This window comes from Panthera pardus, unplaced genomic scaffold (genome assembly GCF_024362965.1).
Source record: "Panthera pardus isolate Hobbes unplaced genomic scaffold, ASM2436296v1 HiC_scaffold_17, whole genome shotgun sequence".
NCBI classification, from domain to species: domain Eukaryota; kingdom Metazoa; phylum Chordata; class Mammalia; order Carnivora; family Felidae; genus Panthera; species Panthera pardus.
Window position 1 is genome coordinate 63526993 of NW_026526732.1, and position 487587 is coordinate 64014579.

At 35.0% G+C, this 487587-nt stretch overlaps 1 long non-coding RNA gene across 1 annotated transcript; it reads right to left on the reverse strand.

Annotated features, from left to right (window-relative positions):
- Positions 1-102875: 102875 nt before the first annotated feature.
- On the reverse strand, positions 102876-486951 carry LOC109263444 (uncharacterized). The gene is made up of 3 exons (XR_002078214.2): positions 486455-486951; positions 200013-200119; positions 102876-103218 (listed from the first exon to the last, which is right to left on the reverse strand). It is a non-coding gene; the product is annotated as an uncharacterized LOC109263444 (long non-coding RNA).
- Positions 486952-487587: the final 636 nt, after the last annotated feature.

The following is a 487587-nucleotide window of genomic DNA, read 5'->3' on the forward strand; positions in this document are numbered from 1 at the left end:
GATGTGCCATCTATTTCCGGATGGGACCTTGATTGATACTCCCATTTATCTTACTGTCTTGATTATTTTGTTTCTCAACATCACTATGTCACTAGTTACCAATTATTTTGATGTTCACTTTTACCTCTTTGTTTTAATTTTCTATCTCCTTTTGTTAGATTTTTAAATATTTGCTAAAATATTAAGATCTTTTATTAAAGCCTTAAAATAATTTGAAACTTTGGTGCTTTAAACAAAGTATTTAGAGAAGAAGTCAACCTTATTTGATAAGAAAATCTCATTGTTTATAAACACAAAATAATCTAAAGTAATGCTTTTAAGAATTTTAAAACATTGCACTGGCTCCTGTAGTAAGAAATCATTGATTCTTGTGCAGTCCTATTTCTCTACTTACTTTCGCAATTTGATTTCTCTTTCCTTACTGCCACTTTACTCAACACATATTTACAGGACATCAGCAGAAGACACTGAGCTAGGCACAACCAATAATGCATAGGACTTTGTAGTGTCAGCTGTATGACCCTGAAAGTCCGCTTTTTTCTTTCTTATTTGGTATTTTGAATCTACAGTTACCTTGGAAACATAACTAAGCATAATAACCAGTCCTGAGTGGGAGTCTGGGGACCACCTTAGAGTAGCATGTATGGACTTTCAGTAAATTGACTTGGTGATTATTACAATTGTTTTATAGCTTTGTGAAGCCCACCCCTGAATTTACAATGATTTTTCAAAAGTTTAAAAATAAGAAGTCAGATATTAGAACCAGTGAAGATTCATAAGCATGGATCCTATTAATAGCTTATAAATATAATTGATCTTTTATGTCATTTATGTGTGTATGGAGAACCAAATTTTCAGACAGCATCTAATAAACTTATATTCAAAATTTTTTCCATGAGGCATTTATTAATCATTGTAACCAAATATAATATCTTTCAGTCTGATAGCTCACGGGATTTATTATCTGCATTATATAGCCCAACAGTGATTTTATTTAAATTATCAATCGATAGTAATATTTTAAATCATTTTCTATTGGTTTTAAGTAAACTTACTCTTTCCATCTTTTTAAAATGTTTATGGGTGAAGAGCCTGAGACATCCAAATTCATTCTACATAACCACAGCAGACAGTGTGGTATTAGGGACATGGCAAATGTTGATGATTTATTGAACCAAATACTCACAATGTATTATGTAAGCAAAAGGGTATAAACAGGCACACTTTGGTCTAATAACGTAATTAGACCTTTAAATTTAAATGTATAGGTTTCTTTAATATCCAAATCATAAGAAGAGATCGCAGATATTTTGGTCAATAGATTGTACACCAGTGAAAGGAAGCAATGGGATGTCTATGCTTACTGAATGCAGTGTGCACCTGGCATAGAGGGCCACAGTGTAAGAGTTAAGAGCAAAGTCTTCTTGGCTTGATTACCAGCTCTGCCCCTTACTAGTAGATAAATTAATTAACTTCTATGTGCCGCTGTTTCCCCAATCATTGGGATTATTATAGTAACATATATCCTATAGTATTCTTGTGAAAATTAGATAAATGAATACATATAAATAGTGTCTACACAGGCAAGTGTCAATGTTTACCTGCTGTTACTACATGTATTAGAGCAATACATTGAAATTGGTGCTATGACCATTATTTTTTGGACAACAAAACCATAATACAAATATAGGTCACTTATCTTTTCCCAAGTCCCCCAAATTAAAGCCCACATCTGATCACTGTAAAGAGTCACTGTGGTCAAATCATGGATATTTAAGTAATATCTCTGTTGTATATTTGTGTGTTATTCAGAGTTCTAAATAGAGGGACTTGTCAAAATAAGTAAAACATGGTTTATCCATTAATTCTGACCATAGCCTAACACTAATCAAATTTGAATGTAAGGTGGGAAAAAATGAAAAGGAGATTTAAAGAAAATAATGAGAGCATATACAAGAGGTTTACCAAAAAGGCTTGCCCTCACTCCAAAATGGTCAGACATGATTAAAGTAAAAAACTAGAAGGGGGAACATGGCTTTTTAAAAAATATTCCCTGGTTATCTCTCTAATTTCACTTCTGTCTTTTCTACTGTTTTGACTGTGATTCCTCATGTGATATTTGCTACGTCACTTTCCACCTCTATTTTCCAGTATACTTTAATTTCTGGTCTCATGTGTTTTATTAGTTTGCATTATAGTCTTAATGACGTTGCAAAATGTGTGTGAAGGTTTCATGTGCAGTGAAAAAAACAGTTAACCCCTTCAGAACTGCTTCTTTACTATGTTGATTAACACTCTTATCAGTAACAACTGCAAATCCATGCACATTGAGTGAGCGTCTGTCCCCTGTTTCGCTTTCTTGTCAAATTTACAGATCATTCTGCATAACTTTTCACCCTGAATCCATACTCTACATGACATAGGTAAAAAAGCACACAGCCAAGTGCATCACTCTTTCTTTTGCAAGTGAATGTGCAGCGCAAATTCATGCTGTGAGGATCCGCAAAGCTCCTTGAGCCTAGGAACAGGTGTGAAAAATGTTGCAACAATCTGGAAAAGCATATTTTAGACAAACTACTATTGTATTATTTAGGTAACAATGAAATTGTTTACCCACAAAAGAGCAGTTGATAACACTGATTTTTTTTAGATATAAGGATATAACTTTAAGAATCTAAATTCAAAAATAGTCCCCATTAGAGAATGCACAGGTAAATAATTAAAAAGTCAAAATCAAAATACCAACAATAGCCACATAATTTATACATAAAAAAAGACCTGCTTTCTCCAGTTTGCATCACACAGAGAAATATTTCTTTGCAAAAGCTGAAAAGAGTAGAATCCAGATCCTGAATATTTAATAGAAAATAAAATGATATTTATTTTTAAGTGCATTCTACATTCAATACAACTGCATACTCACAACAAATCTATTGCGTTGCCCTGACATAGTTACTGCAAAGGTTTTTCCTTTGCTGTCCCAAGGGCCCAATTGATTTATCTGCCAGAAGCCTAAAGCCCCAAAATAAGATAGCTTTGAGTTTACAGAGGTCATTTTTCATTGTCTAAATAAAAATTTCTAAACAAAAATCTCTCATCCTGTTAACCGCAGGGTCCTTATCTCCCCAGAGGCTACAGCAACCTGAAAGAAGCCATTTCAATTCTTTCATGAAGAAAGATAAAAGCAAGTTTTCGATTAGAAAGCCCAGCAAAGCCTTCTTATTAAATGGTGGTAACAGTAACTAGTTGAAAAGGCAAAACTGTTCTAGAATGGGGCGGGGGGAAAGAGAGAGATTATTATGCATGAGACAAACCTTAAACACTGACTGCAAAGACAATCGGAGACACTGACATTCAAGGAGGCAAAAGGAAGTTTATGAATCCTTGTAACTCCTCACAGTTGTTCCACCCAGGTCCTTAATAAACTGCCTGGTTTTATCAAGCATGTTCTCTTAATTATGTGTGCCTACTTTTATCAACTAACATTAACTACAGGTCACAATAATTATGCATTCAGGCCCATCTTCTCTGATCTGTCATCATTCAAAGTGCCTATGCAGCGCAGGCAGAGGCGGGATGTGGCAGGCTATCCTAGCTTCAGAATAATAGATTTTGTGAGGCTAAGCTACATAGAAATGATCAAAAATGACTTCATAGACTAAGTTTTGATAAAGAAGATAAACACAGATGCTGATGGTGAAGCCCTGGGAAACAAACCAGAACCATAAAGGAAAAGGAAGATTTTGTTGTTTGGAAAAACCTGCTATAAGTGAAGGAAAATGAAAAATATGGGTCATATTTTAACTTAATTCTTTCAGTAGGGTGTAGCTGAAGAAATGAAATAATTCAGGAGCATGTTTACACTAAAACTTAAACTAGTTTATCTGCCAGTTAAAGTGTCAGACTATCATTCCTATTATCTCTAAAACATAGAAAACGCCAGGGAGGGGAGGAAAGATGGAGACTTCATTCAGTAAGCAAAATTTTTAAAATTTCTTTTCACATTTTGTCCTTTAAATGTATATCTTATTAATTCTTTAGATTTTTATTCATTTTAAAATCTGATATAAGGAGAGATACCCCCAGACAAGAATAAACACTCGGGCACAATCTATAAAAAGTCTGTCTTACCTTATCTTCCTGCTCTTAGCCTTAAGGTAGAACATATGAATGAATATAACTTTATTCCTCTCACTTCAGGTACATATTCTAGAAAACATCTGAAGATGCTCTTATTATGTACCTCATAAAGAAAACACTTTTCCTTGTTTCCCCCAAGAAAGTATGAAAATACGGTTTCTATACATTGACTGTAAAATTTAATTGTCACAAACTGGAGGTTACCCAAGAAACCACTGTCAGAAAGTGTGACTTCAGATTAAATATTTTAATGCCCAAGTTCTCATATGTCATAGGGAATATCTACATTTTCTATCAGCTTGTTCTTCAGAGAATTTGTCCTAATGCTTTCAGATGGAAATCATGTTGCTCAAAACCAGATAAAATAGGAGAATATAACATAGGATATAGGGTGTGTGTGTGTGTGTGTCTGTGTCTGTGTGTGTGTGTGTGTCTGGGTGGGAGGGTGTGTGTGATGGTACTATAGCTATGATGGGTAAGTGGTAATACCCACTTTGAATATTTCTCAGCCAAAATCATCTTGATGATTTTCTATGAGGCAGAACTCTAAAAATTAATTTATCACTGGTTTATGTGTTACAAGGGACCCAGAAATGCCTCAGTAGAAAATATGTACCCATGAGGCCACCTTCAGGCAAAGTGTGATGGTTTTATATTCAGTTATGAGTCTTCACTGTATACATCAAGTATTGTATAGGATATAGAACACATGACCAATTTTACTGTTTCCTGGACATATGGATCTGCTCTGAACAGAAATGCAGAATATTTCTTCTCTTGGCTTTCATCAAAGAGTAGAATGCTGATCTCTCAGATCTTCTATGCCCATCAAAATTCAACCTGAGGGAACTATGATGTTTGGGGGGGAAAACTGAAAGCCAATCTCTCCCTTATAAATTAAAAATCCTGCTTCATATCAGAATATCTCACTACAGAGTACCATATATGGCTGCTATCGGCCCCACCCATAATTGATGTCATTGAGTTGTTTACTGATGCCTTTGACTCACTCTGTAGAAGAATGCATACAAGCAACTCTGTAAAATTCCTAATTGTAGTTCATGCAGTGAGGCTGCAGAAGACATTACCCCCTGTATCATTCAGTGGTCCTCATATCAAGATCCACATAAGAAATGCTATTTAGAAATCAGTGTTCAGGGATGCCTGGGTGTCTCAGGTGATTAAGCATCCGACTTGGTTTCAGCTCAGGTCATGAGCTCATGGTTCATGAGATGAAGCCCCACATTAAGCTCCATGCTGTAAACATGGGGCCTGCTTGGGATTCTCTATCTCCCCCTCTCTCTGCCCCTCCCCTGCTCATTCTCTCCTTCTCTCTCTCTCTCAAAATAAATAAAGAAACTTTTTTTTAAATCAGTGTTGGGGCACCTGGGTGGCTCAGTTGGTTGGGCGTCCAACTTCAGCTCAGGTCATGATCTTGCAGTTCATGAGTTCAAGCCCCGCATCAGGCTCTGTGCTGACAGCTTAGAGCCTGGAGCTTGCTTCAAATTCTGTGTCTCCCTCTCTCTCTGCTCTTCCCCTGCTGATGCTCTCTCTCTCTCTCTCTCCTTCAAAAATAAATAAAAACACTTAAAAAAATTTTTTAAAAATCAGTGTTCAAAAAAATCTGGGCTACCCTGTGAAACTATTAAAGCTGATCTTTGTTGATACTAAGATTTAGATAACTAATTTTATCCATTTTATTCTTATTTTTTTCTGTATTACAATTATGTCACTTCAAAGATTCTGGGAAACAGAGTGTGGTATAAATAACAAAAGAAATGGTTAACATGATTGAATTCACATTAGAAAATCTCTATAAATTAAAAGGAGCACTCCAGGGGCCCCTGGGTGGCTCAGTCGGTTGAGCGTCTGACTTCAGCTCAGGTCATGATCTCACAGTTCCGAGAGTTAGAGCCCGGAATCGGGCTCTGTGCTGACAGCTCGGGGCTTGGAGCCTGCTTCAGATGCTGTGTCTCCCTCTCTGCTCCTCCCCTGCTCACACTCTCTCTCTCTCAAAAATAAATAAAGATTAAAAAAAATTTTTTTAAGGAGCACTCCAAACATATTGGCTTGGGTAAGAGAGTCAGGTAGGTTATAAGGAGAAGTATGGAGGGCAGTGGTCCACAGCTAGAGCCGCTGCTCAGGAATATCAGCAGACACCAACCTCTTCCATGTTTCTGTGGCCAGCATTCCCACTAATAAGACCAAATTAAAGATTAGAGGCAGAGGGAAGAAACAGTACCAGCCGTGCTTAGGTCAGGAAAAAAATATCAGCCAATGTCCTTCAACAGATTTTGCCCATGCCTGATTGGATGTGATGAGAACACATGGCCCCCTCTTGCTACAAGGGAGGCTGGGAAAGAGAGCAGTGGAGGTGGCAAGAGAAAGCATAGCTGTGCATGGTGGGTAAATCATCAAAAACAATAAAAAATCAAGAAACCTCAAAAGAGGCTTCTAAATTACTCATCATTCAGCTCAGAAAATAATAGAGTACTTCACTGAGTATTATAAAATAACTGAACAAGTTGTAGACTTTTGGCTTCATAATCTGGATGGTTACTTTAAAAAAATTTTAATGTTTTTATTTATTTTTTAAAGAAAGAGAGAAACAGCATGAGTGGAGGATAAGCAGAGAGAGAGAGGGAGACACAGAATCTATGAAGTTCAACCTTATGATAGAGAATGTAAATAACACATAAATTAAAGCTCTTAATAATGTCTGATTTCTTTGGCCAACTTCTTTTTAGACCTATCAGGTCATCATTGTTTTTACATTGTATTATCAGTAAAAAAGAATAAAATGTCAACTCTGCCTATACTTTTTTTTTTTTTTTTGCATAGTGTACCTGCTCCCTTTATTAGTATTTTATTTGATTTGTGTTTTCTTTGAAAAAAATCTTTTTAAGTCAAATATTCCTTTTACAAGTGTTCATTTAGTTTATTTTTTTAAATGTTTTTAAAATCTTTATTTATTTTTGAGAGAGAGAGACAGAGAGCGAGCAGGGGAGGAACAGAAAGAGAAAGAGACACAGAATCTGAAGCAGGCTCCAGGCTCTGCGCTGTCAACACAGAGCCTGATACGGGGCTTAAAACCATGAACTGTGAGATCATGACCTGAGCCGAAGTCCTACGCTTAACCGACTGAGCCACCTAGGCACCCCTAGTGCTCATTTAATTTAAATAAGTAACGTAACCCATAAATTTAGGCACACATAATCCTAAACTTAATCCTAAACATAAATTTAGGCACAAATAATCCTGCTTATTAGGCACAAAAAACACATAATATTTGACATTAAAACTTAGAATGTGTCAGACACAGTTCAAAATTTTATTCACATTTTCCAATTTTATCATCACAACAGCCAAACAAGATAGGTACCGTTAGTATCTCCATTTTAGTTTAGAAGCTACTCATCTAGTAAATTGCTAGGGCTGAATTCAAAACCAGACTGATCTGATCCCAAGGCTCCCTTTTTCTTTTTTCCTTTTTTTTCTTTTTTCTTTTGTTGGTAGTCTTCACATCCAGTACAAAGCCCAACATGGGGCTTGAACTCATGACCCTGAGATCAAGACCTGAGCTGAGATCAAGAGTCAGACACTTAACCAATTGAACCACCCAGGTGCCCCCCCACCAAATCTTCCTTTCTTAACCATTCCACCAATAAATCAGTTAATGGAGTAATCGATTAATATTCAACCAAGTACAGCCTTTGTTGAAATAGAATTTTAAAGCATACTCATGGTGCAAGAACAAGAAACCAAAACTAAACCAATACAATGTGATGGATTTATTGAAGGTAAACCTCTGGGAAAATTCAATCCAATTTTACATTTGTATCTATGATAGAGTACAATAAAGGCTTATCTCTACAATAACGGCTGGAATCAGAATGTTCTTAGTTACTGTAGTTTCTGAGAAAAAAAGGATAAAAATGTATTTTATGAAAGCTGAAAACCAAAAGAACATTCTAGTAAACATCCAGCCAATAAGGAAATTCAATGAATATCAAACTCCTATTCAATTAAAGTCCTTACTATATATAGGAATATCATGAAATTTCTATCCCTAAATCTGTACCTGTAGAGCTGACAAAAACAACTATGAACCTTCATTGAAGGTTTCTTCATTGAAGAAACAGATAAAGTAGTTAATTCAACTGACTGAGCCACCCAGGCACCCCTATTTTAAAGTAGTGAATTCAATGAACATTTGACTTTCTGATGACATTCCCACTGGAATTCTTGAATGCAGATACTATGTGCATATTGGGGGCCAGCAAGTTAGTTCACATTAATAGAAGTGTGTGACTCTCACTGAACAGACCTCAGTCTACACAATAATCTAAATAAAGCAGTGCACTATCTCCCCAAATCCTTACCTTTTTCTCATGGCTCTTATTTAAGCTAGAATTTTTAAAATTCATTTATTTGGGTTTAAATTCCAGCTCCAAACACTAGCAGGCATTTGTTTTACTTCTCCAATGAGGTAATAAAAAAATTAACGAAAAGGCTGCTATCCAATAAAATAAAACTTCCATTCAGTCAATGGCAAAGTGTCTTTTGACTCCTTCCAAATGGACATTTTGTAGACATCATCCCCATTTATAGATCATGTTATGGAGAAAGAAACAGGTAGTTTGGTTCTTGCCAGTCTTCTATTCTCTTTGAGAAATTAGATATTTTACCCAGCTTTACTGTCAGGGGATAAAATTGCTTTCTAATCACTTAGATTTAGGTGCAGAATCTGAGGTAAATCAGATTCAAACTTATTTGATAAAAAAGCGACAATGAAGAAGTTCACAGAGACATGAACTGTTGCCTTGGTACAGCCATTATAAACTGTAATACATATTGTTTTACCCTCTTTTCCCCAAACTAGTCCCTTTCTTATACTTCAAATCACTTCCCAAAACATAAGAAGTCTTACTTAGCTCATTTGTGTTAAACTGGTCTTTTTCTCAGCAAGATGCCATCAATTTTCACACTCAAACAGGTATTAATCTCACTCCTGAAGATTACTGCGATATAATATCACACAAATTCTGAAAATAATTACATATCCAGTCCTAATTTAAATATGTTTGAAATTTTCTTTAAATGTTTGTTTGTTTGTTTATCCATGCATCTTTCCATCCATCCAACTAACATTTATTAGGAACATTGAATATGTGATGTGCTCTGCAAGGTGGTTTCCCCTTCAGCCTTATCCCATATGTAAGAGGGCTTGGTTGGCTCAGAAATATCAACAAATATAAACATCTTTCTGCATATAAATAATTAATCTTATAGAAAAGTGACAATTTCAACTGAGACATTGACAATGTTCTTGAATTTTTGTATTTAAGCCTTTGCAGGAAATTCAACATACTCCATACTTCTCAGTTAAGACTACTAGCATACAAACAATAAAACTGTTCAGCATCATTGAGGGAATCTAAACTACTCCCTGGCCTCAAGGAGCTGGTAGTCTTGTGGAAAGACAGAAAAAAAATATATACATCTAATCTAATTGTTAAACCAATTCAAATGCCGTGGAAGAGTGATTTAGGTGCAGTACTGAGACTGGAAGTCTTCAGAAATGCCTTTCTAGAGTAGATGATATTCTAGCTGAGTCTTACAAGGAAAAGTTGGGTGAAAAACCACCTAGCCACAGAGAACAGCACCAGGAAACTACAACCAGGTAAGTGTGATTGAGTATAAAGTATGCGGTATACTAGTGGAACCTGGGGTGGGGGCTGTATTCAAGGGCCAGGTTAAGCCATTTCAAGAAACTCAGAATGTACCCTTGATCTATGAAGGGATTTAGGGGAAAATTAAATTATTAGGTTTTAGGTTTGTATTTTAGAGTGACTGCTATGACTGCATCCTTGCTACAGGTTGCCTAAGGAAGAACAACTAGAAGCAAGATCTCCCAGTCAAATATAAGAGGGAAGAGGGGATTCTTTGAAGAGCCCTCTCTCAGTGGGATCCATCCATGCAGTTGACCCTTGAATTTGTGGCTTCCATGTTCACACAGGGTTCTAGACTCACATTCCTCCCCTTCATGAGTCAAGCTTCATGCCATTCCTTAACCTATAACCTGATTTCACTTCTTTAATCCTCTCATTCTTTAAGATCCTGGTCCACTCTTACCAACCTCCTTATCCTGAGGAGGAGAAAGGATTAAAAAAGAAGCAAATAAGTTGCATTCTTAAAAAAGAAAAATAGTATTGTAAATTTATAGCACTAATCATATGTCTATGTATTTCTCACACCTAACTATTCTAAAAAACATATAGCCACAGTATGGCTCTATGTAATTAGTTTCCTTACATTTTATGCTTATCCAGTGATATCTACATTTTAGGATAAAAATAATTTCAGTAGATACATATGCAACACCAGCCATTGACATAAAGAATACATAATGAAATAGTTATATTCTGAGAGAAAAATGAGATGATAAACTTTCAAGTGTTACAAGTAGAACATTAAAAAAGAAACAAATAATACACCATAAATATGGGTGTGGACACACACAAACAAACACACACACAAACTATGCAAATAATGATTTTTCTGTTTGAAGCTATGCTGTCCAACTTACTGGGTTACTAGAAGAATCTTTATAAAAAGCACCCTGAAACAGCACTACGGAGACATAAGACAAAAAAAAAAAAAAATTCCACTACTATATAGCTTTCTGTGTGGAACCCATAATGTCCTTGATAGAGACCATCATGTATTGGGACACATATGCTGTTTTCTACTATTTCTTTGATTAGCCCTCATTCTTGCTCTTCAGGGTTTCTATCATAATACAAGAAAATAAAATTTTAAGCCCAGAAGGATTTTTACAGTAATGCAAGGTATTGATCGATGCAATTTTTTTTTAACCAGAGCTTACTATTGCGTTCAGATTCCTTATAGCGCCAATATGCCCAGTGGGTTAATATTAGGTAAGATACAAGCTGCTAGAAAACTACCAGTACATTTTCCCCCTCAATGTTGCTACCTATTTCAAGCTCCTATGGGACAGTAACAAAAACTTTATTTCTTTTTTTATCCAAACCACAGACTTTAGATATACTTTGAGTGATAAAAATCAGTCATGAAATACTAATTCAAACCATGATTTTCTTGTGTTGGTTAACCCTAAAATATTTATTTTAATGGGCATATCCATATGTGTTGTTCAGCCCAGAGAGACATCTTTAATGGCTACCATTCCCCCCTCCCTGCAGAAGACCATGGGTGAACTATAAATAATCAGTGCTATTGCATTCTTTAGTTGGTCATCTTATCTTTCCACCATCTGCCTCTCCCAGTCTCTGCTTTGCATCTTCTTCTGGATCCTGGTCTCACACCCTCTGGCTTTTAAACTAGATCCATCCTGTGTCTAATCTCTAGATATTGCCCTCCATTTCAGAGGCAACTGTATAAGAAGCTTAAGCTTCAAAATCCCTCATTTGCACAGGTCATGGGCCTGAGTGGGAAACTGGCAACATTTTCATTAAGGTTTTCTTCTTTGATACACTGAAAAGTAAGGATTATTTTTCAGAACACCCCCTCCCCATATTTGTATAAGCTTTGGACCTCATAAAACCCATAACGGTCCCTAACTTCATCCCTATACTGGCTTTCTGGTTGAGGTTCTCCTCATAGAACTCTTATCTTTTCATCTCCACCATCTGAGTTCTATTCACTGAGCTCGACAGGCATATTCTGGCTTGGCCAAGGCTCTTCTAGGTTTCTGGGCATAATACCATGTCAGGTTAAGCTCTGGGTCCTACTTAGCAGTATAGGAAAATGAGCACCTGAACTACAATAAATGGTGTGAGACAAATATACTCCTAAAAGACTGTACATGTATAAAATGCAAAATTAAGATCCCCAACATAGGATAGAAATCAGTTTACTTTCATCATCTGCAGCCAATTTCTCTGGGGTGTATTCTAGAATCACATGAAAACTGAGAAAAAGAAGACTTCTAATGCCAGACATATAAATATTTCTGAGTGACAAGGTTTGCCACAGATGTGAGGTCCTGAAAGTGTGTTTGTTTCTACTTAAATGCTTGGCACCATTGGAGACTACAGCCCAAGCTGATAAAGCTGTGCCTGTGGGGCTGTCCACCTGCAGAATGGCAGGTGGAAAATTATCCTGAAGAAGGAGTTTAATTGGTGACCTTTAAAATAATGATTCATTACTTTAAAACACTTCTATTATGTCAGCATGAGTGCTTCAACTGAAACTAATATATTTAAATCAAAAACAGTAGGTCTTATTTAACCTATCTTAAACCCAAAAAGTACATTAAAAAAAATGGTACTCTTTATCTTTCCTTTCCCTTCCCCCATTCCTCCTTTCTGTTTTTCCTTCCTTCTTTGCTTCTTTCTTCCTTCTTTCCCTCCCTCCATTAAGCCAGGCTTTTGTTACTTGGGCAGTCTCCATTTGTTCATTTGCAAATGAGGTGGTATCTGCAGAGTAGACTCTAATCCTAAATAGTCAAATCCTTTCTCCACTTCCTGGAAGCAAATGGCCAAAGTGCCTATAAGAATAACTATTCCAACCAGGCAAAGAAGTCAGGCAGATCAGCATTCAATTTTTGATCCAACTTTTATTAGCTACTGCATGAGGCTGTTTGGGTATGAAATGAGATAATATATGTAAAGCACCTGGTAAGGTTCTGAACCTTAATAAAGGTTAGTTTTTTGCATTCTTCCTCACAGTCTAATATTGGGTCCTCCATACTGACCCAAAGAGAACAAAATCGTAGCACATATTATTACATGCCCAGCCCAAAGGCAACCCTTTTAGGTCTTACATTTGGCCCAGAATTTGCACAGAAAGGAAGAATGACTGAGAAAGTTGGCAGCCCATTGAGCAATATGCTGAATGTGTTGCATGACCCACAAAAATCAGATTCCCACATGCTAACATGGATCTGAACCTAGTGCAGACATATGCAAGCAGGCAGCTACTCTAGTACCAAGAAAATAAATGGCTGGGCAGAAGCTATATTTACTAGGACATGTTTGTGATTTTCAAAGCAAAATTTTGTGACCAGTTTTCATTATATTCTGGGCTATGTAACTTTTTATGGCATACACATTTATAAATAAAAGCATGAGAGCCTCTAAATCACTGACTTAGGCTGAAATGATGCCTCTAGGGTTTGGGATTATAAAAAAATAAAAAGAAACCGAGCAGGGATCATAAGGCAATATCCTACAGGAAGCAAATTGATACCTGGGATTACAGTAGCAATTCCTTTCTGGCATTCAGGAAGGAACATATTTTAGATAAACAAATGGGCAGAACATTTTGGATCTCTGTAAATAGATCTGAAAAGTCAGGCAAGAGCCTTTCCCTATATGGGTACAAATGACATCATTCATAACCTTTTGAGCAATTGGTGCATTTGGAAGAGCTATAATTTGCAGATATGATACTACAGTTGAACTATTCATGCTATTTCACATCACAGTCCTATTGGCAGAGTATGAGAAAGGCTAAATTTTTATTTTTACTAAATTTTTCATGATTCTTTTTTTAAGTAAAAGAATTTCACCTGTAGTCCTTCCATACTAATTTAGATATACGTCCTTTTGGATCTGAAAACAATAAGTACTGATTTATTACCATATCACTCTTTCCTGATAAGTGCCATGATTATTGTTTTCTTTTTGTAATGTACATACAGACACAGGAAGTTAAGTGATACAAAAAGAGATCTTAAAACACAGTCAGTCATTTTCTATTTTTTTAGTCAATGTTCAACAAGTATCAGTGTGCAAAGTACTGAGTGAGGAGTTTGGAGGAGCTTGAAATGAGAAAGGACATATCATGTTAGTCCTTAAGGAATTCAGAAACAATATACAATGTTATACAAATACTTACGATGCAAGAAGCAGCTTAACATGTGACATGAGAAATGTACAAACATAGTGCCCTAAAGTTCCAAAAAAGTCAAAAGTACATCCAAGATAACTCAAAAAAAGCTTTGGGGAAAAAGTGCATTTAATCTAGATGTTGAATTATAATCAGAATTCTGAAATGGAAAAAAATTGGTGAGATGTCTTCTAAGAAATTGATTTTAAGTAAACTTGCATTTGTTCTTGTTGGATAAAAATTCTGAGAAGTAAAATCAGAATCTAACAAACGGAGAGAAATCCTTTGACTTTTGTGCTCATAAATTTCCCCAATTATTTCTAATCTGGTGCAAAGATCAAAGTGTACTAGGCATAAGAAATAGTATGAGCAAAGAATAAAACATCAATAACTCTCTACTGGTTACTGCATTTGAGGCTTGATGGCTAGTGATGGAAGGATGGACTAAGTAGTACTACTGACATCATTTGGGGAACTCTGGGGCGTGTCCGGGGAGCACCATAGTTTCAAATAAGAACACATATACCCTAGCCTACTTAGTTGAGTCCTTATTCTAAAAGACATCAGAATAAGAGGCATCAATAACAAATTACTACGTTTGTTGCATTTCCTTTTTTAATACATTTTTTGCATTTACCTAACCACGAAAAACATTGTTTTGATTTTATTTGAATATACATCCATCTGGATGGGGTGCAGGATTTAAATTGGTTGTGCTGCTTTGATAAAGTGCATAAATTACTCTCCCCTTTATTCATGCCATTCCCTTTCATTATTTATAGTTATGCTCACCGAAGAGAACAAATAAATCCTATGACGACACTATACAAGCCCCTGTTGGAAATATTATGTGTTCACATACACTAATCCCTTTCACAGGGTGAAGGCATTACAAATAGCTCCTCATGCCCTGAGTTTCCACTGTGCGCTTAGGGTCACTAGTGGGCATGTGCATAAACAAATGTTACTACTGGTGAAAAGCAGGCACTCAGGACTGGAGAAAAACAGAGAGTAGGAGTGTTTGATACATGAGTAACTATAAACAAGAATTCCCACCTACTTAAAAATTAGTTGTAGGATTATTACCAGGGCAACTTTTCTATTAACTCATGTTATTAACTCCTGGGTTTGAAAACATGATCTTGGGTGAGGGCTGGTACATTTCACATTCTCAAAGGTAATAATTTAAATATCAGTGTATGTAAGATATATCTGGCTACAATCTTTTGCATAAGCAGTGCAAAAATATTCAGAACCAACAGGAAAAGTGAATTTGTATTCTCAATTTGAATAGAATTAGTGAATCAGGACCACACAAACTAAACTTGGGTATGAAGAAAACACATCTAGAGAGACAAGGAGCAGGATGAGCAAGGGTTGCTGGAGGAGGGAGGGAAGGGGGAGATGTGGGAGGGCCAAGCAAATAGCCTCTTTATACATTGAGATGGTTTTGAGAATAATAATGTGCTAGTTTTTTTTTTTAATCCAAGTAGCTATTGAAAATTGTAATGATTTCAGTCTAAAAAGCAATGCTGGAAAGACTCTTCGGAGATTGCCAACTCCCACTGTGCAGAAACACTGTGTCCCTGCATGCTGGTGTAATGGAGACAAACAAAAGAAACACTTCAAGGAAAGGGGAAGCAGAAGAGGGAGGGCAAAAAAAGCACAGAGTATACGGTTTCCCAGAAAAACAGTAAGAGTTTTAGCAACGGCTAAAAGCAAGCATAACAATCCCCAAGTTTGAAACTGATGTAAGTTAAATAAAAAGCACAATTGTAGTAATATATTACATAATGATATTCTCATTCAAAATAACAGTAACTTATCATCAACAATAATGATCCAGTCCCACTTTTGGTGATACCCACTCCCCACGTTAAACCAGACCAATCTGATTTCACCTTTTCAGATATCCATACGTGCTCCTATTGGGAGCAAATATATCTGAAAGATTATTAGTATGGAAAAACGTTGCTCTATTGCTTCTGTCTGCTTGCATGTATCTCCCATTTTCTCTCTCTTTTGGAAAAGAAATGCTTTAAAAATCAACATATGTAACTACACAATGAAAGTAACCTAATTAAGATGATTCTCCTTAGTTACTTCAGTTCCTATGAAGATGTAAACATGGCTTATTACCTCCAGATTCTGACCATTATAGAAAGGTCAATAATAATTACTGTTTATTTGCTTTCAAATGCTACTAATGTAAAACTTTTGTGAGATGGTGAAAACCAATATTGCATGCACTTTCTAGAAAAACCTATTAAGATCAGCATTTTAGGAAAGTATATTTAAACGTGTTTTTATCTCAGATACTTTCAATCGCAGTGTCTATTTTTAAAAGTACAAAATGAGAAAGACTAACTCTGCTTAGTGCCATTATTTCTACACCAGGAACTGATGCTTCTTGAAAATTCATTATAGATCTTTGTATTGTAAACCAACTTGTAATTTCTAACTATGCCATTCATCTTTTCATAATAAGGTTTATCTAGAGTATTTTGGTATTGCTACATTTCATAAATGGTGCCATGCAAATGAGGCCATCTATTTCTTGTAACTAGCAACTCACCCCTCCCGGATCAGATCACACTCAATCCTTCTGATAGAAAATCCTCACATCTCTATTTGCAAAGCAAATCATTATATCTGAAAACTTGGAAGAAAAGGCATTTCAGGCCCAAACATAGGGAAAACATGGTAGCCAAAAATGCCAAACCACCAATGCCACCAAAATTATTTTCAAGTTCACAAAATATTCTGAGAATGAGCTATTTTTTAAGGTTTTTGTTTTGCTTTTAAGAGATGTGATCTTGATTATGCTAGCATATTATCACTAAGTGTTACAAAGCCTAATTCTAAAATTTACCAATGTATAGATCTTTCATTATTACACAAAAGTATTTTACCAATGGACACAGAATATCACTGAATAATACTCTTTCATATGGTCCACTTAAATTATAGTTGTTCAGTACAATATTATTACACTTAATACCTGAGTAGCTATTAAACACACCTGACTATATGTAAGGAGAATAACAAAGAATAATACAGGAATTCTGCTGCCACTGACAGTCCCTGTTTATGATTCTTGAATAAAGAAACCTTTTTTTTTTGCTTAATATTATTCAAGAATTTGAAAGACCTAGCTGTTAACTACAGGCAGTTGCATTCTTATTCGTAATACCCAAATGTTTCATTTTGATATCTCTTGTCCTTTTTCTTTTTAATTATTTATTATTACTGCCAGCATATTATATGCAATATAATGATAGTTATTATTACATAATGGCTAAAATTTATGAAACATTTGCCATGTGCCATGCACTGTTATAAGAGCTTTAAATATACTGGCACATTTAATTCTCACAACAACCTGAGAGGTGTATTTTATTATCTGTTATATTGATGAAAGGTTAAATAACTTGCCCAAGAGTAAATGCATTTTAATTGAAAGTCAGAATTAAACCTAGACAATTTGACTTGTGCATATTACTTCTAGTATTGATAAGTCAATGCTTTCAATGTCTAATTAATTTGAATATATTCAGATTGCCATATAATTTCATAGTATTTCCAAAGATCAAACTATATATGATTTATCAATAAATTATAAAACACCTTTTGGAGGAACCAGTATGTCCATCCTCTTGAAAATAAAAATTTAAAGGTAGAATGTAGAAGGAAAAAAGCAAAAGAACCTCTGATTGACCTCAAGAAGAGAGAAAATGATGGAGATCACCTAGGACTCCCAACGAAGAACAATGGATTTCAGGCACTTCCTCCTCTTCCTTTGCTTTTGGTGATATTCACAGGGGCTATAGTTTGTGTTATTCTTGTTACTTACTTTTTATTTAAAAAAAAAAAAGGAAGAAAAAGAAGTGTTTGCCAATTAACAATTAAGGGGCATAGGCTTTTGTTTGACTCTTTTCTTGCAAGATCCAGACAATTATCTTTCTAGAACACAAGTTTTTTAGAGGACACTTTAATGGCAAATTCTGTCTTCTTTCATTATGATGCTTCTTAATAGGACAGTCTGGGAGGGTGGTTGCTCTTCCTCAGCTCAGCTGTGGGTTTTTGGCTAAACAATTAGTAGGTCAGTCTGAAGAAACGACTCTGATAACACTAGAGAAATCTAGGTGATGATGCCCTATGGTAGTCTCACCCTCACCTATAACTCTGCCAGTGGCCTTTCACACCTGGAACTCAATTTCATTTACATCCAGATTAGAAGCCGTGAAGGATATAAGTAAAGCAACCTGGGACAATAATATAGAAAGTTGGAAAGACATAGTCTGTGCTCTCTAGAAGCTCACAACCTTGTGAGTGTGTGAGTGGCAGAGACAGGAAGTTTACGATAGCTCTGAGGTGCAAGTTGTTAAGGAGGACAAAGTCACATAATCCAAGAAGGGGCAGGAGCTGAGACAGGGTAATCAAGAAGACTTCACAGAAGAGATGACTTGTGTCTGGGTCTTGCAGAAGGTTTTGTCATCAAGCCAACCACAGAGAACAGGGAGAGGGATATGCAGAGATGAAAACATTTCTTGCCAGAAGAAAAATACAACAATCCAATCAATTTCACTTGTGCAGAAATCAGTTCTTAGAAACTACTTACAAACTCCAGCAGAGCAGAAGGTTTCTCATCCATTCCCAGCAAGTCTGTAATCCCACATGGGGCTCTCCTCATTCATTTGTCGAGAGTATGAATATGGGGCAGCAGTGGTGAAATCATTCAGCAGGGATTTTAACCCCTCAGCCCTCCTTCATTTAGTCACAGCACCTTCCTCCCATTTTGCTGCTCCTGTGTTTGGAGTTCTGGTAAGCAGGGTGCTTGTGGCTTTAAAAATGCAAAATGGTTGCCAAAAAGAACAGTTTTGCCATGTAGCAAATGTTCATACTCTGCAATGCTAATTTATGTCCTTTCCTATAGTTATACAGGTTGCTATGTGCAATGAATTAAACATTAATGAAAATTATTCAATGATGCTATTAGGGAATATATTGAGCAAATAGATGTTTGAGTACAGGTGTTGCCATTCTAAGGAGGTTACTTTTTTCCCCCCAAGAATTGAAAAGCCACAGAAATGAAAGCATTTGGAAAATGCAACTATTGAAAAACTTAGCATGAGTAATTTTCTGTTTCTTAATTTGGGTACCATGGATGTGTGCCGTTTGAAAAAATTTACCATTCTATACTTACGATAGGTATGCTTTCATTTATGTATTTTATATATTAATGAAAGCTTTAAGAAACATTAACATTAGCAATGAAATTAATATATTTAAAATGCAGAAATGGAACCATGATTTTCAATTTCAAATCTAAAATAAAAATACCAGATAAATAAGAGAAAACCTTTCCCCACACAGAAATGGATGTTTTCATCTCTTAAAGAAATTAAATTATAGTAAGTATTCTGCCTATGTGATATTCAGAGGAAGTTCCCCCACAATACATAAATGAAGTACGAAATGCTATTTTTTAAATTTTACTTAAGCTCAATACATTGCTGCTTTTGTTTCCACCTTTGTGTTTCTTTCTGGATAACTGAACAACCCTAGAGACTGACAGGTAGTTTATGTGGCATATAACAACAGAGAATGAGGCTCCATCAGCCAAGAGTGGCAATGAGCTGAGTGACTTTATGGAATACTATAGGTGGGAAAATTACCTTGATGCTTTCTACTTGTGCTGATTTTTCCTTCTGCTGACACTTCTGATGCTCTGAAAGTTGCTTTGCTCACATCCTCTGCTACTGGTGTCAAAGCACACTCTCAATCTTCACATGCCAAAAAAGGAGGAAAACCTTATTTCAATGCCCAAAAGACTTAGCTCCTGTCAAAGATATTCATTTAACACTCACAGTTGGTCTATGGCAACTTGAAGACGTTGTCTTAAAAAGTAGGGCTGGTAGGGGGTGGGGTGAAGAAGAAAAGGCCTGACTTTCTAGGGAAATCTCATGTTTTCCATATCCTGAAGGCATTTAATAAAAAGAGACTCCACACTTATAAATGAAAGGGGCAATTTCAATCATTACTTACAAGATCTATGCTTCTTCTGAAAAGGGGGTGGTTTAGCCAACATAATAAGTTCATTACAGTTGGCTAAGAAAGGTAATATTTTTAAAACAGTAAAGAGTTTATTATTTGCAGAGCTTTCTCCTATAAAAATAACTACCACTTAATCTTATTTCTTATTTAGTTTTGGCCAGTGATAGCTAATAATTTCATGATAAGAAAAATCATCACCGGCATTAATGGCAAACTTTGAATTTTCTTAATGTTTCAAGTACTGCAAATACCATACCAAAAATATGGTCATTCCAAAATCTGTGTGGCACTTAATCCTAATCTATATGAAATAAGCACATAAAAGTCCAAGTCATTTATAAAAGGTAATCAAATGTTTTAATAGAGATTTGCTATCTGGCTAAATGGCAGACAGATGACAAGCCATTCTCCTATTTACTCTGACCACGTACACATTCATATCTCATGTTCAGACCATTTTTCATCTTCCATCCCCACCCCACCCCAATATTCTTCCCCAATGGTCTTGTTCGTATCATCCTGAAATCCATCCCAGAACACAGTGAAGTACACAAACCTAGTTCATTGAGCCCCTTTTCTTTCCTTAGGCTATTTTTAAAAATTGTGTATTTTACACAATAAATCCTAATTCAGCCAATAACAGTTCATTCAAACAGCATCTGAATTTTAAAATTGGCTCCTTTTCAGACAATTAGCTGGGGTGCCAATTTCCCAGTCAAATAAAATCATTTTTCCATTAACATTTTTGGTTATATAATCTGCTATACAAATATAATACTATTAAAACTCAATGTGCAAATTAAGTCCCTAGAATGTCTCAGTTGCCAATTTGGTCAGATAATTCCAAGCATACATTTTGCTGTCATTTAAATTGGAGATTTTTCTGCTGGCTGATTACTTTCTAAGGGTGAGAATGTGGCTGAAGAGCCCAGTGCATGTCTCAGATTTTCCACACTTTATACACATGGAAACTGTCTTTGGGCTGGGACTCTCTCCTCTGTCTGTAGAGCATATTGTACTTACAGCCCTGCCTTTCCTCCTTCTAGGCTGCCAGACACATTTGCCCAAAATGAGTCACTCAGTCTTTGATTTTTTTGCATGTAAGTTTGGCCTGTCTGATGTTGTTTGCACAGCCATGCCACATTGTTAGAAGTTGTGATTCAATGTGTCCTTGGAGCTTTTCTTTTGCCAGCCCTGCCTACTCTTAGTGCCCCCATTTCAGCTCACTGTTGAGCAGCTGACTCAGGGCTTAAAGTGAACCATCCCCCATGTTTGCCCAGTTCCCATACTTGCTGCTCTGCTGATCTTCACTTCACAGTTATAGGCCCAACTGGGGGCACACTTTTAGTAATCTTGCTTTCCCATTTATGTCACATATGTCTTGCAGGTGATGCGGGAAGCTGCCTGCGACATCTGTGACAGATCCAGACCTCCCAACCATATGGGAGGTTGGACAGTACCAAACATTTGATTGGATCCAGAGTTTGGTGCCACATTTATTGCCAACCTTCCAAAAGGCACACGGGCCATCTTGAATCAGTTTCTATTTCTTTGTTTCCCAGAGCTACAATTCAGACTAGTTTGATTTTCAGCAACATTAGTAATACACACCACTCTCACCTACAGATTATTGGTTATACCATTTTTCAGCTCCCATCCTGGACAAATTCTTCACTTCTTTAAGGCTTAGTTTCCTTATTTCTAAAATTACAATAATAATCATTTCTGCTTCACAGAGAAAATATAAAATATAAATTAAAAGATGATATATGTAAATTGCTTAATATACACAAATGCTCAATAAATGTTAAGTATTGGATTACATATGATAAAACTATGTTCATTAGGCATTAAGTACAGCGTATGTAACTTGCAGTAAGTGGTTGTATTTATTTGATAAGCTTTCATTCTGTTCCTTAATTTATTGTAATTTTCATGAAACCTGTGTTGGAAAATATAAGAACATAAGTCTCCATTAGTTGTCAGTCCATTTCATGCTTCCTTCCCAAACGCCATTAACACTAGTAGTGTTCCATGGTCTCTATGAAAGAAGGCAAGAATTCTCTATTGAATGTCCCAATTCAGCAAGAGTTCTTAAAGTCACTTGGGTTCTCTTGGACTTCCCATTGTATGTCCGTCTTTCTGCTACACAGTTCTGAAAACTGGAATCGAAGATTGGTTATCTAGACTCTCATTCAGTTCCATGTGCTTGACCTCTGAGTCTAGTTAAACTATTGCCTCTAGTTGTGTTTCCCAGACTGACTTGTCACTGTGATATCATCTAACTTCAAAATTTCCTCAAATAGACAGAAATGAAAAGGATCTTCACAGGCATCTTCCATGGAAGGAATCCTTTTCTGCCTGTTGAGCAGTCTGGTGAAAGTCGACTTTTGATGAAAGAAGTCTTACTTGTTTAGTGATATCCTTTCCGATGTTATTAAATTGCTGCCATTTACACTGTGGAAAATGTGTCTACATGGCAGTCGGTTATATCATGTAGCTTAAATACATAGACTACATTTTTGCATGCCTGACCTGCAAAATGTTGAAAACAACTATAATGTCATTCTCAAATTTTACGGTTTCCAACTTAAATATCTTTCAATTTCCTCATTCTTCATTATATCTATCCTTTTTCCCTTTTGAGTGGACTTCTTCATTTAGTTCTTAAACGTGTATAAACTACACTTTCTCTTGTAGAAAGATTAACTTTTTCTTTAAAAAAATCACAGTGAAGCAACAAAGAATTAAGTAATTTGGGATTTTCCTTCTTTTTGTCATGACAATGTTTTCCTAAAGGAAATAGACTTACTCCTCTTCTATCCTTCTTTTTGTCATAGCAATATGTTTTCCTAAAGGAAGTAGACTTACTCTTCTTCTTATCCTAAATTTTGTCCACGCCCCAAGCCCATTTTCCCTGATCATTTTCCTGTGAAGATTAAGATTTGGGGCCCTAGATTTAGCATTGCTGTCACAAATGTGCTACTCATTTGAACTTACCTTTGGTTATAAACTCTATCTGATCTCCTGTGTTTATATGCTTTTTGGGTATGGATAATACACAGAGTTGCACACCAGTAACATCCCATGACTCTTGCTTTCCTCACTAAAATTATTTTAAATTATAAATCACATTTTTTTTAGCTCTCCATTATTTTTTATCTGTATTCATCTTTCGAGTCCCTTGGCATGAAACTATACTCATATTTCTCTGAACTCTTTGAACACTACTGACCAGAATTGTAAACTGATATTTGGCTATGCATTCATGTGAGTATTTAAAATTTGAATATAGAAGTATGATTTTCTGACAGGCTTGACATGATTTCTATTTCATGTGTTCTTTTTTTTAAGTTTATTTATTTATTTTGAGAGAGAGAGAAAACGCAGGTGGGGGAGGGGCAGAGAAAGAGGGAGAAAGAGAATCCCAAGCAGGCTCTGCATTGTCAGTGCGAAGCCCAATGTTGGGCTCAAACTCATGAACTGTGAGATCATGACCTGAGTAGGTCACATGCTTAACCAACAGAGCCACCCAGGTGCCCCTCATACGTAAGTTCTTATACAAAACAGCAGAATTTATCACACTACTTCCTTAACCTTATAAGAGACTAATGGGAGTAAAAACACATGACATGTATTTTTGATTACATCATTGACTCTGCTGTTGGGCCAGTCCTTGTACTGGTAATAGATAAGTTTAAGGCATACCTTCCTTTTGGTCAGGCTATGGATCCATACACACATATACAAACACACTTTCTCAGTAATAATATTACTTTATTTATTTTAGCATTTTAGGTTTAGGTTAATCATGTAAAATATAATATTTTAGGTTTATATATAAACCATATAAAATCTGGTTGATTATAATATATGCATATATTTATATACACATACATGATTTGTGTGTATATATGTGATTATATGTGTGTATATTTGTAAAAATATTCATTACTCTGTTCCTGATCCTTTCCTTTCTCGTTTCTTCTTTAGAATAACTAATCACTTTCTTGATGCAGTTTCATATTTTTACTAGGTCATACAACGTGTTCATGCTTGCTTCCATGACTCTGTTATCCTATACATATTGCATTTACTAAGCTGGGTATACCTAGTTTTTAAAATATTGATTGGAATTTTTTATCTGTCTGAAATGTTATTTTAAATTCTTTTTAATCAGATCACTGAGTCTATTGTAAATATACCTTTCCTGATGTTCTAAGAACTCTATCACCGTTCAGGTGGCAGCTTGTCTGAATCTGTCAGCCATGGGCCACAAAAACAATAATAATGGGTTTTTCTATCTTGATAGTACATTCTCCCTACCTATTCAAAACAATGGCCTTACTGGAAGAAGACATGAAAATATCATCTGTGTCCTCAAAGCCTTCAGTTTGCTTCCTAAGAAGACAAAGAGTTCATGACTCTTCTACAAAACTTGTGCAATTATTTCACAAATCTCCACTGAGTGACTTCTCTGTGACAGCCATTCTACTGGCTAGACAGGTAAGCAATCTGCCATAATAGGAAGGAATTAGTCACCTGGTATACTGGCCACGTTGACATATTGTGCATAATTCATAGTTGTAATGGCAACAAAACTTCAGGTCTGAAGCCAAGTCCTACTCAGGATAGTCAGATGCTGCCTGCCTGCCACTGACCTCTGTCTGACTCAACTCTTCCTCCATAATTTTCTCAGTATATTGAGACTATTATTGTTATACATGATCATGAAGATTTATTTCAACTCTCTAACCATGCTTGAGAAACTCAGAGTGGACTCCCTAAGAACAGGATGGATCCTTATTCCTTATTCTGATAAGATAGAAACATTGGCTATTGTGCACTTCCATGTATGGAATTTGAGAGTTAAGAAAGTAATATCTCCTAGTAGGAGATTGCTCTCTGTCTTCTGCTTTCAGGCATTCTTCATGAAATAAGAATTCATTCATCAATACATTTTCATAGTCTTGTCATTCAAGAAATCATATATTCCCTAATTGTGTCTGTTGGTATCTTGCTATCAATGACCATCACCACTGTGATAAGTGCACAAATACTTTCAAAAGTCAGCATACCTCTAACTTGGCCATATTGTCAGCATTCTACAGATCTACCTCCAGGTAGCTCTGATAGTGCTCTGATACTCCTTGGTGCTCCCAAATTTATCCTCTCTGGGACCAACACATCTTTTATTGCTTACAGTCCTATCTTTCTTCTGTTCTCACATTCCACACACATGAGGGACAATGGCATTAATCACAGTGATTAAATCTACATGGAAGTTGGCTACCTGAAAAATGATCTAGTTGCTATTAGCAATGACACTCATAGATAGGCTCCTAAAACCTTAGACATCATCATGTCTTTGTGGGTATTTTTTAAAATTCTTAATTCTCAAAGAAATGTCCATCATATCAAGAAACAAAACACCATTCCACAGTATTTTTGGATCACTAGAGAGAACATTAAGCAAGGATTAAAGAGATTTCTAAAAACAAACACCAAATACCTGCACAGAACATAAGTCAATAATTATTTATGCATTAAACTAAGCAGAATCAACATTCCAAAGCTATAGGGTTTGAACTATTATGGCAGTGTTCATAAGATTTCCTCGTCTCCAGTGTGCATGCAGTCCTTCCTTCATGAACTACTATACTCAGGCATAATAATCTATAATAATTGTATATCCTCATATAAAATTCAAATTTTCAAGATGGCATCCCTGGCCATGTACTGTCACTGATTTCTAATATGCCTCAAACTCACTCTAACTGCTGCTTTGTTTTACTTTCTTCGAGAAATAGCCAAAAAAAATCACTTCTATGATACCTTTAGTTCCTGCCAATGTCTATACCTTCCTACCACTCCTGAAACTTGTCAGTATACATTTTTCTTTACTTTCTTTTATAAGTAAATTTTTTTCATAGAAGTAAAATATTGGCCTTAGCCAAGGCAGCCATAACAAAATATAGACTGGGTGACAGCTGAAACCATGGAAATTTATTTTCTCACAGTTATGGGGGGTGGAAGTCTGAGATAAGGGTGCCAGTATGATTGGATTATAAAAAATACTCCTTTTAGGATGCCTGGGTGGCTCAGTCAGTTGAGCGTCTGACTTCAACTCAGATGATGATCTCACAGTTTGTGAATTTGAGCTCAACATCAGGCTCACTGCTGTCAGCATGGAGCTGGCTTCAGATCCTCTATCCCCCTCTCTCTCTGCCCTTCTCCTGCTTGAATGCTCTCTCTCAAAAATAAATATAACATTAAAGAAATTGTTTATTAAAAAATAAACAATAAAAAATACTCCCTTCCTGGTTTGCCGATGGCCACCTTCTCTCTGAGCCCTCTAATGGCAGATAGAGGGAGACAGAAAGACAGATAGACAGCTTTCTCTGAGGGTGCTTCCCTCATGACCTCAATTAAAACTAATTATTTCTCAAACGCCCCATCACCAAATACAATCACATTGAGGGTTAGGGCTTCAACATGTGAATTTTGGCGGAGGGCACAATTCAATCCATAGCAAGCATACATTCAGGAAAGTGCACAAATCACAAGAATGCATGTTGATTAACTGTTTCAAAGTGAATATACCCATATATCCATAGATTAATAAATAAAAATTGCCTGGAGGCCTGAGTTACCCTTATCCTACTTTCTTGTCCTTAGTCTGCAAATGGAACTATTATTCTGACCTCTATCACCATAGATAATTTTTGAACTTCACATAAATGGAATTACTTATACTCTTTGTGCCTAAGCTTCTTTTGTTCAAATTACATTTGTGAAGTTCATATTTTTTCATGGGGCATTAGTTTGCTCATTTTTATTGCTGTACAATATTTTATTGTTTAAGTACATAACAATTTATTTATCTACTCTACCACAGCTATACATTTGGCTTGTTTCTAGTTAAAAGCTATTCTAAAGATGTCTTTTTATGAATGTTCTTTTACATATTTTTGGTACATATAACTATGCACTGTGGAGGTATATATATCTTTAGGAGTAGAGCTGCTGGCTCTAGTAGTTAAGTATGTGAAAACTTAATCCACAAATCAATATTAACAATATTATAAATTTTATAGATGCCTTTGCTAGATTAAGAAAATGCTTTTCTGTTCCTGGATTGCTTAGAGTTTTTATCATAAATCAGTGTGAAATTTTATAAAGTGCTTTCTGCATCTTTTGAAATGATCATATAATTTTTCTCTTTTATTTTGGTTGATGGAGTAAAATATACAAATTGATTTTTGAATACTGAACACACCTGGATTCCTGAAATAAATCTAATTTTTTGTTGCATATTAAAACTTTCATGTGCTGTTGGACTTTAGATGCTGACTTTGAGTTTATTATTATTTTTCTATGTTCATAAAAGATCAGTTTGTAATTTTCCTTTCTTGTAAAGTCTTTGTCAGGTTTGATATAAAGTTTATGCTTGTCTCATAAAACACACACTTATGAGATGAAAACTATATATTTTTTATTCCTTAGAAAAGTTTGTGTAAAATTATTGTCATGACTTCTTCTGAGGTTCCTTTGAGGTTATCTAGACCTGGAGTTTTCTTTGCAGGAGGGTTAAAAAGTATGGGTTCAATTTCTTTAATGATATAATACTGTCCATGTTTATATTACCTTTTGTATCCAGCTTGACAACTTGAATTTTTCCAGGAATTTGAATTTCATATACATTTTCAAACATATTGGCATATTGGCGTACTGTTCATGTTATTAGGATTGGTCATTTTTCATATTATCAGGATCTCTAGTGTTGTGAGTTTTTAAAAATCCTTGTTATTGGTACATTGTACCATCTTTTTTATTTTGACCAATCTTGGGAGGTTATCAGTCCTTTTACTCTTTCAAAGGACCATCTCCTGGTTATGCTGATATTTTCAATTATGATTTTGTTTCTTATTATTTTCTGTTCATATTGCCATTATTTCTTTATTGCTACTTTCTTTGAATTTACTTTTTGTTATTTTTTTCTCTGTATGCATTTATGGCTATGTATTTCCCTCTAAGCAGGCTTTAGCTGCACCCCATGGTTTCAATATATTTTCACTGTTATTCAATTCACAATACTTCCTTATTTCCTCCATATTTCCTTTGATTCATGGATACTTTAGAGGTATAGTGCTTAATTTCCAAACAATTGGGTAGTTCCTTTTTATAATTTTAGCAATACATTTAACCTTAATTCCATTTTCATCAGAGAACATACTCTGAGTTCAAGTCTTTGAAATTTATGAACATCCAATACATTTTATGGAAATGTATTTTTATGTAAGTGTTCTAAATATATCTATTAAATGACATTTGTAAATTGTGGTTTTCATATCTTCTAATGTTATATTAATTTTATCTCCTTATTTTATTGTTTAGTCAAAGAAATGGATTTAATCTCCACATATGATTCTGTAATACTCTTTTTATAGTCCTTTCAGGTTTTGCTTTATCTATTTTGATGTTATATTATTATCTGTATATAAATTCAGAAATGTTTTATTTTCCTAGTAGATCCTTTAACCATTATGAAATCTTCCTCTTTAGGAAAATATTTTTGCCTTAAATTCCACTATCTTTTGTTGGAATAGTTACAACAGGTTTTAATGTGTGCCTCAACCTTTTGTGTTCTGTTATTTATGCTGTCTTGTAAGAACTACATATTATAGTGTTTTTTTAATCCTGTCTGATTTGTTTTCTAATTTTGTTTATATTTAATAAAACTACTAATATAGTTGAACAGAAATCTACCATCTTATTATTTGCTTTGTATATATCCAATTTGTTCTTGCTATTTTTTCTCCTTTATTTTTCTATATTGGACTAAGAATTTCTTACTATTCCATTTTCTCCTCTATTAGCTAGTTAGTCACACATTTTAAAAACTATTCCCCAAGAAGTTAACACAGATATTATCAACATGCATTTGGACAATAAATTAGTAGTTTTCTGCCTTCCAGAAATGAAAAGTATTTTAAAACAGGTTATGTTTACTTAGTACTCTCTTCCATGTGTTATATCACTTTAATATGTTTATTTTTAAATGTTAATTCTTATATACAATCAATAATTTTAAATAACCACATATTTATCATTTCCATTGCACTTTAATCCTTCATGCTGTTTTGTGCTTCTCTCTGGAAACATTGACTTTCTGCCTGAAAAATCTGGTTAGTATTGCTTTTAATGTCCATCTGCTGGTGAGAAATTTTCCCAGTTAATGTTTAACTGAAAATATCTTCATTTTTGTCTTTATCATGGTATTTGGTAGCATTATTGTGATGTGCTTAAGTATTGACTTTTTACCTATCCTTCTTGTGCCTTTTAAAGCCTTTTGCATTTGAAAGGAAACAACCAACAAAACTAAAAGGCAACCAACGGAATGGGAAAAGATATTTGCAAATGACACATCGGACAAAGGGCTAGTATCCAAAATCTATAAAGAGCTCATCAAACTCCACACCCGAAAAACAAATAACCCAGTGAAGAAATGGGCAGAAAACATGAATAGACACTTCTCTAAAGAAGACATCCGGATGGCCAACAGGCACATGAAAAGATGTTCAACGTCGCTCCCTATCAGGGAAATACAAATCAAAACCACACTCAGATACCACCTCACGCCAGTCAGAGTGGCCAAAATGAAGAAATCAGGAGACTATAGATGCTGGAGAGGATGTGGAGAAACAGGAACCCTCTTGCACTGTTGGTGGGAATGCAAATTGGTGCAGCCGCTCTGGAAAGCAGTGTGGAGGTTCCTCAGAAAATTAAAAATAGACCTACCCTATGACCCAGCAATAGCACTGCTAGGAATTTATCCAAGGGATACAGGAGTACTGATGCATAGGGGCACCTGTACCCCAATGTTTATAGCGGCACTCTCAACAATAGCCAAATTATGGAAAGAGCCTAAATGTCCATCAACTGATGAATGGATAAAGAAATTGTGGTTTATATACACAATGGAATACTACGTGGCAATGAGAAAAAATGAAATATGGCCTTTTGTAGCAACATGGATGGAACTGGAGAGTGTGATGCTAAGTGAAATAAGCCATACAGAGAAAGACAGATACCATATGGTTTCACTCTTATGTGGATCCTGAGAAACATAACAGAAACCCATGGGGGAGGGGAAGGAAAAAAAAAAAAAAAAAAGGTTAGAGTGGGAGAGAGCCAAAGCATAAGAGACTGTTAAAAACTGAGAACAAACTGAGGGTTGATGGGGGGTGGGAGGGAGGGCAGGGTGGGAGGGAGGGCAGGGTGGGTGATGGGTATTGAGGAGGGCACCTTTTGGGATGAGCACTGGGTGTTGTATGGAAACCAATTTGACAGTAAATTTCATATATTAAAAAAATAAATAAATAAATAAATAAATAAAAAATAAAGCCTTTTGCATTTGTAGATTTATGTATTTAAAAAATGTGGGGAAATTCTTGTTCCAATTTTTTTTTTTCAAATATTGATTTTCTCAATCTATCTTCTCTTTCTGTGGCTCTAATTCCACATGTTACACCTTTCATTTTCTTCCCATGTGTATCTAGTACTCTTTTCTAAATTTTCTGCAGATCTTTGGGCATGAATATTTTCCAAAGAAGCAACTTTTGGTTGCTTTTCTACGTAAAACATTTGTCTGTTTTGCATCTCAATGATTTGTCTGTTTGTCTGTTTTATATCTTAATGATTTTTTTTAATTTATGATTTTATCCATTACTTGTTTTTGGTTTAACTTTTTTCTCGTTTCTTAAAATGGAAGCTTAATTAAAACTTTCTTTCCTAACTTAAACAGTTAAAACTATTAATTTCTCTCTGAGTTCTGCTTAAGCTGAACCTGCAAGTTCTGATATGTTGTTTCATTTATATTCATTTAAAAATATTTTCTTATTTCTCTTATTATTATTTTAGCCATGATCTATTTATAAATGTATGTCTAATTTCTAAATATTTGGAGGATTCTCATCTATCTTTCTGTTCTTTGTTTTCATTTAAATATACTGTAAGCAGAGGACATACTCTGATTTTAATGAGGCTTATTGCATGGGCTAGTGTGTGGTATAGAATATGTATTCCACTATTGTTAGGTGGACTGTTCTCTAAGTATCAATTAAATCAAGTTAATTGATAGTTTTTTTCAAGTTTTCTATATACTCATAAATTTTCCAATTGTTCTATTAATTATTATTCTATCAATTAATCATGGACACCTATTTCTCCTTTTAATTATGTCAACTTTTGATTCATGTATTTTAAAGTCCTTTCAGGGTGCATGCACACTTAGCATTGTTATGTCTTAATGACTCAGTCCTTTATAATTATGTAACATTCGTCTTTATCTCTCATAATTTATTTTATTTATTTTTTAATTTTTTTAGGTTTATTTATTTTGAGAGAGAGAGGGAGAGGGTATGAGGAGAGGAGAGGCAGAAAGAGTAGGAGAGAGAATCCCAGGCAGGCTCCATGCTGTCAGTGCAGAGCCCCATGCAGTGCTCAATCTCACAAATCATGAGATCATGACCTGAGCAGAATCAAGAGTCCAACATTTAACCTACTGAGCCACCCAGGCACCCTTATATCTATTTTTTTTAATTTAACATAGTACTCCTGCTATCGTATAGTTTTCTTGTATGTAACTTATGAATGGGTGATAGTTTTTCATCTAGTCTGCATATCTCTGCCTTTTAATTGTTTAGCCATACACATTTAATATGTTAGTCAATATGGTTGGGCTTAAAATTAACATCTTTGTTTTTATTTTTTATTTGTTCCATATGCTTTTGTTTTCTTCATTCCTTTGTTTCCTTTGTTTGACTTTCTTATGATTTCATTTTATATACACTATTAGCTAGTTTTTAGCTACACCCCTTTATTTAAGTGGTTGCTTTAGGGTTGAAAATATGCATCCTTCAGAGGATTCCTTTCAGTAATGTTAAACAACTTCTTGAATAATATAAGAATCTCACAAGAGTACACATTCATTTCTACTTTTATTTCATTTGTTTATCATTGTCAGACATTATTTACATGTGTTATAAACCTCACAATATATGTCATTATTTTCTTTTGAAAATTCATTTCTCTTTTTAAACATTTGAAATGAGAAAACACTTTTTCATTATTTCTGTATTTACTGCTCCCAGTACTCTACATTGTTTTGTGTAGATTGAAGTTTCCATCTGTTTATCATTTTAGTTCTGCCTGAACTTCCTTTTACATGTCTCACACCACAGGTTTGCTGGTGATGAATTCTTTCTGGTTTAATCTGTCTGAAAAAAAAATAATTTTCTTTCACTTTTGAAAGATGCTTTTACTAGGTATAAAAATTATAGGTATTACAAATTGATAGTTTCTTTTTTTATACACTTACAGATAACATTCTATTATCTTTTGGCTTCTGTAGTTTCTGATGAAAAGTTTACAATAATCTTATCTTTGTTTCTCTTTGTTTTTTCCCCCTTCTGGCTGATTTATCACTTATGTTCAGCAATTTCATTATGATGTTCATGATGTGTGTGTGTGTGTGTGTGTGTGTGTGTGTGTGTGTGTTGTCTCACTAAGTTTATCCTGCTTAGGTTTGAATATGAAGGTTTATAACTTTTTAAATCAAATTTGAATTATATTTTTGGTGATTACTTTTTCAAATATTTTTCAATCCCTTCTTCTGTCTAGAAATCCAATTGCATTTATGTTAGGCTACTCAATAATGTCTCATAAGTACCGACTCCCCATTCATTTTGTTGTGTCTTCTCTTTGTGTTTTATTTGGGCTATTTTCTATTGCTACGTCATCAAATAACTGAACTTTTTCTACTGCAGTGTCTAATCTTCTGTTAGTCCCATCCCTTGAAAATGTTGTTTTGTATTTCGTAATTTTTTTTCTAGTCATTCTTTTTGGTTCTTTTCGTATTTTCCACATCTCTTCCTTCTTCTGTGTCTAGCAAAGTTTTATTAGATGTCCTATATCATAAGTTTTATATTGCCAAATACTGGATTTTGTTTTATTCCCTTTTAGTATTTTGGACTTTGTTCTGCAGAACATTTCACTTACTTGTGACCCAATTTGATCATTTTGAAGCCTTATTTATTATTTTTTAGAGTGGGTCCAGATATACTACGATTTCAACAATGTTACTCTGTGCCAGCTGGTGGGAACTTACGCAGTTGAGTGAATTGTATGAGTTCTGGAAATTTTTTGGCTTAAAGTGCTCCACTAAATTTCCACTTCTTGGGATTTGATTTTGGCCAGACTTATACAATTTTATCCTATTCATGCACAGATTTCTATTGGACCAATTCTGAAGTTATTACATAGTTCTGAACTGTCTGATACTCTGCCCTGAAAATTCTAGAAACCTCAATTTCCCCATTTTTCTAATCTCTGTCCCTTCACTCAGAGACACTGATAAATTGTTTTGTTTCCCCTCATTTTTTTATGGACCAGAATTACCCTCATGCAGAAAGCTAGAGTAATTTTTAGGCCTAGCTCATATGTTTTCATCCTCCCAATGGTCAATAGTTCTGTACCTATTTCCCAATATCTTACAATAGTTGTTTCATACAGTTTTTTTTTTTAATTTTCTAGGTGTTTAAGGCAGGATGGTAAATTCAGATTCTATCACTCTATCATGGCTGACACTGAAATCCTACAGTCTTAATATATACATATATTTTTTACTGATCTAACTTCCAGTTCATTAGTCTTCTTAGCTATGTGTATAAACTGTTAAAACCATCTATTGGTTATTAACTTCAGTGATTTGTAATTTTATTTTATAGTTCTAGAATATCTATGTGGTTCTTATTTATTGATTCCATTCTGTGGGAAGTACTCCAGTGAATTTTTATTCCCTTAAAAGTGTTAATCACAGATATCTTTATTTATTATTATTTTTTTTAATGTTTATTTCTTTTTGAGACAGAGAGTGAAAGGGGGAGGGACAGAGAGAAAGGGAGACACCAAACCTGAAGCAGGCTCCAGGCTCTGAGCTGTCAGCACACAGCCCAATGCAGGGCTCAAACTCACCAACCGCAAGACGATGACCCAAGCCAAAGTCAGACGTTTAACTGTCTGAGCCACCCAGGTGCCCCAATCACAGATATCTTTAAATTATATATTCTGAATTTCAGCATTTTGTGATTTGTAGGCCTCTTTCTTTTACTTGTTTCTTTCTTCCTGGCATTTTGTTCATGTTTTCCTATCTGCTAATGTATGGTATTTTTCCCAAATAAATTTCAGATGAAGAATATAGAGATTTAAAGACTCCAGGTGATGTTATTTTTTTTTCCAGGCAGGCAATGTGAATAGGACAGATCACCTTATTTTTATTAGAAATCAAGATGATTTAAGACTGAGTTTCAAAACGCGTGAGGTCTGGACTGTTTCTGACTTATCCTTACTCCTAGGACATATCCCTTCAAGGTTCTCAGATCCAAACCTAGGTTTTCTTCAGGGTCCCTTCTCCTTGGAAGAGCTTAACTTTCCATATTTATCTCCCTAGCACTGTGAATCTACCAAAAACTCTTCTAGTTCTCCCTGACTTCTTGGATTCCTATCCCAAAAGTTTAGGAATCTGCAAATCTCTCAAGGGGAACAAAATCACAGAATGTCAATTTCACCTCACTATATTTTCCTTTTCCAAATGCCTTAGCCCTTCAAAACCTGCCTATTTTGGTTTCCTTACAATGCTTTCAATTGGCTACTTTTTGTGTTTCATCCAGGTTTGTATTGTTCTCTATGAAAACTTGCTCTAATAACCAGAATTCTATCAGTTCAAGAAAACAATTTAAATATCATTTACATATTTGTCTTATTTACATTACTAGATTATGAGTTTCTTATAGGCAAGAACTTTCACTCATCATTTTTGATTGTTCAGGCACTGACATACAGTTGGCTGTCAATAATTATTTAGGCTTTCAGTTCCATCTCTAATTTCCCTCAGAAAAATTTCTGCATGCTTCTCTTCTGAGCTATTTACTCCATCCTGCATAACTCTCTACCTACTACTCTTCTGATTGCTAGTATCATCCTTAATTCTATCCCCTAATATGTTCCTAATCTTTAATACACTGTTTGAAAATACTTCATGTTTTTTTTTTCTTTCCTGACCCTAACCAGGTGTGATCAGCACGTAATCTATCATCCCTTAGCAAACATATTCTCAGTGTCCTGTGCAATGATGGATGCTTTAAGTAAAAAGTCAGTGTTCTTTCTTCCTCAAACAGACTGTGAACCCCTTGACGGCAAAAGCTGCCCCTTTTGCTTAGCATATGTCCCCTTAGGAAGTGAGTTCAACCTGATGTAAAAGAGTGGTAGTTTAAGACATGTGGACTTGGTCATCTGCAAACCTCACAAAGTAAACCAAATTATTTGTTAGTTGAATGGGCATAACAAGCCATAACCATAACAGAATTAATGACATGTCTCCACTAATGTAAGCAAACTGAAGACTTTTAATAACTTTTGCTCCTATTAATGTTTGCATTTATCTTCCTATCTCTAGAATCTGCTGTCTCATCTGAAGATACTTACGTTATAACAGAACTTGATGGTAATCTCTGAGGTGAAGTGGTATCCAGAAATGTTAGTCTTTGTGCTTAAGTATTTCTAAGCATTGAAATTCACAGTAAATAAGGCTTTAATGAGTAATTATACTTAGTAAACACATAGACACATAGAAATTAAAATATCAGTGTCACTGTTTACCCATATGCAAATACTAATTGAAACAATTCCTACAATTTCACTTAACATTCAGAACTGTATTAGATATACTCCTATATATCTACTTATCAAATAAAGGCATAAATTTTTTAAAAATTATATTGTTTAGCAAACATGCCCCTTCTGAGTGTCACTGTCACCTAATTCAGCATCATTTGCTTTGTATACATTTTTTAAATTACAAAAAAAAATAAAAGATGAAAACACCTGCACAAAAGAATGCTCAATCCAACCAGTAGACAAAAAAAAAAAAGGTAAATATGGCACAGTAGGAGAATAAAGCTTCTGGGGAAAGAAAGCAAAGCTGTGTGACAGATGGAAAGGTCTCAATGGATGAATGGTACTACTACAAATAAGTAGCAGGCAGCCAGAGGGAATCAAATAATGATTATGGAAGAAAAATGAGGGTTAAAAAAGATGAAAAAAATGTTTTGACTCAAGCTAAAGATTCTATATTAATAAAATTTCCTATTTTAAAAATATATTTAATTATACATCCACAAAAGGTAGAAAATAATTCATGTCAAATAGAGTAGACAGCTGACAAGTGAACCAGTATAGACAATATAAAAAGCTCAACATGTCCTTGGAGAGGAAGGAATGCATTCCACAATTTGTACTGGCATGCCCCCAAACCTGAACAGATTACTTTCTGACGATCAATATCTGTAACCACCAGAGGCCTGTTAGAGAGTTTTTAAAAAATCAGCTTCAAAGAGACCTGGTCCCCAGCTTACATTTTATTTTTGCCAGTGGGTGCTGAGGTAAGAGTTTTGGACAAGGCTCATTTTTCTTCTCTTTATAGGGCTGTGTATTGAATATGAAGCACCCTAGCATGTTCTCAGGCTCTAGTCAGCTGGATTCAGACCTTGTTTATGGATACTGTGAAAGAGGACCAATACCCTTCACCAGCTTGAAATCAGCCTGTGCATTTCAATTCAATGAAAAATGCTGGTCACACTTCAGCTGGGTTTCCAATAGTAAGTGCTTATTCATCAATCTGATTTTAGTGTCAGGTATAAACAGAGTATTTTAAGTGTTGTTGTAGTTACTTGAAAACCTAGAATATTTCCTCCCTTCCCATTTCTGTAATATGCTCAAATATTAGTGACTCAAAGCGATAGTTTTCCTGACCTCTTTCTACCCATACATGAAATAATTAAAAATCTATTTCTAATAGTACACCATATTAAAAACAAATAACAAAACAACTTACATAACTTCCCCATGCTTTACCAACAGTAGAATGCTCACTTTTATCTAAACAACTGTTTCCAAAATGTATTCTGCCGCACCCCAGTTTGAGACATTCTCCTGTTATGTTTTACATCATCAGTCATGTGTGGGCATTCTGTACATTCTAGCCTCCTTTCAGCAATTGATAATGCACACTAGCTCTGAGAGATCCCATAGCAAGGAAACTATTTAGCTTTTTAAAACCCAGCATTTCTCAAATGGATTTAAATCCAAAGGTATTTAAAATCCTGAAAATTTTCAGGGTGTATATATCTGGTGTTTTTTGCCAAAATTCTACCTTGGGCTTCACTCAACTTCATTTGATCATTTCCCTTTTGAATAAAATAATTTTTTTCTAAGTACTGAAGATGAAGACTAATGAGAAGACAGAGGGTGATATTTTTTCTACTTCTCATTTAATATACAGAAACTGACTATATGAATAAATAATCACAAGGTAGAGAACAATGGAGGGGGAAGAGAAAAGCTTCCCTTATTGTAAGGATGCATACTACCCATTTCTGCTCAATGTTTCTCCATCTCCAAGTGACTGTCTTATTAAAGGCGAACTCAAGGATGACGAATTAAAAGAACAATTGTAATCTTTAATCACAAGGTTCTAGTATTTCAACAGTATTTGTGGAGGTAGGGAGTGGTGAAATCATTGGAGAAGTAAACAATTGGATTAGAAAATGTCCTGAAATGAGTTGCTGGAGAGATTTCAAAACAGGAATCTGATTAACTAATGCAAAAAATGCAGATAAACTCTTCTAATCAATAAATAAAAGTGTATAAGATCTGGATTGTGATAGTTAAACAAAGCAGGCAAATAATCAAATCTGAGAAGGCCCATATTTGAAAACTAAAGTGGCAACATTGTATAAATTTCAGATTGTCTTATTCATTATCTTTTATATCATTATTCCCATAAGATGTTCTGCAAAAAATCAGTCAAGTAAAACAAATTTTAAACACATTGAATGTGATTTCTCATACTTAAATGTTCCCAGTGCAAATTATCATAATAAAGGTCCTGACAAGTCCTGCAATGCAGAAAGGCATTAATCTTTATTTGTGGGTCTCTCCAACCTAGTTGACCAGGGAGCCATATTTGCATAGGAAGCCTAGTTATGTCTCAGGATTCACTTTAGGAAATAGTTTTCTATTGTTTCTTAGCAGATTATGCTCATTAAGTTATGGAAATCTAGAAAAGTTTGCAATGGTTAAGGGAGTATCAAGTGGTAATATATCAAAGCAGTATTTATCAAAGTATGATCAAGGAAGTCCTAGGTTTCCCCAAGACACTTTGGGAACCCATGAAGTCAAAGTTTTTTTTAACAATATTAACTTCTTAGAGGATATTCTTTCTAATCTGAGCATTGACAGCATGCAGCAGTTGGGCAAAGGAGTTGGAGAGGGACAGTAGCAGAGGAGAGGGTTTCTGGACAAAAGGAGCAACATATACAATGGCATGGTGAGTGTAGAGTGAAAAGTACAGTCAGTTCCAGATACCTGGAGGCAAGTGGACACACATATAGGGAAAGTTGAAGCTGGAAAAGTTTAGGGGTAGGCAATAGAGGATCTCAGCTCCTATCATCTGCTATGAGAGAAAAGTCAATAAAAAATATTTAAAAAGATAGATTTAGGCCTTCAGTGTATTACTCTTACAGTAGAGCAGAGAAGACTTTTAAAGTTGGAAAGACTAGAGGCAGAGAAACCATTTGGTTTTGCAATGATGCAACCATTGTAGTTCAAACTGTTGAGAAGCATTCCTTCTGAGCTGGTGACTTGTACAGTGAACCCAAAATGAAGCTCCCCATCACTTTGAGAAGTTACCGTCTTAGGGGAGGGATAGGTAGGGAAGCCAGTACAAGAACTAGAAGAGTGAGCTACACAATTTCTAGTAATGATAATTACTGGTTACCAATATTGATCATTTAGAACCTCACTAAAATTTTGAATAGATTCTCACAAGAGAAATATCAAAAGTGAGAGTGAAGCTGAACAATTAGAACTAAATGATATTTGGGGAAATCTATTTGATGTAGATACTGGGTAAGAATTTTTAAGTCATATTTTGCATTAAAGAATTAAGGGGGTAAATCATTGCTAAAATATGAATAAGCTATTAAAAATAGGTTTTGTGAGTGAGGCGCCTGGGTGGCTCAGTTAGTTAAGTGTCCGACTCTTGGTTTCAGCTCAGGTCGTGATCTTGCAGTTTTGTGAGTTCAAGCCCTGCATCAGGCTCAGTGCTGACAGTGCAGAGTCTGCTTGGGATTCTCTCTCCTTCTCTCTCTACTCCTCTCCCACTCGCACTGTCTCTGTGTCTCTTAAATAATATTAAAAAATTTTTAAAAGTTAAAAAAATAGATTTTGTGAAAAAAAAATAAGTTCTTAAAATGAAATAGCATACACATCCAAATATAATTTTAAAAAAGTAATTATATCAATATAATCCCAGAAATATGCCACTTTATATGGTTTGCTCCTGGAAGTCACCTTGTAGATGTTAAAAAAAAAAAAGAAAGAAAGAAAAAAGAAAGAAAGAAAAATTAAAAAGAGGCACTAACTCTTCACCTAAGTCCAAATTGACAGCCCAGTTAAGGAACACTGAAATTTGATTAATTACTAGCCAGAAGAAATATGGAATTTTTTGAGGGAATAATATTTGTTTCTGATATCTCTCCCCTAACAAAAAGGGGTCTGAATTGACATGCACAAAGCCAGGCAATATCTGAAAGAACTAAATAGACACAAGCAAATAGTCTCCTGTTTATTTTACCTTAGATGCAGCCCAAGACCAATTGTCTGCAGAGTATTTCTAACAGAGTGCTAGATTCAAAAAGGTATTAAGTTAGAAATCAAGTTAGTTGTTAAAAAAGAGGGAGAGAGGGAGAGATATAATGTGGTTATTAAATTTTTATTTTAGTTAGATAGTTATTCATGGGAAAATATGTTTATATGTAATGTTCTAGAGGATTAACAGATTATCTGAACCCCATCCATGGAACCTATAAGATTCAAAATGCTCCCCATTAAAAATCTACATATCTTGGCAAACTAGAAATGAAAAAGAACTTCCTCAACTAAATAAAGAACATCTACAAAAAAACTACTGTTAACATCATAATTTAATGCTAAGAAATGAGAAGCTTTCTCACTAAGATCAAGAACAAAGCAAGGATGTCCCTGCTCACCAGAACTTTTCAACATTCTTCTGAAAGTCCTAGCTAATGCAATAAAATAAGAAAAAGAGAAAAAGATATACATACTGGAAAGAAGAAAATTATTTATTTTTGCAGATGATATGATTGTGTAGAAAATCCAAAGAATCAACAAAGAATACTGGGCCTAATAAAAAATTGTGGAAAGACTGCGTGATACAGGTTAATAGATAAAATTCAATTGTTTTATTATTTACCAACAATAAACAAGTGGAATTTGAAATGAAAAACACAATGCTATGTACATTACCATTTCCCAAAATGAAATATTTAGGTATAAACCCAACAAAATGTGTATAAGACCTATATGTGGAAAACTATAAAACTCTGATAAAAGTTATCATAGAAGAACTAAATAAATGTGTTCATTGATAGAAAGACTCAATATTGTCAAGATATCAGTTCTTCCCAACTTCATCTATAGATTTAATACACTCTCAACTTAAAATTGCAGCAGGTTATTTTGTGGATATTGACAACCTGATTCTAAAGCTTATATGAAAAAACACAGACCCAGAACAGACAACACAATATTGAAAGAGAAGAACCAAGTTGGAGGACTGACACTAGTTAACTTTAAGATTTACTATAAAGCTCCAGTAATGAAGACAGGGTGGTATTGATGAAATACCCAAATATAGTCAACTGATCTTTCACAAAGGAGCAAAGACAATACAGTGAAGCAAAATTAAATGTACATGTATGGACTAGGAAAATAAAAGTAAATGAAACAGGTGAAAATTTTTGTAGGACTCCTTCACTTGACAAAGGGATTTTGATATTACTCTTTCCAGATAGAGGTAAATCAAAGCCATATTAAGATTTACAAAAAAAGGGGCACGTGGGTGGCTCAGTCAGTTAAGTATCTGACTCTTGATTTCGGCTCAGATCATGATCTCACAATCATGAGATCGAGTGCATCAAGCCCCGCATCAGGCTCCGCCATGGGTTTGGAGCCTGCTTACGACTCTCTCCCTCTCCCTCTGCTCCTCCAATGCCTGTGCTCTCTCTCTCTCTCTTAAAAAAAAAAAAAAAAAAATTACAAAAAAGCAAATGAAATAGCTGTCCTCACATAGAATTTAGTGTAATTCTTTAAAAATAATTTTTTCCTTAAAACTTAAATCAGTATGGTATGATACAGTTTAATGAACTCATTCCATCTTATCCCCTGTAGAATTTGAAAAAGGCTGGTCCCCAATCTTAACTTTAAAAATCTGTCATGTTATGTAAAACACAAATTTACTCTCTGCTCTTTTGTATCTAGTCTAACCAAAAGGCAACCCTATGTATTACTGTGGTAAACAGAAGAAAATGGTTTTTTTTTAAGATAAAAGATAGATATTTCACAGTGAAAAGAGAGAGCATTATAGAAAAAAACAACAACTGATTAAGTAGACCTACAGTGTTCTGATTACTGGGAAAGTAATTTTTCATTTCTTAGTAGATAGTAAGTACACAAATTGGAAAAAAAGATTTAATATACTCTAAATTAATAACTTGGAATTGTGCTATACAAAGTCATCAGCATCACCATAATAATCCCATCATGCAAAATTACTTGTAATGAGTCCAGCTCCTCACATCTTTATTAGATGCTACAATAAACAGCTGACCTCTGACTCCTTTGATGATTCCTAATATTTTCCCTCCATTTTGACACACCTGAAGAAAACCCACAGTCCCATGGAAAAAAAAGTGGCGAAGTGGCTTTCCATAGCAAAGATTCTTGTGTTTTCATAATCTTAAAGGTAGCACTTTCAATGTTTTCTCATTTATCATATTTGTTTCGAGGTTTTGTAGATATTCTGTGTCAATTTTAGGAAGTCCCTTTTGTTCCTAGTTTTATACTAAAAGTTTCTATCTTATTAAATCTTATCAAATAACTTTTTGGGTTTAAAAATATGATTCTATAATTTATCTCCTTTAAGCTGTTAATGTTGTAATAATTAATTTTCTAATGTTAAACAACGTTTTATTTCTGGGACAAATCCAACATGACTGTTAGGTATAATTTTTACACATTACTGGTTTTGGTTTGCTTAGGAATTTTTGCATCTATTTTCATGAATAATCAGCTTGTAATTTTCCTTTCTCGTACTGATTTCTCACCAAATAATTTTAATAAATGCATTTTAATAACATCAATTTTATATATATTTAAGTTTATTGGTATAAAATTATTCACCAGTTCCTTACTCTGTGTTTAATTTCTCCTATGTCAGTAGTTACGTCCCATTTTTATTCTTAGTATTGTTTACAAGAATTTTATTTTTTCTTTTTTGTTTAATTTTTTTCTAGAGTTTTGTCTATTTTAATTGTATTTTTAAGTGTTTTATTGATCCTAATATTTATTTTCTGTAACATTAACTTCTCTTATATCAATTATTTTCTCCAATCTTTTCCTGTTATTCTTTTTTCCCTTAACTTCTCAACTTGTAAGGTTAAACTTTCTTCATTTATAATGTAAATATTTAGTTTGTCTAAATTTCATTTCAGCTACATCCCAAAAGTTTTGATATCTAGTATTTTTTAAATGATTCAGTTCTAAATATTATTTAATGTCTATTATGAATTATAGTTTTTGTTGTTAATTGCTAACTCAATTACACTGTAGTCAAACAGTATGGTCTTTATGATATTAATCTTTGTTTTGTCAAGGTTAGTTTTTACAGCCTAGCACATAGCCAATTTTATGTTCTAGTTATGCTTTAAAAGAATACATCACAGCTATTGGTTATGATATTTCAATGTCTGTCCTTTAGATGAACTTGTACTTTGGCTAAATTTAATATTTTATCATTTTATCTGCCTCATTTATCATTTAGTTAATGTTATTTAAAGTATTAAATAATAAATTAGAATTGTAGATTTTAGTTCATAGTTTTGTCAATTTTTCTGTAAAAACTGTGAGGTTTTATTATTAAGTTCATAACAATTACAATTACTATTTTCCTGAGATTTGGAACTTGTATTATCATGAAAAATTTTCTTTATCTGTTGTAATGCTTCTTGCCTTTCTATTTTGTTTGAAATTAATATAATTATACCAGCTTTCATTTGGTTAGACTTTATCTATATATTTTGCCCTCCTTTGAATTTTACATTTCTCTATCTATAAATTTCCAATGTGTCTTTGTAAACAGTATACAGCTAGATTTTTTAAAAAGCCTGAAAATCTTTGTTTTTTAAATGGAGTTTATTCCATTTACCTTTATTTTATTATGTTTTCTATTTGTTCCACTATTTCTGTATTTTTCCACCTCCATTCTGCTTTATTTTGGAAAAATTTTTCATTCATAACAAAGCAAAGATATCATATTTAAAAGTATGTTTTATAAGATAATCATAACTGGTACTCTACATTAACCACTATAAATACAGTATCCCACTTAATGCTTATAACCCTGAGATATATTCACTGCTATTTCTATTTTGCAGTTAATAAAACTGAGGTCAGAGTTATCAATTAATTTATACAAATTCAAATGGAGAAACAGGGTTAATATTCGCTCTATTAGACTGTAAAGGACAAAGATTTAACTATCTTTATAAAATAAAGTCAACAAAGACATTATCAAATTGGAAGGGTATAACTAGGATCAACAATAAATAAAGTGCTAGGAGGAGACAAAATCAAACCAACAGTATAATTCTCAATTATTTTCATTCTTGTGTTCAAAATGAAACATCTTTAAAAATTCTTTTTTGGTTTGATCATAAGAGGCAAATCCTTTCCTTTAGGACTAAATAGTGAATGAACATGCTGACAGAATTGGCTGCAGACATTTAATTTGGTTCCTAGACCCAATTCCAATGTGTGTGTGTGGAAGGTGAGTGTCTTCCCCACAGCCACAATTGAATTCCAACACTCTCTACCAGAAGATTCTACCAGAATGAACATGCTGACAGAATTGGCTGCAGACATTTAATTTGGTTCCTAGACCCAATTCCAATGTGTGTGTGTGGAAGGTGAGTGTCTTCCCCACAGCCACAATTGAATTCCAACACTCTCTACCAGAAGGTAGATTGAAATTCCATAAATTAAAGGTTCAGTCCTACAAGGACTGAAGGATAGAGTCACCCTGGGACTCAAACTTCTAAACCTCTAATCTCACAACCAGCCCTTATTCTTAGGTGCTTTTCAAAAGCCACCTCGTTAACATAAGAAAAAAATCTTTACCACTCTCAACAATTAAAAAATTCCAAGGGAACTGTGAGCCAGGAACCATGGACAAAAGCCAAATATATATGAAAAATATATTTTAGTAATCTAAATAACCATATATATTTTTCTTATAAATCATAATATTCCAACATTATAAATATTTTAACACTTATTTTGGGCTATAATTTGGAATACATTGAAAAATATGAATTGAATTCAAACCCTGCTTTCCCCCAGATTTTCTTTAGGTAAGCATAGCCTGTGCATCTGCGACTTGTAATCAATGTTTTCCAAAGTACGTTATAATTTTATGCAATAATCTTGTTAAATTAAAATATATGTGCTCAAGCAATAGGGTACCTGGGTTTTGATATCCTATTTTTGTATCTTGTTTATTTCTCAGATAAAGATTTTATCTGAGTATCTCAGTAGGTAGAAATACTTGTGTGATAACCATATATGAAGTAATCAGAGATGGTAGTCATCTTTATTTTGTGAATTGAAGTGTAACATATCCAAATCACAGTGGCATCTATGTACTTACAAGGAAATAAAATTGTTCTAATTTTAAGTGATTAATATAATAATATTGACAAATATTGTAACTACTCAACCTTGTCAGATTCTGTATTTACACAGTTGTGTAACAGATACCATTCTCCCACCTATAATATTCTGGATTTTTTCCCCCTTAATGATAAATGGGAAACCCTCAAATCCTTATTCAGTAAATTCTCCAACTCTGATCCCTCTGTTACTGTCTCTTTTGAACTTTTGGTTTGCATTTTTATGATATTTCATGATAGTTCACACTTCTTCATATATGACATTTTAAATATTCTTACACTGCAGCAAATATTTCATCTCCTTAGATGAATTGTAAATTCTTCAAAGGCAGAAGCCTTACTTTCTATTTTATTTTACTACCTGGTACCTTAAAGTACAACTAAACAGTTTCAGTGTTTTCCTACTACTTTGTGTTTGTGGCATGCTCTGGAATATTTGGTACTGGATGGTATATTGAAAGATGAAAAAAATCAAAATTACCCTCCATACCCAACAATATTTAGAAAATAGTAATGACTACAACTTAACCATGTGACTCATCCAGACTGCAAAAAGACTATTACCACACCACTGGCTTGGCCCCCGTTTTACTTGTGTTGTTGCTTGAGAACTGTTTATTGAATAGCTCTCCCCTCACTTTTTTTTTTAGCCTAAGAATAGGGTCAGGTTCCTACATGTGAATATAAACATTAAATCCTTCTTGATGTTGACTTAACTTTTCCCTTGGTTCTTTTTTCCTACTTTCAGGAAATACTCTCCTCTTCTAGATACACACTCTACCCTATAGCATGATGGGCCCATTTCAAGAGTCTGTATAAGAGAAGGTCATATCTTTCTTTTACAGAGAAGTAATCTTTCCATATTGATTCAAACATGGCACATTCAAAACATGGTGCATCTTTAAGTCCTACACAGAAGATGAGAAGTGCTGTCAACTGACTCTACCAAAGCATAAACCAGAGCAAAATGTTTGCACTTAAGAACATTAAAATCTCAAATAAGAAAACGGTAAAACTGTAAAGAACTACAACCAACATACAGCTTTACTCTGAGCAATATAAGAGTAGAGGTGTTTTAGACCTAATACACAGAATTCTAGGTGTAATTCTGTTAAGCAGCTTTACATTTGCCATTAGAACTATTTCCCCTCTATGTTAAGCTTTAATATCCTTTCAAATGCATTAATGTGTCCCCAGAACAGACTCTCACAGACTCCTGCCTGCTTTGAATATTTCCATTTTAATAACAGCTTCAGATCTTCACTCAGAGCTTTATATACCCCTTACTGTCACAGAGGCTTGTGAAAGACAGAAGGAAACAGCTCGTCATCCACAAAAGTCATCCAATGTACAGTTGTTTGCTTTAGAATACAACCCACAGAAAAATTAAAGGGGAACATCATTTACATTTGATTTTCTCTACCCTTTGTGTTCATCTCTGAATAATTCTAGAGGAATTTTCTAAGTCCCTGTAAGGACTGCTTAAATCTTTTCCTTTCTGAGTGACTATAATTCCATGCTGAAAGAGCTAAAGTCTCTCTCTTAGACTTCAAAAAGGCAGAGTAGAGGCAAGTATGGTTTAGACCTTCATTGCATGTGGTCTCATAATCAGACTTGCTATTCAGTGGCACAGCAGCTCAGAGGTAGGAATACCACTTTACCAAAACAGCAGGGTCACAACAACTTTTGGGACAGTGGTGATGGTTCTTCAGGCTAATCTAAAGGAAAAAGTGAGCATTTTATGTTTTGTGAAATTTATGGTCATACCAATAACCACTGTCATAATTAAGAGAAACGTCTGAAGAGTTTAGGGCATACTAATTTTGGAGTTGGGGAGAGGGATAACTTAAAGCAAATTGGAAGAATAGTTCAGAACAGCCTTGAAGACCTATGATGTTTTTCATGAAGAAAAACACAGATCCTAACAAGCAAGAATGATTGTGAAGGTATTAAGAGGAGGTGGGGGGGGGGGGGTAGGCAGTGAGGGACAATAAACTACTAGAGAATAGAGAAGCCTGGACACATTTTTCATTTTGTTCATATTTTTCACGCACAAGTACCATGCCATTTCATATTCCACCTTCAAAAAATGTGATTTGTCAAAGATGGTAAACTCTCTGTTGCCTTATTACATCTTGGTTAATTTAAAAGTGCTGATGAAAACACAAGAAGGCAAAACTACATACTCTTAGCTGATGGCAAAACTACATACTCTTAGCTGATGGCATACTCTCACACAATCTCAAGAACACGACTGAGGTTCAACATTATGGAAGTGGGCTCTGGCCTAACGAATGGTTTGAAACTAACTTAGTGTCACCCATCTTGATGACAGTGATCTATTTGAAGCATTCAGCTCTCCACCACACATACCACATAATTCCAAAAGATTTGATCTGATTAGTGTTATTTTGGTAAGCTGAAAGCAACTTTGAATAACTATTTATTTCACTTTAGTGCATGCCCTTGAACATCTGTTTATCTTTTTAAAAAAAAATGCCAATTTGGTCTTTTTGGTTGTTTGGTGTATATAAACAACCAAATCAGCAACCATTTCTTGAATTCCAAATGTTAATAGTCAGTTGCTTGCTATCTTCAAACTGATGTAATACCAGAGGCTCGAACTCAACACATCCCAAACTAAATTTAACATGTTTATTCCTAATTCTCTCATTTCTTATCTCTTTCTATTAATGCTTTATTCTTTATACTTTATTCTTCTAGTATCCCAGGCTCCAATCCTTGGAGTTTCCTTTTACTCTTCTCTCTTAAACAAGTCTCATATTTTAGGTCTATAACTCTTTCTTCCTGCCCTCTTATATTCTAATTCTATTATGTTCTTACAACTTCTACTATAGCAATGGTCTTCAAAGAACACAAGATGATCTATTGGGGAAGAAAGCAAGTATTAGTATTTCTACTTTAAAAAGCCCTCCCCTTGGGGCGCCTGGGTGGCTCAGTCGGTTAAGCGTCCGACTTCAGCTCAGGTCATGATCTCACGGTCCGTGGGTTTGAGCCCCGCGTCGGGCTCTGTGCTGACAGCTCAGAGCCTGGAGCCCATTTCAGATTCTGTGTCTCCGTCTCTCTCTGCCCCGCCCCTGTTCATGCTCTGTCTCTCTCTGTCTCAAAAATAAATAAACGTTAAAAAAAATAAAAAGCCCTCCTTCCCCCCCTTATTTTTGCATGATAAGTAGATAGATATATCAATATATCTATATAAATATATACTAAATATATAAATATATGTATATGCATATATTGATATAAATATGTCTATATGTATATATTTCTATATGCACATATTCATGCACATATATACACATATATTCATACATATATACACATATATATTTTATATATATATATACACATATATTCATACATATATACACATATATATTTTATATATATATATACACATATATTCATACATATATACACATATATATTTTATATATATATATACACATATATTCATACATATATACACATATATATTTTATATATATATATATACACATATATTCATACATATATACACATATATATTTTATATATATATACACACATATATTCATATATATACACACATATATTTTATATATATATATATATATATATATATATATATATATATATATATGGAGAGAGAGAGAGAATTTTTCCTACTAAGGATATCCAATCTAGAATGTCTCTCAACCAGGTGTAAGTCCTCTCTGCTTCTCACCTGGCTTGTTGTGATTTTCAGTCTCAATTCTCAGCTCTAATTGAACCAGGCAAGATAGTATTGACCCTAGTTCTTTGCTCTTATCATTTTGCCTACCTAAAGTATCCTTCCCATTCCATTGATACTTGTCCCACCTTATCCCATCCTTATGGACTCAACTCAAATGACCTTCTGTTAATTTTCTACCTCAAGTAACCTTTTCCTTCACTGAGCATCCATGGCTGGGATGTCTATAGTTCTGTTATGGCAGGCTCTACAATCTGTGTAGTTATTTTCTTGTAGGGAAATATCCTCCATACAGTCAGCACAATAGTCACACAGCACAGTTATAGCACTGTAGACAGTATAGTCTTACACATAGTAGGGACTCAAGAAACATTTAATTAAGTAAGTAATTAAAATTATGAATAGCAATTTCCTTAACCTCTTCCAAGTTGCACGGCAATTTGTGTTTTCTTAAGACTACTTCTATTTTTAACTACAGTATATACTTGGTAAAGGATTTTACAACTCTCTAAATTAGCCCATGGTGATTACCCCTACTGTGCAATTTACCACTATTTTATTAAAGCAAGATTAAAGATAATACTTCATTGGAAGAAGTAACAGCGGCATTAACCTCTATTTACCTTGACATAATAAAGCTTTAATAAAACATGGGAAAACTGCATTGAGGGGGATAATTATTCTAACATAAAATTTAAAGGGAACTTAATTTCTCATTCTGCATGTTTAGTGCTTTAAGATTAGTGTCATTAATGTCCTTTTTCTCATTTATAGAGGATACATAAAAATATTCAAACCTCTCCAATTTGTTTACTTATTAAATAATTCTGAATTTATATTGGAGTTCATAAACATAAGAACACAACTTTAAAATGCAACAGTTTTTTAGAAGTAAATATCCTTATAGAATGTCAAGGCAGGGAGAGTTTTGTGGGAGAGATTTTACCCCAAGCCAAAAAAGAAAAAGAAAAAAAAAGTCATCCTTGTCTAAATTTTTGAGTGTTGAATCAAAGAAGATTCTTGTTTGTTTTATATCCTCTGGCTTTATTACATCAGACAAGCTTCAAAGGGGCAGAGCACATAGGATTGAAAAATAACACAGCTGCATTTTGCAATGGAGTGTTCTGCCTCTGCCTGTGTTTTGTTGTTCATGTAATACTTTTCAATAAACAAAGATGTCAATCAACTCTCTTTGCAACACATCACATTTCAGATTTAAACCACTTCAGACACATCACTGCCCCAAGCTCACACATTTAACAGATAAAAATTCAGCTTTCTGTCAAGGCAGAATGCAGTATTGATTGTAGGCGGTATTTAGGCAAGAGAGTGGCAGAACAATATTACCTTCACGGTCACATATAGTCCACTATGGAGGCATAACATAAAGTGTGTTACACTTCACATAAAATTTTTTTTCTAATGCTTAACATTGATTAATACCCATTTCCAAACACATTCCTAAGAAAGGCTTCCACATGCAGCAAATTGTGAGGGTGGCAGAGGGGGGTTAGGAACACATGATAGCAATCATGAAATCTTTGATCACTTGATTTGATTCTAGTGCTTTGTAAATTAGCATAATTATTCAAACATGCTTCATTAAAAATCATGACTGTACAAGTCCTTTGGTTTAATGATCCAAGTATACACCACGTGAGCTAAGCTTTAAATAAGAATACCAACTTAGTGCTAGCAGGCTATGAGAGAGATGCTTTTCTTAAAATCAAGAGAAAGTGCAAAACCACAAACTCTGAAATCCAAGTCAGGGAAAAAAAAATCCGAAAGGTAGACCAGCAATGGATGTGGTGGGTTATATTTTTCTATTTGTCTTCACATATATCTGAATGTCTCTTGGGGCCACCAAAGGTTAGATACCACGTCACTTCTAAGCTACTGGAAGATTGGCATACAATCCCTGTAAATCTCAAACTAATTACATTTGAATTTTAGGTGTCACAGCTAGTTTTGACCTTTGAAGGTTGGCAGAAGAAAAGTTTGACAGTTCTTTAAGTGTTCTCAAATACTAAAAGAGGTTGCTTCAAGTTAATGAAAGAAGGAGAGAAAAACTAAGTTAATGATGCCAAAGATATTAGTAAGACTACTATTATTGGCACACATTTAATTATGTATCAGATCTCATTTAATAATGATATCAACTTTATTTATACTGCAGGCTACATAAGGAAAGTAAAGACAACATACAAGACACTCCATTATTTTGATTGTTCTGTTAGTAATAAGTACTAACTTGTATACAAGTGAATCATGTTTATGGGTTTATGGGGTTAAAATACAGTATAAGGGGGGTAAGATTTCAGTTAGTCCATTCCTAAATCATTCAGATTCTGATTTTATATAGTGAAATAGTTTATATAGTTTATATATAGTTTATATAGTTTATATGGTTTATATATAGTTTATATAGTTTATATAGATTTTATATAGTGAAATAGTTTATATAGTGATAAATCGTTTTTATCAGACTCTCTGATTTTATATAGTGTTCATGCTACATGGAGTTGGTTAAAGAATGGATTGTCACTTTCCATATTTCCTTTTTTTTTGCTTTTGACAATTTACAAGACATCAACAGAGAGATATGTCAAAGAGTTTATCTCAGTTTTAAGGAAGGTTAAATTTAGAGGCTAATATTTTTCAAAACATATTTTAATTAAATCTACATCTTTATTGCTAAATATATTAAGTGCTGCAGAATTAAAATGCAAACTTTCACTGATGGCCTTTTAACACCAAGAAAATACTCATTAATCTCAGAAATGTAAAATTGATCATTTGCTCTCAGGCAATGAAACAGTGTCAACATCAGGTCCCTAGTTACCTTTCAAGTTCACCGATAGTCTGGTGGATCTTGGCCAGGTGCCTAGATCAAATAGTAACAGTGTACCTGTCCAGGCAGTGATACATGAGAGAAGGAAACATGATTTGCTTTAGCCCCATTGAAAAAATGTAGAAGTGACCAAAAGCAACTGGTAAATGAAATAATGTCCTAGGAAAACTGTATTAGAATGTGTAATTCTCAACAGCCTCAGTAATTCCTATGTCATGTGGCCAAATATGGTTCAAAATTTGTACCCAACCCTTTCCCTACCAGTGGACAATTATGGGATGTTAATAATTGGCCACAGCCCGCAGGGAATTCTCCTGCACACCTACAGCCATTTACCTGGAGTGTTTCAATCTTAAAAGATTAACTCATACCTCCCATGTTAATAATATTTTAGCAGTAGACCTCCAGGAAACAAATAAATACTTCTAAAAATAAGTCTGGGAAGAGAAATTAGAAAGCTAAATTTAAAAGTAAGCATAGTTAAATAATAATAAATAGGGATAAATTGAGACTTTAAATTGTTTAAAGGCAGCAATCATTTTTATTTATCTTTACTATCACAGGACTATCATAACAATTATCTTTATATTTAACTCTCAATAAATAGTTTTTAAATAAATGACACTCATTTCATCCTTGTCATTTATTCTGGTTTTCTGTGAATAAAATTTAAACATGGCAATTCCAGGTGATATCAGTAGTTCAGCAAATTTGGAATTCAGAATATAGAAGGAATGTGGATAAGTAATAAAAATAATAATGTCTGCAGATAAGTTATTCTCTCTGGCTTTTTATGCCATGTTGAGGAATTCAGACTTTCTCCTATAAACAATGAAAAACTTCTGAAAACAATGAAAAACTTGAGGGTGATATATCACTACTAGGTTTTAGAAGTACCACTCCGTAGTGAGTATACAGAGGATGAATTTAAGTAGGGAAAGACTGATCATTTTTGAAATTATTGCATTATTTAAGGAAAAAGATGATCTGAAAAAGGTATTAACAGTGAAGGTGAATAGAAAGTGAGGAAGAAGGGGTTGGTTAGGAAAAGTTGGAATAAAATAAACAAATGATATTTACTGAGCTCTACTAGGTGCCAAGCACTAAACACATGACTTAAATTAACTCATTTAATCCTCACTACAATGCTGGGAGAGAGAGATTATTATTGTGATCTCTCTTTAAAGATGAAGAAAACTCTATATTTAGGTAACTTGCCAAAGTCACACGGCAAATGGCAGTGATGGGATTCCAACACTGGAAACCTGCCTCTTAGGCCTCCTTCCTAACTATTGCCTTATGATTTGTAGATTTCTAGCTCATGTGACATAGCAGATAATCATGCCATTCCTCCACACAATGGGAGTCTGTGAAATAGGTGTTATGTGAAATATGTGAAACAGGAAGTAGCAGGGTTTCTTAACCTCGGCACTACTGACACTTCAGGCTATGAATTCTTTGTTCTGGGAGATTATCTTGTGCCTTGTAAGATGTTTAGCACCATCTGTGACCTCTATGCATTAGACATCAGTAGACACCCCTACTCCCACCCCAGTGGTGGTAATGTCTCGAGACATTGCCGAATATCCCCTGGGGGCCAAATAATCTTTTATTGAGAACCACTGGTTTATGGAAAAGATAAAAATTCTGTTGTTATTAGTTTCTTATATTGAATTTAAGTTCTCTGCATCTAGATAGCAATGTCAGCCAACAGCTAAATTTATGGAACTGGAATTCAAGATATATTCTGACTGGAGATATAGATATAGCAAATAATCATCACATTGCTCATAATTAGATGTGATTCCCAAGGACAATGTGAGACCAACCAAAGGCCAGGAACAATCCTGGGGCACAAGCATTTATGAGTTGAAAATAAGAGGAACTTTAAAGTGAGGATGAAGAGATAGAAGAGGAAGAAAATCAAGGGAAGGAGACATCTTCAACAGTGATAAATTTTGCAAAGAGTCCAAATAAATAAATTGGATTTAGCTGTTAGCATGTCACTGATGACAACGCCTGGGGCCATTTATAATTTTTTCCTTAAAACTTTATTCTTTTTTCCTCACTTCCTTAAGCATTCTTTCTCTGACTTCATTTCTTATATGTTTATACCTTAATCAGTCAGGTCTCAAAATCTTTAAGAAAATCAGCTGGTTACACTGTCTATTGGCACCTCTTTCTTAGAAAAGCAGCTTCAGGCTAGTCTTTATGATCAGCAAATTCTTGTGCTTTCAAGAATACCACTTCTAACAGACAGGTCTAACCCCAGTGCTAATGGAAATTAGTGCTCCGTATCAGATAGTGATTGTCCTGTATATAGATAAAGACATCAACAGAGCAAGGGAGAGAATCCAACAGAGAGGTACTGGAATGGCTGAGCATATGGGCGAAACTGTTGCCTCATTCTTAGAACAAGCTCTAATTATATGAGATTGCTGGGACCCTATTTTTCTAATGACATAAAAGACAAACACACATAGAAACTGGTTCCAGAGACAGGGCTGCCACAGAGGACTCTCAGACAGAATGTGAAACTGCTGGTGGCACAAAGGCAAGACTAAGCTGAGAAGCAGGTAGAGCAATCATTCCCCCCAAGTACCTCTCTAAAAGTGGTTGACATGACAGCTAAGACTGTGGTACAGTAGTTCCTGGATGTCACATAAAAAAAAGACCAAGACATATAGTGAAGTTAGAAAGAAAGAAAGTTAGAAGTTAGAAAGAAGTTAGAAAGAAACAGTCACGTCTGTTTAATGAGCTGATACCCCATGGCTGACCTTACCCAGCAGCATCACTGTCCTCAGGTCAGAATCTAGCTAAGACTCTGCCATCAGGTTATAGTTCAGGTTACCATTCAGGTTACAATTGGGTTCAGTGAAAATTATACAATCCTCAAATCATATCAGCCCACAATTAGCCATGAAAAACCAGATTATTATTTTTTCCCTATTATCCCCATGTGTATTATAGGTAATATTCTTTGGGGATGTACAGATAGGGAGGTTATTTTTTGCACATATATGTGTACGTATGTATGTGTTCATCTATTTTGGTGGGAATTTGGGGGTTGAGTGACTTCTTTGGAGACAGGGGCTAACTTTGGTTCTAGATTCCACAGCTAGAAAATTTAAGAAAATGTATATTACTATGTGACTGTGGCCTATAATCAGCATGCTGAGACCTGTTCTTGAAACCATATGTGAAAGCTAATGTTAGAACTAACTGTATATCCAACCAAATCTCACCTCCACAAAATTGAATCTCTCATAGCCACATGCAAAAAAGAAATCTGGGAGCTGTCTGAGAATATGCAGGTTGAGAGTTGGCTGCCCTTCCAAGCCCCTCTGAAATCCCTCATGTAGTATTCACCATCCTTTAGGATGAAAGTGACTTCACATTATGATGTGTAATCCATAAGAAAGATGTGATTGAGATGCTAAACAGCATTCAGAAGTAAAGAAATTTCACCCTGAATGCCTTTCAGGAAGTGTTTTGGACTTGGAGTTGGCAACTACGGCCTGCTGGTGGGCTGCCTGATTTTGTACATACATTTTTATTGGAACATAGCTATGTCCATTCATTTACCTTTGTCCAAGACTGCTTTCAAACCACAATAGCATGGCTGAGTAGTTGTAAGTGTCCCATGGTCCAGAAGCCTAAAATATTTACTCTCTGACTGATCCTTTCAGAAAAAAAAGTTGCTGATCCTTGGCATAAATTAGAGATTTCTGACTGATGCAGGAGAGAATAGACTTTGCCAGTGCACTCCAGGACAGGAGATCTGGAGTAGTTTGTGCTGAAATGACTGTTTAATAGATTCTCACCAGAGACCCCTAGTTTGGTGCATCAACCAGGACAGACAGCTGCAGCTCTAACCGCTTTTCCTGTTTTCTGAACTTATTCAGCCACGGCATTGACCTGTAATGTTTCACATTGAAGAGCCAGGCAATCGCTGATCCCTGGAATAACATAGCCCAGAGGGCTATTTGTTTTTAGAGAAAGCTAGTCTTACTCCAAGTGCATAAGAGTTAATACAGGAAAAAAAGGGGCTTCATGGGACATGTGGGCATGTTTGATTAAACAAAGCTAAACAAGTTTCTTTACTCCGTAATTTTTCAGTGTTTAGTATGAATGCTTTGTGAGTCCCAAAAAGGAGGAAGAAGGTTAATATGTAAGCATATTCAAACTTATTTGAGCACAATACTTATCTTTTTCAGAAGACTCAGAAGACTCAAGTTTCTTAAATGTTGAGTTTGAGAATTCAAATGAAAGAAAGAATAGAGAACTGTTAGATACTCTCTTGTCACGGGGCCTTTGTATAAAACATTTCCTCTTGAAACAATCCCCTCTCTCTTCACACACATATACTTTTTCCTGGCTAACTCCAATTCATCAAGTTCTTAACTCACATTCATTCTTCTATGACCATTCCCAAATTTCATCAAGTCACCTGTTATACATATTCATAGAATCTATTACAGCTTTATCATGGGTATATTTTTAAATTTACTTGGGTGATGGTTTTATTAATGAGTCTTGCCCAACAGACTATCAACTTCATAGAGATCACCACAATATCCCTATCACCCAGAACAGTGAGTAATAGCACATGGTAAACATTCAGTAAACACTAAATAAATAAACATTACAGTCAGGTCTGCAATGTCCATCAAGCAACACAATGCTGCTATTGCTTTCCCCTTTAGAAACTTGAGGACTCACTCCATTAAAAGGTGACTAAAACAACAACAACAACAACAACAACAACAACAACAACAACAAAAAGGGCTGACTGATTCTGGTAGATTAAAATCTCCATATGCTTAGTCTTTCACAGACAAGATGGAGTTATGTTGTGACCATAAAACTAATCACTTGGAGGAGAGGCTTACTCAAAGCAAGACAAAGAGCTCTAATTGATCCAAGTTCCAGAGGAAGATACCAATGAATTCTCTACGTCTAGTGTCTGAGGCAGACAGCCATGCTAGAAAGAGCTCAGGTATGTGTCCTTAGAAGGAGGAGACACTCTGAAGGTTCTGGAGTTTTGAATAAAGAATATAGGTTGCTTCGGTCACTGTCCAAAGATGCAGCTCCTGCTGTGCTGTTCAATTTCTGTGGACACATAATACTAGACTGAGGTGTATACTGATTTTAAAATACCTATGGAGATTGATGAGATGCCTAAGATCCATGAGTTTTAAGCTCAGGAAGGCAGTCTCAGATGGACAGATCTATGTAATGAAAACTATATAAATGAAACCATCCAGGAAGGCATGTAGTTTACAAAAAAAAAAAAAGAAAGAAAGTAGGAGAACTCTGGAGAAGACGAATTTTTAGGATAGGTAAAGGAAAAGAAGACTAAATCTGAAAAGATCCAAAACAAAGAGGACTAGATGCTAACATTTGTTAAATCCAGCTGATGTGAACACAAGTATATGTTATGTTATTTTTTACACTTGAAACTTGTTTGAAATATTTCAAAACAGTTTTTAAAAGAGCCTGAGGAGTGACCAGAAAAACAGGAAATAAAGTGGGAGGAAGCTGCTTAATTGAATCCAAGGAAGGGAAGTATTTCATGTAGGGAGAGGCCAATGATGAAATGGAGAGGTCAAGGAAGATAAGTATTGAAAACTGTCAGTTGTTTTGTCAATTGAATGGTTATTGTGACCTTACTGAAAACAGTTTCAGAAGATACGTGGGGCAGATGACAAATTTCATTTGGTATAAGAATAAAAAAAAGATGAAGAACAGCTGACTATAAAAAATTTATCATCTCATCTATCAATTGCTGGGGATGGGGGACAGAGCAGATTCAGAATTGTTTAATTCAGATCTTTTCAGCTTTGTTTTGTCCTCTTCATCATTTTGGATTTGTCATCAGGATTATGCGCTTATATAGTAAGAGTTGCAGCAGCTTCAAGTATTAAATCCCCAAACAATAACCAGAAGCAAAATTTTAAAAAGGATGGAGATACTTTCCATCTTTTGCAGGTGAGAAAAGTTTTCCCACTATGACTCAGGAAACCTCCTGTCATTCTCATTGGCCAAAATAGTACACTGTGCTCAGCTCTAGACCAATCATTAGCAATGTGGGTGGGACTATGATAAATAATAAGACTTTTACTCCTTGAGGCTACAAATCAGAATGGCACCTTCTCTGAACACAAGACAGCAAAACGTGAAGACCCGATAAAACGTGGGCTCTGTTATAATGGCAAGAAGTAGCAAGCGACTGTGAGGGAGGGAGTTGAGACCGATAATTAAGGATGTGTCTTCCACAGCCTACCCTGAGAGGAAACATCCAGCTGAGAGGAAGAGCTGGAGCTACAGGAGGGATATGGGATGGCTCCAGATCTAAGATTGAAGGAGAGGTGGAGAAGGAGAATAGGAACCAGAACATGGGTAGAGAGATCATCCTTGGACATAAGGGACTTCTGGTCCACTAAGATGGGGGAAGGTTAGGCAGAGGGGAAGAGTGAGAAAAAAAAAGGTCGGATGAAGTTAACTTTTAGGAGTTGAGATGGGGTTGTTGCAGGTTTGAGTAAGTCAAAATATCTAAGTGTGTGTATAAATGGCATTAGCTGCAGGTTACAAGGGCTGGATGGGGTCACGGGAGAGGCCAGGCTTCACACATCTAATTCTCAATTAACAGGAGAGAGATAATTAGCTTTAGATGGATTTTAAAGCCTTCACTAAATTAAACAGAATTGTGAAAGTATGAGATGGAGAAACATCTTCAGTATCAATTTGGTCTTAAAAAGTCTTTACAGGTACACATATATTTAAATCATAATATGTAAAAATCAACACACTTATTAAACAGTGTATGTAAGGAAAGAAAAATATGCATAGTGCCTAATATACAGTAGATCCTCAATAAATGTCAAGTTTGGATTTGAATCCTACTTCTATACCACATCCATTAAAAGCCCAATTACATCCAACCCAATTTATGTACCTCCCCAGATTTTCTTGGCCCCACCTGCCTCCAAGCACTTGGTAGCTTTCTTGATTGAGATCCCCACCCAGCAGTCACAATTTCTCCAGGGTAAGGAAGAAGCTCAGGCATGGCTTTCCATGGTGCCCTTGATAGCCAATGGAAGATGCAAACCCTCTAGTGGCCCAGCACCCAGTCTCAGGTGAAGTACAGTACCCCTAATGTATGGCTCCAGGCTTTCCCCAGTGATTGCTAGGAGGGGTTGAATAACATCACCCAAAGCAAGGAAGTGTTCAATATCCACAGCTCTTCAGAGTGTTTTCACAGTGGGATTTGAGCTACAATAGCTCAGGTTGTTAACCAGCTGGGTTACTTGACTGACTGCAAATGAAAGGAGAATAGAAGGATACTGCAAAGAAATTCCTCTCCCTTCACATAGCACCCACTGACTCCTCCCAAAAGTACAGTAGTTCCCTATAGCCTGTCCTGAGAGAGTCCCAGGACAAAGCAACCATCTATGGATATCTGGGAAAGCTGTCTTATCTTGGCAATATAGAACATTAGATTGCCTTTCTTCATTCCTTGCCCCGCTCCCCTTTTCTCCTTCATGCTGTTCTGACATTTCATACCAACTCTCTTCTCACCCCCTTACAGGGTTAAAAAGTGAGCATCTCTGCCACAGGGTCTGTTTTCCAGGGAACCCCAGCACAGACAATAAACAGCTGGATTGCTGACCTATTCAGTATACAGATCCAGAGTGTGAAACAATAAGGCTAACTGCCAATACTGAAACACACAACTCCAGTTGATAAAAACTGCTCAAATAGCCAACCAACCTGAGCTCTTAAAAGAATAACCCAAACTTAAAATAAATAATATAATATTTTTTTAATCCATGAAAAATACCTACCACAGGTCTGGCACAAAATAGGTACTCAGTAAATATTCACTAGGTGGTTTGTTCATTGATTTCCACCAATTTCAGGGAGAACAAAGGACAACACGGAGGGATATAAAGCATTTGTTGTCTTTTATTTTGAGTGTGTGCACAGCCAGAGACAAACTAAATCCTTGATGAACTACAATAAATGTTTTCATGTTCAGTATTGATCATCTGTGGGGACTCCATGCAGCCATTGTAATATGAGTCAATTGACAGAGATTCAAACCTCAGAGAGAATATCTTAATCCAAGATCATCTCAGGGAGCATAAACCACTGGAGAGCAGCAGTGAGCCAGACCACAGGCAGAAGCTGTGAGATGAAAGGCAGTTGTGCCAAGGATGAGATGCTTTAATGCAATCCAGGACTCATCAACCTTCAGACAACTCATCCGGGAGTCCACCCCTCCCCCAGTTCTTTTTTTTCCAATATCTAAATTTTTTTAATGTTTATATATTTTGAGACAGACAGAGACAGTGTGAGTGGGGGAGAGGCAGAGAGAATGAGACACCGAGTCTGAAGCAGGCTCCAGGCTCTGAGCTGTCAGCACACAGCCGGATGCAGGGCTCAAGCTCACGAACCATGAGATCATGACCTGAGCCCAAGTCGGGCGCTTAACCGACTGAGCCACCCAGATACCCCTCTTCTTCCCCCGCTTCTATGGTTGTATTGTGAATATATATTTGAGAATGTCACACGGGTTATATTGTACTTAGTCCTATTCATTGTGGAACAAAATCCTCAGTGTTATAATAAATATTATATTCAGAACCACCTTTAGTCGCTGCATGAAGTTGAGATGTGTGTTCACTTCCATTTACTCTAGAATTCTCAGAATGCAAGTCATTTACATGCAATTCCTGATACTTCAGAATGTGCAACAACAGCTGAGTTCTCAAAATATTCCAATGACAAATGAAAATGCTGATTAATCCAATTCTAAACCTTTGTAAAACTTAAAAACTTTAAAAATATCTCTAATAATATGTATACTATTTAAAAACAACCGTTCAAACACATCTAACTGCTGAAAGCATCTTTCCCAAAAAGGCTGGTGAACAATAACTTAATGTTACAGTATCTGAAGCAATGATTTCATGAAGTGTACTATTTTAATCATTTTACAGAGAAAGAAGTTGAGTCTTAGAAAGTACATTTTTTCCTCAAGTCATACAACATCAGACATTTAACCAAGATTTTCGATGTTTTGCCAATTATTGCTACCCCGTAACATACTCTGAGCAAAGAAGGCAAATGCTATCCAATTTTTAGTATTCAACTTATATCCATTCAGTCATCAAATATTTAGTTAGTACCTTATATATTTGAGTATTTTTGTGGTAGATACCATCTCACCATCACATATTTCATATAAATCTTAAATATGGCCAATTAACCTGGGAAGTCAGAACAGCTGTTACTATCACTATTGTACCTTTTCATTGAGCACTCACTACATGTTATTAAATGTATTACATTAGGCCATTTCACCCTCAATATGTTCCTTAAACCCTTACAGATGATGCATTTATTCTATAGAGATGTGCACCAAGGCTCTCAGACTCCAAGCCTATGAGTCTATCCAGGGCCTATTTTATAGTGAGGAGACTTAGACCTTAGAAAGGGTATTATTTTATTGAATGTCACAGCTTGAAGGAGTAAAGAGTCAAACACATGTCCTTTAGCTCCAGAACTTAATATTTAATTTATAAAAGTTAGATTTTAAAACTCTCTAATTTAGGACTAAAGCACAAAATATAAAGAGTAGTGAAGAAAATAAAAAGCAATTCTGTGATAAACACAAGGAAAAGGAAATATTTTATCCCAATTGAAGGCAGAGATAAGACTCCACTATATCCTTTGTACTTGAACTTCATTACTGAAAAGCTGATTCAGTATAAAACACTGGAATTAAAATAAATTCAAATACATTCCTTTCAGTACATTACTTTCCAGTTTCAGGAAGACAGGCTATATAAGTCAAAGGAGAAAGAACAAATACTGACTAAAAGCATAGGAATCATTTAACTGGCCCCCATTTTCTTGCTTTACTATTTCAGCCATACTCCACTCATGCTATTGTCAAGGTCATGAACAATTTCTTCTAATACTGTATTCTTTCAGATATTTTTAAAAAAGATATCATAATGCACAAAAATCCCCCCAAAATGAGATTAATATCACTTCCTTTCTTTGCTTTCATTCTCAAAGTTTAAAGAACTCCGAGTCACTTGCAAGATGGAAACCAACTGCTTTAAATTTTGATGCCATCTTAAAGGGATTCAAAGAAGGTGCTAGGATTCAAAGCCTCCCTTTGAAGTAAAAACTCCCTCAAGAAGATTGGTTTTTGTCTTGCATTAGTGATCTTTCCTAAAAGTCACTAATGTCTAATTCCCTTTTCAGTCTAGCATATAAGTGTGTGCTGCATAAGGTTCAGAACTGTGTCATGTGCAACCTTGCAGGGATGTTACCGAATGCTATCATTTACATTTTGAAAAAGTAAAATTCATAAACAAAAAAAAAATGAAGATAATACCAAAAGCAGAATTCTCTTAAGGCTATTGTGAAATAATTACCTCTTAGTCTACTGAGCATATTGACGAGGTGCTTCTTTGAGAATATGCTGCTTTCAGTGAAGAATCAGTAGAGCCATTACATCTTAATCTACTAGCCACTTAACATTTCACGTTATATTTACCAAAATGCCTCCAAGTATCTAGAATATCCGGGGCAGGTGTTTTGAACAAGTTTACATTTTAATTACCTCTACTATTTCAAGTTGTCCCTCCCACACTCCCTCCCATAGTATATGATTAGTAGAACTTCTAAATTCCTGAATATGACACGTAAGGCTTATTTTGACCCAACCCTCCTCCCTGCCCAACCTCCTCCTTCACCATCCCCTTGTCTTCTCAGCTATTTCTTTTCTTAAGTGAAATGTGTAACTGCTATTTACAATTCTCTTACTCTTGTGCCTATTTATATGTGCCTCCAGTGCTGTCCCTATATACTAGTTCCCTGGCCAGTGCTGACTGACATTCCACCCAGGATCAAGTGCCTCCTTCATGCCATCATAGTAGCCTTTGTGTATCTCCACCACACAACCCCTTTAAGCTAATATGTATTGTGCTCTTACTATGTGCAAGCCACATTTAGTTTTCTGAACAACTCTAGGAGTTTCTTCTATTGCCATCTTCATTTTTCAGACTTAGAAACTTTTAGTGCATTCCTCAAGGTCATAACGTATTGTGATGGTGGCTACAAATTCACTGCCCTTATTCAACATAATTCATCTATTAGCACGTAGTGGAGAAATTTTCCCATGTACCTTGCTGAGGGAAAGTTACCCCATGACAATAGAATTATTTTGATCCACAGATAAAATGCCTTTAATGTACCCATAATGGCTTCTAATTAATGCCACTTTCTTTTTCTTAAGAGATTAGCAACCATCTGATTCATAGTAAAGAATAGAATTCTGCCAAATACCATCATCAAAGTTTATAAGCTGTGGTTTCTACAATTCACCTTATCCTCTTCCTAACACTTAACTGGGTCATTTACCTTTCTGACTCTTCACGAGTCCTAATAGAGTAATGATATGTTTCTGTGATCCTATCTTTATGTGCTTTCAGTATCCGAGGATGAAATGTGTCTATCTGATTTAGAGGTATTAATTCACATGTTACAGCTGGATGTGGTCTTGCATATTTGTCCTAGTCTTAAGTTTTATTTCCTTCCTTTGTGTCACTTCTTTCCATTTGCATGATCCTTCCCTTGATGTAAACAAAATGTAGCAACTGGAGTTGAGTTATCCAGCATTCTGCTGTATTTTTCTTTTTTTCTTTTTTTTTCCTTCCAGCTGGTAGCATTTGTCCAGTTTCCTCAGGAGCAAGCCTAACCTTTTTTTTTTTTTTTTTTGCTTATCTACTTCTTCTACATACAAATAAAAAGGCTATTGTGGTTGTGATTGGTATTAGGCAAGGTTTGTCCTGGTCTACTTTTGGCAATATTTTAGAGTTTTTATTTAAATTCCAGTGAGTTAACATGCAGTGTAATATTAATCTCTGGAGTACAATATAGTAATTCAACACTTCCGTAAAACACCTGGTGCTCATCACAAGTGGACTCCTTAATCCCCATCACCTATTTAACCCCTCCCCGCACCCACCTCCACTCTGGTAACCATTGGCATTTTTTTATACCACTGTTTCAATTCCCAACCGTATAAGATATTCAAAGAGATTAATCCATTCAAATGACCCAATGTATCTCAATTATCTTGTTCAAAACAAAGGAAAGATCATTTCAGGTCCAGCTACAAAGTCCAGAGGTACAGATAACTGCTGATTTTTCAGCCTTACCTTAGCTATGCAGACCTTATCCTAGAAGTACCAAAGGCAATATGCCTACAAATTCACTTTATTACTGTTTATGATGCCTTAGGCTTGATTCTTAGATTCCCATTTCATACCAGAATTTATTTACCAACATAAACATGCATAGCTCAAAGTCCTCTCTTTTTCAGAAAAAAAGAGCAGCAAACCAATCTATAGAGTTCCCATTGGCCTTAAAATCAGAACACATCAGGAGTGCCTTGTTAGATGAATTTAGCAGCAGGGAAGCCTGCAGCTCATCAGCTTTCTGTTCCTCAAAAGTAGGTACTTACTGCAGTCAAGAGGAATTATTCCTGAGGATTTCTGGTCATGGGGATATTTTCATTACCTTAAAAAATGTCTGAATAAGACAAAAGAAAAGTCCTTGTATTTGTTTTCCCTTACAGTACTGCATTTGATTTAAATGCCCTTTAATCTACTCTGTTTTAATTAGTAAGTGAAAGTTATATATCCAAATAAAATTCAAATTAGTAATTTTTTTTTATTTGTTCTCTGAGCAAATATTTAGACAATCTCCAGTGGGCTGGGTGCTATGGTAAGTGTGCAGATAAATATAAGACATATAGGTCTCTGCCCTCAAGGAGGAGTAAATACAGTGGTAAAGAAAACTATATTAATTGAATCAATGATGAAGACTTTGAATGACAGACTAGAGGAGGGTCAGATTGATATTCCTGGCAATGTTCAGGAAGATTCCTTAGCAGAACGACATGAGAAAAGTGAAAGGGCGGGCCTACGACGGCCAACTCCATCTTGTTCTGTGTCCTTCACCTTGACCATGCCTCCTCCCCTTGAGTAACCTCCCGCTCACCTGCCTAACAGGACTCCGACCCTTCCCCAGCCAATCGGCTGAGGCCACAGCCACTACCTCACCAACTGCCCCTAGGCCCCAATAAAACCTTTGTCCTTTTGAAACTCGCTCTCTCTCCCCAGTATCTCACCACTGTGTCGGTGCAGGTAGGGGATTGAGCTCGATCTAGCTCGAATAAAGGCTCTTTGCTTTTGCATCGGACTCGGCTCCCTGGTGGTGTTTGGGGATCACGAATTCTGGGCATAACAAAATTCTGGGTCTGATATGTTCCAGACCCTGATTATGCACTCAACAAATGCCATCTTATATAATCCACACCACCTTCCTTTTATATAAAGTCTCATTTTTAGATGGGGATAAAGCTTGACATGTTAAGTAACCTGTCCACATTTTGTGTGTGACAAAGCGGATACTCAAAATTTGTCTAATTCCAAAATTTTTATTTATTCTCTACATTATCCTGCCTTCTAGGGATCACTTGAGCTGTATTGTAAGGGATCACTGGGAAGTTTTTAAAAGGATATAGCTCCAAAGAGTTTTTGAGGCAGCAAAGAGAAAGGACCATTCCAGGCAGAGGGACCAATATTGTAAAAAGAAAAGCAGGCAAAGTAATACAGAAAACAAAAACAAAAACAAAACTCTAAGGCTAAACTTAAAACAATGATACACTTAAAACTAAACTTAAAACAATACCCCATCGAGATCTACATATGGAAAGTTTATTATGAGTATTACCGTTCTCTCTATATTGTGCCCTTCTCTGTAAGCCCATGCCTATTTCAAATTTTTAGGACATACCTATAATCCTGATGTTTCTAAGAATAAAAATAATAAATGAGATTTTTATATGCCAATTACATTCTAAAATCTGAATACACACAGGGGCACCTGAGTGGCTCAGTCATTTAAGCATCCAATTTCAGCTTGGGTCGTGATCTGGCAGTTCATGGGTTCGAGCCCTGTGTCGGGCTTTGTGCTGAAAGCTCAGAGCCTGGAGCATGCTTCAGATTCTGTGTCTCCCTCTCTCTCTGCCCCTCCCCTGCTCATGTTCTGTCTCTGTCTCTGTCTCAGAAATAAATATAAACATTAAAAAAATTTAAATCTGAATACACATTAATTTATTTATAAGGATCTTATGAGGTAGGTAGATTATCTCCATTTTAAGAATGAGAAAATTGCTATACAGGAAATTAGGTAACTTACCCAGTCATAGAACTAGCTGTGGTTTAAATATAAAACTCTGGGGGCACCTGAGTGTCTCAGTTGGTTAAGCCTCTGACTCTTGATTTCAGGTCAGGTCATGATCTCCTGGTTCATGAGGTCAAACCCTGCTTTGGGCTCTTGGCTGACACTGCAGAGCCTGCTTAAGATTCTCTCTCTCTCTCTCTCTCTCTCTCTCTCTCTCTCTGCTCCCCCCCTCCACTCACTGTCTCTATCTCTCTCTCAAAATAAATAAACTTTAAAAAGAAATAAATATAAAAATCTTTTATCCCCTGTGCAGTACTGCCTCCCCAGTTATAGTCACCAATATAAGAATCTTAAGGTTCAAATGGTTATTCATATGAGAAAAGATATAAAATACAACAACATATAAAAAATTTGGAAGACTATATATATAGGTCATATATAGCAATACTATATATGACTTGGCTCTATCATCTCTCATTTCATCAGTAATTAAAGTTTATTCAAATTATATGCTGCCAAGCAAACACTACTGATTCTTAACACTGCTCCATTTTTTCTCTTATTGGAGCTTTGTTATTAAAAATAATCTTACTAGATTAAAATGACTATTAGCTGTACTTACAGGTTAGAAATATTCAATGTCCATTTATAGAAATATAAGCACATTCATATGTCAAGCAGTAGAGTGTTTCAGCTCTTCAAAGTATACCTTTTTTTCTTTGAGTAAGGTACATATATGTCATCAAGAATTAAATGGTCTATGGCTCTGCAACTTTTATGGAGGAGTAAGCTTATAATATCAAACATGCTCCATTCTGGCAGATAACAACTACAGATTCAGGGAGAAAAAACAAACAAAAGACTCCAGGATCTGGAAGGTGAAAGCGGATGGATTGTACAGGACAGTTAAACTCTCAGAAGAAACAACTCCCTTTATGTCTGTTAATATTTGCTTTATATATTAAGGTGTTCCTATGTTGGGTGCACAAATTTATAATTGTATCTTCTTCTTGGGTTGACATTATGTAATGTCATTCTTTGCCTTTTATTACAGTCTTTGTTTTAAAGTCTACTTTGTCTGCTATGAGTATTACTACTTCAGCTTTCTTTTTGTTTCTGTTTGCACAGGATATCTTTTACTATCTCTTCACCTTCAGTCTGTGTGTGTCTTTACATCTGACTTGAGTCTTGTAAGCTATAGATGGGTCTTGTTTTTTATCCGTTCAACCACCTTATGTCTTTTTATTGAATTATTTAACCCATTTACATTTAAAGTAATTCTTGATAGGTATGTACTTATTAACATCTTGTTAACTGTTTTCTGGGTTTGTTTGTTGTTGTTGTTGTTGTTTTTTTGTAGTTCTTCCCTCTCCTTTTCTTCTCTTAGTCTCTTCCTTTGTAGTTTGATGGTTTTCTTTAGTATTATGTTTGGGTTCTGTTCTCTTAATTTTTTGGCATCTAGTGTAGGGTTTGAGGTTGTGTTTATCATGAGGTTCGTACATAGCAATCTATATATATATAGCAGCAATTTAAAAATTCCACCCCCCCCCAAAAAAAAAACCCAGATGTCCAGCACCAGATGGCTTCACAGGTACATTTTACCAAACATTTAAAAAAGAGTTAGTACCTATTCTGAAATTATTCCAAAAACCTGAGGTAGGAACACTTCCAACCTCATTTTATAAGACCAGCATTACTCTGATAGCAAAGTCAGATCAAGACACCACAGAAAAAAAAATTATAGGCCAATATAACCAATGAACATAGATGCAAAAGTTCTCAACAAAACATTGGCACACCATATTGAACAATACAGCAGAAGATCATACACCATGATCAAGTGGAATTTATTCCAGGGATGTTTAAGATTTTTCAATACCCATAAATTAATCAATATGATATACCACATGAATGAAACAAAGAAAAAACATGATCATCTCAATAGAAGCAGAAAAAAAAATATTTGAGAAAATTCAATATCCATTTATGATAAAAACTCTCAACAAAGGGAGGTACAGAAGGAACATAACTCAATATAATAAAGGCCATATATGACAACCTCACAGCTAACATTGTACTTACCAGTGAAAAGCTTTCTCATAAGATCAGGAACATGACCAGGATTCCCACTCTTGTCAATTTTTTGTTAATTAAAAAAAATTTAACGCTTATTTATTATTGAGAGTCAGAGAGACACAGAGCGTGAGCAGGGGAGGGGTAGAGAGAGGGGAAGACACAGAATCTGAAGTAGGCTCCAGGCTCTGAGCTGTCAGCACAGAGCCCAACGGGGGGCTCGAACTCACAAACTGTGAGATCATGACCTGAGCCGAAGTCAGTCACCTAACCAACTGAGCCACCCAGGCACCCTCCACTCTTGTCAATTTTATTCAAATAATATCTAAAACCTTACCCACAGCAATTCATTGGTAGGGAAAATCTAAATTGGCACTGTTTGCAGATGACATTATGCTCTATACAGAAAACCCTAAAGAATATACCAAAAAACTATTGGAAGTAATAAATGAATTCAGTAATGTTTCAGGATACAAAACTAACATACAGAAACTGATTATGCTTCTGTACATTAATAACAAGCTATCAGAAAGAGAAATAAAAATGACAATCCCATTTATAATTTCATCAAAAATAACAGGGGTGTCTGAGTGGCTCAGGCTAAATGTCTAACTCTTGATTTTGGCTCAGATCATGATCTCATGGTTCATGAAATCTAGCCCCAAGTCCAGCTCCACACTGATAGCACAGAGCCTGCTTGTGATTCTCTCTCTCCCTCTCTCTCCATCCCTCCCCCATTCACGTGCATGCTCTCTCTTTCTCAAAATAAATAAATAAACTTAAAAGTAGAACAAAATAGGAATAAATTTAACCAAAGATGTAGAAGACCTATTCTCTTGAAAACTATAAGACATTGATAAAAGAAATTAAAATGGCATGACTAAATGGAAAGGTTTATTTATTTATATTGTGCTTATGGATTAGAAGAATTAATATGGTTAAAATAACCATACTACCCAAAGATTCAATGAAAGCCCCACCAAATACCAATGGCATTTTTCACAGAACTAGAACAAAGCTTTTTCAAAATTTTTATGAAACTGCAGGGACCCTGAATAGCCAAAGTCATCTTGAGAAAAAAAAGAACAAAGCTGGAGGCATCATGCTCCCTGGTTTCAAGCTTACTACAAATCTAAGTAATCAAAACAGTGTGATCCTGACACACAAAAAACCAAAAATATTAATTAAATAGAATAGAGAACCCATAAACAAACCTACATACATATGGTCAATTAATCTATGATAAAGGACGCAAGGCTATACAATGGGGAGAAGACAGTCTCATCAATAAGTGGTATTTAGAAAACTATACAGCTACACACAAAAGAATGAAACTGAACAACGTTCTTAAAGTATATGAAAAAATAAATTTAAAGTGGATTAAAGATTGAATATAAGACCCCTAATCATAAAACTCCTGGAAGAAAACATTGGCAGTAAGTTCTTTGACATTGGGCTTAGCAGTACTTTTTAAAAGCCAGTTTCCTAAGGCTTAGGCAACAAAAGCTAAAATAAGCAAATAGGATTACATCAAATTAAAGGTTTTTGCACAGTGGAGGAAAACATCAACAAAATGAAAAAAGCAATGAATACAGGATACTCATAAATCATACATCAGATAAGGAGTTAATATCCAAAATATATAAAGAATTTTTACAAGTTAATATTAAAAAATCCAATTTTAAAAATGGGCAAAAGGCTTGCATACAAATTTTTCCAAAAAGATATACTGATGGACAATAGGTACATGAATAAATGCTCAACAACATCAATAATCAGGAAAATGTAAATTAAAACTACAATTTGATATCACCTCACACTGGTCACATTGGCTATTATCAAAAGACAAAAGATAACAAATGTTGGAGAGAATGTGGAGAAAGGGAACCCTTATACACTATTGGTGGGAATGTAAATTGTTGCAGATAACTATGGAAAACAATATGGGAGTTTCCTCAAAAAATTTAAAATAGAACTATGATGTGATCCATGAATTCTGCTTCCAGCTATTAATCCGACAAAAAACAAAAACACTAATTCCAAGAGATATATGCACTCTTACATTTATTGCAGTGTTATTCACAATAGCCAAGATATGGAAGCAATCTAAGTGTCCATCAATAGATTAATGGACAAAGATGTCGTGTGTATGTGTGTGTGTGTGTGTGTGTGCGTGTGTGTGTGTGTGTGTATTATTTAGCCAGGAAAAGAATGAAATCTTGCCTTGCAACAACATAGATGGACCAAAGGATATTATGCTAAGTGAAATAAGTTAGACAGAGAAAGATAAATATTATATAATTCCATTTATCATGACAAAAAAACAAAAACAAATGAACAACAAAACAGAAACGGACTTATAAGATGCAGGAAATAAAACTTCGGTTATCAGATTGGGGACATGCTGGGTGGGTGGGGAGAAGACAAAATGTTGAAGGGGATTAAAAGGTACAAACTTCCAGTTATAAACTAAAGAAGTCATGGAGATGTAATGTACAGCATAGAGAATATAGTCAATAATAATACTGAAATGACTTTGCATGGTGACAGATGATAACTAGACTTATGGGGATCATCTTATAATGTATAAAAATATCAAATCACTATGATGTATATCTGAAACAAATAGGATATTATATGCCAATTATAACTCAATAAACACACACAGATATTGTTAGGATAGGCAACAAAGCAACTATATGCTCTCTACAAGAGACATGCTTTAAAGAAATCCATAGGCTAAACATAAATGGACATTTTAAAAGATATACATGAAAATAATAAACATAAGCAGGATGGGAAAGCAATGTCACTATCAGATAGAATAGACTCGACAGAGTATTACCAAAAATAAGGAGGAATATTTCATAATGATAAAATGGTCAATTTCCCAGAAAAGCATAATCATAAATCTGTGTTGTTAGTGACAGTAATTGGTTATTATTGGTAACATGGACTCAAAATAAATACATTTATCAATGTCTTAGTATACAATGTTAAACTACATACTCTAATTGTATTTTTATATACTAGTAACAAACAACTGGAAGATGAAACTTTAAAAAAAATCACTTACAATCACACCATGTAACAAAACACATGGGAGTAATTTTAACAACATATATGCAATATCTCTTCACTCAAAACCACAGAACATTGCTGAGAGAATTACAGAACATCTAAAAAAACAAAAATATACTATGTTCATGGATTAGAAGACTAAATATTTTTCACATGTCAATTCTTTAAAAAAAATTTTTTTTAATGTTTATTTATTTTTGAGAGAAAGACAGAGCATCATCAGGGCAGGAGCAGAGAGAGAGGGAGACACAGAATCGGAAGCAGGCTCCAGGCTCTGAGCTGTCAGCACAGAGCCCAACATGGGGCTCAAACTCATGAATCCTGAGATCAACCAACTCAGCCACTCAGGCACCCCAAGATATCAGTTGTTTATAAATTATAGTAAAACATTATCCCAATGAAAATTCCAAGCAGCCTTTTTAGTGGAAATTGATAAGCTGTTTCTAAAATTTATGTGGAAATGCAAATGACCTAAAATAGGAAAAGCAACTTTTTAAAAAGTAGGCTCCACACCAAGTGTGGAACCTAATGTAGGACTTGAACTCATGACCTTGAGATCAAGAGCCTGATGCTTAACTGACTGAGCCACCCAAGTGCCCTGCAACAGCAAATTTTTTTTAGAGAATAAAGTTGGAGAACTTACACCAACTGACTTACTGGGTGATTCAGTTGGTTAAGTATCTGACTCTTGATCTTGGCTCAGGTCATGGATTTATGAAACCATGGATTTACGAAATACATGGAATTACCAAATCATACCCCACATTGGGCTCTGTGTTGACAGCGTGGAGCCCTCTTGGGATTCTCTCTCTCCCTCTCTCTCTCTGCCCCTGCTCACTCATGCACATGTGTTCATTCATGCATGCATGTTCTCTCTCTCAAAATATATAAATAAACATAGGGGCACCTGGGTAGCTCAGTTAGTTAAGCATCCGTCTTCCTCTTAGGTCATGATCTCATGGTTCACGAGTTCAAGCCCCAGAGCCTGGAGCCTGCCTTGGCAGGACAGAGCCTGGAGCCTGCTTCAGGATCTGTGTCTCCCTCTCTCTCAAATGCACCCCCTGGTCACACTCTGTCTCTCTGTTTCTTTCTCTCAAAAATAAATAAACATTAAAAAAAAGTTAAAAAAATAAACATGAAAAAACAATACAATCTTATTAAAACAGAAATTAAAGATATTTTAAAATGTAAATCAATGCTTTTTTTTCCTCATTTTGTATTTTGGAATATTTAGATATTTTAATAAAATATGTTGTTTATTGTTGATTTTAAGTAAATTAATAAATATATATTTTTAAATTTCTCAGTTTCAGTTCTTAATACAGTAAATATTGATAAATATAATCAACATAAACAAACAAACAAACAAAAAGGCTGTTTGTGGTCATTTGTAATTTTTGACTGTATGAGACTCCAAGACAAAAAAAAAGAAAAAAGAAAGGAGAAGAAAAGAAAACCACCGGAATAGAGAGTCCAAAAGTAGATTCATATGTTGTTTGAAATATTAAAAAATTTTCAATAAAGGTGCCAACAAAATGCAGTGGAAAAGGGAAAGTCTTTTCAATAAACGGTTCAGAAATCACTGGATATATATATATGGAAAAAATATGAACACTGACTTTACCCCTCACCATAAAAAATTCATACTAATTTTGAATAGATCATAGACCAGAATATAGAAAAACAAATTATAAAGCTTCTAGAAGAAACATTAAAAATTATGTGATGTAAAGAATTGTTAAATCAATATGTTGTACATCTGAAATGAGTATAATGTTGTATGCTAATTATACCTCAGTAAGTTTTTTTTTTTAATATGTGATATAGGGTTAGGCAAGGATTTCTTGGCTAGGATGCAGAAAACATAAATCATAAAAACAAAATTTAAATATACTTTATCAAAATTCAAAAGTTCTTGAAAACTACTTTTATGAATTTTTTTAAAAGCATCAAATAAGAGAAAATTTTGAAATGCATCTATATTTGGCAAAGAACTTGTATTCATATTATAAAAAGCTTTTCAACTCAATAATTAGATTACAACTCATAAAAATTGGCAAAATATTTAATAGTACTTCACAGATAAAAACATATGACTAATAAGCCCAAGAAAATATGCTCACCATCATTAGTCATTAGAGAAAGGAAAATTAAAGCCATAATGGGATATCACTTTACACTCATTTGAATGGCTAAATTACAAAGACTGACAATATCAAACTTTAGTAAGAATATGGGGCAACTGATACTCTCATATAAAGCTAGTGAAAATTTAACATGGTACAACCACTTTGGAAAACTGTCAGTTTCATAAAAAGTTAAATATCTACATACTGTATGACCCAGCCATTCCACTAATAGGTATTTTCACAAAGTAATAAAAACATAAGTCCACACAAAGTCTTCTTCACAAATATTCATACCACCTTCATTCTCAATATGAAAAAATTAGAAACAATTCAAATATTAATCAACAGCTGAATGGCTATACAAAATGTGAAATTTTCATTCTATGGCTCCTGAACAATAAAAAGAAAGAGACTATTGGGGCGCATGGGTGGCTGAGTCGGTTAAGCCTCAGACTTCAGCTCAGGTCATGATCTCACAGTTAGTGGGTTTGAGTACCGTGTTGGGTTCTGTGCTGATAGCCCAGAGCCTGGAGCTCCTTCGGATTCTGTCTCCCTCTCTCTCTGCCCCTCCCCCACTCGTGCTCTGTCTCTCTCTCTCTCTCTCAAAAATAAATAAACATTAAAAAAATTAAAAAAAAAAAAAGAAAGAGACTATTGATACTCACCCAGCATGAATCAACTCTAAATCATTATTGTCAGTGGAAGAAGGGAAAGGGTATATATTCTATGAATCTATTTACGTAAAATTTTCAAAAGTGCTAACTAATCTATAGTGATAAGAGAGAGGAAAAGAAACCAGATCAATGCTTGACTGGAATTGTGGGTAGGAGAAATGGTCTGCAATGGGACAGTGGGACACAAGGAACCTATTGAAGATGAGAGAAATGTTCTGTATTTAATTGTGGAAATAATTTCATGGGTGTAAACAACTGTCAAAATTGATCAAATTGAATGCAGGGTACTGTATATAAAGTTGATACATTTTTTTTTAAACTGAGTCTATAAATGTGACATCTAAATCAATTTTTAACCAACATTTGTGTGCACACAGTCACATATGCACTGGTTAGAGCTACATATCCATCCCATCACCCAATTTACTCATTCAACAAATGAGTCTTGCAATGTGGAAAATATTGAAAGAAATAAATATACCTTGATTATTTGCATTTTAAAACTGGGAAGAATGGCACAATCAGATGAGGTGAGGCCTTACTAAGGCAACTTACTGAGAAAGGGGATCATATCTTGTCCTTTTCTGATCAACATCAGAGTTGCAATTACAATTATATAATCATCTCTTCCCAGTTCAGATACCCCTTTTTTAAAAACTATTTTTAATATATTATATTAATTCAAAACTGCATAACATCAACAAATGGAATCATTGAGAATAAGTAAAATGTCACACTATAAAATAAATTATGTACATCTTACCAAGAATTAACTTAAGCAAGCACGCCAATTATTATTAAAAATTATATGTCTAATATTAACCAATCCTCATGAAAAAAAGAACTTATAAAACCATCAAGCATGAATGTATTAAAAGAAAGTTTCTGCCTCTGTTTTGTTTAGTTTACTATTCCATTATTTTGTTTAGGTCTTGCCCTGTAGGTGAACCACTCAAAAGGAGGAATCCTCATGGGGCGCCTGGGTGGCTCGGTCGGTTAAGCGTCCGACTTCGGCTCAGGTCATGATCTCACAGTCCGTGGGTTCGAGCCCCGCATCGGGCTCTGTGCTGACAGCTCAGAGCCTGGAGCCTGTTTCAGATTCTGTGTCTCCCTCTCTCTGTGACCCTCCCCCGTTCATGCTCTGTCTCTCTCTGTCTCAAAAATAAATAAAAAAAAAACGTTAAAAAAAAAAAAAATTTAAAAAAAAAAAAAAAAAAAAAAAAGGAGGAATCCTCAGAGTACAGGTAATACTTTATCCACAGCAGCACAAGTGGGGTAGAAAATCAGAATTTCTTAGAGTGTCAAAGGGATCACTGGGATGAGAAGAGTCCATCAGTGATGGGAGAATGAAAAAGGACAATAGTGGTCAGGTCTGTTTGCCAAATGAGATGTGGGTGAACATAGTCAATTTGGTACCTAACCTTCAAAGAATAATCAGAAGGTCACTCTTTTTATACAGAGATCCAGCTGCTCATGCCATGGACCTCATAGATCAAGCGAAATGTCGTATCAGACTAGAGAGCCTAGTCCTGCTTTGTTTTTGCATATCCTTTGCTGTAATCCTTGCTGTGTACATCCCAATGAATAGGTTCTTATGCATAGTCAAATATTACATAAATTTCAGAGATTTTTTTTCTTTGCAATTGCTCAAATCTCAATTTAAATTTTAGTGAATTAAAACTTTTTGTTCTCACTCTTGTCATTCTCATGTAGCTGCTAAATATGTCTGATTCATCTTTTTAGTAGAGAGACCAAGAGTCAGATCAGCTGTATTAGTTCTGCAAGTCTGAATCAACTATAGAAGTAAGGGATGTGTGCCAGGAGCTGTGGATGTTTCCATAATCAAGGATGTACACAAGAAATCAAGAGTGGGATAGAGGAGGCTATCCCTAAACCACAGACCCACCTCGGTCACCACAGTAAGAACAAGGCCCTTAAACAGGAACTGCAATCCAAGGTCATGGGATCACTACTTAATATGAGATTAGGTCGTGATTTCTTTGAGCATAATCCTCAGTTGGCACCTAAAATTGAACCTATCACCTCCTATATGATTAAAGAAGGTGTATGAGTGGCAATGAAAGGGCAGGTGGGAAAGACCAAGGTGAATTCAGTGCTGAAAATTACAGACGCCTCATTCTCTTCAGTGTATTTTTGCTTAATGCCGGCTATAGCCAGTGTTTTCTCTTTGGCCTCTATTTGCCCTGCACATCTCTGCTCTTTGCTGATGGTGATAGGAGATAAGTAGCATAGAGAATACTCTGGCTTTTAGATGGAAAAAAGGATAATCTCCAGGTGGAGAACCACCTGGAAATACCTCCCCTGTACTGCAGCCAAAATGAATTCCATGATACTTCCATACTGCTCCATCAACCATCCTCCACAGCTACAGTGAAATGTGGTTATATTTTAATTATTTCTTCTCTTCTTTGTGCAGGCTTTACAACAATTATGTCCTGCCAGTACTAACACATTGTTCTTTAAAAAGTCCTAGAAAATTAGTTTTGAAATATGAGTTTTCTTCCTTACCCAAAAGACAACTGAGTGCCCTCTCCATTCATAATCATCAGTATAATCATGTAGTATGATGAGCAAGTTTTTCTTCTCATTCTTCAGTTTTGCTCTTATCAAATATACCCTAACTCAAACCATTAGGAGTTGAGTTCTCATCTTGGATTGGTTCAGTGAGCCTCCCTGAACTGGGGTAATAGTAATGATAATATACAATCCCCCTGACTCACAATATTCATGAGGATGGCAGAATGAAGAAATGAGCATAGTTTGAAAAATTAAAAATATGAGAATAAGATATTTTCAAACAAAATTTAAAATGGGACTACTTGGTGTTTTCAACAGGGTTTATACTACCTAAAACATTAGTAAGTAAGATTTAGGTATTGTTCATGTTTATCTTATTCTAGAATTATCTAGAAGATAGTATCTGCCCTCTGATTATTATTGACATTTTAAAAATGTGTATCTCCCAAAATGCAACAATTTATCTCAAGTATGAGTATTCTTTACATGGAGAAGAAAATAATTGAGGTTTATGCCATACCCTAAAATTTTTGTTAATTTTTAACAAACTATACAGAAAGCAATACTAACAACTGATTTTGAATATAAATATCAAGGTAGATTTAAGTTGAAACTATGACAGTTGTCAGTTGATGGGATTTGGCTGAGATTTTTGCTATTATATAGTGAACTAGTCCTATAAAAATCATGTCACACTTGTGTCACTATTTTAGAGGATTGAGACAGACAGAATGATTTAAATCAATATAATTACCAAACTTGGGTTTAAAAAAACACATCTTATGTTTCTCAGGACATTTTATTCAGTGCCTATTTGAGGAACAGATGAAGTGTGGTCAGTCTTGCTGACAGGGTAGAGTTTGGTTTGTCCTGTAACCACTGTTTTTGTTTTGCATTTTCTTTGATTGATTTAAGGAGGGAGGGAGGGAGAGAGGAAGGAAGAAGAAAGACACATTTTTCTTCTTGTTGTCAACAGTTTAATTAAGAAGAATTTAGTAGCAACAGTATTTTGTGATTGATTTTATTCCATATGATTTTAGTGTTTCTATTTTGTCTCTTTATAAAAGCATCCCGTGTAAATCTTCATTCTATTTTCTTCTGCCTTCTACATTATTTTCCTTTTTTCCAACCAAATCAATGTTAACGGTAGCATTTATGTGGCAGGGACAGCACTGCCCTTGGCCTAGAATGCCTGGATCTCAGTTCCAGCATTACTATTTAATAGGTGTGTGTTTTGGGAAAAGTCACTTATCCCTTCCAGGTGATAGCAAAATGATGTTACATATGCCAATGACAAAGTTCTCTTCCATTTCTAAGCACAATTAGCCTACTTTTTGAATCTATCAACAAGTTGTGATGATTCTGTTTTTTTATACTAACTTCCTTCCCTCTTATTATGTCATTAACACTCTTTATGCTAAAGTTTTTGTGTGTCTTAGGAAATGCAGTTAAAATACAGTTAAGTATCCATGGAAGGCTTAGCTAAAAGAAAAACTGAAAATTCAACACTTAGGGGAAAAATTTACTAATGACATTTAAATTGACATCAAAAATTACTTTATTGAGATGGAAAGCTTATTGTCTTTTTCAAATAGAAACGTGTATGTGTCTGATCAGTGATTTATAATTAAGAAGCTGAGGCTCAATGGGTATAATCAAATATTTATCATAAAGAAAACTTTAGAGACTACAGTAAGTCACCAAACCCAACATACCATATATTCTAGAATCCCAACATTCACTTACTGATCAATATTTTCTGGAATTTAGCTTAACAGCAGATTTGTGAAGTATCGTGCAGCTTTCTGATGTTCCAGGTCAAGGAACTCTTTTAAGGTATTTTTCTGGAGTGTGAAAGTATTTTTCTGGAGCCATTCTATGTGGCTCACTTACAGATCATAGGGCTTTTCTATAGGTTAAACATAGGAGGTTATCCTGGTAGCTGCAAAAGTAGAACATCATACATCAGAGTAAAATGCTCTAGGTGCATTGTCACCGTCCCCTGGTTGCCTTTGCCCTTCTTTCCATTTAGTTATCACTGGCTTTCTAGAGCTCTTGAACTTGAAAAAGGTTAGACAGCACACCACTGAAGCAGTTTGTGAGCATCAGCAGATTTAGCTTGTAATTTCATTGATCTATATGGGCTCGCTGTTTGCAAACCAGCTGCTGCACTGTTTCCCCACAGCTACTGATCTCAGTAGCATTGATTTTTTTCCCCCTTACATTAACATAGCATTACTTCTTTAATGGGCAATAAATGACTGGATGTAAATACAATCAGGGCAGCAACAACAAAAGGAAAATGTCAGACTCGTTTTTATTTAAGAGATCCTTTCCATTAATATTTGCCATAAAAATTATAACACAAATTATTGACAAAAGTAATGCAATTTTGATTTTAGTGCATTTTGTTCGTCTATAGATATGTGGTGTTTGCCAAGTGATCTTCTCTTCTTAATGCATTAGGCAAAGCAATACAATAGTGGTGCTTTTATGGATATTGTAAATTTGCACCATTATCTTAGTACAACTAAATTCTATTCATGAAAGAAAGCAGAAAGCAATACAAAGGTTTACACTTAATTCCACATAGGCTGAAAATGAAGGCATTTTAATTGTATCAGCTGGCTAAAGGACAACTTTAAGATATTGGTTAATTTCAATAAATTTAAAAAAATGATTTTTCTTTGATATTAAAGAACGTAGTCCATATAAATGTTAAGATATAACCTCACACAGTTTCCTGATGCACATTTACAGTGTGTCCGTGTGTGTGCGTGTGTGTGTGCGTGTGTGCGTGTGCATGCTTGTGTGCAGGGTGAGCACTATTTAGAAATTATTTCTCAGATTTCCTTTCTGGAGTTAAAATCTGTAAATGATAACTGTGGGAGAGGATATAAAAAGCATGCATTTTAAAGTTCATTATGCACAGATATGTTTTAGGTGGTGAAAGACGTGAAAAGAACTTAAAAACAGACTTTCACTTTGGGTTGTCAATTTAGTTACTTTGAAGAAGCCAACTGCCATTAAGCACGACCAATAATTTCAATTTGAAATAAAACAAAGTCAACAATGTATTTTATTTCATAAAGTTTAGAATTTTCACTGATCTCCATTGCTACCAACAATATATATCCAATCTCAGGTAACCAACACAATCTCTATCACGAAGACTATTGTTTTCTTTTTTTGTTTGTTTTGAGATGGGCAAAAATCTTTTGGCAGCAACTTTCTCAGATGCTTTATGCCAGGACTCTGACAGATATGGCTTTGGATTTTTAAGGAAATGGTACTGAATCTAAAGTCTTCTCAAAAATCACCTATTTTTAGCTATGTCTTTAAAAATCGCTATTTTCTCAATACCCTTCTACCAGTTTCCAAGATTCAGGGACCATTATATTTCAAGTAAGTGGATATAACTACTTTCAGCAATAATTTTTATACATCAGTTTTCTTTTTTTTTCTTTTTTTAAAATTCTGTGATGTAGACAGGCGATAAGAGTATTGATCTGAAGTAAGATTCACCAGAATCAATGATCAAGATGGAGAAAGTATCTAGAGCAACATCTACAATACATTCCAGCATAACTCTTACATTTTAATGGTTTTATTATTGTTTTATTGTTGTCACTGTTCGTTATAAAAACGTTTACCCATTTCTTTCACTCTAATATCTTTTTTCATAATTATGTCAGTGTCTATAACTCTTATCAGTGGTCTGATCCATCCCCAAGCCTGAGACCTATAAATGGCTTTGCCATGAACAGTACCCCATCCTTATGGTGTTGTCCAAAGTCTTACTGTCAAATAATGAACTGCTGCTGAGTGTCTGGCACTGTGTCTTGGGGGATTTTGCTACCTGGTCATTATGCTAGCACACCTATTTCCTTCAATACTCCTGTTTTGCTGCACTCCATGTGCCAGTGAATTTTAAAATATGTACTTTTTTTGTAAATGAATCAAATTCTCCTCATTTCTCTCTTGATCTCTGGAAGAAGATCAGGAGAGTGAGGCTTCTTCTCTTTTAATCCTAAAAATTCAGATTTAGAAGGGAAAAGGAATACCTAAAAAAATGAAATCTCTTTCAGATAATTTTTAGAGGCAAGCAATAGACTAATTTTTCATACCAATATTCTTAGATTCCTTTTTTGAGAACTTGTATATAATCTGTATTTATTTATATTATCTTTAAGAAAACTTAAGCCCAAGGCATAAGTCCACAATTTATGTGGCTCAGTAAAGTATTCAAATAGATTCTAATATTTCAAATACAGTAAAATGTATCGATTCTATTATTCAATTAATGTGTAAAGGTATTCAAGACTACACAGAATTATTTGTTACAACTTACTTTCTCTTCAATACTTAACAGTCTTATTTACAAACTGCAATGCCATAAATATGAAATTATACAGAATCTTTACAAAACTAGGCTTTCTGGACTAATTTACATAACAAAACTACTATTTACCAGACACTATTTACTGAGTATTAGCTGCAAGTCAGATAACTGATCAAGTCAGTGTACCCAGTCTCAGAGAGCTTAGAGTCCATCAGAGGTTACATACAGATACACAATTCACCCTATTTTTTTAAATTAAAAAAAAATTTTTTTTGAGAGAGAGAGACAGAGAGAGAGAGTATGAAGTATGACTGGGGGTGGGGCAGAAAGAGAGGGAGACACAGAATCTGAAGCAGACTCCAGGCTCTGAGCTATCAGCACAGAGCTCGACACAGGGCTTGAACTCGTGAACTGAGAGATCATGACCTGAGCCAAAGTCAGACGCTTAACCAACTGAGCCACCCAGGGTCCCCCACCATATTTTTTTTGTATAAAATTTCCTACAACTGATGACACATTTTCTTCATTGTGTATTGTAGCAGAGACAACGGTCTACAGTCTCCATGTTGTAGATACACAGGAAGACTACATCTCCTAGATACCTTGTAGCTATCTGGGGACATGGCCAATGGAATGTGGGTAGAAAAGATTCATTTCACTTCCAGGCAAGACCCCTAAAATATCTCATGCAACCCTCCATGGGACCTCTTTTCCTTTACCTATTGACTGAAAAAATGAAGTAAATCCATCTCAGAATTCCAAGGAGACCCCGCAGTGTGATAGAGTGAAGAGAAAGGAGTTTTGGGTAAAGAGTTTCCCAGGAAGAACTCCTGACTTACAGTGGACTGTAACATGAGTGAGTGAGAAACAAACTTTTGTTCTGTTAAGACTCTAATATTTTAGGTTTCTGTGTTAACTTCTCTTAGTAATTCTCTATGATCACAATATCCCACATTGTCCTGTGTTGTACTACAAAGGTATACACAAGCTTTATCAAGGAATATAGGGCTTTGGTCCCTCTACTAAAAGGGACCCTGAATTTTGCCTTATAAAATAGTAGATTATTTTCTGTTATGGATTTTTTCCTGACAATCTTTCCCTACTAGGTATTCTGAAAGAGTGCCATTCTTCATTGAAAATCATGTAGCCATTTCTTTTTGTTTTATGTTTGTTTGTTTGTTTGTTTGATTGATTGATTGTTTTGAGAGAGAGAGAGCCTTCTCCTGGTCTTTAAAATGTTTGGCTTGCCAGTGAACTAACAGCAACATGTAACGGAGCCGTGTTCTAAATTATGTGAATGGAAAAGCAGAAGCTAGCAGAAGTATCCTCCATATAAAAATCAGTAGATCAAAATGGCTATCACTAGATGTAGGATTTCCATGGACAGTGTTTTATTAAACACTGTTTTATTATTGATCCTAAGTTTTAAACAAGAATAATAAAACAGCAATATTTTGAAAAGATAGCTTTAGCTGGTGCAGATAGGTTCTGTGGGTCACATAGAGTTTCTATTGGGGTTTCAGCCATGTTTTAAGACTTTATTGTCTTTGGGTCTGCTTACCTAACAAAGAGGCCAGTTACAAAATCTGGTTTATGACACGAAGCTCTATGAATCCTTGAGAACCTATCTCTGTGTTATAAATAAATACAAATACAAAATTTTAAATATCTATTTGCAGTCTTAATGGAGTTGAATTCTTAACTGAGTAGACTACATAGTTATCTAAGTTATAAAATTATGAGTTTATATTTCCTGATGAAAGAAAGAAGAGAAAAGAAAGTACATAAGCAGGGCAGGGGCAGAAAAGGAGGAAGAGAGTGAGAACCCCAAGCATGCTCTGCCTTGTCAGCTCACAGCCCAACACAGGAGCTCGATGTCAGGAACCATGAGATCATGACCCCAGCTGAGATGAAGAGTCTGACACTTAACTGACTGAGCTTAAAATTATTAGTGATCATTTATATAACACCCAGTATCAAACAAAATTTTAATTACATGCAAACTTCATTAAAATCCTTTAAGGTAGATATTATCATATCCATTTTATATATGAGGAGATGGAAGCTAATAGAATTGAAATAAATTACCAAACTAGTGAATTCTAGCACAAGTAATTGACCCTAAGTCTGTCAATGCTCAAACTATTAATTTTCTTAACCTACTTAAATAGCGTCTTTTATCTGAATGCTTCAAATAATACTCATACTAATGTCTGAAGACCCCTCTTTTTGTGCAGTATGTCTTATTTCTTAACTATGTTCTTGATAGGTGACTTTCCCATATAGCTCAGTTCCAGAAAGGTGAGATGCATTTTCTTACAACAGATTAGTAATAATCTCTTATCTAATATATATGGGTATGATTTTTTTTACATTTAAAACATTTATTATAAAAACTTTTAAACATAACTAAAAGTGAACAATACATTTAATCCCCATATGTACGACATATAGCTTCAACAATAATCAGCTGATGGCCAATTCTGGTTTTATATATTCCTCTTACCATCCAGATTTATTTTGAAGCAAATCAAAAACTTCAAATAACTTCATTTATAAATGAAAGAATAGATAATATCTTTTAAGTATCTCTAAAAGCTAAGAAAGCTTAAACATATGAAATTTCAATGTTATTATCATGCCTTAAAAAAGATTAAAATAATTTGGGTAGGCATTGTCAACAGATATTATTCACATATTTGCTAAATAACATATATTGAATAATGTTGTATTCCAGGCCTATCTGAACATTTTTGACCTCTATCCAATAAATTTAAACAGCTTTGATACTATACTCAAATTACATACCTAGCTCTTTTTTTTCCCTAGTAGCCTCTAGGCTAGCTATTATTTAAAATGTTTTTGTTTTTAATTGTGAATTTTACATCTATGTCATTAAACATTTACACTTTAAATCATTGTCAATAACCTTATTATAACTGCAGTTACTTATAACTTGCTTATTACAATCTCTATATTACCTAGGATGCAATAGAATTAACTTATTCCAAGTTATTAAATTTTTCCTTCCTATCAATGTTAATGTTCTAGGAGTGAAAACTAGGACTTAAAAGATAGCTACTAATTGCCAGGATTCAATCATCTAGGGTGTTAATAATTCCTAGAAATCATGGCCTGGCTTTTGAACTGGAAGGTTGTTTCTAGCATCCTGACTCTGTCTTATGTATCATTTACTGCATATGTGTCTTACTATCCTTGTTGTTAAAAGGGGAAAAACAAGATAATAATACACATTCTTGTGCCACACAGAAATCTTGTGAGAATTAATACTCAGAAAGGACTTCAGAGCTTAGTGAGAAAAGGCACTTTAGAATATAAACACCATGCAATTATTCTTATTACTGTGAGCTAGAAAAATGCTAGGAAGAAATAGCATGATTATTGTGGCATGCATTAAGCCAAGTAAGAAAGCAGGCTAGTGGGGAATCCCATCGAAGATAAAAATTACTTTGACCAATCCTTCCTTCCCTCCAGCCATTGAAAGAAATTATTTTTATAGCCATGTTTAAATGGTACCCTAACTTCTTTTCATTTTGCTTAAAATCTGTGATATAGGAATTGTGCTTAAATGAAATTTCCATCAGCTTTTACATATTAAAAAAAGCAAGTGCATTTTAATGCACATATTGAACATTAAATCATTTTTTGCTGCAGGTTATTGCAAGTAAATAGTAATTGTAAAATAGATTATTTTGATGAAACAAAATGAAAATAGACTGCTAATGTTCACCTTAGATTTTCTCATCATTTCATTAACAGTTCAACTAGGAAAGGTATTTTTATAATGATGGGCAGGAAAATCATACTTATCAATATGTATACATATTCATATGTTGGTACACTAGAAATGTAAAATAAGGTCACAGAAATATATTAAATGAATATGCCCTTAAAATGATTTGTGACAACTATTATATTTGTTTAACAATTGTCTCTTAATTCACAATATTGAGAAACTGAATTACTAAGAAATATAGCAAAAGTTAAATAAGAATCAGTGTGCTTTTCCACAGACTTGTCTTTTCAGAAAACAGGAATCTGACAGACAAAAATTAGTGGAACAGATTAGACTCTTACTGGGCTAACTACAAACTTCTGTCCTACTTCTGTGTCACCTTTAAATTCAAACTCCACCCCTATATACTCTTCGTATCTTTATAAATTTTTTTTTACATTTATTCCTCACTTTCCACATACGGCTTGCCCCCAAACTAAAGTAATTATGAGCTTTAAGACATTGTGAAATGTAAAGACTCAGGTCGTTTTAAACAAGAATAATAAAACAGCATTACCTTGAAAGGACAGCCTTAGCGGGTGCATATAGGGAGCTGAGAATGCTACTGCCAAGCTTGCATTGCCCCCTATGGTTGCTATCTGACAGTTCTCGAGGCAAAGAAGCACTGTGCTCTGTCCTCTCAGTGTAGCGCAGCATCTGGGCACTATGCTTTGAGCTTTAGCTCATTTCTGAATGAACACCTTACAACATGAGAGCACTGATTCAGATCCTAATTTTTTTGGAAATGTATATGCTTTAAATCAACTCTTATCAATGCAGCAAATTAACATCTCACTGACTTTATCCGCTTTAATATATATTGTCAACCTTTCACAAATTTTCAAATTACGTTAGTGAGAATTCTTTTAAATAATGAGCATTTTTGATAGTTATTTTCAAGTACGTAGCTGTCTGAGAAAGGCACTCCTTTTTCTCTGAGCTCCAATTTTACTTTTTTTCAATTTGGTACCATCTAGCACCCAATCCCAAGTTTAAGTTGTGCACATATCTATGCTTTTACTGCCAAACTACATGGGGAGTTCAATGAAAGCAAAGGCTATGCCTCATGTCATTTGTACATCCACACAGTGAGAGCAGACTGCCGGGTTCAGAGAAGCTGCTTTACCAAGATGAGATTATTGACATGCCCTCTTGAATTTATTTTATTACTAATTGCTTAGGTCCACTTCCCTAGAAGCAGAGGCTAAGAGAGAAAATTGAATGCACAAGATTACTATGGGTGTAATCTTTGAAGGCAGAGCCTATGTAGGAGCTAGAAAAACAGGAGAGGGAAAAACTCAGCAAAGATGTGGTCTCAGGTAATGTCTATGCCTTATGTCCAACATGGGTGGGATGAGAATCTGAAGCATAAATTGTACCACAAAGATACCCATCCTTTAGGCAAGAGGCCAGTCTTTTGTACCCCTGTTTTTGGTCATTATCTGTGCTCACCATTCAATAACAGGAGGTGCATAACCTCCTGCGTGAAGTGACAATCTCAGCTGAGGGCAAATTTCCAGGGAAGGGGGCAGTTATGAGCTGTGAGCAACCAATGCTCCCAACAGATGAGGGACAATAAAGGAGGCCAGTAAAGGGGATTTGAGCTGAGCATCTGTGGTATCCACTTGAATGCATTTGTTTCCTACAACAGATTTACTCCACCCAGTCAGATTCTCCAGGATTCTCTGGTCACAATTCTTGAGATTTACTACCTGCAGCAGTTGGTCTTATAGCAAAAACTGATACTCATCTCCTTCCTTTATCATCCATTCTTTATTCCTTCCTGTATTTCTTAGCACTTCTGCTGGCCTCAGTAGCTTACCTAGTGGAGTTACACAGAGCCTCATCCCTGAGGAGTGAGTCTTTTCATGATGCCCTTATTAGGAAGGCCACGGTTGCTGTACTTGCCCATTCACAGTTACAAATGAGCACAACACAGAGACGCCTTCCCTCACCCACCCCAGTGGATCACCCGAGTGCCAAATATTTTTTCTGCTCTTAGCAGTCCTGACTCCCAAAGAAGATAAAGGCCATTACTCTTGGTTTGTGTTTGCTGGTCTATGGGCACTAGCTGCCCAAACAACCAGGCAGCAGTTGTACCTCTACATTTACTGTGTTCATAGATGGAAAAGACCCATCCAGAAGCCCAGGACCTCTAGACTCAGTGCTTAAGGTTTCAGGGTCAAGAAGCACAAATTCTCCAAGCAGGTCCATGGAAATGATAAGTAAGACCATTCCTTTAACTCCTTTGTTCCCAAAGCCATGTGTTGTTTGCTGGGGCTGACAACAAAATACAACACCCTAGGTGGCTTAAGCAACAGAAATGTATTTCCCCCCAGTTCTGGAGGCTAAAAGTCCAAGATCAAGGTGCCAGCAGGGTTGGTCTCTCCTGAGTCCTCTCTCTTAGGCTTGCAGATGTCCATCTTCTCACTGTGTCCTTACATGGCTTTTTCTCTATGTGCATGCATTCCTGGAATCTCTTCCTCTTCTTAGAAGGACACCAGTCGTATTGGATTAGGTCCCTACCTGTATGACCTCATTTAACCTTAATTATTTCTTTAAAGGTTCTACCTCAAAAATAGTCACATTAATGGTTAGGGCTTCAATATTTGAATTGTGTGTGTGTGTGTGTGTGTGTGTGTGTGTGTGTGTGTGTGTGTGAGGCAGGGGGTGGGGACACAATTCAGTACATAACAACATGAATTCTATCTGTTTCTAACATAGCAGTACATAATGGATGTTGGTTTAAGAATGCACTACATTCTGAAAAATAGTGTCCCATCCTTGCAAGGTGCCATTTCCAAATTGGTACTTTGCCTGCAATCTTTAAGGTCATCCAACTATTGTAACAGAACAACAGTCTCTGGAGAATACAGCAGGTGATGAGACCAATGGTTCCTATAGTCATATGTCCATTTCCCTACCTTCTTTACAAAAAAAAAAATGTATCTCTTGGTCTCAGATTTGTTGTACAGGATTTCATGCCAGTGAATCAAATACTCCATGAGTTCTTAGAATATGATGTTGGTCAAAGTCCTGTAGACAAGAAAGTTGAACCCATAGGTATCAATCCTGATCATGATAAACTCTGCTTTTTTCAATAGAAAAAGAGTCCCATTAAATCAAATTGGCACTAAGTGACTGTTTGGTCCCCTTCAGGAATCATATGAGACACTCAACATTAATCTCTGCTGCTGATAGATCTTGGCATTCAGGAAAAGTGGTTGGGTAGATAGGTCTTGGTAGGATACAGCACATATTCTTGGGCACAAAAGATTCCATTTCTGCACAATGGCCCTTCCATTCACATGCCTACCATCATTGTCATGGTCAAGGAGAGAGGCTGACTGAAAACAATTGGCACAAGCCATCCTGCCCATTTGGTTGTTCAGTGCTTCTTGTATAAAGGGTATACTCTAGTGTGCAATGCAAAGAGCCTCATGCTTCCTTTCCACTTCCATGAATGCATCTATACATATCTCTTCCCAGATATCTTTAACCTTGATCTCACAATATTGCTCCTCCCAGATACCTTGACTGACTATATAATTATTACTGTTTATGAATCCATTAATATTTTTACCTCAGACTGTATGTCTCTTTACACAATAACCAGGAGCTCTTCCCAAAGCCCTGCCAACTGGTAGGCATCCCTTCCTTCATCATTGTCTTTCAAGGCAACACTTGAGTGGAAGTATAATGCACCAACTATTCATTTTATGGTTGTACTAACATGCCAACTCATCTGTGAACCAAGCTGTTTTCTATTCCCCTCTGCCACCTGATCACAGAAAATCCTATAAGGCCTATTATGGATTGTATTCCCTTAGGGGCAGGCTTAGTTATGGACTTTAGAATACAGGATATTTATTAAGGAGTCCCCTTGGAATCAACACCTGTGGAGGGAAAAGAAGGGTAGGATTGCGAAGTCAAGCTCCAGTGCAGCCTTGTCAACCCCATGGACATGTCTAGATAAATATCCCTGGTAGATAGCTAAAATGATCCTTCAGAGTTAGCCTAAATGGGGCCAAAGTAACCAGGACTTTATACCTGCATTGATTGGTAAGGGGTGTTACCATGAGTGAGGGAGCTCTCTGCAGCTGAGGCAATCCCTGTAAGATTTGAAACTAGAGAGTATCTTCACCCTGGAAGATTAGGCATTGAGCCTTCCCCTGAAGACAAAGTGGAGAAGTTCATCATAGTGTCCACCATAAAATCATTGGTGTAAGCTGAAAAGAGGTTGCTGGTACAACAGTGATAGGTAACAGAAAGCTCCAGCTACCTTGTTTGTGCAGCTTTCATGATCCCTCTGTATCTGCTTCAGATTATACATGCTGGATGTAATTACTTACACCTTATAATGGATTGATGCTGAGCCCATCCTATCCAGTATTATGACTTGGTAGTCTGAAATTATCCAGCCCATAATGAGAAATTCCGGTTGTGTAGTCACATGATATTCTATTGTCATAGTTTCATCTCTACCAGGGCTCACTAGCATGCCAAGATCTGTTTGTAGAATGGTTCTCTGTTACATACAGCATGTCCTTGCTCTAGAACTTCAGTAGTCTGTGTTGCAACTCATCCACTGGGGATTGAAAGAGTCTCCATATAGCAAGGTTTTCTACCATAAATACCTCCAGCTATTTATGAAATATGTATGAGGTATTTATCAGGTATCCATGAGGTCTGCCTGTCTAGTAGCAGGCTACTTGAACCACAGCTGTACCATCTGCAAAATCATTTCTTGCTCCAGGCCTCTTTCAAATCTAGCAGCTTTTAGATTCATATGATAAATGTGTCAGGGCAGTATTCCCAACTGAAGAATATTGTGCCTCCAAAACCTGAAGAAGTCTGCCAAATATGTCATTATTAGTAGAAGGAGGTACAAGTTGCAATAGCTTGTCCTTTACTTTGGAGGGGACATCCTATAATGACCTAGACCACTGGACAGTCCCCTACAGGAAAAACTGCACCACTGATTCAGCTTTTGTGGAGTTTCTCTCTCCCACCCTGTGTTACTTTGAAGGAAATGTGGTTGCGTGCCTTAGGCTACTGAAACCCTACACCCCCAAATCATACCATTAATAAAGGTCCCTAAGCATTTTTGAGGTTTATCATCCACTCTTTGGAGCATGCATACTTTAAGAAGGAACCCATAATTGCTTCCACTTTTTTTTTTCAACAACTTACTGGACCAATACAATATTCGGCAGGATGTCCAGATGGTCCATGCCCCACTGAAATATATTATGAGACAATAAGAGATTTAACGTAGCTCTAAGGAAAGACTGTAAATGTATACTATTATCTTCCCCACTGAATGTTAACTGCTTCTGATACTCTTTTCTGTACATATGGAGGAGAACGTACTCTAAATCTCAACAGCCACATACCTCATCACATAACGAAAACTTTGTTAATCTGCTCAACCAAAGATATCACATTTGATACATCTGTCACAATTAGGATTGCCATTTGGTTAAGTCTGTGGTTAATCTACTGTCATTGTTCATGTATACCTCCAGTTTTTGCATAGGTTAGACTGCTGAATTAAATGAAGAGAAAATGGTACCACAATCCTTACAACCTTGAAGGCATTGAGGATAGCAGTAATCTCTTCCATTCCCCTGTGGATAGAAAATTGTTTTTGATTTATTATCTTGGCTGAGAAGGGGTTACTGGGATAGTTTCAGGGGATTCCACTTTCACTGCAGTTGCTCTTATTGAGCTGGTCAAGGAGCCATAAGAGAGTTCTGTCAACTGCTAAGTTTGTCCATTATGATTATACATTCTCAAACAAAAAGACTGACTAGTAAGTGAATCTGTGGAGCCCATGGGTCCACTTACACCTAAGCCAGGAAACCATTTAACTGCTCTCATGTGCCCTTTTACCTGCAGGGAGGCTGTCATAATGCTTTGGTTCCTTGGGTATCAGCATCAATTTGAATAGTGTATCCAAAAGACCTCAAAATATCTGGATATTCCTCTTTCTTCCATAGACAGTTATCCAAGCAAATGGCTGTATATACCCTTAGGAAAGGACTGGAGAAATATTATTATATATAATCCCCATGATGTTAAGAGTGCCTTCCTTAAGGTAGGAAACTTGACTCCTTAAATTGATGAACTCTGAGTCTAATAACTGTACAGGTTTAGAAATTTGGCAAAGGACTATAACTTTCCAGTGGGATGTCTGATCTCAGCTTTCTGCATATTCATCCTTGATCTCATCTTATTTTAGATAGATAGGTGATAGATAACAGATACATAGCACTATTCTATATATTGAATATATAGAGTATATTTTAATGGATTGAATATGTGCTCAAATTATAGAATAATGCTATTATCGCTCTCTGTCTCTGCCTCTCTCTCTCTCAGTCATCTATGGAGCCAAGTTTTGTCACAATGTTTCTCCTACAACCAGTCTCAGCCTACAAAGTATAATTACTATGAACTTCTAGAATGATGCCAGTACCTCCTTCTTAAATGAACTGTAAGCAAGGCTCCTCCAAGAACCAAAATCAGCAGATGGGTTTTCACGACTTATGTAGTAAATCCTTTCTATAACGCCCACTCTTCTGAGTCTTTGATCACTTCCACCAACTGGTCACATAAGACTGACATCTCTACTACTTTAAAAGTAATCCATGAATATTCAAGTTTCCAAGAAGCTTCCAAACAGTATATTAGAACAATTTCAAGAGTGTTAACTTCTGTATCATGGGAGGGTGCCCCTATATTAATATAATCTCACTTATTCAGCTTTATATTCCACCCCACCATCCTGATCCAACACCTTCAGAACTCACTCACAGGAATACATCCTTAGTTACTGTTGAACTTGTTCGTTATTCCTGCAACTGTGTTGGCATATAATCCATCATCTCCTTTAGCAGGCTCAGTACTTTACCAGTGGGTTATGCTGAGATATAATCTAAGTTGTTGATTATGTGACCCAGAGGGGAGTAGGGGGCAGGTTGGAAGGGGTTAGGATTATTTTGTAAGTTATCTGTCTCATTTGAGGATTCTGCACAGTCTTCAACCAAGAGGTAGGAAAGGCTCTTTCAATGAATGGGATTGGACTACTTGTGCAAGTCTAAGTTTCAGAATAATTCAGCAGTACAAGGTCTACACGTATGTATACCCAGATAACACTATACCAAATTTCTGTGTCACTGTCTTTATGTTTCAGGTTTTGGCTTTAGCATACAAGACTTTCGTAGACTGAGAATTAAGCTTTCTCTTGAGGCCTGTGACTTTTATAATTAAGTCTTATGCCCGGTCTTAAGTTCTGTCTTTTCTCCAGCTGCAGGATCTGAAGGTCTCTTTAAAAGCTGCCCAAGAGGCCGTCTGACTATCATACTTGGCTTTAAATTGATGATTGATTGCCCTAGGCTTGTTATTTCATCTCTTCAAAGCACCAATGACATTCAGAAATAGCTTCTCAATTCCAAAGCCTTTATAATTTATATTTCTCTTATACCTCTTAAATGCCAGAAATATTGCACAAGCTGGTGCACCTCCTTCTGCCTGTATCTTATTCCTGCTGACCTCAGTGACAGCCTTAGCAATTGTACTATGGCTGCATGCCAGAACCATGCAAACTCTACCTACCACAAGTGATTAGGTATTTGCTACAAACCAGCCCTCAAGTTTCTAACTCAAGGATCCCATTCTTGGAGTCTATTCCCAAAAAGCACTTTGGTACTGTCTTAATTCAGTTTTTTTAGAAACACGGCTCAATCCAGGGTTTCAGGTGCTTTGTTGAGGAAGATCTCTCCAAGAATACCTACAAGAGTGGAAGTGATGCAGCATAAAGGAGGAAGAGATGATCATTTTGTAGTCTTAGGAGAGTCTAGTCTTGGCCTAATCCAAGGAGATTGCAAGAAATCTGGAATATAAATCTCACCACAGCTTTGTTCCCGCTTGAGGCAAGGAAGCTAGACTTCTGTACCCCTGTATTAGTCAGACATAGTCTACCTGCCATCCCTGAAAAGGTAATGGTTCAAGGCAAAGTGTCATAGCCTCCCTGGCTAGACTGCTCCTATCAGCCAAGGGCAATTCTGAGGGTGCAAGAGGTACAGACACAGGAGGCTGGGGAAGTGGGGTAGTAACTGTAATACATTTGTGGTCAATACTGCCAGGGGCAGGGAAAGTGATCTAGGCAGGGTACCACAGCTTCCACTAAGCTAAAAAAATTACTGACCTTGGGAATAACTTAATTAATGACCCCAGATAGTTTTATTTAACTTTAATAAGTTATTCCAAGATCTGTTTGGGCATAGAAAATAATTATTCTATGTAAACACATTCACATAATCAAAGACCTATGAAGAAGGTATATAAGATCACATGAAGAAATTAAAATACTTGCGTGGAGAAAATAATAAGGTGACATCAAACCGAGAACTAGAAGTTAGCACCACATAACACTTGGCTGGAGAGGACACACAGGACAAAGTTATTTGGCTGCCAGCACAACTCCCTTCTTGTCTTCGTCATGAGAGGCTGGCAGCCAGTGGCAACTCAAACTCTACCTACACATAGGTAAGGAGCTATAAGGTAATTAGTTCATAAGTCAACTCTCAAATTAATTATAACATTATTTGCATCATCTTGGATGACAGATAAAGATGAGCATCTTTTGAATCCATCAGTAAATCTTTAATATCTCAAAGAGCAGGGGCACCTGGGTGGCTCAGTTGGTTAAGCATCCAACTCTTGATTTTGGCTCAGGTCATGATCTCACAATTGTCATATTGAGTGTGATGTCAGGCTCTGAGCTGGGCATGAAGCCTGTTTAAAATTCTTTCTTTCCCTCTCCCTTTGCCTGTACCCTGCTCATGCTCCCTCTCTCAAGTGCGCGCTCTTGCTCTTGCTCTCGCTCGCTCTCTCTCTCTCAAATAAATAAATAAATAAATAAATAAATAAATAAATAAAAAAAACTTGAAAAAAATAAAAGAGCAAAGACTATACATCACAATTCTATCCATAAGGTAATTCAACTATTAGATATTTTCTACACAAAACTGATAAAGAATTTCTGCAATATATAGACTACCTTTTCTTTGTGCATTTTGCTTCCTTGCCTAGCATCTCACTGCTTACACCAATCCAGTAGTCTGGCATTCCTGTGGCATGAACAGAAGTCAGTGGCCTCCATCAGGCCTCTGATCAAACCTCATCAGGCCAGTCCATTCCTTATAAGGGCATTATATATTTTTATCTTCTTTCTCACCACTAAACGTTAAAGGAACAATGTCCCACTTCAATAATGATTTGAGCCTACACATTGCTTATAAAATCTCAGCAATATGAAGAAAAAAATAGAAAAGCAAAAATTTTTAAAAGTTTGCATTGCTAAAATGCAGAAGCCATCAACAGTCAAGAAACATTAATATTTTTTCTGGAAATTGTGAAGGAGAATGACATAGATTAAAGGAAAGACTGATTGGTGTTAATCAGCCTGTTATTCAACCTTAGGAAAGGAGAAGAGCTTAGCCTATAAACTGTGTGGTTAAGTTTCTTCAACAGGACTCAGGAAATCCCCAAGTTTTTCACAGAAGGACATAAAGCAAAGACAGCTGTTAGGTTAAGTCCATCTCCCAGAATGGCTGGCTACTACCTTTTTTTTTTTTTTTTTTTTTTTTTTTTTTTACTACATCTGGTGGACAGTGTGTACTAAGTGAAGTTTGCATTTTACCATGGTGTTCTTCAACAAAGGCAGTTGGGTGAGTAGAAGAAGAGAGAGTAGTTTGCAACATCTCAGCTGACTTCAGAATGCCTCAATACACCCAAAAGGAAAGAGAAAGAAAAAAAAAAAGACTAGGTGAAACTGAATTTCTCTAACACATTATTTCCTTCTTTCCCCTCTACTGGCTACTGCACTTTGAACTGTTTTGGACAACTGTAAGTTATTACCAGCAAGAACTAGAGAAGAGAATGTGCTGGTGAGAAACAAATCAAAGGGCTTTGGGAACCCAGCTAGAGGCCAAAGGACAGTGAGCCACAGTTTTCTACTCCTAGCTTCACATGGGTCACATAGAGTCTTCCAAGATTTTAGAGTAAAGGCTGTGTCACTAGATCCTTGAGTGGTCTATTGATGGATCTCACCTACTGGGGTGTCCTCTATGTGAAAGCACCCCTCACAAAGTCCACTCACTACACCAGACAATCCAATCCCCACATCAGAGAAGTGCTTATAAAAGAGTGAAGTAAAAACTACTTAAAGACCATCAATAAATAATTGCTCAGATAAAGAATACTGAACAATTGTTGAAAGAGACATGTTAGATCTAAATTAACTAGGACAAAAAAATTGCCAAGATATATTAAGGAGAAAAAATAAATATGGCAGAGTCTTTGTAGCATGTTTACATTTTTATTTGAAAATTTTAAGCATGTTTAAGTATATATAATATATAATATGGACATAGTATATAATTCAGGCATAAGACAATATCTAAAATAATATGTAGCAAGTGTATATTGCGATTATATATGAGTGTTAAGGTTACAGGAAATATTTTAGTCTTTGTATTTTTGTTTATGTCTAAATATTTACGTTTTTAATCAGAAAAAATCAATATAAATGTTTCCATTTATAGAGGTAGTTTACCGTATGGAACTGATAAAAATGTTGACGTTTCATGACTGTGCGTGTGTATCCTCTCTTCAATAATGTTTTTTTCTTGTTATCTTTACAATAACTTATTTAGAAATTGAAAATCCAATAGAAAGAAATTCTGACCATTAGGCAAGACAGAATTTTGCCTCACCGTTGAAATAAATGGCTGCTTGCTCAGGCTATATATTGGTGCGATTCTGGCAGAAGTGCAACATCCAGTTTTAGTGTGATAGTACTACGTCTTTTATGTGACTGATTAAAGAAATTCAAATTTTGGTTATTTATATAGAATAAACGTCAAATATCTATTTCTGGTAATGATGGATTAAATAATTCCTTCTAAATCTAGCCCCCAAACCAAGAGCACACTGTAAACATTGTATGTTAGCTAACTTGACAATAAATTATATTAAAAATAATAATTCCTTCTAACACTCCTGCTAAATACACTAAAAAAACTGAATAGATATAAGAAAAACTACAGATATTCTAATATTTGAATGTATCAGAAATCTCACATGGGATTAAGAGGCCAAGACGTAAGAGAAGCTGAAATATAGACAGGTAAGTTTTATAATTAAAGCTACCTTTCTCCTAGGGACAGCTGCAGCTCCCCAAAATTTGGCTCAAAGTCTAAGGAGATGAGCAGCTCGTGTTAAGAGCCAGGGTGAACTACAAGGAGCTCTCTCAGTGATTGATTCCCAACTTTCTTTTTTCTTTGTTTTCTTTCTCTCTCTCTCTTTTTACTTTATTATTATTATCATTATCATTATCATTATTATTATTTTGATGTCCAACTTAAAATCATCTTGATACTTGGGCTTGGGTCAAAGTGATTCCAGATTGCTAGTTTCTCTGACTGACAAAAGCAAAGTTATATTCACTTGGGAGAAAAACAGTCTCATCCTGTGCTTCAGATAACTTTTATAAATTTTCTTCCAAGATTATTTTCTTCTTGCCCAAAGGGCATCCTTCAGTATTTCCTATAGTAGAATCTGCTGATGATGAAGACTTTCAGTTTTTGCTTGATTGAAAATAAATTCATTTCATCTTCATTCCTGAAGGATTTTCCCCTCTTGGAATAAAATTCTGGGCTGTTATCAATTTTCTTTTAGCACCTTTAAGATGTAGCTCTATTGTCTTCTGCTTCCCATTCTTTACACTGTGTCATTACCAGTTTTCAAATCTAAGTGCCTTGAACTCCAAAAGCCATACTAATATTCTCAGTAATTCAATAATAAATGGATTAGATAAAAATTTACAAAAGGTCTCCTCCATTCAGTGTCCCCACTTCCTCAACATAGATTCACTCATCAGTCCCTTGCAGTTTTGTTTCTTTTTCCAATAGTCTTCTGGAATTATTCTCATTAAGAATAACAACATCTTTGTTGCTGGTTCATAGGTCATACTATTTTACTGTTTTCTGAGAAGCACCATCCATAGTCAATGATATTTTCCTTTATGCTAGATTATCCTACAAGCACACTCTTTTAGTTTTCCTCATCTCTATCAAGGCATTCCTTCTGCAACTTTTCAAGCTCCCCTTCCATTAGCAGCTTTGACCATATTGACAGCTTTTTTGGTTCCTCAATGACACACAATCTTCTGGTTCTTTCTATTATGTCTTCCTGCCTAAGGCAGCCTCTCCTTCTACCCTGGCAACTTCTTTGTCAAGTTAAGTTATATTCACCTTGGTTCTTAATTTAAACGTCATTTCCTTTGGAAAAATTTTTCCTATACCCCTGACATTAGGTTTAAAGCCCCCATTATTTGCTATCAACTGCCTGGTTTTTACTTGTTTAATTATATTATTTCTTGCTAGGATTATCAGCTCTAAGAAAATAGTGATGTCTTTCTGTTCACTATTGAGTCACCAAGGTTGAGCACATTGTCTATCCTCTACTAGGCACTTGATAAGTATTTCTTGAGTAAATAAATCTGCTCTATTGTCTCCTTCCCTTCGTGCACCATGCCAGTCCCCCTGTTCAGCTTTTGTTACTTAATTTCTGCAAACACATGTCCATATCTCTCTCTTGTCCCACATCTTAACCTACACAATGCTTTCAGATTAATGAACTCTATTTCACCTTTAAATATTATCATTACACCTTCCTTTCCACAAAATACATATTCCTGGGAAATATCAATCAATACATTTACGAATGCATCTCTAAATAATATACATTTTCATATATACATATATAATGTAAAATGTTAGAGTTACACATTTATTATATATTATATTGAGACTCAAAGACTTGAAGATAACAGGTAGGCAATAAAATATAGATGATAATGAGCGCACTTGTGGGCAATGTGTTATAGTTACATATTTGTAACAGAAATGTACATTTATGTTTGCAACATTTGTTATATCAACAAATTTGTAATTATAATGCCCATGATATAACTCATTATCTTCTATATTTCAAAGTCCCTATTATCTTCAATCCTATGAGTCTCAATTTCTTCATTATTAAAACATGGGTAATGATCCCATTATAATTATAAAATATTTTATTCCCCTTTTTTTTTCCTTTTCAATTTAAATATTCTACAGTCAGATCATGGTCATACTGTCAAATACATAATTGACTACCTCAGCCATATCACCTATTTTATCCCCCGTTATTGACTGAGTTGTGTCCCCCCAAAATTCATATGTTAAATCCCTAGCCCACATTGTGACTATATTGGAGATAGGGCCTTTAAAGAGGCAATTAAGGTTAAAAGAGATCATAAGGGTGGGGGCCTAAACCAATAGGACTTTATTCACTTTATTAGGTCTTTATAAAACCTAATCCGATAGGACTGGTACAGGGATGCACACACATAGAGAAAAGGCCATGTGGGGACACAGTGAGAAGCAGCTGTCTATAAGCCAGGGAGAGGCCTCAGGAGAAACCAAGCCTGCTAGAACCTTGATCTTGGACTTCCAGCCTCCAGAACTGTGAGGAGATAAATTTCCACTGTTTAAGCCATCTGGTCTCTGGTATTTGAGTACGGAAGACCTAGTAGACTTAATACAATCACTCACCAGGTCACCAAACCAGTCTCAAATCATTATGGACTGATCCTTCTCCCTTAACTCTCATATCCAGATTTGCCTAAGATTGTCATCAATATATTCATCCTAAATATTGCTTGATTTTGCATATTTGTCTATATACCCTCTGCTTTACCTCCTAGGGCCAAGTTTCTTCATTTTCCTGAACTATAGCCCTCTCCTAACTGTTCTCTTCTGCCTCCAGTTGCAATCCCCTTTATCCTGAACTTAACCCGTTATGTCAGTCATCTTTCTACAGACAAAGGTTATCGAGTCACTTCCCTCTCATAAGCCTCTTAGTTCCATAACCTACAGGACAAAGGACAAATGTCTTATTTTGGCATATATGGTCCTTTGGAACAGAGCCCAAATAAACTGTCTAGCCTTTTCTCCATTACTATTTCTCTAAACTCTGGCCAAATGAAAAAGGCCATAGCTCAGCCAGCCTTCCTCACTTGCACTATAAATATTTGCTTATATATCTCTTGACTCAGTGAAGCCTTTCCACCATACTTGAATAGAATAGGCCATTCTCTTTGGAGTGTCATAATTACTGGGTTTTCTTTTATTCACACCTGTGTTTTACATTCATAATATGCAGTGAGTACATTTACATGGCTTTCTCACTAAACTATGAATCTTTTGGGAATAAGAATAGCATGTAATTCGTATTTGTATTTTGTGTATTCAGCATTGGGCCTGACCATAGTATTTGACAAACAAGTGCTTCATAAATGAATGGACAAAATAATAAATCAGTGGTATTCAAACTCAAATATTCAGCTCAAAATCTTTTAAAACGTTCTACTGACATAGAATAAAGTTTGGACCTCAAATATTCAAGATCATCTCTCTGGACAAAAACCATACTTTTCCATCTTAATGTCTCTGTTTATAGGGTTTCCATATTTAGTCCCAGTTCAAATATTACCTCCCACAAGCTAGAAGTAACTTCTTGAACTTTGTCTTCTTAGTAGAATGGCTTTCTGTTTAATAATATTTAGTGCTATCATCTCTTTTAGGCTTTAAGATTTTTAAAGTAAAAATCCATAGCTGACTGATGTTCAGATTTAATGCCTACCTCCGTTCATATAGCAGACACTCAGCAAAATACTGTGACATCCACTTTATGGGTATTTGTTGAGTATATCAGTTGCTTTCAGACACGATGTTCATGAGTCTTATCATTAAAGAAAAGTTTTCTGCATATATCTATATTATATGTACATTTAGTTATGTATAAATTAAAACATGCATTAATATACTAATATATAGTATAGTACATTATATGGATTATAATATATTCAGAAAAGCTAAAAAATTAAAGGTTAAAAAAATAAATATGAATGGAAGTTTTCATATTTTTCCTGCATCTCAATGAATCTGCTTATGCACTCTTTGTGGGGTAAGCCCTTCTTCAGAGGCCATTAAAATAAACATTATTCCTATTTTATTATAGCAAACGAATTATTAATAACCTGCCCTAGTACTGCTGTAGTCATCTAGCATCGTTCAGAAATGAGCATTCGGCATAGTCTATTTCCTATGTGATGGAAGTTTAACCCATTATAGGTAGGAAAGGAATTGGCCAACTGCCAAGTTGTTGATTGAATGTCCACCACATGCTAAATACTGTGACACATCCCTTGTGTCTACAATTTCATTTAACTCTAAAAATAATCCAGTGAAGTACATACTGTTAGGCCCATCTTACAGATAAGAAAACAAATTTTCAGAAGATTAAGATATTCGTTATAGTCACAGTCTAGACCTAGGGTTGGAATCCACGTTTGCCTAACCCTAACGCCTATATTCTTCCTAATATATCCAATCATAGCAACACTTTCTAGATTTGTTTTCTTTTTTTAATCTACAAAGCCATGTTAAAATGATCAAACATTTATTTTTCCTTTTAAACTCATAAAAGGCTGAATCTCTCTTGGCATTATCCTCACCCTGGTCCTCTGGCCTGTGTTGTGGCAGTCCACACAGGCATAGCGATCAGGATAGGATCCCTAGCTCACTGACACGGATACTCAAGTGTATATGAGTATTCTGATACCTTTTTCACTGATGAAAGTTCATGTTGCCAACTCACTTTTACATCATCTGCCCCATGGTCCTCTAGGTAAAATAAAGCTTGTACATGCGATACCCCTTTTTCACAAAATGAAATTCTGAATCAAAAATTAAAGCAGAAAAAAATTAGACAACCCTACCTTCTTGAAAATTATACTGCTGTAACTTTTCTCATCAATGTCTATTGAGCTCTGAGCACCAGATAAAATGGGTTATGTTATTTTTTTCTACTTAATATAATAAAAATTGTGATCTCTGTTTCAGCTTTCACTCTTTCCTCTAGGCCACTTATCCAAGTTATCATGATGGAACACTTTACCATGTTGATTGCCATATGTTGTTGGTTGAAGAGTAGTGGGCACAAAAACGCAGATAAGAACAGACTCCCATTTTAGGACACTTGCTTGTGGAGAAAGAGAGTGACACCAGTAACGAAGGGAGACTATCTAACGGGTGGTAATCAGCATAAGTTCTCAACTTTCTCTTTAAGGGCAGCACAATCCAGCTGTGCCACTCAATCTTTTAATAAATAAATTTGGTACTCTCACCAGAGGATGGATCCTATAACACAGCTTAGGTCTGCTGTTAGGAATATGTTTTAGATAGAACATCGTTCAGAAACTGCAAATCTTTCTTTGCAATTTTGTATTATGGCTGGACTTAATATTATAAGGTATTACAAGGAATCGCTTCCATACCAGCAGACGAAACTCTAGAATGGTGCTATAAGGAATATAGTAATACTCCAGAAAGCTATTGACGTTAATATGGCCTGGCTTGACCTTTCGTTGCTGAATTGTGCTAGTGTAATATGTGCATAGTATAACACAACAGTTGAATGCTTGAGAGACAGCTAAATCTGAATGATTTTTTTTGGCTCTTCTTTTTCCCTTATTTTCTGTAGCATCAGTAAATTATGGTCTTCAAGTGAAATCCAGCCTAGAGCCTGGTTTTGTATGGCTCTATGCTAAGGTTTTTACACTTTTAAAGATTTGGAACAACAACAATAAAATTATGCCAGAGAAATTTATACAGCTGACAAAGACGGCAATATTTACTATCTGGTTATTTGCGGAAAAAGTCTATCAGCTCATGCTGTAGAAAACACTAGAATTTTTCCTTTTACTTCTGCCTTCTGCCTTTCACAGTCTCTGTTCTCTGTATTTAAGAGAGCTAATTGCTTAATAGTCTTCTAAGACTTGTCTCCATTTCTAATCTCCATCACTTTATTGACTGCTACTCAATTCTTCTTGTCTTTCCTATATCACTTGCCTTCATTTCCTCTCCCTATTGTGTTCTCCCGAAATTCTTGACCTCAATATAGAGGAGCCTGTCATTTAACAACCAATACAATAAAAGTGTGTCTTGCTAGGTAGCTAATTATTAAGTGTTATATATGTAATCTTCAGTATTCATCTTAATTTTTGCTGCTTCTTCAGTCAGAAAAAAAAATTTGAAGACGTTTCCTCTTATTTCATGCCCTCCTTTTTTATATAGCTACTTTCCCTCCCTCCTTTTTTTTTAATTTTTTTAACGTTTATTTATTTTTGAGACAGAGACAGACAGAGCATGAATAGGGGAGTGTCAGAGAGAGAGGAAGACACAGAATCTGAAACAGGCTCCAGGCTCTGAGCTGTCAGCACAGAGCCCGATGCGGGGCTTGAACTTACAGACTGAGAGATCATGACCTGAGCAGAAGTCGGACGCCTAACCGACTGAGCCACCCAGGCGCCCCGCCCTCCCTCCTTTTTTAAAAAATTCATTCTTTTTAACTTTAGCTTTCATGACCCTAAGCAGCTGTAATTCACTCACTTGTTACTGATTATCTTACCTCCAGGCAATTTTAAAGCAAAACCCAATTTTTTTCTGCTTGAGTTTTTTGTTTGAAAAGTCAAATGTAGTCATATACATATCTTAAAGTTTTCTAAATTACATTTCAATTTTTAAAGATGAAGAAGCTACACAGGAGTGAACTGGACTTCTTCTAATATTGGTTTTGTACTCTTTCCAGATAGTCATCTTGGTAACTACCAATGATCAACACAAAAAACAGCCACCACAACAGTTTCCCATCTTTCACTTCATTATATCCATGAATGTGATGAAATGCATTTAGCCTTTTTCTCATTTTACAGCATGAGACCCTCCACAACACCACATTATTTATAGACCTATGAGGAGCTAAGTATGGATATAAGAAGGTCTTCAATTTCTCTGATATTTTCACCAAGTCATCTCACATTCCAAATATTTTCTTTTAAAATCTTCAGTGGTATGTACTTCAATTTTTTTTTAGTTATTTACATTCAAAAAATATGTGTGATTTTTTTTCATTTCAAATCCTTTCTGTTATCACAATCATGTATAAATGACAGGACAATGTGGTTCTAAAACGTCCAACACTAGAAGCATTATGAAAAAAAAAGTTTGTTGTGCCATGTTCTAATGTCTACTTAATCCATAAAGACAGAGAGGAATTCTCTCATTATTGATGTAATATAGAATATATTCTGGTTATGCAAGAACAAGAACTTTAAGCCTGGATGGCAACAACATTTCTGTGTAATGAGTCTGTTTACATACAGCAAATTTAAATGTCTTAGTTTTTTTTTTAAACTGGTATCTTTTATAGAACAAATCAAACCCTAAGGATGTAATCAAATTAAAAGGATTAGTACTCATTAATAAGCTGGCAGTAATATTTCATCAAAAGTTTGCTAAGTCTCTCTCTGCAAAACCAATAGATAAAAGCAGGCAGTGCATAAAAGTGTCTGTCTACTGCATTTAAATATGACAAAAATAATATTTCTTAACATTGCCAAAGAACCATCTATTTCTGAAGATCATACCAGTTCCCATTGCATAGGCCAGTAAGGGTCATTAAACACCAATGGGTCTCTGAGTCCTTCTTCAGAGTCAATGACATTGTAGACTTCACTCGGGATCTCATTTTCTTCCACACAAGGTCTGCAGGGCAAAGACGGCAAATGAACTATGAAAAACATAATCACTGCTTTTACTGTTGCTTTTTTTGTCATAAAAATTCCATTTATTTAAATTCCATTAAAAAGCACATTTGGCTGCCGAGAGCATAAATATACACTTTTATTATATTTAGCATTTTTCATTTTCAAAAAAATTCTGACATTTGTTTAGATAAAAAATGTTAAAATATTTTTGAACTACCTGTTTCAGCTAACCACTTATGCATTTGTTGCATACAATAAATTCTGGAAAAAATGAGTGATTTGAAATGCAATTCAAAAGCTCTGTATATATTTCCCATTAGAAGTTACCAGCTTACACTGATCTTTATCCTTATCATGTCATGTGCCTGCCCGTCTGACTTTTCCCAAAATACATCGCTTAAAGAGTGATTTAAATTACTTAAGGAGTGCCTGGGCGGCTCAGTCAGTTGAGCATCTGACTTTGGCTCAGATCATGATCTCATGGGTTTGAGCCCCGCATTGGGCTCTGTGCTGAGAGCTCAGATCCTGGAGCATGCTTCGGATTCTGTGTCTCTCTCTCTCTCTCTGCCCCTCTCCTGCTCATGCTCTGTCTCTCTCTCAAAAATAGATAAACATAAAAAAAATTTAATACATTACTTGGACTATAGTAAATAACACTTTTTTTTAATCTCAGTTTTGTAATTGCTCTGATGTATTTAATAAATCATTAACCAAGCAAGTGACAGTGATAGAAATTCAGGATGGCTCTTTAACACAATATTCTCCTGGAGATAAAGCTGTAACTCAGTCATTCATACCTGCCTGTGCACTTTGGAAGATTACCAAAACCAAATTTTGAGGGAAATAATTAAGCAATGACATTGACAACACCTCTGTTTTAGAAATAAATTTAAATTTAGTAAAATGATAAATGAAATTAAGCTATCATATATTAGAGTTATTCTGATTTATAAATATATACAAGGTTAAACTATGATTATAAGTTTATTAAGAACAGGAATTTTATCTAATTTTGAGAAAGTCTCACACCTGTGCACATAGGGTATTTGGTAATTATCTGTCAATTTACTAACAGATTATCAAAATGGAATAGCCAAGTAGCAGTATGTACATAAGAAGGTTATGTCCAGAAATGTTCTCTTCGGCATCATTTGCAAACGGGGAAAAATGAAACAACTTGAATGTACGTGAACATGAAATTGTTTTAAAATCATATTAAAGTCACAGGATGAAATAGTATTTCTCAGTAAAAACAAAACAAAACAAAACAAAATGACCTATAAGTGTCAATTGGAGCCATTTGGATCATTCTCAAAAATCGTATGGAGAGGGCAAAAGGCTGTGTACATTATGTTATCATTTATATAAAGTTTAAGTCATCCAAAAATAAGTTTATAAATTATTTAAAAATAATACATATAAAGTATATGCATCTAAGTGTACATACAAAGAAGACTCTTTTGAAGAAGGTGAGGAGGGAAATAGTTTTAGGAGGGGCACACAGAGGAATTCAACTCTAGTGATTTATTCCTTCAAAAAACCTGGAGCCATTATGACAAAATAAGGTTAACAAATACAGCTGGTGTATACATATTATACATTATACTGGTGTGTATATTTTTATGTATATTGGGAGTATGTCATAATGACAAGATACACATACACAAACAAAACTAGTACAGACTAGCTGTTATATCAGTGAGCCAAAGATGGCTTCTGTACATTGGCTCTATGTTGTTTACTTCTTTACATCAAGCTGGGACCTACTAGCTCCAAACCCCATGGGCACCAAAATACCCCAAATTTTTACAAATCCAGTTGTTTTAAATAAAGCCCATATAAGCAGAATTTTAGCCATTTACGGCCTTCCTGCATTGCACAAGGCAAAAAACCGTACCCAATATCTGCTAACCATAGATCAGATAAACTCTGTGGCTATAAAAGACTCCAAGCTTCTGCTGCCCTTCAGAGCTCTCTGACCCAGAGACTCTCCATTATGCTGCTGAGCAAAATCATCTAGATTCATAACACTCTCTCTGATCCTCTTTCCCCTGGACTTCCCTTTGCCCTCTGCCTCTTCTGGGTAGTAGCCTTCACCCTTTACCTCTGGAAGGGCTCCTGCTGTGAGGGACTTTCCCCAAATGCAAACCTGCCAAAGCTCTGCCCAAATAAAACTCCTTGTGTGCTACTGCCACCTCATGGTCATATCTATTTCCTTGATCATCCCCCCAGATCCCTCAAACTCAATACAAAGAATTGGGAAAGATATCAGAATAGAGGTCAGAAGACCTGAATTCTCGATTCTGCACTCCACTTTGGCTCTTGCGTTGATCAGAGGGTCAAATGCACTTATCTAGCTAAACATTTCCATACTTTTATCAAGAAGAGGATTATTATTTCTCCAGGAATGGCTGTTAGCTGTGAGTTCAGAAAAATAACATTCAGAAACATTTGGATGGCCACTTAAAGGACTGATAGATCATTCAAGAAGGATGTAGCATGGTGTTTGCAGAAGTGCCTGGGACCCTGCCTGCCCTGCTTGCACTGTGAAGCCTTCCTCTCTACCACTGCAATGACCACAAATCCTATCAACCATCAAAGGGATAGCATTTGAAACTTATGAAATAAAACATTTAAGTAGAGGGGAAGAGGAAGTTCTATTAAATGTGAGAATTTAATTTAAAAATACCAAAGCAATGACAGTAAAAATAGAATAAAAGAAAATACAAAGCAATAAAGTAATAAAAATTATTAAAACAAGTTATAAAAAAATGAGGAATTAAAAGTACTTATGCATAGAAAAGTGTTTGTTGTGATCTCATTGTTTATTTCACTCATATATACGTGTAAGCATGAATATTTATGGAAGAATACTTCAGAAAATGTAAAAACGAGAGATCAAGAAAATTTCCTTATGACTCTCTGTACCATTTGATTTTTTTTACCAAGTGCTTGTACAACATTTATGTTTAAAAAACTCTTTAAGACAAAATAAATATCAAAATGTCCCAGATTTTCAATGAGATTTTGGAGTTAAAATTTTTAGCAAAATTTCTAGTTTTTAAAACAAAACAAAAAAAAAAAAGAAAAACACAGACACAAAACGAATTCTATTCAATAGAATGTCAGCAGGCTATATTTGTGCCAATGTCACAGATTTTTACCTCTGATCTATATTCTCAAAATTTTACTACATATTATTGTAATTCAGAACTGTAGGAATACTATATCTTGAAACAACAGCAAATAAGAATAAAATAGGTTACTTCCTTCCAAGATTTGATGTAAATTAGCATTATAATCCATTGGATCTGAAAATCCCCTTGTTTTGTTTAACTCAAAATGAAGAGAGGACTTTTTTTAGACAATTATATTTCCATGTAAATAGTTATATCTTCATTTTTATATTTCATGCAGCTATTTTCTCAATCCTAAATTGAGAGAATATCTAAATATTTTGTGATTCTAAACTGGTTAGCCTTTCAAAACATTTTTCTTCATACTTACATTTTAGCACATTTGCTAAGTTGCAACATTTCATATTCCTCTTCATAACTGACTCATAAACACACTGACCTGTACCAAGTCTATACAGGTGACACAGACACAGTGACCAACAAGTGCCTTCCTCATTTTGCATGTCCCTGAAGAGCATGTGCTGTCTTCAGAAATGATTTAAGTGACCCAAGGCTTAAGGCATCCCATTGCAATGGTTATGATTTTTTAAACTGAAGAAAATTATGTGAAAGCTACATCTTCTCTGTTGTATTCAAATTCACAGAAATGGACAGCTGAAATTCAAAGTCCTATTAGGATGTCATATAGGAAAATGCCAAACTGGCTCTGAATGATTATTTCTTTTTAATTTTTGCAAAATAGTAATGTTAACCATTGCATCATTATCTATTATCCTTCTGCTAGATGTTCTATACCAAAGCTACATTTTGGAAAGTACTACATTACCTCATGATCGTACCAGCATTATTTAATTGTGCACGTGTATACACATACAACTATATAACAAATGAAATGAAGAATTGAAATAATAAAAAATAACTTAGCATATATACTCTTTTTATTTCCTAACAAGTTTCTTTTACTTTTCTTTTTAAAGAAAGTAAATGTGACAGGTTAAAAAAAATTGGCCCAGGGACTGTCTTTGAGACAGCCAGGGGGAATAGTCTGCTTTAGAGAATGAAGTCACAGTCATGATATAGTTAGAGGAGTTTGGGAGCCTCGCCAAGAACAAGCTGGTAAGGCCTGCAGACTAACCTCAATTCGTGCAGTTTTCAGGCATATAATAGCTGCATGGTTAGAAGCCATTTCACTGATTCACCTGAACCCTATTCCCAGTTTTCCTTCTATGCCAATCTCACAGCATGGTTTGGAAAATATTTTATCTTTGAAGAGACACCAGCTTGCTAACTATCCACCTAACAGTGTACACAGCTTTGCATCCAAGCAGGAGCTCCTTCTATAGGAAATTGCTAAGACTTTCAAAAATTTAAAGCAATAATGCAAAATATTCTTCACTGTGAAAGAAAATAAAAATCATCTGAGATAATAAATCATTGTATTTTTTCTCATTACTGCATATTACAAAAACACACAAACAAAAAATGTACTCCTTTAAAAATTTTCAAATCCATGTGCTAGTCCAAGGGTCAATAAATTTTTTCTGTGGAGGACCAGATTGTAAATAATTTAGACTTTGTGGGTCTTTCTGGTCTCTGCCACAGCTATTCAACTCGGCCATAGTAGCAAGAAAAGAGCTATCGACAATACATAAACAAATGGCCTGAATTCAAGCAAAATTTTATTTACAAAAACAGGTGCAGGCAAAATTTGGCCTTTGGCTTTTGCTCCACAGTTGTGGATCCCAGTGCTGGTATAGCCTGCTTTTACCAATCATACAGTGTGTAACTATTAAAATGAACATCTATAAATAAGTATAAAGGAAAAACATATCCATTCCCTACTGAGGTATATGTACAATTCAATCTTAAACTAGGCCACTAAATTCCAGAGGAAAAGTGAAAAATGACAAGAATGAAATAAATATACTTCTTTCCAGTACAGTTTTACCCCGCTATCCAAAAGTACAGTGTTCTTATGAAACCTTTCCTAAGCTGAAATGGCATAATCAGAAGAAGAAATTACCATTAATTTATACAGAAAAAAATTTGAGCATTCCCAGACCCCCCCCCCCAAAAAAATAGCCTCCCTTTGGCTTTTCTGATACCTTAGGACAAATCTTGCTAACAAATGCACAAAATAAATCAAGATAAAGCACAGATGTACACAGACACAATTCAAAGCTATGGTGGCTTGATGCTGAGATGCTGAAATGTAGTTCCCAGGGAAGAGGTGTGGCGGGGCCACTCTTGCTGCTTGGGATGAGCACTGCCTGCATGAGGGCTCACTGCCAAACAAACGCCGAACACTATTTTCCCTCTTTGCCTTTTACTGACCAAGCAAAAATCCTCTTTGGATTTCTTTCACTTCGTGAAAACAGGTATTAATGTAGATTTTTCATGAAAGCAAAGCGGCATAACCAAACTTTTGGAAAACAGTGGATAACTGCCTCCATTTTCAGTCTTTGTATTTAGCTTTTTGTAGTTTTTTTTTTAATTTTTAAATGTTTATTTATTTTTGAGAGAGAGAAAGAGAGACAGATTGTGAGCAGGGGAGGGGCAGAGAGAAAGGGAGACAGAATCTGAAGCAGGCTCCAGGCTCTCAGCCGTCAGCACTGAGCCCAAACATGGGGCTCGAACTCACAAACGATGAGATCATGACTTGAGTCAAAATCAGACACTCAACCAACTGAGCCACCCAGGCACCCCAAGTCATAATTTAAAAGTAGTGACTGATCATACAAGTTGAGAGAGGGGAAACTAACATTTCAAAGGGCAGCATGCTGACAATTGAGTTCTCTGCTAGGTGAACTGGGCATTCATTCACCTATCACAAGAAAACAAATGTTTTCAGTGAATACCCTACACAAGTGGGCTTTTAATGAAAGATTAGTCAATAAATGTGAAACGTACTTCTTCTAAAACTTAAGATTCAAAGTAAGACCTTTCTAGAAGAGATTTCTAGAATTCATCAGATATTGGCTTAACTCCACAGTGCTGCCTTTATTTAATTACCATCCCATAAAGTATTCTGACAGCACAAATGCAATGCTTAGTAAGCATTTTACCTCCAGACAGCTTGAAGATGTATGGTAGCACTAAAATTACAGTACTCACCATGACTTGTTCTGTCATCCAACTTTGGGAATGGAGCATACTTGTCTCTATAATGAGCTGTCTGATGTTCTATTCAGTTTACCTGTGGCAAACAGGTGTAAATGTAGCTACCTAAACATTGGCATATTAGTGAGATGCAAGCAAACATATTCTTCTTTTCTAAGAGGCTTTAAGCAAGAAGTCGTCATACATAATTTACTCACATTTGCACTTTGATGCAAAATAGGATGCGTTTAAAATTTTTCAGCATAAATTAAAATTTACCCTAGGGTAATATTTCCTCAAAATTTTCTCATAATTGAGATCTGACTAATGCATTGATTAAAATCTATAGAGACAGAAATGCACCATCATTTGTCCATTGTAGGCACACAAAATGATTTAAGGATTTAGACTTTGTTCCAGGATACACATGTCCTTCACAAACTAAGCCTGCGTTGTCAGATATTAAGGTAAGAAGTTGTGTGGTTGAAGGTCTAGTAGTATATATAAACTAGTAAAATAAAAAGTACTTACTAATTAAATAATATAAGATATTGCCGCATTTGTTTATGCTTATAAAAACTAGGGTGACATAAGATCACATAACTATTAGCTTTGTTAAAATCTACAAAAAGTCTTTTTACCAATCAGTTTTATTATGCAACAGTAAAAAAGAATTTCACTACTAAAAGGCTAACAATCTTACACAACTAGTAGAGTTTATTTTTAGTAGTCACAAATAAAGAAAATATAAGATCCACAAGAATAAAAAGGCTCATGCAAAAACTTGATCTAGAAAAAAAAGAAAAATGCAACAAGGAACCAATTTTTAAATGAAATAATTTCTTTCTGAATATTTTTACTCATCACTGAAAATCACTTCCTTTTAACCATTAAATATTTGGCAAAAGCAGCTTGTACAATGTCTTTCAGTACTTGTAAAGTACTTTCGGGGGTACCTGGGTGGCTTAGTCAGTTGAGCATCTGACCCTTGATTCCAGCTCAGGTCATGGTCTCACAGTTCATAGGATTGAGCCCGGTGTCAGGCTCTGTGCTGGCACAGTGGAGCCTGCTTGGATTCTCTCCCTCTCTCTCCCCCTCTCCCAATCATGCATTCACTCACTCTTTCTCAAAATAAATAAATACATGTTATTTTTTTCCTTTAATTTAAAAAGGATTTTCAGCTAAAAAAAAAAAACAGCTGAATTCGTTTCTAGTTCTCTATTATAATCAGTCTCAGTAAAGACTTACTAAAATACTATGGACTATACAATATATACTGATGTTATTTAGCATTGGTTCTATATAAGAGCCTAGTGAATACCATATCACAGCCAGACTTTCTGGCAATTAGAATGAGCTTTGTCAACAAAATAAAATTCTCCCAACCACTGTAATGCTTAAGTAACTTACGGATTTGAAAATATGGCACATCTAAGCAAACAGAGAGTATACCTTGACTTTCAGAATATAAAGATTTCTTTGCCCTAGAAACCCATTAAATGGCCTGCCCGTCTGTAGAACTGCCATTGTGAATGATGGAACCAGATTCCATTCCATTGTATGTATTAATATATATATATATATGTATATATTAATATATATGTATATATGTATACATTATTTCATTAATATATACATTATTCCACACACATATATATATGGAATTATAAACCACTGGGTTACCAATTCTTCTGATGTTCTAAAGTGTTTTTACTTATTATATTTATATATACATTCTTAATACATATCATATACTGTAAATACACATATGATACTCTATTAGCATTAGTATAGTGGCAAAACTATAGTTCTAAAAATATTTAATAGAATATATAATATATACATGTACAGATATTGCATATAGATAAATATATATGTATATATATTTACTGTGTACATATGTAATATATAAATATAAAACACTATAGCTCTGAAGTATTTATATAATATATACATGTGTATATACTGAGTATTATATATGTGATATATATGTGTATATATAATAAATATGTAGCATATGTATATAATAAATATGTAATATATGTATATGTACTGTATACAAATATACATACACACACACACACACACACACACACACACTCTTAGATAGTCTGAGCAATAGTAAGAGATTAAGTTCCTTCGTTTTATAACTGGTTTATAATTCCTTCACTGATACTATTTTATATTCCGTGAATTTTCTTTGTAAAGGTAATCCAGAGGCACATAGCATGTAAGACATCTTTTCTAAAGCCTTTAAGATGGTTTTGGTGGCAGCAGGGGTAGGGAAGCTGTCCTCAGTGAAATCCCTCAGTCACAAATAAACATGAGTGATCTACTCTGATAGTACACTAATGACTTAGAGAGTAGAGGTAGTCTCATTGCAGTAAACATTGTCACACACATCCTACACACCAAAGCTTTGCTGCTGGGCAGGGGGTCTCCCAGCCCCTTAAAACATACGTTTGGTTGTGCTTTCCTCAGAATAGCAACAGTGATAACACTCTGTCTTCTAATTTTTCACACATTCTTTCCTAATCACTTCTCCCTGATCATAGCAAGCTGCTTTAAGACTGGAGTGAAGCTTGTGAACATACAACAGAGATATCAAAAGATTTGAAACATTAAAATGCGCGTGTGCCCAGGCACGTGGTTGCCTGCACGTGTGTGTGTGTGTGTGTGTGTGTGTGTGTGTGTGTGTGTGTGTGTGGTGTGATGTGTTTTAGAACATCAGAGGGTTCTAAAGTATCAGTCCTAATCAATTTCTTCAGACATTTTTTAAGATAACCAAAATGATTAGATCTTTTATTATTTTGCTTATTTAATGCAAAATTTTGTTTTACTGGGTGAACATGGACTTGATAGCCTCTAAGGTTTAAAACTTAGTGATATTTCAGTCCAATTCCTCCGTTTTGAAGATGAACAGACTGAAAGGCAGGGGAGTCTGAGCCCCTCTACCATTTTGGCCAACATGCACAGCAGGGCATGCCAGGTCCCAGCCCACCTGCAGTGGCCACTGGGTTCAATGTTCTCTTTGAGAAATGACACGTCACTGGCTGACAATGCAATTTTTAAGCAAAACTCATCAGGGAAATTCATAGTAAGAAAAGTGTTCTGTACTTTCAGGTACAATAAGTTTAAAGACTTTATGTTTCACTCTCTATAACCCAAGCTAAAGAATGTAAGCTAGGTAATAGTAGGAATCTTAGTTTCAATTCATTGTATACATAGCATAGCATCTAACACATGGTGGTTAATCAAATAATATTTTTATATTGATAAAGATTAATTGAACACGGGATAGTTACAAGAGAAAAAGAAACTTTATTCCCCTATTTGGCTGGGATTCCTAAAGAGGAGAGACCTTGCATGGCAATGTCTAGAAAATGTTTTTCTGAGTGAATTATATAACAATAGCCCACCCTCCCTGGCACCAGCATCTCACTCTGCTAACCCTAACATGATGATGACTTCATGCAAGAACAATCTCGAATACTTTGAAACATGCCAGAGCATCTCCTCTCCAATTCAATATCTTCCTTCATAAGTAAAAAAGTTATGACTCCAAAGAACCACATTTGTTTAACTTCTGCTTCACTAATCACCAATCCTCTCTCTTCTCTCAACTTTTCCTCTATTTCTGATGATTCTAAATCAACCAAATAAATATTGGAATTTGTAATTTTCCATGTAAAAAATCAGAGGTATTTACACAAGTCCAAGATTGATTACTAGCATTTGTTTTTGTGCAACCATGCAAAACTACTGTTAAAAGCACTTATAAACTTCTTGTCATTGTATATCTCCATACAAACAGAATGGACGTAAGTAAACAAAGTCTCTACATACATGATATTGCAAAATACAGTTAAATAAGATGAAGGGAAAACTTTTAGATAATTTTTTTAGAAAATCCCCTTTTCTTGTGTCGCAGTTGTGTATTATCTATTTTTGTTTTGCCCCCAGTACGCTGTATTTGATAGAAAATGAAAGGGACACATGCATTCTGAAATTCCTCTTTACTTGTAGCTCTATTATGGGTATTCAATTTGGTTGTAATATTCACTTTTAAAAATATGAAAATGATTTCAAACTTTGGATTCCTAAAATTTTCCCAAAAGTCTAATAAAATCTGTTTCTCTTATTTTCTAAGAGACTATAAATGAAAGGCCCAACAAATACCAATGTCACTTTTCTTCAGATTATTTAGAAAAAGGAAAAATACATATATATTGCTACTTAAAAATTGTTTTCTTTGTCACAATTAGTTTAAAACTAAATTCCTTTCATGTTTGGTGGGGAATGGGCTAAACAGGTGATGGGCATTAAGGAGGACACTTGTTGGGATAAGCACGGAGTGTTATATGTAAGTGATGAATCACTAAATTTTACTCCTGAAACCATTATTACACTACATGTTAGCTAACTTGGATTTACATAAAAAATAAATATGGAAAAAAATAATAAAGTAAAATAAAAAATAAAATTGTTTGCACCTGGAAAAAAATGTAAAAATAAATAAAATAAAACCCCATTACAGGAAAAAAAACCCTAAATTCCTTTCTCTTGTCTCAAAAAAAATGATATAAGGTATAACATTGCCAAAACAAAACACTTGGATAAAGGCAAAAATCATAAACTATATCTAGAGTCTACTTTACATGATGCACATTGTTCACAAATGCTGAGTCTTTTCTAAAAAGTATGTTTTTCTTTCATATAAAGATAAAAAGAAAAGCTTTTAGGTCATGGGCTATGAGGGGAAGAGATAATGTCTCTTCTGCTTTGATGTTACAAGTAGCTCTTCATTACAGAAGACCTCGCATAGTATAATAAAGGTCCTGGTAAATTGAGCCTGAATATTTAATAACCAGCTTCAATGTGGAAGCTTTGTGACTATCCTGTCCTTGGCACAGCAGAGCAAACATATATGTATTATGAAAACTAGCAAAACTTTATTATTTTAGTGTAGAGATTTTACTTTAGCATTTAAAGATATGATGTCACTAAAGGGGAAAGCATGAGTTCTATATTCTCTAGGAAGCCTTCTGTTTACAAATGTTTCTAAAACACCAACTGACAAGAAATTAGGGCAAAATGATCCATTTGTAGTTAAATGCAACATATAAAACCGGCTTCAAACTTTTATGCATTACCTGTAAACAAAAATTATAGCCTATTGAATGATATTTGATGTGTTGCTCTATGTTAGTTTTGGAGTTAAACATAAATTTAAGTGAAGTCTGAAAAAATATTGTAATTGCATGGTAACAAGTTGCCTGAATTTTAAACTTTGGCATTCTAGACATGACAATTATATTAGAAAAAAGTGTTTCAAGTCTCTTTTAGGAAAATAAAACTTTTTGATAAATAAGTGGATGCATGAAAATTCAAACAACCGATAGAAGTATAAGTGAGAGATTAAAAATTCACAGAAGATATACCACCTGCAGATCATCACTATTGGCAAACTCCCTTGTGACTTCTCTCTGCACATAGATAGACGTGGGCATATATAGATATAGGTATAGATAAATTGGGCATATGTAGTAGATATGGAAATACCTAGGTCAGGCATATGAAGATATGGGCACATACAGATAAACTCTGCATAAACAATTCTGCATTAAAAGTCATGTTATTATGCACAGTACTATGTGGCCTGTTCTTTTTCTAACTCATAAAAATGTCATAAACCTCTTTCCAAGTCAATAAAAATACGTTTTTATCATTTCATACAGCATTCAGTTGTACCAAGACTTGGCTTTTCCAATTTCTTGATGATTGACATAGAGTGACCATATTTTTGTAGCACAACAGTAAAATATTATTTATATATCAATTGATTTATAGCTTATCTCTTTATAAAAAGAATGCATGGTGACTTACAGTAAACATATAAGTAAAAAATGAAAATGTGAAACAAACACAAACCCAACAAATAAAAGCAAGAGAAAAATATAAAACTCTCGTAGTAAATGAAGTTTTGAATGTAAGTCTTACTTCAGGCTCTCAAAACATGTCATTAAAATTCTATGAAAAAAAAAAACAGAAAAATACGAAGTGAAAATAAATATTAGAAACAACAATCAACAGCCCATTGCCAGAATCCAGAATCTCCACTAATTTTAAAACTAAATTAGAAAGACAATGGTTCACAAAATATTGCCACAGATAACACAAAGAAACAGAGCAGATTTTGTGACCATAAAGAAAAGAAAACAGGGACGCCTGGGTGGCACAGTTGGTTGAGGCCTCCGACTTCAACTCAGGCCATGATGCCCCAGTTCGTGGGCTTGAGCCCCATGCTAGGCTCTGTGCTGACAGCTCAGAGACTGGAGACAGCTTCAGATTCTGTCTCCCTTTCTCTCTGCCTCTTCCCCGTTCAGTCTGTCTTTCTATCTCTCTCAAAAATAAATATAAATTAAAATTTTTTTAATTTACCAAGAAAAGGAAAAAAAAGAAAACAACATGTTATTTTTTGTAACAGAGTATCTCCACAAAAACACCGCAAACTGATAACACTCTCTAGCTAGGTTAAGTGGAGAACTTTTGAAATTTAGGAAAAGGGGACTTTACATTCTTGTATTTCATCTCCTTTGTATTTCTACTACAAATATGTATTTCTTGTGAAAACTTAGTTATAAGGTCTAAAAATTACTAAGTCTAACACAGAAAAATTCAAGTTATAAAAATCCTGAATTTAAGGGGGAAAAAAAACGATATGTGTATTTGAATGATTGGGTAATGGGTGGGATTATTATTATTTATTTTCTTCTTTCTCCTTCCTAGATTTTGTACCCACTGTTCTCCCATGAACATACTGCTGTTGTATAAGCAGAAAAGCTCATACTTAGAAATAAGTACAATGAAAATTAGTACAAACAGGAAAAAAGAACACTAAATGTAAAAACTTGGTGATTCTATCAAACTTCCATTCAAAGCACTTGATGTGCCCTTGCCTGAAATTCTTTCCCCTGACATCAGTGTAACTCATTCTCTCAAGAACTTTAGATCTTTATTCAGTGTCACTTTTCAGTGAGGCCTTCTCTGACCTCCTATTTAAGACACACACACACACACACACACACACGCACGCACGCACTTTCATACAGATAAAAAGAAAAGATAATATATTTACTATGTAGATTTTCTTTTAATCTGTGAGATTTGTAAAGGTCAGTTTATCATGCAAATACACTCTCATAGATGTTATTTTCCATAACAATATACAATAAAAATCTTTAGAAGTTGCTAAACATTTTTTGAAAATACTAGTTTTTAATAACTGTGGTATCCAGTAGATGGATATAATACATTTAAAAATTAAGAAATTTTGAAAATTTATTAGGTTTATATTTTTCTATTGAAATAAAATATGAAAGAAGCATTTTATATTTATTTATTAAAAATTTACTGATTACTTATAATGAACTAGAAATGGTGCTCCAGCACAGGGGGCAGAGGCAAGAAAGAACACGGAGTTCCTGCCTCCAAGAGCTTACAGTATAAGTAGAGGAAGAGACAGCAATTATGCAGACAATGATGAAAAACCCACTTAATTATAACTGTGATACAGTGTATCATGGGAGGGACTGGGCAGGAGTATAAACCACTACTGGATATTGAAGCAAAATCATGCTGATGAAGAGTTATTTCCACTGAGACTTGATGGGGGCCCAAAAAGGACAGTGTTCTAGGCAAAGGACTTGTATATCAAGCATCGATGTCCATTACATAAACTCTGCCTGCAAATAACTATTTCCTTAGAATAACTAGACATGAAATCATCAGACCAATGAGCATGACAATGTTTACAGTTTTTTATTCATATAATCTAATTTCCCAACACTGAGTTTCTTTCAAGATATAATCCCACCAGCAAAGTATGCAAGCATCTATGTTACTATTTTTTTCACCAACACTGGGTATAATATTTTTACCTTGATTTTTAAATTACACTAAGATAATATAATTACTATTGAAAAATCATAAAATATGTATCATTATAAAAAATTAGTAATGAGATTACAGTTCCCAAGTTTCCACCATCTAGAAATTACAACTTTGAACTTTTTACTGTATATTCAAGATATTCCACTGTGTACATATAGGCATTAAAAGGTATTATCCTTGTATAATGGTTGTTTTTGACTTAATATAAACATTTTCTGGAATAATAAATGTGCATACACATTATCGATTCATATTCTGAACAGAATCCCATTGTTAAGACTATAGGAAGTTTAATCATCCCATGTAGTTAATTTTTCTGCAGTTTCACTATTATATGTCTAAGTGTAGATTTTTTAAAACTTATTTATCTTGCTTATGGCTTCTTGAGGTGCTTAAATCAACGGATCAATGCGTTTCAGTGGTTCTTACAAATTTTTCAGCTATTGTTGCTTCAAAACTGTCTCTGCCTAATTTTCCTTCTCTTTTTCCTGGGACACAAATTAAACATTCTAAATATCATCAACTCCTCTAGGTCTCTTACTATTTTCTGAATTTTCCTCATTTTTGTCTCTCTATATTTCATTCTGGATAGTTTCTAATGACCTACATTGCAGTTCAGAATATATCAAACACACATAATTTGTTTGTAAACCCTCCTCTGTTTCCTTAATGTTATCTCAGATTTTAGTTATGGTTTCAAGTTGGCCCTTTTCAAAATTATCATATCATTTTTTATAGTTTTTATATTTTACTGACATTTTTAAGCTCAGCCTTTACCTCACTAACATGGAAAACACAAATTGTTTTATATTTCTAATATCCAGAGTGCCAAGGTCTGTTTCTGTTGTATGCTGTTTCTGCTGCTTGCAGCTGATATTCTCTAGACCTGTTGTAAACTTCATTATCTTTGGTTGTTCATTTAATGTTTATTTGAAAAATTACTTTTCAAAATAATTTCAGACCCAGGAAATGGTATATTTCTTCAGAGGGAAACTTCATTTCCTTCTGCCAACCCTGTAAGGGTGGTAGCTATCTGAGACCAAGGCTTGAGGTTTGGAGGACCGTGTAGATGAACACTCAGAGTATATTTCATATCCCCTATTTCAGAGAGCAGCCTTTTAGGGATCCAGGCCAAAATAATTGTATTTCCCTTTGCGAGGGACTGAAATTTAATCTCTGCTTCACACTCTACCAAAATACCAGCTTTACAATTTAGCTTCACACCACTGACAGGGACATACCTCTTTCAACTCTAATGCTCTTTCTGTCCTTGGTCTGTTATTTCCTTACTATCTTATTAACTACATGATCCATTTAAGAAGATGTTTTGCATTTCTTCCAGTTTTAAAAAAATTATCTTTTTAGGGTAATTGTTCTGCATTACCAACCCACCTTTATAAGAAACAGAAGTCTCTCCACATTTAATTCCAAGTTGTTTGAAATTAAATCTATTCCCAGTTGTGATTGTTATTTTACAATCAAATGATGCCTTCATGAACATGTATTCAAATGTACTTGTGTTCTGGGGTACCTGGGTGACTCAGTCGACTTAGTGTCCAACTTCAGCTCAGCTCATGATCTTGCAGCTCAGCTCATTTCGAGCCCTGCATTGGGCTCTGTGCTGACAGCTCAGAGCCTGGAGACTGCCTTGGATTCTGTGTCTCCCTCTCTCTCTTCCCCTCTCCAGCTTGTGCTCTGTCTCTCTCTCTCTCTCTCTCTCTCTCTCTCTCTCAAAAATAAACACTAAAAAGAGGAACTGAACTGAACTAGGGGCCAAATCTGATTTGGAGACTGGTTATTTCCTTATATTCTTACAAAAAATATTTGTTCATATGGTATGCATTTTAAGGCCTTGACATATATCACCCATTTATCATCCAGAAAGAATCTATGCTTATTCTCCCTTTAGTATTTCATCAGAAAGTCATTTCTTCCCAATTCCCCTCCTCATCTCACATACACAGACATTTACACATATAACTGGGTAATGATTTTTCATTTTTGGCAGCTTGATAGGAATATAAAAATAAATATATACCGTCTTTTAAACTGTGTATCTGTTTCACTTCTAGTGAGACTAAGCATATGTTCATGTTTATTGAACATGTAGTTCTTTATTTGTGAATTAATGTAATTTTTAAAATCATATGATGAGTAGTCAATAGACATTTTTATTCCCACTTGTACTACTAAAGATACAAATAAAGTAATTATATAAACATGTAAAATTAAAGTCAATGAAGTCAGTAAAGGAAAACATCATGAAAATAATCAGGTTTTAAGTAAAGCAGAAAACTAGAATTAAGTAGTTAAAGCAAAAATCAACAAATTATGGCCTAGGGGCCAACTCTGACTTGGAGCCTGCTTTTATAAAGCTTTATTAAAACACCAACATGCACATTCATTTATACATTGTCATTGTCTCCTGCACTTGACAACACCAGAGCTGAGGAGTTGTCATACTCTACTGCCAGCAATGCTTAAAATACAAGGATCAAGAGGGATTGGTCTTAATCCCTTCGAAGAGTGAAAAACCAGCATCATTTGTATTAAACGCCGTCACAACCCTCTACAATATTATAAACATTGGTCTGGATATTACTTAATATTATATTATAATTTTATAATTATAATTTATATTATATTATATGTATAATAAAATAATTATATATTACTTAATATTACATTATATTATATATTACTTAATATATATTATAATTATAATATATAAGTATATATACCTGTTATATGTGTGTGTGTGTGTGTATACACATATATATGGTAATATATATATATGGTATAGTATATATACCTGTTAAAGAGGAAAACAGTAGAAAACAATGTAGGATTAATAAGATAATTCAGTCATTGAGTAAAATATTAATATTTTAATATTAATGGCCTTTCTTTACTTCATCCGTAACCAGTTTGAAGATGAGATTGGGGAAAATTCCTTTTCAATAGCCAAAAATACATAGGTTATCTAAGAAAATCACTTAGGAAACCTATAATTTCTTTACAAATGAAACTTCAAAATGAATAAAGAGACCCACCAAGTGTTGAATTGTGAAAGATTTAACAAAACAAATATAGCAAATCTTTCTAAGGACACTTAGAGTTTGAAACAATGTCAAATTAAAAAAAATTTTTAAAAACCAATCATTTTATTACCTGACAGATGAATTTAAATTGTGACAAATGTATGAATTTTAAAGCTACCAAATTTGGGGGGGGAGGGATGAGTGAAAGAGAGCAGTTGTCCTATCAGATATTAAAATATATAATAAAACTGATTATAGGATCAACAAGTCATTCAATGGGCAAATAAACAATACTAGAATAAGTCTTTGGATATATAGGTACCTAGCAAATAATAAAAGATGTAACAGAAACTGGGAATTAATTAATGACTATTGTGACCTAGACCAAAATGAGGCTTAGAGCATTATTTTCTCACAACATAAATCAAAATAAAGTCCAGATGGACTAAATAATTAAAAGTAAAACTGAAATAGTGGTTGCTAAAGATTTGGTCTCCTATGACAGTCTGAGCATGTGACAATTTGAAAAACCTGATTCTCTCTTAACTAAGCCTGGCATATAACAGGAACTGAACAAATGTGTGCAATGAACTAATAAATATAATTACTCATTTATAATAAATCAATTGATTACTATAACCTGCATCTACAAAATCTTCATTAATCATACCTTATTGGGCTCTGACACAAAACTTGAATTCTAAAAGTATGGAGTAAATTTCTGATCAAAATATAGATTGCAATAAATGCTATACTGAGATTTTTAAGAAAGTGCATTTTATATTATCTTCTATAGGAATTGGTAATATGCCATATTTAAAATCACCAACTATGGTGTGAGATTCCCAAATCTGACAATGAATTACTGAATTCAGTAGCATATTATTCTAATATCAATACAGATATTGTTAGAGTCATATATCTCTCCACTAAATAGTTTTTTCATCAATATTTACATTAAAAGAATAATGGCTGTTTCCAAATTCTTTTGGAGCTCTGCTTCCATACTTTGAGTCATCCATGTAATGGGTGAATGTTGAAAATTATAAATTTTTAGCTTTCATCTTGCTACCACTTCAGATTATAGACATTACCCTTTTTGCCAATATGATTTCTTGGTATTTATTTGCTTGTTCAAGAAAAACATTAGTAAGAGCTTAATATGTGCTAGATATTGAATAAAGTAATCTTATAAACACTGTAATTTTGGTTATTTTTCATTAACTGTTGAGCAGGGCTAACCAATACTGAATATAAATATTCATGACAATAAAACAATCTGGGTCACAGTTAACATCTAGAAACTATACTAGTTCTATAAAATTACTAGGAATTTTAAATAATGACTATTATTTACTATCAGTTATCAGTGGTGATCAGCAATCATCAATTGCTAATTTCTAATCAACCATCAAAATTTAAACAAGTTAAATATTATCTCTGTTGAAATGTACTTAAAAATTTCATTGAAATTATTAGGTTTTTTTTAATTTACCATATTGTCACTGTGAAGTTTTATATTACATATGTCTAGGATTATGTACAGTATATATTTAATTTATCATCTCCTCATAAATCATCACCTTCCCCCAGTTTCTATTCAGTTGTTACTCTTTTCTGAACTGATTCCAATTTTCTGACATTTTCCCAATATTAAGTGCATAGGAATTTTTTTAAATGTTTATTTATTTATTTTGAGAAGGGGGGAGGGGCAGAGAGAGAGGGAGAGATAGAATCGCAAGCAGGCTGCATACTGTCATCGCAGAGACTGACATCAGAGCTTGAACTCACAAACCTTGAGATCATGACCTGAGACGAAATCAAAAGTCAGATGCTTAACTGACTGAGTCAACCAGTCGTCCCAGAAGTGCCTAGGAATTTATGTGATGTTCATGCTAGGTGCTCAGGGCAGAGTTTATACTAAGGTATTCAGATTCACAAAACATCAGGTGGGGATGACAGTTTGGACAACAGTCCTGCAGTATATCATAGAGCATATTGTGGTAGCTCTAACTTCCTCTAAAGGAGTTATACTACACTAAGGGGGTTGAAGAGAAGATACTGTGGAGAAAGGAAGCAATTAGAATGGGTAGGAATGGATAAAAGGGGAATAAAGAAAGGAGAAATCACTAATAACTAACGCTTTAGCTATTTAAAGAATATTTTAATAATAAATGTTCCCTAGATTTCTTTTCCTTTCTAACTGCTATTACTTTGCATAAAAATTACTTACCTGGGATTGTTATAACGTTTAAATATTATTATGTAGCCTTTTGTCCAGAGCTATTAAAAACTGTTTTTGTTTTCCTTTTCTGCATTTTGGACCAGCAATTATCTCTTCCCCTATTGTCAGCTTCTCCTTTTTTCATCTTTACAACACTGGTATTTCTGTAACAAGCAATTCAATTTCTCTTTCTATACTGTTAGCCTCTGTACTAACACCATACACACACACACACACACACACACACACACACACACACACACACACACACTTGCACACTTCCCGTTTGTCTGATCTGCTACCTTTACACTCCATTGCCTGCAACGTCAGCTGCTCATGTCCACACTTGCAAAGATGCACATCTAAATCTATGCAGTCTCATCTTTCCATATAAAAGAAACTATATGAGTTTGCCTGTTATACTACAACTTTTCAAACATCAAGTTTTCATCTTGCTACATAGTTGGACCTCCATTAGACATCTAACTGAGGAAGAGAGGGAAAAATACATTCCACAGAATATTCAATATCAGTAGAAATAAGCAAATAAAGTTCCATAAGAGCAAGAACCATATCTGATTTTCTCCTCCAGTGACTGATTAATGTTAGGTGTTTGAGAAATGTTTGTTGAATAAATGAATTTAAGAAATCTAAGGGAGTAAAGAGAAAATGGTTATTGAGAAACAGATTGCCCTAGTGGTTAAAAATGGTCTCTGGGAACTAATGGTCTGGGTTCAAATCCCATCTACACATTTACCACTTAACACTTCAAGGAAGTGCTGAACCTTTCTGTGCCTCTGTCTTCTCATCTGTAAATTGGGGTGTAGCAATAGTACTTGCTTCACAGGGCTATTGTGAAGACTACATAAGTTAATACGTGTAAGTATCACATGCATGTTGTCTTAGTTGTTTTAAAAGACTTCTCAATCTTCCCTTAATTATACAACTCATTTGCCCATCATTTCTGGAGGAAGATGGTTGGGTCTCTACAGGTTCACTCTTCTCTCACTTTCCTAACATTTTATGGAAACCACGTTTTTTGAAATGAATTGTTTGCTCTGGGCTAAAGGGGAGATACAAAGAAGGCAAAATGTAGTGGTACGTGAACTAATGGAAGAGCACATTTACTGAAGCAAGTGAGCAAATGGACCAGAAAATTATGTAAAGTGAGTTACAAGATACTCTATTTAGCCTAGTGCATAAAACATGGGGTGAGGAGTTAGAAGATTTAGGTTTGAGGTCTAACCTTGACACTTAGGAACTTCTTTACTTTGTACCTGTTAACCTTTCTGGGTCTCATTTTTTTCATTTGTCAATATGTCATAAACCTCACAGGGCTCATGTCGGAGTGAATAAGAAACTAAGCTAAAATATATGGACTAAAATTTTAGTTCTATATTTTAAATTCTGAATGCTTTATATAAGTAAGGTATACTTGTCTTTTTCTTTCAAGTTCCTATTTAATTGATTCCCCAACTAATCTTGAAACAATACTAAGTCTATTTAAATATTGTTCCTAACTCTTTTTAGACATATTATTCGCTACACTACATTACAAATACTAGAGTTAATAGACTATAGAGTGCAGTTCTGTGAATCCAATTGTTATATTTCTTTACATAAGTCATTCATTTTTAATTAAACTTCTGGTCTGCAAACATATTACTGCACTTCAAAACAGAATGATTTTAGTGGTGTTTGATTTTCTTTGTCATGCATTAAATTGTATCAACTCTTGATGAATAGCACAATCCAACAGAAACAGGAAGGACAATCTGTGAATATGCTATAGCTGCTCTTTTTATGCATCCAAGAATTGCACACCTATGAAGTGCCAGGCACTGTACTAGCAGCTGGGAACCTAACCATAGACAAGATCATCCTGGCCCTGCCCTACACAGATAACAAACTAATGAAGAAGATGTATAATTAAACAAGAAATAATGAAAATCTGTAAGAATAAATACTATGAAAAGGCTTTACCAAGCATCTTTGAAAGCTAAAGAAAAGACAACTTGGCCAAAAAAAAAAAAAAAAAAAAAAACAATCAGGGAAGGTGTCTGAAGTAACTTCATGCCAAGACTTGAAGACAATTAGCCAGGGGGAAATGGCAATTATGAGTGTGATAGCATATAGCATATCTAAGAAAGTAAAATATCCAGGGTGTTGGTAGCATAAAAAGTGACGGAGAAACTTCATAAATTAGAAAGCAGGAAACAGACTGTAGAGCTCCTAGAGATCAAGCTCAAGAACAATCCATTGGAATAAATTAAACAAGAGATTGACCTGGATCAGATTTGTTTTAGGAAGCTAGCTTTGGCTTTATACACACAGATTGCTTTATGAAAGTTTTCTAAAAGCAAGATGGTTTCAAGAGAGATCACCCGGAATTCTACTGCTGTATCCCAACTGGGAAATGATGGCTTTGAGAAGGGTAATTGCTATGGAAAACTTATTTATGGTGGAGAAGTGTCTGAATTTGATGATTCCCTCACTGATTAATTCAGCCATTCATTTGCCAGTACTGATTAAGAGTCTGCTCAGTCAGGCAGTGAGCTATTGCTGTGGATGTGGCCTTAGAAAAGGCATGTGTGTCTTCATTTGTAAATATCTAAGAGGTAGGAATGAGCAGTTTGCCATTTGAGAAATAAAATGGTTTCTTCCCTCAAACCTTTCACCAAAATATATTTCCACTTGAGTGGAGATGTCCAATAGATCACTGGGTAAGTGTGCCTGGAATTCAGGAGAGAGGTCTGGTACTGATACATGGGACTAGAAAGTCACCAGCACATGGATGACAATGGACAAGATTCTAGGCAGAGAATGTGCAATGACACATGAGAGGAAATGGGATGAAAGAGTGGGGAATGCCAATATTTAAGGGAATGGGGGGGCGGGGTGGAAAGCAGCCTTTAAAGATATATGAGAAGTCATGGCCAGAAACTGAAAGGAGATAGTGCTGCTCAAGAAGCCAAGGAAAGAGAGTTTCAAAAAGTAGAATGTGTTTAACAGTGTCAAATGCAACCAAGAAGTCGAAAATAAGAATTTTCTAGAGTACAGGATTTATTGGAGCAAAACCTATTATGACTATGTGAAAAAGTTTCCATAAAATAGTGGATTGGACATGAGATTTCAGTGGATAGAAGATATTCTTCCCTATATTTTATAAATATCAAATCTTACGAATTTTTAATATCAGAGGAAGATATTTGGCACAAATATCCTAACTAGATGGCTGTTTCCACAACTGTCTTCCATCCCAGATATGCTCTAGTTTATCCATGTCCCATATGAAGAATGGCACCTAGAATTGAACAGGATTCCAGTTATGATCTGACCTGCAAGGAATATGGAGGAGCCATTCAATATATAAATTGTAATTTATTAGACATTGATATGACCAGAATTCTGATTTGCTTCTGTGATAAGGACAGGCTGGTTCTTGGGGAGTCGAATCTCACTAGTAACCCCTTAGAGCTTGCTACCTTGTTATTCACTAAATCTTTTGTACACTAATGCCCTTTTTCTATGACCCTTCACTTGTAAGTTGTCATTTTAATCCTAATCAAATATTTTTATTACATATTCAACTCATTGCTCGACCTAAGACCTCTTTGAGTAAATAACCTATTTATTTAAAAATGCATAGTGCGTTTTACTATTGTATAAACCAGACTGATACCAGATTGTACAGATTGGCCACGATTACCACTCTTTAACCTGAAGCCTTCTTAGTCACAGCCCCTGCCCTCCTCACTGCCCCCCCCCCCCAACATACACATCCTCTCTGTTTAACCATACCACATCCTTGGGGCATCACATCCTTGATCTTCTCTGGACATGTGATTATGATTCTCAAACATTTCCTCTTGGGTGGGCTCCGGGCACATCCCCAGCCTCTATAAGGACCCAGCTATAAAGGTAGGTCTTACAGAAGGTGGATATGCAGAGATATATTCCTTTTGCATTGCTCAAGACATCTGTCCCTGAGCATTTCCTATAAATCTGGAGTTGTTAACCATTCTTCTTTGGTCTTATAGCTCCTTCCACCTTTGGAGATCGTTTTTGCATATACCTCCCTTTCATGGACAACTATGTTAAGGGATGATTAATTTATGGTGTAGCTTACTTTCTTTCTTTTAATGTTTATTTATTTATTTATTTTGAGAGAGAGAGAGAGAGAGAGAGAGAGAGAGAGAGAGAGAGAGAGAGAGAGAACCCCAAGCAGGCAATGCACCACAAGCGCAGAGTCTACTGCAGGCTTGATCTCATGAATGGTGAGATCATGACCTGAGCCCAAATCAAGAATATGACACTCAACTGAGCCACCCAGACACCCCCATTTAGCTTACTTTCTATTTTCTGAAAGTGATTCACATGTCATTCATTGTTCATCCAAATCATGAATGAAGATATTGACCAAGACATAACCAAGGATGGAGCCCATAGCACACCATCAAAGACCATTTTTCTCCAGACATCAATCCATTCAGAAGCATATTTAGAATAGAATCACTCAATCAATGAGTTACTAACTTGCCTGCGTATGCTATCACATAAGCTACATGTCTCCAGACTGTTCAATAGTTTGGCATTGGACACTCTCAAATGCCTTGGTGGACAGTAACTTAGTTACACCAGTTCTATCATGTTTCTTTGATTGAACTGTGAACTCTGTCCAGTGAACACAGCAAAAAATAATAACAACCATAACTTTTAGTAGGACTTGACCCAAGCTAGTTCATAGTGGTTATCACTTTATTTTCTGTATACTCATGAATTATTTTAGATAATATAGTATAGAATGCCTTAAGGTCAAAAAAATGTAGGTCACTGGCCTATCATTTGTAGAATTGCCTTTTTTTCTCACTTGGAAAAAAAAAAGTAAAAAAAAAAAAAAATGGAACTCCAATCTGCCATCACTTCTGTTTTCTACAATAATATTACTTGTCAATCCCATCAGTATTCTGGGATTTAACTCATCCATATAGTAATATATAAACATATTTAAATTATCTATTCTCTCACAAAAATATGTTTAATTTTCATAGGCTTAAATTTTCTCTAACTGCATTCTCTCTCTTGTTCATTCCCCACACACCCCCAAAAAGGAATAAACTCATGGTTCTTCCATCTTCTCTCTCCTACAGTACTTTGTACTAGAGGTCCCTAGAAGTCCATACCATTTTTATTGTAATGTTGAGGCATGTTTTTCGACAGTCCATTTAGAAAAATACCAAATTATTTTACATTAATATGCACTTGAATTCAAGTTTCAGATATTTTTCCTAAGTTGCTTCTGTTTCAGAACAGTTTTTGTTATTGTCAGGAATAACTTGAACATCCCTGATGGAATTATTGAGAAGACTACATTATCTATTATTCAGTAGGCTTGCTTGAGCTTCTCAAAACCATTGCTCTGGATAATTAATAAATAAACCTGCCAATAAAATAATTCATGTGGAACCGACAACAAAGTAAATACATTTATTTGCCAAAATTTTCTAGCAGGAGCATTATTAAAGGAGACTCTATTATTTTCTTTGTTAACATTTGAAGCTTAGGCTGAGGATCCAAGTTACCTAGTCCATCAAATAAAATACTTTTTTTCTGTTACAGTCATCATAAGAGGACAGAGTGGAGCATTATTAAAAACTGGTTCATCGCTTGTTATGGCAATACACCTTTGAAGGGCACAGAAATTATTTTAATTGGATAAATTAGATGTTCTTTGTGTCCATATGGAGTGTTGAATTTAATGATTTGGTTGAATGGATGTCAGTGTTTCTGTTCAATCTTTCAATTAAACTAATATTAATCTTACATTTTCTAAAGAAAGCTTAATAGCACAAGATAACTATGATATCTCTGGGACATACAGTAAGGTCACTGGATATAAATGAGCCCACATTGTTTTTCTGAATAATTCTGTAGCAAAGAGAGAAGCAGTAGAAATTGTAGCTATACTAGCTTTTTTTCCCATTAATCTCTTCAGACCAACACTGAAAGATCTGTCTCTCTTTTGTCACATTGTTATACCTGGCACTCAGCTACACTACTTCATACGGATCATTTGTAAAATCATCAGTTAATTTCTTGTTTGGTCTGTTGTAACCCACAAAAATCAAGAAAGCCTTTAAACAAATTCTTTTCTTTTTCTGGAAGGTCTACTACAAATTAAAATGCTTTTATTTGTGTTTCAAAACTAAATTTGATGTGGTTTACGTAAAGTTTTAGTCACATATCATCAGTCTACAAAACAGACTGAGCATGGGTTTTAAGAATTATATGAAAATATAAAGTTATAAAATGCTTAAATTATTTTACATTACTCATAAAATCATAAGATTTTGAGATGCTTCAATTAAAAAAAGTGATTGGGGTTCTAGGATAATGATTCAGAGAGGCTGCAAAATTACAAGAAAGTTTCAGCATTGCTGTGAGCATTTCTGCTCAGAGGTGATCAACCAGCATATGACTCGCTGAGCAATTTGCCTGGTGTTACAGGACAGCTTTGTTCTTTCAAACTGAGGAACTCTCAAAAATGTGAAGACACTCCAATAATTTTAAATTGTAGTATGCACCACATATCCCTAGAAATCCAATTCATTCTCTAAGTAAAAACATTACAACTTTTAAAATATAGAAGTCCTGTGCACAACAGAACAATCTATCCCTTCTACTTCAAATGCTGAATCACTCTAGCTGTTATTTCTCCCAACCTGGGATTTTCTGAAATAAGGAACTGTTCTGATCATCAAAACATTACTTATTTCTTTTCAATGGCTTTTGGATTGTTACTCTAAAATTATCTCTGAATTTCTTTCCAAGCATCCTGTGACCTTTGGAAGCCATTCTGGATTTAGACGAATTGTGTGTACTTGTATATAAACATACAAACTATGATTTCTCAAAAGTTATATTTGGAAATGGAGCTAAGTGTTCAATAAATACATATATAATTTCTCTGGGTCTATTTATACATCTATAAAATGGGAATAACTATGCCTACATTAAAAGTTTGTGGAGATTAGATAATGTAGCCTACTACATTGCCTGATATGTAGCAGATGTATAAAAAATGCTACTTTGACGCCATCATCATTATCCTTATAATAATTATCGTCAACATGAAGTTTCACTAGAAACATTTGGTTCCAGTTGCAATTCTAACACAAACTTGATCACCTTGAGTAGATTTACTCACATTTTGAGGCTTCATCAAAAAATGTTAACAGTGGTTTTATCTGGATTGTGGATTTTCTTCTATTTCATTTTTTCCCTTTTTCTCAACTATGTTATCTGATTTTTACATTGATTACACATCACTTATACAAAACAAGAACAAATACCTTATACTATATTGCCAAGCATGCTTGGCACCTGTGTATTTACAACTGCATTGATTAGTAATAGACAATTGCATGGTATTTCTAAGGAACTGGACAGAAGTCAGCATCTAGAGAGATTCAGAAGTTACATGAGATACAGATGATAAATGCAGATTATGAAACATCTCATGAGTCACAAACTCCTTCTATACCCTCAGACCAACGTGAATTGGAAGGGAGGCCTCTTGTCTCTAAGTTCCCCACTGTTAAATCTCCAGCATCCAGAACAAAAGATACTCAGGCATAGATGGTGCTCAAACACATTTGCTGAATGAATGGCCTGGATGTAGGCTGGCGTTCCAAGTCAGTTAGTGAGGCTCAGCTATGGAGCAAAACTGTACTGGAGAATGAGACTTGGGTCAAGATGTCTAAGCCAGGTCGTTTGATCCTAATTCCACTTTCTTTAAATCTTAGAGTCCAATTATCCCTAACAACTGTATGGATAAATAAATGGAACTGAAAGAGAAGAGGGTAGTCCTGACTGGCTCACACATTCAATAGAGGTGAAAAAGATTACACAGGGAAATAGAATCAAGGAATCTGGCTTAAGCCTCTTGACCTAAGTCATGTTCTCCAATCCAATTTCCCCTGTAGTGGGGATTATCAGGCACATGTAAAGTAATTAATACATCATTCCTTTGTTCCCCATTAGACTACTCTTCTTTAACAGATTAGCTTCTTTGAAAGGAAGCCCATAGGAAAGACACAGTTACTGGCAGGCCTTGAACTCCAACAGGTATTATAGAAGCACCAAAGATAGGAATCCAGGTTAGGGGTGGAATTACTAATTGGAAAGAATCTCTGGAGTGGGTCAAAATAGAGTTTTAAGAGGTAAATACAAGTAAGCAGGTAAAGAGGAAGGTAAAGACTTTTCTGGCTAAAAGGCACCTTGACAAAGTGGGAGACAAAGCATCATGTGAACAGGGAAACAACAAGCAAGTGTAGAATGCTAAAGAATAACCTACAAAACAGAGAACGATAGGAAATAAAACAATTGAGGCTGACACAGGTCAAGTCATGAAAAGCTTTGAATGCCAAACAAATAAACTTAGCCTCCTCTATGAAACAATGAAAAACCACTAAAGAAATCTAAAAGGAGAGAGAATACCAGTGGTTAGGTGGAAGAGAAAAAAAAAAAAAAACTGAAAAAAGAGACATCAGTGTGGAGACTATCATAGCCAAAGACAAAGGAAATGACTAAATTTGAGTATCAGGATATTAAAAAAAATGATATTGCACCAATATATATCTAATCACATTTTGATAAATTTGAAGTACCATTCCTTGAAACCTCTCAATTTATTCCAAAGGGGAACTAAAAAGACATGATTCTAAATAATATTTAGAATTACATAGAATGTGGCTTCTGCGAGTTTACTGGACTACATTGTCATCAGCAGCATAGAGACTAAGAGTTGGAGAAACTCTGGACTTTGGACTTTCTGCTCTACCAAAAACTAGGAATTTACCTGAGGTGGAGTGACATTCCACAGTGTCAGGACAAATCACTGAGAAGAAAGGTGAATTATATAATGTAACCATGAAGGGATCTAAGTTGCTGTTCCACATTTCATCAAATGACAAAATATGATAGTCCCATTTGTGGCATAATGATAACATCGTATGACTTCCATTCATCTTACATTAGTTATATTAGTTTGTATGAGATCTGAAATGTCTGTGGACAAACATTAGCATACTAGGAATCAATTTAAGAGCATTTATGTTCATTTATGTTCTATTCAGAAACATGAAAGAATCAGTAGAATTCTCTGGATTTTATCTGATAGATCCGAATGCAAAAACCAGTTTATCTATTTAGTCAGAGCCAAAATAACATAAAACTGCTGGTGTGCCTCTGAAGATCACAACTAGTCTCCCATGTCCTCATTTCTCATGTACAGGTCTGTATCTATTTGTGAATTTGTGTTGTTTTATTTTAGCATGCCTTGTTCTAAACAAGAGTTGATTCTGTTATCCTAGACACAGCCTAAACTTTACCATTCTTTTGTTTTAAATTTTTTATATTTATTTATTTTTTGAGAGAGAGAGAGAACAAGTGGGAGAGGGGCAGAGAAAGAGACACACACACAGAATCCAAAGCAGGCTCCAGGCTCTGAGCTGTCAGCAGAGAGCCCAAAGTGGGGCCCAAACTCACAAACCGTGAGACCAAAGTTGGAGGTTTAACCAACTGAGCCACGCAGGTGCCCCTAAACGTCACCATTGTTAAGAATATCTTATTGTTTAAAAAGTGGCTGAAAAATAAACATTAATAAAGAGTTTGACTCACAAAAGTAAATTTGAGGTTTTGAATTAAAACTATTAGAGTAAATCAGCTACATTTTTTAAATTAAAATTTCATAATGATATATATCATTTACATTTCAGAATTTATCACAAGAAGGCAGAGTTGTGAAAATAATATAATTTCCTAAAGACAGTGTAAGTTAGAATTCACAGTTTCTGATGGAAAGAAATGCCGAGTCTAGAATTTCTCCAAATTTTTATTAATTGCTAAATTTAGAGTCTATATATCTAAAATGAGTGGAAACTTTTACAGAATTATTTTATGCAAGATTCACAATCTCTAAAATTTCTAGTATCTCCAAAATGCTTTAAAAAAAGTACAAAACCGTTTTAGATACATATAAGTTGGCTGCAACCTACTAATTGAGGACTGACTAAAAACTCTTAAAATAACAAACATTTCATTCATTAAACAATCCATTCCTGTTAGAAACACATATACAATATTTTCTCCATTTCCACCTTCCTCTAACTCATCATTGTAAATCTTCACCAAATTTTTGATAGTCTGGTGATCATTTATTACTATTTCACATTTCCTTGAAATTATAATCTACACTAATAGTTTGGTTTTTTTAATGGAAAAGTCATCCAAAGCTACCCTGGGTATTTTCTTCATGGAGAAATAGAAATATCTCAAACACTGAGAACTAAGCTGTGTGAAAGACTGATTAACTGTGATTTTTTTTTACATTTGATAGTAGTATGATGGGATATTGTTTCTAAAATATCAGACTCAAAAAGATCAAATATTTTTTTTAATTGTTCAAGATCATATTGTACTTTTCTTCCACAAACAAATGTGAAATCACAAATACCACAGTTAAATATACACTTCAATTAATGATAGAATCCAATATAAAATTATACTGTATACTGATGTTGCTCTCATGAAATCTAAGAATCCCACTCCCAATTCTGTAGCAATAATTGTAATTACCTTTAGGTTACTTATTTAGAAAAAAAAGAAAGACAAGAAAACATGCCTGCACAAAGCTAATAAGCAAAAAAGCTGTGTAGCTGGGAAGCACGAGTTTATAAACAGCAACTGTGTATGATTTAAATCATAAACAATCAATCATTCATGTTTATTGAACATCTATTATGTGTAAATCATTGTTTCATAGCTAAGACTTGGGAGAACCTTGACCAAATCAATAATTCAACTGTGAAAAACAAGCCCAGAGGTGGACCAATTCTTTCTAGTTTTCTATATCCTAGATTTACATTCATGCTATGAAACTGGCCCCTGGTGTTTGTTATATGAGATTTAATTAATCCATTAATTCTAAAATTACAATAAGATTTGCATGTTATAAAATATTAGATAGGGATGAATTCATAGTATTTCATTCATAATCTAATATTAAAGATCCCCTTACATGCCACAGTTAAGTGACCAAGTGCCCTGATCTTTCAGACAAGATACACTAACAGTTGCTGGGCTCTCCTCAATTGATTTAGTCATTCTAGGTTTAAGAATATCATGATTCCCTTGGGGCGCCTGGGTGGCTCAGTCAGTGAAGTGTCCGACTTTGGCTCAGGTCATGATCTGTGGTTCGTGAGTTTGAGCCCCACGATGGGCTCTGTGCTGCCAGCTCAGAGCCTAGAGCCTGCTTCAGATTGTATGTCTCTCTCTCTCTCTCTCTCTCTCTCTCTCTCTCTCTCTGTCCCTCCCCTGTTTGTGCTCTCTCTCTCTTTTTCTCTCAAGAATAAATAAACAAAAAAAATCATGGTTCTCATCTCTCTATGAACCATGATTCTTACTGCACTTAATTCCTTGATTCCTCTCAGGTTATTCACAAACATTTTATCTACCACAGAGTAGCTTTTAGCTTAACTTGATTAATTTACACATGGTCTATACCAATTCTCCTAAGAGCACTCATGTGGTTTGACTCTAATAACCACACTGTTTACCAAGCACAATGAAGGAAAAAAAATGTTTATTTGCATGTTGTAAACCAAAAACTCAAAATATTGGGAGAGCAACCAACTGATCATTCCCAAATATCTTATACTTGGCCCTATAGCAGAATGCTCCTATAACATACATTTATACCCTTGAGTTGGATATGGCTTATAATTAATGCAGTATGAATAGCAACTCCTGGACCATAGTCCAGCTTCCAGGGACCCTTATTTTCCCATCCAGGGAAAGCTAGAACAGAGTAGGGACACAGGTCATTATCTAAGAAGAATATATATCTATAAGATCCACTGTAGCAGCTGTGCTCTGAACAAGGTGTCTTCAGTCTACCTCAGTTCCTGACCCTCGCTGTTTACAGGGTTCATCAGAAGAAGAGAGCTGTGTGATGGGTATTGCAATGGAGAGGGAGAGTGGCTTATTTGCTCCTTAGTTCAGCCTAAATATTATTAGCTCAATTGGTCTATTTTACTTAAAAGGGCAAGTCTTTTTTACATAGGATTTTTCTTCGGCTTGGTCATATTATCTATTTCCAATACATTCCCTACCCTTACCCTCAGAAGATGGCCTATTTCTCTGATAATAAAAACAATCATAAACCTTCCATAGGCTCTCACTACCAAATCAACCCATTCATTTGCAACCAAGTACATATATTCTGCCTTCCCTCCTTTTATGGCTAAACTGTTTTTGATCCTACTTAATTCTAACACTTTCATCTATGCATTAGATCCCATCCTTCTTACCTTCTCAAGGATATTATTCCAGAAATTCTCCTCTTTCTTCTCCACCATCATTTTTTTTCTTTTGGTTTATCCCCCTCAGCACAAATATATGTTATTTCCCCTTTCTCTAAAAACAGACAAAAAATGTGGTCAACTAATATTTTACAGGGGAGCCAAGAATACTCAATGGAGCCAAGAATACACACACACACACACACACACACACACACACACACACACACACACTGTTTCTTCAACAAATGATATGGGGAAAATTGGATATTCATATGTAAAAGAATGAAACTAGACCCCTATCTCATACTACTCACAAAAATTAACTCAAAATGGACTAAAGTCTTAAATGTAAGACTGGAAATCTGAAAAGCTCTTTGACATAAGTCTTAGCAATGATTTTTTGGGATCTGACAACCTAAAACACAAGCAGAAAAAAAAAAAAAAAACAAAAAAAAACAATAGACAAGTGGGACTACATTGAACTAAAAGTCTTCTGCACAGTAAAAGAAATAATCAACAAAATGAACATAAAACATGAGAAAAGGAAAAAAATTGCAAACCACATATCTGATAAGGGGTTAATATCCAAAATATATGAAGAATTCATGTAACTCTATAGCAAAAGTAATCATCATCATCATAATCACTGAATTAAAAATGGCACAGTTCCTGAATAGAAATTTTTCCAAAAGAAGATAAATGAATGGCTAACAGTATATGAAAAGGTGCTTAACATCACTAATCAAAAGGGACATAGACCTCATGCCTGTTAGAAGACCTAACACCAAAAAAGACAATAGATAACAAATATTGACAATATGGAGAAAAGTATACCCTTGTGCACTGTTGGTGGGACTGCACATGGAAACAACTACGGAAAACCGTATGGAGTTTACTCAGTAAATTAAAAATAGAATTGCCTTATGATCCAGCAATTTCACTTCTGGGAATATATCCAAAGGAAAGGAAAACAAGACATCAAAGAGATTCTGCATCCCTATCCCCAGGTTCATAGTATCAGTATTTACAATAGCCAAGATGTGAAAACAACCCAATTGTCCATTAGCAGACGAGTGGATAAGTAAATGTGGTGCACACACACACACACACACACACACACACACACACACACAGGAATATTATTCAGCCGTAAAAAAGGAGGATATCCTGCAACAACATGGACATCTTTACTTGGATATCTATCTAATATAAATCTCAACTATAAGATATAATAAAACTAAATCATCATGTTTTCAACAAAACTTGTTCTTACTTCATATTTACCTCATCTCAGTAAATGATAACTCATATTTTCAGTTGTTGTAACCAAAAGAACTTGTCACTTCCATCTCTCATATTACATAAGCAATCCTGCTGCAAACCTCGGCAGTTCCATTCGAAACCTTTAACTATTTCTACCGCTACCATTCTGAACCAAAACATAAATATTTCCCATCTAAGATTATTAGAATATTCACTTAACTGGTTTTCCTGTTTCCACCATGGCCAACTAAAGTCTATTCTTAATACAGAGGCCCAGGGTAATCCTTTTATTTATTTTTTTTATTTTTCTTAATGTTCATTTATTTTTAGAGACAGAGACAGAGCATGAATGGGGGAAGGGCAGAGAGAGAGAGAGAGAGAGACACAGGATCTGTCAGCACAGAGCCTGATGTGGGGCTTGAACTCACAAGCCGTGACATCATGACCTGAGCCAAAGTCAGATATTTAACCAACTGAGTTGCCCAGGTGCCTCCTAGGGTAATCCTTTTGAAAAAGAAATCAGTTCACCTGCCTTCTGGGACACTGAACTGTGTTGGCTCTCTCCTACTTTAGTGTTTCTTCTCTCTCAGCATTCTATACTCATTCTGCTCTTCATCCCAAACCTGGCATGACCAGAGCTCAGTCCTTGGTTTTCTTCTGTTCTTTCCATACTAAATTAGTGATCTCATCCAATTTGATGCCATAAATATTATCTATACTACGACAACTCATAAGTTTATATCTCCAGCTTGGCTATATAAATCCAGCTGTCTGCCTGGTTCTTCTAGATGGATATCAAATAGATAGCTCAAGTTCATTATTTCTGAAACTAAAAATGCTTCACTTGTGTCTTTCCCGTAACAGTCAATGTCAATTTCATTCTTTTAATTGCTCAGCCCCAAATCTTGGAAACATACTAACACCTCCATTTTTTCACGACTTGTAGCCTCAAATTGGCAATATCGGTATAACCTATAACTTGTTTAAAATGCAAATTCTTAAGCCTACCCAGACTTACTGAATCAAGAATGTTGGATGGAGCCCAGGAATCTCTGTTCAACAAAGCTTCTAGTTGATTCTTTTAGCTAATTCCAGATGTTTGCTTCCATTTGAGAATCACTGTTCAAAAGAATATGGAGAGTCTTACTGAGAACTAAAAGAAGCTTAGGGGCAAGGGTTGCTTCTTCAATTAAAACTTAAATTGCTTTGGGGTGCCTGGGTGGCTCAGTTGGTTAAGCGTCCAACTTCAGCTCAGATCATGATCACAAAGTTGGTGGGTCCAAGCCCCGTGTCGGGCTCTGCACTGACAGCTCAGATCCTGGAGCCTGCTTCAGATTCTGTGTCTCCCTCTCTCTCTGCCCCTCCCCCACTTGTACTCTGTCTCTTGAAAATAAATAAATGTTAAAAAAATTAAATTAAAAAAACTTAAATTGCTTTGTAGGCCATTTAGATAATCATAAATGCTGTTATTAGACCTCACATGGGTCTCATGGAGGTTGGGAGAGTATGGATGTGTCATGGCTTGTGACATGATGGCCTGAGTTGAAGGACTGTTCTACCTTCTTATCTACATATTGTTGAGCCAAGTATTTCACATCTCTCTCTCCTATGAAATAAGGTAAATAATACTTAGCTCACAGAGTTATTATGAAGATTGAAAGAGGCTATGAATTTAATATCTACAGCAGTATTCACATATAATATGAATCAATAAATGTTGGTTTCTGATGGCTGAATAGCTGTAATTTCTACTCTGACCTCTCTGCCAGAGGAGCCGTCTTTATTTCAAGAAAGTAAGTATAAAGGCTAGAGGCAAAGATTGGAAAAAGATCCTTGAGAAATGCTCACATTTATTGTAAGTAGGAAGAACTGTTCCATAATTCCTCTTTTGCCCTTTATTTTATCCAATTCCCAAAATCTCATCCTGTCCATAAAGCCTTCCCATTTCCAGTCTCTCTTTAAACAGGACACTTCCATGATGATTCTAACTGTGCTTCTACTTTTTTACAATGATTCATTGGCATAAAATGGTATTTTCATGTGTTTGCTTCTTTATCCACCTGGCCCATGCCTGTCCAATGTCTTTGTGTCTTGTATATAGAATGTTGTTAACCTTATATGTCTTAAGGAAAGCCCCTTAACAGACAGGGCTTGCTTTTCTTGCCCCTAAATGCATAATAGTTGCATAGCACCATGTACATAGAGACTTAATGATTTCTGACAGATGATCTCAAAATAAAATACTAATAAACAAAAAGCATAAATGTATATGTTTCTCCTAACCATAATTTTATCTTTCTTTTCCTAAATTCACAAAATTCCAACGTGTTTCCAGCTCTTCTTGGTGCTTTGTAACTTGAACAAAACGTATACCTAAAAGAGCTACTTAAAACGAAAAAGACATAAAACTAAATTAAGAAGCTAAATCAATCCATTAAAAATAATCAATATTCTCCCATGAGATATTTTTCTCTCCCCCTTGCTTCTACCCTCCCTCTTCCTGTGTGTGTGTGTGTTGTGGGGGGCGGGGGGAGAATGTTTTTGTAATGCAACATCTTAGAGAGATGTGATTGCCAGGTTCATAATCTTTATATCACCAAACATATTTGTTATCACACACTTTCATTTACATACACAAGGAGAGAGAAGTTAAAGTTCTTCTGTACCCACTTCCTTTCGTATAGGTCTTTGATTTGTCCTTATAACCAAGAGAAGAGATCCTGGCCAATAACTTTCTCAGAAGGAAAAGCAGAGTTGATTTATAATGGACTCAGCTAAAATCTCAGGTGATTCTGATTTCTGGGATACAGAAAGCCTCCAAACTTCAAGCTTCTACAGCCTTTTAGAGATGCTAAAGTGTCAGAAATGTCAGGTAGAGATTCATCAGGACTCAGGTGGCTTAATGGATTTTATCACAGTTATATAAGTAAGACCATAGTCACCATCAGTAACTGTTATTATATATGCTCTGTGTGTGTGAGTAATTTTGGTAGATTTATATGAAAGTTGTTTGCCTTCAGAAATAGAAATGTGGATCTATTGATAAACAATGGTATCACCATGCCTCCTTGAAGTTAAGATTATAATTATCCAAGAAGAGCTCCCCTTAAGCTTTCTCCAGAGAACACCCAAAGTCAAGATCAAAAGCCAACTGCTTGGGACATTTTCAGCTTATACCACTCCTGGGCACGAAAAGGAGTCACTGCCCATAGTACTCAGCTAATATTTCCTAGCCTTATTTTAATGTAGGGAAAACCTGAAATTATCTACAGCTATAAGAATGTGCAATATTCAGCATCACTCAGAGTTCTCATATGACAAGATTTATCAATCTTTAAAACGCTCAAAAGGCTGTGAGAACAAAAACTGTCAAACATAATCACAGCACCTGGGCTCCACAGCACCAGAAGAAATTAAGTGAGGATGTCACCGAGTAAGCTGCTCCTGCTCACACACTCACACCAGCAAAGAAGAAACAGTAAGTGCTACGGAGTTGGAAAAAACCTTGCCTCACATGTGGAATAGCACGACACCTACACAGAAAAATAGCGAGCTGGTGCAGTTATCAGCACTGACATTTCAGCTCAACTCCCACCCCCCCCCTCCTTCCCTCCTCAGTCCCACGGGCAGCTGCGGCATTGACAGAAGGCCTGTGTCAGTTTCCATCTGACTGTCACTCTCACTTCTGCCTCTATTATCAGCAGTGCACTGGGGCAGTCCCTGCTTGGAAGGGCTGCTGATCTCTATCTCTCCACTCTAGCTGGCCCTGCCATGAACCTGACTGAGAGAGAGCGGAGCCAGCGAGAGCAGGGGGGAAAGGCTGTGCTCTGGGAAAGGGGACTGGGAGGGAGGAGGCGGGCAGTTGGGAGGGAAGAGAATAAGAAAAGAAAAGAGAAAAACCAACCAAAAAAGGTTAGGGAGGATAGGGGTGGGCCAGAGGGTGGGGGCGGTAGCGAAGAGGAACAGACCGAGATGGAGTGGGGGGCACTGATACAGTTTGGGTCCTTTTCTTATTTTTCCTATCCATTCTCCAGCGTTCAGTCTTTTGTGTCAGCTTTCAGAAATGCTCTGTTTGACTGGCAGCCTGTCACAGATCAGTTACCACCTAAAGCCGCTTGGCAGCGAGAGGTGACGGCCCAGGAAGGGATCTAAGTGGGTTTATCAGTGCTTCTTTACGCCTCGTGAGCTCCTTGACACAAAAGGAAAGGGTATTAAAGATCTAAAGCGAGCCCAAAAGCGTGAAAGCTCCTTATAGGCTGCAGGATGTGGATGTGACTAAATTTTTAAATATTTTGAGTTGATGCTATTCATTTTGCCAATAGAGTAGAAAGAATTTTTGTTACAGAAATGAGTGTATGTTCCACTTGAGCGAGATTTGGAAAAGGGAGGAAGTCCCTAAAATATGTGCTTAGAATATTACAACCACCCTGTATTTACAATCATGCATCTGTTTTGAATATAAATAAAATAAAACATATTTAAAAAAAAATTCACATTTATAGGATTCAAGTTCATCTTGATATTTCAGATTTTGCTTTTTTAAACATTGTAATTTAATATTTTCATTTAATTTTTTTTTTTTTTTTGTAGAAATGGTAAGTATGGAGAAGATCCAGCATTCATTAGGTGTCTGCCATATCTTCTCTCATGGTCCTTTATGCATGGATTATTATTAAAGTAGTGTATTTTTAGCATGCCAATAGCTTCTCTCAGCACATTCCTACAATGATAATGGTCCTACTACACACATCCAAGGTACAAAGCCATCCCTTTTGTTACCTAAAGATAATATTTTCTACTATGTTGTTTGTTGTTATTTATTTAAAAAAATTAAATAACTGTCTCTTCCTGGAATATCATTTGAATGCCATAATAATGGATTATCAATGATTACCTACTTTCTAGTATCCAGGACAGACAGATTTAATTTAGAAAGTGACTAAATCAAACATACTCCTGATTCTACGAACCACACATGATCATGGCAGCCAGTCTCTCACCACAAGCTATTAACTCTGTGTCAGGAGGCACTGCATCCCGAATGCCTATTAAAGGACTCCGGATTTTATTTTTTGTTATAATGACAATAATGAGAAAATATACTCCATTAAATGTTTACCAATGTCTTAAAGTAGAAAGCTTTCTAATTCCTTGATTTTATGTAGAACTGCCACCTTTTTTCAGTCCTCCTATTGTTTGTTTGCCTGCTGAACTGTTTTCCTTGCCCCTGTTATCTAACTCCCCTTCCAGACCCCACAAATGTTACCACGCCTCTCACAGAGAAACTCTTGCTTGGCTGAAATTCTCTATTTCTTGACAGTTATCAATTTAGAGACTAGTAGATATGTAAAAATAATCAAATTCAGCTCTTTCATTTTACATATAAATAAATGGATAATCAAAATTACCTATCTATCCAGTGTTCTACCACAATCCTAAGAAGTCCATAATATTATTATAAGGGGAAAAAAGTAAAACACGATTTTAAAAATCTTAAGAAACAAAGATAAGCAACAACACAGAGCAGATAAGCAAAGGGGTTTTAGAGTCAGAGAGACTGAGTCTTCTATTTACTAGCTACATAGCCCTATGTAAGTTAACCTTAGCATCAATCATTCTAAAATTGGTATTCGCATCTGTAAAATGGGAAAAACATTCATGGTGTCTTTATGGGAACTAATGAGATGATGCATTTAAAGTTTTGGGGACAATGTATAGCATTGCATGGTAAGACGCCAATTAGTCCTAAGATTCACAGGTAAATAATCAAAAAATTTTAAAGGTAGTGGGGGGTAGGGTAAGTAGGCAGGTCTTCTGACACTGATAAAATAGATCATTTGCAAACCAATCAGCACAAGAAGATGGGTGCCCTGTTTTATAATGAGGTTTACAAGTTTGCTTCCAATATGAGATAATATCAGCTAAATTCAATCATCTTACATATTAACACACTGCAGCTTTCCTTCATTTTCAATTTCAAAGAAGGCCTAAATGTGGCTTTTGCAAACACTGGTATCAATACAGTAAAAGTTGATCCAAGCCAGACATTAGATTGTGTGTAAGTAGTTAAAAATATAATAATAATAATAATAATAATAATAATAATAATAAATAAGACAGATACCTGTCTTGTTCAAATTTGAGGGTGAAGGAACCCCTATTAACCCCTATTAACATTGTGAAAATTGTTTTTCCATTTCTTTGACACTATTATTTATTGTTCTAAATGATTAAAACTATTGCACTAAGTAAAAGCTCTTCATTTTTCATTGACACCAAAAGTCAGAAAGAAAAAGCAGATCTGTGGAAACAGAATCTTCAGAGATATTTACCAGGTACCATTCAGAGTTCTAGTATGCCTTTTATCTCAGTATTGAACCTGAAGAATTGAGTTAATTGCCTTATTTTCTATTGTAAACAAATTATGATCTCATACAAACTATTTTCATATTAGCTGACATCAATCAGATCATTAGGGACACCATATATAATTATTGAGAAGTTAAGGATGGTGTGGGAGGTAAGAAGGAAAAAAAATAAAATTTCAAAATATCAGCAAAGACTTCATCGTCTAATCTCATCTTCTACCAAAGTTAACTCACGCCTGGTGTCTTCTATAAATGGCAATGTGTTATGTAAAAGAGACAAACGCTAAAGAAAAAAATAACTGACTCCAATCACAAGGACAATTTTTCAAATCCATGGCCAGGCAAAAAGGAAGGAACCCAAAAGAATGTTAAAGCTTGTTCAATCCCCATATGTGCCCATTAACTTCACAAAAAGAAAACTGCTCCTAGTCATAGCCCTAACCCCTGCTGGTCATCTCACAAATGTGCCACTAGTCACACACAAAAGAACGTGGATGGCTCTTGTCACAACTTCTAGAAATCATGGTGGGAAGAAAGTGACTATGTCTACTGTGAACAATGCTCAAGCTACCAGTCAAAGGCTCTAAAGATTCACTTTCTTTGTTTCCTCCTGTTTCTTTTTTGTTTGTTTTATCTCAAACTAATTTGCATTTGTGGAAGAACAGCATTTCTGAAAGAGAAAATGTGTGGGGGTTTTTTTTTGTTTCATGACTGAAGGAGGAAGTAAAAAGTAGGGATGACTAGAAAAGTGAGGTGTCATAGAAGATCAACAAGTTGGAAACATAATTTAGAGCTATTAAATATGCCTTCTAAAAATATGGAAACATATTTTTAAATTCAAGGTCCTCTGTCCCTCAGAGGTGGTTTTTAATTTGATATAGAATGTTTTATAAGTTATAAAGACAACATAGAGAAGAAATGAAATTTGTATTCAATACACAAATCTACAGATTTTAGGTAGTTCTATGTCTCAATATCCTCAGTCAGGTCAGTTAATGGAAAACTAGAAATGTGCTTTTAAAAATGGGGGGGGGATAAATTATAGTTGATGATGACCAAAAAACATCCAGATGTGAAAGTCTTGTTTTAGTAAAAGGCTCCATGGATGCCAATCCTCTTCCTAATCCATTAGACTTATACTAAGAGGTTAGCATGCACAAAGCATCATCTTTTCCATCCAGAAAACTGCCATTAATTTATGATTCTATAGCTAGCAGAAACAACCTGGTTGCAAATTTACATGCTCTGGGCATCAAATAAACTAATTAAACCGATCTATACAGTAATTGTCTTCTACTGTTTACTGATTAAAAAGCCCTTGAAATAATGAGAATTCCTTTCAGTAGGAAGGCTTGGACCCATGAGCTATGATGACTATCCATGGTATCAGAACTCCTCCTGGAGGACACAAGGCTAAGAAGCAGTAAGCAGTAAAATGCTGGGTCTCCCTCTCAGCAGTCACTGTCTTCTAAGTCTGACTCTGAGACAGTGTGACCTGTTTCAAAGCTTAGAACTCAGATTCTCCAAGGTTACCAAGAATATTCCTCAAAATTTCAACAGAGTTCAGAAGATTCTTTAGATAAATGTCTTACACAAGGGTAAAAGTTCTAAGGGAAAAGTCAGCTATAAATATAATCAAAAAGACTAATAGGACACTCACTGAAGTTGTCCATAATCTATACTTTTTTTTCGAAAACATGTTTGCTTCTAGATCAAGGAATTCATGATATGGCAATAGCACAATGAGGAACATGAGAGATCACAGACAAAAAACAATGTCCAAAGTTTTTCAGAATGTATGGTTGTTACCTTGTATTCTAGGAATTCTCAACTACCAACATTTGAGAAAATGTTTTCCTAAATTTATAGTGAAACACAAAAGTGAGAGAACATTCTGAATACTTCCATAATATTCAGGGTCCTGGAATATTGAATAACGTGGGCAAGGTTTATCGAGTTTTTTTTTTAAGTTTATTTATTTATTTTGAGAGACAGACACAGTGTGCATACAAGCAGGGCAGGGGCAGAAAGGGAGAGAGAGAGAGAGAGAGAGAGAGAGAGAGAATCCCAAGCAGGCTCCACAGTGTCAGTACACAGCCTGATGCAGGGCTCCATCTCACAAACTGTCAGATCATGACCTGAGTTGGAGCAAGAGTTGGAAGCTTAACTAACTGAGCCACCCAGGCGCCCCTGAATAACTTGAGCAAGGTTTTATATTCACTTTCTGTATGCAATTACTTCGTACTCAATAGTATGGTTTGCAATTATCACGTTAGAAAAAAAAAGTTTTCACAACAACCCAGTTCAAAGATATATTTTCTGAATATACTCAGGGACACCCATTAATTACTTCACTACTATTTTCACCTTTTAACGAATGAAGAAAAGCAGAAGAAAAACAATTAAAATGAATTATTTGAAATAAAATTAGAGGTTGCTGCCTTATAAGAATGTCCTTAAGTTACTTAGCTTCCATTTTTTATGTATACCTGGAACTTAAGACCTGCTGAACTGTACTGGTATAATATTTTAAAATTTGTATAAATACCTACCAGGCTGAGAATGCCCACCAACTTTCAGCATATATTGAACCATTACTGAGATACCATCCTCCAAAGAGTATACAATGAAAATTCTTACATAGTCATTAATTGCAATTACCTCTCGCAGTAGAGTTCTATCTCATCTTTTGTAAGGTACTAATGCTCATTCGAAACCAAAATAACAGGTATTATTATTTTTTTAGCAAAATTGAGGACTTCAAATCATTAATAGTTGCTACTAACAAAATAACAAAGCATCTTTTGCTTTATTTAGTTTTATTTAGACTGTTTTGTGTTCATATCCCTTATGAGCTCAGATTCATAACCAGACAACACTCGGCCAAATTAATGCTTTAAAGTGAAATACTATCATATCTCAATTATTTTTGTTTTAAATTTATATGTTTCTTTGGAATGCCCAAATGAAAATTATTCTTGACTTTTGCACATCTATTCAGATTTTAGGAAAGTAATTTCTGGTGAATAAAAACAAACAAATTACTAAAATTCTATTAGAATTAATTTCTTCCTCCCTGGAGATTCAGTGTTTGGCGACAGGCTATCTCATATTTTCTACTTAATGGACCAATGTAGATGTTTAAAAAGTATCTGTGCATTATACAATAATGTCTGATTTGCCTCTCCCATGGGATTACTTTGAATATTAAGGAAGAGAAAGCATAAAAAGTTTTTTATAAATGATAAATGAATAGATTTTTAAAGAACTATTTACTATTATTTTCCAAGTCTGACATATGCAATGTACGAAATACATATTTATTAATTCTACTCCCTATTATTTTCAGGTGTTTAATCATCAATATTGATATGCCAAGTCTATCTTCCTCCACTCAGCATGAGAGCTTCAAGGAAGACTCATCAGAGAAATTTGGACGCTTCAGCTGAGACTTGGCACTGTCAGTTCATCCTGGATGATATCAACAATGCGAACCAACAAAAAGCCTTCAAAATGCCTTAAATATCTAACAGTTATTACTTCCTCAGGCTAATGTAAAATGACCTTGAGACTCCTTTTTTTTTTTTTTAATATCTAACTCTGTTGCTCTGCAGAGCAGAATGGACTAAGGCTGCCACTTTAGAAAGCATAGGGTAGAGCTCTGAAGACATGAGATATAGAAAGGTATTGGAGGAACCTGAGAAAATAGCCAAAGCATGAAAAACTGCTTAGGAAGTTGACCCCGGGCAGCCAAAGAGAAGTCTAGGTCACATGAAGTCTAGGAAGCAAAGGGGACCACAGCATGAAGCAGGGCTCCTGCGTTTGATGAGAATTTTTTGCTCTGAACAACAGCATCCTATTAAGAGGGAATAGTAGAAATGAAATCCAGCTCGTTATTCTCACAGTCTTGTCCTCTGAAGCTGCTCTGTGTTCTCCCTGGACATACGTTTTCCTCGATATGCTCCTCAGTCTGTTCGCCTAGGAGGCTGCTCCTTACTCAGAAGGGAAAGTTTTTTTCTAATTCTTCCAGCTAGAGAGAGAGCATTTTATTATAATTTGCAGAAAAGTACAGTATAGATTGCCAGTGGCTCTGGGCTGAAGACAAACTTGAGATTAACTTATTGTTTCCAGAGAAGGTGTTTCCCTAAAGGAGGTCTTCTTCCTAAAGAGAGTCAGTGAAGTTACTGCTAAGGACATCCAACAACGCTGGAGGTAAATGGATTGTGTGTATCAAATTAATTCCCAGTGAAACTATAAAATTCTACTGTGGTGCTTTGAAAGACCCCAGATATCACAGGCTGGGGGTAGGGTGAGGATAAGAAACATGTTAAAGACCATCAGAGAGGGAGAGATAAGTAATATTTTTTTTTTCTTTCATGTGTCTTTCTTAAATGTGTGTATCATGGAACTAGCTATACGTTAAATGACGACAGATCCTACATGATTTTGACCACTGTAGACAGTGCTAGCAGTGTATATACTGCATGCTTGCAGAGTGCTTATTGTGAGCCAGGTACTGTCTTAAGCACTTTACATTTAATACCTGATATAATTCAGCATTCTTATAAGGTAGGTACTGTTATTATTATTCCTGGTTTGTGGATAAGAGGTAGACAAAAACTGAGTTTAAGCAACCTGATGATAAGTCACACAGGTAGGGTTGGGATTTAAGTCCAACTAATCTAGCCTAACCCCAGAGTCTGTCCTCTTAACAACCTTTATGTTATTCTAAATAAAGATTTTACAAATAAATGCATGAATAAATCATACAACACAGTAAACTCAGAGAAATATTATGTTATCTTAAGTACACCAAGTTGACATTAATTTTGGTCTCTAGAAAAATTTCAGTCAGGTGCCTAATGCTTCAAAAGTTGTGCCCCCTGAGTTACACTTGAAATATAGACAATGAGAAAGCTGTTATAGCATAGTGCCTCCAAATGCTGTGATGAGAAAATATAAGTAGCTATGAGAACATAAAGCTAGGATGTCCCATCTAGTCTTGGGTGCAGGAGTCAGGAAAGGATTTTTAAGAGAAGGGAATATCTCAACTGAAATGAGATCTAAAGAATGACTGAGACAAAAAGGAAAGAAGGATGTTCTAGACGGAGATAATTCCAAGTATGACAACCAAGTAAATAAAAAATAGCAGAGTGCACCTGAGGAACAGAAAAAGGAAATATTCCATATAGTTATAGTGGAATACAGAATATGAGGGAGATGAAGCAAAGGATAAAGTTTACAAAGAACAGGCAACAAATATTACAGGAGCTGAGAAAACACCAAGTGTGGATTTTATCGTCAGGGTTCAGAAGTCAGTGATGGATTTCATGTGGGGCAGATCAAAGAAGTGATAGTGTGATTACTATTTCATTACTGTTACTGGTGTGTGGAGAGTAGATTGGAGGGTGCCAAGGCTGTGGACTAGGTGTCAGTTTAAGAGGCTGTTTAAGTAATTCAGGAGAGAAATTAAATATCACACATGGTGAGTTTGAGATGCCTGAAAGATAATTAAATGAAGATGTTTGGAAAACACTGAATTTTCAGGGATGGAGCTCAGCAGAGACATCTGAGTTGGAGAAACTGATACAAGTCCTCAGTCGAAAGTTAGTCTTCAAAACTCAGGAGTCAATAAAGACTCCCAGGATGAATGTAGAATGAGAAGTGTTTGCAAGTCAGAATCCTAAGGAATGTCAACATTTAAAGGCTGGATAAAGGAAAAGAAGTCTGAAAGAGGGAGCAGGTGTGCATTCTCAAAGCTAAGAAGAATGTGGTTAACAAAATTAAATCTGTCCACAGGTCAACTAATACAAATTTGAAAATATCCACTTGCAATTACCCCCTAAGGAAGTCCTGTGTGGCTGGAGTGAAAGGAGATTCCCATTGGTCTTGGACAAATACATAATGAGCTGAGGAGTAAGTACAAAGTGAAAAATAGACACCTTTTCCACAATTTGTAGCCTTTAATAGGAAGAGACAGGGCAATAGCTGGAGAGTAGCCTGAGTCCAGGAAGAACTGTTCTTTTTAAGACTGCAGAGATGTGAGTATATTTGAGTACTCATGGCAGGTAGTTGTTGAAGAAAGGCTGAAAGTACCGGAATTTGAAGGGATAATTACTATAGCAAGAACTCTGAGAAGTCAGAGAAAAAATCCAAGATCCAGGTCAGGGAAATGGCCCTGATCACAGGCAGATCATATTTGATCAGCTGTAAAGGAATGAGGGAGGAAATAAGAAGGAGAATGCAGTTGAATGTGTAGATGGAACTCTAAGGAAGCTAAGAGATTTTTCATCTGATTGGTATAATTTTCTCCATGAAGCCAGTCAATTTTGGAGTACTTGGGTTCACCGGTACCTTCTTTATATTTATTCTTTGTACTTACTTATACATATAGTAAATATTTTTAAAACAGTACATAGCCTAACATATCTCAATAACCTATAAAGCATCTATTATGGTACCTCACATATAACACAGTTAGAAATCAATAAATATATGGTGATTAATTTTTAAAATCATCTCATTTTATACTTGTGCTAACACCTGAATAAAGGTATGTTAAATAATCTTAAATGAAAATGAGTTCAAAGTTCTTCTAATGTATTCTTCTTGTGTCTATTACACGTAACAATTAAAGCAAATAAAACTTGGGAACCAACCTCAGAAAATTAAAAATAGACCTACCCTATGACCCAGCAATAGCACTGCTAGGAATTTATCCAAGGGATACAGGAGTACTGATGCATAGGGGCACTTGTACCCCAATGTTTATAGCAGCACTCTCAACAATAGCCAAATTATGGAAAGAGCCTAAATGTCCATCAACTGATGAATGGATAAAGAAATTGTGGTTTATATACACAATGGAGTACTACGTGGCAATGAGAAAAAATGAAATATGGCCTTTTGTAGCAACATGGATGGAACTGGAGAGTGTGATGCTAAGTGAAATAAGCCATACAGAGAAAGACAGATACCATATGGTTTCACTCTTATGTGGATCCTGAGAAACGTAACAGAAACCCATGGGGGAGGGGAAGGAAAAAAAAAAAAAAAGAGGTTAGAGTGGGAGAGAGCCAAAGCATAAGAGACTGTTAAAAACTGAGAACAAACTGAGGGTTGATGGGGGGTGGGAGGGAGGGCAGGTTGGGTGATGGGTATTGAGGAGGGCACCTTTTGGGATGAGCACTGGGTGTTGTATGGAAACCAATTTGACAGTAAATTTCATATATTAAAAAAAAAAAAAAACAAACAAACAAAAAAAAAACTTGGGAACCAAAAATATTAGTCCAACATTTCTATTTCTTGGAGGGCTAGGTTCCCTATTAACATACAAAGAAACAAATTTTATTGTTTGTCCCATGTAGTTTTATGTTTTAAAACAAGAAAAAAATTCAATGATATCTATTAAACTATGCTCAATAGATCAGTTCCTTGTTTATGTTTAAAGCCTTAAAATAAAATATTTCTCATTCCAGCAATTAGCATATTCACAACTGTATATCATAGCTTAAGCTTCAGTACAATAACCAAAAAACTGCTAGGCAAATGTCCCAATAAACATATATATGCTACCAAAAACTTCTGAGAAATGAATTTAAGACTAAATTTTGCTTGCTCTTTATCATTTAAAAAGTGCCACATGATGAGAGCCCAATATGAGTTTATAGTTAAACAACTGTATCATCAAACATTATTTTAAAATGATGCATTAAAAAAAAGAAAAAGCAATTAAGGCCAAGCTAGGCACCTGGATTCTGACAACTCCTCTGACATCAGTTGTAAATGCTGAAGTCACAAGTTTCTTACCTAATTAGAGTTTTGCATATGAAGTTTGAATTAGGCAGTTTTCATTCAAATCTCTGTCCCCTTCCTCTGCCCAACCTTTCTGAACTTCAAATCTTCAACTTTTGCTGTCTGTAAGGAAGTTAAAGTTTCTGTCAAGAGCAAACTTATTTCCTTTCTTATTCAATTCATTATAAATGATGGAAATCATTTCATACTCTTATAGATGGCGGGTCTGTGCTTCTCTCAATTCAAGTTGGTTGAATTCTCCAATCTCAAAAGACTTAATTGGTCTTTAGGGTATCGCTATACCACCTTTTACTTACATCTGACTTGCTGTCAAAAAATTCTGGGTGTTTAAGGTAAATTTGTTTAAGTTAAAACTATCTTCACAACATTTCAGTAAGGCTTTGGAGGCTTGTTACCAGTGTGGAAATGGTGGGGAAAATGGCTCACTGTTAAATGAAATGCTAGGGCAGAGCCTGAAAGACCAGATCTCCAGATTGCTATACAGGTTATAGACACCTACTTTATAACATTTGGCTTTACCATGAGTAGCCTGATTTTGCTAATAAAAATAAAGGGTATTTAGTTAAATTTGAATTTCAGGTAAACAATGAATGAATTTTTAAGATAAGTATACCCCTGTGCAATACCTGGGATATACTTATACTAAAAATGATCCATTACTTATCTGAAATTCAAATTTAAGCATCATAAATCCTATCTGGCAACCATAAATGTTCCTCATCTAAGAAGATAAATATTGACAACACTGTTTCTTTGAGTGATTCTTCTGGCCTAAACAATATTGCGAACTCAGATTTCCAAATCTCTACTAAGAGTTAAAATTAGAAATTTGCTCAGAATTACACAGAACAAATTCTCGAGTCTTCCAAGATGAGATATTTAATAACCAAACACCTATCTTAGTAATTATAATTATTATTTTTTAAACATGAAAAAATAATTCAGGAAAGCTTGACTCATGATAGTTTAATATCAATACCCAAAAGGAATTGGGGAAAATAGCCAAAAAACAATTTACTAACTCTTAGAAAATTGAGAGCTGCTAGAGAAACTGAGTATGATGTGAAGAAAAAATATAAGCTAATATAAGATTAGCACACCAATCTAAGATTAAATATTATAGGTAAAGAGAAGCAAGAAGTAGGACACAGTGATAGCATTAGCTTTGCCCATGATATACTTATTATAAACAGTCTAGATTAACATGTTATTCTTAATGACCAGAGTTTGGAGCACCATACTGAAAGATCATCAGTGGCTCACAAACAAGAGAATAAGTAGTCTTCCCTGGGAATGTGCCTTGCCTCAGAGTTATTCAAAATTATTTTGATGACTGAATTATAGACAACAAGATAGCATTAAGGAATGTTGACAAGAGTTACTGAAAATAATAAAATAAAATAAAATAAATAAAATAAAATAAAATAAAATAAAATATAAAATAAAATAAAATAAAATAAAATAAAATAAAATAGAGGAAGAAAGAGATCAGGCTAAATTTCTAAACCTGTCTATATACTGGCAAAGGGTCAATTCTAACAAAATGATCTCAAAAGTTTCAAAGCTTGGAGCAGAATTTGCCAGGGAAAAATTACATAAAAATACTTCACTTATAGACATTGTATCACTGGCCAACAGACCCGACCCATATTCACAAATCCAGGGAATCTGCTAACAAACTTAAAAATAGGGTTATTAATAAACATTAATTGAGTTACAAGATCTTTCTGACAAAACCAATTTTAATTGAGGAATAAATGGGAGATAATTTGAAACTGCTGTTTCCATGATATTGAAAGGAGGCAGTATTAGTGTCCATTTAGGTTTGGATTTTTCTATTCAGCCTATTTTAAGTCCAAGCTGCCAGTCATAATAACCTTAAATGATTCTCATGATTTGGGCACAGCCCATTTGCCCACTTTCATATAGAAATGCAGTTATCTAAACGGGCCAATTTTTGAATGTGAGCAATATTGTATTCCTTCTCTTATATATTTGAACAATAAAATAAGGAAAATTCTGGTTGGCTTGAGAAATGCAGAAAAATTATGTGATTTTAGAATTGACCAAGCAAATATAAATCGGTAAGCAGCTAGGCCACTGCAGATACAGGAAAAAATTGTTTAAAAACTATAAAGCAATGCATTCTCACAGAATTCACTTACGAAAGCAGTATCTTCTCAGACACTTGTTTTATATATATTCAGCTGACTCCTTTTAATCTTGATGTGATTTCTAATTATTCTGTGACTAAAGTCTTTTTCTTAAAAAAAAAAAAAAAAAAAAAATGGTGTTAACCTGCGCCCCCACCAAAAAAAAAAATGTTAAGTAGGTATTTTTTGTTGTTACATGAGCCACATTTGTTCAAGCCATTACTGTTACATTTTATATATTAAAACATCATTATCTGCTCCTTGAAGTTTTAGTGGTTTTAGGGCTTAGCTTTTAATTCTTAATACCCTAAAGACAACAGGCCTGAAAGGACAGAGCATAAAAGAAAGTACTTTACTGAAAGGACTTCTTAATCCGCATTTGAATTGTATTCAAAATATGTAACAGTTTTTAGCCTTTTTACACTTTTTATTTAAGTCACAGACCTAGTAGAAGAATGTAGCAGTCTGAACATCTTTTCTTACTAAGACCTAAGTAAGTGTGTATCCTACACACATATGCTGAACCTCGACTTGGAAATGTTTCACAGGTTTGGATGTTTCTTTTCATTTTATGCTTCAGCATTCCAGTGCAATGTCTCTGTCCCTCTGATCACTTGTAAAACCCCAGTCTCTGTCACCTCTGACCAGCAATTAGGAATTGTGTGTGGTGGACCCTCCTACCCACTGCATACTCAGTCCTTGTTTTCAGTGTTAGCCGAGCAAAACGATGTATCTTTATACAATAGGCAACCACTTAGGAATCAATTGGTGATGTTTTATTTCTTTTATACTACTTACAAAGAATTCAATTAGCTTCAAAGGAAAGAGGGAAAATATTTTGGGGTAAAAGTCTAGATTTTACCAATACTCTTTAAAATGAGGTAAAATTCCTATATTATATTAACACTTAAAAAATAATATTTGATCCCCAAACAAAGGCATTGCTTTTCTGTCCAATTTGATGTCTTTTTCATGCTGCCTCAGTGATGGCCAAATAATTGGTTGTTCACTTGTGTCCTTGTCTCCCCCGACAGTTCCACAGATGCCCTGAACAATGCTCCAAAGACTGCTTTCAGTAGGGGCAAATCCTCATTAATCATTCCTGGCTGACAGCACAAGGGGACACCTGCATCTGGTGCAGGAGCCCAGCCATAGCTTATGGGAGTGTGGATTAAAAACTAAACCCGTGAGAGGTGTGGCAGGCTACTTTTAACAGGAATGTGATAAACAACAACAATAGCACATATACACCAAATAACAAAAAACAAATCCTCTTTTGTCATCCTCATTTAATATCTCAAACTGAAGCTGCGGTTCATGTTGCCATTAAAACACTGTTCTACTAAAAAAAAAAAAAAAGTATATCAGAGAACTAACCACACACAGGGTTATGATACATAGCTGCTAAATTCTTCATGCCTACATCATCCAATGTTAGCATTAAATACTGATGAACTGTCACATAATTTTCATTTAGAAATGATTGCAGTTTCAGCTTCCTATCTTATGGTGCTCATAAATATTTTCCCTACTATATTTCACAAGTGGAATGTATGAAATATACAAATTTTTTTTGAGCAAAAGCTCTTGTCCCTATGTGATCACTTTCTTTTATTGAAATAACTATGACTATTTTGAGGAATGGGCTAAAAAGTATCCTGGAAATACTTCCAAGAAATTAAGTATATTGTTATGTACCATTAAAACTACTTTAACTTGCTTTTTCAACAAAATAAAGTGCTTTTTAATTTCACAGAATACAAGAGTTTTCTTTCACTTGTAACTATTTTCCAAATTGTACCAATCGAAAAGACCAGAAATAATGAGCCCTCCAATTCATATTTTGTAGCTTTTGTCTTAAGCAAAAGTATGTCTGTAAAGCATCAGAGCATTAAAAACAAAACAAAACAAAAAAACTAGTAGTTAAAATACTTAGGGGACTCAGGGCAAACAATATATTGAAAATTTTTTAAAGTGGAAATTATAAGCATGTTTAAAAACATGACAAAAGTATGTGATTAATAAAGTTGCAGTTTATAATTCTCACTTTGTAAAAATAGACAAGAAATTTCTCTATCATCAATTACAGAGTAATTATAACACTATGATAAATATAAAACTGAAAGGTTAACCAATGAATGCAACGCAATTTAGAATTTCATACTGAAGATGTTTGATTTGGAAATATAATTGGGCTTTGAAGTTCTAGCTTTAAAAAATTATACATACATATATATATATACATATATATATATGTGTGTATATATATATATATATATATATATATATATATATATGCACGAAGCTGCATATTGGACAAAAGCTAACGGACCCCAACGTGAACATTTAGTTTACACTGAGTTTGGATATTTAGAATGATTCCAATATAAATCTTCAGAAGTTTTTAGAGGTAAGTAATATTGCAATTGTACTCTTCAAGTCATTATAATATCCCTTAATCTAATTATTTACAAAAGTACTTAATTTAAAAGAAGGAATATGAAGCTGGCATGGAAGAATGGGTCAATGCTGTGAAACAATAGCTTCATAATCAGCAGAGCATACAATGGTAGTAAATACTATTTGCTACTATTTAAATGCTATTCAAGAGATACTTCCTCTGTCTCCCAGAGGAATCCAAACTGCTGTTCTCTTCACCTTTGCCAGGGCCTGTCCCATGGCAAAGACATAACAGCCATGCAGAGGACCTCTTTGGAGCTCTTTGCCCAAGGTTACGTTTCCGTCCTTTGTGGATGCTGCTAGTAGCACCTCACAAGCAAGGGCTCAAAACCTATTTGAAATGTATTACACTTGTATAATCGAGTGTAGCAGCCCCATGTTCTGCTTAGAGATCCTTTTTAAATCAAAACTAAGAACTGCGGCATGTCTACTCTTCATTGGGAGCTGCAGAATCACAGCCTGGAAGTATCTCCCTGTGTATTCTAGGGAAATCTTGGAAATAAGAAACTAACTGCTTCTCATACAGAAGATATAATAACTAAGGTAGTAAGGGATGGAAAAGAAAGGAGAAACAGAGAAGGAAGAAGGAAAAGAGGGAAAGAGAAAAAAAGGGAAGCTAATTATAAAATTCCTTACATCACTCGTCTCTCGGTACTCTGTGGTCCAAATTTGTTCCTTTCTTTCTTTCTTTCTTTCTTTCTTTCTTTCTTTCTTTCTTTCTTTCTTTCTTTCTTTCTTTCTTTCTCTTTTTTTTCCCCCTATACACCACTCCTCTCCATTCCCAGGAAAGGAAGAAAAGTAACTAACACTTCTTGAACATGAACTCCGTGGTAGGCATTTTCTATATGTGGTTACCTCATTTAATCGTTACAGTATTCCTGTAAAGTACATATTGTTCGCTCCATCTTGCAAATGAAGAAATGGAAAATCAAGGAGGTTAAAAAATATGTTCAAATCACAGAGCCAGAGTAAAAACATGTTTCAAATTAGACCTGTCCTCCTCCAAAGCACATATTCTTTCCACCTAACCACCTCATGGTTAGAATTCATGTCCAAATCTCTGGACTTGAGTCTAAAAATATCCATATGTCCAATGAGACAGATCCTCAAATTTGTATCAGATTTGCCCATTTCATTTGGTTTTCATGTGCCCATCACTCTATCCCACTCATGTTCAACTAGCTCCTTCCTTATTCATTCTTTATATCTCAACCTCATGTCACGTCACCAGGATTATTTCCTAATTTCTTTTAATGTATCCTTAACCAGCCTCTGTATCATAGTATTCTGTGTAATATATTGATATTGCCTGTTTACCATCCTTACTCTTACCTAGCCTCTGTTCCCAGAGATTAGTGGCAGCATCTTAATACTTCTCTTCATTATGACTAACAACTATGTCTTGAATAAATGACTGAATGAATAAATAAATAAAACAAATGGGTTACATACATGGCAATTACAGACTATTACAGATTTAAGTAAGTATGTAAAAAATATTTGGAACAAAATAATTATACTACTTCAAGCAAAAAAATCAAGATTTGCCTGCAAATTTCAAAATAAAGATGTTTATTTTCTTCTATTCTAAGATGCTTCAGGAAAAATGGTAGGTAGGCATGTATCTTTGATTATTAATATGTAAAGAAGAGCTGAAATTCAGACTTAAATAATTGTTCAAAAACAAGCTGCATTTATGAACCAAATAAGACATTTGCAATTACCATTGAAACTGGGACTGTAGCTTCCTTTGGAATTTATATTTTTTTATATTTAGTGATAAATATTTTACAGGTTCCAGTGGCATTGTTTTAAAGCTTATTTCAGTTAATTAAAGAAACCTGAAGGAAAATGTTCCTAATTCATTTTTCAAACAATAGAAGACCCATTAAAACATGTTTCATTATTTATTGCATAGTTTCATATGTAGCAGTATGTAATTATTTCTGAAATAACAACAACAAATGCAATATTAAAGCCTAATTTAAATAGATATGCTGAAACCAAACATTAGACTTAGTCCTGTCTCTCAAAAATGTCAATTACAATGCATTATATTAATATATCATCATTTTACATAGAACATTAAGATTGTTACATTTAAATGATTCTATTAATTTTCAGAATAGAATTTTAGAGCTATGAAAGCTTAAATAATAATTTGTTATATTTCATTTATGTCATGTATTAAGGAAAAAGAAGCCTAGAGATGTTAAATTACTCCAGATTACATGTGTAAACAACATTAACATCTATGCCCCTGGGGTGGGTGCCTGGTGTGGCTCAGTCCATTGAGCCTTGGACTCTTGATTTCAGCTCAGTTCATGATCCCAGGGTGGTAGGATCAAGCCCCTCTTTGGGCCCTGCACTGGGCGTGGAGCCTGATTGAGACACTCTCTCTCTCCCTTTGCTCCCCCCCTGCTTGGGATCTCTCTGTCTCTCATAAACAAACAAACAAACAAACAAACAAACAAATAAAATTTTAAAACCTATGCCCCCAACTCTAAGCCCAGTGGTAATTCCACAGAACATGTTGAGTATTCCATGATATACTCTAAGGATTGACAAACAAGGGTTTGCTGGTCACATCTGGCCCATTGCCTGCTCTTGGTTAAGTAAAGTTTTATTGGAACAGAGCCACATCCATCTGTTTATGCATTGTCTATGTTTTTGTACTATAACAGCAAAGATGAATAGTTACCAGAGACATGTGGCTCATAAAGCTGAAAGTATTTACACTCTTTTCATTTGCAGAAATAGTTTACTGACCTCTGAATAATCAATAGGAATATGAAACCAAAGATTCAAGTTCATAGCAGAATTATACTAGCCCCATCAATAAATTATAATTTGAAGAATAAGGTATCATATAATGATGTCACTGACAAAATAAAAGATGTCTTTAACAAATGTGTAATTGGTTGTGTGATGATTCTATGCTAAATGATCACATTAGTCACATCACCCTTGTTCTGCCCCTCCCCTATTTTAAAATAAGACATTGAGATTTAGATTGGTTGTGTAACTTGTCCTTGGTTATGTTATAGCAAAGACAGAATGTGACCTGGAATCTGATTCCAGAGAAAATCTAATAGCATGAGTGTAAAAGACCAAGACAAATATGCAGTATCATTCACATTGAAAAAAATAATTCAAGAAATAGAAGCAATTTATTTCAAGTCTAATACATATTATTAAAGTAAGTTAAAGGGATTTTCCATTCTTTACATAAAAAGCAGACTATGAAGGCAAAGAACCAATTACAAAAAAAGAAGTTTCAGAAAATTAAAAAGAATAATTACCAAAAAAGAATTTAATGAATGAACCAAATAATGTCATCAATTACACCAGGAAACAAGCCAGAAATATGAAAGACAAAAGAAAGAAATCTTCCATAACAAGGGCAAAAACAGGAAGTAATATCCATTAGAACAGGACACACACACACACACACACACACACACACACACACACACAAACACACATGAAAGGAATTCCTGACTAGAGGAAGAGACAATGGAGGACAGGAAAAATCAAAGAAATAAAAAATAAAGAAAAGTTTACTAAGCTAAGAGAGAAAAAAGTCTTCAGAATTAAAGTATTTAATATGTGTCAAGTAGAGTGTCCGGGCAGGGGAGAGTACACACTTAGGTAGATTGAGGTTAAATTTCAATATTCTGAAGATTAAAAAAAGTTACCTAAAAACTTTCAAGGAACAAAAAAAAGGTTATGTGGTTATGTAATAAACATAAAAATAAAATGCTATCAATATTTTTACAACCACAACTTGCATTAGAAGACAACAGATTAATGTCCTCAAAGTCATGAGAAAAAATTGTTTTGATCCAATAATTCTATGCCTGTACCAATCTATCAATCAGCTGTCAGAGCAAACTAAAATATTTTCGGATTAGCATAAACAAGAAAATATATCTCCTAGGCAATCTCTAATGAAATGATATTCCAGGGTGTTTTCCAGCAAAACAGAAAGGAGAAGGCTAGAAAAGCTGGTGACAAAAAATATATGAAAAAGTTGCAGTTAACTATAACCGAGAAGTACTGCAGAAAATTTAAAATAACTTAAAGGTCTAATGCCTTTGACTCTCTTCAGACATTTCCTCCTTTATGGGTCCAGACTCAACCTTTGATCTAACATTGAATAACAGGTATATGAGCATAAATCTAGAAATGTCATTTATATTGAGGATCATATTTAGAGTCAACTTATAGTCACATTGGAAAATTTAATTATAGTTAGAGATTAAACTTAGGCAATGTGAAAATTTTAATATAACTATATTATAAAACTGTAGCTAAAAAAATTATTATTAAAGTAGAAGAAGAGGAAACTAATGTGCTAAATTGTTCATTTCCCACAAGGATTAAAAAAAATACTAACATATATATGATAAATCAAGAAATTGATAATATTTAAAAATGAAATGGTTTAACCACCAAAATAATTTTAAAATGAAAACTGGAGCACCTGGGTGGCTCAGTCAGTTAAGTGACAGGCTCTTGATTTGGGCTCAGGTCATGATCTTACAGTTTGTGAGATAGAGCCCTGTGTTGGGCTATGCACTGAGAGCACAGAGCCTGCTTAGGATTCTCTCTCCCTCTCTCTGCCCCTCCCCTTCTCATATCTCTCTCACTCTCTCCCTCTCTCTCAAAATAAATAAATGAACTTTAAAATTAAAAATTAAAAAATTGGGGCACCTTGGTAGCTCAGGCAGTTGAGCATCCAACTTCGGCTCAGGTCATGGATCATGGTTCATGGGTTCGAGCCCCATGTCAGTCTCTGTCAGCTCTTATCCTGGAGCCTGCTTCAGATTCTGTGTCTCCCTTTCTCTCTGCCCCTCCCCTTCTCATGCTCTGTCTGTCTGTCTCTCTCTCAAAAATAAATAAACATTAAAATAATTAAATTAAAGAAATTTAAAAAATTAAAACTGAAAACTAAGAATGATTGCCTCTGAGAGTGGGAGGCCTAGGGAAGTTGACTTTTACTATTTACTTTGATTCTTTGAAATATTTGAATTACTTTCATCATATGTAGACATTAATTTACAAAAAAATATATTTTATTAAAGACACAAAAGAGGAAATCAAAGCAGTATAAAATATTTTTCATACATTTCCTAACAATATAATATGTTTGAGTTGCTATGCTTATCTTGTCCCTGATATCTTAAAAATTGGCTGTAGTGGCATCTCTCAAGAGTTCAGACCTTTGGACAAAGGATGTATCAATCAAAATCTAAGGCCAGAATTAAATTGACGATTTAAGTCAATGCAGAGACAGTTAAAACAGAATAGTGAAGGAGGCGAGAAAAATGCACCTTCACTGGGTGTGTTAGAACTCCCCCTAGAACAAGCATCGCACTGCACTCAGCCAGCTGAAAAAGTTACATAAAATATGGGTCCCACTTAGGCTAAGAAATATGATAAATCACATGATAAATATCCATTTATTCATTCAGTAAATGTTTATGAAACACTTAGTCCATTCCACGAGCATACTTATTTGCAGGGAAGCAAAACTAATAGATCACTCTTAAATATCAACTGAGAGTTGTTATTGAACTTAACCACTGAATTTCCCACCTTAACCAATCAGGTTGATAGAGGATTTCTTTACCATGAGACTAATCTAATTTGGCTTTGTAGCTAAAAGTCAAGCTAGAACTCAATATACAGAGTAGTTTTGTTCACTGTATCAAATATCTACTTTCAGATAACCTAGTATCTTGATCTAGTCATCCAATGATGACTTCCTTCATATGTCTTTCATTCATTCATTCATTCATCCAGAAAATATTGCATATTAGCTATGCATGCACAAGGCATAGATAGTCCTATGCTGTGCAAAAAGAATGGGAAACAAAAACAGGAAAATCTAAGTCCTCATCAAGTTTACATTCTGAACTTACCTCCTATTCCAAAACAAGACTCCCATCCCTTTAGTAGCCTGTTTAACCTATATATTGAGGAATACTAATGACCACAGTAATGTATAACAATTACTCTTCTGTTTGCAAAGAGAAAATGAGATTAGGGGAGAATGAGCAATTTGTCTAAAATCAAATAGCAGCAGTCTCCTCGACCTAAAGCCTAAGAGAGATTTACTTTGGTCTTCCAGAGGTTAGTAGGAAATCCAATCTTTAAATTATAAAAATATTTTCTTTGCATTGGTAAAGGGAAATTAAAATTATACAAGGATGAAAAAAAAAAGAATATGCCATAGCACATTAAAATTTGTAATGTATGGGAAGACCTATAAATATTATCTTAAAAATCTGGAAATGAAAATGTAATTGACTCTGGTCACATTAAGGTGGCTTTTTTCTTTCTTTCTTTTTTTTTTTTTTTTCCTAGGTTAGATAGATAATATTAGAGCAATTAGCATGTCAGAGAAGTTTTTCAGGTAATTTTTTTTTTTATTTTTTACTTATATTCCCTAAAGTAAAAGGAATAATTAACTGAAATCCAATTAGTGTAGACTTAGAACACCTGTTTCTGAAATCCTTTGAATAACTTCATCATATTATTATTTTTTTCTTTGTCTTTGTTTTAAGATGAAACACATATCCCTATCCAGTTTCTCTTAGGAGCTGGGAGATTTGCATATCACATAGAAGAAAAGTACCTGTTTGTAAAAGAAACTGGAAGATTAAAAAGACCAAAAGAGTTGTGGATATATTAGAGCAGCTACTGTTTCTTAACCCTCTTTTGACTAAACAGATTTGTAAAACTTCCCTTAGTACTAGAAAAAATAATTTAATTTAGGAGAGGATGATACCCCACTTTTTAATTAATATTCATGATTAAAACATTGTTTAAAATGTACACCAAAGAAGGAAATAATGCATTTTGGCAGGGGGCATTATTTGGTATCTTATTTTTCAAACAGTAGTGAAGAGAAATCCAGGCTTTATTGTGATAGCTGAAATAGTAATTTATGCTAATTCTCAGGAATCAACAAGTGATCATAACAGAATAAATAACTCTAAAAAGTATCACAAATAGGGAAAAGTATAGGAAGGAAGATGCAAAATGAATAATAAGTACAAAATATATCAGTCATTTCACCAAATTCCAGGTTACATTTTCTCATTAAACAACAAAAACATCTGATCGAGTTTAAAAGCAAAATCCAGTTATATGCTGGAGACCAAAAAAATCTTACAGACATAATTTAAAAGTCCAGTTCTCACTAATCCTGGGATCAAGAAGGAAATCAAAGAGAAAGTATAAATTATCTTAAAAGCAATGCAAAGGAGGAAGGTTCATAACAAAAACATGAACACCAAAGGTACCTTTTCTTTTTTTTGGGGGGGGGGGTTGATGGGGGGTGGGAGGGAGGGGAGGGTGGGTGATGGGTATTGAGGGGGGCACCTTTTGGGATGAGCACTGGGTGTTGTATGGAAACCAATTTGACAATAAATTTCATATATTGAAAAAAAAAGGTATCTTTTCAATAAGAAAGGTGGACAGGAGAGAGAAGAGAGCCCACGGAACTTTGATTCCTCTTCTGTGACTTTGAGAAGTTACCTCTATTTCCAACAACCATTTTAAGAAGTTTCCTTACATCACCCAAGCACCCTGGCTTCATGATCCACACTTGCCAATCTACTAAATGACCCTCTGGATGATCTCCTCCTGTCTCCCCTTTCGTCAAATCCTTCTGACCACTGCATTTATCATTCACTTTCAGAAGGTAAAGAAAAAAGAAGCAAACTAGAAGAATATTCATTTCTCTAACTGTTCACAGCTCCAGAATAAAATGATTGTTCCAGAATAAAATGATTGCTCCAGAATAAAATGAATGGCTTAAAAAGAATGACTAAACTGAACTTTAGAGTACCAATACTTTGGTACCAATAATGCTAAGGAGCTTTCATTTACATCTCTTTCTGTGTTCTCTCTTAAAATCTAAGGAAATATTCCCTAGAAAGAATATTTATAGACACATGAATCAGAACCTGTGCAAAAATATACATGAGAATAATATAATAATGCTTAAATTAATGTTTGATCAATGGGAGATAACCAGAATATATTGACCTAAATGATTTTTTAAAAATCTGGCATTATTTGGAACCATAATTTCCAATAAATATATAATGAAAGTGAGATATGTAATTTTAAACTCTCTAGTAGCCACAAAAAGCAAGTAAAAAAGAAAAAAGTGACAGTAATTTTAATTATATATTTAATTTAGTCCACTATATCTCAAATATTTCAAGATATAATTAATATAAAAAGTAATGCATAACAAATTGATTTGTGAGATACTTTTCATTCTTTTTGTACTATGTCTTCAAAATTCAATGTATATTTTATTTTAATTTTTAGCACATCTCACTTTGGACAAACCACATTTCAGTTCTCAGTAGTAACACGTGACTATTATTTTGGATAGTAGTGATTGGATACAATGGGAAACACTCAGAGATTCAGAGACCCAACAGGAATTTCCAGGCCCAAGCTTCTTAATTTATTGGTAAACCATTTAAGACTCTATTTTTTTTAAGTTTATTTATTTTGAGAGAGTGAATGAGAGAGAGCATGAGCAGGGAAGGGGCAGAGAGGGGGAGAGAGAAGCCCAAGCAGGCTCCGAACTGTCAGCACAAAGTCCGACATGGGGCTCAATCTCACAAAGTGTGAGATCATGACCTGAACCGTAATCAAGAATCGGACGTTCAACCGACTGAGCTACCCGGGCAGCCCCTAAAATTCTATTTCTATGCATGATAAGTCTTCTCACAGACAGCATAGGCTACTGAACTCTAAACAATTCTGTTTGTGGCAAAAAAAAAAAAAAAAAAAAAAAAGTTTTCCCTGCCCTTGCAGTTTCCAATCCAAGTGTTTAGCTAAAACAGGAGAGAAAAATGTTCCAAAAATGAAGTAGAAGTCTTCCTAAATACATTTGAAGAACAAGTTCACAAGGTAATATTTACAGTGTAATTTAAAAATACTTTACTTTAGGGAATTTTTGATGAAATTAAAGAAAAATCACATGTAATTTATTTATGCAGTTATTGCTGATCTATAGGTTTTAGTCAGACTTAAACTTTTAAGTATCATTAGCAGAGAAGCATTATTTGTAACAGTGACATTAGAAGTCTGTTCTATTTCTTTATATTTATTTTTCCTTAAATATCTTAGTAAACTATATTTTCAGTTAGGTGATTCTAATGTAAGGCTTGATGGCTTATAGAATATTCTTTATTGGCTCCTTCCTACAAAACAGTGCTAATTTGACTTCTCCATGTTGGCTTGATGAAAACACCCTACAATCCTAACTTATGGAATAGAAACACATAAAATGCACATGATGAGGTCTTGTTTTATCTGCTTGTATGTTAATTTATCACAGACTCCTTGACTTATTGTATGATAACTAGTCTTCATCCTGACACTTTCTCCTTCACCTTACATAGTATACCTCATACTTTCCCCTTAGCCATCATTTTACAATTATGTAGATATAATTCATAATCCTTCAAAATCCTTGTTAGTCTTGAATACCTATGATAATTCTTTTTGGTGAACTGCTGGTGACATTTTTTCTACCAAGTCAAATATTTGAAAATTATTGACAATTAATGAAATTAACCTATCTGAATTATAAGTTATAATAAAAATACAGGCCTATTTCAGTCTGTGCACATGAGGAAAAACAAGATCATGATGAAGAAAAACATAATATACTTCAAAGCTTCCATTGATAATAATATATGTTTCAAACTTTTTGATTTGAGATTTTTAGTGGTAGTTGAATTTAAGTCATGTATATATTAACACATTCTTCTATAATTTGACCTATATTCATAGATATGCTCCCATTACATAGAATATATTAAGAAGATATTACAAATAAAATAACTAATTCACTACTCATTGTATCTATATAAGCTTTATAAGGAATATTGTCTTGGCTCATTTTCATGCATTTTGATTTTGCCACATGCTCCAACTCACTAAAAAGTAAAGTATGAATTTTAATGCCTTACAACAATATTTTGACTACATTCATATTTAAAAAGAAAAGCACTCATTGAAAAAATAATAAGCACATATTCTTTCTTCACCAAATGGAAAAATATAAATGGAAATGAATAAAATGAAATAAATGTTTGTTAATTACATATATTTTCACAGCTGTTGAAAACAATGCGTATACTTAAAAGATACTCCATAAAACAAATATCTTCGAAAAAAACTTACTTGAAAATAAGAAAATGTGCTATTAATTTTAGAAAAAGTGATATAATGAATGTCATATTCACAGAAACTTTTGGGAGAGTGTACGGGAAAATATAAGTAAAGTTCCCTGGACATAAGGTAAGAAGATCTGACAGGACCATGAGCGTGCAGGACAGGCTGTGTTGAGAGCGAAGGGTAACATGCACAAAGAGGAGGCAAGGCAAGCTGGGGGTAAAAAGCCAATTAGTGAATAAAGGGTAGGAATCCCAGTTCTGAAACACAGGGGTGATAATATAGGCAGCTTGGGAAAGGATTAAAATAAAGTGATAACAGTATTCAATTGAGAGGAAAGGCTGTCAAAAATGTAAATAGGAAAAAAAAAAAAAGGTAAAACAATGAAAACAAAAACCTGACATTTAATCAAGGGTTATAGTAGCAGAAACTCAAAGCAGGCAAATATGATGGCTTTAGCTCTAAGTGCTCTGAAATCATTTACAGAAGACCAAGGCAGATGGAAAATTTGGTCCCAATTACAGGAAACCAAATGGACCTGCAAAGGAGTGAAGAGAAATAACCCATTTCATTTCCTGTTTGCTTTTTTGAATATATCATATTAGGCCATCACAGTCTGACATCTACAATTAGATGGCTACTAGGAGGGCATCGTATTATTTAGAACAACACATTAAAGATAAACCTTGTATTTGACAACTCTAAGAGTGTCATAATTCAGAGCGCCACACTAAAGCTAGATGCTGATAGAGTTTCCAATTGCTAATTTTTACTTAAATGTTTTTATAATCCAGTTCAAATTCATAATACTTCATTAAAATATTTTGTTGGCAGTTCTTGAAATGAAATCTTATTGTGTAAAGGGAAGTGAGCATTTGATTAATGTCCTAATACATAATTAAGTTGATAATTTATTATTATCTACTTTTAGGAGGGAAAAAAATGTAAAAGTCTTTCCTAGCTATCATATTAAATTTCAGTGTGGCACAGTTCAACCACCCATTACAAAAAGACATATATCTACCAATTATGCCATCAAAAATAGGAATATAACACCAAGAAAAAAAAGGTAAAACCTTACGATTATAATTTTAATCCTTATTCCTACTAAATTCCAGATAATTTTTGTAATATAAAAGTATTTTTGTTCAATCAGGATTCTGATGGAACATCATATTTTTCAACTAAAATGGCAAAATTAATAATTTAGAAAATGTCAGTAGCAAAGATATGGGCAAACAGGGACAAGGGACAAGGACATAAAAGTTTAAAATATTTAAAGTTATTATATAGTGTTTATACACATAGCAGTCATAAATAAGTGAACACTTAAATTTCATCTTAATAGCAAATTGATTATAATTAAAACAAAAATAGACTTCTTCTGGCCAGCAGCTCCTAAAGCAGGCTCTCATAAAGTATAATTAATACATACATGTGGATATAGAAAACATAAAAACTAAAACCAAACTGAGATTAGAGCTGATTAATGCCACATCTAAGAATGCCAAAGCTACCCCTCATGAACCAGTACTAAGTGGAGAACAAAATGTGAGATTCTTTTTCTTTTTTTCCCCTAGTGCCTCTCCTGACTCAGTGACCAAGACACTAACAGTGAGAAAACTGAGAAATTTGTTATACTCCCAAGGTACACAATTTTTCAATGCACTAAATAAGAGGATGAACCCTTTGTATTATTTCTTACAATGCCCTAATAAGACCTCTTGGAAAAATGTGTTAGTTACTAGAATTGACTTTAGAAGTACAATTACCAATGCACATCTTCATAATAACTTCAATTTATAAGAATAACAATGTTAAAAAACTTTGTAAGCCATTATGCAAAAACCAACAAAAAAACTAACTACAATGAAACAAATAATAAGGCTGGCCTCAGATTCCTCCTTTACACCACTAATGCCAGAAGGAACTGGGAGCAACAGCCGATTATGATTATGATTATGATTAATTATTATTATTTTTAGTGTTCATTTATTTTGAGAGAGGGAAAGGGTGAGAAGGAAAGGGGCAGAAATAGAGGGAGAGAAAATCCCAAAAAAGTTCTGCACTGTCAGTGCAGAGCCCTACATGAGGATTGATCTCATAAACCTGAGATCATAACCTAAGCCAAAATAAAGAGTCAGATGCATAACTGACTGAGCCACCCAGGAGCCCTTTTAATTTTTAAATTTTTTTTATTGTTTATGTATTTATTTTGAGAGAGAGAGAGGACAGGGGAGGGGCAAAGAGAGGGAGACAGAGAATCCCAAGCAGGCTCCATGCTGTCAGTGCAGAGCTGGACAAGAGGCTTGAACCCACAAACTGTGAGATAATGACCTGAACTGAAATCAAGAGTTGTATGCTCAACCAACAAAGCCACCCAGGTGCCCTGCAACAGCTGATTTTTAAAATGAAACTGTGATGATGCAACAAGATAGTCTAACACCAAATTATATTTTATGTGTCAAAGTATATGATAACTGCTCTCAAAATAGTAAAAGAATGAAATGCCTGAGTGGCTCAGTCAGTTAAGCAACTGACTTCAGCTCAGGTCATGATCTCAAAGTTTGTGAGTTTGAGCCCATGTCAGGCTCTGTGCTGACAAGCTCGGAGCCTAGAGCCTGCTTCAGATTTTGTGTTTCCCTCTCTCTCTGCCCCTTCCCTGCTCACACTCTGTCTCTCTCTCTCTCAAAAAAAAAAAAAAAAAAAAAGAATAAACATTTAAAGAACATTTTTTAAAAAATAGGAAAAGAATTCAGGGTCTACTATTACTAAAAACATAAAAATAAAAAGTTTAGAAGATATACTCTAAAAGACCAGAAAATGAGCAATTAGAATTAAAATTCTGTAAGTCAGAGTAAAACTTCAGTAATATTCTGTTAAACTCTATTATTACAAAATACCCACATGCTAGACATACTACAACAAATACACTCTGTGAAGCATTAATAAGGTCACAAGTAATTAGAAAAAATATTGAGGTATTGCTAAAAATGAAGAGTAAATTGAAATGATAAAAGGGTGAACTTAAGTTCAAACAGTACAGCTTTGAAGTAAAACGAATATAAGGAACCAGAATGTTAGAGTGGAAAATATTTTTCCCTGAGAATGAGTAGTTTCGACCCTTATGCTCACATAAAGGTCTACAATTCAAATTCATACCACCCCATGGTTACAAAATGGTCAGGAAGAAAGAATCAGTTAAACTCTGCATTCGTTAGACTGTTTGACTCTAATAGAAACAAATGCAAACAGACCTGGTAAAAGGTATTAGAGCAGATCTAGGAGGGGCATCAACAATATCCAGCTTTCAGCCATGATTTAAAAGACCAAGATTCCCTTTGTTCAGATTCCAATTTAAAATTTTCAATTTCAAAGAAAAGGTGTGTTCACATGATCATACCACTAATAAACTGCTCAATTTAGAATAATCTACTATTTGAAGCAGTTACAGAAAATCACAGGGAAACACTTTACCAAGCTCTCCCAACACAAAATATTCTCAAATTGTGAAGGCTTGTCTAGTTATTTACATTGATGATGATATGAAAAGAAATGTACACCTAATTTAAAAGTGAAAGTACTGATATGTTGAAGAATTTTAGGATAACTGAAAAGAAAATTAATAATAAAATAATATATGTATACTACACTCAAGTACCAAAGGTACATGTTTAAGATTTGGAATTAAAAGAATCAGAATCATAGAAGAATTCACATGTTCTGTACCAATAATTTCAGAATAATAACTCTTGTAACTAAATCATCTCTATACATCACAGCTAATCTACTCTTCAAAGGTATTTAAGAAAATAAATAATTTTTTTGTTTCCCAAGATTTTCAATGAAATATTTTGTTAGTAAAGGATAATTCAAATACATTGTTTGGAAATGAACTCTCATGTCCCTTGATTTATTAAGCAAAAATTTAGTTTCAGAAAAATGAAACATCTATTAAATATGTATTATATACCAAGAATTCAAAGATTATATATGTTACAATAATCTTATGCATAGATACCACTGATATCCCCAATTTATCCAGAAGGAAACTAAAACATAGAAAAATTCAGTTTTTCAATAATATAGCTTGCAAGTGGTAGAACAAGACTATAAACTCAAATAGATTTTCTTCAGAACACACATCCTTAACTATAATAAAATATGGCTTTGGATGACTGTACATACTAAATAACTAGGGATAAAATGTTTTTAGCAGTAGAGTTAGAATAAATTAAAACACTGCATGACCTGAAAGAAATTTTTAGTTTATGAGGTGACATTATTTTCAAATCAATAAACTTATAGGTATTAAAATGCATAATGTTAGCTTCCAAGGTGGTAAATTAATATGATACCAATCAAACCAATTTTCCATATGTAAAATTTTAATTTTGTTTCTAAAGCATAAGCTATTTTGAAAAGCGGCTTCTGTGGGTCTATAGGAAAAGACAGAAACATAAACCTGAAACTCTTCATTCCTCCCAAAGAAAGAGAATGAGAGAGATCAGCAAGTAAAGTAAATAATATGCACCAATAATCCATACCTACAGTATAGATGGAACTCAGAGATTTAAGACTTCAAATTACATGACAAAAGAATATACATGAGACCAGCAGAAATAAGTGTGAAGCCCAAATCTGTGTAAAGAGTTCGGTGGGCATTTCATGGAAACTTGGGGAGGAAAGCAAAAGGCTTATCTTGGAGTATCTGAAGTCAACTCATCTCCAGAAAAAAACCCTAATATAAATAAGTGAATATTGAGAACAGGTCTGTTACCAAATAGATCAGAAGACTGGCTGTTGAGCAGTCAAAAGGAAGTAGCTTGAAAATGTTTATGAACAGAGATGCTAGCCATGAGAAATGAAGGTGTTGCCTAGAGGCTTGGTGGTGAAAGTAAAGAGAGAAACAAGAGGTAGAAATTAAGAGCTTAATTCTATAAAAGAAAATCACAAAATCAAAAATACAAAACCTCCCTCCAAAGTGCAATTTGTTAAATAAATTTTAGTTCATTTTATTAACAGAAAAGAGCACTCATGAGATAATAAATCTGGTAAGCTAACATGTTCACCACCCACAATTATACACATATGCTATTACTAGAAAAGTGAAGAAAAAGAATTTTAAAAAATCAATAGTTAATGTCAGAAACATCCATCAAATTATTCTAAGAAAAAAAGCAGAAAATCATAATAAAAAATGTTTTAGGTGATCAAATTTTTCCCCAAAACAAGTGTGATGCAGAGAAAAACTATAGCCCAACACCTGAATCAGAAAAAAAGATCCTTAAAATTATTTTCAGATATGAAAAAATAACCTTCATAAAAGTTAGAAATGTTAAAACTTATAAATGTGAAAAAAAAGATAAAGATGTGAAACATAAAATAAGCAACTTCAGGAAAGAAGAGAAGAAAAAGACAAAGTCACTTCAAAAATAAACTAAAACATGATGGACATAGCATTTATTTGACTGAAAAACTAATAAAGGACAATTAGGAGAGGCATAAAAGTAACCAAAATAATGGAAAAGAAATTAAGAGGTAAAAAGGCTTAAAAAGTGAGATACGTAGCAAATAGAAAGAAAATAACCAGTACATATATAATTGGAGTCCATGAGGAAAAACAGAAACAAAAACACGTCAACAGAATAAGACTCATATTTAAAACTATAATTCAAGAAAACTTTCCAGAAATAAAAGAAAATATGAACCTGTTTATTGAAAGGGCCTACCATGTACTTAAGAAAGTTTACCAAATGATCTACTTAGACATGTATAAGAAAACTAAAATTTTAAAGATAAAAAATCAATTCTTCAGTGTCCTCTTTAAAAAGTTCAAAAAACTTACAAAGAATAAAAGATTATAATAAAAATTTTATTGCCTGGGTGGCTCAGTTGGTTAAGCATCTGATTCTTGATTTCAGCTCAGGTCATGAACCCAGAGCTGTAAGTCTGAGTCCTGCATCAAGTTCTCTATAAATAGATGATAGATGATAGATACATAGATAGATAGATAGATAGATAGATAGATAGATAGATAGATAGAGGAAAGAAAGAAAGAAAGAAAGAAAGAAAGAAAGAAAGAAAGAAAGAAAGAAAGAAAGAAAGAAGGAAAGAAAGAAAGAAAGAATGAATTATCACAGCAAACATGACTTCCGGGCAAGATGGCAGAGTAGGAAGATCCTAAACTCACTTCAACTCACAAATACAACTAGATAACACTCACATCAGAATAAATAATGCAGCAAACAATCCAAAGACTGGCAGAAGAGACTCTTCAGAGCTAAATGTAGAGAAGAGGCCATATCAAAGAGGGTTGGGAGGGCACAGATGCGGTCTAGAGCTAAATGGTCCTATGAGACTGGGCACAGGATGGAGGGACACCATGGACACAAAATGCGGAAAGAAACAGATCCTCAACCAAGCACCCCAGGCACGGGGGAACTTGTGTGGGGAAGATGAATTTCCATAACATTTGGCTTTGAAAAACAGAGGGGTCTAATTCAATGAATTCTTATAATCAGCAGGGTTTAACACCTCGAACTTTAAAAATCAGTAAACTGGGCTCTGGGAGAACCTAGGAAACTGAGTCTCCATCCTAAAAAAGCATAACAAACAGCCCCACAGAGATACAGAAGGGAAGCAACAGTTTGAAAGAAGATTTATTAACTAATCTCAGAGGTGTGTATATGGAAAGGGGATTTATTAACTAATCTCAGAGCATGTGCTGGTGGGGCAGGGACTTTTAGGACACTTCTCCAGGAACAAAGGAGATGGTAGGTACCATTTCCCTCCCCTAACCCACCAGCCTAGACACACTGATACCTGCAGGACCCAGCACAACACCAACACTCTCCAACTAACTTGCTAACAGTGCACCTGATCACCTTCTTCTCTGGCAGACATGCCCCTCCAGTCAGACCTACCTCCAGGTCTCCTCTCACAATACACAAGAGTATAACTTGCTAACACAATGTGCCCCACCTCAGTGCTCTTCTAAGAATCCAGACCCTCCAACGCAACCAGCTTCAGTCCCTGACAGCTGCAGGTCCCCTTCTGCAGCGGACAGGCACAAACTTCGCTGGCACCACACCTAACACCCCTGCACTCTCCTCAGGAATCAGTGCCTCAAGTCCTGTGACAGGAGTTTTCTAAAGAACCTCCGGGTCCTCTCCCACATGAGACCTGCCCAAATCTTGCTTATAACACACACCCCAATCCCACATTCTCTTGCAGACGGTTCCCTTAAATACACATTTGGCTGGAGCCCAACCAAAGCAGTCCAAAAGCCTGGAAATGTGCAAGCAGCTTTGACAGAGGCCAGAACCACTCCAAAGTGACTCCTGCCCCAGGGAGAAGGGAAGGTAGCCACAAAGCTCCAGCAGTAGGCTGAAGGCAGACATCTGGTCTGACTATAGGCCCTGCCCACCAATAAAAACTTCTCAGGGGACAAAACATGGAAAATGCCCTACAGTTCAATGCTACTACATCTTGCAAACACCTGTTCTGACTCAATTGTGGCCCAAGGTGGCTCCACACTGGTCCACTAACAAAGCAGGGACAAACCCAACTCACAATAAGAAAAGAAAGCCAATGCAGATGACTTGACTGAAGGCAAAAGTGGCTCAGCCACAACAGTAGGGCACACAAATACACAAAGGTGATAGCTCTGAAGCACCAAGTTCTGCTGAATAGGGAACATTGCATCTCAGGGTACTACCTGACAATTTCTTCAAAAACCCATCATTTTCAGGAGCAAGAGACAGAGCTGATTTCCTGACACATGAAACAGGCACAGAGAGTTAGACAAAATGAGGAAACAGAGGAATATATTCCAAATGAAAGAACAGGACAAAATCACAGCAAGAGACATAAAAATACTGGAGATAAGTAATATGTCTGATAGAGAATTTAAAGTAATGGTTATAAAGATACTGGATTTGAGAAAAGAATGGAAGACCTCAGTGAGACCATCAACAAAGAGATACAAAATGTAAAAAAGAACCAATTAGAGATGAAGAAACTCAATAACTGAAATTAAAAAATACTAGAAGGAATAAACAGTATACTAGAAGAAGCAGGAAAAGGATTAGTGACCTGAAGGATACAGTAATGTAAAACAATCAATCTGAACAGGAGATAGAAAAAAAATAATAATGAAAAATGAAAATAGACTTAGGGAACTCAGCTATTCCATCAGTTGTAATATCCACATTATAGGGATCTCAGAAGGAAACAAGAGAGCATAGGGGACAGATAATTTATTTGAACAAATAATAGCTGAAAATTCCTGGAAATTGGGGAAGGAAAAAAAATCCAGATCCAGGAGGCACAAAAAAAAAACCCTCTCCATAATCAACCCAAGGAGGCCCACACAAAGACACATAGCAATTAAAATGGCAAAAAAGGAGTAATGAAGACAGAATTTTAAAAGCAGGAGCTGAAAAGAAAACAGGTACATATAAGGAAAACCTCATAAGGCTATCAGCTGACTTTTTAGCAGAAACGTAGCAGGCCAGAAGTCAGTGGCATAATATATTCAGAGTTCTGAGGAGAAAAAAACTTGCAGCCAAGAAAATTCTATCCAGCAAGACTATCATTCAGAATGGAAGGAGAGATAGAGTTTCCCAGACAAACAAAAGTCAAAAGGATTCATGCCCTACATTAAATGTTAAAGGACTTTTTGAGTAGAAAGGAAAGCACATAAGTAGAAGTAAGAAAAGTAGGAAACATAAAAGCAATAAAATTAAGTATAGCTGTAAAAATCAGTCAAGAGATTCACAAAGTAAAAAGATGCCAAATATGACCCATATACCTAAAATGTGGGGAGGGGGAGAGGGTAAAGAATGGGTTCAAACTTTCAAACTTAAGAGACTGCCAACTTAATATAGACTGCCATCTGATAAGGTGTTGCATACAAACCTAATGATAACCACAAATCAAAAACTAGTAACAGATAAGCAAAAAATAAAGAAAAAAAGAATCCAAGTTTATCAGTAAGAACATCAGAAATGGACAGAGGAGAGCAAGAGAAGAAAGGAACAGAGAAGAATTACAAAAATAACCAGAAAACAAGTAACAAAATGGCAATTAAGTACACACCAATCAATAACTACTTTCAATATAAATGAACTAAACACTCCAATCAGAAAACAGAGAGTGACAGAATGGCTAAAAAAAGCAAGACCCATCTATATGCTGCCTACAAAAGACTCATTTCAGACCTAAAGACACATGCAGATTGAAAATGAAAGGATCATTTACTGTGCAAATGGATATCAAAAGAAAGCCAGGTTAGCAATATTTATATCAGGGAAAATAGACTTTAAATTAAAGACTGTAACAAGACACAGAGAAAGACGCTAGATACATAAGAAGAACAGATCAACCAGAGGATACAACAATTGTAAATATTTATGCACACAACATGGAAGCACCCAAATACACAGAGCAGCTAATAAGAAACATAAAGAAGTAATTGATAGTAATATAATAATACTAGGAGACTTAATCACCTCACTGACATCAATGGATAGATCATCCTAACAGAAAATCAACAAGGAAAGAATGGTTTTGAATGACACACAGGACCAGATGGATCTAACAAATATATTCCGAACATTCCATCTTAAAACAGCAGAATACACATTCTTTCCATGTACACATGGAACATGCTCCAGAATAGAACACATGTTAGGCCACAAAACAAGTCTCAACAAATTTAAAAAGATTAAAGTCATATAATGTATATCCGACCACAATGCTATGAAACTAGAAATCAACCATAAGAAACAATCTGGAAAGAACACAAATATATGAATGTTAAATAACATGCTACTAAACAATGAATAGGTAAATACAGAAATCAAAGAGAAAATAATATATGTATATACATACCTATATGTACATGTATATGTGTCTACATAAGGTGACAAATGAAAATGAAACACAATGGTCCAAAATGTTTGGAATGTGGCAAAAGCTGTTCTAAGAGGGAAGTGTATAGTAATAAAGGCTTACCTCAAGAAGCAAGAAAAATCTGAAATAAACATCCTAACCTACACCTAATGGAGCTAGAAAAAGAAAAACAAACAAAACCCAAAACCAGTAGATGGAAGGATATAATAAATATTAGAGAAGAAATAAACAATATAAAAATCAAAACCACAATAAAATAGACACATGAAACCAGGAGCTAGTTCTTTGTAAAGATCAACAAAATTGATAAACCTTTCGTCAGGCTCCTAAAGAGAGACAGAGAACAACCAACACCACAGAGATACAAAGGATTATAAGAGATCATAAGAAAAATGATATGCCAACAAACTGGAAAACCTGGAAGAAATGGATACATTCCTAGAAACATATAACCTCCCAAAACTAAATCAGAAAGAAATAGAAAATTAGAACAGATTACCAGTAATGAAATTGAATCAGCAATAAAAAACTCCCAACAAACAAAAGTCCAGGACAAGAGCTTCACACATGAATTCTACCAAATATTTAAAGAAGAGCTAATATCCATTCCACTCAAACTATCCCCCCCAAAAAAAAGACGAAGGAAAGCTTCCAAATTCATTCTATGAGGCCGGCATTACTGTTACACCAAAACCAGAGACACTACAAAGATAACCACAGGCCAATATCTTTGATGACATAGATGCAAAATCCTCAACAAAATATTAGCAAACTGAATCCAACAATACATTAAAACTATCATTCACCATGATCAAGTGGGATTTAATTCTAGGATGCAAGTATGCTTCCATATTCACAAATCAATCGACATGCTACATCATATTACTAGAGAATGGATAAAAACATATGATCATTTCAATAGATGCAGAAAAAACATTTGACAAAGTACAATATCAATTCATGATAAAAAAAAAAAACTTCAACAAATTAGGTTTAAAGCGAATATATCTCAACATAATGAAGACCATCTATGAAAAACTCACAACTAACATCATACTCAATGGTGAAAACCTGAGAGCTTTCCCCCTAAGTTCAGGAATAAGACAAGAATTCCCACTCTTACCACTTTTATTCAGCATAGTACAGGATGTCCTAAGCTCAGCAATCAGACAAGAAAAAAAAAATATCCAAATTGGTAAGGATGAAGTAAAACTTTCAACATTTCCAGATGACATCATATTATATACAGGATACCCTAAAAACTCCACAAAAAACTACTAGACCTGATAAATGAAATCAGTGAGGTCACAGGATACAAATATCAAACACAGAAATACATTGCATTTCTATACACTAATAGTGAGGTAGCAGAAAGAGAAACTAAGAAAACAATTGCACTGGGGCACCTGGATGGCTCAGTTGGTTAAGTGTCTGACTTTGGCTCAAGTCAGATCTTGTGGTTTTTGAGTTCGAGCCCTGCATCAGGCTCTCTGCTGTCAGTGAGAAGCTGCCTCAGATCCTCTGTGCTCCTCACCTTTTCTTAAAAAAAAAATAAACATTAAAAATAATCACATTTCCAATTACACCAAAAACAGTAAAATACCTACAAATAAACTTAAACATGGAGATGAAAAACGTGCACTCTGAAAACTAGAAAACATTAATGAAAGGAATTGAAGATGACACAAACAAATGGAACAATAATCCACGCTCAAGGATTCAAACAACAAATACTGTTAAAATGTTCATACTACCCAAAGCAATACAGATTTAATGCAATCTCAATCAAAATTTTTCACAGAAATAGATCAAACAATCCTAAAATTTGTATGGAAAGACAAAAGACCCTGAATAGTCAAGCAATCTTGAAAAAAAATAATAAAACTAGATTTCAAGAAATACTAGAAAGCTTAGTAATCAAAACAGTATGGTACTAGCATGATACTAGACACATAGCTCATTAGCACAGAACAGAAATCCCAGAAATAATGTCAAGATAATATCATCAATTAATCTTTGATAAAGCAGGAAATAATATACAATTGGAAAAGGACAGTCTCTTCAACAAATGGCACTGGGAAAACTGGACAGCTACATGAAAAAGAATGAAACTGGACCACTTTCTTTCACTATACACAACTATAAATTCAAAATGTATTAAGAAACTTAATATGAGACCTGAAACCATAAAAATCCTAGAAAAGAGCATAGGCAGAAATTCCTCTGATATCAACCATAGCAACATTTTTCTAGATATGTGTCTGAGGCAAAGGAAACAAACATACAAACAAAAATACTGGGACTACATCAAAGAAAAAACTTTTGCACAACTAAAGAAACATCAAAAAACAAAAAGACAACCTAAAAATAGGAGAAGATATTTGTAAATGACATATCCAATAAAGTGTTAGTATCCAAAATATATAAAGCACTCATACAATACCAGAAAATCAAATTATACAATTTAAAAAAATAGGCAGAAGACATGAACAGACATTTCTCCAAAGAAGACATATGGATGACCAACAGACACATGAAAAGTCAAGGAAATGCAAATCAAAACCACAATGAGATATCACCTCACACCTGTCAGAACGGCTAAAATAAAAAACACAAGAAATGCGAGGATGTGGAGAAAAAGCTCATGTAGTGTTGGTGGGAATGCAAACTGGTGCAGCCACTATGGAAAGCATTATGTAGGTTCCTCTAAAAATTAAAAACAGAAATACTGTATTACCTAGTAATTCTACTACTAGGTATTTACTCAAAGAATAAGAAAGCACTAATTTGTAAATATATATACACCCCTATCCTTACTGCAGCATTATTTACAATAGCCAAATTATGGAAGCAGTCCAAGTGTCCATATATGGACAATTGGATAAAGAATATGCGAGATAAAGAAGATGATGATATATATATATGTGATACATATATATGACATATATATCATATACACACACATGGAATATTATTCAGCCATAAAAAAGAATGTAATCTTGCCATTTGCAACAACATGGATGGATCTAGAGAATATAATGCTAAGTGAAATAAGTCAGTCAGAAAAAAAATACCACATGATCTCACTCATAAGTGGAATTTGAGAAACAAAATAAATTAATAAAAATAAAGAGAGAGAGACAGAGAGAGAGAAATAAAAAAACAGACTCATAATTATAGAGAACAACCTGATGATTACCAGAAGGGAGGTGAGTTGGGGGATGGGCAAAATAGGCAGAGGGGACTAAGAGTACACTTATCATGATCAGTACTCAGTAATGTATAGAATTGTTGAATCACTATATTTTTCAAGAATTTCAGGGGACTAAAGTATGAGTTGTAGATTTCTACTGAAATGAAATTATTCTCCAAAAATTTTAAATCTGTTTAAAAACAGTTTTAAGAATTCAAAATCTTAAGGAATACTTTGTCCAGAAGCACATCTTCAAAACTGTACTGAACATGAAGATGTCTACAGAAATGCCACAGAATAACTGATAGCAATTTTTTTAAGTTTCTTTTTTTTTTAATTTACGTATTTATTTTGAGAGAGAGAGAGGGAGAGTGAGAGAGCAGACAAGGGATGGGAAGAGAAAGAGGGAGAGAGAGAATCCTAAGCAGGCTTCATGCTGTCAGTGCAAAGCCTGATACGGGGCTCGATCTCACAAACTATGAGATCATTACCAGAGCCGAAATCAAGACTCTAATGCTTAGCTAACTGCGCCAAACAGATGTAGCAAAAGAAGTTCTAAGAGGAAAATCCATAGCTATAGAGGCCTACCTCAAGAGTCAAGAAAAATCTCAAATAAACAATCTAACAATCTAAACTAAAAGAACTATAAAAACAACAAACAAAACCCAATGTTAGAAGGAGAGAAATAATAATGATCAGAATGGAAATATATGAGATAGAAACTAAAAAGACAATAGAAAAGATCAATGAATTTATGAGCTGGTTTTTTGAAAAGATAAACAAAATTAACTATTCTTTAGTTAGTCTCACTAAGAATTAAAGAGAGACTTCAAATAAAATCAGATAAAGGAGAAAAAGTTACAACTAATAACAAAGAAATACAAAGAATGATGAGACTACCACAAACAGTTATATGCCAACAAATTGAAAAACTTAGAAGAAATGGATAAATTCCTGGAAACATACAATATTCTAAGAATGAATCATGAAGAAATAGAAAATCTGAATAACCTGATTACTAGTAAGAAGATAGAATTAGTATTCAAAAACCTCCCAGAAAACAAAATTCTAGGACCAAACAACTTCACTGGTGAACTTTAACAAACATTCAAATATTTAATGACTATCCTCAAATGTTTATATACTATTGAAGAGGAGGGAACACTTCCAAACTCATTTATGAGGCAGTACCCTGATACCAAAACCAGATACAGATACCCAAAAAAGGAAAACTACAGGCCGATATGCCTGATGAACATAGATGCAAAAATTCTTTGACAAAATATTAGCAAACTGAATTCAATAATACATGAAAGGGATCATACACCATGATCAAATGGGATTTATTCCAAGGATGCCAGGATGGTACAACATCTGCAAATCACTAAATGTAACATACTACATTATAAAGTAAAAGATAAAAATCATATAATCTCAATAGCTGCAAAATAAATTTGATAAAAGTCAACATCCATTTATGATAAAACTCTCAACAAAGTGGGTAGAGAGGAAATGTACCTCAATATAATAAAGACCATGTATGACAAGCTCATAACTAATATCATCCTCAATAGTGAAAAGCCAAAAATTTTTCTTCCAAGATTGGAAACAAGATAAGCATGGTCACTCTTGCCACTTCTATCCCACATAGTGTTAAAAGTTCTAGCCAGAGTAATTAAATTAGAGAAAAGAAAAAGACATCTATATTGGAAAGAAAGATGTAAAACTGTCACTATTCACAGATGACATTATACGATGTATAGAAAACCCTAAAGAATCCACCAAAACACTGTTAGAATAAACATATTCAGTAAAGTTTCAGGATACAACACCAATTTAACAGCATTTAAATTTGCATCCAAAAGTATAAAATGCCTAGGAATATATTTGACCAAGAAGGTAAAAGGCCTATACTCTGAAAACTGCAAGATATTGATGAAAGAAACTAAAAAGATACAAATAAATGGAAAAGTGTTCTGTGTCCATGAAATGGGAGAATTAATATTGTTATAATGTCCATATTACCCAAAGCCATCTGTAGATTCAATGCAACCCCTACCAAAATGCCAATGGCACTTCTCAAAGAAATAGAAACAAATAATCCTAAAATTTGTATGAAAGCACAAAAGACTTCAAATAACCATAGCTATCTTGAGAAAGAAAAACAAAGCTGGAGGCATCATACTCTTTGATTACAAACTATACTATAGAACTAGAATATTCAAAACAGTATGATTTTGGCAAAAAACAGACAAATATGTCTTTGGAACAGAATAGAGAGACCAGAAACAAGCCCATGCATATATGGTCAATTAATTTACAACAAAGAAGCCAAGAATATACAAAGCAGAAAAGACAGTGTCTTTAATAAATGGTGCTGGGAAAACTGAAGAGCCACATCCAAAAGAATGGAACTGAATTATTCTCTTCACCATACAGAAAAAAAAAATAATAATTCCACTGGACTAAAGACTTGAATATAAGACCTAAAATCATAAAACTCCTGGAGGAATACATAGGTTGTAAGCTCTTTGACATCGGTCATGGCAATAGTTTTTTGGATCTGACCAAAAGCAAAGGCAACAAAAAGCAATAATAAACAAGTGGGACCATATGAAACTAAAAGTCTTCTGCACAGCAGATTAATCCATCAACAGAATGAAAAGATGACCTACTGAATGGGAGAAAACATTTGCAAATATATGATTTATATTTGATAAGGGGTTAATAACCAAAACACAAAAAGAACTCATACAACTCAATAGTAAAAAAGCAAACAATCCGATTAAAAGAAGAAAAGGACAGAGGATCTGAATAAACATTTTCCCAAAGAAGACATACAGATGGCCAAGACGCACATGAAAAGATTTCAATACCACTTATCATCAGGGAAATGCAAACCAAAACCATGAGATACAAAATATCACCTCACATCTGTTAGAATGGCTATTATCAAAAAAAGTAACCAAATAAAGGGAAAAAATAATAAAATAAAAGCAGATAGTAAAGTTAGAAAACAGAAAAAATAGTGGAAATGTTTTTAGTTTAAATAGAAATTAACAAAATAGAGAAATCACTGGCTATTTGAATCATTGAAGGAAGCACAAATACACAAAATAATAAACTACAGAGGAGAAAATAATCATTGAAATAACTTAAAAAATTAATACTTTACTAAGTTACTACTTTGTACAACTCTATGCAAATACACTTGAAAATCTAGATGAATGGATAATTCTATAGGAAAACAATTTACCAAAGTGTGGTAAATTATATATGTGTGGGTGTATATACATATATATATATATATATATATATATATATATATATATATATATGTTTGGAGGGAGAGAGAGAGAGAGAGAAATGGATATATATCCTAAAACCAATATATATAATATATATATTTATGGAGGGAGGGGGAGAGAGAGAGAGAGAGAGAGAGAGAGAGAGAGAGAGAGAAATGGATATATATCCTAAAACCAATAGGTAACTTAATTGAATTGATAGGAAACACTAAAGACATTCTCTATCTATGATCAGGACCAAGGCAAAAATGTTCATGATCTCCAATTATAACCTTACATTAATCAATTAAATAAGATAAGAATAAGCAATTAGAAGCATAAGAAAATTAAAACAGCCTATTTGAAGATGACATAATAGTGTACATGTAAACCTCCAGAGAATTCAGTGATTAAACTAAGGCCAAAAAATAAAGAATCATGTATGGTAGAAAGAAAGACAAATAATATATACAAATTGATGTCCCCATACACATAAATTATAAAAAAGTGGAATGGAAGAAAATGCTATTTATGATGGCTACCACAATAAATTAAGTACTAAGGAATAAATTTAACGAGATATGTGAATAACAAATTTGAAAAAAATCTTTAAAATACTCTGAAAGACAGAAAAGTAGACATGAATAAATGGAATACTATTCCTTTTCTTGGAAAGCATGAGTCAACATTATGAAGATGTCAATTTTCAACATGGTAAATATAAACTTAACGTGACTCCACAAAAATAGTAGGAGCCGATAAGTAGATTGCAAAATTTTATAGAAAAAAAATTATGGTGAAAAAGCTAGAAAAAATGTTTAAAAGGAGCAAGAGGGCATCGAGCACAACCAAATATTAAGACATAATTAAGACAGGGTATTATGAGAATATGAATGGAACAGAATAGAAAGTACAGAAAGAGACCCAAGTACATATGTAAATTTAATATATAATAGGCTGGCATTTCAAATAACTCAGGAGAATATGTACTTTTAAATAAAAGGTATTAATACAATGGATATCCTTTCAGAAAACACATCTGTATTCCAAATATGTCAGAATAAACTAAAAAACGGGTTATTTAAATATAAAAAGTGAAACTAGGGGCGCCTGGGTGGCTCAGTCGGGTTAAGCATACGACTTTGGCTCAGGTAATGATCTCGTGGTTTGTGGGTTCAAGCCCTGCATCAGGCTCTGCGCTGACAGAACGGAGTTCAGAGCCTGCTTCGGATTCTGTGTCTCCCTGTCTCTACTCATGATCTGTCTCTCTCTCTCTCTCTCTCTCTCTCTCTCTCTCAAAAATAAATAAACATTAAAAAAGAAAATTAAAAAAAAAACGTGAAACCAGACACATACTAGAACAGAACATGGACAAAATGGGAAGAAAAAACACCATTAGCAAAATTTTTAAAAATTACAAAATATGAGAAATTATTTGCAGCATATATTGCAGATAAAGGGTATTCCAAAAATATAACAAACTCTATAATGAGTACCCAGACAAGAATATATGCTTCATAGGAAAAAAAATTACATAAATGATCTTAGGATCCTTAGGATCCTTAGGATCCTTAATTTATAAAAAATACAGGTTAAAACTTTCCTTATTGACCATTTCCCATTTATCAGATTGACACAAATCCAAAGCTTGATAATAGAGTTTGCTGGTGAGGTTGTGAAGAAACACATTCTCATACATAGTTGGTGAGAACATAAAATTATGTCACCCTGATAAAAGAGAATTTGGCAATAGCTAGCAAAACTAAATATTTCCTTTGACTCAGCAATTCTACTTTTGGGGATTTACATTGAGGACCTATTCTACAAAAACTACATACTACAAAAAACACATATACCATTTATTGGAACATTAATAATAATAATAGTAATAATAATAATAATGGCAGCAAAATATTGAACACAAGTTAGATGCCCTGCAATAGCAGACAATAGATTTTTATAAACTATGGTGTATTCAAATGATGGAGAACCATGTAGCTACACAAAAAGACTGAGATGTTCATAAACTGATAAGGAGTGACTTCCAGGATATATTGTTTAATGAAAAAAAAATTCTTGCTATCTGTTATGTAGGAATGATAAGAAAAGAGAAGATATGCATTTAAGTGGGTTTCTCTGTGTTATGTATTTTATTGCTTATTTTTGCCAAGTTTAAAAAATAAAACAGAAATGAATAAAAATGGTTATCTAAAGATAGTGGGAACAAGGTAAAAGAGAAAAAGAATAAAACCTTTTTGATTCATATACTTGCATACATTATATATAATATTTGATACACTGTAAAATATATAGCATATATTTATAGCATAGTACCTATTAAATAATGAATTAATATGAACATATTGATATATTTATTAAAATATATTAATGGTATATTAATATGTTTTAAATGTGTATGTTTTAATAAACATATACTTTAATCTATGTATAGTACTTAAATATTATATATGAAATATTTAAAATACACTGCATATTATTTAATGTGTGATCCCTATAAATTCTTTATATAATCAAAAAATTAAAGTAAGCCAAGAATATAAAAACATTACAATTGAATACAAATAGAAACAAATGAATTTAACCATATATCAGAATTATAACTCAAATGCACATGCATGCACACGCACACACACACACACACACACACACACACAAATCTAAGTAACTTGTGAATATAGTATTATGACTATAAACCCCTATTGGGATATATTTTAAAGACAAAAGGATTTTTTTTATTTGAATGTTACTTAGCAAGTTTGCTGTTGATATAGTGGTATTAGTGTAGCAATTCTAAAAACATCTTATGAAAACATCTTATGAAAACATACTGATGTGCTTAGGAGTGGGAAGCATAAGATTCATACATGGACTGAGAAAACAGTGAAGAACTCTGCAATGTAGCTATCAGAATAAAAAATATATATGTATTTACATGTACATATACATATATGTGTACACATTTTTTTTCTAGCCTACACCCTGGAAGTGTGTAGAAATGATATGCACCCCGTGAGCCCAGATGCTGGTTTCTTTTTAATGTTTATTTATTTTTGAAAAAGAGAGAGAGACAGAGTGTGAGCAGAGAAGGGGCAGAGAGAGACGGAGACACAGAATCTGAAGTAGGCTCCAGGCTCTGAGCTGTCTGCACAGAGCCCAACACGCACTCGAACTCATGAACAGTGAGATCATGACCTGAGCCACCGAGGCGCCCCATGCTGGTTTCTAAATTCAATTCCCCACTAAAAGGAACTAAGAACCTTTGGAGAAATGGTTGCTTCTAGGAGCTGGGCATGGAAAATATAAGGTGAACTTGTAATATCTTGCTGAGACAGAAAGCAAGGAAGTAAAACAAGAGGTAGAGAAGAAGAGAACGTTCTTTCTTAAAGGGGTCTATTAATAAATGTAAAATGTCTGACATAAATAGAAAATCATCCTTTTGCAAGCACTAATGTAATAACTGATTCAAGAAAGATCAGCATGAGTGCTAGAAATATTGAATGAAATTTTGAGTACAGGATATTCATATAATCTTAAAGTGTCACCCACGGTTACCTATCAATTGCAAGAGAACAGGATACCTTTACAGTGGAAGAATCTCAGAGATGCCACCTTAATCAAATAATTAAAGTTAGCATCAGCAATAAAGGGAAAAGTCAGTATTATATGTCTCCTGATTTAATACAGTGAGAAAGACACAAGATCATCTGTATAGTGCTCTTGACAATAATATCTAACTTGATTCCAGTAATATAGAAATAATCAGTAGGAAATTATACAAAACAACAGGCCTGGACTTTTTTTAAAAAAGTCCCAGAGTAATGAAAAATAAGAGAGGGATTGTTCTAAATTAAAAGAAATTAAGACAACTGAGTGTATTGAATAATCTCTGATTAAATCATGAGTTTTATCAAACTATTGAAAATGAAATTTAAAAACTGAATGATGAGCTTATCAAAAATAAAATAACTATAAGGGATACTAAATGGATAACTGGGAAATTTTTAATATGGGCTGATATCAGGTAATATTTTTGCATTGATATTCTATATTTTGGATGTGACAATAGCATTAAGGTAATGAAAAAGAATGTCCTTGTGAGGAGATATATGTTGAAGCATTTAGGGGTGAATTATGTATCTGCAACTGATTTTCAAATGGCTCAAAAATATATATCTATATATATGAAAGAGAGACTACAAAAGCAGTAACCTTGTTAACCACTAGTGAATCTAGATAAAAAGCATGTAAGTGTTCATTACATTATGTTTTCAGTTTATCCGTAAGTTTAAATTTTTTCAAAATAAAAAGCTAGAAAAAATTTAAAACATTTGGCATTAATAAACTAAAAAAGTCATTAACTTGGAAAGGTTTAGAAATGATTTTAAGCTGCACAAAACTATCCAAGGTATCATAATATAATCACAGTCAGAAAATTTAACAGGGTCTTAGCACCTAAATAAGAACTATGAACAGGGAAGCATGTGCCATTTGGTTAGCACATCATTACCTTTATATTAAAAAGATATCATATGATTTCACTCATGTGGAATTTGAGAACTCAACAGCTGAACATAGGGGAAGGGAAGGAAAAATAAGATAAAAACAGAGGAGGCAAATCATAAAAGTCTCTGAGGGTTGCTGGAGGGGAGTTAGGTGGGGGGATGGGTTAAATGGGTGATGGGCATTAAGTAGGACAGTTTGTGGGATGAGCACTGGGTATCAAATGTAAGAGGTGAATCACTGGGTTCTACTCCTGAAGCCAAGACTATGCGGTATGTTAGCTAACTCGAATTTAAATTAAAAAATATATATTCCTCTCAAAAGTAGAAATACAATTTTCTCATATATTGTCCTCATCCACCAAATACATGTAGTAATTCAAAAGAATGTTCACTCTTTAGTTAACTGTAGGAGTGTACTGTAGATTTTTTTTTTTTTAATATATGAAATTTACTGTCAAATTGGTTTCCATACAACACCCAGTGCTCATCCCAAAAGGTGCCCTCCTCAATACCCATCACCCACCCTGCACTCCCTCCCACCCTGCCCTCCCTCCCACCCCCCATCAACCCTCAGTTTGTTCTCAGTTTTTTAACAGTCTCTAATGCTTTGGCTCTCTCCCACTCTAACCTCTTTTTTTTTTTTTTTTTCCTTCCCCTCCCCCATGGGTTTCTGTTATGTTTCTCAGGATCCACATAAGAGTGAAACCATATGGTATCTGTCTTTCTCTGTATGGCTTATTTCACTTAGCATCACACTCTCCAGTTCCATCCATGTTGCTACAAAAGGCCATATTTCATTTTTTCTCATTGCCACGTAGTATTCCATTGTGTATATAAACCACAATTTCTTTATCCATTCATCAGTTGATGGACATTTAGGCTCTTTCCATAATTTGGCTATTGTTGAGAGTGCCGCTATAAACATTGGGGTACAGGTGCCCCTATGCATCAGTACTCCTGTATCCCTTGGATAAATTCCTAGCAGTGCTATTGCTGGGTCATAGGGTAGGTCTATTTTTAATTTTCTGAGGAACCTCCACACTGCTTTCCAGAGCGGCTGCACCAATTTGCATTCCCACCAACAGTGCAAGAGGGTTCCTGTTTCTCCACATCCTCTCCAGCATCTATAGTCTCCTGATTTCTTCATTTTGGCCACTCTGACTGGCGTGAGGTGGTATCTGAGTGTGGTTTTGATTTGTATTTCCCTGATAAGGAGCGACGTTGAACATCTTTTCATGTGCCTGTTGGCCATCCGGATGTCTTCTTTAGAGAAGTGTCTATTCATGTTTTCTGCCCATTTCTTCACTGGGTTATTTGTTTTTCGGGTGTGGAGTTTGATGAGCTCTTTATAGATTTTGGATACTAGCCCTTTGTACTGTAGATTTTGAAGTAAAGAGAAGCTGGGCTGAGGTCTTAAATTTAATAGTAGCAAAATCACTAATTAACTTCCACCTTGGCATCAGGGAGCCCTGGCTTCAAATCCACACCTATTACTCACTAGACTTGGAGTCACCATCTAAGTTGTTCAGATTGCATATTTCTTATCTGTAAATGTGAATATGAACACCAAGTTCGTTCCTGGCTCTGAAAAATTATAGGCTAAATAATAGATATATAATAGCACAATGTCTGGCCAAATTAGGGGCTCTATAAATGTTAGTTGAATCTGAATCTGGTATTGTCTAACAAAATCAATGGTGTAACTTATTTTTGACACTTGAACTTGGTTCTTTCTATATTAATATAGTCATTGGTGCTATCTCCGAGAGAGAATACATTGAATTTCATGAGTATGTACTCCCCAGCAGAGATATATCTTCAATTAAAATTTGTATAAAATGACAGTTCTGAAAAAGGCACAAGGCCATATGTAAACTAACAAGAAATTCTTATCCATAATTGATCCACAAACAGGCTTTTAATTAATGCATTTTTCTAATAGCTATTCAGCTGTGACATCGGCACAATTGAAATTAAAACGTTTTAAAATATTGTTATCCCCATTATATAAATATACCTAGAAAAATAATTTTACCTTTTATAAGTTTTCCTCTTGTGATTACCCTTTTTTTACAGAAATTTGCCCAAACTATCAGAATAGAGTTATCTAATATATGAATGAAGGAGGTGGTAATCTATCTAACATATTTTGAGAAATGTCATGGCAGAAAGATCCTCAGACCCCTTCACCTAAAGATAACAAAAAGGCGGTACAGTGGATAACTCTGCAAAAAAAGATGAAGAGTTGAAAAGTCCCTCCCACTCACAAAAATATTTTAATTATTGGCATCTTTTCAAAATATGCTCCTGTGGGAACAGGTGTATAAAAAGAACAGTGAGTATGAGAAGAAGGCAAATCTTCGAATTCACTATTTACCCAGAGGCTAAACCACATCACATAAATAGTAGATTACACAGACAAAAAGAGCACCTTGAGTGGCTGAGCTGTAGAGATGACCTGTTCTCCCACCTACTCATATTAAATGCACACCAGTCCCTGTTTGTGTAACCACTGATTTGTGTGGACATGTGGTTTTATAAATGAGGAAGAATAGAAACATTTATATGGGTCTAGAAGCTACCAACTCAGGTGAGCTAAGAATAATGGAGGACATGGCATCCATTTCCTGTCTGACCCATCCAAGTGTGAGCCCTTGATTCCAGAGGTTCCAGAGGTAAAGGCAAGAAGGTGACAGAACTGTCTTATGAGATATTTACTGTGATTCTTAGAGGGCTTATAAGACAGAGGCTGCTGCAATGTCTTCATGAGAGTCTTTGTGTAATTCTTGACGCAAGTGAAATTGTTTCCCTCCACTCTGCATTTCCATGGCATTCTGAGGGCTGGTAGCTCTGTGGGCAGCCACATCTAAAGAAGACAGGCAGGCAGCTGTCAGCCTAGGCAGGAGGTGCAGCTCTGTGAAGCAGTTCTGTGGGTGGAGCCTCCAGAGTAGACAACAGCATGGGAGAGAAAGAATATTTGGTCACATGGGAAAACATGGGATTGTGAGCACATGTGAGGCCTCTGTACCATTAATTTATATCACATGCTGCTGTGGGGTCAGTCTTCCTCAAAGAATCCTTTCATCCTTTAAAACAAATGTTTTTTAGATATTTCTATACTATAAGATAAAGAAAACATTTAATCACCACCTTCCAAAAATCAGGCCTCAACTAATTTCCATTAATTTTCTAGAAGACTTAGAAGACTCTCTGCTATAATTAGTGTTCCCCAAATATGTTTGCTACTCTCTCTCCTCCCAGTCCCTCACCTTTGATTAAAATACATCATTTCCTGGATGTGGTGTATTGCCTCCCACATTCCCCTCCTGCCCTCCTAAATACAAACCAGGTCAAGTACCATCAGCTCCATAAACCCTTCATAGCCTTCAACAAACCAAGCAGTGGATCCACTGCTTTTCCAAAAATATGGCATCAATTGTCCATATTCAGATATTATGCATTGAGAACTGGAAAAAAATAGTTGAGACTTCATCAACTATCTATTGTTTGGGAACATCTTTTCTTCTGCTGCTCATTTTATATTTGGCATTTGTACTTTAGTTTGGCTTTCTCATTTAGAAAATAAGTTTCCTGATGATAGGGCCTGTGTTATTTTATTTTCATCTTTTCATCTTCCACAGTGCTTAGCATAGAGGTTCTCTAAATATTTTTGGTGCATAGATTAATTCATTTATTCAGCATGGTATGGAGGGAAAAAATAGAATATTTGGGGTGACAACTGCACTACATTTTGAGATGTTACTCTATTCTGCCCAGAAAATCTCTTCCTTTTTAATCTTATATTTCTAGTAATCAAGGTAAAGTCAAATTAGCAGGTCATAGTCTGCGAGCATTTAAAATTCCCCACCCCACGAGGAAAATTATCAAAGAGATAAAATGATCATGGACACCTCTTCTACCTCAGGTTTACCAAGACTGAATACATGGCAGGCTATACGTAAAGTAAAATCTATCTAAACGAAGCACCATCGTCTTCCTTTTATTACCCATTATGAATAACGTTTAAAGAGATTTAATAATATAGATTTGCCAGGAAACTTAAGCTCTAAATAAGTTCTTTATATTTCTCTTTAAAATGTATTTTTATGTGCTAAAATAAAGACTCTTCTCTCCAAGTTTGTCATTGATTAGTCAACCGCACTGGCAGAAAGAACTAAATGTTTTGCTTGGTCTTCCGCCTCCTCATTCACAAAGAATCAAAATTATAGTTATCGCGTTAAAACAATCAGCTGCTTAAAACTCCCATTTATGTGAGGCAGTCAAAGATTATTGAGAACTGATGGTTATTAAACATGAAATTATAGGATTTGTGTTTGATTTTAATAGTCTCTCATGTGCATCAAAAAGAGTTGCTTCCTCTTATTGTATGAAACTTGCCTCTTTCATTGTTTTACTAATACATTAATGTTATAAATACTTATGTCATACAATGTACAATAGGAAAAAGTCTCTTTGTTTATCATTAGCATGAGAAATCAGCCCTATGTGCAATTCAACACATTTCAAGACAAAAAGAAACCACCGATCTCCAACCTCCAGTGCAAGAGAAACTAAGCAGAAAGAGTTGCCTCCTATGTTTTTTAAAACAATATATAAAACTAGATGGATGGGGAGGGAAAGCAAAGAGTTGATTCGCGTGACCAGGGTGAAAAGAAAAACAAACATTATAGTTGCAAAAACATATATTCCATAACAAGTTCTTAAGACTCCCAGGTGCAACATCAGCATCGCTCGAGTCTCGATTTTTATTGTAATCTTGTGGCTTTTTATTTGTAACTTATATGAAAAGAATCATATTGATTGGGGCAGATTTAACTCAGTAAAACCTATTCTACTGAGATTGTCTGTGCTAGGTGATTTTATCAAGTTCTCTTTTGGTTTCATTTTCTTCCTCATCCCTATTCCCAGGGGAGGCTGCAGCCCAGCTTGCAGAGCAAATTGCCCTAAATTGAGTTCTTTCTCTGGCATAGACAGGGCTGCCTTTGGCTCCTCGGCTTGAAAACTTTATGCATTCTTTTTTCCTTCTTCCTTAACAATCGCCTTCCCTTTTTCCAATTAAAATGGAGAAGTTTGCACCGGTACCTGCTCCCAATTAAATGAATACTGCATTACCAGCCGCACTCCCGGATCTTCTTTACCCTCCCTTCATTAGCCTTATTCCTCTGAGGCTGCCTGGCTGTCTGCCAGGGACTTATGGCAAGAATTCAAAATCTTGCACACTTTATCCCCTCCAAATCATTCTTGAATATAAGCAGTCTGCTCCTTAGGCCCAGCATGAGAAATCCAAGAACGTGTTCAAAATGGATAGGGGGTGGGGAGGGAGAGGAGAGAAAAATGATTTATTTAAAAGGCAAAAAGCCTATGCAAAGAAAGACAAGCTAAGAGAGGTTAAGCTTCCCAGTTAATTGACCTTAGTTTCTTTTTTAAAAGCCTGAACAGGAAGAACAACAAATGACAGTTCGATGGCCTTGCTTTATTTCTGAGCGCCTTCGTGCCTACAGGAAGTACATCATCATCTTCACACCTCAGGCATGCAGACTCCCCAACGCTCAGATTATGCACCATGACCGAAAAAGCCAACCTCGGAAGCTTAGGCAACTGCTTTTTCATAAAGATCAACGTGGAATTTTCCAACAAATGTGAGCGCTGTGGGGCCATTGCATCAGCCATCCTCAACTGACACTCAGAATCAGTAAGTGTGCATCAAGCTGTCATCAATGATGACCCAGGTGTCAGGCCACAGAAACAAACAGGCATTCTGTTTGTTTCCACTGCTTTCAGAACTGTGGAAATTCTATTTATGGAGTCTTTGAAGACATTTTAGCAGAATATGTGATCAAACCCAAGTTCTTGTACAGACTGTCTGTGTGGCCTTGGGCAAGTTAATTAACTTCTCTGAGTCTCCTGGTCCTCATTTCTAAAATAGGGACAATAACTATCTAGCACCAAATGCTAGATAAGGTAAGGGGAACATGTAAATTACTTAGCCCAATTCCTGTGCATGGTACACAGCTAGTGTAAACTCTTATTATCGTCACTACTAGTGTTGATATTAAGCAAAAATATACCATATTATCCAACAGAACTTTTGGAGCCTTTCCCAGAACATGGCAAGGGCTAGGGACAACTGGTAGATGATTTTTAATTTTACAAAATGAAATTAATGTGCTATTGGACTCTCCAAAGCTGACCCTTGTTTGGCACAGACCCCAGCACAGCTATGACCTACACTAAGGTCATTATTAGAAAACCTATCACTTAGTGGTAATTATAAGTCATCAAATTCTTTAAGCACCTTAGAAAATATATAGTCATTGTTGACTTTTTCTAAGGACAATACATGATTGCATACTTTAAAACATTCATCCCAAAGTCAATTTGATTCAGTTCGGAGAATTAACAGAATTTAATTTATCTCTTAGTGAGAAACTTTCAAGGCATGCCATAGTGCCACGGTTTACCACTTTAAAGCAAGAAGAGCCATAATTACTAAATATTTTGAGTGATTATATTGATGAAAAGACAAAAATAAACTGTACATTTATGAAAGGGGATAAATATCATAATCACATTTGTGCTGACCATTTTTATCTCCCAGAACAGACACAACTCTTTTCTCTACACAAGCTGCAAGATTATTGCCTGATTTGTAAGAAATACACTGTGTTGTCTGAGAAACCCAAGGCAGCAGATATATTCTCACTACAGGAAGGTACTCTGTAAGTACCTTTTTTTTTTTGATTCATCAAATCCAAGTCCAATTTCCCACAGCACTTTGTACAATTATAGGAATGCAAACATTGGAATAAGAGAACTGGAATTATATTCAAGCCTCACCTTTTTCTTGCTGTATGCAACCTCTAGAAAGTTTCTTTAGCTTCTCAGACCCTCAATTCTTCAAATATAAAATAGAGCTAAATAGCTGTAATGTGAAGTCATTGTAAGAATTATATTTGAAATGTTTAACTTGAGCCATAAAAAGCTCTCTACTTTTACCATCATCATTATCACTATGATTATTGTCAAGTTTTTTACTTTTTAAAGCTTAGTTCTTACAATAGGGAAAGAACCTGAAATATTAAGTAAGAGATTTTTAAGTATGTCATCAAATGCTACTGGAACTGCATTGAACCCAATAGTGGTAACACACACTCACTGGTTTAGATCAAGCATATTTGAGGGGAACTAAATTGGTATGGGTTTTAGAGATACAGTTTTAAGGCATGAATTGTGAGTCTACTACATCCAGAAATTATCTAAACTTTTTAACAAAAAGACATAATCACATGTACTAGAATGTAAGATATAAAAAAGGTTACATAGCAATGGCAGTCAGGACTTAAGCTCAGGTTGGCCAATTTGAGGTAAAGGTCTCCCGGGTGATATTTATACTCATAATTCAGAGAAGTCATATTACCCGGTTACATGAAGGGAAAAAAAATTCAATAAGAGAGTATGGCATTTTCCAATGTTGTACTATCACAGGCATTTTTAAATTACAAAATTAATTTTAAAGAAAAATTTATTCTAAACCTGAAGTATCACAGGTATATTCCCTGAAACCAGCCCCCTTGTTATCGGCTCCTGTCTTGGTTCATGGCACTATCATCCACCCACATCAGAAATTTGAGAGCCATACTGGTATTTTTCCCTTCAATAAGTTACTTGTACTAACAATTATATTTCCATAACATTGACCAAAGCTGAATCTTCCCTTCAGTCTTTGATCATACTACCTTAACTCAGACCCTCACTGGCTCAGGCCTGAACTCCCAACTAGTCTCCTTTACCATAGCTTTCCTACTCATTCCTCACTCCACATTCTACTCTCTGTTCTTTCCCATTCTCATCAAAATGACCTTCCTAAATGGCCGGGTTGTGCTACTCCCCAACTTGAAACTTTCAATCTCATGTCAGACTCACCTCGGCCATCCTCCTATATGCCTGTCTCTCTGCACTCATCCTCAATCAAAGCCCACTCTCATTCCCCATGTCTTCTGTGTGTCAGCCATTTTTTTCTTCATCTTTGCCCGTTGTTCTTTATACCATTCTTCTAGTCTGCAATGCCATTCTCTTTCCCACTCAGTCCAAATATTCCTTTAATGCTTGAAAATGAACTAATGTAAGTTTTATAAAGACCTATTAGATAAAGGTTGTCTCAGTTACTGAGACAAGTATGTTAAAATCTCTTTAGATTGTGGCTTTGTTGATCTTCCATGCAGTTCTATCCATTTATGCTTTACATATTTTTATATAATATTATTATGTATACATAATTTCTATATATATAAGCATATATATATTTATATGTTCCATTTAACTTTATATTACTTTAAAGTCTATTTTGTATAATAATGGTACAGTTACAGCAGGTTTCTTCTGGTTAACATTTGGGATAATTTTTCCATCCATTTACTTTGATCTTTGCTGTGTCTTTATGTTTTAAGTATGAATCTTTAGGTTGCATACAACTGGGATTTAAAAAATCCAGTCTGACCATTTCTGTCTTTTAATTGCAGAGTTCACTCTGTTTTCATTAATTGGGATTACTGGCCTATTTGAATTTATTTCACTTAATTCATGCACTTGAGACTGACCTATTTGATTTTCTTTTCTGTTTCTCTGTGTCCTTAATTCCTACCAGAATGATTTCCTAAGCAACTATAATATTACAAGCATTATTCTGGGCATTGGAGATCAGAGCTAAAGGGCATAGACAAAACCTTTCTCTCAAGGAAATTACATTCTAGTGGGAGAATACAGACAATGGATAAGTAAATAATTGAATAGTAATTTAAATAGATGTTAATGAAGATACAAAAAAATCATGTTCTATGCTTATTGTCCTTAATCTTTTCAGAAAATCAGTTTTTCTACCCAGTCTACAAAAGTAGCTTTGTGGGTCTCTCCTTCTATTTCTCCTCTTCTGATACATCTGCTTCACTAATATTCTTATAATTCAAATATTACAAGCTTAAAACCTTCAGTGTCTCCCTGTTGACTACTTCACTGAGCAAAAATACCTTAGCCTGACATTCAAAGTCCTCTACAAAATGACTTAGCCTATGTTTTCCAGCTCTTTCTTCTATATATCCTTATATCCACTATTCTACTCTCCAGCCAAATGAACTAGTTAATTCCTATTACCAAACACATCTAGTTATTTTTTGTCTTGCCTCTTACTCCTCTTTCTCATCCTTTCCATTGGATTAACTCTCCTTTCCACTATCTTTCAAAGCATAATTTGAAATATTACTGACCCCCAAAACACCCTTCATGATTCCATGATTCCATATATTTGTGAGTTCTTTCTCTTCTGAATTCCATAGCACTTACTATTTTTCGCCTTTTTATAAGGTACCATCCTATTTTTTTCCACTTATTGTAGTGTAAACTTCTTAATGGCAGGACTTTTTCTTACTCATTTTGACTTTTAAACAGTACTCAGTACAATGTCCTGAAAATAACACATGAGCAGTAAATATTCTTTTTTTTTCTTTCAGGGTTTAATTTAAATTCTAGCTAGTTAACATATGGTGTAATATTAGTTTCAGAAGTAGAATTTAGTGATTCATTGCTTACATACAACAACCAATGCTCATCACAAATGCCCTCCTTAATGCCCATCACCTATTTAACCAATTGCACTACTATGTATTTACCCAAAGAATACAAAAATACTGATTCAAAGAGGCACATGAACCCCAATGTTTATAGCAGCATTATTAACAATAGCAATATTATGGAAAGAGCCCAAATGTCCACTGACTGATAAATGGATAAAGAAGTTGTGGTATATATATACGATGGAATATTACTCAGCCATAAAATAGCAGTAAATAACTCTTGAATTAAATTAACAAATATGTCTAAGCCTGGCCACTACCTTATACTATCCATCTTTATCCTATCAGGTAAAAATGTCAATAAATGCCCAAAATATAAAAAAATATGTTGCCTCATCCTGGAGAAAATTTTTTTTTGAAAAGTAAAACACCTCAAATGATTCAAAAGCTCTGGTTAAATTGTAAAAACTAAGTAGGCAATAGAAATATAGTGAAATATATCTATATTTACTTATAGTTCAAGTAATGAGCAAAAGTACATCTTGCTTGCTGGGAGTGGGGGAGGTAGGAAGAAGAGAAGAAGAAAAGACTGGGGAGTAATTACTTCAGATATGACATATTAAAAGTTCCTTGAAAATGTGGACACATTATTAATACATTCATGCAACATTTTTCAAGAAAACATGTATGGAGTACCTACTACATGCAAAGCAAACACTGTGCTAAGCTCAGGGAGTACAAAGATGAATAAGGCTTAATATTTGCCTTTAAGTAGCTGGAGCTTAGTGAAAATAAAAAAAAGATAAACAGAGGAAAAGGTAGTATCACAACAGAAGGATCTACAAAGTAAAACTGGAGAACTCAGGCAGGAGGCTGTGTAAAGGTTTCAGGTGAATTAGCTATTCTACTGAGAAAACAGCATGACAGCTGGAAAAGGCAGGCCTTTATGCTTTCATAATATTTATGCCCTCTCCTAACTTGCAGGTATTATAGTGATAAACTGATAATATTTTAAATAGCATTAATGTCACACTATAGAGGTATCACTATCTTTTGCATGTAAGATACCTTACAAACTTCTGATTAAGCATGACGGTGGATGCATGCATTTACTTATTCCTTATCCTTACAAAACCACACTAAACTGAATGTGAGAGAATTTTAAAACTTATAAATCTAAAGATGAAAAATAGGAGAGAACATACCAGATAAGCAATATCAAAAACATTTCTGAAATGTTGGAAGACAGATGGATGAACAGTGACTGTTACCAAACCAGATAAAGCTGAAACCTCATTTTAAATTGAAGCCAGTATGAAGCTGGCAATTCTACCAAAAAGCCCAGAAACTCTCAAGACACTAGGTGTCTCTGAAGGTATACATATGTATATATGGTATATATACTCCGAAGGTATGTGTATGTGTGAATATGTGTGTGTGTGTGTGTGTGTATACATTTATATATGCACCATATACATTATATGCATACATATAATGGGGAAAGAGTGTATGAATGAAACAAGAGGACTACTTGAAAGACGACTACTACCTAAGACATAAGTAGATGCTCGATCCCTTTCCTTACCCCAACAGACGATCAGAGGTTTATACTGTAGAGATTTGTATAGTGAATGACAGGGTAAGATGTTTTATTGAGTAGCAGGGGATGAAGTGCAAAACCTTGCATTTAACAAGGAGAACTGCAGGTCATTTTCTGGCTGTGTCCAGAACATGGACCACTAGGCTTTCACTCCCCAAGCATAAAATTGGAGAAGTCCTCTCTAGACAAACTATAAGGTCCAGAGAAAACACATAAACCACGAGATGTAGGGGCTCCAAATTAAAAAGCTATGTTACCACCTTATTACATGGTAGTAAACCTTACCAATTAATGCATTTCCATTATAAATAGGCTTTCCAAATGAGTATGAGGTCCTTACTCTCAAATATAGAGACACAGCCAAGGATCACCAAACACATGGAGAAATCTTCTAGCATGAAAGAGAAAAAAAAAAAAACAGATTATGGAATATGAATGGGGTCAGGTTTCTGGACAGAAATATGAAAACTAAAAGATAATTAAGGAAAGTTTACAAGGTTTTGATGGATCTCATGTATTAACATGGAAAGGGGTGATAGTTGAAGAATAAACACACAGATTATTAAAGGGAAAAGATATGGAAATATGAAAATTCAAAGAAGTGATTCAGTGTGTTCACCGGCTGATCCAAAAGCAAATTCCATCACTTTTCAGTGTTGAAGGCATGGTTGCAGGAAACTCTGAAGGAAATATTTAAAATCAATTCTATTGACAAAGTTTTGCTAATTGATTTATTTGAAAAGCTCTTGAAATATACTGACATACTTCTTCATTGACAGCTAGATTATGGAGAACGAATTGTTGCTTGTTGGAGGTGTCATTCGTACCTGATTCTCATTATTGAAATCAATGTCACAGATGTGCCTCTCTCTTTAACATTGTGGAGCAAAATAAGAAAATGAACTGTTATGTTTAACCTTTCTCCTAAAATAAAAAACTGGCTAGAAATTAAAATTCTAGCCATAATTTTCAGGTCCCCTGAGTTTCCCCAAAAGTCTTAAAATAAAACTTTAACTTGGGCTAGTTTTAGTGGCTACATATTCCCTGCAACAATCCCTAACTGGGTATGTGTAACAAAGCATAAGCAATATAAATAGAAAAAGATTTCATGGGAAACTTCCCTACTTAGCTATTTACTGATTGTTCTTTAATTAAAAGCACTTGATTACATTTTCATTCCTACAGGAAGAGTCTGCAAGTATAAAAAGAAACACTTTCTCCTTCACCTCAATCTAGACTCAACTCAAATCTTCCCAAAACACTTCAAACATACAAGCTCATAAATTCAGACTTCATCAGGAAGCCCAGCTGCCACGGGAAATTGGCCTTCTGCTTTGGGTAAATCAAAAGGAGAAAGACAGAAAGTTACATTGTGGGTCAGGAATGCACAAGAGGCTCAGTATCCAACTAAGAAGTGAAATAGATTTATTTAGTGAAAATAAAAAGCAACCTTTTATTTCCAACACCAACCTCTTTAACTTTACATAGAGTTAGTCAAATTATGCTATTTTCCAAAATTAAATAAATTTGACTAGGTTATTATTCAGCCCTTTTCCAGTTTCCAACAAACGAAGCAAATGTTCATCACAATGCAATGAAAACTCAGTAACGGGCTCAAAATTCACAAACTTTTGTCCAAAATAATCATCTGAATCCCTAGAAATAAGAAACACAAAACCTAAATCTTCTCCTTCTTCTCTATCTACTCAAAATAACCCATCCCAAAGCAAAAACAACCATTTGCACAATGCTCAATGGTACAAATATATACAACAATCCCCAAATTAATTTCCAGAAGCACCAAAAGTTCCAAATTATGGATGGAAACACTAAATTAACTAGAAAATGTTTCAAAGTTCTGGGTTTCTTTTGAGAGGATAGTACCCTGTCTCAAGAGCAGACAGAGGGAATCTTAATATGTAACCTTCTTAAAAACTGGATGAAGGGGATGCTAGTATGCAATGGGAAAGTTTCCTATATGAATAAATTATATGGTATATAATTTGCTAATATTCAAACTATTTAATAATGTACTGAATTTTTTCTTTTCTTTTTTAATTTTATTTATTTATTTATTTATTTATTTATTTATTTATTTCTCACTGAGGTAAACCTCTTGGGTTTAACTCAGAGTCATGTCCATCAAAGCCTTTCTGAGGCAAAGAATGAGCCTGTACACATAAGACAATTCCCCAAGGAAGATATTTTCTAACCTTTTTTTAAAAAATTTTTTAATGTTTATTTATTTTTGAGAGAGAGTGAGACAAAGAGTGAGTGGGGGGTGGGGGGCAGAGAGAGAAGGAGACACAGAATCTGAACCAGGCTTCAGGCTCTGAGCTGTCAGCACAGAGCCTGACATGGGGTTCAAACCCAGGAATGGCAAGATCATGACCTGAGCTGAAGTCAGACGCTTAACTGACTGAGCCACCCAGGCGCCCCAGATATTTTCTAATCTTAACCAAACATTGCCCTTCCCTCCTGAGTCTAAAAATACAGGGTAATTAATTCCAATACAAGAACCATTATAAAATCATTTTAGAAGACCCTCGACAAGGGTAAAATTGGCCTCATTATCTCAGTGTACTCACACATTTTGTGCACAGGCTCAGGACATAAGGAGTCAAAACCACCTCTGATGCTTCTTGACAGATTGGAGATGAACCGGATTCCGCAAGGGTGCACACGCCAAGGACATCTAGAAGCCAAATGACAAAAAATTAAAATTTACAGATTCTGTCTGTGCAGACACAGGAGCAACTCTGATATTTTTAAACTCTGAGTGTACCATCAAGAGAATCAAGTCCATTTTTTGTTATGCTTTGTTATTTCAAGACTTCATCAAAAATAGCCCCATGCCCTGACACCAGATCTTCTATGTCAGAAACTTACTCCTCTGTAATTTATGTTAGCCTCAGTTTTCATTTCAAGGATAGAATTTCAGATAAGATGTTGGCTTTTCATGAAGATTTATTCAAACATTTCATGAATTTTATAATTAAAACTTTAATTCATTTGCAGAAAGAACATCTTAAAATGTCTAATAGAGTAGTTAAGAAGACAAGCTTTGAGAAACTGGTATGAGTTCGAATAGTTTCTTGCAGATAAAAATGGAATAATAATAGCACCTACTTCATGATGGAGATGCTAGGATTAAAATTAAGCATAGCATTTGACATATGATATTTTAAAAATATGAAATTTGTTATTTTAATTATTAGTTCCCATTCACTCAAAATTCACATACACTTAAGAACCACCTTTCTTACTCCCTTTGCAGGTAATTACTCCTTTTTAATTAATGAAGGCAATTACTTTAGAATATTTTCCCATAGTCAAAGGAGAAAAGCAGAAAGCTTTAATGAAAACAAAACAAAACAAAACAAAAACAAAGAACTTTCAGTGAGCTAAGGGACTACGTTAAACCTGAAAATCAAGATTAAAAAAATCAGTAGCAGGGTCCTCAGAAATAAAATCCAACAGCTGTACAGCACTTTGTAACATCTAGTAAAAGCATGAGACCAAGTGCTAGGAGTTGCACTATGTCCTGTCAGTTCCCTCTACTTCATGCAGTGTCACTAGACACGTACAGCAGACTCCTTAGTTCTTTATTTTCCTGAGTTTCTCCGAAATCAGAATCAAACAAAATGCTTCTAAGTGAGTAGTTTATTTGAATGCAGTCCCAGAAAGTATGATCAAGGGATAAGTGAAACTAGAAGGAGAACAAATAAATACAAGGATGTATAATCAAGTCAGTGCAAGCCACTGGTTGCTTCACCTAGTAAGACCTTCTAAGAAGCCTTATGGAACTGACTTTAGAACCTTGTCCCCAAAGGAAGAAAAGGGGAAACATTAATCCACAGGCTCCCATTCCACAAAGGCCAAAGGGCACTCTGAATGTTGCCACCTACATTGCAACTCCAAGTTTCTCATATATGATTGCCAAACAGGTTTCTATAGGTGGTCTCATGCCATGTGTGCGTGAGACATTATTAATTTGCATCTACATAAAATAAACCAAAGCCTGACTGCAACTGACAGTAACAGCCACAGTTGAAATAAGTGTTGAGAATTTAAAATAATGTACTAGAGTTGAGCATACAAAAATCAATCAAGGGTGCCTGAACGGCTCAGTCGGTTAAGCATCCCACTCTTGATTTTGGCTCAGTTCATGACCTTACAGTTTGTGAATTCAAGCCCCATGTCAGGCTCTGCACTGACAGTGTGGAACCTCCTTAGGATTCTCTCTTTCCCTCTCTCCGTACCCTTCCCCTGCTCAGACACATTCTCTCTCTCTCTCAAAATAAATAAACATTAAAAAATTAAAACAAAAATCAATCAGTGTAATACATTACATTAATTAGAATGTAGCAGGGAAAAAAACAGGTTCTGGTTCAAGACAGCAACATAGGGAGACTCTGAACTCACCTCTTCCACAGAACACACCAAATTATACCTATTAATAGAACAATTCCTCTTGAAGAAGAACTGAGGGCTGACTGAACAGCTACTAAACAACCAAAGATAGAGAAAATGGCAAGAGAACAGGAAGACAGACCGAGACAAAGGGAACCCCCATCCCTGAGCTCCTAATAGCAATGGGGAAGGATTAGTACTGAGGATACTGTGCCTCTATCGTTAGGCACAGAAAAAAAAAGCCGTGGTTGAAAAGAGCGGCTAGCACTTAAAAGGGACAACACAATTCTGTCAAGTGGCAGAGGAGATGCAAGAAATCTCTTCGGATCAGAGGGACTGGAGAACATGTGGTTTATGCTCCCACCTCACTTTAATTTTAATTTTTTTTTAACGTTTATTTATTTTTGAGACAGAGAGAGACAGAGCATGAACGGGGGAGGGTCAGAGAGAGGGAGACACAGAATCTGAAACAGGCTCCAGGCTCTGAGCTGTTAGCACAGAGCCCGATGCGGGGCTCGAACTCACCGACCGTGAGATCATGACCTGAGCCGAAGTCGGCCGCTTAACCCACTGAGTCACCCAGGCGCCCCCCCACCTCACTTTATTTTTTATTTTTATTTTTTTTTATTTATTTTTGGGACAGAGAGAGACAGACCATGAACGGGGGAGGGGCAGAGAGAGAGGGAGACACAGAATCGGAAACAGGCTCCAGGCTCCGAGCCATCAGCCCAGAGCCTGACGCAGGGCTCGAACTCACGGACCGCGAGATCGTGACCTGGCTGAAGTCGGACGCTTAACCGACTGCGCCATCCAGGCGCCCCCCCACCTCACTTTAAAAGCCTTGACCACAGCAGGGTCTGGACACTGTCAGGCAGTCCAGTCCTCTCAGTGGGTTTGCCACTTCAGAGAGCCCAGGGTCCATAAGCACACACCATCTGCCCTGTGTGCTGGGACACAGAAAACAACCTGCAGTTTTATGGGATTGGAGGGCGCTGTTGTTTTACTTTTTAAAATTTATCTTGCCTTTTTTTTTCTCTCTCTCTCTTTGGTTTTATCCTTTTCTTATTCTTTTTTATTTCTTCTTAATTTTTTCTTTTTTGTCCCTTTTTAACAATGTTTTTCTCTCTTATTATTCTGTTTTTTTTACTATTATTATTTTTTAATTATTCCTTCTGTAAAAAGCCATGGTTTAAAAGAGTAGCTAGCACATATATACACAGCTCCAACCAGCCAGCAAAAGTCACCAAGTGGGAATACACAAGACCACTCCTTCAACTTTATAAGTAGCCATTTTGCCTAATCCATAGAAAGAAACAGAAAATCAAGCAAAATGGTGAAAGGATATGCTCACAAAGAAAGAACAAGAAAAAAAAAAAACTCAGAAAAAGAACAAAATGAAACAAAGTTAAGCAATACATCTGCTAAAGAATTTAAAGTAATAATTGTAAAGATACTCATTGGGCTGGAGAAAAGAATGGAAGAACTCAGTGAGACCATCAATAAAGAGAAAATATATTTTTTTCCTAAAGTTTATTTTATTTATTTTGAGAGACAGAGAGAGAGTGCCAGCAGGAGAGGGGCAGAGAGAGAGAAAGAGAGAAAGAATCCCAAGCAGGCTCTGCACTGTCAGCATGAAGCCCAATGCGGGGCTCAATCTCACAAACCATGAGATCATGACCTGAGCCAAAAGTAAGAGTTGGATGCTTAACTAACTGAGCCACTAGGATCCCCAAGATAGAAAATATTTTAAAAAGAATCAGAGTTGAAAAATACAATAACTAGAGTAAAAAACACACTAAAGTGAATCAACAGTACAATGGCAGATGAAGAAGAACATATCAACGATCAGAAAGACTGGGTAATGGTAAGTACACAAGTTGAACGGCAAAGAGAAAAGAATTTTTTAAAATGAGGATAGATTAAGAGATCTCTTAGCAACATCAGGTGAATAAAAATCTGCATTATAGGAATCCCAGAAGAAGAGAGAGAGAAAAATGTAGAAAACTTATTTGAAGAAATAATAACTGAAAACTTCCTAACCTAGAGTGGGAAGGGAATATTAGCACGATGTATTCAAAGTGCTAAAAGGAAAAAAAAAACAACAACAAAACTACAACTATGAATACTCTGCACAGCAAGGTTATCATTCAGATTTGAAGGAGAGATAGTTTCCCAGATAAACACAAGATAAACGAGTTTATCATCACTAAACCAGACTTACAAGAAATGTTAAAAGGACTTCTTTAAGTGGAAAAGAAATGGCCATAACTTGACATAAGAAAAATATGAATAAAAAGGTGTAAAATATGAGTACATATACATAAAATGTGGAGAAGCGAGTATTAAAAGAAAAGAAAAAAGACTTTTTTTCTTTTTGTTTTTTTTTTGCTTTTGTTTGTTTTTTGTTTTTTGTTTTTAGAATGTGTTTGAACTTAAATGACCATTAAATTAATATGAACTGCTATTTATTTAGGATATTGTATATGAATCTCATGGTAACCACAAACCCAAAACCTTTGATAGATATACAAAAAATTAAGAGAAAGAAATCCAAACAAAACACTACAGATGCTCATTGATCACAGAGCGTAAGAGAAGAAGAAAGGAACAGAAAGGATCTATAAAAAGATCCTTTTTGTAGAAAAACAAATGTTTAAAGTGATGATAAGTATACACATAATTATGTTAAATGTAAATGTAAACTGTCCAATCAAAAGACACAGAGTGGAAGAATGGGGACAAAGGAGAAAAGACCCATCTATATGCTGACTCACCTCAAACTTGAAAAACCCACAGTTAATCATCCTGAATGGTGCAATACTGACAGTTTTCAGGAACAAGACAAGAATGTCCATTCTTACCACTTTTATTCAACGTAGTACTAAAAGTCTTAATCACAGCAATCAGAAAAGAAAAAGAAATCAGAGGCATCAATATTGGTAAAGAAGTTAAACTTTCACTATTTGAAGATGACATAATACTATACATAGAAAATCCTAAAGATTCCACCAAGAAACTACTAGAAGTAATAAATGAATTTAGTAAAGTGGCAGGATACAACTAACACTTAAAAGGGACAACACAACTCTGCAATACCCAGATATTGGTAGCGTTTTTATACACTAGCAACAAAATTTCAGAAAGAGACATTAAATAATCCATTTACAATTACACCAAAAACAAGAAAATACCTAGGAATAAACTTAACCAAGGAGGTAAAAGATCTGTACTCTGAAAACTATAAAAAATTGATGAAAGAAATTGAAGATGACACAAACAAATGGAAAGATATTCCATGCTCATTGATTGGAAGAAATAATAATGTCAAAATTTCCATGTTACCCAAAGCAATCAACAGATTCCATCCAATCACTGTCAAAATACCAACAGACTTTTTCACAAAACTAGAATAATACTAAAATTGTATGGCACCACAAAAGACCCCAGATAGCCAAAACAATCCTGAGAAAGAATAAAGCAGCAGGTATCACAATCCCAGATGTCAAAATGTACTAAAAAGCCATAGTAATCAAAACAGTATGGTACTGACACAAAAATAAACATACAGATCAACAGAACAGAATAGAGACCCCAGAAATAAACCTCTATGACAAAGGAGGCAAGAATATACAATGCAGAAAAGAAAGTTTTTTCAACAAATAGTGGTAGAAAAATTGGGCAGCTACATATATAAGAATTAAACTGGAGGGGAGCCTGGGTGGCTTAGTCGGTTGAGTGTCCGACTTCAGCTCAGATCATGATCTTGTGGTTGATGAGTTCAAACCCCACGTCGGGCTCTCTGCTGACAGCTCAGAGCCTAGAGCCTGCCTCGGATTCTGTGTCTCCCTCTCTCTCCACCCCTCCCCACTAATGCTCTGTCTCTCTCTGTCTCAGAAATAAACAATAAAAAATTTTTTTAAAAACTTAAAATGGATTAAAGACCTAAAAGTAAGACCTGAAAGCATAAAAATCCAAGAAGAGAGCACAGGCAGTAATTTCTTTGATATCGGCGTTAGCAACATTTTCCTAGATATGTTTCCTAAGGCATGGGAAACAAAAGCAAAAATAAAGTTGGAACTACACCAAAATAAAAAGCTTTTACACAGCAAAGGAAACTATCAACAAATCAAATAGTCAACCTACTGAATGGAATAAGATATTTGCAAATGATATATCTAATAAATTATATATATATTATATATAATGTATATATATATATAATATATATCCAATATATAATTATATATCCAAAATAATTTACACAACTTGACACCAAAAAAACCCAAAAAAATCCAATCAAAAAATGAGCAGAGGTCCTGAATAGACATTTTTAAAGAAGATATTCAGATAGCTAACAGATACATGAAAAGATGCTCAGCATCACTAATCATCAGTGAAATGCAAATCAAAACCACAATGAGTTATCACCTCATATCTTTTAGAATGGCTATAATCCAGAAGACAAGAAATAACCAATGTTGGCAAGGATGTAGAGAAAAAGAAACCCTTATACACTGTTAATGGGAATGTAAATTAGTATAGCCACTGTGGTAAACAGTATGGGGGTTCCTCAAAAACTTAAAAAAGAGGGGCACCTGGGTGGTTCAGTTGGCTGAGTGTCTTACTCTTGATTTTGGCTCAGGTCATGTTCCCAGGGCCATGGGATTGAGTCCTGCATCGGGCTTTGTGCCGAGCATGGAGCCTGCTTAAGATTCCCTCTGCCCCCTTCCTAGTGTGCTCGCTCTCTTTCTCTCTAAAACACACACACACACACACACACACACACACACTTAAAAATAGAAATATCGGATCCAGTAATTCCACTACTGTGTATTTACCCAGGGAAAACAAAAGCACTAACTCAAAAATATATGTACCACCATGTTTATTGCAGCATTATTTACAACAGCCAAGCCATGGAATGGAAGCAATCTACGTGTCCATCAACAGATAAATGGATAAGAAAAATATGGTATATGTTGGTAACACACACACACACACACACACACACACACACACACCCCACACAGGAATATTACACACCCATAAAAAAGGATAAGATTGTGCCATTTGAGACAACATGGATGGACTTAAAGGTTATTATGTTATAAATCAGACTCAGAAAGACAAACATCATATGACTCCACTCATAAATGGAATCTAAAAAAAAAAGAGGAATCAGAATTATAGAGATAAACTGATGCTTGTCAGAGGGGAGGATGATAGGGCACTGGGAAAAATGATTGAAGGATAATGGGAGATACAGGTTTCCCAATATGGAATAAGTAAGTCACATGAATAAAAAGCAGAGCATAAGGAATATAGTCAATATTATAATAGTGGTTTAATGGCTTACATGGTAGCTATACTTGTGAACATAACATAAAGCATAAACTTGTCAATTCACTAAATTGCACACCTTAAATTAATATAACACTGTATATCTACTATACTCAAAAAATATTTTAAAGAAGGATAATAATATAAAAAGAATTGATGAAGGAAAATGATTTTGTGAAATCTAATATCCTCTCATGATAGATATATTCAACAAACTGAGAAGAAACTTTCATGGTAGATAAACATAATAAAGGGAATGCATGAAAAACTCATGGCCAAAATAATACTCACTAATGAAAGACCTAAAAATTTCCTCCTAAATTCAACAACTAGATGAGGATGCTCACTTTCACCATTTGAATTCAACATTATACTATATACTCTAGCCATAGTAATTGGGCACACACACACAAAAAACTGTCCAAATTGGAAAAAATTATTTTTATTCACAGATAAAGCTTGACTATAGTCTGTAAAAACTCCCCTGTGCCTATGCCTGCCATCATCCTTAGGCAAGACTAAATGTTGGGCAAGTCACAGTTGAGCATTCAATAGCATTGCCTTGGATGGGAGGGAAAGAATAATAAAATATATCTTTGACTTTTCTCTGCTTCTTATGATGCTGAAACTTCCATCTCATGGTACATTTAAAAATAAAAATAAGACTAGGCCTAATACAAAGGTCAACTCTAAATTTTCCAGGAATGCAAAATCACAACTAACTTCTTCAACTCCCAGAAGCCATGATACTACAGAGACCAGCCGTCAGCCTTTATCAATCTTCCCACAAGACATCAAGCACCCTTAATGCTTGGATGCCTGCTAGAAAAGTCTTTAGAGCACCCTTTTGGTTTTATCCACCCAAATAGCTTATTACAAAAGAGCAACCTATTCATGCCTCTCTACTGTGGCACAGAAAGGAAGAAAATTTATGAGTGTGTGTGTGTGTGTTTGTGTGTGTGTGTGTAAATCATATATATGTATATATTACACAGGCGATTTATAATTTCATCAGCAACCCTGAATGAAGCTATTATTGTTTGCTTTGTAAAACAGAAAACTGGGGATTTAAAATAACTGGCTAAATGTCACAGTATACATAGAGGACTACACTAGTGTTTGGATTCACTCTATGTGACCATAAATCCTGTATTCTTTCCACTCTAGCACACTCTACCAATGAGGCCAACACCTAAAAAAGAAAAAAAGAGGGAAAGAAAAAGCAGTTATATCAAGTTTATGATTAAAGAACAGTTAACAGCTTTTTAAAATTTGGATCCATTAAATTAATTATGTACCATTTCTTAAACACCCTTAATACGCTAATCAAAACATATGTAATATGAACCCATTTTCCACTATGGTTGAAACACAATTTATTCATATTAAACAGAAGCCATGTTTTAGCTCCCGCTTCTTTCCCTGATATAAGAGATGATCATATACTGTATAGATACTCTTCTCAACACAGCTACAAAAGGCAATTAAACTGAGCTTAATAATTTTGCAGTTTTGCTTGCAGCCTCAAAAGGAACAAGGCTATATGTGTAACCCCCTTTTTATGGGATCTTACTGAGATCAGAAAGGAATAATTAATCATTGATTAAGGCACAGTAAATCTCCCACACACTAAGACTAATTTATTGAGCTATAAACCACAGTGCAATCACTTGTGTGCTATCGTTCATTCATGCACAGAAGAAAATTATAGATACCACTTAGAAAAAAATACTGACAACAAGGAATATTTTGTGTTTATTTTAGATTAAGAGCAATTGAACATTCACCCATTCAATACCAACGCTAAACACACACACACACACACACACACACACACGCACACACTCTATTAGTAATATGCTCATTTTATTCACTGATAATTCTGTTTAAGAAAACTAATATTAAGGGGCACCTGGGTGTCTGAGTCAGCTAAGTGTCTGACTCTTGGTTTCAGCTCAGGTCATGATCTCACGGTTTGTGGGTTCCAGCCCCGCATCAGGCTCGGCACTGACAGTGAGGAGCCTGTTTGGGATCTTCTCTCTCTCCCTCTCTCTCTGCACCTCTCCCATTTGTGCTCTCTCTCTCCCTCAAAATAAATAAATAAACTTAAAAAAATAAATTTATTAAAAAAGAAAACTAATATTAAACAGTCTGAAAATACAGGGCATCAGATATTAAGAAAAAAATCTATGCCTTGTACTTACAGTAAAGACAACCATTAAAGAAACACATTGTATGCTTGACTCTGCAGCTAGTGAGTACAAGGCTAAAATGGGTAACATGCATTTAAAATTTCTCACTAGAGGTATATAGTATGTGCAATTAAAGAATCATTAGTGAGTAATTATCCATTTATTATGGGTACATAGCACACTAGAATTCTGAAAAAATAATAAATAAATAATTGTGCTCCTTTAATAGACCTTGGAGCTAAAAGAGAAAACAAAGTCACAGAATTGAAAGAGATGAATTTAACTGCATATGCAAACATATTTGACACTTCACATAAACATAAATTTATTCCTTCAGACTTCATCATGTATTAACTGAACCCACAGCCATAGCCAGATATGGGGGAGAAACAGAGGTGAATGGGAGAGATGCCTGCCTACATGTCTAATGGGTCTTAATGCATAAATTTTTAAGGCCATGTGTATATGTATAGCAAAAAGGCAGAGATGAACAAGCATAAAGAGTGATGAGGGAGGTGCTAAGGATTTAGTGGTGACCCACTAGCCCTCAGTATACAATGATATTACTCAGCTAATAATATTAACAATTCCTATATTTTCATGCAGCTTCACTGAGGTACACAATAAATCACACCTTTCATCTCTACTAATAATCCTGAATCTTTGATCTCAGAGACCCACTATACTGCTGCCACCCAAATTTGTTTTAGCTCTAACTCAATGCAGAAAGAGGACAACTAGTTCCTAACTTTGACTGATCAGCTACTTCTGACCTCCTTGATAACATCCTTGCACATACAAAACCATGCTTTCTAGTCCTATTTAGGACCTAGATTATTCTTATTGCTCAGAGACCCTGTAACTAACCCAAAGGGAAACTACATATCCCAGCTTTCCTTGCAGATAGAGGGGACATGTAACTCAGTTATGGCCAGTGGAATGTTGGCTGGAAGTGATGTATGTATGCCACCTTAATCTCTGGCTCCTAAAGCAGGCTGCACAAGGCACCACCCTTTTTCTATACATTGCCTGTGGGACAGCAAGGTGAGCTTCTACTACATGTTGAAAATAGTAGCATTATTACAGCAGGGGAAGCTCCTGGATCATTGAATGACTAAATAGTACAAAACTTTCCATATTTTCATCACAGACTAGGAACAAAGAGCTTCCCCTTTGGTCCTTGGTTGCTTTAAAATAGTCAAAATCCGATAGACTCCACCAAAAGTCTGCTAGAACTGATACATGAATTCAGCAAAGTTGCAGGATACAAAATCAATGTGTAGAAATCAGTTGCATTCTTATACACTAACAATGAAGCAACAGAAAGACAAATGAAGAAACTGATCCCATTCACAATTGCACCCAGAAGCATAAAATACCTAGGAATAAATCTAACCAAAGATGTAAAAGATCTGTATGCTGAAAACTATAGAAAGCTTATGCAGGTAATTGAAGAAGATATAAAGAAATGGAAAGACATTCCCTGCTCATGGATTGGAAGAATAAATATTGTCAAAATGTCAATACTACCCAAAGCTATCTACACATTCAATGCAATCCCAATCAAAATTGCACCAGCATTCTTCTCGAAACTAGAACAAGCAATCCTAAAATTTATATGGAACCACAAAAGGCCCCGAATAGCCAAAGTAATTTTGAAGAAGAAGACCAAAGCAGGAGGCATCACAATCCCAGACTTTAGCCTCTACTACAAAGCTGTCATCATCAAGACAGCATGGTATTGGCATAAAAACAGACACATAGACCAATGGAATAGAATAGAAACCCCAGAACTAGACCCACAAACGTATGGCCAACTCATCTTTGACAAAGCAGGAAAGAACATCCAATGGAAAAAAGACAGTCTCTTTAACAAATGGTGCTGGGAGAACTGGACAGCAACATGCAGAAGGTTGAAACTAGACCACTTTCTCACACCATTCACAAAAATAAACTCAAAATGGATAAAGGACCTGAATGTGAGACAGGAAACCATCAAAACCTTAGAGGAGAAAGCAGGAAAAGACCTCTCTGACCTCAGCCGTAGCAATCTCTTACTCGGCACATCCCCAAAGGCAAGGGAATTAAAAGCAAAAGTGAATTACTGGGACCTTATGAAGATAAAAAGCTTCTGCACAGCAAAGGAAACAACCAACAAAACTAAAAGGCAACCAACGGAATGGGAAAAGATATTTGCAAATGACACATCGGACAAAGGGCTAGTATCCAAAATCTATAAAGAGCTCATCAAACTCCACACCCGAAAAACAAATAACCCAGTGAAGAAATGGGCAGAAAACATGAATAGACACTTCTCTAAAGAAGACATCCGGATGGCCAACAGGCACATGAAAAGATGTTCAACGTCGCTCCTTATCAGGGAAATACAAATCAAAACCACACTCAGATACCACCTCACGCCAGTCAGAGTGGCCAAAATGAAGAAATCAGGAGACTATAGATGCTGGAGAGGATGTGGAGAAACAGGAACCCTCTTGCACTGTTGGTGGGAATGCAAATTGGTGCAGCCGCTCTGGAAAGCAGTGTGGAGGTTCCTCAGAAAATTAAAAATAGACCTACCCTATGACCCAGCAATAGCACTGCTAGGAATTTATCCAAGGGATACAGGAGTACTGATGCATAGGGGCACCTGTACCCCAATGTTTATAGCGGCACTCTCAACAATAGCCAAATTATGGAAAGAGCCTAAATGTCCATCAACTGATGAATGGATAAAGAAATTGTGGTTTATATACACAATGGAATACTACGTGGCAATGAGAAAAAATGAAATATGGCCTTTTGTAGCAACATGGATGGAACTGGAGAGTGTGATGCTAAGTGAAATAAGCCATACAGAGAAAGACAGATACCATATGGTTTCACTCTTATGTGGATCCTGAGAAACATAACAGAAACCCATGGGGGAGGGGAAGGAAAAAAAAAAAAAAAAAAGAGGTTAGAGTGGGAGAGAGCCAAAGCATTAGAGACTGTTGAAAACTGAGAACAAACTGAGGGTTGATGGGGGGTGGGAGGGAGGGCAGGGTGGGTGATGGGTATTGAGGAGGGCACCTTTTGGGATGAGCACTGGGTGTTGTATGGAAACCAATTTGACAGTAAATTTCATATATTAAAAAATAAAAAATAAAAAAAATAAAAAATAAAAAAAAAGAAAGATGGGGGTATTGAAACAAAGGTTTTCTGGTTGAAATATTCTACTTTTAAAATCAGAAATCTAATTGAAATTTCAAAGATGATTAGTTCATAATATGGGTTAATTATTACTAGCAATGAGATTTGTCCCCAGCAGCTTGAATACTTAAACTTTATCAGGATAATTCACAATGCTATTTATTAAATTAGAGATTAACAATTGGAAAAAAAAAATAAATAAATAAAATAAAATAAAATAAAATAAAATAGTCTGGCAACCAAATTACTGAAAGCTTAATAGCCAGTACAGGTATCCCCACTTTTTGAAACTTTGCATTAAACCACTTTGCTTTTATGAAATACCTACATTTAAGTACCTGTTTTCACTAACCAAAAGGAATCCAAAGGAGATTTTCACTTTTATGAAAAAAGGTGAAAATCAAAAATAGTGTGTAGTGTTTGTTTTTCAGCAAGCAGTTATAAAGGCAGTGTGCACCCCAAGCAGCAAGAGTGGCCCCACTCAGCATCTAAGCATCAAGCCACCACAGCTTTGAACTGTGTCTGTGAGCATGTGTGCTTTGTCTCAATTTATTTTGTGCATCTATTAGCAAGATGTGTCCTAAGGTATCAGAAAAGGCTAAGAGATTATTTTTTGTGTTTGGGAATGCTCAAAAACTTTTAATATAAATTAATGGTAATAACTTCCTTACACCATTTTGGCTTATGAAAGTTTTCATAGGAACACTCTACTTTCACATAGTAGGAAAACCTGTATCATGTTATGCTTGTCTATAATGAGTTAAGACACAGAAGAACTGAGGGTAGAAAGAAGACATAACGTATTGGTCAAAGCAAAAGTGAGCTGAAAGCTGGCACTTTCTTTGAAGCAGAATTATTCTTTTCTAAACCCATATTACTGCTTATGTAATTCTATACCACCCCCACCACCATCACACCAACAACCCCACTTCCACCCTCTGTCCTACCTCCTGGACTGTCCTATACTGTTTTTGTCAATTTATGCCCTTCCAGACCCAACTCTCAAATCATCTTCACAGGAAATCTTATCCAGGTACCATCCCTATCCTTTGATCACTTCCTCCCTGCATCTCCTGGCACCTACACACACTCCATTGGAGTGAGACAGCTATTTGTCATGTGTTGGATTTCCCTGTGAGTACCTCAAAGGCAGAAATCACCATTTTTGCCATACCCAGTACCCAGCCCAGAACGGTACTGAGAGTATTTACTTACAAATATTGGTTAAATCCATTCGTAATAACTGACAAAGCTTATTTGACAGTTATTTGACAAAGCTTTTGTTTCAAACTTTTATTTTTGTCTTTCCAGTGAGATTTTAAACTGCCTGAAGTCAGAGCTATATTATGAACTTTTTCCTCTCACAAGCTTGCTTCTGTGTCATGTATTAAGTAGACACAAATAAACTATTAAGCCATTGTGGTTTTCACTCTATATGTTTTTCAAAATGCTCAGAGACTAGTTAGAAAATTAAAGGATATTTAAGGAAAAAAAGAAAAAAAATGTGTATATTCTATAGTTGTTTATGACTTTTTCTCTTATTCTGAGATATTTTCCTGGGTCATGGGTAGAAAGGAAATGTAAGAAATCTTCAGGAATAGGTACTGAAAGAGTACTCCTAACAACATCCTATTATTTCACATAGAAAATTAAAATAAACAATGGGCATTCTTTCCATTTCTAATAGGTATATAACTGACCTCCCACCAGAAACTTATCACCCTATTAAAAAATGTTACTTCTAACACTAGTCATTTCTCTTTATATTATCCCATATTTGCCTACTACATAAGCATATCCATTCACTGGTAAGATTATCCCTATTATGAGAAAAAATGTACCTTAAGCTACTTTGTTATATGCTTCTTAAGGTCATCTATTTCATTTATTAATTCTTTGCTGCTTCATCTGCCTTCTGATTTTAATTTGGATTCCTATATAGATATGTCCATAGAAAAAGGCTACTCATGGATAGGTGAGTGTTTCAGTATACATAACAGTATCTTGTTCATTTATCCTCGTAAGTTGACATTCTAGGATATTCATCAATAACTATGAAATTTGTTAAGTGTGTTATTTTGCACAAAGACTGAGCCACTGGCTGTATGCTGACAAGGTGGATCATGATCAACTGGACAAGGTAATACCACCCAGTGGAGAACATCATGTTGGCCATCCAATGTTCCTTTTGGGATGTTCACCCTATTGTATACTTTACAGCTCCTAAGCACCTGATATTATACTCATTTCAGGTCTTACCTGCTGGAGATGTTTTACTAGATAATATTTAAGATTCTCCTCAATCCTGAGATTCCATGGCTCTAAGCTATAGGTGCCTCCAACAAAGACTATATTTTATTCCTGTTTGTATCCCTATTATGGACTGAATGTTTGTGTCCCCCTACAATCCATATGTTGAGAATCTAACCCCATGTATTATGGTTTGAAGAAGTAGGGATTTGGAAAGTGATTAGATCATGAGGGTGGAACCCTCGTGTATGGGATTAGTGCCATTATAAAAGGAACCCAAGAGAGCTTCCTTCTTCCTCTACTATATGAAGACACAGCAAGAAGATGGTCATCTATAAATCAGAAAGTAGGCCTTTACCTGACATCAAATCTTCTAGCACCTTGATCTTGGATATTACAGACTCCAGAACTGTGAGAAATAAATTTCTGTTGTATATAAGCCACCCAGTCTATAGTATTTTTGTTATAGCTACTCAAATAAACTAAGAAAATCCCCTTACTGTCCAACATAGTTCTAGACAAGGTAGGTAATCAATATGAACATGTTGAATTGTTTATTGATTTACTGTAGGCTTAAAATTTATTGTTTCCCCTTTATCTTAATTAGTTATGGAGAGGGTATGGAGATTAGAGGTGGTGGGAAAGGAGAAATGTGCTCAATGGAAGAACTATGACATGTCAGGCATTGAGGTGAGTACTAAATCCTAACAACCTTGGAAGTGGGTGTTATTTTATTTCCATTTTACAGTTGAAGAATTTATAGTTCAGAGAAATTCTTTATTCAGTACCACAATGGCAGTAATATAAATATAACTGGTAGGATTTGAATTCAGAGATTTTCTGCTTACCCTACTATCACTTTCTGCCAGTCCCTTCACCTTTTAACACCAGCACCTTATAGAATTCTTGCACAAAATAAATGTAGTAAATGTTTACAAGATTAATTGTTCCAGTGTTGTTCTCTCAGCTAACAGGACTGGTAACAAATGGGGGACTTTATGGTTTGTAGGACATTATAGCTTCTCTTACTTCTTCTCACCCACCCTGCATACATATCTCCCCTAAAACTTTGAGGCAGCTGTTTAGGAGGCCCACCTCAGGCGTTTTTATCTTAAAAATGTACCTATATTATCCTTAAAAGAGTGTAATTGTACCCCTTTGTTTTCTCTGGATTAGGAAAGGATAAAATGGGGGAAAAAAAGAAAGACTTAAAAATAATCAAATATATTTTTACTGGAAGAGGCCTAGAAGGCTAAAGAACAGCAGGGAGAAAAAAAATCCTAGTAGCTACGAGGTTCAAAGAGGAATTTGGAACTTCCCTGACATATCACCTAAGTTAGAAGATATGTGTAGCATATGCCCTCTCTTTTGATTTTTCTAAATTCTACTTTATTCACTGAAGTTCACGCATAAGTGGAGTTTTTGTTTTGAGGAAACTCAAAAGACAAGGACAAGATAACTAATAAAGATATTAAACAAAGAGACATTCAAATTTTGGTAAGAGAAATCCAGCACCTGAAAAATCCTACTATATAACTGTCAAACAAATATTGAAGTGTTTTTAAATTAGTAGCTTTTCTGAGATATTGATATGACCCAGATAGGCCCTGACCAAAATTTTTTAAACTGAGAGAAATTGCCTTAAGAATGTAGCCTACAGTTTCATCAACACACTGATCTGAATCTAGAATTTTGGAATTAATTATAATTTAAAGAAGAATGTATCAGAAAAGAATGTATATGTGAGCTTCATTTTCTACTTCACAACTGAATACAAATCAACAAACTCACTATTTGTATGAACCAAAGAAAAATACATCTTTTAATGTTGTTATTTTGGGCATTGACATATATATAGCTTAACATATATATATAGAAAGATATATATATCTTAAATATATATATAACTTAAAAATTATAACCAAATATAATATATATAACTATATATAATAGTTAATATTATAGTTAATAATAGTTAATAATATAGTTAATAATAGTTAATAATTTTTAAGATCTATATATTACATATAGTTATAAATATATTTATAACTTAAATAAGGCAGGTGGTGGCACCTGGGTGGTTCAGTCAGTTAAGCATCCAACTCTTGATTTCAGCTCAGGTCGTGATCTCATAGTTTGTGGGATCAAGCCCTGTGTTGGGCTCTGCTCTGACAGCATGGAGCCTGTTTGGGATTCTCTGTCTCCCTCTCTCTCTCTGCCCATTCCCTGTGCTTGCTTGCTCCCTCTTCTCTCTCAAAATAAATAAACATTAAAAAAAAAGAATTATAACTTTCATTTTTTGTTAAAATATCTTTTCTTCATTAAATAATAGAGATCTTTTAACCATTCCCCAAAAAGTATTTATTGAATCTAGTATAACATGGTAAGCACTAAATCCTGTATAATCAGGATGTTCAAAGTAGATAGTTGATGAATTTCTACCTCATAATAATACATAGTTTATCAGGTAAAGACAGATGTTTTCTTAATTACAAACAATTTCATCCTTTCAACATGTGATGCTATTGGTTATTTCAACATCCTTACTTAGCAATAAATTAATAACCTTATATTGGTCTCCTGACTTTTTTCTGGCCCGTAAAGTATATAAATTTGGAAACCAATGGAATCAGGATTAAGAATAGGTCAAGAAACTGAAGTAAAGGGCAGTCTTGGTCATGAGGAAATGAGAGAAATAGCATTTACAAAGCAGGAATGTTATAATCACAGTAGATATTTTCACAGTTCAAGATCTGAGTAGTAGAGCAGTTCTGGCAGCATTAATCCTTTTAGTATGAAACTAAGTAAATAAGCTGCTGAATCACACTGGAGATACCCACAATTTGCTGTGGACCTCTTATGTGCCATTGGTGTCACGTGTATTATCATTACAACAGAAAAATGGGACATACTATAATTACTATTCTACAAGTGAGGGAAATAAGGTACAATGAGATTAAGAAAATTGCCAAAGGTCACATAGCTAGAAGTGATTCAACCCAGTCTGTACGCCCAAGTCAGTCTTTTCAACTTCCATGCTCTGTAGGCTCCAAAAAAAAGGTCAGTGGTGTAATAGAAACCAAAGTACAGTAAGGCTAGGGAAGAAATAGATGGGTCATCAGTAGGATGGCTGGAAGAAGACTGTGAACCAAGTTACAAGATCACCAAGAAATATCAGGACTTTTAGAGTTTGTTGGCCACCAATATAGCCTGAATACGAGTCAGAGCACCCCAGAAAACAATGGCATAATTTCCCTGGAGCCAGTAAGGTTGTTTTTTTTTTCTTTTTTACTCCCAGAAGTAATTAAATCCAGTGGCCTAGCATCCCTGGGAAATATTATTCAAAATGTAGTTTCATGGGAATTTGCTTTATTATAGTAATCCCACAGTAGTAAGAAAGTTGTAGACTCATAATTTTACTTCTATTATCAAATAGAAATGATTCTCAGTTTTCCATCTCTATCAACAAGTTGGTAGGGGCTTTATTATTTTTGCATATTTTAAAACCTAGCAGTATCATTTTGGTTAATATATCCTGGAATATGATATCTAGAATCAATTGTGATATAGTGTAATAAACACATAAATCACTTTGTAATCATCAAATTGAATAAACATTTGTGATTTTTTGATATCCAAAAGCCCAATCAAGTTATCATTTTTAAATGTGTATATATGTGGATATATATATGTGGATATATATATATATATATATATATATATATATATATATACAGCAAAGCCCCATATGAGTACCACCTAGATCAAGAAACAGGATATTAGTATCACCATTTGGAAAACTCTTTTTGAAATAACACATTTAGGCAATGATCATCAATGACTGCTAACCTTACTGAAAGAGAGACAAGTGGATTATGTTCTTTCTAACACAAGTACACACTACCTGTATTCTCCCCCTTTACCCCCATGGAACCTAAACCAAAGCAAGCCTCTAATTCTAACTTCCAGTTTACAGTAAATACAGAGGACACAGGAACATATTAAAAAACAACAGCGAGATGCAACTAGCAGATACCAAGACTGTAGAAACATCTATAGGGCAAATAACCTAGTTTCTTCAAACAGCAACAAAAAATGTAAGAAAAAGAAAGAGAATGAGAGCTTAAAGACAAAAAGGACTTAATTGTAGAATAATAGTATACTTTTGATCCAAAACAGGATATTTTAGAGAGTTAAAAGGAATGCTATTGATACGGAACTCTGGAGAATATACAATGTACAGTCACACCACTCAAGAGGCATAGTGGTCAAATAAAAGAGGTTAGCCATTTTGTGGGTCCTGATTTGAACAAATGAACTGTTAAAAGTATTGAGAATATCAGGAAAACTTGAATACTTATTGGACATTAAATTTTTTAGTGTGATAATGGTATTGTATGTTTTTAATACCTTTCAATTATAGATACATGAAAAAATTTACACATTTGAAAAGATATGATGTATAAGATTTGGTAAAAAATGATCCATGTTGTAAGTAGGGGTAATGGGGTAATAAAGATGAAATAAGATAGTCCATAAATTCATAATTTATGTATGTTTTTAAGATCTATATTATGTATATAATATAATGTTATATACTGCTCTAGTGTATTAATTTTCCTTGTTATGTTACATTTCACTGTATGATTACAACATATATTATTTATCCATTCTAGGATTATTGGACATTTGTATCTTTTCCAGTTTTTGTTTATTACAATGTATTATGGGGACACGTTCAGATATTCCTATTAGATGTGTATCTTGGAATGGAAATAACAAGTGAAAGGATATGAATTTCTTCAACTTTGGTTGATGATGCCAGTTTTTCAAATTGACTGTTCAATCCAAAGATACCCCACTAGATTGGTATCTTAGTCTGTTTGGGCTGCTATAACAATAGACTGGACAGCTTATAAACAACTGAAATTTAATTCTCATTGTTCTGGAGGCTTAAAGTCTGAAATCAGGGTGCCAACACGATTGGGTGAGGGTCCTCTTTCCAGTTCATAGCATGTACTTCCTTTTTGTATCTTCACAGAGGCACAGAAAAAAACCATTGATAAACAGTGATCCTTAATTTTGATGTTGTTTTAGTTTGAGTTCCTCCAAAATAGAAGGAACTAGGGATCTCACTGAGGCCATTTTATAAGCTACTAATCTCATTCACAAGAACTCCACCCTCTTGACCTCTTAATACTATCAACCCCTTCCTCTTAATACTATCCCCAAACCCCTACCTCTTAATACTATCAACACTGGGGGGGTAAAATTTCAATATATGAATTTCAGGAGGACACAAATATTCAGACCATAGCACCACATAGTAGAAGAATTTGTATTACAGCTTAACATTTGGTATTGTCCTTATTCTGAATTTTAGCCATTCTGGTGGGTGTGTAGTGGCGTCTTATGTGCTTTAATTTGGACTCGTAGTTGAGTGCCTTTTCCCTATGTTAATGGCTTATATATAAAACAAGTCTGTTTTTCTAAAGTATTACCTCTCCTATGTTATGTATAGGTTTTCTTTCAGGATATAATCTTTATTTGATTACATTTTAAATGTTTTTTTTTTTAATGTTCAGGATATAAGCTTTATTTGATTACATTTTTGGAAATATCTACTCCTACTCTGTGGGCTTCTTTTTACTCTTTATTAAAACCATCAGCAAGCAGCGATTCTTAATTTTAATGTTGTTTTAGTTTGAAATCCTCCAAAAATAGACCCAAGACAGGAACTTGTATATATAGTTTAATTAGGAAGTAATCCTAGGTATTAGAAGTAAGGGACTAGGAAGCATTAGGGAAGAAAGGAAGCTAATACAAAGGTGTGTTTTTTAGATCACCAATCTAGGAAGCAGGTCTTAATTCTGCTACAACCTAAAATTGTACAGAATCCTTTCCAGAACTGTCTGAAGGACAGATTAAACCTTTTTATCCCAGGTCTTGCCCTATCATTTTAGGACTGTGCTTAAGATCATTAATCCCATACTTCCAGGTTGTGTTTGCACATTGGCCAAGAGAATGTTTGGTGCTAGAAAAGGCCATGGGACAGAAACTATGAAACACTGTCAAAGAGGTGAGTATGAGTCATCATGGAACTATCCTTCCACTAGCTATGGCTGAAATTAGAGACAGATCAAGGGAATATGACATAAGCACTTGTGGCAACTGTTAAAATGTAGTACAGTTTAATATTTCCCCCTATGGTTAAAGCATTTTGTGTGCAGCTTTAAAAAATTTCCCATCTCAAGGTCACAATGATATTCTTCCATAGCATTGCTTAAAGTATAATTATTTTTTGCCTTGACATTTAAGTATACAACCTTACTGAAACTTATTTTTGATTAGGGTATGATGTACAGTCAAGTTATACTTTTTTCCATCCAATTTTTTCTGTATCATACGTTGAAAAGTCAAATCTTTACACATAGCGTCATCTTTGCACTAGTCAAGTACACAGATAAGTGTGGCTCTGTGATAGACTAAAGGTGGCTGCAAATTCTTTGTCACTCCTCCCATTGAAAAGTAAAATATATCTCCTGCCTTCTCCCACACCATTGAATCTGGGCTGACACCGTAACCTGCTTTGACCATCATAATGTGGCAAAAGTGATATGTGAATTCCAAAAGCAAGCCCAAAGATATAAATAGTTTCTGCTTTTGTATGTTTGGAACACTCCTTTTTGGAACCTAGCAGCCATCTTTTCAGAAGTACAAACCATGTGGAAAGGCCAAATGGAGACTTGAGATGTTGAGTGAGATCAACAAATCTAGTGATCTCTCAGCCAATGGCCAACACCAACTGCTAAACATATAAATAAGCCATTTAGGAAATTCTGTCCCTTTGATATTCCCAAAGACTATAGCTCCAGCTGACATCTTATGGAGCAAAAGAAACATCCTGCTGAGTCCATAATATCATGAGAGAAAACAAATGGTTGTTGATGGTTAAGCCTCCAAGTTTGGGGATAGTTTGCTATACAGCAATAGATAATGAAAACAATATGCTTTTGGGCCCTCTGTTCTGTTCCGTCAGTCTGTCTATTCTTGCCACACAGTCTTAATTTCTATGGCTTCACAGTAAATCATAATCTGGTAGAGCAAGTCTTCCTACACTGTTCTTTGTATTAAGATTGCCTTGTCCATTTTGACAGTCTGTATTTTTATGGAGATTTTAGAGTTTGCTTTCCTTTCAAGCCCCAAAAAATAATTGTTTGGCTTTTGAATTGAATTGCTTTAAATCCATAAATAAATTTGTGGAGAATTAATATCTTTACAATATTGAATATTTCAATTATACTACAATTCTCCATGTATTTAGGTCTTCTTTAGCATCTCCCAATAACATTTTCCAGTTTTCTGTTTAGATCTTTTACATTTTTGTTAGTTATATGTCTAATTATTCATTATTTTTATGTTACTAAAAGATGTATCATAAATTATATTTTATCTCATTGCTACTGGTATATAGATATACATTGATTTTTATATTATTCTTATATTCAGCCACCTTGTTAAATTTGCTTATCAATCCTAATAAATATTTCCATAGATTTTTTATTTGATATGTACCAAATCATATCATATTTAATGAAACTTTCACTCATTCCTTTAAAGACTTATTTCCTTTTTCCTTATTTTTCTTCTTACTTCTTTATTACAAAAAAAAAATTACAGTGCTAAATAACATTCTCAATTCACTCTTGATCTCAGACAAAAGAATTTTAACATTTCACCACTAGGTATGATTTTCCTGTAGATTTTTTGAAAATAGCCTATATCAGATTAAGGACGTTCTCTTTTCCTCAGATTTTGTCAAGAGTATATATAATAAATAGATGTTGAATGTTTTTGCTTTATTTACTAAAGTAGCCATGCAATTTTTCTTTTAACGTAGTAAATTATATTAATTAATTTTCAAATGTTAAATCAACCCTGCATTCCTAGAATAAAACCTACTTAGTCCTAATATGTCATCCTTTCCACATATTGTGGATGAAATTTACTAATATTTCCTTTAGGATGAATGAATTACTCTACCCTTATAATAATGTGTTTCTCAGTCTTTGATATTAAGGTAGAAGTTATCATGGCATGTGCTTCTGGCATTTCTGTTGAGAAGCCAGATGCCAGTCTAATTAATGCTTATTTGGAGCAATTACAAAAAAAAAAAAAAGGATTTAAAAGCATAGACAAAAAGCAATTGTAGTGGCTAGGACTTAAAGACATTTGAGTGAGCCAGACATCTTTCACTCACAATTCCCTTAGGACATCTATAAATTTGCACAGGCCACAGAGATGCTGAAAAGATGCAGACAATGATATTCTGATGCTGTACAGCTTTCTCCATTCTAAGGGATCTGGAGAAACAAAAATTGGAGTGTGGGACTACCAAGGCAGCCAGGACTTAATGGTCTAAAATCCTAGAGAAAGAGGAACTACAAAGAAATGAGCCCAACATTTGCACTCCTTTTCGTCTTGAAACACTTGCTGAACCTTGAGCTATAATCATCTGACCTCTATCTTTTCTATACCTCTTTTCAAATTGCTCTTTCCCTGTGCTCCAGGCATGTAGTCATCTCTTCCTTCTGTTCCTGGTCTCCAGAATGCACTGTTCTGTCTCTCTCACAAGAAGATTATTCATTTTGTACTAGTTACCCGAAATTATTTCCTCCTTCCTCCCACAGAGCCATGTCCAGAGGCATATAGGAACTGCAGGACAGATCTGAGACCTTAGCAAGAGGGTGAATGGATAGAAGACTGCCAAAGACACTGTGTAGGAAACAAGAGGTAAGGGAAAAAGAAAGAGAAAATGTCTCTTACATGTCAATTATAGGAGATTTAGGTATGGATTGATAGGTGACTTAATGAGAGGAATAAATAGATATTGTACTATTTGCTCAGCTCCAAAGATATGTATAAACAACTAATGGTATAACTTTCTAGCAATATACTGTATCTGTACTCTTTCTCAGGTATTACAGGCATAACTAAGACTTTAAAAATCCCTCATACCATAGCTGAAATGGATCCTTTCTTGATAGATTCCCCTACATTCACTACTACACCCAAATTAGGTCTGTCTTTTAGTAACAGATTTTTCTTAGTGTTGAATTCATCACATTTTGTTACTTTGTTATATATATATAACATATACACACACACACACACACACACACACACACATATATATACACACACACACACATATATATGTATACATACATATATATGTATACATATATATATAAAACACAGTGTTATTACGTGGTTGTTGTGTCTTTCTATCACTAGGTTGCTCATAAAATAAAACCCAAGTATTTTCTCCCTGTCATTGTATTCACAGTGCCTAGTATTGTGCAAGACACCTAATAGATACTCAAATATCTGTTGAATGGATTAGTGAATAAATATGATATGAATCATCTCTCTCATCTGAACATAATTCTATGGAGGAAGCTAGAGTTTGTCTTGACAAAATGACAACATGTACAGAGTTATAGGTCTGGCTAAGGAAAATTGTTTTAAACATTGTAGCCTGAGCATAAGGACAAGGTGCCTTATTAGCTCCAAAATGAGTAAAATCATTAGAGTCCATTTTTATACAATTGTAATAAATTATTAAATAATCTACCTATAGAATCTTTTATTTAATAGACAATTTCTGAGGGCCCATCTTATAGAGTGTAAAGAAGATTTTATCTATATCCTCATAGTCTTCATAAGCAAGATAAAAAATAAACAATATATTTTAGTGTCATAGAAGGAAATGACATTTGCAAATGAGTGACCAAAAGAAAGTTACTTCATCATTTGACACTCAATTCTCTTCTCAATAAAATAAGCATAATAACATTGTTATCCTGAAATTAAAATTTATAGAGTTACAATTTATAAACTTCCCACCATGTTTTATGGTAGAAAGTAGACATTCAATAAATAAGAATTGAGAAAAAGAGGAAGAAGAGGAGGAGGAAAAAGAGAGGGTGGAGGAGGAGAAGGAGGCGTTAGACTTAAGGTACCTTATGTTCATACATGATAGAAATATATAGCAGACAAAAAAATGTGTATCCAATAACTCAAGCAAAAGGTTGAGCTGACTATATTGAGCTAGATCAACAAAACAAATTTATCCTTGTTATTCTATCTCAACACATATTCTCTTCTCTAAATTATCATAATTTGTAATTATATGTTTATTTGTTTACTAGAATGCTGTCTTCTTCCCAAATTGGTTTCCATGATGGAAGGGATATAACTGCTTTATTGCTCAGTGTAGAACACATAGGAGTCAGCAAGTACTGTTAACTTAGAATTATAAATTGAAAACCTGCATGAACAAAAGAAAAATCACCTGGTAGGGCTCTTAGTTAGGGAAAAAAGAACCATAAGAAAATTGAAATTTAAATACATAAATGACTACAGTCTCCTAAGTTAATCCTAATGATTTGGACTTAATGAAACTGGTAAAAATTTTAAGAAAAATTTAATTAAAATGATATCCCTGTGGTTTCTTTTAATGTAAATTTATTTCTGAGAGAGAGAGAGAGAGAAAGAGAGAGAGAGCAGGGGAGGGGTAGAGAGAAAGGGAGACATAGAACCTGAATCAGGTTCCAGGCTCTGAGCTGACAGCACAGAGCCCAACATGGGGCTTGAACCCACGGACCACAAGATCATGACCTGAGCCAAAGTCAGATGCTTAACCGACTGAACCACCCAAGCACCCCAAAGTGATATCCCTATGAGCTGAAGCCAATATGAATAGCAAATTCCTATGTTCATTCACATCACTGTCTGATGTGTACTAGATGAGCAATAAACATTATTGAATTAAAGAAGTTTATTAAGTCAATCATAGCCAGTGTATAATGATTTTATTAAATGTCAATTTTTAAGGCTCCCTGCAAGTCATACAAAATATTTAAAAATATATCACCTAGTGAAGGAAAATATAACAGAGAGAAGGAAGTAGAGAAAAACACAATGATTATAACTATTGTCACGCATAGTATCAGGTGCAAAGTTCAATTTATCTTGTAGTCACTTACAGCAACAACAATAACAACAACAAAAGTTTAAGCCAGGAAACAGAGATTATTGTTGGCACAAAACAATAGATGACATTCAGTGGAGATAGTCATAAGAACCAAGTGAAAAATAGCATCATGGAAGGAAGGACAGAAGGAAAGAAGGGAGGAAGGATAGAAGTGGGGGAGGAAGGAAGGAGGGAGGGAAGGAGGCAGTAAGGAAGAAGATACTTTAGCCTAGAAAATAAAATAGGTCTACAAATTTTAATTTATAGGAAATGAGGTCAACATAACTTTTATCAGACAGCACATATCCTGCCAATTAAATAAAAAGCAGCACTATATTGGTTAGAGAATCAACAAAATGTTTTAGAAAAAGAGTTTTTGAATCAATGAATTAGGAATTCTATACATTAAAAGTATGGGAACACACAAATATATAATCAATGAAATAATTAAACTGATATAATAAAATACTTTTTTAAATTACTAAATTAATACTTTTCAAATAACTACAAAATAACAGAAACAAAAATTTTATAAAGGACCTTTTAGATTATCTAATACAACCTTCTCCATATACAGATTAAGAAATGTGCTGCAAAAAGTTTAAGAATCTTATCCATGGTAAAATTATAAAAATGTATTGAAAAGGGAAAATAAATTCAGTACAAGATGATTTTTTTAATGGAATTGTATTATTTTTATTGGGAGCCTAATTTATAAGGTAATATGCTAGGCACTGGGGGCACAATGAAGAACAAATCAAATATGGTTCCTGCTCTTGTAAACGTATAGTCTAGTAGAAAGGAAAGTTAATAGACAAACCAGTAAATAACTTCAACTGTGTTAAATGCCATGAAAAAAGGATAGGGTACCATAGAGGGAAGGGGTCTTTTAGGATGTTGTAAATTGCCTAGAGCAGTTGGAAGCTTGGAATAATGCAGTAAAAATTAACATGTAGAGAAGAAAACATATAGAAATATATTTTGATACTAGGATTAATTATTTTGTTAATAAATTAGATATGGGAGGAAAGCATAAATAAAAAAGTCAAGGACAAATTAGCAACTGGTTAAATGACTTTATCCATTTCCCCTACAATGGGGGAAAATTGAATATATGACTCTAGAGCACAGAGAGTCACAGGGTAGGGGATTTAAATTTACGTTCCACCAATAAACATTTTCTTTTTTTTTAAGGTTTTATTTTTTTAAGGAATCTCTACCCCCCGTGTGGGGCTTGACCTCATGACCCCAAGATCAGCAGTCACACACTCCACCAAATGAGCCAGCCAGGTACCCCATGTTCCACCAATATATGTTTTAAATGATTAGTGTTTAAGTTTCCTGGGAAGAAAGTATAGAAAAGGAACACATATCTAAAACCAAATCCAGAGGAATTCCCACATTTACTGTTAGGATAGAAGTGAAATAAGCTTTAAAAAAGAGGAGGAAAGAAGTAGAAGAAAATGAGAATCGTTTCTTGAAGCTTCTTGCAGGAGAAGGGCCAGTTTTTAAAAGGAGGGAGTGCCAATTGTGCCAAATGCTCTCTAGAGTATACTAAGCTCACTCCCACCTTCCACAACCAATTCCTTCCGCCATTTTCAGCTTTGGACTTAAGATTAAAATAAACATCTAAGAATATCTCCAAATTCCTATCTGAAGAGTAAAAAAAAAAAAAAAAAATTAGGCCTACATATAAAAAGCAAAGTGAATGAATACAAATGTACCAATTTTCAGATATGGGTAGTAATCTGGGATAATTTGTATTTAATGAACATTTTACTACATACCAAAGTAAACCACAGAGAGATGGAATTGCTAAATATTTTTTAAATCAATTGCTAGAAAATTACAAGAAAAAAGAATAGAATATTAGATCTATGAAGTAATAACTTTTTCAGCTTTGAAGCAAAGAAGAAATAAAAGTGGAAAAGATCAATAGATTTCAAAATGCAATCACTTAGTATTTCCAATCAATGAAAAAATTGTAACTCTATTGAAAAACACATCTAAGAGAAAATGTCCACAAGATATAATGGTTGAGGTTACTGAAGTAGTTTCCTGGACCAGTCATATAGAGGCAATAACCAACTTACCTTCCTCACCACTGTCCCTGACTGATCAGATCTCAAAGCTACTTGTAGTCACTTACAAAAAGTGTAAGTTTAGTCCAGTCTAATATCAAAACTCCAAAGCATCAACTAATGAAATTCTTCTCTTCTCCAGTTTTGGTCTACCCCAGATTCATAAACCTGCAGAATGCCAAGGAATATCAGCAGCTTCTTTACTTTTTCTTCACTTCACTTCCTCATAATCATTCTCAAGCTGCTATTGTAGTCTCTCTACAGTTGGGTCTGGGAAGGGTAGATTATGGGAAAAGGGCTGTGTCTGACATCAGGGGCTCCTTGTTTTCTCTCAGAACACTACAGAGAAATTCTCAGTTCCTTCAAAGCAGAGGGTGTCTTCTTATGTTGGCTTTTAAGACAACTTCCCTCAACTAGTAGTTTCTGAGGCTTTGCCTATTTCAGAGTCTTCTCATACTCAGAAGACTTGCTTCTCCTGGAAGACAACTCCTGGACTCTCTAGAGTACCTTTCAAGATGATACAGTTGAGTTCCCTTCCCCTACTCCATTTGGACTACAGAGAAATGTGAACATCTCTGCTGCATGTGGGAGTAATGCAGCTAGCTCCCCTCTATTAGCAGGTCCTAGTTAGTCAGGCTGTCACTTTTGAACTTCTCAGGCTTGGGTTGAGAATCAGTGTCTGTAGAATTTCAAAGTCAGGAGACACAGGGCACTCTCTCTAAATAGTTCCCTTGAAGTTCCTCCAACTTCACTTGAGAGAGAGAAATACCCCCTCTCCGCCTCCTTGGGGAATGAGAGAAGAAATGCCACAGAACACAAATAACTCACTCTCCAAAGAAATTCTAGCTCTTTGATCTCTGTCCTCCTCTCTTTTACCCCCAAGATAGCCAATCTGTATAACTGATCTGTTGTGAATTATATTGTTTTATTTTCAGCCAAAACTCTGAGATAAAGAGAAAATTCACAATATAAATTCTCAGTCGGTTAAGTCTCTGACCCTTGATTTCAGCTCAAGTCATGATCTCATGATTCGTGAGTTTGAGCCCCGCATCAGGCTCTATGCTGACAGTGTGTTTTCTGCTTAGGATTCTTCTGTCTCCCTCTCTCTGCCCCTCCCACACTTGAATGTGCTCTCTGTCCCAGCCTCTCTCTCCCTCTCTCTCTCTCAAAATAAATAAACTTAAAAAAAGAATTATTTTTTATTTGCCTTATCTCATTTCAACTTTTGTATATCAGAACACTTGATTTCCCCCCTACTCTTGACTTCCTAATCTTATGTTCATTGTTTTGGGCCATATTTTTTTTGGAATTTTGTTGCATATGAGATGATTTTGTGAGAAGATCTCTCAAGCAACTTATAGACTAAGGCAAACATAAAGGAAAGAATGAATGAAAAAACTCCAATGAGAACAAATGCTCAACTGTCCAAACAGAAAAAAATGAAATTGCTTGAGGCAACAGTCACTCAAAGATATCACATCCCCCCACTCAGATCATCACAACAATTTAATCAGAATCTCTAAGGGTGGGCTGAGACTTCATTTTCTTTAAGCATCCCCCGCGGGTGATTGTAATATGTAGCCAAGGTTGAGAACCACAGACACAAGGATTATTGTCTAGAGAAAAAATGGGACAAGCAATGGAACCCATGAATAATGTGTATTATGCAGCCATTCAAAATTATAACTATGAAGAAAACCAGGTAGAAGATAGTGTAATCTCTAAAAATGGAACACAAAGCCCCTTATTATCTTGTCTCCTTTTCTACTATCACATTTGTTGCTCCCTTCATGGGCCTCTCCATCTCATGAGTTAGAGTCTCACCTGTTAATTTGTAGGTTCCTAAACATGCCAGGTCCTTTTAGGCCTCAGCCTGATTCCCCTCTTCACCCACCTAGATCATTCCTCCTCCTTGCTAACTGACAGCTAAAGTACATTCTCCTATTGATGGCTTTCCTGACATTCCAGACTAACCTGAGTGCCTGTGGGTATTACAGCACTCCATGCTAAAAATGGAACACTGTATTGTAATTGTTGGTTTATTTATATTTCAGTTTTTATCACTTTGAAAACAGGAACACTATTTCCTTCATCTCTGAATCCAAGTACTTATCAAAGTATTTTAGCACAGAGGAGGTGCTCCATAGATAGTGGGTTGAATTTTTAAATGCATATGATAAAATAGAAATGGATACTGTGTAAACATTAAATACAATGCTATACAAAAGAAAGGAAGGAAGGGAAAAAGGAAGGGAGAGAGGAAGGAGAATACTAACATTCACAGAATATTTTCTAAGTGACAATATTTAGAACTTCATGTAATTCTCATAACATACTCTAGAGTAAATATTACTTTCCTGATTTTATGATTGACAAAATTTAAGGCTGAGAGTTTTAAATAATTCATCCAACACTGAGGAGTTAATAAGTACGATTTTCAGGTTCTGAACCCAGGTTTATATGACCAACACTACCTTGCATTTTCAAAATTAAAATAGTTATATTATAGCCTTGATTTAGGAGAAAATTAAAAGGTGTTTTAGAGGTCAGGGGCTAAAGGTAGCGTAAATCACCATCAGATAAGAAAACCAACACATTACCTATAATGCTCGAAGTAAATCTACTCAGACAAATTCATTTATGGTCTTTTTTAGAACAAATTCAGTAAAAGTATAACTGAAAAGATTTCATAATAATTCAATATTCTTAAGTATAATGTTTTTGTGCATTTAACCATTCTATATTTAAGCCTCCAACAAAATTCTATCATATTTAACATTGTCAACAGAATTTGTCTGCTAGGGTATATATAACCATTCTGTAAATAAAGTTTTTCAGGACGAAACAGTATTGAAATACTTTATTCCTTCAACTTCCTAGCACTAAGTCGATCAAAATTAAAGGAAAATATGTTGTGCCTATATCCCTGTGCTTATAATTTGTGATATCCTGTAAACAACAAGTTATTTTGAGATTTTATAATATGTGTTAACAGTAGGAAACCAGCAAGAGAAACTATCTTAAATCTGCAAGCAAATCCATAATAAATACATGTAAGTATTAAGCAGGATGCCTTGAAAATTAAGGGCAAACACCTATGGGATGCACAGAGATTACAAAGTGGAATTCACTCATTTTCCATTTTCTCCAGAACCCCAAAATATTCTGGAAAATTGGAAACTTCAGAAATAAGAACAGAATTCTTACTTTCTTAATTTTATTTATATGGTTGAGAAAAATGAGGTTCAATTCACAAGACTCTTGCCCAAGCACCCATGGCTAAAACCGTCAGCATTTGAAATCAGCTCACTGAGAGCCAAGCCCATCTTTACACCAAACAGTAATGCATCTCTCCATTATTGGTTTCACTTGTCTTGAAAAATCACAGCAAAAAACTCCTGGGTGGACCTGCTCTGTTTATTTCATTCCTTTTTATCCTTTGGTCAGAGCAGGTATTTTTATAATCTGGTTTTGTTTATATTGCCTGTAGCATAACATTTCTAGCAATATTGTCATATTTCTCCTTGTATTTCTGTTGTGCATATAAGGTAATATTATGTATATTTATTTATTAACAAGTTTACATAAAATACTGCATAAAGTGATTACACATTACTGAAAATAGCAAATTTTTGCACTGAGATAAACATTTCACTATTGTTATGGAAGACTGACTTGAGTAAGATGATTAAATGAGGAATAGACAAACTGCTCAATACTGGAGATATACTATTAGTGGATAGGAAATGGAAAGGAAGGAAAACATGATTAAAGATACTCTCAAAATGTATCTAGCTTCCCCAATGAGGACAAATGTTTTTAATCTGAAATATCCAACTTAGGGTATTAATAGAACTTACAAGTGAGATTACTGAACCACCATTGACAGTATTTAAGAAAATGGTTAGAAACTAGAAGGTGTTCTTGGTGGGTAGTGGGAAAAAAATGGAACTACAAAGACAATATTCAAGTTTGTCAAATTCAAATGCCTCTAGGGGGCAGACAAGTAGTAAAAATGAGTGAGGTAGACTAGTGGGCCATGTAGTAAAATGGGGAGAACAGGTTCTGTCTAGAGTGAGCAGTACTACTTGGTTCCAGTCAGTTTGTTGGTATGAGGACATATGGGCTCTAGTTGGCAGACCCCATAATTTTTCGGGACTAAAAAATCCAGACCTTTAATGTTAAATATTATCATCAAATTTTAAAAGTATTTACACGTCAAACAGAAAAGAAAGAAAAAATCAGATGAAAAATTTCTGCCTCTGCTGAATTCAAATGTCAGCCACCAATTTATAGATATTTGTTATTTCCCCCATTTGTAAATAAGTAAGATTTCCTTCAGAATTGTAAAGTTGATACATAATAGGATGAATCAGAGATACAAAATTAATCTAAAGAAAAGGAAAGACTTTCAGGTAACAGCAAGGCATGACTGAATGAATTAATATGCCTCCCACCGGCAAAAAAAAAAAGACCTGTCAATCTGAAAGAGAGTGGTATGTCTAAAACGTGGACAACCAAAGGTTGTGTCTAAAACATAAGAAAATAGGTGTTCTGGCTCACAGACTTGAATAGTTGACTTCTAACCTAAGATACCTAGCTTGAGGAAACTCCTGTAGCTACCTTATTCCATTGCATACTCGATTCAATTTAATGCCTACCAAGCTATTACTCTTAGTAAAATCTCAATGTTATGTAAATCAATATACAGGATACTACAGTCTCCATGAGAGTTGTGCCTCATAAATTGATAGAATAATAGTTTTGTTTGTACATCTGTTTCCAGTGAGTTTAGTTAATGGAAGTTCATTCCTGAGAAACAGATCCATTCACAGTGTGCTCAAAGGTAAACAAAAAAACTTGAATTTTGGTAAATTCACTAAGGCAAATTCTACTTTCTGAGTTCTGTTGGTGGAACAGAAGCTTTTTGCTAGACCTACCAAAATTCACCAACGGCCTTTTTTTTTTTTTTTTTACTTTTTAGTACCAAAAAACTGAAAATGCTGCAATTATCCAACAGAGGAAATTTTCCAACAGGCTAGGAGATTTACAAAGTCAAATAGAATGGTGAGTTTAACATCAATCCCGAGCAAAATTCCAGGATGAAATTATAGTTTGTAAGTACATTACAGAAATGCCATGGATTCTGTAAGCATAATTTTAAAATTAATAATAAATTTCCTAAACTGGAATATTTTACAAATGTGATAGACACAATGTAACTAAAATTTAGAAATACTGATGCTCAAAAAGCTTTCACTAATTATTTTAACAATTCTCCATCACTCTTTACTTGAATAAACAGAGAATTGTTATCACATTTTCAGATCACAAGGCTACAGAAAGAAATATAATGGGTGACAGAACCAGAAATCAGAATGATAGAATGAAATGAGTCCAAGTTATATTTATCTGAATTAAATTTAAAGTATTTCATTCCAGTGCTTAAAACCAAATGTCTAAAGTAGCCTTACAACATCAAAACATATATATTTGGGGAGAAAAACTTAATTTTTTGGCAACAGTATCAAATTGAGTAAAGCGCATGATTAATGGAATCTTAGTCAATGATATTTAAGGTTTCTTCATACAAAGGAGAAGGGTGATAATTAGTGATGATTCTCTGTGAAGTCAAACCACATTCAGGTGTGTACTGAGACCCAGGTACCATTTCTTAAAAGACATATAGGCTTATGAAACTCACTTGAAAGAGAGGACATAAGAAAGGGCAACTGAACTGAGTTATGTGAAAAAAATAATTGAAGGAACTAAGGATATTGGCTTTCAGATGGAGAAAATCAAGTAAGATCTAAGAATCATTCTCTGGTGCAGTCACTGTGGAAAACAGTATGGGGTTTCCTCAAAAAGTTAAAAATAGAACTACCCTACGATCCAGCAACTGCACCACTAGGTATTTACCCAAAGAATACAAAAATACTAATTCAAAGGGATACATGTACCCCTATGTTTATAGCAGCATTATCTACAATAGTCAAATTATTAAAACAGCACAAGTATACACACACACACACACATGCACACACACACACACACACATACACATACACACATACAATGGAATAAAACAGCCATAAAAAGAACAAAATCTTGCCATTTGCAACAACATGGATAGATCTAGAGAGTATTATGCTAAATGAAATAAGTCAGAGGAAGACAAATACCAAATGATTTCACTCATATGTGGAATTTAAGAAACAAAACAAATGAGCAAAGGGGGGTAAAAAAAAGAGGGAGACACGCCAAGAAACAGACTGTTAACTATAGAGAACAAACTGATGGTTACCAAAGGGAAGGCGGATGAGGGGATGGGTTAAATAGGTGATGGAGATTAAGGAGCACACTTGTGATGAGCACTGGGTGATGTATAGAATTGTTGAATCACTATATTGTACACCTGAAATGAATATTACACTGTATGTTAACTAACTGGAATTTAAATAAAATTTTTAAAAAAGAATCATTTTCTAATATCTGAAGAGTTGCCATATGGCCAAAAGATTTGTTCAGTCTGATCCCAAGAAGTAGACTTGAAACAGAAATTTCAGGAAAACATTTCAGCTCACTATAAAGAAGGATTTTCTCAGGATTAGAGATGCCAAAGGACAAAATGGACTTCCCAGAATGCAGGGATATTTGTGTGGGTTCTAAATAACTACTTAGGGAAATTATTACGTTTGGGTTTCAAAAACTGAATGAATGGCTCATTAGATTTGGCTAATGATTTTTAAATACTTGTCTGAAGAACTTAGTGTTTTAAGGATTTCCTTGTATATATGATTCAAATATAATTTGAAAAAGACTTATTTTACTTTATTACACCACATACAAACATAAACTTAAAATGGATTAAAAACCTAAATATGAGACCTGAAACCATAACGTTCCTAGAATAAAACATAGGCAATCATTTCATTGATTCATCCAGGGAAAATTTTTTTCTAGCTATGTTCCCTCTGGCAAGGGACATAAAAGCAAAAACAAAAATAACTATTGGGACTACACCAAAAAAACTTTTGCATAGCAAAGGAAACCATCGATAAAACAAAAATCCAGCCTACTAAATAGGAGAAGATATTTGCAAATGATATATCTGATTAGGGGTTAATATCCAAAATATACAAAGCACTTATGCAACTCAACACCCAAAAATCTCCAAATAATATAATTAAATAATGGACAGAGGACCTGAACAGACATTTCAAAGAAGATATGTGGATGGCCAACAGACACATGAAAATATGCTCAAGATCACTTACCATCAGGGAAATGAAAATTAAAATCAAAAGAGACATCACTTTATACCTGTCAAAATGGCTAAAATCAAAACTAAAAGAAACAATAAATGTTGGTGAGGACATGGCAAAACAAAACAAATTTAAATAGATATATGCACCCCTATGTTTAATGCATCATTATTTACAATAGCCAAGATATGGAAGTAACCCAAGTGTTCATCAATAGATGAACAGATAAAGAAGATGCGGTACACACACACACACACACACACACACACACACACACACACACACTGGAATATAATTCAGCCATAAAAAAAGAATTAAATCTTGTCATATGCAACAACCTGGATGGACCTAGAGGGTACAAAGCTAAATGAGATAAGTCAGTCAGAGAAGACAAATACCATATGATTTCATTCATATGTGGAATTTAAGAAACAAACCAACAGACAAGCAAAGAAAAAAATGAAAGAGAGACACATAAAAAAAAAAATACCCTTAAATAAAGAGATCAAACTGATGGTTGTCAGAGGGGAGGTGGGTCAGGGATGGGCTGAATTGTAATTAATTAATTAATTAATTAATTAATTAAAAATAAATAAAAATACTGTTCATGTATTTTCATAACTTTAATTTTTAAAACACACTGAAATGTGTTAAATATAAATCTTGTCCATTTACCAGTGTGTTTTCCTGTGTCACCAGTGACTTCATTTGATGCCATTCTGGCGGATATTTTCTCCAGCACATGTGTGCCACATATTCAGCTAATTGCTAGACACTGCCATGGTGTATAAGCACAGCACATGCTAACAGTCAAATGTCAGTTGTATGATAACAAATGAATACCTAACAAAGTGTGTCCTGAAAACATAGTATTAGAGATAATTTTAGTGTTTAGTTTAAGTCTACATACTGATTTCTCTGACTGGGTAAGGAATGTAATCTGTTATTACTTATAGCTACCATTTTAATCTTGAAACCAAAATTCCCTCCTTCTATCTTTCAAACTTCTATATTTTCTCATTAAAAAGGATGAAAACATTGCAAGGCACTCTTTCATAGGATAGTTATCATTTTCAAATACTTATCTGTGTGACTCAGGATGATCTGATACTGTGCAACCAAGGAAAAACACTGAAGCAGCCAGAAGAGAGCAACCAACATACATACCTTCTAACTTCAAATGTGTGGTCATCAGGTCATACTGACTCATTGGCTGATATTATGGTAATAAAATATTATAAATATGAACACATATAATACTTTGGGCTAGTAAAATGTCATTTTTATCTGTATAAGTGCTGGGGATTCTGAGTAAAATTACAATTTTAAAATGTACTTTCTGATATTTAAGAGTATATAGTAAACCACTGTCATAATCATTAAAATTCCTTAAAACCTATGAACCAATGATTTTATGTGATTCACTATTGGTGGTAAGAAAACTCTGGCTTGTCTTTATTATGTCCTATAAATAATATTCTAAAAAGATGCAGCTCTTTGACAATGACATAGTCTTTCAATACTATACTAAGATATATAGATATAGATATTAAATGAACCTGTATTTATAAACATGTCTTTTCTTCAGTCAATACTTGATATATACAACATGTATGTTATTAAAATTCACCCTGTCCATTATGTAAAGTATAAATAAGATATAATTTAAACATCAAATTATTTTTATTCTAATCACACTGTGTTTGTTTAGTTTCATGGAATTAATGTGGAAGTAAGATTGTTACTAACTTCAGTGAAACAAAATTATTTGAAATCTTTATGAAAAGGTATCTTTTAGTATTTTTGGAAAGACAATAAAAAATATGGTATTTGTGAATGAAAAAGCAAGGAAGAAAGATTCACTTGACCTCATAGAAACTGACAGATAGGAAGTGAACTTATTTGACCAAGCAACTGTGGCTGTCAAGCAATTTCCTGTCCTAAACAGCAATCTGGCCCAGGCCTCAGAGTCATCAGAATAAAATCTGAGAGTCATTTTACAGGAGAATCAAATAAGATTTGGAATGAAAATTTCATTGCAAAGCAAGAAAAATTTGCAATAATTTTCTATAATATAAGAAGACTTTTTTAGCACTTTTATTGCAGAAGCAATTCTAAATAACAGAGCTTTTCTTATAATAGCATTTCTATAATAATGGTGTTTTATAACAGAAGTGCTATTATTACAGAAATGGCATTATAATAGTGGCATTATTATTGTTGAATCTCTCCTATAACAGAAGTGCTAAATAAGCCTATCTATATTAAAGAAATTTCAAATTTCTGCCTTCTCAGAGCTAAAAGTGCTTTGGCCACTTTCATATGATCATATTACGAGCAATCTTATGTGGGTTGACCCAACATTGAAATATATGACCAGTTCACACGGACTCCCAGGAAACCTGACATTGAACTAGGAGTCAAAACATTTGAGTTATATTCTCAACTCTAGCATTAGCTACTGAGTGACCTTGACAATCCTGATTCTTCTCTGAGCCTTTTCCCCCAATTCAAAAAAGAAAAAGAGAGAGAGAGATATCCTTTATAATTCTGAGTGAAAATCCTTCCTATTACTAAAGAACTCATTTGGTCCCAAATCCTAATAGCATCAATTACATATTTTTACCTCTTTGTTTTAAACTCATTGATGTGCTTTGTAGTTGTTGTCTTTATTCTACTGGAATAAATTTTATTCCTCAAGTTAAAAGCTGAATAAATGTAAGAATTGCTCTTGAAAAAAAATTCTTCCCTTAAATGGTCAGCAAGGAGCCATGAATATAATGGGTAATTTTTAAATTTTAATTAAAATGCATCTGATAATAAACTTCCAAAAATCCAAGCAGAATCAGAAAATAACAGTTTCATTCTGAAGTTAGTAGAATACTATTCAAGAACTTGAAACATCTTCAAGTTGAAGTAAAGCAATAAAATATCACAATAACGTTGGAAGTGATAAAAAGATATAATGTTCAATAATAGAGTTCAAAAAATTGCCTCAAAATAAATCTTATGTCCACATTAAATATATTACTATAAATTTCACTTCCCATTCAATAAAGTATGTATTGCTTGCCATATATTTAGGGAATATTCATCAAAAGAACTTAACTATATATGGAAATGAGTAAGTAAATTTAAGTTTATAAAATTCTACTTTTTATTAAAGATATCTTGTCATCTTTTGATGATGAGTTTACACCAGAGAAAGGACAGATTTTAAGTTTCATTTTTTACCTTTTTAACATTAAAATAAAATCCTATATATTTCCAGGTTGATACAATTAGATTACATCATCTAGAAAGGATATAGTCTGAGAAACAGTAAATTAAGGAAATTCAGTATATAGTCACATTCTCTGCAGGCATTTTCACATTTTTAGACAATCCTGAATGTTTTCAGTGTGTATTCTGATAAAATGAACTTACTTATTCTATTATTATTCTTATTATTATACAGGCAGAAGGTTTTGTATATATATACATACAAACATATATATACATACATATTATACATATATATTATACATGTATAATATGTATAATATGTACATATGTATATATGTTTCTATGTATATATATGTATATACATACATATGTATGTGTATATATATGTATATATATGTTTCAAATATTTATATCTGTATGTATATATGTATATTATTTTTTATTTTTTTAATATATGAAATTTATTGTCAAATTGGTTTCCATACAACACCCAGTGCTCATCCCAAAAGATGCCCTCTTCAATACCCATCACCCACCCTCCCCTCCCTTCCACCCCCCATCAACCCTCAGTTTGTTCTCATTTTTCAAGAGTCTCTTATGCTGTATATATGTATATTAATATAACACACACACACACACACACACACACACTCTCCCTTGGCACCAAAGAAAAAAGAAATCTCTTTGAGATAATAACCATACCATTTGTATTCATCATAATGAATGACAGCCATCAAGAGATATCATTTAAAAAAGTTTTAAGAAATAGCAAAATAATGGTAATAGCATTTTAACCCAAAAGGAAGAGCACGAAAAAAAAAAAAAAAAAGACAGAAGAAGGGGAAGGAAGAGAAGTTAATGATTACTTTTAATAAGTTACTAAGAGATAGACTGTAGGCAGGGACTCCATGAGTCCCACTCTGGCTGCACAAATGTACATGCAACGCACATAATCCACTTACTAAGGCCTATTAGCTCCATCTCAAAGACAATGATACTGAAGTCTCAAAATATTGATATTTCATTTTCCTCTGTTCTATGAGGAACTGAGGTAGAAGACTGATTAAACATCTGCTTGTGTGCCAAATCCCCCCCTAGGTGTTCTACATGTGCTATTTTACTCAATGTTTACTGTTCTCAGAGGTTATTATAATTATCACTATTGTCATCAAATGAGAAAATTGGAAGCTCAGATGAAATAAAACCACTTAATCTACAGTCACACAGAGACTGTGTGACAGCTTCCTGACCATCAGAAAACCTACAGGTATATTGGTCACAGGGTGGGAGGAGTAGGACAGGATAGATCAATTTGGGCAGACTCAACTAAATGCTTGGTAGAACTACTAGAAGCAACATTCACAGGAAAATCCACATAATATCAAAAAGAAAGGCATCTTAAATATCACCAAATACAACTCCTTTATTCTACAAATGAGAACACTAAATACGAGACAGATAACCTACCCAGAATCTGATCCCAGACTTGAATCTTGGACTTCTGTCTCCCAATTTGGATCTCTGTCCTCTAAGGCATGGGCAACACATGTTATTAGCATTTTTACTAGTTATCTGTTAATTAAATCATGATCGACAGAAAGCTGGTTGTGCCATCTTCCTCCAGTTAGCAATACAGGCCTTCCTTCATAACCATCCTGAACCATTATCTAATACAGGAGTTCTTACTTCTTTTTGTGCCACAACCTCCTTCTCAAATAGTGTTTTTAATTTCATGAAAATAAATACATACATAGAAAAGCAAGTACACTGAAATTTCACTATGAAAATCATTTTTTAAACAGCTCTAGTGGGTGTGATTGACACACAAAAACCTATAGATATTCAATTTTGGAGATAAGTATATATCCATGAAACTATCATCACCATCTATGCCATAAACTCTCCCAATAAAAGATAAAATTTTTATTCTTTATTATTTCATCGTTAATATATAGCAACATTTCTAATAATATTAATTTAAAATAGTGATAAAGGTAAATAATTTTTGAATTATCTATAATAGTTATAGTGTAATATTAAAATATCAATGATTTCTATTAATACTAAAGTCACAGTGCTGCTAACACCATTGTGGTTTGTTGCCTACTTTCATAAGTGAAAGAAATGCTAAGTTTCATTATAGGTTAGTGAAAATAAAGATGTAATTTTTGCTTTCTGAGTTGTATCCACATACTTCTTCTAAACCCCAGATTTTAAAAATCCTTGTTCTAGGAAAAGTTGGATGGTGTGAAAAGCTGTGATAATGAAGTATGACAAGGTGATTGGGAAAGAAAAAATTCTGAAGGTTTTAACTTCTTATAAGACTGACTCACAGAAGAATAGAACTCCTATAGTCTCTAAAACTTCAATGGCTCATGGCATAATGTTCTTGTTCCAAAAGTTACTTTATATATTCAACACTTAATGAGGGATCTTCAATGCTTGAAACAACTCAAATTTCATCTAGAGGTAGAATCTTTGCATTCCACAGTTCTAACTACCCTGGGGAAAGGAGAAGCACTGGGAGGGAGGTATGTGAAATATTGGAAAGAACTGATTTAAAAAAAAATCACCAGGCATCACACAGAGAAGCTAAGGAGGGTTCAGGGGTAATAAACCCAATTAGTGAATCAAAGCATAAGAGCCACATTTTGAAATAAAAGAATGATAATTTTAAGCAGCAAGAGAGAGATTAGAATTGAGAAGTGATAATGCTATGCAGTTTAGATAGGAAATGTTAGAAAACTGAATAGTGAAGGGTGGGGAACACCTCTATAAAAACAGCTGCCTAAATTCATCATTTCTTCAGTTTTGGATCCTGGTTACAAAGATTTTGATTCACCAGTTGATCTTTGTATACTGTTCTCTTTTGCTTTTGTAGTTTTCAATCATTTTCCCCAATTGATTCATTTCTCTTACCATATCTCTTAAATTGCTCTTTCTTCTTTATCATTCGTAATAAACAATAATTGTGGTTCTCTTCCTCATCTACAAATTCTATTATTTTCTCCACAGGTTAACATAGGCTCCAAAATCAAATATTTCTTGCAAATAATTTTATCCCCACTTCGCAGTTGTTCATCAGCACTCAGCATCTTGTATGCATAGAATCAGCTCAGCATGCAAAAAGCATGTGCATAAATACACGTGGCATTTACTTAGACTATATGGAGCTACTCATTCTTGACCTCTGGAGTCTGTGGGTGCCATATCAAAAGGCAACTGTGGTCTACCAGCCAGAACCCCAAAACCTCACAGGGCTGAGCCCAAGATAAGAAGGGAAGCCCTGTGACCAACAGGACCTAAGAGATAAACTATGACCATGAGTAAGCCAATAGTCTGGTCTTCAGGTCCCTCACTTATAGAATGGGAATATAATCTAAATAATTCTTTAGAATAAAGAGATTATAAATTCTTATACTGACTACCTGTATGCATTTGATATTTCTTCTGTTTGAGCTTCATTGAGCTTCCTAGAACTGTGGGTTTGGCATTTTTATAATCTTTTAAATTATTTCTTCAAATATCTTTGAGCCCTCTCATCTTTGTCTTTTTGGAAATTCAATTACCTGTATTTTAGACTACACAGTATTGTTCCATATGTCATTAATAATCTGCTCTTTTTTTTTCAGCCTTTTTCTTCTCTGTGTTTCATTGTAGGTGGTTTCTATTGCTATGTTTCCAGGTTAACTGATCTTTCTTCTGTAGTGTCTAATCTGCTATTAATTCCAACTACAATATTTTTTTATTTCAGATGTTACATTTTTCATCTAGAAACTTGGGTCCTTTTTATATCACCCTTTCCTCTACCCTCTTGAAAAAATAAATTTTACTTATAATGGCTGTTTTAACATCTTTGGTAATTCTATCATCTCTATCATTTCTGGGTCTATTTCTGTTAGATTCTATTAAACTTCTCCCAGTATGAGTCATCATTTCCTGTTTCTTTGTATGTCTGATATTTTTCACTGGAAGTAGACATTTAAAATTTTACTTTTCTGGGTCCTGGATTTTGTTGTATTGCATTAAATATAGCTGAATTTTATTCTAGAACATATTAAATTATTTACAATCATTTTGACTCTTTGAGTCTTGTTTTTCAGCTCTGTTAGCATGGGTCCTAGGGCCAATTTGGACCCACTATTAAGGCGATACTATTCTGAGGAGTCTACTCAATGCATCACTTGTTAGGAGTTCTTTCCATTCTGGCAGGAAGGAACACAAACTATTTCCAGCCCTATGTGAGCCTCCAGGATTGTTCTGCCTGTTGTTGTTGTTGTTGTTGTTGTTGTTGTTGTTGTTGTTGTTTTTCCTAATGGTTCTTTCCCTGGCCTCAGGTAGTACCCTCACCTATCTGCCAGTACTCAGATCAGTACTCAGCCAAAGACTCAAGGGGACTCCTCTGTACATCTCAGAACTCTCTTTCTGTGGCTCCCTCCTCTTTCTTTTGCCCCACTATTTCTAGTGGTCTTGGACTCCCCAACCCCAAATTTCTGTCTCCTTAACTCAGCAAGAAACCAGGAGTCTCTGTTCAAATTGCCCTTACCTGGGCTGCATCCTGGAAATGCTTTCCAGTCAATATGCTAGAGTGATCATAGGGCACTTCTTGATGTCTCCCTTCTCTCAGGAATTATTATCCTGTGCTGTCTCTTGCCAAAACTCTGAAAACCATTGTTTCATGTATTTGTTCAGTTTTTAAATTTAAGTGAAAGGATAAATCTAGTCCCTGTTATGGCATTCTTAGAAATTGAAATCCTGACTTCCATGTCCAGCTTTCCATTTGAATGCTGAACAGAATAGCTCTTCTCTGAATTTCTACCAAAACGGAAAACCAAAACAACCCAAGATATAACCTACATACCAGTATTTTTTTTAAATAAGATAGCAGTAACATAAATGTAAGTTTAACATAAACGTTAGGTTTACTCCTGGTGTTAGGAGATAGAACTACTAATCTTGGGCTTTTGTTACAAGGTGTTTTGGGAAACCAATTTGGTTTAAATACATGTTTAATATACTTTAAAATGAGATTTTACTGTATTATTAAGCATATCAATTGGAGAGTAACTTTAAGGTGTTCATTTTTCTTTCAAGGTACGATATCTCGAGACCACACTGCTAAATGTTTTCTTACTTCTGGGTGTTTATAAGGATGAAGGGGACTGGTCCGTTTTTCCCCTACTTAAGTGTAACAAATAACAGGCAAACACAAACATATAATTTTGCATATTGGTCAAGACCTGTACAGCAAAATTGAGTTTTATGAGTATGCTTTATACCATAACCTGCTATAGCCACATCTCAATATTCAATCACACACCAAAATTCAGTATAACACAGATGTTATAATTCTGGAGTAAAACTAATGATTTTAAAGCCTAGTGCTGTATTACAACTGTGTAATACTGAGCAAGTTGCTTCTCTGAGTCTCAGTTTTACTATCTATAAAATAGGGACAAAAGTATTATTTAGGGATGGATTAAATATGATACTGTGTAGAATCTAAACTTTAACCAGAATCAGCTATACATTATTGTCAGGTTTCACTGCATCTCATAAGAAATCACAAAAGCCACCTTCTTTTCTCTTCTACTCTTGATTTTACAAGATGAGGGCAGAAATTCAAATTATGATAACAGACAACATGACCTTTCTTTCCTTAAGAAAAAAATATTATTTCTAAAAAACAGTTTTAATAGAAAATCGATACTTCACAATGAATCAGCTTCTACAATACTCAAACTGTACTTGCCTTTTCACCTATGTGAAAATAATAAAAAGGATTCTCATAAGAATCTTTCTCAATTTCTGTAACAATTGAAGATACAACACCTAATAGGTACATTTTACAAATAAGTAATATTTTAAAGGAGACTCTTTAACATTTTTATCAATGTACTTATGTCATCTTCTGTCATGAAACTGGGTCTACAAAATTATTTTATCATAAAACAGTATGCTTATAAGCTATTATGTATATTCATTAACTGTAAAATATTCCCATTATGTATATAAGTTTAAAAACATAAACATTCTTGTCACTTAACCTTAAGTGAGAGACACATTAAATACCAGTTCTCCTGAACATGAAAAGAAATGCAAAAATATGATCTGGGGACACTGAGGGGGATGATAAAAAAAATGTAGGGGAAATGAGATTTTATTTACTTATTATCTTAAGATCTGACTCAAATAGAAACTATTATATATAGTAATAATTTAACAATGTAGGAATAATTATTGCACAGAATCTCAAAGTAAATAATTATGTTCCTACTATAGAATATTATTTGTCTCAGATTTGAATACTTAACTCAGAATTAAAGTCCACTAGGCTAACTAACAGGTAACAAAAACACATGCTGTATATATTTACAGCTATAACTTGTATTATAAGAGAATTAAAAAGAAATGAGGCTGTAAATGAAAGACTTTAATGGATGGATCTCTTCTAAGTGATATATGTGATACAAATGATTAGCACTAACTGATCTTCTTGAAGAATGTACTGGTATAATTCATTATAATGGCTTCGAAGTGCAATTAGTGAACTATAGTGTAAATGACACTGCTGTTCATAGACCTACCCATAAGAGTAATTATATTTTGAAAACTACTTAGTGAAAAATTGATTGAATGAGTCCTATGGGCATAGATAATTGAGATAAAAATATGTAAACAAAATGCCTATTAATAGGCTTTATGGCACATGCAAGATTGTATAAAAGGAATATTTTTTAACTTTTCTTTTTAAATAGATATTCCTAACTTAAGAAAAAACTGGATTTGTATATTTCATTTAATAAAGCTAAACTATTTCTCTAAATAATGTATAACTACATTTTTAATTGGATGCAAATAGAATTCTTATTCTATATATCAAATTTAAGTCATCTTTAAGAAATAGGATAATCCTGTTTATATTGTTATAATCAAAGGGAAAAAGGAAATCATAATAAGTGACACTACATAATAATCAAGAGTCCATAACATATAACTCAAAATGACTCTTAGTATAGGATATAAAACAATAATTCAAAACATTTTCATTATCTAGGTACTACACTATCATATTAGTAAAATACATGCTACAATAAGCTAATTCTTAAAGTATATTGTCCTAATATCAAAAATACATATAAATATGATATATGTGCCCCATATATTCCATATTTACAAAGATATAGTTTTACCTATGACTCAGTAGATACACACATGCGCACTTATGCACACCCAGGCAACCATGATATTAAAGGTTTGAATTCTAGCTCAGAAGATGAATGGTTGTAGTGTCAGATTTATATCTAGCTAATGAAATTATATATGACAATTGAGAACCTGAGTTTAATTTTTTTTGTAAAATGAACACATTGTACTATATGATATCTAATTATAAAGTTCCATAAGGCAGGACTCTGTGGGTGAAACTTAGAATTTAGGCAGACTTATGTCCCTATTTATATTTTATGTATCTTTTTAGTTATTCAACCCTGCACAAATTTGATGAGCTGCAGTTTTCTCAGTTGTGAAAAGGGGAAGTAATCATTTTAACTCATGGAATTATTGTGAAGATCATGTGAGACAAGTGTGAAAATGACAAACATCATTACTGGCTCACAGAAACTACTCAATATTAGCTGTTATGTTGTCTATTCCCTCCAACTTAAGTTAGGTTATGCTGAAGTAACAAAAAAAGATTATTTTTCAATAACTTACAACATGTTTATTTCTTGCTCACATATCATTTCTGGATTGGCTGCTGCTCTACTCAATATCCTCTTTAAGGGGCGCCTGGGTGGCTCAGTCAGTTAAGCGTCTGACTTCGGCTCAGGTCATGATCTCACGGACCGGGAGTTCATGCCCCGTGTTGGGCTCTGTGCTGACCGCTCAGAGCCTGGAGCCTGTTTCAGATTCTGTGTCTCCCTCTCTCTCTGCCCCTCCCCTGTTCATGCTCTGTCTCTCTCTGTCTCAAAAATAAATAAACGTTAAAAAAAAAATCCTCTTCAATGAAAGAGCCAGGGTGAAGCAGCAACTGCTCACTGAAACTTGAGGGAAAGGAGTAATATGGAAGTACATGATGGCTCTTAAAGCTTTTGTTAGGAAGTGGTACACATCACTGTTACCACGTTACATTGACCAAAGCAAATCTCACGCCAATGCTGCCATCAGGGGGTGTGGCCAGTAGGAAAGGGAAGAAGGGTGTGGCCAGGAGGAAAGGGCAGCAAATACTTAAACATTAAACAATGCACAGTCTACCACAAGGTCTTTCAGCCCTCTTCAAAGTCCATTACTCCTGTGGCCATCTGTTGTACAAAAATATATGTGATGCATCTATGTTTCTATTCACATGTACTTATATACCAATATATAGTAAATAACTGTACATCTTATATGTATCGGTTTACACTTCTAGTGTAACCTTAACTCTGAAAAATTAAATATGTTCATATGCCTAAGGGCCAAAAATAAGCAGAACTTAGAGACTAATTATCAGGCTTCATTAATGCATGGGTGTCTAATATTTATTTGCTTTGCAACTATTTGGGTATAGAGAAGAACCAAGAGTTTATACATAAAACCTTGATTAATAAAATCCGGTCATTACTCTCAAACATCTGTGCATGTATTTATTTCTACACCACCATTTGTTTATATTTTACTATACTATCCCACCTATCTTTGACTTTAAGGAAAAAGAAGTAAAAAAAAACAACAATCAGAGATGGTTCCTGCATTGTAGTGCTGAATGCCACATCTTAGAGTTTTTTGTAAGCCACTCAAAGGCTCTTCACCTTGCTTGCACTACTGTTGAAATCAAAGTCTTAAATCCTGGGACGCTGGTACAAGTTATGGTTTGGGGCATTTTACAGTTTACCACCCTATTCCTATTACCTGGGATTGTCCATAGCATGGGGTGACCATGGCATGGCATGGCGTAGGTAATCATTGACTAAGAACCAAATAGACAAGAAGAAATACTGGTATGATTAAAATATTATTTCATCTGATTTTCTAAAAGAAAGGATCTTTCATTAGTTGTACTGCAATACAATAAGGAAAGAAATATTTAAAGATTTCTTTTAACGTTTATTTATTTTTGACAGAGAGAGAAACAGAGCATGAGCGGGGGAGGGGCAGAGAGAGAGGGAGACACAGAAGCAGCAGCAGGCTCCAGGCTCTGAGCTGTCAGCACAGAGCCCAAAGCGGGGCTCGAACTCAGAGACCGCGAGATCATGACCTGAGCCAAAGTCAGCTGCTCAACCGACTGAGCCACCCAGGCGCCCCTAAAGATTTTTAAAATGCTTATTTTGTAGACCTAGCAAAAATCAAATTTCCTGGTATCTCATAAAGCACAAAAGTGCTTTTGTACGTAAATGTACAAAAGTTATGTTGCATTAATTGTGAAAGAAAAAGAGTCAGAATTCCTTGTAATAGTTTCTCTGTTGATCTGAAGCAGTGGTATAGAAGGGAAAGAGTAGAAGAGCCCTTCAAAAAGAACGTTAGGTTTTAAATGATATTGTGAATAGGTGCAATTAAGGCCTGTCTTTTTTTTTTTTTTCTTCTAATTCAGGATTTTGGTTTTCACATGGAAAAGGTTCTTAAACAAATGTTACTTTCTTCATGGTTTTTTTTTTTTTTTTCAACAACTTCATGGGGCACCTGAGTGACTCAGTCAGTTAAGTATCTGACTGGCTCCGGTCATGATGTCATGGTTTGTGAGTTCCAGCCCCATGTTGGACTCTGTGCTGACACTTCAGAGCCTGAAGCCTGCTTCAAATTCTGTGTCTCCTTCTCTCTCGGCTCCTCCCTGTTCACACCCTGTCTCTCTCTCAAAAAATAAATAAACAAAAAATGTTTTTGAAAAAAAAGAAAACCAACTTTTCAATCACATGGTATCTCGGTATATTAAACATCAATGAACCAAATCTTTTTATCATAAAAAGGGTATTCTTCATCATAAAAAATTATTATAAGAATATATTTAATGGTTAATGCTTTCATATCTACCTCTTATTTCACTACATGCATTGGCATTGTACAAAACCTAAGAATACAAGGTAGTCCCCAAATATTATTAAGAAAAACAGTTATAATTTATTGATCTGTTATTAACTTTATACGATGCTAATTATTTTTTGTTGGCTATCTCAGGCAATCCTTGGAATAATGCTAAAACCTAGGTGGAATTATTTCCATTTTACAGCTGATGAAATTGAGGCTCAGAGAGAATATAGCTACCAAATAGTGGCAGAATGAGGATTCAGACTTATCTTTGTGTATAGGTAATAGACCAGAAGTTAAGGGATTTTTAGCTGTAAATGTGCCTCATATAGTTCAGTAAGTTTCAATCCAAGAAGTCATTGGTACCTAAATTAAAAGCCACTTTCCTATGAAACAAGGACTTTGCCTTAAGATTAAATGAGGAAAAAAAATCTATTAGTTTTCTTTTCCTGCATAACAAATTACCACAAATTTAACAGCTTAAAAAAAACATTTATTATCTCACAATTTCAGTAGGTCAGAAATCTAGAAATGGCTTAACTGAGTCCTCTGTTCAGTCTCTCAAGATATTGGCCATGCCTGGGTTCTCATCTGGAATATAAGCTGGGGAGGGATCCTGCTTCCCTGATCAAATAGTTGTTAGCAGCATTCAGTTCCTTGCAGTTGTAGGACTAAGAGTCAGTTTTTTACTGGCTGTCAAGTGGTATCTGCCATTAGCTCTAAGACACCAGCTGAGGTTCCTGGCCAAGTGGGGTTTCTCAACATGAGTGCTTGCTTACCTGTCGCCAGCCAATAACAGCGAGATTTCCTAAGCACCCAGAAGGTACTTCACATGCTCTTTTCTTCTAGTCCAATTGTCTCCACTGACATTACAAGGTCCCAGTATCTTTAGAGTAGATACTACCACTCAGGAACCTTTAGGTGATGGTCCCACAGTGTTTGGAAGATAATTGTCATGGGAAAAAAGGTTAAATATATATATATATATATATATATATATATATATATATATATATATATTATATGGTTTTAGGAGTATCTCAAGCTTCAATGGCATGGTGGAAAATAGTTCTTTGTTTGGAACATTAAACATAGGTTCCCTTTGCTCTACAGAAGGTAAGTGTGTATCTAAAAAGCTAATATTGGGGTACCTGGGTGGCTCAGTTGGTTAAGTGTCTGACTCTTGAGCTCAGCTCAAGTCTTGACCTCAGCTCAGGTCTTGATCTCTGGGTTGTTAGTTTAAGCCCCATGTTGGGGTCCATGCTGGGCGTGAAGCCTACTTAAAAAGACAAAAAAATAAAAATAAAAATAAAAAAACGAAACAGTTAATATTTATTTAGAACCTACTGTGAGCCAGACCCTATTTAGCATTTTCACAAATGTCATCTCATTCAATTATTTACTTCTATAATCCTCAAACACTGAGAAATAAACATTATTACCCATTAATGAGAGTTCATAATATAATCACAGAGCAGCCTCTCAATAGCAAGCCAATATAAGCTACAGAAGCAGAAATTGTATTTTACAGTTCTATGTGTCCCTGGAAACCTATAGGGGTTTCCTATCTAAGAAGTTGTTCATGTTTCAATTGAGAAATCATTTCTTAGAAGGAAAATTTTCACTTCTTATAATGGTTTAAGTGAGTTACAGATAATACATATAAAATAACAATGATAATGAATATGTATTTAACATTTCCTGAGCATCAGGCACTGCTGAAAATGAATTACCTCATTTATTCCACAGGATCTACTGAAATATGAACAATTTTTATGTCCATTTTATAGATAAGGAAACCAAATACTGGACAAGTTAAGTAATTCATCAAAGTCACACAGTGGCTTAGACAAGATTTGAATCCAGGCAATCTTATTCCGTGACTCCGGCCCTAAAGGCCAATCTACTGTCTTCAAATAGCATTTATCAGGTATTTTTTTAAATATGCAATCCATAAACACAAATAATTTACAGTGAAGACAAGTCCAGGAAGATCTGAATGAATGCTTTCAGATAAAAAAAAAATCTACATCTTTCATGTATCCAGGTCATCCCAATTTTCTCATTTCCCAATATTTGTTTAAATTTTAATTGTGATGTTTCTTTGAAAAGGTACCCTTCTACATTTTCAAATCCTTATTTCTTTACATATAAAGTAAGGCAACTCTGTAGCTTCTAATCACATCCTTTATACTAGTTTTTTTGAAATGGTAAATTGCTGTGAGATGAAAAGTAGATCTCATATTTCTTGGGGCTAAATTCGGTTCTCAGCTACAAATGTGGTCACAAGGTCTCCTTGCTGGGGTCTTTTATGTTACTTTAATTAAGTTTCAGCTATTATTATTTCTGTTGCCTCTAAAGGTACATAAAGTATCTTAGGAAACCTGTTTTTGAGGTGTCTATATTTGTTTTTCCCTAATCAATCTTGAGATTAATTTCACGTTCAATCCTGTTGTCTTCTAGGGCTCTGTGCTCTAGTATCTTTTTTAGATTGATCTGAAACCACGTTTAAAAAGCAAACCTTGGCCACACAAGGTTTGGTAACGTTATACTTGGTTTGAAAAATGTCTCTTGTGCCCTAGACAAAAATTACTCTGGAAGGGTGCTGGCTGCATCCTCAGGCATGCTATTGTGATTGCAAGTCAGCTGCAGTGCTCTGTTTGTTGTCCCAGAGCGGCCACGGACAGGCTGCTGCTCTACTGAGCCCTCTATAGCAGTTGGCCGCCAACAGCTCTCTATGGGGAACTGAGAATGGAAAGGCAGCCAATCATGCATGGTGTAATTTACATCTGATTGATGAAGGTCTAAGAATCACAGAAACAATTAATTTGTATCAGGACTCCTGTGGGCCAAAAAGTAAGAGATTGTGCCACTGGTACCCAATTTTAATTTTTGCTTTGATCAATCACCTGCCTTTCCACATCTACTTTGTTTTCAGAATTAACTTTTGCAGCCACAGATGTTAAAGGATGCAACAGAAAGAGTTTCTGGAAAACAAGAACACCAAGGAAAACACTCATTGATAAAACTCACTTGTAACTTCACTACATTATCCTTTTCTCAATTTGATAATGGTAAGGCATTTTCCTTACAATTGCAAGGGAGGATTTAAAAACTCTTTTTTTTTAAATAAACTACTTTGTTTTTATTCATGTAAGAAAGATTACAATGGCCAGGAGAAAGGAAAAGAATAGTGGCTACTTCCTAGGAGGAGAACAACAGCAGGAGCAATTTAAAATAAAAATAACTAAAGATGCCTTAACTTTATAGTTAAAAATGAAATGAAAATTGCAAAAGCAATTTGTGGCAGGAAGCCTTTAAAATGTTCTAAGGATTGTTCTTATTTTGCATAAGCCATGGCCAATCTTTAAAATAGTTAGTCCATTAAGCATATGTATATCTGATTCAACACTCTATTGTAGGCAGAAGGCCCTCAATTATGAAATTGTAGAAGGATGGGTCTGACAGAGTCTCATCTAATTACAGGAGCAAATTACAAGTTCATAAACTTCATAAACCATTCTAATATCTTTCCTTAATAAGAAATCTCACTGCTCAAACCAGGAATATATCTAACACAGTCATATTTTTTCTACTATTCTTGGCATGCAATTGCCCCTTATTTGTAACAATACACAAAACAATAGAAAATAGCATCCATCATTTTTTATTGATCAAATGTTTAAATTAGTATTAATCTTATTCACACACTTCTAAGAGATGATTTAACATGAATGCAGTCATTTATGTTTGCTTTGCAATTATCCAATATTGTTTCCTCTTCTTATAGATGTAGAAAATGAAATGGAGAGAAGTAAAATGGCTAGTGTCAAAGAATGTAGGAAGCTGAAGCAGAAATTAGAACTCACATGGCCTTAGAGGTATTTTTGTTTGTTTGTTTGTTTGTTTGTTTGGGTCCCTAAATCAAAGAGAGGGATTAATAACAGTATACAATGTGTAGTACTGGCTTTTCTGTGACTCTGTTGGCTTGTACACTATACTGCCTTTAAAGATATAAACTACTGTGGATGATTAATTCTGTGATATGTAAAACTATTCCTGTTTCTGGGGTGCCTGGGTGGCTCAGTTGGTTAAGCGTCCGACTTTGGCCCAGGTCATGATCTCATGGTTCGTGAGTTCGAGCCCCACATCTGCCTCTGTGCAGACAGCTCGGAACCTGGAGCCTGCTTCAGATTCTGTGTCTCCCTCTCTCTCTGCCCCTCCCCAGCTTGCGCTCCCACTCTCTCTCTCTGTCAAAAATAAATAAAAAATTAAAAAAAAAACTATTCCTGTTTCTGCTTAAGCCAAATTTTCCACTGTAAAATGAGTTTGGTGTCTTATGCCAAGTCTACAAGACAGCTTTGAACTCCCTGGCACTTAGGAAAGGATGGCCCACCCTAGAAATGTGCAAATCTTGACCATTCATCTATGATATCCACCCATACCCCCAGAAGAGGATTGCTTTTATTAAGCATAGACTTACTAACTGACCTTAAGTCTTGCTAAATTAGTTTCATAGTACTATTGGCATTTATTCATCCCCTGTAGCTTTTTCTATGGACACACTTATGACATTTTGATCATTTATGTATTCCTGTGATATGATTTATCATTGTCACAGTGTATACACAAATATCATAATTTTAAAATAATAGAAACATTTTTCTCAATTTATTTTAACTTGGTTTCTTAGGAGAAAGAAAGTGAAAAGTTGTAGAAAATGTTAACATCTATCATTTATGTAATAAAAAAATGTGAATTCTCAGTTTCTCTTTCCTTTAAGAACTAACAAGAAGGGTAAGTTTTACAGGACAAAGTGAGGGAAAGAAAAAAAGGAATATACGCAGAAAGAGTTTTTCTTGGTTTTTTGGCTCAGGGAGGCAGTTAGCAACATCGTATTAATCTCTTGATTCAGCCAGAAGTTAGTAGTGAGCAAGGCCAAAAACTCATCCTTCCCATATCCTCCCTGCCATATAGTTCTGTGACTCAGGTTCCACAGGTGTCCTGCCATAAATCTTTTGAACAACCTGCTCTAAAGTCCATCAATCACACACAGACATAGGCTTCTACCAACCTGCACCTTTCACTGACAACAATTTAGACCCTCAAACATGAGAGATAGATTTATCCATTGTGATGAAACCAAATTTGGTGGGGTGAGAAAGGGATGCCTAGGTCTGAACATCAGTGTTAGAGTGGTACTCTCTACCAACTCTTTCTCTACCCTCAGGCACAGGGTTGCTGACTCTAAGATTTGGAAGTAAAAATCAGAAATAGATACAACAGCACCAACTATGTATGCACCGATTTGTACAGATTAAAACAACAGATAATCCCTGAAGAGGTTTTGCAAATGATCCAACACGTATTTTCCCTGACATTAAAAGCATTAATACCATTAACCAAAGCTACCTGCGAAGCCCTTTTTAAAAACTTGGATCAACTATAAATAACATGAGGGATGATAGAAAAAGGGAAGTGTACCTGCATAGTGTCCCAAATCCAGCTCTATGATAGCAAGTGACAGATGACTGGGTTAATATGAAGCCTTCAGAATTCTGTACTATGGAATTATATTTTCCATTTTCATATATAAAAAGAATTTGTATATAATTCTCAATACTTCAATGGGGATGCTGAATCCTAATAAACAATGTCAACATTGCATACTGTATTTACACTTATACCTGACACTTCCAAGTTTGAAATTTGAAGGGTGTATAGCAGGAAGCCTTATTGGGAATATCGGAGATTAGCTTTATTGATTCTTTTTTAACAATCAGTTAAAACAAGAAACCAATCTAAATAGTCAACAGCTCCAAATGTGGCACCAACTGCAGCTATGAAATCCCTAAATTCCTTGATTCTGACTCTACAAATTCTAGCTGGAGTGTAGGAAGTTTCTCTATCATGATAGAACATTGGTTATAGAGTAACAATATAGACTACTACAGCATAGTGTTGACTTTCAGCCGCTAAAATCTACTTGTTCATACTTTCATTAATTTAACAAATATTTATTGATATTATATAATATATATTGATGTTGATATTGATAGTAGTAGTTCCTACTGTGTGCTGGGTCCTGTGATAAGCATAGGAAATAAGTAATAGAAAAATCACTGCTTTCAAGAAACTATCAATCTAATAAATTAGTTACTCCCTAATTTTTTCCACCACAGTAAACTTAAGAGCAACGACACAGTCCAGTCAGTAGAAGTAGCTTTTTGTGAAACTAACTATGAAGTTAGGGACCTGGGTATATGGAGAAGACAGGATAGGGTATCTTGTATTTTTAAATTTTAAAAACAGATTTCCCTTCTTTTGGTGGAGAATCACTATAGCAGACATAATTAAATAGAGTCCCTTTCCCTCTCAAATGGTTTCCATATGATTATATAATTAAATTCTCATTACCTTGTTGCTAGACCTAGCAACATCTAGTAAAAGAATAAATAAGTCAATGTGATTTCCTTGCTTTGTTGGCCAAAGTTGGAGGCATGAAAAATAACAATATGAACAGCTACCATGTATTGAATGTTTCCCACATGAGGGGTAAATTTTTTACATACATTTTATCACTGAATTTTCACAAGAGCCCTATATAGTAGGTACTGTTATTACTGGGTGAACATACACTCTGCTTTGCCTGGACGATATCCGTTATACTTATTATCTTAAGTATTAATAATTCCTCCTTTCACTCTCTAAGTGTGCCAACTGGATATATTATGTTTACCTACAAAATAGTACCTTTAGGGGAGCCTGGGTAGCTCAGTTGGTTAAGGGTCCCACTCTTGTTTTCAGATCAGATCACGAGCTCATGGTTCATGAGATTAAGCCCCTGGTCAGGCTCTGTGCTGAGCACAGACTCACAGACTCTTAGGATTCTCTCTCTCTGCCCCTCCCCGTTTGTGCAAATGTTTGCACATGTGTTCTTTCCCTCTCTCTCAAAATAAAGAAACTTAAAAAAATAGTACCTTTATATAGTCCAATTTAAAACATGATTTTATAATAACCTCACAGCAATCTTAGAAGGTCCTTCTAAAGCTCTACAAGTAACCCTGGTGTCCAATTTAGGTTTCTGAAGATGGCTACTCAGAAAATAAACAAATCATACATTTTCTAATAAATTGAATTTTTGTGCAATGTGTTTACTGGGAGGTATAAGGGCAGGAGGGCATAAAAAGAACATCATGTACTAGTGGCAGAGACCTAGAAGGTATAGGTCTCCCTGCTGATAGATGGAGAAAACTCAAAATAATGGTCAGAAAACTGTATGAGATATATTTCCATGAGATTTATAATAGCAACAATTCTATAGCCAGATAAGAATTCATTGCAAAGAATTTGATAAAATGAAAGAATTTGATTACACCTTCTTAAAACTTTACCATAATGAAGTTTGAAGATGAATTCCCACTCTTTGGACTCCTTTCTCATTAAGCATAAGACTGGTGGCAATACCTTTGAAAATTTAATGGCCTATGTACTGAGAATTTGAACTTGAAATATTTTTTGTTCATTTAAATTTGAAAAGTAAGAAAGTTGCGTCCTTATACTGAATTCAATATAATAGTGAAAAGGCAAATGTGACTGCAAAACCAGAAGACAACACAAAAGCAGCTATAAATGGGTGATTTAGCATCTGGGGAAGGAAACTAAATTCCTTCTGCTACCAAATTTTGCAACATTTATATGCACACTGATGATAATTTTTTTTGTAATACTTTTTAAACATCCATATCAGATTGTGTGGACTATGTAGCTGAATTGCATTCCAATCTTGTTCACTTTACCCAATTTTGCACATGTACACTTGTAATGACCAACAAAATTCCACTGACAGCAGCAGTCTCAAAAACAACCTTCCCAGATAATCAGTAAACCCCCATTCCCCACTATCAACCCAACAATGATCTTCTCATCAGATAACAGTTGTTAGATTTTCTTTATCACCAATTCATCATTAGAGCCAACAAGTATTGATTTATAGTCTGGTAAGGAGAAAATTCTATTTACAGGAAGTTTTATTGCTTAGGAAATTGTCTGAATCATCTAGAATTATCTGAAAAACCATCTTCAAATGGCTTTTTCATCTCTATATTTTTTAAGCCCGTGAGATAATGGTTTAAACCAAGAAGGCCACTCTACGAGGACAGGAAAAACTCCTGTGTGAGCACAATAAAGAGGACTGTGTTTGATTATTCATTTGTTTAAAGAGCACAATTTTATTGGCAATGATAACTTATTTGCCCAAATATTTGTAAAGACTGTGATAGAATTAAATGCACACAGACTACAGATTGGCAAAAGGAAGTCTTTCTTGAAGGAAATGTTAAAATATGTAAGATTTTTATTACTGATTAAGGATGAATTATTTCTATAAAGTACCTGCAAAATTAAGAAGGAAATTACTGGCAGATATATTTTCATATCATAAATAGGCACTCCTTATGAGGAATCAGATAATGCATAGCTTAAGGTCTCTGTACTTAGAATGACGAAGTCCTCATAAGAACACCTTGTCTACCTAAGCTGCACACTTGTGAACTATCTAAGTGCCCTTCAGGATGATGAGCTTTTGATTAGTCCTTTCAATTAGTGTTTATTTTCTTAAGTAGAATACTCACAACAGTTTCAAAGCTCTGAATCTCCTTTAATCGCTGCCTTTAAATTAAGAGGAATAGATTTTTTTAACTTGTCTCTTGCTGTGTTGGCCAAAAGATCAAGTATGAATGCAATTTAAATATGAAAGCTAGCATCCAATAAGCAAAGACCCACTTTTAACTAAAGGTGAAAATTCACTCTAACTCCATTAAATAAAAGCCATTACTATGTATCCAGACCTTCTCACATATTCTTGACTGATAGTTGTGCTTTCCCTTTGATGGAAAGATGAAAACAATTACTTTTCTTAAAATTTTTACATGTTTATTTATTTTTGAGACAGAGAGAGAGAGAGAAACAGAGCATGAGAAAGGGAGGGTCAGAGAGGAGAGGGAGACACAGAATCCGAAACAGGCTTCAGGCTCTGAGCTGTCAGCACAGAGCCCAACATGGGGCCCGAACTCACAACTGGGAAATTATGACCTGAGCCAAAGTCAGACACTCAACCAACTGAGCCACCCAGGCACCCTAAATACAATTACTTTTTTGATAAGACTGCACAAATGTATCACCCTACACATTTTTCCCCAAGGTAAGGCAGAAATCTTATGTTTCTAGATTTATTTCTAAATGGTCCAAAAAATTGGATATTTAAAATGTTACTATAAAAATAAATCTATAGAAAACAAAACTGAACTCACCTTAGACTTCTGAGGAAGATGACAGGGTAGGAGGATTCTAAGTTCACCTTGTCCCATGGATAAAACTAGATAACATCCACATAAGTATAACCCAGAAAATAACCTGAAGAGCCACAGAACTGGATCTCCACAGCTAAATGTAGAGAAGAGTCCACACCGAAGAGGGTAAGGGGAGCAGAGATGCAGTCAGGAGCTAAACAGACCTATGGGACTATCAGAGGGAGGAAAGGACCACGCAGGTTCAGATAGGGAAGAGAAACAGACCTTCATACCAAGCATCTTAGGCACAGGGTAGACAAATTCCCATAACATTTGCCTTTGAAAACTAGAGGGGCATAATATTTTGAGTTGTTACAATCAACAAGGCTTAACACGTGCAACTTTAAAAATAAGCAGCTGGGTTCTGTGGGAGCCAGGAGGGCTATAGAATACTGAGTCCCTGTCCTTAAATAGACAACACAACAAGAGCCCTGCTGAGATACAGCAAAAAAAGCAGCAGTTGGAAAAACTCCTGGGGTATATGGGAAGATTTATTTACTAATCTCAGAACATGTGCTGGAGGGGCAGGGATCTTTAGAAGACTTCTCTAAAAATAAAAAACCAGTAGGCACCATTTCCATCTCTCCACCCCCAGATTAGTTACACAGATACCTGTAGGAACCGCACAACAAAATACTCTCCACCAAGCTTGCTAAGAGCACACCCCAACCCAGAACTCCCCTATGGAAATGCTTCCTCCATCCAAGTCTGGGCATAAGTTCTCCCCCATAACTCACCTCACATTCTCCTGAAGACCTACACCCTTCAATACAACCTTGGCCAGAGCCCAACCAAAGCAGTGTCACCAGCCTGGCAGTATGTAAGCTGCCCCAGAAGGGGCCAGCATCACTCTAAAGTGACTGCTGTTCTGGGTAGAGGAGAAGATAACCACAGAGACCACTATAACTGTGGCCCCAGCAGTGGGCTGTGGGCAGACACCGAGTCGGACTACAGGTTCCACCCACCAATGAAAGCTTCTCAGGGAAATAATACAGGGAGTGTTCTCTGCAGTTCAATGCTACTGTATCTCTGACAAATGCTTTGTCTGACTCAACTTGAGACCAAGGGAGACCCAGACTGGCCCAATAACAACACAGGAACCAAAACCTGCCCACAATAGTCAAAGGGGGCTATTGCAGATAACTAGAATGAAGGCAAAAGTAGGTCAGCCACAACAGTAGGGCACACGATACATATAGGATACACTCCTGAAGCACCAGGGTCTTGTGAACAGAAGACATTGTACCACAGGGCACTATATGTGTCTTCTTCATAAGGCCATCACTTTCAAGAACAGGAGACATAGCTGACTTTACTAACACATAGAAATGGACACCGAGAGTTACACAAATGAGGAGAGAGAGGAATATGCCCAAAATGAAAGAACAGGAAAAAAAACACAACAAGAGAGCTAAATGAAACAAAGATAAGTAATATGCCTAATAGAGCATTTAAAGTAATGGTCATAAAGATACTCATAGAACTTGAGAAAAAAATGGAAGATCTCAATGAGCCCCTTAAAAAGAGATAGAAAACACACAAAAAAAGACCAATCACACATGAAGAACTCAATAACTGAAATCAAAAATACACTAGATGGAATAATAGTAGACTAGAAGAAGAATAAGAATGGATCAGTGGCCTACATGAAAGAGTAATGGAAAGCGATCAAGCTGAACAAGAGAGAGAAAAAATAATAAAAGATGAAAATAGACTTAGGAAACTCAGCAACATGATCAACCATAACAGCACTCACATTACAGAAGTCCCAGAAGGAGAAGAGAAGGAAAAATGAGCAGAACATTTATTTGAAGAAATAATAGTTGAAAATTTCCTGAATCTTGGGAAGGAAACAGAAATCCATATCCAGAGGTACAGAGAGCCCCAACAAAATCAACCCAAGGAGGTCCACATCAAGGCACATGCATTAAAATGGCAAAAAGTGCTGATAAAAACAGAATTTTAAAAGCACCAAGAGAAAAGAAAACAGTTACATATAATGGGAAACCCCATAAGGTTATCAGATGATTTTCCAGCAGGAACTTTGCAGGCCCAAAAGTCCACAATATATTCAGAGCACTGAAGGTAGAAAATCTGCAGTCAACACTACTCATTCCAACAAAGCTATCATTCAGAATAAAAGGAGACAAGAGTTTCCCAGACAAACAAAAGTTAAAGGAATTCATGACCACTAAATAAGTCCTATAAGAAATGTTAAAGGAGACTCTCTGAGTGGAAATACCAGAAGTAGAAATAAGAAAAGTAAGAAGCACAAAAGTAATAAACTTAAGGGTATCTATAAAAATTAATCAAGGGATTTACAAAATAAAAAAATGACACCATATAACTAAAATTTAAGAAGGGAGGAGAGAGCAAAGAATAAGTTCAAACTTAAAAGACTTAATATAGACTTCCATTTACATGAGATGTTATATATAAACCTAGTGGTAACCATAAATCAACAACTGGTATTAGATATGCAAAAAATAAAAAAGGAATCCAAGTGTGTCATTACAGAAAGCCTGAAAACTATAAGAGAAGAGAGCAACAGAAGATCAGAACAGAACCAACCATAAAACAAGTAACAAAATGGCATTAAGTACATACCTATTAATTATTACTTTAAATGTAAATGGATTAAACATTCTAACCAAAAGACAGAGGGTGACAGAATAGATTAAAAAGCAAGACCCATGTATATGCCACATATAAGACATTTATTTCAGACCTAAATACACGTGCAGATTAAAAATGAAGGGATAGAAAAACATTTATCATGCAAATGGTTGTGAAAAGGAAGTCAGAATAGCAATATAAACTTTAAAACAACAATGGTAACAAAAGACAAAGAAGGACACTATATATTCATAAAGGAAACAATACAACAAGAATATACAGCAATTGTAAACACTTATGCAATCAAGATGGAAGCACCCAAATACACCAAGCAGCAAATAACAAATGTAAAGAAATAATGGATAGTAATACGAAAATAGGAGGTGACTTTGATACCCACTAACATCAATGGATAGGTCACCCAAACAGAAAATCAACAAGAAAATAATGGCTTTGAATGACACATAGGTCCAGATGGTTAACAGATATTTTACAGAACATTCCATCGTAAAACAGCAGGATACACATTCTTCTCAAGTGCACATGGAACATGCTCCAGAATAGATCACATACTAGGCCACAAAACAAGTGTCAAGAAAATCAAAAAACTGAGGTCATACCATGCATCTTTTCTGACCACAGTGCTAGGAAATGAGAAATCAAGAACAAGAAAAAATCTGGAAAGAACACAAATGTTAAATAACATGCAAGTAAACAATGAATGTGTCAATCAAAAAATCAAAAGGGAAATCAAAAAAATACCCAGAGACAAATGGAAATGAAAACACAATGGTCCAAGATCTTTGGGATGCAGCAAAAGGTATTCTAAGAGGGAAGTTTATACCAATACAGGTCTATCTCAAGAATCAAGACAAATCTGAAATAAACATTCTAAACTTACACTTATAGAGTTAGAAGAACAAACAAAACCCTAAATCAGTAGAAGGAAGGAAATAATAAAGATTAGTGAAGAAATAATTGAAATAGAAACTACCAAGACAACAGAATATATCATTGGAACCAGGAGCTGGTTCTCTGAAAACATCAACACAATTGATAAAATTATTAGTTAGACTCATCAGAGAAAGAGAGAGAGAGGGCTCAAACAAAATCAGAAATGAAAGAGGAGAAACAACAACCAACACCACAAAAATACAAAGGCTTGTAAGAGAATATTACAAAAAATTATATGCCAACAAATTGAACAACCTAGAAGAAATGGATAAATCCTAGAAATACATAATCTCTCAAAACTGAATCAGGAAGAAATCGAAGATTTGAACAGATTGATTTCCAGAAATGAAATTCAATCAGAAATCAAAAAAACAAAAGTCCAAGACCAGATGGCTTCACAGGTGAATTCTATCAAACATTAAAGAAGAATTAATACTTATTCTTTTCAAACTATTCAAAAAATAAAAAAGGAAGGAAAGCTTCCAATTCATTCTATGAGACCAGCATTATCTTGATACCAAAACCATACAGAGACACTACCAAAAAAGAGAACTGCAAGCCCATGTCTGTGATGAGCATAGATGTAAAAATTCTCCACAAAATATTAGCAAACTGAATCCAACAGTACACTGACAGAATCATCCACCAAAATTGAGTGTAAAAACCATGCAATAATTTCAGTAGATGCAGAAAAAGCATTTGACAAAGGATAACATCCATTTGTGGTTAAGAGTAAAAAACCCTCAACAAAGTAGGCATAGAGGGAACATGCCTCAACATAATAAAGTCCATCCATGCCCACCGACAGTTAACATCATATTCAATGGTGAAAACAGAGATTTCCCCCTGAGATTAGAAATGATACAAGGAAGTCTACTCTTACCACTTTTATTTAACATAGTACTGGAAATCCTAGCCTCAACAATCAAACAAGAAATAGAAATAAAGAAACAAAAGGTATCCAAACTGGTATGGATGCCAAATGAGGGTTTTCTATAAAACCCTAAAGACTCCACCACCAAAAACTACTAGAACTGATAAGTGAATTCAGTAATACAGAATGCAGGATACAAGAAATCTGTTGCATTTCTACATACTAATAATGAAGTAGGAGAAAGACAATATAAGAAAACAATCACATTTACAATTGTACCAAAAAGAATAAAATATTTATGAATAAACTTAACTAAGGAGGTGAAAGACCTGTTCTCTGAAAACCTGTACATTGATGAAAGAAAATGAAGACAACACAAACAAATGGAAAGGTATTCCATTATCATGGATTGGGAGAATAAACACTGTTAAAACGTCCACATTACCCAAAGGAATCTACAGATTCAATGCAACTCTTATCAAAATACCAAAAGCATTTTTCACAGAACTAGAACAAATAGTCCTAAAAATTGTATGGAACCACAAAAGAAAATAGAAAAGCAATCTTGGAAGAAAAAAAAAATTGAAAATATCACAACCCCAGATTTTAAGATATACTACAAAGCTCTAGTAATCAAAACGGTATGGTACTAGCATGAAAATAGACACATAAATCAATAGAACAGAAAAGAGAGCCCAGAAATAAACCCACAATTATATGGTCAATCCTCAACAAAGTAGGAAAGAATATGCAATGGGAAATACAGTCTCTTCAACAAATGGTGTTGGGTAAATTAGACAGCTACATGCAAAAGAATAAAACTGGACCATTTTCTTAAAATATACACAAAAATAAACTTACATTTAGGACCTAAATGTGAGACCTGAAACCATAAAAATCCTAGAAGAGAGCACAGGCAGTAATTTCTCTGACGTTAGCCATAACAACATTTTTCTAGATATGTCTCCCAAGGCAAGGGAAACAAAAGCAAAAATAAACTATTGGGACTGCATTAAAATAAAAAGCTTCTGCACAGCAAAGGAAACAATCAACAAATCTAAAAAATAATCTACTGAATGAGAGAAAATAATTGTAAGTGACATATCTGATAAAGGGCTAGTATCCAAAATATACAAAGAACTTACACAACTCAACATCAAAGAAAAAACAACAACAAATTATCCAATTAAATAAATGGGCAGAAGACGTGAACAGATATTTCTCCAAAGAAAAGATACAGATGGCCAACAGACACATGAAAAGATGATTAACATCACTCATCAAGGAAATACAAACCAAAATCACAATATCACCTCACACCTGTCATAATGGCTAAATTCAAAAACACAAGAAACAGCGTGTTGGTGAGGATGTGGGAAAAAATGAACACTTGTGCACTGCTGCTAGGAATACAAACTGATGCAGCCACTGTGGAAAACAGTATGAAGGTTCCTCAAAAAATTAAAATAAAGCTACCATATGATCCTATAATTCCACTACTAGGTATTTACCCAAAGAATATAAATACATAAATTTGAAAAGATATATACACCCCTATGTTCATTGTAGCATTATTTATGTTAGCCAGATTATGGAAGCACTACAAGTGTCCATCAACAGTTTAATGAATAAAGAAGTGGTATATAAATACAATGGAATATTACTCAGCCATAAAAAATAAAACCTTGCCATTTGCAACAATATGATAGATCTAGAGAGTATAATGTTAAGTGAAATAAATCAGAGAAAGGTAAATACCATATGATTTCACTCTTATGTGGAATTTAAGAAATAAAACAAATGAGCAAAGAAAAAATAAGGCAAATCAAAGAACAGGCTCTTGACTATAGAGAACAAACTAATGGTTACCAGAAGGGAGGTGAATGGGAGAATGGCTGAAATAGGTGTCAACTTAACCAAATTCCAAGACAGCTAAAATAACAGCTATCATTCATTCTTTCATTTATTCATTTATGTAGCAAATATTTATTGGTCAGTGACTATATGCCCAATTATGTGCAGGACATGAGCACTGAGAAGAGTTTTTAGTTTTCTGGCATTCTAAGAATGATGTATGGATAGTTAGGTGAATCTTACTCTCTTGGGTCAAAAGAAAAGATTGTCAGGACCATAGTATGAACTCATCCCCAATCCAAAGAATTCTTATATGACAGATCATTTCACATAGACATCCCAAGAGACAATGTGGGTCTCTAGACATGGTATTAAAAGCGTCACATTCATTGGCAGAGGAACAACATGACAAGGTATATCTAACAACGTAAGGCTTAAAATAAAGATTAAGATTAGTTAGTTACCTGGAATTATATGCTATATCATAATTCAGGCCCCGGTTCATTTGTGGCTAACAAGAGATGCATATATTTTTAAGACCACCAAAATTTTTTAAAAGTTTTTAATATTTTATTTTTCATTTTTGAGAGACAGAGTGTGAATGGGGGGAGGAGGCAGAGAGAGAGAGGTAGATACAGAATTCGAAGCAGGATCCAGGCTCTGAGCTGTCAGTATGGAGCCTGATGTGGGGCTTGAACACACAAACCGCGACATCATGACCTGAGCTGAAGTTGGCCTCTTAACTGACTGAGCCACCCAGGTGCCCCTAGACCACAAAAATTACCGAATTTTATGTGAGTGGTGACCTAAAGCCATGTCAAAATCTAAAGTCCTAGCTCCCTATGACCCCCTTTGGTAGACTGTGAATAGATAAGATGTCTTCTCTTAATCTTATGTTGTCTTCTGCATATTAGGGCTAAATTCTATGCTTCTCATTCTCATTTATTACATCCTTCCCATACCTTCACCAAGCCTCTGGCCTCAACACATCTTCATGATGGCTCACCATGTTTTAGTGTTTCTTATCTATCCCACTCACTACAATATAGTGGCAGTCTATACTATTAATGGCAGAAATCATGTTTACTCATTTTTGTGCTCTTTGTGCAAACACAGAGCTTGGCATGTAGTAGGTACTTAAAAAAAAAAGTGTGCTAAATTTAATTTCACATACACTAAGTATGTTTAATGCCATCACCTTTTATATGGATTAACTTTAAGATGAGGGGCTAACTCAACTCCAAAATAACATTTTAATCATATTATAGACCTTGTTCTTCTAATGTGGTTTTTGTCAAGAAAAAAATCAAAGAGATAAAAAAATTTTTTTTAATTTCTAACTTTGTCTCCAAGTCCTATGGGGGGATAGATTTTCTATACTGAGGAAGTAATATCTGAGTCTTACGTATATGAGATTTAATAGTAAATATAAGACTGAATCACAGGAACACTGTGATAGTTAACTTTATGTGTCCACTTGGCTAGGCCACAGTGTCCAGACCATTGGTCAAACATTACTCTGGATGTTTCTGTAAAAGTGTTTTATAAGACATTTACATCTAAATTCACAGACTTTACAAAAGCCAGTTACCTTACATTGGGCCTCATCCCAATCAGTGAAGGCATAAATACAGCAAAAGGCTGATTTTACCAAAGCAAGAGAGAATTCTCCAGAAAACTGCCTTCAAACTTCATCTATAACTTCACCTCTTCCTGATTGTATGGCAGATTGCCTAACCACTCAAATAACAACTCTTTCTTGAGTCTCCAACCTGCTGGCCTCCCTCATCAAGCTTCCCCAGTCATGGAACTGATATTAAAAAAAAAAAAAATATATATATATATATATATAAAAAAGTATACATATGAAATACACACACACACATATATATATATATATATATATATATATATATATATATATATATATTCATCCTATTGGTTTATTTTCTCTGGAGAAGCCTGACAAATATAGACACTAAGGAAAGAATTTATCAAGACTAAAGACATGATCTGCTACCCTACTTCAAAGAAACGTTGCCCTTCTCCACTTCTATGTGTGATGAATCCTTAAGTTTTGCTGTAACTTCTCCAAATTTAACTATAATTCTATAGTCCCTAGGACACCTGGACATATTAACTGAGTTACTACCTTTATAGGAAATTAAGGGCAAGAGGAAGCAGGCCTCTATCAAAGGAGACCTCTTCCATCTTCCCTATAATCAACAATATTTAGTTTGATGAACACAAAATTCATACACATACATACACACACACACTGCCCTCAGCAGAATCCTCTTGAATAAACAGACTTCTCTTGGTCTTGGGAGCTTAGGAGTCACATTTTCTTTTAGAGTCAGTTCTTTTAGTCACCTCAGGATACAGACCTAATGTCTGGTATTTTAAAAGCTGTCATCTTTTAGTGCCTAAGAATTAGGGAATGATTAGATCCAAAAATACCTACCTAGTGCCAGATAATCATGGTAAAACTTTCACTCAGTCATTCATTTATCCAATCAGTAAAAGTTACCCATTTATTCAATATTTGTTGAGCACCTATATTGTGCTGAAGGCTATGCTTACATTCAAGGATACAACAGGGAGCAAAGAGAATCTCCCTAAAAACAATATTCCCTGCTCTCATGACGCTTATATGCTAGTTGGGATGACTTACATTAACCAAAGAACCACAGAAATAAATGTACAATTGAACTGTGTTTTATGATAAAAAAGTGGAGGTAAACAGCATGAGAGAGCATTGAGGTAGGCAGAATTCTGAAGTAGCTTCTGAGACTCTTTTCTTGTGTATACGTCATGTATAATCCCCATCCCTTATGCATGGCAGAATATGTAAATAATGGGGTATCACTCCTATGATTGGGTTACTATTCAGTTGACTTTGAGTTCATCAAAAAGAAATCTAGGTTGTCTGGGTGGGCCTGACCTAATCAGAGGAGTCTTTTTAAAAAAATAAAACATCAGAAAGATGCATTTCTGCCTGGAAAAAAGCAAGCAGCCCATATTATGAAGTCCCCATGGGAGACATGTAACAAAGAACTATAGATAGTCTCTAGGAGTTTAATGCAGTCTGTGGCAAACAGCTAGCAATAAAAAAGGAACCTTAATCATACAACCTCAAAGAAATGAGTTCTACCAACAATCAATTGCCTAAAAGAAGACCCTGGGTCTCAAATAAGAATAGTAGCCCAAGCAATCCCTTGACTGCAGCCTTATTAGACAGGAGCAAGAATATCCACCTAAGCCATATGCATACTCCTAACCAAGGAAACTGTGAGATAATAAGCTTGTATTATTTTAGGTAGCTAAATTTGTGGTGATTTGTTATATCAGTAGAACACTAATACAAGCAGAAAATGTGGAGGTGACCTAGTCAGAAAAGACTTTCCTTGGGAGGATATGTTTGAACTGGTGAGAAATAAATATTTAACCAGGAGAAGACAGTTAAAGGTGGGGGGAATCAGAAACAGAAGATGTAGGTTTAGAATCTTTAAAACATTTAGAGATACAGGAAGCATGGCAAACATTAGAGCTATGAAGACATATATGGTGGAAAATATGATAGAAATGGGATTGGAGAGGAAAATGGGGTGAAAGATGCAGGGGTTTTAAAACCATGTTAAGGAGTTTAGATTTTATTCCCAGTATCTACAGTGTTGGTATATCACCTTAAATGTTCCCAGAGGGTAGCTCTTTTGCCGCAGATTTCCATCCCAGAAGTCTCTAGGGGCAACTCTATAGCTTTCAAGGACCTCTGACAGGAACGCTGTTAGTCAAGGACACAGCATCATACTAACTTGCCCAAGACCCTTCAGTGGACATGTAAGATGGTCTATCTCCTAGACTTATTTGAAGATCATATATTCCTTGGGCATTTCCCCGTGTCAAACTTTTTTTTAATTTTTTTTAACATTATTTATTTTTGAGACAGAGAGAGACACAGCATGAACAGGGGAGGGTCAGAGAAAGAGGGAGACACAGAATCTGAAACAGGCTCCAGGCTCTGAGCTGTCAGCACAGAGCCCGACGCGAGGCTCGAACCCACAGATTGTGAGATCATGAACTGAGCCGAAGTTGGACGCTTAACCAACTGAGCCACCCAGGCACCCCTCCCCATGTCAAACTTTAAAATGAGTTGAGAATTAGGAATTGAGGGAATCGTGATGGGGAGAGTGGTACACAGAAAATAAAAAAGAAGAAATACTCTCATGTCTAAGAGTGGAATATACTTTGCCTTTAACCTCCTAATCTCTGGTGTTCTCAATTCTCCTGCTAAAAGAATAGGTCATATGTAAGAGGAACCCAGGATACTGTAAAACTTTGTAAGAGCACATAGGTTTCTATAACTTATGCTATGCCTTACCTTTTGAATTAAGAGTTAGCAAGGGGAAGTTTTCAAATATCTCTTTAGCCACTCTTTCAAAATATGCAAAGAGTATTTTTCTCATTCTTCTCCATGCAATGTAAAATCCATCTTCTTTATTCTGACTTTTCCATTTCAAAATTTAAAAACCTAAATTAGGTCAATTTTTACATTTGGACCACTTTAAGAATTCTGTGCTAACCTTGATATAATTAAGTCATACAAACTACTAAAGTTATTTTAAAGAAAGCAAGTATTTCTCAGGTTTCCATTGCCTACAAGGGAAAGTTTTATTCTTAAACACTTTTAGAAGGTGACTGACAAAGTATAATACAAATTACATAAGTTATGGTTCACTAGATTCAGCAATTCTGTATTATATAGAAATTTAATCAATCTTTCAGGGATTGCAGACATATCACAGGAGGAGGTACTTTTGACCTTTCATGGAGAGGTAAGCAATATGAGGTACTGCACTGCATATTTCAGTGAGTTTGTTGGATTTTGTATAATTGTCTTTCTCAGAATTTCTGGACAAATTTGAGCCCTCCAATTTGGTAATTCATGCTGTTTTTCATATAAAAAGCAAAACCTACAAATTATCTACTTGAATCAAAATGTTACCTTTATTCAACCTAAATATTTTCTCTCTCTGCATCAAGAAGGATAGAGAATAAGTAAAGAAGAACATGCAAAGTTATATAGAACACATTAAAATCATTACCTTTGTATCCCTTAAATACAGACTCACAGTCTCGATTAATAGGACTCCTTTTCAATTTTAGAAATGTGCCAATTTGGATAATAAATTGTATAGTTACCCTAGTCAAGTTTGACATCGTATCCAGGATAGTAACTCCAATTCATCTCTGTCCAGTTGCTATTACCCAGTATCGGGTAAGGACAAAGGAAGATTATACACTCAGTATTAACACAGGCTCAATATAGACCAATATATGGCTCCAAAACAGTAGAGAATTCTATGAAGGAGAAATAGTATAAATATGGATTTATTTACTTATAAGTAAAAAGCATAATAAAGCATGAGCTTTTTATGAATAAGAATACAAAATGTCACATGCAATCTAGTGCATATGACTCATACTTAAAATTATTCTTTTCTTTTCAGTTCTTAGGGTTTTAATACTTAAGACTTTTTAAAAATCTCATTTAACAAATGAGGAAGTGAGCCGCCCCTGGGGAGGGGGGGCAATGATTTCTCCAAGATAACCTAGTTTATTGGACAGGAACTTGAATATTGGCTCTCAATAGAGAGTTCTTTCCATGCCATGCCCTATCTCCTGTATTAAAGTTCAAGTTCCCTTCACACCTCCCAAAATTTGAGTATATTCATATTCTAATTATAATTACATTCTAATTAAACTATGTTCTAATTTATTTATGTACAAGTATTAAGGATATCTGTCAACTATCTGGACTTTATTGTAGCTGTAGGTACTACCTTCATAGCAACAAGGCATTGTAACATGTGATTTAAATGTAGTGTTTTCCTTAATGTTAAACAATGTTAGTTTGTAAATAAACCTATAGTTTCAATAGACCTTTTAATTCCTACTATACAAATGTACTAACACTTGAAAAATATGTCATATACAAAAGAAGATATAATCCCTCTGAATATAACATTGAAATAATAAGGAAATGTATTGTACTAACTAAAAGTGCTCACAGTGAAATCACTGTCATTGGCTTTCAATCTTATTTTGAAAGTCACAGACACATTAATATACATTAAGCCTATTATTTGTTAGGGATGAGATCATTTATAAATAGACTTCTCCAACTGTAAATTGGAGAATTTTCTCCATCTGTAAAATTCTGTGTTTTGAATATGATTTTATTTTTTAATGTTTATTTATTTTTGAAGGTGGGAGAGGGGCAGAGTGAGAGGGAGACAGAGGATCCAAAGCAGATTCTGCGCTGACAGCAGAGACCTGGGTGCGGGCTAACAAACTGGAAGATCATGACCTGAGCCAAAGTAGGTTGCTTAACCTGCTGAGCCACCCAGATGCCCTGAATACATTTTTAAACACATTAAATTATAATATGGTTTTCTCTAGTTCACAAAATTAAGTAACTGTTACTTTCTAAAATTGTGTTTTGGGGAGCCTGGCTGGCTCAGTTGGAAGAGCATGCAATTCTTGATATCAGGGTTGTGAGTTCAAGCCCCAAGATGAGTGTAGAGATTACTTAAATAAATAAGCTTAAAATGAATAAGTAAAAATAAATAAATAAACAAACAAATTGTTCACATGTTTAAAATACACAGGGGCACCTGGGTGGCTCAGTTAAGCATCCAACTTTGGCTCAGGTCATAATCTCACAGTTAGTGAGTTCAAGCACTCCATCAGCACAGAGCATGCTTGGGATCCTCTGTCTCCCTCTCTCTGCCCCTCCCTTCTCCTCTCCATCTCTATCTCTCTCTTTCTCTCTCTCTCTCTCAAAAAAAAACACCAAACATTTAAAAACTAGAAAGAAAGAAAGAAAGAAAGAAAGAAAGAAAGAAAGAAAGAAAGAAGTAGAATTGTGTTTTAATTAAGTCATGGTGCACTTTTTTATACTCACTTAGAAACTCTGATTGCAATATTTCAAATTCACCAGAAATACTACATAGTCTAAAACCAGTTCCAAACATGAGCTTTAGCATATACCTTTTTTTTTAAATACTTACTTATTTTTGAGAGAGAGAGAGAGAGGAGTAAGAGCAGAGAGAGAGGGAGACAGAGAATCTGAAGGAGGCTCTGTGCTGTCAGCACAAAGCCCCATGTGGGTGGGGCTTGAACTCACCAACCCATGAGATAGTGACTGGAACCAAAGTTGAACACAACAGACTGAGCCATCCAGGTGCCCCTACCTAATTTCTTTTAATCACATTTTGAATACTATGTAATAGAAGAGAAATGTACTAGTTTTCTTGGACTATTTTTCTTGAGCAACCTATTAAACATTAAAGAGAAATTTATTTTTTTAATGTTTATTTCTTTTTGAGAGAGAGAGAGAGAGAGAGAGAGAGAGAGAGAGAGAGAGAGACAGAGCATGAGCAGGGGAGGGGCAGAGAGAGAGGAGACACAGAATCTGAAGCAGGCTCCAGGCTCTGAGCTGTCAGCACATAGCCCGATATGGGGCTCGAACTCATGAACTATGAGAACATGACCTGAACCAAAGTCAGATGCTTAACCAACTGAGCCACTCAGGTGCCCTTAAAGAGAAATTTAAATCCAGGGAAGCTGTCAGAAAAAGAAATCTACTGGTATATGACTTGAATGTCTAAGTGCTGAACTTTTCATGTTTATTAGTATTAGAGATGGAGAACTACTACTTGGCTGGCATGATGGCATTTTCCCAGAGTTCCAAACTATTTCAGAAATAGAGCATAAAATTAACTTATATGCCTTTCATAACAAAATAAATAAATAAAACTTAAATCCAACATTTACCTATACCATAACCATAATACCAGCTTCCTTAACTATAAATGTATCTGCTTTTGACAACTACAGATTCAAGTCTTCAAATGTTAATAATTTTTTAATTTTTTTTTAAGTTTTATTTTTCATATTTGTGAGAGAGACAGAGACAGAGCACAAGCAGGGGAGGGACAGATAGAGAGGAAGACAGAATCTGAAGCAGGCTCCAGGCTCTAAGCTGTCAGCACAGAGCCTGACGCAGGGCTCGAACTCGCGAGCAGTGAGATCATGACCTGAGCTGAAGTCAGATGCCCAATCGACTGAGCCACCCAGGCGCCCCATATTAATAACTTTTAAATAATTATAGCAGATATTACTGTTTATATGCTGCAAACATACACTTAGGTTAAGCTTTTCTCAGAATCTTTCCTTAAGAATACAATTTAGTACCAGACCAAGAGAAAGAAGAAACTTAAATTCTAGTTCAAGATTCACTCAAAATCTATATGACCTTACATTCAGCACTCTTCCAGAACAATAGCATTTCTGTCTGTTGAAAAGAAAACTATCTCTAATCTCTGGTTCCTAGAATTATAAAGAAATGGGAACTGCTTTAATATTTGTGAAGCACTTGGAGTTCATAGGCAAAATGCTAAGTAGGCAAACACTGAATTATACATACTAGGTATTATTCATGATTCATGTTGTATGTCCTACAGAAAACTTCCCAAGATTTGAGAAATAGTATTTTCCATCTAATTGTTCCATCTAATTGCATTAGTAGGACATATACTTCAATGCAGGAACTTTCCTCAACACTAAAGACAGAATTTTAATCACAATTAACCAATCCTTAGAAGTATTTAGTACTGAAATCAAGGTCAGAGAAGGGGACACACTGACAAGGTAACAGTCATGAGAATGCTCCCTTGGTAGTCATACAATTTTTGTGCAATTTTGATTATTTCCTTATTATAAAACTAGATATGGATATTCAACATTATCAAACATCCTATGCATTTTACAAAACATCTATAAATTCAGTTATAAAAAATTGTCTTTAGAAAATCAAAAGAATCTTCTGCTTCCCTACCCAGAGAAACAAAAGCAGTGTTAAGTAAAAAAGGAACACTTGGCTATAAATCAGGAAATCTGGAGCTTTGGCCCTAATTTGCTAAACTTCATTCATTCGAAAAACATTTCTCAGTGCTTTCCTTGAGTCAGGGGCTATAGAAGGGAGTAGGATTAGACAGGAAAATAAAATCAAGGTTATCAAGGAGGTCATAGTTTAGCTAAGGAGGAGGAAATTCAAATAGTTATAAAATGCATGCATGCTTTAATATTGAAGTCTAAAAAGTGATCTTGACCCAAAATGGATGAAGCAACAATTTCTGTTGTGGGAAGGGGGGATGGACTAAAACAATATAAGTGGCTTTAGTAAAAATTAACAATAATTGCAAATAATATCTATTAAACAATGCCTTTGTATCAAAAACTGAAAAAAAGTTTTACATACATTTAAGATTTTTAGAGAGTGGTTCAAGATGGTGGCACAGAAAGATACTAAACTCACCTCCTCTCACAGTTACAACAAATTTAAAACTATCTATAGAATATTTCCTCTGAAAAAGACCTGAAAACTGGATGAACAGAATCTCAACAATAAAAAGTAAATGAACAGGGATGCCTGGGTGGCTCAGTTGGTTAAGTGTCTGACTCTTGATTTTGGCTCAGGTCATGATCTCATGGTCGTAAGATAGAGCCGCCAGTCAGGCTGAACACTGAGCATGGAGCCTACTTGGGATTCTCTCTCTCTCCCTCTTCCTCTGCCCCTACAGCATCAAAACAGGTAAAAGAGTCAGAGACACACTCTCACCAAAACAAAAACAAACAAACAAACAAACAAACAATATCCCAGGTGTAGCAATCCACAACCAGAAGGGATATAAAAAATATGAAACATTTCCCTGAGAAGCAACGGGTCAGTGTTCCATTTCAGGTACCCCAATCTCTAAATATGGCACAAAAGAGATGACCCCTCCAAAAAAAAACAATTAGCTTTCAAAACCAATGGGGATTACATCCAGGAAAACCATAAAACTTTAAGGAATGGAGAACCAGCTCTTAAAGGGCTAATGCACAGGGCCCACTTACCCTGGGACCCAAAGCAAAAACACATTAGAAAAGCACCTAGACCATATGTGAAGGAGACCCACTTACAAACCTTCAAGAAAATGCTGGAGGGGCAGAAACTTGTTGGGATTCTGTCCAGGGACAGAGACACTCATAGGGGTCATTTTTTTTTATCTCATTCTAATTTGCTAATATTAGCACTGGTGGGTATCATTTAGGAAATCCTTCCATGGAGGACATACCCTGCTGATGGACCCACACACCATCACACCACAGCCACAGTCCTACCACAGCAGGTGGGCATGCACAGCTCACACATGGGAGGCCTCTTGGGTATCTGCCTCTGGTAGCCAGGGGCCATAGCACTACTGAGCCCATGAGACATCTCCTACACAAGGCTACTCCTTCAAGTCTTAGAAAAGTAACTAATTTGCATAATCTATAGAACAAACACAGAAAGTCACAAAATTAGGAGACACAGAAATAAGTTCCAAACAAAACAATAAAAAAAAACTCAGAAAAAGACAGTAATGAAATAGAGATAGGCAGTCTAACTGATAAAGACTGGAGTTCAAAGTAATGGTCATAAAGATGTTCACAGATCTCATGAGAAAAATGGATGAACACAGTGAGAACTCCAATAAAGAGACAGAATATGTAAGAAAGAACCAAACAGAACTCATGGACCTGAAGGATGCAGCAACTTAACTAAATAATATACTACAGGGTTTCAAAAGCAGACTGGATGAAGCAGAATGGATCAGTGAGCTAGAAGACAAAAGAATGAAACACACCTAGACAGAACAGCAAAAAGAAAAAAAATTAAGTAAGTATACCTAAAGTGACCTTTGGGACATCAGGCAAAATAATATTTGCATTACAGGGGTCTCAGTAGTCAGAGAGAGAGAAAAAGGGCCAGAAAACTTATTTGAAGAAATAATGGCAGAAAACTTCACTAATCTGGCAAAAGAAACAGACATCCAGATCCAGGAAGCCCAGAGAGTTCTAAATAAGATGAACCTAAGGAAATCCACTCCAAGACACTAATTAAAACAGTAACAGTTAAAAGATAAAAAGAGAATCTTAAAAGCAGGAAGAAAAAAAAACAACTTGTTACATTCAAGGGGAACTCAACAATGCTATCAGCAGATCTTCCAGCAGAAATGTTGCAGACCAGAAGGGAGTAGCAGGACATATTGAAAATACTAAAAGGAAAAACTTCCCACCAAGAATTCTCTATCCAAAAAATTAAAGTCAAGACTAAAAGTCTTCTCAGATAAGCAAAAACTAAAGGAGTCCATCACCACTAACCCAGCCTTAAAATAAATGTTAAAATAATTTCTTTAAGCTGAAAAGAAACATCAATAATTAATAACAAGAAAAAATACAAAAGTAGAAATTTCATAAGAAAAGGTAAAGACATGGTAAAGACAGTGAATCAGTCACCTTTAAAGCAAGAATAAAGGTTAAAAGACAAAAAGTAATGAAATTAATTAAAAGTACAATAATTAGTTAAGGTAAACATAAAATAAAAAGACTTAAAATGTGACATTAAAAGTATAAAATGTGGGATTGGGGGATAAAAAGGTTAAGTTTAAGAATGTGTTCAAAGTTAAATTCCTATCAATTGGCCACTTTATGCGTTGGATGTTATATGCAAACTTCACAGTAATAACAAAGCAAAAATTGAGTAAATACCCAAAAGAAAATGATAAGTACATCTAAACATAACACTAAAGAAAGCCACCAAACCAGAAGGGAAGAAAGAAAAAGAAGAAAGGAACAGAAAGAAACTACAGAAAACAGCCAGAAAACAATTACAAATGGCAATAAGAACATACCTATCAACAAATACTTTAAAAGCAAATAAACCAAATTCTCCAATGAAAATACATAGAGTGGCTGAATGGATAAGAAAATATGTTTTATGCTGCCTACAAGAGACTCACATCAGAAGTAAGGACACATATCTACTGAAAGTGAAGGGATGGAAAAAGATATTCCATGCAAATGGAAACAAAAATAAAGCTGGTATAGCTATACTCATATCAGACAAAATAGACTTTAAAATAAAGGTAATAATAAAGACAAGGAAGGGTATTACAAAATTATAAAGGGGTATATCTAGGAAGAATATATAACATTTACACACACACACACACACACACACACACATATATATATATATACACCCAACATAGAAGAACCAAAATATATAAAGCAAATACTAATGGACCTAAAGGGAAAAACTGATAGCAATACAATAATACTAGAGGACTTTAACATGCCACTTACATCATTGGATAGATCATCAAAACAGAAAGTTTTGATGTCATTGGGGCACCTGGGTGACTAAGTCGGTTACGCATCTGACTCTTGGTTTCGGTTCAAGTCATGATCTCGTGGTTCATAGAGTTGAGCCCAGTGTTGGACTCTATGCTGGCAGTATGGAGCCTCTCTGGAATTCGCTCTCTTTCTCCTTCTTTCTCTGGCCCTCCCCCACTCAAAATAAATAAATAAACTTAAAAAAAGAAGACATTGGCTGTAAACAGTACATTAGACCAGAAAAACTTAATAGACATATAGAGAATATTCCATGCAAAAGAAACAAAATGCAAATTTTTCTCAAGTACACATGAAACATTCTCCTGGATAGATCACATGTTAGGCCACAAAAGAAGATTCAATAAATTCACAAGGCCCGAAATCATCAAGCATATTTTCTGAACACAGTGATATGAAATTAGAAATCAATTTTAAGAAGAAAACCGGAAAAAAAACACAAAAATGTGAAGAATAAACAACATGCTACTAAAAAACCAACAGGTCACCAAAGAAATCAAAGGAGGAAAAAAACTTGAGAGAAATACAAACAGAAACACCATATATATGGAAGGCAGCAAAAGTGGGTCTTAGAAAGAATAGCAATAAAGGCCTACCTCAAGAAACAGGAAAAATCTAAAATAATTAAAAAAAAACCTGAAGCTCAAAGTTAGTTGAAGAAAAATGATAAAGATCAGAATGGAAATAAATGAAATAGGAACAAAATAGGCAATAGAAAAGATAAAATCACAGCTAGTTCTTTGAAAAGATAAAATTGACAAATCTCTAGCTAGACTCATACACACACAACACATTGGTGGACTGAAATAAATAAAATCAGAAATAAAAGAGAAGTTACAACTGATACCACAGAAATACAAAGTATCATAAGAAACTATAACAAAAAATTAAGCACCAAAAATTGGACAATCTAGAAGAAACAGATAAATCTCTAGAAATAATCTTCTAAGACTGAATCATGAAGAAATAGAAAATCTAATGAACCATTTTCTATGTAGACATTGAAACAGTAATCAAAAACCTCCCAACAAACAAAAGTCTAAGACCACTTTCTCTGGTGAGTTATAACAAATATTCAAAGATTTAATATTATTCTTCTCAAACTTTAACAAAACAAAACAAACCAAAAACAAAGACAAAGAGGAAGGAATGTTTCCAAACTCATTTTATGACACTAGCATTAATTACCCTGATATCAAACCAGATAATGCCACCACCAAAAAAGAAAACTACAAGCCAATATCCTTGATGAATACAGATGCAAAAATCCTCAACAAAATATTGTCACACCATACACAAAAATACATTAGAAGGATCATACAACATGATCGAGTGGGATTTACTCCAGGGATGCAAGGATGGTTCAACATCTGCAAATCTTTCGACATGATACACCACACTAACAAAATGAAGAATTACAATCATATGATTGTTTTAATAGATGCAGAAAAAGCATTTGATAAAATTAAACACTTATTTATAATAAAAGCTCAACACAGTTGGTGTACAGGGAATATACATATACCTCAAAATAATAAAGGCCATATATGACAAGCCTGTAGTTAACATCATCTTCATTAGTGAAAAGCTGAAAACCTTTCCTCTAAGATCAGGAACAAGACAAGGATGACAGTCTTCTACCTTCATTCAATATAGTATTGGAAATCCTAACCACAGCAATAAGACAAGAAAGAATGAATAAAAGGCATCCAAAATGGAAAGGAAGAACTAAAATTATCACTATTTGCAGATAACATTATACAATATATAAAAAATCTTAAAGTATCTACAAAAACAAAACAAAACCTGCTAGCACGAGTAAACAAATTCAGTAAAGTGGCAGAATACAAAACCAATAAAAACAATTAGTGTTTTTATACACTAATAATGAAATATCAGAAAAAGAAATTGATAAGTCAGTTCCATTTACAATTGCATCAAAAAAGAATAAAACACCTAAAAATAAGTCTAACTAAGGATGTGAAATAACTATACACTGAAAACTGTAAGACATTTAAGGAAAAAAAAAATGAAGACACAAATAAATGGAAAAATATACAATGTTCATGGATTAGAAGAATTAATATTGTTAAAATGTCCATGCTCCCCAAAGCAATCTAACAATTCAAGGCAATCCATATCAAAATTGTAATTTTTTTTTCCACAGAGCTAGAACCAATAATTCTAAAAGTTGTATAGAACCAAAATATCCCAAACAACTGAAGAAATCTCCTTGAGAAAGAAATACAAAGCTGGAGGTAGCATGTTCCCTGATTTCAAACTATAGTACAAAGCTATAGCTATAAAACAGTATGGTTCTGTCACACAAGTAAGTGGAACAGAAATTGGAGCCGAGAAATAAACCCACATTATATGGTCACTATTTATGACAAAGAAGCCAAGAACATACAATTGGCAGTCTCTTCAGTAAAGGGCAGTCTCTTCAGTAAATGGGTAGGTAAACTGGACAGCCACATGCAAAAGAATGAAACTAGATCACTATCTTATACCATACACAAAAATTAACTCAAAATAGATTAAAGATTTGAATGTAAGACCTGATACCATAAAATTCCCAGAAGAAAACATAGGTGGTAATCTCCTTGACATATGTCTTAGTGATATATTTGTGGATCTGATGCTACAGGCAAAGGCAACAAAAGTAAAAATGAACTATTGACACTATATCAAACTAAAAAGCTTCTTTACAGAGAAGGAAACCATCATGAAAAAGAAAAGACAACCCTACAAATCACAGAAGATTTTCATATCATATCATATCATATCATATCATATCATATCATATCATATATCATACCACATCATATCATATCATATCAATCATATCTCATTAAGGGTTAATACCCAAAACATATAAAGAACTCATACAACCCAACCATAAAAGCAAACAATCCAATTTAAAAATGGGCAAAGATCTGAACAGACATTTTTCCAAAGAAGATATACAGATGGCCGACAGGCATATGAAAAGATATTCAGTATCACTAATTATTAGGGAAATGCAAATCAAAACACAGTAAAATATCACCCCACATTTCTTACAATGGCTATTATCAAAAAGGCAAGAAATAAGTGTTTCAAAAAATGTGGAAAAAATTGAACCCTCATACACTATTGGTGGGAATGTAAATTGGTGCAGCCACTCTGGAAAGCAGTATGTGGATTCCTCAAAACATTAAGACTAGATCTGCCTTATGATCCATCAATTCCATTTCTGTGTATTTATCCAAAGAATACCAAATCACTGACTTGAAAAGATATATGCATCCCTATGTTCATTGCAACATTATTTACATTAGCCAAGATATAGAAAAAAGTGCCCATCAATGAATGAATGGATACAAAAGAGATAGTAAAAATATTCAATATATTATTCATCCATAAAAATAAAATTTTGCCATTTGTGAAAGCATAGATGAACTTTGAGGGTATTATGCTAGGTGAGATTAGTCAAATGAAGAAAGACAAACACCATATGATTTCACTCATATGTAGAATCTAAAATAATAAAACAAACAAAACAATACAAAATCACATTCATAGATACAGAGAATAGATTGATGATTATCAGACAGGAAGGGCATTAGGGGTTGGCAAAATGAGTGAAGGGAATCCACTGTATGGTGACAGGTGTTAACTAGACTTTTGGTGGTGATCACTTTGTAGTGTATACAGATGTCAAATTATAATGATGTACACCTGAATCTTACATGTTATATAACAATTTTACCTCATTTTAGAAAAAATATTTTTCATATTAAAGGATAGCTACTATTATGTTCTCCATTTAACAAATGAGGAAATTGAGACTTAGAAACTTAAGGCTTAAAAATGTAAATCAAGGGGCGCCTGGGTGGCTCAGTCGGTTGGGCGTCCGACTTCAGCTCAGGTCACGATCTCACCGTCCGTGAGTTCGAGCCCCGCGTCGGGCTCTGGGCTGATGGCTCGGAGCCTGGAGCCTGCTTCTGATTCTGTGTCTCCCTCTCTCTCTGCTCCTTCCCCGTTCATGCTCTGTCTCTCTCTGTCTCAAAAATAAATAAACGTTAAAAAAAATTTTTTTTAAATGTAAATCAAGCATTATAAAGTATGAATGAATGTATGTATATACTTGTGAATGATGCTTACATTCTCTCTGTCCTTCAGTTTCATTATCCAGAAATAAGATTAACTCAACAAACCTCACTAAACCATTAATTTAACAAACATTAATTGAGTACCTACTATACTGGGTGCTATGCTAAGAATTTCAGATATGTTGGTGACCTAGACCTATACTGTCCAAAATGGTAACCACTATACATGGTATTTAAATTTAATTTTTAATTAATTATAATTAAAGAAAACTAAAAATTCAAGTCTTCAGTCACATTAGCCACATTGTAGGCACTCAATAGCCACATGTGGTTCACAGCTCCCATACCAAGTAATGCAAAATAGAACATTTCCCTTATCACAGAAATACTACTTGATAGCACTGAACCAGATAGCTGTTGCTATCTATCTTCCTGGAGCTTGAATTTTAGTATGGGAGACAGACTATTCAAAAATTTTATTATAGTACTGGTACATGCCATGAGAAAAGCTAAAAGTGCATAGGGGACATCTAATCAAGAGACTTAACCTATTTTAGGGATTAGAGAAGGCTTCCCAGGAAAAGTGACATTTCACCTAAGATCAAGAGGATGAGAAAGTGTTAACCAGAGGAAAGGGGGGAAGAATACTCCCGAACAAATGGAGGCACCTGGGTAAGCCCTAAGAAAGGAGGGATTTGAGAGGAACTGAGTGGCTGAAGCATAGGAATGGAGGGTAGGTAGGGGCGAGTGCCTAGTAAACTGAAGGGATCAGCATGGGTAGAAGCAGGTAGAACCATCCTAAAATCAATGAGAAGTAATTAAAAGGGGTAAGAGAAAAACAGCATGTCTGACTGGTGTTTTTAGAAATATCACTCTGCCTGTGTATTCAAGCAAGAAGTCAGCAAGGGTCATGGCTTACCCTGGCTCTACATTAATATGCTGAAAATCAATTTGAAACCAATTTTCTGGAGGCAATTCACCTGAAGAGACATTTGCCAAGCAGCCAATTCACCAAATTTACCATGTTTATCAATTAACTTCTGAAAGGATGTAATACCTTGTTTGAAAGTTGTGGAGTCAGCAACTGAAATGCCTAGACCCCCTTCACAGTGTTTGAAAAGATAATATTGTCGACTAGCTATCACAAGAGCACACTCTTAGACTTATAAGGAACTTCTTTGCCATTTAACCTGGCACAAAGTACCACATTAGGAGCACAAACCTTGGCCACAAGCAGTTAAATATCTGTCATGGTGCCCTGGCCACTGAAGAGCCAGGATTAACCTTGAAGTTCTAGAACTGATTATTTAGGCTCGTCCAAAGACAAAAGAAGAGTTCTGCTGCATGGTTTAAGGACTTTGGTGGATTAGGAGCTCTAACTGAAATCCTGAGACTGTCAGGAATAGGAGAAAAGGATAGCAACAGCCTGCACCTGAGAACGGAAGGCCAGCGAGTACTGGTGGAGTTTGCTCAGCCTTCTGGTAAAAACTGCCCACTTCTACTGAAAGATAGAGAAGAGAAATGATGGTGGAGTTAATAAAATATTCTACCTCATAAAGGGTCACAGGGTGATTAATTCATTACAAGTTTCTATGACACAAGATAGTTTTCTTCTAGGGGAAAAAAGGCAGTATTAATACACAAGTCAGTAAATGAACAGTTTAAGTTCACAGCACAGAGCTGAATGCAGATTGATGATTTTTCAAATAGCCTGTGGTAATGATTATGACTGCGAGTAATGAGGGGAAAAAATTGTATTTTTTGGATAAATTTTGTAAACTTTCTCAACCTGGAAATACAAGCATTAACTATCAAGATCACTTATATCTAGATAAAAATAAGAGAATATTTCCACAGACTTTCTGTTCATTTTTCAATACAAAAGTAGATTTTCCGTGAAATTAATTTGAACTATATTTACAACAACCAACCAGAGTTAAAATGGAAAAAATAAAACCAAATTAAACCCCTGAGCCATTGCCTTTGTTTTCCAAGGAAGAGGAAACAAAAGTTCTTACAGATTTTAAATATATTTAAAAATTAATATTGGCAGTCTTTAATCTATTTATTTGATACTTTCAAGACTATAATTAAAGAAGCTCAATAAATGCATAATAGACACAGGAAAAGACTAAAAGTGACATTCAGCCCATGAGATCTCTTTTAGATAGCAACAAAAAGAAAGAAAATGATGGAGGTCTAATTTTTCTTTCACTGATAGCCATATTCTGACCCCTTGAGAAACAGAACATTAGCATTTATAATTGGCGTGTATCTTACAGTTCAGCACTTCAAATTCACTCTTCCCTACAGATGAGAAAAAATGGTTAATAAGAAGTTAAATTAAGAGGGTCCACTGTTTGTTTTTCCCTGGCAAGCCACCATGGCCTTGCCCATTTCTGCTTCCCTTAGTTCCCTGGAGCACCCTACACAACATTAGGCATATGGCAGGTACTTAAGGCAAAATGTATTGTCTCAACTATTGTGCCCTATAAGGTAGGGCTCCCAGCACCTATTATAGTGTTTCTTAGTAACGAGACCCAACACTTGCTCCTTCCTATATTGAGGCAAGTAAAATTTTGCCCATAGGTTTTAATGGCTCTAAAACCTAGAAAAAGCCAAATCTGTTACGAAATGTATCAGATAATAATCTTCACCAATAGCTCTAAGTATCTTCCCTATATATAAACATTCCCTATCTTTCTATCAAGGTTTCTGCTAAGAATCTCTTAGCTTCACTGGATGTGTTTAAGCTACCATTTTAGAACCAAGATCAAGTAGTGATTGTCAAACATGAATACCAGCAAAATAATATTTTAAAGAACATTGTACACTTTATTATGTAATCCAGTGCCAACATTGTGGGGGACACCTTCAGGAATCACATTGCATGGTGACTTTGATGTACTGGTATCCAAGGTCCTATTCAGGACCAGTACCAACCATTTATATAATTCAATTAATTTAACAAAATCAGTCAGGATTCAGAAAGGAATTAATTCACTAGGAACTTTAAGGTAAAACATATTTAGATCAAATGATGCAGGCTATCATAAGACTCTAAAAAGAAAGTGCAAAGAATATTTAATGTAATATAGAATCAAAGAGGCAAGTACTCATTTTCTGTTGTCAAATGCAAACTTGGATTGTTGCTCAGGATTACTGTAACAAGATTAGCAATGAGAATTGCAGAAGTAGTAAATTCATTGTGTGCCTTATAACCAATCTAAATTCAGTGTGCCACCACCTGTAAACATGAGCAATAGATTTCTTTTTTTAAATGACCTGCAAAGTATCTAACAGGCTATCCTTGGGGAACTAACACTTTTTGAACTAATTAATCATCAGATGCCACTGCTGCTCCACTCCACTGAATATGAAAAAGCAGTTATTGGACAATAAAAAAAAATCTCTAGGAAAATAAAGTGTTGATACACCACTTTTGGAGGGCAGAGTATTCTGTAAACAACATTTCCAAGTCCTCGTCAAAATCTTCATTTTAAACAGCAGAAAAAAGACCATAAATATTCCTGTAAATGAATACATTTTAACATTGAAAACTAATTTAAACATTTTGATTTCCTTAGTACTTTAAAAGAAACATGGATCAAGCTAAATAATGAATACTAATAATATTAAAAGGAAAAGGTATTTTGTAGTGGTTACAGCCCTAGACTAGACAGAACTTCAAAGGGGACTGACTTCTATTTTGGGCCTTACAATGAACAACATTCATGACTCTGGACAATTTACTTCAGCTCTGTTTTTCAGTCTCCCAAGATATGAAATGAGAAGGTTAGACTAGATGATCTTTAAGATCCCCTCCAGCCCTAACCTTCTATTAAATGTCAACATTTTCAGAACTACTTTTTCTTTCCCATCTGTACAGTTTTGTCAATATTTAGGCCACTATCTAAGAATTATAGTTTGGGTTTAGCATTTACAATCAATATAGGTATTTTCATTATTATTTAGCTAAGTATCTCTGAATACTGACACTTTTTATTGTCTCACATATTTTAATAACAAACAAAACAATCTTTATGAGACCAAGCAAGACTTAAGAAGGTGCTACTGACCAGAGACAAATGTCAAACTAAAGATACTTTGAATATATTATAAGCATCCTCTTCTTTGGACTTCAAAGCACAATACATTTTTCTTATTCACTATATCCCTATGGTTTTCTAGTTATCTTCAAAATACTAAGATAGATTCAACAAATGGAGGATGCATAAGAATTGTGTAATTTATTATATGAACCTGTGAAATAAGAACTCAAATTATTATTCAGCTGTTCACTACAGGAAACTACTTAAGAATACAACATGGTGAATGCACTAGGTGCAAAACTCTGAAGACACTGGCCAACAGGGCAATTGGAAATAAAATCCATGTGCACAACAATCCCTTTGCCAACAAAGACCATGAATAAGGAGAACACAAAATGCAAGTCTACCCTAAACAGTACAAGTGCACTCAAGTAACATATGGTATACTTTCTTGGTACCAATGGAAATAACTAACATTCTTCCAGAATTTACCATAAATTTATAACAACTGTGATAAACACTTTAAGTAATATATTATAAAGGCTAAAAAGCTCTCATCTCCCACATTCCCTTGTATCTAGAATTCTAGATGCAACTGAGATATTAGCAATTAGATGGCATGACATGAATTCAATACTTATTTAAGTTCAACAAGACTTAATGCATAAGACAACCACTTTTATCTGGGTCAGATCTAGTAGCTGTGGTGTGACTCGAGTCTACAGTTCTGGTGATAGAGTCTTGATTCCCCAGCCACCAATTTTAGTAAAGTTTTCAATTTCCTTGTCGGAATGATTCTGAAACATTATTCTGGAAGTCTCCCTTGAGGCCCAATCAAGCTCCCTATCCTCCCAGAATTCCAACATTTTGTAAGCACATAATTCCTTATGTTTGATGTTTTTTTGCTTAAAATAGCTGAACTGGTTTCTATTGCCAGCAACTGAACCTTGACTAATATAGATTGTTATCATAAATAATTGTAGATGAAATATTCAAAGATGAATATCTGCGTTGGCTTAAAAGAAGTGAGAACCTGGCTGCCAAAAAGTGTTGAATATTGGTAGACCATGGTCTCAGTAGTAAAACAGATACTTCAGTTACCACCTATGGTCACCCGGAATGAAGTGCCTGTGGAAGGTACAACTTTAATGAAATAGCAGCAATTTCTGAAACAGAGTATGATAAGCATAATGATGCAAGGATGGTCAGGTAGGTTAGTTACCTGTAACTGCATTGGAGTTGTAAAAGGAAAAAAAAATGCAGGCTCTACCATAAAGTCTTTGTTTAAGCCATAGCAGAAAAAAGAAAGTTTGTCTTAAAAGATTGAATCTCTTATGTCTACTGTCACAGAGTTGATTAGCTAAATCAAAAAAAGAGTCTGATCCTTTAGCTGATGAATTACAATAAAGTCTTATATTTCGTATGCGAAAACGGGAAGTTTGCTTAGAAAAGAGTAGAGCCATGAAATTTTGGTGACAATTGATTAAGATGGTAATTGGGACCTTTCGGATATCTTTGAGTACACAGTCCCCCCGCCAAATCCTACCAAACCTATTGAGTCAACAGACGCCTCCTACCCTGACTGATGAGGCTGATTCCACCTTACATAAAGAATTGGAAATGTCCTCACTTCAAGCTACTTAACTTGTAAAGGGATACCAGTTATTCACATGTCATACCCTATTTTCTTCCAGATCTGAGTCAAATATCAGCATGTCATTAGTTAGTCATCTGAAACCTAAAATCATAGGTGACCTACAATAACCTTGTGAATATGCTGGGAAAGTCTTGGTAATATATGGAAAAGTCAAGACTTAGAAAAAGAAAAGTGTTGGAGTTTATTACAGGCAACTGCCTCCTATTTCTTCCAGTCCAAAGCACTCAACCTTCACAGAGATATTAACAACTGAATTGTTGAAGGAGCACCAATATCCTCAGAAAGCACTGTCATAACTGTCCTCTGAAGGCAGGGAGGAAGGAGCCATCTCATACTGCCACTGAAATGGGTTCCTTGATTTCAGTGGGCATGATAAGAGCTAAGGGTACTAGAGACTTAATTATAAAAGGCAAGGAGGTATTAGGGCTAAAGGGACCTTTATAATGAACTTTGAGAATGATTAATTGACAATAGCGTCCTTATAACTAAATAAACAAATAGTCTTATTTGATCTATATAGTGAAAACCTCTAGGTCTGGTGAAAGAGGCTTGATTGACTAGAATTACCCTAATAGAAAAATAACAGCCTCTCACTTAGAAGGCAAGGTACTGATGTGGAAGAATGATATCACCTCTCAGTCTTCCTCAAAGTAACTGCAGTCATTTACTGCAGTCTGTACATTGAGAAAGGAGAAATATTCAGATCTTTTCATGATTTGTGCCATGGACCTCTTACGGTAGTCATGTAATAAACTAAGTTTTGGCCCAAGACCACCTTTCATTCAGGTCAGCATGTCTGAAAACTCATTCTGTAGTTATTTTCCCTCTTCCTAGGTGTTACAGTAGAAATAGACATTCTTGAGAGCTGGCAAAATTCCAACAATTGTTCTCTAATTCATGGAATGAGAGCTGTTATGAGTCATGGTACGTGTGGTAACCACCTTGCAAGATGGTCCCCCAATGACCTCTGCTTCCTGGTATTCACAGCCTTGTGTAACACCCTCCCACGCTGTATCAGGGTTAGTCTGTGTGACTAGTAGAATGGTTATAAAAGGCTAGGTTATAAAAGACATTGTGACTCTGACCTTTGTTCTTCTCTTATATCACATGTTCTGAAGGAGCCACCTGTCATATTATGAGGAAACCCAAACCTTATAGAGAGGCTCATGTGACAAGGAATTGAGTCATTTGAGTGAGCTATCATGGAAATGGACCTGCTGATTTCCTGATTTCAGGGCAGACCTTGAGCCAGAACCACCTACTTGAATTCCTAACCCAAGAAATGTGTTATCAACTCTAGCTACACATCAAATCTATTACCTTTTAAAACTGCACATGACCCTGGCTCAGATTCCAAAGAATTTGATAAAAGATCTGAGGTAAGACTTGGCTGGCTATTTGTAATAAAAACAAAAGATATTTTGGTTTATAACTATGATATTGAATCACTATTCCATACTGATTTATTTTTCACCTGGTTCCAATTTTTATAGTTTTTGTATCATTACTTTTTCAACTTATCTTAAATACAAGTGAGAATAAGGCAAGAAAATCAGTCATAAATAAATCACTAAATCACTTTAATGTGCATGGGAAGTCCCTAGAATCATGTCTATGATAACACAGAGAATTTCACTGTATTTTCTCTTTCTAGTTCCTCCTATCCTCCAACCACCTTTATTTGGGTGAAATCAGAGCAAAATTAAAGCTAAGGTATGACTTTAAAGGACAAAGATTACACAAGGGTAGCCTGAATGGCTAGTAGAGAGATGAAAACAAAGAATGGCAATTCTTTGCTCTGATTAGCAACTTTGTGCATAGGTTTGGAACTCAGGAGTCTCTCTGCACCTGCCAATCCTCTCTTCTCTGCCAGGCTATCATCATGCAAAGTTTACCAACCACAAGAGTCAGCTACCACAAATTGCATCCTAGGCACAGCTATTCAATCTCAAATTCCTATAATATATGATGGGCTCAATAAGGTGACATCTGGAAAACCTACATTTGGGGGCTGATCTACAGACATCCTACTGCAGATGTGGACACCAATAACTCCTAATCTAATCTAAAAGGGACTCACCCAAGTCCATCACCAGCTATTATATTTAATGGTATTAGGCAAACTCTAATCAGAAGTTTAGGCAAGAGACATGGAAAAGAACAAAGAGTTCCCCAATAACTGAGTATGATTAAAGGAAGGATTGCTTTCAGCAAGAGGCCTAAGAGTTTAGTTCTAAGTGTTTTTCCAACCTTTTCCCCACACAGTACTGCCTTTCTGACATGCTCAGTGCCTAATCCAACACACATCTTCAACAAAGCTGGGATTCCATTTTGGTAGACCTTCACTGGCTTGACAGTGAGGAGATAGAGTGCTAGAGACAGAGGAGATATTTTTTAAAAACTATATTGTTATTCACATGACTGAAAATCTGATATCTACTCCACTACTTTCCCCTTTGGGAAGGAAGAATGTATTAGGAAGGTTTTTCATATGCTCTCCCCTGAGAGGTTATCCAGCCTTCACTTAAATATCACCAGTAAGAGAGATCTTAACAATTACCAATGTAATCCATTCTATGAACAACACTAGAAATTAATAAAGCTTCTCTTTGAGGCCAAATCATACTACCTAAATTTCCCACATACTGATCCAAGTTTTGTCCTCTGAATGACAGAAATCAAATCCTATTCTTCTCTCTGCAAGATTTCAAATACTGAAAGACAACTATAATGTCCTATCTTTTCCAGACTAAACATCTCTAAATCCTTCAACTCTTCTTGCTAAGACATAATATTATACCCTCTTACCTTCCCATGTGTCCCTGAATATGCTGATTCAATGTTTCTCAAATGCTTATTTAGTAGCTTGTTTTCTAAAACAGAAAATCTAAATCCCACCTACATAGATTAGAATCCAGTAATTCTGGGGTAAGGCTTGGAAATTTACATTAAAAAATTCCCAGTAGGGGTGCCTGGGTGGCTCAGTCGGTTAAGTGGCCGACTTCGGCTCAGGTCATGATCTCACAGTTCATGAGCTCGGGCCCACATCAGGCTTTGTGCTGACAACTCAGAGCCTGGAACCTGCTTTGGATTCTGTGTCTCCCTCTCTCTCTCTGCCCCTCCCCCGCTTGCACTCTCTCTCTCAAAAATAATAAATAAACATTAAAAATGTTAAAAAAAATTCCCAGTAAATTTCAGTACAATCAATATTCTAGGTTATTAATATGATGCCCTGAACAAAACCATAACTATAGTTGAAAGAAGAAGTAATTATTATCTCCTTAAAATCAAGTACTATACTCCTACTGACAGAGTCTAAGATTGGATCATAAATATCAGTATTAACTATTTTCAGAATACTAGCAAATAGAATTTCTAGGAGGTATCTCTTATGTCATCTTATTATTTTCTTATGCCCATGCCACTGGACAGTTTTACCAAGGTACATAGCTGATAAGCAATCACTTTCATTTTTCTAGCCTCTCAGCTTAGACTAAAAATCTAATTTTAGATTTTTCAAATCAAGAAATGTTCTATGCCGGAAAAGCACATCTTCAAGTGCATTAGTCATGTGAGATCATAACAAAATACCATACTCTGGATATTTCTTAAGCAACAGAAATTTACTTTCTCACAGTTCTGGAGGTTGGAAGTCTAAGACCATACCAGCATAGTCAGATCCAAATGAGCATTCTCTTCTTGGCTTGCTAACAGCTGCTTTCTTGCTATATATGTTCATATGTCCTTTCCTCTGAGTGCATGTGCAGAGAAAGAGAGAGAGCTAGGTCCCTGGAGTCTCTTCTTTTAAGAGCACTAAGTCTATCATGAAGACCCCACTCTGATGATCTCATCTAAACCTAATTATCTTCCAAAGACCCCCCCCCCCCATCTCCAAATACTATCACACTGGGGCTTATGGCTTCAATGTATGAATTTTGAAGGGACACAATCCAGGCCATAACAACAAAGTAGAAACTTTCTAGTAATTTGTTCTATCATGATTATATGCACACTCCAGTATGGGAAATAACAATGTTCATTCTGTTCCCACTTGCTAATCTTTTCCTTATATTTTTAAATTGAGGCTCAACTCACCAATATCAAGTAAACTTCCAGGATTAGCTCCACCTCTGATCTACTCATGTATCCTCAATAAATACTTGAACTGATTTTAGGAATTCATATTTAATATAAGCTTTCCAAGGATAAAAAACAATTTCTCAAATTCTTTAGTAAATCTCCACAGTATTGAGTTTTGTAGTCTTTATATAGTAGATGACTAGTGAATAAGAAATAATTCAATGGAAATTATTAATTTTTCCTACCGTGTCACTTTCAAACCTTCTCCTTTTTTCAAAAACATACATATACTTATTCAGGTATCAGGCACTGTTCTAGATACTGAAAAGAAGCAATTAATAAAATCTATATGCCCTCCTTTATAGAGTTAATGGCCTAGATTGGGATATATGTATTGAAAATAATAATCACAGAGATGAAATATACAATTAAAGTTGTGATAAACACCTTCAGAAAAAAGAACTAAATAAAATGAAAATAAAGTTGTGGCAGACATTGTGAAGGAAAAGGAGATTGACAGATTACAATGCGGGCCTGACTAGCACAAAATTCAGGGAGGACTTCTCTGAAAAAGCCATGTTAGGAGAGATCTGAACGACGAGCAGATGACAGCCAAGCAAAAGGACAAATTCCAAGCAGAGGGAATAGGACAGAAAAAGATTCCAAAGCAGTAAGGAGCTTAGCCAGCCCCTTTGGGGTAAATGAAAAAAGAACATGTGGCTAAAATGGGAGAGAAAATAGATTATGATGAGCGTGGAGAGTTATACAGGGACCACTTACAGATCAGTTAGAGGGGGTTAGATGTATTCTAAATGTACTGCACAGACACTGAAGAGCTACAGCAGGGAGTGCTGCAGTTTTAGATCACTCAAAGCTACTACATGCAGAATATGTTGATGGGAGACAAGAGGAAATAGACAATCAAGCTTGCAAGCTTCCACAGAAGATAGTTTAGGGGAGAAAAGATATTTGCTGAGACTACAATAACAGTGGGTATCTGAAAAAGCAGGCAGATTCGGGGTATATTTTGGAAATATATTCCAGAGGAATCAAAACGGAGGTGTAGAGGTTGACACACATTTGCTTTCATACAATGCTTACAAACAGTATGTGCTTTCTATAACTGCTAAGACTCACAAAGATATCTTTATGTCTAATTGCCCCTTTATCTTTTGTCTAAATGTTCATTTCAAGTAAAAGCTAGATTTGTTTAACTTTGTACAACAACCAGCACAGCGTGATAACCATATTACAGTCTCTTAAATTCACTTAATAAAATTGTATCTAACAAGGTTCTGGGGTTCTTAGCGAGTCAATATTATAAATATTGAAGGAGAGTGTCACAAGGGACAGACTTTTAATTCAAAAGAACCTGACATTCTCTTTAAATGGCATTTTTCCCAAAAGTTAATATCAATTTTAAGGAATTAGGATGTGAACTCATAACATTAACCTCAAATACAAGCTTCTAGCAACCACCAATATCCCTAACTTTAGTGAAACCTATCTCTAAATTTGAAGTGAAACTATAACTGCACTTTAATGTTACAAATAAGATTTCTATGTGAAACATGCAGGACTTCCAAAATACATAGGATGCATAGAATGATGTTGCAAAATAAAACAGTTTAATAGTCAGATTCTTACTGCCTTTGAATATGGAAATAAAAAACTCCTTGCTCCTAAGCTATATAGTCAGAAAAAAAAATCAAATGGGTAAAAAATAGTGTTAAAGTCATATAACATCCTTTAACTTTAAAAATCATGCTAACTTTTCTCTCTCCTAGAATGTCAACTGAGAAAGAAACAAATTGAATTACATAGCTGCAGATATTCTTTTCAATGTTTTCCTTACTAGAAAAGGGATAGATATTTTTTGAAAAAAGAAAGTAAGGGGAAAAGCCTAGTCAAGAGGAAAGAGATTCCAAAAGGATTTATATATATATACAAAGATCATATCTTCTCTATCAACCCACTTTCCTATTTCAACCCTGATCATTTTCTTCATGGACAATAAGCACTAACCTAGTGTAAAATAGTGTAGGAAGAGTATGTGCATATGTGATGAATAAAATACAAGCTGCACCCATTTTGGGTGTTTTTATCATTAACTGCTGTTGCATAAACTGAACATACAATGGGCTGTGACACTGGATAAATCATTTGTTTCCACTTGTTATTGATGACATTTCATAACTCGTTTGGGGCTCTGCTTTGCCCCGTCACTCGTGAGTTATGAGGTCATCAATCATGACTGGGAATAAATGATTTATGTAAGTCACCCTATTGTATATTTTAGGTACAGTATACAATAAAACACACACTATTGATTTCTAATATTGTTGCATTACGTTTATCATGTGTGTTTGTGAGACTGTGATCTTGTGTCATCTGCTGCAACTGAGTATGAGATGCTAAAATAATTTATGAGAAAAGAAATGTACAAAAATGACTCAGAGAATTCCTATTTTTAATTAATATCTTGCTAAAGCAATTTTAAAGGCCTCCTGAATTAAAAATACTGTCTCAAGTAAGGGGAGTTGCAGTTAAGGACATGAAGTCAATATATAAGGTCATGATTAGGAAACAGAAAAGGACTAAAGAGACCTTTCAATAGAGGATATGCCACCCTGAATAACCTACGGAGATACTGAAGACAAATCTCCCACTGAGAAACACTGTACTGTGTATTACACTTGAAAGGATCAATGGCTTAGTAACAAGAATACCATGGAAATACAAAAAAAACTTCTTCCAGCCATTTTTAGAGAGGAAAAAGGTAGAGTGGGGAACAAAAACCAAACTGCTCCCTTTCATTGATGAAAGCTTAGAACCTTTAACTATAATACAGGTTGAATTTGCAAAGAATCCACAAGCAAGTTTAATTAACATATTAATTGAAAATGAACATACAGTGATCAGGAAAATACTCTTACTTGAATGGAATTCTTTAAAAAGAATATAGCATCTTAAGGGATTGGAAAATTTTTCTTCTGCTTCCTTCCCATTTCATCCCCCAACTGACTTCTATTTTTTTTTTTTCCTGATGAGCTTAAAACTATAAACATGATTTAAAAAAAAAATAAAACTACAAGAAAATGCAAAGAAATTTGAGGGAGGCAATCAAAAACATATTGAAAATCAAACCTAGAATAAGAGCATCAAAAATCTAGGAACTTTCAGCTATTTGCAATTACAAGAGTAATTGCTATTTTAACATGTTTTGCTTGTTCCAAAGAAACTCTGGTTCGTAAGCTGAAATTCAAGGAGTTTAAATCACCGCGAAATCTTTTAGGAGCTGATCAAGACTAAATATACAATCAAAACAACCTATTATCTACATATTTTAGTTGATTAAAAAAATAAGGTACTACTCTGAGCAGTACTACACAGAAGTTGTTGACCAGCTGGGTTCAATTCCCAGTGATGATAAAAAAAATAAATAAATATTTAATCTGAAGTATGAAGAATTTAGGTCAGATATAAAGAAAAAAATATTTTTCTTACAGGAAAGTATTAGATATTGACATTAGCTATTGAAAACAGTTGTAGAATTTTCTTTGGAAATTTTTAATAGTAATTTTACTTTTTAGAATGGTTTAGGTTTGTCCTACTCTAATGGCCAAGGGCTGCATTATAAATTCAAATAACTTCTCACAATTCCTTTCACTGCTTAATCCTATGATGATACTAATTAATTAAGAGCACTGTTTTATAGAGCAACAGCATAAGAGGATTGAGAATTTCAAAAGTGAGAGTTGGTAGCTTTTATTGACTAGTAAGGTGATATATGAAAAGCAAGTCAGAAGTCCACAGTTTAGCTAAAAATTCTCAGTTTAAGTCCAATATTATTAAGAAATATTTCATTTTTGAGGTTTTTCCCTAGATTTTTTTCTATTTGCCTTAATTAAGTATAAGATTTCTTAACCTACAGCATTGACTGGGCTTTAAGGGAGTTTAATACCTGAAATTGTATTAAAAAGTTACATATGATAAACACATATGATAAACACATATGTATATTTCTGGGGAAAGAGCTCATGACATTAAACTTTATTCAGAGTCCAGGTCTAGAAACAAAAAAGATTAAAAATTTTAAAAGTGATTACAAACCACTGATTCAAGAGGCTGTCATTCACAATCAAGTCTATTATCCATCTTTCCAAATTGTTTATAAAATTAATTCCATTTTTTAAAGTTATTCTTTTGCCCCACCCCACCCCCACCTTTTTTTCCCCTGCCCCCACCCCACTCCATCTCTCTGTCTCTTATGGCCTTGATTGGTTTTGGCAATTGGTCAGAATAAAGTACTTAAACTCAGTGGCTAATTTTTATATCTTTCAAGTGTCTTTGGATAAAAGTCTGATTGTAAATTCAAAGTATGAACTTAACTAAAATCACTTTTTTTCTTGTATGCAGATACCAATTAGATGTGATCTGCCTTCTCCCCTACACATAATCAAAAGAGTAGCTGCTACTTAAATGTGGAGGAAACTCATATATGGAATCAAAACAGTCACTGAAGAAAAAAAAATTCCTCTTCTAAAACTCAAGGGTAAACTTTGTAATGTTTTAATTTCAGATTTTATATTTTTAATGATAACAGTGCCATGAGCTATGGGAATATTATCATTTGATATAAGGAGACTACAAAGAGAGGCAGACAGTGTAATTAGGAAGCATCTTTGCAGATATGTATAGTAAGTGGTACATGATCAATTCAGGATATTTTTTGGAAGGAAGAAAGGAAGGGAAGAAGGAAATAAGAAAGAAAGAACAAAAGAGAAAGGAACAGGACATAAACCTGGCTTAATCAGTTTAGAGCCATTTTAATGAGCTTGTTCCCCAAGCATTAGAAATGCTGATGGAACCACAGCCTATACATTTGGTCCTTTACCAGGTTGGGTATGAGGAGACTGGGGACTTAACCCCAGCTCTGCTCCTGACTCACTGACTGACCTCAAGCCAGTTAACCCATCTGTTGTTTTTCAGAAGGTGATGACTTGGAGACTGTCTAGCAATTGCTGTGCATTAATGGGGTGACAGTCAGAGGAAGACGCCTGGGGCAGAAGAGCTTCAGTGTAAGGAAATCAGCCTTTACTGCTCTGCCCAATCATGTCAGCACCACTGCTCTTTCAAGGGGCTTCCCGCCATTGTTGCTCCCTGCTCCGGAACACCCCATGCTGCCAAAGCCACTGCAGGGGGTCACCTTTAACAGACAACCTCATTTTCAAATTTCCAGACCACTAAATCAAATGAACCAGTGCAAGAGTAATTTTTTTTTAAGGTTGCCAGAGAGATGCATAGAAGAGTTGCCTATCTTGGGAAGAGAAAATTACAGCAGGAGTCTCGCTTTGTGATGATTGGAAAAGAAGGTAGATCAGAAAGCAGCTTCTTGAGTTTGGGAATTATTTAGATTTTAAATTGTGTTTTGCTCTACATCAAATTGGATTAGATTCCTTGAATCTTCTAAGACTTTGATCCAGCCCATTTCACATTTACAAATTAAAAGGCAGCTTCAGCAGTGAAAATCATATAAGATACAACAAGAAAGCTTTGAGGGGCATATAGGCAGATTTAGCCTAAAGGCCCATCCACTTGTGTAGTGTCTCATACCAACATGTTTGTGCTTTGAGAAAATACACTCAATTCCTATAATGCTAAACATTCTTCAATAGAGAGGCATGCATTCATAAAGCAGTTGTATATCTACAATCCTTTATACTGTTTCATGTTTCTGAATCCAATAGTAATTTAGTCTATTAGAATCAATACCCCTAATTCATAAAAGCAAATTTTCAGGGCACTAAAAGTGTTGTACAAATGCAGACCAGTTAAAATTTTAACCAAAGTTAAAATAAATGAGTGTCATATATTTGACACTTAACACGTCCATGACAACTAGGCTCACCCTAAACAATCATGCAGAAGTGAAAGCAGTGAGGAAAAAGAGAGGAAGAGGGTAAAACATTCAAATCTAAAAGTTTACAACGGTAAATATGAGTGTGCAGGAATACTTAAAGAAAAATCACTGATCTCCCTATGCATGAGCAGGAAGTTTGAACCTAAATATCATCCATCCAAACTATAAAGGTTAGGCCAGACATCCGTTAAGAAATAAAAGGATCATCAGCTAACCCCAAACAGAATTCTTCAGCATAGTACACTCCAGCAACTTCCCAATGCCACAATGTGTGTGCAAGGCTTCATCAACAGGGTTTGAAAAGCACTGCTATTCTCCAGATAGTGCTCACTACATGAACGCTAACATAAATCAAAAATACTGGCATGTGTTCCCTGTAGTCACTGCAGCTTAATCCGCTTACTCTAACCCTTCCCACCTTCACACAGGGTCATCTCTCCATGTAACCGACATATTCCCCTTTCAAAAATCTTTTTTTTCATGAAGGTTTATAAATGCCTTATTGATTTTCCACACAAGGCCAGTCAACTTCTGACTTCACAAAAGGAGTTGAATAAAGTGGCTGAACCCACTGCTGTTTCCCTACCTACATAAGTAAAGTACCACTACCCAGTTAATTTTAGTTCTACTAACTGACCTGGTTACAGGATAGCCATCATCAGCCCTGGGTCCCCAAAGACAAAGATCCTTCTGTGCTCTTGCCTGACTATAAAGTTGCAAAACCAGTGGTCAAATAATTGCTTAGCCTGCTTGATTCTTCACCACCCCCTTACCCCATCTCAGTCCTATATACTGCAAAAAAAAAAAAAAAATCTAGATGCAGCTTCTGAAAACTTTCTTTTGATATGTGATTACCTTTTCAACAAATCAGTCAAAAAAGACTGTGTCATGTATCTTCTGCATTTAAACATTAATATTAAGGTTATAAACTTTAAGATGTTTTTGTCTCTGACTTCACTGATAATTTTCCACAATTTTTAAGAAAATCTTTATTTTCTTATCTTTATTATAGATTACTTTTTATTATTTTATCATAGGTTATTAAGATTTCAGCTATTTTATAGTTTTAAATCTTATTTTATTTACATTCTTTTTAAAAAAAAATTTTAATGTTTATTTTTGAGAGAGACAGAGACAGAGAGAGACAGAATGCAAGCAAAGGAGGGGTAAAGAGAAAGGGAGACACAGAATCTGAAGCAGGCTGCAGGTTCCCAACTGTCAGCACAGAGCCAAACACAGGGGTTGAACTCACAAACCACGAAATCATGACCTGACTGAAGTTGGATGTTCAACCAACTGAGCTACCTAGTTGCCCCTTTATTTATTTATTTATTTATTTATGTATTTATTTATTTATTTATTTATATTATTTCATTCACAATTTCTTCTTAGTTTCCATTTTCTTTTTTTAAACAAAATTAAGAATTTTCAAAAATGATCTGGCATTGAATTGTTCCTGCTTTAGCAACTGAACTACAGTATAGGCAAAAATAATACACACATTTTATGTATATATATATATATATATATATATATATATATATATATATATATATAGTGGAAAGTAGTAAATAGGCCTATACAGTTGCAAAGTTTCCACATTTTAAAGTAATACAATATTAATGCTAATTAAACTGAAAAGTTAATGATATATATTGTAATCCCTAGAGTAACCATTAAATATATATGAATTCCAAATACTCTAAAAACATTTCGATGGTCCAAGTAAGACAGCAAAGTAAAAACAGAGGAATAAAAAACAGGAGGAAAAAGAGAAAACAATTTTTTTAAATGTGACTTAAATCCAACCACATCAATAATTACATTAAATGTAAGTAGATTAATAATTCCAATTAAAAATCAAAGATTGTCACAATGGATTTTTTTAAAAGCAGGACCCAAGTCTATGCTGTATATATGAGATGAATTTTAAATACTAAGACACAAATAATTTAAAATTAAATGGATCGGGGTTGGGGGGGAGTGCCTGGCTGGCTCAGTGGATTAAGCGTCTGACTTTTTTGATATTGGCTCAGGTTATGATCTCACAGTTTGTAAATTCAAGCCCTAGGTTGACTGGCCACACTAACAGTGTGGATCCTGTTTGGGATTCTCTCTCTCCCTCTCTCTTTGCCCCTCCCCTAATTGCACACACTCTCTCTCAAAAAAAAATAAATAAATAAACTTAAAAAATGTATAAAAAATTAAATTAAATTAGATGGGAAAAGATATACCATTTAAATAGTAAATACAAAGCTGGAGTGGCTATCATAGCAGCTTTATTTATAATAAACTAAAATTAAAAAGCCTACATTCTAATAAAAGGAAAGTGGATAAACAAACCACAATTCAACTGTGCAATGAAATACTGGTTGGCAATTAACAGGACCTAACTGCTGATACACCCAAGTATGGATATATCTCAAAAACATACTAAGTGAAAAAGTTTCGCTCAAAACAACCTACTGTATGAATTCCATTTGTATTCCATTCTAAAACAGGTAAAATTAATCTGTAATGGAAAATATCAGAATGGTAGCTGTTTCTAAGTGGGCTGGGCAGGGATTGACAGAGAAGGGGCATGAAGGAATTTTCTGGGGTCATGGTAGTGTTTCACAGGATGATCCTGGGGATGCTTATACAGGTACATGTAATTATCAAAAACTCAATGAAACTACACTTAAGAATTCTGTATTTCATTGCATGTAAATTTTACACCAAAAGAAAAAAATGTAAATAGAACACAAATTAATGATATGCATGCTAGGTGTTAGGGGAAATTGTACTGATGTCTGCACTTTCATTTGAAATGCATCAAAAATAATAGATGAATCGAAGAATGTAGGAACAACTAAATGAATAGATCTGGGGCAAAGCAATATACTAAAATGTTAATAGAAGCATCTAAGTGGTAGTTACATGGTGATCACTGAAAGATTCTTTCAACTTTTCTGTATGTTTAAAATTTTTCTAAACAAAAGTTGAAAAATTACATATTAAAACAAAAATATAAAGAGGGAAGATGAAGAGGGGTACACAGAGGGCTAAATTGTATCTGCTTTGTTCTTGAAAACACAAAATGGTCTGAAGCAAATAGAGCAAAACATGATTTTAAAGACCCTAGTATTCATGGGTATTAGTTGTATTATTCTCTTTTCTCTCTTTTATTCATATTTTTCTTCATGCTTCAAATGTTTCATAATTTCATTTTTTATAAACTATAAATGGAATGACTGTAATACATTAGAGTATGAAGGGCAATGGACTGAATCCTGGGACCTGGCATTTTAGCACTCACCCAATCATTAAGGGCTATGAACCTGGTATAAAGTGACAAAAATCTCCCTGACCTTAGTTTCTTCATTTGTAAAATAAGAGAATTAAACTGAGTTGATATATTAGAGATTAATTTCATCTCGACAATTCTATAAACCTAAAATAAGCAAAAATAAACAAAAGTGTATTTTTAGGAATTGCTTCCTGTGAAATGTTATACATGAGCCCAAATACTCAGAGTTAGTCATACAAGTAGTCAGAGAATAATTTTGTGCATAATGGAATCACAATCTTTACATTTTTACTCAGCCTACTAAATGCAATAAAGTAACATATAAGTAGGGGGTTAATCATTACTGAAGAGCCCAAAGCCCAGAAAGAAAGACAAGCAAAGTTTAGTTTTTAAGACATAATTTCTACTATTTATTCTTCTCATAACTTGGGGTCTTGGGAATTCCATTTTAAGCCTCACTTTTTTTATCCTTACATTATGGGGATTATAGTCAATGACCTTTAAGAACACTGCCAGCTCTAAGATTCTACAATTAGAATTCTATTTGGGTTAAATACCTGTGAGTATACATTACTAAACGTTTATTTATCCTCTCATAACCACTAGTACTCTACCTTTTTTTTCAAAGCCACTCAAGAGTACTGTCATTATCAATCCCCACCAAACAGCTACCCAGAATTGGTGTTGTTAGTGAATTATATGCAGTGGACAAATTAATCTTGTAAAACTATTGGGATTAAAATTTTCAATGCAGCATTTAGGGATATAAAAATAGGGTACTTCTGAAAATCAAACAGCATGTTGCCATGTTACCAACTAGTACCATCTTTTGGGTCTGCCATCATGTTCCATATGTACACAGGAAGGAAAATTAGAAGCAAAAATGAGAACTTGACGTATTTAAGGTCGATACTTAGCTGCTACTTGGTAGTTCCCAATCCCTTTAAGGAAATTACTTGACTGAGCTTGAAACACTGTTTTTGGTTATCAATTGAGTTAGACATTTAAGACCTGTCTTTCTGGCCACAAAATGAAACTTCTATCATCTTTTTCCAATACAAACAAGCAAACAAACAAAAAGAGTAGGACCAGGGAAGGAGGAGGTTTTTATCCTTTAAATTCATGTACTCTTTATCGCTTCTTGGCCTTTTGGTCAAGTATAAATTCACGTACATCTTTAACTCTTACCAATGCAACTTACCCATTATATCTTTACAACTATAATTCTTTATGAAAGAAGAGGATTTCTAAAATGTAATAATTATTGCTACTTCTCAAAAAAAAGTGTCCCTCTTTAAACAATGCTATAATTTCTTTTCTGTGAACATTCTAATTTTTTTTTAATTTAATGTTTATTTATTTTTGAGAGAGAAAGAGACAGAGAGTGAGTGGGAGGGACAGAGAGAGAGGGAGGCACAGAAACCGAAGCAGGCTCCAGGCTCTGAGCGGTCAGCACGGATCCCAAGGTGGGGCTTGAACCCGTGAACCTTGAAATCATGACCTGAGCTGAAGTCGGACGCTTAACTGACTGAGCCACCCAGTCACTCCCGTATGAACATTTTATTTTGAATAAAAAGTTCCTAAATCCCATTCAACAGGGCAACACATCTTACCTGAAGATAAGTTTTTCAAAGTTTCTAATATAATCTCATTTCTCAAAAATTGAAATGTTTGCCCATGGAGAAATTTATGTTTCTGGAAATACAATGCCATATTGAGACTTCTGCTTTTTAAATAGATTAAGAACAATTTCTTTTTCCTCTTTGACTCTTTGCTATTTTCTTAGCCACTTTATCTTTTTCTTTTTATTTCACGTATAATTTTTCTCCTTTCTTATACCTAACTTATGTTAATTGTTTCCCAGTGTCCTAATACGGTTAACATTTAAGTCCTCCCCAGTGGAGTCTAGTGGAGGAATGCATTCCATTGTGCAAAAAAAGCTTTTGCCAAAGAAGCTAAAGAGAAAACAAAAAGATCTGAAGAAACAAATCTATTTTTCCGTCATTACGTGCCTGAAAGGAACCTGCCACCTAGAAGAAAATCTGTTTAGTTTTACAGTATAACTAATTATGCATGAGTTTAGACCAGAATCCCTAATGTTCAAAGAAACCATATTATGCCGTAGAGTAGAGCCATCTTTCATTTTTAAGAATTGATATAGGCTTCTGGTAGCTGTAGAGTACATTTGCCCATCATACTCATAACAGTTTTTTGTAAGCTACGAAACCAAAGGCCAATGAGGAATTAATAATGGCTACATCCAATAGATATTAGCAACTACAGGGGAGGCTTCAGGTTTTTGCTTAATATTCTGCATGCCCATCTCTAGTTAGTCTAAATGCATTTCAAAAAAAAAATCGGGATGCACCTCTGTACCATTGTTTTTAAGCCCCAAGAAAGACATAAATTTAACAATAAACATTAACTAAAATGGTCCAGGGGGGAAAATATAATTTTTATTTGTTTGTTTGTTTGTATGTTTGTTTCTCAAGGGGCAGGCAGAACCAAATTAGTTGGCTCTCCCAGAATCAATATGTAAAAGTGTGAAAAAGAATGTCAGTATTTCTGTGGCTTATATTTCTTTGAGAGGGAGGACAGGGGACATATTCTCTGTGTTTTACATACAGCTATAAGCTCTAGATGGTCGTTGGATGGGATTTGGAAAGGGAGGGTGGGGGAAATGCAGAGCCGCATGAAGACTTTTATTCTAGGAGTATTCTAAAGGTCAAGAGATTTCTGGATTACCCCCCCCCCAAATACATAAAACTATATTTCTGGATTATCCAGAAGATAGATGAAACTACTGCCCATCTCCTATCCCATTTATTACTGACATATCCACTTTATTTTTTTTAAGGTTTATTTATTTATTTTGAGAGAGAGAGAGAGAGAGAGCCCATGCACATGAGCAGAGAAGGGGCAGAGAGAGAGGGAGATAGAGAGTCCCAAGGCTGGGCTTGATCTTACAAATCTTCAGATCATGACCTGAGCCAAAATCAAGAGTCAGACCTTTAACCAACTGAACCACCCAGGCACCCAGACATACCCACTTTAAAGAAAGAAATTCTGCTTTCCTTAGGATGGGAGTGTGCAGGAGACAAGTTCTATTACCCCACACAGAGCTCTTCTAAACCTCTCTAAACTCAAGTCAATAGTAATAAAAATAATTTCTTTATTCCATTACTTTGGACCAAAAAAGACAGAAGAATAAAAGAGAAAAAATGTCGGGGATGCTTAATGTGGCTGCAGGGCCTATGTATATAAGTGAGGCAAGAAAGGAAGACTGCTAATCAAATAGTTAGACTTGGGAATCACTGTTCTGGGTGAAGTTGCCAGATCCCTTCCATGTTTGTAAAGACACTCAGTTAAATACCAATTGTGTTGATAAGTTGTGTCGCCTATTATCTAAAAACAGTTACTAGGGGCTCTTACGGACTCAGTCCCTTGGTTAAGCATCCAAGTTCAGCTCAGGTCATGATCTCATGGCTTGTGAGTTCGAGCCCCACAACAGGCTCTGTGCTGTCAGCTCAGAGCTTGGAGCCTGCTTTTAATTCTGTGTCTCAGTCTCTCTCTGCCCCTCCCCCACTCGATCGTGTGCGCGCGCTCTCTCTCTCTCTCTCTCTCTCTCTCAAAAACAAACATTGAAAAATTAAAAAAAAACAGTTTTAATGAATAGGTATTCTTTCTATCTTACCATGAAGCTAGAATCCACTAGTTTTGGGTTTTTTTTTTTCATTCTTTCATCGTAATATTGGGTTCATAATCCTTTTGCTAGACATTGTTCTCCTCCCTCCAACTATTTTCACAACCAGTTCCAAAAGAGAAACAGATAAATCACGTGAAGGGAAATAACTATAGATTTGGAAAAACAAACATAATAATTCCTAGGGACACAAAGAATCAAAAAGATCATTTGAAATGCTATATCTCTATATTTGAAAGTGAAACTGTGCTGAATACTATTAATAACAAGTTAAATAAAACACAACAGGGGCATTTACAGTCCAATTAGATTATTAATGAAAAAGTAAACTATTTCTTTCATGCCATAAAATGCTATTTTCCATATAGAATATGTATCTTCCTGGTATATAATTATTCCTTCTAAACAATTTCTTTTCTGAAACATGCTGTTAACAGTGACTGACAATAGCGACTGTGTGTAAAAATACTACAGACACAGGTTAGTATGTTAAAGAAAAGACTAAACATATTGTAAAAGATAAGGAACCCATAATGGAAGAATTAAGCAATCAAAATGCATTTATAAACACTTCTTTCTCTTTTTCCTCCGTATGGGCAAATAGAATATGACTAAACATGAAATTCAATTTTCACTGTCTTCCTAGTCACAGGCCAACGGATCCCTGGGTCATGTGGCTTTGCTCCCAACCGGAAACAGAGAATAAAAGCACTTTTCAGACTCTTTTCAGGAGGTACAGTCTTGAAGCCACCACTACTTGACACAAATTAAAAGCTGGATTCATAGAATTGTCATTTGTACAGAGATGTCTAAATTTTATGAAGTCCCTGTATTTCTTTAGCCTCTGTGATCTGACCCTGGATTAGGTTAGACTACCAGACAAAATCTAAACCTTCTTCTACTGACCACCTGCAAGACTTTCCATTGCCCACCTGTAACTAATCTGTCAATGTCGATTGTCAAGGAAAGATTGCAAGTTTGATGAGGGCAGGGTCTACATCTCTAACATTACCATTCCCCATCTGTTTTGGTTCCAGATAACACATAAGAGACACTCAAAAATGACTACTGAAAAAAATGAACAAACCTAGATTAGCTTTCACAGACCTCCTTTACCAAGATGCTACATGACAAAAAACTAGTTCCCATTACACTGGTGTGTGTGTTGATCATAGGTTACAGTTAAGAAACAGATTTCCCTGAATTACACAATGCTCTATGAAAACCCAGGAGTTAAATTTCCCATGAGCCTGTGTACCTGGAATAGTTGCACATCTCCTGAAAAATCAGTTTATTCTCTTGATGATGATTCTACGCATCTTGGAATTATTTCCATCTTTGTGTTGGTTGTTAGAGAGCTGAGGACTAAACATGTGGCTCACTTGTGACCAATACATAGGGCTTCAGAGTGGGCATTTGGTTCCATAGTCACACTTCATGCTCTGCCCTTCCTTTCTCTGGCTTTACCTTGGCTTCATTTCCCTCACTTTGTTTTAAATTTATGTTATGTATCTTTGCAAGCCACCTTAATTTCTTTTTGAATCAAGGTGGAATGTAAATAAGTTGATTTTTTTCCTTTCATGTAGAAGTTATTAACTTTGCTGAAGAAAAGAAGAGGCAAAGAAAGACATAATATAGACTTTGGCAATATATGGCTGATTTTAAAAGACCTTGGGGATATCTTGGGAAGAGAAGATACTATTTCTATCCCACATTGTATAGTTTTAGTTTTATGTACATCACAAGGCAATTGCACAACGTCAACCCTTTTTATTATGTTGCATCAAGAATGTTAATACTTACCACATATTTAAAAATAAAAACAAAAGAATGTAACTGGACCAGAAGCAGCTTAGCTTTTACTTATGATCAGAACATTAGGAACAGGGAAAATTAATGAAACTATAAAAATATATGGAAAACATTGATATCAAGTAAACAGAATGGCCTCTTACTATTTAATTATGTTTAAAGACATGGGGTCCCTCCTATTCCCATGCTCCTTTCTTTCACAGAGTAAGTTTTCAATTTCTCATAAGAGGTAGATTCTGAGGAGACAGAGAAATAGACCAATGCTAGATAAGAGCAAAAAACTCACAATTTTTCTAAGAACTCATACTTGAGTTAAATAGTGTATTCAGAAATGCAGTCACATTGTATCATAGTCTGACAAAATTATGATAATAGTTAATCTGAATATAGAATGTCCCTATGCTGCTATTGCTAACCCTTCATCTACCTAGCAAGTACATTTAACTAAAAGGAAGAAACAATGACAAAGGAACACACACACACACACACACACACACACACACACACACACACACTTACATATCATCATCTGCCCCCAAATAGCAAAGGCATCTCTGCCACAAGAACCTTGCCCATCTCTGCTCCAGGTTCAGGTAGAGAACTACTGTCAGTCTATTTTAGAACTCCCATTTAAATTCTGTATGTCTTTATAAATGCAGTTATCATTACATTGTTGCCTTATCACTCTCTATGATTGCTCTCTTTCAGTCAAGTACAAAGGCAGCCTGAATATAAATGTTTTGTCATAAAACTGCTATTCAAATAATAAAAAAGGGTTATAATAGTACTAAAAATAATTTACCCCCAAGGCTGCTGCATAGACTGTCAGTGTGCAGATTTGAGGGGCACAAAACACCTCCAGCCATACTCTCACTATCCTCTGAACTCTTCCACTGCATCTGAACCCATATTTGCATGATTTTAAAAATAATTTAGACGTCATTACATGACTAGGATATCTAGAAAATTTTTAGCATTAGATTAAAAAAGATACAAGTTATTTTTATCACTATTATCATTACTGTACTTAAGAAACATGGGATAAATTAGAGTGAGTGTTTATATCTTTCAAAGGGAAGTTATTTTTTAGTTCATTAGTTTGGGGCAAATGGATAAACACATAGTGCATATATGTGTACGCACATATAAGGTACACACATATATAGATACACATGTGTCATACACATGCATACAAATTATACACACATATCACATGTACACACATATCATATACACATATAGCATATACATAGCATGCATACGTATATGTCATGTGTACATGCATACATATAAACACATATATCCTATATATCATATGTACACACTCACATATAAAATCTTTACTCTGAAAATGCTTTTGTTGGTATCAGGACTAGCTGTGCACTGCCACCCAGGGGCTGTCTACAACATTTTAACACTGCTATCTTGCCAAGAGGCATTCAAAGTCATTACCGAATGCATCCTGGACAGTCCTTCATGGTAGCTGTTAGCATTCCCATTGCATATTCCGGTAGCTTTGGTGTCATTTCCCATAGCATGAATGCACATTGCAGAGAAAGGCAGAGAAAAAGAAGGGAGAAAAGAATGCCAAACAAGCAAAGGACCACCTAGAAGGAAACAAACAAATTATACTGACAAGGCTGACAAGGGGGAATAAGAAAGAGAGAAAGAGGGGAAGGAGGAGGTTTATGGGCTTCATGCCCACTGCTCTGGGTAAATATCCCTCCTTGCAACAATAAAGACAAATAAAGTACAAAGAAGGGATAAAGCAGAAGATTACAGACCTGGCCGGTGTTTGATAAATGGCACTCTACTTCACTCTGCTTATTGTGTACTTCATACCTCACTCCTGAATATGGAAGAGAATTTTATTAAAGATTTAGCCACGGTGGTGGTGGTGACTGGCTCACAGTAATTTTCCTACAAAGTAGTTTAATCTATCACAGGGCAGACAGTGCACCTTCTTACCATGTATCATATCTGTCTATTGAGTAAGTGCTATCCAAATCCAATTTCTTTTCATTTTTGGAACCTGTGATGCATATTCAAGATACACTTTCGTTTTGTCTTTGTCCTAAATTGGGTGCTGTATGAGATGGGGACGGGAGGAGTACTAATAAAAAGAAAATCTGCACTCTAAGGTTTCTATATCATTCTGGTCATTTTTTGTATTTTACAAAAATAAATTGCATAATTTCAATGCCATATAATATTGGTCACATGTGGAGTCACCAGGACCTTTCATATTTATGGATATGAATATGAAGCATTGCACCACTGATTATGGAATGAACTTAGAAAATCATTACAGTCAAGTTCCGGTTTTGAGCTTTGTGAAGCACACAGGGGTTGTTCCATTCGATAATGAGATGACTCGTGCAATAATAGGGAAACTGTTTCAACCAAAATCATTCAGCAGTTCATTACGTGGTAAAATGTAAATCCAGAAGTGTCATAAGCAAGGTACTTTCAGAGTGCTCTGTTATGGAATCACAGAAATTAGAAAAGCCCCGTGAGGTCACTCACTTCATCTGTTCCTGGTATCAAAGTGCTCTGAGCAAAATATTTTCAAATATAGAGTCCATGCTCCCATCATGATATTCTATTATTTCTCCTTTCATTGCATTACTTTATTTCACTATGATGAATTGTTCTCAACCTGACAATTGTTTCCTTTAAATGCTATTGGTCTTTTTGTAACAAATAAGTAATTCTGCTCTTACTCAGTTACAACAAATCCTTCACACTACTGTTAAACCTTGTTATTAGACTCTCTTTAAAATTGACCTTAAATATGTATTTTTTTAATTAGAAGGTTAATTAGCATGTATTTTAGCCAGAAAAATTTACATTTAGAATCACAAATTATTATTGTCTTATAGTCTCTTGGAGGACCCAGAAACCCCACAGTCAATTCCCATCTACCAGTAATTTAAAAGTTACATCTTGTCAATTTCCAGCTGTTTCTACCCTCAACAACTTGGACCCTTTCTTATTAGGTCCCAAAATCAAATATAAAATTTTAAAAATACTAAAAGTAGCTCTTTATTAGGAAAACTTTGAGCCCCATCCACCTTGTCCAAGTCCTTCAATTTAAAGATGAGAAAATAATTGAATCCCAGAAATTAATTTGTCTATATGGTCAAACAACTGACTTACAATTAGAGGAAAACAGATTTTAAATCTAAAAGACCTAGTTTCAGATCCTTCCTCTGTAGTTAACTAGTCCTGTGACCTTGGGTGGACCATTAACTTTCTGAGCTTCAGTTACTTCTCTGTAAAATGGAAATAGCAATACCAAACCCATGAGTTTGTCATAGGAATCCAGAGAAAATATTTAAAACACTATTATCACAATGCCTGGCACACAGTGCTCAGTAAATTATATCAGTTAGTCACAAAACTCAACCTAGGAACCACTGTTCAAGGGAATTTATTTAGCCACATAAATTCATGCTATCTATCATCTCCATTTCCCCTATATACAGTTGACCTTTGAACAACATGGGGGTTAGGGGCACCCGCACTCCATACAGTTGAAAATGCATGTACAAGTTTTGACTCCCTAAAAATTAAACTACTAATAGCCTCCTGTTAACCAGAAGCCTTACTTATAACATAAAGAGCTGATTAATACATATATTGTATGCTACATGAATTATATACTGTATTCTTATAATAAAGTAAGCTAGAGAAAAGAAAATGTTATTACAAAAATCATAAGAAAGAGAAAATATATAGTACTATACTGTGTTTATGGGAAAAAATACACATATAAATGGACCCACGCAGTTCTAACCTGTGTTTTTGAAGCGTCAATTGTATTATAAATCAGAGCTCATGATAAAGACAAAATTAAGCATGCATCTAAAACTATATACAAGGTATTCACTTATCAAGCCAATAAAAATTTATTACAGCTAAAGATGTTTTTAAAAGTCTAATTATAGAAAATAGAACCATTTGGATATTGTCTGGGTTTGGGGGAAATAGGAAGATAATAATCAGTAACATTGGAAATAACTTGATTTTTCACTACTTTCCTAAAACATATTGACAACAAAATGTTTGTGTAAACACTTTTTAACATTAATACTATTAATACTATTTATGTATGTTGCTATTTTGAAATGAAATGCATTTTGGTGTGGGGGGTGGGGATGGTGTGCTTGGGTGGCTAGGTCGGTTTAGCAGCTGACTCTTGATTTTGGCTCAGGTAGTGATACCACAGTTCCTGAGTCCGCATTGGGCTCTGTGCTGACAGCACGAAGCCTGCTTGGGATTCTGTCTCCCTCTCTCTCTGCCCCTTCCCTGCTCAGGCTTGCGCTCTCTCTCTCTCTCTCTCTCTCTCTCTCAAAAATAAGTAAAGTTTTTAAAAAGTTAAAAAATAAAAAATAAAATAAAATGCATTTTTCATATTATGAAACTAATACATGTAGTGAAGAAAATTTCCACAATATAAAAAAAAAATCATTCATTATCCTACTACCCAGAAATAATTGCTTTTAATATATTGGGGAAAAATCTTTGAAATGCTTTAAATATATATTTTATCATAATTATACATGCAATTAGATTCATCATATGTTACAGAGATATAGATTATATACTATTTTATAACCTATCTTTTTCCCCAGTTATAAATGGTAAGCATTTTTCCATGCCCTTATATATTCTTGAAAACATAATTTAAGTGGCATATCATAGGGATTTGTCAGTACTCTGTTTAACTTCTCTCCTAAAATATTTGTATTGTTCTCAGTAACTGTGTAATAAGCATCCTTTAATTCTGTGATTCCTTTTGAGTAGGATTTTCAGGCATTTATTTAACTAAAAACTCCTTGAAGCCACAGCTCTCGTCCAATCTCTATTTGATTTTATTGCAAACATAGTATGGATTTTTGATAAGAACACATTTAAGAAATATATTCCTATCAATTAATATTCAATTAAAAAAACATTTACTTTTCCAAACACCAAAAAACTAACACACAATCTGGGATTCATACTAGTATGATTTCTTTATATTGTCATGATAAACTTTGTATGGGAAATTTAATAATTATTGCTAAAACATGTCTCCCTTTCTAGAAATTTTCTCTATAAACTAGAGACCTTCATAAATATCACTACAATCAAGATACATCCATAAATTAAACTGTTTATTCACTGTAGTGCCTACATAACTAACATGAAGAGATAAGATGGTTGGCAACTGGAAAAATTGTCCTATTTCATAAAAATTGCAAAAATGCTCACATCTTTTAGATGCCATCTCTTAAAACCAAAACGCTAACATTGACTCATATTTCTAATAAGTGTTTCATATTAAAACAGATATACCTTATACATTTAAACATTTTGGAGATTTAAATTTGTAATGGTAAAAGAAGAAATCCAACATTTAAAACAATTTTTCATCTGATGTATGCCACCTGCACTAGTCTCAGAAACTTTCTATATATAAGATTAATTTGGAGTAACTTTAAAGTCAGGTCATTATAATAACAAAGAAAAAAACTTCTAATTACATCATGCTGAAATAGAAAATAATCAACCAGAAAATTGACCATTTTAAGCATGATTGTAATCATCCTTAGGGGAAGAAAATGGGCAAACATATACTTGCTTTGAAGAAAAAAAATATACAGAAAGCTTTTCTTTAAATATATATATGTATTTTTAAGTGTATGCTTATACATGTTAAACTAATGCTATATTTCCTCTATTCATTGCCTTCAAATTCCTTCCAGTCTGACTATTCCAAAGTAAAAAAGCACTCTATTGGCAACAGAAGCATTTTATTTTTAATACTGCTTTATTTATATTCAAAGCAGAGTATTTAGAAGGCATGAGGCACCAGTTTATAATGAAAGACGTTAGTGCATTCTGGAAACCATGAGTCTTTTATTCACTCTTTAAGATGCATTCACTAACCACAGAAGAATCTCACTAAATGTAAAGATTAAGACCTATTTAAGTATAGTTATATTGAAATGACTCAGAAATTTGTAAAATAAGTTTATTTTCACACTTCTAATAGACTCAGTTATTATGGTCAGCAGTACAACTAGGGTAGGAGCAGACATTTTATGCCTTACAGAAGACTGCACCAACTACTGCACAGCGCCACCTGGCAGCAGGACGAAGGACTGTGCCACCGTCTTCTGGCCTCCTCTCACTGAAAATCACTAATTGGTACAGGACAATGTGTCCTTCAGAAAGTCCCCAACTGATGCTGGCCTCATTTTCTTCATTAAAAATGGACACATTCATGTACCAAGTTTGAAAAGCTGGGGGTTTTGTCACTTGGTTTTTGTTATTTGTACTTTTTAAGCATCTTAATTCAGAACACTTCATTTTCAAAGGGCATCTTTACTGCAGCTGATCACAGCTGATGATGATGAATGTATCTACATTTTTCAAAAATAATTTGTCATCAGTTTTCATGGAGATAATCACAATAAGTTAATTTACAACAGTGACACAAAGAAAAATCCAGTGTTCAGCTGAGTGTAGCTATATGCCTCTGTAGAGAAAGAACAACAAAAACACCAAAAAAAATAACTTCTCATATCCATATGTTTGAATCATTCTTATTTTTATTTATATGTCTATACACATAGTAACATTTGTATTTGTACTCTGAAAAGGAATCTAAACACATGGTTTGTACATATTAGCATGAACAAAATCTTATTAAATCCTTTGACCTTTCTCTTCAATGATTTACTTGTAACCTGAATACATGTAAACAGCTAGAGACATTCATAAAAACAAAAAAAAAAACACCTAAATAACAACTACTTCCATAATCTGAGCAAAAGTAGTTACTATTGCTCTTTTGACTGGAAAAGAAATTTTTGGCATCTGTTGTTCTTTAAAGAGGCCTAAACAATTACAATTTGTCATTCCCATTTCTTCATAGCCACACACTCAAAAAAAAAAAAAAAAAAAAAGGAGAGAAAGGTAAGGAACTGATAGATTTCCTACATTTCTGGTACAATTGAAATTCCAAAATAATACTGCCAATTCAAAGAGCAAAACATCAAACTGGGCTCATGCTCATATTTAGTGTGCTAGATGTTCTTCTAATTGAAAAGTTAGTAACCTTCTATGCACTACACTCTACTACATTACAGTTTTCACAACCATAAAAAAAATAAAATTTGGCATGTCCCTAACCTGTGGGGTAATTCTCATTTAAAGAGAAAATATATTCTTTTTGTTTTGTGCTTCCTAGTTTCTTAAAAACAAATGTTTATCTTAGAATCAATCAAAACATTCTAAGATCGTAGATATTTAAGAGCTGACAATAGTGTTTGCCCAGCAAAAATATTACAGGGTTGGGGCACCTGGGTGGCTTACCGGTTAAGCGACTGACTTCGGCTCAGGTCATGATCTCATGGTTTGTGGGATCAAGCTCCACATCAGGCTCTGTGCTGATAGCTCAGAGCCTGGAGCCTGCTTCCGATTGTCTCTCTCTCTCTCTCTCTCTCTCTCTCTCTCTCTCTCTCTGCCCCTCGCCTGCTCGTGCTCTGTTTCTCTCTCTCTCAAAAATAAATAAACATTTAAAAAAAATTAAAGGGTCGAGGATACAGCACTTCAGATTATACACTCACACAAAGACCTTTTTTGCCTTTTCCTTTACATTCCTTACAATGATGCAGGAGGTAAGAGAAAGATGTTATAGAAAGGGCATACTTACTAGGAAATAGCCTATATCACTTCTTGGTGATTGCACTTTCCTTCTTCCCTCAAAGCCCAGGGTTAAACAGAATCACCACACTGGAGAAGAAAAAAAGGCAAACAAAAATGGTGTACTTCCCAGCCCACCAGTCTAAACCTACTTCCTCACCCTGGGTGGACTCTCTTCCCAGCTGAAGTTGAAGATGAGCCCTTCAAGTCAAAATTGGCAGGTGCCAGGGAAAGATGGGTTATCAGAAAATCCTTGTGCCCTCATTCTTACATTTAACCTGAGTGGCCAGCACACTGTGGTCACTAGGCCTGAATTACAGGCTACAAAGTTGCTCTGGGAGAGAGGCCCCAGGCTTACATGCTCTGAATAGATTTGGAAGAACAAGCCTTGGACTCTCCTTTGCAGGATGGCTATTGGTCTTTGCTAGATCATCCTGCTTAATACATTCCTGAGTAGAAACACAGTTATAGATACACTACCCAGAATATGTGTTAGATACCTCTTAAGCCTCACTTCACATTTTCTTGGCTAAAATTTTCACTACAACTTTTGTTATGGCAGACCTTTATCTCAGGGCCACTGTCTGTCTCTAGCAAGAATGACTGGATAATTTGTGGGGTCTAGTAGAAAATGAAAATGTGAGATCTCTTGTTCATAACTAATTATGAATTTCAAAACAACGAGAGCATACCATTAAATAAAGCATTAGGACCTTCAAAGTCTGGCGCCATGTGACCTCACAGATCACTAACAGATAATACACCCACAAAGCCAGCCCTACTCTCTTGCTTTCTGTAATCAAACTTCTCTGCTGTGCCCCATGTTAGCTCTGTCCAACTAAACTGGAAAGGCACAAGTTAATACCTATTAACCAAATCTTGAGCAGAGGGAGATGAAAGCTAGTGGATAAATACTCCCCTCTTTCATCCTGTGGGTATAAAATTCTGGGGAATGTTCTACAGGGCTCTTTAGCATTTGCTTAGCAGGATAGAACCCTAAACACCCACAGTGAAACTCAGCCCAATAGCACATCCATGGATCACCATTCCCTTCTTGCTCATTTCACTCTTCTCAGTCACTCACCCATGTTCCTTAGGATCACTTCCCAAAATAAACCACCTGCATAAGAGCCCTGTTCTCAGGATCAGCTTTAGGGGAAAACCTAGACTAAAATGAAATACAAGACAGCTGAGTTAGGTGAGGGTTGAGATGAGAACACAGGGTAGGGAGCCAGTTTGAAAACTAGCAATAGTAACAGAGATGGAGAAAAGATCATTTTGGAAATTAAAAAGCAGAATCAGAGACATGGCAGCTGATTGGATATGGGAGATGAGGAAGAGAATCCAAATATAACAGGAAGTTTTCTTATTTAAGTGAATAATGGATGGTGACACCATTGACAAAATTAGGGAATGCAGAAGAACAACTGGAGTATAAAAATAACAAATTTGTCATCTCTCAGTGAAAATGTGTTAGCAGTTATACTTGAGTCTATAGATAGTAAACAAATTTAGGTAAAAGGCATAGTGATGAATATAACTATAAATGCACAAATAAACATTTATTGAATACAGAAATAGAGTTGGAGGAAATCCCCCCCCCAAAAAAAATTATTATAATGACATCCATTCTTTATTTTTACTACTTAAACTCCTGCTGGCAACCTATTATGCTTTAAAATACATCCGTAAGAATTATGAATACAATGGGAAGAAAAACTGGATCAACTAATTATTATATTAAATGATTTTAGTGTGAAATGTTTCCAAAATCAATATTTAAAAATCTCAAGGTTGTTATATTCCTTTTGCCATTATCCTATCTTTTCAAATGACATAATCTATTTGAGAATTTAAATAAATTTAAACTTTTATTGCAAAACTAAAACGTTAATACTATTAAACTCTGGGGGTCTGCCAAAGTTGTTAGCTTCCAAAGGCTCATCTGACCCCCGATATTTGGCCAAAAACTATAGGGCAAATTTTTCTTTAAGTAACGTTTACTGTAAAAGTCAGGCAATTTTTCATTTCTAAAGAAAATAGATAGCAAGTTGGTTTTAAGGGGATAGCTCAAAATCAGCCATACCTATAATCATCAAGTTTGTCTTTATTGATCTGTCTTGAGAGGAATTAAAATCTATCTGGATGTTTAGTTGTTGACATTCCTCTGGAATTTATTATTCACATATCCGGTATCTTTAAAAATTCTGTCTTTGGAATTTTATGTACTTTCAATGTTATCAGGCTTTTCTGAAGGTGGAGTTGTCCACGTGAATCACAAAGAAATGAGACTGGAATGGAATATAAGGTAACTCTCTCTTCTTGATGAGTAATATTTGCAACATCCTCGAAGTGATCAAAAATAAGTCAAGACACTTTAGATGAAAAGATCAAGAAAACACCATAGCTAAGATAGCAACCAGAGTAGACCTGAACCAGAACATATACCTGGGAAAACGTGCCCTGAAGCCTGGGAAACACAAAATATCCCACCACTTTGAGAAAATGTAAGGTTTAAAAATGAGAAGGAGGAAGACTTTCTCCAAAAAGACACAAAAAGAGGGGTGCCTGGGTGGCTCAGTCTGCTGAGCGACCAACTCTTGGTTTGGGTTCAGGTTGGTATCGAGCTCCACATCACGCTCAATGCTGGGCATGGAGCCTGCTTGAGATTCTCTCTCTCCCTCTCCTTCTAACCCTCCCCTACTCATTTGCATGAACACACACACTCTCTCCCTCAAAACAATTAAAAATTAATTAAAAAAATAAATTTTTAAAAAATTAAAAGACACAAAAAGAGTGATAAATTGAACATCAAATTTAAAATGGCAAAACTGAATGTGCTAAGAGACTCGTTATAGAATAAAACTCTGTGTATGTATACATACATGTACAGTAAACAATGAATTAGTGTGCGGAACACATTGTTTTTAAAGTCTCTTCTAAATCAAGAAGAAAAATAAGACAACTAGCCAAAATAAACGAGAAGGCAATAAGATAACTAACCAGTAGAAAACTAGAACAAGAACATGAAGAGAACACCACAAGACAGGAATTATAAATAGGGCAAATAATGATTATAAGCATTTTTTAAAGATACTTATTATTAACCAGAGAAATATAAATTAAAACAAGAATGAGATAGCATTCTTCATTTAGATGACTGGCAGAAAAGAATTAAGTTATAAATCTATCAGACATTGGACAATCTGAGGGAATGTTCATTTTGGGGTACAACTAGGCATGTAAATAGGTACTGCCAATTTGAAGGAAAAGTTGGCAATATCTACACTGTACATTTCCTGTTACCCAACAATACCACTTTTAGGTGTCAAACAAAAAACTGGCAGAAACAAACAAGGAAGTATGTACAAGGATATCCACTGAAGCTTTTTTGAAGCAACAGAATTTTGAAAAAAAAAATATATATAGGATATATATATATTCTAAATATATATATGATATATTATACATAAAAATATATATAGAATTTTAGAATAACTAAATATTTAATTGCTTCAAGGGAGGAGATGAGAATTCAAAGTGTTTTTAGTTAAAGGAAACTTTAACCTTATTTTAACTATTTTAATGCTTCACAAGGAGAATTTATTCATGTATTACATGAGTAATTAAAATGGTTTTGAAAGCAAACAAGGAAACTCCAGAAGATTAAGCTGAATGAAAAAAAAAAAAAAAAAGCCAGTCCCAAAAGGTCACGTACTGCATAATTCCATTTATATTATACATTATATTACACATTTCTGAAATGACAAATTTTCACAAATGGAGAACTGATCAGTGGTTGCAGGGGTTTAAAGATGGCAAAGAAGTTGGTGTCACTATAAAACAGCAACACAAGAGATCCTTGCGGTCATGGAACCGTCCTGTTTAGTGTCTTTTCTATGGTGGTGTACCTAAACCTACACATGTGATAAAATTATATAGAACTAAACACACACACACACACACACACACACACACACACACACACGAGTATAAATAAAACTGGAGAAATCTGAATAAGATCAGTAGATTGTAGCAATGTCAATATCCTGGTTGTGATATTATATCATAGTTTGGCAAAAATGTTAACATTGGGAGAAACTAAATAAAGTGTTGAGGGACTATATTTCAAATAGATAATGGCAAGACAATGTCAGACAACAGAACTCTGACCCATAACCTCTGGAGCAACCACCATGGGAAACCAAACTTTTGCAGCAATTGTCCCAGAATAGTCCAGATTTATTCAGTAACTTCCATTTTCCTGAATTTTTGCCACCATTCCAAATAAGGATCAAGTAGTAAAAGTCACATATGCCCTCCAAACCAAACACCCAATGTACCCTGCTTCCAGTTAACCCACCTCCAGTTTCCTCCTGCCAACAATCTCCAGCCAGAGCTACTGGGGATCTTCCATTTTTTCTACCATAAAGCTTTGCTACTCCCCTGCCTGCCTTTGAATACCTGTTGAATTCAAGTGATGGTGGCTGGCTAGGAAGCTTGGAACAAATAAATAGCCTCTATTTGTTCTCATCTGGGTAGTCACTTCATTTATATCCACAGTGTAGATGCGTCTCTACATAATATTCCTTACAACTGCATGCAGAATTTTTCAATTAAAAAAATATGCCTAGAACTAACGAGTGTAGTCCCAAGCACTGGTCCTTTATCTTCCTTCATATGCTTTTTCTTCCCCTCTCTCTACTGTAGAAAACCATCTCAGAAGTACAACCTAGAATAAAGGAGGAAAAAGGAAGGCAGAAAAAAAAAGAAGGAAACAAATATCCTGGAGTAGACATTTAAATATTTTTGAAATTGCCAAAGCACCAGATAGTCTCCAACTGCATGTAAACATACTACTGTATCTTAATTGCTCTATCTACTTGATTGGACTGGGGGGAGGAAGGGAGGTCCTAAAACCCAAGGTCTAAGATAATTTTTTCCAAATACTTACTTTATCATTTAGAACTTTGAAACTGTCTGTGTATTAACCAGATCAAAATAAATATTTCACACAGTCCCTAAATATGGATTCCTTGTGACACCCGAGATAAGGCTTTCTAAAGAACATACACTAGTGTACACAGGTTCAATCCATTAACATTCTTGCAAATCTCCTACAAGGCTATAAGGACAATCAGTCCATCATGGATTAAACTCAGCACACGAAGTTAAATGCAGAAGATAGTAAATAATCAGTATAGATTCCAAGCAATGGTCAAGGAACAGTGCTCTGAAGTAGCTTAATCTGCATGTAATGTTTCTTAAAAAAAAATTTTTTTTAACATGTATTTATTTTTTGAGAGACAGAGAGAGACAGAGCATGAATGAGCAGGGGAGGGGCAGAGAGAGGGGGAGACACAGAATCCGAAGCAGGCTCCAGGCTCTGAGCTGTCAGCACAAGTCCGACACGGGGGTCATGAACCGCAAGATCATGACCTGAGCTGAAATCAGATGCTTAACCAATTGAGCCACCCAAGTGCCCTGGAATATTTCTTTATGATATAAAACCCTGCTACTCAGAGTGTCATCTGAAATAAGCAGTAGCAGTAAAACTCGGGAGCCTATTAGAAATGCAGAACCTCAGGCCTAACTACAAACCTGATTCAGAATCTACATTTGAGCAAGACCCCCAGGTGATTCATCTGCACATTCAAGTCTGAGAAGCACCACTCTAACCAGCTAAAATTTAAATAAAGAAAGGTGGAGGAAACGCCTAAGAATTGCTGTGCAGTATTCCAAAACTGATATATTAACCATTAAGCAATTTGCTTAGATAGTGCAAGAAAACAATTGAAGGTTTAGTTTCACAGCATTCTCCTTGAAAAGCTAAAATCACGAAAGAAAGAAAGAAAGAAAGAAAGAAAGAAAGAAAGAAAGAAAGAAGAAAATCTTTCAAATGCTTAAAAGTATTTTATCAAGTTCCAATTTCAAATAATGAATTATACAGACATGTAGTAATTAGAGATGAGTTTGCTTAGCAAGTACAATAATGCGTCAGTCAGCTCAGAGGCCAAGAGACAGCATTGCAAATCACGATGAATCTGCAAAAGAGAAAATGCATTCAGATCAATCTTCTCAGCCAATTGTTACTCTCAAAAGTAGTAACTTTTTTTTTTTTTTTTGCGTTGGAACCTTTGGCTCTCCAGTGAAGAATCTGGACCCCTTAGAGTAGTTTTCCTAAATGTGTAAAATAAATTCACGGGATTGCAAAGGGGACTGATCATACTGAAAAAGTTATCAAAATATTTCTTAAAATCTGTGATGGAGCAAAAGATGACTACTTACTGCATTAAATAACAAGATCTAGCTCTAGGTCTGATAACTACCATAAATTTGGAGTAGTGACAAATGTAATGATATTCTGAGATACCCACAATGACTATAATGGGATATGAAAACAATGTGTGATTCCTACTGGTGACCCAGTCAGAGGTACTGCTAATGCCACCGCAGCATCAACCTACAGTCATCATTGAAGTAAAGATTACATTTCAGTTGTATGTTAGTGACCATGAAGATGTCATTTTTCTCACAGCCATGTTTACATATCTCCTGAATTCTATCCATGGATTTAAGGATGAGAACTCCTAGAAGGTAGGAGCTTTCTTTTTGTTCCTTCCATTTTTTTTCCCTAATGATAAAATGCTTCCTGTACCTAGGTAGATACCCAAACAAATTGAAAGTTGCAAGCATGGACTCAGATACTTGTATACCAGTATGCAGAGCAGCACTAGTCACATTAGCTCAAAGTGCAAACAGCATAATGTCAGCTGACAGATGAAGGGATAAATAAAATGGGGCATGTATGCGTATCACACACAAATACACACACGATGGAATATTATTCAGCCTTAGAAAGGAAAGAAATTCTGACACATGCTGAAATTTCCTACTTTAACTAAAATTTGAATTACACACCTAAAAATACAAAACTAACCGTAATAGGTCAAATACAATATTTATACTTAAAATAAGTCACTGATCTGCTCTTAGTCAATTTTTAAGATAGGTCAACTCTTATAGATCTTATATTCTCACAAAGCATACAGTGTTGAAATTCACTTCAAAAATGTACCACCAATTCAGAACCTTTCGTTACAGTGGTGGTTAACAGAAAAATAAGAAATCACATAAAATAAAATGATTATTTATTCACAGATTTCAAAAGCAAATAAGAGAAAAAAATCTTCACTCAACTGGAAAAAAAACCTATTATACTCCTGGAAATTTGAAAACTGGAAAAGAAAAATTCTTTAAAATTCTTATCTGGCCAAATTCAAAGCATGATTCCCCACTCCCTCCCCAAACGATCTCATGCAAAAAAGACACAATATACCTGAGAGGGCTTTCAAAATCTTTTATATTAATGGCATTCTTAATATTTATTTTAAGCAACCAAGTATAGCTTGGGAAAGACGCATTAGCCTATAATCTATGCTAATTTGGCATGCTTAAATATGTCAACTCATGGGATTGATTAAACAAACAAAAACAATGAAAAGAAACAAAATCAAATGCAAATTCAGTAATTACACCTGGAATAGGCTCTCACAATTTGAACACATTTATGGCCAAGGAAACTAGCTTTTTAAAGATCATGTTACAAAAACAAATGCAGCATTCACCTATACAAAGTGATTTATTAACAAATATATATTAAAAGGAGTGAATAGAAATAAAACTTTTATAATGTTATGAAATAATTACTAGTAGTTTGAAATAGAATTTTAGGCATGGTATCAATGCTGGATTGCAAAATTACTGTATCTCGAACTATACTAAAGGTAAGATGATATACTTCAGAAATCTATTATAAAGTAGTATTGGATGACTCAAAAAATAGGTGGGAATGTTGATAAAAACAGGAAAGTGGTAGATGACTGAGATATATTTGAATACAATAACTCCATGATATGTGAGAATGGAAAAAATCAATATTTAGTAATTAATGCTTTAAAAATAAACAAACCTAAATTTCTAAATAAAATATTGTAAGGAGATATTACATGGCTTCATCTACATCTCTAGGAGCCTAAAATTTTAAATCAGCCAAAAAATTCAGGTGATCTTTTCATTAGGAAGATGAGAATTGCCCTGTATCTTCTATTAGAGGCTCACATATTTCAACAAGTGAAGAAAATGAGGAAGAAAACCCAGTTTCAATGTACCTAAGGTTACTACAGGCCACAAAATGATATTACAGAATATTTATCTCTTGAGATCTTTAAAATAAGCACAGGGAATTATAGGTTTAATTAGTTTCATTGTTGGAGGAAGGGATGGAGTCTAAGGAACCCAACCAAATCTCTGCTTCCTCATATGACAACACTGAAACTGCACTTTTGTAAATGCTATTTACCAACAAAAATAGATCTCTGATGATTTCTACTTGTCAAGTTATTTGATCTACTTTTAAGGTTTTTAATTAAGGGATATCAGGAAAGAGCACACTAATCAGATTTCCAAAATTCACGTAAGATCCTGAGATAATTCATTTCATTCATTTATTATACAAACAAAGATTGAGGCTTCACTAAGTGACAGACTGTTTAGGTGCAAGAGATGTAGCAATAAAGGAGAATAGCCAGATATCTGCCTTTACAGAGCTTATGTCTAGGGAGTAGAGACAGAAAATAAATGCTAAATGTACAAATAAATAAATAATTTCAAATAGTAAACAGTACTGGGGAAAAAAGAAAACAGATTAAGATGCTAGAGGGTCACTGGGGCAGCAATGAAGGTGAATGGATGAGAAGAACAAGGCAATTACATCTAAGCTATGGTATAACTGATAAGAAAGAGAGCAGTAGAAAGAACTTCAAGTGAAAAGGCCATAAGACTAGAGAGTTCAAGGTACATAAAAAAGCCCATGTTGTTAGAGTGTAACATACAAGTAAGAGATTATAAGGTATAAGGTGAGAATAGATATAGATAGAGCCCCTATGCACTGGGCCTGTAGACCATGGTAAGGAATTGGAAATCTATTCTGTATTTAATGTGAAGCCATTCCTGGTAAATAAACAAAGATTTAATATACTCCTATTTATTTTTAAAAATTAAACAGCAGCTTCAATAACTATTCTTACATATTTAATGAAGAAACCAATCCTTCACAAGCATTTAAAAAGAGAGAAAACTTTCCAACCTATTCAATTACTCTGATACCAAAAACAGATAAAGATATCATAAGAAAAGGAGGGGTGCCTAGGTGGCTCAATAGGTTGAGAGACTGACTTCGGCTCAGGTCATGGTCTCAGTCTGTGAATTCAAGCCCCTTGTCGGGCTCTGTACTAACAGCTCAGAGCCTGGAGTCTGCTTCAGATTCTGTCTCCCTCTCTCTCTGCCCCTCCCCCATTCATGCTCTGTCTTTCTCTGTCTCAAAAATAAATAATCATTTAAAAATTTTTTAAAGATATCATAAGAAAAAGAAATAAAGACTATTATTCCTAATGAACATAGAAGCAAAAATCCTTAAGAAAATTTAACAAAATGAAAACCAGTAACATAAAAAGGACTATACACCATGACCAAGTGGGATTTATCCCAGAAACCCAAGGTTGGTTTAACATATGAAATCATTTAATGTAATACACCATATTAGTAGGAAAAAAGGACAAAAGACATATAATTAATTGATAAATAAAAATATTTAGCAAATTTCAACACCTATTCATAATAAAACTTTTAACAACCAGAAACAGAAAGGAACCTTCTGAACCTGATAAAGGGTATTTACAAAAAACCTACAGCTAACATCATTTATCTAATGGTGCAAGAGTGAATTCACCTTCCCCCCCACCAAGGTAGGGGAGAAGGCACAAATATATAAACTTACCACTGCTATTCAACATTTTATTGAGGTTCTACTCAGTGCAATGAAGCAAAGAGAGAACGAGATGAAGAGAGAGAAATAGAAGTCACCTTTACTGAAAAAGAAGTAAACCTGCCTGTATTGATAGATGACAATCCTGCATGTTAAAAAATTCCAAGGACGAAAGAAAGAAAGAAAGAAAGAAAGAAAGAAAGAAAGAAAGAAAGAAAGAAAGAAAGAGACAAACCTATTAAACAACTTCAGCAAAGTCATAGGACAAAAAATAAATATTTATTTACACAAAAAATCAATTGTATTTCTCTATACTAGCAAAGAACAATCCAAAAGTAAATTAAAACAATTCCATTATCAATAGCATCAAGATGAATAAAATACTTGCAAATTTATTTACTAAAAGAAGTGCAAGACTTGTATATTAAAACCTATAAAGCATGTAGAAAATCCAAAAAAGAATCAACAAACAACTCCTAAAACTAATAAACAACTACAAGTTTACAGAATACAATATTAACATACAAAAATCAACTGCTTTCCTATATACAAGAAATGAACAAGTGAATTTTAAATTTAAAACACAATACTTAGGGGCACCTGGCTGGCTCAGTTGGTAGAGTATGTGACTCTTGATCTCAGGGATGTGAGCTCAAGCTCCACACTGGGTGTGGATCCCACTTAAAAAAATAAATAAAATAATATAACAACAAAATATAATTTACATGAGCACCTCCCCAAATGAAATACTTACGTATAAATCCAAGAAAATATGAACAAGATCTTTATGAGGAAAACTATAAAATTCTGGTGAAAGAAATCAAAGAACAAAACAAATAGATATTCCATGTTTATTGATAGGAAGTCTCAATATTGTCAAGATGTCAATTGTTCCCAACTTGATCTACAGACTCAATGCAGTCCCAATCAAAATCCCAGCAAGTTATTTTGTGTGTAGTAACAAATTGATCCTAAAGTTTATGAAGTGGCAAAAGAGCCAAAAATAACTGACATAATATGGAAGAACAAAGTGGGAGGACTAATGCAAGCTGACTTCAAGACTTACTATAAAGCTTAAGTAATAAAGGCAATGTAGTATTGGCAAAACAATGAGCAAATACATCAGTGGAACATAACAGAGAACCTAGAAATAGACCTATATAAATATAATCAACTGATCTTTGACAAAGTAAAAGCAATACATTGGACCAAAGATAGTCTTTTCAAAAATTGTACTAGAACACTTGGATATCTACAGGCCAAAAAATATATATGAATGTATAGACACAGACTTTACACCCATCACAAAATACAAAAGTAAACCAAAATAGATCATAGACTAAATGTAAAACACAATACTATAAAACTCCTAGAACACAGAAGAAAATCTAGAAGACCCTGGGTTTGCGAGTAACTTTTTACATACAATATCAAGTGTATAATCCATGAAAGAATGATATGCTGGGCTTAATATTAAAATTAAAATTTCCTGCTCTGTAAAGATATTACCAAGAGAATGAAAAGACAAACCACAGATTGGGAGAAAATATTTGCAAAGACATATTTGATAAAAGGCTGTTAGCCAAATATACAAAGAACACTTAAAACTCAACAATAAGAAAACAAAGAGCTGGATTAAAAAATAGGCCAACGATCTTAACAGACAGTTTACCAAAGAAGGTATATGGATGGCAAATATGCACATGAAAATAAACTAGATGTCATATGTTATCAGGTAAATGCAAATTAAAACAACAATGACATACAATTATATACCTTTTGAAAAGCCAAAATGCAGAACACTGACAACACCAAATGCTGGTGAGACTGTGGAACAACAGGAACTCTCCTTCACTGCTGTTAGGAATGCAAAATGGTTCAGCCACTTTAGAAGACAATTTGGCAGTTTTTTATAAAACTAAACATACCCCTATCATACAATCCAACAAGTACACTCCTTGGTATTTAGCCAAAAGAGTTAAAAATGTATGACACACAAAAATCTGCACACAGATGCTTATGGCAGTTTTATGTCTAACTGCCTAAACTTGGAAGCAACCAAAATGTCCTTCAGTTGGTGAGTGGTGAAATAAACTGTGGTACATCCAGACAATAAAATAATATTCAGTGCTAAAAAGAAATGAGCTATCAAGACATGAAAAGACATGGAAGAAACTTAAATGCATATTACTAATGAAAGGAGCGTTCTGAAAAGACTACATACTACATGACTTCAACCAACATGACATTCTGGAAAAGGAAAAACTCTGGAGACATTACAAGATAAGTAGTTGCCAGGGATTAGAGAGAAAGAAGGGATAAGGAGGCAGAGCACAGAGTATTTTTAGGGCAGTGAAACTATTTTATATGATACTATAATGGTGGATACAGGTCACTATACATTTGTCCAAAACACAGAAACCAAAACACCAAACCAAATCACAGTACACCAAGAGTAAGCCCTAATGTAAACTATGAACTTTGAGTGATAATGATGTGTCAGTGTAGGGTCATCAATGGTAACAAATGTACCATTCTACAAGGGGATATTGATAGTTTGAGATGCTATACAACTATGGGAGTAGGAGTATCTCTATACCTTCTGCTCAATTTTGGTATGAATCTAAAACTTCTCATAAAAAATCTGTTATATGACAGAAACAAAAAACAAAGCATTGCTGAGAGAAATTAAAGATCTAAATAAATAAGGAGCTATTACATGTTCATAGAAAAACTTAATATTAAAATGGCAATTCTCTTCACAATGATCTATAGATTCAAACCAATTGCTATTGAAATTCAAGAAATCTATTTTGTAGATCTGTTTTCAAGCTAATCTCCAAATTTATATAGAAATAGACATTTTTTTACAAAAATAGACTTAGATTATCTGATTTCAAAACTTACCAGAACAAAAAAAAATTAAAAAAAAATAAAAAATTATTTGAATTAAAAATTTTTCATTTATTTCTTAAAAAAAAAACAAAAAAAAAAACTTACCAGAAAGCTATGACAACAAGAGAGTATGATAATATCTTTATAAGAATAGACATTTAGATCAATGGAATAGCATTGAGATCCAGATATAGTCAATATATGATCAACTGATTTTCAATTAAAGTGCCAAGACACTTCAATCAGAAAAGGAAAGTCTTTCAATATACGGTACTAGAGTACTTAAATAATTATATGTCAAAAAATCAACTTAGATTCCTACTTTTATTATTTTATTATACCCAAAATCATCTCAAATGGATCATAACCCATTAGCTCATATAAGAGCTAATGCTATAAAATTTCTAGAAGTAAAGCGAAGAATAAAATCTTGTGCATTAAATTAGGGAAAGAGTTTTTTAGATATGAAAACAAAAGCACAATGCACAAAATGAACAGTTGATAAAATGACCTTACTTAAAATTAATTTCTTTCAACTTCAAAACACTCCATTAATGTAATAAAAAGAGGCTACAGACTTGGAGAAAATACCTTCCGATTATATTTCTTAAAGGATTTTTATCCATAATATGTTAAAAATGCTTAGAATTAAAAGACAGCCCAATTAAAAATGGATGAAGTATTTAAACAGATATTTTAGGAGAGATACAGAATGGCTAATAAGTGCATAAAAATATGTTCAACAAAATAATTATTTGGGGAAACCTGAGTTAAAACCTCTGTTAGATACCTCTATTTACCCACTACAATGGCTTTTAGTCTTAAAGACAGATTAAAGTGTTAGTAAGGACATGAAGTCTCAGATAATTAAAAACAAAACTTAACATACTATCCAGCAATTCCATACCTAGAGATCTAACAAAGCAAATTTAAAAAATAAATAAGTAAAAACATATTCACCCAAATGCACTTAGGCAAATATTCATAGCAACATTCTTTATAGTAGCCCCAAACTGGAAATAATCAAAATGTCCATTAACTAGAGAGTAGATAAATAAAAAGTGGTATATCCATATATTATAATTCTATTAAGCAATAAAAAGGGATGAAATATGAATATATACTACCACATGGGTGAACCTCAAAAATATTATGCTAAACGAAAGAAGTCAGATGCAAAAGACTACATATAGTACAATTCAATTTATATGAAGTGTCCAAAAAATGCAAATTTATAGAGACAGAAAATGCAGGGAATGGGGATTGACTGAAATTTGATATTAGAGAAATTTGTAGGTGATGAAAATGCTCTAAATCTGATTTATTGTGGTCATTGTATAACTTAATAAATTTACTAAAAATCATTAAATTATATGTTTACAAAGACTGAATTTTATGGTATGTAAAGTACACCTTGATAAACTGCTTTTAAAAAGTCATTGCTATGATAGAATCTAAAAGTTCAAGTCTTTGTATCTCAATGGAACTGAATTTAATACACACTTTTATTTGTAAAAAGTTTTCCAATACACTTAATAACTTTTTAAAATAATTCTATGTTCTAATGTATTCTAGACAATTTTTGAATTGATATGCAAACATACACAAAGTTTTTAAAAGAATGATGTCAAAAATATTTGTGGAAGTTCTAATATCTTCTCAAATCAAAACAGATTATCTTGCACAATGCACTTTGGAAGACTCTTTTTATAATCTGCTAATCCACTCTATGTACCTGGAATGATACTAGAATGTACTCACAGATTTTTACATAGAAACCTCCTTAGAAATACCTGAAGAAAAGAGTAAATCACTCCCTAGGAAACCTGTGATTATAACTCAGAATATCTCTGTTTGAGGGATGCTTTGAAAAATTAGAGTCACCATTTATTTAATAATTGCAGATAACTATGTCATTGGTTTAATTTTTATTTTGAATTCTATACTAAAATGTAACCTTGTTGTACATAGAAAAAAATCATCTTGTATCCATAATACTCTACTCTCTTCTCCCCAGATCCTTTAATGACCTTTGACAAAGCAATAAAATACTGACCTTATAATTGGCACATGTGCATAACAGGCATGGAAATTAAAGGTAAAATATATTGGTCTAACCATCTAGTCTGTTTCTCAATCAGTGTAGAATTTCTTCCAGCAATAGACTAAATATTTACATACTAACTTTTTTAAAAGTGCATATTCTAAGATATATTATATTTGGATTTTCTATATTTTCTTTTTCCTATAACTAGTATAAAATCCCTCTTTCTCTTTAACATAATCCCCAAAGTGGTTAAACTCTAGCAATTGTAACTAACCCTAGTCACCTTTCATATCCTAAATCAAGATCTTTTTTCCCTCTAGCTGATGAACAACTCCTTTACATTTAGACAATGATCTTGGGTTTTTTCATTCTTTCATCTAAAAGCTACAAATCTTATAACTGATACTCTTCCATAGATAACTCTTGAGTGTTCATCTTACTAAAGTTCAAAGTAAAATACTGCTAGAATAGTCAAGTTTAAAGAAATTCTAACTAGATTTTCTATCTGTATAAAACTAAACAGCAATCACTATTAAAAACTGTGGATTATATGACAATTAGTTCCCTCAATTTCAGCGTAAACAATAACTTCAAGAAAGTTTCTTTGCATCAACTATTTGGTAGAAACCCATCATAAACTTTAAGAAAGCCCATTATAATTGGAGTGACATCAGGAAGATGGCAAAATAGAAAGCACCAGTCTTTTCCACAGAGACACTGAATTAACAGTATATGAAACAAAAGACTTTTGTGAGAACTTCAGAAACCAATTAAGAAGTACTCAGGTGAACACAAAGCTGAGAAGAGACACATTGAAACAGGTAGAAGAGCCATTTCACTTTAAATGAGATGACTGCTGGGGCGCCTGGGTGGCTCAGTCGGTTGAGTGTCCGACTTCTGCTCAGGTCATGATCTCTCCATCCATGAGTTTGAGTGAGTTTGAGTCCCGAGTCCGGCTCTGTGCTGACAGCTCAGAGCCTGGAGCCTATTTCAGATTCTGTGTCTCCCTCTCTCTCTGACCCTCCCCCATTCATGCTCTGTCTCTCTCTGTCTCAAAAATAAATAAACATTAAAAAATTTTTTTTTTAAATAAAAAATGAGATGACTGCTGCCCAAGCTAGCATCGCTCAGATTGGCTCACAGCTTTTCCTTTAAGGGAAAGAGAAAAGTGGAACCTACAATCAAAATCAAAGATCCAACTTTTTGGAGGACTGCCTGAAGGACTGGTTTCTACTTGCCTAGATGCCTGGAGGCTGCTGAAAGTGAAGGAGTGGAGGGGAGTGGCTTGCTGCTGCATCAGAGGGCCTGCAATTCTGCAGCTAAGGCCATCACAGCTCAGCACAAACAGAAGGTGACAAACTTGTGGCTTCCCCCTGGTATGGAGGAAAAAAAATTAAACTGTGCACCCTGAATTCCAACTTCTCAGACTGCTGCCCAAGGGCCTGTTACCTGTCTCATCTGTTTTGGGGAGCTGATAGAGAGCAGGCATATTTTGGATGACTGTGGGACTGCTAAAACAAAGAGAGTGAGGCAGTTTATGCCTGTAGCACCAGAGAACCTGTAATACCACAAATAGACACCAGAGGGAACAAGAGATCATGAGCAAGGGGGGAAAACAACTGGCAGGAATGTCTCTAACTTGGAAACTACACACACAATGCCAAAAAGGTGATGCCCCCAAAAAGGTTTCAGAGGCTCTATGAGTCTGTGGCTGGGCTGATTGGTAAAAGTCTTCCATGTACAAAGCCAGTCCATTCATACTGGCGAGATGTCTGTTTGCACAGATACATACTCTCAGCAACAAATCACAACTTACACAAAGAAACAAGGAAACATGGCTGAATCAAAGAACAAAATAAATTTCCAGAATCCACAAAAATAAACAGATATCTATGGATTACTTGACAAAGAATTCAAAATAATTGCCTTAAGGAAGCTCAGTGATCTATAAGAAAAAAACAGACAAATGAAATCAGGCAAATAATGCATAAACAAAATGAGAATATCAACAAAAAGAAATTATGAAAAAAATTCTGGAGCTAAAGAATAAAATATCTGGATGGAAAATTCACTAGAGGAGTTCAACAGAAGACCTGATCAAACAGAAGATAGATTGAGCAAATTTAAAGACAAATCATTTGAAATTATTGAGTCAGAGGAACAAAAGGAAATAATGAAGAAAAATAAAGTGTAAGGTATCTATGGGACACCATAAAATAGATCAACATATGCATTGTGAGAATACCAGAAGAAAAAAAAGAGAGAAAGGGACAGAGTTCACTGAAGAAATAATGGCTAAAAAGATAGCCAAGATAAATAATGGGAAAAAGACATCCAAATTCAAGAATCTTGAAAGACTATAACCAGGATAAACCCAGACAGACCCACATCAAGATACACTATAATCAAGTTTTCAAAAGTCAAAGACAAGAAAGAATCTTGCAAGCAGCAAGAGAAAGGTAACTTGTATGTAAAAGGCAGTTCCCATAATTTTATCAGCAGAACTTCTCAGCAGAAACCTTATAAGTCACAAGGAAATGGGATGTTTTCAAAGTGGTGAAAGAAGTTAACTGCCAACCAATAATACTATACCCAGAAAAACTGTCCTTTAAAAATGAAAAAGAAATACTTTCCCACATAAATAAAATGTGAGGGAGTTCATCTGCCTTACAAGAAATGCTAAAGGGACCTACAAGTTACATCAAATGGGCACTTGAGAGCAATATGAAAGCACATGAAAATACAAAGCTGTAAATATATAAACAAGTACAATATACTGTAATATTGTAATAATGGAACATAAAACAATCAATCCTGGTATAGAACTTAAAAAACAATTCCATAAGATATAATTAAAAGAAGAAAGATCTCAAATCAACAACCTAAACTTATATCTCAAGGAACTAGAAAAAGAACAAACTAAATCTAAAGTTAGCAAAAGAATGAAAATAATAAAGATTACAATAGAAATAAATAAAACCAAGAATAGAAAAACAAAAGAAAAAGATCAACAAAACTAAGAGTTGGTGTTTTGAAAAGGTCAACTAAACTTTAGGCAGATTAAGTATGGAAAAAAAGGGGAGAAGACTCATATAAACATAGTCATAAATGAAAAAGGAGACATTAAAACTGATTCCATGGAAATAGAAGGGATTATGAAACTACTATGCACAGTTTTATGTCAACGAATTGAATAATCTAATAGAAACAGATAAATGCCTAGGAACATACAAGCTCCCAAGACTAAATCATGAAGAAATAGAAAACCTGAACAGACATTAATTATAAGGTGACTGAATTAGTAATCAAAAACCTTCCAATAAAGAAAAGCCCAGGACTCCATGGCTTTGCTATAGAATTCTACCAAACATTTAAAGACGAATTAATGTCAGTCCTTCTCAAACTCTTCAAAAAAATTGAAAAGGAAGAAAGACTTCCAAACTCATTGTATCAGGCCAGCATTACTCTGACACCAAAGCAAAGATAGATGGATGTATGGATGGATGGATGGATGGATGGAAGGAAGGAAGGAAGGAAGGAAGGAAGGAAGGAAGGAAGGAAGAGTAGGAAAGAAAAGAAGGAAAGCAGGAATAAAGGAGGAAAATTCCTGATGAATATTTATACAACAATCCTCAACAAAATACTAGCAAACTGAATTCAACAGCATATTAAAAGGATTATAAACCATGACCAAGTAGGACTTATTCTTGGATGCAAGGATGATTCAACATATGCAAATCAATAAATGTAATACAACACATTAATAGATGAAAGGACAAAAATCATCTCAATTGATAACAATCATCATGTCAGTCATCTCAATTGATGTAGAAAAAGCATTTGACAAAATTCAACATTTTCATGGTAAAAAAACACTCAACAAAGTAGAAACAAATGAAAACTACTAAATATAGTAAGGTCATGTATGAAAATCCCATAGCTAACATCATATTCAACAGTGAAAAACTAAAAGTCGTCCCTTTAAAATCAGAAACAAGAGAAGGATGTCTACTCCTGCCACTTCTATTCAAAATAGTAGTCCTAGCCAGAGCATTTAGGTAAGAAAAGAAATTAAAATACATCCAAACTGAAAAAAGGAAGAAAAATTGTCTCTCTTTGCAGATGACATTATGGTATATGTAAAAAAAAAAAAAAAAAAAAAAAAAAAAAAAAACTAAAAATTACATACATACACACACAATTAGAACTAATAAAAAAAATTCAGCAGTTTCAGGATACAAAACCAACACTCAAACAAAAGTTGCCTTTCAATACACTAACAAGAAACAATCTGAGAAGAAAATGAAGAAAACAATCCCATTGAAAACAACATCCAAAAGAATACTTAGGAATAAACTTAACCAAAGAGGTGAAAGACTTGTACAATGAAAGTTTATAAAACACTGCTGAAAACAATTACAGACAATGCAAATAAATGGAAAGGCATTTGTGTTCATAAACTGGAAGACTTAATATTATTAAAATGTCCATACTACCTAAAGTCATCTATAGTCAATGAAATACCTATCAAAATTCCAATAGAATTTTTTTTGCAGAAATGGAAAAAAAAATCCTCAAAAAAAATTTACAATTTTATTTTTTTAAGTAACCTCTATACCCAATATGGGGCTCATGCTTATAACCTTTAGATCAAGAGTCACATGGTCCACTGACCAAGCCAGCCAGATGTCCCCCAAAATCGTCAAATTTATGTGGAATCTCTAAGCTCCTAAAAAAGCAAAAGAGAAAGAAAAACAAAGATGGAAGCCTCACACTTCTTAATTTAAAAACATATTATAAAACTACAGTTACCAAAACAGTATGGCATCAGCATAAAGACAGACACAAAGACCAATAGAACAGAACAGAAAGCCCAGAAAAACCCCCATATATATGGTCAAATGATCTTCAACAAAGGTGTCAAGAATACACAACAGGGAAAAAAAATAATGTCTTCAACAAATGATTCTGGGAAAGCTGGATATCCACATGCAAAAGAATTAAGATGAACTCTTACACTATAATACAAAAATTAACTCAAAATGGACTAAAGATCTAAATGTAAGACCTGAAACTATAAAACCCCTAGAAAAAAAAATAGGGAGAAATTTTCATGGTATTAGAATGTCTACTTCAGCAGTTTGAAGACAATTATTATGTAGGAATTCCATTTGTGTTCCATTTATTTATACCTCATATCTTTTTAAAAGGACTTGGGGTGCCTGGGTGGCTCAGTGGTTAAGAGTCCAGCTTTGGCTCAGGTCATGATCTCGCAGATCGGTTCATGAGTTGAAGGGTTGCATTGGGCTCTGGGCTGACAGCTCAGAGCCTGGGGCCTGCTTCAGATTCTGTGTCTTCCTCTCTCTCTCTGCCCCTCCCCCCCCCTCAAAAATAAATACACATTAAAAAAAATTTTTTTTAATTGTTGAGGGTAAATTTATGTTCTGTGCTTTACCAAGATCAGATAAGATAGAATATGATAAGATAAAGCTCATTACAACTTATTTTATTTGTGCTAAAAAAATGAAGTTCACTTAATACTAGGAAATGACCAGAATCTATTTACACCCAAAATAGATTTCAGATGTCAAGCTATGAAATAGTGTGAGCCAATTTTTTTTAAGTCAGGAAGAAACTCTTTTTAAAATTATAAATAATGAAATAGGGGCGCCTGGGTGGCTCAGTCAGTGGAGTGTCCTACTTTGGTTCAGGTCATGCACAGTTTGTGAGTTCAAGCCCCCAGCCCCTGTGTCGGGCTCTGTGCTGACAGCTCAGAGCCTGGAGCCTACTTCAGATTCTGTGTCTCCCTCTCTCTGCTCCTTCCCCACTCATGCTCTGTCTTTCTCTGTCTCTCAGAAATGAATAAACATTAAAAAAAATTATAAACAATGAAATAAATAACATAGTATTGGATCATAAATCAAAATCTAAAATAAGTATATGAGTTTATACTGATATAAATATTTAAATTAAAAAAATAAGGGAGAAAGAGACCAATATTCCATTCTAAAGAAATCCAAATTATATGTCTATATACATACACACACATTACCCCCTCCAGAAGTTGAAGCTTAATTGCTTTCATTTGAATATAAACTGGATTTAGTGGCTTACTGCCAAAGAACAGAGTACAGAAAGGAAAAAAATGGAACTTTATGGTAGAGAAACCTGGGCAAAGACTAACTTGACCAAGTGGCCAAGGTCAATATCACTAGCAATAAGTCATGTTAACATCGAGTACCCTCTGATACAATGAGATCAGAAAGGCATTTAACCTCTGTGGTATTCATCTACCCCCAAAACATAAACCAAATGTAGCAAAGAGAAAAACATCAGACTCAAATTGAAAGACATTCTATATCATACCTGACAAGCACTCTTCAAAACTGTCAAGGTCATGAAAAGCAAGGAAAAACTAAGAAAGTGTCACCAAGCAAAGGAGATTATGGAAACATGCAACAAAATGCAATGTCCAGGATGGGATCCTAGAATAAAAAAAGAATATTAGAGAAAACTAGTGAAATCAAACTAGAGTACCAATATTAATCTCTTGGTTTTGTTAAATGAACCATAATTATGTGAAATGTCAATATTAGAAGCAATTAGGTGAGGGGTATATATGAATGGTGCACTATCTTTGCAACTCTTATATATATCCAAAAATACCCCAAATTAAAATTATTAAAAAGTTTACCTTCTAAGGATCTGCACATGTATCAAGGAGCTTACGGAAATCAGTAACAAGAGTCCATAGTCTCAATACCAAAGCCTGAATGATGTAGTGGTTAGCAGTGCAGTCTCTAAAGACAGAATGCCTGAGTTCTAAACCACATTGGGCATCTTAATAGCTCTGTGACCCAGAAAGCTTAATCTTTCAATGTCTGTCTCTCCACAGGTAAAAAGGATAATAATAGCACCTGTCTCATAGTATTGCTATGAGAATTAAATGTGTTAATCTATATAAATTATTTATTATAATTTCTATTTATACATCAGACTCTCAACAAATGTAAGCCCCTATTATTATCTTGAAAATACATCACTTTAACACACAGTAATGACACTCAGTATGCACTCTTGCTGGTACTTCACATCCACAGCTTTTTTTTTTCTTTTCTACTTTCCTCAAAGCCAAATCAAATGGCTTTTCAGAGGCAAAAAAAAAGATGGTTTTCTTAAAGAAAAAGTATACAAGAAATCAAGATATACAGGCATTTGACCTCCTGGGTAGTTTGGAGGGGGGCTGTTAAGGGTCACCTACTACTAGTAATACGGCTCATTTGTATGGTGCTTGACTTTTCAAGGGATTTTCATGTGCCTTACATTGATTCATCCTCACAACACTTCTGCAAGAAAAAAAAAAAAGAGAGAGAGAGAGAAAGAAAAACTAGGTTGTATCTCTAATTTGCCTCAATAAAATTGAGGCTCTAATGAGCCTCAAAAAAATTAAATACCTTTTCTCACACCTGGTAACTGGTAGAGCTGAGTGAAGTCTGGGTAGAATATCTACTCTCACGATCTTACATTTGGTGGATTTAATATAAGTGATTCTGGGCTTCCTTAAAATCCTCTAAATCAAAGAAACAGACATAAATCGCTTACAACCAATTGGATTCACTTTTGTTTCTCACATGACAGTCATGAAAATGTTTCTACTTCGCTCTGCTCTGTATTTTCTTCCCTTCTGAGTAGGGTTCCAGTCTCATTCTCCCTAATTACACTACATCACCTTGCCAGTCTGCCTTCCAGCTTCAGAAGTCCTAATCACCAAATCTTAGTAATACAGTGCCATAAGGACCCATGTGTCTGCTCTCAATCTCACTGAAACCTGTCTTTGGAAATGCTCTTAGTCTATTTGGGCTGCTATAACAAAATACCATAGATTGGATGGCTTATAAACAGCAGAAATCTACTGCTCACTGTTCTGGAGGCAGAAAGTCCAATATAAGAGTGCCGGCACGGCTGGATACTAGTGAAGACCTTCTTCGGGGTTGCAGACTGCCAACTTCTCATGTATCTTCACATAGTGGAGGGGGGCAAGGTAGCCTTCTTGGGTCTCTTTTATAAGAGCACTAATCAGCACTAATTTTATGTCTAATAACCTCCCAAAGGCCCACCTCCTATTATCATCATCTTGAGGGTTAGGATTTCAACATATGAATTTTAAGGGGATACAAACATTCAGATCATATCAGAAATGGTTTTTAAAAAAAGAACCTCACCTTCCTACATAGAATTTTTACTATAGTGGAAAGAGGTACTTCACACATTATTTGGGAAGATAGGAACATCAACTAACAGGGCTCCTGAGCGGCTCAGTCAGCTAAGTGTCCAACTCTTGATTTCAGATCAGGTCATAATCTCAGGGTCATGAGCTCAAGCTCCACACAATGAGCCCCATGCCGGGCCCCCCTCTGGGTGCGGAGACTGCTTAAGACTCTCCCTCTGTCTCCCCAAATATAAAAATCTGATCATATTTTTCTATAGAGATTATTGAATAAACACTATTGCAATAGTTAGCCAACCTGAAAAGGTAGATTTTTATATAATGCACCAGAAGAATTTTTATAATAGAGAGAGCATGCAGTTTTGAGTAAGACAGACTTGGATTCAAGTCTTGATTCCACCACATGATAGCAAAGGGACACTGAGCATGGTACTCAACCTCCTTACATTTCACTTCCTTCATCAGTCCTAAAGCATAACTACCTAATCACAACAACAACAAAAAGGATTAAGTATATGTAACAATTGTTGAATGACTATTTAGTGGCAGGCACTAAACTAAGGATGCCCATCAACTTATTTAATCTTTACACTGATCCAAAACAATAACAAAGCCTCATGGAGTTTCTATTAGGATTAAATATTAAAACACCTACCACATTATGAGGCACATCCTTTTTTCTCTCTAAGAACTTGCTATGTAAGAAGGCTAAATTTAGTCTTCTTTTCAAGACTGTAAGCCTCACAAAGATAGAGATAATGCCTATCTTGTTTACTGCTGATTCCCAGCCTCTGATTATATTAATGGGAAAACATATAATTATTGGATGAATGTACAAATGAATGAATGAATTCAACAGAATCAGTACTATTTCAAAAGCTTTGCTAAAATATCTAGAATAGTTGTTGTTTTTTTCAAATTCCTAGGAGCATAAGGACTTCTGCATGGTATATACAAATCTGAAGAATATTTCATCTTCTGAAACTTGAGCTCACTTTTCTTCATGAAGGGTCAGTGAACTATTAACAACATGTGATTTTCTTTCTCCTTATTCTTGGTCTTTCTTACTCTCTGAGCCTAATATTAAAAGTTTTCTTTTTCAAGATTTGTGTCACTTGTTTCCATTTTTACTAAATCTCAAATCTAAATATTCCATTTACCAATTAAAATAATTCCTTCTGTTTTTATGCCCACATTACACCACACACCAGAATTATCTGATGCCAGAAATTTCTGACATTTTTCATAGAACTATACGATATAGGACTATCAATCAGCTTACTCTTCTTGCTGCATCTGACTTAGGTGACACTTTTTTTTTTCAGCTTTGAGATATTATTGATATATAACATAAGTTGAAGTGTATGATGTGATGATTTGATTCATGTATATATTGCAAAATGATTACCACAAAGGGTAGTTAACACCTACATCCACTCACATAATTACTCTGTGTGTGTCTGTTGGGGGGGGCGGGTAGTAGTAACATTTAAGATCTACTCTTTTAACTTTCAGGTATTAATATAGTACTGTTAACTATAGTCACCATCCTGTACATTAGATCCCCATGACATATTCCTCTTACAGCTGAGAGTTTGTACCCTTTGACCAACATCTCCCCATTTCCTCCACCTCTCAGCCCCTGGAAACCACTATTACACTCTCTATTTCTATGAGTTCAGATTTTTTAGATTCCACACAAAAGTGAGAATATACAGGATTTGTCTTTCTCTGCCTGGTTTATTTCATTTAGCATAATGCCCTCAAGGTCTATCCACACTGTCAAAAATGGCAGGATTTTGTTCTTTTTGTGGTTAAATAATACTCCACTGTATATATTATACCACCTTTTATTATCCATTTACCTGTTGCTGGGCACTTAAGTTGTTTCCCTATCTTCGCTATTGTGAATAATGCTACAATGAACATAAAGATACAGATATCTCTTCGAAATAGTGTTTTCATTTCCTTTGGATATATACCTAGGAGTGGAATTGCTGGATCATAAGGTAGTTCTTTTTTAATTTTTCTTTCTTCCTTTCTTTCTTTCTTTCTTTCTTTCTTTCTTTCTTTCTTTCTTCCTTCCGTCCTTTCTTTCTTTCTTTTTGTTTTTTTAAGAAACCTTCATATTGTTTTCCATAGTGACTATGCTAGTTACATTCCCATCAATAATGCACAAGGGTTCCCTTTTCTCCATAGCTTCACCAATACTTAGTGTCTCTGGTCTTTTTGACAATAGCCTTCTAACAGGTGTGAGGTGATTGCTTCACTCTGGTTTTGATTTGCATTTCCCTGATGATTAGTGATAGCGAGCATTTTTTTTCCATACCTGTTGGCCATTTGTAGGTCCTTTTTGGAAAAAAAAAAAAAAGCCTATTCAATTCTCTTGCTTATTTTTTAATTAAAGTATAATTAACTTATCATGTTATATTAGTACAAAAATAGTCATTCAACAATTGTATACAGTCTGCTATGCTTACCACGGAAAGTGTGGTCACTGTCACTATACAGTATTACTGCCATATTATTGATTACATTCCCTATGCTGTACTTTTCATCTCTGTGGCTTATTTATTTTATAAATGGAAATCTGTACCCTCTTAATCCCCTTTATCTATTTCACTCATCCCACTCCCTACTTCCCCTCTGGCAACCATCACTTTGTTCTCTGTAATTGAGTTTGGTTTTCTGTTGGGTTGTTTCTTTGCTTGGGTTGTTTCATTTCTATTTTTTCAGCTTCATTTCTTATTTTTTCACATATAAGTGAAGTCATATGGTATTTGCCTTTCTCTATCTGACTTATTTCACTTAGCATAATACCCTCTAGGTCCATCCATGTTGCAAATGACAAGATCTCATTATTTTTTATGGCTGAGTAATATTCCATTGTATATATATACCACATCTTCTTTATCCATTCATCTATGAATGAACACTCAGGTTGCTTCTATATCTTGGCTATCATAAATAATGCTGCAATTGATATAGGATTGTATGTATCTTTTTTAATTGTTGTTTTCATTTTGGGGGAGTAAATACCCAGTAGCAGAATTATTGGATCATCTGGAATTTCTATTTTTAATTTTTTGAGAAAACCCTATATTATTTTTCAGAGTGGTACACACATTCTCACCAACAGTGCGTAAGGGTTTCTTTTTCTCTACAACCTCACCAACACCTGTCATTTCGTATCTTCTTGATACTAGCCATCCTTACAAGTGTGAGAAGATATCGCATTGTGGTTTTGATTTGCATTTACCTGATGTGCATCTTTTCATGTGTTTGTTGGCCATCTGTATGTCTTCTTTGGAAAAATGCTTATTCAGGATTTCTGTCCATTTTTTAACTGGATTGTTTAGTTTTTAGTGTTGAGTTGTGTAAATTCTTTATATATTCTGGATATTAACCCCTTATCAGATAAATCATTTACAAGTATCTTCTCCCACTCACTGGACTGCCTTTTTGTTTTGTTGATGGGTTACTTTGTTATCCAAAAGCTTTTTATTTTGGTTTAGTCTCAATAGTTTATTTTCACTCTTTCTTTCCTTACTTGATGAGACATATCCACAAACATGTTGCGAAGGGTGATGGCCAAGAAATTACTGCCCATGTATTCTTTTAAGAGTTTTATGGTTTCAGGTCTCACACATATGTTTTTAATGCTTTTTAATCTTATTTTTGTGTATGGTGTAAGAAAGTGATCCAGTTTCATTCTTTTGAAGGTAGCTGTCCAGTTTTCCCAACACCATTTGTTGAAATGACTGTCTTTTCTCCACTCTATATCCTTGCCTCCTTTGTAATAGATTAGTTGACCATATAGGTGTGAGTTTATTTCTGGGCTAGCTATTCTGTTACATTGATTTATGTGTCTATTTTTGTGCTAGTACCATACTGTTTTAATTACTAGAACTTTGTAGTATATCATGAAATCTGCCTTCTGCCCATTTATTTAATTAGGTTTTTTGTTTGTTTGTTGCTATTGAGTTGTATGAGTTAGTTAGGTACCACTTTAACACCTGCTCTATATTCCAAAATCAAGAACATCTCCCATCTACTTTCTTCTCTTCTCCCATTCTTTTTGTCCATGTATGTTTATATACTTATTAATCTTCTGTGATTTTAATTGGGTTTCATGAAGCAAAGATAAATGTTTATGTTCTATCGAACATGTTAAACTGAAAGTCCATAACATCAATAATACTTTGTCTTTACTTCTGGGTTTATTAAGTGAGAAGTCATTGTTCGAAGTATGAAAGTGATAGGACAAACCTTCTTATACACAAACCTATATCGAACCTTCATTGACCTGTACTAGTACCTAGAAAGGGACATTCACAGAGTGCTTTTCCAGCAGATGCCCTTGCAAATCAACAGAGGGAAGAGTAAGAAAGGAACATGATAAATGGGAGAATAAACATATCATAAACTTTTCCCAGACTTAAACTATGATTTAACAAGATCTATTTCAAACCCTATGTGATGAAAGAATCCCCTTTAAAATACCCTAACCCTTAATAAGTGTTAATCTTATTTCTACTTGAACATTTCCAGTGAATAGAAGATTACAACCCTAAGACAATCCACTGCATTTCTGTAGAGTTTTCATTATTTAAATCTCTGAGTTAGTCTCTAGGATGGTAAAATGTTCAGCACAGCCAAGTAGCAGAGCACTTCCCTATGACAATGAACATGCAGAATCTATTCTAGTGAGCACAGGGGCGGTAGCAGCAATAACTACATCCAGATTCCAGAGTCAGTAGTTCTAGTAGCAACACCCAAGTTCTAAGGTGGGCATAGTCAAGAATACAAACGTCCATATATGAACACAATAGATCACTCATTCTGCAAAATAACTTTAAGATTTGTCTCTGTGTAATCCACAATACAAACTTGAATCTCCAGGTTTTTTCCTGGAGCTTGTCTTTAATATCCTTTTAATAATTAAGTAATACCCAGTATCCTTTTAACAAATTCCTTTTCTGCCTTAAGTTAGCCAGTGGGATTCTTTTGTGCACAGCGAAAAATCTCTGATTGATGAGAAGTATTATTTAACTCTTGAATAATAAATTTGACAAAACTAAAGATTGATTAAACGAAACTGAAATAACTCTTTGAAAATATTACTAAACAATGTCAGAAGCTAATATCAGCATTGGAATATGAACCTCTTCATGAGAAGTCAGTTTCTTAGTTTAAAAGAAGCAGACTTGTCCTTCAAGTTTTTCTTTTCTCAGAGTACTGTGCTTTATTCAGTAAGTTTCTCCTCTGGAAATCAGAAGCATCAATAAGGCTCAATGCCAGGAACTGAGCACTCCCTTCTCCTAATAACAGTAGGGTAGAAGTCAATTATTGTACCCCAGCTGCTCAATGAGTAGAAATGAGAATTGATGGCCTATTCAAATAGTTGAGGCCAAATTATAATTTAAGAGAGGATCAAATATTTCTCTCAAGTATTCTTGGATTTTACTGAAATAATTAATGCTAGTTAATACCTCTGAAATAATATAAAGATATTATTAACAAAACTTGATGTACAAACATAGTAGAACGTATTGGCCAAGTAAAAATCCAGCAAACCTTATATTCCATTTTTTCTCATTCAATACACATGGTAAAAACATGAAATCACTAGGATTTATAAAGGCAGATTTGGCAGACTTCTTCTATTTACTGGGACTGTGAGCTATAAAATTGAATTTGGGGCTCTATCTCCAAGAAAAAGTTATTAGTTCTCAGAATAACGACATGTTAGTGGATCACACATAGATAAAAGATTTCCATTATAACTGTTTTTAGCTATGATTTACAGTGGCCTACATTGTTTTATAATGACTTTCAATTTAAAAAATGTACATTTACTGTTAGTTTCATAGACGTAGTCACAATTGATTGTGGGCTTGAGAGATTGATCCTCTTCAGTAAAAAAAGAAAGAAAGAAAGAAAGAAAGAAAGAAAGAAAGAAAGAAAGAAAGAAAGAAAGAAGGAAGGAAAGAAAGAAAACTTAATGTACATTAAATAGGCATTTAGGTTATATTTCCAAGCATGTCCTTTAGTAGAATTTTAAGGGGAAAATAAGTGTAAAAATTTTTAATAATTGCTTAACTGTTTATTGTCTTTAGATAGAGCCTAGAGGAAACCGGTGAATAAAATTGCCTGATATAGAGCTCTAGCCCCGTATTAGTACATGATTCTGATTGTCTACTCATTTGCACCCAGGTGCAAAAGAAAATCTCACATACTCAGCTCTCAGTTAGCACTTGGTGTAGAAGTACTATTGAATAACACATTTACCCAACAACTCTTGATTTCACCCACACCTTTATTTTCCAGCTCATAATATAGGCAAAGTTGCCAATGATTTCAACCAAAGCCTTGGGCCTTCTCATAGTATCTAGCTTGAAGTCCATTCTGAAATTTCCCTAACTCTGTTTACCATTCCTCTAAACCTCTTCTCTTACTTACAACATAAGATTGATCTTTACTCCAAACTAGACCTCGTAAAAGCCAAGGGATACATCTAGTGCCCAAATCACACTGTGCCCCACCCTACTCCATCTTAGCTTGGTCTCTGCCTATGTTCTTTCTCCTTAATTTCTGGACAGTTGGTCTGTCTCCTACTCTCATCTTTTCATCTAAAATTAAAATCCACAAAAGTTGCATCCTTTTAGGCTCAAGTAGATAATAACCTTCCTAGATCTACTCAATTCCATTGACCTATACAAGATCTATATGCAATACAGAGTCATTTTGAATCTTTTATCCTTGCTTAACCATAATGATCAAAGAGATATAAATACAGCGATGTAAATGAGTGAGCAAAATTAAGTGGAACATAATATTTTATCATTATTATATAACAACAATGATAAGCCACACACATATGACTGCAAGTTTAGTTGTCCAATTATTTTTATAAAATTATGAGAAGTAAAAACTAATATCTATTGAGTACCTATCATTTACCAAGTCTGTACCAGAAAGGTGAGGAGTATTAGCTGTTTTCCTTTTATTTTCAGATGAAAAACAAAACAATGCCCATAAAATAAGTAAACAAACAACAATAACGAAAAACACCACAGCCCAGACAATATTTTCTAAGAAATCATATTTGGTAAATTGCTGAGCCAAGATTTGAACCAAAGTTTTGTGCAAGCCCATGCATTATACACCTTCAAACGTTTGACACTACCTTAAAATAATAATTTATTTGTCTGATAACAATAAGGCCTCTCTGAATACGTTCCAAGAGAACTAGCCATAAAAGTTCTAGTAAATCACTATTATTATATGGGAAAGGTATGCCATCCCTATTCTGCTAATGAGAAACCTGCTTTACAAGAGGTAAATAATTTTATCTAAATTATACAATTAGTTACTGGCAAATCCAAACTAGAAACCCACATTTTCTAGTGACTTAGTTCCACTAGAGGATGTTCAGAGAAAGGAGACAGAAGGTGTACATTCAACTCATATATTTCATATGGCTTGAAAGTAAAGCAAAGTAATTAGGCCAGAACAAGGGTCAATCATACTGTCCCATGCAAACTAGGATCTCTGGTCACCCAACCTAACAAATAGTGGTTATTTTTAAAGTGTTAGCGTATTTCTCCTTCAAGAACCAGATGTAGTCTCACTCTTATCTGGAATAGTAAGATTGGAGCACTAGTCATTAAAACTGATTAGCCAAATGTTAAAATTTGTTAAAAACTAATGTTTATTTTCTAACGGAAATGTCAGAGAATGTCATAACAAATTATTTCCACAGGTGACATATTAAAGTATTTATCATCCTATTTCTTCTTATATCAATGGGTCCCAAATTATTTTCTCTCTAATAAACAGAAAAACAAAATTTTTCTCACAATGTATAATGAGGAGCTGAACCAATGATATCCATGTTCTCTATAAGTTTGATCTCTAAATGTCTACGACTCTAAGAGTGTCTAACACTACACAAATAGAAACCAAAAGCAAGGAACAAATAGAGTTCACCATACTCCATGTATCTATTTTACTGAAGACTAGAAAATTCTAAATTATTGTGACATCACAACACTATACTATACTACACACACACACACACACACACACATACACACAAGCACTTGCACACACACACATTTCTTTTTATCTTACAATATTTCTTTCCAAAACTGTAACTATAATTGGAATAAATTGTGAGGAGATAGAAAAGGGGGTTTAAGACACCAGCAATTTTGAGATACTGAAGAATTGTAAAAAAAAATCTGACTGCATTTTATGATTAAAAAAAATAAATAAAAGATACTCTCAGATATCTCAAGTGTCTGAGACAAAAGCTAAAAATAGCACTAAACTGGTATTTTAAATTATTAGTAGTAAACAGATTTTTATACATATTTTTATAAAAACGCTTTTAAAGATTAATTTGATATTTTTCATATGTAGTAAAGCACAGTTTACGTCATCCAGTAAATTACCAACAGTAATACAAGCTCTGAGAAAATAGAAATCAAATGAAAAGTCAGTCGCTAGAGTATTTGGATGGTAAAAAAAAATTTAATGACACATAGGTAAAATTAGACATCACTTTTTGCTATCTTTCATAAACTAATTGGATAGTTCTAAGACTAAACCAACCCATTAAAAAATAGTACACATTCTATGGTCTACATTTATAAAATAATCTGAACAAAATACTTTTATACATACATTTTGTTATGAAAAGTAGCATGAGATCAAAATCATCTCTGCCATTTCAATGGCAGGAGCACATTGGGCAAGTCACCCAATGTTCTGAAAATCCATATATTTATTTATAAAATTAAGGATATTAACTTTTCATGACCTACTATTTTCTCAAGATTATTATAAAGATTAAACAAAACATTTTATAAACCATAAAATCATATATCAACATACCTATATATTATTCTGTGTGTGTCTAATGGTCAATTAAAATAAACTGTTTCCAAGAAAACAAGAATTTATTTTCTTATCCAAATGACTTGGGTTGAGTGTAAGTGCAGCTAGCCCAGCATTATGCCATTAATTCAGGATGCTATATACTAGCAGTGATGAAAAAATATAATCTACAAGAAAATACATCTAACCAGTTATAAGGAAGGTGTTTTTTTTCAATAATAAAAATTTAGAATGTGAGAGAAGTATAAAATTAAGGAAAGGAAATTGGACAGCATAAGTAAATCAAGAATGTTTGGGTGATTTACATTATACCATCGTTGTATGTTTGCCCAGCAAGGATCTTTTTATTTTAACCAACGCTCGGGAAATTATTCACCCTTTAAAAAAATTTGACTATACGTTTCAATCCTCTTTCCAACTAGTAATGCTCAATGGTCTGACAGTTTTTTTAAGTATAAAAGGCATTTACAACTGAACTGCATTGAAGTTCTTTCCCCTATTTCTTACACCACATCCAGCTAATTGCTCTTTAACATGCTAACAGAAGGATAAGCTGGTACATAATAATTCAGGCATGCACCGATCCCATAATGCCAGGAACTCCGAAGCAGCATGAGAAAACATCAGATTTTTGGCATGTGGGCTAGATGTTTAAATCTGCATAGATTTGAGCCAATTAGACTTGTCAGACTCCAATCCAGTTGAGAGTGACCCCTGATGGTGGAAAGACATGTGGGACAAGCCACAGAAAAGCTTGCAAATGTCAGAGAGGCCAAAAGGTGCCCCACTGGCCTCAAAACTATTAATTAGCAACCAGCAAAAGCACCACCAAAGAATCGCTGCCCTAGCACTCCTCCTCCAGAGGTTGCTGCTACTCGGCCTCATTATCATCTGGATGGAAAACAACACCCTATCCTGGGAGCTCTGGGCAACACTCTTATTGATTAAGTTCCCACAGTGTTAAATCATTCTGTAGCTTTCACTCCAATCTTCCCACCCCTGAATAATAAAACCTTCAAAGGATTTACTGGGATGGAGAGGGAAGTGGGGGAGCCAGGAGAGAAGGAGCACTGCAACATACTGTTTATGTAGTGCCCACAATGTCAGCATAAATCAGATCCCAGGAAGGCTTTAACAGACAACATCTAAAAGGAAGTTAATCTGAAATTTCTCTTGTACTTTAGTAAGTACCAGTATTATTTCCTTAAAAAAATTCTAACATACCTATTACTTCTAAGTCACCTGTGCCAAATAAAATCACGACACTAAGTTATTCTTCTACAAATCTTCAGTGGCCTTACTTGGTCTGAAGATCACAAATGGTCTGATAGACAGATGCCTGTTCAAATGTGCATAGCAAAACATTCCAAGGAGGCAGAGATGAAAGCTAAAAGCCAGAATCATAACTTGAATCTCATAAGAAAAATATACATATAAACTTCCACTCCAAATAATTTAGACTTTTTTAGTTATAGAGTAGTTCTAAACACAGATGAAACTGAAATTAACGCAAGAAAATAGTAACTGAGATGTAATAGATTCACTATATATATTGTATAGCAGTTAGTGACAGTTTTCTCATCTGTAAAACAGAAATTATAACTATATTGCAGAGTCGTAAATGTGGAGATTAAAGAAGAGCATTTTATGAAATCCTTAATATATGCTTAACATACAGTAAGTGCTCAAAAAATATAGCTGCAATTGCTATCATCACTAGTAATATAAAGCAAATAACTAGTAACGTGCTTGTTCTGTAAAACAGTATGTTTCAGCTATTGGATCTACTTGAAGCAATACATCTACACTCCAAGCTATTTCCTGTTTCAGACAGAGAAATAATAAAATAAATGTTAAGTGGACATATAAGATCTATACCTATTTGCGGTCTCTCAGCTAGCATCCCTTGACAAACTGCCTGATTCTGACTTAGTAAGACCCATCTTCTGTCAAAACAGAGAAAGACATACTCAAGGGAAAACAAGAGATCTAAATTGGACTGAGAGGAAATCTAAGTTGGACAAACTTGACTATGAGTTCAGTGTGATGTCCCTATTTTTGGACAATGTGCTGGGGCCTGCTGAGCTGGAAGAAGGAAATCAGCTAGCCAACTTTTAGGTAAAAAAAAGTAATGATTTCACTTGATTATTTCATTGTGGATAACAGTATACCACAACCATGACACGTGGCAATTAGAATGTCCAAGTCAGTGGAAAGAAGTGATAACTTATGGGTTTTGTATGAAGTTAGGTCTATATTATGGTTACATAAGTGAAGTCATTTTTCAATATATTTGACTCATCCTTTATGTTCCATATATCACTTATGAAAAGGTTTGTGGTCTGAAAACCCATGGGGAGAGGGGAAGGGGACAATTTAAACTTGGCAAGCTTGAAAATAAGTAACAGGGATAAAAACAGGATTTTAGATTTAACAAGTGAAAATACAGTACATTATTCTCCAGAATATTTAGTATAATATTTAGCAATACAAGATGAAAATGGAATCATTGAAAAAATAGTCCATGCAATAAAGGAGAGAAAGAGACCTTTATGAAAAGTACATGAGGTTAAAAGAGACAACAAATTATATAAAATAGGAACTTTAAAAACAAAGGTGAAATCAAATATAAAATGTCCTATGGATAGATACCCAATCCTCTGTCAATGCTCCATTCCTTCTATTGAACTTGTAATTGCTGTACATGCGACCACATAGAAAGTTACATACAAGACAGCAATATCAGCATTAAAAAAGTGAAAAAAAAAATTCACTAACTTGAATTGCATTGATTCACTTTATGTTTTCAAGAGAATCATGTGAACTAAAAATCATATTGGAAGTCAATTTACAATTTACAGTCCCTGCCAAGTAAGTAGAGATGGTAAAATTATTTTTCAAATGGACATTTGTTAATAGTGTGCTGAAATTTTTCCAAATGTTTAAGCTCAAAATGTCACTAGAAAAGCACTCTTTGTAGAAATGTTGACTGATGACAACAGTAACTGGACAGAATTCACAGCTAAAGCACAAAAAGATAGTTTGCTATTATATTTCCAAATTATACACAAATTGAACTGCTTTGGCTCTGAGGCTACATTTTGGCAAAAGACTTTACTCTTCAAGTTTCTAGTTTCCCAACCAATTCCACTGTTTTCATGAAAAGGAAAAAAGCATAATAAGTGTTCACCTCTGAACACAGTGGGATTGATTATACAAGAAGCTGCATGTGGAAGCAAAATGCCAAAATATATTCTAGGCTCCCCTACATACCTCCTGCAATATTGAATACTTTCCAGTAGTAGGTCTACATTCTCAGCCACATATATGGAGATAACAGAGATGATTCTCACTGGGGAAAAGAATGCTCCCTGCTCCTCCCTCCGACCCTATCAATAGCCTCATTAATGCCAACAAGTCACAGTGGGAACAATTTGAAGACAAAACCCTCCTAGCAAACACCCATCACTGAACTCAGCAGAAAATAACTGAGCTCTCTGATTTAATTTTACTATTATTTTCTTAATAAAAATTTAAAAGTATGGAAATCTATGACAAGCAGTTAAGGTAAAGGGGGGGAAGACTTTGAAGTACTTTACAGGTGTAAAACTCTTTAACAGTCATTTATTAAAAACTAAATAACATCTTATTTAAGCCTATAAGGTTAATGTGACAACCATATGAACAATAAAATTGTTTTTTTAAAAGGAGAGAAGGAAACCAGGTGAAATCAGCACTACGCTAGTGCACTCTAATACAAAGAGGGGCATGTGCCACCTGACCTCCATTAGGTAGTGCCCAAGTTCCTGAGGCTTCAGTCTTGAAAACACACGTATACATTCCCTGCTGATAGCGAGACCATCTGCCAACTGCAGAATTAGTCAAAGAGATGGTTGAGCCCACACCCAGGAAGGCATATAAGAATCAGCTTTTTTGGATAAAATTATTTCATTTCAGCTGGCACTTTCCTCCCAACCCCCACATACACACACCAGGCCACACCACACACAGACACACAATTTTTCTTTAAGATAAAGTGAATTATCCTAAACAACATTCTGGGAAAGTTCTTTCCCCTAATCCTGAGGCCTGGGCTATTTCCTCAGAATCTTGCTCTACATCATCAGAATGAAACTCTTGCTGGGAAGGATGAAAATAATGACAACTCCAACTGAGAGGCCATTCACATCATTCATAATTATAGAACAGGATCACAGTGGTTACAGAATGGGGGGGGGGGGGGTTGGAGAGTAAAGGAGAAAACCATTCGGTCATAAAAGCCATTTCTTACCAAGGCTGAATACTGGGTCTTAACAGAAGTTCAAACACCTATATTTATCTATCACTTCAGTAAGAGCTGATTTGACAACTCATTTCATTAATTTAAATGCAATTTAAAAGAGCTGATCCCAAGTAAGTAATTATTTAACTAAGGTTTTAAAACTAATCACTACAGTTTCCTTTAAAATCAAATTCCCTGTAATACTTTCACAGTACACTAGCATGGTATGTTACAATAAAGCATGATTATACTTGTCCCTAATGATGAAATGACAATTCTAACTAAAAGACCTTGTATTCTTACTACTTCATCAAGACGCCATCAATATATTTTTGCTCCTTCAAGTAAACATTTTGGACTAGCAGAATAGAAATTATAAATTAACCATAGTTACAATCTTGAAGTTCATTCTAGTAAATCTGATCACCACCCAAACAAATGCCCATCAGTTTGAACTGAAGGTGAAATATCCCTTTCAAGTGTCCAAAACTTTGCTTTGTTCATACTAACACTGTATTTTATTCATTTTTTTTTATCAAGAGTGCTAAAATTTAGCTAGAATAATTCAGGACTATGATAAATTACTACTATAAACTGTGTATTAAATAAGCAAAAGTATTCCTTGTAAAAAAAATGAAAACCAGAAAAAGGACTGATGAAAATCTCCTTTTATGTAAGTTAATTATAATAAACCAGTCTACAATGGAACATCAGTAATTTCTGCTAGCTAGTTTTACTGAGAGATGATGAGTCAAAAAAGTGCCACATAACTAAAAACAAGAGGGACAAAAGTCTCTACCAGCTGCTGTCATATTACCCTATTGTATGTTACTGAAGGATCTAGGGTTTCATTTTTGTAACATTTTGGCAAGCATAGGTGTCCCTCTTTCATTTCCACTGTAACTCACTGTGAAAGGTTTATGTAACAGTGATGGAATGCTGATCCCACAACAGAAAACCAGTATTTTTATTCTAGTTAATAAAAACTAGGTGTTTTTTTAATTTTTTTAGTAATTTCTTTTACTGTCACCAATGGTCTCCATGATAATAATCATAGTATATAATCTGACACAAGTGCTCTTAAAGAAATTTCTGGTAAAGGACTGCAGCCTCTGTGGGAGGTAACTGTTGGAATTATCTTAAACCACTACCTGTCTTCAGCTACAATAGAAAAGGCCTTTAATCAAAATAATCCTTTTTCAAAAGAGCAACTTTTTTCCTTCTGCAATTCACTCATCTTAAAAGAGCACTATAGCTTTTGTGCATAACTTAATTCATTCTTCAAGACAAGTACAAAATTTGTCACTGACATTTAGCGCCAGCCGTAGGCAATGGATAAAATGAACTAGTTAGCAATTTAACCTGTAAAAAAACAGAGTGGGATGAACAATTTTCTGCCATCAAAGCAAATGGCTAACATTTAGCAGGATTTTATTTTTATTTTTCAGCCCATCCCATCTTCAAGAAGAAAGAAGTCAGGCTAACATTTTTTCAGGGTCCTAAATCTTCCTCTCAGCCTATTCCTTTAATGGTTTCAAGTAAATGACTATCCAGAGGATAATTAGGCACTGTGCTGTCGCATCGTGTCAGGTCACAGCTGGATTTAGTCAGCATTAACCTTTGGGGAGAATTGGAATATCAGTATCATTTAAAATTAAAGACGTGTAAGCAGGCATTTCTGGAGATGTTAGAAAAGTAATTGTCTGTAAATTGTTTGACCTTGAGATTTAATTGCATGCACAACACACATTCCAGCAAGAGCCCTGGACTGTCTTCATCCTTTTACCTCCAAACCTCACTCCACAGGGCCCATTAGGCTACCTGTGGCTTTTTTAGTAAAATATTAAAGATTTTGGCCTTCAATTTAAAACAAAAGCTTTGAAGCATTGCTAAATAGACTAAAAATTTAAAGCAAACATGCTTATCAATCAGAATACCAATTTTACTATATAGTTTTAAATGAACACAGACATAGTTATGTTTGAAGGCTCAGTTTAAATCTCATCCCCCCCATTCTTTTCTGCTAACAAGTTTGCATATTTTGCCTTATTCCCTTTTACCCTAATGAGACAGCTTATGCTTTCAAAGTCCCTCAAGCTAGGCAAATCTCTCCACCACTTCCACTGTTAATAATGAAACTTTGTAATTATACAAATCCAAGGTGGCCAATCAGCTTTCTAGGCTGAGCCTTCGGGTGCCTCATAAATTATTCATGTGACACTTGGGCCTGTGAACTCACTTGCTCATATTAGAAGCCTAATTAATATTTAATCACACGTGCAGAGGGCACTTGGAGCTGCACTGTCCCTGAAAGAAGGGTAAATATAAATGTGCATATGCCTTGATGCAAATCTCATTCAGTATCAAAAGGAAGTGTCTATTGGCATACAGAAGGGACCATGAAACACACTAGATGCCTTCCAGTGTGATTCACCCCCACGAAGCCTACTACATACCAGGCACTGTGCAGGACCCTGAGAAAAGGAAGTTGAAATCCCTACCCCCCAGGGCACCCATGAATCCTCTCTAGTTTGAAACCAAGGGATTTCAAAGCCTTTGACAGGTAAATATTGCCTTTTCAAATTCCAAACAGAAAATAAAAAATTGAACATAGTTATCCAGCAGTCTAGAAAGGAATGATACACATCCACATTCTCAAAGGACATTTGGCCTTGGATAGTATTCGTTTTGTTTCTCCAGAGGCAGCAGCACTGTTAAGAAACATATAGCATACCTCAGTAACCTTTCCTGAGATTTCACTATTTTTTCCCTCCAGGAAAAAGGGCTAGAAAAATAAGCCAAACATTATCTGGCTTGGCAGGCTTAAAGACAACTGCGATTTAGTGGAGTTATCTTATGCTATACAAAGAAAAATAAAATACGTTCTTTCAAAGGGTGAGTGGAAAAAAAGACAGACCCATTGCCAGTTATGGCACACCAGAGGTCTGTGAGATAAGAGAAATAGTTACCGACAGAGAAGTATGATCTGGGTCCACAGGCATAGCTACTGGATAGAACCAGCACTATTATGCTGTGAGAATCTATACTCCCAGGTTATACAGCTTTAAAAGTACAGCCAGTAGCACTGTTTCCAAAGATCTCTTGTCTTTGATGACATTTCCTTTCTGCCAGAAATGAATCTATTGCCTTCCCCTGCAGCTGCCATGCTATAATCATCACAGTAGACAACTCCACCTTAAGAGTATCAATGAGGAGACAAAGTTTATGGCTCTTTGGGCATTTATATTGCAGTAGCCCCAACATCTCATGAGGTGATTGTGCTGGGACGTTTTAGCAGATAAGTCAAGTGATGTGATGATGATCCTTTTACCAAACGCAGAAAAGGCAAAGAATTAACAGGGCTACCATTTAAGGAGTTAACTAACCAAATGCTCTGTAATAATCCTAGGAAGTGGTATCGCTGGCTACTCTGTTATTTTACTACATGAATTAGGATGAGTCCAAATATGGTCATGATAACTAGGATTCGTACTAAACTTTCTTCTTCCTGGTCAAGAGTAAAACATCCTTAAAAATTTGCACATCTATGATGAAATCCTGTTGCCTTTACCTGGGTCCTCTCAAATATCCACCCAATCTCCTACGATTCTAGAAGGCACTCACAGCTGAAGATCCTTTTTCCTCAGTTACACAGGTCCAGATTAATTCTAATTCTTTATCAATTTGGAACTTTGCATAGAAATTGTGCATAGATATAAACCATACAGACCCATGAGGAGTATATCTCAAATGTCATAAGACAAATAACCATTGATTTCTAAAAGACAATGAATTTGTAGTCCCTAAGATCTGAGTTCAAATTTCAGCTCTCTTTATTGCTGCGGCTTTGGGTGAGATATGCACTCTCATCAAATCTCAGTTTTGTCACATACATGAATTTGCTAATACCTACATAAAAGATTAAGATAACATATGTAAAGCATTCATTAAATGCCTAGCATGCAAAAGGTGCTCAAACAATGCTAAATAATAAGTAGTTATCAGGACTCCCAATTCATCCAATCATTCATTCATTCTTACCCCAATCTTCGCTAGTTTTAATAGGTTATTATACAACAATAACTAGAAATCATGGTACCTATTTACCTTGAAGAGAATGAGGGATTACTCCTTCAGCTCTGTTTTTAGCATGATCTTGATGAGACTTACTGCTTTTAAGAGTTGCACTATGGTTATTATCAGCAAATAAAAAGAAGAGGGAGCATGGCCAAATGTTTCTATACTACTTTAGAAAATCACTTCATATTATCCACAGCCTGATTGTTAGCAAATCTTGTTCATCACTAGTCATAAGCTGACAATCAGTAGGAATTGTAACTCCAGGAAGTTCAGTTTGGACTAAGCCAAATCATAGACTATGGTGTGCCAGAACTCAGGGTGAGGTTTTTCTGAGTGAGAGGGATAGAGGTATAACACATGCAAATATAACTTCTGGACCCCAGATCTACTTTGGCAAAATCTTGAGAAATGACTAAGATGTAGAACTAAGCAATCCTAGGTGACCCCCCCCCCCCCCCGCCAACTCCTGCCTATGGTTTTAACTGAAAGACTAATTTATACTGTAGAGTGAAGAGCTGAGACTATTCAAATATTTTCTGCCTCTGTAAGGACTGCCTCTGAAAGGGGGAGAGACTGAGCTTGCAGGTGGGAGGGGAGAGGTGGGAGTAGTATGGAAAACAGCAAACTCAACTATGAAAAACTACAGATGGTGAGAACAAAGGCAGAATAATTGGGGGGTGGACTATAAAGGAACATTCCCATCAATTTAACAATATTCAAATAATTTTTAAAAAATAGATACCCATAATTAGACACTCCTCTAACACATCCCTGTGGAATGACTATATTTAGCAAATGAGTGAAATTATCCAAACTGCCACTGCATGGCAGGCTGGCATCAAGTGGTCACATATTTGATAGGCATAAAGCCTAAAATTCCCAGTCAAAATTAAATTTTACTTCCATGTTCACCTCTAGTATTATCTTTAACTCTATAAGGACAATCCTTATAGTGTCTCACAGGCATCACATGTAGTTATTGATATTCTATCTCCCACTCTATTCCATAAACCCTGAATCAGCATTTCTCAAAAGTGGTTCAGGGACCACATGTATCAGAATCCCTGGAAGCTAGCAGTTGAAGCCTATATAGTTTGGTGAACTCATTTTAGAAAAACAAACAAAAGATTAGGAATCAAAGTTAGAAACAAATGTGAACATTTAGCACAAGAAATCACCACAAGGGCCACTTCGGGAAATTCACCCACAGTGCTTGTATAAAAATAGTTCCTGGTAAAAACCTGGCTCCCCACTCCACTTAGAATACTCTATAACATCTAGAAAATTCCAAAATTCTAAGGGCCACTGAAGTGAGAAGCTCTGTCAATTAAGCCCTGTTAGCTTCACAGTGAATCTGCCTCTGTCTGAGACAATTGTTAAAAATGGAGATGCCCACTGAGGAGGGCACTTGTTGGGATGAGCACTGTGTGTTGTATGTAAGCGATGAACCACGGGAATCTACCCCAAAAACCAACAGCACACTTTACATGCTGTTTGTCAGCCAATTTGACAATAAATTATACTAAACAAATTTTAAAAAATAAAATAAAATAATTAAAAAAAAATAGATATGCCCAGACCTTTCCAAAATCACTAACTTGGATCTTGTGTGTGAGAACTCAGGAATCTCCAAGTCCACACATGCAACTCTGAGGACCACTGGCCTAGATGAGAATAAAGTACCTGAGGTCAAGAATCATGTCTTATCTACCCATATTGTTCTCTTTGCGTATACAACTTCCCTTTCCATATTCCTAGCTCACAGCAGGTATTCAATAAATATGTTGAATTACAAAGTTAAATGTTGAGGTGTTTTACTATCCTAACAAGATCATTGAAGGCAGGGACTAGCTATGTATTTCTCTGAATCACTTCAGCACTTAGAACCGTGTTCTGTACGTACTAGGCCCTCAAGAAACAGTGGAATAAACTGCTGTAACAGCACGAAATTTAGAAAACTGCACCAACTTGTAGAAAAAAAAGGATTGTGTGTCTATAAAAAATGAGATCCCTCTTTTTGAGGGATGTGAAAAAAAGACTGCCAAAGCACATACAAGGTTGAAAATCTCAAGCATTGTGTAGTTACATACACATCTATCTTTTCACTCTCCCGTATCGACGCTGTGAGTGATAACATTTAAGAGACTATATGTGGATAATGAGGGACACACAAATACCTATTGTAAGGCTTAAACCTCACAAGCCTCCCTAGCTCTGTGAGAAGTAGGGCAGTTATGTAAAGAGCAAAGTGGGCTGTGAAGACCTGGAGAGCAGCAGCTCCCCTGCTCCTCCCAGTGGTAACCATGTGGGAATCAGCCCCGTGGGGCCAGATTTTTCAGGAAACGGTGCAAATCCAAATCACTATGAGAAATCTCTTAATTTTTAAATGCTATTGAGACTAAGGCAGAATTTTAAAAGGCATTGAATTGACCAAACAAAACATGTCTGCAGGGCATCATGATATAATCTCTAACACAGGCAGCATTCATAGACAACACTGAATTTAGAAACAAATATCAATACCACAGTCTCATTGTGTGATAACTCCCTAATCTGACTGTTGCCCTTCAATAACACTTTCTATATATCCATCTTTGGGCACAGTGCCAGAATATTTGATTCACTGCTGAATCCCTAGCACCTAGTACTCTACCTGGCATGTAATTGAAACACAATACACGATTGTTGAATGAATAATTGGAGCAAGCTTCATTAATCTTATAGGTGAAATTCAAAACCATATTACGGGGTGAATAAAGCAAGCCTAAAAGAATATGCATACAACATGATATCATTAAAGTTTAAAATATATAACATAATATTAAATATAGTCTATAGATTCATATGTAGATAGAAAAAAATAAAGATCTGCACAGACATGATTAAGACAAATTTAGAATAGACAAATTTAGAACGGAATCAAGAAAAAGATATCAGGATTATGGAGGCATACATAGAAGACTTTAACTATATTTTTAATTTTTCTTTCTTAAGTTGAATTATGAGTATATGGTGTCAATTACATTCTTCTTAACTTTGTGAATTACTGAAATATTTCATAACAATATTTAAATAAACTTTTCACTTTGGAATAATTTTAGATGTATGAAAAAGTTGCAAACATAGTACAGAATTCCTATATACTCTTCACCCAGTTTTCCCCATCTTATATTAGTTGACATCTTACATTACTATGAAATATTTGTCAAAACAAAAAAGCTAACATGGGTGCATTATTACTAATCAAACTCCAGGCTTTAATTGCCTTTCACCAGTTTTTCCATTAATGCCTTATTTCTGCTCCAGGATCCAATGTAGGGACCACATTGTATTTAGTTGTTATGTCTTCCCCAGTCTCTTCTGGTCTGTAATCGTTTCTCAATCTCTCCTTGTTTTTCATGATATTCAGTCTAGAGCACTACTGGACAAAGATCCTAAAATGTCTCCTACTGGCCTTTGTGGTGGTTTCCCTTATGTTTAGATTGGGGTTACAGATGTTTGGAAAGGAAACAACAGAAGTATATACTCTTCTCATCACATCACATCACATCACATCACATCACATCACATCACATCAGGGGTATTGTTATCCACATGACATCACTGTTGATGTTCATTTTCATCACTTGGTTAAGACAGTGCTTGTCAGGGCTCTCCACAATAAAGTTAACTGTCTTCCCTTTCCTTGTTCTAGTCTTAGGAAATGAGTCACTTAGCCTAGCTCACTCTCAAGGGGAAAGAGTGTAGTGTGTAAGGCAAAGGGGGCAGAATTAAGCTCCACCTCCTGTAGAGGGAAGTATCTACACATAGGTAACAATTTTTTGAAAAAGAAAATTGAGTGTAGCATAACAAGAGAACAGGAGACATGAACAGGAGACATGAAGAGAAGAAAATTATACTCCCAGAAACATCCAAGGCTTTTCTGTGACCTGTGGAGACAATAGGATTTCCTATTCTTAGGATAAATATATGTGCACATTCAAAATGTCAAAACAGTCTCTTCTAGGAGTTCTTTCTTTAACTGTTCAAAGAATAACCAAATTTTCTAACAGGTAACCATTCTCTAAGCCTAGATAGTAATACCTGCTTTAATAAAAATGTAATAGTTGTTCTATTTAATAGAAAATTTCCTTTACAAGCATTTGACCACCTATTGTATTCAAGAGAATGGACTGGCACTGTGAAAAATTTCTTCTGAAATATGCACAATGTTTAGTACTTGCCAACCAAGGAGGTTATAATCTGGTATAGAGGGAGAGGGTTTAGATAGTTTGAAGATAAGTGCCCATATAACAATAGCCCAAGTCACACTGGGTTTGTTACCATGACAGAAATACTAATTCTGTATTGGAAGAGGAAAATATAGAATCCAAGTGAGAGGTATCTAGTGAGACTGTGCTTGCTGTGTATCATCTCTAGGAAATTCTCCTTGTCTTTTTCTAGAGAGGCACGATATCTGAGATCTGGGGTCCTGATCAACTTAAGTGGTAGATTCTACAACAGAAGACACCCATAAAAAACAAAACCAGCACTGCTATAAATACAGTCAATGCCAGAGTATAGTGTAGAAAGAAGAAAACTAAAAAATTACTCCTAACAAAGAAATAAAGATTAAAAATTTTCACTGCATTAGTGTACTGCTCAGAAAACACTGGAATGACTCCTATTTGTTATCCATCCTCTCCTTGGCTCTGTGCCAACTTGTATTATCATACTTCTCCAGTCTTATTTCTCACTAGCTTCAACATGGCCCGACTGCTTCCATTAATTCAACTGTTTATTCTACTTTGCTCACAGTTTCCAAGATGAGGCCTCTAAATCTTGTACATTAGCCAAGAGATCGTTTTCCTTGTGAACCATTTATACCCAGTTCAGATAAACTCAAGCAAAACAAACAAACAAACAAACAAACAGTGGAGGGGTATGGCAACTGTCTCACATAACTGAAAATTCAGGGCACTGGCTGTGATGACTGGTTCCGATTTTCTCTCTGGGTACTTCATTTTCAGGCAGGCTCTCCATTTACAGTGGTTCCTGGATACTAAGGAGCATATCCTCACACCATAGCAACTTCAGCAGAAAGAGATCTTATTTTTCCAATAATTCCATGAAAACCCTAGGACTGAATCTTATTGGACTGACAGGTCACATGTCCACCTTTGAAACAATAACCATGGTCAGGAAAGGAATATGCTAATTTGGTAGACCTGGATCACATGCTCACCCTTGACTTTGAGAAAAGAAAGGTAGCAGTCACATTGAAATCAAAGGACTGACAGGGAGTAGTGGTTCTCCAGAGTAAAATATGTTTCTTTTCTGTGATCATAAGGCAGAATGAGTACCCAATGGGCAAAAACAGTCGTATCTATCTTATCCTGTCTGCGTCATTTCCCCAAGTAGAATTCACTCATTTTTCTCATTTATCTCCTTAGATGGCTCACATCTCTGCTGTTCCTCATGTTTTTTTCTCATAAAATGTGTCATCTGCTCTGACACTTGAAAAACTTTGCTTATCTTTTAATAGCCTGTTTATATGTCCTCTCTTTTGTTAAGACTTCCATTAATGCTCCAGTCATGTAATTGCTCTATGATTCCATAGGATCACATGTTCCTCCATTTGATATTTCTCTCATTCCACCATATTAAGGTAATTTGTGTAATATAAATGCTTTGAGGGCAGAGAAGGTACCATTACCATCTTAGTTTCACTTGTCCTGAAGCAAAATGTCATATGAAAAGGAGTCATTTGATAAACACTTGTTAGACACATCCAAATCCTTCCTGCCTCAAATCTCTTCCCCTATTAATTCTTTCCCACTTTGATCAGCCATTTATTGGGAATTCTGTCCATATTTATACACACTTTTTGTTCTGTTGCTTCTGCCAGGCTCTAAGTCTCACAGAATCTACCTGATCCTCAGCAATGGGGTCATCTTTGTTCTATTCCCTAGAGACTACAGGCCATTACTGAGCTGAGGTGGAGGGATTTAAAGCATTTTCACCAAACACCTTAGAGAACTGCATTAACTAGTCCAGTTCCTCTTCTGTCCACGCTTCTGCCTTGGTGAGCTACATGGCACCCATTTCCTCTAGAACTGATTCTGTGTATAATCGATGGAATAAGGGGTTGGCATGCATTATAAAAGAGCAAGTTTTTATAGTCAAAAGATTTGTGACTAAACACAAATTACTTAATCTGAGCCTTGTTTGTTCATCTATGAAGAGGGATTTTTAAAATGCTTAACTTCACAGGGTTTTCTCAAGTATAAAATAAAATAACAAATATAAAGAGCCTAGCACAACATCTGATATATAACATGTAACAAATGCTCCCAGTCTCTGCTAAAAGTCAATAGACCAGCTAACCTTCTTCCTTTCTTCCTCTATAAAACCTTCCCATCAAGGAATCTTATAGGGATATGCTTACTTACATGACCAAATACCATATTAGATAATTGAAAATTTAGTTGCTGTAATCAAAAAACTTTCTGAAAATACCAATGGAATGAGATTTCTTCTGCAGAACCCAAGACCAAGTACAAATCTCTTCCCTAAACTAAGCCTATATCTTCCTTCGTTATCCTAAAATTCTAACTAGTTAAATCCTCAGAATTGTATAAAGATGGTCCCATTTTATCCTGCAATTCCAAAGCCTTCATAACTTTCTTTTTCTAAGCCCCAGAGCCTGGGATTCATGTCTTGCTCAGATCCATGCCTTGTTCAATTCATAAACAGAACAATATGGGCTGAAACCAATGCCAAGTTCCATAATCAGGATACGCATGAACAAGTGCAAATAAAGAACTCAGAGACTTCCCTAAATATTCTTGGGGTAGATATTAGGGTGGTAAAGAGATAGGGAGGAAAAAAGGCAAGAAGCCATCATTTAATTATTGTTTTATTTCTTATGGTAAAAAATGATGAACACAAAGAGCTGTTATCCTATTGTCCCCAGGAAAAAAAAAAAGAAAGAAACTTCCTTCCAAAAAGTATACTATAGAAAGGGCAATAAAGGAGTAACTTTACAGTGGAGAAATCTAACAAACATTGCCTCAGCCAGGTAATAGATGTTAATATTAGCAATGCTAAGTCACGTTGGGAGCACATACCCTCAACATGTGTGATAAAAATAATCTTTATACTTACTTTTATGGTCATAGTCTCAAAAACCCATAACCCTAGTTTAATCACAAGAAAAACATCAGACAAATTCCAGTGGAGAGACATTCCACAAAATACCCATCCAGTACTATTCAAAACTGTTGAGGTCATCAAAAACAAAGAAATGTCAGAAAAATTATCACAGTCTAGAAAAGCCTAAGGATACATAACTAAATGTATTATGGTATCTATCCTAGATGGGATCCTGGAACAGAAAAAGGACATTAAATAAAAACAAAGAAAATTGAAATAAAGTACGAAGTTTAGTTAATGTATCACTATTAGTTCAATAGTGGGACAAATGTGATTTGATTAATGTAATAAATGTTAACAATAAGGGACACTAAGTGTAGGGCATATGGGAACCCTGTGCTACCTTTATAACTTGCCCATAAATCTAAAACTATTCTAAAATAAGGAGTGTATTTTTTTAACCTGCCTACTGAATTTTAAGAAAAATAAATAAAAATAAATTCTTACCTAGACAGATGTAGTGAAAGTGTGGAACACCAAAGATAAAGAGAAGATCTTAAAAGCAACCAAAGAGAAAAGACAGATAAATTAAAAAGACTATCAGCTTACTTCTCACCAGCACAGTGGAAGCTAGAAAACAGCAGGTTAATATTTTCAAAGTGCTTAGAGAAAAAAACTTCAATTTAGAATCATATGCCCAGAAAAAAAATTCTTTGAAAATAAACAAAAGCAAAAGAGTGACATTTTTAGAGAAATTAAGATGTGAGATTTTACCATCTACCAACCCACATTAAGGAAATTATAAAGGATATTCATGGGGCAGCAGAAGAAAAATGACTGCAGATAACAGTCAAATATAGACAAATAGAAAATTTGGACTACCAAAACCAATAATAAAGATACCTAATTCTCATTATCAAAAAATATTGGAATTAAAATTCATATAAATAAAGAGAGGGATAACAATAGTAAATTTTTCTTTGGTATTACATAAAGAAGGCAAAGGTACTGTTTAAATTTAGGTTTAAATTAAATATCTGTATCCATATTACTAGGACAATCATTAAAAGAATAGAAATAGAATCTACCACTTCCAAACTAGTCAAGGAGGAAATTAGGAATGAGAAAAAAAAAATTTTGTTATTCAAAAGGAAGGCAAAAAGAGAGAGAGAGAGAGAGAAACAAAAAGGCAAGTAGAATAAAGCAGAATGAATGCATAACATAAAACAAAATGAACTGCAATATATTAGTCATTATTAATAATAATTAGCAAACTCTCTGGATAAAAACACAATATTAAGATTGGACCATAAACAAAAACAAAATCTAGCTGTACTCACTTCTCAAAAGACACACTAACCATAAAGTCATAGAAAAGTTGAAAGCATATTTAATGGAAAAATACAACAGGTATTTGGGGAGTGTGCAAGGTTCACTTCAAGGACTCACACGACTCAACAGATAGTCCTACTCATGGCTAAGATTTATTACATTAAAAAAAACACAAAGAAAATCAGCAAAGAGAAGTTCAGAGAAAGTCAAGTATAAGCTTCCAAGAGTCCTCTCCCAATGGAGTCACATAAGGCATGCTTAATTCTCAAAACAATGAATTATAACAGAATTTGTAAAATGTTGTCTACTAGAGAAGCTCATTAAAGACTCAGTGCCCAGGGATTTAATTGGAGGCTGGTCATGGTTAAGATTCTCAAAATTGACCCGTAGATTCAATAAAATTCCAGTGAAAGTCTTTATAGATTTATTCACTGAATTTGATAATCTGATTCTAAAAGTTACACAGAATATCAAACAGCCAAGAATAACCTAAACATTCCAGAAAGAGAAGAACAAGGTCAGGGAAATTGTTTTACCAGTATGAAGAATTACTTTAAACCTATAATAATTAAGGCACTGTATTGTCAGAGAAACAGACAAGTTAACCAATGGTGAGCAGAATAAAGAGGCCAGAACGAGTCTCACCATATAAGGAAGATTTGGGACAGAGTCGGCTTCACAAGATGATCATTTGAATAAATGGTGCTGGAATAGTTGGTTTTCCATATGAAATGAAAAAGAAATTAAATTTAATTGTTATCACTCACTAAACACAAAAATAAATTCCAGATGGATTAAATACTTAAATGAAGAAGCAAAATTTTAAACTATTTAGAAGAAAATATGGGAAAATATTTATAAAATCTCAGAGTAGGGAATAATTTCTTATACAATATGCAAAAAGTACAAGTCATAAAAGAAATGATAATCCTTGATGGTAAAATCAAGAACTACTACTCATCAAAACTTACCATAAAGAAAGTAGAATGTTAAGCAACAATTAATGGGAAGTACATGTGGAATATTTAACCAACAAAATACTAGCCTGAGGGGAAAAATTTCCTTTGAAGAAATTTAAAATCATTTTAAAATCCCACAGAAAAACTGGTAAAGGCACAAATACAAATGTAACAGAAAAATAAATACTAATGGTATCATTCATATATGTTATTTCATACATAGATATAAAAATTATCCAGTAAGTTTAAACTAAAATAATGCAATATGATTTTATATACATCATCAGATTGGGGAAAAAAAGTAGTAGTCTAACATTATCAAGTTTTCATGAGGTTGTTGATTTATAGGTAGTTTCATATGCTGCTGGAGGGTACAACTTCTCTGAAAAATTATTGGCATTGCCTACTAAAGTTAAGGACATGCATTCTTTATGATCCAAAATTCACTTCCAGTGAAATATTTCAACACTTGCCTCTTGAAACATGGATATGAACGTTCACAGCAACAACTGTTAATCTATACCCCCCCAAAATACATTGATGATTAAATGTATGAAAAAGGAATTTGGTTTGTCCATACAATGAAATACTCTACAGCAGAGAAAATGAACAAAGTAGAGCAATATACAGCAATATGGATGGATATCAAATCATAATGTGAAATGAAACGACTAGGTCACATAAGAACACATACAGTATAATTCCTTTTACAAAGAACAAAGCTAAAATTATATATGTTTTAGAGGTATATATATATGGTAAAACTATAAATAAAAGCTAGGGAATAATTAGTTATCTCTTAGAGGGAAGAAGAGAGATGGATCATGAAGACACACAGCAAGGCTTCAAATTACACCATGTTCCAATGTTCTGGGAACAGAGGGGAAATGAGCCTGGTGCCTTAGAGGAACAACAAAAACAACTGAGTGGCTAGAAATGTCTGAACTCAGTGAAGAGTGATAGGGAATAAAGAGAGGGAAGGAGGAGGATGGACATGCAAAGCCAAGGGAAAGGTTAGAACATTATCCTGAGTATAAAGAGAAGCCTCCTCTTGAGTTGGGAGTAGTGTGATTTGATGTTTGTTTTTAAATACTCAAGCTTGGTGTGTGTGAGATCTAACTGGATAGGAGCAAGAGTCAACTCTGGAGGCCAGTTAGGAGGCTATTTCAGTAATACAGGCAGGAGACAAAGGTTTCTTGGACAAGAGTGATAGTGGAAGTAGTAAAAAGTGATCCAATTTGGAGACGTATTTGAAGATAAAAGACTTGCTGATTATAGGATTTGTGCCAAGGTTGAAAACCCAGATTCAAGCTTATCTCTGGGTTTTTGAGCAAAGCAACTGGATGAATACGGGTGTCATTTTTGAAGTGGACACTAGAAGAGCAAGTTTGGAAATTAGTGAAAATCAAGAATTCTATTTAGGAAATGCTACCTTGAGACACTTGTCAGACAACCCAGTTGGATATATGTCTGGATCTCAGAGGTGAGGTAAGGATATATGTCATATTTCACTGATTCTATGATATGGTTTTTTTTTTCATATTTTAGTATCTTTGAAATTGAGGTGTGTCTTACAATCTTAGAAGATTGGTTAGAATCAATGTTGTCTTACAATGAAAATTGACATTTTTTTCGTTCTTAGTATATGAAATAATGATGCATCTTATAATCAATAGGATCTTAGATCCTTTGAATTACAGAATGCTTGAAAGACATCAAAATATAGAAGGCATTAAAGCCATGGAACTGTGAGATCACTCAGGAAGTAAGTAAAAGTAGAGAGGGAAAAAGATGGAAGAATGGGCCCTGGGGACGGAGGCCTGGGATACTTATAGACCTGGAAGGAGAGAGGCTGGCAAAAGAGAACTGAAAGGGTGGCCAGTGAATCATGAAAAAGAGTTAAAAGCCAGTGGTATCTTGAAAATCATAAAATTATTTCAAAAAGGAGGGAAGAAGAGATCTGTTGTGTCAGATACAGCTGAGAAAATAAAAAACAATGAAGGTTGAGAATGAAGAAGAAAGAAAGATACCAGTTTTCTAATTAGGAATGGTTCAGAAGAATGGCAGGGACAAAAGCCTGATGGGGATGGAAAAAGCAGGGCTGGGGGCAGGGAGGAGGAGAGCAAGTAGAGCCAATGGTGTCTCTAAGTCATTTAGTATATTTACTGATTTTTGTTTTCTTATCCCAACTAGAATAGAATATTCCTTAAGGTAGAGATCTTTGTTTTGTTGTCTTTGTTTGATTGCTTATATTCTAAGAGCCTGATATAGTGCCAGATGCTCCATAAATATTTTTCGAATTGAACTGACTCTTTTCAGTTTTGCTATAAAATAGAGCTGAGAAATGGAGCAATAGTGAATTTTAATGGTCTTTTATATAGAGAATGAGTGGCATTCTGGCAGCCTTTCTCCACAAAAGACAACCAGCAAATAGAAATTATTGTAGGGCAGATTTGAGCTCAAAATAATCAAGAACATAAGAGGAGGCTGCTGTTTGCAGAGAGGTAGTGAGGGTACAATCATTGGCTAAAGCAGATAATAAGCTACAAAAGAGTATCAGAAAATGCTGGATTTTTAGGGAGGATTAAGGAATTATTGAACAGAAAAGTAAACTGAAGTACCTTCAAAGTTTAAAATTTTTCTTTTCAGGGGTTCCTGGGTGGCTCAGTCAATTAAGCATCCGACTTCAGATCAGGTCATGATCTCACTGCTTCCCTCTGGAGTTCGAACCCTGCGTCAGGCTCTATGCTGACAGCTCAGAGCTGTCTCTGCCCCTCCCCCACTCGTACTCTTTCTCTGTCTCTCTCAAAAATAAATAGACATTGCAATTTTTTTTTTAATTTTTCTTTTCAGAGTCACTGTAATTTTTAAGTCCCAGATTCATCTCATCCTGTCACCTGGGGCATTCTGAGCCATTCTGAGCATTCTCTTTTAGGGAATACAAATTTATAAAATTAAAGTCCAAGCAAAATATAATTTTAAAGGTAACTGACATGAAACATAATTTTATGCATTTCAACACCAATTTTAATAATGTATGCCCATTTGTGCCATTGGATTAACATACCTAATTGAGCTTTCTCATAAATATAAAAAAGAAGAAAATAAAAGGAAACAAAGAAAAAGAATGAAAGGGGCATTTGGTTATATTCAAATTATACAATTGAATTGCATCTGTTTGTAATACCTCCCAGTCTCTATTGCATGAATCTCATAACTATTTCAGAGACAAATCAATTATATTAGAAAAACTTTTGCTATTATTCCAATAGTTCTTTGAATAAGTGGCAAAATCCCAGAACTGAACTTCAATACTAATCTATTTAATCCTAAAGCAGGTTTGAAGCAGTCAGAATAATTTCAGTGAACTATTCGCTAAATGCTGAGTGTCTGAAGATACCTATTGAAGTTTTTCTTAAATATTATTAAATAACTTTAAAGAACATTAATTCTAAATTATCACTTAAACAAAATTAAACTTTTCACATTATTATTATAAAGCACAGTAAAAGTTATCAAATTGTCCTTGGATTCTGAAGCATGTCCTATAGCGTGTTGTGGCCAATCTGCTCAGAAATCCTTCTGCTGAATTTTTCTCTGCAGGCTGGCTGCAGAGCCAGGAATAGGTTAATGAAATGCATGCATGGAATGAAAAAACAAATTATAAGTGGTAATTCAGCCACTAAACCTTCGCAAGGCTGGGGGGAAATAGGAAAATAAAGCTAATCTTATTTCATTTTTCTTTATATACTCAAAATGTCATCTCATAAATCCCATTTTCTGTTTCCATAAAGATTCTGTGTTAGAACTATTGTTTATTAAAAGTTCTGCTGCCATATGGATAACTTTAAAAAATCTCCCCCCAAACCTGTACTATGTGCAAATATCCAGCAATTTTACATTCATGGTCTAAAATTTTAATTTAAATTCCCTTCATTTCCTTAAAAAATAAACGTGGTGCACTATGTAAAGGAACTATGTAAATATCAGGACCTTGAACTTTAGTATAAGAACTTCTCTCAAAATATATTTATATGAACCACAAACAACTCAGAAAATTTCCTTACTAGAATCATGCTTCTAGTTAACAGTATTTTGTTTTTTTAGAATGTCTTTGAAGCTTCATAGACTTAGATTTTTAGCCCACTAGATTAATAATGTACTATAAAGTGTGAAGCTGACATCATAAAATAAATTTGGAACACAATATACAAGCTCCTATATTAAAATATCAGGGGATATATTAAGGAAATGAATTAAAATATATCATCTACAATTCTAAGTGTACAAACAGCAACATAGGGATATCTAGCTGAAAACAATACCACTTTCGAATGAATACTAAAAAACAAGATATATAAACTGTGCAGTATTTGTGATTTTACATAGATGCACTTTTTATCTTAAAATAGGAACTCTGAGAAACAAACACTGAAATGATCAGTATTAATTCTATAGAAATATAATAGAAGTCTAAATCACTGAAAACAAAATTAAAATAGAGCCAACACATTCTCATGTTCCTCCTTAAAAATATATTATTTTCTTTTCCTAGTAGCTTTTTTGAGTAAAACTCCTGAAGCCTCTGAACACTGGACCTTCGTTTTCAGCTTAAATTTTAAGAATACGAGAACAATTTGATGTTACCAAATTTTTCACCTGAACGTTTGCAAAGGACTGTTGTTCTCTGACCTAACAATGATATGTCAGATTCTGCTTTTGCATCTAATTAAAAATTCAGATAGAGTCAACTCAGAAAATATAAATAAATGTCTTTAAACACATTCTAGCTCTTTTCAAAATATGCCTTCTAATACTTACACTGTAAAATGCAAGCTCTTTAATATGCACAACTTCCAACAAAAAAACACAAGTTTTGAAAAATCTCTCAGTGTGCCAGTTCCTTGAGAGCTTTCCACAGAATGCTCTAGTTTCTTATCATGGAGTTTAAAAGGCGGTTTAGTTGTAAGAACTTTAATACTAACATCCTTAGAACCCAGTGAAAGACAATGACCATATTGTAAGGAAAAATTCCATTCATCTTTATTTATGTATTAAATACTTATTCCGCTTGATGTCTAGGAGGTTTATTTTTAAACTTCTGAGGATAGAAGAATAGCAGGTTTGCAGATCACTTAGGGGGAAAAATACATATTTTAACACAATCACATAAATGGCCTTTTGGAGAATTAGTTTAAATTTTCCCACTCTGCTGTGAAGCACCTTCATATTAATAAGCAAATGCACATAATAAAAAGAAGCCATCACGGCAGCAGTTAAAGTATCCTTTGGTTGCTGTATTACAGCAAACGCAGAGTTTGCGTAAGTGCTGTTAGGCTTTCAAAAAATAGTAACTTGAATTCTAAAGAAAGGCCAAAGGTCACTTATCTCTACATGTAAACCTAACTCAAACTCTAAGAAAAGGCTGAAAGATCACTTCTATCAGTAAACCATCATTGGAAACTGATTTCTCATTTGTACAAAAGAAAACGACTTTTTGAAAAACTGCTTTTGAATTCATCGTTTCAAATCAGGGCCATGATAAATTTGGGGAGCAGGGAGGTAGAAACCATAATGAAGAATGGAAAAATTGGCTTATCTGACTTTCTTAGCCCCTGGTATTTGAGCCTAGAGTCTTTGAAAAAAGACTGAAAAAGTAACAGTAAGGTAATTGTATATCATTTGTATGTATTAAACTTTTTAAACTCAGATTTTTTTTTAAAAAGGGCCCATCTAAATTATATTTCTACCCTTAAAACTCTCATGACATATTTAAAAATCAGTCTTAAATATCACATACAATTGTCTGTCCTTATTTATCCCAAAATGGCAATGTGTTATTTTTTCATGTGTAAAAGCCCTCATGTTTACAACCAATATACCAGAAACGTATGCTAAAATAAGTTTAAGTATTCTGTGTTAGTAATGATGGTGTTAGATAAATACCTGATAATTAGCAAATCTGTCTAAGTTGGGGGGGGGGGTGTATTTTAGTTCAGATAACTGACTACAGAATTAAGCCACAAACTGAAAAATAAGAATAAGAATCATGGCCCTTCCTAAATTTTATCTGCTGGCAATCCAAATGCATGTATCTCTAAACCTTAAAGGAAAGGATCCTTGTCTTAGTCCAGAATTTGCAATATAGCAAAGAGGAAAAATGGAATTTTGAGTCAGATGATCTGGGACAGAGCCCTGGCTGGGTAAGAGTTAATCACCAAACTCCTAAATGTGTAAGTTTCTTATCTGCAAAATGGGCCTACCACCATCCAGCTCCCAGGTGATGCTGAAGTTAAATGAAATAGTGTACTGCTAGGCAAATAATCAGGAAAGCAATAACTTTTTTCTTCCTTTACAATATGAATATGCTCTCCAATAGATACCTAATATTCTTTTTTGTTGTTTTAAGTAGCATTTGAGAAAAAACTAAAGAAACCGTACTTCAGTCATATTATACTTCCTAACAAGTAAAACCATCACCATCTAACTTCAGAAACAGAGAGAAGAAATATGGGTTCATCCTATCTTAGGGATTGGAAGATGCATGTGGATGGCCTAAGGGACTAGAGGTCCTATTTCTCCCAGTTTTCTCACTTTTTACATTTCTTTTTATCTTAAGGCCCTATTATTGTATTATTGTATTTTCTGGATCCCATTCACACACTTTCTATAGGACATTACTCCTGAAAACAGAAGAAAAAGCAACAATTCCAAACTACAGAATTGAGTTAAGTGGCCCAGGTCTGAACACAACAGATGATTGGATTTTTAGCTATATTTATTTCTTAATTATTTTAAAATAAGTTATAAATATTAATGATGCTTATAAAGAAATGAAATAGTCAAAATGTTTTTATAAGGTCTATTTATAAGCCTAAAATTATACTTAAAATATAGATGTTTTTCCTCTTTCAGTCACAGTTATAATGTATTTTAAATATTCATTTCAGAAATATATGAATGCCAAAATTAAAATAACCTAGTTAAAATTACCACCAAATTATATATATTTTTTTACATATATAAGATATGTAAAATATATACATATATATTTACAGCTATATAATCTGAGTATGTATTTCTTTTAGAAAGCCTTCAGTCTTAAGATACTCCTTTTAAACTCTTAAGATATTTCCATAATTAAGTTCCTACAATGTGTTACAAGTATAAATTTCCATGACCGAAAATGGTCATAATATCTAAGTTTGAAAAACTTTTCACTACATATGTTAAGTTAATCATGTTTTACACTTACTTATAGGCAGTTTAATTCCAAACAATTAACACAATGATTGATGACATTTTTCCCCACATTTTGATGTCAAAGGGCTTTGTAAAAACACTATTTGAAAGTCTATTTTCTCTGTGGCTTAAATGTCATATCTCAGAATGATTTGCTTTTATTTTCTAGAGCTCTATTTTTTCTCAAAGAGAATAAGTATATAAAACTCCTTCCCAAAATTAACTGTTTTAATTAAATTATTAGTCTTTTTAAAAAGGATATGTAACAAAACCCATTTGGAATCCACAAATATGCACTGGCCATATTAATATTCCTAATATATATGCCAAATCCTATTCTTCCTATGTATACTAGGCATTTAAAGCAATCAGGAAGAGTACAAGTTTAATTAAATATAAGATAAGCCATCCTTGCTTTATTCTTGAAAGGCAAGTAATTTACTTCTTTTTAACTAAAAAGTAAATGTTTTATGATTACTCACTTGTTCACCATTTTTAATATAAAAAAATTAAAGTATATATTAACTTATTTTACTTGGTGATGGGTAAAAACATATCAAAAGAGTATGAATTGTGTTTTCATTAGGAAATGTAAATAAAAATGTTGAACTCACCAAATTTTTTATTATGGATTGCTTTTAAATGTTTATTTTCTCTCTGAATTCAAAATGATTGACTTGAGCACAATATTAAGTAAAAAAATAAAGCAGTCTTCCTGCCTGAAAGACTCCTGAATAAAAAGAAAATTATTTTTGGATTTTCCTCTTGATCAGATATGAAATATTCTGAAACGCCACCTCTATAATTTGATAAAAAGCTTGATATCCCCAAATGAAAATAGGACTCAGCACTTTCATTTTTCTGTCTCTAAAGGAACCTAGGTAAACTGATTTTTTTTTAAATGAAAATCTCAGGCATAAAGGTGGCAGTAATGAAGCAAGCTTAAATATGCGCTGACCTTTGAAATGAACTGCAATCCACGTTGTTTGGCCACGGATCTGACTGTGTTACTGTCTCCATCTATTTCTAGCGTGAAAGATGTGGGTGTTGGAGCTGCTCTGCTCTCTGGTGGATGTTGACAGCATGGCTGCAAACATACAGCAGCACCAAAAGAGAGAGAGCTACGCACCATGGGACAGAAAAATTAACCACACAGCCATCAGAGGCAGAGCTAAAGCATTGATCTATATTTGCTTTAAAACTTGCTGGCAAGATAAACTATAAACATGTCTCCTTTTGGTAAAAGCAATATATTTTGTGTTAAGAAGAGTATTCCTGTTAGGAGAATGTGAATTGAAAATATACAAAATTATTCAATGATTTTAAAAATCATTAAAAGTCTCAGCTAGTTTTCTTAGGATGCACACACAAAAAAGAACACAGCCTCAAAAAACACACCTTTTGAATTAAACACAGAGTGGGATTTTAAATAATTGCCAATGTTCCTCAAGTGACATTTTCCTTTATTTTTTTTTAATTTTTTGCTTAGGATAACTACTTCATCAATAATTAGTTTGTGTAATACTGAAGAACATTCCTCTTTTAAATGATTCCTAGGAGTCATAAGAACTTCAAAATATTGCCTAGTGCAATGTCCTTAAGCAGTGGGCTACCTAAAGGTCTATGTGTCAGCTCTGTTAGCTATTGCTTGGTCTGCCTGTAAAAACCACTTAAAAAAATGAGACAATGCATGCAAAACATCTTGAAGAATAATAAAGCTACCACAATTTGCAACATCACAATTAAGTTAAGCAAAATCTATAGTCTTTTAAATTCTACGCCATAATCTATAAGCACTTTTAAGTGAAACCAAAATATCTCATAGTAAAATGTAACACATTATCTCCTTGTTGCACTTTGACATAAATGTAGTCATCAACTCAACAGGCACTGACTAAGATCTCCCTCCCATTGTGCTCAGAATGCTAAAAGAAAGCTAGTATTAATGGGCTCATATACAAAGGTCTGTCACTGTTCCCTTTCTTCTTAACATAAAATATTTTGGTTGGCCTTTAATAAATACTAATACTATATATCTCTCATGTTGGAGATATGATCCTTATAGTCAAGGATTTTAAAATCTTCAAAGAGAGTGGTATATATGCAAAACAAAATAAAATAACACAAGTAAAAAGTCAGTCAAGTGTTTGAGCATGTAGTATAGTTGCACTTGATATGATAGAATCAAATGCTGGTATTGGAATGATCGTGGATAACCGCTTCCCACCAGTATTTTATTTTCATTTAGATCACCAATTCTAATCCCTTAACAGAAACAAAAAACTGAAAATAATATTTGCTTTGTGGTGGGAATATAAAACTCAAGTATGTTTGGAAGAATGATTCTTAAAATTAGTTATACTAAAGGAAAAATAAAAATACCTATATTCCAAATCCCTGATCTAGCAATTTTTAACCTCAATAAAAAAGACTATTTCTATTCAGTAGTAACCAGAGGTTTTGATTGAGTTATGCCTCCTACAGGGAGAAATTATGAGAAACCTGGATATAAAATACTGATTTCTTTATGGTCTGAAAAAAAAAAATGTGTGTGGGGGAATTCTAAGGTGCAAGTGAGTTGGAACCTGTTTATAATATTTCCTCTCTCATTCAGGAAATTTTGGATTTCCAATGTATATCCCAGAAGTCACATCCCTCTAAATGAGTAAATAATATAGGCGCGGTTTTTTTTAAAAGTGCCTTGTTGTACCTAAGTGCACTGCAGGACATCTGGCACGTTTCATTCTGAAATGATGTTTATCCACAGAAACGCCATCAGTGGAAGATGTATTGAAAAGCTGAAGGTCTATTAAGGGAGTATGGGACAGCTGCATACATTCTGTATAAGGCCATGGAAATGACACAGCAATACCCCATCTGTGGCTTTGGTTCACAGAGCTTTGAATAAAAATTCAAGATCAAACTTCACTTGTTAAGGAAAAGAAGAATGCTAATAGAAAGCTAGTATTAATAGACCCATATATAAAGGTCTGTTACTGTTAGCTTCCTTCTTAATATAGGTTGTGGGATTTCTATGCCTTTAATAAATACTAATACTATATATATTCACCTTTTGATGTTATTTGAAGAACTGCTTGTGGAGAACTACAATTTGCACTTTTATAATTTGGGTCATCTGTGAATAGGCTTAAACTTGGAGAAGTGCTAGGAAGGAGTAGGGCAGATGTTGTTCAAACTTCCCTATTTGGCCCTGCCAAGTCCTTCATTCTGGACCTACAATACCCAGCCTATTCAAAACTCAATGTCTCTTAATGGAGATTACTAATCAAGCTGATTTATGTGGTAGTTTAGGAGGTGGGGGTCATTCCTTTTTTTTTTTTTTTTTTTGGTCGTGCTATTTCTAAAGAAAGTTTAATGCTCACAAAAGCCTCAGATTGACAGCTCCACAAAATGGAAATTCACAGAACAGAAGTATCACATGTGAGAGGGATATAGCCTCCCCTTATGTTAACCTGCCAATTCACAATTTCAACCTGCAAGGATCTGCCACCAAATTCAAGAGATTAATTCAGTCCCTGTGCCTGTTCAATCCTTTGCCAATAAGGAGGCCAATTAGTTTCAACTACACTGGTTAGTTTACGTCTGTCTTTATTTTTTTCTAATGGGGGCATTTTCTCTCCATCATGTGGATGATTTTGACCCCCAATTCATTTCAGGTTACTATAAAATGGCTGTCAATCACTTAAAATCGCAGCTTAATGTGAACCGAAGTCTGAGGTGAAAAGTTCAGTCATTAGCTATTGAAACCATCCAGCTCCCCATTGGGGTGGGTTTTGTAATGCTCACAGGAAAACAATAATGATAATAATATTAATAATAAGTTTGAAATAATATTACAATTCTCTATTGAAAAACAACATAGTCAACTAATTAGCAAGTCTAGTTAGCCTCAGTTAACTTATAGTCTAAAAAAATCATCAATTCAAAACTCTCCTTAACCCATGTGCATTTCTTGTATGTATTCATAAATTAAGGTATTTCGGAAAACTTTTCTTCAGTCAAGAATTAAAGTATTCAACTTATTGATATGTGACTAAAATTTCATTTTATCCTCTATTTCTAGAAGATAAATTCTCACTAACACTAATAAAAGTGCAATGTTAAAAAAAAAAAGGGTAAAAGATCTCCTGAAGCTTCTTAAGTTAACAAATGAAAATATTCTGTGCAAATATAATGTGACTAATTCTAATATCTGGAACCCCAGAGGAGAGCACAAAGATGAAGAAACGCACAAATGATTGAAGACAAATACATTATTACTAGTACAGGCGTGTTTATTTGTCCCCCAAGGTAGAATTAGATGAAGTAATATTTTTCATTCTTCACTATCATTTATTTCTGAAAAGGAGCTATCAGAGCAAGTTTTATTAGTAGCAAGAGGAACAAAGAGTTTGAGGCATCTAAGGGACTGTATGTGATGAAGGAGGAAAGATCACAGAGGAGAGATGGATGCTAAAGCCTTCCATTGATAGCACCTCCTCATTGAATAAAGTATCTACCATGCCCGAAATACTCTACCGGGCACAAGGCTAATGTGGTTTACACACTTGAAACAAATACTGGGTCTCAAAACAGCATGCTAGCAATTCTAGATAAAAAATTATACTGTAATATTTTACAAAAATATGTATCTGAGCAATTCATATTTATCTCCACCAAATACAGAAATTTCAAATTTCTTCTATTTTTTCCTGTGATCTACATATTCAGAGGTTCAGGACTCCAATTTTCCCTAGTCTACCCCTAGAGGGCAGTAGAAAATATAGAAATACGGACTTTGGTGGCTAAAAAAGGAGGGTAAACAATTTTTAAAAAGGCAAGCAAATTAATAATATGGCATTTTTAAGGGCTGACAGCCACTTTTATATGTATAAATCCTCAAAAAGTATTAGGTTTGTTCATAAGCCAAAACATTTGATAGTATCTGTACTACAGTCTACTACAGACATAGTTATCAATACTTAGGACAACATCCACATAGTATAGCTTAAGTAGTCGGAACTCCAATCAAAACCCACTCCAAAAAAAAATATTTTTGAGTATACATGAATAACATTTTTTACTTCTTTCAAATTTAATAATATAAGTATTCATATAAAGACCTCTAGCTTAAAATGACACTGACAATCACTGGCATTGTTAATAATACTATAAATAATAAATCTGCTTTATACCTAAAGGAGTTAAAAACAAAGAAACAAAGCCTAAAGCTGAAGGAAGTAAATAACAAAGATTAGAGCAGAAATAAATGATACATCAACAACAACAAAACAAATTAAAAAATAATAAAACAGATCAATGAAATGAGGAGCTGTTTTAAAATAATAATAATAATAATAATAATAATAATAATAATGAAATTGATAAATATCTAGCCAACCTTATCAAAAAGAAAAGAGAGGGACCCCCTCAGTGGTTCAGTTGGTTGAGTGTCCGACTCTTGATTTCAGCTCACATCATGATCCCAGACTCATGAGAATGAGCCCCACACTGGGCTCCACACTGAGCATGGAACCTGCTTAAGATTCTCTCTCTCTCCCTCTGTCCCTCACCCTGACTCTCTTTCTCTTTCTAAAAGAAAAAAAAAAAAAGAAAGAAAAGAGAAAGAAACCAAATAAATTACAAATGAGAGTGGAGAAATAACAACCAACACCACAGAAATACAAACAATTGTAAGAAAATATGAAAAACTAGTGCCAACAAACTGGACAAGCTGGAAGAATTGCATAATTCCCTAGAAACATATAAACTATCAAAACTGAAACAGGAAAAAGTAGAAAACTTGAAAAGACTGATCACCAGCAAAGTAATTGAATCAGTAATCAAAAAACTCTCAACAAACAAGAGTCTAGGGCCAGATAACTTCACAAGTAAATTCTATCAAACATTTAAAGAAGAGTTAATATTTATCTTCTGAAACTATTCCAAAAAATAGAAAAGGACAGAAAACTCCCAAATTCATTCTATGAGGCCAGCATTACCCTGATACCAAAACCAGATAATGACTCCAGAAAAAAGAGAATTATAGGCTAATATCCCTGATGAACATGGATGAAAAAATATCCAATAAAATACTAGCAAACCTAATCCAATAATACATTTAAAAAGTCATTCACCATGATCGAGTGGGATTTATTCCTGGGTTGCAAGTATGGTTCAGTATTTGCAAATCAATCAATATGATACACCACATTAAAAAAAAGGATCAGAACCATCTGATCATTTCAATAGATGCAGATAAAGCATTTGACAAAGTACAACATCCATTCATGATGAAAACCCTAAGCAAAGTAGGTTCAGAGGGAACATCCATCAACATCATGAAAAGGCCATATACAAAAAATCCACAGCTAATATCATCCTCAATGGGGAAAACCTGAGAGCTTTTCCTCTATGGTCAGGAACAAGACAGGGATGTCAACTCTCACCAGTTATTTAACATAGTAATGAAAGTCTTAGACACAACAATAAACAACAAAATGAAATAAAAAGCACCCAAATCAGCAAGGAAGAAGTCCAACTTTCACTATATGCAGATGACATGATTTGTGTTAGGAAACGTGAAAGACTCCACCAAAAAATTGCTAGAACTGGTGGAACAAATTCAGTAAAGTTACAGGATACAAAATCAATATACAGAAATCTTTTGCATTTCTATAGACCAATAATGAAGCAGTAGAAAGAGAATTTAAGGAATCAATCTTATTTCCAGTTACACCAAAAACAGTAAGATACCTAGGAATAAACCTAACGAAAGAGGTAAAAGTCCTGTATGCTGAAAATGATAAAACTCTGATGAAAGAAATTGAAGATGACACAAAGAAATGGAAAAACATTCCATGTTCATGGACTGGAAGAACAAATATTGTTAAGATGCCTATACTACCCAAGGCAATCCACACATTTAATGTAATTTCTATCAAAATACCAACAGCATTTTTCACAGAGCTAGAACAAGCAATCCTAAAATTTGTGTGGAACCACAAAAGATCCTGAATAGCCAAAGCAACCTTGAAAAAGAAAAACAAAGCTACAGGCATCACAACTACAGACTGTAAGCAATAGTACAAAGTTGTAGTAATCAAAACAGTATTGGTACTGGCACAAAAACAGACACATAGGTCAACAGAACACAACAGAAAACCCAGAAATGAATCCACAACTATAGTCAATTAATCTTTTACAAAGCAAGAAAGAATACCCAATGGGAAAAAGTCCCTCCAACAAATGGCTTTGGGAAAACTGGACAGCAACATGCAAAAGAATGAAACTGGACCACTTACACCATACACAAAAATAAACTCAAAGTGGACTACAGACCTAAATGTGAGACCTGAAACCATAAAAATCCTAAAGGAGAACATAGGCAGTAACCTCTTTGATATTGGCCATAGCATCTTCTTTCTAGATCTGTCTCCTGAGGCAAGGGAAATTAGAGCAAAAGTAAATTATTGGGACCTCATCAAAATTAAAAGCTCTGCACAGCAAAGGAAACAAACAACAAAACTAAAAGGTAACCTACAGAATGGATATTTGCAAATGACATATCTAATAAAGGGTTAGTATCCAAAAAATATTAAAAAACTTATAAAACTCAACATCCCAAAAAATGAATAATCCAATCAAAAATGGACAGAAGACATGAATAGACACTTTTCCAAAGATAACATACAGATGGCCAACAGACGCATGAAAAGATGCCCAACATCACCGATCATCAAAGAAATACAAATCAAAACAGTAATGAGATATCACCTCACACCTGTCAGAATGCCTAAAAGCAACAACAGAAGAAACAGGTGTTTGTGAGGATGCGGAGAAAGGGGAACCCTCTTGCACTGTTCGTGGGCATGCAAACTGGTGCAGCCACTCTGGAAAACAGTTTGGAGTTTCCTCAAAAAGTTAAATATAGGGGCACCTGGGTGGCTCAGTCGGTTGAGCGTCTGACTTCAGCTCAGGTCATGATCTCACGGTTTGTGAGTTCAAGCCCCACGTCAGGCTCTGTGCTGTCAGCTTGGAGCCTGAAGCCTGCTTCAGATTCTGTGTCTCCTTCTCTCTCTGCCCCTCCCCCACTTGTGCTCTGTCTCTCTCTGTCTCTCAAAAATAGATAATGTAAAAAAATTTGTTTAAGGTAAATATAGAACTACCCTATGATCTAGCAATTGCACTACTACTTATTTTTTACCCAAGGAATACAAAAAACCTAATCCAAAGGAATACATACACTCTGATGTTTATAACAGCATTATCTACAATAGCCAAATTATCCATTGACGGATGGATAAAGAAGATGTGGTATACATATACAATGGAATATTTTATTCAGACATTAAAAAAATGAAATCTTGCCATCTGCAAAGAGATAGACACATCTAGAGACCATAATGCTAAGTGAAATATGTCAGTCAGAGAAAGACAAATACCATATGATTTCACTCATGTGGAATTTAAGAAACAAAACAAATGAGGAAAGGGGGAAAAAAGAGAGAGAGAGAGGTAAATCAAGAAAGAAACTCTTAACTATAGAGAATAAACTGATGGTTACCAGGGAAAAGGTGGGTAGGAAGATGGGTTAAATAGGTGATAGGGATTAAGGAATGCACTTGTTCCCATGAGCACTAGGTGTTGTACAGAAATGTTGAATCACTACATTATATACCTGAAACTAACATTACACTGTACGTTAACTGAGATTTCAATAGAAATTTAAAAAATAATAAAGACTATTTAGAAACTAGCCTCCCCCTGCAAAAAAACAAACATAACGTGTCCTATCTCTGTACTTGGAAAAATTTGATAAAACTATCAAACTGTAAATAATAATAATAATAATAATAATAATAATAATTACACATTTCTAGTATGTCTTTGGATGGAATTTAGGTATAAGTTTTTTAACTAATTATAACGAATTTTGAACCTTAGTAAAAAGTTGCAAAAATAATACAAAAATTTCCATATACACTCACCCAATGTCTCCTGAAGTTAACACCTTATGTAGTCATAGTACAATTACCAAATCCAGGACATTGCCATTTGTATAATACTAACTAAACAACAGAACTTATTCAAATTTTACTGTTTTTTTCACTAATGTGTTTTTTTCTGTCCTAGAATCCTATCTAGAAACCCAATTTGCATTTAGCTGTTTCCCTCCTTTGTCTCCTCCAATCTGTAATTGTTCCTCAGTCTTTCCTTGTATCAAATGACCACAGAAGGGATATCATGTTCCATTCAGTGCATCAAATCTGTGGTTCCTGTTGCTGATATGATTTATAACTAGTTATGCTAATTTGATCACTTGGTTAAGGTGGATGTCTAAGGTTTTTAAAGCTAGAAACTTAATTCTTCTTACTTTTAAATCAAAATACACAGCCTTTTAGATTTATTTAAGAATAGAAGCCTTCATACTATCAGCCAAAAGCATAATATCGACACTAGTTACTCCATAATATTTCTTGAGGAATAGTATGTACTAAGCACTATGCTAGGTGGGCTTATTAAGAGAAAAAGAGATTTTACTCATGTAAATTTTATTATTTATACTTAGCTATATTTGTATGACCTGAAAGCACTTCTTCAATATAAGGATATATATCCCCTCAGATCATTGCTACATGTGCATTATATCACTCCAGTCATGATGCTTTTTGCCTGTTTGCTCTCCTAGGTCAGCTCAGAATTTTCCAGAACCAGACAAAAAAGAAAAGTGAGCTTCAACTCATGTTCTCTAGGGTTCCCTTGGGTGGCATAATATCCCCTCTCAGGTGGGGAGAACAGTTCAATGGGAAACATCATTAGTTCAAGGGATCTCCACCTGAAACCAAAACAATGGATTGGCTCTGGAGACCCAAAACAACCCTTAGAGATGGAAAGTGGGTATGAGACACCAGTTCTAGGTGCTAGAAAATCTCTGAGAAGATGCCCAACAGATCCTTCAGGCTGTGTCAGCAATCATTGCCCTCTCTGGTCCTCTAGGGTACCTCTAGTAGAATTACTATCTCCTATGCTCTTTTTTTTTAGTTTATTTATTTATTTTGAGAGAAAGAGAGAAATGGAGGAGCAGAAAGAGAGAGGGAGAGAGAGAATTCCAAGCAGGCTCTGTGCTGTCAGTGCGGACCCTGATACAGGGGTCAATCTCACAACCATGAGACTTGAGCCAAAATCAAAAGCCAGACACTTAACCAACTGAGCCACCCAGACACCCATCCTACACTCTTTATTATCGAGTCCTGATGTAATGTACACTGTGAAGAATGCTCTGACTTCCTACATCAGACTTTCTACATCAGAAAGAAGCAATAGCTCCTTCCATTATAGTCCTACTTCACTTTACCCCCTTCCACCATTCTAGCACTTTTTTTTCACAACTTTCTTTCCTCACTATTCTGTGAGTTCTTTAAGGCTATGGATGTGGGACATATTCATATTGGTCTCCCCAGTGCCACCAAGCATTGTTCCTGGAACATGCTAACATTCAATAAATGATTGCCATGGCATATAGCTGTCTCTTGGTTACACATGGTTCAATCAATTTGGGATACTAGAGAAGATTCTTTTAGCCTCTGTGAATAGGATAATATTGAAAGAAAATCCCGTTGAAACAGTCAAGTCATCTGAGGCTTCTAAAAGTAAAGATGAATAACTTTCCACACAATACTTCTTTTATTTTTCCCCTTAAGCTTAATTTTAAAGTCCCATAAAAGCATAGCAAGCTTTGTTCCACTTGAGATTCTATAGAAAATCAAGAATAGAAAGTATGAAAGGCAACCGATTTACTTTAGCTATTAATTATAGAGGCTAAAGGAAAATATGGCTTCCTTCTCTTATAAAGTACATTAATATACTTCCTTAATCAGGTAAAAAGCTGGATTTGGCCACTACTTAAATAGCTATAGGCACTGTCTCTCTGCCATGCTCTGGATCTTACAGTTGGGAACAGGGAGAGGGAACAAAAAACTCATAGAATCTCTGCTGAGAAGGCAGGTGAGAGCAAGAACAGAAACCTTAGCAAGGAGAAACAGAGATACCTCAGAATGACTCTGGAATTGCTCCTACAGGTTGAGACTCTAGGAGGTTGACTTTAATTCACATTTAACCTATATTCATAGGTATTATTTCCAAATCAGGTGTCCAGCTGGGAGAGAACTATAGTTGACAATGAGAAATTAATTAATTGAAAAGGATTTTCATTTTAGGGCATTTTGTGAGCTTTGTTTTGTTTGGAGATGAAAGCAAGATTATTGAAAGCCAAAATTCATGCATACAGATGTTGATTCAGATCAATTTTTTCAAGCATCTTTCTTCCCAGTTAACTCTATCTCTTACTTTTCCAACCACCTTCTTTTCCCTTTTCCATTGGATTATCCATCCCTTCCACTCATCCCAGTAACCACAGTTCCACCTCTCATTCAATTCAAATCATCCTATCTCAAATTTAAAAATCATATGCCATTTAAAGCCCTTTATATGCCCTCTCACTGTGCTATCTGCTGAGAATACAAAGAGCAACATAGTCTCTAAATTCCAGAGTGCTTAATCCTCTCAATAGATGCAGAGAAAGCATTTGACAAAATACAGCATCCTTTCTTGATAAAAAATGCTAAAGAAAGTAGGGATAGAAGGATCATACCTCAACTCAAGATCATAAAAGCCATATATGAAAGACCCACCACTATTATCATCCTCAATGGGGAAAAACAGAACTTTTCCCCTAAGGTCAGGAACACAACAGGGATGTCCACTCTCGCTACTGTTATTCAACATAGTATTGGAAGTCCTAGCCTCAGCAATCAGACAACAACACAAAGGAATAAAGGGCATCCAAATCAGCAAGGAGGAAGACAAACTTTCACTCTTCACAGACAACATGATACTCTATATGGAAAACCCAAAAGATTACACACACACACACACACACACACACCAACTCCTAGAACTGATCCACAAATTCACTAAAGTCACAGGATATAAAATCAATGCACAGAAATTGGTTGCAATTCAAGAAATCAAAGAATCTATACCATTTACAATTGCACCAAAAACCATAAAATACCTAGGAATAAACCTAACCAAAGAAGTGAAAAACCTATACACTGAAAACTATAGAAAGCTTATGAAAGAAATTGAAAAAGACACAAAAAAATGGAAAAAGATTTCATGTTCATGGACTGGAAGAACAAATATTGTTAAAATATTGATACTACCCAAAGCAATCTACATATTCAGTGCAATCCCTATCAAATAACACCAGCACTCTTCACAGAACAGAAACAATCCTAAAATTTGTGTGGAACCACAAAAGACGCCGAATAACCAAATCAATCCTGAAAAAGAAAACCAAACCTGCAGGCATCACAATCCCAGTCTTCAAGATGTATTACAAAGCTGTAATCATCAAGACAGTATGGTACTGGCAAAAAAAACCACTTAGATCAATGGAACAGAATAGAGAACCCAGAAATGGACCCACAAATGTATGGCCAACTAATCTTTGACAAAGCAGGAAAGAATATCCAATGCAATAAAGACAGTCTCTTTAACAAATGGTGCTGGGAGAACTGGGCAGCAACATGCAGACAGTCTCTTCAGCAAGTGGTGCTGGGAAAACTGGACAGCAACATGCAGAAAAATGAACCGGGACCACTTTCTTACACCATATACTAAAATAATTTCAAAATGGATGAAAGACCTAAATGTAAGACGGGAAGCCATCAAAATCATAGAGGAAAAAGCAGGCAAAAACCTCTTTGACCTTGGAGCCAGGAACTTCTTACTCAACACATCTCCAGAGGCAGGGGAAACAAAAGCAAAAATTAACAATTGGGACCTCATCAAGATAAAAAAGCTTCTGCACAGTGAAGGAAACAATCAGAAAACTAAAAGGTAACCAATGGACTGGGAGAAGATATTTGCAAATGACATCAGATAAAGGGTTAGTATCCAAAATCTATAAAGAACTTATCAAGCTCAACACCCAAAAAACAAATGACCCAGTGAAGAAATGGGCAAAAGAAATGAATAGACACTTTTCCAAAGAAGACATCCAGATGGCTAACAGACACATGAAAAGATGCTCAACTTCGCTCATGATCAGGAAAATACAAATCAAAACCACAATGAGATACCACCTCACACCAGTCAGAATGGCTAAAATTAACAACTCAGGCAACAACAGATGTTGGTGAGAATGAGGGAAAGAGGATCTCTTTTACACTGCTGATGGGAATGCAAACTGGTGCAGCCACTCTGGAAAACAGTATGGAGGTTCCTCAAAATAACCCTATGACCCAAAAATTGCACTACTAGGTATTTATCCAAGGGATACAGGTGTGCTGTTTCAAAGGGGCACATGTACCCCAGTATTTATAGCAGTGCTATCAACAATAGCCAAATATGGAAAGAGCCCAAATGTCCATCAACAGATGAATGGATAAAGAAGATATGATATATATACATACACACACAATGGAGTATTACTCAGCAATCAAAAAGAATGAAATCTTGCCATTTGCCACAATGTGGATGGAACTAGAGGGTATTATGCTAAGTGAAATTAGTCAGACAAAACAAAAACAAATTATCATATGACTTCACTCATATGTGGAATTGAAGATACAAAACATATGAACATAAGAGAAAGGAAACAAAAATAATATAAAAACAGGGAGGGGGACAAAACATAAGAGACTCTTAAATATAGAGAAAAAAATAGGTTGCTGGAAGGGTTGTGGGTGGGGATGGGCTAAATGCGTAAGGCTAAGCATTCAGTAAGACACTTGTTGGGATGAGCACTAGGTGTTATACATAGGGGATGAATCACTGAAATCTACCCCTGAAATCATTATCGCACTATATGCTAACTTAGATGTAAATTAAAAAATAAAATAAATTAAATAAGTAAGATAAATTCCAGAGTGCTTACAAATCTCACTAGCAAAATGAACTTCTCCTCTTATACAGTAAGCCAGAACGATAGAATGCGGACATTAACACAGAGAACTATGAGAGAACAGAAGCAGGAATAACTAACTTAAAGAAATAACTCCAAAACCTAAAAGCTACTAATGAAGTGATATTAAACTTACACAGAATAATAAGAGGGAAGAGAAAAGCTATTCCAAGAGCCTTATACTTACCAGAACTCTATAGCTCTTTTTTTAAGCTTTTATTCTATAGATTTCCAAAAAGAAAAAAGAAAAATAAATCTGCTGCACCTTTAATCTTCTAGAATATGCACCTTTAAGTAAAGGAAAAGGTAAAAAAAGCAGGAAAAGGTGAAGGTTACATCAGCCCTCCCTTAAAATATGCAGTTGTTCCACACTAGTATTTTTAGACGTAAAACCTTCAGGTAGGAGAACTGGGTAATAGGTGTTAACTCTTCTGAAATGCTGGCTCCACAACTGGCACACACTCACACAACCTGCATTATTGTTGGGATAAATACTGTTCAGATACCTGTAAAGATCTTGGAGTCAGTTTGCGTGGGCTGTCACTAACCCATGATTATGACTAAAGCTATCCTTACCCTTAGGGGTTACGTTGTTAAGCTATTTACTACATTTTTTTTCCTGACTTATTTTTGGATTAAACTCCTTGGTATGTTCTCTTAGACAGTGCAGGATTTTGAATCTACATGAAGTCTCTTCAGTAAGAACAGTGGCAGTGCCACATTTTACAGTTATTCTGCTTCAGTAGAATGGACTTTTGTTAATCAGCTTTTGCATTTCAGATTCCAAAGACTAATTATGTATTTTATAATAAATTAGCAATTTACTAAAAGTATTACTTGGTACAGATAAGAGTTGCCTCCAAATTTTGCTAGTCAGGCAACTTTTTAAATTTTGCATCCGTGTTTTGAAGTTTAACACAAAATTCAAGTTCATAATTCTGCATTAAGACTTCCCCAAATCAGCGTTCTGAGTCTTTTAGGCAAAGACAAAATGTGCATTTCTGCATTTTAAAACTTAAACATTTAATTAACTACATTTATTTGAAGTCACCAGAACTCTCATCATGTCATGTCCACTAAACATATATGATACCACTTTAGTGGCTCAGAATATTCTATGTGTGTGTGTAATCAGCTTCAATTAATGATATACATAAATATCTCAAGGAAGAATCACAATAAATTTTGTGCAAAGCAATATTAAGTAAAAATTTATGAAAAGCCAAAGACGATCATATAAAGTATTACAGTTGAATAAAATTTGATTTATTTATCCTGACCTCTCCCAAAAATGTCTTGAGTTAAAAAAAAAAAAAACTGAAGCAAAAAAGACCATATTGATCATTGTTGAAGTTGTATGATAGATTCATGAAGTTCATTATGTTGTCTTTTCTTCATTTGTGCATATATTTGAAATTTTCCATTATAAACAGAAAAAAAAAGCAAATATTTTTCAAATACATACATAGTACTTCCACTTCTGGCAAGATTCTGTAGATTCATTTTTCCTTATTCCTAACCTTATGTACAACTGAAAATCCTGCACATTATATATATACATATAACAAATGTAAGAAAATGGTAGTAAAAAGATGGCAGAATCCTAGGAACATTGGAAGCTGAGCAACAGTACAGTACTGTGTCTCCTGAATTTTCTTTTTGCCTCATATACACCAGACTTGCAGGTGAAGAAGCTAGAAACTCAGAAACACAAACAGGTGCAGATCAAAAAGCCCCCCAAAAAAGCTACTCTTTCTAGGAAAATGACAATAAAATGGGCAATCAAGCAAGTCAAAATCTTTAGATAATAATACCCTACTGCAGCCAAACACCACAAAGAAACTCTGTGCCTCCAAGAACCAGGAGAAGGACAAATTGAATGAAAGAAAGACAACCAAAAGGTGCCAACACTGAGTTAACAGAGGTTAAAATTAAATAACAAAGATTTTAAAGCACACTTGACAAAAATGCTTCAACATGCAATTACAGACATGCTTAAAACAAATGAAAAAAAATTTTCAGTAACAAAATATCAGGGTTTTTTTAAATGGAAATTTTAGAACTGAAAAATACGAAAACTGGAATAAAAAACTCAGATGGGTTCAGAATGTAAGGGATGAAGGAAAGATCCAGTGAAGTGGAAGAAAGAGTGATAGAAATTTCCAAGTCTGGCTGTGGCCACAGTGGCAGAGGTTAGAGTGACACAACCACAAACTAAGGAATGCCAACAGCCATTGGAGGCTGGAAGAGTCAAGGAACACATTTCTCCCTTGCATCCCTACAGGAAGCACAAACCTGCCAGTACCTTGAGTTCAGACTTCTGGCCACCAGAACTATAAGGGAATATAAATTTCTATTGTTTTAAGCCACCAAACTTATGGCAATTTGGTACAGCAGCCACAAGAAATTAACACAGCATAATATACTTTCTTATCAGGTACATATGAAACATTCTCCAGGACAGACCATATACTAGGCCACAAAATTACACTTGATAATTTTAAAAGGACAGAAATTGTACAAAGTATGTTCTCTTACCTCCATGGAACAAATTAGAAATAAGTAACAGAAATAAATTTGAAAGACTCAAAAATACATGGAAATTAAACAACACACTCCTAAATAACTACTAGATGAAAGAAATCAAAAGGGAAATTAGAAAATACTTTCATATGAATGAAAATCCAGATAAAACATAACAAAACTTATGGAATGGAGTTAAAGTAGTGCTTAGAGATAAATGCATAGCTGTAAATGTCCATATTAAAAAAGAAGAAAAAGGCAGCCAGTTAACTCAGTTGGTTAAAGCATGGTGCTAATAAAAAAGAAGGAAAATCTCAAATCAATAAATTAACCTTCTACCTAGAGATACTAGGGGAAAAAAGGCAAAATATACCTAAAATAAGCAGACAAAAAGGAAATAATAAAGATTAGAATGGAAATTAACCAAGAATAGAAAATTTTTAAAAATCAGTGAAACCGATTATTAAAAAAATTAAGAAAACTGAAAAAACTTTAACTAAATTGACCAAAAACATAGAAGACTCAAATTACTAGAATTAGAAATGAAGATGACAACATTAATATTGCCCTACAGAAATAAAATGTAATAAAAGGAATACTAAGAGCAACTGTACTCTTAACAAATTAGTGCAGTGTAGGTGAAATGTTCAAGTCCCCAAAAGACACAAATACTGAAACTGACATGAAGTAATACATAATCTGAACAGACCTACAACAAATAAAGAGATTGCATTAGTAATCAAAAACCTAATCTCAAAGAAAATCCCAGGCCCAGGCAGCTTTATTTTGACTTCTACCATACATTTGAAGAAAAATTAATAATAATTCTTCATAAACTGTTCCAAGGAAGATGAAAGGAAGAAGCACTTCCCAACTGGTTTCATGGTTTTATTGTGACACCGAAAACTGACATAGTCCCTGATTTCACAGTAACAGTCCTTCAAGGGAAGGGGCCATTAATCAAGCAAAGCACGCAAGATGATGTAAATTTACAAAGCCGATTAGCACTTTTAAGGACTGAAATCAACTACCATCAGTGTGGGTAATAACTGTTACTAGGTGGAAGAAAAAAAACTACCAACCAAAATCTTTTATAAATATGGATGTAAAATGCTCAATAAAATATTAGCAAACCGAATCTAGCAACATATAAAAAGAACTAGACATCATGACTAAGAGGAACTGAAAACATACAAAGCACATTCTGCAGCTACCATGGAATCAAACTGGAAATCAATAACTGAAGCATAATAACAAAATTTGCAAACATTTAAAAACTAAACAACACACTTCTGAAGTATTTGTGGTTCAAATAGGAAATTTCAAGGGATAAAATATATATTTATCTGAATGAAAATTAAAATACAATATATGAAAATCTGTAGAACACAGCTAAAGTAGTATTAAGAGGAAAATTTATAACACCAAATGCATATATTAGAAAAGATGAAAATCTCAAGTCAGTAATCTAAGTTCCCACTTCTGGAACTTATAAAAAGATAGCAAAATAAACTCAAAACCAGCAGAGAGAAGAAAATAATAAGAGCAGAAATCAATAAAATTGAAAACAAAACACAGTATAGAAAATGAATGAAACAAAGAACTGTTTCTTTGAAAAGATCAATAAAATTGGCAAACATCTACAAGACCAACAAAGAAAAAAGAAAAGACATATGTTGTCAACATTAGTAAGGAAACAAAGGATATCACTACAGACTCTAAAGACATCAAAAGGGTAATAATATTACAAAGAATTTTATAAACATAAAATTGACAACTTAGACAAGAAGGACCATTTATTTGAAAACCACAATTTATCAAAACTCACCCAAATAGAAATAGGTACTATAAATAGCCCTATAACTATTAAGGAAATTGAATTCACAATTTAAAACATTCACAAAAAAATTTCCAAAACCGAATGGTTTCACTGGAGAATTCTACTAAATCTCTAAAAAAAAAAAAAAAAAAAAAAAAAAAAAAAAAAAATGAATACTAATGCTAAACAATCTCTTCCAGAAAATAAAAGAGGTAATATTTCCCAATTCATTTTACGAAGTCAATGTTATCTTGATAGCAAACAGAGAAAGACATTAGCAAAGTTAAACCAATATTCCTCATGAATACAGATGCAAAAATCTTTAACAAAATTTTAGCAAATAAAACTCAACAATATATAAAGAATTATACACCATTGTCAAGTGAGGTTCATTCTAGGGACTCAGGATTGGTTCAGTATTCAAAATTCAATAACTGCTTATCCACCACATTAAGAATAATCACAGGATTGGAGCACCTGGGTGGCTCATTTGGTTAAGTATCCAGCACTCAATTTTGGCTCATGTCATGATCTCACAGTTCATGGGATAGAGCCCTGTTTCAGTCTCTGCACTGACGAAAGGAGCCTGCTTGGGATTCTCTCTCTCCTTCTCTCTCTCTGCCCCTCCCCTGCTCATGTTCTCTTTCTATCTATCTCAATAAATAAACTTAAAAAAAAAAAGAAAAAGAAAAATCACAAGACCACATCAACCAATGCAGGGAAAGCATTTGACACTGTTCATCACTCATTTAAAATAATAATAAAAAAACCCTCTCAGAAAAATAAGAACAGAGGAGGATTTACCGAACTTGATAAAGAGCATCTATATAAAAAAGAAAACAAAACAAGCTATAGCTCACATTACACTTAATGATAAAAGTCTGAATGCTTTCCCTCTGGTATCAGGAGTGAGGCAGGGATGTCTACTCTAACAACTTTTATTCAACACATGCTACAAATTATATCCAGTACAATAAGTCAAGAAAAGGAAATGAAGGCATCCAGATCAATAAGGAAGAAAGAAAACTGTTCTTAATTGCCAAAAACATGATTGTGTACATAAAAGATCTCAAGGAATCTACCAAAAAAAAAAAAAAAAAAAAAAAAAAACCCTGCTAAAATGAATAAGTGAGTTCAGCAAGGTCATAGGATATAAGCTAAACAGAAAAAAAAAAAAACCTAATTTTATTTCTATGCACTAATGAACACATGGACAAGATTTTTAAAATAACACCATAGGAATTTCTTTCTTCTTATCACACTATGTTTCTTAAACCATTACCCTGCCCTCTCTTTTATGACATTGTCTGCTTCCAATCATTTCTCTGGTCCACCAACCAAGATATTCATACTCCTGATACATTTTCACCTATCCTCCAGCCTGCTTTTATTCCTACATCCTCTATAGGCATTAATATCTTTTTAGTTGCCAAATCCGGAATCACTGCAGAGATTGTAAACTGACAGCTACAGACTTAATCCAGGTGGAAGATAAACTTTGACTAAGTCATACAGGTTTGTCTGTTGTTTTTAAATTAGTTACCATCATTTCAAAACGAGTGGATTTTGTATGAAAAGCCAAATTTAAAACTCCTTTTGGAAAACAGAATACAATATAAGGTAGCACAGGGCACATTTTTAAATGGCAGAAATTCACTGAAACCTCAAGGCAACTGCCTTCTTTAAACCAGACATGTGCTCTACAATTTACCACAATCTCTACCACTCCCTAGTGTATTTCATATGGTCCAATAACTAAATTAATTACTTGTGTTCCTTTAATTGTTTGAATTTGTAATCTCCATAAGAGGGTCTTTTGGACACCCCTTAGTACATAGACCACCAGAATGAGCCAGTTACATACAGTTCCTTTAAATTCTCCCATCTGACCTTGGAGGCTCCAACTACTAACCTGGTTCAGGTTCTAAGCATCTCCCTTTTGGACCACTAAAAAGTGATTCTCCGTGTTTCCCATTTCTTTCCTATTCAATCTATTCCCTATACTGCCTCCAGAGTTACTTTCTTCAAAACACACCAAAAATACAGTATGCTATGTTTGTGAGAACAAGTACTCTGAAACTAGAACCCTGGGTTCAACTATCACCTCTTTTACTCACTAGCTGTGAACGTAGACTTCAGCTTTAGACATGTTGAATTTGTAGTCCATATGAGCTATCAGTGAAGATAACCAGCAAGCTTTGGAACACGAAGAACAAAAATAAGAGTAGTTTTTTTAAAAACAATGAAGTGAAGTGAAGTGAAGTGAAGTGAAATGAAATAAAATAAAATGAAATGAAATGAAATAAAATAAAATAAAATAAAATAAAATAAAATAAAATAAAATAAAAGTAATAATAGTTTTGGTTAATAAAAGAGTGGCATAGGAGTCCAAAGCATTTGAGGATAGAGAAGAGCAGGCACTAGGTAATGTCAGAGGCAATTATAAACTCTGCCTTTGGACAGTTAAATGCCACCTATATGCCCATCTCTATCCCTGGCCACATATATCTTTGGGTTTTGCATCAATATTGTTATTATTTATGATAGTGTTGATGATGATGATGATGATGATGATGTAGGATGCAAAAAAGTTTCTAAAGGCCTTTTATGAGTGCTATCTCACTTGGTCTTCATAAGAAATCTATCAGAAATATAGAAATACTAATCCCATTTTACAGATGAGTAAACAAGATTTAAAGGGTTAAATAGCTTCCCCATATACAACTTCAACTAGTGACAAAGTACATCTTTTTTTTTTTTTTATTTGACGTTTATTTATTTTTGAGACATAGAGAGACAGAGCATGAACGGGGGAGGGTCAGAGAGAGAGGGAGACACAGAATCTGAAACAGGCTGCAAGCTGTCAGCACAGAGCCCGATGCGGGGCTCAAACTCACGGACTGTGAGATCATGACCTGAGCCGAAGTCAGTGGCCCAACCGACTGAGCCACCCAGGCGCCCCAACAAAGTACATCTTAAACATATATTCTGATTCTTAAGCCTTAACCATATCCATACTATTAGGTTCAATGTTCAACCTAAGGATATAGCCAGAAAAGTGGTTGTCTTTCACTAAATCACCAATTTAAACTAATCTATTTCTTGAAAGGTAATTGGGTTCAACATAACTTATTTGGAGATTCTCATTGAATAATTAAATAAACTGTGTTATAAATACACATACAATATATGTATTATAAAACACAAAGTTTAAAAACCCAAGGAGTGCGCCAAATATTCTGGGTTTTAATCCCAACCCTACCATCTAGCGGCTGTGAAATTTTAGGCAGGTTATCTAATCTCTGAGATCCAGGATTCTGATCTGTAAACTGGAGATAATAGTATCTACCTACTTCATTGGGTTGTTATAAAGCATCAGTGATTTAATACCTATAAACTCCTTAGAACAATTATTATTATCATTAAATTAAAAAATACTATTATATGCCTATTTTATTAGTCCTCAAGAATTTTGTTCTCTCGATAACACAAAATTATATTCTTATATAATAAAGAAGATGATAAACAAAATGTTAGGCTAAGTCTGTAGAAGGAACAAAATCTCCCAAACTCTCTCATTCACAGATGAACAGTGATACCAGAACTTCAGCAGACTAACCATGTTGTTTTCTGATTTATATTCAAAAGCCACAGCCCTAAATGATCACTACTGAAATTAAGTTGTCATGCCTTTTTATAAAGTAAGTTTTAAGAAGAAAAACAAACGTTATCATGTGCCTTTAAGCACAATGCAAGTGATCTTTATAAACTAACAGGCATAAACTCTCCAAGTGACTCAAATTCCAACATTTGGTGGTGTCAGTACATTTTCTATAGACATTAAAAGGATCTGAGATGCAGATAAGTGTATGACACACATAAAAAAGGCACTTCTATGGGGAGAATTTAAGCTTACCTCTTTTAGCTTTAAACATAAAAAGCGCAGAAAGCAGCAATCATTTTTAAATGAATTACTCTTTTCATATTTGAGGATTTATTGAACTGTAATGAATTAATTCAATTTAGATGTTGGAAAAAATTTATATTTATATTGGGTATTTCACTTCAAAAAGTATACACTATTTAAAAATCAAATAAAAGGAGAGAATCAGTGCTATTGAAGCGAAAACTCTTCATGAGTCAAGTTCTACCTGATCCCCATCCATTAAATTAGTCACTAAATGTGGGTAGGTATTTAAATTTTGTAAAATTAAATATATACTACCTACCACCTTAGATACCTTACAATGCCTTTCATAGTACTTTTAAAAATGTAACTAGAAACCCACCCACTAGAAGGACTCAGTACTTAGTCTAAATGAGAAAATAATTTTTTAATGATACCATCAATGAAAAGTTTAAGTCCAAGTTTGAAAAAAACTATATTGAAGCAATTTCATTTAAAGCTAAGATCAAAGTTGTACTCTATATTTACTCAAAAAATTAATTATTTAATATATAAACAATGTTGATAAGAGGATATTTGGAAAAAAAGATAAATTGATAGGAGTTAAATGATGACCATTCAAAAGATTATCACAAAACCATACATTACCAGTTAGAGATCTAGAAAATGCATTTTTAAGGGTGTTAATATCCAGCTCTCAGATCATTAACAAGAGTGATTATTATCATGTTTCTATGGGAAAAAATGCAGGTGGAAAAAATATATCTCACTTAATTTCACAAAGATCTGTTTTGTTTTTAATCTTCTAGGAGCTCCCACTATGTAAAACATAAAAGTTATGAAAAAGTCAGGTTTAATTGTATACAAAGGTACCTACAACTCAAGTATTTGCTTCACCACACATTGGAATTTAATTTCAATAATTACCCATTTAAATAAATAATTGAATGAAACTTTATAAAAAGCTTAAAATGCAATTTCATTATTCTGAAGAACATTTAATACCTGGAACTGGGCCAACCAAAGATAATCCTTCATGATGGATTAAACAATTTACAAACAATCCTATAGATACATAATGTGGAGTCATCCATGATTTGTCAGAGGCAGGGGTTTGATTTCAGACAAGCAAGAGTGAGCTATAATGGATAAGCCTAGCTCTCTATCACATTCAATGTCTGATTTTGTTGCTCTAGACTTATGATTCCAAGTACAGTAATGCTTATGGGTGATCGGTGTATTTATTTTAGCTTTGCTTCTTTGTGTAACTGCTAGCAAATATAATAGAATGAAAATATAAATTCTTAGGAGGTGATTGTTGTCTGAAAATAGAAGTTTAGAATTAATTAAAAAGTAGAATATAAAATGCAACAGTCCCACAGGGGCTCAGATCTTAAGCATTGGTAAATCTACAATAAGTGAGTGTTCCATTAGTGAAAAACTCATTCACCAGGTGACAGAACTTCAGTGAAAGCTGGAAACATGGTTAATTTGTCTATATATGTGACTAATTTGCGGGAACCATGACTCTCAGAAGAAATGTGATTTATGAGAAAGCCAGCACTCACCCTGTGGTGAAGCAACAGTTACTGAAGATTCTATCATCAGGAGCAAAGTCTGGTCAAAGAATCTTAAGATTTTTTTTTTTTTTCTTTTTGTGTGATAGAAAGGTAACGAGGGGAAGCAGATTAACCGCTGAGCAGAAGCATTTTCTTCTGGGTTGAAGAAGATCCTAAAAAAAAAAAAAAAAAAAAAGGACAGGAAGTACTCAATGAGACCCTAAACAACTTCTACTGAAGAAAACACCTCTGGGAACCTATTAACCGCAGAAGGAATTGTGAACATTAGAGCAGCAGAAAAAAATCTACTCTTCTGATCTGTGGCCCTGCTGCCGGCCTGGTGATTAAGCCAGACTTTCTCTGTCCTTCTTTAAACCCCAAGACATTAAAGGGCAAACATAAGGGCCTCTCACACATGAACTGGCAGTTCAGTGAAGTCTTGGGTCATGGCCAACACTTTTGCAGACAGATTTCCTAAGTGCTGTAAGCTGAAAGTGGAACAATATCTTGCTTTACTGAACATCAATTAAAGATTCTGTTCATCAAAGATACTGCAAAGGGCCATCCACAGTGTTTGAGTTCTCACATTTAAGTTGAAGTTGTGCAATTTATTTCCAAAGTGCATAGTATTTTTTAAGGTTTAATAATTCATTTAATTTCTTTATTTGTAGAATCACTAAGGGTTTATTTGTTTTGTTTTTTTTTTAGACTTCAGTGTATTCCATTAGAATACATTCATACATGCATAAAAATACGCATATTCTGTATCACCTTCTAAATTTTTTTAACATTTATTTATTTTTGAGAGACAGAGAGAGCCAGAGCATGAGAGAGATAGAGAGAGAGGGAAATACAGAATCCGAAGCAGGTTCCAGGCTCTGAGCTGTCAGCACAGAGCCTGATGCAGGGCTCAAACCCACGTACCGCAAGATCATGACCTGAGCCGAAGTCGGACGCTCAACCGACTGAGCCACCCAGGTGCCCCCTGTATCAACTTCTAAAGGTACTAACTTATTATTTATCAGTGCAAATAATGCTAACCTCATATATATTGACATTTTCTCATTTTTTAAATGACTAAATTCTTCCAAAGATCTTTTTGGTTTTATAAATATTCCCTTACAATATCATTTCAACCACTGCATTTAGCTTAAACAAGTTCTTTTTTAAGAAAATATGGAGGAAAATTTTATTCTGATCTTTAACTGAAGTATCCAAAATATTTAGCAATTTAGAAGTTGGAACAGACATTTTTACTGAAGATATTAATATTATTTTTAAGTCAAAATTTTCTTTAGTTACACTTCTTTTAAAATTACTATGTTCTACCTAAAGATACATTTCTATTCACAGTATAATTTCTACTTTTTTCTCTCTCTCTTCCTTTGGCATCCTGGCAAATAGACTGCATTTTATAAAATAGTGTCATTATATTTATCTTAAATCACCTGTTCTCAAATGCCTTTGCTACACCAACCCAACTGAAAAACACAACTAAGTCAGAAATAGCGGCTTACTAGCCAGTGATTCCAGATCATAGGGGAGTGCACACTTTAAAATAATCCTCAAATATTAAAACAAACAACCCCAGTGAAAGGAAACATTAACCCTTCCAATCAGCCTATAAAAGGCCATTTAAAAATCGTTTTGCTTTGTTGTTCATATTTTGGTTGTGTTCATAAGGGAGTTGATTTATTTATATATATTTTTTTAATTTCTTATTTTTATGTCTCTTTGTACTTATCAATGTATGTATTTCAGGTTTAAATTGCCCAAAGGCACCAATGCAAACATAAAAAATGTAGCTAAAACACATAAAACACAGCAGCAGAAGCCATCAGCATATATTACAATACCAAGTAGTATTTGTAAAGATGCTCCCAAACTCAATAGGCTGGATTTTCCTGCCAAGAATAATTAAGCCTACACTAAATTCCACAAGTTTTCTTGTCACCAGGTAATGAACCTCAGAATTGATTTCCACAGTGCTGTAGCTATTCTGAGTTGTCCATATAGAAAAAAAGACCTAAATCACTTAAGAATTTACAGATCATGAAATATACTGGAAAAAAACATTGAATGCACCAGTATGAGCAAATACCTATTACATATAGTATTTATATTTAAAGGTCAATGGCCCCACAGTTGCCTCACCTAAAGTAATGCCAAGTTCTCTGTCTTCTCATTTTAATGGATGGGGATAGTGGGGTGGGAGTAGGGAGTTGTTTCTGTGTTTTGGTGATGAAAGCCCTTAAGATAGAGAGGCCTAACACAGAAAGATTTTGACAACTGGAAATATAGTTTAGATCGTATTTGTTGATCAGATGTAGTGAATACCTCCTGTCCTTAAAAGGGCAATTTCTCTGGGAAACCATGGGTTAGCCACGTACTAAGTGGTGTTACCACTCTGCATAAGCACTGCACTTTACAGTCTATAGAGTGTTTTCAAACTCATGAACTCTGTATGCTTATGTTCATGGCATCAGCTCTGTGAGTTAATTAATAGGTATCATAATTATCCTCATTATGCAGATGAGGAAACTGAGGCTTAGAGATACCAAGAAACCAACATACAGAAGAAAATAATTTTGTTTAAGGTTCCATACCAATTCTGCAGTACCATTAACTAGACCTGTCCTGTTACACACTGACACTCAGTGTGACCTGGCTGGCCGCCCTGCAGCTTGAGACTACAGCACTTGCAAGGCAGAATGCCACCTCTACACAGAACAGCGTGGTAAGCAAAGAACTATCTCCACTACTTCTTGGTTAGATTATCTTGAATTCCAATTCCTTCAGTTCAAAATAGCCACCTTAGTAATAGCTTAGAAAATTAAATTAAATGCAGTTTTAAAAACTGCATTGCAAATCATGAAATGCTGCATAAAACTTAATCCATTCAGTCCACAAATACTAAATGTCTTCTGTGTGACAGGTACTGTGGATATAATAATTAGCAAAACAAATATGGTTTCTCACCTCCAGACACTGGTAGATGGCTACTAGTCTGGATAATGATTATGATCTTAGGTTGATTAGCACACTTAAACAGAAATCAGTAATAAAGTAGCTTCTTCATAAAACCAAATCCAAAAGGAAAATGAGTAACAGAAAGAGCACAGAATGTGTGAGAGATATTTTCATTTAGTTACCCCACTGGCTTCATGCTTATAGTACAGTGTCTTGTTTTAGATACATAACAAAGAAATCATGTGAACAATTTGGAAATGATTCATAGGCTAGCTACAAATATGGTTAATTGGTTGGAAAATAACATCTGTAGAAAAAAATAAAGGACCATGTTTTTTAACCTAGAAAACAAAAAAAAATTAAAAGAAGCTTAATAAGAGTTGTCAGATGAATTCAGTTATGTAAATTTTCCTTCTTTCTGCCTCCACTGAGGACAAAGAAACTCAAGTTGAAGCATAAAGGTTTGGTTACATTGGAGGGGAGGCAGGGGGAGTCCTATTGAGAGAGTTCTTAAATAAATGATTACCCTAAAAACTAAATTGAAAAATGTTCTTCCTTTTTTTCAGTAATAGGTAACATTCTCTTGTGTCAGAAATTGTGTGGATATGGGGGAATAAACTCAGTGATTTCTCAAGACCCTGCAAGCCCTACCACTATTAGCTGGTGCTCATTTCTCTACAATTAAATAAAAGGATCCATTATCTTTCATTCAAATTTATTCTGAAAGAGTGGGACAGGAATGGAGGAGCTGGCTTTAACAATTATCTTCATTTTTATTAAAGAACACTGCATGGAAATTAGACAGTTGTTCTACATGTCCTCAGAGGCCAATGCCACAAAGAACTAGCTTAAGTGAGAACATGGAAATTTGGGTTAGAGGACTCCTAAATAACAGGCAGAGGAAAGCAGAGCAGGTCAGCGATCACATATTTAATATTAGTAGGGTTGGATGTCTGAGAACAGAAGTACCAAGTGGAAGTAGATTTTACCCTGACAGGGGACGTTTGCTATTCCAAAAATATTACATAGCCTTTTTCTTTTGAAGATTTTATTTGTAAGTAATCTCTATACCCAAAGTGGGGCTCACACTTGCAACCCTCAAATCAAGAGCCACAACGCTCTATAGACTGTCAGAGGCCCCACACTCCAGCCAGAGACCCCAATATTACATAACTTTTGAAAATAACATTTTAATCTGCTTTTCAGTACATTTTCCATAGTGTTAACTCAATATCTTGATTTCATCTCTCTCTCTCTCTCTCTCTCTCTCTCTCTCTCTCTCTCTCTCTTTTTAATTTGTCTGGAAAACAATGATCTGGGGTAAATTCCTCCCCAACCACAGCCACTGAGAGCACTGAAGAAGTTTAGCATTGGTTGCTGTAGCATGAAATACAACATTTTAAATATTCAAACAAAATCTATTATGTATCCATAATGTCTACTTTAGCTGTTTGAAGACAATGATTATGTAGGAATTCCATTTGTGTTCTATTTATTTATACCCCACCTCTTTTTAAAAGGATTTGAGGCACCTGAGTGGCTGAGTTGGTTAAGCATCCAACTTCGGTCCAGGTCATGATCTCAAGGTTCATAGGTTTAAGCCCAGAGTTGGGCTCTGTGCTGATAGCTCAGAGCCTGGAGCCTGCTTTGATTCTCTGTCTCCCTCTCTCTCTCTGCCCCTCCCTCACTCATAATCTCTCTCTCTCTTTCTGTCTCTCTCTCTCTCTCTCTTTCCCTACAATAAAAAACATTAAAAAAAAATTTTTTTAAGAACTTTAAAAATAAATAAATAAACAGGATTTGAGATTTTCAATAAAAGACATCATAAGATTAAGAAAACAGACACATAAAATCAAGAAAAGGGAACAGAGAACTCAAGTGTGCTAATTGTAAGGGTTTGCTTTATAAGCAGTTGTAACTAAGTTTTAAATTTGGTTCCTACCACCCAGAGTAAAAAGAGAAATACAATATAATAAAGACTTATAATGACCCCAGAAAATAAGTATTCTGATTTCTAAGGGAGAAAAATCTTCCTAGTTACTGATTTCAACTTTTCTGAAAGTAATAGCACTATATGCTCACTGAAGATAATTTGGAAACTATAAAAAACTATAGAAAAGAGAAGGGGAAATCCTACCCTCAGAAGCATCCATTTTTTTTATTGCTTCAGGATATTCCCTTCCAATCTCTCTTCTGTGCATTCCACATGATTCAAATCAAAGTATTTACTTTTGACATCTTTGTTTCATTTAACATGATATTAAAAAAATGAACCTTCTTACTCTTAAAAACTGAGAATAAACTGAGGGTTGATGGGGGGTGGGAGGGAGGGGAAAGTGGGTGATGGACATTGAGGAGGGCACCTGATGGGATGAGCACTGGGTGGTATGGAAACCAATCTGACAAAAATTTCATATTAAAAAAAAAAGGAATGAACCTTCTTAATGATTGGATAATGCTTTGCTATGTGAATATAGTATATTAACCACTCCTTAATGTAAGCTATTCATATTATTTCTACGTTTTTACCATTATAAAAATACCTTATTGGGCACCTGGCTGGCTTGGTCTGTGGAGCATGTGACTCTTGGTCTCGGGTTGTGAGTTCAAGCCTTGGGTATAAAGATTACTTTAAAAAAATAAAATCTTTAAAAAAATAATGTTTTATTGAAAACCTTTATGCATAAGACTTTACCTTCATCTCTGAGAACTTCCTTTAGGAGATACTCCCAAAATTGTAATTACTTGGTCAGTGGGTATAACCATTTAAAAGATTCTTTTTATGTTTTTCTATTAAAGACAATTGTCCCAATGGATTGTGATGCAGCTGTGCAAAAAAAAAAAAGTGGGGAATAGATACCACTCTGAACTGATATGAAACGATTTCCAGAAATTATTGGTGGATTTTTAAAAAAAAACAAAGTACAAAAAAAATCACATATGTTTATTTTTCTTTATTTTTCTTTCTCTGTTATCCAAGAAAAAAATCCATCTTAAAGGGGCTTCCACTGTTCAAATCTGGAACAATATGTAAAGTAATGAAGGGCAATCCATTTTTTAAAATAGGAATTCATGAATACATACAGACAAATGAGGGATAAAGGAAAATGTGCTTTTATGTACAGTAGAGTGCTGAGGGCCAAATGATAAATACAAAGGGAGTACTGAAGGTGAAAATGAACATGCTGAAGTTTGGAAAGATCAGAATCATCAACAGTTGCTAAATCTCAGGGGAATTTTTATGAAGAGTAGAATATTTGTGTGGTCTTAAACTGTAAAAGCACAGAAAAAATAATTATTATGCTATGAGGAAATTAGACCACCCTCGACCAGGTGAACAAATTAACATTACCAATGAGGGTCAGCTGAATGAACATCATGTACCTTCAGATGTGGTAATCTGAGAAATACACATTAGGTTTCAATCAAGAATGTATAGATTAGAATAATTAGAATCATTAGAAAAGCACACAAAATGTGAAATGTTCTACTAAAGAAGAGATGAATAGTCTATATTCTTCAAAGATGTCAAGGTCAAAAAGACAAAGTAGGGCTGTGGAAATGTTCCAGATTACAGGAGGCTGAGACATGACAACTAAATGCAATAATACCTAATCTGAGACTGGATTCTGTACTGAAGGGAAAGAAATTGCTATAAAAGATTATAGAGTCAATTGAGAAAATTATAGAATGAATGGTAGATCAGATAAAAATTATCACATAATATTAAATTCACTAACACCAATAACTGTACCATGAATATGTAAGAGAATATTCCTATTCTTAGAAAATACACTATGATGTGTTCAGGTCTAAAGGGTCATGATGTATGTATCTTAGCCTCAAATAGTTCCACAAGATAGGTATAAAACAAATGGAGTAGTATATTAACAATAAATGGGTCTAGGTAAAAATTATGCAAGTGTTCTTTGTACTGATCACATTCTTGCGATCTTTCTATAAACATGAAATTGTTCACATAAAGTTAAAAAATTAATCAAAAAAAAAATGATTGTTCCAACTCATTCTCCCGGAACCAATAACTGTTGAAAGTATCTCCCTCGTTTCTGCCTTACCAACAGAGTATTGTTTTTTGTAATCTGCTATTTTGATAGGAAGAAATGGTATTTTATGTACATTTATTTGCTACTAATGAAGGTTGAAAATGCACATATGTATTTATTAGAAATTTATATTTTTCTTACCTGTAAATGATTTTTCTTTCATTTCTGGCACAATTTTTTTTTAAATGAATGACTGTAGCTTCAATAGCTCCAACAACTCATGAATGTTGTCATGAACAAAATCTTCAATGACATTTTCATAGAATATTCAGAATTGGATTTTACAGGCTGTTCACTTCAGTAAATTCAATAAAGTTGAAGGTATAATTTAATGTAGGCAAGGGGTCAAAGTACATTTAATTCCCTTCCAGAAGGGCCAGTTTTCTTTTTTTTTTTTTAATTACCCATGTACTCCAGGTAGATTGCCACTAGGTGGCACAATGCTGTAATCTAAGTGGCTGAAACACCTCAATTTGCTTACATCTAAGAAGCAGTCACTCATTCGTTCAATGAACCTAGGAATCATTTTTTCAGGTACTGTGCTCGACTGCTGATTTTTTGCACCTGCTGTCTTACAGATTAAAAATATAGATAAATTTCTTTTTTGAAAATTATTTCAAAATGTAATTATTTGAAAAAATATCAAATATATTTATTTTTTTAAACAAATTTGAATCTTATGATACTTAACTGATATCTTGCCTCACTATATGTTAGGTATCCAATTAGCATCCCAGTCTGCTCCTAAAGACTCCCAAATGGAATGCACTATATTTCACTCTCGACTCTTTAATCTAAGATCAAAACAATTTCCACCTTCCTTGCTGGGTTAGTCACCTGTCTGCATTCTCTCAGTTTAAGAAAGAGGCCTCAAAAAAAAAAAAAAAAATGAGGTTGTCCACACCTCTCTAATGGTTTCACTAATGCTGTTTACCTCACAGACCTCAAATCTACTTTCAAGTAACACAATACCATTTATGACCAAGGAAGTGGCCCTTCTTCATTTCTGGAAGAGTTGTTCTTTCTCCCAGTCCAAAGAAGCCATTGATCTACTTCTTACACATAAAGAGTTTGTTTTTCTTCATGACACTGGCTCCTTCTATTAGAACTTTTTCATTTATGAATAAAATACAATTATTTACTAAGGAACAGACCCATAACTCAACCACTTAGCAACAGGCTTCACATTTTAACAGGACAAAGGAATTTAACAGCTTTAAACCATTTGATTGAAAAACAGGAAATCAGGTGCCAAAAAAAAATTATTGCATCATACCTTGTGTTGAATTTTAATATATTAAGTAGATGAAGAAAGTGCGATATTAGGCAAATATAGATCCCTCTTTTTAAATTTTTTTAATGTTTATTATTTATTTTTGTGAAAGAGAGAGACAGACACAGAGTGCAAGCAGGAGAGGGGGCAGAGAGAGAGGCACACACAGAATCTGAAGCAGGCTCCAGGTTCTGAGCTGTCAGCAGAGTCTGATGCAGGTCTCAAACTCATGAACCACGAGATCATGGCCTGAGCCCAAGTCGGATGCTTAAACCACTGAGACAACCAGGTGCCCCTAGATACTTCTTTTTAATAGATAGTTTTGATTTGGAATAAGGCAAGTAGCAGGCAATCTGATTTTCTTTACTGAGAGGTTTCCTTTTGAAAATTATCCCTTCATCCTTATGTCTTTGAATGCTCTACTTATATGATTTAAAATTAATATCTATACATTGAGTGTTATAATATAATATAATATAATATAATATAATATAATATAATATAATATGCATTCTAATTTACTATTTCTATTTTGACAACAAATTTCTATATTAAAATATTATTTTCCTATATTTGTGTAGGAACTGATAATTTGTGTTTTATTTTCAGCACATTTGACTGTTAACCCATTTCTGTTCATCTTTGTTATTCTCCCTTCCCATTTCTTGCTCCCACATTCATATCCTGTTGCCACGTCTCTATCTTCAGTCACCTTCCTCAACTCTCTGCCCTGCTGGAAACTAAGACCTCATTATCTCTGTCCCAGACATTTAGTGGTCTCCTAAAACTTCTGCTGAGATCAGAAAATAAAAATAAAGCATGAGGGGCACGTGGGTGGCTCAGTCAGTTGAGAGTCTGACTTCATCTCAAGTCATGATCTCATAGTATGTGAGTTTGAGCCCCACATTGGGATCTCTGCTGTCAACGCTGAGCCCACTTAGGATCCTCTGCCCCCTCTCTCTCTACACCTCCCCTGCTCATGCTTTCTCTCTCAAAATGAATAAACATTTACAAATAAATAAACAGGGGCGCCTGTGTGACTCAGTCAGTAAGCCTCCAACTTCAGCTCAGATCATGATCTCATAGGTTTGTGGGTTCGAGCCCCGCGTCGGGCTCTGTGCTGACAGCTCAGAGCCTGGAGCCTGCTTCGGATTCTGTGCCTCCCTCTCTCTCTGCCCCTCCCTCACTCATGCTCTGTCTCTCTGTCTCGCTCTCTCTCTCTCAAAAATAAATAAACGTTAAAAAAAAATTTTTAATATATAAATAAATAAATAAAAAATAAAGCACAAGGCCAGTGTAAGAGAGAGCTCAATAGTAATTTCCAAAGAAGGGGAAATAATTATTACTATTGCTGCAAACGACTGATCAATTAATCCAATGATGTACAGGAATTTCCATAACTTTTGACTTTATAAGTTTCTATAGCAGTAAATAAAGTCAAGAACTACAAATTCTTCCCTTCATCTTCACTTCTCTACCATCTCTTCTTCACATTTCAGAATTGGGGTCTTCTTTATAAATCAGGTCTATCTCATGTTTCAAACCTTTCAGTGGTTCCCCACTGACCTCGAAATTAAGTTCAAATTCCATAACATAGTTACAAAAGCTTTCAAAAATCTGACCTCTATTTAGCATTCCAGCTTCATCTCTTTTCAGTCACCATCATCTCACACTTGCCAGGCTACATCCTAAATTTCCCTCAAGTACCAGACTTCTTCCACCCTCTAAGTTTTTGCACAACCATACCTTGTGTCATGACCATGCTTCCTAACTTTTACATCTTTCAAAGTCCGATTTGGATATTCTTCCAGGAAGTCTTTCTTGATCTTGCTGATAGTAATTATTTTGTCTTCTGTACCTCACATATTATATCATTTCATTTACCAGACTGCAATATAATTAACTTATATACCTATCTCCCATACTCATTACAGTTCTTTAAAAACAGGAACTAAAAGTTATATTTTGTACCAGAGTAGGATAGTGCCTGACCTATAGCAGGGGCTCAACATCATTTTAATTGAACTAAAAATGCTATTCCATAATCGTTTAATAAAAAATCTTTTCCATGAGTAATTACATTAACAGATTACTCTATTTCTGACCAGCTTGGTTCTCTTTGCAAAAAGAAACAATCTTATTCCTGGTTTCCACTTACATTACCATTAAACACTCAATATTACCAAGTAGGGACCAACGATAGAAATAGTTATGCTTGATATCACCCTCTCTAGACTCCCAATTATAATTTATAATTGTTCTTTCATATAATGGTAGTAATAATAATAATGCTCATTATTATTAATATCTAGCATTTATCACTTGCCTGACATTAGACTTTATGCTTTTATGTGATTATCTAATTCAATCTTCAAAACAATTCTTTTCCATTTCTTATTTAAATAGATCTGTGTTGATGTGGCCTCCAGGTCACTTTGAAAATAAATACATTAATTGGTTATTTATTTCACGGCAGTATACATAAACTGTCTTCAGAAAGCATTTGTCCAGTATCCCTAAGGAGAATAAATCAGGATGCAGACATAAAAATGTATTTAAGCCTTTTTCCTGAAAATATTTGCTTCAGGGGAATTTAATGTCTTCACCCAGTGAGTCTTCCAGGCTAGCTTTAATACATGAGTGAATTAAAAACATGAACAAATAGCAATGCTGCAAGCATGGCAAGTTTATTGACTTTTGTCGTGTAGGAATATGTACTGGATAGGACAGTTAATGACAGAAATGCCTGGTGTGGTAGACTCTGCCTTGTTTGACATACTGATGTAAAAATGAGTATTATTGATTAATTTTTTTTAAGACAATTTTTCAGAGACTAGATTAGAATCTGAAAATGCTATTAACCTCACAGCAATGGAAAAGACTCTAACTCTGTTTGATGGAGGCAGTTGAAGAGAAATTCAGGTTAGGGGCCAATCACCTCAAAAAAATTAGTTCACTGTACTAGTTGCAGTAGCAAGCAAATATGGTTTTGAACATCTTCCAACTGATTTGATGTTTCTGGAAGCTCTGAAACACCAGTGGGAGAATATGTGCATAAGTATCAAATTCTCAAGGCAAAGTCTTTTTTTTTCTGTAGGGTTAAGAGAACAAAAAGGGGGTGAAGATAATGCTTGCTGGTTTATGCATTCATTGTTTATCAAATAAGAATACTCCTTCGCAAATGAAGAATCCTTCTGAACTTCACTAACTCAAACATGTAAGGTAAGAATTATTTGCATGGAACTATTTGATTTTCTACCTTTTTTTTCTACTTTATTTAGGTAAATCTTTGTTTGGGGAATACTGGAATAAGGAGTTTTCATTGATTCTGACAGTTTGAGGACTAGAATTATAAATGATAAAAGTGTAAGAATAGAATTGCCAGTGATATGAACTGTTTTTTTTTTAAAGGAAATTTGCTAGTAAAAATAGGATAAAGCTAGCTGTGAATATATGTATTTTATATGAGAAGTGGTAGGGAAGAATTCAAAAGATTTGAGTTTTATAAATTTTACTTATCTACCCAAATCATCTAGCCAAAAATTAATCTTCTGTATTTATTAGATAATATAACTTTTATTAAAAGTATACTCTCCTTTTATTTAAAATAAGATAATTCCTAACAAAGAAAAAAAAAACACACTTCAATCCTAATTTTTAGAGCCTAGTTAAGAGCGTCAATGACAGTGGTAACCTGAGTTAACATATGAAAGTTACTGGTTAAAAATATTGGAAGCTATGAATATACTTTCCACGAAACAAACTATTAGTAAATATACAAGGTTTTACAACTTAAGAGAACCAGAAAATAAAAGAGAACAAGATATAAACCAATAGTTCACTCAAAGGATGATAATTTCCACATAGGTATGATGATAAAAATAAGAATCTTCACTAGTGATCAAAACACAAAGCAAAACATCAACGTGGTACCACCTAAAGTAACAGAATTTCAAAACACTGATATAGGAGAGAAGCAATGATAAAATGATACTTACACAACCCTTTCAGAGAGCAATGTAGAAAGGGTCACAAAAATATACTTATATACTTTTATACTTTTATATATACTTTTATAAGTATATATACTTTTATAAGTTTTATATACTTTTGATACATTAATACAACTCCTTGTAATTAATTATATTGATATTTTAAAGTTTATTCTTTTATTTTGAGAGAGATAAAGACAGTGAGAGTGGGAAAGGGGCAGAGGGAGAGGGAGAGAATCCCAAGCAGACTCTGCTGCCAGCACAGAGCCTGACACGGGGCTCGAACCCACGAAGCCGTGAGATCATGACCTGAGCCGAAACCAAGAGTCAGATGCTTAACCAACTGAGCCGCCCAGGTGTCCCATCCTCACAGTTAACTTTTAAAAAGTAACCCAAAAGGGAAATAGGTTTAGGAATGTAACAGAACTGAAAAGAAATGGAAAATATCCTCAATGTCCAACACTATGTAAATTATTAAGTAAAGTATTATATCAGCATAATAGGACATTGGATAAGTAAAATTTATAAATAAGAAGCCTGTGGCAACATGAAGAAACACCTATAGGTTAAAAAAAATAAATCCAAATATATATCTATAGTATGAATCAAATTATATAAAAATCACTTATACTTAAGAGACCAGAAAGGAAAGTGAAAAATTAAATGCTAATTTTTTAGATGTGAGGGGAGTACTCCATATTTTTAATATCTATCACATTTATATAAAGCATGTTAAAGATAAAGGAGAATTTATACAAAACATTTTATGTCTGATATCAAAATACTGACACTCACTAAAGCAATACCAGGACAATAACTGAACCTGTTTCAAGTCTTCCCTTAACTGGAAGTTCTTCAGGTTAGGGCAGTCCTGTAACCTATCTTGGCTTCAGGCAACTATCTCATCTGTAAAACAATAGGATTGGTATATATCAGTGAGCCTTACACTTTTTTAAGCCTGCAATTCTTTGTTCAAACTAAATCTTACTCAAAATAGGTGAAAGTAGGGTTCCTGTGGCTGAATGTAGTAAAAAAGGCAAGGGCTCTGTAGGCTGGCTCTCTCCCCCTTTCCCCTCCCTAAACTCTACCTCTGAAAACAACCTCTGAGAAGGCTCTGAGGAATCCCAGTGAAAGATAATGATTTAAAGACTTTGACGGTCCCTTTATATCTAAAATACTGTATTAAAATATTATGGTTCTCTTCTGTTGTGTGTGTCATATCCTTAACTAGATTGTAAAGACTTTTATGTTAGAAACTGTCTCTTATAAACTTACTTAGCCCTATCTAACTTTGCTTTGCTATATCCACTTAGAGAAAGAATCATTAAATAAATAAAAAGAGGAATGATAAAATTAAAATATCCATATTTTTTATTTGCAACAAAACGTTGCCCAGCAATGGCTGTTGTCTTCTAGTTCATCAAAATTACATTAAAAAGTACACATGGATTAGCAATTTTCAAAGAATTGTAATACAATTTTAGATTGGAATAATTTAGGCATATTGAATGGTATTTTCTGATATAATAACATTAAAGAGACGAGACATCTTTCAGACAGAAATCTTCTTGCTTCCTAAAATTTTCAAGATATTTTTAGTTCATGACTTGGTTGGAAGCAAAGCAGGATGGCATCTGATATTAGGTTTATTATTTAATAATCCATACAGGCACTCATGTTCACATCCTGTGAGATCTCATATGACCGGCCTTGTGGTTTTACCAAGGGAGACCCCCATGCCAAAGGACTGTTCTCTCCCACCATGTTTGAAATCCTTACCATTATAATTATTTCCCTTAGATAGAAGTGATTTAAAAGATCATGGAGAGAATGCTTACATTTTAGCAAGTCGATCTTCCATTAATCCTCTGTCACATGTTGGCTTATTGGATTTGCTAGTGATCCTCCAAGAATGTATAAAGAATCCAAGGTCAAAGGATTATAAAAGAGAAAGTTGGATTAGAGGAAACATAGCAGTGCCAAGAATTATCTAGAGCAAGAATTATCTAGAATTGTGGAGGGTCTGGGACAAATTTATGAAAAAGAACAGATGAAAGGCAAATTCCTGTCTATCAAATTGGGAAATGGAAGTCAATAAGAGCCTGACCACTTAACAAGATATGTAACTGCCTTTCCAGCTGTATGACCTCCTTTGAGGATAATTTATTTCAGGAACATTATTTACCTCCTCATTATAGCCCCAACACTTTAAGTTAAATACTCTATCTCTTATTTAGCTTGTTTCTAAATTTTACTGACAACAAAGATAAAGAGAAAATAATCATAGGCTTGGAAGTCAGACAAATCAAGGATAGGAATTCCAGCTCTATCTCTTACTGGCTACAAATGACTCAAAAGAACAGTTTAGTGTATGGGTTGAGCCCACTGATTCATGACTCAATCTCTGGTTTAAAGTCCAGGGCTACTACATCATGTGGGTCATGCTGGCTAAATTACTTGATCTCCCTAATTCTCCATTTCTTTATGTTTAAAATAAGGGCTGATGATGAACATAATGATGGTAAAGATAGATACCAACATAAATATATCCAAATATATTTATGCCTTTATCATAGTTTCTAACACACAAAAAGCACTAATAAATACTAACCATCATTATTATTAAGTTGCCTAATTTCTCTGGACTTCAGCATGTCATCTATAAGAGAAATAATATATTTATTGTACTACCTATTTTCAAGGGTTCAGTAAAGAAGAGTAATAAAAGCACTTACCACAATATCTCCACACTGTAGCTATCCAGTACCCAGTAAGTGTTCTTCCCATTTAAAGCCTAAGTCTTTTCAAAAGCCTTCCCCATGAGTACTTCTTTAGCCTAAAGTATATTTTCTACATACTCATTTGACATTGAACATTTAATGACCTACAATAATTTGTGATGTTATGTACTACCTTTGCAACAATGACTACGATCTCTTTGTGTAACCTAGACATCTTAGTTTTTTCATCTCTCCCTGAAAGTACTTTGAAGATCAATATCTCTCCCTTTCCTGCTTATCCAGCAACTTGCATATATTTGGAGATGATTTTAATTTTACCCTACAATCTTCAATATAAGTATATAGTTTGGTTAACTGTTATCTCAACCTAATGAAAAATAAAATCATTTTTAAACAGACAATATCAGGGGGAAAAAATGAGCTCTTTGGGCACCTGGGTGGTTCAGTCAGTTAAGCATCAACACTTGATTTTGGCTCACAGTTGTGAAATCAAGCCCTGTGTCAGGCTCTTCTGGGCATGGAGCCTGCTTAAGATTCTCTCCCTCTGCCTCGCTCTCTCCCTTTCTCTCTCTCTCTCAAAAAAAAAAAAAATGAGCTCTTTTAGGAATAATATTTTTGCCTAAAGAAATATAATGCTCCAGCCTACATCATGACTACACTGGTGACTAATCCCCGTACTCTTTGACAATTCTCTCATAAAATATCTAGAAATGTGTCAGAGATCTTACTTATATGCAAATGGTAGAGTAGGGGCAAGGAAAAAACCCAAATTATTCTTTTTTATCTTTTGTTGGCCTAGATTCTGAATATTTCCTTAAAACTACTAAAAAATATTATGACTTATGGCTTAGGTTTTTAGAAAGAGTTCAGAATACTTTTTCAAAGTGTTTTTTTTTTTTTATTTATTTTGTGTGAGAGAGATAAAGAGAGAGGGACTTTGTGCATGCTTGTGAGTTGGGGAGGGGAAGAGAGAGGGAGAGAGAAAATCTCAAGTAGGCTCTGCACTGTCAGCACAGAATCCATCGTCAGGTTTGAACTCACAAACCATGAGATCATGACTTGAGGCAAAATCAAGAGTCAGATGTTTAACCGACTGAGCCACCCAGGTGTCCCCAGAATATTTTTTTTAGTTAATTTCTCAAAGTTCTTTTTCTCAGTACTTCTCAAGGAGCAATTTTTACTAAATTACATAAAGGAAAGATTAGTAAAAAATTAGTAAAAGATATATTAGAATTATATTCTAGCAAATGTCAAGTTCCAAGACCTACATCATCCCATTTTAAGTATAAGGATGACAGTATATTCCAGCATTATTTTGCATATCAGCGAACTCAAAGTTCTAAATCTAATGTGACTAACAAAATAAGCTATTACAAGAATAGCAGTATTTCTAAATTAAAAGAATCATTTACCGTGATCAAGTGGAATTTATTCTGGAGATGGAAGGATGGTTCAATATTCACAAGTCAGTCAACATGATACACCACATGAATAAAATGAAGGACAAAAATCAAACAATCAACTCAATAGATGCAGAACAAGCATTTGAAAAATTCAACATCTGTTCATAATAGAAACTCTCCACAAAACAGGTTTAGAGGAAACATACCTCAATATAATAAAGGCCACATATGAAAAAAACAAAGCTAATATCATAATAGTAAAAAACTAAGAACTTCTCCTTCAAGATCAAGAACAAGCGAAGGATGTCCATTCTTGCCACTTTTGCTGAACATAGTACAGGAAGTCCTACCCACAGCAATCAGATAAGGAAAAAAAGAGGGGTGCGCATCCATATTGGTAAAGAAGAAGTTAAACTGTCACTAGTTGCAGATGACATGTGACTACACATAGAAAAACCTAAAGACTCCACCCAAAAACTACTGGAAGTAGAAAATGAATTCGGCAAATTCATTTGTATTCAGGATATAAATTAACAGCCAGAAATCAATTGTGTTACTATACAGTAATAACAAAGTATCAGAAAGAGAAATTAAGAAAATAATTCCATTTATAATTGCACCAAAAAATAAACTGCACCTAGAAATAAATTTAACCAAGGAAGTGAGAGACCGTACTCTGAAAACTAAAATATTGATGAAAGAAATCAAAGATGACACAAACAAATGGAAAGACAGTCCATGCTAATGGATTGGAAAAATATTGTTAAATGTCCACACTACCCAAAGCAATCTACATATTCAATGCAATCCCTAACAAGATACCAACAACATTTTTCACAAAACTAGATCAAATAATACTAAAATCTATATGGAAACACAAAAACAATCTTGAGAAAAAAAGAACAAAATGAGAGGTATCACAATTCCAGATTTCAAGATATCCTACAAAGCAGTAGTTATCAAAACAGTATGGTACTGCCCCAAAAAAAAGAGACACATAGATCAATGGAACAGAATAGACAGCCTAGAAATAAACCCACACTTATATGGTTAATTAATCTATGACAAAGGAGACAGAAATATAAAATAAAGAAGAGGCAGTCTCTTCAATAGAGGGAAAAGTAGACAGCTACATGCAAAAGAAAGAAATTAGATCACTTTATTACACTACTCACAAAAATAAACTAAAAATGGATTAATGTATTAAAGACTTAAAAGTGAGACCTGATACCATAAAACTCCTGGAATAGAACATAGGCAGTGATTTCTATGACATTAGACCCACAACAACACTTTTCTAGGTATGTCTGCTGAGGCAAGGAAAATAAAAGTAAAAATAAAGTACTGAGATTACATCAAAATAAAAACCTTTTGCACAGTGTGAAAAAATCAACAACACAAAAAGGCAACCTACTGAATGGAAGACTTTTGCAAATGATATATGTGATAAGGGGTTAATATCCAATATATGCAAAGAACTTACACAACACAACACCAAAAAATCGGATTTTAAATGCAAATGCAGTTTTTTCAATGTTTATTTATTTTTGAGAACGGGGAAGGGGCAGAGAGACAGGGAAACAGAGGATCCGCACTGATAGCAGAGAGCCCAATGTGGGGCTCAAACTCAAAACTATGACATCATGACCTAAGCTAAAGTTGGACACTTAACCAACTGAGCCACCCAGGCACCTCACAAATAACCTGATTTTAAAAATGGGCAGAGGACCTGAACAGATATGTATCCAAAGACATACAGATGGCCAACAGACACACGAAAAGATGCTCAACATAACCACAACAAAACCACAATTAATACATCATATCACACCTGTCAGAATGGCTAAAATCAAAAACACAGGAAACAAGTGTTGGCAAGGATGTGGAGAAAAAGGAACCCTTGTACACTGTTCGTGGGAATGCAAACTGGTGCAGACAATGTGGAAAATAGCATAGAGGTTCCTCAAAAAATTTTGAAAAAGGGCGCCTGGTGGCTTGGTTGGTTAAGTGTCCAACTTCAGCTCAGGTCATGATCTCATGCCTCATGGGTTCAAGCCCTGTATCGGGTTCTGTGCTAACAGCTCAGAGCCTGGAGCCTGCTTCAGATTCTGTGTCTCCCTCTCTCTCTGCCCCTCCCCTGCTCACTCTCTCTCTCAAAAATAAATAAACACGGGGGTGCCTGGGTGGCTCAGTTGGTTAAGCGTCTGACTTCAGCTCAGGTCATGATCTCACAGTCTGTGAGTTCAAGCCCTGTGTCAGGCTCTGTGCTGACAGCTCAGAGCCTGAAGCCTGCTTCAGATTCTGTGTCTCCCTCTGTCTCTGCCCCTCCCCTGCTCATGCTCTGTCTCTCTCTGCCTCAAAAATAAATAAAAACATAAATAAATAAATAAATAAATAAATAAATAAATAAATACTCAATTATTTAAAATTTAAAATAACAATATCACATGGTCCAATAATTCTACTGTTGGATATTAATCAAACAAAAACACAAACAATAACTTGAAAAGATACATACAGCCCCATGTTTAATGCAGCATTATTTACAATAGCCAAGATATGCAAGCAACCCAAGATAGATGAATGGATAAGGAAGATGTAACATATATACATAATGCAATACATAAGAAAGAATGAGATCTTGCCATCTGCAACCACATGGATGGAACTAGAGAGTATTAGGCTAAGTGAAATAAATATGAAAAAGACAAATAGCATATGATTTCACTTATATATTATATCTAGGGGCGCTTGGGTGGCTCAGTCGGTTAAGCGGTCGACTTCAGCTCAGGTCATGATCTCGCGGTCCTTGAGTTCAAGCCCCGCGTCAGGCTCTGTGCTGACAGCTCAGAGCCCGGAGCCTGTTTCAGATTCTGTGTCTTCCTCTCTCTCTGACCCTCCCCCGTTCATGCTCTGTCTCTCCCTGTCTCAAAAATAAATAAACGTTAAAAATAAATAAATAAATAAATAAATAAATAAATAAATAAATAAAACAAATGAATAAACAAACAGAAAAATCAGACTTGTAAATACAGAGAACAAACTGATGGCTGCCAGAGAAGGAGGGGGAAATGGACAAAGTGGGTAAAGGGGGGGTGGGAGATACAGAATCCAGTTATGGAATGAATCAGTCATGAGAATAGAATGTTCAACACAGGGAACATAGAAAATGGCATTATAATAGTATTGCATGGTAACAGATAGTAGCTATACTTGTGGTGAGCATAGCATTACATATAGAGTTGTTAAATCATTATGTTGTATACCTGAAACCTACGTGACACTGTGTGTCAACTATACTCAAATTAAAAACAAAAAAATAAAATAAATATATAAATACAAGAATGGCAGCATCTTGTATTTTCTTGTATATTCTATTAAAAATAGAAGTTTTAAAAAATCCTTAGGATCAAATATCTTCCTCTGCATATAGATTTACATAAATAAAATAATAGCCTTGATGTATCACATATATATCAATAGAGCAATGTTCTTAGGCTCCATACCCTAATAAGTCAAAAGTTCTTTTTCTACCTAAGGAACTAGAACCCTTTGATTAGGGTTCATTACAGAATGGTTATTCGTTCTTCCATCCATTCAATCATTATTCCTCTCTGGGTGCTAGACTCTGAGAATATAAAGAGAAAAAAAGATACTGCCCCTTAGTTGTGTATAGTCTAGTAAGAGAATAAAGTGTTTAAACAAATAACTGTAGCTTAGTGTGATACATATTATGACACAAATATATACAAAAGGATATATTTGGAGCTCAGTGGAGGGGAAATTTCTCTGGAGAGCTAAGAAAGAGTTCACAAAAAAAACACATTTGATCTGGAACTGAATCACTGAGAAGCCCTTACATTGAATTTACTCTCTCAAAAGGAGATTCCTGTGGTGCTTAAGATTTTTTTTTTCCCTAAAGATGGATGTTTGTAATATAATACTATCTGATTTTTTAAGTTTCCAAAAATTGTCAAGAGACATTTAAAGCACAATTTTGAAACGTAACAACATGACTTTGCATAAGCTTAATTATATGACGAAGGGCGTAAGTACCACAGTTGTGTCACGTCAACAAAAACAGAAATCATTTTAGCCTGAGTTTTAATGGAGAAAATTCAGAATTAGAATTTTCTCCCACCACACAATGAGAATTGTCTCTAAGATCCTGAAAATGAAAAAGAAGTCTCAAAAAATAAAAACGACTTGCTGTCAAGAGTAAAGGCCCAGGATATTCCTGGGATTTAGGATCTGCCTAATGCAGTAGGGAGGACATTAGAGAGGTCCTACTTTGATCTTTCAACTTTGAGGACTCTACAAAGTTCCATGCTGTAGTTGCAAAATGTCAGATGTCTTTTAGTGGTTCCTTTATGACTCCAACCTCTGAGATGAGAATCAGAATAAGGAACCCATCCACAGAGGGATAAACGTAAAGTTTTCAAAGACACAGAGCCTGGAAGGCATCTGTGGGCCCAGTTAGGCTTGTTCCATGTGAAATGATTCTAGTATGATCTTAATAGTCCAGGAAGTACATTCCTTCTCGACTTAAGATTTCTGAAATATCTCTCTGCCTTTCAATTAATCCATTGCTAAAGCTCTTTTTTATAGCATGTCAGCTGCTGAAACAGTGATAATGATAGTTTTTAATTAACCCAGAAAGTTCAGAGGAAGAAGCAGAATGTGCCTGAGCTCCAGGGCATAAGCTAACTTTATAGACAGCAATGTTAAAACTTTGCAGTTGCCAGAAGCATCTCCTGGCTGCATTCAGATTCAGGACACTAACATTTATAAGATATTTGACAAACCATTTTTTTTCAAGTCTCCCCAGGGAATAAGGTTCTCCAATGTCCTGTGAGTAGCCATTTCCATGGAAAGACTAATGTATATTTAATATAATCTCCTGCTTCTAATTTTTTCTTGTTATTATCTTCATTTTAATAATAAAAAAAAAATAAATCTATGTGCCTAAATGTTAAGAAAAAAGATAACTCAATCTTCAAGGTTGAACATTTCTGCCTGTTTTTATTGTGTCCATAAAACAGGGAAAATATTCTCAATTTGACAGCCTAGGAAATTCTAATAAATATTGCCTACCATTAATTTTTATGTTAGCCAGTTATATTTTTTAAATTTTCCAGAAATTGTACAGATCACATATTGCACAAATGGCCTGTTGGCTGGTCTCAAAACATATGAGAAGGGATTCCAGAAACCTTGGTAACTGCCACTTGTTCAAATTCCATAGAAGCAAAATGTGTTTGGCACAATCTGAGTCTTATTGGGAAGCTGATGGTGATGGGCAAGGAGTTTATTCAAGGCCAAGTATACTGTGCACTGCACACAGTTCTTAGATTAATGATGTACCTTGGCCTAGGTGTAAAGATATTTAGCATATATTCCAGAAAAATTGTATCTTAGAATATTTTAACCTCTTATAATTAAGGTTGGGCCATGGGGGGGGGGGGGGGGGACTTGAGCTTCCAGAACTTCTTTTTGTTTGTTTTTAATTTTTTTTAATGTTTATTTACATTTGAGAGAGATAGAGAGACAGAGTGCGAGCAGGGGAGGGGCAGACAGAGAGGGAGACACAGAATCCGAAGCAGGCTCCAGGCTCTGAGCTGTCAGCACAGAGCCTGACATGGGGCTCAAACCCACAAACTGAGAGATCATGACCTGAGCTGAAGTCGGATGCCTAACCGAGTGAGCCACCCAGGTGCCCCTAAGCTTCCAGAACTTCTAAACTGCAACTATGTGAAATATTTGGAGAAGATCCAGAAACACCTCAATCTCTCACTGGAGATTACTGCTGATATTCCTTCTGAGTTACTCTCTGTAGGACTTATACCAGAGCTCCCAATTATTGAACTGGCATTGGTGTGCATCCAGTGGTTTAGTGGTATTTGTGGAAATGCTGATTCACTCAGGCCTAGGGGCTAGAGCTCCCTCATTGGGTGGCTTTGACTTCAATAAATATATTCCAGGACTCCTCAGAAAAGTGTCAAACATTGTGATCAGGCTCACACTGTGGTCCCACAGATGGGAAGCACAAGATGTGACAACATGCTGCATTTACTATTCCTCTATAGCATTATGACCTTCCCCAGAAAAGTTGTCTATTACCTGGACATCAGTGTTATCATCCAAGAACAACCACATCATCCCTCATATTCCTCAAGAGGCCTCTGAAGCTAACGGAAGAGTTAATACTCAAGAGTGAAAGAATACAGCCCAATTCCTGGCTGATACAGCTGCAAGCCTAACTCCTAATCTCTGTCTTTGCATATATACAACACTTCTGTTTGTGTCCATTTAGGGGCATTTAAGCTGGCTACAGAGTAAAAATCTATGTACATTATGCAATTAGAACTTAATTGTTGTTACGAATCTTTGATACAAAAAACCCACAATTTGAATCAAAATTTATTTGAATTCACAAGAAATTCTGGTATATTTTAGCATTATGTTTGACATTAAAAGAAAAAGAAGAGCTGTAGGATTCCTTAAATATTCATTTTAGTTGTTAAAAAATTTGGGTTACTCAAAGGCAAGGGAATTAAAAGCAAAAATGAATTACTGGGACCTTATGAAGATAAAAAGCTTCTGCAGAGCAAAGGAAACAACCAACAAAACTAAAAGGCAACCAACGGAATGGGAAAAGATATTTGCAAATGACATATCAGACAAAGGGCTAGTATCCAAAATCTATAAAGAGCTCACCAAACTCCACACCCGAAAAACAAATAACCCAGTGAAGAAATGGGCAGAAAACATGAATAGACACTTCTCTAAAGAAGACATACGGATGGCCAACAGGCACATGAAAAGATGTTCAACGTCGCTCCTTATCAGGGAAATACAAATCAAAACCACCCTCAGATATCACCTCACGCCAGTCAGAGTGGCCAAAATGAACAAATCAGGAGACTATAGACGCTGGAGAGGATGTGGAGAAACGGGAACCCTCTTGCACTGTTGGTGGGAATGCAAATTGGTGCAGCCGCTCTGGAAAGCAGTGTGGAGGTTCCTCAGAAAATTAAAAATAGACCTACCCTATGACCCAGCAATAGCACTGCTAGGAATTTACCCAAGGGATACAGGAGTACTGATGTATAGGGGCACTTGTATCCCAATGTTTATAGCAGCACTCTCAACAATAGCCAAATTATGGAAAGAGCCTAAATGTCCATCAACTGATGAATGAAGAAAGAAATTGTGGTTTATATACACAATGGAATACTACGTGGCAATGAGAAAGAATGAAATATGGCTTTTTGTAGCAACGTGGATGGAACTGGAGAGTGTGATACTAAGTGAAATAAGCCATACAGAGAAAGACAGATACCATATGGTTTCACTCTTATGTGGATCCTGAGAAACTTAACATAAACCCATAGGGGAGGGGAAGGAAAAAAAAAAAAGAGGTTAGAGTGGGAGAGAGCCAAAGCATAAGAGACTGTTAAAAACTGAGAACAAACTGAGGGTTGATGGGGGGTGGGAGGGAGGGGAGGGTGGGTGATGGGTATTAAGGAGGGCACCTTTTGGGATGAGCACTGGGTGTTGCATGGAAACCAATTTGACAATAAATTTCATATATTGAAAAAAAAAAGAAAAAAAATTTGGGTTACTATAAAAGTAAGACTTTTAAAACAAAATTTCTCATCTATATTATGTAATTATCAAGTATTGAGATTAGCATTAATGTCATGATCAGAAATTATGTGTTCTCTAAAGCAAGTTGAGTTTATTAATATTTTGAAAAGATTTATTTGAAAGTTTTACACACATTCAATTTTTGTCTTTTCTAATATTTTGTATTTATTTCTCTTACTGTAATTACATAACATAAAGAAAAACTTTTTTATACCTCCATTTTACCCTGGTATACCAAACATATACATCATTGTCAATGCATTCTGTGATGTGAAGATGGTTGGGAAACACTTCTTTAGCTAAGCAAACCTTGTCTAATTTATTCAACTTGGTTTATGTCCAGCCTAGCCATCAGTTTGAAACTACAATTGACATTTGTCAAAATATTTGTCAAACTAGTGTGTAACTCAAATATTCTAAGGCCACACGAGCATGAGCTTACAAAGTAGATAATGCAACATGCAACACCACTTATCACAGTTTTAGTATACCTTTCATCTCAGTTCTTAATGATTTAAGAGTCCCCAAAAGGATCAGTCCCCAATACCTTAGTTACAAATCAGGAAAATTCAATTTGCAACTTTATCACCATTGGTGATTGAAAACCACCATTCACAAACACCTACCACCAGGCCACATTCTGGCATCCAAATACACCTCTGCCATGAGGATCCAGAACCACTCCATCCAATATACTCCCTTTCTTGGTACATGAATGGGCAGAAATCTTGCTCAGTGCTTAGGCTGCTAATCACAAAAATTGATGCTGGCCAACTACTCTGCCTTAGACCTGATCACTACTTGGGAAGCCTGGTGGCTCAGACAGTTTATAGGTCGACTTTTAAAAAAATTTTTTTAGATTCCTTATTATTTTTGAGAGAGAGAGAGAGAGAAGTGGGGAGGAACACACACACACACACACACACACACACACACACACACACACACACAGAATCTGAAGCAGGCACCAGGCTCTAAGCTGTCAGCACAGAGCCCAACATGGGGCTTGGGCTCATGAACTGGGAGATCATGACCTGAGCTGAAGTCTGACGCTCAACCAACTGAGCCACCCAGGGGCCCCAAGTGTCAACTATTGATATCAGCTCAGGCTGTGATCTCACCATTAGTGAGATCTCTCTCTGCCCCTCCTCCACTTGCACGTGAATGCTCTCTCTCTCTCTCTCTCTCTCTCAAAATAAATAAATAAACTTTAAAAAAAAAAAAGAACTGATCATTACTCTATCAAAAAATGAGAACTGAAATTGTTCTCTCTTCGTTGTACTGGACTCTTTTAGAGGTGATGATTCTTAGCCCTATTGCTGCTCATTTAGTTTTACATGGTCATAGACTTTCTCGTCTGAGGAGAGAAATAGCTGGGCTGGAATAGTTTCAAGTAACAGCAATAAGTCTATCCCCAGAACTACTCCTCCCTGCCATTGTTCTGTTGCAATGCAGTTCCTACTTCCAAACTTTCTTCTTATAGCTTGTGTTCTCTCTGACTCACACTGGAGTCCCTTCTTAACATTTGGTTTTCCCCATATTCCTTCATCTTAACTCAGTGTATCAGCCTTGGCTTCCTGAATGCCAGAGTTATGTTTCTAAGAATAGCCTCAGAGACCAAGGAAACCAATCCACATAAATGCTTCATTCTCAAATAAATTCTACTAGAACAGTAAAATCATGTGTTATCTTGAAGCAAATGTAGAACAGACAATCCTTAGAGATTATGCTTATATAAATATACTCTTTAGGTATAGTAGATACACATTAAAGGTGAGTATTGCCTCATTCCATGTGTGGATGGGAACAAACTAGATGAAGTAACAAATATTCTGATATGCCCACGTAATACCTTAGGAAATTAATTTCAGGATGCTAACAAACTTCATTTTTGGCCAAACTTGCTTAATAAATACTAATGGTACCAAATACATTTGTAAAACCTGTGAAAAAGCAAAAAGGTCTTTGTATAGTTCACTATAGTTTTTCTGTCTCAGAGCAAAGGTATTTTATATGGCACAGTCCCATGTTCCAAAGCCACATTGCTATTCCAAGATTATACTACAAAAATCTCTCCAAACATTTAAGGAAACAGACTATACCTGAATGAAAATATCAATGGGGATACTTAGGCAAACTTTTCTGAGCATTATCAGAAATTAGATATTCAGTTGGTTTGGGAGTATTCTGTAATATTGTAGACTGCTAATTATTTGGATACAAAACTGCATGACAGAAATTTTATGCATGCCCTAAAAATATGTGAAAATGAAAACCTCTGAATGAAGCATGCTACTAGCACTTACATGTACAAGTAGTTCTAGTTCATGTACAAGTAGTTCTAGTTAGAGACCAAAATCCTCAGTGTGGCTTGCCAGGCCTTTCTCATCTGGCCTAGGCCTTCTTTCCACCCTCCACCTCCTGTCAGCGGTATGGGCACCCTGCTGTTCTTAGAAGTCTCTGAACATACTGAACACTCTCAGAAACTTTCCCTCCTGAAAATCATTTCCCTCTCATTCATTTCATAAATTTCAACTCATCTCTCAGGAAGCATCATAAGGATGCCTCCATTGAAAGTTTCTCTGTCTTCTTGCCCCACCAGAATTGTATTCTATTATAGTCATTTTCTTGCCTTTCCTTCCCTACTTTTTGGTGAATATATATATATATATATATAAAGCAGAAGGAGAAATTCACAAGATGTATTGAGCACCAGATACAAGCTTGGCACAGTGCTTAGTTCTAGATACTGTACACATATGCTTGATCTCTATAACAACACTAGGGACATATCATTACCCAATTCAAAATATATTCCAGATAATAAGAAAGTTAAATGTAGGGTGCCTGGGTGGCTCAGTTAGTTAAGCGTCCAACTCTTGATTTTGGCTCAGGTCATGATCTCACGGTTCATAAGATTGAGCTCCATGTGGGGCTCTGTGCTGACAGCATGGAGCCTGCTTGGGATTCTCTCTCTCAATCTCTCTCTCTCTCTCTCTCTCTCTGTCTCTCTGTCTCTCTCTCTTTCTCTCTGTCGTTCCCCCGCTTGTGCTCACTCTCTCTCACTCTCAAATAAATAAACTTTAAAAAAAGAAAGTTAAATGTAAAAAGTCAAACTATTAAAACTTTAGAAGATAATACATATGAGTATCTATATAAACTAAGGAAAAGGCCTTTCTGTGCTTAAAGGCAATAGAGTAAATCATTAAGAAAATGACAAATTTGGCTCCATATAAATTTAAATTTGTGCACAAATGTGTTAAAACTGATTAAAGAAATAAATGTTCAACCTGAAAGGGATTTATAGTCACTCACTGGCTTTATACACATACAAATTTGTCAGCAGCAGCATGATCAAAAGTTTGAAACAAAAATATATGTAGGTCAGCTTTCTTCATTATAAATGTTCAAAGGTGATACCTTTGGAAAATTGTTAGTAAGGTACATGAATTATTTTCCTGTAATAGTCATTCACCTATTCTGTACACAGTTTCTGGGAAATTTAAATTTTACTAAGAGAAGTAATAAATATGTGTCAATTAATTTCTATCCAGAAATCTGGAACAAGAAGAGTCCATGATCAAAATTTAACTGAGAACTTTTGATGCTGTAACAGAGTGCTCTAAACAACCCACAAAACAGTATACTGGTATACTTGTAAACAAATGTATATACATATGTACCTGTATATAATTCATGAATATTTATATGCATGTGAGTATCTATTATTATAACCCTGCTACAGAACTATCCTTGGAGTCTGTAATGTCATATTGCCTTAAGTAAAACCCCTTATAAAGAGCTAATCCAGTATCTAGAGCCTATAACATTCAGTAAAGACAAGCCTTAGAATTGTGTTCCATGGAAAATAACACCATAATGACATTCCTATGTATTTGAATAAATGTGCACAAAAAGATTCCAAAGGCTAAAGAAAGAATCCATGTTTTTTCCATTAACATCACCTAATTGCTTACAAAGGAACTAAACTTCAAAGACCTTAATCTTGAATGTAGTCATAACAGTTTCAATTTTTTAATGCTCATAAACATTACATAGGAAATCTAAAATGCAATAGGAACAAACAATATAGGAATAAGTTTTCAAAAAAGTGAAGTATAATCACATTCAAAATTCCATTTTCTGAATTGGTATCTCCACTTTGAAATACATGAAGATGATTGATATTTACTACTGATACATTAAACACTCAAGTAATTAAACTGCTCTAAAATTCTATGTAATGGTTGAACTTCTTTACTCATTACATTGTCTTTTCATTCACTTAATGCATCTTTTCACAAACCCAAAATTGACCTTGCATATCCACAAATCCAACTCTTGGTCTTGATGATATATTTTCTTAATGTTTTATAATGATATAATTTTATTTTGTAAGGATCATTTAGCCTATTTTGTAATACAAACCTGAACATCATTGTGTACATATGTAATCACCTGCCCATATCATGAGATAAGAATACTATCTACTCATATTAATGATGTACCCATTATTCTATTCTACTGAATTACTGACATTTTATGTAATAACAACAAAATAACCTTATTTTCTCTTTATGAAACTCAAATATTTGGTCTTAGAAACTACACATAATTTTCATTCCTCTGATACTAAGCTTCTATTCAAAGAAACTGACAGCCAAAGGTAGTATCAAATAAATATTTCAAAAATTTATATTCAACAGATTAGGGGCACCTGGCTGGTTCAGTAGGAAGAGCATGTGACTCTTGGTCTCAGTGTCATGAGTTCGAGCCCCACATTGGGCATAGAGATTGCTTAATAAAATAAATAAGTAAACTTAAAAAAAATAAATTCGACAGATTAAAATCCATTGTTATTGTTTCCGTTAATACAATTAAATTCACCACTTTACCCTACCCTGAGCTCTTTATTTCTGTTCTGCTTCCATTCCCACTGTGTAACTGAGTTCTAAAGGATGGAGGAGGAAGAACACCAAAAATCAGACATTGTGTTGAGGACACAATGAGTAGTGGTAGAAAAATCAGAAATCAGAGGGTCCTTCCTCACACTGTCTCTGCCACAAGCCAGCTGGGGGCTTTTGAGAAAGTCAGTCTTTCTTTTCTTGCATTTTGCTGTTATAAAATGGAGAGGATTGAGGATATTTAGAAACCCTTCCATCTCTAACTTTACGAATGTGTTAATTAGGGAAAATTCCATTCCCTCATATCTGATTCCTCTCTGTGATACCAGGAAGTCCTGGTACATGCTGCTTCCAACCCTACAGAGGGACTCCAGCCCTATCAAAACCCTAATTTCTTGGAGAGTTTCCACATAAGAACTGTGCTAGTGGAAGAGACTGAACCACAAAAGAGGAGGTAATAGGCACAGTTTCAATTTGTTTCGCAAGAAAAAGAATGTATGAGGCAAAAAAGGGCCCCAGAATTGAATTAAGAGGACTTCTTTCATGGTGATCTGCCATAATAATGGAGACTTTTGCCCAGAAAATATAAATAAAATCAGTTACATACACAAAGGACAGGGAGTTGATAAATTCAAAGCAAGATCGATATTCAACTTAAAACACATCTGTAGGATGTTCACCAGAGCATTTTTTTAATCAATAATGAAAACTAGAAAAATACTATTCAACACATAAATAAATAGACCATATTGTTTTTATATGTGCTGACATGGACAAAATTATCTAACTTAAGAACAGAAAGATGTCTAGAAAGATCTGAATCAGAATATTAATGGCAGTAGCTTCTATAAGGTGAGGTTTAGAGTATTTTTTATTTATTCTTCATATAGCATTTGAATTTTCTCCAAGATTCTGTCTTAGGATGTATTATTTTTATTATAAAGTTACTCATTTTGGAAGTAGATAATTTTTGATGAAGTATCAGTATGTCAAACCGATTTTCATAGGAAGTTGATACAACTGCCTATGTTGTGCTTTGTATATAGCATGATGATTAATACTACAAGATTACAAACTTCCTACAGTGAAAAATAGTACCTGGAGGGGCCCCTGGGTGGCTCTAGGTTAACATCTGACTTCCGCTCAGGTCATGATTTCACGGATTGTGGGTTTGAGCCCCACATCAGGCTCTGAGCTCTTAGCTCAGAGCCTGAAGCCTGCTTTCAGATTCTGTGTCTCCCTCTCTCTGCCCTTCCCCCTCTTGTGCTTGCGCTCGCTCTCCCTCTCTCTATCTCTCTCTCTCTCTCTCTCTCAAAAATAAACTTGAATAGTAACTGGAAAAGAAAACGGCTGAGAGAATTGACTTCTGGTCTGATTATATAACAAACAATAACAATTAAATAGTGTTTCTTTTTAAATAAATATATTCAAGTTTATTAGGTACCAATGATAATTTTCTTTGTAACAATTTCTATATTAACAGCTATTTGTAAAAAATAAATATAGTAGAAAAAGAAGAATATTTATAGGATTATTGATTTCTCTGAATTTTTGGTTTGTAGATATTTACATATTTAATATTTAATTTTAATATTTAATATATTCTGTGCATTTGAACAGTATCTTCCAATTTTCAAATAATTTTATGATGTAAAAAGGATTATAATTACCACGTGGCTTTTAGCAGAAAGATCATCAGGCTTTGGACCTAAACAGATCATAACTCAAATTATAACTCTATTAGATGCTGACAATGCAGCCTTGTTAAATTCGTTGTCTCAAACTTCAGTTTCATCTATAAACTATGCATACTCGTCTTGAAGGAATGTCATAAGGATTTGAAGTTTTATGTAAATTAGGTGTCTGACCCAGTCCCCAGCAAAGTTCAGGCATTACATTGGTATTGTTGCAATAACTCTCTTCTACATAATCATGACAGTCAGCACTCTTGTGGAATTTGCCTGGAAAGGCCCTGTTCTAAGCATTTTACATGTACTAACTCATTCAATTCTCTCAACAACTCTATGTGGGAATAATACTGTGAATCCCTATATTACAGAGGATGAAACTGAGGCATACACCAGCAAAGTAACTGGCAGAAGGGCTGATAGTCTGGCTCTGGAGTCTGTGCTCTTTACCACTAAGCTTTGCTACCACAAATCCTATTCCATGTGTCTTTTTATAGTTATATATGTGTTGTAAAGATGCTTTATATGATTTACTGATGCTGGTACATCTTCTGAATAGGCTGTAATTTGAGAATTTAGAATTCATTTTTGTATTATAATAATAAAGTCTACAGTTTTTTGATATATTTGAAAACACTCTGCAGACATATAGTCGGTAGGTAGCCATTTTTGTTATAAGTGGTCTGATGATTAGTCAACCTATTAGTGCATAAAATATTGCTAAATAATCATCCTGATTTAACCATACTTAAAAATGAATACTTGTACAATGCATAACTCATCCCTGCATAAAATAAATTGCCACATACTTTATCAAAGATATTCACAGAGGAGAATGATAAGAATGATAAAAACATGACCATCAGTTTTCCTCACATGAAAAGAATTTACATCTATTATTTATTATTAAATATATTATTTACCATAGTATATTATACTTTCAAATAAATAAGCATTCATGTTGTAGTTTTTAAAAATTGCAATAAAACTGAAATACAAGAGTTCTCTAAAACCACATGAATATGTGTACAATAATTTTAAAGAAAATTAGTAACCACAAAACCTTGGTCATAGTTTCATATAGTATGTTAAAGACTTCTTTCAGAAATGGAAAAGTGACATATTTGCAGATAATGGGAAGGAGAAAACTCAAGGTCAGTGCTCTCTATCAACAACACTGCTAGTGGGGAATAAAATGACCAACATCTTTAATCTAGAATTGAATAAGATCTTCTTTTTTATGTATCATTTAAATCAGAAAATGCTCATATCTGTTCATTTTTTTAAAAATAGAACCATTAGGCTCTTAGAATCCCCTGCCTCTTATAGGCCTATTCCAAAAAGAGTTCTAGAAGAATAATGGACTATTATGTGTGATTTATTCTGTTCTTAGTAAAAATGGGAAACAAATTAGGCTGGAGTTTTCTAATAATAAACAACTTCTTGCATATTAGAAAATAATATACTCACCTGTAGCCATGTAGTCTTCTTTTAAATTAAATAAGGGGGTGCCTCAGGGTTCATATGCTTCAATGTCATATGCAATACCTAAATGTCATTTCTAATGTTCCCTGAAGCTATTGTTTCTTTTGATTTATTTCATAATTATACTCCCTAAAATAAGTAACAACAAAAAACAATCAATATCAAACACTGGTTAGGAGATTGGGCTCTTTTTTAACTTATTTTTTATCATAACATATTATTAAACATGCTTTCTAACTTTTTTTTGAAACTTTATGTCCATGATCAATGATTCCTCTAGCATTCTTTTTCCTCATCTTCAAGTGCATTGTCCAGCCTCTTCTAACTCACTTTTAGACAAATGACGATTGCTAGGCATATTGAACTCAAGAAGGAAGTCAAACTCAGATGGGAACTTTAACTCCAATCTAACCCAGTAACTCAGGCCAGCCACTCCGTAAATACATGCTATGCTTACTTCTGCTAAATCACGACAGAATGAGTTCTTCTCTAACGCAGATATTGCCAAAAATGAGCTAAGGTCCCAGAACATGTGGTAATTTTTACCAAAAAGAAAAATCAAAGGAGAATTGAGACAAGTGGAGTGAAACAAGAGCTGATGTTCAGACACTCACAGGCAAAGACCAACTGATGCTTGGAAGAGCACAGAAATAAGGGAAATGTGCACATACAGACTCCAGGTGGTGCAACTGAAGGTAAAGTTGCACCTTCTTAATGTGATCACAGTGTGGGAGAAAGGCATGAAAGCCTTCTGTAGAACTCACTTTCACTTGGAGTAAAAATAAATAAATAAATAAATAAATAAATAAATAAATAAATAAATAAATAAAAATTAAAAAAAAAAATAGCTTACCTATTCAAAATTGAGCCAGAGTCAGAAATTAGAAAAACAGACTCCTTACCCAGTCAATATGTTAATAAAAATATATATTTATAGATAGAAATTCTTATTCTTTACTCAGGAAAAAGCTGTTATTTCCTTCTTCAGGTCTCTTCTGCGTTTGCTTTGTATAATCTTAACAAGTGTAGTTATTTATGCCAGATTAGCACCAGCAAATTAGAAATAAGAAGAGGTAGTTTTCACTGAGAGAAAAATATGACAAATAGCATAAGAAAACTGAAAAATACAAAGCAGGCTCAAGAGTTGTCAGCAGAGCAATACAGGATCAATTAGCATGAACAAAAATAAAATTCAGTAGGCCCTGAGGACAATAAAATAGTCTAGTATATAACAATTACCGAAGACTTGTCTAAATACGGCAAGGATGTATGAAAGGTAATTCTGATATATCTTTAATTCTGAGAGAGAAAAAATTGAATTATTCAGAAAGTGGCTATCTAAAATGTTTCATTCACCAAGAATTCTTCATGGCTAAGCTACTGATGCATCATAATTATAAAGAATTGATCTATATATTAATATAGAACTTTGAGCTCCTATTAAATCTTGGGGAGTTAACATAGTTATCTTTTCAACTTAGGATACTGAATAATGATAATAACAAAAACACACATAAACCTACAGGGGGTTCTTAGTTTTGTTTTGTTTTGTTTATAGTTTGAAACACTCCAATAATGAGTTGTACACTTTAAGAAGCTATCTTAATTCTTTGAGCTTAATAGAAGCTAATTTAGGACACTGAAATAAGTAGCAATTTACTCTAGTGGAAGGGAAAGTTATTTGAGCTAGCAAAATTTATTCTGTGAATTTCTTTGAGGACAAAGAACATTAGCTTATGGGTATAAAAAAATCTAAGGATGATCTTATTATTCAATAATGAAACACATGTGAAAACGTGAAGCTTCTTAGTATCAAGACATCTTAATAAAATGCCAGACTTAAATGCAAATTTCTACTAATCCTTTAGAGAAAATGTCCCACAAATACATAAAATTATATTATTTTAAATGCATTTACATTTAATTTTGTCTGTTAAACTTTCATTTAATATTCTGGAGGAGGGAAATTCAAAAGCACAGAAACATTGATCTCTTCTCAATTTATTTACTATTTAATCACAAGCCTAACTGAAGTATATTGGCACTGATGGCTTTGTTTTGAGCAGAACAATGTTACCTTTACAAGAAAAGCAACTTTAATCAGTGTAAGATTTGGTTATACTCTCATACATTGTTTAGTGGAAGTACAAATTAAATGATACAAACTTTCAGAAGACCAGTTATTGGATGGCATTTGAAATGTACATACAATTTAACCCAGAAATTCCTCTTAATAAAGAAGTGAACAAAGATGATTATAAAAGACTATTTATCACAGCATTATTTTGGGGGAAATGAAAGAGGGGAAACAACCTCAAATGTACTAGAAGAGGTGAATTTGTTTTTAAAAAAATTGTGGCATATCCATATAGTGGAATATTATATATGTATTTGCAATATTAACATGTTTATTTTGAGAAAGATTTCACGATATATTATATGAAAAGAAATAGGTAAAAAGCCATACGCATTACCTGATTTCATTTTTTCAAAGAATGTTTGTTTAGAATATATTTTTTTAATTTTTTAATGTTTATTTTTGAGAGAGAGAGACAAAGACAGAGAGTGTGCAGGGAAAGGGCAGAGAGAGAGGGAGACACAGAATCTGAAGCAGGCTCCAGGCTCTGAGCTGTCAGCACAGAACCTGATGTGGGGCTCCAACCCATGAACCGCGAGATCATGCCCTGAGCCGAAACTGGACACTTAGCAACTGAGCCACCCAGGCGTCCCTAAAATCATTTTTAAAGATGTACATCAAAATGTTAACAGTCATTATGCCTGGATGATGTTTATTTTCCTTATTTTCTATGTTTTCACAATTGTGCAATGCATATATATGTATTTTATAAACAGAAAAATAGAACTACTGCAAAAGGTTTGTTTTAATTTATTGTATTGTCAAACATGCAAATAACTACTAATTAAGCTTAACACAAAAGCATCTCATATAAGTTAATTTCACAAAATCACTAGGTCTAACTGACCCCTAATGCTTTTGTTGACTTCACCAAGGCTAATGTTATTCCCCAACCCACTGAGTATCTTTGATCCTTCCCTTGATTTCAAGACTGAAGAAGCAAGTATCCCCCTGCCTTCCATCCTCTCACATTAGCCAACTCCTATATCCCTCATGAACCAGCCCTAGTGCCTCCTTCTGTTCAAAGTCTACCCTGACCACCTCCCCTACAGAGCAATCACTTCTTCCTCTCCGCTCCCCTGGACAACAGGCACATTTTGTTCAAGCATCTCCCACTCCAGACTGCGATCATTTGTTGACTCCCTGACTCCCACTAGACCATGAGCTCCTAAAGACAGGAATCATGTCTTATTCATCTCCATACCACCAGCACTTAACCCTCATGTGGCAGAGGGTGTGCAATAAATATTCATTAAATGAATTAATTAATCTACTTAAATCTCCACAATCATTCAATTTTCCATGGAATTAAATACAATAAGAAGAGAAAAAGCATAATAAACCCAGCCCATAGGACCATGACTAGTACATAAAAGTTAAAAAAATATCTGATTGGTGGATAACCATTATCAATATAGCAATCATTTAAAAAAAAACATTAAGTGTGTATTTTCCCACATGATTTGCTAATTCAAAAAGAAAGTTGAAAAAAATATGAGAATTCTAAGGCAAGAAAATAAATGAAAAGAAAAAAATACCTATATACACCACTATATTTGTACTTGCTTTTGGTTCTCTTTAATTTATACTAAAATAATTTTACTAATGTTGAAACTTAAATTTACTCTTCCTAAGAAAAAAGGAAGATGAATACCCAGCTTTGTGCTGCTGATCTGAGTTTACCAGCATGAATTAACCAGGCACATGAGAAACAGATGAGATAAAGTTCTTAACATTTGACCCCTAATTTCACTTGGGAGAATCAACATTTGGAAATAATCTAATGTGTGTTAAAAATGCATTAATGTATACAAAGCAGCATGCTAATAATATTTACATATAATCATACAAACTGTCAAAAAACAGGCTAACGGCAGAATGACAAAATACTTCTCCAAAATAGACTATTAAGCAGCATTAAGTATTGGAGTTCTTAATAATGTAGGGATATTCTTTTACTATAGTAGTAACACATTAATCACAACACAAATCTATCCAACCAACATGAGCTTTACTAAGTAAAAATATATGAAGAAAAGACTATATGGTATCTATAATATAACAGTGATCTCTTCAGAGAATTCAGATAAAAAAAATTATCCTCTTTATAGATTTCTCTCCATCATGTTTTCAATGATTATCATATCTCACTAGATAATTAAAGGGAAAAATACATAGGAAGGAATATGTACTAAAATGTTCATATTTGTCTCTAGCTATTAAAACTATAGCTTTTGGGGCGCCTGGGTGGCTCAGTCAGTTAAGCAGCCAACTTCGGCTCAGGTCATGATCTCGCGGTCCGTGAGTTCGAGCCCCGCGTCGGGCTCTGTGCTGACTGCTCAGAGCCTGGAGCCTGTTTCAGATTCTGTGTCTCCCTCTCTCTGACCCTCCCCCGTTCATGCTCTGTCTCTCTCTGTCTCAAAAATAAATAAATGTTAAAAAAAATTTTTTTAAAAGTATAGCTTTTACTTCCTTCTCACGGTGTTTTGTAACCTTCTATAAGACTGTGATTTATTTTGGGATGCCTGGGTGGCTCAGTCAGTTAAGCGTCCGACTTCACCTCAGGTCATGATCTCACAGTTTGTGAGTTTGAGCCCCGCGTTGGGCTCTGTGCCGACAGCTCAGAGCCTGGAGCCTGCTTCGGATTCTGTGTCTCCCTCTCTCTCTGCCCCTCCCCTGCTCACACTATATCTCTCTCTCAAAAAATAAGTGAACATTAAAAAAAAAATTTTTAAAGAGTATGATTTATTTTTATAACTATAGTAAAAAAATAAATATTATTATAAAATCTAAAAATATTATTTTAAAAATAAAATCATTGTTTTATAACCACAAAAAAATAACAACTATCCCGAATATTTGCAATAATTTAGCTAAAATAGTTTTCACTAGGGGCACCTGGGTGGCTCAGTCAGTTGAGCATCCAACTCTTAATTTCAGCTCAGGTCATGATCCTAGGGTCATGGGATCAAGCCCTTCCTCGGGCTCCATGCTGATCACATGCCTGCTTAAGATTTTCTCTCTTGCTCCCTTTTCTCCACTCATTCTCTCTCTCTCTCTCTCTCTCTCTCTCTCTCTCTCTCTCTCTCTCAAATTAAAAAAAAAAAGTTTTCACTAGAATGTTGTTTATAATAAAATTTGGGGAAAAAATAAATGTTCAATAGAAAATTAAATACATTATAACATATCCATAGAATGGAATACTACAGGGAGCATTAAAAGTACTATTACAGGGGCACCTGAGTGTCTCAGTCAGTTAAGTATCTGACTTCAGCTCAGGTCATGATCTCACAGCTCGTGAGTTTGAGCCCTGCATCCGGCTCTGTGCGGACAGCTCAGAGCCTAGAGCTTGCTTCAGATTCTGTATCTCTCTCTCTCACTCTACCCCTGTCCTGCTCGCACTCTGTGTCTCTCTCTCTTAAAAAGTAAATATCAAAACCACACTGAGATATCACCTCACACCAGTTAGAGTGGCTGAAATGAACAAATCAGGAGACTACAGATGCTGGAGAGGATGTGGAGAAATGGGTACCCTCTTGCACTGTTGGTGGGAATGCAAACTCGTGCAGCCACTCTGGAAAACAGTGTGGAGGTTCCTCAGAAAAATAAAAATAGATCTACCCTATGACCCAGCAATAGCACTGCTAGGAATTTACCCAAGGGATACAGGAGTGATGATGCATAGGGCACTTTCAACAATAGCCAAATTATGGAAAGAGCCTAAATGCCCATCAACTGATGAATGGATAAAGAAGATGTGGTTTATATACACAAAGGAATACTACTTGGCAATGAGAAAGAATGAAATATGGCCTTTTGTAGCTACATGGATGGAACTGGAGAGTGTTATGCTAAGTGAAATAAGTCATACAGAGAAAGACCGATACCATATGTTTTCACTCTTATGTGGATCCTGAGAAACTTAACAGAAGACCATGGGGGAGGGGAAAGGAAAAAAAAAGTTAGAGAGGGAGGGCGCCAAACCATAAGAGACTCTTAAAAACTGAGAATAAACTGAGGGTTGATGGGGGATAGAAGGGAAGGGAAAGTGGGTGATGGGCATTGAGGAGGGCACCTGTTGGGAGGAGCACTGGGTTTTGTATGGAAACCAATTTGACAATAAATTTCATATTTATTTTATTTTTTTTTTAATTTTTTTTCAACGTTTTTTTTAATTTATTTTTGGGACAGAGAGAGACAGAGCATGAACGGGGAGGGGCAGAGAGAGAGGGAGACACAGAATCAGAAACAGGCTCCAGGCTCCGAGCCATCAGCCCAGAGCCTGATGCGGGGCTCGAACTCACGGACCGCTAGATCGTACCTGGCTGAAGTCGGACGCTTAACCGACTGCGCCACCCAGGCGCCCCTAAATTTCATATTTAAATAAATAAATAACATTAGGAAAAATTTTTTAATAAAACTACTGTTACAGATAAATATCTAATGACATGGAAAGATGTTTGCTTAATGTTATTAGGCTTTTTTTTTTTTTAAAAAAAGAGATAATGGTATTTATACCAATTTCTTTTTTTTTTTAATTTTTTAATGTTTATTTATTTTTGAGAGAGCAAGAGAGACAGTGTGAGCAGGGGAGGGGCAGAGAGAGAAGGAGACACAGAATCTGAATCGGGCTCCAGGCTCTCGGCTGTCAGCAAGGAGCACGACACGGGGCTCAAACTCATGAACCAAACCGGGCAAGATCATGACTTGAGCCGAAGTTAGACGCTTAACCGATTGAGTCACCCAGGTGACCCAACCAGTTTATTTTTTATTAGTAAGAAAGTGTGCATAGGGAAAAAATGGAAAGAAAAATTAAAACCAAAATGTGAATGGTAATTTTCATTGGATAGTGACACTGGAGATAATCTTTCTTTTCTTTTTTTCTGATTATTTAAGTTCTAAATTTTCTCTAACAAACAAGTATAACCACGAAAAAGATTTTAAAAATTTTTTAAAATAAAGAGGGAGAACCAAAAAAGAGATAACCAGGTATCAGCTACAGAAAAAGTAAAATATTCTAGATGTTTTCTAACTTTCAGAAGGACCCATTATATTATTTCCTCCCACAGTCAATTCTCTCAGACATTTTGCATACAAACTTACCCTGAAAGACACATAGAGATAGTGACATTCAACATCATGTTGTATGTAGTGATTCCTACATTTAGTTAAGGTCGAACTTGTAGACTGACAACCAATACTTAAAATTTTCTAGGATACAACCATCTCTATATTGATTTCTGGAAGGTATTCTGCTGTCTCAATTGAGTAATTGTCTAAGCATTTATACATACTAAAAACAGTTCTGTTTTGTTTTGTTTTGTGTTGTGTTGTTTTGTTTTGTTTTGTTTTGTTTTGTTTTGTTTTGTTTTGAAGTAAAACATGGTCCTCAATTGCAGGAATCCCTTTTGTAAACCATTATGCACAGGTACCCTCCCCCCATTCAGGCAGGTCAGATTCCCTTACTCTCAGGATAGCAGCCAATCCGTTCTCCCAGAAAGCAAGTAGGTAAGACATAGCATCTTTGTTTTAACCACAATACAGAGTATCTGTACTTCATTCACTTTGTAAAGAACTCAGTCTTGCCTGTGATGGAAGATCAAGATGATTAACATTTATAAATGACTTCAGTTTAAGGGACATGTGACTCATAACTTCTATAGGTCAAGCTAGGTCATGAGAAAGCAACATTCTAAAATTTATCCTAATTCTCTCACAAATGCTGTGTTTCTGAAAGTCACGATTCAGTTGTACATACTCAGCCTTGACTGACAATAAAAGAAAAGGTCGTGTGTCCAGGAAAGTTCCATATTTTACCAAATCACACTTGAAGATATCTGGTATATTGCTAAATAACCTTACTTAAAAAAAAGATTCAAGTAATAAATCAATCATTTCATTTGGCAAGCTTGAAGAGACTTTAGAGGGTATCTACAAACTCAGACCACTGATGAGTAAAGTGTGCTTTGCATCATCTTAAAGCCTCCAGAATACTCCAGGAGCCATTATGAGGACCAAGGGATGAGGTCTTGACTTCCACTTCTGGTTATAATGAAGAGGATTCAATCAGAGCAGCCAATCAGTTTTAGTTACATATTAAAATATCTTAACATACTTATTTGACAAAAGCATTCCAAGGAGAAAAATTATTTTTAAAAACATTTTACAGATATGGAAAGAAACTAAAACCCATAGAAGCAAAGAAAGTATAAAGTATAAAGATATTAATGATGGTAATGATGATCATATATTTACATGCATTAAGTATTCATCATATGATATCATGAGATAGTCATCATATCTAAAATATTGTTGGTCAGGGGCGCCTGGGTGGCGCAGTTGGTTAAGCGTCCGACTTCAGCCAGGTCACGATCTCGCGGTCCGTGGGTTCGAGCCCCGCGTCAGGCTATGGGCTGATGGCTCGGAGCCTGGAGCCTGTTTCCGATTCTGTGTGTCTCCTTCTCTCTCTGCCCCTCCCCCGTTCATGCTCTGTCTCTCTATGTCCCAAAAATAAATAAAAAACGTTGAAAAAAAAAATTTAAAATATTGTTGGTCATTTACTACAGACAAATCACTGAAATTGCCACTGGTGAGTATAGGAAAAACAGATAAAATAAGGAACGAGGTAGGATTCCTGACTGGGAACTGGTTATTCTAGCTGCCTTTCTTTCTCTCCAAAAAGAATTCCATCCTTCTAGCCTTTTTTTTAAAATATGAAATTTATTGTCAAATTGGTTTCCATACAACACCCAGTGTTCATCCTAACAGTTAAGAGCTTCTAGCCTTTTTAATAAGTGATGAGGAGTAGGGGAATAAAAATTAATGTGCATTTCACTAATTTGCTTTTTACAAAATTTTAGGTAGTATTTTTCAAAATGTATGTGGTCAGCCCAACATATGAGGTTGCTTAGAGCCTGCTTTCTGTTAGATGCTGGGTATGTGTCAGGTTTCATGAATATGTTGCTTAGCTTGTGCTCAGCTCCATCCATCATCAGTACTTTAAAGAAGCCTCAAAAAAATGTGGCCTGTTTTGCACTGTCTTATTTTAAAAAATGAAGTTACTTTTGTTTGCCACCATGTATAACTTAAAGTAACCCAATATTTTCTCCAACCTCTGAGAAAATCTCACCCATTAGGTTTCTACCCTTTAATATTTTGCCAGCTTTGGAGTTATCCCAATTATTTGATTGCTGTGAATACAGGAGAAAGTAAGAAAACTGCTTATTTCAATTTCTACCTAAGGTAGCAAGTGTCAGATTGCTGAATTAGAGTGTCTAAATACCTGTATGCAACCTGACAAAGAGGATTTTTTAATTAGCTAATCCAAACAGTTTCACCCATTATTACTTATTTTCCTCCAGAGTAATTTATTTGTATCATTTTTGGTACCACTCAATAGCAACATTTCACCTATTTCCTTTTACCTCCAATTTAACCAAAAGGAATGAACAACCTTAGTTAAATCAGAATTAATATAGCTGTTTCTTTTCATCCCCTCGATCATCCAGAATACAGTTTCCATTGATGTCAAAAGGATCATTTGATTCAGATCAGCTTTGCAAGGTAGAGAGCAAGATAGGAAACAAGTGGCTCATTAAGAGTGCAAAGCTATTACTTTTATAAAATGGCGAATCCCACTTAGCTGCTTTTTTCAGGAAAAGCCATCTCCTTCCAGTGTCTATGTACACAAACCATAGGCACCTGCTACCATGAAGAGACTATCTCACCTCCATACTTCCATACCTCCTGCCCCAGAAAATGCTAAGTTGGGGGTTCTCAACCTCAGCACTATTGACATTTGGGGTCATGTAATTCCATGGTGTAGAAAAGAAATGATGCCCTGTGCATTGTAAGATGTGCAGCAGCATCCTTGATCTCTATTCATACAATGTCGGTAGCACCCTCCAGTCGTGACAACCAGAAGTGTCCCCAGACATGGACAAATGTCCCCTGCGGGACAAAATCATACACAGTTGAGAATTACTACACAAACCTTTCTCAAACTGTGATCCTTGAATCACCAGCATCACCTAGAAACTTGTTAGATACGCAACTTTGGGGGCCCCACGCACACCTACTAAATCAGAAACTTCAGGGATGGAGCCCAGCAATGTGAGTTTAACAAGCCCTTAAAGGACTGTGATGCACAGTCAGGTTTGAGAACCTTGGCATTAAGCAATGTTAGCACTATTTGGTTGAAGGACCACTATATCAGAATGATCTCGGATCTTGTTAAATACATATTTCTAAACCAATACCCTGCGTTAAATCACTGAAATTTTGAAACTGCTCTGAGATGTGAATTAGTAAAGTATGGTGTGTGTGTGTGTGTGTGTGTGTGTGTGTGTGTGTGTGTGTGTGTTTTATAAGCACCCACAGTTATTCTTAAGTACTTTCAATTTTCAGGGCCATTATCCTACTCTCCAACTCCTAAAGTCCCAGTGTAAACTTTTCCATAGTGTCTTCTGACAAAGATTCTCTTTCTACTATCATTCAGTGCAACCAAAAGAAAGAACATCTGACTTATTCCTGGACACAGTATGACTGATGATCTTCACAAAGATCTTTAAGAAAAACAGAACTGGCTGGGACATCTGGGTGGCTCAGTCGGTTAAGTGTCCAAATCTTTCTTGATTTCAACTCAGGTCATTATCTCACAGGTTCCTGATTTTGAGCCCCTCCTGCACTGGGCTCTGCACTGGAGCTTGCTTGGGATTCTTTGTCTCTCCTCCTTTCCTGCAAATGTGCTTGCGTCCTCGCTCTCTCTCTCTCTCTCTCTCTCTCTCAAAAAGTAAATATTAAAAAAAGAGAAACAGAACTGGCGTATCCTGATTTCATAGACCACATGGCAGCTGGAAATTCTAACCAAAGTCAAATGCTTTTTCCTCTACGCCACTATGATGTAAGGTAAAATTACTATTATGTGCTGCTTTGACACCTGGGTAAAACTGAGAGGGCCTCAGTTCTTACAAGTTCCCCTTCCTACTCTGCTCAGGTAAATGAGATCCCCTAGCTAAACACCCTCTTTATCATAGGGACCAGGCACCATACCTGCCTCCATGTAATTATTCAAACAAGCCAATCACATCCTCCTGCAAGAACCAAGGGGCACCCTAAACTCTTGATACTACAAAGTCAGCTTCCCATGGTTCCTGTTTATTCACTCTGTTCCCAGGTGCAACCATGTGTGGCCTTGGGAGGCATGCAGGGTCCTCCTCCCTCCAGACTAATAAACTGCTGTCAAGCTCATCTGTTCAGTATCAGGTGTCATGTGTTTGGGATCCCTATAACCCTAGGTTAGAAATTCCTCCCTCACCAATGGGGTGAAGAAGAGGTGACCAAAATACCCAATAAGATTGATGATTAAATGATACTTCATAAGGGAAAAATCTCTACGTTGATATAGACCATAAAAGCAACATGGATTAAGCACCCATCATATACCACGCATCATGCTTTATACATATTATTCCCAAGGTTCACAACAGATATTGTATAATAGAAGAAACTCAAGGCTCCTAAAAGCTCATTAACATTGTAAAGTTATGTTTAAGGTGTGATGGTTAATTTTATCATCAATCTGACTGGGCCACAGGATGCCCCGATGTCTGATTAAACAGTATTTCTGGGTATGTCTGTGAAGGTGTTTCTGGAAGAGATTAATAGTTGAATTGGTGGACTCAGTAAAGCAGATGGCCCTCACCAATGTAAGTGGGCATGATCCAATCCATCAATGATCTGAATGCAACAAAATGGGGGAGGAAGTTTGGATGTCCCCACCCATGATCTGAGTCCTCAAGTCTAGGTTAAGTAAAAAGTAACGTATCAGTTCATGTAAGTTCAGTCCGTGGGCATAAGGCTGGTCATATGACCAGGTTCTAGCTCTCTCTGTTTCTTCTAGTTTTCCCATCTCTTTGGGCAAGATTGTTATCAGCAGGCCCAAGCATCACACCTACCAAATCCAAAGGAAAAATGAAAATAGCTGACTACTTTTCCAGTAACCACTAAAAATATTTCTTACAGCTGGTAACTGATTATTCTGATTGGCCTACATACCATTGCTGAACCAATCACTCTGGTCAGTGCAGTGTGACCTGTCATTTGGCTTAACACAAATGGAAAACACCCCTAGATCTAAGATGGAATAAATCTCACCCAAACCACATTGGCTGAGAATGTGGTCATTCCCCGCAGCTCCAATTTAGGAAGCCTTTTATCAAAAGGTAGAATAAGAGGTACACAGCAGCAAATAAACAGGTGCTAGCTGAACCAAATAAACTAGGATCTACCTGAACTAAATCATGTCTGTTATTACTGTTGTAATACACAGGCCACCTTTTGGAATCATTTAGGATGCTCATTGAAGTTTGCACACTGCTAAACTACTGAATCAAAATCTCTGGCACAATCCTCAGGAATCTACAGTTTAACAAACTTCCAGGCTAATTTCTACACCCACTAACATTTGATATTCTTATACCCAACAACTGCTATTTATTCTAGAGAAATAAAATGAAAATCAATATAAGAATAATACTAATTATAATTGGTTATGATCATATTTTTCCATGGTGAGGAAAATTATTGGTTTTTTTTATCTTTTTAAACTTCTTTTTAAGTTTATGTATTTATTTTGAGAGAGAGAAACAAAGAACCAGCAGCGGAGGGGAGGGGCAGAAAGAGAAGGGGACTGAGGATCGGAAGAGGGCTCTGTGCTGACAGCAGAGAGCCCAATCTGGGGCTCGAACTCACGAACTGTGATGTGAGATCATTACCTGAGCCAAAGTCAGAAGCTCAAACAATTGAGTCACACAGAAGCCCCCAAAATCGTTATTCTAATGATTGGCAAAATTCTTCTTTAAAGCGAGAATAGTTTTTATTTAGCAAAATGTCTTGTTTGGCTACTTTGTGGCTAAAGTGTATTAGGGCATAACTGAATTGCCTAGAAGTGAGCCAAAGAGAATTAAGGACCAAATAGACATCTGAGTATTTCGAAAGAAAGAAAAAAATTCTCTCTCTCTCTCTCAAAATAAATAAATAAACTTTAAATGAATAAATAAAATCTTAGAAAGAAAAAAAATCTGGAAAAAAATGTGTAATGGAGTGTGAGAGAGAAAAAAAAGGGAGCACAGCAACACAGAAGAAGGCCAAACCTCCAGAACAAGAGACAACTGGCAAAAAAAAAAAAAAAAAAAAAAAAAAAAATTATAGCCACAAATAGCAGAAAGATTTTTTTTTTAATGTTTATTTAGTTGAGAGAGAGAGAGAGAGAGACCGAGCATGTGAGGGGGAGGGGCAGAGAGAGAGGGAGATACAGAATCTGAAGCAGGTTCCAGGAGCTGACCAGTCATCACAGAGCCTGATGAAGGCTCCAAGTCAATGAACAGTGAGATCATGACTTGAGCTGAAGTCAGTCGTTTAACCAAGCCCCCCAGGTACCCCAATAATAGAAAGATTTTTAAGAAAAGGACTATCTAAGGTGTAATTTTAAGTTGTTTGCGGAACTACAAACATTCTCTAAAATCAGCTGCAGTTGATATTTTCGATAGCAAAAGGATAGGTACCGTATCCACCGGTACATTGCAAAATAGAGTCAGAAGCAAGAAGCAAAACGTGAGGCACAGACTGAGAATTTAAGAAGCAGGAAATAAGAGCCAGAAATAATTACATGCATTAAACTCATCTCCAAATAATTCTCCAAAATGCTGAAAATTGTACTAGATAATATTTTGAGGGAGGTAATGCTAATTTCACCTTAACATCAAGTGACCTGATACTTCATGAGACTAAGCAATGCACTACAGATAGAAGACAGCAAGTATTTTTGAGCCTTACTAAGGGCTTTATAAATACGACCAAATGTAATTCTCCTGGAAATTCAGTGGATTTGTGTTTTACATGCCACTGATGAGTGTTCCGAAAGTTAACTTGTGCAAGGCCACATAGACAGTGGCAAAGCCTGGCAGAACCAGAAGTTCAACTGTGGGTTAATCCACCCTCAAAGTCTGTTTTCTTCCCAGGGTTGGTGGTGCAAAACAGCAAGTCTCAGTTCTGTGTTCACATCAAAATCCCCTGAAGAGTATTAAAAAACTACCCACTCCTGAGTTCCACCTCAGACAAATTAGGTCAAAACCTATAGAGTTACAGGCATTACTTTCAAGAGTTAGTGGGGTAGAACAGTTAAATGCTTTAATTTTTTGTGTTTTATGTTATCAAGGTAAATTGTATATAGATATAGCCAGGTTTTATAGTTTGATATGCATGTTTTTGCCACATGGCCAGCCATTCACAATTTGAAAAATTCTTAGGAGAGGTGTGTATTTGTTTTAAGGTGATATACCAATATATCGGGTAGAATTTCAAAGCATTTGCCTCATTTACCTTTTGCTTTGGGGAAAAAAAAAACATAGCAATTCTAAATCATAGTCATATTAAACACCAGATATCATCAAGGTGGCCTTCAGATATCTAAGCAAAGCTTTTTCTCATTTATTTTTTCTCTCACATCAACCTGCCTAATGAAACTACTATGCATTTTCCAGATTCCAGATTCTAATGTTTGGAAATTAGAAAATAATATCAACAGAAATAAACTTTAACCAGCATTTTTGCAATTCTGCTTTTCACTCACATAGGCTGTTACTTACTGGTCATGACTGATAGAATTGCACATAATACACCAGTGAATGGGGGAAATTGAAACTCTTTCTCATCTCAAGTATATAAAAGCAAAAGATATGCCCACTTGATTTTTTTTCTATAGAACACTAAATTTGGCTCACAGCACTCCTGCACAAAACTTTGGAAGACTGTTCTAATATCTCCTAAAAAGATGCAAAAATTATCCTAGCAATTTATAAAGATATTTCAATTAAAGCATCAGGCATTTGCATTTCAATGGCTTGTTTCAGGTTCCACAAACAACCCAATACACAATTCCCTCAAAATGAGCTAAAATCAGGAACTACAAAAATTACTCTTGATATTAGACCTGATGCCTTTTTCATCTGGACAAGGGACAGAAAGTAATGATACTTGAAAGCAGCAAGGTGAAAACAAATGGAACAAGTCACTAGAATCACTCTGAGGCAAATAAGCCCTCACTTATTTTTAACTATGGTTATCTGATTGTTACCTTAATATTGCATATTAACAATAGCACCTAAAGTGAAAGGCACTCACTACTTACAATAACTGAATGGATGGAGGCCCAAGGACCATTAATCTTCGTTACGTATTAGTCCCTGAAATATAATGGATACTGATTTCCTGATATGCTTTGTAGAGAGGACTAAATTTATCCTATGCCAGATATGAGAATATATCCATCGATATATTATTTTGTTTATATTCAGTATTATTGTCCTCTTTTACACACTACATTCCATGAGTTAAAGTGGTAATAACAGTGACAATTATCATTAAAAAAATCATGTTACATAAATTACATAGGTGTGAGAACACCTATTTATGGCCCTTTTGACTTGTCTGAAGTGAAAATCATTTGACTACTTTCACAGTACAGAATTACTGAGTTAATCATGTATCATAGCTTTTCCTTGCAAAAATGTATTTTCAGTATATATTGCATTGCTCACATAATCCTCTCTCTTTTATAGCACTAGTTCAAGAAAACTTAAAAAAGGAAAAATCAGGTTTCTTTGTTTTCTTTTTATACACAAATGTCTCCCCGGATATTTTTCACATTAAACCAAGATATATACAAAATTGTATTTTCAATTTAAATATACTTAATAATTTTCAAGAATGTGTGATTTTAGATTTTTACATGCTAGTCACATACACTATTGGAAATTTGATATGTCACAAAAAGATAAAAATGGTAAGATGTATTCATTTTTAAAATTATGGTACATGGCATAGTTAGCTAACAGGAACAATCTTAAAGCTTTCCATAACCAGAGAATATCAGAAGAAAATATAATACCATTATATAAATTATAGTATTCTTTCACATTTCAATAAGGGTCATCTTTCTTAGAGAAAAAGGCATACAAATTTTGTAAGAGTATACTAAAAAGACGTTGAAAATGCTTAAAGACATGGAACACCTATATGCATGAAAGATTTAAGAAAAACTAGGACTTCTGTCTGCTGAAACTACTCTCATTACACAGATAAAACTCAAATCTGTACATCTCTGGCCTCTGTTTCTCCACTTGTCTCCCAGAAATCTCTCAAATCTCTTACTGCTATCTCAACTGCATGAAAAGTCTTGCCAGTCAATAACATTCATTAAGCATCGCTGCGTATTTAATAAATGTTTCTGAGCATTATGACAGGTACCCTAGGGAGATGCAATAGAAATAGAAGATATGGTCCCTGACATCAAGGAACTTTCAGTAGTACTGATTATTCATACTATACAAATGGACTAAAATAGGCTTTCCAAAGAAATAAATTATCGCAAATTAAAACACTTCAAATAATGTATGTATGCTGAGGTGATTCAGGGGGTGAACTGAGCGGGGGAGGCAATCAGAATGTTTTGAATCATGTATGAAAGAACCAAAAAACATGGATTAATGAGCTAAGGAAGGAGTTTTTCAGAGGGTATAGGGCTTACCTAAAAAGATAGAGAAAAAAATCCTGAAACAATGTGGGTGGAACTAGAATCCAAAACACTATGCAACAGGCCATTGGTCTGACTTTGCTTATGTGTTTTGTTTTTTGTTTTTTGTTTTTACAATATAACCTACTAATTTTTTATCTGGCTGGTATAGTCTAGAGCAGAATCTTCCAAGCTTTTGCTTTTCATTGACCCTTTCATAAGAAGAAATATCCTTTAAACAAACAATGCCTATCTAATCCAATTCCTACTACCACTATGCATTAAAAACACAAAAATTGGGCCACATGGGTGGCTAAGTCGGTTGAGTACCTGATTCTTGATTTCAGCTCTAATCATGGTCCTACAGTTCATTAATTGGAGCCCTGAATGGGGCTCTGCACTGACAGTGGGAGCCTGCTTGGGATTTTCTCTATCCCTCCCCAACTTGCACTCACATTCTCTCCCTCAAATTATAAACAAACAAACAAAAAAAAAATGGAAAACAAACAAACAAACAAAAAGAACCACAAAATTAATGGGGGGAAAAAGACATCGCTGTTATTAACCTCTCTCTGTCCTCCATAAAATGTCATAAATAAGTTTCCTCTGTACTCAAAAATGTATTGCTGTATCATTAGTATTAATGTCATGGAGACCAAACTGTGTGTGGCTACAAGACTCTCAAAGTCCTCTGTCCTACCCAGACCACACCTATAGAATGGTAACCCTAAAACAAGAATAAAGAAACATTAATTCCCTTCTACATGTACCAAAACATCACTGTATGATGTTTATTGCAATTATACCAATAGCAGCAAAAGTAATGGTGGTAGCAGTAATTTATACTGACTACATTCACTAGAAGCAATTTACTCATATTATTTAATCCTAACAACCACTAATAATCATGATTATTCCCATTTTATAGGAAAAAAATATTGAAGCTCAAATAAGCAGCTTGCCCAAGGACACACAACAGGTGGGTGTTTGGTGGGGTGAATGCTGGCCCCGTGAAGGCAGAGCACATACTTCTAGACATGACACTTGCCTGTTTATGCATGTGCCATGTGCCTACCCCATAAACACTGGCCTCTGATTTCTAACTGAAGAAAATACCTGTTCTCTTACCTGCCTCTTATAGTTTTAATAAGGATTAATTTGATGTCTGTAAAGTGTTTTGACCTCCCATAAAGACACCCATATGATTACACTCCTTAATTTCCATTTCCTCTTATGCCACATCTTCAATTACAGTATCTCATAGGTATGCAATTTTGGAACCAATTGACTTTGCTTTCTCTCATACCACATTCAGGCTGTAATCAGTTGCTATTTTATCATAGAAACATCATCCCTAAAATTCACTCATTTTATTCTAATTTTTGACGCTTAAACCATCATTAGTCTCAGTTATTGGAATCTCCATAGAGTACAGCATTTTATCTTGTGAAGAGGAAATTTTAATGGAAATTGGGTCCTAATACCCATCAGGGGGGGAAAGCAAAAAAAAAGTTTACGGGTTAATCAAGAAACAAATAATCTCACTCAAATATGCACATTCTTAAGTTGCTTTCAGCTTTGAAATCTGCCTTAAGTTTCAATTCCACTGTGTATTTACATGTTCTCTATATTTTATCTCTGCACTTTCACCTTCAACAATATCTTAAAATAGTAAAATTTTGGAGCTAAAAGGGAGCTTAAAGATAACTTGAAGCAAACCCCATTTAACAAATGAGAAAAATAATGGAACAGCTGGGTGGCTCAGTCGGTTGAACATCTGACTTCGGCTCAGGTCATGATCTCACCGTCCATGGGTGTGAGCCTCACGTTGGGCTCTGTGCTGACAGGCCTGGAGCCTGCTTTGGATTCTGTGTCTACCTCTTTCCCTCTGCCCCTCCCTGGCGCTCTCTCTCTCTCTCTCTCTCTCTCTCTCTCTCAAAAATAAATAAACATTAAAAAATTAGAAAAAAAAAAAAAGAAATGAGAAAACTAAGGATCACAGATAGATAACTTGCCCAAGATCCCTCATTTAAAATGTGGTAGGGGCACCTGGGTGGCTCAATCGGATGAAGTGTCCAACTTTGGCTCAGGTCATGATCACACAGTTTGTGAGCTCAAGCCCCACATCGGGCTGTGCGCTGATAGGTTAGAGCCTGGAGCCTGCTTCAGATTCTGCGTCTCCCTCTCTTTCTGCCCCTACCCTGCTCATGCTCTGTCTCTCTCTGTCTCTTAAAAATAAATAAATGTTAAAAAAATTAAAAAATAAAATAAAATGTGATAGAACTAGATCTAAACCCAGGCATTCTGACTTTAGATATATATTTTTTCTCTAATGTTTATTTTTGAAAAAGAAAGACAGAGAGACAGAGCATGAGTTGGGGAGGGGAGGAGTGGGAGGGAGACACAGACTCTGAAGCAGGCTCCAGGTCTGACCTGTCAGCAAAGAGCTTGATGCAGGGCCCCAAACTGTGAGACCATGATCTGAGCCGAGGTTGGACGCTTAACCAACCAAACCACCCAGGCGGCCCTAGATATATACTATTTCTAATCTATAAAGTGTTCCATCTACTCCATGGGCTTAAATTTAAATACTTTATGTTAATGAATTCCACTTTTTTTCTAGTCTGCTAGAAACCTGCTCTCCCAGGTTCCATGACTGTATTTTGAATTAATTAGTGGATTTTTGGAGGGATCTAACATTGAAAACTAATTTTAGAATATCCCCACTGAAACCTATGTATCTCCATGCACTCACTGTTCTTGCATTTCTCAGTCCCAAGAAAGGAACTGGTTATAATGGATCTAGATGGACTCCAGAAGGAAGAAGACAGAAGAGATGGTTTAAGTCAATTCTATCTCCAGCTAGAAGAATATTATTCTCTTGCATTCCATTTGCCTATGTATTTCCAGAATTGATGAGGAGACCCAAAAAATAAGATTAGCAAATAGTCCTAGGTGAATGGAGTCACCTGGCCTATCAGAAGTTAAAATGTGAGTGCACATGTGGTGATGAGCACAGGGTGTTATATGGAAGTGTTGAATCACTATATTATACACCTGAAACTAATATTACACTGTATATAAACTAACAGGAATTTAAATAAAAACTTTTTTAAAAAAGCTACAATGTAGCTCTGATGGGTTATATATGGTCCAATCAGTTTAAATATATTTAAGAGCAAACTTCAACTGGTAATTATGTGTATAGAACTTGTGTCTTAAAAAATGTCTTCTGGCGAGGGTTGGGGGGAAGATGGCAGCGTAGGAGGACGCTGGGCTCACCGCATCCTGCTGATCACTTAGATTCCACCTACACCTGCCTAAACAACCCAGAAAACCGCCAGAAGACTAGCAGAACGGATTCTCCAGAGCCAAAATCAGACGAGAGGCCCACGGAGGAGGGTAGGAAGAGCAGAGAGGCGGTGCGCACTACAGGGACTGGCAGGAGGGAGCCGGTGCGGAGGGGCGGCCCGCCAGCCAAGCAGACCCCCGAGTCTGGCTTGCAAAAGCAGAGGGGCCGGACGGAGTGTGTTCGGAGAGTGAGCAGGACTTAACATCTGGAAGGTTATAAGTTAACAGCTCTGCTTGGAGAGCGGGAGGGCTGGAGGACAACGGGAGGGAGAGTTGTTGAGCCCCGGATGACAGAGCGCAGCTCAGCGGGGAACAAAGGCGCTCACCCGCACCATCTCCCTTGCCCATCCCCAAGCCAAAATCCCAAAGGGAACCAGTTCATGCCAGGGAAATTGCTTGCACCGCACAAACACCCAACGCTGTGCTTCTGCGGATCCATCCCTCCGGTGACGGGTCTGACTCCCTCCACTAATATCCCAGCACCACAAGCCTGGCAGTGTGCAAGTAGCCCAGATGGGCCACACCACCCCACAGTGAATCCTGCCCCTAGGAGAGGGGAAGAGAAGGTACACCAGTCTGACTGTGCCCCAGCGGTGGGCTGGGGGCAGACATCAGGTCTGACTGCGGCCCTGACCACCAATGCGAGTTATTCAAGACAGCACAGGGGAAGTGCCCTGCAGTTCTTTCCAAAATGACAAACGGAAGAATTCCCCTCAAAAGAATCTCCAGGAAATAACAACAGCCAATGAACTGATCAAAAAGGATTTAAACAATATAACAGAAAGTGAATTTAGAATAATAGTCATAAAATTAATCGCTGGGCTTGAAAACAGTATAGAGGACAGCAGAGAATCTATTGCTACAGAGATCAAGGGACTAAGGAACAGTCAGGAGGAGCTAAAAAATGCTATAAACGAGCTGCAAAATAAAATGGAAATGACCACGGCTCAGATTGAAGAGGCAGAGGAGAGAATAGGTGAACTAGAAGATAAAATTATGGAAAAAGAGGAAGCTGAGAAAAAGAGAGATAAAAGAATCCAGGAGTATGAGGGGAAAATTAGAGAACTAAGTGATGCACTAAAGAGAAATAATCTACACATAATTGGTATTCCTGAGGAGGAAGAGAGAGGGGAAAGGTGCTGAAGGTGTACTTGAAGAAATCATAGCTGAGAACTTCCCTGTCTGGGGAAGGAAAAAGGCATTGAAATCCAAGAGGCACAGAGAACTCCCTTCAGACGTAACTTGAATCGATCTTCTGCACAACATATCATAGTGAAACTGGCAAAATACAAGGATAAAGAGAAAATTCTGAAAGCAGCTAGGGATAAACACACTCTAACATATAAAGGGAGACCTACAAGACTCATGACTGATCTCTCTACTGAAACTTGGCAGGCCAGAAAGGAATGGCAGGAGATCTTCAATGTGATGAACAGAAAAAATATGCAGCCGAGAATCCTTTATCCAGCAAGTCTGTCATTTAGAATAGAAGGAGAGATAAAGGCCTTCCCTAAGAAACAAAAACTGAAGGAATTCGTCACCACTAAACCAGCCCTACAAGAGATCCTAAGGGGGATCCTGTGAGACAAAGTACCAGAAACGTCACTACAAGCATGAAATCTACGGACATCACAATGACTCTAAATCCGTATCTTTCTATAATAACACTGAACGTAAATGGACTAAATGTGCCAACCAAAAGACATAGGGTATCAGAATGGATAAAAAAAACAAGACCCATCTATTTGCTGTCTACAAGAGACTCATTTTAGACCTGAGGACACCTTCAGATCGAAAGTGAGGGGATGGAGAACTATTTATCATGCTACTGGAAGTCAAAAGAAAGCTGGAGTAGCCATACTTCTATCAGACAAACTAGACTTTAAATTAAAGGCTGTAACAAGAGATGAAGAAGGGCATTATATAATAATTACAGGGTCTATCCATCAGGAAGAGCTAACAATTATAAATGTCTATGCACCGAATACGGGAGCCCCCAAATATATAAAACAATTACAAACATAAGCAACCTTATTGATAAGAATGTGGTCATTGCAGGGGACTTTAACACCCCACTTACAGAAATGGATAGATCATCTAGACACACGGTCAATAAAGAAACAAGGGCCCTGAATGATACATTGGATCAGATGGACTTGACAGATATATTTAGAACTCTGCATCCCAAAGCAACAGAATATACTTTCTTCTCGATTGCACATGGAACATTCTCCAAGATAGATCACATACTGGGTCACAAAACAGCCCTTCAGAAGTATACAAGAATTGAGATCATACCATGCATACTTTCAGACCACAATGCTATGAAGCTTGAAATCAACCACAGGAAAAAGTCTGGAAAACCTCCAAAACCATGGAGGTTAAAAAACACCCTACTAACGAATGAGTGGGTCAACCAGGTAATTAGAGAAGAAATTAAAAAATATATGGAAACAAACGAAAATGAAAATACAACAATCCAAATGCTTTGGGATCCAGCGAAGGCAGTCCTGAGAGGAAAATACATTGCAATCCAGGCCTATCTCAAGAAACAAGAAAAATCCCAAATACAAAATCTAACAGCACACCTAAAGGAAATAGAAGCAGAACAGCAAAGGCAGCCTAAATCCAGCAGAAGAAGAGAAATAATAAAGATCAGAGCAGAAATAAACAATATAGAATCTAAAAAAACTGTAGAGCAGATCAACGAAACCAAGAGTTGTTATTTTGAAAAAATAAACAAAATTGACAAACCTCTAGCCAGGCTTCTCCAAAAGAAAAGGGAGATGACCCAAATAGATAAAATCATGAATGAAAATGGAATTATTACAACCAATCCCTGAGAAATACAAGCAATTATCGGGGAATACTATGAAAAATTATATGCCAACAAACTGGACAACCCGGAAGAAATGGACAAATTCCTAAACACCCACACACTTCCAAAACTCAATCAGGAGGAAATAGAAAGCTTGAACAGACCCATAACCAGCGAAGAAATTGAATCAGTCATCAAAAATGTCCCAACAAATAAGAGTCCAGGACCAGATGGCTTCCCAGGGGAGTTCTACTAGATGTTTAAAGCAGAGGTAATACCTATCCTTCTCAAGCTATTCCAAAAAATAGAAAGGGAAGGAAAACTTCCAGATTCATTCTATGAAGCCAGTATTACTTTGATTCCTAAACCAGACAGAGACCCAGTAAAAAAACAGAACTACAGGCCAATATCCCTGATGAATATGAATGCAAAAATTCTCAATAAGATACTAGCAAATCAAATTCAACAGCTTATAAAAAGAATTATTCACCATGATCAAGTGGGATTCATTCCTGGGATGCAGGGCTGGTTCAACATTTGCAAATCAATCAACGTGATACATCACATTAATAAAAGAAAAGATAAGAACCATATGATCCTGTCAATTGATTCAGAAAAGGCATCTGACAAAATCCAGCATCCTTTCTTAATAAAAACCCTCGAGAAAGTCGGGATAGAAGGAACATACATAAACATCATAAAAGACATTTATGAAAAGCCCACAGCTAACATCATCCTCAATGGGGAAAAACTGAGAGCTTTCTCCCTGAGATCAGGAACACGACGCCCTGAGAGAGGATGCCCACTCTCACCGCTGTTGTTTAACATAGTGTTGGAAGTGCTAGCATCAGCAATCAGACAACAAAAGGAAATCAAAGGCATAAAAATTGGCAAAGATGAAGTTAAGCTTTCACTTTTTGCAGATGACATATTATACATGGAAAATCCGATAGACTCCACCAAAAGTCTGCTAGAACTGATACATGAATTCAGCAAAGTTGCAGGATACAAAATCAATGTACAGAAATCAGTTGCATTCTTATACACTAATAATGAAGCAACAGAAAGACAAATAAAGAAACTGATCCCATTCACAATTGCACCAAGAAGCATGAAATACCTAGGGATAAATCTAACCAAAGATGTGAAAGATCTGTATGCTGAAAACTATAGAAAGCTTATGAAGGAAATTGAAGAAGATACAAAGAAATGGAAAAACATTCCATGCTCATGGATTGGAAGAATAAACATTGTCAAAATGTCAATATTACCCAAAGCTATCAACACATTCAATACAATCCCAATCAAAATTGCACCAGCATTCTTCTCGAAACTAGAACAAGCAATCCTAAAATTCATATGGAACCACAAAAGGCCCCGAATAGCCAAAGTAATTTTGAAGAAGAAGACCAAAGCAGGAGGCATCACAATCTCAGACTTTAGCCTCTACTACAAAGCTGTAATATCAAGACAGCATGGTATTGGCACAAAAACAGACACATAGACTAATGGAATAGAATAGAAACCCCAGAACTAGACCCACAAACGTAAGGCCAACTAATCTTTGACAAAGCAGGAAAGAACATTCAAAGGAAAAAAGACAGTCTCTTTAACTAATGGTGCTGGGAGAACTGGACAGCAACATGCAGATTGAAACTAGACCACTTTCTCACACCATTCACAAAAATAAACTCAAAATGGATAAAGGACCTGAATGTGAGACAGGTAACCATCAAAACCCTAGAGGAGAAAGCAGGAAAAGACCTCTCTGACCTCAGTCGAAGCAATTTCTTACTTGACACATCCCCAAAGGCATGTGGTTTTAAAAGGAAATTAAGGCAAGGGAATTAAAAGCAAAAATGAACTACTGGGGCCTTATGAAGATAAAAAGCTTCTGCACAGCAAAGGAAACAACCAACAAAACTAAAAGGCAACCAACGAAATGGGAAAAGATATTTGCAAATGACATATCAGACAAAGGGCTAGTATCCAAAATCTATAAAGAGCTCACCAAACTCCACACCCGAAAAACAAATAATCCAGTGAAGAAATGGGCAGAAAACATGAATAGACACTTCTTTAAAGAAGACATACGGATGGCCAACAGGCACATGAAAAGATGCTCAACATCGCTCCTTATCAGGGAAATACAAATCAAAACCACACTCAGATGTCACCTCATGCCAGTCAGAGTGGCCAAAATGAACAAATCAGGAGACTATAGATGGTGGCGAGGATGTGGAGAAACAGGAACCCTCTTGCACTGTTGGTGGGAATGAAAATTGGTGCAGCCGCTCTGGAAAACAGTGTGAAGGTTCCTCAAAAAATTAAAAATACATCCACCCCATGACCCAGCAATAGAACTGCTAGGAATTTACCCAAGGGATACAGGAGTACTGATGCATAGGGGCACTTGTTACCCCAATGTTTATAGCAGCACTCTCAACAATAGCCAAATTATGGAAAGAGCCTAAATGTCTATCAACTGATGAATGGATAAAGAAATTGTGGTTTATATACACAATGGAGTACTGCATGGCAATGAGAAAGAATGAAATATGGCCCTTTGTAGCACCATGGATGGAACTGGAGAGTGTTATGCTAAGTGAAATAAGCCATACAGAAAAAGACAGATACCATATGTTTTCACTCTTATGTGGACCTAGAGAAACTTAACAGAAACCCATGGGGGAGGGGAAGGAAAAAAAAAAAAAAAAAGAGGTTAGAGTGGGAGAGAGCCAAAGCATAAGAGACTGTTAAAAACTGAGAACAAACTGAGGGTTGATGGGGGGTGGGAGGGAGGGGAGGGTGGGTGATGGGTATTGAGGAGGGCACCTTTTGGGATGAGCACTGGGGGCTGTATGGAAACCAATTTAACAATAAATTTCATATATTGATAAAAAAATGTCTTCTATGCTTGAAATAAATAAAAATAACTGAAAAAAAGATTTTAAATTAAAAAAATTAGGGACACATGGGTGGCTCAGTCAGTTGAGTGTCCAACTCTTAATTTCGGCTGAAGCCATGATCCCAGGGTTGTGGGTTCAAGCCCCATGTCAGGATCCTCACTAAGTATGAAGCCTGCTTAAGATTCTCTCTCGCTCCCCCTCTCCCCTCCCCAGTTTGTGTGCTCTCTCTAAAATAAAAAATATATATATGAAAAAAATTTTTTTAATGTTTTCAGGTGCCTGGGTGGCTCAGTTGATTAAGTCCACCTCTTGATATCAGCTTAGGTCATGGTCCCAAGGTTGTGGGATCAAGCCCTACATCAGTCTCTGAGCTAAGCATGGAGCCTGCTTGGGATTCCCTCTCTCTTCTCTCTCTGCCCCTCCCCTGCTCATTCTCTCTCTCTCTCTCTCTCTCTCTCTCTCTCTGTCAAAATAAATAAATAAACATTTAAAAAATGTCTTCTATGCTTATGCATCTTGGCAAACTGCAATAGTGGGAGGCTATTGGAATATTTGTGCATCTAGGTTCACAACTATTTTTTTCCACTGGAAATGCTCTACTACGACAATAATTCCATGGTGGATAAATAACTGGGACCAAAGTTTACTCCAAAATGTCAAACATCCAGAGCTATGTACCTCTTAAACTCTAAACCCTTGGTAGAAACAAGGCTTATACAGCACGTAAGTAGGAAGTATCTAAGATGGAGTGGATAGAGATTCAGTTCTGGAGCTAATGAAATCTCTATAAATAGTAGCTACACACATAAGTGCCCCTACATCATGTGAAGTGTGCAGAAATCTAGTCTGAAGAGATATAAGAATTCATTTTGGGAGGTGTACCTGGCTGGCTCAGATCAGACTCTTGATCTCAGGGTTGTTAGTTAAAGTTCCACATTAGATGTGAAGCCTACTTAAAAGAATTCATTATAGGAGCCAGAAAAGATTTGAATCAAATAGGTTAAACTCTGGGATGTAGTCTACCCTTTTGGATTAGTAGGTGGATTGGATTAATTACTCTAGTTTGTTTTATTTAAAATAGGCAAGATGTGGAAACAACCTAAATGTCCATGAACAGCTGAACAGATAAAGAAAATATTTATATTTATATAAAATATTTATATTATTATAAATATATATAGTATATGTATAATATATATACTATTCAGCCTTAAAAAGGAAATTTTGCAATATGCAATCATATGGAAGAATTCTGAGGACATTATACTAAGTGAAATCAGCCAATCAAAGAAAAACAAATGCTGCAGGATCCACTTATATGAGGTATCTAAAACAGTCAAATTCATAGAATCGAAGAATGGAATAGTGAATGTCAGGGACTGAGGGGAGGGGGAAATGAGGAGTTCCTAATTAATAGGCATAAAGTTTCAATTATGAAAGATGGATAAGCTCTAAAGATCTTCTGTATAACACTGTACCTACAGTCAACAATACTATATTGTATACTAAAAAAAAATTAAGAGTGTAGGGACACCTGGGTGACTCTGTTGGTTAAGTGTCTGACTTTTGACCTCAGCCCAGGTCATGATCTCATGGTTTGTGAGTTCAAGCCCCACATCGGGCTCTATACTGACAGCGCAGGGACTGCTTGTGATTCCATCTCTCCCTCTCTCTGCCCCTTCCTTGCATGCGCTCTCTCTCTCTCAAAATAAATAAATAAACTTTAAAAAAAATTAAGAGGGTAGATCTCATTTTAAGTATCCTTACCACAAATCTTTTTTTTAAAGAGGGAAGGGAGTAGTTTGATACTAAACTTTAATCATTGTCACTAATTTGGGGAATCCATAGTATAGATTTTCCCAAAGTGAAATTTAACAAGAAATGAAAAAGAATGAATAGTTTCTGGAAGCAGATAGGGGATTGTCATCTTCTTAGATTAAAGAGAAGAAAAAATGCAGTATTTCCAGGCAAAAATTAGGTATTTTGAGTCTTCTGCCTAGAACATTGATTCTAGGAATCTGATTTGTGCAACGATAGCACAAAACAGTAAGCTGATCTATAACATACACAAACCAAATTCATAATTATGTAAATAGAAACAATTGCTACAGCTTTTTAAGGTAATAGAGACTTCTGTAGAAACAGTTTGAAAACCAGGTTTAAAAAGTTTCATTTTTTTTCTTGATGTTAAGATAAGAAATGTGCCAAAGAGAAGAAAGTTCAGATCCAGCAGAGTCCCAGAACTGAGAGCATAGATGAGAAATGGGTCCTACTGGTTGACCTTGCAAAATCCAGATGAAAGAAGACAAAAGCACCAAGTGAAAGTGGAAACAGAGTAGGGTCTTGCTTCTGAAGGAAATGAGATTTTGGAAAGAGATGTGTGTGTTACCCCAGAAGTAGTAAAGTCCAATGATTTCAAAAGCAAGACCCTACTAAGACCAATGATTTCAAAAGCAAGGTACAAACTAGGTTTAGGAGGAGGACCTCACAAAGACACTGTGGAGTTCACTGGCTCCCTGAGATCACATGTGGGAAAAACTGAGAGCAATAGCTCCTACTCTGAAGCCTTTGTATGAAAATTTTAGCATCTGGAGGACTCAGTGTGTTTGGAAATAGGGAAGGGGTTCTGTGGCAAGAGTGGGGGCCATCATAAGATAAAAGAATATCTGAGCCAGATGCATTAGTATCAAATATAGTTCAGAAATAGAAGGTTGGCTCTAGAATGTTGAGGTTCCTGCTTGAACAGCAGGGAAAAAAATCAAGATAAATAATGTTAGGAATATGAAAAATGCAAAATAAGACAAAAAGAATAAAATCGGCAATACTTTTGATTCCCTGCGTATTTAAAATTTTTTCTGGCTTTCACCATGAAACCATGTTTAGCATTTGCAAAGATTTAATAATGGTTAAGTATAAACAATCTGAGAATTACTGGGTAACCATTCTAAACTCTTTATCAAACTAAAGAAAGCTCAAATGCTTGCCAAAAGCAGATTTTCTGTGCTCTCCACCCTGGTGCTTCATAAACCTATGTAATAGGTATCAGAGGAGTTATAAACAGATGATGATGGCAATAAAACACCATTACACATTGTCAACATTTTACTATCTATCTCCTGTACACTTAGGTGTATTTCCATTTGCTGGATTCTGAGAATAATAAGGTGAAAAAATGATGACAGAGATAACAATCAATGGACAAAATAGCATAGATGAGTATAGTAAGTTTCCTGATAAATCTCTAGCCATACCCCTAAAAGCAAGTGAAAGAAGATGGGGCACCTGAGTAACTCATTCAGTTAAATATCCAACCCTTGATTTTGGCTCAGGTCATGATCTCATAGTTCCATGAGTTCCAGCCCTGAGACAGGCTCTGTGCTGAGAGTGCGGAGCCTGCTTGGCATTCTGTCTCCCCCTACCTCTGCCTCTCCCCTAATCACGCTGTCTCTGTATCTCTCAAAATAAATAAATAAACTTTAAAAAAGCAAGCAAAAGAAGAATAAAAATTATTTCTGCAAAGAAAAATATTAAATAGAAATAAGATGTTATTTAAATTACAGGGAAATATATCGAGAAAACTGAATAGATAATTGTGTGGAAGAAAGGAAGTGAGGTTTGTAAAGGAAATGGAAAATTTTATCAAATCTGGTTTTACTCAACTGTACATAATACTTAGGAATCATAAGACTTTTGTGTTCCAACCTATCCCAATTTCAAGAATCCTTATGTATTATTTTAATGTTTGTTAAGTACACCAATAAATGTAAGCTAAATTTATATGTGATAGGTCTCACAAAAATAAATTCTGAAACCAAAGATAAATACTTCTAAATCCAAAATCAGAATATATGAATTAAATCTTGATTTTTGATTCAGAAAACAGCTCTTTCCAAACATAAGGGAAAGGAGTTTTAAAACACTTAACTGAATATGCATTTAAGCTTATAAATAACTCTCTAGAGTTATTTATTTTATACTGTAGTAGATGCTGTGAGCCCTGCCCCTTTTCAGGCTAGTGCTCCTATCTCCTCCCCCCACCCCAACTGCTGTGAGTGTCTGTTGATAATAGCTTACAGTTGCCCTCAGTCCCTGCAAAATCACCAAAGGGCACTGCCTCACCAGGGAGGTTATGCCCTCCAACATCAGCACCCTCGAAATCTTGACCAATGACTAAGTAACACACAAGTAAAAAGGCTCCTACTTACCTCTTTTGTGCAGTTCTTATCCCAGAGTGAAGCCAATCTCCATTTGAGATGCATTCCTGCTTAGCTTTATCCCATGTTTATACCCAGCATCCCTCACTCTCCTTCTCCTGAGAGCATACCCTCTATTAATCACTTGAACAAGAATACTTGTCTCAGACTCTGCCTCTAAAGCATGCACTATAGAATAAGTGATTTTTTTTTAGGGTGCCTAGGTGGCTCAGTCAGTTAAGAGTCCGATTTTTGGTTTTGGCTGAGGTCACGATCTCAGTTTTGAGGTGGATCCTCACATAAATAGGGCTCCACACTGGGCATGGAGCCTGCTTGGGATTCTCTCTCTCCTTCTCTCTCTGTCCCTCCACTGCTTGTTCTCTCTCTTTCTCTCTCTCTCTAAATAAATAAATAAGCATTTTAAAAAAAACCTTTTACCATATTGTGTGTATAATGCTTCCAGATGTAAACTGAGGAGAGCTGAGGTATCTAAAGAACCTCTTCAAATTTCTGGCATTAAAGTAACAATGGCCTCTGTGGCAGAAATGTGTTCTCTTAAAAATAAAAGACATTTATGGGGCGCCTGGGTGGCTCAGTCGGTTAAGCATCCGACTTCAGCTCAGGTCACGATCTTGCGGTCCGTGAGTTCAAGCCCCGCGTCGGGCTCTGGGCTGATGGCTCAGAGCCTGGAGCCTGCTTCCGATTCTGTGTCTCCCTCTCTCTCTGCCCCTCCCCCGTTCATGCTCTGTCTCTCTCTGTCTCAAAAATAAATAAACGTTAAAAAAAATTTTTTTTTAAATAAAAAAAAATAAAAGACATTTACTTTTACCTCTTTCTACTAATCATGTGTACCTAAAGGAGCAAATATATTCTACATCATTACCATTTCTCAATCCTCAAGCTCTTGCATATTTTCTACCCCAGAAAACAGAAGTTACTTCATGTAAGATAAAATCAACACAATCAGTATCTTCCTCTATCCCTCAGAACACACAAAATTTAATGTATACTCTGATTCAACAAATTCCAAACCTCTAGTAACTTTTGAGGTACAATTTACACACTATAAAAATACACAAATCATAATTGTACTGTTTCATGAAGTTTGACAATATAAACCACCCATGTAGAACCATCAGGCAAATCAAGATATAGAATATATCTAGCACCCCGAAAAATTCCCTCCTTTTCCTTTCCAGTTAACCCCCACCCCTCACTTAGAGATAATCACTGTTCTGATTTCTTTCGGCCTATGTTAGCTTTGTCTCTTCTTTTTCCCCTCTTTGGAACAGTTTTATTGAAATATTTAAGATAAAGTTCACCCATTACAATTGTACAATTCATTGATTTTTAGTACATTTACAGAGTTGTGGAACTATCCCCATGATCCAGTTCTTCATTCCCAATAACTCAAAAAGTTCCCTCATGCCCCTTTGTACTCCCCACTCCCCAGCCCCATCCAATCATTGATCTGCTTTCTGTAATCATATATTTGCCTGTCTGAAATCTTAATACATATGTAATCATATACTATATAGTTTTTCGTGTCTAGCTTCTGTCACTTAGCATGATGCTTTACGTGTTTAGTGTCTATCAGATGTTCTTTTTTTGAATAATATTAATATTCTACATGTCACTGTATGGATATGCCACATTTTCTCTGTTTACCAGTTGATGGACATTTAGATTGCTTCCTGCTTGAGTTTTGCCTGTTAAAACTTCATGTAAATTAAATATATTATGTTTAGTATTTTATGTCTGCTTTCTTTCATTCAACATAAAATTTTGAGATTCATCCATGTTGTTATGTTGCAGTAATTTGCTCCTTTATATTGCTGAACAGTAATACATTGTATGACCATACCATAATATATTCACTGTTCTACTAATAAACAGTTGAGCTGTTCTCACTTTTTGTTTATTATAAATAAAACAACTATACATATGGTGTAGTTTTTGTATTTATATTTCTCTTGGGTAGATATCTAGGAATGAGATTTTTGAGGCACTTTAGGTTTATTTTTAATTTTAAAAGAAAGTGCCCAACTACTTTCAAATTCTTATACCACATCACACACTCACCAACAATATGAGAGGTTCAGTTTTCCACCAATTTTTGCTATTGTCAATCTTTTTAATTTTAGCAATTTGGCCACGGAATGGTATTTCATTGTGGGTTTTATTTGCATTTCCATAATGATGTTGAGCACCATTTCATATGCTTATTGGCTATTCATTTCTTATTGTTGAAGTATTTGTTCTAATCTGTTCTATGTCCTTTGCATTTGTATACAAATTTTGGAATGAATTTGCCAATTTCTACCAAAACAAAACAAAAAACAACCTATTGGGATTTTGTTTGGGTTTTCACTAAATCTACAGAATTTGTAGAGAATTGACATATTATGGGGTGCCTGGGTTGCTCAGTCCGTTGGGCGACTGACTTCAGCTCAGATTATGATCTAATGATTAATGAGTTGGAACCCCACGTTGGGCTCTGTGCTGACAGCTCAGAACCTGGAGCCTGCTTCAAATTCTGTGACTCTCTCTCTCTCTCTCTCTCTCTCTCTCTCTCTCTCTGTCCCTTTTCTGCTCACGTGTGCTCTCTTTCTCTCAAAAATAAATAAACATTTAAAAAAAAAAGAATTGGCATCTTAATACTGACTTCCAATCTATAAACATGGTATATCTCTCCATTTATTTGGCTCTTCTTTTGTAGTTACTTCCTTCCTTAAGACCTGTCTTTAAATAGAATGAGCTTATGAAAAAGAGCTACTTTTATTACTAATAATGAACTAAATTGATTCTTCAAGAGAGTATATTTGTTTTTGTTTGATAAATCCTTATACTAATTTGCAAAAAAAATCACAAAATTTTAAAATTGAAAGGAACACTTAAAGATCATTTGATCTAATACTTTATTTTTATGGAAACCAGAAGCCTTTATAAAGATATAAAATCTGTTTATAGTTATATTGGAATTGGTTTTCCTCATTTGTCCTCAATATTATAATGAGAGAGAATACCTAGAAACTACCCTTCCTGTAATAAAAGGATGGCTTTGCAGTGTCACAATACATATAATCAAGGAGTATGCTAACTTTTGTTGTCAGTTTCCAAGATATATTAATTAGGGAGGCCCTAGATATTCAAAAATCATTGGCAGAATTTAGATTATTTTGTGGCAATTTTTTTTATTTCTGTATTAATGTGTTTTATATGTCTCTACGTTTTAATGCCTATGGTTATAAATATAAGGGGAAAGTAAGGATCAGAAAGATTTCTTGGATCTTGTGTACGCTGATAACCTATAGACCCTATTCAGTTGTCACATATACATAGGAAGAAAAGCATATAGAGAATGGAATACTTAAAAATAAAGTAACATAGAGTTCCTAAAAGTATGAGGGTTAGCTAATCAGGGGTTGCCAATTTTTCTGAAAGGGCATTAACTTTGCAGGCCACGCTCAACTTTGCTGTTAGAGCATGAAAGTGTCCACAGATAATACACAAATGAATGAGTGTTGTTGTGTTCCAAAAAAACCTTACTCACAAAAATAGGCAGTAGGCCAGATTCAACCCATAGACAGTAAATTTGCCAGAACTTAATCTAGATTCTCATCCTTCATGATAAGATGTCCATCACATATACATGGATATATATATCCATATATATACATGCATGAATACATATACTCAGAAAAAGTACTATAATGAGTATTTTAAGGACTGTTCTGAAAGTGAGAGAATAAGCTAAATAATGTAAATTTTTCCTCCTACTCTTTTTTTTCTATTATATGATTACTGATGAAATCATTTGAGCCATATCAAAGATATTACATTTTTTTCTGTATTTTATTATCTTTCAAACAAGTAGATAACAATACCTTATACTCATTGTTTCTATGCTTATAAATCAGATACTTTATAAATATTCATAGAAGCAGACTATTCCCTACAGAATTATCTCCAAAACAATAATTATGCAAATTACTGATTGTCCAAAGCACTTAATTTCTTCGCAATGTGCAATCTGAGTTAGCCTAAAGACAAGTTAATAAACAGTCTTTAAAATAAATGATAGAAGTGCCTTGTATCTATAATCAGTGATAAAGTTTAGGAAACAGAATGAACAATCTTAGAGGCAATTTTTAATTTGATAAACACATACTAAAGCTCTTACTTCCATAAAATATACAAGAGGTATTATAAACACTGCAAATAAATTCAGTACATCACGAATGATGTAATGTAATAATATCTCTTCCAATTATAGCAAAAAAGTAACTTTATACTAGATTTCCTGAGAGAATATTGTTTACCTATGTATGTATTTAACTCCACTAGGAACTTAACCAAGTAGGATGTTAAAATATTCAGTTGGGTGCTTTTTTCCCCCCTTAAAGATAGTAAAACATTTCCTGGTAGAAGTGTAATTCTAATATCTTTCCATACCAAATTCCTTTTCTTTTGTAGGTGTCCTGGAAGGTTTTGAATTTTATAGAGCAACCAGTTATAAAGACCATGCCATTATCATCATGATAACAGGAATAATAGTTTTCAAATAATGAAAAGGGGTGATTTAGAAAGCTTTATAATAAACCATATTAAGAAATGATGTCAGCATCTTTCTTCCACCAAGTTTGCTACAGAGACATTATAATCATTATTAATAACATTGATTTGGCTTTCTTCTCTTTAAGTTGCAGTGAAGACAACTTAGCAGAATTTAATAAGTAGCTCAACATTTTCCTCAATCACTCTACTCAACACTATAGGTATCCAATGGGCTGAATAAGTGTCCTGCCCCAGGTAGCTTATAATCTAATTGACAAGGCAAAATACACAAGAAAAAAATGAATAACAATTAAAATTTGAAACAAAAGTTCAAAATAATAGAAACTAGCATAGGGAGTTCATCATTAATTTAAAAATGAAGAGAAACACAGTTGTTTATATAGTTTGGGGAAAATTCTCTACTGGTAGAAAACTTATTTGTATAATTTAACACCTGAGTTTCTTGACCATAAAACAACTAACTCTTTATTTAGAGATATCCCTAAAAAAAACCCTAAGTTTATAAAAAAGAGAAAAAGTAACTATATGCCAAAATAAATGAAAGTAAAATGGAGAACAAATTGAGGCATATGTCAAGAAAACAGTCCTACAATTAGTCACAATTGGTCAAGAAGTTTTTGAAAATCTATGACACAAGCCTATTTGGTTTAAAAAAAATGCCTATCTCCAAGGAGCTTATATTCTGGTATTAGAATAGGGATGATAAATATATAAATAAATGAAATTATTTCAGTTACTTATAAGTACTATGGAAATTATAATATGAGACAGAAAATAACTTTGGCAGTAGGGGGAGAGAGGAAGACATTTTAGCTAGAGGTGGTCAGGGAAGGCCACTTTGAGAAGGCATTTGGATAAAAATTTCAAAGATAAAAAATGTGGCAGTCATGGAAATATCTGGAGAAAGCTTTCCAAGAAAAGTAGAATAAAAACAGCAAATGCAGAAGCTTCTAGGTAAGGATGGAGTTTGGCATATTAATGTAAGAGATATAGAAAAAGGGAGCTAGTGTTGGTTAGTTTTCATAATCTCTTCCTACTAGAACATTTTATTTTCCTCGTTCACCACATACTCAAGTATTCTTCAAAAGAAATGCTTTTTTTTTTAAATTATGGAACTATCTTTACAAAAACTTTATCAATAATTGTGTATTTTTACTGATCACATTTTGAAATGCCTAAAGAAAGACTATTGCTATAATTACTCAGATATGCCTTTGGAAAATATCTCTTTTATGAATTAGATGTTAAGACTGTATTTCTGAAATAAAACATTGGTCATCTAAAAATGTTCTGTTTTCTGGGATCTAGGGAAATAAAAAATGAGAGTTAAAATTTTAAATAAATTTAAAGAAAAAAATGACCCATTTCACAGAATTATCAGAAAATAACATTAAAAAGTGATTATAACTGTATCCTATATGTTCAAAGAGATAACTAGAGATATAAATAAAGACCCAAATCAAACTTCTAGAGACTAAATGTATAATATCTAAGATGGAAAACATACTGGATGGGATTAATAACAGATCAAACACTGAAGAAGAAAAAATTAGTGAACTTGAAGATATAGCAAAAGAACTTTCAAATATGAAACACAGAAAACGAATATTTAGAAAAGAATTATCAGTGAGCTACGGAGTAACTTCAAGCCAACTTACATTCTTGTAATTGATTCTTTTGAGATCATAATCTAGGCCAATAATAAGGCTTACCTCGTTTGTTTTCTGTCTCTGAGATTACTGCCCTGAAATTGATTCTTTTGAGATCATAATCTAGGCCAATAATAAGGCTAACCTCGTTTGTTTTCTGTCTCTGAGATTACTGCCCCTTTCTTCCTGATGTTCACTATCTTTAAAAGCAATATTACCTAAATCTAGTCTTTTTTTGTTTTGGCTGTTTTAGATGGGAGGATAAATTTGGTTCCTCTTTCTCTATCTAGGTCAGAAATTTAAAATTTTTTAAAAATAAAATAATCTAGGGCTCCTGGGTGGCTCAGTAGGTTGAGCGTCTGACTTCAGCTCAGGTCATGATCTCATGGTTTGTGAGTTTGATCCCCACGTCAGGCTCTGTGATGACAGCTCAGAGCCTGGAGCCTGCTTCAGATTCTGTGTCTCCCCCTCTCTCTGTTCCTCCCATGCTCATGCTCTGTCTCTGTCTTTCAGTAATAAATAAACGTTAAAAAAAATTAAAAAAATAAAAGAAAAATAAATAATCTATTTACTTCTTATAGGTGGGAAAGTGATGGGTAGAAGCCACCATAGACAGAGTTTCGTTGCTACCTCTTTATCAATAATGCTGCACATGACACAATTACACTTCTCTACTGGAGAAGAGCAAACACAAATCTGCATCATTCCCAAGTAGGAAGCAGGAACATGAGGGAAATGCTAGAAAATATTTCGGGCAGCAAGAATTAAGACCAAGGAAACCAGGCTAGAAATAACTGAGGAGATCTTCCTATGTTTTTCAGAAATTTTAAGATTTCTCACCCAGGACAATCTCATTCTCATTAGGATAAAACTGGTCATCACCTAGGGCATACTCCAGATTCCATTTCTTCTTGCTCAAGGATTGCCACCCTGCTGTCACTAATGAAAACCCCAGCTCCAGGAGTCCCTTGCAGCCAAACACTTCAAAGATGGCCACACCTGATATGTCTCATATAGGAAATAATGATTGAAGATTTACATTACTACAAAAACATACCTGAAGAAAAAATGAATTGTTCATAATCAAACCCTCCAATTGTGACTCCCATTCCCAATGTCCAGAAGTACTTGATGAATATTCTGCCTTGAAACTCTGGCTTACCAAATACTCCAATATTGCCCACCAGAGTGAGTTCTCTTTTTCCCTTTTTTTATGTTTTGTCTTTTGTTTGTTTGTTTGTTTTGAGAGAGAGAGAGACAGAGCACGAGCAGGGGAGGGGCAGAGAGAGAGGGAGACATAGAATCTGAAGCAGGATGATCTGAGCTGTCCACACAAAGCCCAACACAGGGCTTGAACACACGAACCACAAGATCATAACCTGAGCTCAACTGACCAAGCCACCCAGGCATCCCCAGAGTGAGTTTTCTTTCACTAAAGTTAAATCTCTAGATTATTTATTTCCCTTGACAGATATTTCTAGCTTAGGAATATCTTTCCTACTTTCTCTTGGCACTTTCTCTGGCACAGAAGAAAACAGCCATAAGCATGGGGGTTGGAATTAGCCCTGCTGACTCTGACCCTTGTTGTTTGCTAATATGAAGTGAAATCTCCCACAGATAGTGTATAATGGTCTGAAATTTTTGTAATGTGAGTTCTTATATGGAAAGAAAACAGAATAATGGAGAGGAAGGGAAGTTTTCAAATCCCAGCTTTGCTTTTACCAGATCTCTGAGGCCTCGAGAAAGTCACCTATCTTCATGACTCTCAGATTCCCCATCAAGTCACTCCATTTCATCACTTCCATATTTATGATGCTTTAATCTTCCAACCAGGTTATTTGGAGGATTATATAATATGTGCAAGGAACAACCGGCATCTTCATCATGGTCATTGTTACAAGTATCAGCACCATTAGCATCATCATCATCATACTTATAGGTTAAGTCAGACATAATAGTTGTCCAGAAGAAAAGCAGAAAAAATAACCATGTGGTAATAGTAGCCATTTGGTAAGACCACTGAATTCATATCTAGTAAAATAATTTAAATATTAGTTTTAAAAGTCAGGTCAAATGTTAGGAAAAAATTATAGAGGTGTAAGACTGTTTACATATTTAAAAATAGTAAAATTGGCTTATTTAGAAACATTTAATCCCCAAGTAGCTTTATAGATTCAATGCCACATCTGTCAAAATTATAACTTTTTTTTGCAGAAATGGACAAACTGATCCTAAAATTTATATAGAAATACAAGTCACTCACTGTAGTAAACGAACAAAAAAAATCTTGAGAACGAACCGCAAAGTTGGAGGACTCATACTTCCTGATTTCAAAAACTATTATAAAACTATAGTATTCAAAACTATGTAGTATTAGAAAATATATCAAGATATCAATAGAATAGAATTGAGAGTTTAGAAATAAAACTTTACATATATGATCAATTGATTTTCAACAAGGATGCCAGAACCATTCAATGGGAAAATAGCCTTTTCAACAAATGGTAGTGGGACAACTAGTATCCACATACAAAGGAATAAACTTCGATGCCTGCTTCACGCCATATTAAGATCCTAATGTAAGAGCTAAAACCACAAAACTCTTGATAAAACATAGGAGTAAATCTTCACAAGTTAGGCAATCTTTTGAGTTGAGTGAAAGTTTGTTAGATATCACCCAAAGCATATGCAATCAAAGAAAAAATTAACAATCTGGATTAATTTAAAATTAAAAAGTGAATTTAGGGGCGCCTGGGTGGCTCAGTTGGTTAAGTGTCCGACTTTAGTTCAGGTCATGATCTCATAGTCTGTGAGTTGAGCCCCACGTCAGGCTCTGTGCTGACAGCTCAGAGCCTGGAGCCTGCTTCAGATTCTGTGTCTCCCTCTCTCTCTGCCCCTTCCCCGCTCATGCTCTGTCTCTCTCTGTGTCAAAAATAAATTTAAAAACATTAAAAATTTTTTTAATAAATAAATAAAAAGTGAATTTAAAAATTTAATTAAAATTTTAATAAATTTTTTTTTAAAAACTTGTGTGTCAAAAGTCACTATCAAGAAAACGAAAAGACAACTCAGCAATGGGAGAAAATACTTGCAAATCATATACCTAATAAGGGTCTAGTTTTCAGAACGTATAAATAACTCCTACAAGTAAATAATAAAAAAGACAACCTAATTCAAAAATTGCCAAAGGGTCTAATAAAGATATTTCTACAAAGAAGACATATGAATGGCAATAAACACATAAAAAAGATGCTCAACTCATTATGGCATCAAGGAAGTGCAATCAAAACCACAATGATATATCACTTTACACACACTAGAATGGTTACAATTTACAAAATCAAAAATGATGAATGTTGGCAAAGATTTGAGGAATTTGAACCAGCGTGCCTAAGTGGCTCAGTTGGTTAGGCGTCCAACTCTTATTTCTGGCTCAGATTCATGATCTCACAATTGGGGGACTGAGCCCGTGCTGCCAGCAGAGAGCCTGTTTAGGATTCTTGCTCCCCCTGTCTCTCTGCTCCCTCCTGCTCATGCTCTGTCTCTCCCAAAATAAATAAACATTTAAAAAAAAAAAGGAATTCAGACCTTTAAAAAATGGTGCAGCCAATATGGAAACCAGTTGGCAGTTCCTCAAAAATTTAAATATAGCCTTATTATAGGACCTAGAAATTCCATTCTTTGGTATATACCAAAGAGAAATAAAAACATGTCCACACAAAAACTTGTATGGACATAGCTGAGTTATTCATAATAGCAAGAAGAAGAAATAACTCAAATGTCCCTCAACTGATAAACAAAATATGATGTATCCACACAACGGACCATTATTTAGCCACAAAAAAGACTCAAGTACATGCCAAAACACAGATGAACCTCAAAACATTACACAAATGAAAGCAAACATAAAAGGCCACATATTATATGATTCCATTTATATGAAATGTCCACAAAAGGTAAATCCATAGAGACAGAAAGTATATTAGTAGTTGCCAGGGGCTGGCAAGTGGGGATACTAGAAAGTAACTAATAATTCATACAGGGTTTCTCTTTGGGGTAACGCAAATGTTCTGGAATTAAGTAGTAGTGATGGTAACGTCATGAATTTACTCAAAACAACTTAACTATATACCTTAAAATGGTGAATTTTATGCCAAGTGAGTTATATCTCATTTTTTAAATATTCCATTTTAAAACTAGAAACAAAAGAGTATACATATACAGTAGCCCCCCTTATCCATGGGGGATACATTTCAACATCCCCAGTGGACGCCTGAAACAGCTGATAGTATCAAACCCTATATATACTATGTTTTTCCCTAAATACATACACATACACACACACACACACACACACACACACACACACACACACACATACATATGATACTGTTTAATTTATAAATTAGGCACAGTAAGAGATCAACAATAATAAAATAGAATAATTATAACAATATAGCATAATAAAAGTTATTGTGAATGCAGTCTTTCTCTCTCTCAAAATATCTTTAAAAATATCTTATTGTACTGTACTTACCCTTCTTGTGATGATATGAGATGATACAATCCTACATAATGAGATGAAGTGAGGTGAATGATGTAGGCATTATGATTTAGCATTAGGCTACTATTGACCTTCTGATAATTCGTCAGAAGGAGGATCATCTGCTTCCAAAACACAAGTGACCTTGGGAAACTGAAATCACAGAAAGCAAAACCACAGATAAGGGGTGGGGGGCCAGGGGGTCTGCTGTATGTGTATTATGCACTGTAGGGGTTTCTAAATCTCTCATTGTTAACGAATTTAAAGTAACAAAGCCCAATTTGGCCAATTTCATACAAAGAGGTTCAATATTAAGTAGGCAAGAAAATACAATGGGAAACAATTCAGACACACCCAAATAATTCCAAATCAACTAACAAGATATCTGCTCTGAGAGTGGCTGTTCAGGTTGAAGCCATTTTCACAAATACCTTTACTCTCACAGTTAAATTAAAAATAAAGGGAATTTAATTTTAATCTTAATTAAAAAGAGAATTTAAGAAATCAACAGCATTTTATAATGGTAATTTTCACCATAGATATCATAGATGTGTTTCTAAAAATAAAAGCATTTGCCATGTAGAAATATACCCACATTAAACATTTGCTAATCAACATGCAGCCTCCCTATGGCCTGGGCCTATCCGTTTTGGATAATGAATATGAGTAGGTATCTTCCTTTTATTTTGTTCCCCTATTTCTCTTTTGTGTGTTTTTATTCTCTAATTCCATTTACAACTGTCAGGAAAGAACTGATGCCTGCCTCTCCATAAAACCTTCTAATGCAACTCACTATTTGATTTTTTCCATGAGTGTTAGTTTTGTTGCTATAACTAGACAGGTATTTCCGGCTGCAAGAACTATATTACACTTTTTAAATTTGCCATAGTACCTAACACAACATTTGATTCATAGTGTGCATTCCATAATTATTAATATAACAAAAGGTAGCAATGCAGACTCTGAAACCAGTGAAGATGGATTATTCAATAAATGCTATTGGGTAGCCATCTAGAAAAAAGTAACATTAGAGCTATATCTCATATTCTACATCAGGATAAATTCCAAATGAATCAAAGATTTAATTGTAAAAATGAAAGCATAAAAGTATTAGAAGAAACCTGGGAGAAGTGTTTTATAATCTTGGTATAGAAGAGGCCTATTTAAATATGACACAGAAGCTATAAATCAAAAGATTGATAAATTCCACAGCATAAAAAAATTTAATAATAATATTCATAGCAAAAACTAAAATAAGCAATGGCAAAGGAAAATGACAAGCTGGGATAAATATTTACAACTCATATCACAAACCAATAAACAATAAACACCAACTATTTGATAATAAATGACCCAACAGAAGAATTGGCAAGCAACGTGCACAGACAGTTCATGGGAAATGAAACATAAATAACTCCAAAACACATGAATAAGAATTAAAAAAATGAAAATTAAAACTACACTAACATACCATTCTTTACCTATCAGATGGGCAAAAATACAAAAGATTAATAATGCTGTTTGGCCAGGCAGTGGGGAAACAGGCATTTTTGCATGCTGCTAGTCAAAAGTATACACTGGCACAACCTCTCTGCAGGGTAATTAGGCAATATTGTTCAAAATTACAGAAGCACATACTTTTTAATTCAACTCCACTTCAAGGAATTTTTCTTAAAGACATATTTACTTAACAGGTGAAAAGACCTCTATATAAGATTATTCACTAAACTATGGTTTGTAATAGCAAAGCTGGAAACTGCCTAAATGTACACAACCAATGCCTGGTGAAATAAATTATAAAGCACCCAAAAAAGAAAAAAAAAAGTATTAAAAAAAAAAGATAATTCACTACTTGGGCTATGGGATAATCTCCAAGATCTGCATGTGAAAAAGCAAGATTCAGAACTATGAGTAGGGTATACTACCATAGCGTATAAAGCAGGCTGTACAACAGGGATGTTGTACAAACACCACTTTGCTTGTATCTACATAAAATGTCTGTGTAACAATACACAAGGAACAGGTAATATTTGTTGCCTCTGGGATGGAAATAGAGATAAAATAATAATTTTCATGGTATTTTTATTATGTACCTTTTTTTAAAAATTATAAACCAATTGATTATTCTCCTAATCAATACTGGATTAGGAGTATTACTAATACTAATAGTACTGGATTCATAGTATGAATTTAGGAAATACGAAGGAGGGTAAGTGCTTAAATAATAACACTGTCCTTTATCTGCTTCTTGTTTTTAAACTTACAAATTCTTTTATATAAATTACCATATTGAGAAATAAATGATTTTTATTAATTATCTAAACATTTTGGACTCCATTTGTAGTTAATTTCTGAGAAAATCGTCCCACAAAAAGTAGCACTTACTTCAAGTGTTAGAAAAAAAATCACCCACCCCCATTCAAATGGAGATACATTTTTTTGACTGCCTACACATGAATAAAATTCTCACAATCTCATGACCATGGGATCATGACCTGAGCCGAAATCAAGAGTCATACACTTAATTGACTGAGCCACCCAGGGCTGCAGCAAAAGTGATATTTTAAATTACTGGTCTATTTTCTTCAATTTTTTCTTAACTCTAGGACAACTCTTTGTTTCACTTTTTAATTAGAAAACCCAAATAATTCACTGGATATGAAAACTTATTATTTCTGTGAGAGATGAACTATACAATCCTCTAGTCATAAAAAAAATGCTTATTCCATCTGAATAATGATCTAAAGGCCTATTTTTAGGATTATATGATATATTTTAAGTTACGTAACAATAAACAAAAAGATATTAGTGTTCCCTTCCCAATCCACCTCCTACCTTTAGAATATATTTGTTTCCAAACAAAATGCAAGATCTTATAATTTTTGAGACCCCAATGCCAGAATAATGCAAGCATTATTCTTTACCACCCCAAATTCCAGGTATAAATATCCTAAAAAATTATACCGACACAATTTGAATAACATCAACATTTTAATGAGTGGCTTATGTCAGTCAATTACAATTCCAGAAGAAGAGCCCAGAGTATTATATAATCTCAGAAGGCCCTGGTTTGGTACCAAAATATATTATCTTCAAAACTATAAAAGCTTTCTCCCCAATTTATTAATTAATCATAAGAATAGCACAGGCTTAACTTTCCCCCACCTTAGTCAACAAAACTTTGAATCAAAACTGAATCCAGAGATGATGAACTCTAATAGGGTCAGGTAATATGGTTGATAAGTTATAGGAAAGGTGGTAAAATGAGAGCTCAGACTTCATTCTAGAGGGAGCAGAGGCTACTTCCTCTCAGCCCTTGTTCCAGACCTTCCAGAAAAAATACAAGTTTGGATCTCCATGTGAGACATTGTGATTCTTAAGTATGACAACTTCTCAGTCTATATATAGTCACATTGTAAACCTTCCTTTATAGGACCCCTTGGGTGTTCCACAACAATGTGGTTCCATGTGATAGTGAGAAAATGAGGGGTCTGGGAGTCTCGTGGACTAGAGTTTGAATTCCACCTCTGCCACTTAGCAACTGTGTGACTCTCAGGTGAGGTGCTCTCTAGCTCAGTTTCCTTATCTGCAAAATGGACTTATATGTCTTTTGTGAGGATTATAAATAAAAATATATAAATGCCTAAGCATTCAAAAGTAATTTTAAAATCATGTTTGTTAATACTTTTCCCTCGTAAACCAAATAATAGTGTCTTTTGGAGGAAACTTCCACTTGATCTTCAAATCTGGATTTAGTGTAAAAAACATTTATTGCAGTTATAAAGTACTATGAATGTGATTTAGAGAAATCATAGGCTGTCTGGCAGGATATTAGGTATTTTGCAGCCACTGTTGTACACAAGGATAGTGCACTCTGATTGGTCCCAACTATGAACTGTCACCATCAACCTACAAAACATCTTGTTTATCTAAGAGGGAAACTTGTTCTATATGTATATACACAAATACTTTTTGAGTGATGAAAAGGAGAATAAGGTAAAAAGAAAGGCAGATATGAATAATGCAAGAGGCAATACTAGCATTTTGGTTCAGAGTTTGGATTTGGGTTTGAGCTTGAGGTGGAACAACTTCTGAGTCCTAACTTTATCATTTTCTAGCTATTAAGACTTAGAAGAGTTGATACTTCTCTCTGTCTTTTCATCTGAAAAAAGCTGGGATACTAAGGGCTCCTGGGTGACTCAGGCAGTTAAGCATCCAACTCTTGATTTGGCTCAGGGCATGATCTCACAGTTCATGAGTTGGAGCCCAGCATTGGGCTCCACACTGACAGAACAGAACCTACTTGGAATTCTCTCTCTCTCTCTCTCTCTCTCTCTCTCTCTCTCTCTCTCTCTCTGTATCTCTCTAAAATAAATAAACTTAAAAACAAAAAAGCTGGGATGCTATATAGCATATAGTATTATAGTGTTAGCTGTTATTGTCCTTATTTATACTACCACATTCACATAAGATAGAAACACTTTAAGCAATGCAACATACTAATTCTCTCATAAAATAATTGTGAAATAATACATGTATATATTAAATTTATTTGAATTTTGGAAATTAGTTCATAATCATCAAGATGGCATCCAAAAGAAGGTAACCATACATGTCAATGACAAATTAAGACTCAATTCAGTCATATAAAGTTCCAACAAGGAATCTATCAACACTAGATATAAATGTGATTAGATTGAATCACATCTAAAAAACAATAATGTCTTAAGTCTTTGAAATATACTAACATTGATGATTCCTTACATTTAAAGAATATTGTATTCAAATTGCTCACATGTTTATCTCACTTGATCCTCAGAATAAGCTATGTAATAAAAATACAGTAGGTTTAAGAATAAAGAATTGGGCTAAGAAAGATTATGTGACTTCACCAATGATGCTTGAATAGGAAATGATGAAGCTGAGGCCAAAATACATATTTCCTCACAGGTAATTCAATTTTCAGAATATTATACCACAATGAACAATTTGGCATTTCCCCTTTTGTGTTAAAACCAAGGTGTGATTTTTATATTCCAGATTTATCACTGTAAACTCTATTGGCAATGGCTTAAACGACCTTAACTGGCCTTTAAATCACTGTTTCCAGGTACAGATATATAGGCATTGTGTTGAGAATCATTGTTCTCTTCGTAAATATGTAGTAAATTCTCCAACCTTACTATGTTTAATGTTTAGCAATTAGAAGTACCCATGGGAAAGAGACATAGGAATCCCTTTCTGATGGAACAGCCCTCCTACCTCAAGGCTCCAGATGAAATCTTGCCATGGTAACCATTTGGTTTAGCATAGCAATCATTTGTTAAATTATAATATTCAGGAGACTAATGATATTCCAATATTCTGTTAAAACAATTATTCTAAAAACTGATTAACCAAACCAGATAAACATTTTAATTTTGTAGAACAGTATCACACAGAGAATTAAATTAGTATGGACTGGTTTTCCTTTAGAAAACCCAATTAGGTGCCAAAGAGGAGGTCATTTACGTTAGCTGCTATAGCACAAGTCAAATTGGTATTTTTATTAAGCTAATGTCAGTAATTGTATTTTAAATAAAAAAGGTTAACAGATACACCTTAAAAATTGTATTTATAAGAAAATATAAATGGTATAAATATAATGGTAAAGTGCTAATAGAACTGCCATGTGAACAGCTCATATTAAGTCAGAAATAAAAACACATTTCTAAAGAACAGATTCCTTGCTTGAGGGACAGGTTGCACTTAGTCCTAGTCCCCAATCCAGTGATGTGCTAGTAAATGTCTAACATTAGCTCTAGAGAGGAAAAAAATCTCTCATCTATACCATTTGCCAATTTCCATAGTATCAATACTCTCATCAGGTCTGATTTCAAGCTACCAACATGAAGTCACTCACTGTGGAGTTAGAAAGATAGGGGCACAATGGGTTCTCACAAGCCAGAACAAGCCACCACTGCCCAGACTCCGGAACCAATTCAAATCTCCAGAGGTAGAACTCAGAAGCATGTATTTTTAAAATGCTTTCTCAGTGATTTTGCTATACTCAGTCCATAGACCAGTTTTTAGGAACCACTAGACCAGCTTATCATGCAACCATGAGAGCCTGTAAGGTTAAGAAAGGGAAAACACTTGTATGACTGTTTCAGACGTAGTGCAAAACCAGGTGGAAGTGACATTGGCATCACTGTCACCTAGGAAAACTCTGAATAGTGGTAAGGATATTTCACTTTTATGTACAGCTGCTTGTGAGCCCAAATAAATGACAAGTCTTTTTGATACCTTCCTAAGCCAACAAGTGCTTGTCTCTGATAAAATAGTCACTGAAATCCTCAATGCTTTTTTAAAGGAGTCATTCAGGCCAGTCCTCTGCCTCCAAGAAAGGATGGCAGCTTGGTGGTATTTAATTACCCACAATCATGAATTACTTATGGGCCATTTTAATGCTGGGTGCAAATTACTCAATTGAAGCCAACAAAATGCAGGCATTACCTCTTGTAGACATCCCCAATTTCATACGAATTTATAACCTTTAGTTTTCACATTTGTACCAATCTTCAAAAGATAGGAAATGAGTTAAGATTAGCATTGGTAAGTGTCTTTGCCTAGGTCCCCTTGGAAGCCTGAGAAAAAAGTTTTGCAGGCAAGTAGTTTATTTGGGAAAAGTGATCTCAGAAAATAGGAGTGAGGTAAGGGAAAATCTGTGAGGAAGGAGGAAAAGTAAATGCAAAGATGTGTTAAAGGAAGGACCACACTCTCTACCTGGACTCCCACCTACAAAAAGCTTCAGCTGAGGTAAAGGAAATAACTACAATTTTGAATGAAGATGGAAGTGTGTATCGATACATGAGAGTGTACACTTTAGATTATTGAATTAAGACTGCATATATGACTTATAGACACTATAAGGCCCTGAGAGAGAGCAGAAAAGCCATAGAACTGGCCACATTTCCATCTAGTAGCAGACAAGCTGGTTCCATTGAAGAAATTTAAAGGGGCAGCATATCTCATGATTATATGAATTACAAATATAAGGCACCACACAACTTGCTTAGAGCAATTGACCTTATGAGATCTATTTTTCTAGAAAAAATAAGTTAACAGATGATTATTAGACATTTGTTGACAATACCAAATTTTAGGGTTTTTCTCACTAAGCAACTCTAATTCACTTAAATTGTATAATTAGAGTAATATAAAAATTTCAGAAATGTTAGGCACCATTTGTCTTAAAAAAACAACCCAGATAATTCTTATACACACTAACATTTGAGGACATTAGTCAGTAGCAGCAGTTCTTAATGGCACAGTGCTAGGGCGGAAGTCATTCCTCTGTAACCCCTTCATAAAGCAAAGAAACATTAAAATGGAAAAAAGAAAAGCCTTACATACAGTGCAAGCAACAGAGCAGAGCAGTTAGGGGATTGGAATCTGCAGTTAGATTGCTTGGTTTAAACAGTAGTAACCTTGGGCAAGCTATTTAATCTCTCTAAGCCTCATTTTCTCATCTTAAAAACGAGGATAATAATTTCTACTTCATAGGGTTGCTGTGAGGATGAAATGAGATAATGTATATGAAGCACTTAGCACAGTGCCTGCCATATAGCAAGTTTTTAACAAATATTACCATTATCATTACCACATCAGTCCTCTAGAGAACACTGTCATACACATATAACACACAATCAGGTAGGAAGTAAAAAGAAATTTCTAAACTGTTACATGGATGCATAAGGCCACTATTGATCTTACTTTTATTCTTTCTCTCTCAAGAGGAAATATAATAAATAAGAAGTTTGTTGTGGTAGAAGGGACATCTTGAATGGCTTTTGCACACAACTCACTTCTCACAATCTCAGTTTCCCCACCTATAGACTGGTAATCCTAAAGCAATCCTTATATCTCAGGGATGTTGCAAGACTAGAAGACATGGCATGTTGTGAAGAGCCCAGAAGTGGGCACAGACGCAGTCACAGAGGTCATGCAAGTGGCTTCGAAGTATATTACCTATGCTAGGAAACTTTTCTTACATTGCAATGGAAAAACTGCAGGAACCTCACATCTGGGCTTAGAGGAAAGTAAGAAAGATGGTCTTTCCTTGGAGAAGTGACTTCTTAAGACACAAGACATAAGAAGATTGCAATCAAAGTTCCTGCCTACCACTAGCTTTAGGCATATCATTAAGAATATCTTTAAAGATGAATACATAGAGATCAAAAGAGATAAATTTAATTATTCATAATGTGCAACATTATAAAATTAAAATTCTTAGCATAACTTTTGGCCTGAATCGTTATCAGTTTTCTGCTCCTGAATGTTCTGATTAAATATGTCAATATTCATCAATACTAATGATTACAAGGCAATAAGTGAAATAGTACCACATAAATATAAATCTGTTTTTAAAATGTGAAGTATTCTGAAAACTGTAAATATTAAGATATAACACATGTGACTGACATTTATTAATATTAATTTATAAAATACATACCTCACATAAGTTTAATAAATATCTTAGGAAAAAGCTATCTTCAGCACTGCCAGATCTTACAGACACCATTTTGCAATGAATGGGTACACTGTAGCTTAATTTTATCTTCCTTCAGATAAATAAGGCTTGATTTAATCATTATGTAGTCATCAGATAAATAAGGATGTAAAAAAAGGACCATGAAAGGCTATAGTCCAGCATCACAAGCAGGGACAAGTGAAAACACCATCTACTGACTGTGTGATCTTGCCCATCTCTTTTCTTCTTTAAAAGAAAAATAACTAAACACCCTGTCAGGGTCAAACTGAAGGCAAAGGAGCAGGAGAACTGTTAAATGCATATAGGAATAGATAAACTACTCAACCTCACAGTGACTCAGATTCCTCATCTGTAAAATGAGGTATGAAAGTTATCGTTAATAACCTTTGAAACATGTAAATTCTGTGATTCTAGGTTTAGACTGAAGGTATCAAGGCAAAAGTTGAGAAAGCCCTCTCTCACTGGACGTCTGTCTTAGACATAGACACAATTCCCAAATCACATATGAATCTTGTGCACTTTTTTCTTCATTGACTGCCAGGCACAGCAGAGATTGTTCAGGTGATAGCACTACCTAAGGCAATACACACTTTAAATACAGATAGGCCCTTCTTCTAAAAGAACTTTGAAAACTGTGAGCTTAATTGCAATTAAAAGGCCATTGAAATTCAGTACAACTAGAAGACAAATTGTGAGTTTACTCCAGTATTAAAATAAGCAACTTTGTAATAAAATATATCAGTATGGATTTTATGCCCCCCAAAAAAAGGATCATCAATGAATAGGAGTATGTATAACATTTAAATATTTATGCATAAATTTGCAATTTACTGCAAATTATTGAAGATTATTGGTTTCTCTAATAAGTAATCAGTGTATTAAGGGGATTTTAAATTGAAGAAAGTAATTTAAAATGGCCAAGCATGCTTAATGAAAATTATCACATTTTAATATCTCTTTTCTAATTAATAAGTATTTTTCTAAAATTTAAAAGAAGCCAGGTGTTCAATAAGTAAAAATAATGTCTATGAAGTCTAGACATTTTTATATTATCCTGATTTAGATGGTGTTTTAGGATTAGAAAGGACCTTTAAATATCACCCATTTAATCTCCCAGCATCATATTTGCCAAGTGGTCATCTAAAGAATGTTTGAATTCTTCAGGTTTTGGGGACTCACTGCCTCTCATTTTATCTTCAGAGACCACAGAATATTAGAATTTCTTCTATTCTGCCAAATAGAAGAATTCTTAACTTAGAAAATTAACAGGGGCACCGGGGTGGCTCAGTGGTTTGAGCATCTGACTTTCGCCCAGGTCATGATCCCATGCTTTGTGGGTTCGAGCCCCACGTCAGGTTCTGTGCTGACAGCTCAGACCCTGGAGCCTGCTTCATTCAGGGATTCGGTGTCTTCCTCTCTCTCTGCCCCTCCCCCACTCTGTCTCTCTGTCTTCCAAAAACAAACACTTAAAAAAGCAGAAAATTAACAAAATAAACAAATAATTTAATGTTAAATGTCTTTGTAATAATACTTCAATAAAAGCAAACAACTTGTTAGTTTAATTCAATTGAGACTGGAGTCATGTGGCATTATGCAAACTGCACAGCACAGGTGGAACAAATTTCTATGGTATTGTTCTTGATATGGCAGAGACCAACTGTCCTATTCCCCCCAGACTGACAGTCAGAGCCTACAACTGGCCATGAGCAGGCGCAAGTCCTGAAGAACAACCATCAGTGAGCTCTGATCTGCCTGAGCCAATGAGTATGAGGTCTGACTGGATATTAGTCACAGGCTGAAAGGTCTGGAATTTATCTGTCAGCTAAAGCTCATGTCTTCTCTGGCACCAGTGTTCCTAAGCCCCAGGCTGGACCCTTTGCCCCACCATCCTTACCAGTCTCTATTTCTGAGCTTCGGCCATGCTTTGCACTTTATATTCAAGCTCCATATCCTGAATTCTAGTCCATTTGCCCGGGATCCCAACCCTACGCCTACCTCTTATCTCCCTAATGGGGCTGGACCCTAGATTTCTAGTTCTATCTGGATCTGTTCTCCCAGAACAAGCTACCTCTGCCTGTCTGTAATTATCTACCCTTACCAGATACTCTATGGCTGGGCCATTCATCATTTTAAAAGCATATACTTCAGGGCATCTGGGTGGTTCAGTTGGCTGAGCATCCAACTTTGGCTCAGGTCATGATCTCACGGTTTGTGAGTTCAAACCCCATGTCAGGTTTTGCATTGCCAATGCAGAGCCTAGTTCCGATTATCTGTCTCCCTCTCTCTCAGCCCCTCTCCTTCTCCTGTGCTCGTTCTCTCTCTCTCTCTCTCTCTCAAAAATGAATAAGTACCTTTAAAAATTTTTAAGAAAACATAAAAAATAAATTAAAACATCTGTGATGCTAATGGTAGTTGCCTCAGACTTGAACTACTTACTTCCCCTTGAACACTGGAATATGGACTTCCAGTAACACAACCTAGGGGGCAACCCTGTTGCTATGTTAATAGGGACATCATGAAATAATAAAAGAAGTCCTGGCCCAGGTCAATTTCCCAAGCCTTCTCCCCACCTGGTCCCGACTTACTACACTTACATGCTTTTGAGGTCCATAAATACCTAGTGCTAGAAACTCTATCAGTTTACTAAGACAACAAATTTAAAGAAGGAAATATTCTTTAAGGGTCTACAGAAGGTTGATACAGATTAAGGTACAAAGATTAAAAACAACAACAGTAGTTTCATGAACAATTAAAAACATACATTCCCTGAGCAAGAGTTCTACAGGATGGCTTGGTAGAAGAGGATGCTTGTCAAGCTAAATGTATCTAACAGTGACAAAATGAAGCAACAAATTTCCAACCTATGCAGGGAGATATTTTCAAGCAGAAATATCTGACCATTGTTTATTAAGTCACATCTTATAAGTGACTTCAGCCTGGCAAAAATCACAACCTTGCTTTCCTAATCCCACCACTTCATGAGAATATTCCCCTTCTAACACCCTCATCATGCACACATAGGAATTGTACACTCTCGTGTTTTTCTTTATCTCATGTGAATATATCTTATCTTCATAGATTACAAACTCCATACCTTACCTTATCATTCCAGGAATGCTTTCAGTAGACAATAAATTCTTACTGAATTTCACAGAACTAACTGAACTGAAACAAATTGGGATAAAAATGACTTTATATATTAGATGAACTAAGTTGGCAAAACAGTTGAATCAGATGCCTACTGTAGTTCTGAGACTGAATAATTGAGGCTTGGAGAAAAGGCCAACAAAGATACTGCCCAAATTAGAAAACAAAGTGTGGAACAACTATAATACAGGCAAATGCTATCAGTTATGGACTGTGGTTAGCAGAATAATGCTCCCCTAAAGACACTCACCTCCTAATCTCTGGAACCTGTGAATATATTATCTTAAAATCAAATGAAATTTTCTTAATTTAAGGTTAAGAATCTTGAGATGTGAGGTTATCCTAGATTATGAAGGTGGGCAAAACGTAATTAAATGAGTACTGGAAATTAGAAGAGGGAAGCAGACGAGAGGGTCAAAGAGACGATAGGGAGGAATAATGAGAGATTCGAAACATGAGAGGGTCTCAACTTGCCATCACAGGCTTTCAAGATGGCAGAAGGGAACTATAAGCCAAGGAACATAAGTGGTCTTCAGAAACTGGAAATGGTCTTTGGCTGACAAGCTAGCAAAAAAATCAGTCCTACAACCACAAAGGAACCAAATTCTGCCATCAACTCAAATAAGCAGGAAACAGATTCTCCCCTAAAACCTCCAGAAAGGAACAGTCTGCCAACACTCTCTGATTTTCATCTAGGGAGATCTGTCCTGGACTGCTTACCTATTGTACTGTAAAATAAAGAATCTATGTTATTCTAGTCCATTAAGTTTACAGAAGTGAGTTACGGCAGCAACAGGAAACTAATAAAGGGAGAGATGATTTATATGCCTGTCCTAGCTGGACAGTCAGAGTGACTGGTTCATGTGACTGAGGGTTTACAGTTCACAATTAACTACATAGTTTGGGGATTAGCTCAAATGCAGAGATCAGGAGACATTTCTGAGGCAAATAGTAAATGATCCTACCCAAAGAACTACCAAATTTAGTTCTTTTCTTCAACTCTTCTTCACTGGCTTGTCCCAGCCCCCTCTAATTTTCCAACTTTTATTTAGCAATTTATTTAATAAATCTTATAAGGCTTTAAGGATGAAATATATAACATGCAACGTCTGTCCTCAAGTTCATAACTTTGTCAATACAGCAGACGTACCAACAACTTACATTGTGTAAGCAAAAGAGTTGACAGAGTACTTTCACTGGCCATTCTCATTTAACCCTTAGCATCTTTCTATGAGGGACACTAACTGTACTCTAGACTATAAGTAGCCACAGAGTGTGAGTGTAGGGGTGTGTGTGTATGTAGAAAAATACATTCAAAATGGGGCAAAAAGGGGAAAATTCTGAGAGGAAAAAAAGATGCTCTGCTAAACTATAGCTAGTTTAATCTGCACAGTGTACATGTGGCCATGAGTAGGAAATATTTTACCCCCCAAAGGAATTCAAAATCAAAATATCTTTTAAATGAGATTCCAAATGGATCGAAGAACTATTATATCCACTAAGAACATACTAATCTAAATTCTAAATAAACTTCTACCTTGTGATCCATTAATTTTCAAAATAGCTTTTGACTTTCTCCAATACCATGTAAAACCCAACAATTAGTTTATGAGGACTCCATGAAGAGACAGGAAGTGAATTCATTGCATACCCAACCTACATCACTGTGTGAAGCACTTTACTAGCCTCATCTCACTTACCTCAGAACAGTCCCATTAGTCACTCATCTCCTAGGTAATACCTTGGTCATTGAGGAATTTGCAACTTAGGGAAAAATAAGTATGCTAGTCTACTGGTAGAGAAGTATCCAAGGAAAATCAATAATGTGGCAATAAAATTGTTATCAGTTAGACAAACTGGACAGCAAAATGAATAAGTCAGATAAAGGTATGTAGCACACCGTATTAATTTTCTATTGCTGCTGCAGCAAATTTCCAGAAACTTAATGGTTTAAAATCACAAATTTGTTTTCATACAGTTCTGGAGGTGAGAAGTCCAAAATCTGTCTCACTGGGATAAACTCAAGGTGCTGGTTACCTCTGGAGTCTCTAGGGGAAAAAAAATTGTTTCCCTACCTTTTCCAGCTTCTATAGGATGCCTGCATGTCTTGGTTTATGGCCGCTCACTCTATATTCAAGGTAGCAAGATAGCTCTTTCCAATCTCTTTCTCTGACCTACTTTTCTACCTTTCTCATAAAATTTACATTAGCCCATACATTAGCCCAGCCAGATAATCCAGGATAATCTCCCCATCTCAAGATTCTCAATCACACATTCGAAATACCTTTTGCCATGTATGGTAACACATTCACAGATTCTCAGTTATCTTTTGGTGGGGGGAGCTACTAATCAGCCTGAGCATAGGCAGATTAGAGTTAGGAAAAAAACACTGTTTAGCTAAGATCAAGGATGTAAGAGTAGGTCAAAAAACTGGATGAAATGCCTGAACACATCTGAGAGTAGGTGTTAGTGTTTCCAAAATATACTCTGTGATACAATATATACAGTTGTTAGAAGTAAATGAACTCTCTATGCAGAAGTAAGTGAATGGAGATTGGTGGAACAATATATCTATGCTGATTTAAGAAAGCAGTCACTCTGAAAAGGGACAAATTCAGAAGCAGTAAAAAAATGAAGCTGAGTGAAGGTTAATGGACTATGCAAAGTCTCTCTCTCCAGAACTTGGGCAATAACGCTGTGTTCAGAAGACCTAGACACAATTTTCCCAACCATTGGCATTCCTATTGCTGCTCATTAACTGGTTTCAAGTTTCCCTTAGGATGTTGTAGAAGATTTTGCTCCCAAATAATTACCTTAAAAGCTCTAAGCAGCTCCTGAGGGAAGAAACCCAGAGTTAGCTATCTCAGCACTGTAAGGTAAAATAATCAGGAAAAGAAAGAACCAGTGATGGCTCATAAAGGCTTTGAGTTCCCTGAATTCTCAAGGCCATGCTACTTATAAGGTCTATATTGCAGGTTATTACTATAAAAGTGTGATAAAGAAACATCATTAGTGTCAGTGACAGAGGACAGCTTCAGGGCCCAGGAGTATGGCTTAAGCATCCTTCCCCATCTCACCTGTATTCCATTACCACACGTACCTCACCTGTCTCTGCCTTCAATCTTGCCCCACCAAATTCATATGCCTTTGAAGCCCAGATTATCTTTCTGAAACACATGTCTGGTCACTTTGCTTTCCATCTTAACTTCTGATAATTCTTACTGCTGGTAAAATGAAGTATAAACTCTTCAGTTTAACACATAAGGTCTAAAAGTGAGCCTACCTACTTTTATAATTTCATATCCTATGCCCCCATTCTGTGTGTTAAACACTTTCGTCAAAATGGATGTCTCAGTATTTAAGATACCTTTCACATTTTTATCTCTCTGTCCTTGCATAATGCTATTCCTTTGGCTTGAAAAAAAATGAGCTATTCATTCATTTGCTCTCTAATTCAAATGCCAATCACTCAGTAAAGCCTTCCTGAAAGCAACTCGGCAAAGTTGTAAATTCTTTCTATGTTCTTTGCCCATTGCTAGCATAGAGGCACAGAGAAAATGTTCCCAGTAGATGGCAAACCTGAACAAAAGCTATGACAGTGTCACTTTCCAAAGGGTTCCTGTTAGGTCAGGCCAGCTCCCAAGAAACTGGTTTGCAAGGGCACATGGGTGGTTCAGTTGGTTAAGCATCTGACTTCGGCTCGAGTCATGATCTCGCAGTTCATGAGTTCGAGCCACACGTCAGAGTCTGTGCTGACAGCTCGGAGCCTGGAGCCTGCTCTGGATTCTGTGTCTCTTTCTCTCTCTGCCCCTCACCTGCTCATCCTGCTCATGCTTTCTCTCTCTCTCTCTCTCTCTCAAAAATAAACATTTTTTTTTAAGTTTAAAAAAAAGGAAAGAAAGAAAGTGGTTTTCAGCATGGGCTGCCCATCAGGATCAACGATGAAGTTTTAGAAAAGATAAAAAAAGTTCCTAAGACCCACCCCAAGCTTACTAATAAATCAAATCTATGGTAGTGTTACTGAGAGAGTTTGCAAGTTTTTTTTTTCTTTTTAAGTTTATTCATTTATTTTGAGAGACACAGAGATATAGTGTAAGTAGGGAAGACGTAGAGAGAGAGGGGGCAGTGGATCCAAAGTAGGCTCTGCGCAGTCAGCAGAGAGACTGACATGGGTCTCTAACTCATAAACCATGAGATCATAACCTGAGCTGAAGTCAGATGCTTAACCAACTAAGCCACCCAGGCACCCCTACTTGCAAGTTTTTAATAAGCCTCACGGCTGATTCTGATGCAGACATGGGAATGAAGATCCTCAACCAGGCTGATGGCACTATTAAGATGGAACAGCCAATGCTAGTAATTGGGCGTGTGGAATCAGACCCATAGGAGATCTCTGCCAGAGCTAAACTAGTAGCCAGGGCCACAGCTATATAGGCCGAGACTTAGGGCACCAGAGAGCAAAGTCAGGAAACCAAGGTAGAAGCTTTTCTACATGGACCAAAAAAAAAAAAAAAAAAAAAAAAATCAGAATTGGAAGAGTGGAATTCAGTAAGGAATTCAGTAGATGCACTGGACCTTCCCTGGATACCAAACATGGGGGAAATAAGACACAGCAGTCCCCCCTTCTCCACAGAGGATGTGTTCTAAGACCCTCAGAGAATGCCTGAAACCACAGATAGTACCAAACACTACATATATCATGTTTTTTCCTATACATACCTATGATACAGTTTAATTTCCAATTTAAGCATAGTAAGAGATTAACAACAATAACTAATAAACTAAAACAACTGTAACAAAATACTATAAAAAAAGTTATGTGAATGTGGTCTCTTTCTCTCTCTTTAAATATCTTGTTGCACTGTACTCACCCTTCTCCTTGTCATGATGTAAGATGATACAATGCCTATGTGATGCGATAAAGTGCAGTGAATTATGTAGGCATTGTGACGTAGTGTTAAGCAACTATTGACCTTCTGACAACTGGTCAGGAGGATCATCTGATTCCAGACCATGGTTGATAACAGATAACTGCAGGTAACTGCAGGAAGGAAAGCACAGGTAAGAGGGCACTCCTGTAATTCTAGAACTCACCAAATGGACACCTCATGAAACAGCAACATTGCATCACCTGGAAACCTGTTAGAAAAGCATCTTGGGCCCCATCCCTGACCTACTGAATCAGAATCTGATTTTAACCAGATCCCCAGTTGATTTAAAAGTCACATCAAAGTTAGTAAAGCACCCAACCCTGGTTGCAAACAATGCCAATGCTGTCGTAGCCCACACTGTGAGTAGCAAGTCTTGACCCACAAGGAGAAGGTGGAAGAAACTCAAACATTACCACTGTGAGCAATGTGAGGGCAGGAATCTCAATCAATTCCCTTATCTCAGCACAGAGCACAGGACCTTGGGAACTGACAATGTAGTCTATTGGTTGCAACATCAGGACTTGGATCTGGTTCAATTCTAATGCTACTACTCAGCAGCTATGTGGTATTGTCAAAATACTTAATTTCTTTGTGCTTCAGTCTCTCATCTAGAATAAGGAGACAACCGCCTCATAAGAATGAGGGCAAGATAGCATGTTAGTTTTGATAGCATTATAAGTGCTCAATAGACAGCCAAAGAAAAATTAACAGATAATCAATTATTGATTGGTTGATATATTGACCATTTTTGGTGAGAAAAAGAGCTCCAAAATTCCAGTGGTGGAAATTATCTCATTCTGACTCATGATCTAATGAGAAGAATGGCCAAAATCTTGATAACTGGCAGACATTCCAAGCATAAGACTTGTTACAGTATTAATATGTGTCTGTTCAGTGATAAGTGAAAGCAATGTCCAAGGCAAGATGATTGCCAACCTTTTTGGAGTGATGACACCAAACTGATGTTTATGGAATCTCAAGGCTTTCTTGTTCTCCCCCAAACACCTAAGAAGGGCATTTTTTTCATGGCTTATTTTCATTAAATTAAATTTAAATTAATTTACGTGACAATATTTTGACATTTTTACATTACAGAGTGTTGCAAATCTGGATAAGAATCTCTTCCATAATAAACAATAAAGATTCAAAGACACACATTTTGGTTTTTGTTAATCCTTAAAATAGCTTTCACATTTTTATCTAGTGCTTTTAAGTTTTCAAAAAACTTTCACTCCTCCTACCTCATTTCTCCCCATAATAACGTGGCAGTTGTTTTTTTTTCTAAATCTTAGAAAAGTTTGTTATTCCGGTCTGACAGATAAGGAAATGGAAAATCAATTTAGGTGCTCAATGTGACATAGCTGGTTTGTGGCCAAAATGGGACCAGAACTCAAGTTTCCTAATTCCCAGTATTTCTTTAAGCTACTAAAAGCACCACTGCTACCAACTGATTGCCACATATTATACTGGATCCAAGTCAAGCCAGGTCACTTCCTCAACTACACAATATCCTAATTCATCCCCTAACCAAGTGCTCTTTCCCAAACACCATGTTTGAAGTGTCACAAAGGCAACAGCTTCCTAAACATATGTGAAAAACATCTTTATTTTGTTAAAGTAGCTTTTCAGTTCTAGAAGGTAGAAGTCAAATTTGGAGGTGTGACTTAATTTTTTTTTTTAATTTGGAATTTTTCAAATTAAAGTGGAATGCACTTTCTTTTTATTTCGCTAGTTCATTCCTTCCCTAAACATTACATTTGCCTATAGATATCTTAACTCAAGTTTCCTTAAAAAAATGTTCTAAGCTATAAAAGGCAGTTTTAAAGTATTACTCTGCATTTCTATTTAAAATGCCAAATTTGATTAAGGATCTTGACACTTGGGTTTTGGAAATGAGCACAAATCTTAGACAAACAAATGGTAAAGCAGTGAGATCTTATTAATAAATATTAATGTTTAAATCCTCAAAAATCCCCATAAAGTCTACCAGGCAAATGTTTTTTGTTTGCTTGTTTGTTTGTTTGTTTGTTTGTTTTGTTGTTGTTGTTGTTTTTTAAATCACTGTAAAGTTTCCAATCTGGCTATTAAACTTTAGAATTAATACTGTGAAATGTTTTCCCAAAGTTAGTATACATTTTTAAAGTATTGCTAGAAGTTCTGGGTAGTCTCAAAGGTTATATCACTCATGACAGAACAATCCTAGAATCATTAAAGAAAAACTGACAACTCTAAACCGACAAGTGGAAGAAATCCCAAAGTTGCACTGACAATTCAGATCTACTTCCTTTCATGTCCAGATTCACTTAATATCTCATTTGATTTTCAAACCTTCCCTCAGAAGCAACTGGAACAAAACCATGAGCAAGCTCAATCTCCATTTGGGCATGTAACCCTTTTACAAACACAATTACAGCCAAACACCACTGTAACCTGATTTGCATTTGCACTAACTAAGTTACAAAGCACACTGAGAATGCCTGCTATGCATACTACAGACTTATTAGGAGGATATATTGCAGGGCTTCTGTGAACACTAATTAAAAAGGTTTTATCTTTCCCCTCTGGTCCACTGAAATTGTTCAAATGCCTCGCCTGCTACAACTTTGTTCAAAAACAGTTTTCAAACATGTGATCAGAGCTAGGCAACTATTTCAGGTGGCATGATTCTGTTTCCACAGTGGACAAGGCCGGAGAGACAAAGTTTCAGTCTAAACTTTGAGCTTCCTTTCCTTTGTTATTTTGTGTTGCAACCTTAGCATTATCCAACTGTGGACTTTTATCTGTGAATATCTAAATCCTGTCTTGTGGAAAACTAATTACTGAACCACTGAGAGCTTCATAATGTCCTGCATTTAAGTCCTGAGCATCATACATAATGCATAGGCAGCAGTCTCTGCACTCTGATTACAGAACACTGTCATTAAGTGAGCAAATTAAAGATGTGAATAATTCACTGGCTGAGCTTATTGTCAGTGCTGCATTGTGAAATTAGAATTTCTAATAAGTACTGCAATTTTTTTAACCCAATTAACACAGAGAACATCTTGAGACTGATTAGTACAATAAAAATTATTACCTTATTCTTTTGCTTCACAACAGCCAAATTAAATACTGTACTTAATTATGCAGCATTCATTCCTCCTCTGCTAAAAAAAAAAAAAAAAAAAAAAACCCTATCATTTTAATAAGACTTCCAATATTTGTATGTGAGCTAAAAATACAGCACATGCATCTGTAGCTCACTGTCTTTTTACAAAGTTTTTTTTAAGAGTCTCAACACCAGTATTATCACTAGTGGTGGATTATGATGACACTAGTCTATTCTTAAACCAGATATTTTACCTGAAAAACAAACAGCACACACAGAATTGACAAAGTAACTATCTCCCCAAATTGAGTTGAATATATTATACCTCTGCTTTTTCTTGGCTCTTTAGATGCAGATTAACACAGATTTGCCCCCACTATACTGTTTGTGATTGAGGCTGAAACATATTTAAGAAAATTAATTGTTTAGGAAAAAAAGCAAGTATCTGTAACAGTGGGTCTTACCTCAGATGCTCATTTAGCAGACAGTGATCTGTCTCACTCCTGCCAGGCAAGTGGGAAAGTCCAGTTTATGCTCGGCATGATGATCCTACGCAGAGAGTGTCTGCTGCCATGTTAAATAAAGAAAATGATCATTTAAACCGGGGCTTTTGTCTCCCAATACTTCCTCCTGCTGCCCCTTTCGAATCAAAGCCCAGAGAGGCAGGCACATCTGGCGGCAGTCCCTGCCCCTGACCGCAGCTGCCTCTGGAGAGCTCCCCCCTTCCTTTCCAGCTCCTCTGCATCCCCTTCCTGGGCAACTTCAGCCCCCTAAAATGGGGGAAAGAAACGATGACATTGCAGGCAGAATATGAGATTGTTTGTTCAGCCTCTGCAGCCACCTCCTTCCTGTCTAGATATTTTACAGAAAGGGAATGAGAAGGGGGAAACAGCGAAGGTGCTCTGAAAATCAGTCAGACACAATGCAATAGGGAGATGGAGAGGAGGGAAAGGAGAATGAGAGAGCGAGAGTGTGTGTGTAAGGGGGGTGGCTGTCAGTGCAGATAAATCTGCATATGGAAATTAGGGTTATCCTGGGTACAGTTTTATTTAACTATGATCTACTGTTTTTTTAATTAGACCAGAATTTTAGCAAAGGAAAGGAAGAAAAGGAGTCTTGAAACCAGAAAGAGCAACTTCTGATTCAATAGACTTAAAATTTCATAGCATCTGCAAATAGCAGATCCAGAAGTTGTAGGAAAGAGAAAGGAACAAAAAAACCAAGGCATTTTTCCCCTCTGGTTTTGTTTGATAAACAAGAAGACCTCCTGCCTCTCTGAAAACAAAACAAAACAAACAACAACAACAACAACAACAAAAAAGGAAATTTGGATGAGAATGTGAAGAATTTGAAAGGAAGAAAAAAAGAAAAAATACCTTTCATGGTCTGTGTAAAATCTGTCCTTAAGTAATAGAAGAATCATATGGGACAAAGGAATAATTAAATGTAGATAATTGGCATTATTTGTGGAAACCAGTAGCAATACATTCTGCATCTTGTGAGGCATGTTTTGCTTTCCTTAGAGAACACCTTTTACAACTCTAACCCAAGGCAAAATACTACTGGCTATAATCAGTCTACAATGTCACTAACACCA